The 576716-nt window shown below is 32.7% G+C and overlaps 4 protein-coding genes across 7 annotated transcripts; 1 reads left to right on the forward strand and 3 right to left on the reverse strand.

The window, feature by feature from the left end:
* Positions 1–22443: 22443 nt before the first annotated feature.
* On the reverse strand, positions 22444–328909 carry Ctl2 (Choline transporter-like 2). 2 transcript variants are annotated; one of them, XM_075370072.1, is made up of 13 exons: positions 328721–328909; positions 261334–261660; positions 152643–152765; positions 70737–70900; positions 65653–65854; positions 60733–60863; positions 57467–57632; positions 54932–55166; positions 47182–47359; positions 39902–40203; positions 33652–33943; positions 29359–29590; positions 22444–22741 (listed from the first exon to the last, which is right to left on the reverse strand). In XM_075370072.1, the coding sequence occupies exons 2-13, from the start codon at positions 261362–261364 to the stop codon at positions 22644–22646; spliced, it is 2154 nt and encodes a 717-aa protein (XP_075226187.1). In that variant the 5' UTR covers positions 261365–261660; positions 328721–328909; the 3' UTR covers positions 22444–22643. The 2 variants fall into 2 exon arrangements, with proteins under 2 accessions (XP_075226187.1, XP_075226188.1); XM_075370073.1 differs by lacking the exon at positions 328721–328909 and adding an exon at positions 328509–328663.
* A 13189-nt stretch (positions 328910–342098) lies between these two features.
* LOC142328429 (uncharacterized) lies at positions 342099–404075 on the reverse strand. The gene is made up of 9 exons (XM_075372165.1): positions 403935–404075; positions 400110–400301; positions 380111–381167; positions 376664–376744; positions 368989–369185; positions 364336–364539; positions 357090–357199; positions 347515–347636; positions 342099–342584 (listed from the first exon to the last, which is right to left on the reverse strand). Exons 1-9 carry the CDS (start codon positions 404000–404002, stop codon positions 342249–342251), a joined length of 2367 nt encoding a protein of 788 aa, XP_075228280.1. The 5' UTR covers positions 404003–404075; the 3' UTR covers positions 342099–342248.
* On the forward strand, positions 404054–410597 carry LOC142328430 (distal membrane arm assembly component 2). 2 transcript variants are annotated; one of them, XM_075372168.1, is made up of 2 exons: positions 404054–404186; positions 409518–410597. In XM_075372168.1, exon 2 carries the CDS (start codon positions 409568–409570, stop codon positions 410384–410386), a length of 819 nt encoding a protein of 272 aa, XP_075228283.1. In that variant the 5' UTR covers positions 404054–404186; positions 409518–409567; the 3' UTR covers positions 410387–410597. The 2 variants fall into 2 exon arrangements, with proteins under 2 accessions (XP_075228283.1, XP_075228282.1); XM_075372167.1 differs by lacking the exon at positions 404054–404186 and adding an exon at positions 404324–404486.
* A 41825-nt stretch (positions 410598–452422) lies between these two features.
* Positions 452423–568722, reverse strand: cic (Putative transcription factor capicua). 2 transcript variants are annotated; one of them, XM_075371209.1, is made up of 26 exons: positions 567439–568722; positions 558958–559127; positions 553008–553122; positions 551731–551937; positions 547670–547794; positions 546837–547050; positions 545313–545721; positions 538637–538804; positions 532884–533244; positions 528190–528506; positions 525156–525341; positions 521147–521335; positions 513750–513836; positions 512106–512287; positions 509209–509347; positions 504423–505362; positions 500747–500885; positions 495788–495897; positions 492052–492170; positions 483461–483620; positions 481041–481308; positions 475994–476241; positions 472347–472445; positions 467474–467652; positions 457706–457844; positions 452423–452679 (listed from the first exon to the last, which is right to left on the reverse strand). In XM_075371209.1, the coding sequence occupies exons 1-26, from the start codon at positions 568626–568628 to the stop codon at positions 452612–452614; spliced, it is 6528 nt and encodes a 2175-aa protein (XP_075227324.1). In that variant the 5' UTR covers positions 568629–568722; the 3' UTR covers positions 452423–452611. The 2 variants fall into 2 exon arrangements, with proteins under 2 accessions (XP_075227324.1, XP_075227323.1); XM_075371208.1 differs by having other exon boundaries at positions 481041–481374.
* Between the last annotated feature and the right edge of the window lie 7994 nt (positions 568723–576716).

A 576716-nucleotide genomic window follows, 5' to 3' on the forward strand; every position in this document is an offset into this window, starting at 1 on the left:
GGCGAGCTCATTTATGTTTGTGCGATAAGGGGGTTGCGGTATTTGATTCTTCTGGAATGTAATTAATATGTATTAAAGTTGAGCACTTTAATATCTGTTAAAGGTCGAGTCTTCTGGGGAATCAGAAATTTCTTTCTAAGAAATTGCAGCGATCGGAATCGGTAAATGAACACCGTGAAGTACCGGTCTCAGCTGAACAAACAATTGGGTATGCGATACTGCTTTTATTGTTTGAAATGAAATCGGTAACGTTTGTTAAGCAAAAATAGCAGTCTTCATAACTGTTAGATTTAGCTCTCGCCAAATCATAGGAACGCTAAAAGACAAATACTCTTTTTACCTTTTAACGTAGAGGTTGATGCTTGGTACATGAGGAACCCAGGATTTACCTCGGTCTCCCGAGAGGCACTCGAAATAATGATTGTCTGCAGTTCTCAGCAGATTAGATACCGTTTTTCGTCGACTTTTCGCGGTGAATTCTTCGCAAACGTAACAAACAATATCTGGAATTTCTACTTGCCCGATTTTTATTCGCTGTAAATTCAAAATATTTTAATGAATGAGAAAGTAAACCGAGATATTACGGAAATACTTAATTATAAAAATAATTAAGTTTTAATTTATAAATGCTTAATTACTTAAAATACTTCTTAAAATTGTTTCACCATGGAGTACAATTAAACACAACTGGAAACACACACTCATAAACACACACACACACACACACATACACACACACACACATTGATATGAAATGACATATTCGACTGTTGCGTATCAAATATAGGTCTACAGCAGGCATCACAATATAAATCAGATGCGAATAAGCAAACGCACAGACGAACTAACTTATTTATATTGTTTGTTCCAGGAATGATGAAACAAATAAATTTAAGGGATTGTAACTTAAGAACGTTACGCAATGGCGGTTGTTTCGGAACACATATTCAGATTCAGCATATAAAGTATTATACAGAAAACCTAGTCCCTTTTCAATTCCCAATTTTATGTTGACCAGTGTCATTATTATTTATTAAGATATTTATATTAAAATAAACTTTGTTTGAATTAATTAATTTAAATAACTGCACTCAATAAAGTTAACTAATGTTCGATCTCGCAATGATGGCTTTTGTGCATTCTTAACTGGTTTTTTCTACTGTTTCATAACAGAAATTGCTGTTTACCCGTTCGCTGCTGGTTTTTATTATGATGCCAAAAACCAGACTGCGAGAACAAAACAGGACTAGGTCTGAGTCAACGATAAAGGAAATTAATTCGAACCGTTGACCAGTTCGCAAGGTAAAGTGAGTAGCGTCTATTATCATTAACAATAATAATTGTATATATTTAGATGCATATGTGTGGGTTTGTGAAAGGGATGTATTTAATAATGTTCAGTATTTCGCAAACATTAATAGAATTATTAAAAACGTATAATTACTTACGCGGAGATGTTTATGTATTCAACGGTTTTCGATGAACAGCCGCATCGATACAGTTTTCTGAGCCATTTTACATGTCCAAGTGTAAATTTAAAAAGAATTAAAATACATATTATATCAAAAAGACTCATACGATTTCGATAGGCTTTAACTCCCCAAATGTTCGCCGCTAACAAATCAACCGTATAGCGTATTCATAAGAGATGGAATTCTAGAGCGTCACTTAGTTGCCGGCAGGTGCGTTTCATCTGTCGTGCTTCTTTCAGTCTGGTTGAAGATTCTGACCGTTCAACAAAACGTATTCTACGTTCTCCGTTTCAATAATCGTGAATCCGTGACGATAGTGAGGCGTGAGTTTTGTCGATAATACCCGGCATTCGCCTCCTACAGCTCAGAGCATTCGACCTTTGCACCAAAAGTTTTAAGAAATAGGATGTTTGTGTAAAGGAAATCCGCAGGTCGTCGCCGAAGAAGTGTGTCGAACGAAGATGTTCAGTTCATCCAGTATATTAATACTGCTTACTATTATCACAACAGGGCGCCGCTTGGTGTTCTTCATCAAGCGTATATGTGCTTGTTATAAATTCTTAAATAAAAAAGAGAATCGAGATTGAATCACTTAAGCGCAGGTTGAAATGAAGATAATTGCGCGATAAAAAAAAAATGTTTATTTGATGAATCCGACACCTTTATGGTGCGATGAATTAGCCCCTCAGTATTCAGAGAGGCGAGATACGCACATTACTCTTATGCGATACACCGATTTCATTATCGCATCCCACTGCTTTAGACATTCCAGCAGCCGGCTGACTTCCTCTTCTTGCCTTTTTTTTAAAATGCCATGCCTGACCGGAATTCAAACTCGGAACCTCCAGATGAAAGGGCGAGATCCTACCACTCGTACCAGGTACGAGTGGTAGCATCCTTCCTGCTTTACCGTCTTCCTTGCCGCTCCTTCGTGCCTTACCGTCGCTTTCTTTTTCAAAAATATAAGGTAAGGAAAATTTCTTCTTTTTTCTACAGTAATTTAGAACATCGAATGTATTTTTTAAATATTATTGTGTATATTTACAAAAGAACAAAACTCTGGAGCAGGAAAATATGAAAATAATAAGTAGAGTTACAGTATGAAAAATTAACTTTACAATTTTACGCGCTGTTTAATCACCGAGTACAGGCGTGCGTATTTTAGTTAGAATTAATTTTTTTTCAAAATATGAACGCAGTCTTTTTACTTAAATTATAAAAAAAAGTCATTTCAATAGAGGGACACACATACAATTAACTGTACAACAGTGAATACAACAGTTACACAATGAAATCTAGTAACAAATTTTACCTACGGTAATAATAATAATAATAATAATAATAATTTTTTTTTTTTTTTTTTTTTTTTGAAGTGTGATGGGGCTAATGACCAAAGTAGTCGATGCCCCTAAAAACCTCAAAAAAAAAAGGAAAATAATAATAATAATAATAATAATAATAAAAGTTTAAACAGAGGTAAGATGGATATCTCTTATAGTAACATATTAATCTAATAGTAACATATTAATCGAAATAAAAAATGACAGACAGATTATGAATAAATTATTAAAAAGATGAAAATCCACCTTACCGGGAAATTAAATACGTCTCTCTAGATCTTTCAGTCCTTAGACCGTCGTCAGGAGAATAAAATAATATAAAATAAAGTCAAAATATTAACACGATTAACCTCAGATTGAAGAAGAAAATTTCCGATAAATGATAAATAAATAATAAGTTATTAATGAAATAAAATTTTACGTACTTTGCATTTTAAAAAAGCGTGTATATGTAATAAAATAGGAGTACAAGAAAACCATGTGTTGTCCACATCAGATTTTTTATTGAAAAAATGGATACAGGAAAAAATTAATAATAAAAATAGTAATAATAATCCATTATAACTTGCTTCGCATCACAAATGACAAATTAATTTCTTAGCTCCTTCGAATGTAGGTTAACAAAATAACCCAACAGTAATTACAGTTACACAATGAAATCTAGTAACAAATTTTACCTACGGTAATAATAATAATAATAATAATAATAATAATTTTTTTTTTTTTTTTTTTTTTTGAAGTGTGATGGGGCTAATGACCAAAGTAGTCGATGCCCCTAAAAACCTCAAAAAAAAAAAAAGGAAAATAATAATAATAATAATAATAATAAAAGTTTAAACAGAGGTAAGATGGATATCTCTTATATTAAAAAAAAGGTCATAAACTTGTTTGGCCTTTTATACATTTCCCAGTATCATTAAATATTGCATCGTCAAATGAATTTCTTCATATAAGAAGACCAGTATCCTTCATTTCGACAACAGACGTCGCCCCACACAGCACCAATACAAGATGCACTTTTTAACTGTAAGTATATAATTCATAACCTATACTATTCTGTCACAATAGAATACACTTTCAGTTTTTACTTATCTATTAAATAATATATATAATTATTTAATACATACTTTTTCATTAATATATTAAAGTAATTAAGTCATATTTATATATTAATTAATCTGTGGCACTGTATAGATTATTGTAAATAATACTGTTTTTTCTTTGATAATAATATTTAAATTAATTACGGTACTATCTAATCAATTATCCCCTCTCATAGTTAATTAAAATAAAATTCTTCCTATTTAGACTACAAGAATTAATTAACCGATCTTTATTTTTTAATTTATAAACGTGTATACTATTTAATGCGATATACTTCCTTTTTTAATTACATAACGTCAGGTGTTTTTTTTTCACATTTATATTTTTTTAAAACGTAGCCAGATTGTAAATAGGTATATTTTATTTTAATTAGATTATTCAAAATTTAATTAATTTAAATTCAATTAACAAGTAAAATGTTACGATTTAAAAAAAAAGATTTATTTCATTTCTTTTTATTCAAGTTATATAATTAAAAGATTTAACAATATTTTACGGAAGAACCGATGAAAACGGAAATGAATTCTTCTATAAACATTAAAAGTGTACCGTTAGGTAAGAATATTATCGCTTTAAATGTTTTTACGGGTCAATTAATTAACTTAAAAATATCAAACCCACGTGCAAATAAAAACCGCATAACTTTTCGGATAATATCTTGATTTTACAATAGAATCAAACTATGTTTGGAAGAAATCCACGACGTAAAAAGCGGTAATAACGTTTCTAATTTTTATCAGGGAAAGTTCTGGGTTTGAATCCCGGTAAAGCTTAGTACTTTTCCCGCTAAACAAAATTTATTTTTCTTAAAATATCTAAAAACTAATAATCTAATTTTGTCGATTTTAAATGTTTATATATAGATCTGAATAATAATATTACATCGTTAAAAAAAAAATTCATTAATTACTAGATTTTTATTTTACACTTATGACTAGGTAATATTGTTCATGTTTTTTGTCTAAAACGATATGTTTTCACGTTAGAAAAACGTGCCCTTAGATCGCTTTTTGATTCCGTTAAAAACCATAAATACTCTTTAAAAAATGTTAATTTTGCGCTCTTAATTACAAATGAGTTTTGTCTTCCATTAAAAAAAGTGATTTATTTATGAAAACACTATCTGTAAATTCTGGTAAAATAATTATTTTCGTATAACAGAGAATAGCGTTTCAGAGATTTTCTGAAAACAGATGGGCATCCGTTTTTTTTTCTTTGATAAATTTTATAGATTATCCGACCACTTTAAAGTTTTCAATTAATTTAAAATAAAATTAAACGATTTTACTACAAAAACATGAACAATATTACCTACTCATAAGCGTAAAATAAAAACCTAGTAATTAATGAATTTTTTTTTTAGTTTAATAAGCAACTTCTTTATTGGTACAGTAGATTCGACGCCCTCACATATGCCTAATAAAAGTTTTCAAAATTAATTCATTTCGTAACGATTTAATTCATTTGTCGTCTTCAAATATTTGCAAACCAAACTACAGGATTTCAATGAATTATTATTGCAATAATTTTTATTATTCGTCAAATATTTTTATTTATCTATCCCTGTTTAATTTTCTTTATTTCTGATATTAATTTTTTAATAACAACTAGCATTTTTTATTTTTAACTTTCCATTTCACGATACCGTTTTCATCTAAGTCTTCTCACAGATTTAAATAAATATTTTATTCAGATCGGTAGCTAATTTCGTGTTACGTAAACAGAACAATAAAAAGAGATGTGCGTTACTCCATTAAAATAGAAACTGCTCCAACATTTTTCTGGAAAATTAAAAAAAAAACGCGATTAGAAAAACATCGCCTTACGATGTTTTTACTAGTTAACAATAGCCCATAGCGAAATATATAAGCTTTCTCAAAGAGAAATCGGACAAAATTTTTGTAAAAAATAAACCGCTTTAAAAACTTATTACAAAACGTTTTAATAAGTGTGTGCGACCGTCTTCAGCGAATGGTTTTGCTGTTCTCTCTGAAGTCTTTTAAATATACTATCGCTATGTATTTATTTTTAATAAGACAGGCGAATAATTTACAGTACATTTAACATCTGTTACCTATTTATCGCAAAATCAACAACTAATAAATTTTGAAAAATGTATAATTTTTAAAAATTTTTGACGATGAAACTGCCGAATTACGAATAAAAATTACCTAAAAAGTTTGTTACAACATAAAATTTTAATGTCAAAAGATAAGACAATAACTAATTGTTTAATTATTATTTAGTTATTTCCAAATTCAAGATTGTAGACTTAACTAAAAGAAGAATTTGAAAAATTTTAATAACTAATTTTTTCAATTTTTAATTAACGTAATTACATTTTTGCTTTAAATAATTAAAATTTAATTTTTTTTTATTTTTATAATAGTAGCCAAATATATATTTTTCTTCTAGGGGAGACGGCCATCAATATATGTTTTATCAAAGACATAACCGGTTATGCGACAATTTTACACGCCTCAGTCGTGTAAAAGTCGATTGAAAAAGGATCACATAAGCGAAATTCCTTTTGCTTTCGTTTTGTACGAAACACTAAAATAATAATCGCGAAAGTAAAACGCGTCGTTAACAACTTAACTAGTTATAAATAACACGAACAGATGGCGCTCGCTGTAAAAACTCACGGTTTTTTTTGTTTACCGGCGAAATTCGTGATACAATAAAATTTCTCATTTGATGTCCGATACCGCGAGAGCGGTTAACTCGATGTTAGTAAATTAAATATTAAAATAAAATTTACTAATTTACTGTTACATCGGTTTCTATACGCCATTTCTACAGAAACGTGTGGATGGAAACCCTGAAAATCGCCGACAAATCGAATTAATTATCGACAGAGGTGAATTTAAAGCTAGTCTTAACCGGGTACGGCGATTTCTTTGCCGACATATTCGTTCTGTTCGGAGGACGACGTAACATAGCGGTTACCGGATGAATACGAGTATAAACCGACAACGTTTGATAAATTTACGAAAAAAAAGATCATTATTTACATAAAATCGGGAATGCGGAACAGACACCGGTGACTTTTTAAATGCCATCGATGATAACAAGGGAAAGCGTAGGTGCAAAAAGTGTTCGGATACAAACTGCCGGTTAAGAAAATAAAATCGTCGATCGGTGATGCCGACAATACTTTCAGATAGGAAAAAAATTGGCCCGGTTGTAATTTTTGAAAGAAATTATCTACCGAAAGGTTCAACATTTTCACCTATAAAAGTTTACGGTTTCTAATTTCGGTATTTCTTGCGCTCGTACTGTGGTCTTGCGTACAGAAAAAAAGGGATGGATGAATAATGAATTAGTACTGGATTAAAATGCGTCTGGGAGCGTCGACTAGCAGATTTATGACGAAAACCTTCCGTATTTGTAACGGATTGTTCTTCATACGACCGATTTTATAGCGAAGACCGATCGCTGGAAAGCGTGATCAGATTATTATGATTGAAAGAGTTCTATTCTTCAACCTGTAGATATAAACCAAACTCCGTAAACGCTACACGAATCGGATGGCCGATACGAAACGAGACTACATCGTCGGGTAAAATTAACTTTTCCGTAAAAATTTGTGAGTACGATTTTCTACAATCAAACACCGAACGATTTAATTAAAAATTGATCAAAAGATTTTATATTTCAAACGACCTCGATGGAAGTGAAGACGGTTACTTGTGATTAAGTGTTTACGAAGATAACTGCAACTCTACTAATGACGGAAACTCGAGCATTAATGACAGTAAATACGTATTGTAATTTCTATGCTTTTAATTACATATTTACATAAGAGAAAGAGTACTGGCATTAAGCAAGTAACAAATACTTGCTTAGAGTAATGATTTTTTTTTTTTTTTTACTTTTTTCAATTTTTCAAACCTGGGTGCGTTCAGTAGATGGGTGTATACGGTGATATTTACATAGGGTTATTAGATTATGTAAATGAAAAAAATCAAGCGATTAATTTCATTTAAAAAAGATTAATTAAACACGTTTTACAATTTCTGAAAAAAAAAACCATAAAAAGGCAAGCAGACGGGAAAGAGAGTTTCATTGGATATATATATTTTTTTATCTTAATGTTCTAAATCAGTCGTTAAAATTATGATTTTACTTAAAGAAAGATGTCGGTTGCTTTATACAAAAAATTAGGTTTGAAAATTTAATAATAAAAAATTCAGAGTTTCATAATATTTGATTATAATCTCCATTCAGAAAATATATACGGTAAATAGCTAACGCGATGCATATGGTGTACTTTCTTTCTTCATTATGTAACACTTTATAAAGAAATGCGGTTTTCTATTTAGCGGGGTAAATACATCATCACGTTCTTTATATCAAAACAATTATTACCGACTGCATAACGATATTATACCATCACTCTTAAAATTTATTATTCAAACTTTTTCCTTATAATATAAATAAATATAATTTAAGATTTTTATGCATATTTTTTTATGTAAATTTGATATATCTGTAAATATAATTTTTTTTACGATTCGTGCAAACCTGATTTAACCTATGATAAAAAAAGATTGAAGCGGTAGGTGTGTGTGGGTGGGTCGGTGTGTGCGAGTATGTGTATGATTTTATAATTTATATACAGTCACGATTGATAATTAAACAAAGAAAACCTTAATACAAGAATTTAAGCGATAGATTATGTGAAAGTGAAACTTGCAAAAACATAATAATACCTACAAATTTAGGTCGTGTCTTAAAAATTTTAAGATTAAAAACTAGGTCTTAGGTTTTAAAAATTTTAAGATTAAAAAACAAACTGTAATGGAGACCATCCAAAGACAGCCCACCTTAAATACTATACTAACAATAATATGCATCACCTGCCGTGGCACAAAAGCAGTAATTTGTTAACAAAAACAAAGATAACAGAAAACAAACTCAGATAGAAGCAGATAATAATACGTCATCCAAGTAAAGTCACACATATTAAAGTCGGATAAAAATAGTATACGTTCTAAAAGTTTAAGCTGTCTTTAACATTATAACCACTGTTACCGTCCCACGGGTCGCGCGCTCCGATATCATCCGTGTCCCCATACATCAACTAGGTCCATTACACGAAGCCTCCTCAATCTTCTTATTTTGTCACCACCGTCAAGTAAATTCAGCGGCAGATGATTCACGTGCTTGCTCGACTTATCTAGTCCCTACCGGTCCTCCGTATCTCCTCACGAACACGTGACACCCCAATATACCCGTTTACCTCATCGTTCCTAGTCCCTGATACCACCCACCGGGTTGGTCTAGTAGTGAACGCGTCTTCCCAAATCAGCCGATTTGGAAGTCGAACGTTCCAGCGTTCAAGTCGTAGTAAAGTCGGTTATTTTTACACGGATTTGAATACTAGATCGTGGATGCCGGTGTTCTTTGGCGGTCGGGTTTCAATTAACCGCACAGCTCAGGAACGGTCGACCTGAGACCTGTACAAGACTACACTTCATTTACACTCGTACATATCATCCTCATTCATCCTCTGAAGTATTAACTAAACAGAAAAAAGAAAGAAACAAAGCCCCTGATCCAAATCATCCAGCGTTTAAATCAACCGCTGGATGATTTAAACGTACTATTACAAGCAGTCAGTCCCGCGTTGACGACAACAATTTGTTCGTCAAGGACAATAAGACCGTCTACCGTACGCGACCGTATATCGTATACGTACATGTACGATCTAACTTTGTAGATACGTATGTACTAAACTCGTATTTACGCGAGTTAATGTTATTTCCAAGCGTTTTAGAAGGCTAGTCGTCGATAATCCAAACCGTCAAGTAGAATTTAAAACGAGTTGAAAATCTTTATTTTTCCGGACGGTTTTAAACTTTATTTTATCCAGGTTCTAAATTTTATTTTACGTTATAGCTCGCCGTTTTAAAAGTACTATTCTTTTCATTTAAATTTAATTTTGTTTAAAAAATGAATCGTTTTTTTCGTCAAACATACGAGATGCCTAAGGCTGACGTACGAAGAGTTAAGCCTGTTTTTTTTTCAAACGTTCCGGTACCTATTAGAAGCCGTAATCAAAAAATACCGGTCGCATCTGAAAACAACAGGATCATTATCAAGAATAATTGGCTTCCCGTAAAAGGCAAACTTCGGAACGGTAAAGTAGTTTTTCCTTACCGTCATCGACCAAAATAACAGCGCCTCAATCGTACTGAAATGCAGATACAAACCGCGCAAGCGATGGAACCTTCGCCTCTTGCACCGCTTGAATCGATCGTATAATTTACGTCACTAGTACTGCTTGAACTTCTGGTGGTTCGCACGCATCGCAGCCGTAATTAAGTCCGGAACAAATAATATATAGAACGCGACCCTTCTGTTGAAAACGTATATATATTTTTTTATAATCGGCGTCGTTTATTTTAATTAGCGAAGCTTAATTAAACGATTATATAGTAGCTCAGACTAATTTATTACTTCTCGTTTTTTTCGATATAACGATGTTCATTTAAAAATTACAACGATGTTTGCACCCGCGTGCTGAAGATTTTTGCGATACGTAAAGTAGGTTTACGAATCACTCGAAATCCGTTTCTTAATCCGTTCTTTTCTAAAAAAAGTTTAATTTTTGCCGATATTATAATAACGAAACGAGAAAAATGGTACCTAAAATTTAATCTATCGACCGATTTACAAATTTTAAATAAAATAAATAACTACTTAATTCCACTGGATTCATATAAATTATATAAAAGAAATAATAACGATTTTGTTTTCTTTCGTATTAGGTACTCGTAATGATGGCTGCAGCTGTAACTATATGCGCCCCACAATTGCTTGAATTCGAAGATCGATCAGCCAAGACATTAGACTATATAAACAATGTATATTACGACGGATACGACTTCGAGTAAGTAGCTTCCAAGGTGATACATTTGTAGAACTGCCGGCGAACCGGCTGTTCCGCTGTCAATCGATTTAATGTAATTAGATTTATTTTGATTTTAAATGTAAAACCGTTTATAAGATTACAGGTAGCCCGATGTAAGAGTATTTTTGTCTTAAAAGACCGTCTACCAAAAGTAAACAAAATAAGAGCTGATCCCTGGTGAGGGTAAACCGCTAACTGTGCCGCGTTATATCGACTTTAACATTTTTACGTTATTTTACTTTAGTTGTATTTTCTTACAAAATTGTTTTTATAATAATTTACAAATAAATGGAGGTTACAGAAAAAATGGATTACAAAATAAAAATGAGTGGTCGATCGGTTTCCCGACCTCTTTGTTAATCGGAATACTCCTTACAAACCCGTACCGATTAAATTCAGGTAATACAATTTTTTTTCTCTAAGCACCGTAAGGTTTAGAAAAAAATTAAAAAATTATATTATCAGACCGTCGATGACATCGGTTGAATTACACGAATTTAAAACTCCTTTTATGACAAAATATCGTCAAAAGTCGAGGGCTATCCTTTTTTGTTTTCCGATCGTTTTTCTATTAACCTGTACGACTGTATTTCAATAAATTTTTTTTTTTTAACAAAAGCATCTGCCTCTATCGGTTATCTTTTAACCTTCTGCGTGGACGAACCGATAATACGCTCTACTAACAACGGTTTAAAATTAAAAGAAAAATTTCGTAATTTTTAATTTATAAGCTCACACGGTGAGGGGGAGCTTATATATTTTTTGAGAGCTGAACTTTAAAATCAAATTATCTTTCCTCTACCGAACTTAGATTTTTACTTTCGATGTTATCTGAATCGGGATTTTCATTACGCGATGTTCTGCCTGCTGGCAGTCCTTGTTACCTTGTTATCTCCACTTGTTCCGTTCCGTGTTTCTCTTTTCGTCTCGTCAGAATCTTCGTAACCTTTCTTCTTCCTGTCCTTTTTTCAGGTTCAACGGATCCTTCAAGAAACGTATTATTATTCCCTTACACCCGATTACTTTACGTCCGATCCGGTTTCCTTTCCTCCTTGTCCTAGTCGCCGTTATCGTTCTATCTTCATTTATTCTTCTTAATAATACTAATCTGTCTGTTACTTAATCTGTCCGCCGGTTTTACCTTCCCCATCCTCCTCCAGACCGGCATAAAAAAAGCCTAGATTTCCTTTTCCCCCGACGTCAGCGTTTCACTACCGTACAAAAGTATACTCCAGACGTAGCGTTTTATCGTCTCAGATCCCTGTCGTTACAGAAACAGGTTTTTCTTTGAAAAAAGGCTTCCTTTGCCGTTGCAAATCTGTCCTTTACTCCACCGGTGTTCCGTTAGTACTGTCCCGAGATATCTTTATCTTTTTACTTGTTCGATTTTTCCTACTGCTGCAACATTATAGTCTACAAAATCCGTTTTTAAGTAAACGCTTATAATAACTATCGTTTCAGAAGTACCAAAAACGAATAAAATGTAAATTTTTATTTGTATTTTGCAGAAATCGCTGTCTAATTAACTAAGAAATTACGTTTTTCCTCTACGTACGAGAAGTCTTCTTAAAAACCAACGGTAGTCGCTTCATCACACCGGTTTTGGTAAGGCCGTTCTATCTGTAATATACCTTGATGAAACTTTTCTCCTCGCGCATCGCTCACAGCGTCCAAATTTGGAGAGAAGAAGTCAAGATGAGAATGCAAAAAACTTAAATTTACAATTATATTCTGCAGTTTAAATTTTAATAGTTCACAAGAGTTTCTCTATTAATAGATCGCTATCAACACCCTTTTTCATGTTTCCAAGAATACCTTTTATAACATCTTTGAATAATTTCCACGCTGTTATTTCAATTTGGTATCAAATACAAGGTGGCGTATTAATTTTCCGATTTCAGACACCGTAAATACTCCCTTTTTCAATTTTCATCGCTTAATCCTGGAATAGTATCTAAAGCCTCCCCCCCCCGTTAAAGTTAATCTATAGAACGAAAAGAAGCCCGATAACTTTTATGTTACCCCAGACTCGTACTTAATAAATTTCAAAGCCGGTGACATATTATCATATGTTTTATTTATTCGGGTAACGTGAACTGTCGGTATAGAGGAAAGCTTATTTGAATTATACTATAGTTTTTTTTTTTTCTATAACCGTCGATCGTAAACGGCATATCCATTACCCGATCAGACATCAGCCGAGAATCACAGAAAGAAAACAATTATGTCGTCACGGTAAAGTGTTTCGTTATATTTCGGTTTCTATTTTTAAATAATTAAATTTTGTTTGTCTGCCTAATGAATTCCTCTCCTTCAATCGTGAACCTACAAGTTTCGCTTCTTCTTCGGCTAAATATAAGTCATCGACTAAATCATCGAGTCGCTTACGTGCGAAGAGGCGGTCGAGTTTTTGATTCATCCGGTACGAATGTTTTATCTCTTTGAGTCAACACCTCTTTACTAGCGTCAACAAAACCTTAATCGGATTCTAAAACCTCTTGTCAAGAAGTCGGTGCTGTTAGTGAAACAAATGACGTCTCAAGTAAACTAAAGCAGCCGTTGTATAACGATTTGTTAACGCTCCAAACGGTAAACGGTCATTTTTCCTGAAATTTTCGGGTCGGTTACACATCGACGCAAGTTATATGCGGAGCCCGTATCTTATCTCGATTTCCCAAAGGATAAAAAAGATATCGGCATAAGGATATCGAAGGTTTTAAAGGATAAGCGGTTTTCGGCATTATTTATATCGCTTAGGGCTGACGGCATGCCGTGTAAATCTTGCGTACTTTACCGGCAACCGGTTAATACGGCAGGCATCCTTACCGTCTGCTACCGCTCATTAGTTAGTAACAAATAATTCGATAGAAGAACGATACGTACGATTCGATAATATAATTATACGATCGGAAACCTATATCGAATTTCGTACGAATTTAAAAATAAACTAATTTTTCCTTTTTCTGTTGTTACAGGTTTACTACTACGACTATGCGTAGAAAAGAGAAGGGATCATTTATAAACGGAATTTGGACAGTAGAAGGTGTTGTATCTTGGGAAGAAAATTTTAATAGATACAATTATAATTATATCGCAGACGATAAAGGATATCGGCAGAGCGGTCCGTTTTAATATTTTCATTCTACGTAAATAATTCGTAAGAATTATAAACGAATAAATTAACCGCAGCAGATACTTGTACGCTTAACGCTTATTTAATAATACTCTGCTGCTAAAATCTTTTAAACGCTTCGTAGATTAAGGGAAACAATAACGAAAAAAAGGTTAAACAGAATTTCGATTGGGGTAAAGACAGTTCAATACTAAACGATATCTGTGATATAACCGTCAAAATACCGACACTAACAATACTAACATTAATCCCCCGTCAACACAATTTTCACGTAACATTTTTTATCGGATAAAAAACTATACTTTTTATCTACTCTTGAGATATTATTTCCTACTGTGAATAACAAAATTCTTTAGAACGAAATCGAATTACAAAACAAACCTTTTGTAAAATATAAATAAAAGAAGGCAGAATTCAAATCGGTAGAGTTTCTCATCGCGATAATATTTTTATTTAACAAATTATATGCTAAATAATTATTATTCATAAATATTGTAAATTCATTTATTTTACTGCGTTTACCAAAAAAGGAGATAATTCTAAAATAAAAATGTACATGATGTGTTTACTTTTAAATAATCTTGTATGACGAAGAATTTTTTAGTTAAAGCTTCGAATTTGAATCCAGCGATCAGCTATTTGAGCGCGTAATTTATAAAATAAAAAAAGCAGTATACGTCACGATCGAAAAAATAAAAATTAAGAAAATTGAAAAAAAAAAAGGTTTAAAAGTAAATATTCTCACCAAAAAGGTCTCTAGATACAGCGTGTTTTTAAAAAAATAAATATTATATATATTATACACCGAATGACTTAAATTAACAAATTGAAAAATTTGTCGATTATTTTAGTCGGTAGGATCATGACGCATTACATTTAAAAAGTATTTCGTTAAAATGCAGCTCTTTAAATGTCACTCATTTTTTTATATACTGAATTCCTATATCTAACTCTAAATATATGTGACATTTATAATTAAAAAAGTGACATTTTACACGTGCGAATTTTGAATCTTAAAATGTGTACTTTTCGGTCTAGAGAGAATGTTTTCAAAAACTATTTTTATATAAAAAAAAAAAATAAAATAAAAAAAAAATATAAATAAAAACAATTAATTATTTTCTTTATAAGATTCAAGTATACTGATGAAAATTACAAAGAAGTTACTTTCTTTACGAAAATCATCTGGGTTTATTAAATCAGGGTATTAAATAATTATGTTTACAAAATTTAATTAATTAAAAGGTTTTGAATGATATTCGTCTACGATTTTATTTCACAAATAAAAATGGGACGCCGTTAATAAAAGAGTACTGAAAGTCTGAACAGGGGCGTGGTTAAAGGAAAATTTTAACTGTCCCACCCCCACTGGTAAGCTCAGTAGTCTAATTTTCAGTTTAAACATGCAGTACCGTACGTAGAATCAGTTAAACAAACAGTATAAAGTTGCGTTAAAGCGATCGATCGGATACCCGGTAGCCAAATACAGTACAGTACTGTAGTCGCGTCAGTGAATGGGTTTTCATTGTAGTGTTTCTCGCTAAAAAAAACTGTGCAGTGTACTCCGCTAACTCCGATTCATTTGTAATGAACGATGTCGGGCGTTAAAATGAAACGACTGTCCTTGAGTGATAAAATCCAAATTATGCAACAACTGGAACGGGGCCTATGAAATTCAGATGTTTGCAAAAAATATGATCTTTCTTTATCCGCAGTTTCAACAGGACGGAAAAGTCGCGAAAAACTCACGAGTGCTTTTGAAAAGAATCAGAAGCAAGCAAAAAATTCGGGCTATGTGACAAAGAGGACTTAGCGCCCTCTTATCTCGTAGTTCAAAGTGAAAAGAAGTGAAAATGTACCTATCAGTGGTGCAGATTTAAAAATGCAGGATGAAACGTTCGCTATAGATCTCGGCTACGCAGATTTCGTTAGTAGCAACGGATGGTTAGACGCTTTTAAAAACGGATATCAGATTGTATTTTCAGAGATTAATGGGAAAGCTAACGGCGTAGACGGTTCAATTGTGAGCAATCGGGAGTATGATAATCGGCTACTTATCAAATCGGCTTATAATGAAGAGGAAGTTTTTGATGCCGATGAAACCGTCTTGTTTTATAAATTAACTTCCGACAAAAGTTTTAAATTTAAGGGTGAAAAAAATATTTGTGGGAAACAGTCAAAGGTCAGGCTAACGATTTTGTTACGCCTAAATTCGACCGGAAAAAAAAACGGAAACTCTTAGGGACATCGCAAGAGGTCTGAGTAAAAAAGATAAGGTAGAAAATGTAGAAGAAGAACGGGAGAATGTTAAAAAGAAATTCTTAAATCAGCAGAAGCAAACTTAGGCGGAATAAAGAGAACTGGTAGAAAACCTTGGGTTTCAGACGATATATTGCAGCTGATGGATGAACGAAAAAAATATAAGAATCCTAGTAATGAAGAAAGTAAAAGGAACTATCGGCAATTAAGAAATGCTATAAACAGGAAGTGCAAACTGGCGAAAGAAGAGTGGATTAAAGAAAAGTGTTCAGAAGTGGAAAGAGAAATGAACATTGGTAAAATAGACGGAGCATACAGGAAAGTTAAGGAAAATTTTGGGGTACATAAATTAAAATCTAATAATGTGTTAAACAAAGATGGTACACCAATATGATTAAAGAAAAACAAACCGACATACTTGGAGTTTATAGACCTAAAAAAGGCATTCGATAACGTAGACTGGAATAAAATGTTCAGCATTTTAAAAAAATTAGGGTTCAAATACAGAGATAGAAGAACAATTGCTGACATGTACAGGAACCAAACAGCAACAGTAACAATTGAAGAACATAAGAAAGAAGCCGTAATAAAAAAGGGAGTCCGACAGGGGTGTTCCCTGTCTCTGTTACTTCTTAATCTTTACATGGAACTAGCGGTTAATGATGTTAAAGAACAATTTAGATTCGGAGAAACAGTACAAGGTGAAAAGATAAAGATGCTACGATTTGCCGATGATATAGTAATTCTAGCCGAGAGTAAAAAGGATTTAGAAGAAACAATGAAAGGCTTAGATGAAGTCCTACGCAAGAACTATCGCATGAAAATAAACAAGAACAAAACAAAACTATTGAAATGTAGTAGAAATAACAAAGATGGACCGCTGAACGTGAAAATAGGAGGAGAAAAGATTATGGAGGTAGAAGAATTTTGTTATTTGAGAAGTAGAATTACTAAAGATTGACGAAGCAGGCGCGATATAAAATTCAGAATAGCACAAGATAAACGAGCCTTCTTTTTTGAAAGTGTATGTTTGGAGTGTCGCTTTATATGGAAGTGAAACTTGGACAATCGGAGTATCTGAGAAGAAAAGATTAGAAGCTTATGAAATGCGGTGCTATAGGAGAATGTTAAAAATCAGATGGGTGGATAAAGTGACAAATGAAGAGGTATTGCGGCAAATAGATGAAGAAAGAAGCATTTGGAAAAATGTAGTTAAAAGAAGAGACAGACTTATAGGCCACATACTAAGGCATCCTGGAATAGTCGCTTTAATATTGGAAGGACAGGTAGAAGGAAAAAATTGTGTAGGCAGGCCACGTTTGGAATATGTAAAACAAATTGTTAGGGATGTAGGATGTAGAGGGTATACTGAAATGAAACGACTAGCACTATATAGGGAATATTGCAGAGCTGCATCAAACCAGTCAAATGACTGAAGACAAAAAAAAAAAATTCATTAATTTTTTGATCTCCGTGGCGGAGTGGTAGCGTGTAGGCCTTTCATCCGGAGGTCCCGGAGGCCTAAATTTTAGTATCCCTGTTTAATAAATTTCCATTCTTTAAGAAGTGAACCTAGGAGTTCTTCGTGTTGTTTCGACAAATACAAATCGCAAATTAAGTCGAGCTCATTTATGCTTGTGCGATAAGGGGGTTGCGGTATTTGATTCTTCTGGAATGTAATTAATATGTATTAAAGTTGAGCACTTTAATATCTGTTAAAGGTCGAGTCTTCTGGAAAATCAGAAATTTCTTTCTAAGAAATTGCAGCGATCGGAATCGGTAAATGAACACCGTGAAGTACCGGTCTCATAGCTGAACAAACATTTGGGTATGCGATACTGCTTTTATTGTTTGAAATGAAATCGGTAACGTTTGTTAAGCAAAAATATCCTTCATAACTGTTAGATTTGGCTCTCGCCAAAGCATAGGAACGCTAAAAGACAAATACTCTTTTTACCTTTTAACGTAGAGGTTGATGCTTGGTACATGAGAAACCCAGGATTTACCTCGGTCTCCCGAGAGGCACTCGAAATAATGATTGTCTGCAGTTCTCAGCAGATTAGATACCGTTTTTCGTCGACTTTTCGCGGTGAATTCTTCGCAAACTTAACAAAAAATATCTGGAATTTCTACTTGCCCGATTTTTATTCGCTGTTAATTCAAAATATTTTAATGAATGAGAAAGTAAACCGAGATATTACGGAAATACTTAGTTAATAAAAATAATTTAGTTTTAATTTATAAATGCTTAATTACTTAAAATACTTCTTAAAATTGTTTCACCATGGAGTACAATTAAACACAACTGGAAACACACACACACACACACACATTGATATGAAATGGCATATTCGACTGTTGCGTATCAAATATAGGTCTACAGCAGGCATCACAATATAAATCAGATGCGAATAAGCAAACGCACAGACGAACTAACTTATTTATATTGTTTGTTCCAGGAATGATGAAACAAATAAATTTAAGGGATTGTAACTTAAGAACGTTACGCAATGGCGGTTGTTTCGGAACACATATTCAGATTCAGCATATAAAGTATTATACAGAACACCTAGTCCCTTATCAATTCCCAATTTTATGTTGACCAGTGTCATTATTATTTATTAAGATATTTATATTAAAATAAACTTTGTTTGAATTAATTAATTTAAATAACTGCACTCAATAAAGTTAACTAATGTTCGATCTCGCAATGATGGCTTTTGTGCATTCTTAACTGGTTTTTTCTACTGTTTCATAACAGAAATTGCTGTTTACCCGTTCGCTGCTGGTTTTTATTATGATACCAAAAACCAGACTGTGGAGGACAAAACAAGACTAGGTCTGAGTCAAGGATAAAGGAAATTAATTCGAACCGTTGAGCAGTACGCAAGGTAAAGTGAGTAGCGTCTATTATCATTAACAATAATAATTGTATATATTTAGATGCATATGTGTGGGTTTGTGAAAGGGATGTATTTAATAATGTTCAGTATTTCGCAAACATTAATAGAATTATTAAAAACATATAATTACTTACGCGATGTTTATATATTCAACGGTTTTCGATGAACAGCCCCATCGATACAGTTTTCTGAGCCATTTTACATATCCAAGTGTAAATTTAAAAAGAATTAAAATACATATTATATCAAAAAGACTCATACGATTTCGGTAGGCTTTAACTCCCCAAATGTTCACCGCTAACAAATCAACCGTATAGCGTATTCATAAGAGATGGAATTCTAGAGCTTCACTTGGTTGCCGGCAGGTGCGTTTCATCTGTCGTGCTTCTTTCAGTCAGGTTGAAGATTCTGACCGTTCAACAAAACGTATTCTACGTTCTCCGTTTCAATAATCGTGAATCCGTGACGATAGTGAGGCGTGATTTTTGTCGATAATACCCGGCATTCGCCTCCTACAGCTCAGAGCATTCGTCCTTCGCACCAAAAGTTTTAAGAAACAGGATGTTTGTGTAAAGGAAATCCGCAGGTCGTCGCCCGCGTGTGTCGGACGAAGATGTTCAGTTCATCCGTTAAAGTTCTGAGCGTTTCTTAACGACGAGCATTCACAACGATGGATCGGCCGTAAGGTGCCGTTTTCCGTTTCCCCACCTGCCACCAAGGTAGCCGGATCTCACCGTCTGTGATTTGTTTCTTGCGGATCTTTGCGAAAGACACCGTTGAAGGTTCCCTTTTCTAGCGACTGTAGACGAACTGCAAAATCGCATAACAACAGCGACGGTTGCAGTAACACCGACACGATCGCTCGAGTACGGACCGAGTTTAACTAAGTTGAAGATGGGTGCCGTGCACCCTAAGCGGACCGTATTGTGCGTTTATGAAAACTGTTAGCAAAATTTTATATTCAAAATAAATCCTAAAATAGTAAGGATGCAGCGATACGCAGACGGAAAGTTTTTTAAGATGCTTATTTAAATTTTTAAACTAATCGAAAGGTTTTTCTCTCGACATATCGGCATATGTCTTCCGATATGTCCGGCATATCGGAAGACAAAAGTTTAACCGAACTCGAGTCTTTTATTTAATTTTAGAGCTGAACACATGAACCTTTTTTTACAATTCTTATTATCTACTGCTTTCTACATTCAACCCTGTGCATCTGCTGCAGCCGATTAATGCTGGGGAAAAGTGCATTACTTAGAAAATCAGTGTAGCGCAAAAACTTGATTTGGCGTGATCTCAAAACGTCAACCTTTAAAAACGAATGTTAATTGTTGTGTGTAATTTTTAAAGAGGTACAGAAAAAAAAGTTTAGTGTGTTCATTATATTTGTGTTCTATCGACCAAAAAAATGAACACACCCCGGAAAATGTTTTTCCATAATAATATTTAGTATTACAGTTAATCACATACAAGTAGCTTTTCTTATATTTTTGTTTGTTTCGTGTAAAATAAAAAAATAGGTGCAGGTCAAATCTCCAGGAGCAGCAAGTGGAGGATAAATTCCAGTATCACTGGATGACAAAACAAGAGACGGTGTATCAGCTGATTTTTTTTTAAAACTATGATCCATTAGATATAAAAAGTCATATTTGTATTTTATTATTTATTGTTACTATTATTGTTCCACCGTTTTTCAATTCAACTCATGATGGAATGTTTTTAATAAAATTGAATGAAAATGATACAGTATCGTTATAAAAATTCCTATAATTATTTCCTATAATTGCGAGCATGAAATGTAGGCATATGCCTCCGCATATGGATGAGGAGTCGTTCCCAACAAAGCACACAAATGTCAAGAATGAAGTAACTCTTGACAGTTCTTCAAAATTACAGCACGATTCCAGAGGTTAATTACATTTGGTGATGGGAGGTTTGAATGATAACAGCAAAAGAGCGGTTAGTAAGAAAGGAACTATCTACTGACAGGGGAACAAGCCGAACAAATCCACCAGAAAGGACGCTTCAAGCCGCTCTCCTACCGGCAAGCAATCCGCTGAAAAACCTCTGGAGGACCGGCAATATTTACTCGACCGCATATCTCAGCGGCGTATATCTCAGACATATGTCGCTAAAAATCGTAGAGCCGGCCCAGATTTTTCTAAAGAAACCTCTCATCCGTTCACAAAATTATAGATGTGTAGAGGTATCTAACGAAACTGAAACCTTTCTGCCACATCTTTATCGATTTATCCTACCGAGCAGAGCTCCTGAATTTATCGGCGATCTTCTATCAACGAATGAAACAATTTCATTCCGTTTACATCTATTAATGCTGCTTACTATTATCACAACAGGGCGCCGCTTGGTATTCTTCATCAAGCGTATATGTGCTTGTAATAAATTCTTAAATAAACAAGAGAATCGAGATTGAATCACTTAACCGCAGGTTGAAATGAAGATAATTGCGCGATAAAAAAAAATGTTTATTTGATGAATAAATTAGCCGCTCAGTATTCAGAGAGGCGAGATACGCACATTACTCTTATGCGATACACCGATTTCATTATCGCATCCCACTGCTTTAGACATTCCAGCAGCCGGCTGACTTCCTCTTCTTGCCTTTTTTTTAAAATGCCATGCCTGACCGGAATTCAAACTCGGAACCTCCAGATGAAAGGGCGAGATCCTACCACTCGTACCTGGTACGAGTGGTAGCATCCTTCCTGCTTTACCGTCTTCCTTGCCGCTCCTTCGTGCTTTCTTTTTCAAAAATATAAGGTAAGGAAAATTTCTTCTTTTTTCTACAGTAATTTAGAACATCGAATGTATTTTTTAAATATTATTGTGTATATTTACAAAAGAACAAAACTCTGGAGCAGGAAAATATGAAAATAATAAGTACAGTTACGGTATGAAAAATTAACTTTACAATTTTACGCGCTGTTTAATCACCGAGTACAGGCGTGCGTATTTTAGTTAGAATTAATATTTTTTCAAAATATGAACGCAGTCTTTTTACTTAAATTATAAAAAAAAGTCATTTCAATAGAGGGACACACATACAATTAACTGTACAACAGTGAACGTAAGTAACATATTAATCGAAATAAAAAATGACAGACAGATTATGAATAAATTATTAAAAAGACTTTAATTTATAATGTTATTTTATTCTCCTGACGATCGTCTAAGGACTGAAATATCTAGAAAAACACATTTAATTTGCTGGTAAAGTGGAGTTTCACTTTTATAATAATTTAGGAATATATCAGCGGAAAAATTAGATAACGAATAAACGAAAGCCATAAAATAGAAATTGATCGTGTAACATTTATTAAATTAAAACTACGGTAAAAAAACAATCATTTATAAAATAAATCACAAGCTTTGGTACATCGCCTTATGAAACACAATTACAAAAGCTCAATTTGTCGGTAACAAATGCAGTGACAAATGCGCTTTTTTATTTTATTATTAGGCCCGATTACGTAAATAATTTACAATTATCTTTTACGGTTTCTTATTCTTCTTTCCTAGAATCTTCATCAGTTTCTTGGACATAAAATACGGTTTATCAGGTGAACCGTCATTCCTTTCGCAGTCTTCAACTGAAAAATAATAAAAATTATTAAGACGTATGCACATCAAACGTATATAACTTATAAAATTAATCTTTCCACTTACCGCTTCGTCTTTTCTTTTTGTATTTAGTATCTTTATACGAGTCCCAATTTTATTTATTACAAATTTTTATCCATTACGGGATCCATCCCATCAACCTTGGTTAAAGATTTCTAATAATATATGTTCAAATTCTTAATATTAATGTAACTAAAGAAAATAAACAGATTAAATTAAATAAACAGATGATTAAATTAATGTATATCGGTTTATCCTATTTTACTAATAGCAGTGTTACTAAATAGAGCCTAACTGTCCTCACAAAGACAATGACTTTATTGCTAAGTGTTAAAAATATTTTAATATTTTTCAAATTTCACCAAAAATGTAGTGAGCAAACTGAATAATTCTTTTTTAAATACAAAATGTTGTTTGAAAATTTTTAAGACGGTTTCTTTAAAGTACAAGACATTGTCATAAACCGATCTATAATTTTTGTAAATGTTTATCAGATTACTACATACACTGTCATTTTTTTTTTATCATAATGATATTCCCCAGAACCATTTGATATTTAATTTTTTTTCTTTACATTCACATTTGAAATATATGTTCTGAATTATCTTAATTTTACGCTTGCAAACACGAAACTGATAAACAGTAGCGCGTGCACAAACGGCACAGAATATGCAGTTTCAAACTTGTACTGAGATCTTAAAACTGTGCTCTGTTTATCAAATTATTTATTTATCTTTAAATAATTATTCGTGTAATTTTGTTTAAATTTATAAGTAGCATTTTTTTAATCTTAAATCACAAAGTTACGTATACGAATGCGCAGAAATTTTGAATATATATACAAAATATTCCAATAAATGGATCTGAACAAAATGACAGAATTTCTGATGGAACAGACCATACATTATTTTATAAATAGTAGACATAATAATACTATCATGTTGTAAATTAAAAATATTTTTCTACAGAAGGATTTCATTTGCGACTTTGGTTTGATGTATGAAGATCCAAATATGCTGCAATTTGTATTTTTGCATTTATTGCTATTTCAAAGAAACTAAGCGAGTCTAACTAAACGTTTCACTGGCATATCTATATATAACTCTCTCTCTCTCTCTCTCTCTCTTATATATATATATATTTGTATTATTTTATATAAACAAATTTACATGACAAATAAGTTTCAGTTTTATTAAGATGATAACATAAAAAAATTTTTTAGTTCCTGTGATGGAATTATATTCTGAAAGTGCTTGAGAAAACCCAGTTACCAAAAATTCCTTTATATACATGTTCTCTCACTCACTCTCTCTCGCTCTATATATATATATATATATATATATATATATACATAGATATGCTATATATATATATATATAGATATGCCAGTGAAATGTTTAGTTAGACGCGCTTAGTTTCTTTGAAATAGTAATAAATGCAAAAATACAAATTGTTGGTAAGTGGGTTTTTTAATTATTAATTATATAATCATACGAAAGGGCCATGCTTGATAAAATTATTATAATAATTATTTTCAGAATGAAAAAATAGATTTACCTCAAAGCCCCCATGCAGGGCAACTCAGAAATGGTAAACGGAAAGGGTTGGGTTGGGACACATTATTTTAAAGGGCAATTAAAAAAAAACTGATGTGAAAAACTTGAGGCTTTGACAACCTTAACCAACATGATGGCTATTTAATATTTTACACAAATAGTTTCAAAATTTGGCCTCAAGTAGAGGCCAAATACCAAAACATAGTATTTTGTTTTTCGACTGCGATTGGAATGCTTGTAACATTTCCACTATTAAAACAATTATTTTACTTTTCTTTTAAATGTACAATATTTAGGTAAGCGTATACACAGAGGGGTCCAAAAAAAATGTACTCGCTGTTTGCTAGTCCATATCTCGTGACAGATTTGACTTGATGTGACAATTTTTGGCACTGAGAGAGGGTTATGGTACGCGTTCAAAATGATCACCAGCAGCTTCTATACAACACCCATGGTGCCGAACTGCACACCGAACTACGGTTGTTATCGTGTCTGACATAATAGCAGCACATGACTCTACGATTTTTCACGTAGCTCATCGATCGGTGCCGGTTTTTGTCAGTACATATCATTCTTGACGGTCCTACAGAGGTAGAAGTCCAGAGGTGTCAAATCAGGAGACCAAGGTGGGTACTCAACAGCACCTCTTCAACTCACCCGCCGTCCAGTTAGAGTTTTATCGCGGTACAACCTGACATCTTGATGGTAGTGAAGCGGAGCTAAATCTTGTTGTAAAACGTTCATCGCTATACGGGTTTTAGATGACAGGCAAAATCCTTGTCTGAAGCATATGCCTCCCTATTTACGATACCCTCAAAGAAAAAGGAGGGACTTATCAAACCGTACACGTATAGACCACACCACACAGCAACACGCTGGTAGATACACTGGCCTGTCCACGTGAACATGAGGATTTTTATGAGCCCAGCAGAGACAATTGTGGCGCTTCACAATATCATTAAGTTTGAATTGCGCCTCAATAGTCCATATAAACTTCCCTGCAAATTCCTCATTCACGCCAACCGTGTGGTGAAACCATTCACAGTACTCCATTCTTTGATCTGGGTCGTCCTCATTCATTGCACGTAGCAGCCTTGGAATGTACACTTTCCACTTGTCAGAATGCGTCTTACACTTGATCGGCTCACCCCACTTTCGCGCGCTCCCTGGTTCACTGATTTTTGCGATGATCTTTTCTTGTGCACATCTTTAACAGTTCCGTCGGCAATTGTTTGACGTGTTGGTGGAAGTGCTCCAAACTCTTTCTGTGCCGCTGCCATTGTACCTTGTGAACGTTCTCGTACTTCCAGTACCGCTTCAGTATAGCCTTGCGTTCAACAAATGATAAGCGAACCTCAGCCGTTGTTGCTATTCGACTGCCGTCTGCTGCACCGGCTAATATGACTGGTTTGTTCCACTACCAACCACTCTACAAGCACAGCATAAATTGCCAGCTCCGCCTACCACAACAAATTTAATACCATACACTACACTACACATTAGATAAATAATGAGTGTGTCTATTTGTTTAGATATTACTTAATTACAAACTGTGAGTACATTTTTTGACCCCTCTGTTTTGTGTGTGTGTGTGTGTGTGTGTGTGTGTGTGTTTATACATACATAATATTTTTTTAGTCTCCACAAATTACAGAATTAGAGATAGTTTTTAATAAATGGTTATAGCAATACTTTTTCTTTTTCTTGACTGAACAAAATTTGTTCTGAATTTTTAAAATGTTTAAAATTTTATTAATAACAATTTTTATGAATAAAAGTAAGAAGATAAAGATTTTATGGGCAAATGTAAACAGATGAAAAATTATTAAAAAAATATCACTGAAGATGGGCTTAGGCCCAAAAACATTTTGACCATAAAAAAAGTAAAGATAAGAGTGTTCTCTAATTCTGTACTATGCAGAGGCTGAAAATATATTGTATATAGTTAATTAACGTACAAAGAAAAAAAATGGAGTATAAAAAATTTAATCTAAATAAATTAATATATATATATATATATTGTATAATGGAAATGCCATTTTCAGAAAAAAACCGACAATGTCATATAAATTTAAAAAAAATCAAACTTAATAACTATTATGACTAAATGTTCCACCAAAATTAACTTTTAAATCTGTATTAACAAAAACCTTTTATAAAAACAACCTTTAGAATTGTGTAAACTCAAACATTTTGGGTAAATGACTTTTAAAAAAGTTAATTATGAGTAAAATTAAAAAGTAAAAAACCTTTGCGTGTAAATAAAATTAAAAAATAATACTAACATTTCCTCCACAATAAACCTTAACATGAGATAAATCAAAAAAGTTTTCAAACATCAATTTATTCATAACTACCTATTTTACTCAAAAAATAAAGAAGCATCAGGTTGGTCTGAATACAGCTTTATCATGAGTAGAAAATCTTCCAGAAAGAAGAAAGTGAGAGAAAATGAAGAAAAAATGTAGAAGAGACGTGAAAAGGATTCTTTTCTAGAAAAGGATTTATAGAAAAGCATAAAAGGTGCGGTTAATGGAACTTGGACAATCAAAAGGCCAGATGATCAGTACAGGTACTGCAGATCAGGAAATATAAATACGGCTGGAGACCAGTAGAGAGACAGTTTTTCAAGTTTTTTAATTCAGTGTGTGATAAAAGCAATCACAACTTTATGTAATTCACTTTATTGGATAAACTGAACAAGGAGTAGGTGTTTGGTAATAAAGGAGTATTCCTTTTTACTCATTTTGGGTAGTAGTTGAAAACAAGAAGCTGTTCAGTGAATTATTTTGAACAGGAGCGAAAGAGATATTATTTCTATTCATTCATAAAGTATAAGGTAGTTCTTTTGTAAACAATAAAAGTGAATTACACTTGCATAAAGTGAATTGTTGATTTTTCAATGGTCATCTTAGTTTCTATTAGTTGAAATAAGGTTTTTTCTTTTTTTTAAATCGGAATTGTATTTTGGTAATCATAATTTAATTGTTATTAATTTATATTTAATCCGATTTGTTATTTTTATACCTAATAAATTATTTAAGAGTATTAAACTGATTTTATAAACGTATAGCAGTTTAACTAGTTAAACTCCATCATCGTTGCATTTTTGAAGTAATTTTTGTTATTATTATTAAAAATGTCCATTAAAACCAAACAGTAATAGATTCAATAAATTAGCAATAAAGGCAGTACCATTTCTGACTGCTAATCGAAGGTCCTCTGTTCAATTCCCATAAAAAGGCTATATTTACATAACGTAGAACAAAATTTGAAAAAGGCCATACCCTATAAAAAATGGTTGACTGTAACGTACCTCTTTAGAAAAGGTCTTTGTATGCACTATGATAATGTATTCATATTTTTTGAACGCAAAAATATTTATTCTTTTAATACAAAATTATTTACTTCAATAGGTATGAGATTAGTGAGTTAGTGTGCTTGTATGTGAACATGAAATATAAAAAAATAAATTTTATATATATATTATTATGAGTATACTGAACGATCATTTGAAAAGTTACCATGTTTATTATTCAACAGCTGTCAGTCCCATTGTATTTCTGTTTGCAGGCGTGTATACCATTCTTGGGGAGGAACTTTTTTTAAATTATTTTCAAAGGGGTACACCTACCCCAGCTCAAAAATCTTAAACAGCAATGGTAACATTTAATTACATTAATTATAACCAAAGCCAATTTTAACTAAAGAACAAAACAATTTAAATAAAATATGACAAGTTAAATCCAATAAATACTTTTTGGCGCTAACATACATACAGGAAAGAAAACAATTTGCAAAAATTTACCATAGAAACTAAGATTTCAATAATTAGGAGAAAATTATAATCTGTTATAACAAGCAAACACCAACGATGGGATCTTCAGCTTTTCAAACTCAAATTTTCCAAGTGTTAATTGAATAAAATTTAATTGTTTGCTTTGTAATAATGGAAATTTTTCTTTATTAATGGTGGTATGAATAGTTATTAGAATTTAGGCATCAATTATTTTTTGATTAAAAATTATTCATTTATGAATTTTTAATTATTTAATCATAAGTTTATTTGGTAATCAATTTTTCAACATGTAATCACCAATTAAGTAGGTGATATTATTGGATTTTTGTATGTTTAACTGATGTAACAATGCTGTGTTTATTGGTACGATTTTTCAGTGCTGGAGAAACTTAAAACCAATATTTTTTAAGAAGAACAGACAATTTTAGACCTAATGGTTTGAGTCAGAACACTGTATCCCAACATAGCCTAAAAAAAAAATCCTAACATAATCTAAAAACTAAACCACATTTTTAATCAACCTTCAATCGGTATTGAATGTATTACTAAAAATGTGATTATTTTAAAACAAAATAAACTAAAAATTTTTATCTGTAAATATAAATTTTTTAAAAATAAAAATTAGTTCACTGGAATGAACTAAAAATTTTTATTTTATTTGTACCAAATTACTTTTCATTAAAGGGTTTTCCAATGTGTTGTCAGAAGTTATATTGTCCATTTTAAAAAATTAAGTTTTCAACCCTTGAAAATTAAAAAAAAAATTAAGGGCAAAATTTTGTATTGGTAATTTTAAAAATAATTTTCACAATTTTAATCCACAGATTATGATTATATCAAATGGTTTAAGAAGTTATATAATGTAATTTTAAGTTTTTACACCTACCGAGCAAAGGGGTGAGCAGATTTTAATTTTCTTTTTCCCAAAATCCGTTAATTTTGTCGGGCTGTCAATTAATGTAATTAAATGTTACCATTGCCGTTTAAGATTTTTGAGTTGGGGCAGGTATAGCAGAGAGGGTGGGTTCCGCCTCTTTGAAAATAATTTTATAAAAGTACCCCCCTGAGAACAGTATACGTGCCTGCAAACAGAAATACGATGAGACTGATAGCTGTTGAATAATAAATGTGGTAACTTTTCAAATGATCACCCGGAATAATATGCTACTTGTAATGTTATTATGCAGTACTACTAAATAATACTTAAAAATGAAAATTAGCATAAACTTACGGAAACACAAAAACAGTGTATCAACGGCCATGGCATAAACACCAAAGAATACGGAAGCGATGAGGTAAGTGCCGATGCCAAGTGCTACAATAGGAACATAATAATAGTTTAGGTGAACATCATTTCCACTGTTATCCAAAACTCTGACTTCATCTTTGAACACAAAGTATGCTCCCACCATTATAACTGCTGTTATAACTACTCTACCGAGGAAAAACAAGAAATCAGTTACCTGTAAATAAAAAAAGTGAAATAGTCAAATTGTTTGATTTCATCACAAAATACACTAGTAAATGAAGAAGAAATCGATTCAATAAATCGTACATATTTTTTTATAAACTTACTACACAAGCTGTACTGAAAAATTCTTTATTATAAAAAAGTAATGATCAAGTCTAAATACGTGATTATATTTGCATTGTTATACAAGTCATTCAGAAATTACATTCCATTAACATAAGGCTAAGAAAAATAATGATGATTAAGATTTAAACACTTTTTCTATCACAAGAAAGGCAGTACTGTAAACTAATTTTCAAATAATTAGCACTAATACCAATATTTTTCTTAACTCTGAACTGATTTCTGAATACCCTTTTTATAAAATAAGGCTGCCTGTAAAAACAACTGAAGTTGCTGAGCTATTTTGACACCGTTATTGTTGTAGCGTTGATCAACAAAGAATTGTTTCAAGTTCCTGAGAAATGAAAGACTACTGGTGCTAAGTCCGGGCTGCAGAAAGATGATCTAGGATTTGAGCAGCATCGTGCGACTGACTAATATTATATAGCAACAGATGCTCTCATAAATTTTTTTTTCATTTACAAGCAATTTGTAACATATTATAATTAATGAAAGATGATCACTGATGAGTGTCTCATTATCCATGTTATTAAACTGTCCAATTTTTCACCAGCTTATCACTCGCTCCACTTCTGCCTAAACGTCATTAATCTGACACTGAATCTCTACGAGTTTCACATTTCTTGGATTAAAAAAAAAAAGAAAAAACTACTTTGCAGTCACAGGCTCTTAAATTGTCTTAACATTTTAAGCAGACCATAAACAATAACTGCTTTTACCATAATGCTGTTTTTATCAAATTAACATATAAAAACATTCCAGAGATGAATGATCAAGTAGCAATCACGTTTTAGAAGAATCACGTTTACTTTCCAAACATCCCTCATACTTTTTCAAAAAGAACCCAAGGTGAGAAATTATTTAGGTTAATTTGCAAGAGGCGTCAAGATTGACCTATGTAGAAGAGTTGTAAGCTGCTGGATGAGTCAATAAAACAAAAAGGAAAAAGTTAACACCATTCAGAGCACACATGGAAAAACATAATCTCAATCATTCAAAGGTTATGAATACGTAATGAACAATAAAGGCCAAGAGACCCCTTTTTGTTTCAAGGACACCCAGCCTGACTGTCTTACAAAAGCAAACTGCACATAATGCAGGATTACCAATCTTTGCAGAAAACATTATTCTCACAATCAACACAATCGTATTTATATAATTGTATAGTTACTTTTCGGTTGCACTGTAACAATATTATCTAAAAGTTCTAATAACAAGAACCAAATTTATTCATTTTTATATAACTTTTTAAGATCTGCATCAAAACTTCATTTCTAAATATTTTTAATTCAAAAATTTGCATCAGTGAGTGAGATCAACAGCACCAGTCGCTACAGTAGTCGTAGAAATGATTGAAAGCACGTTTTGTTATGAAGCTTTATACATTGTTTCATTAAATAAATCTGGTTCGGTTTGAGAAAAATGTATTATATTTTTCATAAGTTTTACCGGCAAATTATTATTATTATTGATCTTTGTGTGTATTTATAACAGCTAGTAAAAACCTTATTTTTATTAATATAACCATGCAGTATTATTTTTTAAGTGTATAAAACTTATTAGTTTTATACATTATTTTTATATTTAAAAATACAGTGTTCAATTTAAAAGAGAGGTCTCATCAGTCAGTAGTTTATACTGAATTCATATTTTAGTTAAAAAGTATACATTGGTGTGAGTTGAGTAAAATGATGTGGGAGATGTTGGTATGACTGGAGCTAGAACAGGTGGTGTGTTTTATTGTCGCACATTGGAGTACTGCTTGTCTGTGTCGACCATTGGCTTTTGAAAAAGGTTGCGTAATTGTGTGTTGTTTGTTAAAATGCGGTTAACTGTTGAAGAGTGTGTATTCATGATGGAAACTTATTTAGAAATGAAATCTCATGTTGAGTGTCGGCAAAAGTTCAGAGAGAAATTTGAAAAGGAAGCGCCAGTGAAAAGTGTTCTTCAGAAGTTAGTTCGATTTTTATGAAACTGATTTGGTGTTAGACCAGAAACGAGTCAAACACAGGTCATTTTAAACTATGCAGGTCATACACAACATTAAAGTGGCAGTTACAAGATATCTTTGTAAATCTTTGTGAAGACTATGCCAGAAAAAGAACATTTCACAAGGTTCAGCCCACACTACAGTGAAGAGAATGCTAAAATTTTATCTGTATTGAATGCAGGTTTTCCGTGAGCTAACTAAATGTGATTATGCTCAAAGAACACACTATTACTGTCAACAGTACAATAACTTCATTAAAAGCATCATTGGTATTTTAGATCAAGTGTGTTTACTGAGGTGAGGTATCATCTCGGTAGGTATGTTACACTGGTGTAGGTGCAGTGATTAATATCCAGTGGAATCAGATGAGGCTGGTCACAGTTCACCGCAAATCCTTACTAGGCATGGTGGCGGCCTACTGGACCACATCTTATGAGGCATTATGCGTTTTGGCAGGGGTTCTCCCATTGACCTTCTGGTCCAGAAGCGCGTTTGCAAGCATTATGATGGCACTAAATCTGAGTTGAGGGTAAGGACTGTGCATCTGGCAAAAGCAATGGCACATGGGTGAGAAGACAGCTTGAACCAGGTGGCTTATACCCGATTTGACTGCATAGTCTAGTAGAGATCATGGCGAGGTGGGTTTTTACAAGACGCAACTGTTATCGAGCCATGGGAACTTTGAAGTTTATTTGTACAGGATTGGCAGGAGAGAATCATCGGCTTGCATGTAATGTGGTGTTTGCGATACAGTAAAACACACACTATTTCAGTGCCCTGAGTGGAGGGAACAGTGCAAGCGCACTGGTATTATTGGCCTGAAACCGCAAGAGTTGATAGAATATATGTTAACATCCAAAGATGGTTGGAGAAGGATTGACAAATTTGTGAGAATAATGTTGCGTGTAAAGGATGAAGAGGGTAGAAGGAGAGGTTTTTAACTAAAAACCTACCCTACTAGTGGATGGGTAGACAGCCCCAACCAGGAGAGCCAGCATGCTGAGGTGTGCTGGTTCCTATGAGCGGTTGGGAACTCCTTGGGAGATCAGGTCGGGGTTAAATTAAAGACACAGTCCCAGCCACTGGGTGGGGGCCCAGGAACAACAAAGTTGGGCTCGGTTCCTCCCTCCCAGCAGTTAGAGGCAGGCAATTGACTGACTGAGTCCTGGTCCCTCTGGTGGGTCTAGGAATAACACAGTACTATTATTATTGGTTATTGGATCTGGTTAACCCTCCCTGGGGATTTAAGTCAGGCGATTTAAAGATCTAACTGGTGAGCTGACCTGCTATGTTGGATGTTCTGCCAGTAGGTGGGCAGGGCTCATGTGAGATTAAGGACACTCTCCTGGGCTGAGCTTTACTTGATTTTATGTCCGACCCGGGGGAGTTGGGAATGAAAAAAAAAAATAGGTATGTTAACAGTCATTTACTGGACCTGGGGTACTGAAATTCCACACATTTTGATTGGCTCTCCCCTACATCCACAAAAAACAGGCATATGGTGTGCGGTTTCAAGGCGTCGAATAATAGAACCCTTGTTTTTTGAGAAAGCTGTGGATGTTGCCATCTACCAAGAAATTACAACAGTTTATAGCCTTACTGCAATAGGATGAACGTGACTGCTGATAGCAACAGTGCAACGCCACATACAGCTCGGTCCAGTATGGAGATGCTACAGGATTTTTTCGGTGAAAGAATCATTGGTAAAGGATTGTGGCCAACAAGAACACCTGATCTGACTAGTTTAGTAGTCCAGTAAACTATTATTTATATAATAATGGGGCCTCAAAGTTGAACAATCTATAAATGTATTGTTTAATTATATCTCAAATATTTTATACATAAATTACAGTTTTGTTAAAATATGCATGAGAAATTTAAAAAAAAAACTGTGAGATTATTACTCTAAACAAAAATGGAAATTTAGATGCATACATTACCTTATCAACAACAATCACCCGTACAACATTTCTCATGAGCAAAAAGAAAGCTTCTTGAGCAGATGTACAAAAGTTTTTTCCATGTACAGCACACATTATATAAGCATTAGTATTTATAAAACATATAAACTTGTGCAAACACCAAAAACAACATTTTAATAAACAAAATATCGCTTTTGTAACTGCATTATCATATTTCTTTAATTTTAATTCAATAAATTCAATTATTGTTCTAATAAATGAACATATTGCAATTATTAGCGAACCAAATGCAATCGTACCCAGATGGAATCTGTAAAATAATAACAAATAAAATTAATTAATCATTTGAAAACTATATAAAATTTATTAAACGTGGTCATCAGAAATAATACGGTTTACTTAATTATTTAATCGTAAAACAAATTTAACAATCAGTCATTTAACTGATTTGATTCACTTCTCCATTCCTTTCTATTTTACTCTGTCCCTTTCTTCATCATTTTTTCTTTTGTGGGAACTTTTCCCCAACCCTATTATTTATTTAATACAAAAAATAGTATTTTTTTTAATCCTTCCAATTGTTGACAGGAGATTTTTGAGTTAATGATTTGACTAGCGACAATAACAAACAGTTTATTGTGAACAATTCCGTTCCAAGTCCTCCACATGTGTGTGTGTGTGCACATGCAACACACATACACATAACATCTCTTTCTTTTGGACTCAATCCTGGTTTATCCACACTGAGAAGCTTCACCTTGCTTTGACCATAATCTTTTCCTTACATTAATGTCATACACGATCTATATTTCATCATCCAGAATGAGCTATTTCAAAAATTGTTTGATTTTATTCCATTTTTGCAACGATTTGCAGATGAAAATTCAGTCCACTTTTGTATTGTTAAATTATGTACCACATAAACATAGATTTTTTTTGTATCACGCTTCTTCAACTAGTTTAAAACTGTTTTTTAGTCGATATTAAGTTCATTACTGATATCACAAACTGCAAATGTGCCGGTCTTGCTCAATATTTTCCACGATTTCATTGACTTTTTCAGTCAACGGCCAACCAGAAGGAGGTAGGTACATCATTGATATAAAAATTTCCAAATTGAAAACATTTAACCAGCTTTGTGCCACAAATATTGATATCGCATAATTTCCATAAACATCACAAATTTATTAACAGTCTAGGTCCCCCCATTCTTCCCCTTTTTGAAATAAAATTTCAAAATTTGTCAAATTTCTTCTTTATTATTAACCGCATACGATTACTTTAGTCAGTCCATTAACCAAGTCTCTTAGATGGGCCTTGTGGTCCTTCAAGTACTTTTTCATACCTTCCAATGTTTGTGCCGTTTCTAGTATTGAAAGTGTTTGTGTTGCGAGTCTTTTTCTTGTGAGTGTGAAGCAAATATTTTTTTTGTTGATTTTCTTGTTTAATTTTATCTTCTCTGTGAAGTATTTTGGTAAAAGGTCAATTTCCTTCAGATCCTCTCTTATTTTTCTGATCCATCAGCATCCCGTCTTGGTGTTTTTCGAGTCGAGATTGTAACTGATTGTAGGTGACTGAAGCAGCTAGTATAGCTATTAATATTAAATAACAATTTAATATTTAAATCAAAACGATGGATATCTCTCATGTTTTAATGTAAAATATATGTATATATGTTGTTACATCCTTTTTTGGGTAAAAGCAATCTTACATACATTTTGTTCAACGAATAACTAACATTTATTAATCTAACATTATTCAACGAATAACTCCTGAGAATAAAGGCATTCTGAAAATTACAAATGTCAATATCAGTCTTACTAAGGAACGTAAGAAATTAAGATCACAGGACATTCAATTTAATTTTAATTTTTTTTCTAATTTAGTGAAGATTATTGTTTAAAATATGAATTGATAAGTAAGCAAACGAATTGGCGCACAGCTACAGAAGAATTTCATGGTTTCAGTAAGGGAAAAGGCGTAAGATACAATTGGAATTCTTTAGAGGAGCACTGGAGGTATCAGCACTGGAGAAAGGCAATTAAACTGTATGAGGGTTTACAAATGAATAATCTTTTTAGGAGATAAAACATAGGATATTATATATATAATTTCAAAATTAGGAGAAATTTTGTTTAAGCAAAGGAAAGCTAAGCGGCTTAAACACATAAGAAAAGAAGGTTTAATTAAAACCGTTTAAGAAAAATTTGTAAAATATAATAATGATACAAAATAATAAAAATTACAAATCTAGAATAAAATGGAACGTATCAGGATCTTAAAGGCTTAACTGATTTTCACTAAAAGAAATAATACAGACGCTGTATAAGGGATCTGCCTCATGATGGATAACAATAAAATCATCAGGATTAAGTGTCACATCTGATGAAACCAAAATGCGTTATGATTTCTACGTTAAACAAAGTATTGCTATTATTGTTTTCATACTCTGCTCATTTACCTATCAGCAAATTCACTGAACTTAAATATTTTAATGTACGGTCCAATATCTAGTCATGTTTTTGCAAGATGTGTTTTCACAAACATCTTTTTTTCAATTCAACCCTTAGGCTAAACTGAAAAAATATCATTTCTCACTCTTTTAACTCTTAAATTTTATATACGCTGCAATATTACATTTCAAGAACCTCTATCTTTGCCCATATTTCACTAATACACCCATATTTTTACCCATATGGGTGTATTTTCACTAATACACAAATATTTTCAAAATATTTAATCCCAAGATCTAAGTTTGATTTTAATAAATTTCCTTGCTGCTTAAATTGTTTCAGGCTAATCCACTCTATATGAATTGTGATATAATTCATGGTCTTTTCCAACCTTATCATATAAATAATACAATTCAACAACTTCTGTAATAACATATGTTTATTTATTCTACTGTCCTAAGTTAATATTTCATATGTCATTATTTTTCAATTTAGTTATAATTGCCTGTGTTCCACCTTTAACAGTTTCAAATTGAAAACTCCCCCGCAGATAAATTGTAATTTTTCTACAAAATATTAAAATAACCTTTAATTTTATTTATTAGACTGTTTTCTATTATCAAATTTTTCTTCTAACTCATTCATTGCTGCTTCCAAATACAAACAAAAAGCAGCTTTGATAACACTGATAAACATAATCTTTTTTTCTAACATGCGATACATGATTTTAATCTGCTTTAGGATGCTGAAAAAAATTATGACATCATATCTAATACTGAAGAGTGAGCCTTCATGGACAAGATTAATTATGTTTGTGCAGGTCAAAAATATGTAGCTGAAAACACAGCTGTGTTGTTTGTATTAAGAACTGGATTTAGGAATGAGTTAATTTTGTTCGGTCTTATTGCTGTCTTAAGTTTGTTAATAGTGTAGTGTCATAATGCCTCTGAAATTGTGTAAATGATGTATCCACATCATTTACACAATTTTTTTATGTATGTGGTGAGTTTACCATAAAATCAAATAGAAAAAAAACACCTTTAATTAAAAATTGGTGATCAGGATAAGACACGGGCTCTTCATACAGTATGCACTAATTGTTCTGTATATTTAAGAGGATGGCTGAAAGGTACACAAAAGACTTAGCCATTTGGTGTACCTATGGTTTGGCAAAAGGATCATATAACAGATTGTTACTTTTGTTTAAGAAGTGTGTCTGGAATTTTTAGAAAATCTAAACATACTGTAAAATACCCTTCATTACAATTTTCAATCGGGCCTGTACCTCACAGTGAAATTATTCCAGTTTCTGAGTCACTTATGAATGTACGTTTCGAAAACGGCGATGAAGAATCAGGCAATACTGAAGACAACAATGATTGGATTTTGAATTCTCTTTCAATAAGCCACATCTTATATCACAAGGTGAATTAAATGACTCGGTTAGGGATTTAAATTTACCAAAAAATCAAGCTGAACTGTTAGGATCAAGACTGCAGTTGGAATTTACAAAAAAAAAAAAAAAAAATACAAAAATTTCGGCCTTTAGAAGCCGACAAAAAGAACTTTCTCAGGACTAGATTGATGAAAATAATTTTGTTTACTGCACAAATATTGATGAGCTTATGTTGCACTTGGCAAAGTTCATAAACCTGAGGACCGGCGCTTTTTCATAGATTCGTCAAAGTAAAGTTTAAAAGTGGTTCTACTACACAACGGTAACGAATATCCTTCGATACCGATCGCTTATGGTATTAATTTGAAAAAGACATAAAATGTGATGAAAGACATTCTTGAAAAAATAAATTATAAAAAACATACCTGGAACGTACGTGGTGATTTGGAAGTTAAGCTGCTTTGTTAGGCATGCAGTTAGGCTATACTACGTACACGTGCTTTCTTTGTGTATGGGGCAACCGAGCTAAGGATAAACATTATATTACCCAAGCGTGGAAGAAACGAGACAACTTAACTCCAAATGGGAAAAATGTTATTCATAAGCCCGTAGTTGAACCCAAAAAAAAATTTTACCCCCTCACCATATCAAGCTAGAAGTAATGAAAAATTTTATAAAAGCAATGAAGAAGCATATTCCCGGATTTTTGTACATCAGGCAGAAATTTCCAAATGTAAGTGAAGCAAAAATTAAAGAAGAAATATTTGTTGATTCTTAAATAAGAGAGCTGGTCAAAGATGATGTATTTAACTCCATGTTAAATAATGTAGAAAGTGCAGTTTGGGCTTCATTTGAAGATGTTTGCAAACAAAAATCCGACAGTTACCAATCAACTTCTTACTTCATACAGAGCTATGCGATGTAATGTCTTTGAAAATACGTTTCCTCCACTCACATCTGGATTTTTTCCTGGATAACCTCGAAGAAGTGAGCGATGAACACAGTGAACATTTCCACCAACACATTTCGGTGATGGAAAGCCGCTATAAAGGGAAATGGAATACTAACATGTTGCCGATCGCTGTTGGACATTAATTCAGGATGTGCCTGAGGCTATTTATAAAAGAAAAGCGTCAGCGAAATCATTCTAACACAGCTGTGGCCATGCAAGATTATAAATCTTACAGATTTTAACTATACTTTCCCTTATTTTTTTCTGAAGCGTAATTTATTTAAAACTACGGGTGATAAAAAGATTGTATTTAGAGGTCTGTAATATATGCAAAAACCAATTCAAGAAATGATATCACAGTTAGAGAAACATTAAAAAAATATTTTTTTGTCTATCAGTGTAATTTATACCCGTTTCAAAATCCTTCCTGTACTGCAGTTTTCCTATCCGTATTTTCTATTATTATAACTACCCGGTTATTGAGTAAATTACAATCAAGTCTTCTTTTTCTGAACTTCAATCGTATTTTTATTAAATCTTAAAAAAGTTATTCCACTCTATATTTACTGCTTATTATGATCAAGTTTTTTTATGACATAAATGACAATATATTTCTTCAGCCTCCTTCCAAAATTAATTAGATTCCCATATTCATATGCTTTTTCTAGAAACTGAATTAAACTTCATTTCGTACATCATTGAATTCTATTTTTTTTTTTATTCATTACTCTAGTTAATAATTTGTAAGCGTGAAAATTTTTAAACTATAGTACATGCAACAGTTTCGCTTCTTTCTTTAATTAATCTGTGTAGATAAATTGCTAAATTTCGTTCATAAAATTATTACATAAGCAATGGCTTGTCTAATTCTCAAGAAACCACAGTTAGGGAGGTTTAATAAAAGACAAGAACTCCCTCTCTTATTAGAATGAATTATCAAAATTACATCAAAAATAATTAATTTAGGTTTTATTTAAATGAAATTAAAGCTTAATCGAGAACAGCTATAAAAAAAATTACAAAATTAATACGCTTTATATTTGTTCCTTGCAATCGTTTGCTAAAATATCTTGCAAGCAAATAAATTAGATCGTTATTTACTTTTAATCAAGAAAGAAACGGAACCACAGTAAATGTGCTTAGTTAATGTATATTTATTAGATTCTAGTCGGTGTTACCGTAAAATAATCTTTGCTGCCTTATTAAAAGCAGTTCATTTGTCCTAGTTTCATGTACAAATAAATAAGAAAAACATCAAGGTGTTGGGTTATTTGTTTAAATTTCACATGAATTTTCAAATACATTTTTTTGCGTAAAAAAAAGGAAAATTGCTAGTATTATAGAACAATACATTATAATACACATAAGTTGCCTGAGATAACGGCAATAGCGGAATTGCAGGAAATATAAACTAAAAAGAAAATTTACAAACTAAAAAGTAAGTAATGAATATGCCTAATTGTATACCTAATCGTTCTATACATAGAAGCGGTAAGAGTAAAAAATGGAAGATTTCTTTTATGGAATGTCCAGTACCACGTAGCGAATGTCGCGGCTAAAATCATTTGCGCCATACCGGATAAAAACCAAACGCTCCAGAACATTACAAAAAGATTATACATTTGTAAATACACGATAATATTATCTGACTGTAACGTAAAAAAATTACATCCCGCTCTAACACACGATCCTTTAGCGTACATAAGTCCTTTCGCAGTCGGGTCGTAACAGTTGGCGTTAAATTCTTCAACGGTACATTCTTCTCCATTCTGAAACAAAATAAACGTGCAGTAGAGAATCAATAAATATAATTTACGTAATTATACCGAATAGCTTATTTATTTATTTTAATTTTTTTAATAATCGTTAAAATGAGAACAGATTTTGGAGAGAACCAAAATTATTGCAATATATATGGCAAAAGAGTTATAGGATACCCCGTAAAAAACCCATAATAGAGTAATAAAAAGTAACTGAAAAGTACAAAAAATATTTTACTCAAGATAAACGCAGTAAATCGCTACCGTTTTGATTCACGTGATCGTCGACTTGGGAAATCCGAATGAGTTTGGTCAGATATAAAATAAACAGGTAAAAGTTGCAGTTAAATACGGCAAAATAAATTTATTATTACGGTAGGTGTATTATGAAGTCTGTAGCAAAATACGAATTGGAATCAAATTACAATGAATTCGAGCCAATCTGAATACCATATGTTGATCATTCGGGTATGAATAATTTCACGACTGAAACAAAGCGTATTTATTTGCAACAGTCCTAGTACAGAGAGGAACTCGTTACGTTTCCATTAAATCACAATTCCTCGTTTTATAACCGATCACAAGAATCAATAAATCTGACCGATCAGATTGCACCAAATTTTGGCCGACACCAGGAATACAACGTTCAAAAAACGCATGATTTGACCGATCACAATACAGAATTACCTAGACAATTCTAGGTAATTCTGTATTGTGATTCAAGAAGTAATTTATTAGTTTTAGTACACCGATATTAAAGACACATGAAAGAACGCAAGTATGGATTTATTGCTAATTATACTTGATAGCATCTTTCGTCGTAAATTTCTAATCTAAAACAGATTCAAAAACTTATTCGCAATAAAAAGAATACTGCTGCCGATTCTGGCAAATGTTTTAATTCCACTCTTTTACAGTTATTTTTTGTAATAAAATATTTAAAAGAAATAATAACAGAATGAGAGTTCTGTGCCGCTTGTGATATTTACGTGGAAACTAATGTTTTATTTCATAGCAGATTATAAATATGCATATCATCAAGAAGAAATTAAAAATGGCGTAGTATTTGGTGATATTCGCCGTTCTCGATATATAAGTTTTCCGGTAATTGATATAACTATATAAAATAAGAAAATTTCCATCTCAGACCTGAATTAATAATCGATAGGAATGCAGTCCCTTGATCGCTAAATAATCTTACGATTACAAGGTAAAAAGTACGGTACAAGAGCCATTCAAATATAAACCGTAATTTGATTGATATTATATAAATTACAAATAAAATACCTTATATTTCTACACGGTGTACTTCCAACAGAAATACATCTTTTCCGCCGGATAGGTAGCTTCCTCATTTCCTCGTCAAAAAAACAAAATGGCAGCCCCAGCAACCAATCGCGCACATAACGTTTGACTGCAACATCGTCTTTGAATTTTTCCCCTCCTAAAGCTTTTTTCGGCAAAACAAACGCGTGTAAATCACACGGTAACAAGTCTGAACCGTACGGCGGGTGTTAAATGAATTTTGGCGACTCTGAGCTCTTGAATGAGCAGTGCGTTGTCGCGAATGAGGACATCGGGATTCGGCTGCCGGCATCGTTTGTTGCGATAAGCCGTCCAGGCGTCATCCAACAACCGGCAGTAGTACGCCGCATTTAACGTCCGTCGTTCGTGCAGGAAATCAATCGGCAGCATACTTTTCGGACGGTATACTTGTCAGAACTTTTCCAGCCGACAAGCGTTTCTTAACCTCGATCGGCGCCCCGTTCACAATTTTCCTCCGCTTTATACAGAGTGATTTTTTAGTCCTGTTACCCGATTTTAAATGTAATTTAAGAAAGGGAAATTTAAGTGGAATACAAAAAAATGTATTTGTTGCTTACAAAAGAGATTTAATAAAAAGCTATTACTTACATAATTTTTAAAGAATATGCTCAAAATGCCCACCTCTTGCGGTTATACACGCACGGACTCTTTTCAGCATATTAGCAGAAACCTTTTTAAGAACTGCATTGGAAATATTCGTGATTAAGTCTGTAATATTGACTTGAAGTTCATCGATGCTTGAAGAAAATCCACGGTTTCTCGAGACGTGTGGCATGTAGCGCCGCCTTGCTAAAACCAGCAATACCGTTCTTGAGGTTCCAGAGGGACACAAATTGGCGCACAATATTCCTGTATACTTCACCGTTTACTGTGTTTGAAGAATACGGGTCCGACTATACGATGACGAGATATCGCACACCACATACCAATTTTTTCAGGATGCAAAGATTTGTCTTGAAAAGCGTTAGGATTTTCAACCGCCCAAATTCGACAGTTTTGACTGTTCGCATAACCGTCGAGATGGATTCAAGCTTCATCGCTAAAGAAGACTGTGTTTAAAAATTCGATTCCGTTATCGTTTTCGAGAGACCTAAACCGACGGCAATACTGCAATCGCTTGTTTAAATCTGGAGGCTGAAGCTCTTGGACTAATCGTACGCGATACGGATACAATTTCAAATTTTTAGCGGCTTTCTGAACACTCGAATATGACAAACCGACTTGTGTGGAAAGTTTTCGTTAACTTTTCCGTGGAGAATTGAACGATCTTGTGAATTGAACATTCTCTAAAACGTCATCTGTCAAGCGAGTCGGTCGACCGCTACGTTTTCTGTCGCAAATACTACCTGTCTCTCGAAATCGGTTTGCTAGCCTAGAAATTGACATTTTTTCTGGCGGAGAAACAACAACAAATTTAATTTGAAATGATTCTTTTACACTCGCGTACGATTTCGTAGCAAATTATTGTTCAGAAATGAAAACTCGTTGTTCTACGGTTAAAGAGATTCAGTTCGTAACACGACCGGAAACGGCACAAACGTTTAAACAGCTCAAGGAGAATCAACTCACAGTGCCGTATTTATACCGGTTGAGTAGCGCTAACAACTTCGTGTAACAAAACAAAATTTCCCTTTTTAAAAAAAAAATTACCAGACATTAACAACTGGGTAACAGGACTAAAAATTCAAAAATCACCCTGTACTTGTTCTCTGGCTTTCCGGGGTCGCGGGTCACAGTAAGCTCCAAAAGCGCCTATCTTTCTTCCTCAAAACGATTCAGAAGCCGCTGACAGATGCGTTTCCGGACATTTGCCTGTGCCACCCGCCTTGCCGACGCTTTACCGTATCCAAGAGCGTCGGACAACAGCGTTCGCTCATCTCCGATGCGATTTCAGCGACGGTTATGTGGCCAACCTTTCACACGGTCACAAACAGCGTGAATGTTGTCATCGATGACAGTGACCCGCGGAAGTTCGTGTCCGCATCACGGCCGCTTCAGAACTTTTTGGCCCGATCAATCGCTCGAGGTTTTGACAGAGTAGCGTCTCCGAACCCTGCCATTTGACACCATCGTTACCGAGAAATCCGATATAATTCGTCGACCAACAGATAACGGTATCTCATGTTACTGACATGTGAACGCGATCTACGGGCACAGCCACCCGGTTGCTCTCCTCCGCACGTATCCGATTATCGCCACGCATCATTCACTGCTCTTACTCAGTCCGCGCGGCAAAATTCCGGTTTAAATTTGAATGACTAGTACAATATTAAAATAAATCTTGTACTTAATTCAAACTTTAATCGGTCGTAAAATATTTTTTATAAAATATTTTATAATATTTTTTTTTTCGTTATGTATATTTTTTCAAGCGTTATTTAGTTTTTACTGATATAGGTAATACAACATTAAATTAAGATCGGCAAAATAATTATATTATTTATCTAATTTAATCCGTGTTAATCAAGGTTAAAAGTAGTAAAGGCTGTAGTTTTTTTTTAAGTAGAACATAACTAAACCCGTCACATTTTTTGCATCAACCAATATTTTATATGTATAATAAAAGAAATGTATATTTTTGTAAATTTTTTTTGCTTATTTATTTTTAATTTTAGAAAACTTCTCTGGATCGTAACTGTTGTTGGAATTAGTCGGATTTAATAGCATCGAGTGATTGATTCCTAATATAATCGATACCGTACGAGGGGAAGTTTTGGAATATAGTAAATACAGTATACTTTATACTAATAAATACAATACACTGAAAAAAGTTGAAGATGTGAAAAGTTTATGAAAGTGATAATTTAAAAAACTACTAATCGTTATTATTTTTTGTAACTTAATGTAGTATTTATATATATATATATATATATATATATATATATATATATATATAGATTTCTTACACACTACAGACTAAATAGATTAATATTAGGTAAAATATATGTCCGATAAATAAATTTATCGACTTAATAAAAATTTGTTAACTAAATTACTTATACTTGTGTATTATTATTTTGTTAAAATTAATTTTTTCCACCAATTTTTTGTTTTGTTATCTCTGTTAAATACTTGGAAAGGTACTTCTCCTTCCTCATTGTCGGTTTATAATTAATTCTTTTAATTTAAAATCTGTTCTGAACAGGCTGAAATCTCTGAAGAGTATTTAACGACTATAACAAAAAGGCGGTAAGTAAAGAAATTAATTTTAATTAAATAATCGTATTTTAACTGTAAAATGTAATCGGCTCAGTCGTTAATAAATTACGGCAACCCTTAAATAATTCTTCAAAGTTGAATATAAAAAAATTAAAATTAACAAATGAAACCGTTTACCTTAAACAGAATCACGTTTTTAAATAAGGCCACACTGCTTGGGTTGTACTGTTGATCGCATTTGAAACCGAACCGAACCAAAACAAACTTGTCACATGTTTGTTTTTTGTTAATTGTATTTCAGCGTCCTTTAAAATGTTACGTCACAATTGTACCGTTTGCATTTAAAAACTTTGTGTTGTCCCACGGGGGTCCGCTGGATGCGATGATCTCATATCAAAAATAATCTTTCAGGTAGAAAGTTTGATAAACTTAATTTTTATAAGTTTGACCGATTTAAAAATTTCCATACGCTTTATTAACACCATTTATACAGTATACTGTATATAAGATTGTTTACACAGGCAGTAAAATGTTGACACTCATACAACACTTTTGTTGCTACTCATAACAGGATCCGTTTAATTTTAAAAATATACATATTAGAGTGATTCAAATAGGGCAACATTTTTGTCGAAAAACGTGCACCCCCTGATTTAAAAGTACTCTCAAAAACAAAATTTTTGACGCGTTGATGAACCCTTTCCGTTCGAAAAAAGTCATCCCCCACTCTACATGAATTTTAAAGGGGATTTAACATGGGTTTTAGGTTATTTTCAAGTCGTGACGATATAGCGCTTGCATGTTTCACCACAAAACTTCAAAAATAACGTATATAAGGGTTTTTGGGGTCGGAGAACACGAATTTGAAGTAAAAAAACTTATTTTCACACATTGTAACTGTCAAAATCGCTGTCAATCAATTGACAACTAGCGTTCTTTTGAAGGAAAATCAACGTTAGACATTACAAACAACGTTAATTAGGGTTTTTGGGGTCGGAGAACACGAATTTGAAGTAAAAAACTCATTTTCGCTAGCTACGCTAGCTCTTTTTGATGAAGACATCTCAACCGAATTAAAACTGAAAACGGTTGAAAAACTAGCAATTTCGGGTGAAACTTACGAAAATTTATTATCTGCGACAGATGATGATTGTGATTATGATAACGAACCTGCTCACACGAAACGCTACGAAACTAAAAATGTTAACGAATTGTTAAACAAAGAAATCGACTCTTTTGTCAACACGGAGTCCTTGAATTTTTTTAAACGATTCGAATTTGCGGCTAGCTTTCTAGAAATTGATCCGTGTAAGTGGAGCGAAAACGAAGATTATTTGGCTGCTTTGAATTATGTTAAAAATCTAAAGGTCGTCAATGACTGCTCAGAAAGAATGGTTAAGTTGGTGAAAGAATTTAGATGTAAATTCACTATTGATGAAAGTCAATTGCTATATATACTACAAATTGTAAATGATAATCGCAAAAAAACATCCAAATGTGTATTACATTACATTATTATATTACATTACGTATGTAATGTAATATAATAATAGAAATAGAAATCATAAAATTTTAAAAATTTTGACAGTTACGATGTGTCAAAATAAGTTTCTGACTTCAAATTCGTGTTTTCCGACACCAAAAACACTTATTAACGTTGTTTGTAATGTCAAACATTGATTTTCCTTCATAAGAACGCTAGTTGTCAATTGATTGACAGCGATTTTGACACTTACAATATGTCAAAATAAGTTTTTTTACTTCAAATTCGTGTTCTCCGACCCCCAAAACCCTTATATACGTTATTTTTGAAGTTTTGTGGTGAAACATGCAAGCGCTATATCGTCACGACTTGAAAATAACCTAAAACCCATGTTAAATCCCCTTTAAAATTCAAGTGGAGTGGGGGATGACTTTTTTCGAACCGAAAGGGCGAAAAAATCAACGCGTCAAAAATTTTGTTTTTGAGAGTACTTTTAAATCAGGGGATGCACGTTTTTCGACAAAAATGTTGCCCTATTTGGACCACTCTACTCTATTACAATAATTCATAATCGCATAATTACATTATAGTCGTTTAATCTAGGTAATTTACATATTTAAAAAAAAATTATTATCATCACTGCTAGTATTATAAACCGCCAGTATATTCATAAATTTCTGCTTACCAAAGAGATATATTATTTTTGTGTTTACGTCTAAAATAATATTATTTAATATCGCATTTGAAACAAATTACAGACAAGCGCCGTTAATGCCAACACTTAGGAAAAAATGAGACTGTAGCGCTGAAAAGATTTAGAAGTATATTTCTAGATATTTATGAAGAAATTTATAAATAATTCATTTTAAACATTTTTACTCTATTTTTTTTCACCTTATTCATTCGATAAGAAAAAAACTAATGCAATAGATTTTTAAATATATCTTAGACGTATAAAGTAAATTAATTTTATTAGCTTTTTTTTATTAAAAAAGAAAAAAAAAGGTAAATGTACTTACCTTATAACCATTTGTACAGACGCAATGCGAATTATTATTTACACCGTACACTTTGAATACATTATGTCCAATCGACGCTAAATTTACAGCCACAACAATAAAATAAAATACAACTGCCATTTGAAACACCCAAGGAAAGACTGGGAAAAACAATGCAGATAATACACTGCTGACAGCTCTGCAACAAAAAAAAAAACAAAAAAAACATAATCGTCGTCGTAAACTGTAATCGATTATGATATTATTTCATTATACACTATTAAGCATTTTACTGCATACCGTTTAATACTTAAATACTAACGTGATCGGAGAGGAATCGGTCAGTGCCCCGTACCTTTGTTTGGGAAAATCTGTCTAATCCTGGCTAGAACTTTTATAACAGGAGGCGGTTACACTGTACGACTCAAACCGGCATTTGAATCAGAAATTTTATTTCGTTGTAATCAGAGGATTTCTTTATATTTATTTTTTTCATCTGCTTTTAAGATCTTCGATATAAAAAAAAATTGTTACAAAGGACAATAGGAAAGTTTTGCAATACAACAGAACAAATCATTACAGGCGGTTACAAGTTGGCTCATAATTAGACAGGTTCCAACCTCCACTGTAACCGCTCTAGTCACCGACTCAATGTCATTTGCTTTTTAGCTGTGTTAGTAAAAAGATGTCGTGATGAAAACTGAATATCAGGCGATTTTGAGTTCGGGTGAAGTGTTGATCGGTGTTTACAGGAAATGATTTATGCGTTTTAAAAGGATCGCCTCTTCGTTTAACAATATTTAGATGGTACTGAGAGTTTGTAGGAGGAAATTTCAAACTCGAGGAGACGCAAAGGTCAGGTCGACCGTCTTTACCCGTGACTGAGGGTAATACTGCAGTATGAAAAACGCTTGAGACAGGCAAGTGTGTGACCTATCACCAAATAGAGGTGTCCTGAACATATGCACCAGCAGTTTGTGCTATTCTGCAAGATCACTTTCAAGTTAGAAAGCTTTCTACCCATTGGGTGCCGCATAGCTTGATGGATGATCGATCAGATGGCATTTTTTTTTTGAAAACAAGAAATGTCCCTGAGCGAACGGTATTGTAACAGGTGATGAAACCCGTTTGTACTATTACGATCAAGGCTTAGGTCAAAGTACGGGTGTTCAAAATGAGGAGACTCACGTGTTTGAAAAAAAAAAAAAAAGAACAGTGAAGAGGAGAACGGTGACCGTATTTTTAGTGCGAGAGGATTTTAGAGCGACTTGTCGAAAAGAAAACAGTTATTGCCCCAACGCACCGAGAGTGTTTACCAAAATAAAACTGTAAAGAGCACCCTTCCTACAGACTTTGCACTATTCCCCCGAGTGAAGATTAGATTGAAAGAGAAGTATTCTGTGAGACGATGACTTTCTAAAGGCCTGGGACGATGAAGTGTGCCCTGATCTCTAATGAAGCACGGCAGGGTTTCTTTGAAGAATGGATGGAGAAGTGTATAATGAGTGGTGGAAACTATTTTGAAAAATTATAAAAAATATAATCGTATTACAACACTTTCCTGGTACTCTTTGTACTAGCTTGAAGACCGGTTTTACCTTATCGTATAAAATTGTAATATAAAAAACCAAGACAGAACTGGGAAGATGTACGGTCAAATCCTGTAGTTTGCAGTTCAGCTAATTGTGGATTTATTTAAGTTTATGTGTTAGCGTAAACTGACAGATAAAGAAATATTACTGACAATTAAAAATTTATTTTTATTCATATTGTTTATAATAGACAACAAGGAAGAATTTTCAACCGCACAGAAATCATAGAAACATTGATCCTTATGTATAATAATAAATAAAACAGTTAATACTAAGTGAGCAACTTAAAACCGAATCAAGATAGCTTCAACTGCAGTTATTTGACGTCCCTTTAATGCTGCTACTGTCTCTGATACTACTACTGCACAATTGAGCGTGTATGTTTCTATTCTTGACTATTATTGTCGGTTTTAAGCACTTAATTTTTGAGTACAGTACAGTTTCTTCTTTGCATTTGTGTTTATTAAAAATACTTTATTCGATCAAGGAAAGGATCGCTGTAGTGGAATTTTTTGTCCGTGTTCTTGATCCTTTCAAAAAAAGTGTCAAACATTCAAAGAAAAGTTTCCTAATGCCGCTATTCCACCAAAGAACAGCACAAAAGATTCGGTTAAAACATAGACTACAACGGGATCATTTTCAAATGCAAAAATGAAATAGGCAACATTCCATTAGGACTACAGCGGTTGCTAACATTCAAAAAAAATTTTTCCGTAAGTTATCACAACAGAGTGTTGTAAAATACACATCTTGGCATAATATTCTTCACGATTTAAAATTCAAACTGTATAATATACAATGAATCAAAAACAACTTAAGAGAACAAACAAATCAAAACATTCATTTTGCAAAAGGGTTCTCAAAAACAATGTTGATGTATACATAGACTCGATGCTATATTTCATGTTAGATGAGGCACGGTTTAATTTATCTGGGCGTTGATTCACGCAACACCAGGTATCGGATGAACGAAAATCCACACAAGGTTTGAAAACTCATTTCACGATGAGAAAATTGGTGTACGCTGTGCTGTTTCAGGTAATTGTATAGTGGAGCCGATATTTTTTGACTGGATTGTTCATACAGAAGTGTACCGTAAAATTTTCTTATAATTCTACATTCTGATAACAGATTGTGAAAAAGAGCCTTATTCCAACAAGATGGAGCAACATGTCACACATCAAATGATTCACTAACACACATTTATATGACTTTTGCAGTAGAATGAACTGCCAGGAAAGGGTGGTGGCCTCCACATTCCCCAGATTTTTCTAGCTGCAACTTTTTCCTTGAGGAGTATTTAAAGTATATTTTACACAGGTGCTCACTTCAAACATCTTTTGTAAAAATATGGTAATTATGTAAACTTTTGCTAACATAAGTACAGAATTTAATTTAATTTACTTTTTCATTTCATTCATGAAATGTTACAGCAGCCAACACTTAACAGTAAGCTTCATCAGCGCACAGTTACTGCTAGTAACTTAGTAGTGAATTAATATATAATATGACATTTCGTAAAAAGTTTTTATCGCGGTTTACGGTTCAAACTTTTTAAAATAGTTCATTTACATGCGAATAGTTACGGATGAACTTAACTCTGTTGTGAAAGGTAAAAAAACTTTGAAGACGGGCATGTGAAGTTGTAAACAACACGTATGATTTCACGAATAAATTTATCTTTAGCTGTAGAAGAATTAAAAAACGACAAGCGTTTAATTTCTATACAGAAGTGTAAAGAGAGAACTACAGCTGCCTGTGGCATTTCCAGGATTCAGGTTCAAAGAAAAAATAGAACTTCTTTGATCCGGGAGGGCGGGGCAGAATGTTTGTTTATCACCTTGAAAAAGAAAAAAAAATGTTCTAAACCAGTTACCGGAATAGATGACTTTGATCTTTATCAAAGATGGTGTTGTTAGGTGAACTGTGAATGAATTTCACTCGAATATAGGGGAGCTGCTCAGTAAACAAATTCTATAAAGAATTGAAAATTAAAACCCATTTTAACGGCAGTGAAAGCTAGTTTAAGAAGAATCCTGAAAAAATTAGGTTTTAAGCGGTGCAAAACCGAAATCGAAAAGAAAATTTTAGTTGAAAAAAATTATATTAGGCAGAAAATTATTTCATATTTGCAGGCAAACAGTGATTTAAAAAATGTAACCGGATGATGTAACTCAGATGAATTCTACGCTTTATCATCTCCTTCAATGGCAAAATAAATGGGCTGACAACAGCGATGCAGAACTTCATTTACCGATAAATAAAGGTGAACGCTTAATTAAAATTCACGGTGGAGGTAAAGTCGGCTTTATTCTAAATGCAATGTTAACTTGGACAGCCAAATCAAAAATCGGCGATTACCATGATAGCATGAATACTAAAAATTATTTGAAGCGAGCTGAAGAAAACTTAGTTCCTAACCTTCCTCCTGAGTCGATAGTAGTTATTCACAATGCTTTGTCACAACACCCTTTCTGAAAAACTACCAGTGTCATCAAGCAAGAAACAAGGCACGACTTGGCTGCAGAAATGTCATATTCTGATTTTATCTCAAACGCTAAAACCGCATTCGTATGAACTAATTAAGTCGAACAAAAGTAACAGAAAACGATACCGATTTGATGAATTGTTAGAAAGAAGTGGGCATCAAGTTCTGCGACTTCTACCTTAACATCCTGATTTAAATCCAACCAATACGGTATGGTCAGAGGTAAAACAACATGTTGTGAGTCACAAAACAACATTTAAGATGTCAGAAATGCAGAAATTGTGTGAAAATAAAATGAATTTGAGAGCAACCAACACTGGAAACCTCACTGTGAAACGGTTAAAAAATCAAAGGTAAATATCAGAGCTGAGAATCTTTACGAGATACTCTGACAGGATTTTCATCATCTCTTTATACAGTAACAGTGATAATAGTGACAATTACACTGAAAATGATGATGACAGAAACGAGAGCCTTCTAGCTGAGGAATTAAACGAATAATTCATGTTCCTGTAAGTAATTAAAGTTACAGTAAACTATGTATCGCAATATTTACCGTGTAATTAGAAATAGATAATATTTTGTCATTCGTTATTACATTTTACAATGTACAATTCAGAATTATCCAACAGCATTTCATTTCGAAATTGTTGTATTCATTTGTTAAAAATAGACAAATATTTTGTAAGGGGATTACTAAGAGCGAAGAACATGCTTTTACGTAGTGTAATAATCGTCATCATTCCACGCTTGCTGTTACTTGGCGGTGACTGTACGTGTCACAACTGTGTTTAGTCTGTAGCGGCTTGGTTTTAAGTTGCTCATCCGATGCAATTAATCGTACATAAATGTTACCTTAAACAGATCCGGTTCCTGTTGGTTGTGTATATTAAAAACACTACTTCAAATCTACAAGCAAGATAAAACCATTAAAATGATCATAACTAGACTGAGAATCCTGCATTGTAATTATCTAGAGATACAGACAGTCGTATAAAGAATACAAAAAACTTAATTAAACATCTACAGCTAAAACCAGTTGAGAGTAGTATTTTATAAATAAAACGTTACTTCATGCAAACTGGATGTGGGTATACTTACCCGCAGATCTGAATTTTTAATATATATTATTATTTTATTGAAATTAATCTTTTTAAGATTCATATCATTCCTCTGTACTGTTACATTAAATTTGAATTCTATTAAAATAAACTACCTAGTAAAGAATATTGAGATAAGACGTATCTTGCATTATTAAAGTAATATATTTATATATACATAAGCTCTACACATCACAATAGAATTGACTCAAAATTGCCTAATAAAAAAAGGACATACGCATCAAAATATAAAGTGCAACTTATTTTAGATATAGTGTAATAAAAAGCAAGATATTAATCCGCAAGAGAGATGCAAAATTTATAAAAACAATAAATTTGACAAAATCAACATACCACGTACACAAATACTACTCTATTGACTTCTACGGTAGAGCAGAATCATCCTAGCCTTTTATCCCTTAAGACACTGACGTTCGAATCAGAATCAGGCTTGACAATTTTCATATACGACAAAGTTTTCAGAAAATATTTTATACAGAAGCTGCAAGCTTACGGAACAAATTACTCATCTTAACTAGATAATAAATTAATAAATAAAATTCTCATTTGTCAACGTAATAAAGGGGATTTCCTGATATATTTAAGATGACATCGTTAAAAATAGTGCCATAAAATAACTACAATAAAGAGGAGCTGCACGCTAAGTTCCATAAACTGTACGATGAAAGATTTTGTGCTTTGAAAGAACAAACACCATGCGATTTGAAATTGTCACTATCCATCCTGATCCCATAGGGGAAGATATCCACCTTGTCGTTCTTCTTTTTAACCGATAAAAATTTACAAATTGAGCTGTAACAAAATATTAATCTCATACCCTCAAAAAATGTTAGCAAAATCACAATTTTTACCTACCGTTCCAAAGCGTCCAAAATTACCAATAAATCAACCCACGTGCATACCAAACGACCGGGCACAAATGCCGAACGCGTCTACTTTGGCGGAAAAGCACCCAAAAGGGTCCCTAGCCACCCGGCCTACTGTTCTACACTAAACACCCTCAGAAATCCTTTTAAACGCCAAAAACCTTAAACATTTTTCAACAATGCGCCACTCGTGTCCAACTTTCCAGTTCCAGTTAGCCGGCAGATCCAGACTCTAGCCGATACCTTTAAGTTCTCTGACCACCTCTGTACGCCTAAACTCAGATTTTGAGCAGACGTACGGCACACGATTTGCATCATCCGATAATAAGCTTCGAGGACACTGACTCGAGTCGGTCAAACCGAATCGAGCCAGACCGTCCCGAAATGCGGCATGCCTTGAAAGCAACTGAGTCGCATCCCGGTTCGGGCAGATCTATTAGGCGACTCCCAACCCCGCTACGTCAGGAAAGAGACCTGCGTATACCGCCCACCTGCCGTCTCATCCCACCTGCCCTGTCAAATACCAAAACCTTCCTCCTCTATTTCCCGAACGCGCTGAGCAGTCAGTTCACCCGATTTCTTCGCGGCGTAACGTAAGTAATGTACCACGCAACGACGTCAATCGGTTTAAAATCCGCGCTAACTAGAACTGCCTCGCGTGAAGTAATCCTATAGCCTCCCGTCACAGTATCTAACAGGAAACGCTGAGCCCTAGACAGAATATCGCGATAGCTTTTATAACTCATTCTGCTTACTCAAACAGGTGCTGCGTAAATCGTAATCGCCTCGCGTACATCTTTTTCCAAAATTTTCGTTGTTTTAAAATTTATACCGCAATCGGGATGGACCATCACGAATGCCGAAGAAGGCATCACACGCCTTCTTAGCGACACTCTGAAATTCTCATCAAGGAGTACACCCAAATACCGTTCCAAAGACCATAACGAATAGGATGGCCGGTCACCGAAACACAGGCTCGTGACGTAGCGCCCAAACGGCCCTTCAGCATCATCACGGTGGTTTTCTCAGGGGTAAATACCGTGTGGAGCGATCGTCGATCGCTCCACACCTTCCTTTTTTTCTAATACTCTACATGCTGAGTTGCCCGAAATTCGACCTCGTTCCGCGAGTCTCGCCAGCAAAAGCCCGTAACAGGTATATTTTTGGATAAGACAGATATACATTCATAAAAAAAAAACCAGACGTTCACATTTGAGATACTCTTACCACAGATCGCCCGGTAGAAACCGGATAATCATAAAATCAGAACGAGCAAAATTTTGCCCGTAGCACATAAAAGCCATCGAGACACTAAATTTGACAAAAATTAGATATTAAACAAAGAAATATCATACAAATACGATACGCTCGTACTACTTTATCGCATGCTGTGTTGTACCTGTAATTGCGACGATGAAGCAGCCAAAAATATCAAAGCCTTGACATTTAAACGTGGAAGTACATTTTCCATACGATTTCAGAGTGAACCGTTAAAAATATTTCAAATAGTTTTTTAAATATTAATCTAGATTAACAAAAAAAAAAAATAATCCTCGGTGAAAAAAACATAATAACCAGTAAAAGTTTCAGTTATAACACACACTCGCACAAACAGCGAGCATCGGCATGCATACACACATTCACTGAAATAGCATCGGACAACGAATTCGATGATGATTTTAATCGTAAAAAAAAAGAACTAACTTGCTTCCTTCTTTAATAAGAGTAATAGCGATGCTGATACGTTGCCTTAGGAAGATAAGAACAAGGACTGCGATGATGAAAAGCACAGCAGAAAATATCGACAATACGGCCCATGTGGATTTCTTTGAAAAAAAGTCTTTTATCATAGTTCTTAATGTTCTTTTTCCAGGAAACGGCTGATCTGTTTTTTCATGCGCACTGTAATATTGATATTTGATGAAACAAATATACACAGCTGAAAAAAAAGGTAAGTATACGTTAATGTTGTTCATATCGCACTAAGTTTTCACACTCTTATAAGTAGTTATAACTAAATAATCGCTTTACTTAGGAAAATTATTAAGTTTATTGTCGATTTCTCATGAAACGTCTTTCATCAGGCTTCTGATTTTTTAGCAATCTGAAACCGAGTTTCCACAGGACAGGAAAGCATTAGTCAGACAAAAGAAATTCTGCGAGTACTGTGAGAGTATATATATATATATATATATGTACATGTATCGTACATTATTGCAGTAGATTACATAAACACGTTATACAGTTGTATATAATTATTGCTGATTAAAGTTAATGAAAAAATTCACATAAATATGGGTTCGCAAAAAGTTCATTTTCAAAAATATAGTTAGCAAAGATTTCACAACGATTTCTGTTTCAACGATAAAAAAAGGTTTTTTTTATTGTACAATTCGGCAAAGTTATCGTTATTTATTTGTATTACGTTAAAATAATCTTTAATCTAAAAAACTGTGAGTCACGAAGATCTAGAACAGCGCCGTATAATAATAATCCCTTATTTTCTTCCGATACAACCGAATTAAAAAAATACGAATACAAATTACAAATACGACCTAAACGTTACAATCGTATCAAGAAGATTAAATTTACTGTGAGCCAAGGGAAGCGACTCCAAAAGAAAATATTGTGCCACCGCAAGGAACTAGGCGAAAATAAATAAAATAGAACATTTTTTTTTGTCGTCAGTCATTTGACTGGTTTGATGCAGCTCCCCAAGATTCCCTATCTAGCGCTAGTCGTTTCATTTCAGTATACCCTCTACATCCTACATCCCTAACAATTTGTATTACATATTCCAAACATGGCCTGCCTTCCCCATCTTTCCCTTCTACCTGTCCTTCCAATATTAAAGCGACTATTCCAGGATGGCTTAATATGTGGCCTATAAGTCTGTCTCTTCTTTTAACTATATTTTTCCAAACGCTTCTTTCTTCATCTATTTACCGCAATACCTCTTCATTTGTCACTTTATCCACCCGTCTGATATTTAACATTCTGCTATAGCACCGCATTTCAAAAGCTTCTAATCTTTTCTTCTCATATATTCCGATCGTCCAAGTTTCACTTCCATATAAAGCGACACTCCAAACATATACTTTCAAAAATTTTTTCCTGACGTTTAAATTAATTTTTGATGTAAACAAATTACATTTCTTACTGAAGGCTCGTTTCGCTTGTGCTATTCGGCATTTTATATCGCTCCTGCTTCGTCCATCTTTAGTAATTCTACTTCCCAAATAACAAAATTCTTCTACCTCCGTAATCTTTTCTCCTCCTATTTTCACATTCAGCGGTCCTTCTTTGTTATTTCTACTACATTTCATTACTTTTGTTTTGTTCTTGTTTATTTTCACGCGATAGTTCTTGCGTAGGACTTCATCCATGCCGTTCATTGTTTCAATATAAGAATAAATTACTATTGTGATAAAATCTATTATTAAAAAAAATTTTACGCTTTTGAATTTTTTAACTTATATCTCGTAAATTTCCCGTCTTACGTTACTACAAATTCAATCCCGATTTTTTTTAAAAAAACTTATAAAAGATAATATTTTAAACTCTGAATTACAGGTCTCACAGTATGTTTCTTTGATAGATTATTTCTCTGACCCGATGCTTGATGTAATACAAAACACAACTTTTAAATTTTCCATTCTTCTTTTCGACGATGTCTGTTACATTTCATTGTTTTGTCTTATAATATTTGAGTTTAGTAAGCGTAAGGTGTTTTAAATTTATCTTTGAAACCGTTTACTTTTATCTCGATTGGAAATTGACTGCGATATGAATAAGTTCTATTTACTATTTTTTTTTTTTCAGTTGAACAATTTGAATTTCAACAATAAATTCGTAAATTTTGTGAAAAAAAATATTTACATAAATAATCTCTTTCAAAATAATATTGTAAAAAAACTATTTACGTTAATATATATTCGAATAAAAATTAAACTTCAATAGTAAGAATTTAAAAAAAAGGTTACTCTGAAATTATACCTGTAATGGGTTAAAAGATTAAACTATATCTCTCAAAATTAAACGAATAACAAATAATGGACCTCAGGCTCAACAGATTTAGGTAGATATGATAAATATAATAAAATAATAATTTTGTTTCAAAAGTAAAATTGTAGGAAGGAATTTTTTTTAACAGAATCTAATATTTAATTTTTACAAGTTGATTAGCGTGATATGTAATATCACGTTAAAAAAATATTAATAATTACGAATAAATTTTACCAAAACCGAGCAGAATAGTTATGGCGAGCAATGATATCCAGATCATAAGGCCAGCAAGCCAACGCAACATCGTTATGTATAAAAGACTAACGATAACAGCGATCACCAGTCCGATCACTATATACTGCCAGGTATTCATCAAATCTTCTACAACTCTTTCAAACACCTAACAACACAACAAGAAATATTAAAAGATATAAAAAAAATATTACACAAAAGATTTTTTTACATATGTATTATAGTTTCTACCCTGCGGATCGGAATCCTAGCTGCGGGTGATCGCGCATATCCTTGGATCGCAGAGAGGGGGACTATCAGCTAGATTTAAGGAACAGACCAGATACAGGTGATTCCAAATTGCACGTAATCTCTCGGGAGATGAGTCTATAGCCAAAAATAAGAAAAAAAGGTTTATATACAAACATAAGTCGGAAAACAGTTCGTTAGCGAGATTCGGCTCGCGAAACTCGCTAACGAACCGAGCAGAAAGCAGGGCAACGAACTCGCTACCCTGCTTTCTGCTCCCTCTGTGAAATTAAACAGTGTTACAATTCTTGGAGTATAAAATCGAGGGGCAAATTTGTCGCTTTGTTATGGTTTTTTATCTAAGAAATTGAATAAAAGCGATCCCAGACATCTATCTCACTTAGGCCTAAAGAATATGAGATAAAACACGAAAGGTTTTGTCGGGAAAAAAACACTTTTTTTAGGATCGCGATAAAATAAATTTGTTAATTTACGGATAAACAATTAAAAATTTCGAGTTAATTTTGTAGAAAATTTAATTCTGAAAAAAATGATGTAAATAACGTCTATTAAAATTAAACATTTAATTTTAATAAAAAACAAACCGGATCGGAAAAGCGATACGATTTTAAACAGAAAAGTTTCCATCGATGTTTGAACAGCATGATGTAAATGAAAATAGAGAACTTATCGATAACAGAAAAAATTAATAAAAAATAATAAATATCGCATACTTTCGGGACGTTTTTTCTAAAAATTATTAAATATCAATACGGTTAGTCGATAAAGTTGCAAACATTCTTCAAAACAGTAGCTCAATGCGATCGCCGTTCTGTTCAACGCACGCACAGCAGCGGATCCATTTTTATTTGCTTTAGCTTAATTAACAACAGGTCCATCAACTCTCCACACGAAAACAAAGTTTTTGGTAACGCCCACTGCGAATGACTGACCAATAACAGCACAAAGACCGCCCAAATGAATGACGATCGAACATATTAACGAAAAATAAATACTATAATGAATTAACCAATTTTTTTTAAAATGTAAATTCTAGATACTAATTGTACATACTAATTGTTCTAATTGATACTAATTGTTCTAATTGTACATCAGGTGCTACTACCAACTTATGGAAAAATACAAAATTTGTAATACATTTTAGAAGGATGCCTTTCAAATTTATTTTTATAAATTTTAGCAGTCGTATGTACATTTTTCTGTTTAAAATCACTGTAGGTAGCGGTGCAATTTGGAATCGCTGTATATAATCAGTGGGATATTTAAGGGAGGGTAGGACGTATAAAAAATGTTACAAACCTTATAAAAATACGATTCTGCAACTTTTTTAAAAATAAGTTGGCACACCCCTCGTACTGAAGCTTAAATGTCTTTGAGAAGCACATATGGCAAGTGCTATTATGATGAGCGAGTACGTGCATGAAGAGGCTAGAAACTATTTCTGAAAGGGACCGCACCTCTTTCAGTATATAAAATATACGAGTATATACAATGTTGATACAACGGCAAAGTTAAGGCTTACTTTCTTTAGGCGTCGGGCATTTGAAAAAAATTAGAACCGTATAGTCTGAACTTTATTTTACTTCATTCGTTTTCTTTTTTAATTAAATTCTTACGGTGAAAATTTACCTTCGACAAAAATATTCTGCAGGTAAAATATTTTCCAAGCTGGATTTGCAGGCAGAGCTCTATTTTTACCAATAGGTTACCTGAACCTATTGTTTCATTTCCATGGAAGCCTTGGTGACCAAAAGTATGTCAACTAAATTCAAAACCGTGTTAAAACACAGCATTAAGACAATCAACTTTATTAAGGCAAGATCTCTGAATAGCAGAATATTTTATTACTTCGCAGTGACAAAGGTGGCGAGCACAAACAGCTTCTTCATTCTGAAGTTTGCTGAATTTCACAGGGGGAAGGTACTCGCAAGGTTCTTTTAATTAAGACAGTAAGTTCTATTATTTGTAAATGAAATTAACAAAGATTTTACATTGTTTCTAGCTGAAGACATGCGGTTAAGTACAATAGCATAGCTTGAAAAACAATTACGGAATAACATATGTTTGCATCTCGAAATACCGAGGTCACGATTTGAAACTTACGTAAGTACGACAAATTTTATCGAGTTCGTAAACTTTTCCACCGCGATATTAAAAATAACAAATTTTCACCGAGTTAAAGAGTACAGTTAATTGAATTCTTGATGGCGCTGGATTTAAAACGAAACGGTTAATTTCTGGACCTCATGACCAGCAAAAAGAGCATTTTGTAAAGTGTAGAATGGCGCTTTAAAGATTGTAATTTGATTTCATTCTACGAATGAGATAATTCTGTGTGAGAAAGGGTTTTCATCACTAACTCAAAGACAAAGTACTGAAATCGACTCGTACGTGACATCTCAAACTTAAGCTTATCAGGTTACACCCAAATATAAAATAACTGTGCAAGATTCGGCAAGTTCATCCATCTCTTTAATACGAATACCAACATTTGTTATTTTCGTTAATAAGTTAAAGATTTTTCAAAATCGAATAGTCTTGAATTATTAAAAGAAGGATATGAATGTTCTTCTGTTAACCCAATTACTTAATGCTAATACAAAATTAATTTAATTAAAAGAATATAAATAATTTTATTCTAAAATCCAAGTATACTGGTATTAAAATATGCTAAAAAATATAAATTTGCTTTTGAAGGGAATAAGAGTAAGGTGTATCGCAAAACCGTTGCCCTATAAAGTGGTCCCCGCTTCAAAAAAGCTTGAAAAATACTGCTTTAGACTAAACTAAAAGGTATCTTTTGCATATCAAGTAAAATAAAGAGAGAGAGGGGTAGTGCTACCACAGTATCTGGATTATACTGTAGGTAGGCAACTATTATAGCAAACAGGCCTTATTTATCAGGGATTTGTAATTTGACACACGCACATACACATTTTCTTTCTTTCTCACTCTCTCTCTCTCTCTTTCTTACACGTATGTATAAAATGAAATATTACCTCATTAATTGTAGAAAGTTTTTGTACAGCATCGGTGGAAAACATGATTTGATCGACTGATGTCTGACTGATATCTAGTAAGGATTGTTCTTTTTTTATTTCATCAAGAGAAGGAAGACAACGACCGTAAACTACAGAAATAAAAGTTAATTATAATACATAAATAACATTTTGGCAAAAACTTTAACAAAAGTAAAATAAAATTACTTTAAAGGTTCAATAAATAAAACATCTTAATTTTTGCATCCTTGAAACAGCTTTAAGATCTAATCACAGATACAAAGAACATAAAAATTGTGAATAGAAATGAAGAATGTATATTTGCCAATTACATTAAAAAAATTAAATGAGAACACATGAAAATTTATGTGTATGTGTGTGTGTATATATATATATATATATTATTTTCCTAAAATCGATTTCCTTTCAGGAATCATATTCCTTTGCGCTAAACAAATTATATTAATCCGATCAACCCAAGCACAGAATTAATAAAATAAAATAGGATGACACCTATCTTATTCCATAATCCAAGCAAGAGCGCTTTCACGAGTACCTCGCATCATCAGTTGTTCTATATAATTTTTCAAATCGTTCATTGCAAATTACACATTAAAATTAACAACCCTATACTATGCACGACATTTGAAATCGTTGAAAGATCCTTTTCCGATTAAATCAAAACAAAAATAAAACTAAAAGTTTTAAATTGTAAATTAAAATTAAAAATTGCAAACATATAAAATACGAAGTCATTATTAAAATTAAAATTCAAAATTAAAATCAATAATAAAAAAAAACATTCACATAACTTTGGCCGTCACGTAACTTTGACAGTCACATAATTTTAGCTAGCTGGTCTACCTGGATTTCTATTTTATTCTTATTGATTTTAATTTTGACTTTTAATTTAATTGTATTAATGAATTCATATTTTATATGTGTCATTTTTCATTTTAATTTACAATTTAAAATTTTTAAATTTAAAAAGCATTCTAGTTTGACCACTTTAAACCGATTCGATACCATGCATATTAAGGGTGGTATGATTCTTTGTCTTCAAAACCCCACTTTTTCCACTCCCTGGGCCGATGGTTGGTGATATCAAAAAACTTTACTTACATAAGTTTTAGGCCCTTTCCGAAAAACAGTAAGGACTTCAAACGAATTCGATATTTTATTTAATAAGAGAGTTATAGCGATATTTTGTTTTTTCGAAAAAGCCCCCCCCTATTTCCATTCATGTGGTCGCATTTTGGCCGTTAACGAACTCGACCGTGATTTTCCGGTCGTTGAATATTCAACTACTCATTGTTACCTTTTTTATTTAAGATACACAACCGTATCTGTATTTTAAGACGGTTATTTAAAAAGAACTGGCGATTCAGAATATTATTCACCGGATGAATTTTAACCGTCTAACTTTAAATACGAATAAAACCTTCGTATTGTGCTTCTCATATAGTTGTAACATTACCGATCACACAGACAGAATTCCCATTCGTGAAAAATAACAATATTTTTTCTGCGGCCCATAAATCAAAATTTCTGACTGTTTTATTAGAGGATAAATTCTCTTTTACCGAAATAATCATATCGATTCCATCCGCAACAAGACTAAACTATACCGTTTTGCATTGAATAACCTTAATAAAACGTCAAGTTTGTAACCGTTATTAAATAAATATTCATTAAGCTTATATTCCTATCTGAACAATAATTTCACCTCTTGTGGCTCTTAAAAATAACAAGATTGGATAATCGGACGGGTTGGTACACATACTTATGAATCATGTAGACCGATATCATGGGTCAAAAAAAAAATTGGATCTGAGATAAAAGTAGGTGAATCAGAATGTATTTTTTATGCTGAATCTTAAAACGAAATCGATTTTAATTCATCACCTCAGATTAGTAGTTATGACCCTTTCAAATATCGAGAAACTTTTTAAATAATAGAATAAAAAATAATAATAATTACAATTAAAATTCCTCCCTTTATTTTGCATACATTTACGTTTATCTGAATTTCTTTTTTCTTATTTTCCTTTTGTGTCCGGTGAAATCTTCTCTTTTTTATCATCTGGCAGTAGTCACTCATCACAGATTCATCACATCTGCCTCGATAGCGTTGTTCCATCTGCAACATATCTTGGTGGAACCTTTCTTCTTGCGTAGCTGATATCGCCCGAGTTTAAAGGGACAAAGTACATACGAGAATGTAAAAATGAATTTTCAATGACATTCTGCGGCCTAAATTTTTGTAGTTCACTAAGAGTTCCTTTATTACCCGATCGTGGTTTTCGGCTTTTTTGTTTTCGAAAAAACCAGTAAAGACATCTTTGAATTACTTCCATGCCGCTGGTTCTTTAAGATTCAGCTTGCTGTTGAATATATTTTCACAAATTAATTATCTTATCTGCGGCTCGATGTATATTCCCTCTTTTAATTTGGCTTCACTTAATCGTGGAAAAACCTCGGCTAAATATTTAAAGCCGTCTCCATCTTTATCTAATGTTTTTAAAAACATTTTTCATCAGCCTAGTTTTATGTGTAGAAGCGGTAAAATAATATCCCGTTTTCCTTTCCTGGGATAAACCGATTTCTTTTTGGACAGTCTTTAGACGCATAATGTAGTCAGAGTAGTCCGACTATCTCACAAACACAAGAAACACATATATTTTGTAGTCACTCTAGAGGCCGAGAAGAAGCCCTATTGCTTTCAGGTCAGCAACAATTCGCCACGAGTGTTCATCATATTAAATAGCTTTAATATTTTTGACGTGATTTCATGCGTTTCTTTCATTCCTAAGCGTGTGACACCAGTATAGAAGAAAACTTATTCGAGTTATGCAGCAACACCGCCTTTAAGCTTCTTTTTGATGAGTCTATAAATAAACTACGGTCATGAACATATTCGATGTCCGGTTTAGAAATTAGCCCCCTTAAATCACGGCAGGAACAAATTAAACCGTCTCTTCTAAATTATTTCAGTAAATTGTCATTTCAGTTTCTATATACTGAAATTTTAGTATTTACGTTAAATAAATTCTATTGTTTAAGACGTGAACCTAGGAGTTTTGCGTGTCGTTTCGACAAATACAAGTCACGAAATAAGTCGCCCAGTTCTGCTTGTATGAGGAGGTGAGGATTCATCGGTTGAGCCTTCTTAGGAATCAGATATTTCTCTCCAAGAAGTTGGAGCGATCGGAAGCGGTAAATCAACACCATGAAGTACTGGTCTAACAGCCGAACAAATATTTGGGTGTGCAATACTGTTTTTATTGTTTGAATTGAAACCGGTAACATTTGTTAAGCAAAAATAGGTGTCATCATATTGGTTAGTAGGCCCTCATCAATGTACAGGTACACCAAAAGGCAAATGCTCTTTTTTTACTTTTAACCACCGGTTTTAATGTAGCGCTTGATGTACGCTACAGAATGTCTGAATGCTTGATCCGTGTGAAGTCCAGGATTTATCCTGTAGCCGCTGGTGAATTCTCTGTAAACGTAACAAAAAATATTTGGAGAATTTTTACAACCCCGATTTTTATTCATTGTAAAATCCAAAATGTTTTAATGAACTCAAAATACTACATAAATATGTTTCACTATGAAGCGCAATACTACACAGCGTGAAACACACACGTAACTTAACAAATATTGATGTTCGATAAAAGAATACCAAAAGTTGTTCTGTCGTAAAAATCTTTCCCTAAATTTACGACAATGCTTACGAAACTATCGTTATAATATATGATGATAAAACCGCTACCGCAACTAAAGAACACAGCAAGCCGTACCAAGAGCTGTACTCGCGCAGAAGAAAGTTTCATCCCGGTCTATACATATCTGGCTTGACATGAAACGTCATCAATCGACTATTACGATCAAATATAGGTTAGGTTCACAGCACGCATAACAATAAAAATAAGGTGAGAGTAAGCAAACATAGAGATGTACTAACTTATTTGCATTGTTTGTTCAAAATACATATTCAGATTCGGCATATAAAATACTATACAGAACACCTAATCCACTTTCAGTTCCAAATTTTCCGTCGACCAGTATATTTAGAAAATTAAACGTTTAACGTATCCTTATGTTTATATTTATAATTGTTGCTGAAAAGAACAGTCGCTTATTCTTAATAAATAACATCTGATTCTATCAAACCAAACAACGGAACCGTTTTCAGTAACTGAACGTTACTTTAGCTAACAAGATAGGACCTTAACGATTCCATCGGGATAGGGCTTATTCTGCTTCGGTTCCCATTTTTAATATATTTGGAAAGAATTTAAAAAATCTTCTGCCAATTTATTCAGAATACAATTAAAAAAACTTTAATTTACAAAAAAAAACATTACTCTTTTAAATAATGCCAATTACAAAGCTTATTTTTCTACATCCCTTTCAACTTACAGATGAAAACGTACTTAATTTTCATTAACGGAAACCAAATTTTGATTATTTTTTATATTTACTATCTTCATGTATTTACCTTAATATTATTTCACGCGTTTATATTTTCAATAATTAATATGGACTTCGATCAAGTTTATTTTTTTATTTTATAATTAGTCGCGTATTAAAAAACAAATATGTTAACGGATAACTTTTTCGCCGATAGAAGACAAAAAATACATTAAGATAGTAATCTGTTTAAAAAAAAGATTTCCATTCCTGGTCCTTACCCGCAAACTATTTATAGAGGTTTTTGTTCGATAAATAAAACATTTTGAGCAAACAATTTTGATAAACCTTGATACTCCTGTTTCTCTAAAAGTAAGACCGTTTTTTTTCATTTCTTCCGTATGACAGATTGTAATCAATTATTGTCGATGTTTAACGGGTTATTACTTAGCGCGTATTTTTTTTCGTTCGGTAAAGTTAAATTATAAATATAGTGACACTTACCCTCATTACTAGGTAAATACCAAGGTGCACACTGCCCATTATTGATCACTACCTTTAATTTTTCAACATCGGTAACTGTCAGTGCGATATCACGAGTTTTACATATTAATTTATTTTGCACCTCAGACGCATCAAAAGGTTTCATTTCGTTAATATATACATACGCAGTCCATTCTGTATCAGGGCACTTTTCTACACACAACTGAAATAAAATAATAATAAAGTTATTAATGAAAATAAAATATTAGTATTTTATATAACTAATGTAATTTACGTATAGAATAAGACGTTATAATTATAATAATAACGTATAGTTTATCGTAGATTCGCTAAGTACGAGTAACAAATATATTGCAGCCCTCTAAAGATGATTCTTGAGAATTTCCTATTAACTCTGTGTTAATTTATAACAAAAATGTTTACAGTAAAAATAAAAGTATCATTAGAACCTCCAGTTTCCTTTGAAATAACGGGTTACTTTTATATAACTTAAAGGAAACGTTACATAAAATAGGTAATTTTATCATTTTCAAATAAATTACTGTTAGAATGGAAAGAAAACCGGTTATAATTTTTAATCGGTTTTGTTTTTTTGAATTATCAACTTTGAATGTCCATCAAAGAAGAAAGTAGATAAAGGTAAAATGTTTATTTACGGGGTCGTTAACCGATACAGATTATCTACAGTTTTATTTAATCAAAACACTAAAATTTCTATGTTTTTTTTTTGGGGGGGGGGGGGGGGGTTTGCCCAGAAGTCAACTATGAAAATTATTTAAAATATAAGCTTTTGAAACGAGTAAGTGAGCCAAATTAAATTTAAAGGAAACTTAATAAATATCAGGTAAACAAATTACAGTATAATTTGATGTAAACATATAACATGTTTGGTGTAAACAATATAGTACAACATCCTTTCATATAAAAACAAAATATTTTATAATTATATATACACAATCATTTTCGGATACAATTTACGGCTACCATTCAAAATTAGTAACCTATGAATTCATTGCAGGTTACATAGAGACTCATCATTTTATATACTTTAAAAAGACATATCTTTTAAAACCGTAATATTTATAGATTTAAAAATTCCAGAGTTTCACAAATCTGTACTATCCTGACCGTAGTTCTATAGCTGCTGCGGCAAAGTTATTACAAGGGAAAGCGTAACGATGTAACGATTGCACAACATTTTATAGAGGTTTTTACAAATTTCGATGTTTCAAGACTCCCGAAATCCTAAAATCACAAAAGTTATAGAAATTTTCACGAGATTACGCATGTAAGTTCCCTATGTTTTCATTAGTACATCTGTATCGGATCGACAAAAATTATTTGAAAACGGCTTAAAAAATTTCTATATACGGGGCACTAACTGATGACTTGCCGTTTCTGACAAAGTAAAAAAGGGGAGAGGTAGTTTTCGTGATTTCTAATCTTTCATTTCTTCTATAACAGTCGTAGAAAATTGGGCTTTAGTAAGATGAAAGTACTTAAGTTACTTAACATTCCTAAGTTATAAGTCAATCATATTAAGCGGTAAGGATATCAATTTTATTTCTGAACATTATTTGCCTCGTATATAAAAAAAACGTTTAGATCAGAAAAATTGAAAATTTTCAAATATTTAGTTATATATACATACCTATTCTAGATTTTATTACCAGAAATAACACACCGTCTGCCGAATTATCATCGAGAAATGTGAACAATCGAATATCCAGTCAGGATTTTCAGTCATTTGATACCCGATGTTGTGCGAATCAACATATACAGATAAATGAAACCGTTTCTCATCTGATGTGAAACACATCACCGGATCTTTCTTTCAATCGAATAGGTTTTTGAGAAGTCATTTGCGATAATTAAGACATTTCAGGGTACCTTTTCAAAATTTCACAGACAAAAAGTAAATATAATTATAATTTGTACGATTTATTTATCATTAATTAGACAAGGTACGGCAGACAACATTAACATGACGTTAAAACAGACGACAATAGATAAGAGTAGTAAAAGTATTCACAACCGATAGCGTGCTAGTATTAGAAGCGATGGTATCGGTCTCAAATTCAACAATTCAACAGGCTTAGCTTGGTTTTTAGCCGCTCCCCTTGTATAAAGCTACATTACCAGATTGTACAAGACTACATTATTACACGGGCGTACAACAGTAAGAGGTCATTTCAAAACCGTACGTCAATAGGGTATTTTGATTGAATTTTAAATGTAATTTTTCTTTACTCCATTAAAAGCTTCCGATATTTAAATTTTCTTTGAAAACTAAGATTAAATTCACGTCGTTCGATGGATTCAAACTTTCAGTTTCAAAACGTATGTACCGGAACATTATAAAAAAAATGTTAGACGATTTAAAAATCGCTTAATAGATTTCAAAAGATGATCTTTACAAATACATCATATAATAAGTTCTATATGTGTTTGTTTTGTTTAGATTATTTATACTTAAAAAAAAACAAAAACAAAAATATTCCATTTCTGTGTTGACAGCAACTAAATTACGGATGAGAAATAAAACTTCTTTTTATATTTTTATTTATAGTCGCACCAACAATTAAAGTCATTAGCGACTAATCAAGATTACATTTTTAAGGGTAAATGTACCGGAAAATGTGTAGTCTTGAACATACTCAGGCCGATCACTCCCGAGACTTGTGATTAATTGAACCCCGATCGCCAAAGAACACCGGCATTCACAATCTATTACCCAAATCCACATAAAAGCAACCAAACTTTACTGGGATTTGAACCTCAGAACTGTCGACCTTGAAATCAGCTGATTTACGATGATAAGTTTACCGGTAGACCAACCTGGTGGGTTTAAATAAAACTTATTTTACCTGTTATTTGCAATAATAATTGCAGATTTTTGATTTAATATTTTTTGAGGATAATGTTTTGTTTTGTCTTTTTGTGAGGATAATCGTTTTCAACAGTAGTTAATGATAAATCAGCCTACAAAAAAACAAAAAACAATTGTACTTATGAAATTATTTAATGAAATGCATACATATTTGCTTCATATCGCTGCACATGATGAACACGCTGAACGTGAAGATAGATCCCCCGATCAAGTAATAATTGTTTTTTAGTCGTTAATATTTGGAAATCAATATTGTATATTAGAATTATCATTTACCTTCCCCCCTAAAAAAAGTCTATAAATATCACTGTTTTTAAGGTACTCAAGGCCCACTGTAATCTGTACAATGTGAAACTGGCATTGAATATCGGCTGTGCTACATCACAAGATGAAGATCTCAATCGCCTTCCAAAATACTTTAGTTGTATTTTGGTGGTGATAGAAGTGAAAAAGAAATTGTTAAAAGCATTTGCTAAGTCCAAATTCTCATCGACTTAAGAGGCTGCCGATTATCCATTATATACATCTGTACATGTTACTGGACTGTGTTTTGTAAGAAATATTAACGAAAAAGTTAAAAAAAAACAATCTCTCTTAGCATTTAACACTTCTCTTTTCATAGCGGCTGCCTTTAGCCTCCATTCCCTTACGTCATCTGGATTTTAAGTACATTTTACTTGCCTTTTTGCATTCTTTCTCTCTGCTTTTAGTTTTTCGGATCGTTTGCCGAAAACGGTGTGTAATTACACACTCTTCCTCTTGGGATATGACATTTACCGGCTCGTCATATAATTTTAGAAAATCTTTGTTTTATTTTTATCAGAAGACATTTTTTAAATCGAAATCATTAGGCATAAGCTCTCTCTTCGGTTCATTTTTGTAGTCCACCCGGTATGCTCTTCTGAAATTCTGACAAAATTTTACATAACTGTTGTTTAGAGGCTCATTTGGGATTTTTTACGGCCGCTATAATCATGCGATGCCCGCAGCCACCACCGCTAATTACTGTTCTATTTACACGCGGGAATATATCGACAGTGCCGATGCGAGATCTTAATTTGTAGCAATACCGTTTTAATGAAGATAAAACAGATAATCAAACGCTTTGTATAACTAGCGTAACTATCTGGAGAAGTTATCGGACAGAAAATCGTCGCTTGAAAACACAAAAAGATTTCTTCCAGTACGTCACAGAATTAAGAGAAAGGTTTTGCCCACCGACACACGCTGAACCCCTATTTCCACCATTGTGCTCTCTAAACTGGCAGCACGTGTCAGCTACATTTGAAGAACAGAAGCAGGAGGTCAGGAAGCAAGACCTTAATCTCAATACCTGGCAGAAAACTTCCGTAGAACACGTGAAAACTGTACCCCAAAAATAAACGGCTACGGGATCATGTCCTGACCAGAAAACTAATACCGGTGCCGGAGAGTACTGTGAGCTCTTCTCTTTTTACCATTCGATTGAGAAATTTCATTCAAACTTTGACGGGTAGGTTTCTGAGATCGACGTCGCCCTCCGGCAACTCTTTATACGAATACAACCCTTTTGTAAGGCTGTCTTTCTTTGCGACTCAAAAGCTGCTATTCTGACTATCGCATCTATTCAACGTCCAACATCTTTAAAGATTTTACATTTAGGGATCTCGATCAGCAGCTACAAGTTGCAGGAAAGGAAGTAATTTTTCAGCGGATTCCATCTCATTTGGGTATATATGGAAACGAAAAGGCCGATCGGTCGCCAAAAAAAAAGGCGCACAATTCTTGCTTACTCTGTATTACTTTATCGTTCAGCAAGGCTCTTTATCAACAACAAATTCAGAGTTTGTACTCGACAATTTCTCCTCTAGTGTAGCGATAATAAAAGACGGTCTTCGCCGGTACAGAATGAAGCTATACCTCACAGTCCTACGTTTAGGATAACAACAGGCCATGACTGTGGCGACGCCCGTCTGCACCGAATAAATGTATATCTCACATCTAGATGTGTTATTTTTAAGGCGAAAAACTGTGTTACGAACCGGTAGCATGTGGTGTAGGAATTCGATTATTTTAAAAATCGCGAAGGAATGTCTGTCGGAAAGATCTATAGGCGAGTACGAAAATTAACGACTTTGTATCAAAATTAGAGCGTTTGTAACAAATAAATAAGAAAATATCAATGCGTTTATAATAAAAAAAATAGAATACTCACCTGAGTCGTAGCGCAACCATCAAACAGTACGTTAGGTGTAGCGCATTGCGTTAAATCGAAGAAAAGCAGGTAAGGTTTACCGCTCACTCCAGAATCCTGTCCGCATCGTCTACCCTCAGAATCGGCAGGAACTATTAATTTATTAGGATCACCGTTCAGGTACGCTGTAAAAAAAATTAAACGATCGAAATCAACAAATTATTTAATTTTTCAAGTAGAATAAATTAAATATAATTTGTTACCGACCAGCCGGTCTGCTGCTCTCGGATTCAATTCTCGAAATGAATGTTACGACGTTTTTATATACAGTTTTCTTCGGCTTATAATACGATAAAATTATACATAAGCCGAAACTTATCGTATACATCAGCCGCTTCGGTTTAGCGGTTAGAATTAATTCAGATAAATTTTTCTTAGACAACACGAAAGAAATATTCACTACCCAGAAATTAACAACGATTTACGACAACCCGGCCGCAATAACTGTACACATCTAATCCGTCGAGATACAGATCGATCTGTTCTTTATATCGTTTTTTTAAACGCAAATAGTAATCGTTGATAAATTATTTTTATCGGGTCACTCGGATCATATAAATCGGATCCGATAATGTTACCTGATATTTGATCGCAAAATTTGACCTAATCGAAGATATATTTAACATAATTATTTATATACTACCGTCACTGAAACTCGATTATCGGTGTTGTCTTAGAAGAAGTTGGTCTAGAAGGGCCTAAGACTTTAATCGGGGGGTATTACTTATTGAACGCGGTAATACAGTTTAAACTCAAAAACATTTAATGTATTATATAAATGTAACTAATACGTACAGTCAAAAACCGACCTATTCTAAGGCCACGGATACAGCAGAAGAGTAGAGCAGTGTCTTAACCGTGAGGTAATGAAACCGTCTTTTCTAAAAGCGAGTTCGATGACAGCAGAAGTAGTTACATTAACTATCCGTTTATAACTAAGATACGATTAAATTTGTTACGAAAGATACTGACTTAATCGAATACTGACAAAGGGTTGTACTGAAGCGCCTAGAAATTTAGTTTCCACCGTAGAATGGCACTACAAGTTTAACAATTCACTTTTTTCATCGCCAGTTAGGTTAGTAACGTTTTGTTTGTCGATCTCAACAGATGCACCAAAAGGAGCGATTACCTATTCTAACTCTGAAACGGACAAGGTAGGGAAGTATTCTGTTATTGAAGTTTGTACCGCATTTAGATGTCGTTTTATTAATTTCTTCAGGCATTCTTTCTTTTTCTGTATAAGCAGATTTTCAGAACTTTCCGTCGATCTTGAAAACTCCCAAAGCTCAGAGATAAATTCCTCAACGTGGCGAAAATGAACGTCGGTTTATTACCGAGTGAAAAAAGGAAACTAAGCGTCGTTGCAGGTGTTCACCGTCACTCAGAAAGCGGTAACTATCATGCACCATGCGAATCTAAAATATTACCTGAAGAAAAATTAACAGAAAATCTTCCCAAAGATTCGGTTTATAGTTACAAACAACGCATCGTATCGCGATACATTAAAAGAAAAATTACTAAATTCTGTTTAAAGAAAACAAGAAATGAAAGACCGGTTACTTAAACTCTCTATTCGGTTCTCGTCCTTTACGCTGAAACTTCGGGTACGATTTAATTGTGGCAAAAACAAAGAAAAATTTAAAGTTGACGTGTGTAAAGAAATCGTAAAGAAACACCGTGAAGTGTAACGATCGCCCACCGGGCTGGTCTAGGGGTTAACTCGTCATCGCAAATCATCTGATTTCGAAGTCCAGAGTTCTAAGGGTCAAATCCTACTAAAGGCAGTTACTTTTATACGGATATGAATACTAGATCGTGGATACCGATGTTCTTTGGCGGTTGAGTTTCAATTAAACGCACGATCGACGTGATCAATTAACCGAACGGTCGACCTGAGACCGTACAAGATTATACTTCATTTACATTCATACATATCATCCTCATTCATCCTCCGAAGTAATACTTTACGGCGGTTCCGGAGGCTAAACAGAAAAAGAGAGAAGGGTTACGATTACACTCTCTCCCGTACCACAAGATTTGAAACCGACTGAAACGTAAAATGTCTGAAGTAAAAGGTTATATCTGCAACCGCGATGTACCATTGGATATTAACAATATCAAACAGATATCTGAAAATAATTTTGGTAAAACGGACGCATTCCGTCGGGAGCTTTATTGCGAAAAAGTAATGAAAGTAGAAGTTAAATACACCGGAGAGGAGTAAATAACTCGCTACGCAACGGAATCTTTAATAAATTCTTTGGAAGATGACAACGAGTACTAGACTGACGGTGAGAGAAATTCGGAATTTATGACTTTATGACTTTCGGTCTTCGTAACGGTTTAGTTCTTTATGGAGTATGGCGTTTCATTTATCTAAAGCCTAGTTATATCAGACGAGCGACTTAAAACCGAACCGGGTTAAACACGGTTGCAGCACGTAATATTTTTAGAACGAAATGAAAATTGAAAACGTAATAAAATAAAATTGATATGTTGAGAGTTAGTGACGCAAAACGTTGTTAATGCCGTCGATGTCTTGTCGAATGTTCGCCTTTAGTTCATCGACGTGTGAAAATTTATTCAAAAATTCTTATCCTTCAATCATCACCGACGGCAAAAATCGGAACTAAACAAATTTGCAGAACGCGGGAGCCATCGCCCTCTGTTAACACTTAGTTTTTCAACAAAATCCGCATAATCGAGTGCTAGTAAATCGTTTGATGAGTGACGCGTCGCTTCGTCTTATACGATGGAAGAAGCCGAAAATTATACGGTACACTTTTGTGTAGACAGTCCGGTAAAAAGATGCATTTGCCTCTGCATACGATTAACAGAAACAGCACACCCTACACAGACTTTCTAATCGTGAAACGTCGATACGCAAAGAACGGGGTAAGGAGTTTCAGTAATCCGATATCTGGTGTTGTGCGATTTAACACGCCCGGAATAATGAAGTTGTCCCTCGTCCGATATGAAATACAGCATCGGATCTATACGTTCGTGATATTTTTGAAAACTCTGTTGCTATAATGAAGTTTCGGTTTGTCTTTTCTCTTAAGTTGTTACACGATACGGTTTCAAAATAAAACAATGAGGAACCTCGTTAACTCATTAACCTCATTAACCTGCCTCATTTACTTTGCACCGATTATTGTTACAATTTACGTACGGATTTTTTCGAACCGACATAGATTTTTTTTGAAAATCGCCTATTTCGATTTGCCTTTGAAACCGACCCCGTTGTATGCCATTCTTTAATCGAATCGTATCCGCTATTCTTTGCCGAGATACTACTGGCATCCGGAAAGTTTCCGTGAATATTTGACGCGTTTGTTGAAAGGATCCGGAACGCACGTATGCTATCATTATAGCTATCCTTTCCTCTATCGAATAACGCATTTTAGAAAAAAATGCATTTCCAAAGAAAAGAAACTATACCGCTCTGAATCACGATCAGTCTACAACAGACAACGTAAACGGGAGTATAAACATGTACAACCAATAGTGTCTCTAGTATCAGCAGCGACGGTAGCAGCGTTAATTTTAAAAAAAGACAATTAACGGGAGCCATTTAATATTATTCACAATTAATTACGAAAATGGTACAGTAAAGTAGCGGTTTCAAGGTAAAAACATTTTATAAATTTCAGCTGAAAAGTAATTCAAGGGTCCCCTATTTTATGAATATTGTATATGTGTGTGCGCGAGCGTATGCATTTATTTTAAATTATTACAGTTAATTACTCGATAACACTGTTAAAATTATTCCTTATCGGATCGTGTCGAGTTATTTAATTTTACGCTAGAGGAAAAAAAAATTGGTTTTTTAATCTAGAGCGACTCGATTCAAAAATGTTTGCCATAACTTTGTTATCTATGAACGGATTTGAATAAATAAAAAGTAATTTTCTTTGTCATAAAACGTTTAACATTTCTTGTAAACGTAACATTTAAATAAACCAACGGTTGTAAGGATATTATCGATTAAAAAATTTACACGTTCGCCATTTTGATATGCGTCGAGTGATCGGGTTCATTATTTCCACACAAGTAAACCTCTAGGTACCCTAGCTGTATATGAAATTTCAACTACATCTTACATGACCATCAAAGTCGCTTTCAAATGAATGTCAAAATGTAAGTTTGCTTGCTGTCGTAGAAGAATAAAGTGACGGTTTCAGTTTGCGTTATGAGAAATGAGACTAAAAATTATGTGAACGTGTGTCGGTAGCTTGTGTAGATAGAAAAACGGATAACACACAGGTATTACCGGTTATCTTGTTAATGTGTGTTGTTTTTAGCGAACGAAAAGTCGCGATCTTTCATATGAAGCTCTACCGGATTTTTGAGTGTTTGGCGGAGTTTCACTCGCCTCAAAACGGGGACTCTTGATATACATGCCGGGAGGTGTCGGCCGTACTTAAGCGGTCGATTTAGGACATTAAATTAAAAAAGAAGTTCATGCGAGGCAAATTAAGGAATTTCCATCGCGTAAATTTATTTTTTCATTTTCCATATCGTTTTCCCATTTGTTTATTTTCACCTCTGTCCGCAATTTTGTGTTTTTTTCAGTAAGAATTTATATCTTTGAATGGATCGATACACTTTAATAAAATTTCGTGTACGCGTATCCGACATCTACAAAATAAATGGGGTAGAAAATTTCGAAAATACGGCTATTTAAAGTTTGTATTAATTCACATTTCCGTCTTATCCAATTATTTCTTATTAAATAAAAAATACTAAACCGTTTATCGCGAACAAAATGACACCTTATTTACTCAAACCGATCGGTAACGGCTAAGATTTAGTTTAAATTTTTAAATCGGATCGCAAAAATTACGCGTGAAAAGGACACAAAATTCAGACTGCATAATTTCAACCGCATCTCAGCCGTTATCGATCGGTTTCAATAAATAAGGTGTCATTTTCTTCGCTTAGAATTTTATCCGATAAAAAATTATTTGATACGATTAATTTAGATATTAACGTTATATCGTAAAAAATTGATAACCCCGTTGTATCTTTTCCTTGCAAGGAAACTTTTTAATTAAATATCGTGAGTTAATATACTGTAAAATTAAGGGTTTCAATTTTTTGTATTAATTAATTATTTTTACTTTAAGTCCTTATGCTTATGGTCAGTAAGGGTGCAGACACCCTTATAAGCATAAGGACTTAGAGTAAGACTTTAACGATTTCAGTCGTATCGCGGCTGCGTATAATTCTATTTAAACCGATTAGGCGTAATCAATTTTGTTTCTTCGTTATACTGTTTTACTTACGGTCGGTTTCCCGATTAACGAAACTAGAAGTAAATCGTATAAAACAACGATGACGTAAAAGAGGGGTATCCAGTGATAACTTCGTGACAATACGATAAAAGTCTAAATAAAGTATAATACATTAAGTACAACGGACTATATATAACTACCGATTCAAACAATGCCCGTAACAAAACATACATAAATCAACGAGTAATGAAACAGACCGAAAAATGATAATAAGCGGACAAAGAAACAATAAAACAAAGAGCGATAATCACCGCACAACAGTCTCGAGATCCGATACGTGCGACCCTTTCAGTCGTCTCACATTCTCGTCGGGTACGTTTTCACGCGTGTTAAGCTTAAGTATTAGGATGAAATCAATGAAAAAGGAATAAACAATTTTATAAAACAGATCGTGTCCGAATTACGCACCGTTACGAAGACTGTAATGATGAAAGCGTCGTTATGATTCAACAGTCGGGAAATTAATATGGATATTATTTACCGATTTTTACTTTCTTGTACGAAGTAAAGGAAGTATTGTGATCGCGAAAAATTTCGGTTTTCAGATTTCAAAGGAAATATCCATTTTGACTACTTTCGGCGTGACTTCTGTACGCATGTATATATGTCGAGTTACTCAAAACGATTAGCCGTAGGATATTGAAGTTTTGGATTTAGGACTGTTGTAACATCTAGTTGTGCACCTCCCTTTTCGATTGCAATCGACTGAACCAAAAATCTAAAAAATTTAGTCTAAAATAAAAATAAAAAAAATGGTTTTTCATTTTTTCGTAACTGCAGTAACAGCCCTCACTGTGAGCTTTCAAACGATATATCAGAAGGCACATCGGTTCGAATCCGACTTCGTCTCCTTTTTTTTTAATTTTTTGTTTTTTTAAATATATTGATTTATTAATAATTATTAACCTCAGATTGAAAAAGAAAATTTCCGATAAATGATAAATAAATAATAAGTTATTAATGAAATAAAATTTTACGTACTTTGCATTTTAAAAAGCGTGTATATGTAATAAAATAGGCGTACAAGAAAACCATGTGTTGTCCACATCAGAGTTTTTGTTGAAAAATGGATACAGGAAAAAATGAATAATAAAAATAGTAATAATAATTCATTATAACTTGCTTCGCATCACAAATGACAAATTAATTTCTTACCTCCTTCGAATGTAGGTTAACAAAATAGCCCAACAGTAATTAAAGTTACACAATGAAATCTAGTAACAAATTTTACCTAACGCTTAAATAATAATAATAATAATAATAATAATAATAATAATAATAAAAGGTTAAACAGAGGTAAGATGGATATCTCTTATATTAAAAAAAAGGTCATAAACTTGTTTGGCCTTTTGTACATTTCCCAGTATCATTAAATATTGCATCGTCAAATGAATTTCTTCATATAAGAAGAGCGGTATCCTTCATTTCGACAACAGACGTCGCCCCACACAGCACCAATACAAGATGCACTTTTTAACTGTAAGTATATAATTCATAACCTATACTATTCTGTCACAATAGAATACACTTTCAGTTTTTACTTATCTATTAAATAATATATATATATAATTATTGAATACATACTTTTTCATTAATATATTAAATTAACTAAGTCATATTTATATATTAATTAATCTGGGGCACTGTATAGATTATTGTTAAGTCATATTTATATATTAATTAATATATGGCACTGTATAGATTATTGTAAATAATACTGCTTTTTCTTTGATAATAATATTTAAATTAATTACGGTACTATTTAATCAATTATCCTGTCTCATAGGTAATTAATATAAAATTCTATTTATAAAAAACTATTTAGACTACAAGAATTAATTAACCGAACTTTATTTTTTAATTTATAAACGCGTATACTATTTAATGCGATATACTTCCTTTTTTAATTACATAACGTCAGGTGTTATTTTCACATTAATATATTTTTTTAAAACGTAGCCAGATTATAAATAGGTATATTTTATTTTAATTAGATTATTCAAAATTTAATTAATTTAAAATTCAATTAACAAGTAAAATGTTACGATTTAAAAAAAAAGATTTATTTCATTTCTTTTTATTCAAGTTATATAATTAAAATATTTTACAATATTTTACGGAAGAACAGATGAAAACGGAAATGAATTCTTCTATAAACATTAAAAGTGTACCGTTAGGTAAGAATATTATCGCTTTAAATGTTTTTACGGGTCAATTAATTAACTTAAAAATATCAAACCCACGTACAAATAAAAACCGCATAACTTTTCGAATATATCTTGATTTTACAACAGAATCAAACTATCTTTGGAAGAAATCCACGACGTAAAAAGCGGTAATAACGTTTCTAATTTTTATCAGGGAAAGTTCTGGGTTTGAATCCCGATAAGGCTTAGTACTTTTCCCGCTAAAAAAAATTTATTTTTCTTAAAATATCTAAAAACTAATAATCTAATTTTGTCGATTTTAAATGTTTATATATAGATCTGAATAATAATATTACATCGTTAGGGTCAATGATCTTTAAAACGATATGTTTTCACGTTAGAAAAACGTGCCCTTAGATCGCTTTTTGATTCCGTTAAAAACCATAAATACTCTTTAAAAATTGTTAATTTTGCGTTCTTAATTACAAATGAGTTTTGTCTTCCATTGAAAAAAGTGATTTATTTATGAAAACACTATCTGTAAATTCTGGTAAAATAATTATTTTCGTATAACAGAGAATAGCGCTTCAGAGATTTTCTGAAAACAGATAGGCATCCGTTTTTTTTTCTTTGATAAATTTTATAGATTATCCGACCACTTAAAAGAGTTTTCAATTAATTAAAAATAAAATTAAAGGATTTTACTACAAAAACATGAACAATATTACCTAGTCGTAAGCGTAAAATAAAACCTAGTCATGAATGAATTTTTTTTTTTTATTTAAATAAGCAACTTCTTTATTGGTACAGTAGATTCGACGCCCTCACATATGCCTAATAAAAGTTTTCAAAATTAATTCATTTCGTAACGATTTAATTCATTTGTCGTCTTCAAATATTTGCAAACCAAACTACAGGATTTCAATGAATTATTATTGCAATAATTTTTATTATTCGTCAAATATTTTTATTTATCTATCCCTGATTAATTTTGTTTATTTCTGATATTAATTTTTTAATAACAAATAGCATTTTTTATTTTTAACTTTCCATTTCACGATACCGTTTTCATCTAAGTCTTCTCACAGATTTAAATAAATATTTTATTCAGATCGGTAGCTAATTTCGTGTTACGTAAACAGTACAATAAAAAGAGATGTGCGTTACTCCATTAAAATAGAAACTGCTCCAACATTTTTCTGGAAAATTAAAAAAAAAAAACGCGATTAGAAAAACATCGTAAGGTACTAGTTAACAATAGCCCATAGCGAAATATATAAGCTTTCTCAAAGAGAAATCGGACAAAATTTTTGTAAAAAATAAACCGCTTTAAAAACTTATTACAAAACGTTTTAATAAGTGTGTGCGACCGTCTTCAGCGAATGGTTTTGCTGTTCTCTCTGAAGTCTTTTAAATATACTATCGCTATGTATTTATTTTTAATAAGACAGGCGAATAATTTACAGTACATTTAACATCTGTTACCTATTTATCGCAAAATCAACAACTAATAAATTTTGAAAAATGTATAATTTTTAAAAATTTTTGACGATGAAACTGCCGAATTACGAATAAAAATTACCTAAAAAGTTTGTTACAACATAAAATTTTAATGTCAAAAGATAAGACAATAACTAATTGTTTAATTGTTATTTAGTTATTTCCAAATTCAAGATTGTAGACTTAACTAAAAGAAGAATTTGAAAAATTTTAACAACTAATTTTTTCAATTTTTAATTAACGTAATTACATTTTTGCTTTAAATAATTAAAATTTAATTTTTTTTTATTTTTATAATAGTAGCCAAATATATATTTTTCTTCTAGGGGAGACGGCCGTCAATATATATTTTATCAAAGACATAACCGGTTATGCGACAATTTTACACGCCTCAGTCGTGTAAAAGCCGATTGAAAAAGGATCACATAAGCGAAATTCCTTTTGCTTTCGTTTTGTACGAAACACTAAAATAATAATCGCGAAAGTAAAACGCGTCGTTAACAACTTAACTAGTTATAAATAACACGAACAGATGGCGCTCGCTGTAAAAACTCACGTTCTTTTTTATCTACCGGCGAAATTCGTGATACAATAAAATTTCTCATTTGATGTCCGATACCGCGAGAACGGTTAACTCGATGTTAGTAAATTAAATATTAAAATAAAATTTACTAATTTACTGTTACATCGGTTTCTATACGCCATTTCTACAGAAACGTGTGGATGGAAACCCTGAAAATCGCCGACAAATCGAATTAATTATCGAAAGAGGTGAATTTAAAGCTAGTCTTAACCGGGTACGGCGATTTCTTTGCCGACATATTCGTTCTGTTCGGAGGACGACGTAACATAGCGGTTACCGGATGAATACGAGTATAAACCGACAACGTTTGATAAATTTACGAAAAAAAAGATCATTATTTACATAAAATCGGGAATGCGGAACAGACACCGGTGACTTTTTAAATGCCATCGATGATAACAAGGGAAAGCGTAGGTGCAAAAAGTGTTCGGATACAAACTGCCGGTTAAGAAAATAAAATCGTCGGATGTAATTTTTGAAAGAAAATATCTACCGAAAGGTTCAACATTTTCACCTATAAAAGTTTACGGTTTCTAATGTCGGTATTTCTTGCGCTCGTACTGTGGTCTTGCGTACAGAAAAAAAGGGATGGATGAATAATGAATTAGTACTGGATTAAAATGCGTCTGGGAGCGTCGACTAGCAGATTTATAACGAAAACCTTCCGTATTTGTAACGGATTGTTCTTCATACGACCGATTTTATAAAGCGAAGACCGATCGCTGGAAAGCGTGATCAGATTATTATGATTGAAAGAGTTCTATTCTTCAACCTGTAGATATAAACCAAACTCCGTAAACGCTACACGAATCGGATGGCCGATACGAAACGAGACTACATCGTCTGGTAAAATTAACTTTTCCGTAAAAATTTGTGAGTACGATTTTCTACAATCAAACACCGAACGATTTAATTAAAAATTGATCAAAAGATTTTATATTTCAAACGACCTCGATGGAAGTGAAGACGGTTACTTGTGATTAAGTGTTTACGAAGATAACTGCAACTCTACTAATGACGGAAACTCGAGCATTAATGACAGTAAATACGTACTGTAATTTCTATGCTATTAATTACATATTTACATTAGAGAAAGAGTACTGGCATTAAGCAAGTAACAAATACTTGCTTAGAGTAATGATTTTTTTTTTACTTTTTTCAATTTTTCAAACCTGGGTGCGTTTAGTAGATGGGTGTATACGGTGATATTTACATAGGGTTATTAGATTATGTAAATGAAAAAAATCAAGCAATTAATTTCATTTAAAAAAGATTCAAGTAAAGTTATACATATTAAAGTCGGATAAAAATAGTATACGTTCTAAAAGTTTAAGCTGTCTTTAAGATTATAACCACTGTTACCGTCCCACGGGTCGCGCGCTCCGATATCATCCGTGTCCCCATACATCAACTAGGTCCATTACACGAAGCCTCCTCAATCTTCTTATTTTGTCACCACCGTCAAGTAAATTCAGCGGCAGATGATTCACGTGCCTGCTCGACTTATCTAGTCCCTACCGGTCCTCCGTATCTCCTCACGAACACGTGACACCCCAATATACCCGTTTACCTCATCGTTCCTAGTCCCTGATACCACCCACCGGGTTGGTCTAGTAGTGAACGCGTCTTCCCAAATCAGCTGATTTGGAAGTCGAACGTTCCAGCGTTCAAGTCCTAGTAAAGTCGGTTATTTTAACACGGATTTGAATACTAGATCGTGGATGCCGGTGTTCTTTGGCGGTCGGGTTTCAATTAACCGCACAGCTCAGGAACGGTCGAACTGAGAATGTACAAGACTACACTTCATTTACACTCGTACATATCATCCTCATTCATCCTCTGAAGTATTAACTAAACAGAAAAAAGAAAGAAACAAAGCCCCTGATCCAAATCATCCAGCGTTTAAATCAACCGCTGGATGATTTAAACGTACTATTACAAGCAGTCAGTCCCGCGTTCTTGCGCCTCGTACCATATACATATCTCTTTCAGGGAAATCTTATACGACAACAATTTGTTCGTCAAGGACAATATGACCGTCTACCGTACGCGACCGTATATCGTATACGTACATGTACGATCTAACTTTGTAGATACGTATGTACTAAACTCGTATTTACGCGAGTTAATGTTATTTCCAAGCGTTTTAGAAGGCTAGTCGTCGGTAATCCAAACCGTCAAGTAGAATTTAAAACGAGTTGAAAATCTTTATTTTTCCAGACGGTTTTAAACTTTATTTTATCCAGGTTCTAAATTTTATTTTACGTTATAGCTCGCCGTTTTAAAAGTACTATTCTTTTCATTTAAATTTAATTTTGTTTAAAAAATGAATCGTTTTTTTCGTCAAACATACGAGATGCCTAAGGCTGACGGACGAAGAGTTAAGCCTGTTTTTTTTTCAAACGTTCCGGTACCTATTAGAAGCCGTAATCAAAAAATACCGGTCGCATCTGAAAACAACAGGATCATTATCAAGAATAATTGGCTTCCCGTAAAAGGCAAACTTCGGAACGGTAAAGTAGTTTTCCCTTACCGTCATCGAGCAAAATAACAGCGCCTCAATCGTACTGAAATGCAGATACAAACCGCGCAAGCGATGGAACCTTCGCCTCTTTCACCGCTTGAATCGATCGTATAATTTACGTCACTAGTACTGCTTGAACTTCTGGTGGTTCGCACGCATCGCAGCCGTAATTAAGTCCGGGACAAATAATATATAGAACGCGACCCTTCTGTTGAAGACGTATATATATTTTTTTAATAATCGGCGTCGTCTATTTTAATTAGCGAAGCTTAATTAAACGATTATATAGTAGCTCAGACTAATTTATTACTTCTCGTTTTTTTCGATATAACGATGTTCATTTAAAAATTACAACGATGTTTGCACCCGCGTGCTGAAGATTTTTGCGATACGTAAAGTAGGTTTACGAATCACTCGAAATCGGTTTCTTAATCCGTTCTTTTCTAAAAAAAAAGTTCAATTTTTGCCGATATTATAATAACGAAACGAGAAAATGGTACCTAAAATTTAATCTATCGACCGATTTACAAATTTTAAATAAAATAATTTACTACTTAATTCCACTGGATTCATATAAATTATATAAAAGAAATAATAACGATTTTGTTTTCTCTCGTATTAGGTACTCGTAATTATGGCTGCAGCTGTAACTATTTGCGCCCCACAATTGCTTGAATTCGGAGATCGATCAGCCAACACAATAGACTATATAAACAATGTATATTACGACGGATACGACTTCCAGTAAGTAGCTTCCAAGGTGATACATTTGTAGAACTGCCGGCGAACCGGCTGTTCCGCTATCAATCGATTTAATGTAATTAGATTTATTTTGATTTTAAATGTAAAACCGTTTATAAGATTACAGGTAGCCCGATGTAAGAGTATTTTTGTCTTAAAAGACCGTCTACCAAAAGTAAACAAAATAAGAGCTGATCCCTTGTGAGGGTAAACCGCTAACTTTGCCGCGTTATATCGACTTTAACATTTTTACGTTATTTTACTTTAGTTGTATTTTCTTACAAAATTGTTTTTATAATAATTTACAAATAAATGGAGGTTACAGAAAAAATGGATTACAAAATAAAAATAGGTAGTCGATCGGTTTCCCGACCTCTTTGTTAATCGGAATACTCCTTACAAACCCGTACCGATTAAATTCAGGTAATACAATTTTTTTTCTCTAAGCACCGTAAGGTTTAGAAAAAAAGAAAAAAATTATATTCTCAGATCGTCGATGACATCGGTTGAATTACACGAATTTAAAACTCCTTTTATGACAAAATATCGTCAAAAGTCGAGGGCTATCCTTTTTTGTTTTCCGATCGTTTTTCTATTAACCTGTACGACTGTATTTCAATAAATTTTTTTTTTTTAAACAGAAGCATCTGCCTGTATCGGTTATCTTTTAACCTTCTGCGTAGACGAACCGATAATACGCTCTACTAACAACGGTTTAAAATTAAAAGAAAAATTTCGTAATTTTTAATTTATAAGCTCACACGGTGAGGGGGAGCTTATATATTTTTTGAGAGCTGAACTTTAAAATCAAATTATCTTTCCTCTACCGAACTTAGATTTTTACTTATAACCTTTTAAAAATAACAAGAAAATTTTAGCTTTACAATCTCGATGTTATCTGAATCGGGATTTTCATTACGCGATGTTCTGCCTGCTGGCAGTCCCTGTTACCTTGTTATCTCCACCTGTTCCGTTCCGTGTTTCTCTTTTCGTCTCGTCAGAATCTTCGTAACCTTTCTTCTTCCTGTCCTTTTTTCAGGTTCAACGGATCCTTCAAGAAACGTATTATTATTCCCTTACACCCGATTACTTTACGTCCGATCCGGTTTCCTTTCCTCCTTGTCCTAGTCGCCGTTATCGTTCTATCTTCATTTATTCTTCTTAATACTACTACGTTACTTAATCTGTCCGCCGGTTTTACCTTCCCCATCCTCCTCCAGACCGGCATAAAAAAAGCCTAGATTTCCTTTTCCCCCGACGTCAGCGTTTCACTACCGTACAAAAGTATACTCCAGACGTAGCGTTTTATCGTCTCAGATCCCTGTCGTTACAGAAACAGGTTTTTCTTTGAAAAAAGGCTTCCTTTGCCTTTGCAAATCTGTCCTTTACTCCACCGGTGTTCCGTTAGTACTGTCCCGAGATATCTTTATCTTTTTACTTGTTCGATTTTTCCTACTGCTGCAACATTATAGTCTACAAAATCCTTTTTTAAGTAAACGCTTATAATAACTACCGTTTCAGAAGTACCAAAAACGAATAAAATGTAAATTTTTATTTGTATTTTGCAGAAATCGCTGTCTAATTAACTAAGAAATTACGTTTTTGCTCTACGTACGAGAAGTCTTCTTAAAAACCAACGGTAGTCGCTTCATCACACCGGTTTTGGTAAGGCCGTTCTATCTGTAATATACCTTGATGAAACTTTTCTCCTCGCGCATCGCTCACAGCGTCCAAATTTGGAGAGAAGAAGTCAAGATGAGAATGCAAAAAACTTAAATTTACAATTATATTCTGCAGTTTAAATTTTAATAGTTCACAAGAGTTTCTCTATTAGTAGATCGCTATCAACACCCTTTTTCATGTTTCCAAGAATACCTTTTATAACATCTTTGAATAATTTCCACGCTGTTATTTCAATTTGGTATCAAATACAAGGTGGCGTATTAATTTTCCGATTTCAGACACCGTAAATACTCCCTTTTTCAATTTTCATCGCTTAATCCTGGAATAGTATCTAAAGCCTCCCCCCCCCCCCCCGTTAAAGTTAATCTATAGAACGAAAAGAAGCCCGATAACTTTTATGTTACCCCAGACTCGTACTTAATAAATTTCAAAGCCGGTGACATATTATCATATGTTTTATTTATTCGGATAACGTGAACTGTCGGTATAGAGGAAAGCTTATTTGAATTATACTATAGTTTTTTTTTTCTATAACCGTCGATCGTAAACGGCATATCCATTACCCGATCAGACATCAGCCGAGAATCACAGAAAGAAAACAATTATGTCGTCACGGTAAAGTGTTTCGTTATATTTCGGTTTCTATTTTTAAATAATTAAATTTAGTTTGTCTGCCTAATGAATTCCTCTCCTTCAATCGTGAACCTACAAGTTTCGCTTCTTCTTCGGCTAAATATAAGTCATCGACTAAATCATCGAGTCGCTTACGTGCGAAGAGGCGGTCGAGTTTTTGATTCATCCGGTACGAATGTTTTATCTCTTTGAGTCAACACCTCTTTACTAGCGTCAACAAAACCTTAATCGGATTCTAAAACCTCTTGTCAAGAAGTCGGTGCTGTTAGTGAAACAAATGACGTCTCAAGTAAACTAAAGCAGCCGTTGTATAACGATTTGTTAACGCTCCAAACGGTAAACGGTCATTTTTCTTGAAATTTTCGGGTCGGTTACACATCGACGCAAGTTATATGCGGAGCCCGTATCTTATCTCGATTTCCCAAAGGATAAAAAAGATATCGGCATAAGGATATCGACGGTTTTAAAGGATAAGCGGTTTTCGGCATTATTTATATCGCTTAGGGCTGACGGCATGCCGTGTAAATCTTGCGTACTTTACCGTCAACCGGTTAATACGGCAGGCATCCTTACCGCATGCTATCGCTCATTAGTTAGTAACAAATAATTCGATAGAAGAACGATACGTACGATTCGATAATATAATTATACGATCGGAAACCTATATCGAATTTCGTACGAAATTAAAAATAAACTAATTTTTCCTTTTTCCGTTGTTACAGGTTTACTACGACAAACAGTATTCGTAGAAAAGAGACGGGATCATTTATAAAAGGAATTTGGACAGTAGAAGGTGTTGTATCTTGGAAAGAAAATTTAAAGAAATACAATTATTATTATATCGCAGACGATAAAGGATATCGGCAGAGAGGTGCGTTTTAATATTTTCATTCTACGTAAATAATTCGTAAGAATTATAAACGAATAAATTAACCGCAGCAGATACTTGTACGCTTAACGCTTATTTAATAATACTCTGCTGCTAAAATCGTTTAAACGCTTCGTAGATTAAGGGAAACAATAACGAAAAAAAGGTTAAACAGAATTTCGATTGGGGTAAAGACAGTTCAATTCTAAACGATATCTGTGATATAACCGTCAAAATACCGACACTAACAATGCTAACATTAATCCCCCGTTAACACAATTTTCACGTAACATTTTTTATCGGATAAAAAACTATACTTTTTATCTACTCTGAGATATTATTTCCTACTGTGAATAACAAAATTCTTTAGATTGAAATCGAATTACAAAACAAACCTTTTGTAAAATATAAACAAAAGAAGGCAGAATTCAAATCGGTAGAGTTTCTCATCCCGGTAATATTTTTATTTAACAAATTATATGCTAAATAATTATTATTCATAAATATTGTAAATTCATTTATTTTACAGTCTTATCAAAAAAGAGATAATTCAAAAATAAAAATGTACATGATGTGTTTACTTTTAAATAATCTTGTATGACGAAGAATTTTTTAGTTAAAGCTTCGAATTTGAATCCAGCGATCAGCTATTTGAGCGCGTAATTTATAAAATAAATAAAGCAGTATACGTCACGATCGAAAAAATAAAAATTAAGAAAATTGAAAAAAAAAAGGTTTAAAAGTAAATATTCTCACCAAAAAGGTCTCTAGATACAGCGTGTTTTTAAAAAAATAAATATTATATATATTATACATCGAATGACTTAAATTTACAAATTGAAAAATTTGTCGATTATTTTAGTCGGTAGGATCATGACGCATTACATTTAAAAAGTATTTCGTTAAAATGCAGCTCTTTAAATGTCACTCATTTTTTTATATACTGAATTCCTATATCTAACTCTAAATATATGTGACAGTTATAATTAAAAAAGTGACATTTAACACGTGCGAATTTTGAATCTTAAAATGTGTACTTTTCGGTCTAGAGAGAATATTTTCAAAAACTATTTTTTATAAAAAAAAAAATAAAATAAAAAATAGATATAAATAAAAAATACTAATTATTTTCTTTATAAGATTCAAGTATACTGATGAAAATTACAAAGAAGTTACTTTCTTTACGAAAATCATCTGGGTTTATTAAATCAGGGTATTAAATAATTATGTTTACAAAATTTAATTAATTCAAAGGTTTTGAATGATATTCGTCTACGATTTTATTTCACAAATAAAAATGGGACGCCGTTAATAAAAGAGTACTGAAAGTCTGAAGAGGGGCGTGGTTAAAGGAAAATTTTAACTGTCCTACCCCCACTGGTAAGCTCAGTAGTCTAATTTTCAGTTTAAACATGCAGTACCGTACGTAGAATCAGTTAAACAAACAGTATAAAGTTGCGTTAAAGCGATCGATCGGATACCCGGTAGCCAAATACAGTACAGTACTGTAGTCGCGTCAGTGAATGGGTTTTCATTTTAGTGTTTCTCGCTAAAAAAAACTGTGCAGTGTATTTTAAAAAAGTGTACTCCGCTAATTCCGATTCATTTGTAATGAACGATGTCGGGCGTTAAAATGAAACGACTGTCCTTGAGTGATAAAATCCAAATTGTGCAACAACTGGAACGGGGCCTATCAAATTCAGATGTTTGCAAAAAATAAGATCTTTCTTTATCCGCAGTTTCAACAGGACGGAAAAGTCGCGAGAAACTTACGAGTGCTTTTGAAAAGAATCAGAAGCAAGCAAAAAACTCGGGCTATGTGACAAAGAGGACTTAGTTAGCGCCCTCATATCTCGTAGTTCAAAGTGAAAAGAAGTGAAAATGTACCGATCAGTGGTGCAGATTTAAAAATGCAGGATGAAACGTTCGCTATAGATCTCGGCTACGCAGATTTCGTTAGTAGCAACGGATGGTTAGACGCTTTTAAAAACGGATATCAGATTGTATTTTCAGAGATTAATGGGAAAGCTAACGGCGTAGACGGTTCAATTGTGAGCAATCGGGAGTATGATAATCGGCTACTTATCAAATCGGCTGATAATGAAGAGGAACTTTTTGATGCCGATGAAACCGTCTTGTTTTATAAATTAACCTCCGACAAAAGATTTAAATTTAAGGGTGAAAAAAATATTTGTGGGAAACAGTCAAAGGTCAGGCTAACGATTTTGTTACGCCTAAATTCGACCGGAAGAAAAAAACGGAAACTCTTAGGGACATCGCAAGAGGTCTGAGTAAAAAAGATAAGGTAGAAAATGTAGAAGAAGAACGGGAGAATGTTAAAAAGGGAATTCTTAAATCAGCAGAAGCAAACTTAGGCGGAATAAAGAGAACTGGTAGAAAACCTTGGGTTTCAGACGATATATTGCAGCTGATGGATGAACGAAAAAAATATAAGAATCCTAGTAATGAAGAAAGTAAAAGGAACTATCGGCAATTAAGAAATGCTATAAACAGGAAGTGCAAACTGGCGAAAGAAGAGTGGATTAAAGAAAAGTGTTCAGAAGTGGAAAGAGAAATGAACATTGGTAAAATAGACGGAGCATACAGGAAAGTTAAGGAAAATTTTGGGGTACATAAATTAAAATCTAATAATGTGTTAAACAAAGATGGTACACCAATATGATTAAAGAAAAACAAACCGACATACTTGGTGTTTATAGACCTAAAAAAGGCATTCGATAACGTAGACTGGAATAAAATGTTCAGCATTTTAAAAAAATTAGGGTTCAAATACAGAGATAGAAGAACAATTGCTAACATGTACAGGAACCAAACAGCAACAGTAACAATTGAAGAACATAAGAAAGAAGCCGTAATAAGAAAGGGAGTCCGACAAGGGTGTTCCCTGTCTCTGTTACTTCTTCATCTTTACATGGAACTAGCAGTTAATGATGTTAAAGAACAATTTAGATTCGGAGTAACAGTACAAGGTGAAAATATAAAGATGCTACGATTTGCCGATGATATAGTAATTCTAGCCGAGAGTAAAAAGGATTTAGAAGAAACAATGAACGGCATAGATGAAGTCCTACGCAAGAACTATCGCATGAAAATAAACAAGAACAAAACAAAACTATTGAAATGTAGTAGAAATAACAAAGATGGACCGCTGAACGTGAAAATAGGAGGAGAAAAGATTATGGAGGTAGAAGAATTTTGTTATTTGAGAAGTAGAATTACTAAAGATTGACGAAGCAGGAGCGATATAAAATTCAGAATAGCACAAGCTAAACGAGCCTTCTTTTTTGAAAGTGTATGTTTGGAGTGTCGCTTTATATGGAAGTGAAACTTGGACAATCGGAGTATCTGAGAAGAAAAGATTAGAAGCTTATGAATTGCGGTGCTATAGGAGAATGTTAAAAATCAGATGGTGGATAAAGTGACAAATGAAGAGGTATTGCGGCAAATAGATGAAGAAAGAAGCATTTGGAAAAATGTAGTTAAAAGAAGAGACAGACTTATAGGCCACATACTAAGGCATCCTGGAATAGTCGCTTTAATATTGGAAGGACAGGTAGAAAGAAAAAATTGTGTAGGCAGGCCACGTTTGGAATATGTAAAACAAATTGTTAGGGATGTAGGATGTAGAGGGTATACTGAAATGAAACGACTAGCACTATATAGGGAATATTGCAGAGCTGCATCAAACCAGTCAAATGACTGAAGACAAAAAAAAATAAAATTCATTAATTTTTTTATCTCCGTGGCGGAGTGGTAGCGTGTTTCATCCGGAGGTTCCGGAGGCCTAAATTTTGGTATCCCTGTTTAATAAATTCCATTCTTTAAGAAGTGAACCTAGGAGTTCTTCGTGTTGTTTCGACAAATACAAGTCGCAAATTAAGTCGAGCTCATTTATGCTTGTGCGATAAGGGGGTTGCGGTATTTGATTCTTCTGGAATGTAATTAATATGTATTAAAGTTGAGCACTTTAATATCTGTTAAAGGTCGAGTCTTCTGGGGAATCAGAAATTTCTTTCTAAGAAATTGCAGCGATCGGGATCGGTAAATGAACACCGTGAAGTACCGGTCTCAGCTGAACAAACATTTGGGTATGCGATACTGCTTTTATTGTTTGAAATGAAATCGGTAACGTTTGTTAAGCAAAAATAGCCTTCATAACTGTTAGATTTGGCTCTCGTCAAATCATAGGAATGCTAAAAGACAAATACTCTTTTTACCTTTTAACGTAGAGGTTGATGCTTGGTACATGAGGAACCCAGGATTTACCTCGGTCTCCCGAGAGGCACTCGAAATACTGATTGTCTGCAGTTCTCAGCAGATTAGATACCGTTTTTCGCCGACTTTTCGCGGTGAATTCTTCGCAAACGTAACAAAAAATATCTGGAATTTCTACTTGCCCCATTTTTATTCGCTGTAAATTCAAAATATTTTAATGAATGAGAAAGTAAACCGAGATATTACGGAAATACTTAATTATAAAAATAATTAAGTTTTAATTTATAAATGCTTAATTATTTAAAATACTTCTTAAAATTGTTTCACCATGGAGAACAATTAAACACAACTGGAAACACACACACACACACACACACACACACACATTGATATGAAATGATATATTCGACTGTTGCGTATCAAATATAGGTCTACAAATATAGCATCACAATATAAATCAGATGCGAATAAGCAAACGCATAGACGAACTAACTTATTTATATTGTTTGTTCCAGGAATGATGAAACAAATAAATTTAAGGGGTTGTAACTTAAGAACGTTACGCAATGGCGGTTGTTTCGGAACACATATTCAGATTCAGCATATAAAGTATTATACAGAACACCTAGTCCCTTTTCAATTCCCAATTTTATGTTGACCAGTGTCATTATTATTTATTAAGATATTTTTATTAAAATAAACTTTGTTTGAATTAATTACTTTAAATAACTGCACTCAATAAAGTTAACTAATGTTCGATCTCGCAATGATGGCTTTTGTGCATTCTTAACTGGTTTTTTCTACTGTTTCATAAAAGAAATTGCTGCTTACCCGATCGCTGCTGGTTCTTATTCTGGTACCAAAAAACAGACTGTGGATAACAAAACAAACCTAGGTTTGAGTAAAGGATAAAGGATAAAGGAAATTAATTCGAACCGTTGACCAGTACGCAAGGTAAAGTGAGTAGCGTCTATTATCATTAACAATAATAATTGTATATATTATATATATGTGTGTATATATGTGTGGGTTTGTGAAAGGGATGTATTTAATAATGTTCAGTATTTCGCAAACATTAATAGAATTATTAAAAACGTATAATTACTTACGCGGAGATGTTTATATATTCAACGGTTTTCGATAAACAGCCGCACCGATACAGTTTTCTGAGCCATTTTACATATCCAAGTGTAAATTTAAAAAGAATTAAAATACATATTATATCAAAAAGACTCATACGATTTCGATAGGCTTTAACTCCCCAAATGTTCGCCGCTAACAAATCAACCGTATAGCGTATTCATAAGAGATGGAATTCTAGAGCTTCACTTAGTTGCCGGCAGGTGCGTTTCATTTGTCGTGCTTCTTTCAGTCTGGTTGAAGATTCTGACCGTTCAACAAAACGTATTCTACATTCTCCGTTTCAATAATCGTGAATCCGTGACGATAGTGAGGCGTGAGTTTTGTCGATAATACCCGGCATTCGCCTCCTACACCTCCTTTGCACCAAAAGTTTTAAGAAACAGGATGTTTGTGTAAAGGAAATCCGCAGGTCGTCGCCCGCATGTGTCGGACGAAGATGTTCAGTTCATCCGTTAAAGTTCTGAGCGTTTCTTAACGACGAGCTTCCACAACGATGGATCGGCCGTAAGGTGCCGTTTTCCGTTTCCCCACCGGCCACCAAGGTAGCCGGATGTCACCGTCTGTGATTTGATTCTTGCGGATCTTTGCGAAAGACACCGTTGAAGGTTCCCTTTTCTAGCGACTGTAGACGAACTGCAAAATCGCATAACAACAGCGACGGTTGCAGTAACACCGACACGATCGCTCGAGTACGGACCGAGTTTAACTAAGTTGAAGATGGGTGCCGTGCACCCTAAGCGGACCGTATTGTGCGTTTATGAAAACTGTTAGCAAAATTTTATATTCAAAATAAATCCTAAAATAGTAAGGATGCAGCGATACGCAGACGGAAAGTTTTTTAAGATGCTTATTTAAATTTTTAAACTAATCGAAAGGTTTTTCTCTCGACATATCGGCATATGTCTTCCGATATGTCCGGCATATCGGAAGACAAAAGTTTAACCGAACTCGAGTCTTTTATTTAATTTTAGAGCTGAACACATGAACCTTTTTTTACAATTCTTATTATCTACTGCTTTCTACATTCAACCCTGTGCATCTGCTGCAGCCGATTAATGCTGGGGAAAAGTGCATTACTTAGAAAATCAGTGTAGCGCAAAAACTTGATTTGGCGTGATCTCAAAACGTCAACCTTTAAAAACGAATGTTAATTGTTGTGTGTAATTTTTAAAGAGGTACAGAAAAAAAAGTTTAGTGTGTTCATTATATTTGTGTTCTATCGACCAAAAAAATGAACACACCCCGGAAAATGTTTTTCCATAATAATATTTAGTATTACAGTTAATCACATACAAGTAGCTTTTCTTATATTTTTGTTTGTTTCGTGTAAAATAAAAAAATAGGTGCAGGTCAAATCTCCAGGAGCAGCAAGTGGAGGATAATTGGAGCAGCAAGTGGAGCAGCAAGTGTCACTGGAAGTGTATCAGCTGATTTTTTTTTAAAACTATGATCCATTAGATATAAAAGTCATATTTGTATTTTATTATTTATTGTTACTATTATTGTTCCACTGTTTTTCAATTCAACTCATGATGGAATGTTTTTTAATAAAATTGAATGAAAATGATACAGTATCGTTATAAAAATTCCTATAATTATTTCCTATAATTGCGAGCATGAAATGTAGGCATATGCCTCCGCATATGGATGAGGAGTCGTTCCCAACAAAGCACACAAATGTCAAGAATGAAGTAACTCTTGACAGTTCTTCAGAAACACAGCACGAATCCAGAGGTTAATTACTTTGGTGATGGGAGGTTTAAATGATAACAGAAAAAGAGCGGTTAGTAAAAAAGGAACTATCTACTGACAGGGGAACAAGCCGAACAAATCCACCAGAAAGGACGCTTCAAGCCGCTCTCCTACTGGCAAGCAATCCGCTGAAAAACCTCTGGAGGACCGGCAATATTTACTCGACCGCATATCTCAGCGGCGTATATCTCAGACATATGCCGCTAAAAATCGTAGAGCCGGCCCAGATTTTTCTAAAGAAACCTCTCATCCGTTCACAAAATTATAGATGTGTAGAGGTATCTAACGAAACTGAAACCTTTCTGCCACATCTTTATCGATTTATCCTACCGAGCAGAGCTCCTGAATTTATCGGCGATCTTCTATCAACGAATGAAACAATTTCATTCCGTTTACATCTATTAATACCGCTTACTATTATCGCAACAGGCCGCCGCTTGTTATTCTTCATCAAGCGTATATGTGCTTGTAATAAATTCTTAAATAAAAAAGAGAATCGAGATTGAATCACTTAACCGCAGGTTGAAATGAAGATAATTGCGCGATAAAAAAAAATGTTTATTTGATGAATAAATTAGCCGCTCAGTATTCAGAGAGGCGAGATACGCACATTACTCTTATGCGATACACCGATTTCATTATCGCATCCCACTGCTTTAGACATTCCAGCAGCCGGCTGACTTCCTCTTCTTGCCTTTTTTTTAAAATGCCATGCCTGACCGGAATTCAAACTCGGAACCTCCAGATGAAAGGGCGAGATCCTACCACTCGTACCAGGTACGAGTGGTAGCATCCTTCCTGCTTTACCGTCTTCCTTGCCGCTCCTTCGTGTCTTACCGTCGCTTTCTTTTTCAAAAATATAAGGTAAGGAAAATTTCTTCTTTTTTCTACAGTAATTTAGAACATCGAATGTATTTTTTAAATATTATTGTGTATATTTACAAAAAAACAAAACTCTGGAGCAGGAAAATATGAAAATAATAAGTACAGTTACGGTATGAAAAATTAACTTTACAATTTTACGCGCTGTTTAATCACCGAGTACAGGCGTGCGTATTTAACTTAGAATTAATTTTTTTTCAAAATATGAACGCAGTCTTTTTACTTAAATTATAAGAAAAAGTCATTTCAATAGAGGGACACACATACAATTAACTGTACAACAGTGAACGTAAGTACCATATTAATCGAAATAAAAAATGACAGACAGATTATGAATAAATTATTAAAAAGATGAAAATCCACCTTACCGGCAAATTAAATGCGTCTCTCTAGATCTTTCAGTCCTTAGACCGTCGTCAGGAGAATAAAATAATATAAAATAAAGTCAAAATATTAACACGATTAACCTCAGATTGAAGAAGAAAATTTCCGATAAATGATAAATAAATAATAAGTTATTAATGAAATAAAATTTTACGTACTTTGCATTTTAAAAAAGCGTGTATATGTAATAAAATAGGAGTACAAGAAAACCATGTGTTGTCCACATCAGATTTTTTGTTGAAAAAATGGATACAGGAAAAAATGAATAATAAAAATAGTAATAATAATTCATTATAACTTGCTTCGCATCACAAATGACAAATTAATTTCTTACCTCCTTCGAATGTAGGTTAACAAAATAGCCCAACAGTAATTAAAGTTACACAATGAAATCTAGTAACAAATTTTACCTAACGCTTAAATAATAATAATAATAATAATAATAATAATAATAATAATAAAAGGTTAAACAGAGGTAAGATGGATATCTCTTATATTAAAAAAAGGTCATAAACTTGTTGGCCTCTTATACATTTCCCAGTATCATTAAATATTGCATCGTCAAATGAATTTCTTCATATAAGAAGACCAGTATCCTTCATTTCGACAACAGACGTCGCCCCACACAGCACCAATACAAGATGCACTTTTTAACTGTAAGTATATAATTCATAACCTATACTATTCTGTCACAATAGAATACACTTTCAGTTTTTACTTATCTATTAAATAATATATATAATTATTTAATACATACTTTTTCATTAATATATTAAATTAATTAAGTCATATTTATATCTTAATTAATCTGTGGCACTGTATAGATTATTGTAAATAATACTGTTTTTTCTTTGATAATAATATTTAAATTAATTACGGTACTATCTAATCAATTATCCCCTCTCATAGTTAATTAAAATAAAATTCTTCCTATTTAGACTACAAGAATTAATTAACCGATCTTTATTTTTTAATTTATAAACGCGTATACTATTTAATGCGATATACTTCCTTTTTTAATTACATAACGTCAGGCACAATTATATTTTTTTAAAACGTAGCCAGATTATAAATAGGTATATTTTATTTTAATTATATTATTCAAAATTTAATTAATTTAAAATTCAATTAACAAGTAAAATGTTACGATTTAAAAAAAATTATTTCATTTCTTTTTATTCAAGTTATATAATTAAAAGATTTAACAATATTTTACGGAAGAACCGATGAAAACGGAAATGAATTCTTCTATAAACATTAAAAGTGTACCGTTAGGTAAGAATATTATCGCTTTAAATGTTTTTACGGGTCAATTAATTAACTTAAAAATATCAAACCCACGTACAAATAAAAACCGCATAACTTTTCGGATAATATCTTGATTTTACAACAGAATCAAACTATCTTTGGAAGAAATCCACGACGTAAAAAGCGGTAATAACGTTTCTAATTTTTATCCGGGAAAGTTCTGGGTTTGAATCCCGATAAGGCTTAGTACTTTTCCCGCTAAAAAAAATGTATTTTTCTTAAAATATCTAAAAACTAATAATCTAATTTTGTCGATTTTAAATGTTTATATATAGATCTGAATAATAATATTACATCGTTAGGGTCAATGATCTCTAAAACGAGATGTTTTCACGTTAGAAAAACGTGCCCTTAGATCGCTTTTTGATTCCGTTAAAAACCATAAATGCTCTTTAAAAAATGTTAATTTTGCGTTCTTAATTACAAATGAGTTTTGTCTTCCATTAAAAAAAGTGATTTATTTATGAAAACACTATCTGTAAATTCTGGTAAAATAATTATTTTCGTATAACAGAGAATAGCGTTTCAGAGATTTTCTGAAAACAGATAGGCATCCGTTTTTTTTTCTTTGATAAATTTTATAGATTATCCGACCACTTAAAAGTTTTCAATTAATTAAAAATAAAATTAAAGGATTTAACTACAAAAACATGAACAATATTACCTAGTCGTAAGCGTAAAATAAAAACCTAGTAATTAATGAATTTTTTTTTTTTATTTAAATAAGCAACTTCTTTATTGGTACAGTAGATTCGACGCCCTCACATATGCCTAATAAAAGTTTTCAAAATTAATTCATTTCGTAACGATTTAATTCATTTGTCGTCTTCAAATATTTGCAAACCAAACTACAGGATTTCAATGAATTATTATTGCAATAATTTTTATTATTCGTCAAATATTTTTATTTATCTATCCCTGATTAATTTTGTTTATTTCTGATATTAATTTTTTAATAACAAATAGCATTTTTTATTTTTAACTTTCCATTTCACGATACCGTTTTCATCTAAGTCTTCTCACAGATTTAAATAAATATTTTATTCAGATCGGTAGCTAATTTCGTGTTACGTAAACAGTACAATAAAAAGAGATGTGCGTTACTCCATTAAAATAGAAACTGCTCCAACATTTTTCTGGAAAATTAAAAAAAAAAAACGCGATTAGAAAAACATCGTAAGGTACTAGTTAACAATAGCCCATAGCGAAATATATAAGCTTTCTCAAAGAGAAATCGGACAAAATTTTTGTAAAAAATAAACCGCTTTAAAAACTTATTACAAAACGTTTTAATAAGTGTGTGCGACCGTCTTCAGCGAATGGTTTTGCTGTTCTCTCTGAAGTCTTTTAAATATACTATCGCTATGTATTTATTTTTAATAAGACAGGCGAATAATTTACAGTACATTTAACATCTGTTACCTATTTATCGCAAAATCAACAACTAATAAATTTTGAAAAATGTATAATTTTAAAAAATTTTTGACGATGAAACTGCCGAATTACGAATAAAAATTACCTAAAAAGTTTGTTACAACATAAAATTTTAATGTCAAAAGATAAGACAATAACTAATTGTTTAATTGTTATTTAGTTATTTCCAAATTCAAGATTGTAGATTTAACTAAAAGAAGAATTTGAAAAATTTTAATAACTAATTTTTTCAATTTTTAATTAACGTAATTACATTTTTGGTTTAAATAATTAAAATTTAATTTTTTTTTATTTTTATAATAGTAGCCAAATATATATTTTTCTTCTAGGGGAGACGGCCATCAATATATATTTTATCAAAGACATAACCGGTTATGCGACAATTTTACACGCCTCAGTCGTGTAAAAGCCGATTGAAAAAGGATCACATAAGCGAAATTCCTTTTGCTTTCGTTTTGTACGAAACACTAAAATTATAATCGCGAAAGTAAAACGCGTCGTTAACAACTTAACTAGTTATAAATAACACGAACAGATGGCGCTCGCTGTAAAAACTCACGTTTTTTTATGTCTACCGGCGAAATTCGTGATACAATAAAATTTCTCATTTGATGTCCGATACCGCGAGAACGGTTAACTCGATGTTAGTAAATTAAATATTAAAATAAAATTTACTAATTTACTGTTACATCGGTTTCTATACGCCATTTCTACAGAAACGTGTGGATGGAAACCCTGAAAATCGCCGACAAATCGAATTAATTATCGAAAGAGGTGAATTTAAAGCTAGTCTTAACCGGGTACGGCGATTTCTTTGCCGACATATTCGTTCTGTTCGGAGGACGACGTAACATAGCGGTTACCGGATGAATACGAGTATAAACCGACAACGTTTGATAAATTTACGAAAAAAAAGATCATTATTTACATAAAATCGGGAATGCGGAACAGACACCGGTGACTTTTTAAATGCCATCGATGATAACAAGGGAAAGCGTAGGTGCAAAAAGTGTTCGGATACAAACTGCCGGTTAAGAAAATAAAATCGTCGATCGGTGATGCCGATAATAATTTCAGATAGGAAAAAAATTGGCCCGGTTGTAATTTTTGAAAGAAAATATCTACCGAAAGGTTCAACATTTTCACCTATAAAAGTTTACGGTTTCTAATGTCGGTATTTCTTGCGCTCGTACTGTGGTCTTGCGTACAGAAAAAAGGGATGGATGAATAATGAATAAGTACTGGATTAAAATGCGTCTGGGAGCGTCGAATAGCAGATTTATAACGAAAACCTTCCGTATTTGTAACGGATTGTTCTTCATACGACCGATTTTATAAAGCGAAGACCGATCGCTGGAAAGCGTGATCAGATTATTATGATTGAAAGAGTTCTATTCTTCAACCTGTAGATATAAACCAAACTCCGTAAACGCCACACGAATCGGATGGCCGATACGACACGAGACTACATCGTCTGGTAAAATTAACTTTTCCGTAAAAATTTGTGAGTACGATTTTCTACAATCAAACACCGAACGATTTAATTAAAAATTGATCAAAAGATTTTATATTTCAAACGACCTCGATGGAAGTGAAGACGGTTATTTGTGATTAAGTGTTTACGAAGATAACTGCAACTCTACTAATGACGGAAACTCGAGCATTAATGACAGTAAATACGTACTGTAATTTCTATGCTATTAATTACATATTTACATTAGAGAAAGAGTACTGGCATTAAGCAAGTAACAAATACTTGCTTAGAATAATGATTTTTTTTTTACTTTTTTCAATTTTTCAAACCTGCGTGCGTTCAGTAGATGGGTGTATACGGTGATATTTACATAGGGTTATTAGATTATGTAAATGAAAAAAATCAAGCGATTAATTTCATTTAAAAAAGATTAATTAAACACGTTTTACAATTTCTGAAAAAAAAAACCATAAAAAGGCAAGCAGACGGGAAAGAGAGTTTCATTGGATATATATATTTTTTTATCTTAATGTTCAAAATCAGTCGTTACAATTATGATTTTACTTAAAGAAAGATGTCGGTTGCTTTATACAAAAAATTAGGTTTGAAAATTTAATAATAAAAAATTCAGAGTTTCATAATATTTGATTATAATCTCCATTCAGAAAATATATACGGTAAATAGCTAACGCGATGCATATGGTGTACTTTCTTTCTTCATTATGTAACACTTTATAAAGAAATGCGGTTTTCTATTTAGCGGGGTAAATACATCATCACGTTCTTTATATCAAAACAATTATTACCGACTGCATAACGATATTATACCATCACTCTTAAAATTTATTATTCAAACTTTTCCCTTATAATATAAATAAATATAATTTAAAATTTTTACGCATATTTTTTTATGTAAATTTGATATATCTGTAAATATAATTTTTTTTTACGATTCGTGCAAACCTGATTTAACCTATGATAAAAAAAGATTGAAGCGGTAGGTGTGTGTGGGTGGGTCGGTGTGTGCGAGTATGTGTATGATTTTATAATTTATATACAGTCACGATTGATAATTAAACAAAGAAAACCTTAATACAAGAATTTAAGCGATAGATTATGTGAAAGTGAAACTTGCAAAAACATAATAATACCTACAAATTTAGGTCGTGTAAACAAATTACGAAAAAAAATTGTATATTAAAAATTTTAAGATTAAAATACAAGCTGTAATGGAGACCATCCAAAGACAGCCCACCTTAAATACTATACTAACAATAATATGCATCACCTGCCGTGGCACAAAAGAAGTAATTTGTTAACAAAAACAAAGATAACAGAAAACAAACTCAGATAGAAGCAGATAATAATACGTCATCCAAGTAAAGTCACACATATTAAAGTCGGATAAAAATAGTATACGTTCTAAAAGTTTAATCTGTCTTTAAGATTATAACCACTCTTACCGTCCCACGGGTCGCGCGCTCCGATATCATCCGTGTCGCCATACATCAACTAGGTCCATTACACGAAGCCTCCTCAATCTTCTTATTTTGTCACCACCGTCAAGTAAATTCAGCGGCAGATGATTCACGTGCTTGCTCGACTTATCTAGTCCCTACCGGTCCTCCGTATCTCCTCACGAACACGTGACACCCCAATATACCCGTTTACCTCATCGTTCCTAGTCCCTGATACCACCCACCGGGTTGGTCTAGTAGTGAATGCGTCTTCCCAAATCAGCTGATTTGGAAGTCGAACGTTCCAGCGTTCAAGTGCTAGTAAAGTCGGTTATTTTAACACGGATTTGAATACTAGATCGTGGATGCCGGTGTTCTTTGGCGGTCGGGTTTCAATTAACCGCACATCTCAGGAACGGTCGACCTGAGACTGTACAAGACTACACTTCATTTACACTCGTACATATCATCCTCATTCATCCTCTGAAGTATTAACTGAAAGGAAATTACCGGAGGCTAAACAGAAAAAAGAAAGAAACAAAGCCCATGATCCAAATCATCCAGCGTTTAAATCAACCGCTGGATGATTTAAACGTACTATTACAAGCAGTCAGTCCCGCGTTCTTGCGCCTCGTACCATATATATCTCTTTCAGGGAAATCTTATACGGCAACAATTTGTTCGTCAAGAACAATAAGACCGTCTACCGTACGCGACCGTATATCGTATACGTACATGTACGATCTAACTTTGTAGATACGTATGTACTAAACTCGTATTTACGCGAGTTAATGTTATTTCCAAGCGTTTTAGAAGGCTAGTCGTCGATAATCCAAACCGTCAAGTAGAATTTAAAACGAGTTGAAAATCTTTATTTTTCCGGACGGTTTTAAACTTTATTTTATCCAGGTTCTAAATTTTATTTTACGTTATAGCTCGCCGTTTTAAAAGTACTATTCTTTTCATTTAAATTTAATTTTGTTTAAAAAATGAATCGTTTTTTTCGTCAAACATACGAGATGCCTAAGGCTGACGTACGAAGAGTTAAGCCTGTTTTTTTTTCAAACGTTCCGGTACCTATTAGAAGCCGTAATCAAAAAATACCGGTCGCATCTGAAAACAACAGGATCATTATCAAGAATAATTGGCTTCCCGTAAAAGGCAAACTTCGGAACGGTAAAGTAGTTTTCCCTTACCGTCATCGAGCAAATTAACAGCGCCTCAATCGTACTGAAATGCAGATACAAACCGCGCAAGCGATGGAACCTTCGCCTCTTTCACCGCTTGAATCGATCGTATAATTTACGTCACTAGTACTGCTTGAAATTCTGGTGGTTCGCACGCATCGCAGCCGTAATTAAGTCCGGAACAAATAATATATAGAACGCGACCCTTCTGTTGAAAACGTATATATATTTTTTTTATAATCGGCGTCGTCTATTTTAATTAGCGAAGCTTATTTAAACGATTATATAGTAGCTCAGACTAATTTATTACTTCTCGTTTTTTTCGATATAACGATGTTCATTTAAAAATTACAACGATGTTTGCACCCGCGTGCTGAAGATTTTTGCGATACGTAAAGTAGGTTTACGAATCACTCGAAATCGGTTTCTTAATCCGTTCTTTTCTAAAAAAAAGTTCAATTTTTGCCGATATTATAATAACGAAACGAGAAAAATGGTACCTAAAATTTAATCTATCGACCGATTTAGAAATTTTAAATAAAATAATTTACTATTTAATTCCACTGGATTCATATAAATTATATAAAAAAAATAATAACGATTTTGTTTTCTTTCGTATTAGGTACTCGTAATGATGGCTGCAGCTGTAACTATATGCGCCCCACAATTGCTTGAATTCGGAGATCGATCAGCCAACACAATAGACTATATAAACAATGTATATTACGACGGATACGACTTCGAGTAAGTAGCTTCCAAGGTGATACATTTGTAGAACTGCCGGCGAACCGGCTGTTCCGCTATCAATCGATTTAATGTAATTAGATTTATTTTGATTTTAAATGTAAAACCGTTTATAAGATTACAGGTAGCCCGATGTAAGAGTATTTTTGTCTTAAAAGACCGTCTACCAAAAGTAAACAAAATAAGAGATGATCCCTGGTGAGGGTAAACCCCTAACTGTGCCGCGTTATATCGACTTTAACATTTTTACGTTATTTTACTTTAGTTGTATTTTCTTACAAAATTATTTTTATAATAATTTACAACTAAATGGAGGTTACAGAAAAAATGGATTACAAAATAAAAATGAGTGGTCAATCGGTTTCCCGACCTCTTTGTTAATCGGAATACTCCTTACAAACCCGTACCGATTAAATTCAGGTAATACAATTTTTTTTCTCTAAGCACCGTAAGGTTTAGAAAAAAAAAAAAAATTATATTATCAGACCGTCGATGACATCGGTTGAATTACACGAATTTAAAACTCCTTTTATGACAAAATATCGTCAAAAATCGAGGGCTATCCTATTTTGTTTTCCGATCGTTTTTCTATTAACCTGTACGACTGTATTTCAATCAATTTTTTTTTTTTTAAACAAAAACATCTACCGCGTGGACGAACCGATAATACGCTCTACTAACAACGGTTTAAAATTAAAAGAAAAATTTCGTAATTTTTAATATATAAGCTCACACGGTGCGGGTGAGCTTATATATTTTTTGAGAGCTGAACTTTAACATCAAATTATCTTTCCTCTACCGAACTTAGATTTTTACTTATAGCTTTACAATCTCGATGTTATCTGAATCGGGATTTTCATTACGCGATGTACTGCCTGCTGGCAGTCCTTGTTACCTTGTTATCTCCACCTGTTCCGTTCCGTGTTTCTCTTTTCGTCTCGTCAGAATCTTCGTAACCTTTCTTCTTCCTGTCCTTTTTTCAGGTTCAACGGATCCTTCAAGAAACGTATTATTATTCCCTTACACCCGATTACTTTACGTCCGATCCGGTTTCCTTTCCTCCTTGTCCTAGTCGCCGTTATCGTTCTATCTTCATTTATTCTTCTTAATACTACTACGTTACTTAATCTGTCCGCCGGTTTTACCTTCCCCATCCTCCTCCAGACCGGCATAAAAAAAGCCTAGATTTCCTTTTCCCCCGACGTCAGCGTTTCACTACCGTACAAAAGTATACTCCAGACGTAGCGTTTTATCGTCTCAGATCCCTGTCGTTACAGAAACAGGTTTTTCTTTGAAAAAAGGCTTCCTTTGCCTTTGCAAATCTGTCCTTTACTCCACCGGTGTTCCGTTAGTACTGTCCCGAGATATCTTTATCTTTTTACTTGTTCGATTTTTCCTACTGCTGCAACATTATAGTCTACAAAATCCTTTTTTAAGTAAACGCTTATAATAACTACCGTTTCAGAAGTACCAAAAACGAATAAAATGTAAATTTTTATTTGTATTTTGCAGAAATCGCTGTCTAATTAACTAAGAAATTACGTTTTTGCTCTACGTACGAGAAGTCTTCTTAAAAACCAACGGTAGTCGCTTCATCACACCGGTTTTGGTAAGGCCGTTCTATCTGTAATATACCTTGATGAAACTTTTCTCCTCGCGCATCGCTCACAGCGTCCAAATTTGGAGAGAAGAAGTCAAGATGAGAATGCAAAAAACTTAAATTTACAATTATATTCTGCAGTTTAAATTTTAATAGTTCACAAGAGTTTCTCTATTAATAGATCGCTATCAACACCCTTTTTCATGTTTCCAAGAATACCTTTTATAACATCTTTGAATAATTTCCACGCTGTTATTTCAATTTGGTATCAAATACAAGGTGGCGTATTAATTTTCCGATTTCAGACACCGTAAATACTCCCTTTTTCAATTTTCATCGCTTAATCCTGGAATAGTATCTAAAGCCTCCCCCCCCCCGTTAAAGTTAATCTATAGAACGAAAAGAAGCCCGATAACTTTTATGTTACCGCAGACTCGTACTTAATAAATTTCAAAGCCGGTGACATATTATCATATGTTTTATTTATTCGGGTAACGTGACTGTCGGTATAGAGGAAAGCTTATTTGAATTATACTATAGTTTTTTTTTTCTATAACCGTCGATCGTAAACGGCATATCCATTACCCGATCAGACATCAGCCGAGAATCACAGAAAGAAAACAATTATGTCGTCACGGTAAAGTGTTTCGTTATATTTCGGTTTCTATTTTTAAATAATTAAATTTTGTTTGTCTGCCTAATGAATTCCTCTCCTTCAATCGTGAACCTACAAGTTTCGCTTCTTCTTCGGCTAAATATAAGTCATCGACTAAATCATCGAGTCGCTTACGCGCGAAGAGGCGGTCGAGTTTTTGATTCATCCGGTACGAATGTTTTATCTCTTTGAGTCAACACCTCTTTACTAGCGTCAACAAAACCTTTATCGGATTCTAAAACCTCTTATCAAGAAGTCGGTGCTGTTAGTGAAACAAATGACGTCTCAAGTAAACTAAAGCAGCCGTTGTATAACGATTTGTTAACGCTCCAAACGGTAAACGGTCATTTTTCTTGAAATTTTCGGGTCGGTTACACATCGACGCAAGTTATATGCGGAGCCCGTATCTTATCTCGATTTCCCAAAGGATAAAAAAGATATCGGCATAAGGATATCGACGGTTTTAAAGGATAAGCGGTTTTCGGCATTATTTATATCGCTTAGGGCTGACGGCATGCCGTGTAAATCTTGCGTACTTTACCGGCAACCGGTTAATACGGCAGGCATCCTTACCGTCTGCTACCGCTCATTAGTTAGTAACAAATAATTCGATAGAAGAACGATACGTACGATTCGATAATATAATTATACGATCGGAAACCTATATCGAATTTCGTACGAATTTAAAAATAAATTAATTTTTCCTTTTTCTGTTGTTACAGGTTTACTACGACAAACGGTATTCGTAGAAAAGAGAAGGGATCATTTATAAACGGAATTTGGACAGTAGAAGGTGAAGTATCTTGGGAAGAAAATTTTAGGAGATACTCTTATAATTATATCGCAGACGATAAAGGATATCGGCAGAGCGGTGCGTTTTAATATTTTCATTCTACGTAAATAATTCGTAAGAATTATAAACGAATAAATTAACCGCAGCAGATACTTGTACGCTTAACGCTTATTTAATAATACTCTGCTGCTAAAATCGTTTAAACGCTTCGTAGATTAAGGGAAACAATAACGAAAAAAAGGTTAAACAGAATTTCGATTGGGGTAAAGACAGTTCAATTCTAAACGATATCTGTGATATAACCGTCAAAATACCGACACTAACAATGCTAACATTAATCCCCCGTTAACACAATTTTCACGTAACATTTTTTATCGGATAAAAAACTATACTTTTTATCTACTCTGAGATATTATTTCCTACTGTGAATAACAAAATTCTTTAGATTGAAATCGAATTACAAAACAAACCTTTTGTAAAATATAAACAAAAGAAGGCAGAATTCAAATCGGTAGAGTTTCTCATCCCGGTAATATTTTTATTTAACAAATTATATGCTAAATAATTATTATTCATAAATATTGTAAATTCATTTATTTTACAGTCTTATCAAAAAAGAGATAATTCAAAAATAAAAATGTACATGATGTGTTTACTTTTAAATAATCTTGTATGACGAAGAATTTTTTAGTTAAAGCTTCGAATTTGAATCCAGCGATCAGCTATTTGAGCGCGTAATTTATAAAATAAATAAAGCAGTATACGTCACGATCGAAAAAATAAAAATTAAGAAAATTGAAAAAAAAAAAGGTTTAAAAGTAAATATTCTCACCAAAAAGGTCTCTAGATACAGCGTGTTTTTTAAAAATAAATATTATATATATTATACATCGAATGACTTAAATTTACAAATTGAAAAATTTGTCGATTATTTTAGTCGGTAGGATCATGACGCATTACATTTAAAAAGTATTTCGTTAAAATGCAGCTCTTTAAATGTCACTCATTTTTTTATATACTGAATTCCTATATCTAACTACCTATCTAATAAATATATGTGACATTTATAATTAAAAAAGTGACATTTAACACGTGCGATATTTGAATCATAAAATGTGTACTTTTCGGTCTAGAGAGAATATTTTCAAAAACTATTTTTTATAAAAAAAAAAATAAAATAAAAAATAGATATAAATAAAAAATACTAATTATTTTCTTTATAAGATTCAAGTATACTGATGAAAATTACAACGAAGTTACTTTCTTTACGAAAATCATCTGGGTTTATTAAATCAGGGTATTAAATAATTATGTTTACAAAATTTAATTAATTAAAAGGTTTTGAATGATATTCGTCTACGATTTTATTTCACAAATAAAAATGGGACGCCGTTAATAAAAGAGTACTGAAAGTCTGAAGAGGGGCGTGGTTAAAGGAAAATTTTAACTGTCCTACCCCCACTGGTAAGCTCAGTAGTCTAATTTTCAGTTTAAACATGCAGTACCGTACGTAGAATCAGTTAAACAAACAGTATAAAGTTGCGTTAAAGCGATCGATCGGATACCCGGTAGCCAAATACAGTACAGTACTGTAGTCGCGTCAGTGAATGGGTTTTCATTTTAGTGTTTCTCGCTAAAAAAAACTGTGCAGTGTATTTTTAAAAAAGTGTACTCCGCTAACTCCGATTCATTTGTAATGAACGATGTCGGGCGTTAAAATGAAACGACTGTCCTTGAGTGATAAAATCCAAATTATGCAACAACTGGAACGGGGCCTATGAAATTCAGATGTTTGCAAAAAATATGATCTTTCTTTATCCGCAGTTTCAACAGGACGGAAAAGTCGCGAGAAACTCACGAGTGCTTTTGAAAAGAATCAGAAGCAAGCAAAAAATTCGGGCTATGTGACAAAGAGGACTTAGCGCCCTCTTATCTCGTAGTTCAAAGTGAAAAGAAGTGAAAATGTACCTATCAGTGGTGCAGATTTAAAAATGCAGGATGAAACGTTCGCTATAGATCTCGGCTACGCAGATTTCGTTAGTAGCAACGGATGGTTAGACGCTTTTAAAAACGGATATCAGATTGTATTTTCAGAGATTAATGGGAAAGCTAACGGCGTAGACGGTTCAATTGTGAGCAATCGGGAGTATGATAATCGGCTACTTATCAAATCGGCTTATAATGAAGAGGAAGTTTTTGATGCCGATGAAACCGTCTTGTTTTATAAATTAACCTCCGACAAAAGTTTTAAATTTAAGGGTGAAAAAAATATTTGTCGGAAACAGTCAAAGGTCAGGCTAACGATTTTGTTACGCCTAAATTCGACCGGAAGAAAAAAAAGGGAAATTTTAGGGAAATCAAGAAATCCGAGATGTTTTGAGAACGTAAAAAAAATTTCGTCGATTACGTGTCTAATTCTAAAGCACGGATGACTTCAATAATTTTCTAACAAGAAATTCATAAATCGAATTTGGAATTGCAAAAAAAAACGAAAAATAAATATAAATTTTTTTGAGCGTACTCCTTTTTAAAGGAATCGAAGAAACGTTTGGGATGAAAGCGAAAAGGGGTTAATTTTCATCGAGTTACACGGACGGATAGATTTACGCTTATTTACTACATTTAAAAAAAAATTTAATCTTTATTCGATATATTGGGAATACTGAAATTTAATCAAACAAAAATGTTCACGGACTCGTGTACTTTTTCTTGTGAAATGAAAACAGATACAATATTTTGCATAAGAGTAAATTTAGGGAAATGAACGTAAATAGGTATGCGCCTAATCAAATTTATTTTATATAAATAACGTTAATTTTAAACGTTTACTAAATTTATGGAGATGGCTTATATGATCCGAGGCGAAGAAGGTCGTAGTACGAAAATAACGTAAACCGTTTTGGAGATGGCTCCATCGTACAATAACTGCTTGTACGAAGACGGGAATGCGATCCGAGCATTAGAATTAGGTATTTTAGACGCCCCTCGTTTTTTTTTTCGTGAAATGAAATTGTAGATGAATATTGTAAAGAAATTATTAAATCTTTGTTTTATATGAACCTAGATTACGTGATTTCACGTGTAATTTTCACAGCGTAGATCAATATTTATAAAGAAAATAATTTTAATTAAAAAATGATTTTTTCAACAACGAATAGGAGAGAGCTCAAAAAATTTAATGAAAGTTTTTAAGAAAAATAAACGAGACTAAAAAAAAAGGAAAAATATTTAAAAGAACACGTGAACCCAGTGAACAACGCAAGAGTAGATTAAAACATACAAATCAATTCTTATCGCAAGCAGTAGGTTGAATTTCAAAACAGCAACGTAACAACAGATTAGAAATACAGACAAGACAGAGCGACACAAATGAAGGTGAGTTAAATAAACGCGTATTTAGCGATCGTTTCACGAAACGTACAGGGTTCAACTTAAAAGAGTGTTCATCCCTTTCTACTTCTAGACCCTGTCTAGAAGTAGAATCTGTCTAGAAGTATCGGTAATGTTTGCCTTCAATTTCTGCAGTTATGTGGATCGCTTTGATAAACGATTTCTTTTAAATAACGCCACAGAAAGAAGTCTGGACTAGTCAGATCGGGAATCTTGGTGGCCGCAATCCTTTAGAAATGACTCTTCCACCGAAAACGTCCTCTAGCATCTCCGTAATAGAGCGAGCTTTACGGCAAGTGGCGCAATCCTATTCCAACCAGGAGTCACGCTCATCCTGTTGCAATGAGGTTATGAATTGTAGTTAAGGCTGTGATAATTTCTTGGTAGACGGCAGCATCCACAGTTTATTTTCAAAAAACACGGGTTCTGTTATTCGACGCCTTGAAACCGCAAACAATATGCCCATTTTTTGCGGGTTAAGGGGAGATTCAAAGAAAATGTGAGGGTTTTCAGCACCCAAGGTCCCGTAATTGTGAGTATGAGGTGAAACCACGTTTCATCTGTGAAAAACTCTCTATCTAAAATACCAGTGTTGTTTCGAATGAAGTTCTTGAACCGTTGACAGTAGTAAACCCTTTTAGCATTAATCGGGATTAGTTACCTTGTGGAAAACCCGCATTCGATACGAATAACGTTTCAGGATTCTCCTCGCTGTAGCGTGGGCTGGGCCCAGTGAAATGTTTTTTACCCGGCTTAGTCTCCGCAAAGATTTACGAGATCTTGTAACTGTCGCTTTAATGTCCTGCGTCGTTAAAACCGACTTGTGTCGGGCCCGTTGCTGGTCTAACGCCGAATCTGTTTCACGAAACCTTTTAACTGACTTCTGAATAACACTTTTCATCGGAGCTTCCTTTTCAAATTTCTTCCTGAACTTTCGCCGACACACAGCAGGAGTTTTCGTCTGAAAAATAAGTTTCCATCACGAATACACGTTCTTCAGCAGTTAACCGCATTTGAACAAACATCAGTATACGATTACGTAACCTTGTTCAAAAGCCAATGCTCGACCCAGACTTGCAATACTCAAGACGTACAGGCGATAAACAGAGCTCCAGTTCCAGACGTACCGACATCTTCCACATTACTCGTCTCACACAAATACATGCAGTTTAACAACAATATGCATTTTATATAAACTACTGAGTGATGAAGTCTCTTTAAGTTAAATACTCTTATAACAACCGTTAATTATAATTTCATTTTAATATTTAATTTGTAATATTGAACGGTAGAACGTAAATATTAGTAATTTTATATTAAGCGCATTTATTTTAAAACGATCCGTCTTACTCCCGTCTACGAGCAAGTTCGTTTTAGTAGTTTTCACGTGTTTATAATAAAATAAGAATTATTTTTTCGACAAACTAAACTATTTTTTTGATAAAGAAACTAAACTTATTATACTACATTGTAAACAGAAGTAAACCGATAGCTAATCACCAAAAACATGTTTCTATATTGTGTTTGTCAAGTGCATTAAAAAAAAATAGAAACTATTGATACTTTAAAACAAATTTACGGATAATCTAGATCGCCTTAATTAGAGACAAATTTTACATTAACTGATCATAAGAATTCCTGTTAAATCTTTCTTTGCCAGTAAAAAGGTAATTAACAAGCATAAAGATGACGGGTTTGTTAATCAGTTACGTCTGGATTGATGCAATTATTTAATTTAAGCTGTTCATTTCTCAAATAAAATTTAAATCTAATAAACTGCATGCTACATATACCTGGGCGATGGAATTGAAGCCTTAATATGTGTAACAAATTCACGGTTGTTAGATCGGGAAGGTTTTTCTTTTACAATTTTATAAGTAAATAGCCTGTGAAATTATAGAATCAAAATAGATTGACCTGTCTCCACGTAAAGCATGTCGAGGTCAAAGTGAAATTGAGGCCCCCAAAAAAAGAATAATTCAAATATTGTCGTATTTAAATGTACACTAAAGTTAAAAAAAAAATAACATTTTCCGCACGCTATCTCCATAATACTGGAACCGGGGATTAGTTTGAACCTCAACTGCAGTACAAAACAAAGTTTACAGTTAGCGAGAATGCGACGATATTTATATGGCGGTTTGTAGAGGAGTACTTGAGCATCAGCAGATGATATGAGGAACCCTTCAGTCAGTTTGTAAGTGCGGGTTGAAGAGAGTGGAAGAAAGATATTAGATAGTAATGGTGTAATGGGGAGGCCTCGCGTCACCAGCCAATCAGAGAGCTGGATTCTGGTCACGTGACACAAGGTCCCACCCCTCCGCCATCTTGAAGGTCAATGCGGTCGCTACACTAATATTTGAAAAAATTCAACGCCCGACACTGTTTTGCTAATCTTTTATTAACCCCTAAAATGTGCTGAATAATTTATGTTCTTCTGTATTATTAGATATTACGGTAAACAACCGATTTTAGGACGGTAAGTAAATACGTTACTCTTTAAGGACGGTAAGCAAGGGTTGCGAATAATTTACGGAAGGGAATAAACAAATAGATTTTAGGTACCGTAAAAACGAAATACTCGATTCAAATTTTAAAATGCACGACGTGAATACCTCAACAGAGCGCAGACTTTACCGTATATAAGGTAGAAAGTTAGACACCGTTTATATTTCAACGGGGTAGCTTTCGTCCTACCTTTGTGACGTTATGTCGAAATAAAAGTCGGGAAAAAGCATACGAGCACGTTTATTGTTCTATTAAAGTTTCCGTCTGGCTGCTGGATACGGCATCTTGATAAACAGCAAAAGAAGACGTAAAGACGATGACGTGAAAAAGCAGAAAACTTCTAACCCGACTTCATGAACGAACAGCTTTGAAAATGAACAAACCGGTTTTTAGTTTGTTTTTTTAGGGAGGGAGGTGTAATTGTAAAACGTATCGTTACTTTCGACAAACAATTTTAACGGTATTCATAATAACACAACAACTTTAAACTATCACAAAATATAATTTTTGGTACTTTTTCGGAATTTTACGGCCAAAAAAGATAATTATACCTAATTACTTTATACCGCTTACTTTTATACGGATTTGAATACTAGTTTGTGGATACCGGTATACTTTGACGGTCGGGTTTCAATTAACCGTCTCAGGAACGGTCGACCTGAGACTGTACAAGGCTACACTTCATTTACATTCATACATATCAACCTCATTCATCCTCTGAAGTAATACTTCACGGTGGTTCCGGAGGCTAAATAGAAAAAGAAGAAGTACGATTCGTCAGTACACGGAATCATACGTATATCAATATAACGTAACCAAACATAAAATACGCTCTCTTCGCTCGCTAACCTCGTCTAATTAACGTTAAATATACAAGTTATATACAACCAAATAATACGACGATCGCCTGTATAAGAGATCACCATTCTATCAAGTATCAACAGCCTTGAGGAGGATGGATGAGCGGGTAGAAGGTGAGCGGGTAGGAGTGAGAAATCGCTTCCAAAGTGAAGGAGCCGTATGGCCATCGGCATAAGGAAGCGAAGGCAACAGGAAACCGCTGCATTACAGTTCCACGGGGAATTTTTAATAGTTCTTGGCACGGTATGTACCTTACCGTAAAAGTATTTGAAGGTAAAGCCCTCTCAATCAGATCTCCAGTACGGGGTGCAATAGAGTTTCACTCGTAAGAGGAAGTTCTAGGGAAGGAAGGGCAGACAAAGAAAATTTATATAGGAAAGATAAAAAACCATTAATAATCAGAACGCGGAATGATTAACGCTACTACAAAGCGGAAAACTTGAGAATGCAAAGAATGAGATGATCTTAGACAAACTGGCGTGAGTGAAGTGAGACGGAAAGGAAATGGAGAGATATTAAGCGAGGATTTCCAGTTTTACTTTTCAAGGGCAGGAAGTTGCGGCAGTAATGGAGTAGGTATACCGATAAATAAGGAACCGGTAGGAAAAGTATTAAAGATTAAGCGCGTTGATGAAAGGATGATGATGATGATGAGGATAAAGGAAGAAGTTAAAAATATTGTAATAATTCGAGTGTACACTCAGCACACAGATGAGGAAGTAAAACAGCGTTACGAAAGGACAGAAGAGTTAATCGGGAAAGAAAGAAAAGAAGGGGTTATGTGCAGTGATACTAGGCGATCGGAATGCTGTGGTTGGAGAGGAAAGGGAAAACAAGGCTGCGGGAAAATACGGTAAAAGAGGAAAAAGACTGTTAGATCCTGCACGGAGAAATAATGAGTTGGGAAACACCTTGTTTGAGAATCACAAAAGAAGAATATATACAAGGGCATCACGAATGAACAGAGAAAAATATCAAATCGATTACATTATGATTCAACGAAGAATTAGAAATCGGTTAAATAATGCTAAGGCTTATTCAGGTGCAGACATAAATTCAGATCTAGTTGTGGTAGAAATGAATATCAGGCTCAAGAAAATTGGGAGAAGGCGGAGAAGAGAAGCTAAGAGAATAGGAAACAAATCGGGAAAGGAAAAATTGAGAACGGGAGGTAACCAAGTAATGCAGACGATAAGCGGATAAAAATTAAGAAAAGTTTAAAGGAGACGGCAAAAGAGACGATAGGGTTTAAAAATAGGAACAGAATACGAAAAGAGTGGGTTACAGGTGAAATTTTAGTCGATATGAATGAAAGGAGAAAGTGGAAAAATGTCCACAAGAAAATGAAATATAAATATAGACGTTTGAACCGACGGTGGTTTTCGAGTTCGGGGATTTGAACCGCGAAGATATGTCAAAAGTTTCCGCAAGTCAAATCACGGTACTCATTACAACAGGTAGCTTTCTTATGAAATCTACCTAAAAGGGGAAGAAAATGTATCAGATAGAGGCGAAGGAAGGGGAAACGCTTAACGAGAAGAAGGAATAAACAACGGATAGGAAGAATAAATCAGGAATTTATATGCGTTAGGAGAAAACAGAAACAGAAACGGGAGTGGAAGAATAGTACAAAGTTCATGAAGATCAAAAAGGTACAGCATATTAAAAAGTGAAATAAAATAAACGAGACGATTAAAACGACGAGAAAAGGAAAAGGTGAGGGATGGGATGAAATACCAATCGAACTGTCTAAAGCGCTAGGAGAGACAGGAAAATTGTTATTTCTAGATCTACGCAACGAATAATACTTGAAGCAGGAAAGTGGCCACAGGATTTCCGGGGTACAATAATGAACGACAGAAAAGAAAAGAAATAGAAATAAGCGTGTAGATTAGCCTAATATTAGAACCCTTATAATGCATATAAGGGTTCTAAATTAGAGGATGTACAACAAACTGGTTGTTCTGGTTTGTACAGGTTTGAGGAAGAACACTACGGGTTTAGAAGAGGCGGGAGTGTACGTTGCATTTGTCGACTTAGCAAAGGCGTTTAACAGATTCGGATAGGATAAATTTCTGCTAATTTTGGTAAAGAGGGGAGTTGACGGGAGAGAGAGAGATGCCTAATAAAAGAGCTGTACTATAACCAGACAATAAATGCGAGGTTAGGAGACGAAATGTCAGGAAGACTAGAGATCGGAACGGGAGTGAGGCAGGATTCTGAATGTCACAGACACCGGTTAGTATATATCTGAAGAAAAAATTCAATACTGTCTGATTGAGAAAAGAGGAATAAATATTGTGAGAAGAAGAGTAGAATGTTTTGCTGATGATACGGCGGTACTCTCGGACAGTTCAAGTAATCTAAACGAAATGCTCGATGACCTTAATTATAGGCTTGCGAAAGTCAGCGTATTGTTGTTGTCAATGGATCGACAAAAAGAAGACAAAATGTGCGGTATTAGATGGAAAACAGGAGAGAATTGAGATTAAGATAGGAAATGAAGTTTTTGTGCGGGTAAAGAAATTTCAGTATTTAAGGAGCTTTATAAGCGATGACCCGACTTGCACAGCAGAAATTAAAACAAGAAGTAAGCAGGCATCTAATAAGAATAGGAAACTGCTGTGCGGAAGGTTAAATTTAGCGTTAAGAAAGAGATTAATGGAATGTTTTATTTGGAGCGTGATGCTCTGTAGAACTGAAACGTAGACGATGAGAAAGGCAGACAGGAATCGAATTGAAGCTTTTGAGATGTCGATGAGGCGCAGAACGATAAATCTCGGACGGCGAGGCCGTGTAACAAATGAAGTATTAAGGAGAATCGGAGAGAACAGGCAAACGCTAAATCCGATAGAATATAGGAAAAGGAAGTAACCGGCTAGGACATCGTATCAGAAGAAGGTGTTTATTAAGGGATAACATAGAATACTTGGTAAACGGAAGGAAAGGAAGAGGAAAGAAGTGATTTCAAACGATGGACGGGATTACGGAAACACAAAGGACAGAACAAGGAGAACAGCAGCCGTGACAGGACCTTCTCTAACGGTAGAGCGCTATGGTAATGAATGAAATAATATGTTAAAGTATAATGAATGATTCGCAAAAAACGGTGACAAATTTTGGCTTTGAAATTCCAAAAAAGTAACTAATTTTTTAGTCGTTTAAATAATATTAATGGGAAATTTTAATCAAATAGAAAATAATGCGGCAGATTATTTATTATTCTTTTCTATATTAACAAAACGACGGGCCAGAAATTATTAAAAAAAAGGTAAATAAAAATGTTTCTCATATATTTAATGTAAACCGTGATCGATTAATTTTTATTAATTATATTAAAGAAAAATAACATACTTATGAAAATGCGGTGTCGAGAAAAAGATTCTTTGTGCCGCCGTAGCGTTGACTTCACGATTACGTCACAACGATTAGGAAAGATTAATCGATCGGAATGGACAGAACGATAGTGTTATATTAATCAAACTATCTTATTAATACGTTTTCTTGAGGCTATCGGTCAAAATACAATCGCGCATTCTATTTGCCGACGTAAAGTCACACGGCGGGAAAAGGACATGAGTTAAAACGGTCTCTTTTAGGGGAACAATATTCTCACGATACAATATCGTTAAAAATATTATTACTGCAAATACTCGTAGAAAACAAAATGTCAGTAGTATTTCTGTTGTTAAATCTAAATCTGCAGTGAATATGTAACGAAAGGCATTTTTTATTGAATTGATATATTATAAACAAAAAATTACAAAAGAATTACTTGTATATTATATTATTAACTAATAATGTATGTTTTTTCTTTGTTTCCGCGAAATAATAAAATATATAAATTAAATTTTCATAAAAAATTATCGACAAATTAGAAGAATCGCAAACAGAAGTAAATAATTATCCAAAAGAAGACATAGCACTACGTACACTCGATCTGAAGACGACACAAGGTTTACTCGGATAAAATTTTGTCCGGTAAATGAAGTACTTATAACATCGAAAAAAATGTAAAAAAAAGTATAAAAAAAAAAACAAAAACAAAATACTTTCGGTTTATTAATAACAAATATCCTGGGTTTTGAGTAAATCAACAGATCGCATTAATTACAACCGGATGGTATTTTAATATCTAGACGTTTGAGGAACTACGGGGGTCGTTCGATGATTAAAGAGACAAACGTTAATAGCGGTAAAACTATTTAACAGAAACGAACGGAAGTTCAAGTCGGTACACCTGACGTAGATAATATCAGCCGTTCGAAAAGAATTACAATTATTACAACCTCTTTAGTCGATTTTATCGTTACAGCGAGGTATATAAATTTTATTTTCTGGAAAGATGTAAAACATGAAAATTTTACTCCCGAAAGTTACAAAACTACGGTAAAATTGTATTAACCGCGGAAATTTAACCAGGGTAGATGAAACGTCACCGATCTTCATCGCAGAAGAAGACCGGTGTAAATTTTGGCTGACGCTTTGCAAAACGGCACTAATGTCTTTTTCGTAAGGAAGACGATTAAAAATTTACGAAATCGCCGAAATCTAAACGTCGGTGTACTGAACGAAAACATCGGAATTTACCCGTTAGAAAAAAATAAAAAACTCAGGCGTCAGCCGATAAAGCGATGTTAACGGTGTTATAGAACTATAAAGGTCCAATTTATAGTAATTATTTCGAATACTGACATCCAGTACAGAAAATAGAGTGAAACCCAAAGTAAGGAGGAAAATTTTTCTTCTTAGTAAATTCTTATCCACAATAGAGCACATCCGTTTCCGGCTATTCAAGTGTTAGATCGGGAGATGTTACCTCATCCACCTTAGTCACGATTTCGCGCCGTCACATTTTTACTTTTCGTTTGCACCTCTCAGAGTTTTTAAGTGACACTGAATTTGGCGACGATTAGCGGGTCAAGAATAGCTCAGAGATCGAAGCGAACAATTTTTTACTGACGGAATAAAAAAAGGTCATAGAAAGCCGGGAGAAGTACAAAACTGTAGCCGGAGTTTGTGTTGAAAAGCAGGGTTAGTTTTACTGTCTCTGAATAAATAATAATTTTTTTTTACAGTCAGTTGTCTCTTTAATTATTGAACGACGAATTAATGAAGTAAAAATAAAATACCAACGCCCAACGTTACGTTTAAATCAACCTGTTATTTTAGATCGCCGAAGTAAAACGACAGAGTACAGTTTTACCGCGTAACGTCAGCATTTCTTACACGGCATTTATTATTCGGTCCACCCGATTAAAAGAAAATACGATTACAGTGATAAGAGGATCACATTTTGGAAACGCTGACGTTCATTCAACCGGGTTGTGTAGAAATGCAGGAGGTTCAGAAATGGAGACGTGTTGCGGTTGTTAATTTATCAAAAAAAGCGTGTTTGCTACTACTTTTTTTTCATTATTAATATAACAGCGTTAGAAGGATAAATTCTCGTAATTTTAAAATCGATCTTTTTCAACGCAACAAAAAATAAAAAAAAAATTACTTTCAAAACACGATAACCGAGCAAAAATTATCTGATTCAATAGAAAATTAAAAGGATCGTACCAAATGAAAAAATTATTTCTAGCTCGAACCGCTCCTTTCATAACTCTTTATGAAAGAATCTAGAGATCTCTATCTCTAGATTCTTTCTGTCGACTCCAGATAATTTTGATCGACAATCCGTCTCCTTAAAATTACACATCAGCAGGTTTTAATAACGACTATTTTACCGAGTATGAAATGCAACAATTATTCGTGCACGCGTCCTAAAACTAACATATAGTATTGCGATCGAACATTCCGACCGCTATTTCTAACGAACATATTCCATAAATCGTAAGAATTGTAAGAAAATACTAAAAATTATTAAAAGTAGATAAAAATATAACTTTAAAATATATAATTGTATACTAACGTCCCGGGAGAAGTCGGCAAAATTAAAGGGGCCGATTCAGAACATCAAAATAAAAAAAAAAACGTTCGCGTGGACACACTCCTATTTCGCTTCGATTTTCCACTGTCCGCCGTTTCGTATTTATTTACTTTTATAAAAATGTATGACGTAAGAACCGATCGAAAAATTTTAATCTAATTTTGTACGCGTAAACCCCACATCTTCTACAAAAGAATAAGTTTGAACGTTTTACCTTTGAAGATTCTAAAATAGCGATCGTTACAATTTCTTTATCGCAAACAGATCGGTAAACATTAGTTTTATTAGACAGAATGTTAAACCTTTTATTGTGAACAGAATGACACCTGATTAGTTCAAATCTGTAACGTTCAAACCAATAAACAGCTACGATGTAATTTAAATCGTAAAGCGGATCGCCGAAACGATGTAGTCGGTCGATCTTGTGTCTGTTCTCACCCGTAGGTTTCATTGAAATATCTCGATCCGTTCTTAAGATAAACATTTTTATTAGAAAAACACAAAACGGCGAAGACAGGGAGAAATAAAACGAGAAACAGCGTTCGTTCGTATGCACTTTTTTGTTTATTTCGGTGATCTGAATCGACCCCTTAAGTTTTCTCTACATTTTCCAGGACGTTTCACAAAGAAACGCATAGAATTTCAAGATACGTCCTACAAGTGAAAATAAAAGAAGAAACCTCACGTAAACAACCATCCGGAAACGATTCGTTTTCAAATTGTAGCCCTGATTTCTGTTGCGAGGGCAAAATTAAAACGGTACTGAAATTCTTGGAACGTAAATTAAGGGGTTAATTTGTCGGTTTGGTGTGGTTTTTAATCTAAGAAAAATGGATAAAAACGATCCCAGGACTATATTTAGAGTCATTATTTACAGATATTTTTAGTTTATTATCAATTTAATGAAGTTATTTTACACCAAACCTAAAAAATAGTATTTTAAGACAACGTAAAAATTGTATTTTAACATAATGTACTACAGATATAATTCTAGGATCTGTTTTATTCTATTATTTTTTTCGGGTCAAAAATCATACAAAATTATTAAAATAGTAAACTCCTTAATTTCAGTTCGGATTCATTTTACTTTTTCAGCAGAAAACAGGACGAAATTTTCGGCAGACTTTATGAAATTTTTCTTTATTTCCATCTGTAGAACGCGTCCTAAATTCTTTTCGTTTCTTCGTGAGCCGCTGTATATAAACAAATTATTCTGAACGTTTTAATTTATTTAATTATTCATCTGTTTTATGAAAAATGGCTTCAATGAATGTTAAATACTGGGATTATAAAAGAAACCGTACCGATTCAGTTTCCACCGTTACCTTCAAGCGTAGAGTTTCCATTTCAAGTGGACCCCAAAACAAGAGACGGTCTACTAGGTTAGGAATCTTTCACAATAACATATATGTATATATATCCTCATGTAAGAATGAGATTTACTATTATTACAAGTAGAAACAATTGAAATCCAGTACAGTCATTATAATTATATTTCAAACATAATTTTTATATTTTTCTGTTTCGTTGTTTAATAAAAATAAAATATATCAATACATGAAAATTGTCTATATTTATTTTTAATTTGCAAAAGAAAATTATCAACGAGCATAAATATTCAAATAAGAGTCGATACAATTTAATTGTGTTATTTGCCAAAAAAACAACCATTAATAGTTTTAGAGCGGCTGCGCGTTTACCGAGGCACGCTGATGGTCTCAGTTTCATGTAGCTTACTTTGGAACCCTTTGCATGCGGAATGCTAGTAATGATTTCTACCGATCATTATAACTGATTATCATTATAATTGTATTATAAGAAGGTATTCCAGGTAAGCGAATGTCACAGCAAGAACGGCGATGAGCGTACGACTAACACACAGCGAGCAAAATAAAACCGTAAAAATATTAGCCGTAGAATGTTGCAATTTTGGATTTAGGATTGTTGTAACATCTAGTTGGGCACTTTCCGTTTTTATTGCGATCAATTTGACCTGAATGTCCTTTCTATTAACTGCAATAATAAGCCTTCATTCAGAGCTTTTCAACGATATCATAAATGGTACTTATTTTCATCGGTTCTACAGTTATAGCCAAATAAAATTTTAATTAATGAAATATTTCGACCTTACAAGACGAAGACACATCGGTTCGAATCGGACTTCATTTCCTTTTTTAACTTTTTTAAACATTTTTGTAAATAATTTTTCTTGTACATAAATAATTCAATAAAAAACTAGAAAATTGAAAAATATCAGAAGTTATAAGTGAAATAAAATTTTATATACTTTTAAAAATTTGTATTTGTAATTTAATAGACGTACAGGGAAGTAATGTAGGTCCGCATCAGATTTTTGTTTTAAAAAAAAAAAAAAATTTTTTTTAGATTTGACATACAATAACTTCACTAAATTGCCGGTAAACGAATAACACTTTGTGGGAATATAATTTTGAGAAAATCAATATAAGAAAGGTCAAATGAAAGTGAACAGAATTTGAAAAATTTGACTTACAAACGCGACGGAAAAGTACCGTATTATTTTTAAATTATAAAAATAAATCATTTAAGTGTCTGGAAATATGTAAAAACAAAATCAATTGTTAAAATTAAATGTAAATAAAAAAACTATTACAATTTTATTTTTAAAAATATTGGAAAAAACGTATTATTTACATAAGATTCAGCTATATATAAAATTTCTTAGGTAGCTGTTTTTAATTTATCAGGATTATTTCGTATAGTTTCAACTGCGCTGAAAATTCTTGACAATAATTTTTACTTCCTTGTACGAAGTAAATAAGGTATTGTGATCGCGAAAAATATCGGTTTTCACATTTCAACGAAAATACCAATACCCATTTCGGGTAGTTTCGGGGTTACGTCTGCCCGTATGTATGCAAGAATCTCGTATAATTCAAAAACGATTAGCCGTAGGATGTTGAAATTTTGGATTTGGAACTGTTGTGCATCTCCTCTTTTGATTGCAATCGACTGAACCAAAAGTGTCCAATAACGCCCAAAATTAAAAAAAAAATTAGATCTGGGACTTTTTATTAACTGCAGTAACAAGCCCTCATCGAGAAATTTTCAACGATATATCATAAGCGGTACTTATTTTCATCGGTTCCAGACTTATAGCCAAATAAAATCTTAATTAATGAAATAGTTGGATTTTACGAGGGGAAGGCATCGGTTCGAATCGGCCTTACTTTTCTTCTTTTTTTTTTTAATTTTTAATGTATAGATTTATTAATAATAAATTTAAATATTTATTAAAAATGTTTTGTAAATATTTTTTCTTGTAAATAATAATTCAATAATAATTAAGAAAAACAATCAGAAGTTATTAGTGAAATAAAGTTTTACGTACTTTTAAAATTGCGTATATGTAATTTAATGGGCGTACAAGGTGTTTTATATTCTACAATAATTTAAAGAAAATGTACTACAGATATAATTCTAGGATGTGTTTTATTCTACTACTTTTTTCAGGTATTTTTTTTTTTTTTTTGTTTTTTTAACCAAATAAAATTATTAAAAGAGTAAACTCCTTAATTTCAGTTCGGATTCATTTTCTTTTGCAGCAGAAATCAGGACGAAATTTTATGTAGATTTTATGAAAATGTTTCTTTATTTTCATCTGTAGAACGCGTCCTAAATTCTTTTCGTTTTTGTGGGCTACTGTAATAAACAAATTATTCTGAACGTTTTAATTTATTTAATTATTTATCTGTTTTATGTAAAATGACTTCAATGAATGTTAAATACTGGGATTATAAAAGAAAAAGTACCGATTCAGTTTACACCGCCGCCTGCAAGCACACCGTTTCCGTTTAAACTGGACTTCAAAACAAGAGACGGTCTACTCGGTTAATAATCTTTGACAGTAACTTATATTAAATCTAATCATGTAAGCGTGACATTTACTATTATTACAAGTACGAAAAAATAAAATTCACTACCGTCATTATAATTATATTTTAAATATAATATTTATATTTTTTTGTTTCAAAAAATAAAATATATCGATACATGAAAATCGTATTTATGTTTATTTTTAATTTGCAAAAGAAAATTATCAGCGGGCATAAATATTCAACCGATTCAAACAAGAGTCGATACAATTTAGTCGTGTTTACAATTTACTTGTACAAACCTTTTACAAAAAAAAAAAAAAACCATTAATAGTTTTAGAGTGGCTGTGCGTTTACCGATGCACGCTGATGGTCACAGTTTCATGCAGGTTACTTTGGAACCCTTTGCATGCGGAATGCTAGTAATGATTTCTACCGATCATTATAACTGATTATCATTATAATACTGATTATAATGATTATCATTATAATTGTATTATAAGAAGGTATTCCTGGTAAGCGAATGTTACAGCAAGAACGGCGATGAGCATACGACTAACACAGAGCGAGCAATATAAAACAGAACAGCTGTAGAAAATACAGTCGCGACACGCAACATTTTGCAAATGAAATGAAATAATGAGAACTTAAATTTAATCGAACTCTGTACGTATATCAGTAAAATGAACGAATAAACCTTTATTTCTCTTGTACAAAAAAATAATTACGGTATATAATTACAAACGTAGGAAAACCTGTGCGTAGCTGTCCGCTTATCCGCTAGCCATTTCCTTTTTATATAGTATTTATAAAAATTAAAACTATTTTTAAAATAAATAGTAGCGATTAAAAGTTCCTACGTAATTAAGAAAAGTTGTTATAAACAAAAACCTAACGGTAAAGAAAGAGATCGATTAAAATTTAAACTTACCGTCTAAGAAAAAAAACAAAAGAATAAGAAAAATTGAACGTAATAATACTATAACAAAAAGATACGACATTCTAGATTTAGTAATACGAAGAAGATACAAGAATATGTGACGATGTAAATAATATTTATATTGTTGCACGCTTTTACGCTTAGTAAAAATCGGAGTAAAAAGTTGTTACATGTGTTACGTTGACCCTATTTTGTAACGATATATAATAATACTGAATAAGGCTAAACGATCTTACTATTAATATTATGAGTTAAACAAATTACCCTTGATAAGTTTGCTTTCCTTAGTTTGAATCTACTCCGTTGTAGGATCTTGTGTAAATAACCAAAACGTTATTTACAAAAACGATAGGATGGCAAAAACATCGGTATTCTAAACCGGTAGCGATTCGTATACATTACTTGTCATTATCATTTCATCTATTTCTTTAGGGAGTTTTTGTTCACTCTGCTACACGTAAATTTATCAGGAATAAGATTTATTAGTTTAGCAGAAATATACGTGAAATGTATTCTGCAGATCGATAGGACGCTTCGGGGTTACAAAGGTGTACTAGATGGCTCAGGTTATATGCCGAATCGCCGGCATTAAAAAGGTTGGTTTATATATTTTTGTTAACGTATAAAATAATGCTTTTTACGTAAAGCCGTCTCACTGTTAACGGGTTAAATTCCCGGAACACGTCAAACGTAGGGTAAAGTCTGGACCTATTTAAAGCCGTTTTTATTAAGTGTTTTTGATACACATACGCATTATTAAAGTGCACGTTCCTTGCCCCACACCGTGAACATAATCTACATGCAATATCGGTCGGGCGTACGCAAAATATACAAATCTAACGATACTGTTATTTTTTAGTTTACTAATTCGGTGAATTTAAGGATTAAGTGTTTTATTCTTTTGTACGTATTGTTAATGTGCGCGTCCCGTTTAAAGCGAGGGTATTTAGAGACCCAAAATATTTTATTTTATTTAATTTTGCGATTTTGGGATAAAGATATTAAGTAAAAGTTGGCCTTTCTTTTAATTATTTAAAATTACGTACACTATAAAGTACCGGTATAAAATATTTTGAATGCCTTTATAAACACAATCCCCCGTCATTAGTCTTGTCCCGTAAAAAAACTACAGGCACATCATAACGTAATTAATAAATAATTTAATATATTCTTCCGAGCAGTAGATTACAATAATATATATAATTATTTGGCGCCTAATTATCTTTAGTACGGTAAGCGCTTTCGAAGCGATAACCACTTCAACAGACAATAATTTAAATAACATTAAAAAAATACAGACTGAATTTTAACTTCAGTACTTGAAGTAATTAAAACGGATGCTCCACTATCGACGCAAAAATTTTAACAGAAAAATTATTCTTCCTTTTAATATATTTAATCATCAACTGATGAATCGGTGATCGCTAGAGAGCGCTCAAGATAATTAAGAGGTAAATCACGAATATTAAAACCGATATATGATAATTTAAAACATAAATCGTTTCAGAAACGGTAAGAAACTGTTTCGGCGATCGTCTTCAAGGAGCAAAGAAAATCATGGAAAAACTTAATCAGAGCAGCGTATTAGAGAACAACAATACTAAAGATATTTGGGTGGTGTGAACTCTACCGACTCTAATAAAACTTACATTAAAATTTAGTAAAATGCGATCCTCTTTTTAAAATTATAATTATACATCTACCGGACCGGAAACGATGTTACAAGTGCACTTTTAAAAGTTATACGACCATCGAATGGCGTCAGGGCTCGTTCAACGTCTGGGAGAGGCATGTAGTTAGGCCTGTAGTTTTAGGTATCCATCATCAACAGTCTTAAACGGAACCGGCTCTCTGCTTATACACTTGGTCGGAAAATCGTGTCGGTAAAGTATAAATTAAAACTTAAACTCGGTAAATACTCTGATATCCTGCTGAAGTACGCTGACAAACTTAGATGATTAAGAAATGATCGATCGCACGGCACGATTATACCTATTCTTTCTATACAAAGAATCTTACTCGTGTTACCAGAATCGCTTTTAAATTTTCTGTCGATAAATACACGACGTGAAATTAAATTTGGCCATTATTCAACCGCAAAAAAATTGGTAAAAAACGAAGCAAAAACTAAAAATATAATAAATGCTGGGAGTACATTTCAAACTTTTATTCTATTAAAATAATAATAAATTAAAATTTATGTTAGTCTTCGAGTGAATTGTTTATTACACCGATTTCAAAATTATTAATACGTACTTTCTTTACCAATAACTGTAGACGGTTTCTAAATATTATTCATAGATAGCGCTCTAAGTAACAGTTCTAAAACTATTATGAAAGTTCATTCCCTTACGTGAACTTCGTTATCGCATTTAATTATTTTACGTGTCGTATTTCTAAAAATTAGTCGCTATAAAATATAAAAATAATACAAGGTTTTAACTACAATATTTTAATCTTAAAGGCTTGCTGCTTATTCGTTTCAGATAATACGTCGATTATACACGAATTATAAAATAGATACGATAGTATTCTAGTCTTTCAAGTTAAAAAATTCTGCTAGTCATATTGGTGAAAGAATCATCCCGTTAAAAAGAAATGAATAGCCAAATAAATTTCATTAATTTAAACAACGCTTTACACAAAAATATAACATTACTGTTAACAATATAATAATTAATATTAATCATCTTTGGACTATATTTTTATTAATATCTCCGCGCTGACTCAACATAAAATGTTACATACATATATATATATATATATATATATATATATATATATATATATATATATGTGTGTGTGTGTAACAGGAAGGAATATACATATAACAGGAACGATCAGTTTTCGGAATTGAGCTTTAGTACGATGAAATTACGTAAGTTACTGAAATTGCACAGTTTTAAGTCGATCGGATTTAGAAGTGGAAGGGACATTCAGAATTATTTTTAAACAGGTTTTGCCTCATGTCTGGAAAACCCGAACACCAAAAACTTTGAAATTTACTTACGCGTATTACAGCTTTGAGCTGATTTTCTACCTCATCTGACAAAGGAGGACACACAATGATATCAATATACATCTTTTAATAAGTTTCTTTTAATAAACTATAATCTTTTTTAACTTTATTGAAAAAAAAAAACTGAGCCAACTTATTACAGTAAATAAATGTTTAGCCCCCTATAAACGAGGAGCCTGAATGGAATTTTATTAAAATGCTATAAAAGGTAGCTGTCGAGAAAGGAGATCAAATCGAATCCAGATTGTTTTACGTTAAAAAAAAAAAAAATATATATATATATACTATAGATACGGTAAAATTTTGATGCGAAACGTAATTTGTTCGAAGAGGTCAATAGATCTTCAAAATCATTTACTAAAAATTTTAATTTTTTTTTGTCATTTCTACTGTAAATACAGCAAAATATTTAAGGTAAAAACGTTATTTGACCAAGAAAGTCAAATCGAACTCAAATGTTTTATGAAAATTTTGATCTTTACCGGAATTTTGGGTCGGATCTGCTTCCCGTCGGCCAAACCAATAAAACCACTATTTTCAGTATTAACAATAATAATTTTTAATAAATTATTATAAAATAATATTCGCAGTTTTATTTTATTTAATAAAATTATTAATTTCATGACCCTAAATATTGTGTGATTTTTGCGTTAGTAAAAGCCCACAAAAAATAAATAATCTTTACAATTTTTATTTAAAATTAAATAAATGTTATTTAAAAACATAATTCTTTCTACGGATGTATTATTATTTTTTATTTATTATAACGATACAGTAACTTTACAATCTGTTCAGAGATTAAATTGAACAATAAGATAAATTTGGAATGAACATTAAGAAGCTACAGATGTAGTGGTTTATAACTTAAAAGTTAACGACGAAATGAAATGAAATTGAAGAGGACTTCGTAAAGCTGGATTATAAAACACTTGATTGAATCGATATATCAAATAAAGGATATTGTTTCTCAGTAATCTTGAAAAATCGCTGATAGTTATCCAATAAATTCACTACCGTATAATTTGGATGCTGATCCAAACGATTTTGATATCGTTGACTGAACGGAGAGATTTCTTGCCTGCTTCGTAACGGTTCGTAATTTAAAATCATTATATATGAATTAGGTTATCGCTCATATACCAAGGTATGTTTAACATTTTTCGCAGCGATTTTATCCGATAACGTTCAAGTATGTCAATATTGAAATCGCTTGCTGTACCGCACAATTCAAGCCCATAAATCCACATCGGTTTCAAGATGAATTTATAAATCGATAGTTTATTTTCTACTGAGAACGGACATCCGTGTCCTATTAGCCAATACGTATTTTTAAACTTTAGATCTAACCGCATTCGCTTAGATTTGATATGTTTTACCCGAATAAGGCGCCTGTCAAGATGTAAACCTAAATAGTTACGTTCTTCAGAACTTGGAATCGGAATATTATAGATACAAACATTCCGGCCGGGTGAACGTGACGCGCTTCGACTTTGTCTCATTTACCTTTATTTTCCAACTCGTACCTACGCACAGACGTCACGCCGAAAACAGTCTAACTGGATTCAAAAACGATCAAAATGGATATTTCCATCGAAATCTGGAAACCGAAATTTTTCGCGATCGCAATTTCTCCTTTACTTCGTACAAGGAAGTAAAAGAAAGAAATAAGAGAAAATAAAATAGATTTTCATATCTATTTTCAGTCGATACAATCCAGCTCCATAAGATGGGTTTACCGGGTTCTTCAGCCTTCTCTGAACTAATTTTTTTTTTCTGCCGGCACTTTTTTTCTATTGCATTTATGGCTTTTTCAGCTTTCCTGATTCGAAATCCATCAAAATTATTCATCGTTACGACACAGTTACTGCCTGGAGTAACGCCTAACTTATTCAGAATCAAGCTTCTTGTGATGTTTCCTTTATCGGAACAGGATATAGCTTCATGTACTCCCGACTCAAGTGTAGTAAGCGTTATAAATTTTTCTTTGGTATCTGCTACCGTAAAACATTTTTGACCGAGTCACTCGTATTTTGATAACCACCTTGTAAGCATTTTCCGAGCAAAACCGGGTCATCTAAATGCTTGAAAGCCGGTTTTATGGCTGTCATTACAGCACTAGGAACATGAAGATGTCGGTTACGGTTGTATTTTTCTTTAGGTGCTGTAGCTTTCTGGTAGTTACACCATGTTTTGGGCATAAAGAGTGAGCTGAACTTCCAAGATGGAATACATAACTCGCTTCGTATCTTGTAGGCTTGACGTATTTCTTCGAATAGCAAGTCCGTAGCATGTTTGCGTCTGACCTGTAGCTTCTTTTGAAAGAGGACCGCCTTCTCCAATACGTTTACCGTCAATATTTTATCCCTTTCATTTCATTTTCTTCTTTCTAAGTCTTGTTCCCGTACGTTTCTGTATATAGTTCGTACATTCCACCTTTCCATTAAGAAAGTCTGAACTATAAGGACTCGATTCAGAAATAGCGGGAAATAACTTAAGAGTCCCCATCACCGAGGTAATACTTATACCTAATATCGTAAAGATTTTGTGATCTTTGAAAAATGTTGACTTTACATCACAATATTTAGATAATATTCCTATGTCCATGAATATCCCAGTCGTGACGCTAGTAGTCGTAACCACACCGTTATTTGACGACCGGCCACTCTTCTGCCGTGTACCGTCAAACGCATAGACATTGCCTGAGTGATATGCAGGCGATATCTCTGTTTCCGTTATTTTCTGTCATAACTCCTTGACCGCTTTGCTCATTAAATCCGAGCAAACTTCTTTAGCTGCATCAGCCAGAGTTTTATTATAATATCTGTAAGCAGCGGGCTTTGGTAGATTCATTACGCCGCATAAAATTTCAGCCGCTTGCTGTCCTTTACCGTCGCAACGAAAACCGTACGCTAAATAAGCATTTATTTCTGAAACCTCATTCTTTAGCAAAGTATTATTATTATATTATCGTCAGAAACTGTCAATTCACATTTATTATATCTAATACTAATTTTAACACTAAGACCTTTTCGATTACTAGTAAAACAGATAGAAAAAAAAAATTGTAGACTGCTATTTCAGAAAACAAGTTTTCTATTATATTGAGGTTAACAATATCATGTGATGTTCTGTTATTATAATCCTCATTGTAAATTTCAAATGTAGTCTACAAGTCGAATCCACCAGTAACATGTGTCGCGCGTACATGTTAACATGTTTACACAAAATATTCGATAACTTATACTCTAATCGTCAGAATTATATAAAACTAGTATCAAATTAAAGCCAAAATAACAAGGAAAAATATTTTGTAATAGAAAAAAAAACCGAATTTTTTTTTTATATTAGCGAGCAGAGGTTAATTTGAAAGTACATCGGTACGTAACTAAGTTTCTAATATTACACCGTTTATCCATTTGTTAATTAAGTCGGATTCCGGGGAAAAAATATCGATCGATTCTAAGAAAAACCATAACTTACGACTAATAAGCTACCGTCACAAAAATATATTGTTTAATGTATTTTTTTTAAATTTTATAAAAAAATATTCCGTAAATAATGTATTCTATTGTCGATTTAAATCGATAATCCCGATATCGTCTCAGCCGTCGATGCCTGTATGCAACTCTCTATAATGGCCATCGATGCACTATTGCGAAATTTACGACACGAGCCTTAGTGAGTGTCGTAAACTTGGCAATAGTGCATTAACGGCTATCATTATAGGCCGTCGCATAACGTACTAATAATGTATTATTTCCACTTAAGAGAGAACGCCTGGAAAGTCTGGAAATCCTTTGACGGCTTTTTTTTATTGGTTTTTCACTTTCCAATCTTCTGTTAACATTCTACATAAGCGGTATTTTTGTGTAGATTTATCGACTTATTCTTTAATTTTTGTTTTCTCAAAGCTGATTTTCATTTCATATTCTATCATAAGGTCTTCTAATTTTGAAATCACCCGTTCGATATCCTATTTCATAACTGAGCCGCGTCGACCGTCGGTGAACTTTATGTAATTTATTTTCTTCTTTTTAAGCTAATCTCTTTATACTGTTCTAGAACGTTTACGATCATATACCTACTAGAACGTACGTGTTAAACAAAATCAGGAATAACCGACAACCTTTTTCAGCGCACACTCTTCTTCAGCGATGAAAGCCTTCGGTTAGCAGTTACAATATTTTTATAAGCGTTTTCCGATTCAACTAATCTAGTATCGTTTCCTCATACTATTTAGTTTTAGCTCCTTATATTACCGTTACCTTAGCTCTATTTCATTTACTGAAATGTTTTTTTTTTTTATTTATTATGTTTTTTTACAGTTTTATTATATATTTATAATCGTTTAAATTTGATAATATATATACTTATTCCTTTATCTCTCATTATCAATTTTCGGTCGTACATTTTATTTTATTTATTTATTTTTTTTTTTTGTGATTATTACATAAATGAAAATAAATACTAATCCACTTACAGAAATGAAGTTGATACCGACCGTTCCTGAAATTATACCAGCATTGGACGCTAAAACTCGAGACGGTTTACTCGGTTAATTTACACGACTTAAAAGAGGTGAATATGTATTTTCACAATAAATAATTACAATCTACTGAGAAGCATGCTCCTTTCTACCACAGAGCATTTATATTAATATAATAACTATATGTCTAAACGTTAACCTGCAACCGCTTGTAACATATTAAGTCAACAAAAATTTAAATAATGTTTCAAAACAAATGAAAACAGCCGATCTCCGTAGCGGAGTGGTACCTCTCGGCCTTTCATCTGGAAGTTCCGGGTTCGAATCCGGCAAGTTCCGGGTCAGGCATGGCATTTTTCATACGATAAATAATTCTTAATCCATATCCCACGCACAAGCTTCAAGATTTTACGGCGATATCATTAAAATATATATATATATATATTTTAGGAAGTTATATATTGTCGCGTGTTCGCGGCTTGATCAGGATATTGAGAGATTGACAGTTGAAAACATTTATATAATTACAATTTATTAGTTTAATAATATAGAACATAAATAAAATAAGATAAATCAATAATAATAATAATGAAAGATTACATACAAAGCAGAATTTAAAGTAATGGTCAGGATTTATTCACAGGTAGATAAATAATGAAAACCAGAATTCAGTCCCATTGATAAAAAACACAGAACGACCGCTAATCTTAACATTTTTAAGCGCTTAACCACCAGTCCTGTATTAACAACAGTACAATAGAAAAGACAAGTATAAAGTTCTTTTACGGCAAATAAAACCGCTGTTCACAAACAAAACTACTCTTAACAATTTACTAATGAAATTTGGTACATTATCTCTTTCACTTATAACCTAACAGTAACTCACCGAAACATTTCTTGTTTTCACATACTGGAATTACTGTGACGTCACCTTAATCGCGTCCAACCTGCTCTAAAAATTCGCTTCTTCACTAACCTACTCGCAGAATACTCTCGCTTCAACCTCGCATAATAATACCTCGCTTAGAACTCTACCGCAGACTGACATCTCGCAGAACTGATTTCGACTGGTATTCCCGCGAGTATTCGTACTCCTATTATCTTCACCTGCAGAACCAGATCACAGCTGAGCGTGAGCCCTTTCATTCGCACGCGTTTCTAACCGGGGTTCGGAACTCTTCTCACGGAACAGCATCTGGTTAGGCGTGTCAGCGGGCAGTATTACAAACCACAATTGTTAAGCGGACCTTTTAGCTCATCTAAAAGGGTCTCTTTTAGCTTCTTTCTGGATTCCTCCTGTCATTGTATTTTCTACTGCTTTCTTCTAAATCGGTAGGAATCCGTTACTCAGGTCGTTGTATCGGTCTTGTCACAATATATTCCAAGACGAAGCGAGTAAAGTATAAGAAATACAACTTAAGGATTAAACTTATGCTAAATACAGCTAATCGTTAGACGAAAAAAATCTTGAAAGGAAAATAAATAATTATTATTTATTATATTTCTGTCAAGTATACGTAAGAAAAAAAAGAGAAAACCGGATACGAGTAAGACAATTGTTTTTTCAACAATCGAGTTATGCTACGAATTAAGCGACAAAGAATAACTAAATCTTAACGGATTTTAAAAGATCTGAGAACTTCAAGATTAGATGAAACTGTAACGAAGACATCCGGAAGAAATTAGGTGTTCTTAAATTAAGAAACGGGTTACCAGATAATAAGGAAAAGGATGGCGCATCCTAAGGAGAAGAATGCCGAGTTTAAAATACCGAGAAAGCTACGGGAATATAAACCAGCAGGACGGACAGATGTCGGGAGACCAAAAAAAGTTGCGATTCATATTAGCAGTATATTCTATATTGCTAGGGCCTAGAAATTTACTTGCGTAAAAATAACGAACCTGATCTCTCAATCCGTTTCAAAATGACGGCTGCGTAACAGTTTTTATTGTTAATATCTTTGCAATCACTGGTTTATTTAAATGTTACGTTAATTTGAAAATACTATAATAAGATGAAAACCGGTTTTTTTAATCTAGAGCGACTGGCTTTAAGTATCTTCATCAAGTACATTACTTTTACGCAAGAAAATTTCTGGGTACCCTAGCGGTATAAAAATTTCAGTTCGATACGATTAACCGTTTCTGAGAAGTAAATCTCTACGTTAAAAATAGAAAATGGCGGGTAGCCGGTTAACTAATCGTTTCCGGACATATGTTAATATAAATGTTTCCTTTATTTTCATGTGGAGGACCATCCCCAGAATTCTTCAAACAGCTTTTATAAACGCTCTGTATAAAATTTAACCTACCGAAGATGACACGCAATCTTCAAAACGATTTTAATGTTTTCAAAACGGTATTTGGAAATCATCGTGTCAATAAAAAAGATATCAATAAAATTAAAAAAAATTCGGTAAGTTAATTTTTATTTATAAAATGATATCTTATACGCATTTTTCTCTGTCTTTGGCGCACATTCCTGTCCACTTAGCTCTGTGGAACGTAACAGTGAATCTATTTTTCATCTACTACGACAAAATGTCGAAGTAAATCGGCAGAATCCTGTTTAATCTAATCATCACCCTCGAGAAGTATTCGGTAAACGCATTTATGGCCGATCGTTAATAAGGGCGAAAAGGTTTTTCATATTCAAAAATATCACGTAAAATATAGCCGACACGGTCTATCGAGATGTTTGAGATGTCAGAAAGCTAGCGTACCTTCAATAGGGGTAATCTAATCCGGCACTGTGGATGTTTGTGACGACTTCTTCGGTCGCAGCGATTTCGGGTGACCCGAGCCCTCATCATCTTGAACGGATGTACGAACGCGTTTAAATTTAGCCGCCTAATTTTTTACCGATGAAAAAGAAGAAGAAGAAGAATTCTTTAAAGCCGAATCTAACTGATTTTGTACGTCCGTTGATATAAAACCTTTTAAAACAAAGTATTTTATAACAGCTCGATCTTCAGTTATATCCATTTTTCCGATACGTCAATATTTGTTCGCTTTCGATCGCCACAAACAAGCGTCTGAAAGTTCGCAGCATGTCATCCATGTTCAAGTCCTAGTAAAGCCAGTTATTTTTACATGGATTTGAATACTAGATCGTGGATACCGGTGTTCTTTGGTGGTTGGGTTTTCAATTAACCACACATCTCAGGAACGGTCGAACTGAGAATGTACAAGACTACACTTCATTTACACTCATACATATCATCCTCATTCATCCTTTGAAGAATTATCTAAACGGTAGTTACCGGAGGCTAAACAGGAAAAGAAAGAAAGAAAGCATGTCATCCAAAGTATCACTGTTGAGAAATATCGTAGTCACGCGGTCGTACTTGTGTTAATCCACCGGGTCGATCTAACGGTGAACGCGTCTTCTCAAATCAGCCGATTTGGAAGTCGAGAGTTCCAGCGTTCAAGTCTTAGTAGAGGCAGCGGTGTTCTTTGGCGGTCGGATTTCAATTAACCGCACATCTCAGGAACAGTCGAACTGAGACTGTACAAGACTACACTTCATTTACACTCGTACATATCATGCTCTGAAGTATTATCTGAACGGTAATTACCGGAGGCTAAACAGGAAAAAGAAAAGGTCGTACTTGTGCCATCACCCGTTGTCAGGAGGAGAACTTTCCGAACGACTCTAGTACGTATGTTTAATTCGTGAATTTTTTGCTCGTCGTCGTCGCCGGCGTCGTCGGCGCCAGCAATACAGTAAAAAAAAATGATAGACGAACTGTAGATTTTTATTCTGTTATTCAATAAGACAATTAATTGATACTTTTATCGATATTAAGATCATTTATATTACGTTTATTGTAATAACTTTAATAATACGTATTTTTAAATATAACATAAAAATTATTTAAAATAAATAATTTATCGATTTATTTTAAAAGTTTTAAATAGTAGCACTCCAAAAGTTAACTTTATTTTTGGCAACGTAAGGTTGCGCATTTTAACCGGTTAATTTTAATATTTTTGTTTCTTTTTGTACAAAGGAATTTCTTTTTGTGTATTTTTTTTTCAAAGAAATTGTACAACAGCCACAAGCAGGAGGAGGCTATGGAAAAGGTAATTACTCACTGCCTGACAAATCTGCACACGGTCTCGCTGGACCCTAAGAAAACGCACCTATACCACACACCTATACGCGAAAGCTAACTGAAGTGGGTGGCGTCTATTATTAACAATAACTATATATAAGGATGATTCAGGAAGAACGTAACAAACCTTCGGGACGTATTCTACTGGTGAAAATTAAGAAGAAACATATAAACAAAGGTTCGGAAACGCTTCGTTGGCGAGTATCGGCTTGCGAAAGATTTCGCCCTAATTTCAGCGCCTTCGGTAAAATTAATTTAGATTATAATTCTCGGGACCCAAATTAAGAAGTACATTTGAGGTGCTTATATAAAATACGACCTGAAAAATTGAAAAAAGGTACCGGAACAGTATTTTTATACTTCTAAAAAAATTCTGAGGTAAAATACAAAAGATCGGGACCAAAAAATACATTATTTTATGATTGGCGTAAAACAGTTTGTTAAGCGGGTAATAAACACGTAAAATTTAAAAAAAAAATTGTAAAGATTTTATTACGAGTAAAACGGTACGAATAAAGTCCACAAATTGAAGAATTTTGAAATTTATTAAAATCAAAATGCGGCAGATTATAATTAAATAACAACTAAACGAAACTAAATTTTGAGTAATACTCGTACAAAACAAAAGAATTAAATATTTTAGAAAAATAAAATAAAAACACAAACAATAAAAGCGATTTACAAACGATTAAAAAAACTAGTGAAAATGACCTTATCGCAGCGGATACAACACTGCCCGACGAGCAATGTTTTTAGTGGCTTTCGGTATTTCAGCGGTTGTTTTGTATCGCACTGCGAATTCTAATAACTATTCTTCTCTTGTGTTACACTATTGTTCGTATAAAATGATTTCAAGCGGCCCCAGAGGTATAAATTATTCCGTAAAAAGTTTAAGTATGAAGCATCTGAAATATTCTCCCGGAAAATAAACGGTCCGGATATTTTATCGCCTGTAATACCGTACCAAACGTTTACGTGGAACCTGTGTCGGTATCCGGTTTCGACCGTGCCGTATAGATTTTCGTAATTCCATACGGGGCCGTTTTTGAATTAAAAAGTTCACTTCGAGTAAAAAATAGAACCTGCTTTATTAACGTTATCCGGAATCCAGTGACAAAAATTTAAACGTACAGGAAGATCTCTAGGAACGAAAGAAAGGGTCTGTCTTTTAAACGTTAAAAGAATCGAGTCTATATTTTGCTATTATTCGCCACATCTTACTTTACGTTAAACCGGTGCGGTGAGAAACTGCTGCGTTACCGATAACCGCGCTGGCTTCGAGTCTTGAATTACGTTTCCTTCGGAGACAGAATGCTGTTTTTCCCCGTTCAGCAGAGACCGTCGATAAATAAAATCGCCTTTTTCATATAAGAAGAGAGCGATGATCAGGTAGTAGGTAAGCATGGAAATACCGAAGCAAAGATTCCTATTCGGTAATCTCTGATAATATTCTCTCCGTGCAGCTGCTCGTGCGTTTCAATTGCAGAACCGATAAACAAAGTGATGTCTGCGTATTCTTCATGGAAAATTTGTAACGGATCGGTAGACGCATACGTACAATATTTCATTCGCTTCTTTAAATATTTATCGCTGTTCAAATGCGACCAAAAAAAAATTAATTCTCGAAATCAGCCGTTAGTTCGGCCAACTTATGAAATAAATCAGGTCAAAAAAAATTCGATAAAATTGATCTACGAATAGCTTTAAACATATATAATAAATTTTTTATCGACGAGCTGGTTTATTTCATTTTCCATTTTTACTTCCTTGTACGAAGTAAAGGATCGCGAAAAATTTCGGTTGCAGATTTCAACGGAAATATCCATTTTGATCATCTCTGAACCCATTTTGAGTAGTTTCAGGGTGAGGTCTGTGCGTACGTACGTATGTATCTCGCATAACTCAAAAACGATTAGTCGTAGGATGTTGACATTTTGGATTTAGTACCGCCGTAACATCTAGTTGTGCAATTCTCCTTTTGATTGCAATCGATTGGACCAAACGCATCCAAAAAAAGCCCAACATCCAAAACATTTGGATTAGTAACTGCTGTAATAAACCCTCATTTTGAGAGCTTTTTCAGCGATATATCATAAGCGGTACTCATTTTCATCGTTCCCAAAGTTATAGAAGAATAACATTTTAATTAATGAAATATTTGCATCTTAAAAGCGAAACGTACATCGGTTCGAATTCGACCTCATACACGTTTTTTTTAAACTTTTTTTTAAATTTAAATATATTGATTTATTAATAATTATTAACCTCTGATTGTAAAAAAATCTGTACAATAAATAATAATTCAATAATAACAATAAGAAAAAAATATCAAAAGTTATTAATAAAATAAAATGTTATCTACTTTTCATTTTAATTCATAAATTTTAACAGAGGTTAATAATTATTAAGAAATCAATATATTTAAATTAAAAAAAAAAAGTTTAAAAAAATATATGTGTATGAAGTCGGATTCAAAAATGCGTGAGATAATGCATCCGACTTGTTCTCACACCACCTTACTACTTGAGCGACGTGAAACAAAATTATTAAATAAACTAATATAGAACGGTGATACGGACACAAAAAAAATAATGTGATGCGATGCGGTGTCCACCGTAATGCAATTGTGTAACTGTCCACTTTATTAAAGAATTGGAGGAACGTATCTCGTTTACAAATGAAATAAGTTTAAATGAAGTGCAGCAAAAAATGTGCATACGTAATTTAATACGCGTACAAGATACGCGTATCTTGTACGCGTATTAAAATCGATACGTTTGTATTAAAATGTAAGTTTACAGTTTCTGTTGACTTTATTCCTACCGTTTTAACGAAATTCTGTACACGTGTTTGGACCCCGATTTATTGTTTATTACCGAGATTTCTTGAAAACTACTAAAAATACAGTTCTGGAACTTATTTTTAAAATGTTTCTGGTCAGATTTCATAAAAATACCGCTAAATTTACTCCTTAATTTGAGTCCCAAAAATTATAATCTAGCTTTTAAATTTACCGAATTTTTAATTTTACATGAATACAGGCAAACTCTTTCGCCAGCTGACACTTGTGCAGCGTTTCCGAACCTACGTTTATATAAATTTTCTTATTTATTTAAGCCAGAAGAATAATCCAGGCTGCCCTAAAAAGTACGTTACATTTTTAGTGAATCATTATATTTATATAATAACCGGTACTACCGTTATCTACTCTTTAAGGCATTCGATTCGGTAACAACGCAGGCCATAATAACCGCATTAAATAACCAGAGTGTAAACATAGTTTACATAAATTTGCTACAATCGACATACGAATAACCAAAAGCTACCGTCTGTGTCGACGAACATAAATTAAAGATTAATGTACAAGGTGACAGTAAATCACCCGTGCTTTTCTCAGACTGCTTGGAGAGGATATTTAGAAACCTGGAACAGGGAGAAGAGGGCATACAAATAAATGACGCATATATAAACACCTGAGAATCACACAGACGATATAATTTCTTCTTGCGGCTTGCAGCACTGCACGGGTTCAGTTATACGGGTGGTTTCGTTTAATCTGTGTGTTTCGTTGTTTTTTTTGGTTGAATTCTAGTTTAAAATGATTCTGTGAAGTTTGTGTATTAGTCGATGTTATCTTCTATTTAATATTTTCATCTTATTGTTAATTATAGTTAAATTAAGCGTGCGGAGTCTTCATAACCTAAAAACAGGTCTGTAAAGTAGTATATCTGCTCTTGTTATTTAATTATAGCCGAGTTCTTAGAAAAGCACGTACGATTTTTCCTGTGGAGTATGACTCGCTTAGTTTACATTTAAAACTCGAGTTTAGTCGAGAATTAATAATATAAGTCGTGTAATATTTTTTTTTTTTTTTACGTTTGTAAGAATTCAATTTACGCTCTTTCATTCATAACAACATTCAGTATTTTTTTTTGATAGCGTATAGTTTTCACTGTTTTTAAAATGTTATTAGCCATTATCTTATTTTGATTTATTTTTTATTATTATTTTAATATTATCCCGTCTTCTCGATTCCATTATTGCAACCTATCTATTCAGGGGTTTCCTACTCTCTACACTGCTAAGATAGCGCTCTTGGTAACCCCTTATTTTTCCTTTGCATCGTATATCACCTATCGGAATAATAATTAAATTTTTAGATAACAGTGTCTTTTGAAGATACCTGGAACAATAACATAAATCGTATATTTAATAATATTTTTATAAATTTTGGATTTTTGGAGCGGTTCTTGACTTATAGATTTTTTAAAGTCGGTATTGCAAGTTCTTCGGATCATTTGCCAAAAAATGTTAGATACAAAACTGCTGTTTCCACTAATAGGGGTAACGATGTTGCGCCAATTCTTCCTAAGTTGAAACGGAATGCTGAGAAAAAAGATGTTATCAGGATAAAATAAGAGCGATGGACAAATAACAATCTTCAGGATGTAAGATGTATAACTGAGATCGTTTTAAACTCAAGTACTAAACAAAATTTTGGCACGAATAATTTAGTGTTTAGGCATAACCGGTAATTTTAAATGTTACAGTAACAGAAAGGAACTTTTCCGCTTGTTATGTCTAAACAGAAGAACTAACTCGGCTACAATAAAAAGTAAATATCTTGAGAGTAATCATCGTTACAAGAAAACGTGGGAGGAGGGCAAGAAAAAGTACTGGGCAGTCTGTACAAACCGCTTCAAGGAAGTTAGAGTTTCAGGTGATTTTTGGAAGCCGGATCGCATTTTTAAAAAGAAAATCTTTTTTTACTGATATCGAGTACGTTAATTTGAAAACTTACCGAATCCAAAAGTCACGTAAACAATGTTACGCGGAGCCAAAAATACTAGACGAGTTTTTTTATGCCTCTTTTCAAATTTCTGAGCCGGTTAGTGCTCTTAAAGGAATGAAAGATAATAAAGCTTTTGAAGATGATAGAATAGCTTATGAACTTTTTAAAAACGCGCCTGATATCTCGCTACAAAAATTAATAACAGTATATAATAAAATTTTTGAAACCGGCAACGCTTCAAACGATCAATTATATTTCCCCTGCACAAAAAAGGAGATCCGAGTGCAGCATCTAATTACAGAGGAATAGCTTTTAATAATACCGTAGCGAAATTATGTGCCGCCCTTGTATTGAATAGACTTACGCTTTGCGCTAACCGAAATAATGTGCTGAAAGAATTTGAAACCGGTTTCAGGAAATCTTACGGCACGGTCGGTAGTATTCGTACCTTAATAAATATTATTAAAGTTAAATTAAATGCGAAAAGACCAAAGGCATTTGCTTTTTTGTCGAGTTAACTGCAGCATTCGATCGCGTAGATCGATACGCTTTATTTTACAAACCGTCAAAGCCGGGTATCTCCTCCAAAATGATCTTAATTTTTAGAAATACGTATGCCGGTACGCGCGCAACGGGTTGGACGTCGAAGGGACTATCTAAAGATTTTGAAACGCGTACCGGAGTAAAGTAAGGTTGCGTATTAAGTCCTCTCCTGTTCTCTCTGTTTATGAATGATATCGATGAAAATACAGAAGGTGAAATAAAAACTGGAAATATTAGGATAAAATTGTCGGCTTACGCTGACGATATTGTCCTACCGGCTTCCGATCGACTTTCTTTGCAGAAAATGACAAACGTGCTGGAAGAGTAATGTCTGATGTGAAATTTAGAAGCGAATAAATCTTAATAAATAAAAAATTGTCGTTTTTCGTAACGGAGGAAAATCAGCAAAACATGAAAAGCGGAGGTTTCAAAAACGTAAAATTGAAGTCGTTAACGCATATAAATATCTGGGTGTAACGTAATCTTTCACATTATCATCGGAAAGATATTTTAAAGAAAGATCTTCGATTGCAAAATTTGCGTTAATTCCTTTGATAATATAATTTTGAATAAGGTTATTCCGGTTGTGAAAAAAAAAAAAACTAGCGTTAAAAAGTATTTAACGCTGTTTGTAGGTCTGTTATCTCTTTTACGGTTAAAAAATGCACGATACATTAGAAAAAGCGCAACGGTTTTTCATTAAGAGAATATTTGGTCTACCTAATTATAACTTGAAACTAAATTACAGCCTGTATTTCTGTATACATTATAACTATACTTCAAGTTTATTAAAAGATGTATTCACTACCGTCAACGAGATACCTTAAAATGTTACTTACAGAATCATTTAATAGAAGCATTTATTTGCACGAGTAGGAAATTTTGCGTAGAAGTTATGATGTCCTAATACTTTTTTTACGATTGAAAATTTGAAAGCGGACTACATTTTGAATGCGGTTAAAAGTAGGATTGAATATATTCAATCCTACTCTATTGTATTCGGAAATGTTATCCGGCAGTCAAAATTTGTGCTGTACAAGGAACTGAGCTTCAGCAACAATTACATATTTAGCGATCAAAAGTCAACTTTAATTAACTGTTTTTTTCAAACCGAGATCTGAATTAATTTATCCGAATAAATAGTCGTTCACCTGCAATTATAAGTGGCGTTCATTACGTAATAAGGGAGAAGAGGAAGATATCTTTCATATTATTACAGCGTGTACAATATTAAAAGAATTTAGGTCGAAGTATTCAAAAAAAATTAGTTAAGTTTTTGTAAATTAAAGGACTATTTAAATAATTGCTGAACACTTGTGAGCAAATTTTGTAAAGATGCTTGGGCTTATCGTTTAATACAGGAATTCAATTTCTAATGTCTTTTAGATTTCATTGTAACTGATTTATATATATATATATATATATATATATATTTACTATTACTTCTATTTTGTATTTTTTTTAATTTTTTTTTTATTATCGTAATATGCGTGCAGTAATATTTTTATTAATGTTTACTGTCAATCCCTCAGACGGTCCAAGTACCATGAGTATTGTCTAATTGTATGTGTAATGTTATTCTGTTTTACTGTAATGTATTTTTTCTTGTGAAATCAATAAAGACAATTATTATTATTAGTTTTCTTCTTACAAAAACAAGAAGAACTACAAAGACACATACAGGAACTGCAGGTGGCCGGCGAACAGTGCGGTCTAAAGATGAACCTTAAAAAGACACGGGTCATGTTCAACAAGTTTACCGAAAAGAGAAAGATGTTTGTCTACGGAGAAGAATCGAACAGGTAGACCGTTACACATATCGTAGTGAACGGATGTCAACCGAGGGTGATACAATCAAAGAAGTCGAATGACGAGTTAAGCTTGTTTGGCAGGCGTTCGGAAGACTTCTGCAGCGTTTTCAGAAACAAACTCTCCTTTGTCTTAGAAATAGAAAGTTTTCGATCGATGCATCCTACCGGTTCTTACCTTTGGAAGCGAAACTCGGACATTAACCGTTCAATCGTTACAAAATTTGCGGGTAGCACAAAGAAATACGGAACGATGTACGCTTGGAATCAGCAGACCGGATAGGAAAAATATAAAAGGATCAGAGAACAGACGAAAGTACACCGTATCATCGTGAAACTTAAAGAATTAAAATGGCGGTAGGCAGACCATTCATCAAAAAGAACTGACGGCAGATGGACTAAATTAGCAATTGAATGGATACAGCTAGACGTTAAACGCTCACGAAAAATACCAAAGGCTCGTTGGATTGATGATATTATCAAGTACATTACACCGAATCAACAGAAGATCGCACAAAACCGTATTAGTTTAAAACGTGTGAAGAGGTCTTCATCCCGCAGTCGATCGATTACGACTGAAATGATAATGACAAATATATAAATTTATGTATATGTATGAATACGGATGAATGTGGATGTGTGAGTGTCATATTTAATAAATTCTTAAATGAAATGAAATTATTAAAAATTACTGTGTATTATTATTTAGGCGGAGGTTTTAGCAGATTCAACAGTGCTCATCTGAACCTTTTTGTTAGGCAGATTTCATAAGAAAGCTGCCTATTTTAATAGGTAACATGATTCGACTTCCAGAAAATTTTGACATATCTTCGCGTTTCACATCTTCCAAATTCCAAAACCATCGTCAGCTTAAAAGTATATATATATATATTTCATTTTTTTGTGGACACGATAACTGCCGTAAATTTGCGCCAGTCATCTTCAAATTGTTCTCAAAAAATAACTCGATCCAAAATCTCTGTCGAGTTCGTTAATAGGGATTTTTCGAAAAAAAACGAAATATCTCTAAAACTTTCTTATTAAAAAAAAAATATAGAATTCAATTAAAGTTCTTACCGTTCTTTGGATAAGGGACTTAAACTTATCTAAGTCAAGTTTTTTTGTATAACCAACCATTGTCACAGGGAATGGAAAAAATGGGGGTTTTAAGACAAAAAACCTTAATAGTATCGATTAGGTTTAAGGTGGTCGTTAGTCCTCTAAACATTACCTAAAACTTTTGTCTCCAACAATTTTTGATATGACCAACCCTTACGGCAAGGGATGACCAAAATTTTGTTGGAACTGTAAGATGGGACTTGCATGCAAAACTTGTTTTCACATGCAACAGTCGTCGTATCGAGTAAATTTGAAGTTTTTATTAATTTTAAGATGGAAATTTTTTTTATCCCCTACTTAGCATCAGTAAAATCTACCTCCGTCTTCCGGCGTGCCGAAAGAGATTTTTTTATATCCAAGTTCGGTCAAAAAGAAATTAAAACCAATTAATAATACAATTAACATACGATTCAACTTATTTAGTCGTTCAATATTTTTTTTTTTTTGCGTAACAAAATATTTACAAAGGTTATTTTATAGATTCATTTTCGATCCTTTATTAACTGAAAATAATTTCATTAACCGTCACTACAGGAAAATTATGTTTTTTATTAATATATTATATTTAATCCATCACTTGAACAGTGCAACAGCGACAAACTGCAATTTAATTTTTAAACCTATAATTGTAAATTAATTTGAACTTATAATCGTATTACAAATAAATGAAAAACGTAACCATGAGACGACGAGTAGGCTCCGCGATGCATTTCCGGCAAATTATATTGGCTTTGCTCGTTCGGGTGCTGTATCCCAATTAGATGTAACCCCCCTTACATGTAATACCCAAGTACTTTACACGTTCTTAAGAAAGATCGTAAAGCGACAGATGAAGCGGCAGGAAGAAATTAAACCATCTCTTCTAAAGTACGTCAGTAAATTTTCGTTTTTATTTCTATATACTGAAATTTCAGTATTCTTGTTTAACAAATTCTATTGTTAAGACGTGAACCTACGAGTTCTGGATGTTGTTTCGACAAATACAAGTCACGAATTAGGTCGTTCAGTTCTGCTTGTGCGATAAGGGGGGGGGGGGGGGTTCAATATTTGATTCTTCTCGAATGTAATTAATATTTATTGAAGTTGAGGATTAATCGGTCGAGCCTGCCGGGGAATCAGAAATTTCTTACCAAGAAGTTGGAGCGATCGTAATCGGTAAATCAACACCATCAAATACCGTTCTCGGTATACGCGGTATTGATTTTTATTGTTTGAATTGAATCCGGTAACGTTTATTGAGTAAAAATATCAGTCTTCATAACGGTTTGTAGGCTCTCGCCAAATCATAGGAACGCCAAAAGACAAATACTTTTTTCCTTTTAACGTAGAGCTTGATGCTTGGCGCATGCGGAGCCCAGGATTTATCTCGGTCTCCTAAGGGACAATCAAAATAATATTTCTAAGCGGTTTTCAGCAGACTTTATACCGGCTTTCGTCGTTAATTCTCCGCAAACAATAACAAAAAATATTTGGAGAAATTTTACAAGCCCGATTTTTATTCGCTGTAAAATTTAAAATGTTTTAATAAATGAAAGTAAACTGAAATTTTACAGAAATACTTACTTAATTATAAAAATAATTAAGTTTTATTTATAAATATTTAATTACTTAAAATACTGCATAAAATTGTTTCACCATGGAGTGCAATAAAACACAGCGCGTACACACATAAAACAATCTTGATGTTCAATAAAATAATACCAAAAGCTGTTCTGTTATAAAAATCTTTCACTAAATTTACGGCAATGCTTACGAAACTATCATTATAATATATGTATGATAAAACCGCTTTCTTTTTCCTGTTTAGCCTCCGGTAACTACCGTTTAGATAATTCTTCAGAGGATGAATGAGGATGATATGTATGAGTGTAAATGAAGTGTAGTCTTGTACATTCTCAGTTCGACCGTTCCTGTGATGTGTGGTTAATTGAAACCCAACCACCAAAGAACACCGGCATCCACGATCTAGTATTCAAATCCGTGTAAAACTAACTGGCTTTACTAGGACTTGAACGCTGGAACTCTCGACTTCCAAATCAGCTGATTTGGGAAGACGCGTTCACCGCTAGACCGACCCGGTGGGTATGATAAAACCGCTACCGCAACTAAAGAACACAGCAAGTCGTACCAAGAGCTGAACTCACGCAGAAGAAAATTTCATCCGGTTTATACATGTCTGGCTTGACATGAAGTGACATCATTCGACTGTTAAGTATGAAACATAGGTCTACAGCATGCGTGACAACACAAATCAGATGCGAATAAGCAAACGTACAGACGTACTAACTTATTAGTATTGTTAGTTCCACGAATGGTACAACAAATCAATTTAGAGGGTTATAAAGAACGTTACGCGACGGGTTGTTTCGGAATACATATTCAGATTCAGCGTATCCTACCCTACTAAACGGCATTTGTACGAGTGTCTATGTGTGCGTCCCCCTTAGCTTAGCACCGGAATGTACCGATCACTAGCGGAAAATCCCGATTCGTTAGTACATATCTCGTGATGGTCAGGGATATACTTTTTATATTATTATATATCGCATATATATCGATATATATGCGAAATATATATATCGAAGTTTTGGGAAAATTTACTACTTTTTAACCAGATCCGAATTTAAGACGAAAGTCGCAAATAATTCGAAAACGGTCGGTCCTAGCCCTCTGAAAACGTTTTTCGACCTCCGTTGACAATCCGTTGACCATCCGCTATCAGTGGTACCCGTCTGATGAATGGCCTAAAGAGTGGGATGCAAACACGCATAAGAAAAAATTGGCAAAAACATCAAATTTTTTATTTGAAGTTATTACTTTCACATAATCTTACATATCTCCATCAAAGCTTGTTGTCAAATCCATTTTAAGATACCGTCTTAAAATTATTTTTCATCTTTTAGTGCGTTTAATTTAAAAGTGGTGTTTTAAAGGTTTTTTACATATTTTTTATTTATTTATGTGATAGTTTGTCTTCGTAAAATAATGAATTATAACCAAAAGGTAGGCACCGGAATTTATCGATCGCTAGCGGAAAATCCCGATTCGTTAGTATCAATTTCTAGAGTTAAATTTCTTATTCAACTTTCGTTATATCGATTTTCATCATTCAAAAAAAATATTACACAAGAGGTAAAAAAATTTATACAAGAGGTAATCAATTTTGGACACCTAATAATCCCATTCCGAGACGTCGCCCGCCAGGATAACCCCCTCGGAGGGCCTAGCTGCGGAGGCTTGCCCTAGGCACGCCCTACAGCTAGTAAAATACTATGTACAGTAGAACGCCTACTCCCTTTTCAGTTCCAAATTTTATGTTGACCGATGCTACTATTATTATTTATTAAGATATTTATATTATCATTATTTAATGAATTACATAACAAAATAAACTTTCTTTGAATTAATTATTTTAAATAACTTTAGTCGATAAAGTTAATTAATGTTCGATCTTGCAACGATGACTTTTGCGCATTCTTAACTGGTTTTTTCTACTCTGTTTCTTTTATAAAAGAAACTGCTGTTATACAGTTGGGAGCAGCAGGAGGGGGTTCAGTGGACACTCAAACAGCACAAGGTCTGAGTGGAAGATAAAGGAAATTAATTCGAACCGTTCACCAGTATTCAAGGTACAGTGAGTGGTGTCTATTATCATTAACAATAATAATTGTATATGTTTTTTATGTATGTATGTATGTATATATATATATGTGTGTGTGTGTGTGTGTGTGAGTGTGTGTGTGCGTGTGTGTGGGTGTGTGTGTGTGTGGGGGTGTGTGTGTGTTTGTGAGTGTGACATTTAATATACAGTATTTCCCAAACATTAATAGAATTATTAAAATTGTATAATTTCTTACGCGGAGATATTTATATATTCAACGGTTTTTGATGAACTGCCAAAGCAATATAGTTTTCTAAGCAATTTTTTATATCCAAGTTTGAATTAAAAAAAAAAAAAATTTAATACAGATTATATCAAAAAGACTTATACGATTTCGAAAGGCTTTAACGCCCAAAGGTTCACCGCTAACAAATCAACCGTATAGCATATTTATAAGAGATGGAATTCTAGAGTTTCACTTAGTTGCCGGCAGGTGCGTTTCATCTGTCGTGCTCCTTTCAGTCTGCTTGAAGATTCTAACCGTTCAACAAAACAAATTCTACGTTCTCCGCTTCAAAAATCGTGAATCCGTGACGATAGTGAGGCGTGAGTTTTGTCGACAATACCCGGCATTCGCCTCCTACAGCTCAGACAATTCGACCTTTGCACCAACAGTTTTAAGAAACAGGATGTTTGTGTAAAGGAAATCCGCAGATCGCTAGCGTGTGTCGGACGAAGATGTTCAGTTTATCCGTTAAAGTTCTATGCGTTTCTTAACGACGAGCTTCCGCAACGATGGATCGGCCGTAAGGTGCCGTTTTTCTGTTTCCCCACCGGCCACCAAGGTAGCTCCGTCTGTGATTTGTTTCTTGCGGATCTTTGCGAAAGACACCGTTGAAGGTTCCCTTTTCTAGCGACTGTAGACGAACTGCAAAATCGCATAACAGCGACGGATGCAGTAACACCGACACGATCCCTGGAGTACGGACCGAGTTTAACTAAATTGTAGATGGGTGCCGTGCACCCTAAGCGGACCGTATTGTGCGTTTATGAAAACTGTTAGTAAAATTTCATATTCAAAATAAATTCTAAAATAGTACGGATGCAGTGATATGCAGAAGGGAAAATTAAAACTTATAAAAACTTATCGAAATGTTTATACTCCCGACAGGTTTTTTCTAAACTTAACTTTTAATGAGCTTCTTTTTTTCAGCTTCCGGGACCACCGTTAGATATTGCTTCAGAGGATGAGAGATGAAATGGAAATTTTGTTGCGCTTGAAAATACCACGCCTGACCGGGATTCGAACTGCAACTCTTAATGAGCTTCAGTCGATTAAAAAATTAACGCTGTCCGGCATATCGGAAGACAAAAGTTTAACCGAACTCGAGTCTTTTATTTAATTTTAGAGCTGAACACATCATTATTTTTAGAACCTTTTTTTAAAATTATTATTATTTACTGTTTTCTACATCCAACCCCGTGCATGTGCTGAAGCCGATTAATACTGGAAAACGCATTACTTAGTAAATTAATGAAGCGCAAAAACTTAATCTGGCGTGACTTCAAAACGTCAACATTTAAACACGAATATTAATCGCGTGTAATTTTTAAAGAGGTAAAAAAAATATTAACATTAACTTCATTATATTCGTGTTTCATTAACCAAAAAATGAACGCACCTCTTGAAAATGTTTTTCCATAATAATATTTAGTATTACAGTTTAACACGTGTAAGTTTTTACAATTATGTATGTTTTTATATTTATATATTATATTGTTGTATAAGCTTTTATTATATTTTTGTTTGTTTCGTTTAAAATAAAAAAATAGGTGCAGCTCGGATCTCCAGGTGCAGCAAGCGGGGATACACTCCGACGTCACTGGAAGACAAAACAAGAGACGGTCTATTAGCTTATTTTTTCTATAAATTTATCTTCCGGTTAGATATAAAAAGTCATATTTGTATTTTATTATTTCATATTACTATCATTGTATTTATAACCGTTCAACTAATGTTCAATTTAACTCAGGATGAAATGTTTTTAATAAAATTGAATGAAAATAATGTAAAAATCATTATAAAAATTCCTATAATTATTTCTACTTCCGCTCCTTCAGAGCTTTTTGTACAGCCAAATTTTACAAGAAACGTAGGTACGGGCCTACAAAAAAAAAAGTGGACATTTAATGTATGCGTGTACCGTCGCATACGGATGCGAAACCGTTGCCAACAAAGCACACAAATGTCAAGAACGAGTAACTCTTAACAGTTCTTCAGAAACACAGCACGGATCCACAGGTTAATTGCGTTTGGGAATGGGAGGTTTAAATAATAACATCAAAGGAGTGCGTAGTAAGAAAGGAACTACCTTCTGATAGAGGAACAAACCGAACAAATCCACCAGAAAGGACGCTTCAAGACGTTCTCCTAACGGCAGACAATCATTCCGTTCAAAATCCTCTGGTGGACCGGCAATCTTTACTCGACCGCCTATCTCAGCGACATACATCTCAGACACATTCAGCTAAAAATTATAGAGCCGGCCCAGTTTTTCCTAAAGAAACCTCTCATCCGTTCACAAAATTATAGATGTGTAGAGGTATCTAACGAAACTGAAACCTTTCTGCCACATCTTAATCGATTTATCCTACCGAGCAGAGCTCCTGAATTTATCGGCGATCTTCTATCAACGAATGAAACAATTTCATTCCGTTTACATCTATTAATACTGCTTACTATTATCACGACAGGGCGCCGCTTGGTATTCTTCATGAAACATATATGTGCTTTTAATAAATTCTTAAATAAAAGAGAGAAACGTGATTGAATCACTTAACCGCGAATTGAAATGCAGATGATTGCACTTTAAATTAAAGCAACAACTAAGTTTTCCATTGGTATTTCACACCGAAAGCAGATTTCACAAAATACCTGAATTTCCATCAGAGAAAAAATTATACAGAGAAAAAATAACTATGTTTACATAAATCTGATCCAAATAGTATTTGAATGCATTACTGTCACAGAAAACGCAAAATGTACCGTTAATAGACGTTAAATACTGTATAAAAACGACGAACAAAAATAATAATTTTAGTCGAGTCAGAGTAAATAAATACACTAATCGTAATAACCCAAAAACCATATATGCACTTACATATCAAAGTCAAACGATATCTTTAATCGTTTTTGAGTTAAACAAATTACAAAGTAGAATTTTAAAAGTACGACACACTTCAACACACAACAGCAATCGGTCCAATTTATAAAATCATCGATAAATAACGTTTATGTGAAAAAAACAGGTAGGTCATCCTGCACATTTTAAAAACCACTGAATAAAGCATTTACACTCTACAACTAGTTACCCTCACTTCCGTTTCGAATAGACGTATAATCAGCTATTATATTATATTATTTTTTTCAAAAATATTATTTTTTTTAATATCTAAAAAATTGTATACAAAGCTGAAGTAGGAGTTGAAAAATAGGTTTCGATTAAACATTCATAAAAGACAGCAACTTTTCTTTTAATATCCGTTACCACAAACATATACTTTTTAGTAGGATGGATGAGGGGTCGTTTATTTAAGAGGCTTCATTTATTCTCGTCAACATTTACGCTGAAGTTACGAAAAAATATATATCATAAGAAGGGATAAGTATAGAAAGACAAAAAATAAGGTGCATCAAGTTTGCCGATGATGTTGCAATTCTAGCTGATAGCGCGCGCGCACACACATACACAAACACAAAACAAGCTTCAAAGATTGTTAACAATAGAAATAAATGTAGAAAAAACTGAAGCGATGGAAATAAACAACAAATAAAATTTAGCGGTAAAGGAAGAATAGAAAAAGTAAGAATTTACAGATATTTGGGAACTACAGTGACTGCAAAAGCGCAACGGAAATAAAAGGAAGGATAGCGATGGCGAAGGAAGCCTTTCGCAATCAAAGGAAGGACTTAGAGAAAAGGAAGAGGAAGCTGAACGTTATGGTACACTCTGTACATATAGGAGTGAAACAAGGACGATGAAAAAGAGGAAGAGGGGCAGATTGACGTTTTTGAGATGGAGAAAATAAGATGGACGGATAATTTGAGGAACGAGGAAGTAATAAAAAGGATTAGAAAAGAAAGAGCATTAATACGGGAAGTACGTAAAAGAAAAGGAAACCGGTTAGGGAATGTAATTAGAAGAAATGAAATCTCGATAACTGTATCGGAAGAAAAAGGAACCGAACAAGTAAAATTAAGTTAAGTTAAAAAGTTAAAGTTAAGTAAAAATTAAGTCGAGGTGAAGATTGCAAAAAACAAGGAAAATTAGGACGAATCGACTTTCTCAGCTTTCCTCGGTATAGGATGGTTCGCCTCAAACTTCAGCTCCTCGACGGAAAAACATATTTATTTCGTACCGTTCATTCGTTTTCCTTATTATGTTCCTCCTTCCCCGATTTAGATTCTAAATAGATACGTCGGATCTCGCTCGGTCCACGCTGACGATGCCGGGACTCTAAAACCAGTACATCCTTCACGGCGTCCGGTAAGGTTGGCCGCCTTTATTTCCCGTCCTACGACCGAATGATACGCCTAATGTCTAAAACGACTAAAGGATAAAATCAGACCTAGTACGATATAAAATACCGCTGAAAACTTCAAGATGAAGCGATTTAGCAGTCTCCATGTAAAACTGTACGGTACGTTTTTTACCTTATCATTTCCCTGTCAGCCAAGATCGTACAATTTCTGACTTGCCTAAGTAGATCAGGGCGATCGAAAATCAAGTTTCATCTCGACCGATCCGCTTCTCGTCGCTCCTCACAGCCCGATACACCTTTTTAAGCGAGACCATAATATACGTTAACAGAACGAGTCACAAACGGCAAATAAACTTGTACCGATAAAAAATACACGTAAACGTAAATAAAAATATAAAATTATTAACATTTAAAAACAAGTATTTATTAGATATCAAAATTACTTTTTAATTTCCCTTACAGATACGGTTAGAGCTAACGTTGAATCTTTCAAACACTACGTACCTAGATAAACTTTTACGTTAAAAGTGAGTTCTGAACGTAAGACACAAAATATAACGACAGTACTTGTACGTAATTCACTCGACCTTGGAAGTAACGATCAAATTATATATAAAACAAAAAATATTCTAATACTCCATTGTAGTAGATGATAAAAACGTTTATTCGCGGAAGGAAAACCAATGATCGCTTTAAGCGGCTCGAACCTGCAATCTATTTTTAAAAAAGAAAAAATTATATTTTCAACTTTGTTACCGAATTAAATTTATTTTTATATATTCCTACATAAAATGATTGGAATCCTACATACAGAGATGAAAATTAGAATACGTTTTTTTAATATTTTTATTAGCGGTAAACTTTACTCGGTAATTTAAAGACTTCGAATCGAGGGCATTAAATCGAGATTAACGACCTCGGTGTAGTAACAATATTAAATAACATAATTTATCCGTAAAAGCGAATTAAAAATCGATTAGATTTTGTAGCGATCAAACTATGAAAAATACATAATATTTACTAAAACAAATGACGTGTCAAAAGCTAAGTAAAGTAAAAATAACTAGCTAATAATTCAGAGTAAATAACAAACAAATATTATCCGAAGACCACCGAATTTACTGGACGTTCTGCGAGAACGTGCTTACTGAAATATCGACTGATAATTCTTAGAATTACAAAATTATTCGGATTTGTATTCGGTTACTTGACTTTAAATAAGCTATGACGCTCCACTGTTTAACGTACAACTATTCAAAAAATATTTACGTAATTCTTTAAATGAATTTTCCCTGAAATTTAAATATTAAAAAATGCACTCACCATATCGGCCGACTAAGATCCAAACAACTAAGGCAACGATAAATAGTAAAAGGCATATTATATCGGTACATGAACGTCTGCCACGGGGACCGGTGAATTCCGGTTCGTGCTGCAATTGCGTCCCTGAAAATAAAAAGAACACAAATTAAAAGATCTGATCGTTATTAATTATTACTTATTTACAAGCAAAGTTATATGTTATACCGGATTACTGGATATAATAGGTACACCCAGTAATTGTATCTACCAATACGCCGGATACTACACTAGGTTTTGCTGAATCATTTCTTTACAAATATTCACGAAAGTAACCGAATCAGCGGCTTTTAATTCCTCGACGATTTGAATCTTATAGGTGTGAAAACTTAAGTCCTTATGCACGGATCGACGGTTCACTGATATTTAATCCTAAACCGCATTTAATCGAAGAATATTTGGACTGCTTCTATAGCAATTTGAATTCTATCGATGTTTTCCGGCCTTCTAACAATTTTTTGCTGCTCATTTGTTTTAAATTTAATGCGGACGCGATTTCTTCAAACCTTTTAAACTGTCAGTTAATCGCACGAACAAAAGATAGCCGTCTACGAGTCGGAATATTGAACCGACTGCGAAATACCCCTCGTAAAATTCTCCGGAGTTATCATTTTATAAAACGATTTAACACAGAAAGCACGATGCATACCCGACATGAGTTCCACTTATAATAAATAACATCAAATGACTGACAGTAACACTGGTCAACAGAATATTTGGAACTGAAAAGTGTTGAATATAGTATTTTATATGCTGAATTTGAATATGTATTCCGAAACAACCCGTCGCGTAACGATGGGTTGTTAACCATCTTAACTTATAACCGTTTAAATTTATTTGTTCCATCATTCGTAAAACAAACAACACAAATAAGCAAGTACGTCTATATATTTGCTTATTCGCATCTGCTTTATAATGTGATGCGTGCTGTAGACCTATATTTGATACGTAACAATTAAAGCCAGCTATTTTTACACGGACTTGAATACTAGATCGTGGATACCGGTGTTCTTTGGTGTTTGGGTTTCAATTAACCACACATCCACACATCTCAGGAACGGTCAAACTGAGAATGTACTAGACTACACTTCATTCACACTCGTACTATCATCCTCATTCATCCTCTCAAGTATTATCTAAACGGTAGTTACCGGAGGCTAAACAGGAAAAGAAGGAGGAGGAGGATACGTAACGGTCGAATGATGTCCTTTTCATGTCAAGCCAGACATATATAGATATTTCAGTGAATCAAGAAACGCGTAATTCGACGCGATGAAATTTTCTTCAGTATGAGTTCAGCTCTTGGTATAACTTGCTGTGTTCTTTAGTTGTAGTGGTTTTATCATACACATACAAAGATTGTTTCATAAGTTGGTGAAAGATTTTTACGATAGAACAACTTTTGGCATTACTTTATTGAACATCAAGATTTTTTTAAGTTGAACACGTGCGCGTGTGTGTGTCATTCGCGCTGTCTTTTATTGTACTCTACGATGAAAAAATTTATGAAGTATCTTAAGTAATAACGTCTTTTAATTAATTTTATAATTAAATTCTTGTGTAATACTTCAATTTACTTTCATTCATTAAAAGATTCCGAATTTTACAATGAATAAAAATCGGGCTAGTAAGAATTCTCCAAATATTTTTGTTACGTTTGCGGAGAAATCACAACGAAAAACGGTATCCAATTTGCTGAAAACCAGTTACAAACATTATTTCGATTGTCTCACGGGAGACCAAGGTAAATCCTGGGTTCCTCATGTAGAGGAACCATCAATCGATACGTTAAAAGGAAAAAGTTATCTTTTGGCGTTCGTATGATTTGGCGAGAGCCTAACCGTTACGAAGACTTCTTTTTTTTCTGAACAAACGTTACCGATTTCATTTCAAACAATAAAAGCAGTATCGCATACCCAAATGTTTGTTCAGCTATGAGACCGGTATTTCACGGTGTTCATTTACCGATTCCGATCGCTCCAATTTCTTTAAAGAAATTTCTGATTCCCCGGAATACTCCACTTCAATAGATATTAATTACATTCCAGAGGAATCAAATACTGAACCCCACCTTTATTACACAACTACCTACCTGTAGAAGGTAAAAGTGAGTTCAACACAACAAGAAACATAAAAATATTACACGAAACAATAACAACACAGCGACATTGAAAGAAAACACTGGACAGAAACAAAAACATAATTAAAAAATAAACATCAACAGAAGTAGATTACAAGAGAAATCCACGCAGAGCTCTAGATCCCCTCAGCAATCCTTTTCTTTGCTAAGTACACTATAAAAATTTCTAGTATTCCCCATTCGGCCTGGCTCCTCCAGTTTACACGGAGATCCAACGCTAATCCGATAAGATCAAGCCGACAGATGGTCTCTGAGCGCCTTAACTTGTACTTCGAGCACTCATAGAAAACACGGTAGGTGTCATCCAATTGTCCACACCGAAGGCACATACCAGTATCTACTAGGCCGAATTTCTGGAGTCTGTCCCTAAAAGCACCATAGCCGTTAAGAAATTGCGTTACATATTTATTAGGGTGCACCCACGAGGCGTCCCGCAAACCAACAACATTTGGAAAGAGATCGTGCGTATAACGCCCACCCTCGGTTTCATCCCGTCTGGCCTGCCACAAAGCATCGCCATGTTGTTCAATTTCTCGAACTTTAATCGAAGTCGACTCACCGGGCTTCTTAGCAACACATCGCTGTTGCTTCTTAGAAGCAATAAAGTCTATAGGTTTCACGCCGGCAATCATTAAGACTGCCTCCCGTGAATTATTACGGTAACCATCCGACACCGTTAACAATATTAGGCGTTGAGCCCTTATTAATATGTACCGATAAATTTTATATTTTAGCCTATCCGCCCAAAAAGACGCCGCATATAGCATAATAGTATAATTAATATTTTTCTATTAGCAACAACAAACCAACATACTTGGCGTTTATAGACCTAGAAAAGGCATTCGATAACGAAGACTGGAATAAAGTGTTCAGCATTTAAAAAAAAGTTAGGGTTCAAATACAGAGATAGAAGAACAATTGCTACCATGTACAGCAACCAAACAGCAACACAGAAACAATTGAAGAACATAAGAAAGAAGCCGTAATAAGAAAGGGAGTCCGACAAGGATGTTCCCTGTCTCCGTTACTTTTTAATCTTTACATGTAACTAGCGGTTAATGATGTTACAGAACAATTTAGATTCGGAGTAACAGTACAAGGTGAAAAGATGAAGATGCTACGATTTGCCGATGATATAGTAATTCTAGCCTAGAGTAAAACGGATTTAGAAGAAACAATGAACGGCATAGATGAAGTCCTACGCAAGAACTATCGCGTGAAAATAAACAAGAACAAAACAAAAGTAATGAAATGTAGTAGAAATAACAAAGATGGACCGCTGAATGTGAAAATAGGAGGAGAAAAGATTACGAAGGTAGAAGAATTTTGTTATTTGGGAAGTAGAATTACTAAAGATGGACGAAGCAGGAGCGATATAAAATGGCCGAATAGCACAAGCTAAACGAGCCTTCAGTAAGAAATATAATTTGTTTACATCAAAAATTAATTTAAATGTCAGGAAAAGATTTATGAAAGTGTATGTTTGGAGTATCGCTTTATATGGAAGTGAAACTTGGACGATCGGAGTATCTGAGAAGAAAAGGTTAGAAGCTTTTGAAATGCGGTGCTATAGGAGAATGTTAAAAATCAGACGGGTGGATAAAGTGACAAATGAAGAGGTATTGCGGCAAATAGATGAAGAAAGAAGCGTTTGGAAAAATATAGTTAAAAGAAGAGACAGACTTATAGGCCACATACTAAGGCATCCTGGAATAGTCGCTTTAATATTGGAAGGACAGGTAGAAGGAAAAAATTGTGTAGGCAGGCCACGTTTGGAATATGTAAAACAAATTGTTAGGGATGTAGGATGTAGAGGGTATACTGAAATGAAACGACTAGCACTAGATAGGGAATCTTGAGGAGCTGCATCAAACCAGTCAAATGACTGAAGACAAAAAAAAAATTCGCAACTTATTTATTATTTTTTGTATTTATATCCGGAATAATGAAATTTAAGTAAACAACCAGAAAATTAATTTTACGTTTTTTAAACGCGTAACGATAAAATATTTTTTTATATAATTGTTTTTATTAACCGGTTTCTTATTAATAACAGAAAATTTAGTCAACCCGGTAAAATTAAAATAAAATATTATAAAAAAAAAATAAAAATAAATAGCTTACAATACCACAAAGAACCAGTAAAAAGGACCTCTATTAGAATAGTTACTCTAATGAAACTCTTAATTAACCGCCACTCAAACGAACAAAGAATGAAAAGATTTTTTATGTACGAACGTAAAATCAGTATAATTTAAATAGAAGATTAAAGGTCGCGAAAGAATACAAAGTATAATAGTGAACCGAATACGAGTAGGAGGTGTACAATTAAGAAGAAATTAAGATCGCATAGAGCTTTAATTGGACGACCGCTTACGACGACATAGAAACGGCTATTAAAAAAATATACGTATTTACATTATACCACAAAGAGGTCTAACAATAACCTTTGCGGATGTTTCGTAATGTGAAAGAATTATAACGCAGTCTCTAAGAAGTATGCAAGGTAGACTATTTACGATCTCCTAACGTTACTGTACTGAGGTAAGTTGAATCGAGACACAATCAGTGACGTCATAATTTAAAGTATTGGTCATTAAGATCACTTCTATTCTTCTAGCGGCGTATTCTATCGACACAATTAAAAGAATAAATAAAATAGCAACGCTTAGTGAATAAACGATAAACTGTAGATTTTTTTAGTAATTGTTTTTTGAGGTAGGACTTCCGATTCATTTTCTTCCTCAAGTTTTTTTTTTGAAAAAATTAAAGTTTGGCGAAATATTTGGCTGTATATATATCACTTTTGGCACGATTTTCGACCAGAACGGTCAAGGGGGCATCATACTACCCGTATGTTACTGTTATTTTAGTACGTATGCGTCAGTCTGCGCGCATCGTGGCATGGAGGGTCACAAGCGTGAAAAATGTCCGCATAAAGCCGAGGCTCCATCCTGCGTCCGTAAAAGGTTGCGCAAAGAGTGCAGACATTCGATCAACAGAAAAGGCTGTGGCTGTTATTTACGAGCGGTAGAATTGTGCTTTAATTCTTTGGAATGTTAGGACTTCTTATTGATACTTGATATCTGTGCGCAGTGTTAGGTGAACTGTTGTTGTGAGTCTCAGGGTTGCTTTATGCCGCGCCTATTATTAGTAGGACGGTCTAGCAGGTCATGCGGTTTTATGGTCTCTTCACACGCGCGAAGATCTTCTCGTTCCTCGATGCAAGAGGCTTTAGGTTTAGGTCTATTGCGATTGCCAAATCGCTTCTTTGGCACGAGTTAACTGATGAACTCCGGGTTTTCTGTGCGTTTCTGTTCCTGCTTGCAAGGACGCTTTTGCATCGGGACTGGGTCGATTAAATCTCCTTAGTTTGAGTCACTCCGATCTCGACCGAAGTGTTGTTTGAGTAAGTAAAGGAAACCCGGCAGAGAACTCTTTCCCTGCAGTTTCTACTGCTGTATTTATCAATTTTACTTGGCTAGCTTACTTCTCGTCACATCTTGCACTAGCGACTGCGGGTTCATTAACTGTTAGTTACCCGGGTGGATAGAGTCCGCCCGGACAGTTTGATTGGCCGGCGGTAGGCGTGCTTGGCACCGAGCCCCGGGAGTAGTTCAAGTATCAATGGAGATCGTGCTCTTCACTCTCCCAGGTACAATATATGACGATTTATTGAATTGGAGTGCGTAATTATTTAGGGGCAAATAAATAAGTGTTGGTTGCGATCAACCTAGTTGTAAATCCAAGAGTTCCACAAAGTCGGAGCTGAAGTGGGAAATTAGAGGTTATAATCAGCTCCCGAACGGACCAGACCTGAGGTCCTCTGGAACATTTTTTTGCTGGCTAGCACTCCAATCACATAATTTATCATTATTCTGTCGTGGCATGGAATTACTTGAATTTAACGTGCTCTCGTGCATGAAATTACTGAAATAATCGTATTTTAAAGCGGGTACATACGGTTTAGGTGGTGATAAAATGTAACAGAGTTAGACGCGTGGGGTCTTTGATCTTCCGCAGGTAGGCTGTTAGTTTTGCAGTTCTTGAGGGCTACGTGGTAGAGCTAGGTGTCTGATGTCTTCTTTGATGGCAAAACTTGACTAGGGCGGAATTTACTGATGTGAATGTCCTTCGAGGCATTTGTATCGGTGGAATTTCACGAGGCCGACTGATGACTGTGGAACGCAATCAGTTTCAGGGCAAGAAGATATCCTCCGATTAAGCCACTCATGGCTAGGAACGGAGGGGGTGGTGTGGCGAGCAGACACGTCACGAGGCGGGTGTTCTTCTCCCTCGGTGTGGTGGGGAGGGGTGTAATCGAGATGTTCTTTTAGTACGCGGCAATTGTTTTACCCTTGTTACATAACATTTTACGAGTTTCTCGATAAATCAACTTTTAAGCCCCAAAAACAAAGCGGCTGAATGTGACTATACTTAAAATATCAATTGTTTTAAACTTTAATTTTCAAGATTGAAAATGTAACTGTATCTAAGTATTAGTGTAGGTGACGTAGAAACGTTTTCAAACTCGAGTTAACGATTTAATAATTTTTTTAATATTTTTATTATTACATGCTTTTTTTAACTTATAATATCTTTAATTTATTACAACGTGTCCGCAAATCTTGCAACCTTAATTAAATTCATTTTCCGACGTAAATAGATTTATATACTTTATCTACAGTTTAATCAAGGGGAAAATAAACTTAAATGAATTACATATAAGTTAATATATTCGTATATTGTTGCCCCCCAAAGGGGTTATTATTAGGGGCAACCGAAAAAAGTGAAAGAGTAAGGTTGTGATATATTTTAAAAACAAACCTTTTGAATTATTACTCAACGGGGAAACATTAAAAAATAGAAATTTACCAATTGCTGGTAACTTCAATCGATGTACATTTCGGAAAGAGATCATGTAGGTCACTTTTGAAACTAGTTGTGGAAATATTAAATGGTCATAAAATAAGATACGGTTTTCGCGTTAAGTTTTCTACGTGAAAAGTATTTTGTTTTTCAATCGCGTTTTAAATGACGTTACAATCCTACATTTCCATTTAAAATATTTGAAACGTCTTACACGGGGACTGGAGTGTTACACTTCATAAGTAAGACCGATGGTCTTACGTAGAAAAGATAGGTCGTTTCTAAGTAGGACGGTTTGATGAATTCATATTTCTATGTTTAACTGTTGCAAAGTTACTGAAGGGTTTTCAAACACTTTTGACACTCTACATAACAAATTTAAATTTAGTTTGATAAGTTTACTGCTATACCGGTCGACAATATAAATGTCTTAATCGCGCAACTGAATCAGAATCCATGCGGGGTAAATATTGTTTGCGTGAAAAAACACAAATGAAAACATTATGTACTCAAGAATCTCGAACATATGACATTAATTAATTAAATTCTTAAATGTTGAGTCATTAATTACTAATAAGTTCGTCTTATTTCAATGAATTTACGCGTTTAAATATTTTTAATATCTGAATGACATCAGCTAACAACATCTGTACAAATCATTACGCTAATATAATCCTGTAATAACCGACGATTGAATCAAATAAAGATTATCTTAAATTGTCTACGAGATCCATCCCTTCTGTTTTATACTAAGCGACATTTAACTACGCGGATCACTTTGCTGTGTTACTGTGTCGTCAAAAAAAAATCGTAAAAATGTAATTTCAGCATTAGAATCATCAATTTTTTCTTTTCTGCATAAAATGTGTAAAACAATACCTGCCCGTCGTTTTCAGTTTTATTTTTAATGGCGCGAAAATAGAAAAGTAGCATAGTTTCTTCCGGAGATTTTCGAAAAAGTAAAATTTAGACGGCTGTAAAATAATATAGCTTATAGAAAACGATTTTAGGTCAAGTGACTTTTAGAATAATTAAACAGCTGATCATCGTTGTTGATCATCTAACAAAGGGCGGGTAGGAGTAGGTTTCGTAATGAGCAAGAAGATAGGAAAGAGTAAATTATTTCAAAAAGCTTAGCGGTAGAATCACAGTAATCAGGATGAAATCAAAACCTAAGCCGACAACGATTGTTAACGTCTATAAGCCTACGAGTGCGCACGATGATGATGAGGTAGACTGTGTATACGAAAAAATTCAGGAAGCAACTAAACAGATAAAAGGGAATGAATATTTAATAATAGTTTGAGATTGGAATGCAAGCATCAGAAAAGGCAAGGAAGGAAATATTATGGGTGCATACGAACTGGGCAAAAGGAATGAAACAGGGGGCCGACTTATTGAGTTTCGAATAAAGTATATTTTAGTAAATGACAACTAATTTTAAAAATCATAATAGAAGAATATACACACGAGAGAAGTCGGGCGGTACTGCAAGATATCATACAGATGATATCATTGTTAAACAAAGATTTAAAAATCAACTCGTCGACTGCAAAGGATATCCAGGAGCGACAAAGATAACCACCATAATTTAGCGATAACGAAATGTAGATTGGGGTTTTTAAACGCGTGAAAAAAGTGTCAGATAAATCGGTGGAATGTAGAGAAGTTTGAGGAAGAGGAGGTAAAGAAATGTTTTGAGAAGGACACCGCAAGAGGCCTGGGTAAAAAAGATAAGGTAAAAAACATAGAAGAATAATGAGAGAATATTAAAAAGGGAAATTCTTAAATCATCAGAACCGAATTTAGGAGGACCAAAGGGAACCGGTAGAAAACCTTGGATATCAGAGGATATATTGCAGCTGATGGATGAGCGTACAGAGTATAAGAATGCTAGTGATGAAAAAAGTAAAAGGACCTATCGACAATTAAGAAATTACATAAGTAGGTAATGCAAATAAGTAAAAGAAGAAGGGATTAATGAAAAGTGTTCAGAACTGGAAAGAGAAATGATCATCGGTAAAATAGACGGAGCATACGGGAAAGTTAAGGTGAATTTTGTGGTACATGTTAAAATCAATTAATGTGTTAAACAAAGATGGTACATCGATTTATAATACGAAAGAAAAGGTCGATATGTGGTTGGAATATATTGAAGAGTTATACGGAGGAAATGAATTAGAAACCGGTGTTACAGAGGAAGAAGAAGTTGAAGAGATGAAAAGGGAGATACAATACTGAGATCTGAATTTAATAGAGCACTAAAGGATTTGAACGAGAGAAAGGCTCCTGGAATAGACGGGGATACCTGCAGAATTACCGCGCAGTGCGAATGAGGAAGCGTAAGGTAGATTATACAAACCGGTATGTAATATTTACAAAAAACAAGAAGTTCCGTCAGACTTCAAAAAGACTGTTATAGTCATGATACCAAAGAAAGCAGGAGGAGATAAATGTGAAGAATACAGAAGAATTAGCTTAACTTTTCGTACATCAAAAATTTTAACTAGAATTCATAAAACAAACATTTTAAGTTCAATTACTAAAGATGGACGAAACAGGAACGATATAAAATGCCGAACACCCCAAGCGAAACGAAATTTCAGTCAGAAATATAATTTGCTTACATCAAAAATTAATTTAAACGTCAGGAAAAGATTTTTCAAAGTATATGTTTGAAAACGTAGTTTTATATGGAAATGAAACTGGGACGATCGGAGTACCCGAGAAGAAAAGATCAGAAGCTATTGAAAAGCGGTGCTACAGGAGAACGTTAAACATCAGACAGGAGGAAAAAGTGACAAATGAAGATGTGTTGCGGCAAATTGATAGAAAAGAAATAAACATTTGGAAAAATATAGCTAAAAGAAGAGACAGACTTATACGCCACATTTTAAGGCATCCTGAAATAGTCGCTTTGATACCGGAGGGACAGGTAGATGGGAAAAATTGTGCAGGCAGGCAACGCTTGGAATATGTAAAACAAATTGTTAGGAATGAAGGGGTATACAGAAGTGAAACGACTGGCACTAGATGGGGTATGTTGGATAGCCGCATCAAACCAGTCAAATGACTGAATATTAAAAAAAATAATGTAGATTTGTCAACCGATCGTTATGAAAACGTATATCTTCGATTATGTTATACTAATTCAGCCCCCAACAAAGGAATAGAAAAATATAAAATAACCCACGTGTATAAAGTTTCATCGCTTTTTTCCGAGTATGACGGTCGATACCGTACGCATTTTGCACTTGTTCGGTTTCTTCCACACGTATTATTATGTAATAACTTTAGTCTATAATAATCCGGTGATCTGCATGTTGTTATACGACGAATCAGTGATAGACGAACGGTAAAGAACTACGGCTCGAAAAAGAACTACAGGGAAGAACGCTAACGATAAACTTACAGCTTTTAGACTGTCGCTACATCACAAATCGATTTGTTACGCGTTAAAATTGTTCATTTTTATAGCTCGATGTTCTAACTTTTTTACGGAACAGTTTTCAAAAAAGAACGTACAATACGCAAACGTTACAGTAATATTAATATTATTTTTTTACTTATTTACCCTTCCCTAGTCTGAAATAATATTATCAAGAAGCATTGCTAATGCCATAAAAATTATCACCATCTTTCGGATTCTGATGTATCCCGTCGTTTAAATATATCCCGAGTTGAAAAGTATTCACGACATATCGTCCACAACACTTATCTTTTATGACGCTTAACATACAGAAAAGGGAAGTTAGAACGACATATAAATTCCGAAATTTTATAAGTTTTTTGTGTTTATAAAAAATTTTGGCAATAACGTCGTAGAACCATCCTGGCACTATCTCGAATTCAAACCTTATCTCAAAGATGAAACGTTGAAAATTATTATCATTATTTATATAAATTTAATTATTTTTATATTTTAATTTGTTTTAAAATTGAAGAAAGATTTATTGAACAGGTAAATTTTAGAAATGTTTGCTGCAATTCATTTCTGAACTATTTAAGTGTTTCAAAACAATACAATATGACAGAAAATCAACTAAAAAAGATCAATCCTCTACTTAGACGTAGTATAAGTCGGTAAAGGTTCTTTCAAAAAGAAAGATTACAAATAAATTGATAGGTTAACACTAGAAAAATAAAAATAAATTTATAGAACGCGTGCTGTTTTTAGAGATAGTGTTTATTACACCTTCTTCGGATACTGATAACTCGGTCGGTAAAAACATTTTTAGGAAGATAAGTCGAAATAGTAGAATCGTATAGAAATTTACTTTTTAAAGGCAAAAACATTATACTACGATTATTTGATAAAAAATTACATCGGTGAAAATGTAAAATTTCCACCATTTTTAGGAGCGTATTATCGAAAACGTCCATAACGAGTAAAAATCCTAGCGAATCATTCCATTCAGAATCCTTTCAGCAATTCGCATCGAAATATATTTCAATTTTATTTTTTTGATTGAATAAAAAATCAACAGACGAAAGATATTTGGATAATAATAATTATCTACAGGTTGTATTTAAAAAATGAAGACGCGAAAGTTAGAAACTAAAAAAAATTAGTACATAAGAGAGGTATCCATCATACTCGTATAACGAATTAGGGGCAAAAATAAAAAACATGTATTTGAAAAATAATTATAAATAAAACAAAAAAAATATATATATAAATAATTTAAAAATAACATTTATAAAAAATAAACAATTAAAAATAAAATGAATACATAAAAATTCAATTTAAGAAATAAATAGCATATATATATATATATAAATATATAAAGCCGGAAAAAGGTAGAATAAGTTTCCCAGCTTTGCCCTTGACAAATTTCTATTTCAAACACGTCATAGAATTTTTAAATAGTAATAACTTAATTATGCAACAATTAGAGCACAATTTGTAAATAAAATTAAGTTGTTAACTAAAATTGAAAGTTTATACATATATAAGGATTCGTTTGCAAAATTAAAAAAATAATCTGCAGATTTAAACAGTAAAACGTCAGAACAGTTTATAAAAACAGTATTTTAGGAGTTTTTTGTTATTAAATATTTTTTTTGTTATGTAAAAAAATGCGGGTAAAGAATTGAAAAAATGTTCTGATCCGTGTTCAACAAAACATATAAATGGAAATAATACGACAAAATTTAATTTTAATTTCAAAAATTGAAAATATTATAAATATTCGGACCTCATACGTATGAGAAATGATGTAAATCGACTTGCATACAAAATGCGTGAGTTTAGCAGAAAATTTAAAGTAGAATACAGTAGCAAAAGTGCTCTACGATTCGGGACATGCTGTACTCTTTGTTCATTCTAAGGAGATACCGCATAACACACCGCAGACGACAGAGCGCTGTGGAACAGTATGCCTAAAAAATATTACATACTAAGCTTACATTTTTTTGTAATTCCACACAAAATTTTATACTCGCTTTACACTTAATTTATTTACTAAATTATAATTATTTATTTAATTTGTATTCACTTTATACCAAACTCATAGCTTTTTAATTCGTCGCAAACATTTGTAATACTGTATAATAAAACCTACAAAAACAATAATATCCCAAATAATAACTACCGTATTATTAAAAATAATTTAACAGGTAAAATATATAATTTGAACAAAACCTTACCGCTTCGAAACGTTAAGAGAATCGCTTACCTTATTCTCCAGTGTCCGACAAACACTGAATTCCCTCTATTATATCCGATTCTCCATCACTCCCAGAATTTGGGATTGACGACGAATCATTTCTAACATTAATTATTAGTTCATCAACCACAACATCAAGAATATTATCTAAGACCCACAGCTTCTTTTCTTCTTCTGTAACTTGCTTCACGCACTGTTTCCACTTACCGGTTGATATCTCGTTCTCGCCTTTTTTCAAGCAGGATTTTAGCGTCTTTCATTTTACACGTATTATTATTTCAGGCGACGTAGCATTTTACTTTACTCCACGCTAACTCAATCGGATTAAGGTTACGATGATAAGGGGAAAACCTTAACGCCATATGACCTTTTGTTTCAGCCAAATCATCGATTAGAGATTTATTAAATTTGTCGCGATTGTGTTTTACATATTCGAGGAGTTCAGCTTTTAAACCGTTTTCTCCAAACGTGATATTTTTTATCGCAACCGTAAAGAAATTTCTTGTTTCCTCCGCGAACTGTTTAGAATATTTCCAGTTTTACACTACGGTACGGACTACGGCATTGTCCATTACAATAATATTATTTTCGGGTAATAACGACAATACGTTTTCAAACGCTTCCAAAAGATATCTCCGTTCATGTCATCGTGGTAGTCTCCAGATTTTTTTTTCATCGCCAATATGTACAATAATTAATCGCTTTCCTTTATTTCTTGGAGGTTGCAGGTCCCTGCATAATCCTGAGAGAAATGTTGTTTTTACCGATGTAACTGTCGTATCACACCAAACTCTTGAAGTGGTGTGGCCTTAATTTACCCACGTCTTATCCAAATAAAATATATTTCTACCCTTTTTCTATAATTTGCTATTTTTTTTTTAATAATTACGAGGGCCAAATTATGACCTTTTTTCGATCGACAATTACACTTTTATTTCTTTTAATAAATTTAAAATCCATCGACAACAGTAACTTCTATAAACTGGTTCGTCTAATCTTTGGTAAACTCTTGTCACAGTTTATCGCAGCCGGCAATTTTTTTAAGGTTGGTATTTCATTTAGAAAAAAGAAATTATATACGGTCAATCTTATTACATTTTTATCAAATCCATCCGTTTTCCTAGCACAAGTTTTCCATGTTTTCTATTTTTAACAGAAGTTTCTACATTTCCCTTCCTATTTATTTTTCCGTAATCTATTAATACTACTAACCGACACGCCAGTTAATTCAGAAGTTTCACTACTTCCTTTTTAACCGACGTAGGATTTTTCCCCAGCGATTGATTGAATACGTCTAAAACTATTTATATTTTTTAGCGCTTCGCAAATGTTTCCCTTTTCTGTTCTTATTAAAAGATGTTCCTGAATTATCAGTCGTATCGATAAACTATTCGAATACACACACATACAGATTAATCACACTCTCAAAATAACCTAATACACACACACACACACACACACACACACACACACACAGTCACGCGTACCAAAACGAGTACTAAAACAGAACTACAATTAAAAATATCCAGTGTGGAATAAGAGAAATTTAAACATCCGGTAGTTACAACAGCTCGGCGCGTGCAATAGTGTGCTGTATTATATACACGCAGTACCAAAGGCGCAGTTCATTTCATACCTCCTTCTAAGAATGAACAGATTATACCTTTAGATATTTTGCTGAACGCACGCAATGACTGAATGGCTCTTCGATAATATTTTTCGGTATTAAAACGATAATGCAGCGACCGTATAAATTAAAAGATAGCTAAAGTAGTTACACGAAAAATTACTCGTATACCGAACAAAATTTATAAATGAATTTAATGTAAAATACAATCGAGTGCAGAAGCTACGCACAACAGACTGTTTCTCTCTCGCTTGGACAAATTCGACTCCCCCGAATTTACCCGAATGAGCGTTTCGCAACAAAGCCTAACGGATCGTATTCATTCACCACCCGGCTGACTGTATCACCTTCGCTCCCCTAAACTCGGCTCTCCCGAGTTTATGAGCGTTTCACCTCGAAACCTGACAGAACAGATTGTTCACCACCCAGCAGAATGTCCTCCGCGCTCGGCTAAACTCGGCAGTCCTTAGTTTACACGAATGTGCGTTTCACTTCAGAGACTAACGGGTCAGACTTTTTCAATGCCCATCCAAAACTGCGCGGCCGCGCCTAAAGAAGTTTTCAAAAATCAAAATTCTTAGCGAACAATTTTAGTCTCGGCTGACCGAATGATCTTTTATCATCGAAATTATAATACTGTATTTAAAGTACAATCGCGAAAAAAAATCACAATTTTTAGTAAAAAAATGTAGTTCTCATTTGACTCCCTTTTATAACACACCTTGTATAAGATTAAAAAAACAAAAAAAAAGCCACAACTTGAAAAGCACTTAAAGTATGAGAAATTATTTTTAAAAAACTCGAAAAAATTTTGAATTCGCATGTCGAGTTTTAAAAAGGTTCCCGTATCACCTACATTAATGCCGGTTAGAGTTGAATTTTCAAGATTGAAAATTAAAGTTTAAAACAATATTTTAAGTACGGGTCCCGTTCAGCTCCCTTCTTTTTTTGTTCCTTTAAAGGTTAATTCGGCCCGATTTTGTGAAATGTCATACAACAAGGGTAAAATTCACCGCGCACTAAAAAAGTAGTAAAATACGGGTACCGTGAAGATCCCTTGACCGTTTAGGTCGAAAATCATGCCGTAGCTGATCGGTTGAAGTTTGGCAGAAATATTTGGCAACTTTATCGGTCAATGAATTTTCAAACGGTGTGTCAATGACTGTTTAGAAAGAATTTTGAATACCTCCCACCCCTACTTCCGACGACTTAAAACTTTGGAATTTAAATAACTTAAGTATTTTCATCGTACTAAAAGCTCAATTTTCTACGACCAGTAGAAGGATTTATCTGAGTCGTTCTGGAGAAATTAATCAAAATACATGCACGCGGATACATCTTCCAGAAATTTCTAACTTTTTTTTTAATTCGGGGTCTTGAAACGTCGATCTTTGCTAAAACCCCGATACAAAAAACGTTCGCCGCTCGCTATTCTTTCCCTTTAATAGGTATGCTGCTGCAACAGCAATAGAGCTATAATCAAAAAAATAAAAATCTAGGTAAATGTGATCGTCTGAAGACAAGAAGTTGCAAACCCGTTTTAGATGCATTTAAATCCGATCGGTCAGTTTTATATTTTAAGCGAATTAAAAAGTAGCGAAACATCTTTTCTTTAGTCGTAAGAATTGTTACATTATTAGATAAAATAGAAGAGAATTTTCCTTATTTATATATTTTTAAATTAAATACTTAAAGTAAAAGATAGTCTATTTAAAGTAAAATTTATGGCAAGAGGAGGGACCGATCGAGAATACAGGTAAGTATTCTAGTCGAAGCAACACGACCGAGATTATTTGTTAGCCCCGTTCTGACCTTCCGTCCAATTCAACCGCGATAAAATTTAATTCTTTGATCGTCGGTGCCAATCGGTAACCCCTGAATAACTTGTAATACGTACAATTTAAAAGTAACCGGTATCACCGTATGTGAAAGAATGATTTTAACCGAAAAATCTATTATAAAATACGTATAAAGAAAGCAAAGAAATCGATGGAATACAAATTTATCAAAACCATGTCGTATTTATTTAAAAGTAATCTTACGTTTAATTTATTTTAAAAACAATTATTTTTCCTAAAACGATGTACAACTATACTACACAAACAAGTTTACGTTCAAATAGCCCGAGTTACTGTTGTCTTTATTTTTTTTATTTTTTTTTGTACGGAAATGTTTTAACAATAAAAAATATCATTACGGCTATAACAACCTGAGTTCATTCATCTTAACGGAATTCTACAAATTATAGCTTTTAGGCTGTCACTGCATCACAAATCAATTTTTTACGCGTTAAAATTGCTCATTTTTATAGCTCGATTTTCCAAATTTTTTACGGAACAGTTTTCAAAGAACATGTAATACGCAAACGTTACAGTAATGTTAATGTTATTTTTTTATTTATTTACCTTCCCTATTCTGAAATAACATTTTCAAAAGTAAAATCACTGCTAATGACGTAAAAAATATCGCCATCAAAAATATCCCGTTTAAATATATCCGAGTTGAAAAGTATTCACGACATATGGTCCACAACACTTATCTTTTACGACGCTTAACGTACAGATAAGGGAAGTTAGAAAAACATATAAGGAGACAATATATCGCGTTAAAAATTGTCTTCGGTACATTACTTCTAACCGTTTATGACATTAAATTCATATTATTTTATTTAATAAGCTTCACTTAACTGTATCACGCGCGAGTAACATAACTACTGGGACGGGAGAAAAGGTTTTAGGTATTTTAATGCGAAAGTAATACAAATCTATTTTAATATCTCAAATAAAGTTTACCGTGTCGTTTTGTTCGACCACCTTTTCCCCATTTTTAAAGTAAAACCGCAATTTCGTCGATACAGAACTTCTATTTTTCCTAGACGAGAAAACGTGTGATAAGCGATATCCGCAGGCCTATTTGAAGCCAGTTTAATACCGCTAAGAGGATAAATTGAAACGAACGGTAGTTATGAGGGTGCAAGATCAGGACTATTCTATGGAAGTAACAAAACTCCCCGGTCAAATTCTCCTAAATGTAGACCGATCACCGAAGACGTGCGGGATCTGACGTCGTGGTGGAAGACGACACCTTTCCTATCGATCGCCTGACGAATCTTTCTAGTCGTTGACAGTACGGTTAGCATCAAATGTCTGACCGAGCGGAAACGGCTCCATAGGGAACGTTCCTTTCCTATCCCACCAGCATCTCTTTTTTTGGCGTCAATCCTGGACTTCGCTTTAACCGCGATTTTTTCCGTACATTATTGCGGTAGCGATCGATTTTTCATTACCCGTTTCAAAAAATGTTCGATATCGTTTCGTTTTAGCGACGATTCGCAGGCAGAAATTTGAACCGTTATATTATTAAACCGTGTGGCGTTTAAACATCGACTGTTTTTTAGTATCGAGCCTTCTTCAAACGGTTTTATAATCGATGTTTATTCGGTTACTGATATCATGACCGTTAATGCGTCGGTCTTTCTCAATTTTATCCTTGATTTCATTGACTTTTTCCGAACCGACAAGAGCTAGGTGCATCATCGAGATCAAAATTTTCAGATTAAAAACTTGTGAACCGGCTTTGGATTATACGTACTAATATCGCATCGACTCCATAAACATCACACGTGTTTTTATAGCAGTCTGAGTCGCGTTTTTCCCTTTTTTGTAGTAAAATTTTGAAAATGAATCGAATTTTTCTTTATTTTCACTCATTTTCAATAATAATTTAAAAAAATAAATTTCTAAAAATAAAATAAATAATTTTATTTTAAACATTTTATTTTTAAATAAATAAAAATAAATAAACCTTTCTAAAAATATCCAAGCGGTCAGGAGCCGCCGGATTTAATGACAATTATCAGAGTTATGCGATCCTAAAAGCCATTTACTGGAAGAATACGAAGAAGCTTTTTCCCCCACCTCATACTTGTACTAAATCCACCCCGCTTTAAAAGATGTTGACCCTTACAAAACCATATGTCATCGTATGAAATAATTTAAAAAAAAATTACTGGAATCCCTTAAATACGTATACACCAAAATAAATTTAATATTTCAAGTAACCCCGTAACTGAGACATAAAGCAAACAAATTTAAAGAAATATTTATTCAAAATTTTTACTACTTTTAAAATTTTAGGACCTGGATAAGTGTCCATAAATATTAAAAACTAGTAAGGAGTTAATTGGTAAGCCGATAATATTATACCGTTTTTCTATTTTTTTTTGTACTAAATCAAGGGAATGTAATTGTTTTTTTTTTGTATATTCCTTTCACCAGGAGTAAATAAACATAATAATAGTATCAAATGATAATTGCGTATCTTTTAACCGTATTTTATTTCGTAAACCAATTTCTGATGGACAAGTTCGTTTTTTGGATAGCCACCTATTACGTACATTTAAATTCAATGTCATTAGATGTATTCATTCAACATAACCGTTTATATTTATTTATTTTATAAATATAATTTTTCCTCCTGTTTAGCCTCCGGGAATCAGCGTCAGGTATTACTTCAGAGGATGATATGTATGAGTAAAATGAAGTGTAGTCTTGTACAGTCTCAGTTCGACTATTTCTGAGATGTGTGGTTAATTGAAACCCGATTACCAAAGAACACCGGTATCAACGATCTATTATTCAAATCCGTATAAAAGTAACTGTCTTTACTAGGACTTGAACGTTGGAACCATCGACTTCGAAATCGACTGATTTGCAAAGACGCGTTCACCACTAGACCAACCCGGGTGGGTTTATATAAATATAATTTAACCAAACTTAACCTACGCTCGCTTCCCTTAACTAATTTACACAGTAATGTTTTCAGTATTTAAATAATAAATTCAGTAATTATTGCAATTATTTATTATTTAAATAATCAAAACATTATTGTTAACTAGTCGAGTTTAGCGAGCGAAGCGACCGTAAATTAAGTTTTGTTAATTTATATCTATAATTATAAGCAATATGCTTATAAAATTCTGACTGATTTTGAGTTGATTTGCGCAAAAATTTTTGGGTGGCATAAAACGAAAAACTACCAACATTTTAGACGGGAAAAAATAAAAAAATTTCCCTTCTTATATATTTGATAATTTTTTTCTATCGATTCAACTAATTTTTACAAAATGAACAATTGTTAGAGGAAAAACAATTTTAAAAATTATTGGTAAAATTCTATTTTTTTTTTTTTTTTGTTTTTACTTAACAAATTATTTTAATTTTTTTTTTTCAAAATTAGGGTTATTTGGATGACTTAGGATGGAAGTCTTGCCGGAGGTACGAGTCCTAATTTCTTTGAAAATAATTTTCGTTCCCGTTCTTAGTTAGAAGATATTTCAAGAAAGAATAATATTTTAGGTAAGAATACCTTACAGCAGAATTCACCTGTATTTTTATAAATTTTTATTTTAATAAATAAATTTAAAACCGGTTTATTTTTTATTTTTTCTTAAAATGAAAATAGAAATAAAAAATAAAATTAACAGAACTGAAAGAGCAGAGTGCTTTTCGCTCGATTGATTTTGTACGAATAATCTCTTCAGTACTAAGCACCTAAAAATAAAGTTAAAATAACTAGACTTTTCATCCGGAGGTCCGGGTTCGAATACCGGTCGGCCCGGCATTTTTCAAACGCTGCAAAATTCCATTTCCACATCCCAGAAGCTTACGTGACGAAATCAAGCACACAAAAAACAAATCGAACAATATACACAAAGTGCCGAGACAAAAAATAAGTACGAGGTCATTGTACAATTATTAACAAAGGAACAATTAACGTTAAGTGAAACTTTTATAACAAAAAGCATTTTTAAAGCGATTCGTCATTCTATGATACCTAAGACATACAACGTAAAACAATTTTTCCCGCACGCATACACATACAATCATGTCTAAATAGTAGAAACAAAGTTGTACTACGGTGACTCATCAGATGACTAACCAGCGAGTTACACGAATAGAGAGCTGTGTGTGATCCTCATCGCAATAACAAAAACAATTTTGTCCGTTTTTATCTCTTTTCTATCATTAGTACTATACGAATACGGCTTTTTAAAAACATTTTACCGTTAGAAATCAACAGGTTCTTCGTAACTTCAAAGAATATTATTTAACAATTAATATAAATAATAATTTTTTCTAAAATAACCTAAAATCTAAATTAATCTCAACCCATTCTATTTGTCTTATAATAATAATACATATTTCACATAATAAAACAAAATAATTATAACTAATAATTAATATAATGATAATTATAATTAGCGGACAGTGTGCGCTATTAAAGAAATTGTAATTGCGATTAAAGAATTATATCTTCTAAAAAAAAAATAGATTATTTCTTTTAAATATGGCAAGCCATAACCATCATATTCAATAATTAGTATACGTCTTCCACAAAGGCGCACAATATTTCATCACATATTTATTTTAAAATACCATTTTACATTTTTATTTAACTACACGTATTTTCTTACTTAGATAATCAAAACGAACGAACACATGCTACTTTATTTATTAATTAATCGATTTATAATTTTATTTTAAAATAATAATCATTCTTGGCTGAAAGATTTGCCGATTGGAAAACGGCCGATAACTGGAAAACAATGCAAATTCATCGATAAAAAAATGCCACACATTTAAAACGTTTTATTTTTATTACTAAGTTTAAATCCGTTACCTTTACGAATAAGACATTACATATTGTCAGTACTAAAAATTATGTAGGGAAAAATTCACATCCGTTTACAATATACGATATCATTACTTATAAGTCAAATACGACTTAGTACAATAATAGTTAATAAGTAAAGTAAAGACGTAATATTAGAACTAAACAAAAAAATAATAGCGTACAAGATTTATATCGTAATTTCATAACGATTACGTCAAGAACAAAAACTTAAAAGTCAGTCGTACAGATGACCTTGTAATCCTCTAACAAAATATGGAATCGACAAGAACGCAAATCAATATTTTTGGTATAATAGGTAGTCGGAAACATCAGTCGAGAATATAAAAATAACGGCAAACATAAAACAAGAGTTAGAATAGGAAAACTAGAAATAATCAAATAATTCAGATATCTAGACGAATAGAAGAACCGACAAGACAGAATTTCAAAAACAGAAAAAGTTAACGGAATAATAAAAAATAGGTGCGATAAAAAGCGTTAATAAAAAAACCGGATAATCAGATCTTATAATTTAGTAATAAGACCGGACGGTTTATATGTAGGTGAGTGTGTAACGTGAACAGACACTGAAAATACAAAAAAGAAGAATAATTAGGAAAATATTAAGTCTCATAAAGTATTGAAACGCATTTAAATTTTAGAAACGATGAAATTAAAGTATAGAAAAAGATAACAAGATGAAAAAAAATGGAGATTTATGTTCTTTTTATACCTTGCCGGATGAGTAAAAACAGGTTAATCAGGCAGATATTTGATTTTATATAAAGCAGGAAAGCAGAAATAAACGGATAAAACAAATTAAAAATATAACACAAAAAGATGTTAAAAGTAGATACACCTTTTACAACTAAAATCACGACGTCAGAGGATTTCCAAAAACAAACGATGAAGAAAGAAAATCCGAAAATGACATGTTCGAAGAACGCGACCGCAAAGAACAATATTAAAAGAAAATGAAGAGGTACTGAAAGAAATAAAAGAGAAAGAAAGGAGGTTAGAATGTAGTTCTGAAGCGGCAGAAATCGAAAAGAAAAAAATAGATAATTAAATAAATAATTACATTAGGAACGGGAAAGAAATAATCGCAGAACAAATAAGAAACTTTTTTCTACGGGTGTATTATAAAGTTTGAATTACGCGTCAAAAACCTGTATTACAATTAAACAGATTTTCATTACGATACTGGTGTTCAATCGATCAAAAGCCCACTCTTTCCGACCGCTGACCGATCACAGGCGGATATTGTTTAATGTATCGGCTGTTTTATTACTTTGATATTTTATCTGTTTTAGTTGTTAGGAAGTACGGGTTAATTTTAAAGTACAACGATAGGTAATTAATTTTTTTTTACACCGTTTATCCTTTTGTTAATTATTTCGGATGCTGAGGAGGAAATGTCTTTAACACCGATCGATATTAAAGAAAAGGCAGTACTTATGACTAATAACCTATCGCCACAGAAATGTGTTTTTTGAAAAATTTTAAAAACAAAACATTTTGTAAACGTATTATATCGTTCATTTAAATCAATAATTCCAATATTTTCTCAGCCGTAAAAAAAATACGGTTTGCGACTCACTATAACGGTCATTAATGCACTCTTGCGAAGTTTACGACACTCGCGAAGGCTCGTGTCGAAACTAACTGCGCACTTGTGCAACGATGGCTATCATTATAGGCTCGTCGCATAATGCACTAATTTATATAATTCGTTCGTGTATAATTATTCTAAAAGAGGGTAAATTAAATTTTTTATACCTTCGGGTAGTTTATTAAAATATTCGTATTCCATTAAATAGTAATTTTTATCATTTGTAACTAATTTAGAATAGAGAACGAAGAGATTCGTTCGGTTAATATCCGATTACTTTTTTAGTCGTCGGTATTACTTTTAATGTCAACTAAATTTCCATATACCGGATTGCTGAAAAGTAACTTATACCCCCCCCCCCTATAAATATCTTAATAATTGAGATAATTGGATGCAGTTTGCGGCAATCTTCCACGTGCATTGGGACTTTGGGCTGTTATATTACTTCTTAACGTATGAAAACATGGCGATTTCTCTTTATTTTGATACGCAAGGTATGTGAGAAAAGTAATGAGACCGGTTTCTGCTAGACCGGTTTGTTCATCCCTTCCACATGTTCGGTACGAGTTTCGACTCCGTTCGGCTAACACATTATTTTTGACAGCGCCATCAGTGAAGTTGTGTTTTTGTTGTGCGTTACGAAAATGAAGCATCGGAATTTAGAGCGACGTTGTGCGATCGAGTTTTGTGTTAAACTTGGGAAATCCGCGATTGTAACCTTTGAAAAGTTGAAAAAGGCCTATGGGGAACATTGCTTATCAAGAGCACAAGTTTTGCGCCGGCACAAATCATTTTTGGAAGGCCGAGAACACGTCGAAGATCAACCTCGCTCAGGGAGACCTTCGACTTCAAAATCTGACGATGAGCGTCTAAGGGTTCTTGTGAGATCAGACCGTCGTTTAACAATAAGGATGATGAGTGAACGGGTTAAATTTAAACGCTTTCACCGTACGTCAAATTTTGACAGACGATTTGGACATGCGAAAGGTTAGTGCCAAATCGGTGGCGAAAAACCTCACGACGGAACAGAAGGACGATCGAAGAAACGTGTGCGTTGATCTTCTTGAGAGGATTGACAACGACCAAGAATTCTTCAATCGTGTGATTAGAGGTGATGAATCCTGGATATTTGAGTACGATACTGAAACAAAGCGGCAAAGCGAAGAGCGGCACACTCCGTCATCTGATCGACCGAAACAATTTCGAACGAGCAAATCAAAGATCAAAACCGTGCCGATTTGCTTTTTTGGCAGTAGGGGTATCGTGCATAAAGAATTTGTTCCTCCAGGACAAACCGTCAACCAAGAGTTTTATAAAGGTGTCCAAGAAAGGCTCAGGAAAAGGGTGATTCGCGTGAGACCAGACATTACAGACAAGCGGATGCTTCATCATGACAATGCCCCGTGTCACACGGCCATTTCCATCAGGGAATTTTTTACCTCAAAACGCATGCCTACGGTTCCTCAACCCCCCTATTCACCTGATTTGAGTACCTGTGACTTTTCCTTTTCCCGAAATCGAAACGTTTCTTAAAAGGACGTCATTTTGGAACTCTCGAGAACATTCAAAAGACTGCGACCGACCGGTTAAAAGCCCTACCGGTTAAAGCCTTCCAGCGCTGCTACCAGGATTGGGAGCAACGACTCCGCCGGTGTATAGCTGCCCGAGGGAACTACTTTGAAGGGGATAAATATTGTTGTTTGAAAATATAAAAACTTTGGTAAGTAAAAAGTCAGTTTCATTACTTTTCTGACACACCTCGTATACTTCATCTCTTTGTCGCGCTTTATTCTAAAAATATGACTGTCTGAAACCCCACCTTAACGTATAAATTTTATACTAAGAATAAAGGGTCGTATTTCGACGAAACTAAAATAAAACTCTACTAGTAGACACCACTTATAATTCTTACATTTCTTTTGAATTAAGGATATATTCCTTGCCGATAAATCTCGGTATTATTTAGAAAGAAATATAGAAAAGTAGACCATTCTTGCCGATTAATCGGTCGCGTAATTTTTATGGCTTCCGTAACGCGTAAAAAACACCTGACGGTAATTATTTTATAAGGTTGAAGATTAAAATTTAAATTTTTTGCTTCGCTTCCGTTTAAGATTGCCGTCGGTTAAAAACCGTATCCTACCTTTCTCTAACGATCAAAAGCATTTCACCGATAACAAGTTTCGGTGAGACATCAAATGTTAATTAAAACCGCGTAAACTGTGGGTTTGTAAGATAAATAAAATTCTATATCGTTAATTAGCACAGCGAATAAAAAAAGGCCAAATATTGGTCTGATTATGAACACTCTCTTTCGAATTTTACCAGTTAAAACTAAATGCCTTTTTACTTTAAGATAGGTATGATTCAAACAATCTGAGTTCGTTACTAAAATTATAACATATTTGTTTATTTAGAACAATCCATTACGGTACTAAATCAGATGTCTTACTTAGATCGCGTAGAATTTTAGACGTACGATAAAAATTACACCGTTAACATTTCTAGTTTATTTTTATTAATAAATTGCTTTACGTTTATACGATTTTTTGTCGATAGATATAACGTTTAACCGCAATCTATTTACTTAAGAATTTATTAGGTCTACGTTGAGTAAACAACGAAATAAGGAAGAATAACAACAATTAAGAAATAAAATGGAAGAGGGGGAAAGCGATGATATTTTTTACTATACGTATAAAACTACAAAGAGTAAATGAAATTCGACCTTGAATTTCTATTAACAGCTTCATAAAAGAATTCTTTTTGATGTCACTACATCACCGTCGTTATAATGGTTATTTTAATTACTATATATATTTTCTTATTCGATTCATTAATTAAATATAATTGACCGACGTATTAGTTTTTAAAACAGTTACGCTCGATTAAAATACACATTATATACTTTTTACAAAAATGATCGGTAAAGGAAATAAAAGTTTTATCTAAAAACGCCCGAACCGGGTGTAGTCAATGACATCAGCACATATTTATAATATCTGTAAAAGTTTTTTTTAACATTTAATACAGCCGTTATATCGTGAAGGATTAAAAAGCAGAAAAAACTTTAGTTTTTTTAAGAAAAATCGTAATAATGAAATGAAATTACATAAGTTAATCGACAGGTAAGTGACAGAAATAAAATACGACAGTTCTCGATTTTTTATCGTTATTACGAAACATGTTACTTTGATTTCAATTTATCGGCAAAGGAATAACGCTTTTATTTTTTTGTTTACTGTTGTTTTTTTTTTTTTTTTTTTTTAATTGAATTTCTCAATAAAAATATAGATATTTGATAACCGCTTGAGTGTTACGTCGAATTTCTATCGCAGATAGAGTACGGTTTAAAATTCACACAGTTCAATGATTCATTCGATTTTTTATATAACATCACCGTTTAGAGATTTTCATAGATATGCGACTGTCATACGGAGTATTTGTTTAAATATTTACTAAATAAGTTTGAAAGAATCCGAAACAAAATTAGGAGATATCTTTTTTACAGGATAACATTTTGTCACAAGCGTCTGAGATATTTTTTTTAAAGATCTTTAATCGGTATTAATAAAGTACGGAACGCTCGACTTGAATAATTTTTAAACAGTTAAACGTATAAAAATAAAATTTAGCGATTATTCCTACTTAAAAAAAATTTTATTTCGGTATCGGGGCCACGATAAAGGAGCAACTTACACGTTTTAAAATTTGGAAACGGTAAAAATGCTACATCATTTTAAAGGACATCTCTTCCCTTTAATCATCGTCCGTGATTCTTTTCCATATAAGACGCTTCAGCTAACCTCTTTTCTTTACGTGCAGACTTTTACTACGTAGTAATTTCCTTTGCTTGCGGAAGGCTTCCTTTGCCACCGCTCTCTTTCCTGAAATTTCTATCGCGCTCTTCTAATCTTCTGTCACCATAAACCCCAAATATCTACAATTTTTGGCGCGAAACATCTTTAAAATCACACATTCGGGCATCCGAACAGAAATTTGTAGCGTAACGAAAAGGTCTATATCGTTCTGCGTTAATAACTCCCTAACTATTAGTCTCAGAGACGTAAATGCGGTGTCATTTTATAACTTGCACGGTCAGCTCGCCGACATGACTTTGAGTTTGCGTCACTGATGAGCGGGTTTGCGGGGAGGGGGCACAGCGCAGATCGGCCAAAACTGATGCTCTCGCTCATTTCCATTCACTGTAGATCACGACTTAGACGTGATAGCGCGGTGATTCGTGCGTTTGTGTTTAGTGTTTGTCAAGACAGATCGCTTTAAGTAATAATAAGTGTATTTTTGACGTCATTTATGTGTAAAAAATTAAAGTAAACGTAAAAATATATAAAAATTCAATATATTTGACACGCAAATTCAATATATCCCGCGCAAAAGCCGGCCGGAAATATAAATTACGTAAATCGTTGGAAAGGGGAAGTTACGGGCCACGCACAGGTCGAGGGAGCGAGACTGTTTCGGGAGCGCCGCAAAACTGGCACGGCAAGGTCGGTGAACGACGCTGACGGCGCGAGCTCCTCTACCGCCGCCGCTGCTTATTACGCGTTATGTATCTTACTTCTCATATCGCAAATATATTTCGATGTCCAACAAGATCGTCGTCGAAATAAATATCATGTATCATTTAGCGTCTGTTTTATGCTAAAATTATATTTAGCACGCAGTCGATGTCTCGGTTTTATTTCGATCCGATATATTAAAAGCGGCTCGCTGACATACAGACCGACCAATGTATCTATACAGTTGGCCAAATGAAGGAACTAAAATTTCCAATTGGAGACTTTCAGTTTTGTAAAAAAAATATGGTGGCTCTCCCATCGGTCGGTGTGTAGCTCGGAGGAACTTCTTCTAAGGTCTGCAACGTTTCACGTACAACCAACGGCTGAGCGTTCGGATACATCCCCGCCCGATTTTTTTAATTTATCTATTATTAGTTTACTTTTCCTTATCAAAAATAAATCCTCTTTGTTTACTTTTATTACGTTAAGTTTTCCTGTACTAATCTCATTCCGTACTCTTTCATTCCTTCTAGATCATTTATCATTTTTAAAATCGGATTATTTTAAGCGTTTCTTCCGTCGACGCTCGAAGACTCTCCGTTAATTTAATTATTAATAGTTTTCGACGCTTATTAAGTCTGATATTAGCTTCTACATTACAGAACTTAACGTCTGAAACATTTTGTACATGAAATAACTATCGCTAATAATGTGCGCGGGAAAAATAAATCCACGAGTAACCTCGTAACTAGTTACAGAAATACCCTGATTTGGCAGGGTATTTTAATACGATAATTTAACTTAAATTATTATTTTCATTTATTCGAAATAATAAAATATCTTTTTACCTTACATAAGCGCCGATATTTTTTACCTAAACTCGCTTTCTTTATCGTACGTGTACGTCGGGTATAACATTAAGTCTTCCGAGCGTCGAATTAAAAAAAAAATATTCGGGAAACTTCTTGCTATCTGTACCGTTTAGTAAGGTACACACACCGTTACGAAAGCATACCGTTCATTAATTAAAATAATTTGCATAGAAGAATGTACGAGTATATGCGTGCGTTTGGTTCGTCGGTATTCAAATAAGACGCAGTAGGCTACATCATTTATTCGATTACGTTATTAACTTACCTTATCGCATCAAAATACTATTACGTAGAATAGAAACTAGACCGCGCTCCAGTTACTAATTAAAATACTTTTACGTTATTTTGTTTTCATTATTATATTAAAAAAATTTACTTGTATTTACACATGCGAAATAATACTAATAATAAAAACAAAGGAAGAAAAGCTAATTTCATAGCCGTTTCGTTACTACATTTAGCTAATTTGATGGGATTTCATCATTCCTTACGATTCTGCGCTATATTTTATTTTCAAAACGTTTATGTAATAGTTACAGATATTACAAATTTTACGTATTCTTTTATTTTTTACGTAATAAAACTCCTTATTATTTAGACTTTTGTCGCTTAATAAATAAATTACACGCGCAAACCGTGACAAACGGTCCGCAAAACAATTTATAATATTTGTTCAGAAACTTCAAGATATCTTTAAATCTCTTTTTACTACGTTACCGATCAATCCTACGAGTACATTCTTTAATAATCATTTAAACAGTATTTTAAAAACCATTTTCGTATCTTTTCGGTTTATGATTTTTATTATATATTTCAAAAAATGAAAATGACATCGTAAAGATCACAGCATTCCGTACAAAGAATTTCCCTGATTTCTAAATAAATGTATTAATAATAGTTGAATTCTTTTATGCACGAAAGCTCTTCTTATTTATGTCGATTTACGTTAGCTGTATTCCTTACAACCCTCATTTACAATTATATAAAGTACGATGCGATAAATAATATTACGTTCCTATCGTTTCAAAATTTCGTCACGTCCATTATTATTTTTTTATATATATTTTTTCAAATACTTTTCACGTGTTATAAACTATAAAAGAGAAAAAATGTTGTTACTGCTAAAAAATGGAACGACCCTCCCTTCACATTTTCGTTTTTCCAAATTTCTAAGTCCTGCAGTAAAATTTTATAAGATCACGATTAAAAAATCCTATTAAACGTAAAGTAGTACTCGTACTGTTTATATCCGTTTAAATTAAAAATTATAAATCGTGAAATACGGTTTGAATGTCGTCGATCAGATTTCTTTTTTTTATTTAAGACTTTCCTGAGTCTTATCTCGTTTGCTTCTGATGCAGCGTGGCTATAAAAGGAAAGTATAGGATCGGCCAAAGTTTTGCGTATCGGGGTTTTTACAGATGTCAAAATTTCAAGACTCTCTTTAATCCGAAAAACACAAAAAGGTTATAAATTAATTTCAGAAAGATGTACGTACATAAATAAGTACGCGTTGGCCTATATTTTCGTAATACCTTCAGACCGATTCGATATAAATTCTTCGAAAACGACTCGATAAGTATTATCGTTACATTTTGCTCCCGTACGGCGAGGTAACGTTTAAGACTTAATGGAAATTTCATTCTATACGTTTTTTCATTTTTTTATCTCTTCAAAATTATTAATATAACAAAAAATATCCGTGGAAATAATAAAACGGAAAAAAAAATCGGAAGCCAATTAGTAAAAATTACCGTTATTATTTCGACATAAATTTATATAATACAAGAATTACTCTGAAGCAACCTACAGCAACCGAATACGCTCCGATTCTATTACTACAACGTAAAAATTTCTTATATTAGTAAATAAAATCGTAGAATAACATTACGCTAATTTATAACGAACAGACATACCAGTTATTCGAGAGATTTTCCAGGCCGCATCATTTTTATAGCAGGACATGTTACATTGGCCGACGCGGCTCTCCAGACTTGCCGGTACGCGACTATTTTCTCCGGGGTTTATGTCAAGCGTTAACTCAAATGTTCATCAGTAAATCCAGGGACTTAACAAAACTCAAGACTTCCGTACAACCCACCGGGTCGGTCTAGTGGTGAACGCGTCTTCCCAAATCAGTTGATTTGGAAGTCGAGAGTTCCACCGTTCAAGCCCTAGTAAAGTCAGTTATCTTTACACGGATTTGAATAATAGATCGTGGATACCGGTGTTCTTTGGCGGTCGGGTTTCAATTAACCGCACATCTCAGAAACGGTCGAACTGAGAATGTACAAGACTACACTTCATTTACACTCATACATATCATCCTCATTCATCCTCTGAAGTATTATCTAGACGGTAGTTACCGGAGGCTAAACAGGAAAAAAAAAGACTACCGTACAGGAAATCACAACCGTAACGAACACGGTGCGAGCAGCGACGCGAAGTTTACCGGCTAGTCTGCAACCGTAGATGTTCTGTTTAATAAATGAAGTTAACCTCATCGTATTTCTTGTAATTATGTAATAATAAATAAGGAAATTTTGTTATATATATATATTTATCATTTAAGAATCGTCAGTATCAATCGCTCACTCTTTAAATATAACAGATGCTTAAAGATGTAAAGGCCAGTTCATTTATGTTTGGAACCGAAGCAAACAGAGGTTATTCCCTGTTACTAGCGGGCTGCGTCCTTAAATTCAATGGAAACGACTAACACAGCGCGTATCAATACTATTAAATTATAAAGAAGACACTGTTAAGATAATTTTTTGTAACGGTTTTTACGCTTGCAACGAAGACGAATAAATATAATTTGACTATATCTATCGTTAGAACTAAACCCTTTGAAAGAGAAATACCCGGTAAGGCAAACATTATAATAAATACTAAACCGATCGAACAAGTCGGTCGCTTTAATTACACGGGGTGCGAAATTGAATACGAAATCATTTGTATGTAAAAGATTACAAAATTAATTTAATATGCAGAACGATTCATAGGACGCTGCGAAACAAGATAAGATACCATACTGAAGTTCGATCAAACACCGACTTACTATTTTAACGTGCGGTAGCGAGGTTTTGGCGAACAGAAAGAAAGATGAACGAAGACAGTGGAAATTAAATACCCCCGATCGGTACAAGAGTTCACTCGATCCGATCGAATAAGAAGCAAGTATATTCGGGTAGAGTTGTAGATATTTTCCCTAGATGAAAGAATTAAGGAACACAGACAAGCGGATCGAACATCTTAACAGGATGGCAGGGCAGAAGAACGTTTACCGGTCCCGGTCGGAAAGTTCACACCATGGGGAAAAAGATATCGGAAGGTCAAAGAAGAGACAGGTGCCGAACAAGCGGTACTGCCTAATCCGTCTAGGCGGAAGAAGAAGAGTACGCGTGAAATTAAAACAGTTTATATTGACGGTAGGATGTCGGCTTCTAAATCAGCAGATCTGCGGTCCGATTCTCAACAAGAAATATTTTCATTTATCGTTTATCTCTTATCCGTTTCATCGAAATAGATGGGTAAAATATCCAAGGTTATAAACATTACAATTAACGTATATTATAACATTTGTTTTAAGTCGACTATTTTATTCTACTTATCCCTGCTGATAACTGGTCGTAACAGAAAACAGATGATACATAAAAAGATTTGTTATTTACGGCACGGACGGTTAAAGTAACTTCTGTCTGCCCCGGTTTTCAAACTCCTTCTCAAACGGCTTGTTTACATTTATTTTAAGTATAAATAGATTATATAGATCTCAGGGTGTCGAAGGCAGAATAGAAACGAATGGAGAAATGTAACAAACCGATCGAATAACCGAAAAAACATACCTTTATTCCCGATATAGAACAAAGGAATATAATTTTCAATACTTTCAGTTTTTTGCTGATGAAACGGTGAAAAAAAATAGTAAAATAAACAATAAAAAAGACGCTTTCAATCGATAATTAAAACAATAGATGTTGCAGTTTCCTATATTTTTCTGTATACACAGTACCGCTGGTACAATAGATTGCTATACAACTTACGACGCAATTACATAATTAGCGCTTACTCGACAGAATTCATCTGACGACATTAATTAAATGTGTCAAACAACACTGTGAAATTCTTTTTTTCTGTCGTATCACAATACAACTTTAATACTCATAAATAAACGTACAACTCAAATCGCCGCTTATCACCTTCCGTAAACCAGTACTGTTTTTTTATTACGGTTAAAAATGAGATCTATTCATTTTTCAAACAATAAACACCGCAAAAAAAATCTTAATGAATTTCAAGATAAGATGCAAATGAAAGAATAAATTTTTTACCCGCTAATCAATTACGAATAGAACTATAACGTACGAATAATGTAATGTAAAAACGTGATTTTTTTTCTCTACTATTTTAACCACGACCTCAAAGTATTTATAATCCTAAAATCGCAAAATTAAAAAATAATGCTTTATTGTCACATATGTTTGTAACGTATGAGAACTCTCGATTAGCTTTCCGACGGTTAAATGTAGAAAGATTGGATTTACCAAATACTCCTACCTTAAAACGAACTATTTAGCGACCACCACACGCCAAGCACCCGGGAGCCTGAATGAAGGAGGGCAACTCAAAAACTTTAAATAAAAAGGGCGGTATTGTAACGCACGGGATATGAGACGACTTTACAGAAAATACAGAAAGGAACAAAAAGTAAAACTAGACGCTTTTGAAATGTACTTTACAAGAGAATGTTGGAAATAAGGTGAATAAATTTGATAAATGAGAGATTATATGATCTTACGACACACCGGAGGAAAGGGAAATATACGGCAGAATTTTGGGTTAAAAATAAAATATTTATGGCCATATACATTAAGCCGTTTCGGTTACAAAAAATAAAAAAGTGTAGAAGGTAAAACAAGTAAAGATAAACAACGATTAAAATACGCGAAAAAGAAAACAAGGAATTTATAACAAATAAGCACAAAACAGAAAGAAAAAATCGAAATAGTCGCAAAATAATTTGTTTCATTTTCCTAACGTGTACGTCTGTAAACGACGGATTTTTTCTGATTTGCTAATCTGTTCAATTAGTGAACGGATAAGCGACCCGTCTAAGCCCGATGAGATAAGGATGATATATACGACATGTAAATGAGGTGTACTCTTGTATAGAGTCGGGCCGACCGTTCCCGAGACGTTTGGTTAATTGAACCTCCGACCGCTAAAGTGATCGTGGATACCGGTGTTCTTTCGGGTTTCAATTACCAGTAATCTCAGGAACGGTCGACCTCAGACCGCACAAGACTACACTTCATTTACATTTATAAACGTCATCCTCATTCATCCTCTGAAGTAATACCTTACACGGTAGTTCCGGAGGCTAAACAGAAAAAAAAAGAAGTTACCATCAAAGTAAACCGGTACGCACTGTCTGGTATTCGAATCCGTATAAAAGCGACTACCTTTTACTAGGATTTGAACCTCAGAACCTTCGACTACGATAATCAGCTGTTAAACAAGTGATTTGCGAGACGAGTAAACCGCTAGACCGGACCCGTGGGCTCATTCGCATAATTTTCAAACAAAATATGCAAATATTCAATCTTTTATAGCGACTAGAATGAAGCTGTGCATCTAAACAAAAGCTTACGGATGTTAATCAATAAAATACCGATTTAATTTATTTGTTGATACTGTTAGCAGTAAAACTAACAGCTGACTTTGTTCTCGGCTGATTTCACTGTCGAGTGTACTTCTTATTTCCTTAACCGTTAAAACTATAATTTATTATTTTGTTTCTAGAACCCGAAAACGGTTTTAACACTTGAAGTTCGCATTCTTTAGGTTGAAAATGCGTTTTGTTGTAGCAGTGAGAACGTAAAGCGTGAAAGAAATGTTTCAATCAAACATTTTCAGACATCGATGTTCCATATTTCAATGATGTCGAACGGATATGTTAAAGACGCGCCCGTGCCCGAAAGACAATCTATCCCTATAGAGAAATAATCGGATTATATTTCTGATCGTATAACTCAATGTCCAAAAAACCCTACTCGAAAATTGACATTAAAAGCAGAAATCTCAAGGAGTAGTACGCTCAGAGCACCGATTAGATTTTTTAAACTACTGCAGTGTAAAAATGTGCAACACATCGATTACATACTGATTTTCAAAAACGATTGGAATGTCGCGAGTGGTTTTTCGATCTTATAAATACAAATTATTTAACACGTTCAGTCGGATGTGGTCTGCGAACAATTCTCGTAAGATTTTGGAACGACCATTACCCAGGAAAAAAATTAAATTTATTTATTTACGTATATCAGAGTTACAGAGTAACAGCACAGTGACACGATGTCAACAGTACCTCTGCAGAGATACCGAGACATCTGTACACAGTCTGGCGTATAAGTGTAAATATACCGGTAAATGTGTAGTTTTGAACAGACTCGGGCCGAACGATCCTGGAACGTATGAGATTCGGTGCGCTACATCGCATAAGCGGCTAATCGTTCAGTTTTTCCACGGCCTTTAAACTCGGAACGTAACAGTACAGGAATATCCTTTCTTCGGCCGACTAAATGCGAAAAAAGAAAATACAGACCGCACTTCTAACGAGAAGAATGAACGGCACATACCGCTGATGTTTCGCTAAATCTACCGTTTAAAGATTTTGGGGGTAGCTTTATTTCAAAGCGCATCTGACCACCGAGATCCGCAGGTTTTATATCGACAAATTTTTCCTTACGGGGTACGACGAAAGGATCTGTTTACAAGAACGATCCTCAAAGCCTGGAAGAACTGAAAAAATATATAACCGATTTCGTAAACGCTATCGTTTCTTCGGTGCTTCAGGTTGTACTATCAAACACTTTGAAAGGCGTCAACAGAGCGATAGCGGCCATATCGAACGTCAAATAAAAATTAATTCCTGTTTATATCGTCGTTATTTGAATACAATAAATTAAATGTTTGTAAACATCGGTGCGCACTTTCATTCGGGACAAAGGTGAAACCAAAAACAACAATCGTCCTTCGAATAAAAGCATTTTCTTCCGTGACGACAATCTGAATAAAATTGCAAAGAATCGGATCGATCGCGAGCAAGATGAGTAAATAATTTGTACAAAAAAAGTCTCTACAATGTATTAAAAAATACTATTATAACGACATACACAAAAAAAAAAATCGAATGACAGAATAACGATTTAAAATTAACACGATTTAAGCGACAAACGAAATCGGTGGTTCAATGTTGCGGTCGGTTAAGTGAAAGTTATAACAATGTAATAATGTACTTAGACCGTATATACTCCGCATTCACGTAGAATTTTGTTAGGATATTAAATTAAGACGTAAGCAATATATTTTTTTTTTTTTATAATTATTACATTAGAAAGTTTCGCACAGCATAAAGATTATACGGGTAATTTTATTTGTTACGCTAAAATACATATTTTATCTCTTTAAGAAAATACCAGTTACTCGCAATCGACTGCATTAATACTAACTAGAATGAATGAATCAGACGAATACAGGTTGATCCGTAATAACTACCGATTAACAGGTTAAATCGCTTTTCTATTAATAATTTTATATACAGTATTGCGTAATCTACATTAATAAGAAAATGCCAGACGATAATATTTCTGAACTTTTGCGGCATCTGTAACGAACGTAAATTCAATCTCCAGCGATACGTTAAAAATATGTTTATACGGTTACATTTAAAATAAATTATTAGGGATGTAGGATGTAGGAAGTATACCGAAATGACGAAACGACATGCACTAGATAGGGAATCTTGGAGAGCTGCACCGGTTACATGACCGAAGACAAAAGAACCCTTCGTTTATGAAAAAGGAAAAAAAATGGTAAATTTTTTTAAAATTAACAAAAGCTGATACTTTTTTCCGACGTAACAGAAAAGTTATACGACTCTGACTACCGGGGCCTTCGCCCTCAATATATTACTATTCAGAAAAAATTAAGTGGAATATCAAAAAGTATGTCGTTATGCGAGTAAAGAATTAAGGAAAAAATGCCGGTAAATGGTAAAAAATCTCACCGGCTTTGTAACTTGGCTGATCTCTATTTCGCATACGCCGTAGGGTTTTTAAAAATTAACGGTTGATTATATAATATTTAGAATGCGATCGCAAAAACTTCTGTATCCGATTTAATCCCTTCGATCGAATGACGTTTTACCTAAAAATTATGCCTATTAAAAATACGATACAGAAAAAAGTTTTAAATCTTACATAAAAGATGTCGGGCCCCCGTTACCCCGACTGACTGAATTACATTGTTATCATCAAAATTATACTATAATTACAATAAATTTGCTAAAAACAAAAAGAAAAATATTAATTTAAAACACGTTACAACAATTTAATAACATCTTGATACCCGTAGGGGAAGGCAGCTTGTGACGATCCCGGTCGCCGCACCACCTCCTCCATTACTAGCCCTGACGGACTGTAACAGCCTTAACTTTAAAAAAAACAGAGTGTACGTGAAAAACCCTGTAACTTGAATAATTATAACCGGCTATATAATTAAAGAGAATCAATTACAAAACTTAAATTTGATTTTTTCATATCTTTACTACAATCGAGAAATAGCAATCCGATACACCGCAGTGTATCGAAAAAATAAGTTTAACTGTTGTTCCCGTTTTAAAAACAGTCAGCTTTTATAACGCGCTCTGTATAAGATTCTATAATATCAGTTTTTCATTGAAAAAAGAATAAACCTCTAAACATTCTATCCGATGTTATTTAACGTCAAATAAATAATTAAAGAAAAATATAAGAAAGAATGTAGGGCAATATGTCGATGCGACGAACAACAAATTACACAGATAACAATAAGCCGGTAGCTGGTGTTAGTACTACACGATTATCGATCTTTATTTACACGTACAAATGCATAAGTAAACACGCATAATGCTTTTTATTTTTAAGTATAATACTTTAGAATACAATAATCGTACAGTTACACGCGCGTCGAGTTGTTTTTAATTAAATTTAAAAAATGTACCGACGAATAATATACGTAACTTAATTTATAACTGTTTACGACCGATGTCTGGACGACCTTATAATAAAGTTTCGATTTTATCGGTCGCAGTAGGAAAAGGAACGATTCCAGTTTTGTTTTTAAATCGAAGCCAAGTTCATTCATTTTTAAACAAAAATTAGGTCGCGTACATTTCTCCAACCGATGTTCTTTGCAAAGTTAAAAAGAGTCACCGCGACACAGTAAATAAACAAATTTCAACGATTATCATTCAACGAAATAATAATAATAATAATAATTATCGCATACCGGTTTGTCGTTCAACAAGTGGTCAACTCCTATTCACCTTCTGTTACTGTTCTTTTGATATTAATTTTTTTTTTACTCCTAACGTATACGTTACAATCTGTCCGACTAGTGAACAATAAGCAACCATTCCCCCTCTAGGCTCGAAGATATATATGTCATGTAAATGAAGTCGTCTTGTATACATTCAGGCCGACCGTTCCTGAGATGTGTTATTAATCGATTCCCAACCTCCAAAGTACACCGATATCCACTGTATAGCATTTAAATCCGTATAAAAGCGACTATCTTTTATTAAGATTTGAATATCAGAATCTTTGACTTCAAACATCAGCTGTTAAACAAGCGATCAGCGACGAGTTTTACCAGTAGAGCGGCCCTGTGCGCTTCATATTAAATAAATTAGAAAAATAACAATAACGAAATATTTTTTTCATCGGTTTTTCTTTATTACAAGGAAAAAAATTACGATTAAATAAAATATACATAGCTTAACAGAAAAATTATAGGAAATAAAAGAAAGTCAATAGCTTAATTATGAAACGGGCTATGAAATCATACTTAGGAAAATCGCTGGCAAAATATAATTAGATTATAATAAAAACCACGTAATTAGACGGATGAAACGGCCGTAAGAAATATTACAACAAAAATTGAATTATAACATTATAATTATGAATATCTTTTGCGTAAAATACAGCGAATCAAAAATACGTGTACACAGTTTAAACAGATATACTTTATAAAAAGAAAACGGTTAAAACGCAAGATGTTTGTGTTATTTTTAACTAAAATTTATAAATATTCAAAACGACCATCGTTAACATCAATACACCTACGGCAACTGTTTAATACACAGCGACTTACTAACTGTACTGTAGCTAAAGATATCGTGTTACTGTCCTCGGGTTTGTAACACACACAATCGCTTTTAAGACGCCCCAAACAGAAGTCCACGGGCGGTAAGATCGTGCCGGGAAGACTTCCTTTTAGCCTTATCCACCGTTTTAGTACGGTAGAGCTCATTTTGTTAAAATCGGTAAGCGAAGAAGGTTATGTTGTTTTGTAGCGTTTGTAAGTAGGAGATGCCAGTGACATTCCCTCGAAGAAGAACGTCCGACAATCACCTCACTACACTTATCCTTGAAAAATTAACGCGTTCGATTACGTGCGGATTCGTGTTACTCCGATAAAAATACTATAACGCATATTAAATGTTTTTTAAGCTTAAAAGTGTTTCATCCGACCGCACGATTAGATCTTCAAACCCTTCATTTGTTCACACACGTCTCGGTACCGGTCACAAAACTGGATTCGCCCGGCTCGATTATCTTCGTTTAACGCTGTAAAAGTCTTGGGATGTACGGTGTCCACTTATTATCTCGTAAAATTCTATGAACAATGTCTTTTTACGAAAAAACGTTGCCCGAAAGATTTGGGGATCGTATAAAGGACCAGACCACCTCTTGTTTACATTTTTCACCGTTTTGTTAGCTTAAAACTTGCCACGAAGTTTTGCAATCGTTATTATAGTTGGCGATGGTGTTTCTTACTCACTTGCCCAGCAACGTCTTTGCGCTTTTTTAACGTTCTCGGTTTACCAAAAACATTAACCAATCCGCTTACATTGTAACTAAAAAGACAACAGAATTTCAGCCGTATTTATTTCACAAGAAATAACATACGATCTAACGACGAGTGACGACAATGAAAACCAGTCGATTTGAAATTTCAGCCGATATGGTAGTTTTGTCATTTCTATCCCTGTTAGTTTTCTAGTTATAAATATTCAAAATTAATTATAACCGTACATTTATTTGAGACACTCTGTATGTGAAACGTTTTCTTATAATCTTAAGTGAAAAAACCTTCGGGAAGATTTTTGCAAATGTAAAATTTAGAGTTAAAAAAAAATTGACATTCTGATATATACCGTTTATAGACTTAGAAAAGGCATTTGATAACGTAGACCGGAATAAGTGTTCGGCATTTTAAAAAATTTAGGATTGAATTACAGAGATAGAAGAAAAATCACTAACATTTACAGGAACCGAACGGCAACAGTAATAATCTAAGAACAACAAAGAAGCCGTAATAAAAAAGGGAGTCCGACAAAGATGTTCCCTATTCCCGTTACTTTTTAATCTTTGCATAGAACTAGCGATTAATGATGTTAAAGAACAATTTAGATCCGGAGTAACAGTACAAGGTGAAAAGATAAAGATGCTACGATTTGCCGATAATATAGTAATTCTAGCCGAGAGTAAAAAGGATTTAGAAGAAACAATGAACGGCATAGATGAAGTCCTATGCAAGAACTATCGCATGATAATAAACAAGAACAAAACAAAAGTAATGAAATGTAGTAGAAATAACAAAGATGGACCACTGAATGTAATAATAGGAAGAGAAAAAATTCTGGAGGGAGAAGAATTCTGTTATTTGGGAAGTAGAATTACTAAAGATGGACGAAGCAGGAGCGATATAAAATGCCGAATAGCACAAGCGAAACGATCTTTCAGTCAGAAATATAATTTGCTTACATCAAAAATTAATTAAAACGTCAGGAAAACATTTTTGAAAGTATATGTTTGGAGCGTAGCTTTATGTGGAAGTGAAACTTGGACGATCGGAGTATCCGAGAAGAAACTATTACACGCTTTTGAAACGCGGTGCTATAGGAGAACGTTTAAAATCACACGGGAGAATAAAGTCACAAATGAAGAGGTGTTGCGGCAAATCGATGAAGAAGAAGCGTTTGGAAAAATATAGTTAAAAGAAGGGACAGACTTATAAGCCACATTAAGGCATTCTGGAATAGTCGTTTTGAAGTTGGAGGGAAAGGTAGACGGGAAAAATTGTGCAGACAGGCAACGTTTGGAATATGTAAAACAAATTGTTAGGGATGTAGCATGTAGGGGGTATACCGAAATGAAACGACTAGCACTAGATAGGGAATCGTGTTGAGCTGCATCAAACCGGTCAAATGACTTAAGACAAAAAAAAATGTTTATTATTCTGCCATTTTAAAAACTCAAACGACGATTTTTACAACAAAAAAAAATCTCGTCAGGATCTGACAGGACATTTTGTGATAAATCTTATATCGTTGGAACTGTCAATGTATAACGATTTGATATCGAAATAAAATTATCGAGAAGCGAGATAGAAGTACATATGCAACTTTTTTATGAATTAAAAAAAGACGTACGTGGAACAGCAGTACTTTCGTTCCAGTACGCACAGTTTCAAATGACAAATATTATAATTTAGTGACAAATTCGCGTCTAATTTAAAACTAACAAATTGTAACTACGTAATGCACTGTAACCAGACTGTCCTGTTTTTTTTAACAAAGTGTTAAAATAAATTAATAACACTTTTAAGTTAGCGATAATACAATTTTAAAACTACAAAGCTGCAGTAAATGCATCTATCTCTATTCCTCCATTTTATTCAATACTTTCTATGAGTTTTCCTGAGCGTCCAACGAGGATAAGCCGTTATTTTAGGGTTCACTGGTGATGACATAGTGGTCTCCCAGATAATCTTAAAATAAAAATAAAAAAATTCAAGTGATTTAGATCTTCCTTCGGATACCAGACGAAAAATTCGTTTACCTGCACGCGTTCTTACATTTACCAAGGTTTTCGATTATTTATTATAACAAAAACAAAACTTAATGTTGATGAAATCACTCCCTAAGATAGTATTTTGTTTTTCTAACAAAACACATTAACGAATAAAACGTAGAAAAAAATATATAAAACAAAATTTTCCACATCATAATTACAGAATAATACATTATGCGTCGAGCCCACATTGAGAGACACGACACGAGCCTTGGCAATCGTCATAAACTTCGCAAGAGTGCATTAACGACCATTATAGAGAGTCGCTTACGGTATTTTTTCTACGGCTGAAAAAATATTGGGATTATTGATTTAAATGAACGGTATAATATGTTGTTTACGGAATATATATTTTTAATTTTTCGAAAAATACATTTTTGTGGCAACAAATTGCGGTCAATATACTCGTCCTAGTCGTAAGTTCTGCCTTTTCTTTTATTATCGATCGGTATAAATAAAGACATTTCTTCCTCAGAATCCGAAATAATCAATAAAAGGATAAACGGTTTGTAAAAAAGAAACTTAGTTACCTGGCGGTGTACTTTCAAATTTACCTCTGCTTGCTAACTACTAAATCGGATATAAAATCAAAGTAAAAAAAAACAGCCGATGCATTAAAAAATACCCGCTTCTGATCGGTCAGCGGTTGAAAAGAATAGGCTTTTGATCGATTGAACGAACAACTGTATCGTAATAAAAATTTGTTTCATAATGACCCTCATTACGATACAAGTTCCAGCGCGTAATTCAAACGTAATAATACAGCCGTAGAAAAAATATATCATTCGCTACAAAAAATTTCCCTTAATTTAGTAAAAACTGTTAACAGAAGCCAGGGTCCTGCGCTAGCGGCATAGTTCAGTAAACACGATTAAAATTTAAAAAAAGATAAATAAACAAGTAAGTCGTAACATGGATAACGAGAGAAAGGAAAAAAGGGATGTAAAGAAAAAAAGAGAAAAATTATCCAAAAACGGTTAGCTCTAGTAATGTAGTAATGTATTGTTTAAGTAAAGTTTACTAGATAAAATAATCAAACTTAAAGTAAAAGTTTTCCTTAATCCGCTCTTTAATAGCCTTAATATTTGAACTCGTTAGGCAAAGATTAGAAAAAAGATTACTAATAAATAAGGATTCAGTTTATTGATTTTTTTATGGAGATATATAAACTATTTGTCTTCTAGCGACCGATAAAATCGATTCGGAATCGTGTGTAAGTAGCACTATAACTAATTACCGTGTCGAAACTGAAATTTATTTTTATTTTTAAATTACACATCGAACATAATTTGACGAATTTTCAAGACCTTTCGAAAACTACTAGGAAAAAAACGCGGTTTACCAAAGGCACATTTTTAGCTAACGCAAAAAAGATTGTAAACCGATTATAGGGATTTTACAAAATAGCAATTAAATATATAATTGAAAAATAAGAAATTTTATTCGGATTGAATAGCGTTTAAACCGCAGCTGAAAATAATAAAGATTTCTATCGAGACTAACAAAACGACAATAAAAAATATATTGTGTTACGGAGTAGGAGTTTAACTCTGTTTTTATTTAAAAATTGATAACACACGTGCACATTCATAATTACCAACATAAATTGAATATAAAATAATGACGATTTCAAATCAAATTGCATCGCTTTAATATAAAATAGCGATGATATTATAAATAATAATAAAATAAAATCATAAAAAGCAGTAATAAACAAGCAACAATTTAATATCATTGATTTTTTTATTGCGATAAGACATTTAATTATGCAATCCCAAATAAAGTTCACCTTTTTTTTTATATATATATTTTACAGAATATTTGATAAGACCGTGAAAGTAAACGACAGCGTCGTAATATGATGTAGAGGGCAAGTCATTCTTAGTAACCCGCATCTCTTAAACACGCGTACACAAAATTTCAGTCGGAGATATTGATAATTCTCTTGCCCGCAGTAGTTTGAGTCGATCAAGTATTGCGATTTGTGAAAAATAAATGAAAGAGAATTTCGTGTGACGATCAAACATTACTTTTTAAAAGACAAAACTTTTGGGTAGAAAACCAAATCAGAGCCAAATAAACATTACGACGGCAGTCAGTCCCGTCGATTAGAACACTTTTACAAGCGTTTCGGTTATTTACGAAGCGATCGTAAAAGCACAGATGGTCCGAACGTTCCGAAAGGTCTGTTGAGGTTACAACTGCAGAGAAAGAATCATCCACGATATCGTGACGAAGAATAGAAGATCGAAACCGGGCGATAACGTTTAGTCGATAGGCAAAAACTGAACCTGATATTTTACACGAATATTTACACGCGTGAGAACTATCCACAAGACCGGTGAGTTTTCTCGCGATCGTTGCAAGAGAGAAAATAAGTAAACATTTTGACGCGTGGTTTGAAGCTATTTAAAAGTAATCGAGAGGAAATTTTCCGCCGTGTCATAACAGTCAACTCGGATACATGATTACCGGTTTGAAACCGAGGGGCAGTCAAGGAACTCGCTCTAAATAAGACGGACACCGTGTTTCAACAGAAGCAAAGGTGACAGCCACTGCCTTTTGGGGCGGTTACGGCATAATCTTCCTCGATCCGATACTTAATAAGCTTCCTGGATCGTCCAAACTAGTGGATAAAGAAAAACGACTGTATTTGATGATAAAGAGAAATCAAGTTTCACAAAGACGAAGCACCGGCTCAATCTTCTAATTTTACTTCTTTTACTGTCGTAACACACAGTAAAATTACTCGAAATACGTTACAAAATTCTCCCGCATCCCCCTACTCGCCAGACGTTGCGCTTTTGGATTGTTGTTATTTGTTTTCAAATATGATATTTACGCGAAACGATGAAGTTATCGGCGAAAAATCAGCCGTTTTGAAGACGCGCATAAGTCAAACTAAAAGGTTAGGATAAAAAAACCTACAACTTATTTCTGACCGGTCGTAGCACTTACTACAATGCGACTGCTACGTATCGTTGACTAATATGTTTGTTATTTGCCGATGTACGCATAACGACTTATGTTTCAACAGAAGAGGTAATTTAAATTAATAAAAAAAAGTAAAATTCAGTTTGTTATTAGCCGGTTTTACGTTTGCGTTAGCTTAAGAATTTATTAATATCTTGTTTTACTTGCGAGCTTTTATACAAAAGAAATGTAATCGATAAAATTTATTAACATAGGTCGCAAAAATCTATAGGTACATTATAAGCGTGCTGCTGGCGACCGTTCAGCTTTTCTCAGAGCGTTAAAAAAATACGGCATCTCCTTAAATAACTTTTCGACAATGAAACATAGACGAATTTAATTTAGCAGATGCTACTACTTCGAAGCTGTTTATTTTATCGGTATGAGACTGTCACAGCCCAAACCGGCATAGAGAAGCGACTCAAACATTTTAAATAGAAACGGTAGGGATGTGACACGTTATTTCAAAGGGCATTGAAAATAAGAAAATCTAAAGTAAAAAAGTTTACCCTAATCAAAATGGTGGCCGTTTAATATTTTTCGCAGCTAGTTTCAAAAATTTCCGATAGTATAATCCGAGCGTGAAATTTACTGAGAATGGAATTAAAAACGAAATGAAATTTAAGAATGAATATATGCAAGAATGAAATTTAGCAAACATCTTACCTCTAGACAGATCGTTTTGAGGTAAAGGTGTTTGCTAAATTTCATTCTTTTTTTTATTAGCGTTTTACTGTTGATCAGCTTCGTACCTGGGGCAAAGACATAAGACACGGTTCATATCATCGGTGGTCTTACGCTCCAGGCACAAGCCTGGAACTAATCAAACCGATCTGGGCGACCTATCTCGAAAAGAACGGAGTCCAGAAAGAAGACGATCGGTCGAAATCTACCAAACAACCAGCATACTTCTCAGATCAGGAAACATTCCACGTGTAACGACCGTCAGACGATTCAGTCCACTCGACCTAGTAAACGGAAGCGTCGGTCGTCTATTTCTTTTATGCGCCCTGAGGTAAGTTCTATCTTTTTGGTATCATAACGTGTTCGGTTATTTAAGACGGTCTCCAAACCGTTTTTAAAACTAGCTATGTAAAACATTAAACGACCTTTATTTTGTCTAAAATTATCATAGTCGGATGGTTTTTCGTCAAATTTTTGTTTTTCAATATCTTTTTAAATTATCTGTCGACACTACGGTTTTCATTTAAACGTTTTGAATTCTCCCTCTCAAAGATTTTTTTATTTATTTGAAATACAACATTTTACTTATTAAATCGGTTAATAAAGGCGTCGGTAGAATTAACGTTTAAATTTACCGAATAAATACGAATGTATAATAACAAAAATAAACAGATAAATCTTCATTCACACGTGAGAAATTGAAATAAACAGCAAACACCGCACCTTTTGATAGTTATATGAAAGAATGCGCCATACGTACAAAAATTTGCCCTTTCGAGGACATTTTTATAAATTACTTAAATAAAATTCTTAAAATGGAATAATTAAAATAGTAAAATACATAACCTAAGAATTGCTGCTGCATACCGTAAAGCAATTTTAAGAAAATTTTCCATTTTACGGAGCGTGAACATATTTGTAAACGCGAACATCGATCTGAAATAAATTAAATTATTCGTGTACGATGTAGATATTAACGTTTGCTGAATTTTATTTTTCTATTTAAAACGACTGAAAAGTAATTTACAGATTCGCATACTTCATCCGCATTTTTTAATATCGGTAAATATTTAGCTCTGCTCTGCAAAGGGTTCGCGAATTAAGACTTTTTTTAAAAATTATTCCGATTAATAAAACGGTTCAAATATTGTTGTCGACGGAACTAAAGAGAAGCTGCACGAGATTTTAACGCGTTCAGAGATTTTTTTTTCTCCTATGAGAGTACAATATTGAGAAAGGTAACACGAATTCCTTTCGGCGGGCGGCTATGTAACGTAAACATACAAAGGCGATGAACAGACGGTTTCAACAGAACTGACAAACACAGCCATTTTTTTTATTCTTTTATTAAATGCGACAGATCGAAATAACATTTATTTTAAAACGCCTCAAATAATAATAGATTATTAGTAGGCTGGAAAAAAAGTAGGATAAATACGAGAATAATTTATAATAAGGTATGTAACAGAACGAATAGATACTTTGTTACCTTATATTTTAGAACGTTTTACCGATAGAAGGTGTTTGTTCAATTTATAACACACGATTAACAACAGAAGAGACACCGGTGTACGGTACAGTGGCAGTGGTAGCAGTGATCTTGAATTCCGGTATTACCTTTAGAAACCGCACACTCCCTGACGTCACAGCGCCTTCAATTCGTCCTCTACATTCGTTCTTTCACGGTTCCGGTACTGAATTCGTCTATCGGTAATTTCCAGTTAATCGATTTCTTTTTGTATAAAGAGTTTTATCTTACCGAGTGTTTTTAGAGTAGTTAAAAATATTTGGAAACATTTCTCTATAAAGTTAATTATTTATCTATAAAGAAATTACGTGTACATCCGATTACTGAATGTAAATCTAAAACGGAACGGAACGCAAGTACATCGAGGGAATGTTTATCCCCCTACTATTTTTTACAACCTGAACATCAGTCCTTCGCTGTTAGATCTTTCTTATTTAATGGCGGTTATTTTATTTTAAATGACGCGTTCGTGTTAGAATTATCTGTTCTACAGCGGACGGAGTTTTAGTCGCTTTCGGATCCTTTTTATATCGTGGATCTTTATTATTATGCCGGAGTTATTCTCGGGAGAATTATAAATTTATTGCGTGTTTCACCCGGCAAAATTACCCGTCAGTAGGGGACTGGAATTACTTTTCGGTTTAGCAGTCGTGTGCCCGACTGGGCCCTAGTTTGATGAAGGCGAGAATTCTCTCTCTTGGCGAAGAGAGTTGCACGGAGACGCTGAGGCTAGCGCCTCTCTTGTATACGAATTAAGGACGAAATAGGAAGTTGGAATTTCTTCTTCGTTTCCTTCCGTAGAACCGGAATTGTTTTACCCTATTTTTCACGAGACGATTTTCTTACTTTTCGGTTTTTTCTTTAGCTCGACCTTCCCTATGCGCGTACTCTCGCTTCTCTGTTACAACCGATAACCTTAAAGGCGCCGTGAGCTCTGAAAAGAGCAGCATCAAAACGAAGAGTACGTCTCTTTATTTTTCAAGTCTAGCGACCGATGAAGTTCTTCTGATCTTCTGCCGCTACTTTCTGACGCGCTGGGTTTCAGGAAAGAAGAAACAAATTTAGCGGTTTACACACAAAGTACAACAAAACGTATGATTTTTTTTGAACGCACGCGAATCTAGGAAGAGTTTTGGGAGATAGCGAAGCGAAGAAAGGTGTCCTTGTCGTTCTGATCGTGTAGGCTCTGGAAATGAGTTTTTTTATTGTTTATATACGAACTTTCATCGGATGAAAAGAATTTTTTTAAATTATTTTATTACTTAATCGGGAATCGCTTCGTTAAATGTCTCAGTATCAAAATTTTTAAGCCGTTTGTTCGATCGACTACCAAAATTTTTTTATTATTGTCAATTTATAAAAAAGTGTAATATCAATAGCGATCCTTCTTTTCATGTGTGAGAGGTGGTGGCCCGATTCACATCCCGCTGACAATTTCTCGTCGTAGCTCACAGTCCTCTGCCGTTCATATGCAGTGTGCTTAACGACTCTCCAGTCGCCTCTTCAATTCGGTCCGGACATCTTTTCGGCGGCCTTCCTCGTGACCGCATCGAGGGCAGCAGCCCTCGATGTTTTCTGTACGACTAACTTCTCAAGATTTTCGCCGGACCTACGGATTATACGGCCGAAAAAGCGGACGATGCGCCGAAAGTACACTGCGGACAACCTCCTCTGTATACCCGGTTTGTTTATAATCAAATTGTTCGTCCTCTTTTCCGTCGATGCGACGCGGAGCTTCCTTCTGTCGGCCTGTATTTCGAACGCGTGAATTCTGCTCCGGTCTTCCTACTCGACGGTTCAGGTCTCAACGCCGTACATAACCGCTCGGAAGATAGTACCTGACGTAGTCTCAGCTTTGTATTCCTCGTGATCGCCCTATACTTCCGAATAGTTGTCGACTTCGTAAGCTCCTTCTTCGTATTTCGGCCGACGAGCCTCTATCTTTGTCTATTGTGGATCGCAAATATAATGTACTATATTATAAATAAAATAAACACCGAAAGAAAATAACCGTACATACTGTAAGTTTTAAATGAACAAAGTTAAAAAAATATAGGTACCGTGATATCCCTTTTTCCGATGGAAATCGAAAATCCCCCTAAAGTTGCAATATATACGGCAAAACATTTGCGAAATTTTTTTTATCGATTTTCAAGATACGAGATAAAAACTGTTTAGAAATAACGTTACGTGTCACTCCGCTTCTAAATATGATCGAATTAAAACTTTGGAATTTTAAATAACTTAATAAGCGGACCGCGAAAAAGTAACCCCGCCATCATCAGGTAAACATCTGTGTTGATTGCGGTGTCAACAAATATTGGACCGGTACAGAGCAGGAAAGTTCTTACATAGGAATGCACGTTCCTTTCCTACGTTCCGACGTCCTGTGCGCGAACGAATGACGTTAATGTTCTATTCAATATTCCTACTCTGGCGGGGATACTTGCACCGAAGTAAATTCAATTTTCCTGGACCGCTAAACAAAAAGTTAAACATTATAAATGACGAAAACTGTCCCTTCCCTTTTACTACTATTTTCCAAAGTTTAACGACGGAAATTTCCCGTGTACAGAACTTTTTAAAACCGTTTTCAAAGAATTAATATCGAGCCGGTCCTTAAGTATTAATAATACAGGCAAACTCGTCCGTACATAAATATTTTGGAGCGTCTATAAAGTTTTTTTTTTTGGACTACGCGGGGTCTACCCGCAAACATCCAAATGCAAACGGTTTGTGAAAACCTTGACACCCAGAATTTAGGTCGATCGTTGTAATTTCATTTTATAATTACAAAATTGAACAAACTGCACAAAATTGTATTAACTATTCGACCTTATTTCCCTTTAATAGAGTAATAAGGAATGTAATAACCAAAGATATCGATCGATCGATCGATCCGCAAGAGGTTAACGATACGCCAACATACATTCAAGTAAATACAAGTAAAAGCGAATAATAAAATATTAATTCTATTGAACGGGCAAAGAGATACACAATGTACATATACGTACATACATAAACACAACAACGACGATGTCGACTTTGACATTTGAATTTCGTTATCTACTAAATTTATAATAACAATTTAGTTTTTTAAATAATAATAAGAAGAAAAACATATCGATATTATTACGACGCAAAACAGATTTTGTATAAAATACACACTAACAAAGAAGAATTCTACGGGTTCGATGACTGTATTTTGTTGCAAATCGTATAGATTTCTTTTAGTTACAGTATATACAACATTAAGATCTCAACAAATATATTTTTTTTATATCTGTTTCCGTATAATATAAATTTTATTCTTAGGTGCGTGTGTTGTAAACGAGATCACGCAACAAACTGTATTTAGTAGACGTGCGTGCCACGAACTCAATCTGTACGACTGTATCAACCGCAAGCCATATTAAAGTATTATAACAAAATATTAAATAGTTATCGATCAAATACCGTCCCTCTCAAAATAATTTTTAGTACGGTATGTAAAAATACAATATTGATTGCCGGTCAAAAAAATAAATAGAAGTTATTTAATTTTCCCGGCATTCGTTATATATTCGATAAATTAACGCGATCAAAAGTTAAAATATAAATTAAATTTTTAGGCTACTTTAAACGTCGTGAATCGTATATAATTGAGTGCTTTCATTCAATACGATTTTATAAAAATTAAAAAAGGCAAAAACTATTCCTCCCGTGTTTTTAAAATGCCAACGTGCCTCGTATATAGAAATTTTGTCAGTAATTTTCAAAGAATTTACGTCCAGCCAGTTCGAAGACGTTAATCAAAATACAGGGTGAAAGACGCGAGTACGTACATACTTAATTTATTTTTTTACACTAAGGGAGTCTTGAAATGTCAACGTTTGCAAAAACCCCGATAGCCAAAACTTCGCCTATCGCTGCACTTTCCTTTCGCAGATGTGCTGCTACAAGGGTAGCAGCATTGCTGCCTGCATTTGTTTTTTTATTAAAAAAAAAAAAAACAAATCCACAAAATAAAAATCTTAATTTATATAGTTAATAAAAACAAACAAACAAACGTAGCAGCAATACAGCTATAACCGGGAAAGAATAAAATGAAACGGTAACGAATAACTTTCAATCTTTCGAAAAAATACAAGTTTTCTATTACGCCGCAACCGATATTCCAGTATTATTAAAAATTTAACTAAACTTCCGGCATACAATAGCTGAAATACAAGAATAATTACAAAATTAAAAAAAAAAACTGTTACAAAAAATTTTACTGAATACAAGAAAAAATGGGAGAGACTTAATTATAATTATTACGAGATTAAGATAAAGCTTTTTTCTAATAACAGATTCCAGTTACATGTTCCTTAATAACCATAAATAGGAAAAGTTTTTTAACTTTCTTAAAGTAAGTTTTTACCTTTTTTTTTTTTTCAAAAGAAAAAATGGATAATTTATTCTTTATCAAGATTGTTCTTTAATTTGTCTACAGGGGGAAACTTGTCGATTTTCTTCCCCACAATATTTTAAAAAAGATCTCGGTTCTCTTAAGAACATTAGAATAATTGTCAGTTTTCCCTCCGTCAGCGATGCTCCTGCGGTCGATTACGATTTATTATTTTATATATAACCCGGAGTCAACAGATAAAAACTTATAGACGATCTTAAAACATTCGACGGGCGAGCGACGCGTGTGGTTAATTACTATAAAACGTAAGGTCAACCGATTATCGACTCGTAATTTCATCACTTTCGAAATATAATTCTCATGTTTCTCTCATTCTTTCCTGAGATTAAAAAAAAATACATATATAATGTAATCGATTCCCATAATTCACAAGCTACCGATTTTAATAGTATACGTTAACGACGCGATAACAGGTTACTTTAATTATTAAAATCGATATCTTAACCGTTTCAAAAACGTTCGCTTCAGACTTAGGCGAAACATTCCGACCTCACGATGTAGAGGGTCTTAGTGACGAGGTTTAATATCCTCGTCACTTCTTAGAGAGTAATTACAGTCGGCTTTCCGATTAGACCGATCTCAACAAGGAAGTTACCGAAATTAATCGACCGGGGAAGGCGATTAAAGAAAGTCCCGGGTATTGAGTTAGTGACGCACAAAATGCTTCTCATGCTACCCCTTATAACGTACATTAAGGGTATTTTTAACGCTGTGCGGACGTCTTAATTTCCAGTGGAATGGAAGGTATCACAGGCGGTAGTGATCTTGAAACCGGGGAAGTCTGCACAGGAGGTTTCTTCATACAGGCCGATTAGCCTCTTACCAGTCACATCTATTCATTCATTTGAAAAGCTGTTTTCGCAGGCTTAGGCCAGTTTTGGAGGTTGAAGGGATAATTTCGGACCACCAATTTGGGTTCAGGTACGGCCAATCCACCGTCGAACAATCCCAGAGTCGTCAAGGTCATCGGTGGATGTCTAGAGGAAAGAAAATTCTGCTAGGTGGCATTCTTAAATATCCAACAGGCTTTTGATAAGGTACGGTTGCCTGGTTTACTCTACAAATTAATGTTAAAACTTCCTCGACCCTACCTTGTCTTACGGAATTATCTTGAGGGGCGTTTCTCTAATGTAAGATGTAATGATGAGTTAGCGAAATTCTTTGACATTTGGTCGGTGTAATTTATTTTTTTATCAATATCTTATTTCTACGGACTATGAAGTGTCGGTAGAAATATTTTTTCTAATGGACTTTAAGATTACCGCTTATTGATAATTATTATTATGAATTACTTATTACAGGAGTTCCTTAAGAATCCCTTATCTTATGCTTCTTATCAAACGACTTACTTAGGTTCCGCTTAAAGGGCCGATTGTAAATATACTGGTTTTCGAAAAAAAATACACTATTTATATCAAAATCCGCTTTCAACAACCACCTGATCTACTCGTAAGAATCGACATTCAAAACCAGTCGGATCGATAGCCACATCTTATCGATGCAACTCCATTCCTCAAGGTGTTTTCCTGTAACTCCGACAACTTATATATAAATGTTCTACGCATAAAATATGCAAATACATTAAATCAACAATGGAATACTATATTGTCAACCGACTTTGGTCGCCGAGTAAAATTTCACCGTTGTATGACGTCGGGAAACGAGTTTAATTAAGTTAGCAAGATTTGATGACGCGGTCGAATCGTTGTACGTAAGTTAAAGAAAAGCATGAATTTTCTGTTCTGTTCAGCGTATTCATAAATGCGCTCGAGTAATTTTCGTTAACGACTACTAAAATCCCATTTATTTTATAGTTATTTTTACGCTTAGTATCTCCTTTTTAACGTCAGATTTTGTATTTATATTTTAAATAATTAGTATGGACTTTACTCGCATCTGCATTTTTATTTTGTAATTAATCGAGTGTTTTTTGATGCTGTTGCCTTGATGCATCCAGGTAAATGCCGGGGTAATTCTTTTTTTATATATGCGGCACGCGGAGTAGTCTATCTATCCGATCTTGATGCGATCTATGAAACGTATCCGTAGATCGCAATAAAATATTTATTTATTGTTGAATTCGTAATAGAAATATAGAAAATTGTTACGTAGAAAAAAGTATATACAGAATAAAGACTAAAGGTTAAAGGTTGAAATAATGAAATAAACATAATACAAAAACAACAAGGCTAGATTTCTTAATTATATCTCGACTGAATTATAATTTATGTATTATCATGCATAAAAACAAAGTAACTAAATCTGTAGTGCGTAAAACGTGTAATACAACGCTTTTGTGTCGTCTTCGGTTTTCTTTTTATCGGACCGAAAATAGAAAAAAAACCAAGACTTTTCAGGATATTTCCGGAAAAGTAAAATTTAAAAAGCTATAAAAAAAACGACGGTGATAAAAATGTAACATTTTAACACATGTTCTTCTAATCCTCATTTATCATTCTACACGTTCGATTAAACGGTTTTTAAAAACGCCTAAACTTTGGATTTTTTTTCCAAACAAGCGCGTTACGGAATCTAATTGGCGTTTTGCGATAAATTTGGTACGGTTGGAGTCGTAAATACAACACGGATTCGATTTTATTACTTTGCAATCGACTTAAAATTATAGAGACGAAATTTGGATGCAGAATTAAAACTATTTTATGAATTAAAAAGACGGGCGTGGGACGGTAGGTCCCTCGTTCCGAGTCCAGAAGAGTTTCAGCGGAACACATATGCGAGTGTGAGAACTAACATTTTGATTTCTTACCGCTTTGGGCTCGTCATTCGTTAATTTACGAAAGTACTTTAATTGTGAAATTTAAATGCCAAAAATTACCATAAATATCGTAACGTAAATTCTGTAGCGTTTATTTATAATCAAACGGTTAATAATAACCAAGAGCAACAATATAACGTATCGCGACCAAACTGTAATTCAATTAAACAGCCTTCCGAGAGAGTACATCAAACAGGAATCGGTTTTTCTTTCATACGGTACGTTTTCGAAATAGTAATAATATTACAGCGATCGCATCTGCACATCTGCATCTATATCGTATCCGTATCGTGTAGCTAAAATAAAAAGCTAAAATTTTGATCAGGACTGTTTTAAAGGAAGTTTTTTCGTTCAAACGTTTGTTTTTCAACGTCCTTTAAAGCGATCTTTTACAATCTTGCCTTTTACGATTAAAGTTTTTAGGTTGTTTCCATATGAGGGCTCCCTAGGAGCTTGGAATTACGCACTCTAATGCCAAAAAGTAGGTCTTTTTGAGGTAGGAGAATTTGATAAAATTATTTTTCCTGCGTTTAATAGCTGAAAAGTTATTTCACAGATGTCGTATTTTAATAATTGTATTAATAGAAAACGATTTCATTTTCGATAAAATAACGAGTTATCTTAAACTTCAAACGATCTATGTAAACTCGCTTTGACGCATCGATCTGATATTTGAATAAATGCCAAATGCGGAAATACTATTTCTTATAATTGGACTCAATTATTTTACATATTTTGAATCGACGTTCATATAAATCGGTTTTACCGATTCTAATAATAAAAGAACACTATATACTAGTCGGTCTTTTATTACGCATTAACAAATTAAATGTAGACAAAATACAAATAAGTAGCTGCTTAGTTATATATAAATATAAACATTACCGTTATTTATACTCGCAAATATCGTTATCAACGGAATTTAAAATATCCGTTTTTTTTTTTTAACGTAGTTTATTTCCTCGGTTAACTTATTACCGTTTAACCGACATCACCTTTATAATCTCAAGTTCCGTAGCGTTTTATATTATCAATTCAGCTATGATTAATGGAAGTTTTCCTTTATCATAAATAGAGGAAATCGTGTAAATATATATATATATATTAAACATTTATCAAGTATTTTTATTTGTGGTTATCGATCTATTACTAAAAAAAAAAAGATAAATATTTTTGGTAAGTCGATTATATGTTAAGTGAAAAATAGTTAGCTTATTCTGTCTAACTTGATAGAAAAGTGTTTTTATTAAAATAAATAAAAAAATTTCCCATTCATCCTAATTGTTACTGCTACCCGTTAGGGGACGATTACGAATATAGTAATATTCAGGACACTTCATATACAATATACGAACGTGTAGAAATATAAGAGCGTTTTAATCTGTGTCATTCAAATTACGGTAGAAAGTCTAAATAATTGAATTTAAAAAAAAAACTGTGGAGTGTAAAAATAAATAATAAATCCTCTAAATACTCCGTAAGGTAGGCACAAACCTGTTGCCATAAACAGACCGCATGCATCGGATTTTTTTTTGTTATTGCCACCACATTCGGAGCATCTGTATTTCCGACTCGGAAATACAGATATCGATTAGTGTAACATATTTCGCTAAAGTACATTTATTTTCTATGCTGTTCTTGGCTGTGCGGGCAGTAGTAGCGGGGAAGTACTTCTAGTATCGGTTCGTTGCCGGAAGAACATAAACGGGCGTGAAAATCGAAAATTAGGGTTCTCGACGTCAATAAGAAAAGCGTGGATTACGGAGCGTATTGTAGGTTATTCTCGAATGAATATTTTGAGCGACTCGACTTATAAAAATCTTCGATTCTACGCACGACGACTATCGATTACGCTGCATCCAACACGAGCGACCTGTTAACCGGATGAAGAAGAATTAATTGCCGACGACGTGAGAGGTGAGTGCGTACACTTTTCGGGGAATGCCGAAGTCGTCATCCGCTCCGTACGGTTTAATCGAATTAAATGACCCTTCAGGAATACCCGTCGGCATCACCCACCTCCGTTACGCACGATGAGGACGTTAGAAACAATATATATAATAATAAAATCCGATCCGTGTCGTCATTCGATGACGACAGAAGTGCGCCTACCTGTACGGAACGGAATCGTCTCTACAATAATCGCGCTACCGATGTACCGCATTTTTTTATCGTCGTCGGGTTAATCGGCGGATTTTTTATCGCTATTAAGAAATTAGTTATTTTTCGGCAAAGCTGCACCACGACTTGAATAACCCAATGGTACAATAATTGTTTGAATTAAAATCGTGTATTTTATACTTGTTTTTTTTATACCCACCAACTGCTTGCATAACTAATAGCGTTATATCTTCGCCGATGAGTTTGAAGTCTAATATTAACTCGTTTCGTAATATCGGTAAAGACGATGGTCATTTTATTTCCCGATCGCTTTTCTATTAACTTTTCATTTCATTACTGCAATCTGTATCCGTAAAATTAAAGAAAAATACCCTTTTAAACAACATTTCGATTTAATGAGAAATAAATTCCTTTGCAAAATGTGTAAAAAAAAATTAATAATTTATTTTTTTATTGTCCTTTCACAATTCGACGGTTTCTGGAGCAAATTTTTTTCAGAAATTACCTAAAACCATCAAGGTATTTTTTTTCAAAAGTAAGAATTAGAAAAATATATCTTTAAAAATACATTACTTATGTAAAACATGTTAGCCCGCCGGGTCGTCGCGAATCAGTTGTTTAACAATTGATTTTTGAAGTCGAAGGTTCAAATATTACTAAAAGATAAGCTGCTTTTATGCAGAAAGTTGGGGTTCAATTAACCACAAGGAACGGTCGGCCTGAGTCTGTACAAAACTATACATGATCTACATGTCACACATATCATCCCCATCTAATTGGGCTGTATTGGGGGTGGGGGGTTGATTATTCTAAATAATGATTTTTTGTTTTTTTAATATTTGTTGGTGTGTAATGTTTATGAAAAAGGGGAATTTCCGTCAGACTTCAAAAAAAGTGTTATAGTCATGATACCAAAGAAAGCAGGGGCAGATAAATGTGAACAATACAGAACAATTAGTTTAACTAGTCACGCATCAAAAATCTTAACTAGAATTCTATACAGAAGAATTGAGAGGAGAGTGGAAGAAGTGTTAGGAGAAGACCAATTTGGTTTCAGGGAAAGTATAGGGACAAGGGAAGCAATTTTAGGCCTCAGATTAATAGTAGAAGGTGTTATAGATAGTTATAATAGTAGAAGGTGTAGTAGAAGGAATTAATAAAGATGCTACGATTTGCTGATGATATAGTAATTCTAGCCGAGAGTAAAAAGGATTTAGAAGAAACAATGAACGGCATAGATGAAGTCCTACGCAAGAACTATCGCATGAAAATAAACAAATACAAAACAAAAGTAATGAAATGTAGTAGAAATAACAAAGATGGACCGCTGAATGTGAAAATAGGAGGAGAAAAGATTATGGAGGTAGAAGAATTTTGTTATTTGGGAAGTAGAATTACTAAATTCTACGAACGGACGAAGCAGGAGCGATATAAAATGCCGAATAGCACAAGCTAAACGAGCCTTCAGTAAGAAATATAATTTGTTTACATCAAAAATTAATTTAAATGTCAGGAAAAGATTTTTGAAAGTGTATGTTTGGAGCGTCGCTTTATATGGAAGTGAAACTTGGACGATCGGAGTATCTGAGAAGAAAAGATTAGAAGCTTTTGAAATGCGGTGCTGTAGGAGAATGTTAAAAATCAGACGGGTGGATAAAGTGACAAATGAAGAGGTATTGCGGCAAATAGATGAAGAAAGAAGCGTTTGGAAAAATATAGTTAAAAGAAGAGACAGACTTATAGGCCACATACTAAGGCATCCTGGAATAGTCGCTTTAATATTGGACGGACAGGTAGAAGGAAAAAATTGTGTAGGCACGACACGTTTGGAATATGTAAAACAAATTGTTAGGGATGTAGGATGTAGAGGGTATACTGAAATGAAACGACTAGCAATAGATAGGGAATCTTGGAGAGCTGCATCAAACCAGTCAAATGACTGAAGACAAAAAAAAAATATATTTTTAAATAACTCAATGAAATTCAAATAATGCCGTCAAACATCGTCTTCGTTGATTTTAACTTTTATTTATTTTCAGTAATCGGTTTTGTTTTTAAGTATTTTCCAATATCGATATAATTCTTGTTTCGATTTAAAATTAACACGGGTTGACCCATAAGTAGTAGGCCGCAGTTTGAATCGCCATAACTTCTATCGGAAGTGCATTTTCTGACGAGCTTAAATTTTAACATTCAGCAGGGGTGTCATATTGCAATCTTCCAAAAGGGTTTTTTTTTACCGATAGCCGTCTGCATCTGCTGAAGAACGGCTCATCAAGTCGAAAGAGAACCCGCAGAGAACGGTATGGACTGGTGAAGCCAAATTTCTCCTCTTCGATAATATAAACAGACAAAATTGTATTTACTGCCGTACGTCGAATTCAAATGCGATAGTTAAATACGATCATAAAACGGCATCACGGTCTGCAAAGGTATAACGTACCAAGGAGTCATCGGCCCTTTCTTTGAAGATGGCTTCGATGGTGAGAATTACATGGAGCTCATTTGGGACATATTTATTAATATATTTATTCCAACAGCAAGCAAGACCTCTTTGTTCGGTTGCGGTGGCAGCAGGATGGAGCTCCCTCTCGTTGTGCCCAAACAGTACGGAATCGGTTGGATTAGGCATTCCCTGGACGTTGCATCGGACGTCGCGGACCAATCGAATGGCCGGCCCGTTCTCCTGACCTCATCCCAGCAGACTTATTCCTGAGAGGCTATTTAAAGGATAAAATGTATTGCCGCAACATCAGCACCCTCAGGATCTGGAGAATCTGATTACCGAGGAATTTACTGCTCTTCCTCATAAACAGTGACCAAAATCGTTTGAAAATGTGTCTGCGATTATAAACCTGTATTGACGCTAAAGGCATGCAGGTTGATCGCACAACGGAAAACCGATAATAAACAGTGTTTGTGTTATAAAATAAGCCATCGCGGCGGGTCCACCGACAGCCGCCGTTACTGTATGTACGATGCGACTTCCTGCATCTCCGTCCGGTTACTTGATTAAAAAAACGTAAAATAAAAGTAATCAAATAAATAATGAAAAACGAAGTACGATCGCTTCCAAGTGACGTTTGCCAGGTAACGATGAGAACCGGGTAAAATGCATTTTTACCCGTAATTCGTACGGGTAACCGGTCATACGCGTAAGGTGAGGCCGACATTCTTAGAGCACTCACAGTTTTGGGTCCTGTACCGATCAAACTTTTAATTAAAATGCGTTGATATTTTTTATAAGTTGAACAGGCTTTAATTTTTATTATTGTTATAAGCATGAGTTTTATGAACACAGGGGTTCCAGCTGGCAGAGTCCTCTGGGTAGACGGGAATGACCGGCTAAACATCTTCTGATTGCTAGTATATATATATATATATATATATATATATGTCGGAGAATAAAGTACAGTGGAGTATCTTCCGACAAAACGATGAGAATATTCTTTAGAATATCTGTATTTTTAGTAGTTTTAAGAAATGTACTATTACTTGTAATATTTTGTAGAATAAGGTTTAAATTGTTTTATTGCGGTAGGCTTAGGTCAACGTAGTCGGGACCCCAGGACGATAGGGGTATCATAAAATTAATAAGGAAAGGGAAATATGCAGTGGGCATATTATTTGAGAATATTGAGAAAAGACAGTCTTGCTTTGGAACCCAGATCGAACAGACGTCCTGGTGATCGCGAATTCGTTATTTCCCTGAGCCTCGGTCTATCGCAAGTTGTTTTAATATTATTTGAATTCTAAATTAAATTAATCTTATATTATAATTCGTGTACTACTGAGTTATTGATAAGTGATAATTATCATTTGTAATTATTTCATTGTACGAGTTATCTACTCATTTTTATTAATTGAACTTTATTATAATCTTATATATTTTCCACTTGTAATAATAAAAATGAGTGAAACACAAAACGTTGAATCCCTGACAAATCTCCTCGCCTCTCCGACATATATATATATATATTCAGAATTTTATAAATTTCGGATTTCAGTATTTTTAAACTGTGGGGAATTTTGAAAAAAAAAATTCTGATCTAGTAAATAAATTTCTAATTTACATTAGGATTATTTCCGTTATATTATAACAACCGGTAACTATTTCGATTAAAAATGTATTTCTTATCCGTTTTTCCGGTTAAAATAAATCTGGATATTCGGTGTTTTAATGTAAATATTTGTTAGGAAGCTATTAAAATGTCTGTACCGCATTAATAATTCTATAATAAAGTACGTGTTACAAGACAAATATTGACATATGTCGGGCGTCATTTTACTTTTTATTAACGGATGCAGTATATCATTAATCAACCGCCTGAATTATTTAACCTGTTTTTATCGTTATATTATGTAGGCCTACTTGTAAAATCAGTCACGTAACATTTGATTTGAATCTTAAGTTACATATAGATGTACTTTTTATTACAGCTTCATTCGGTACGTTGAATAATAACAACGCAGACAACGCGTGTACTTAAATGTCAATATATATTTAAACGGTGTAAAACCGTTTATTTTATAGTAAATATTCTGTCTTTTATTACCACGTCACAGAATTTGCCTTTTTTTTTCTCGCAAAAATTCAATTTAAATCAGCGATAATTAATAATTATGTACGCTTGATAATTTATATATAAATATATAAATTAAACTTATCTACGTAAATAAAATGTTATTATTATTTATTTACGATCTAAGCCGCATGTGAAATGAAATCCGTAGCGTATCTGGGATTCATAAATATCAAAATTTTTCGCACGAAAGACAGAGATGATACTACCCGCCGCAGAGATAGACGACGTTGGAAATTATTCATCAGCTAGGAAATTATTCATCGATCAAATTAAAATAATCTTTTGAATATTTATTTATATTTTTCAACGTGAAAATTTCTGTAAATTCAAAATTACCGATCTAAATTTTATATGAATTTTTATTTGTACGTATCTTAATTTAAATCGGGCTTTATATATTTATATTTGTCTCAAAAATCGTTTAACCTGCCGCGATAAATTTATGAGTAAAATTGATTCGATTAAAAAAAAAAATTAGACCGCCAAAATCCCAAGCCTCCATAAGGAGGAGGCAATTTCAGAATTTTAGATTAGAAAAAATTTTAGATCGGATTCAGAAAGATCGTGACACGGTGTTTTAAAAGATACTGAAAAGCAAACGTTTTGATGTAAAATTTTTCGGGTTACAACAATCTTAACCAAAATGGCGGTTATTTAATATTTTTTACAACTAGTTTCAAAAACGGTTTACAATACCTCTTAAATAATATTTCAATACTTAGATATAGAAAAATAACATTTAAGAAATCCTCTTACTTTAAAACCCCCTATTTTTTCGGTATGAGACCGCTACTCAGAATGAACTGTAGGCCGGTCTTGGAACTAGCCGTTAAAAATATTAAATTTACGCCGTTCCGGTTAGGCTTATCGTAGCCCGATGTTTTTACGTTAAAATTTCTTTTCGATGGCCTTTAAAATTACGCGTGACACTCTACCGTTCCGTTAATTACAATTCTTGAGTCGCCCCTCCTCAGGGTGCTTGAAGTTTAGTCGTCTCGTACCTAAAAATTTTTAATGTACGTTTCCAAATTTCATTTATACTCGTTTAACAACCGAAAAGTCATTTAATGTTTGCCATATACTCGCGTAAAATTTTACTTCACTATTTCTCGCTACTTTATACGGGTGGCGCCTTCTTATTGATTTATCAATAAATAACGAATAAAGCCAAAATCTTGATTTTCATGGATATCAAAGCACAAAACACGATAAAATTTTTACAAACGGTACTCCATTTATTTTATTTACCTAAAATTTCAAATTTATAATTTTAACCGTTACACGCTACTATTCAGTTTGTAAAACTATTTTTACCGCGAAGCTATACTAATCGATCTCAAAGATTTTCACCTTCGTCGTAATTTTCTGATTTGATTATGACAATGATATAAATATATTAATATTATATATGTATAATTTATTTTTTACTTTTCAGTGCATTTTTATATTTGTTAATATATTATATTTTTTTGTTTAAAATCCTCAATTTGATTTAATTCTTATTTTTTACTTTTAGAGGGTTTTCTAATTTGTTTCCTTTTTTTATTAATATTAGTTAAAAAAAGGTTTTTTAAAAAAATAATTTTTTATATGTAATCAAAGATATTTTTGTAATTTTTTTTGTTTTTTACTTTTTAGTTTTAATGAACAATAAACTTTTTACATCCAAAAAAAATATTCTTAATAATATTTATATCTGAATATTACTGTTTGTTCAAGTTTGTTTGTTTATTAAGACAAAAAAGTAAAAATATTTATTTTTAAACATCGAAGTTACATACGTGTACCAAATTTCAATCATTTTCATACGATAGTTCATGAGAAATAAAAATTTTCAACTAAATGGATGAATTTAGCGTAGGGGTAGCGCGTGGTGGCGTGGGGGCGGGTCATATCAAATTCCGACACCGTAGTGCTGTATTGTCATCGAAGTTACATGCGTGTACCAACTTTCATTGATTTTCATACGATAGATCAAAAGATATAGCAGTTGCAAGATTTGATTATTCCTAAAGCAAGTTAAATAAAAGCTTATAAAAAAAAATAATAATAATAATAAAATAAAATAAAATTTGGCCGTAGGTTTTTTCATAAATAGTACTTATTTATAAATGTATTTTTTTTTTACATGTTTGACATTTATACAATTTTTTTTTTGGTGGGAGAATAACCTTTAGCCTACCGCAACTAAATCAGCTTTTCGTCAAAAGCAGGCGGAAAATCTCGAGTAAAAAACCGTTGACGTCGAAAAGATTTCAGACCGATAAATAGTTGTGTTAAATTAATTTTTTATTTAATTGTGCTTCATTTTTCAATTTTCGTTAAAAGAGGGTACTTTAATTGCGGGTCCGGCACAGGGGAGAGAGAAAAAAAATGGTTATGATGCGGTTTACAAGTAATAACGTAAAAAGGTACAAGGTACAGAAGTCGAGATAATATCTATAAATTGAAATAAACAAAGCAGATCGTTTTAAAGCGAGTTAAAATAGAAATGACAGCTTACGCACGCGTGAAGGGCTTACGATCGTCAGCCCGTTTATCGCCCGGTACTACAGCCGGTCGTAACCAGTTCTACTCCGTTTAAATCTAACGTTTTCATGCGACCTTCATGAAGTTCCTTCATACAACTCGGTTTAAGCTGACTGAGTCAATGTGTATGTGTATTGTGTATTGTGTGTGTGTGTGTGTGTGTGTGTGTGTGTGTGTGTGTGTGTGTGTGTGTGTGTGTGTGTGTGTGTGTGTGTGTGTGTGTGTGTGTGTGTGTGTGTGTGTGTGTGTGTGTGTGTGCGCGTGTGTGTTAAGCCAAAAAAGAGTAATTATTTACAGGAATCTTATCGGTCGTCATGGTTGCTAAACCGATTTAGATTTAAACTGGATCGGGTTTAAATTTTATAAGTTTTATATTTTAAGTGACGACTAAGCGATGTAACATTTTTCCTTCAACTTTTTGACTTATATTACATTCGAGATAAGATAATTTACTTTATTTATATATTTTTTTTTATTAAATACTTAAAATACAGTCGATAAAAGTAAAATTTATTTACAAATCTGCGATCTAGGAGGAACGCCCGATCGGAAATAATAAATAATAATCGGTGCAGCTCGACCGAAATTATTCCTTGATCCTTTCTAATCATCGGTGCAAACGAACAAATATGTAAGACTTAGTACTTTGCCTATCGGTATACGAGTTATACCGGTATAGAGTTATCGAGTATAACTCTTGCAAAATCAGTCCCAAAAGTTAATAAAATATATCAGTATCGACCCGTCGGGTCTTGAGTTTTAATAAACATCGATAAAAATAAAATCACGTATAATAATCAAAGTTGTGAATTATTAAAAAAACGCATATGTATACCCGGGTGATCATCTGAAAAGTTACCGCATTTACTATTCAACAGCTATCAGTCCCTTCGTATTTTTGTTGCAGGCATGTACACTACTCTCAGGGGGGAACCTTTATAAAACTATTTTCAAAGGAGTGGAACCCACTCTCTCCGCTGCATCTACACCGACTTAAAAAACTTAAACGGGAATAGTAACATTTAATTACATTAGTTGACAACCCGAAAAAATAATGCGTTTCGGTGAAAAGAAAATTAAAATGCGTTCACCCCCTCGTTCGGTAGCTGCAAAAAATCATCGAGGGTAGTACGTTTTTTAAATTTCAGAAAATTTTTTATTTTAAATGAGTCGATATCGCGGAATTTTATAGTTATTTTTGCCGGACTGAAATTTTAAAAAATGTACTACTCCAAGCGGTTTTCGTACCTACTGTGCAAAGGGGTGGGAAGATTTTAATTTTCTTTTCGCCAAAATTCATTATTTTTTTCGGGTTATCAACTGATGTAATTAAATGTTACCGTCGCCTTTTAAGATTTTTGAGTCGGAGTAGGTGTAACAGAAAGGGTGGGTTCCACCCGTTTGAAAATAGTTTTATAAAAGTTCTCCCCGAGAACGGTGTACATGCCTGCAAACAAAAACACGATGGAACTGATAGCTGTTGAATAATCAATGCGGTACCTTTTCAAATGACTCCCGGTATATATATAAAGCCTGTTTATAATACAAGATAAACTGAACTGTACTCGGTTGCTCAAGGTGAAGGCAGTCACAGGTCATTATTATTATTCAAAACTACTGGCGCACAGATCAAATCAGTCGTAATAGCTAAGCCGTCTTTGTCAGTTTGCTGTCGGTTGTTATTTTTTAACGACTCACTTTACACGATAAATCAAGGCTATTTTATCGATTATAATTTACTACTACTACGACTTTTATTATTAAAAAAACTTAATCTATAATTTATTTAGAATACAGTACAGCACACGGTTTTAAATTCTAACTTAATACAGATATTACATTCTACATATATCAGCAGTCGGTTTACCCGATGTTGTTTCTCTGGTACAAGCTTTACCTGTGAATCCGTGCTAAAAATATCGAAAATATTTTCGTACGAAAGATGGCTTTTTTTTTGTTTCTATGAACTCTACTAAATGCAGTAACATAGAGAAAAAATCAACCAAAACAGAATAAAAGTTTTTTTTTACAAATTGTAAAAATAAACGGTGCACTTTTTCTTTATTTCTGTCTATATATCAAAAATTACTACAAATAAATCGCAATTCGGAACTCGATAATGAACAATTTAACACAAATTTATGTGCACATTAAATGGGATACAAAAAATTACAGCATATTTTAAATCGTTTATTAATACTATTTAAAAGTTCATATTATTTTTGTAAAAGAAAATTTCTTAACCGTGTTTAAAATAAATTGGTGGGTAAATATTTTAAGCGGTTCATATATTTATAAAAAAAAAACCAAAACAAAAAAAAAGAAAGCGTAATACCCTTTCTCGTAAGGAGAACTATTACGTTAAGTTACACGAAAACAGTTGTTGATTTAAGAATAGATTTCTTAAACACGGTTTCCGGTGATATATTCTAATAATTTTTTTTTTGTCTTCATTCATTTGACTGGTTTGATGCAGCTCTCCAAGATTCCCTATCTAGTGCTAGTCGTTTCATTTCAGTATACCCTCTACATCCTACATCCCTAACAATTTGTTTTACATATTCCAAACGTGGCCTGCGTACACAATTTTTTCCTTCTACCTGTCCTTCCAATATTAAAGCGACTATTCCAGGATGCCTTAGTATGTGGCTTCTCTTCTTTTAACTATATTTTTCCAAACGCTTCTTTCTTCATCTATTTGCCGCAATACCTCTTCGTTTGTCACTTTATCCACCCGTCTGATTTTTAACATTCTCCTATAGCACCGCATTTCAAAAGCTTCTAATCTTTTCTTCTCAGATACTCCGATCGTCCAAGCTTCACTTCCATATAAAGCGACACTCCAAACATATACTTTCAAAAATCTTTTCCTGACATTTAAATTAATTTTTGATTTTAATTCTAATAATAAAAAATAATTTTTAACCACTTTACCGGCAAAAAAGATGTATTTTCTCAAGATCATTGGGCTTTTTCGAATCATCATCAGGAGATTAAAAATATTATTATAATACAAAAATTAAAATGAGTATACAGTCACGATTGAATGTCAACAGTATACTCCAGTATAAAGCATTTTGAGAAAATACATCTTTTTGCTGGTAAGGTGATGAAAAATATTCTTTAATTATTTTTAAAAAATAAGTGACCATTTTTTTTGTATTAGGATTTATATTCATTAGTATAAACGCATAGCGCGCATATTATACTTACGCGTGGAACATATTTTTAATTTTCTAAATATCGGTCTACATATCCTACATATATTTTGCTTGTTCGATCAATATATTATTTTTATTACAACTTATTTTTGTAAATTTCGTATTGTTCTAGCACATTCGTTCTTATAGTGGACGATAACGCCCTCTTGTGGGCGCTGGAGGTCTTCAGGGAGGCGGTAGAAAGCACACAGAAAACAGGGGGCGTTCAGGCGGCCTAGGAAGGCGATGGCTCATTACAAATAAAAAGGCAAAAATTATGTTTCCCTGATATTTCAAACTAAAATTAAATACCTACTACACTAGTAAAAAAATTACATTCATATCAATATCGATTATCTTATATCTGTATTATATTTGTATCTATATCAATTATATAGATACAAATGCAATTTTAATAAAAATACTTCCAAATACGATTAAATATGCTTTTTAATTGCTCCGATTTAAAATTTATGTTTCAACTCGGAAATAGGATATGCCACGTTTAAAAACAGTAATTGCAATTGCTGTTTTTAAGAGCGCATCTTAAAAACAGCAATTGCAATCGGTAAGTTTAACAATTTTGGGCGGCGCTAGAAAATTTTTGATTCTCAATGCGGGCGTGAGCCGAAAAGTTTGAGAATCAATGTTCTGATGTCTTGGTTACACTGCTAAATAAAAATTTTCTAACCGTTTCAGATTATTTTTTTTTAGTTAAAATCTATTCTGTACGAATAAATTATAAGTTTTATTTTTATCAAAGTACGGACCCGCTAATAAATATTTTAAAATTAAAACTTAACCGGCAAGAATATAACTCGCACGTAGAATAATTTAAACAGATTTTCTTTTTGTTTCTTCGCTTGAATAATTTTACGTTTTCTTTATATTTCTCCTAATTACTCTAACCGATTTTACGAAATCGGTTACGATTTACCTTTTTGTTACAGGTTTATTTCAAATTAAATAAAAATAAAAGTAACTATCTTGGAACAAAACGCGGCAACATCGTAAAATAAAATTACTGACAACTTACAACGAATCAACAGGTAAATAATAAGTAGACCGAACGGTGCCGGTGTCCGGTGTCGTGTACGGGTGGGAGGTTGACGTGTGAACAAGAACCTAAGCGACGGGTGCGTCTCGCAGCAAAACAAGTTAATGTAACACGAGGCACACAGTAACAAATCCAGGCGTATTTATAAACCGACGATTTTAGAAGTCGCCCTACATCTTCATCGAAAAATGTGAGGCTTAATCAATCACCTAACAGAAATATTATAAAAATTCAACGTGGGCGTACTTTATTATCCGCTCGCTTATAACTAAACTATTCCTTTAATAATATGAAGAAAATATCACATAAATACTCTTTTTCGTGTACTTTTTAACGTACTTTTTATCAAAAGTCTTTGAGAAACGGTCAACGGATTTTCAAAAAATTGTATCTACTTCTGATTAAGCGATCTTTCCCCACTGTCCTCGTTCAAATTTGGGTATTTTTCGACCGATAGTTCTCAAATTATTGCTAATTTTTAATTACTACACTTCACGGCAGAAAATAACATATATATATATATATATATATATATATATATACAGTTCTCATTTCAAACGGTTATCAGAGGAATTTTGAAATAAATTACAAAAAATAACACGTCGAAGCAAAAAACGGATATTTTAATTATTAACGATTTATAGCATTTAAATTCAAAACTATCAGTTCGAAAAACAAAAAGTTTCATTTTATCTACTATTGAAAATATTTGTTTACTTGTATTTCTATTGAATTTGGTAAACGAGAATTAATCTGTATAAAAAAATTATACCGATTTCGTCTGTAACCGTTTTGCGGCCGCATGACTAAACAAACATTAAGCAGACTTTATAGGGCCTATATCCATACCCTCAGATCTTTTTAAAACAAAAATTCAAGTCACAACTTAAAAAAAAGGTCAAAGAATGACTTTTTTCACTATTTAGCAATACCAAATTTTTTTTTTATCCCTACATCCCCGAGCCGAACATCCGATTAAGTATACTCGACTCGGGGACGTGTCCTTTCCGGATCTTTTAATTGCCTGCCTCTAATCTCCGACGGAAGAAACCAGGCCCGGCTATGCCGTTCCCAGCCTCTCCCCCCCCCCCCGCGGCCCTGCCAGAGACCGGGTCTCGGTCTTTCCTTTTGCCAGCCTCAAACCGACGGCGCAGGAGCCGAAGCCGCCAAAGCGATATTGGCAGTTCCGATATACACGGCAACATCGATATATATATATATATATATATATATATATATATATATATATATATATATTAAATTATCTCCTACGTGTTTGTCACCGCCTAGCGATAGCGTTACTTAACATCTAAAATTCAAAATTTAAAGGGTAAATATTCAGGGCCAGGAGATGTATATAAGTCGAAATAATTTTTAATTAATTTAACTACATTCACATCTAAAAACAGTTTTTTTTAAATTAAAATAATCTAAGCTTAGAAATTTAATAAAATAAATAATCTGTAGATTAATTGACAACGTACTGCTCTAGCGGGAGTCGTGTGCAGCCGCCCGGCGCGACTAAACATACATAAAAATTGTATAAAAGTTATGTAGAAGCGTTATATTAAACAAATTGTTAAAAATTAAATAAAATAGTCGATAATGCCAAAACGATCATTTTTTTCAAACGTTTTGGGTATCGGCTTTTCTCATTTTGAGTTACGAATTTAAGCCCCTCTGCTCTTTATTACGGCATAAGTATGATCGCCTTTAAAGTTAAACGACAAAATACTGAATTGTTTTTGCCACTTTACTTGGAACGCCAAGAAGAAGTTCAATCGGTTATTTTAGCAGCAAAACAGCTGGTAAAAGACGATGTTCAGATCGGAACACTTAAGAAGAAAGGGAGAAGAGGATGGAAGAAGTTCGACTTCGTACATCTGCCCGGCGAAAAATATCAAAAGATATTAATGAAATAACATTTTTTTGTAGTTTTCATTTTAAAAAAAAATGCGTATATGTAATTTAATAGGTTACAAGAAAGTCATGTACTGCCTACATCAGATTTTTTTACTTACGTATACAGCAACGTACAAGATTTTTTATTTATTTCGAATCGGAATTCTCGGGAACGTGCCGATATCATTTATGTTTGCTTCTTTTTCTACTTTTCACGTTTCCTTCATTTTCTCAGGGTTCATCTGTTTTTCTTCTTTTATTCGTTTTAATATACAGGTGAGTTTTTATTATATAGTATTAATTACATTTATACGAGGGTAAGTCAATTATTATCCGCAATTTAGTTATATTTTTGTTTATGTCGGAAATACTGTCTTGTTGCGTAGATGAGACATGCGTCGTTTAATTGTTATGTCTGTGCAGTTTTGATGCTGCTAGGTTAGTTCCATTATCGCTGCCCTGCCGTTAACCGTGGCCGCTCCGCTTTCTGTTTGCACCAAAGAAGAGCGACGTTCACCGATCCGTTTTTTTGCGGTCGGAAGGTGTATCAGGAGCCGAAATTCATCGAAGACTTTCGGTACGGTACGGGAACAGCGTGTTGCCGCAACGGAGTGTCTACGAACGGATTGAAAAATTCAAAAACGGTCGCACAAGTGTTACGCACGACGAAGGAGCCGGACGACCGTTTACCGCCACAAATGAGGAAAACATTGAGCGTGCACGCGACGTGGCTTTCTTAGACGGACGAGTAACTATCGATGAATTGGCACATCGTCTGCAAATCAGTCACGGTTCTGCCTACGAAATCATCCGCAACAGACTTTGGTTTCATAAAGTCTGTGGAAGACGGGTCCCAAAACGACTAACACAGTCGTATAATCAATCGCGCATGGACATCTGTCAAAAACATTTGGATCGCTACGGTAACGACATCTTCTTAGGAAGAAACATGGATCTATCATTACGAGCCGGAGAGTAAACGGCAGAGTATGGAATGGAAACATCCAAATTCGCCCTGCAAAAAAACATTGCGGATAATAATCGACTTACTCTCGTAAATGTAATAATCACTAATCTAACGACAACTTTTGTTTTAAAAAATAGAATTTTTATAAATAAATTTATTTTAATTTTAGCTTGCCTATTATAATCTGATAATATTTATTTAATTATTTTTTTTACAATTATCGTCCTACGGGCTTTAATAGACGTATTGAAAATTAGAATAAACGTATTTATTTATGTATTTTAAATTTTTATAAAACAAAATTTGTTGTCAACTTCATTCCCCACGAGATCCCTCATAAAGTTTTAAATTAATGATCGTTGTATTCAAATAAAATAATAATCAACGAACGTGATTTTCGTATAGTTTTTCCACTCTTATAAAAAAAAAGCATCTGCGTTAGCGTATATATATATATATATATATATATATATAGAAAAAAAATAGACGTTAGAAAGAAAAAAAGATGCAGAGAACCGAACCCGAAATTTCTATATTATAAGACTGCAACGCTAACCTCTCGATGGAGCGCACAAAAATCTTTAAATGGAGTTTACTCCAAAACGGAGCCAAATTTGAAGTGTCATTTCGGATTTGAAATAGAATCCCTCTCCTGCCATCCTGCAAAAGGACATCAATAAACTCAATCGTAAGCCTGCCCTTGTTATCTGTTTCAGTAAAAGACGATGTCACTCTATGTATCTTTAAATAGTTTATCGCACCTGAGACGACAATTTACTCAAAATATTTCTTAATTGTATAACAGTACACGAAAAACGATGTCAATCGCTCGATTCGTATCTTTATAAATTTATGTGACGACAAAAAATAAGCGGCAGATTTAATTTAAGCTATCTTAATGACTTCTTCAAAAACTTTCAGCTTGTAAAATAATATAATCATATCTATCGGGAAAACCTTTTAATAAGTGTAATTATGATAAATAAATACTAATCGCAATAAAAGTGTGACATGACAGTGACAAAATGAAAAAAAAAACCATATCGTTTAATAAAAGTCTTATTTAAGAGGAAAAGCAATTTCTATCGCCACGTACAGTTTTATTCCTCATATTACATAAAAAAAAAAAAATTACAATAATCGATCTAAGTCAGCACTAAACCGTACATTTAATTCGCAAAACAAGTAACCGAAAGAAATAAATATTAAATAATGCCATAAATTACAGTAATTTTGTTATAATAAATGTTAGAAATGTCCTCCATTTGCAGCTACACGTTTCTTCCTGTTAGCGGCCACTTTTATAACGGTTTCTGCGACGATTTGGGATATTTCCATTTCAATGTTCCGTTTGCATCGATCGATTGTGCGAGGTTTATTTCTGAACGCATTTTCCTTTAAATGATCTCAAAGAATAAACCCGTGGGAGCCAAATTTGGTGAAATAAGTGGATTTAGACCGCAGTAAATGATATTCGCCTACAAAAATTCGCGTAACAGCAAATTGTGTTATTCGCTGTCGCACCGTCTTGCTGCAACCGACAATTCTTCTAGCGGGTTTATGTAATCTGCCGGTAGAATTCAAATGTTTACTGTTTCCGTGAAAATTATCGGACCCGTAATTTTGTTCCGAGAAATCGAGCACCGAACTCCAATTTTTTTAGAACCTTCGCATGGAGTACGCGAAGGTTCTTTGCGCGCCGATCGAAGCCGACGAAACCGTGCTTCTCGCTAAGGAAAATGTTTTTCGAGATCCGGATATTACGATGAACAAAACGCATAAACCGTTTGCGATAATTGAGTTTTGCGAAATGCAGGTAAGTAATGATTTCTGTTAAACATACATACCGCTAATAATTTTAGTCGTTTCGTCTTAACCTCGTAAAAAGGCGATCCTCAAATCTGAGGGTCGACTTTATTATTGTAAAATTCAATTAATTCTTTTGATTCTTTTCTTTATTATGATGTGCTTTAAAGTGTTTCCCACAATTTTGTAGAGTTAAAAAACCCCGTATTTGTATTGAAATTACTTTAAAATAGTTGAAAATACCATATGAATAGTTATCTTTTATTTGTTCGTAACATCAATGCTATTGTAATATCTATCTAAATCAATATATGTAAAAATAAACAACTAATTATGAACGATTAACAGCTGCTATAGGGAATTCCCCGACGTCATAGGCAGTCTATGGTGTGTTAATACTATATAAAATACATTTATAACAAATTATGAATTGTGATGTAAAAGCTGTTTGATCGATAAATTTAATGTATTTTGTGGCATTATATGAAATTATTTTAGTCTCGAAAATCTGAAGGAACATATACAATAAAGAATCAGATGTTTGCACCCCGTTTTCGCTGAAAGTAATGATGACCGATTGATGCAGAACCTCATCGTAGTTTTTCTTAAATTTACAAGATGAAGGAGTAGATTTATTAAGAAATTGATAGCGAAAAGTAGGTTTGACGTGAATTGACGTAGCGAATTTCGCTTGCGCTAGTATCTCGAGAACGGTTGGACCTAGATTCATGGGACTGGGACTAATGACTAAGCCTTTCAAAATCGAGTTAAAAATTCAATGAGAATATAAAAGTAAAACAATGCTGATTTTTTTGATGAGAAGTCATTATAATAAAATACATTTAATAACAAACTATGAATTGTGATGTAGAAGCTGTTTGATCGATAAATTTAATGTTTTACGGCGTTTCGCAAATCTGAAGGAACATATGCAATAAAGAATCATTAACTTGAAAAAATTATGTTCCCAAAAAAGTGCGAAATATGTGAAAAGGCTGCATAACATGTAACTATTTTCTAGAATTGGCCTAAGTCGCGTGCAGCTCCCTGACTGACCCTTCCTTCTTCAATGTATATTGTGTTTGCGCTAGAAGGAACATATTATCTACTATTTTCCGCGATCGACCTTCTCAAGTTTTTTTTTTTGGGGGGGGGGGGGCGAAAAACGCCTGTGCGTTATCATCGCCCGGAATTTTCTTTAATAAAAAGGTAAAATAACACTATAATAATAAAACTAAATAAGGTTTAAAACTAATATAAATTATATAATAAAAATTTAAAACTAAGTTAAAACAAACGTTAATAAAGTGAAATAAAACTCAAAACTAATATCGCAGACGGAATCTTTAAAATATAAAAGCTAAAATAATAGAAAAAGGAAACTATATCAAATTTAACTAATTCCGAAAAGGAGTGCAAAGGCTCCCTACTCGGATAATAAAATTAAAGATATAGAACCAAAAAAATCAAAATTGAAAGTAAGGGGAAAACATTATCAAAAACTCTTCTAGCGTAAAAAATATATATGACAATATTAAATGTTTTGCAGTAACCTAGTACTACGCAAAAACAGAAACATCCGGTTCAAAATTTCATTATCATTATACAAGATACCGCGGATGTTTCTGGGTAGATTAAATTTACGACCCAAATTTATCGACTTCTCGTAACTCCTGCACGAGCGAGTACGGTACAAACGAAATTTTACTTTTTTTTATGGCTTTGCGAACACTCCCGTACATTTCGATCTGCTGAAATAGCCTTCTTACTGATTTTCGAGATGATCGTTCAAAGAACGCACGGAAACTTTCTAAAGATTTCTCATCGACCGTTTTCGTACATCTACACGACCGTTTTCTTTAAAACGAGCGAATACGCGTGGAATTGATTATTTATCGTGTACGTTTCATCGAGGAAAAGCTTCAGCAAAGTCTTCCAAGCCCTTTAGAACCGACTCTGATTTAAAATAACTCTCAAAATAAATTCTCGTTTGAACCGTGTAATAAATTCTAGTTTGAACTTTTGTTTTCATAGCCTATCGATTCCGACAGACAAAATAGGGAGACATCACTTAATCGTTGCGCGTACGTTACAAGGGCAAGAATTTTATCCGCTCGTTAGGGCCGACCTAAAAGTAATTTAACTATTTCAGTGAATTAAGGAATTCAGTACGTGTAAACTTTTGTTAATTATATATTATACATTATTTTTTCTTTGAAGGGACACAAACATTAGTATTGCCGATTTATCTTAACGGTTACATACTATCGACAGGTCTACTATAAGCGTAATGAGTCACGGATTACGATACCCGCTTGACGGTAATAACACGGGATTATTATTTTACTTTCGTTAATTCGATAAAAGCGTAAATAGAATGATTCAAATAGGACGAGAGCTTCTGATAACAGGCGGAAATAACAACTTAGGAGGGAAAACGTTACATGAGAATGCAGCGTTTTAATTTAGCGAAATATATATATTACTACAGCAAGGACCGGAAATTTCCCTCTTGTTGGCACATTAACAGTACGTTTCAGTTTTACAATATTCTATCTTACGATTAAAATACAACAATCGTGAAGACCTTGTATTAAAATAATAATTTAAATTCATTAACAATTTAACACTGATTATTAAATTTCAAAAATAGCAATGACAGAAATTGAATATCTGCTTTTCTTTGTGAAAGGTCAACGCGCTGTGTCCGAGCCAAACCGATTCATTTTTCTTAAAAGGCCGGCAAAGGGTTGCATAATTGGGCGGGTTTTGTCCTTGACAGACCTTATTTCAAGCACAGCATCGGACATTACGAAATACAAATGAGAAACGATTTGGCAAATCGAAATTTGATAAAATAATTTAGCGAACGGTTTTAGAAATTTGTTTCTACAAAATGTTTTTAGAGGTTCTATCGATATTTTACTAGCCGATATCGAATTTAGCAATCTTATATCTCGTGTGGACAATTAATAACCCGTTATATATTTATCTTTGTTTTTATTCCCTTAAAAAGAAACACTTTAATCGGATCTAGTTAAATAATACAAAATCTGTTTAACGATATCAGAAGAAAAATAAAACTAATAAATGTAAAATCGGGTACAGCTTACCCGCTTGTCTGTAGGGTTGCAGGTTGGAAATTATGCTGTCTGACTATCTTATGCCTGTTTTCACGCTAATTTTCCGTTTCGCTTTAACAATTCCAGTTGTTTATCAACGGATCTGAAGAAACGTGGCGTCAGTTTGCTTACAAAAAAGGGTTAAAAATTTATCTAATAAAACACATTAGATAAAAACTAATAGTTACGGTGCTATAAATTATTATAAAATTTAAATGACTGTCATTTTGTAATTTTAAAGGTAAAATCTTAAAACGTCTTCACATTGCAGATGTACGTATGCACCAAATTTTATTAAAATATCTCAATCCATTCTTAAGATATGTTTTTTTAATTAAAAAAGCAAAAAATGACAAAATGAAGGAAATAAAATCAAGATTTACCTGCATGAAGTTTTTTTTCCATTTTGATACTCTGAATCAGTGCCTTAAGTTTGGGCAAAACTTTCCAGGACATCCTGTATGCCGCAATTTACCGATAAAGGACGGAATAGTGACCGGAGGGAAAACGAAGCGATTTGTCCACCTGAACTCTTTTTTTGTTTATTTTTGGTGTCATAAATACCTGAAGTGTTGCCAACACCACCCGGAACATCCTGAGGGGGGAAAGGAAATATGCGTTCCGTGATGCCCCCTTGTCCGACGGGGTCGAAAATCAGGATAACCGGAATATATACATTGTTACAGATATATGCTTAAATTAATATCGGCGGGCGACAACGGTAGCAACGATGCGGAGCACAGTATACGGACGCGATGATACAAGCATCACTCCCACTGCGCAGTTCTCCCACCATAGCAGCCGCAAGGTTATGGTCTCCCTTTTCAGGGCCGTCGAAGCCATTCGGCGACAACATATATAGCAACAGGACCGATATAATGGACCAGGGTAACGGATTTCTTCCAATTAAGAAGAAAGAAAGAAAGAAAGAAAAAGTAATAACAAAAAGAATAATCTAGAAGGAATTAAAAGGAATTCTTAGAATAACGGGTCCGTTTAACAATTTGTTCTGTGTAATACAGACAATGGCACCTCAAAAACCACTCGTTCAACTAGAAGGTTTACCGTACCGGGAAAAGAATAAGGACGCTAACGACGAAAATTATTATTACTCTTCAACACTTAAATGGACGATTCGGTACTTGTTCTTCAGGCCAGGGGAAATAAATATTGCAAAGGGCCAGCGGACAGAGCCAGTAGTTTTGCGAGGCCGCGTTCGGCGCATTCGTGATAACAGCGATAACAGAAAGCGTGCGTTAACAACGAGTGAAGAGAACGTCACGAGTATTTCAGAGTGGACAATGGGTCAATGCAGGAAGTTGTTCGGTGAGTTACGGTAAACAGTAGTGAAAGTGATCTTACTCTACTTATTCATAAAGTAGTTCTTGTGTAATCAATAAAAGTAACAATACTTGCAAAAAGTGAATTTTAAGAATTTAAAATTTTTCTATTGTTATCTTTTTGTTAATGCAATATCAGTTTCTATCGGTCATAACGTTTTTAGTAAATTGGACTGTATTCGAGTATTTATAATTTAACTGTCGTTAAATAAATCACGTCTTTTTATTTGAATTACTATTCTGTAAGTTACATTTATTTATTGTCATCATTATTTTTCTGTGTTTTAAGAGTAATAAATTGTATTTATACGAAATCTCTACATTTATTGGTTTTTCAATATCCATATAGAACCGCAAACACCCGACAATATACATTATATATACCCAAATTTTAGTTTTTAGAAATAATTCTGAATATCCCTATTCCTAAATGTGACAAACTTAAAACTCGGCAAGTTTAAAATACTTCATCTTATTTAACTTATTTTAGAAATACCGTCATCTTGCATAAACTCAAGTTTCTACGACCACAATAATAAAGTCAAAAATTATAAATTGCGAAAACCACTCCTCTTTTTTAATTTTGTCGAAAATTTAATTCCGCCAATGCCCCATATAAAGAATTTTTTCAGGCGTTTTCGAAGCCAGTCTGAAGATATTAATCAAAATCCACGCCAACACACGTAGGTTATGAACATATATCTTCTGAAAATTTCGAATTTCCTTTTTTAGGTTTTTTTTGACCCAGGGAGTCGGAAACGTCGACAATGGGAAAAACCCCGAAATCGAAATTTTGGGCTGATCTATATAATTTCCCTGCTATACAGCAACGACTACATAGTACAGCCGAGAAAATAAATATTAAGTCATTTTGGCTGTTAACTTACGTCCAACATTTTTTTTTGCCGACAGTCATACGTTTAAAGTACACTATTCCTAGTGAAATGAAATTTTTAACTGTAACAACACTATATGTGTTATCATTTTAAATATAATTACAGTTTGGTTTTTGTCGTGCTGTCAGTGACCTGTACTATAATTAATCCATTTTTGTTACGCTTTCAATCATCGTACAAAACGCTAAGCTATTCATCGTAATTAAATCTTTATTATACTTATAGCTAGTGAAATAAATAAAAAGTTATTTACTTTTACCGGTCGGTTTTTCAGTAAGTACTTCAGTCAGTGCGAGTAGAAATTAAAATTTTTCTGTTTTTTGCAACTTCCAGATAATTTACTGTAAACTACACGTAAATATGTACTTTTGTCCGTAAATACGTAAAACGAGGTGAATTCCTTCCTTTTACTTTTAAGTTTAATAATTACTGTATAATTTTTAAAGCTGTCTGAGACCTACCCGAAAAGTATTAAGTGCTGCGCATTACAAAACGGCTGAGTTTTTAAATGCGCATAAAGACAAAAACTTGGCCTCAGAAGGTGTAACGTTCATCTTCGCATTCAGAAACGATCTGCCGAATATTTACGTTACTCTATTTCCGTCTGAGGTAAACGAAGCGAGAGGAGGAACAAAAAATTTTTATCAGAAGATGGAAATATTTCTCGGTTTCTCTCCGATCCAGAGATTCAAGATTAAGACGTACATAGGAAAACTGTCTGCAATACAATCGACTATATTCTACAAACGTTTACGGAAAAAGCTCCTCCCGTCTGTATTCATTTTCGCAAACTGCCGCTGAAATCGATGTAATAAAACGATAACGGAATACGATGTTCAAAATATCATAGCTAGTCGGTGCGACTGATTATACTCGCGTACAAATAAAACACCCCGACCGACTTCGGCGACAGTATTACATACAGGAAAAGATACGCTGGTATCGACGTACAAGCAAGTGTGACGGAGCGGAAGTAATTACAAGTGCCGGTACTTTTATCCAGGGTACCACCGACGATAACAGAATTTTCAGGCAAAGTAGTATTTCGAAGATAATGAAAACATTTAACGGTTTCTTTATCTTTTATTAGACAGCGGTTGTGGAAAAAATTGCGGTTAATAAGGCCCTTCAAGAATCTTGGCGACAGGAAAGAAGAATTATTAAATAAAGAGCGAACGGTTACCGGAATAGTGTTTGGCTCAAATAAAAACAAGTTTTACAACAACGGGAAAACCTTTCGCACGCGGTAGACCGTCAAAAAAATGTCGCAGATCGTCTCGAAACGCTCTAGGAAATATTGTTCGGATAGCAAAGAGGATCGCGGCGTGATAGATGAAGGACAAATCATCGAAACGATTGTAGAAATATTAAACGAAACAAAAGACGCTAAAAAAGTTGTTTACCGAAATGTAAATCGCTATCCTGAAATAAAAAAGTGTTCCTGTATTCGAAATCTTTTATTTCACGTAGTCCTTCTTGACTCCGAGGGGAAGAAACCCACCGTGTGACGGGTCCGACCGTCACGCTACCCAATTGAAGTCATCTTCATGGCCTCAAGACATACCTCATCTGGCCGTTGTCAAGATACCACCGATTCGAATGCCACAAGCGACATTCACATCGGTGTACCGCGCTTAGTTCGGAAACTACAATCATAGATAATTTTATCAGGTCCTAAACAGGACCACCCGACTGAGCTGATGCAACCGCTATCCTAGCCGGTGTTAGGACACAACTCAGGCATCCAACTTACGAAAAAATAATAAACGACAAACTAAATATACAAATAAAACTATCCGTAATACGAAACGCTAACTAAATAAACGACAATAAATCCCAAACCAAAATAATGTCACAAGAACACAAAAAATTCAAAATCACAATTCCATAAACGCAAAATATATCGATTAATAATAAAACTATCCTAGAAAAACAAACCTATTAACCCTAATAAACAAAACCTAATAAATCACAAACGAGAAACAAGAACTGTGGACAGTCATAAACGTAAAACATAAACAAACGTTAATAAACACAAAGTAAACAAACACACAGAAACTAACAAAGTACCTATAAATAACTAATACCTTACAATAAACGCAAAGTTAAACTCACCAAAACAAGAATAAACGACATAAGAAAACTATACTAACTCCTATCATTAAAATCAATTAATCGTAACCATAAAACTAAGCGAAACAAAATGAAAATAACAACATAACAAATATCGCAGAATAACTAAACCTAGCAAAGCATAAAAATAACATTATTCGTAAAACATAAAACTCAGAACTTAACAAACAATACAGAAAGCATATATCAACAAAACAAATCGAAACCCGTAGGCCAGAAAGACATTTAACCCTACTAACCGCCTGTATATCTATTCTGCCGCTCAAAAATTCTCGCGCATGTTTGCACGCGTGACATTCCTCGGAACGGCAATCGTGATCCGCCGGCTTCCGAGCTCGAGAGCAGTTTATGCAGGTATGGGGACCACCATCCTTCCAAAATAATCCTTTGCCAGATGCCCGTCCTTGTCGCAGAAGGAACAAAGTTCCTTCTCCTTGCAAACCCCCGGCTACGTTGCCAAGTCCCTGACATCGACCGGCATATAATCTTTAATTTTACACGACCGATATGGATAAACAATCTTCCGGTTTCAAGGATTCGGTTCGCAATTGCTACTCGCATTCAATTACATAATCCAACACGTTAGAATCTCTGCGACCAGCCCGGAATACCACCTTAAAAAGACTCGCAAATTCTTCCCCAGACTTATCCGTGTTTTGAACTCTTATTGCGTCAATAAGCTCCTCCTCACCGATATCTCGTGGAACGTCGTATACAATTATTCGTGGTCTCAAGATCATTGCGGTGACAGTCGTGATGGGATATTTATTTATCGCTTCGTTGCGATAAATTCCTTTCCTTTCTCGGTTTCACTACCGTTAACCACGATTCACGCATCTTTCAGGTTATCTCGAACACTAAACATCCTCGGCCTTTTTTCCTGGCCTTTACCACCTTATTCTTAAAGGATGAGGAGGTGACATCTTCTGGCTTGTCAATCAATATCACTTTGAGGCTCTGAGCCTTCACAACTTCTGCTATTGTCTCCTTTACCGGCGTCGTTTCATTTATCTGTCGGTGTCCCATACCAGCCCTGAAACCGACTACCTGAAACTGACTACCGGGATACATAGAGATGTATCCCTGTAGTCTATCGACACGCTTGGCAGTTAAGAGGTGTAAAAATGTAGCTTCCTCATTCGTGTCATCATATTCGTCGCACTTCTCTGCCTACATTCTTTGAGTAATCGACGAACTCCTCAACTTCATTACAGAGAATGTTGAACATCCCAACAATCTCTTGTTACCACGTCTCCCGAGGTCACATCGGACGATAAGAATCGCGCGCCCAGTTCTTTCATGGTTGCTACTTCAACCTGTCTGGCTTTCATCGGTGATACGACCTGTCTAGACCGGCTTATTGTAGGAACGAATAGTTTCTCCATCGATTCTAGGTCCGGATGATGTGCACCCTGTGAAAATTTCTACTCTTTTCTTTCGCTTCTATTTCCCCTTCCAACGAAACTAACGAAACTGAAAAAAATAACAAAGACAGCCTAGGCCATTTTAATTATAACCAACAAAACAAAACTAAAAATAACACGGAAGAAAACGAAAACTAATAACTAACATCACTTATAAACACCTAGCAGTAAACAAATAAAACAAGAACCTAAATAACTAATAACCTACTGAACAAAAAATAACGAACTAGAGCATCCAAAAACAAGTCCAAACTGACCAGAGTTGCGTATCGTTCTTTCTTTTATTTTCCTGTTTAGCCTCCGGAACCACCGACAGGATTACTTTAGAGGATGATATGTATGAGTGTAAGTTAAGTGTAGTCTTGTACAGTCTCAGGTCGACCGTTCCTGAGATGTGTGGTTAATTGAAGCCCAAGCACCAAAGGACACCGGTATCCACGATCTAATTTTCAAACCCGTATAAAAATTGGCTTTACTAGAATTTGAACCTTAGAACTCTCAACTTCGTAATCAACTGATTGCGAAGACGCGTTGCCATTAGACCGACCCGGTGAGTTGAACACGTAGTCCTACTCCTAAGTTAAATAACCCACGGAAGTTATTTAAAAATTAGTGACCGTCTGAAGTACGCTTTAAGTGTACCAGACGATGTTCACCGTGCCGCTGAGAAAAATAATTTCTGTAATAAATAACAGTAAACACCAAAAATACGCGAAATTAATAGAAAAGCGTTTTCTTTTCGGTTTAGTAAAAACTTATTCGCATTAAATGCCGTAAATTACTTTAACACTTCTGTATATGCTACTCTATATTTCAACTATTATGATGTAATACCGTCAAAATTTCATCGATTTTAAATATCTGGAAGAATGGCGTGCGATAATTTCTCCATTTCATATTAGTTAATCGCTTTTGCATCCGGAATAAAATTAGGTTCGACGTGCGGCAAGGTGAACCGCAAACCACGATTCTAATTATCAAGTATTGAATGTTCAAAAGCGTAATTAATTTTTAAATGTCTTTCCGCGCTTTATTTAACGCGTTTTATTTTTTCTCATAAATTCACCGCTACCGAAAAGGCTGATACGACTCGCACCGTGTTCATATCGCCTATTATTATCATCATTATTATTACAGAAGGTCGGTTAAGGTTTTTAATTTTATTACTATTATTTAAGGAGATGTAATTTTTATTCCCGTGAGAATTATTAGGCCTGCCTGTCGTTCGTGATCTTTTAGGCCTAATATATAGCGTAGAATAATAACAAAAGTTTTATACAATACCAAGGGATACGGTAATGTTAATACGTTTTTATTCGTCGTCGTGAAATAACCGTGACCGCTTCCACATCCTTGCATCTTCTATCCATCACGGTTCTTATGTCACCGGATTCGGTTTGTTACCTTTTTACACTTTTGTTTTTGTTCGTGGCACTGTAAATAATAAATTAGTGAAAAGCGGAATAGAGAAATAACGATTGTTTTTTTTTGTTCTAATTTTTCTAATAACGATCTATTAAGGTTACTCGACATTCCGTACGTATCTTAGCCTCTTCTTAAACACTCCTTCTCTTTGTTAAATTAAACGGTTACAAATTGAAGTTTTCAAATACAGCAGCGTTCCGACTCCATTTATTAGTTCAGCAATAAATCAACAGGGGGTGTTAACAAGATTTCACTTTATCCTACTCTGCTGTAGTTAGTCCGATTAAAATAATAAAATCAATTATGTGGCGATATCATAAAAAAAGAAAGAAAATTGATTTGTTTATCTTCTTCGACCGGTTTTCCAGCTACTGCCGGGTTCGGGGCGCGTGCGTATAGGCGAATGCACCTACCGTTACCGGCTTGTCAGGCCTGAGGTAGCCGCAGATGTAATGCGATGTAATGTACTGCAGCATAGTGCAACTTAATCCGCCGGATCGGTCTAGCGGTTAAACTCTCATCGCAAGATCACGTGATTTAGCGACGGTTTTTTTGCGAGGGTTTTAAGCTTCGAGTGCTTGTAAAGGCGGTCGCTTTTATACGGGTTCGAATGCTAGACTGTGAGTACCGGTGTTCTTTGGCGGTCGGGTTTCGATTAACCGCACGTCGCAGTAGCGGTCGACCTCAGTCTGTTCCGTACTACGTGTTTACCGGTAAAATGATTAATCGCTATGAACTAAAAGTATATTCGATAACAAATAAATATTTATTCTGTATGCATACATTACGGGTACATACAGCATGATTATGTATAATCATACGTCACATACATTAATTATGTGTACATCGCGACGATATAAGATTTACAAAAAAAAAACAAATTATAGCATAAATCTGATATGGACTTCACATGACTTCCTTATATGCCTATTAAATTACACGTATTTTTTATGACATATTTATTTATTTTTCTTTTTTTGTTATTATTGAATTAATATTTATTGTAATTTTTTTTACAGTCAGAGGTTAGTAATTATTAATAAATCAATACAATTAAATTAAAAACAAAAAAACTTAAAAAAATAAAGAGAGATGAAGTCGGATTTAAACCGACGTGCCTTGTAATATCCAAATATTTCATTAATTAAAATATTATTTGGCTGCAACTCTGGAATCAATTTAAATAAGTACCGTTTGTGATATGTCGTTGAAAAACTCTCAATGAAGGCGTATTACTGCGCTTAAGAAAAAGTCCTAAATCAAATTTGTTTTTTTTGGATTTTGAGCTTTTTTGGTTCATCGATCGCAATCAAAGCGAGAGGTACACAACTAGATGTTACTACACTCCTAAATTCAAAATGTCAACATCTTACGACTATCGTACAAGGAAGTATTCTTTCTTGTACGATAGATGTGTCTAAAGTCAATATTAATTATCTAAATACAAGCATGTGAAATAATATTGAGGTAAATGCATTAAATATTAAAAAATTACCACAAAATAATTCACAATTCAGAATGAGAATTATTCTTAAAACATATTTATGTACACGTTGAACAGGATGCAGATACTTTTGTATTTTTACTTCTTTGAACGAAGTAAAGGAAGTATTGTGATCGCGAAAAATTTCGGTTATCAGATTTCAACGGAAATATCCATTTTGACCATCCCTGAATCCATTAACAATAGTTTCGGCGTGATGTCTGTACATACGTACGTATGTAGCTCGCATAACTAAAAACGTTTAGCCGCAGGATGTTGAAATTTTAGATTCTGGACTGTTGTAACATCTAGTTGTGTAACTCCCCTTTTGATTGCAATCGACTAGAACAAAAGTGTAAAAATATGCTCAAAACCCAAATTTGTTGGACGTCTTCTTAACTGCACTAATAATCCCTCATCGAGAACTTTTCAACGATATATTATAAGTGGTACTTATTTTCATTGGTTTCAGAGGTATAGCCAAATAAAATTTTAATTAATGAAATATTTGGATCTTACAAGGCGAAAGCACATCGGTTCATATCCAAGTTCATCGCCTTTTTTTAACCTTTTTTTTTTATTTTAAATATATTAATTTATTAATAATTATTAACTTCCGATTGTAAACATCTTTTTACGATAAATAATAATTCAATAATAAAAATTAAAAAAAAATTGAAAATTTATCAGAAGTTATTATTAATGAAATAAAATTTTATGTACTTTTAAAAATGTGTATATTTAATTTAATAGGAGTACAAGAAAGTCAAATGGTGGCCACGTAAGATTTTTTTAAATAAATCAAATTTAAAAATTATCGACAGAATAATATTATTTCCGTTTAAAAATTCTTTCAAATAAATTACAATTAAGACAGAAGCGGGAAGAATTTTTAAACGGTTCGGATATATAAAAAAACGGCAACAGTAGCACAATGAAGCTCTTTCTCGTAAGCCGAAGTATCGTGTTGATTTATACCGAAACAGTTCCGTTACCGGGTTCGGTAGAGGTGGATATTGTAAGAATAAGCGACTATTCTTTTTAACACAGACTGAATATTCATAAATATAAATGCGCATTAAGGGTAAGTTAACGTATTAAATATTCTAAATATCGGTCTACACGATTCGTACTTATGGACACCAGATATCGATCAGGAGCCGCTTTTTTGTAAAAACTCGTTCTGACTTTTTGAGGGAACCCCAAGAGATGATATACGAAAATATATGCAAGCATAATAAATTCTACCTTCAGTAATGTTTACCTTTTCTTAGTTTCATTATTTTATCGGTCGTTAACGCGTTTCGAAACCATTCCGCTGTCAAAACTTATTGTACTGTACTTTGAAATTTCTGTTAATCTCTATTTAGCGTTTAGTCAATGCTCCTTCCTATATTTGACGTCATGCCTTATTTGGATTTCTTATTTACTTGTTATTAACGCATAATAAATATTTAATAACGACGACAAGCTTAGCGTTTTATTAAGGCGCTTCAGAGCAAAACAGTACGGTTCGATTTTGTTATAAACGAAATTACGATATTTTGATGATTCTACGAAAACATGTCATCTAATAAAATTCAACCAGAAATTTCGCTCTGCAAGAAACGTTATAACAAACTTCATCATTTAAAAAAAAAATTTACACAAAAGATAATCAATTTTTAACACCTAATAATCCCGTTCCGAGACGCCACCCGCCAGGGCAACCCGTCCGGAGGGCCTAGCTGCGGAGGCGTGCCGTAGGCACGCCCTGCAGCTAGTTAGTATAATAATCGATAAACGATTTTTTGAACGGTATTCAAAATTTGATTTTATTTAGGGGAAAATAATAAAAGATTAATTATTACAAAGTCGATAAGGTTTTTTTTTAATTTTTGATGCAGAATTTTCTTTTTACATTTCAAACATTAAAAAGTCCAAAAAAGTATTTTTTTTCTTTTTGAAGAAATCTCAGTAATGCGGTGAAATTGTATAGGGCAATAGACTGTGGATTAAAATAAAATCACCGTAGCGTTTCTTACTGTGGTTATTATTAAGCTTCAAAGTCGTAGTTAAATATACTATGCGGCTGGGGCATTCATTTGCTTTCTAACAGCAATCGTCTGAGCCTTAAACCATCTGTGCATATGTAATAAGTTAATAACGAGGTATAACAAGCTAGTGCGTTTAGCTACCGCTTCTTTGTCTTTATTGTCGGGAATGAAAGAGACAAGCAATATCTAATCTACTACTGCAGTAGCGTATATAAGAAACATATGCGGTTTGTCGTATGTAGATATTCTCTTTTAAATACTAAACAACATCTTTTGGCCAAAGTCGGTACATCAAAGGTTAATTTTGTAGCACGCATTTTCAAAAAAAATAACATTACAAAACAATACAATATATGAAATATACAATCGCTAAATTGAAAATAGGAGAGTACTAATGACATATCCAGGACAAACCCGACTACGATCAAACATCAGATGTGTACACTGTATTAAAAAAATAACTTCCTAGGTCGGCTGTGTAAATGGAGTTTGAAGCCAGCTCCTGATTTAACACCGAGAAGGTGCTGCCTCTCAGGCCCGGCATCTTCGACGTAGACGGTTAGTCAGACCTTACGCAAAGGACCGATACGCGTGTAGAAGTTATCAAATATAAAGAAAAAGCGGGAAAGTTAAACGAACGATCTACCCGTCGGGATAGATGAGAGTAATTTATCCTACTGTACATTTTTGCGGGACCTTACTAAACGGATCCAAACGTAGTAATAATTTACAAAAAAAAACTCAGGGAGAAGAAAGATGTGGGCTATATGAAAAGAACTCTCGGAAAAGACGGGTAGAAAAAATGGACTGACGATACTCCAGCGGAATGAAGTACAGCGAAGAAAGAAAAACGATTATTAGAATAATGTAAAATATAATCGTATACACCACAAAACGCCACGAACATACATCCTAAAGAATGCCAATATAGTAACGCAGAAATATCTGATTAAATCGAAACGATCATTTAAATGCCGTTCGTACTCTTATATTTAAACCCATAAACGCTTTAGCGTTTAACGCTAAAAAACTTCAACGAAGATTTACAAGACTCTATCCGAGAATTGAAAATATATCATCGATAAATAAAGGAAATACACATGTTAATTAAACGAATAATCGAGCTAGCGATATTTCTCATAACAGCATTATATAATTAAAGTAAAAGAAACCACACGCTACGCTCAATAATTAAATATTTCATGAAAAATAATATTATTCTTAGAAATTCCCTTTTACTAAAACCCTCCCTTTCACTACTGCATATCATTTAAAATACCGTAAAGGTAATAATTATAATCGTTAAACATTTCCCGCCACGGTAACAGCCACAACATAATAATTCACTTATGTTTCTTTAATGCGACTAATGAGTCGAACATTAATACGAGTAGTAATGCTGCAACAGGAAAATATATACGGGGCGAGTAACTTAAAGGCGAACCGCAACAGACTAAAACACAGTCCCAACATGTAACATTTTATGAAAGAAATGAAAAAAAGTAAATTAAATTAAATTGGTTGTATTTAGATAAATTAAGGGTTACATATTTATCATATTTTGCAAAAGATGTTGGAAGTGAGCGCCGATGCACTTTCGAGCTCGAGAGTGAACCGACGCAAAACATTATTGTCGATGCCGTGGATTTTTTGTTGAACGTTTGCACTCGGTTCATCCGATAGCGTGGGAATTTCATTCGTAAAATTTATTCTTCGAGTAGCACCGAAGAAAAAATATCGCAACTAGACAAATCTGGGGAACGCGAGGCCCCGCCCCCTGCTGACAGTTCCTTCTTCTGTAAAAGCCGGACGAACGACTGCTAGTAGATCGTTTGATGTGTGACGCGACGTTTCGTCTTATTCGATGGAAGAAGCCTTAAACTTTTTCACGATCTGTTACCGAGCGCGTATTCTTCGAAAAATTATACGGTATACTTTTGTACAGACAGTCCGGTCAACAGATACATCAGTCCTCGATGTACTTTCTTTTTCCAGTTTAGCCTCCGATAATTACCGTTCAGGTATCGCTTCAGATGAGATGATGATATGTACGAGTGTAGATGAAGTGTAGTCTTGTACAGTCTCAGTTCGACAGTTCCTTAGATGTGCGGTTAATTGAAACCCGACTATCGAAGAACACCGGTATTCAAGATCTAGTATTGAAAACCGTGTAAAGATAACCGACTTTACTAGGACTTGAACGCTGGAACTCTCGACTTCCAAATCAGCGGATTTGGGAAGACGCGTTCACCGCTAGACCGACCCGGTGGGTGGCCCCGATATACGATTACCAGAAACAGCACACCGTACACCGATTTTCTCATCGCGAAGTGAACGCTTAAACATCCGACGAGAGACTTCAATCGTCCGATGCTTGGTATTCTAAAAATTAACACGCACGAATAAATTAAACCGCGCTTCGTTTAACGAGAAATTCAGAATCGTGTCTATTTGTTTATCGACTAAGTATTTGAGAAGCCGGTCGCAACAATGAAGAAGTTTCGGTTTAACTGTTCGCTTAAGCCGTTACACGATACGGCTTCAAACTTAAATCGCGAGGAATATTACGGCAATTTGAGTATTTTAACACAGCCGTTGTGATAATTTACGCATATATTTTTTCAGACCGAAAGAAGTTCTTTTTTGAATATCCGGAGTCCTAACGGAAGGTCGACTACCTGGTTTTGCGTTTGAAACCGACCCTACTGTACAAAATATTTAGCGCAGTCGTATACGCTATTCTTTGCTCGGAATCTACAATCTAAATTTTTCTACGAATATTTGGCGCGTATCTTGCAACAATCCAGAACTCGCATCTCTATGGCTTTTATTATAACGAGCCTTCCACGACGGAATAACGACGCTAAAATACCGCATTCCACTACGAACAATTAAAATGTATCAGCAACAGACGAGAGTAGTAACATGCACAACCGATAGTGGCGCTACTAGCAGCAGCAGCGTTAAAGATGACGCTCAAATAACTGCAGTTCGATTCGGCTTGATGCGTTTTTAAGTCGGTCACCCCATATTTCTCGTATCAGAAAGGACTGTTTTAAGTGTATTAACAATTTTTCCAAAACCACTTATTTAGTTCTGCCTAGGCTTTTTATTAAAATTATAACGATTATTAATATACGGCTAGCAGTTCTTGTACATTTTCATCCGTAATAATAGGTAATAAAAACGAAATATCGCAAAATTCACGATGCTACGAGAACAATAATCTGCCGAACTCCACTGTGCAGCGATACCGTCTCGGCCTTAAATCTGTAAATTCTTGGTTCAAATCCACTTCAGGCACGGCATTTTCTATATGTTTCAAAATGTCCGTATTCTTACACGCAAGCTTTCAACTTTACGGGATGAATTAATCGTAAAAAACATAAAATTAGAAAAAATATCGTCTTCACCGTTAAATCGATATCATATGATCAAATTTAGAAATAAATAAATAGATATTTAAGTTAAAATCAATGCAGAATAGTAAAATAATACTTACAAATTTATTATATCTCTTATTTATATCTTTATAGTCAAAACAAAATGTTCGTTGAAAAAAAAGTGTATTAAATTACATCGCGTAATAATATACCAAATAAACTTACTTTTAAATTAAAGAAAAAAAAGGCTTAAAAACAGTAGAAGGATACGGTAAAAATAATTTACTATTAGACAAGAGGGAGTTAATAGCCTGTAGACACTTAGCGATTAACCAGTCAAATGTCAGGGCCTGAATGATAAAAGAGCATCAAAACAGAATTTACTTAAAAATAATATTACAACAATATCCGTATACAAAATATTTTCCTCGTATTTAGACGTTTACAAAAATTATGAAAACATTACATTAAAAAAAATAACTTTTAATCCCTAATAAATATCTTAAAAAAGAATTTGTCTATTTGGAATTAATTATTTTAACCGGTATTACACAATTATTTTCTCCATTTATTGTTTCAGATTTTTTTTACGTCGGTTTTTTCCAATTTATCAGATTTTAGGCAGGAAAAAAGAATTAGTAATATTTTTATCGTAAGACGACTATAAAAAAAAAATCAGTAGCGCAAATATATATGGAATAGAAGCGACAAAGTATTACGTCCAGTACCAAAACCACAGCCGGAAGCAGTTTTGTGGGAAGCAGTCCTACAACTAGTCTAAAAGTAGTGCCACAAGTACCGCCGACACAAATATTAAGGATCCAATAATTCTGCGAGCGCTTTTACTTTCTTTTTCACGATTTCAGAAGCAAAACCGATAGAACACGCCAAAGGGAAGAAGGGAATTGTGGATAGTAAGAAAGAGTGATCTACCCGCAGAGAGTGATCTTTTGTTTGCGAAACAAAACAAACCCGCATAGATATTTCAGCGCCCACTCTTTTTTCTATTTTCATAGCGGGTGTTTATACCGCCCGTAATTCAGTGTCCGTATGTCTTTCCCGAGATATAAACGAGTAATAATTTTGCGTCGACAAGTTAAAATATTGGCACCGTCAAATTACTTCTCTTTGAGGTACTAAAGAAAACGTCCTCATCCAAAATTGCCTTTCGAAGCGAAAGCGTTTTACTTAATTATTTATCTATTTACGCTGACGACTACATATTTACGTCTACAGTACTGAACCTACGGCCAGGATGACATGTGATGAATATTTTAGCGTACGAAAAACGCTAAGCCTATCAGGATTTGAACCCGGTATCTTTCAGACGAAAGGTAAAGAGACGCTACCACCCTAACGTCGAGGTCGGCATTTTACGAAGTACGCTAGTTTAAAAATTAATAAATGATCTAAACGAATAATAACTTATTAATTTTGTTGCGCGCGGTTACAAAATTTACATGTTCTATGCGTATGGAAAACCATACGAAGGTAAAAACAATTTAAATAACTCCTGAAACGATCGATAATCGCCTTATACCTTAAAACCAGAAAAAAGATAATAAACTTGTCCGACGAAACGGTGCAGATAACATTATCGATCTTGAGCTCAACTTCCAGGAAAGGAATTACCATTCTAGGCTACAATCTTTCAAATTTCTCATTAAAAGACAAGTCAGAAATATTTACGTAAATTCTTATCGGCAGTCAGCTTTACATATTTAAAAACTAGCGTTTGGTGAGCTAATTCATCGGAGAAAATTATTGAACCGTTTCTTCTATTTTTTTAAAATTATAAGACCGGTTAAATAAACAAGTTTACCAAGAGATTATAAATTTACTTCCTTTTTTAGAGCCTGAAAACTAATAGGGGAGATCGGGGCCAATTGATAGTCGTTATAGGGGCAAGTTGTTTCAACTAGGGTAGCTATTATCCGTTAGGCGCCAGCACCGCCCAGACCAAACTCACGTACGTCCCAGACACAGGCAGTCATGAGTGAGTTTTGGCGCGGGAATGAGCGTTATTGAGGTTTTCCTGTTGATAAATGTAAATTTTGTTGTCGCGAGTAACTTCTGCGACTGCTGTTTAAACTCATCTGCAAACAAGCGCATGCAAGTCTTCATTAAGCGTACTACCTGATTAAGCGTTTTATTAGGGATAATTTAGCGGTTTTCAAAGCCAATTTTGCTGCCGCATCCAGGGTAGTACGGTAAAACAAAATATGGCGACGGTCGAGGCTAATTGTGACAAGCAGTACGGGGAACCTTGTTACATGAAACGACTTGCTCCGTTGATTGTGTACATTTTTTCGTTTTATTTTTCAGAACGGTACGCAACTATAAAAGGAAAACAGAACACGGAAACGTTACAACTTAAGTGTTTAAACAAGCATCCGATGAGTTTACTGCCGGAACTTCGATTCCTTAAGCGGCCTTAATGTACAATATTATCTTTGCGATATTAAGCCGCCATATTTGCAAACAAAAGGAGGGGCCTAACTATTGATGCTGGGTATAAAGAGCATCAGACAACTATTTACTGATAATCAAGAGAAACAGTTTAAGGATTACATAGAATTTAGTTAAAAAATATATTTTGGTCTATCGACTAAAGAAGTTAGGTCCGTAGAGTTTGAATATGAAAACGAAACGGCACTGAAGTTCCTGACAACTGAAATGAATGCAACGTGCGATCGTGTGATCGGTTAGCAGGAGTTTTGAAGAGGCATAACAGACTGTCCATTCGAAAGCCTGAAGCTCCCGGCCTTGCAAGAGCGACGAGCTTTAACCGGCACAATGCGTCGGAGTTTTTTAAAAACTTATCCCAGTTGTACGACAAACATACATTTCAGTCGACAGACGTGTGGAACGTCGGTGAGACGATTATAACAACAGCCCAGCGGCCTGGAAAAATAGTTGCTACAAAACGTATGAAACAAGTAGGCGCTGTAACGTCTACAAAAAGGGGGAGGGCTAGTAACATTAACACTAGCGATATATGCTCGGGGAAATTCTGCGCTACCCCTATTTGTATTTCCTAAAAAACTTTATAAACCTACAATGTCGAATTTCTACTTTTGTTCAGAACTTTGTGAAACATGTTAAGTGTTCTCTACTCTTTTGATTCTGGACCACCACTCGTCTCATGTTTCTGTATCGGCGATTGATTTTTGTAAAAATAACGGGGTTGCGCTCCTTTCGTTACCTCCACACACCTCCCGTAAACTCCAGCCTCTTGATCGCGTTGTATATGGGCCCTGTAAAAAATATTACGATGCAAGTCGCGATTCTTGTATGAAGGTTCATCCAGGTGAACCGATAACAATCTATAGCCCGTCTTATATTATCAGCGTATCCTTGCCGGATGCGATAACGCCGAAAAATATCCGATCCGAGTTCGCTAAGACCGGTCTTTTAATCTTGAGGTATTTTCTGAGGCGAATTTCCTTCCTTCGTACGGTAGATCAAACCTCGATCGGTCACTCGATGACCTTGCAAGGCAATCTACCAACGGCCTCAGTATTAAGATGTAGGTGCACGATTCTGAGGCCGCACAAGCGAGACACCGTGTAAGTCCGCTTAACATATTCGCCTACCCGAAGGCCAATATTTGTTTACAAAATTGTCATAATGAGTTTCAAAATAATAACTATAATTAAATATTATGTACTGTTGCGATTAATTTACTTAATAACCCCTTGTACACTAATTTAAGAATGTGTAACAATTTTCCCCTCTGTTGAAACAACTAGACCCCGTGACGCGGGGCATATTGTTACAACTTGCGGGAAAACTTATTTCGGTGAAAATCATTAGGTAGGCATTTTTTGTAGTATGTAAAGGAAAGCCAAAAATCTGGCCCGATTAAAAATATCTATACCGGCTTTTTAACTACAAAAAGCGAAATTAAGAAAATAAAATTTGAAAAATTAAACATATACCCCCGGTCCCTCTATTGTTATCTTCAAAGAGACGGTACAATAGCCAAATGCAGCTGAAACCGTGTTCTATTTTTGATTTCTCAGCTATTTAGCTGTACTGTATAGCCGTATATTATACTACATAAGAAAAACGTTTGTTAATTTGATTTTAACGTGAAATTTTACACGTCTTGATGTATCAGTTGTTTTCCTCCTTTAACAAAAAAAAGTGCGTACATACATATACGTAAATGTTGACCTGTTTTTTGCTTGATATCTCCAGACCGGAAGAACCGATTTTAAAAGTTTTCAAACAAATTTCAAAAAGGAGAGAGCATTTTGAGGTAGAGCAAGCGGTAAATTAAATTTTTCCAGTTTACCTGTTGAAACGTTATTTAAGGGTTCCGGTAGTTTTGATTTTTAACGATTTATTTATAAACTTATATTAAATTTTTTTTTTCTTCAGTCATTTGACTGGTTTGATGCAGCTCTCCAAGATTCCCTATCTAGTTCTAGTCGTTTCATTTCAGTATACCCCCTACATCCTACATCCCTAACAATTTGTTTTACATATTCCAAACGTGGCCTGCCTACACAATTTTTTCCTTCTACCTGTCCTTCCAATATTAAAGCGACTATTCCAGGATGCCTTAGTATGTGGCCTATAAGTCTGTCTCTTCTTTTAACTATATTTTTCCAAACGCTTCTTTCTTCATCTATTTGCCGCAATACCTCTTCATTTGTCACTTTATCCACCCGTCTGATTTTTAACATTCTCCTATAGCACCGCATTTCAAAAGCTTCTAATCTTTTCTTCTCAGATACTCCGATCGTCCAAGTTTCACTTCCATATATAGTGACACTCCAAACATATACTTTCAAAAATCTTTTCCTGACATTTAAATTAATTTTTGACGTAAACAAATTATATTTCTTACTGAAGGCTCGTTTCGCTTATGCTATTCGGCATTTTATATCGCTCCTGCTTCGTCCATCTTTAGTAATTCTACTTCACAAATAACAAAATTCTTCTACCTCCATAATCTTTTCTCCTCCTATTTTCACATTCATTGGTCCATCTTTGTTATTTCTAATACATTTCATTACTTTTGTTTTGTATTTGTTTATTTTCATGCGATTGTTCTTGCGTAGGACTTCATCTATGCCGTTCATTGTTTCTTCTAAATCCTTTTTACTCTCGGCTAGAATTACTATATCACCAAATCATAGCATCTTTATCTTTTCAGCTTGTACTGTTACTCCGAATCTAAATTGTTCTTTAACATCATTAACTGCTAGTTTCATGTAAAGATTAAAAAGTAACGGGGATAGGCAACATCCTTGTCGGACTCCCTTTGTTATTACGGCTTCTTTCTTATGTTCTTCGATTATCACTGTTCCTGTACATGTTAGCAATTGTTCTTCTATCTCTGTATTTGAACCCTAATTTTTTTTAAATGCTGAACTTTTTATTCCAGTCTACGTTATCGAATGCCTTTTCTAGATCTATAAACGCCACGTATGTCGGTTTGTTTTTCTTTAATCTTCCTTCTACTATTAATCTGAGGCCTAAAATTGCTTCCCTTGTCCCTATACTTTTCCTGAAACCAAATCGGTCTTCTCCTAACACTTCTTCCACTCTCCTCTCAATTCTTCTGTATAGAATTCTAGTTAAGATTTTTGATGCATGACTAGTTAAACTAATTGTTCTGTAAATAATTTAATAAATCAAATAATGGGATATCAGAACACATTCTGTAATCAAAACAAAAAGAACGCAGAAATCTGTTTCTGTAACCGAGAAGATATTAAAGCTTTGTAATGATCTTAATAACAGCTACAATAAAAATATTTACATTTTATTCTATTTCGCTGAATTCCTTTGTTTTAATTACAATTTAAACTTAATTTTTAACTTTGAAATAAATTTCGTGCCAGATTTATTTTTATTTCTTTCACTCGTTTGAAATATCCATATCCTTGTTATTAACATGACAAATATATTAAAACTGACAAAATTATCCGGCATTTCTCTGATTAATAATCCTTAACATTATTCGTAAAGAACTATCAATCAAAGTTTTAAAGATTTTCCTAAAAACATCGGTTTAAATTTTATTTACGTCGGTTTTGTTCCGTTTGAAATATTTTTATTAAAATCAAATCGTTTAAGGAAAATAATAAAGAAACCGTTTCACTTGTGCGAAACGTCACAAACTTTAAAAAAAAAATTCAATAAGATTTACACATTTTTTATCCAGCTTATAAGTATCCAAGTATATAAGTGGATTACTATATTTATTTAATTATCTACATTTAATTAGTTCACCACCAACAGGGACTCTGAAGGAACTGAATATATATCGCTATGAGTAAATAAAAAACTGTAAACATTTAGCAGTTTGTAATATTTAAAAAAATTAACTTTATTCAGATCAGAACAATACGATAAAATATTAACGAAATAATATCAGAAAACATAGAAAAGCGGTTATAATCTATATTAATACAAAAAATGTTGCGAAAATAATATAATAATATGTATATAATAATATATTATTACTAATACTATATTAATACTAATAGTTGTACCGAAAATAATGTCTTTCGGTCTTTAAAATCTGTAACATTGATTTTGGATATCTAAATTCATACCGCTGAAAGAGAATACTTTCATGCACGACTGATAACGTAGCGGTAGCCCGGTGAACGGTTTAAACCGGCGTGGAATCGATGACACGATTCACGGAGATCGTATTACATGAAGTCGCCGTGGCCTGAATCGCAGAGATAATGATTTGCAGATAATTATAATGACCGGCCTCCGTGGCGCAAGTGGTAGCGTCTCGCCTTTCATCCGGAGGTCCCGGGTTCGAATCCCGGTCAGTCATGGCATTTTCACACACGCTACAAAACATTCGTCTCATCCTCTGAACCAATAACTAACGGTGGTCCCGGATGTTATACAAAAAAAAGAAGATAATTATAATGGACCTAAGCTACAGAAAAACAGGTGCCTAGTACAGTCAATTTGTATTATTATTTGAAAATCCTTACCTACCGTTTTTTATGTTTTTCCATATGTTAGGGGTGATGAGGAAAGCTTAACTCCAGATTTTTAACATCCCCTCCCATAGATTTTTGAAAAACTCAAAAAGTTTTTGAAATGCGTTTTTCCTGAATCTATGCATTTTAGAGGAAGGTTTTTCAAACAAAAAATATAGATAACATTCTCCTCTACAATTAATGTCTTTGAAGTTATGCCGTATAATTTGAAATTGAAATACTAGGTGGCGCTGAAGTTGTAAAAAACGTGTTTTTTCGGGTTTTTTCACCGGAAAAAATTGTTTTTCGTCTGTATTCCATTTGGAAAAGTTGTTAATCTCAAAAAAACCGACAACTTTTATTTAAACAATTTTGTTGTATGACTTACCGTTTTGGAGCTGTAGCTTGTGAAAGTGTGAAAATGTTGTGAATCCGGCACGTGTTCGAAACCGGTCTACTCGTTTACAACGTTTTTTACAACTTCAGCGCCACCTAATATTTCTATTTCAAATTATACGGCATAACCTCGAAGACATTAATTTTAGAGGAGAATGTCCTCTACATTTTTTGTTTGAAAAACTTTTTTCTAAAACGCATAGATTCAGAGGAAACGCATTTCAAAAAAAAATTGAATTTACGAGTTTTTCAAAAATCTATGGGAGGGGAGATGTTAAAAATCTGGAGTTAAGCTTCCCTCATCGCCCCTAACGTATGAACAAAAGATCAATCGGCAGGTAAGGATTTTCAAATACAGCCTATTTTGATGACAAATTGCCTGTACGCAGAATTGCGTATGCAGAATTCCTGTCCATATTTGACGCTAACGAACGCTACATTTTTTAAAAGTTACGACCTCAGATGAAGCTTCTGTATACCGATACAACCCTGTGACTAAGAGGCAGTCATCGGAGCGGCGGCACGGTACGTCAACATTTAAGCCGAAAAAGTTCAAACATCAAAGAACTACTGATGTCAGAACCGTCGCAGATGAGATCGATATTGTTGGCCGGGATCAAAGAAGGGTCGTTTTGTTACATTTTCTTGTACAGGAGTAAACGATTAAGATTTTACATTGTTATAACGAGCGATAAAAAAAAGCTCACGAGAAGCGATCGAAGAGAAAAGAACCGAAAAAACCGTTTCGCCGTTAAACTGCATCCTGATAATACGAAGGCTCGTGTACCTTGCACAAACTGGGTTTCCTTATCGCTCTGACCTTAAAATGCGGCCTTTCATTTTTTCGATGCAATAAAAGGTGCCCTTGAGGTATTAGGTTCGGTGAAACAGAAAATATGAAAGATGCCGTTAGAGCACGTACGGGTCAAAGGGTGCAGAATGTTACAAACGTTTACCAAAATCCTATCCAGAAGCGGATGAAAAGGCGGGGAAAACAGGTTTATTTAATTATATTAGTTAAAATTGATCGACCAAATAATATTAATTCTGTAAAAGCTGTAATATTTCTGTTTAAACTTAATATTTAATAAATTAGTCAGAAGATATTTTAAAAAGTTTTGTAATTTAAAAAAAACAAAAACACGACAACCGATGTATAATAAGATAGTTTCTTATAACCCAAAATATTTTATATGTAACACGAAAATAGCTTTTTTAGGAGTAAATTACTTCTTTTTGGAAAAATTAACACGATCATTAATAAAAACAAAAAATAACTGTAGTTGCAGGTTGTAGTAAATACGTTTACATTAACAGATTAGTGTAGAACAAAAAGAAATCAATGATGCCAACAATAAAACAAAACATAAATTTTCGTTATGCTCGTATTTTATTGCATATATTAAATTTGCAATAATGGGTTTGTAAAATTCATCAGAATTTTAATTTACGTGACGGGAATTACACGTTTTGTTTTTCTATACTTGCTCTAACACTTATCCGTACACGATTTTACATACAAAATTTTACCTGACCTTCAAGAATAATACAGACCGTTCGACATTGTAGTAACAGAAAGGAAATGCATATTGTCTCTAAACAATAATATTATTTCAAGTAGCACTTCTAACTTACTCCTGCTGAATCGCTCTCTCTCCCTCACTCTCTCTCTCTCTATTCTGTTTAGCCTCCGGAACCAACGTAATGTATTACTTCAAAGGATTATATGTATGAATGTAAATGAAATATAGTCTAGTACAGTCTCGGGTCGACCGTTCCTGAGATGTGTATTTAATTGACCCGACCGCCAAAAAACACCGGTATCCCCGATCTAGTATTCAAATCCGCATAAACGTAACTGCCTTTACAAGGATTTGAACCTTAGAACTCTCTACTTGTGCTGAACGTCTCTGGAAAAGTTTTACCAAAATGCTTTTAATGTTTTAAGTGAAAAAAAGTTGTAAAAAATTTCAGTCGTTTTGAAATACGAGTTTACGTAGTAATATTATATATCTATAAGGAAGAAATTCTTTCGCTGACTGAACTTAAATAATGGAGTATAACTGAATATTGTACGTTAGAGTTATAAATTTTTATTTTTTTAACTTACCTAAGGTTCAATCGATTTTTTTTTCTAAGAAACTATTAGGGTGAGTTATGTTTATGATTTTCGATAAGTTTGTAGCTTAACTGATGTAATAAATTTACAGTTTTAAACAGTGATATTAGCGAATCATAATATATATATATATATATAGCGAGAGAGAGAGAGAGAGAGAGAGAGAGAGAGAGAGTAACTTCTATTATTTACCCTGGGTTATGCAAAATAATTTCAAAAACAAATAGCTGAATTTTTAATATTATAACAAATATATAAACCAATTTACCTAGTGTTCCTGCAGATACCAGTCCTTAGGTATTGTCCAGTTGGAATCCTCAAATATAATTCTGGAAAATTTTGTACGCAACTTCTTTTTTTCAAAATTTAATTCGCTTCAAAATTCTCAGCAGTAACAAAATTATTTAATAAAAATCTATTCCCTACAAGTAAATCGCAAAAAAATCAGATTAATGTACGTCTAATTTGAAACTCCTAACGAGAAAGCGTAAAATTTCCCTGTTCTGAGCATTAAGAGTATAGCTGCAGGCAACAGAGCATGACTCCAGTTTGCGCGTACAGAAATAACTATTATTATAACGATTAGTGAGAAATAAAGAGCAATCCAAATAAGTAGTAACAGACAGGAGTCTGTGGATTACCCGTTCTAGTAACCGCATCACAACCTTCATTTTTAACCCTGAGAGTATTTACCGCAGATCGTCTCATCGACCGTCAGATACTGAATATCTATCGCAGTCATCAGCGACGCAACTGTCAGGATGCCATCGTTGTAAATGCCTCGGTAGAGATTTCCACCAACGATTTACGCTTAGCTTCAGCTAGGCTTCTTTAGACGTCGATCCTACTTCACAACCGTCACAGCTATTAACTACGGCCACGGAAGGAAGAATCCACGCCTCACTCTAACTTACAAAAAAAAAAACGGTCTGAACTTTATAATATAAACTTTCTATACTACACTAGACTGCTACAATGAAATTTTATTCATTTATTATAGAGTCTTAAATTTTTAAAACATCAAATGGCCTCAAGCTAGTACCGTACCGTGTAAATACAGCGGCAAATTTTGACCTACAAACGGTCAAAACCTTTTGATTTCTTGTGTTACAAGTAACACAAGCAGTAATAATATCTAATCTAATTTGACTTGTTACTTCAGTAATAACGATAAGCAAAATAACATCAATGTTTCGGACTTTTCGGAATTACACAGCCAAAAAGATCAAAAATTTCTTTTTAATGAATATATAATAACATGTACTTGAAAAATTAAGTAAGATTAAGTAAATGGCGGTAGAATAAAAAATCCGTGTTAAAGATTTTTGAATACGCTATTTATTATGAATTATAAATAATACGATTAAATACATAATTTCCGGTTACGTTAGGTTAGGTAACTAACGATTCCGCGTACTGAATTTCGTACGGTATCAACCTAATCTCGTCTAATTAACCTTAATAAAAGATTACCGGTGAAATCACGAGAACGAACCGATACTTCTGTTCGTTTTTTAAAATAATGACCCGAATGTTCTTTTAATAAAAAATCTGTCGACAAAATATTCTAATAATTACGACATACAAACAAACGAAGAGAGGTTATGTTCACAGCAGGTTGATTTTCTATTCCTACTTTTTACAAAAGAATAAACAACTCCGCGGTCCGATGAGACGAGGATGTGTACGACACGTGACTCAGCTTGGCCATTCCTGAGATTTATAGTTAATTGAACCCCGACTATCAAAGTACACAGATATTCACCATCTACTATTCAAATTCGAATAAAAACGTCTCGGCTTTGTTAGGATTTGAACCTCACAACTTTGACTTAATTTAAACAGCCGATTTACGACCACATTTTATCGCTAGGCAGATCCGGTGGGTTAATTGAAAAAATAACCGCAAAAACACCTGTATCGCTGTACTTTCCCTTTATATCGATGTTGTTGCACCGGAATACGACTACAACAAAAACAGAAATACTTTTGTTTCGTTCTACTTTTTGTTTGTATTATTTTTTAATTAAAAATAAGTCTGTCATTTCACGGTTTCATTAATCCTATGACGATTTTATTTGCGTACATCATTTCAGAAATAAATGAAACGGATTATAACGTATAATAACAACAAACTAAAGGAAAATTTCACTTTTTATAGCAATTTTCACCGTAAATAATCGCCTCTTGTGCGGGGAGTGAGACAATATATAAACATTAGTTTTCCTACGCTGAAAAAACGAAAGCAAAAGAAAAATTCAATTATAAATTCTGTAACTAGAAACGACTGCCGATATAGTACGAGTTTTCTGCACGCTCGTGTTTTTATTAAACGGGGTTTCCTTTTTTTAACGAGAATTTATAGAATTATTGAACGACTCCTAAAAACCGTTATTCAACTTAGTCGATAGTTTTAATATACTTTCGTTATAGTTTATATAATTTAAAATATAAAAATAGACGTTATTTCACTCAAAATTTTATTTTAAAACGCCGTTTTACGGCCGTTTTTTGTAAAATTTTATTAAAATAAATAATTTCCAATATATGAATACGGTGAAGAACAATAAAAATACGATAGGATGACCGGTCATGACCGTTATGTGTCACCGCTACAAGTAAAATCTAAACATCAAAATAAATTATGTCGTGTAATACCTCACTCGTTTAAAAAGTGAAGTACGTTCAACATTTTAATTCTTAGAATCAGTGATAATATACGCACCTATTTTTTACGAGCATCATTAAAGGTATTCTTTTGTGTTATCTTTTATACTACAATCTTTAAAGTAGGGTACTTAGAACGCTATATATATATATATACAAAACAGAAAAAAAAAATTATATATATACGTATATTTCTATTTTGTTGTTGAGTTTAATTTTCACATAATTAATAGTATTGACTTTTAAATCGAGCTTTAATAAACTGAATTTTATTACACAAAGTACAGAAATAGTCACCAAAATAACATATTGATAACAATGATCAACACAACGTCTCTCATCTACTTTGTAAGTAATTAGGCTTCTGTTCCAAATAATATGTGTGTGTGTGTGTGCGCGCGCGCGCAAACTAAGTAATTTGAGTAGTTTTATCTTTACAAGATATTAATATATTTTATTAAAGCAAAAATCTGTTTCAAGATGTTCAAATTGATCTATATTTAAAGTTTTCTACATTGAAATTTACTGAAGTCTGACAACTGATCGTCACGCTAAAATAATTTTTTTGATAGTTTTTCCTAATGCGAACGGTAGCTCATAAAAAATGTATTAAACATTATTGTTCGTCAAATAATTCCAAAAAAATCAAATCTCTTACGATTATTCTATAATACTATTTTTTTTAAATAAAATAACTATTCTACGTTTTTGCAAAAAAAAAGAAGAAAACGACAAAAAAAATTTGATTTATGATAATCAATTTCATACTCTTTATATGGCCTTTGGTTGAAATTAAATTTTCACCGTAATTAAATTTTTATGAGGCAGTGTTCGTAATTTTTTCCACAAGTAATGAGGATTAATTTTACGTATTTATAAATAAATATACTTACATTAACGACTGTAAACCGACAACGACTACAGTTATTTAAGAAAGATAAATTTTTAGTCTATGAAAAACGCCAAGTGTTACCGGGATTCGAATCCTGTGACATTCAACAGTTCCTGAACTAACTGCAACGTGCTTAATACCAACCTATCTTAATATCGATTAATTTTCGATCGCGATTTTTTATTTTTCGGTTTTAATATCGATTACCTTCTGAACGTTTTTACTTTCCCTGCTACGGCTGTCTTTGAGTTGCAGCGTCACAGTTAAATGAAATCGACCGAAAGATATTGCTATCGGGAGACTAACAAACGTAAATGCAATTTATTATTCCAAAAACATACGAAATAAAATGAATAATAATAATAAATATACGGCACACGATATAGTAATTAAAATAACGACAAGATTTTTTAAACGCAGTTAAATTATAAAAACCAGAATACAGTCGAATTTACTGTAAATGATCGCTACAACCGATATTGCATTACCAACAATATAACACCAGAAAAGTCTAAAGTTCATATAATTCAATTTTCTACAAATATTATTTTATTTTTAAAGTTTACAGTAAACTGCCCTACACTTTACGAATGAACGTAATTCTGTCACTTTCACTACCGCACCTAACTTCCTGAATTCACTCACTGTCCACGATGGAATACTGGTGACGTTCTCTTCTTTCTTTATTAATACACGCTTACTGATACCGCCGTCACCGCAAGCGCGTCGAAATCGGGCAAGCAAAACTAGTCTGTCATCGCTTGATATCACGACTACGCGAACACGGCCTCACAGAATTACTGACTGTAGTTACTTTTTTAGTTAGGCGCGGTACTTTAAAGCAGTACGTTATTACTTTTTTCGTAACGTTGTGGCGGGAACGCTCCATGTTCCTTGTTCACTCAAGGCCTACAGGCCGTTACGCGTGACTATTTCTCTAACAGCACGGCTCTGTTTACGGATGCGCGCCTAGCTGTGGAAAAGCTCGTGACTACGGGAAGCCCGCAGGTTTCCGTTCTCGGTCCCCTGCTGTGGAATCTGTATGTTCACGGATTTCTGAGACGACATTCTCAAAAGGGGTCACGGTCCAGGTTTTCGCCGATAACTGTCTCTTATTAGTTCGCGGTAATTCACGACCGCAGCAAGAGGAAAGAGCGCAAGCTGCCTTGTCAGAGAGCCGGATGGACAGTCAAAGTGTAAATATTTCTGTGCCCGAGACGTAGTACATGTTTTGAAGGTTGTACAGAAATTATCGTACAGTAGTAACCTCCACATTAAGAATAAAGGCTGCGTAATCGGCCGAGTAAGAGTTAACAAGTACCAAGGTGTAGTGTTTGATGAAAAGTTGCCGTTTGGCAACCGTATCAAACAAGTAGCGGCGGACGCGGACTCTGTGATGAACAAGCTTGGAGAATTCCTCGGAAGGACTACGGGCTGTCGAGCCGCCGAGGAGTTTTTGAAAGTACGACCGCTTACGCGGCCTCCTCTCGACGGTTATTTCTGCACGAGGAGCTCCTCGATGACACGGTTTTCTTAACCGGATGAAGTTTTTTTGTTAACTGTAGCATCCCATTCGCTTTTCCGCTCACCATGAACACTCTTTACAGACAACACAAACAGACAACACGGTGTATGACGTACACGTTAGTAATCGCCTGTAAAGCGCTCACGGAATCTGAAAAACCAGTACATGTCGAAATGTTGGTTTAATTATGGCAAAATATGGCTAATTATTAATTTTCGGAAGAAGTTATCAATAGTATACAACTCCGCAATGAAAATACTGGCGATGCACCCTAATAAATACGTAAAGCGATTTCTTTCCGGCCACGGTGCTTTTAGGGACAGACTACTGAAATTCACCCTGGTTGATTCTGGGATGTGTCCTCAGCGTGGACAATCGGATGACACGTACCGTGTTTTTTTACGAGTGCTGAAAGTACGAGTCAATGCGCACGAACGCCATCTGTCGGCCTGATCTTATCGGGTCGGCGTTGGATCTCCTTATAAACTGGAGGAACCAGGGCGAATGGGCAATAGAGAAAAGTTTTACGGTGTACTTGGACAAGGAGACGATTGCTGAGGGGATCTAGAGTCCTACTTGGATTTCTCTTGCTTGTAATCTGTTTCTGTTTTGTTTCAGCGTTACTATTCCGTGTAATATTTTTATATTTCGTGTTGCGTGTTGAACTCACTTTTACCTTCTACGGGGAGGTAGTTCAGTTTCTTTATTTAGTAGGTCCTTTCAGTCTTACTTAACACTCTGTAAGATGTGTTATGTTTTGAGTTCATTAAATAGCAGTACACCGATGGGAATGTCACTCGTGGCATTCGCGGAGGGTGTCTTCCCCTACGGTGGTCAGGGGATGTCAATCGAGGGGATCACATATAACCCTAATAATTTCGCTTTTTTTCTGACCAAACGTCATTTGATCAAAAGGTCAACCGGGAACTAAAATTGTCGACTGAAAAATGTATCCTTTTACAATGTTCATCGAATCAACTTCCTCTACTCGGTTAGCTAAACAAATTATTAACGGTAACTATTATTACCGTTAATAATAATATAACGATTATAATCGTTAATATCTTTTTGTATTTAAAACCAAAATATCGTCTGATTTTTGCATTCATAAAACTCAGTAATACTAATATTTGCAATTTTTAATTAAATTACGATAAATTTTTGCTTAATTTTATTTGATTACATTATAGCCATTTTAACGTTTTCTTATTATAACGGACAGCGCCGTTAAAGTTATGCACGCTTTTTTTCCCAACTAAATCTATATCTTCGTAAATTATTTTTTTTATATTTAAACTAAGTGTTTTGAATAAATGTTAACGTGAAATCGTCTGTAATAGAAAGGTACAATTTAAGAGTTAGTTATTCGCTGATTAATCGTTAACGTAGAAAAACTTTTTATAATAAGTAATAAATAAACTGGGTTTAACACAAGAAGGACGGGTTCGACAAACTGTACGCTATTCGAAGGTACTCGTAAATTGTATCGATCAAACAGAATCCGCTATATTTATTTCAAACACGAACAGTAGTATAAATATCGCAAATAAATTCAAACTTATAACCGACGGTTAAGTAATTTCACATGCAATTAAAAAACGCGCGAAAAATATAACGATTAAAAAAATTCCTTTCGACAGGCCGGAAGGCGGATGTACATTTCACCGGTGTTAAGTAGGAAATAAAAAATATTTCCTCCTTTAAATTAAGAAAAACTTCAAATTTACGACAACGGTTGCATACGAAAAAAAGTTTCACGTGTTCAGTATACGATATGCCAATCTTCTTACAAATCCAGCAAAGTTTTGGTCATCCCTTGCCGTAAGGGTTGGTAATATCAAAAATTGTTTCAGAAAAACGTTTTAGGTAATGTTTAAAGGACCAACGACAACTTTAAACCGATTCGATACTGTGCCTGTTGAGCAAATTATGATGTTTTTGGTTTTTAAATCCAAATTTTTTTAACCCCTGGGGCCATGGTTGGCGATATCAAAAAACTTTAGTTACATAATTTTAGGCCCTTATCCAAAAAAACAGTAGGAACTTCAAACAAATACCATAGTTTATTTAAGAAAGTTATGGCGATTTTTTTTTTCTTTTAAGAAGAAAGCCCCCCATTTCCATTCCCATGGTCCGATTTCGGCCGTTAACGAACTCGACCGAGATTTACTGACGAGTTATTTTTAAGGAACAATTTGAAAGTGATTGGCGCAAAATTACGGCAATTATCGTCTCCACAAGAAAGTGAAATATTTTTTTTTACATATGTAAATGTATATATAAACTTTTGAGCTGACGGTGGTTTTGGAGTCTGGGGGGTGTGAAACGCGAAGATATGTCAAAATTTTCCGGAAGTCGTATCACGGTACCCGTTACAATAGGTAGCTTTCTTATGAAACACACCAAAAAAAACTGGAATCGATGTTGTCTTACAGTTTAACTTTTAACTACTAATAAAACTGAAAATTATTATTATCAATTTTACGTTCTTACTTATTTTTGTATAAAAAAAAACCGGGAGGAAATTAAGCGACCGTCAGGCTATCGAGATCTTTTGTTATTAAAATAAAATTATATAGAACATTAAACCTAAGTGTGTAGGTACAAAAAAAGAATTGCGTTTAAAAAATCATTCTACTCTTTGAGTAAAATTTTGAGCTATAGAAGCTCAAAGCACGATGACTGTACCTCCCTACCCCTTTGAGCGATTATAACTAAGCGATTAAACGGCATTATTGATCCGTATTGAAAAGTTATCGTACAAAATTTCATAAAAATCGGTTAATCTAGGGTGTAGATATCAAACAAAAAAATAAAGAAAAAACTGGCTAATCGTCCTTCACGCGAGTTAAAAAGTTGCCCAAAGACATACTAAAGTGAAATAATTATTTAATCAAACTTTTCTTCATTTTCAACCGTTAAACGACAGAAAAGAAAAACGTGTTTGTTAAGGTCCGTATACTCCTTCACGTCTAACTGATCGTGACAAAAATGAAACAGATTCAATATCCCGTAAATACAAAAATCACCGAGCCAAATTTTATTCGAATCGGTTCATCTAGTCTGGAGTTATCTAGCAAAGAACAAACCGGTATGTGCATCCTCAACATACATAGTTTCAAAATTTTCAACGCTAAAATCAAGTGTTTTTTTCGTTAGATAGGGATCGTGAAACATGAAGATCTGCAGAACCCCGATGTGCAAAACTCGATTCGATTTTCCGGCTGTAAAAGTGTAGCGTATAACTATCAAAATGGAAACTATCGCGTAAAACTATTCTGTCGGGAAAATAAAAAAGGAAAAAGATTCTACAATGATATTTTTAAAAATAGTTATAAAGTCGGAAGAAATTCAACGTTGTACAAGGTTTTCTCAATTTTTATGCGAGCGGTAATTTTAAACGAAAGTATTCTGGGATATTTCCGTTAAAAAAATGAAATCAACACTTTGTAAAGATTAAATAAACATTTTATCCGTCCTGGTATCCCTTTTATCAACAAAAATATTTCAAATCGATAGAAGTTATAACGGCAAGAAAAATAAAAATAATTTTTTTTAAATCAAACGTTTTTAATCACCGATCTGGCGACTTATATCGCGGAGAATTAGCGTTAATATATTTCACCCGTAGATCCGACGTTCAAATCCCGATCGACTTTTTTATCCCGATCGACAGTTTTATTAAACGCTATAACTTTTTATACATTATTACTTCAAGTACGGTAATAGAACGATATCCGGCCGTAAAAATATCGTATAAGCTGATTACAACAGTAAAAATTTGATGCAGACACCACAAAACTTCCTTGTACGCCTATTACAATGCATATAGTTTTTATATATTTATTACTTTTTTTTTTGTTGTTATTATTGAATTATTTATTGTAAAGATTTTTTTTTACAATCATAGGTTAATAAGTATTAATAAATCAACATATTTCAATTTTAAAAAAAAGTTAAAAAAAAAACGAAATCAAGTCTGATTCTCGCCGATGTGCCTTCCCCTTACAAAATATAAATATTACATTAACTAAAATTCTATTTGGGTATAACTCTGGAACCCATGAAAGTACCGCTTATGATATATCGTTGAAAAGCTGTCAATGAGGGTTTATTACTGCAGTTAAGAAAAAGTTCAAAATCTAAATTTTTTATATCGAATATTTTTGGACGCTTTTGGTTCAGTCGTTTGCAATCAAAAGGGGAGGTGCACAACTAGACGTTACAAAGGTCCTAAATCCAAGATTTCAACATTTTACGGCCAATCGTTTTAGTTATGGGAGATAAATATGTACGTACAAACGTCACGCCGAAACTAGTCAAAATGGATTCGGGGATTATCAAAAAGGATATTTTCGTTGAAATCTGAAAACCGAAATTTTTCACGATCGCAATACTTCGTTGCACGAAGTACAAGAAAGTAAAAACGGGCGTTAAAATAATTCCTCACGAAATAATTTAAAAAGAAATCATACGCGTATATTATTACGAGTGAAATACTCGTAGTCCCAACCCCTTCGACACATAATAGTCCCTTAATGTCTTTCGACTCGATTTTTTGAAATATTTAAAACGAATCGATTCCTTTGCTCCTAATAAAAAAATAACTACAACGGATTTCACGATCGCAGATTAACGACGGTGTCTGAGGTACTAAGCCGAATAAAATCATACGTGTGTATACCCGTATAGAATTTTGTAACCCAAATTTTAGACGATAGAACTCAGGACATCTCAAAACAACAAGAAACAACAAAATTTGTAAGATCGTACTTCTTTTCTCCTATATGTACTCGTACGATAACAAAACTCGTTATAAAATTACGATGTCACTGGAAATAACGATTTGAAACGTAATACGATTATCGGTCATAAGAATAATTTTGTTAAATTTACGGTTAATAATTTAAAAAAAAAAATTATTTGCATCTAGACAAGAAGCACGCTTTAAAAGAGGAGTCGTTCGTCAACCTCCACGGCGGAATAGTAAAATCTCAAATTTCCATCCAGAAGGTCCTGGGTTCGAGTCCCGACCAGCTCGGCTTATTTTTTTTCAAATAACAAAAAATTCAATTATTATTATAGAAAATTACACAAAGTAGTTATAACTGAGCGTAAGCGCTTCCTCAGTTAGATTTCCCGAGATAAGTAAATAAATAACGGGAGTTAAGAAACGGTTTAGCGTATTTGTTTTATATGCGAGCAAGGGCTACTCCATATCGGGTTATATAAGCCGGCAAATAAAGGATATGATAATATTAATCGCTAATAGCGTACTAGAACTATACTTATTTTTTAAAAAATGAACGTTCTTAAAAACATACCGTAATCGTGACGTTGATTTCTCGGTGCCATACTATCACATAAAAGATTTGCGCGACGACCTAGCCAAGTATATTAACTATTTACTCGGCTAGCTAAGAGTTCTTAACTCAAATAACAATAAATTTCGAACGACTACAGGTAAAACTCTTGTTACGCACTGTCGCATTTGTCAAGATATCATCTGGCGAAAAACCACATCGTGTTATCTTTTTATCTTTTCATTCGTTGTAGTTCTGTTCTCCCTTCCACCGACGTATATTCACATAACGAGCTACTTGACACCGGTGAATAAGATAATTCTTCTTATCTATTTCCCCTTCTTTCACCTGAAACCAAAAATGAATAGTCAATGTTAAACGTTTAACAACTTAAATTAATACACCAAGCAAGCGCACGCATGTCAAAAATAAAAACTCAGTTGTAACATCGATCGAATAATATCACCCGTAATCGATCAAAAAATAATAATACGCTCATCAGACGCTAGTTTAGGTTTTGTAAAAGCGGTTTCGATAAGTTCGCGTCCCGGAATACGTTTCTCCTGTAACCGTTTTTAATATTTACCCGAAGAGAAATGTTTGAATCTTATTGCTACACGTATTTACTAGTATTTTATATTTCTACTCGAATTATATTACAAGTCGTTTCAAAATTTTACTCTTTAATATTTTAACTTCGATATTTATTCTTTTAGAATGTAACCTTTTCTCCGGTGAAAAAGTTGAGAATTATTATTTATTCCTACGGTCTTCCTTATGATTGTAGTACCGTACCGTTTTGTTAAAACGAACAGTAAAATCGGTAAAATAAAACATTTTACGAAACCTAATCCTGTTTCCGTATAAGATAGAACCTCCACGGTATGCGGTTTTTGTGATCGACGGTCCTCTGGAAGAGGATAATACCTCCGTGCGTGGATGATTTAACGATTACACGCTCAGAACTTTTTAATACCCTCATTATAACGCGGTTTATCTCCAACTCTGCGAAACAAGCACTCGTCTCGGCTTTGATCTCGTCGTTTGACGTGAGTCTTCGTTCAGCGAGCCGTTTCTTCGAGTTTGAAAAGAAGAAGTAACCGCTGGGAGCCACACGCATGAAGAAGCACGTCGAAGAGTAGGTCGTAGAGTTTTGCAACGACAACCCGCAGACGTGTGTGCAGGCGAATTACTGTGGAAAAGACCGCTTTCTTTTTGGCGGGTTAGCGTGAATAGCACCTTTCGATAGGCCCATTACTAAAGCGTAATAGGTTTCTGGCCAAACAGCGTGAATCCACGTTTCATGTATAGTTATAAAGTCTGGCGAGAGCCGCATTGTCGGACCGTGTGGGAGTTCCTTGATGCGGCTGCTTTGTTCAGCCGCATCGAAAGATTACTTAAGGGAAAGACTCCTACCTCACTGCTAGAGATATACGGCTGATCACCGGTCCCCGAGGAACGAAGGTGGTGGTGTAGCAAACAGACACGCTACGAGGCGGGATCTTTTCTCCCTTTGGGGGGAATCGAGATGATCACCGGTCCCGTTAAAGCCCAACGGGACAATGAACGGGAGGGATGTGGCGACCGGAACGTCACTAGGCGGGTGTCTTCCCCTACGGGGTTGGGATGATCAACAGCCAATTAAGGCTTCAAGCGCTTTAATATGGTGAACAGGTACTTGTTGGCATTCAGCGACCTAGACGTGGCAGCGAATTTCCGTCTAGACGAAGTAAATTTTAATTTACGGATGTCATATATATTTTTAGTAGTTGACGGGGTGCGCCTACCCGTTTTAGTAAACATATGACATGCGAACGGTTGGGACACGTAAGCCGACGGTGTATGGCACCGCGCTTAGTCCGCTCACGCTGTTAGGTAAGCTCTAGAAGCTATTTTAGGATACCGGTCGCTAAACTGTTCGAGGCTGAGGTGCCGTTTGCGGCACAGACATTTGGTCTTATGCTTTAGGGCGACCGAATGGGGTGGTGGTGGCGGTAGAAATGCCAAGCAAATCGATAGCGTTATAAAACATTGAAGATACTCAGAGGAATCGCGTTTAAATCGGTCTAAACATCCTCGATAAGTGTTCAGGCAAATGAGTTTACGATCGACCGGAATCGTTTAAAAAACGCGGTACCTATCGAGCGGAAAGACTTTTCATACTCAAAATATCGTGTAAAATGTAGCGGACAGGATCTATCGAAATGTCCGCGATGTCAGCAAGCTCTCGTACCTTAATTCAGTGAGTATTTAACACGGTATTGTGGATTTTTGTGATGATTTCTTTGGTCGCAGACTTTTTGGGCGTCGCGAGTTTCATCTTGTACGACCGCGTTTAAATGTAGCAGTTTACTTTTTTACCGTCGAAAACGAACAAAAAGAATCTCCTCAAGTATAATCTAACTTTTTTTGTACGATCGTTGGGAAAAATCTTTTAAAATAATGTAGTTTTATAACAGCTCGAACTTCATATCTTGCTTGCTTTACGCGATCGCCACAAACACAAATAAAAGCACGATCTGAAACTTCACAGCACGCACAAAGGGTCGTACTTCATAAATATCACAGTCATGCGCTCACACTTGTGCCATCACTTCGTCGAGACGAGAATTTTACCGACGACTTTAATGTATATTAATTTTTGTTATTGCTTTACTGTTTCTATTAGTTTTTCTTGGCGTAATTAAGCGTAGATGGGGGATTTTTTTTTTGTTCGATGATTTATTGTGAATCTAAATTTCAGTTTTGGAAATGACGACAGTTTGATTTGAGATGGAGCAGCGAGAAAAATGAAACGCAGAAGCGTACTAAGAAACAAAAAAAAAACACCAATGAAACGTGAAAAGTTAATCTTTATTTCAATTGCAATGACAGCCGAGATTTTTTCCATCCACAAGAATGAGACACGTATAGATAAACTAACCTCTAAAACGAGAATCTCAAGCAAGCCAGTCCAAAAATATCAATAAGTTAAAGCAATAAATTTAATAAAATCTCAATTTTGGAATAGCATGAAGAAAGTCTGACGCGGACAACTCATGTCTTCCTTGTACGCCTATTAAATTACATTTACACATTTTTAAAAGTACATAACATTTTATTTCATTAAAGACTTCTGATATTGTTTAATTTTTTTCTTCTTTTTTACTCAGTTGTTATTTATCATAATATTTTTTTTACAATAGCAGGTTAATAAATTATTCATAAATAAATATATTTAAATTAAAAAAAAAAAATTAAAAAGGAGATGAGGTCTGATTCGAACCGATGTGCCTCCCCTAAAATTCAAATATTTCATTAATTAAAATTTTATTTGACTAAACACTGGAACCGATGAAAATAAGCACCACTTATGATATATCGTTGAAAATCTCTCGATGAGGGTTTATTACTGCAGTTAAGAAAGACATCAAAATTCAAATTTTTTGGATTCTGACCTTTTTTGTGACACTTTTGGTTCAGTCGATCGCAATCAAAAGAGGAGGTGCACAACTATATATTACAACGGTCCTAAATCCAAAATTTCAACATCCTATGGCTAATCGTTTTTGAGTTATACAAGATACATACGTATATACAGAGTCACGCCAAAAATAGTTAAAATATTTTCTGGGAAGGTCATTCCTTTACTTCGGACAAGGAAGTAAAAAGACAAAATTACAAAAAAAAAAAACATAAAAGGAAAGTTTTTGTCGTTTTTCATTTTTAACATTTGTAAAACGGTAAAATAGAAAGTTGAGCTTTATCGCGATCAGTGTACTTATTAGGTTAAAAAAATTCCAAAGTTTTAATTCGATCAGATTTAGGAATGGAGACATTCAACATTATGTCTAAACAGTTTTTGCGTCGTATCTCGAAAGCTGGCGATTAAAAAAGTTGAGATACCGCAAAAATATTGAACTATATATGTATATCTTACCTTCGGCCTAATTTTTACCCAGTCGGACAGCACGGAACTCGCATTTTTTTTCAATAAACTGTATTTTTTTAGCCTTTTTGAATAATATTGCTCCAAATCGGATCGACTTATTGAAGTAAATAATTATGCCGTAAATAAATTGTTAAGCGCAAAAGAAAGAAGGCCGAACAATACTCTTACTTAAAATATCAATTTCAATATCGAAAGTTCAACCGCGTTTAAAATTAATGAAGACGACATGAAAACCTTTATAAAAAGGGGGATTCCACCGGAACGGTACTTAAGAATATTAAAAATGTTTGAATCTTTTGTCATTTCTGATAATTTTTTTTTTTTTTTTACTTTAAACCTGTTTTTCAATTTGCAGCTCTTATTAAAAATACTTACGAGGTAGCTGTTAAGCGAGCGAATCGAATGGACCCATACGTTTTTTAGCTATTACGAGCATATTCTAAATATTTTGACGATAAAGACGTCTCATTTGATCAAGAGGCATCGACCCGATTCCCGAAATTGTTTAGTAAAAATTTTGATTATTTTTTTTCTCAACTATACATTTAATACTTCATAATTTTTAAGGTAAAAGCGTAGTTTAATCGAGGGGTCAAATCGTACCCAAAAGTTTTACTAAACATTTAGCTTTTATTGTCAGCTGTATTGTAAATATCGCATAATTAAGTAATTAATATTTAATAACCCCGCTGCCTATTTACTATAAAAAAGTTTCAAGGGTAAAGAGAATTACAAAGCTTCAACTCGTCAAGAACGATACAACAGGGAATATAGTAAGAACTTATCGGACATAATACGTACAAATTACGCATCCATTCGTGTGAGAGTATGCGGTAAATTATTAATCAAAATCATCTTCTATAAATAGCGTATTACCGTAATTTAATTTAAATAAACAGTATACTTAGTCTAAAAATAAAATACTGGACACGATAAAACTTTATCAAGTTTTATAAAATATGCAAAGAGTTACTATTTTCGTTTTACAATAGTCTTTCATATATCGATTAAACGTTTCGTCTAATAAAGTCTATATAATAAGCAGTATCAGTTAAATCGATCAAAAACTTCGTTAGACTATCTATAACAAAAAATGTTAAATAAATTTACGTATCGTAAGGCAATTATTAAAATAAGATTAAGAATTAGTTATCGTTGTTATCAGTTCCGAACCGGTACATCTGTATTTTATAAATAGTTCGTTCAGTATCAAACTCGACCGATATAAATCGCGTATTATGAAACTACGTACAAAAAAAATTAAAAGTTTTGTTTTTCCTAATAGTATTGTAATAATTAACGATATTTGACGATGAGAATTTATTTAATAAAATTCCAGCGTGATTATACGCGCATCAAATTATTTTTTTAACGTGACGTATTCTCATTTCATACAAAAACTTAACCCGTTATCCCTTTGTCGATTAACTGTTAAGTTTAGATGTATTACGTATACGGGAACGATGAAAGATTTCCATTTCAAAAAAAAAAAAATTCCACTTCACCCAAAAGACTTTTTAAATAATAACGGGAACATTCACATGTTAAAGAAAAATAGGTGTTTTTAAATACTCGTCTAGATGTATTTCATATAGAAAAATTAATCGGAAAGGAAGTACCACTTCATAACTTTTATAAGGAGTACTCTTCATAAAATTTAAACAAGGTTCCCTATCTGCTTAGAAAAACAATTTTTTTAGACTTACACGCTTTGAATGATTTTTTAAAAGATTTTTAGCAAAATTGAGACGCTATAATAAAACAGTACTGGAACTACTTATAATAACAACACGACGACAAAAATATTAACCGAGAAATAATCTACGATTTCCACGGGATAGATACCTCCAACATAACAAATCTAGAATCGGTTTTAAAAACCGAAAGGAAAAATTTTGAGAACGATCCGTGTGGCTCGCTCAAGAAATAAAGAAATTACAAAATTAAATAAAGAAATAAGAAAAAAAAAAGATAAAACGTTCGAATATTTAGAAATCACAATGCGAAAAAAAGATTAAATTTTGCGGAACATATGATTTGAACGGATTCAGATTCAGATTGAATAAAAAAACTCTTAGAAAAATTTTGGAAATATAAAACTCCGCCCCCATACGAAAAACAAGTAAAGGAAGACCTAAATAAACCAAATATAAAAATAAAAAATTGTCGAGATTGAAAATAATTTAGAGAAAACATCTGCAGAATAGAAGTGCTGGATAGAACAAAAAGCATACTGAAAGAACGAAAGTATTCTGAAGGAGAAAAAGGGAAAATCCGAACAGAAGGTCCTAAATCGGGCCAAAGCTGAGGTATATACAGCCAAATATATGTACCAAATTTCAACTTTTTTTTGTCTAGGCGTTTTCAAGACACGACGTGATAAGTGCTTAAAAATACCATCCCTAAATAAGATCGGCTTAAAACTTGATTTTTAATTTTTTTTTTTTTTGTCTTCAGTCATTTGACTGGTTTGATGCAGCTCTCCAAGATTCCCTATCTAGTGCTAGTCGTTTCATTTTAGTATACCCTCTACATCCTACATCCCTAACAATTTGTTTTACATATTGCAAACGTGGCCTGCCTACACAATTTTTTCCTTCTACCTGTCCTTCCAATATTAAAGCGACTATTCCAGGATGCCTTAGTATGTGGCCTATAAGTCTGTCTCTCCTTTTAACTATATTTTTAAATAGTTCGATAAATATTTTCATTTTACTAAACGTCAAATTTCTACGATTTCTATACAAAAATTAAGAAGTTCAAAACGACGAAAACTACCCCTCTTCTTTTTTATTTTTGTCCAAAATTTAATACCATCAACGTCCACGAATAAAATGTTTTTCGAAAAATTTACGTCGACCTAACCCGGAAATATTAATTAAAATATACACGAACGTACGTATATACGTATTCCGGAAATATGTAGTTTTTTTTTGGTTTTTGGACTAAGAGGGTCTTGGAATTTGAAACGTCCAAATTTTAGGAACTTTACAAAATTCTTAATGCCCGTAATTTTGGCAGATCGTTATACTTTCAATTTATAGATATACCGGTAAAGTAAAAATTAAAACGAAAAAATTTAATCGACAAAACACAAACGATTTATCTTAATTTTTAATTCTTTATCATTATCATCTTTGTAGTACGTAACTTCGGTTCGTTAAATAACTGTGAGTGTAAAAATTATCTCGGTATCGGGTTAAATCGTAAAAAAATAACAGGATAGAATAAATAACCAAATAATTTTGCGTTAATTAAGGACCGCACATTATTCCGAAATCACGGTCGTGTACGGTAGCATAGAAAATAGAAATCGTGTATTTCGATCGACTTTAATTAATCCGGGGACAGAATTCGAATAATTTACCCGATGAATTCGATCTCTCACGTTAAAATTTACCGGATTTTCGTTTCCGATCGAACATTCTTCGACATAAATCATAAGGAGCGAAAAAATTAAATAAATAACTGAAAAAAAAAGATTATAGTAAGCTAGAGGGACAACTCCAGTTCAGTTGAAGTCTGTAAACGATGGAATAATTCGGCAGCTTAATGATTAACCGGACGGTAGATGTGAAGAAATTACACCGTATTATTAACTAGTATCCGTGGCGGAGAGTCTCGGCCGTTCATCAAGAGGTCCCGGGTTCGAATCCCGGTCAGACGTGGAATTTTTCATACGTTATAAAAATTTCATTTCCCACGCTTATGTGGTGAAATCATACCAAGCAAAAAAAAAAAAAAATTAATAATGAGTTCGACGGTGAATATACGTTTAGTAGAACGTAACCGAAGCGGCTGTTCAATGAAGTGGAAAATAATGAAGTCCCGACCGCTTCACAATATTTAAGATACTTAAATAGAGCAGAAACCTTCCCAAAACCGAACGGGAAAGCCTTTAATTTTCTCCCCCGGCATGCTGGACAAAATTTGACGCTAGAGCGTTACATTTTTTCTGTAATACTTATTCAAAGAGAAGAATGGCACACTTCTTTTACGATTGATGCACGAGAAAGAGTAAACTAATTTCAACAGTCGGGATAATTCAATAATCCTTCTACAAGTTGAAAAGAGTTTTCAAAATACAAAAATTTGTATCCGAATATATCGTTTGACGCTCATAAATATCAATCGCGTAAACCGATAATTAAAAAATTAAAAATGTTAACTTATCCTGGTCGTATGTTTATTTACGTCCTATCTTTGCTAAAACGTATAGATACTGTATTTACATTTAAAATATAACCTGTACCGAACCAGAAGAGGTACTACAGTAAAAAGAAGCGAGGAAGATTTTTTAAACCGAAAACAAAGTGGTCTTTCGGAAGACCAAACTTTGACGGTCGGCGCAAATCTGTCAACATATAAATATAATATAATACGGCGGCAAACAAACAAAATACGAAAGAACATGTATCCAGCTTATTATAAAATTAAAGCGGTAAAATAGTTACGCTATCCGAGTGACGTCAATGCTACAGAACATTCGCAGAAATAAAAGTGCAATCTCTAATGGATCACACTATTACGCGATTGTGTAAAGCGCAACAAGTCCTAAAATCTATAACGCTTAAAAAACGACGGATCTAGTTATTAAATGGGGTTGTGACGGGGCAGAACAAAATAGATACAAGCAGAGATTTTCTAGTGGTAATTGTTCTGATAAAACTTTATTTAGTATATCGGTGGTGTCTATTCAGTTACACTCAGAGAACGAACGAAAAAATTAAAGATATTGTTTGGCAAAACCCTTCCCCATCTTCTACAAGATATTACCGTCCCATCAAGTTTATTTTTGCCAGAGAAAAAGTGAATGTTATAAAGACAGAAGCCGAGAAGATCAAGGAGCAAGTTATCTACTAAAATACATTGTTATCTACTAAAATTGTGGTATGTGGGATAATTGCTATAAATGGCTATAAATATTCTGCACGATCGATGGCAAAATTTTAACGCTATAGCCGCATATACATCAACACAGACTTGTTACTTGTGTGGTGACAAGCCTAGTGTGATGAATGATGAAAGGATAATCTTGCAAAAAAATTGTAAAAACTGATCTTGGGCCTGCCACCTCTGCGTTCTTGGATTAGAATTTTTGAACGCATATTACACCTTTCGTTTCGTCTTGAAATAAAATCACGGCAAGTTAGGGGAGCTGAAAATAAAAACAGAGCGGCTGAAAAGAAAAAAACAAGTCCAAGAGAAGTTGAAGAACGAGTTAGGTTTGTTAGTAGACGTGCCTAAACAACAAATCGGAAATACCAATGACGGTAATACAGCTCGTAAGTTTTTTCGCATTGCTGAAAAGTCAGTTAAAGTAACAGGCGTCAACGTTAGCCTTATTAAGCGCTTCCGCGTCATATTAGAGTGCATAAATAGCGGATTCTTTATTAACAGTGAAAAATTTTACGAATACGTAAAAGAAACCGGAGAATTATATATAAGACTACTCACGGTACGCAATTCCCGTAAGAGTACGTAAAATTCTCTTTCGCGACAAAGAATCGTGTATTCTTCAATAGACCGACTTTCGGAAGAGACCAGAAATAAGGACAATAGGAAATTTACAGAACTATTCGCAAGGAAATCACCAAGGATCGATAAAATAAAGATTTAATTAATAAATTACTTATTAACTTCAGACCCGTTTATAGCAAGCTTACTTGGTCCCCCAAAAACCAAACGTGGCAAAATCAGTAAGGAAGTATGTGAGCTCGTGGAGGTGAAAGCTCCAGCTCCAATCGACCAAGAAGAAATCCTTTCTGGTTCTTTCGATTCAAAAGAATCTGAAAGCGATCTGGAAAGATTGATATTGATTCCGAATAAACGTCTATTTAATATTATATTATATTTCTTAGTTCTTTCTTTCTACTTATTTTGTAATTATACATGAATTCTTACCGTTTTTTACGGTTTACTTTATTTTAGCGCTTTTATATTTCACCCCAAACCGTTAACCGTTAACCGTTAACCGTATTAACTTTAACCGACTGAGTTTGGGCTAAATAATTTTGTTCCTCTAGATTTCGAAAATATCACTCTGTGACACGGGTATATAGTTAAACTGTACAGCCGTACAGTACACTACCTAAGGGAGAGCATGTTAATCGGGTCAAAGTTTACGTCAGAAATTTTCAAACCGTGACGTTTCATGATATCTATTGAAAAATTCCGCAAGGACGTGTAGATATGTTGGCCTATTTTTTTTTGCTTTTTGATCACTGTAACCTCCACGCCAGGTAAGGCGGAGGTTTTATCCCGGACCTGGATGCTTGGCTAGATCGCTTTCATGACGAATTAGATTACTGCACAACGCAACTCATGTCGGGACGGGGTATGAACAATACCTGCATAGGTTTGGCAGGAGAGTCACCCGTCTGCTGATATTGCGATGCGGTTGACGACGCCGAACGCACTATTTTCGTGTGTTGGCGATGGGAGGAACATCGTATAAATGCAGCACTGATACGTACCCGACCGGAGCACCTCTCGGAGTGGCTCTTGGCTATGTTCGGGAACCGGCATAATTTTGTAATATTTGCAAGAGCAGTCCTCAGAATAAAAGATGATGAAAGAAGACCGGGATACTGAGGGTTTTAGTACATAGCGCAGGGTAGAACGGACAGCTCCGTTCCTGAGGGTTTACATGCCCGGTGTGTGGGTTCCCGTAATGGAGCGGCGACTCCTGGGGTCCGTTAGGTGTGGATTAATGAAAGACCGAGACCCGGCCGGCGATGTGGGTTCCCGGATACGATTCGGCTCCTGCGCCGTCGGTTTGAGGCTGACAAAAGGAAAGACCGAGACCCGGTCTCCGGCGGGGGGGCTGGGAACGGCATAGCCGGGCCTGGTTCTTACGTTGGAGATTAGAGGCAGGCAATTAAAAGATCTGGAACCAGAGGGGGGGAGGGGCTGACCTGCTGTGCCGGGTTGATAACCGGTGAATGGGGAGGCCCTCTTAGAGTCGCAAGGACACGTCCCCGAGCCGAGTATACTTAATTGGATGTCCTGCTCGGCGATGTATGGGAAACAAAATTTTTTTTGCTTGATATCTAGGGACCGGATCGACCGATTCGGATAAAACTGGAATGATGATTTCTGTACATAGAGCGATGGTGGTCCCGTTTAATTTTAGTCTAATCTGTCAAAGGAGCAGATCTTAACTTTTAAAACTTAACGTTTAAAACATTTTTAGATGTTTTACTCAAACGGTAGGTAAATCTTTTCGCATTATACTCGTATATAATACCGCTTAGCTAGGTAACTTACTTTCGATGTTGTTTGGTCTTATTCAAATCTCCGTAAAGGGATGGGAGGAGAAATCTCTTTCTTTCTTTTTTTCGTAAAATCACATTCTTGTATTTATAAGATTATTCCATTAAATTTGTAAGTAGTAACCGTAATTTATTCCCCTTATTTTCGTCAGTTACTGTTCTGCTTGATATCTTCACAGTAGATTAACCGATTTTTATGAAACTTTGTACGATGACTCCTGAATACGGGTCACTCATGCCGATTAGCTTTAGTTACAATCGGTCAAGAAGATGTGGGAGATACGGTCACCGTATCCAAAAACTTTACTCGGAGTAGAATCATTTTTTTACATTATTCTTTACTTTTAAATTTACATATTTTAAAGTTCTGTTTAATTTCCTTACTAAATAGTAGTCTGTCGATGACGAAGCCCTAAGTAATCGAGTTGCGTAATTTTACCGTTTTTTTTTTGGGGGGTGGGGGAAAGTTATGCGGTTCTTTGCCGGATTTAAAAAAAATTATTGGGTTAGACTTTTTTATTTATTTAACAGCAGCTTGGATTTTAATTTATCGATAAAGCATCTGGAGTAATAAAACGACCGTTTCAACCGATAATAATCGATGTAAGAAAATTATAAAAAATACAATATTTCATCGAACGGTAAATTTAAAAATAATACTCCAGCATACCACAAACGTGCAAATTAATAAACATGTAAAACTCTACGACTAGTTCAACCGGAAAACGGGATAACTAAATCTTGCTAATTAAAAGAAGTCCGAAAGGCCCGATGTGTAGAACGCTTTGTTAATGAAATGAATACGTAAAATCTGTAGATGAATTCCTAGAAAAGAAACCCGATAAAAGTAGTACGTAATCGAGTTTGCGTTAAGGTCAGTGACGTTGAAAAAACGATAATAGAAGAATGGAAGATACACTGTTATCGTTGGTTTTAAGATAGTATTCTAAAAACACAAACAACGGTGATGAAATCGGATTATTTTTTCCGATTACTGCCGTTAAAATCTTCGAACGAATCGATAAATTATTAAACGATTAAGTAACCGTTTACTTCTTATTATATCTTAATTTCGTTGTATTTTTTGAATACGCTAATTTTATTTTATTTTATTTCTATTATAAACTCATCAACGCAAAACGTAGCTCATCAAACTGAGAAACGTCCAAAAAGAATAGATTTTATTGATGTTCCGGTAGTTTCCGCTTTATAGATTCATAAAATTAGGATACTCAAACGGGACGTCGACCGTACACTACTAAGAGGGCTGCAGGCGAGTAAGATGTTTCACCGAAACAGATTTAGATGAAATCAAAACGCACGCGTCACGTGGTTCATCGTTCCTCTTTCTGCGTCAGTAGTTCCGCAGTAGTGCAGACAACGAGCGTACCGTTTTCACAAGCCTAGCGTATATTGATAACGGAACATAATTTAATCGGACGGTCCTATTCTAAACGCCAGGCTGATTTTACGTCTAATTTTCCCGACGGTTCGTTACCAAATAAATCGACTATTTTTCGTTTAGTCTATATTTTGCGAAGCAGAAAATTGGAAACAGTGGTCGTCCGTCGTGACACATAACAGTTTCAACTACATTTATCGGCTGATTTAACGTTCTACATGAAAGTCATTCGGGAATTTTTCTTGTTGCTAGGGGTTCTTAAAAGGCTACACAAAAAAATCTTCCGTTCCCCTTAACGAATTCGAGTAATTCATGAAGATCGGGGAACCGGACTTAACAGATAAGTTCAAGTCCTTCAGTGATGTAAGTCGAGGCGGTGGGCATATTACGGACGATATTTTTTTCATAGAATAAAACGTTGTTTCGTCTTTCTGGATATACTAACATAGTTTTGAGAATACCGTGTTTACAGTGAAGGATCGTTGAATTTACAAGCGGTTCATGTTTTCGGAACGACGAATGGTCGGATACTTCTTTTCACAAAGACAAATTAACTGCAGAACGTTATTCAAAAATTATTACAAATCGCGGAATCTCGCTTGTAACTGAAGAGCAAAACTACTATTTATAGCCGTACGGTGTTACATTCCACTCTCCCGATTCGACTACGCTATTGTTACGTAAATGTCGCGATGACCGTGTAATTTACGTCGGACCACGGCCTCCGTATTTCTCACCAGATTTTTATTTATATAGTCATCTGAAAGGTACTGTTTTAAGAACGATCCGCACGCTTAGGAATTTTTCTGAAAGAAAGGAACGAACCAGAATCTGTAAAATTTGTTCAACATCGCTTCGGAAAGTTACCCTAAATATGAGGAAAAAGTCGATGCCTGCATTCACATTCACGTTTTGAATATTGTTTTTAAACGATCAGATTTTATTCGCGTAAGTTGAGGACGTAGAAAGACTTTTACGGCTCAAAGAGTTTGTTGAAGTTTATAAGAAACAGGAATTCCAAGTTACGGATAGTAAATCTGGATATTCGACTGTTGAAGCAGTGGCTTTTGAATCGGAAAGGGTTCGTTAAAAATACGCCGTGTCGATCAAAGAAAAATGTTATTCGGGAAAATTTTTATAAAGCGATGAGAAAGAAAAGAGATATATTAAAACCGACATTAATAAAGGAAAGATCCTTACCAAAAAGCTGCGTGAATCGCTGATGCGGGAACTCGAGCGTTTCAAGATCAGTCAAGCGTCAAATATTATGTCGCCTGTGAAAAGTACGTTTCTCAGAAAGTGTAGATTTGGTCCGCGAACAAGAATATTCTGAAGACGTTGCCGTAAAAGAACTTCGTCGGATCCGGTAAGTATATTAAGAAATTAAAAATCATATGAAAGTCGAGAATGAGTTCCAGCAGATTCCGGAAATAATTTTTGAGGGGATTCCATTTGATAGAACAAGAGGAGATGACTACAAGGAACGGAAGACGCAGAAGTCAAACAGCTATAAATTTAGATAAAACGGATCGATTAAAAGCAGAGAGAGAAAGGAGTCAACGGTATGTGACGCGAAAAACTACCTGCAGTGTTGTAAAACCTATCTACAAGGTAAAATATTGTTTTAACTTACATCCATCGTAACTAAGGAAAATTTGCTAACCAAATGGGAAATCTTACAGATCTTGACGATTCGTCACCCCCTCTAACCAAACAAACTTTTGAAAAATTCCGGAAGGATTATTTTATTTTATATTTTCAAACTGGACGGTCCGGTACGGATGAAATTTGACGGATGGAAATTTGAAACCGGAGGGATAAAATTTTATACTGTGGTTTCTTGAACTTGTAATTAGATCACTGATTCTCAAACGTATTCGCCCACCGCCCACATTGAGAATTAAAATTTTTTAGCGCTTCCAAAAATTTTTACCAAAAAAACTTACCATCTGTTAAAAATAGTATTTGCAATCGCTGTTTTTAAGATGCGCTCTTACAAACAGCAGTTGCAATTATTATTTTCAGACTGTAACATGATCTTGGGTTAAGCTGAGAGCGGTTAATACATTTATGCAGTCTCGATCTTTAAAGATTTCAATACCTCGGCACAAAATGAGCAAAGGATAAAAACTGACAATTTATCATAAAAAAACCTCACAATTTGTCATTAAAGCTAGATCAAAACCCTTTAATTTTCATATTTATTTGTAGCAATATGTTGCTTAGATCGGAAGGTATGCAGCATTAGACAAGACAAGATAAAAGTGGTCTTTCCTCTTTAAAGTGAAATATTTCGGTTCAGAGAAATCGTAGAGAGACATACAAAAGAAGAAATTAAACTCAAAGTCTTAAGATTTTAAACGATTTTAATGCAGTTTATTGGAAAAATTTCGTTTCCCCAAGCGCTCGATCAGACACGGAGAATAACTTTCAAATTTTTAAAACTTTTCTTCTCACTGATTTTTTTTAAATTTGATGATTTTTGAAATCTGAAGTATACTGTTATTTTTTTTTTACTTTTTATTCGTCTCCAAACCTTTTGGTTACAAAGTTAAAGTAGTTAGAATACAATAATTTTTAATCGTAAAATATAGGTGTCCCTTTAATTTTTTGTACTAGTGTACCAGGCATTTAATTTTAGTTTGAAATATCAGGAAAATATAATTTTTGCCTATTTTTTAATCAGCCACCGCCTTTCTACACCGCCTGAATGCTTCAAATTTTCTGTAGGCCTTCTACCGCCCCCCTGAAGCCCACAAGGGAGCGTTATCGCCTACTTTGAGAGGGAATGGATTAAAAGATTCAATTATATCGTTGCCAGTCTGGTTAGTATTTGGACTATTTCATTCGGGGATATGAGATAAGCCTAAATTTTTTTCGTCGGTTATCGTTTTGCTTGATATCTTTACGATGGATTAACCAATTTTTATGAAATTTTGTACGATTTGTAATTTTAAGTTACTGAAAATTGAAATCAAAGGAAAGGTTTTAATACAACAGTCGTCTTTTATTAACTTAGAAGTGTCTTTAGAAATCAATATAGGTAGTAAATAAACTAATACTTCCTTTTTTTTTAGAAAATCATAAAATATCCAACAGAATAAATACCCTACTTATCAGATAACTTATTTGTCGGGAAAGTTATGCAACTTTTTCATTAATTAAAATTTTAGTTTATTTAAATAAAAGGATATCGTTTACCCGCTTTTAAAATATAAGGATTAATTAAATTCTGGATTTTAAATTTTGTCTCCCAATAATTATTAGCCTCTCCTTCCCCGACTTAATATTAACGCACGGTACGAAAATTACGTAAAATAAATTTAATTTCCTACGTATCGATCCGTGAGGTTTACGTAACAACGACGCTCTACTACACTGTACAGATACGATACGAACATAATTTCTTAGCAACCGATATATTTTTTTTTGCGATCTTACGACTTGTTTTAAGTTTTAAAATATTATGCAACATTTCCTTTAACAAAAGTAAACTTTTCATAATGATTTTATCGACACTAATTCAACTTGAAAATTATTGATCGATTGCGATGTAAAAACACAATATTTGAAACATAAGGAAGTTTTTTCAAAAGCGAAAAAAACATTTTTTTGTGTCATTTAAATTATCATGTTTACGAGACGTATTTTTCCATTTAATTAGAAGAGCACTAAAGTTTTGAAATTATTCAGATAAGATTAATAATATATGAATCACTGTTGTAATACATGTATATATAAACACACAATGTATGAATAATATAGTCATTTATTAATAATATAGTTAGTCATTTATTTTAATATTGTTCGGTGTAAATTTACTTTAAAAAACCTAATAATAGTAATAGTAATAATAAAAACAAAGCAAATACATTCCTGAATTTAAACCGTTTAGTTTTATTTATTTAAATTGAAAGGCATAGGCTGTTAGGTCGATTAGCCAGTTTTATTCCAAATAAATATAGCAACAAATTTTGGTTATTGAGAAATTAAAACCTTCGTTTGCTAAAAGATTTCTGTAGTTGTAATGTTATCTTTCGAACGATTACGAACAGGGCACGCTAGACTCGCTCGTGGATATCTCATGACGAAGACCGATGCCACTTTTGTGTTCGCTACGCATGCCGACTAACGGTGGTCATATTCTTGTCTGTTATGCGGAATTTTTTTTTTGCCGCTGCGTCGGAAATTTAAATTAGGGACTAACATCAGAAATATTTTAAGGTACAATTTGACAACGTTATCGATGTCATTTCTTAAGGCCGTGCGTCTGTATTCGTGTATTTAATAATAATTATTGTAATGTGTTTTAGGCTTTTACTATTTCGCCTGCGATATTGAACGTTTTTATCGCTAATTTTATTTGTTTTATATTAATGTTATTTAGTTTATATATTCGTAACGCTATGCTTTTGTTGTTGAAATAGTTTGTTAATTGTAGAAACCGTGCTTCCGGGCCCTTATAACGATTATTCGTTGTCCGCTCCCCCTCCCCAAAAATCGAACAAAATGGTGAAATATTATATTAAACCGTTGTATATTTTATGAAATGTTATTTCTGTGTTTTGCAATATTAACGGCTTATGCGCTCGTTTGGGTTAATTGTTATCTGGTGAATGATAACGATTACAAAAGGTTACATAACGATACTTTGTTTAAAATATTAAGATTATTTTAATTAATAAAATTACATTATTTTATATTGTTATTGATATTTTAATTGTTTTCTACATTGCTATTACTTTTCCGTCTAGATAGCGCTATAGCAAAGCTACAGCTGTAGAAGAGAAAGTATTTGAGCATAGGCGGTTTTCACCGATCTTGACGTTTTGACACCTAAGGAACCCAAGAGCCGGGTGGAAATGTTCGCATGTACTTGTGTGCGTTCGGTGTTTCACACCTTATATCTCCAGAACTACTGGACCGATTTTGACCGAACCCGGTCAGATTACTTCTTTATATCGGGCATTGATGTCGTTAAAATTTCAACTTCAAAGGTCAAGGGGATGAGACTGTAGAACAAATCACCTTCAGCATCTCGAAATTTCGCCTAATTAAGGTCATATTTTTTCTTAGGCGCATTTGTTAACGATTGAAAAATAACAATATTTGCAAAAACTGTTTTTTTTCAAAATCGCACCCCGATCCCAAAAAATGCTGTTGTAGTGTCTGCTATGTTGCGACGTCGCAGGCGAGAGGTAGAACTAAATAAATTAATATTTAAAATGAAAAAAGCAACTCGTTCTGGCCGGGTCTCTAACTCGATCGCCCGGTCGACTAGCTACCTATGCGTAAAGCGTGGCGGCTACACCAGTCTACCGGCCGAAATTTGTTCTATTAAGTTGTGAAATTACATTAGTTTAGTCAGTACTGACCCTTGCTGCTAGTGCTGCCACGCCCGCACGGTATGCGCGAGCGCTTTAGTTAGAATCCTTGAATTAAATAGACAAAAAGTATTATATATAAATAAAATGATAAATAGTTTAAATAAAATTTTATACACATTAATATTTTAAATTAAACTAGTTTTAAATTACACGCGCGCGTGTGTAATTGCTTTCCCGGCAAAGTCCTCGGAAATTCCTACAAGTGTGTCGTCAGCTTTTCTTAGTTGTTACTTTATAAATATTAAATCTGTTTATGATTTTATTACTGCGGAAAGTACAGGTTTTTTTCTTGCAGGCAGATAAGTTTAAATTTCTTTTTCTTCAGATCTAACGAATGAATTTACACATTTTGCTGCAAATAAATAAAAATAAAAAAATTACACGCCAAATCATTTTTGTTCGGTTTACAATAAAAAAGCTCTCAAATATCCCAAAGATTGTATATTTCTTTTTTAATTTAAATATTTCGTACTCGAGCGTATTTGTAATAAAAATAACACGTGATTTACCTATTCACAGTCTAGGTAGAAACGTTGTTTTTTATTTACCAAATATTTCTTTTACAGTCATTTTAGGACATTAGATTTATACACTTACATCCGACTTAATTTTCCAACATTTTTACCTTCCCCGCTAAACCTCTATTGTTTCATGCGACAGCACAGCTATAAAAGGAAAGTATGACCATCGGCCAACATTTTGGGTTCGAGATTTTCGTAAATTTCGTCGTTTCGAGACTTCTTTAGGCCAAAAAAACGCATGTATTCTAATTAGTATGTCAACATAATCGCTTCCAAAACGGCTCGAAAAATTTGTATATATGGGATACTGATAGTATTACATTTTGCCGAAAAATAAAAAAGAAAAGCTATAGTTTTTGCCGTTTTGAATATTTGAGTCTTTTATAACAGTCATAGAAAATCGAGCTTTAATTACGATGAAAGTACTTATATAAGTTTAAAATTAAAAAGGCTTTAAGCCGACAGGATTTAGGTAGGAAAATATTCAACATTTAAACAGGTTTTTTCTTTTATATCTTGAAAACCCGTTGACCAAAAAAGTTGAAATTTGGCACAAATATCTGGGGATATATAGAACTTAAGCTGATTTTCGTGCCCAAACCGGTAGGCGGAAGTCATCCACTTTGTGACGTTACCGGTCGCCACACCACCCCCTCGGTTTCGAGCCCTGAGGGGCTGTACTGGAGGTCGTCTTTAGACCCTCTAACTGATTACATCTCACAGTCATCAGTCAGGCCTCGGTCGGGATGCCACCGATATAAATGCCTCGCAGACATTTGCATCAGTAAATTACAAATCAAATTTCGCCTTCACGTAGGCCTCAAACGGACATCTTTACATCCAACCCAGCACGATTCGCTCAACCTAACTGACCGAAACCGCGGAAGCGCGGACCTCGCGCCTAATCCAAATTTGAGAGCACCGTTCGTGACTGTGAACGCCTCAGAAAACGAACGAGTTGAAAGTTAAATCTTCTACACTCGTACCGATCAAAATTATATTTTACGCAAAATAGAAATTCAGACCAACACCCAAATAAGTCGACCAAATTAAGTCACCTAACAAGGGGAACGTAACCTCATTCCGGTCCGTGCAGGAGGCGGGGAAAAACCCCACACCCCACAAAGAAGGGGACTCAGAACACTGCCCTGAGGGCATCCTTTAGTTAAGGTTTTGCGAACCTCCATTTTTCGTACCCCATCGGACAAGGAGACATTTTGTATGGTACTCGCTTTTTTTTTAGTATATTATAATATTTTTTTAAACATTGCATCTAATAGGGCCGACTTACTGAAGTAAATAATTACTCCGATAAACAAACTTTTAAGCTCCAAGAAACAAGGGAGATGAATAGAACCTTTACATAAAATATAAATTTATTTTAACTTCAATTTTTACGATTGAAAATGCAACTGTACCTACTAATAATATCCACGATATAGAAACTTTAAAAGAAATGGTGTCTCATATAATACACTAAAAATGTTAATTTTTTTACCTATCTGTTTTTGAAGTTGTGACCGTAATAAAGAAATGTTATATGAGGTAAATGTCGGGCAAGGGGGTAAAATGAAACCTAAATATTACAAAAAAAGATTTTATAGTTTTTTTTAACCAATAAAACAGTAAATACACTATAATTGTGATTATAAAAATATTATTTTTCCAGGATTTCAACCGGGGTCCAAAATATTTTACTTAGCATTTTTTCTTTTTTATACTTCATAATTTTTAAGTTAAATTCACGATTTGGTATCGGAACCAAACTTTTTTACCGAACATTTTTTACCTTTAATTTTCTAAATACCGATCGTCGCGATTCACATAGTCTAATTACGAGTACAAAACAAAACAACGACAACCAATTTTTGTATCTTAAAACTCTCGTTCCGACTTATTTGAGGGAGCCCCAAGAGATGAAATTATACGAGAATACGAGTATATGCGGGCGTAATAAATGTTTAATAAGGAAGACAAGCTTAGCGTTTTATTAAGGCTCTTCAGAGCAAAACAGTACGGCTTGATTTATTTGTAGTAACTATCGATTTGATCGTACCAGGAGAACTTGTCGTCTGGTGACATCCGGAAATTTCGCTAGGTAACCGGCAGAAATACTATCGTTATCGTTAATGAGAATTCTCTTCGCGTCACTAATTACGATACGTCTATCTGAAAAACAAAATACGATAGTTTTATTCGTATTTAAGATCAGACGGTTAAAATCCATCGTGTAAATAATTTTTTGAATCGCTACCGAAGAATTTTCAATTTCTTTTAAATAATTATCCTTCAAATATAGATACGGTTGTGTCGTCTGTAAAAAGTGGATAAAATGAACGGTTGAAGATTTTGGAGGTAGATCATCGATTTTCCTATCTCGGTGGAGGAGCAGTAACGTCGTCTCAGCTTTTAATTCGGCGTTCCCGAGTTCGAATCCCGGTTAGGCGCGGCATTTTTCACGCGCTACAAAATTTCATTTCAATATTTCCACGTACAAGATTCAAAATCTTAATTAACGAGCGTTAAAAAAACAAAAGCGCATCGCTTAAAAAAAACAAGGGACCGAAGACACTTCCCTGTGTCACTCGTACAATTTGATGTTTTGTACGTTATAAATGTAGATCAGGAAAATCTATTGTAACACTGCAGATATTGAAAACTTGTCACAAAAGTAGTTTTATTTGTATTGAGATCCCCTAAAATGATAGGAGCTGTTTCTATTCTAAAAACCTCCGCTAAAAATTCACGTTATATAGTGTTTATAATATTTTTTATTTATTTATTTTTATAAATACTCTTTCCGCAGTTCTACCGATGACGATCGCTAATAATTAAAATGCCTGCATATGTTTAGAATTCATGTAAACGTATTGTAAATACGTAAACGTATCGTAATTTTCTTAATAATCTATTTTAATAACCGTTTAGCTTAGCTTATTTTTATTTGTTATCGAAATAGGTTTTAACCTCAAATAATTTTTCGTTTCAATCGCTATAATTTTGTTTTAAATTGTGCTATTATTTATAATCACACAATTTATGCGCTGGCTAAACATCTTTAGCCAGCGCATACGGATCTCTCGTAATAAAATAAACTTGTTTGATTCCCTGAGAACAGATATTACAAAAACAAAATTATGGTTTCCTATTTTTTTTTGTTGTGTTTATTCCTTTATGTGAGCGTTTTCATAGACTTTATACACGAAAAGCAGAAATCCTCTGTTCTCGTACATCTTGGAGATTTCGTATTCCGTTTGTGTTTAAACGATTTTAATTTCTTCAGTTTACTAAAATAGCATATACCATCCTTTACTATATTTTATTATTGCTATTTTAAATCGGTCTACGTCTACGTCTAACACGCTCGCTCAAAGAAAATTCGTTTCACGAATTTCTGTTAGTTGTTTATACTCCGAAATAATACAGTAATATTTAAAAGATTATTTTAAACGTTACATTTTCGACGATAAAAATTGTAATAAATAGGTCAACAGGTCTAAATCTTTACTAAGATTCATTAGCCTTCACGCACTGAAACGAATTTAACGACTTAACAAGGACACAATCAATTAATTATTAAAAGTGCAAATTAATCGATTTACAGTCTAGACGATCGCTAGGTTTTTTTCTAAAAACGTTTTTTAACGTACTCTACCGTGTTATAGTATTGTAAAGTTTTAAAGTTAATAATTAAACGTTTTGATTTCGTAAATAATTATTAATGTACTTTGAATTAACTATAAAACTGAAGAAACCCCGGAAACGGGAAGTAAACTAACAAAAAATTATTCGCCAAACGAGTTTAAACAAATAGAAAATATTTAAAGGAAAAACCCCGATAATGTGATTACACAGTGTTAGAAGTACGAAAAGAATTGAAGCTTACTCAAAATAATTTGTTTAGTATCCTTGAAAATTAACTCCGACTGATGATTTACAATAATAATTCAGTCGCTTGTCAAACTATTTTCAAAAATAAGGTGTCATTTTATTTAAAATGAGAGAATTAGAATTTCAGCTTTATAATACGTGTCGTCTACCGAACTGGTCTAGCGGTTAACTCGTCATCGCAAACCGATTGATTAACAGCTGATTTTCGAAGTCGAAGGTTCTGAGGATCGATTCGTAGTAATATTTAGTTACTTTTATACGGATCTGAGTAGTAGACGGTGGATACCGGTGTACTTTTGCGCTCTTTGTTCGATTAACCACACGTCTAAGAAATGATCGGCACGAGTCTGTACAAAAATACACCTCATTTACGTCATCATATCATCCTCATTTCATCGGGATGTTGGGAAGGGGGTACTTATTGTTCACTAGTTGAACGGTTTGCGACGTACACATTAGGAAAATTTAAAAGAAATACGTATTTGATAAAATTAAATTTCGATTACCGAAATGTAAAAAAAGTTAAAAGAATCGACGTAGCCGATAATCTGAAATTTGCAAACGTATTTACATCGGACTTAAATATCTATTAGATAAAAATAGCGCAAACGCGGGTCTCAAATATTATATTGACGATATAGTTACCTAAAAGAACACGCTGAAAATTTTCCAAATAACATGAAGAATAATGCGTCAACTCCAAGCGTCCCTAACGATAATTTCTTCTTGTCGACTATCCGGCATCGATCGTATAATCGGAATGAATTACACGCGCCATGAAGGCCGACTAAGCAACAAGATTTGTTGTCGCTTCATCGGCTCGCAACAGGCACTTCAATAGTCAAGCCTCATGTAGATTATTTCCCAAATATTACCGTTAATTCAACCCAAAGAGATTATTTAATTCAACATACAGTTCAAACATTGCTATTTTTTAATTACATTCTTCTATTTGCCGAAAATTTATAAGAAATTAGCAAATAGTAATGTTTGTAATTTTAAAGTTATTTTGTTTGAGATTTTTTTTTTTTACATTGTAATTTTAAATTTTTTTGTGTTTTATATTGTACGATCGATTCATTTTATTTTTTCAAGTTCACGACGGTAAACGTAGAAGTAGTAAACAGTAGACCTCACTCGTTTTGTACTGACTTCAACAAAACTGAGGTGCGGAGAGAAAACTAAACTTAATAAAATTAAAATGAAGTACAAAACGGGATTTTCGTTCGTAATCGACTGCGGTAGCTTTAGCTGTACGCTAGCGCTCCTAAGTCAGGTTTATTTCAAGCTTACACTGAGTTCACTAAGGGAACAAAGACTAAATTTCGCTGTTGCGATCAACATGTTTGGTGGTATGTGTTATTTTGCCTCGAATTACGAGACATTCACGAAATTGGCTCATAACAAGTAGAACTAGGCGCGGGGTGCGGGGTTCGTGCTTCAGCGAGCTCGGTTAGCTAGTTCAGAGGGATACGACGTAGGACATTCAAGATGTCCGGACGAGGCCTACAGAGAAGGCAATAAGCCGAGTTATTAAATCACCGATGCAAATGTCTATCGTGACATGCTTATTACTATGACATGTAAAAAGTCAGAGGGCGATAGACGACTCCCGTTAAAGCCCAACAGGGCAACGAACGTCACCTGGCGGGTCTTCCCCTGAGGGGTTGGGATGTACGCTAGCGCTACCTAGATCACAACACGGTAATCGAAGCTATAAACATCGCTTGTTAGTCGGTGATAGATCGAGCACTAAGTTTTTTTGTTCGTCTATCCAAGGAAGGCTATCGCTCAATTGTCCAGGTCGCATCAGAATTTCAAAGGAGGCGACATATTTTCAGTCTGTCAGCAACGGCAGTCGGATGACGGAAACTTCCCTTTCATTGATTAATGAGAGGTAATCAGAAAAATAGGATAAAAAAATAAATACTCATAAATTTTACAAACATTTAGCTTACGCTCGGTAGCCGTTTTGTTTAAGTCCCGTTTTTCTACGTTCCTCCTTTTATTTTATAAAAATGCGCGTTTCTCCCGTTTGGGTTTCTTGCGAAACGGTCTTTCTTATTCGTACGGGCAGCCTTTTTTTTGTAATTTTATCGATATCTAAATAAATACGAAACTAAAAATATATATTTAATAAGTAAAGCTAAAAAATAAATAAATAAATAATAAAACCGATTTAAAAGAAGACGCTAAAAATTAAAAAGTAATACTTTCTCGGTTCTATAAATTTCGATATTTTGTCCAATTTTAAGACGCCCGATTAAATATTATCAAGTTATCGATATTTAATATTAGTTAAGGATTCACCAACGAAAATGGGAAACGAAATAGTTTTCCGTTGCCTTCGACACCGGGCTAATACACTATTTTTCACGAGCACTACAAGCCCGCAGAAACTCAGAGAATACCCGACGCTACAAGCGATACCTTCGCTTCGTTCTCTGCAGGGACTCGCTGTACAGTGTATATCAATACTTTCAGAGAAAATAGAACGCTGACTGAAACAAGTACACGTGCGTCACAGACGTAAGAAATATCGGCACCGATATTGTAAAGGAAGCAATTAATGTTCCGCTTATTCCGTAAATGCATTAAAGATGTCTTCGGATAGTATAAATAAACGTAAAACTTACAAAGTTATTACAATTTTTAAGGGAGAATTAAAAACTTTAGCCGATTGTCGTTTAAATTTATATATATATTCGTATTAAATAGGTATAGCCTAAATACGAAAGTTTGTGAGTATGTAAAAGCCTACACAAGGAAAGTTTTACAATAAAGACAAAAAAAAGAGATAACCTCCTAATAAAATCCGATTAAGAAGCGGAAAAGTAATAATTATAATTTTCCTTAACAATTTAACGACCTTATAAACAAAAATATTCTATGAATTGTACTGTAAAAATGTAGCACATTAAAATGATGTCAGAATAAACAAACTGAAAAATAATCGAAATACTTGGTATATGCTAAATCGTAACGGTTATGTTTCTCTTGGACAACTATTTGGCATCCATTCAAAAATCTATTCACAAGAAATATAAGACAAATTTACACACGTTTCACAGACAAACGAGTGCGGGCGCTGACAAACGAACACACAACTACGTAAAAATATATTTTACAAAATATAATTACAATTATTTTAACACTATAATATATATTTTCTTCGTTACAAATGATACGGATCAAAATTTTTTTCATCGCCCTAGGCTGTATAATTTCTAATTATCAGACCGTAAAGATACTTGTATCTCGTCGTATTTATCGTCTTTGAAACAGGAAGGTGAATGAAACGTTATTTTGTGGCTGCGCTTTTAAATGAATGTCGGCCGTTTCATTTAATTTATTTAATTATCCGTAAAGGACCATCGTGTATCATCGCTTGCAACAGGAAGGTGATTTACAAAAGTAAAGCCACCTCGATTCGTATTATTATTAATTTAGCCGTAATAATTCTGGTGAACGATACGGACCGTATCATCGCTTGCAATAGGAAGATGATCGTACCGTAATAATTGTCCGAATAATTAATTTTATAATATAAAACGTTATAAATTTATTACAAAACTGAAGTAAATTAACCCATAATTTATGACGTTTTGTTTATTCGCTTTTCCCGAAGAATCTCTAAATTGATTAAAAAAATATATATATATGTATAAACGTTTGAATAGGATCGGACCAGTAATGCCTTAATAACAAGCGATCAAAATCAACCACGCAACAGAGAGCTCAACAAAAACAGTACCTTTTATACTTCCCGCCGTTACAAATTATCTTAAAAAAAAATCAGTACAAAATAAAAATTTAATTTTGCATTTGATATTAAATGTCTATTTTAATACGAAATGCAAAAAAAAAATTGTAGAAGAGGACGCAATTTATTTTGTTTTGTGATGAGCAGTTTTATGTTTATAAAATTTTACACTCGAACGCTACGCTGTGCGCATATCATCCGAGGGATGGCTGAAAGAAACGTAATTCGCAGTCGCTCGTAACTTGCAAAAAAAAGGAAATATCTGAATGAAACAAATATCACATAAAAGTACATTTTATTTGCTACAAAAACTCAATTTATTTTTTTACGTAGTTACATTTGCAGTAACGCATTTCTCCCGACACTGAATCGGTTTATCTCATTCCGACAATGAAGAATGCTGGCGGTCCAGCATTCTTCCCTTGATGCACGACCGCATCGGGTCCTTCAGTTCATCGTCCGCGGTGAAATGAATACTCTTAATTAGAAGTGAAAATCACAGGACGCCAAATATGGCGAGCGTGGAGGGTGTGGAGTCGGTTTGGTGGAATATCAACTTCACAAGAGCCTCTGCTGTTGCACGCGAGGTTTGTTGCCATTCATTATCGAACTTCAGAATTATCGGTTCAGGATTGTCGAAAGCGACACACACGTTTCCTAAGCTGTTTTAACGACTCTATGTATCGCATAGAATTTACAGTAGATTCACCGTTGACGGTAAAAAAACCGGTTAAATTTTTTTTTTATCGTTCAAGATTCAGATGGTTTTGTTCAGGTGCTGGATTGCATTTGGGAAACCCCGTTATTTTACAGATTGTATGAATAAAGATATATAACATAGAAACGAATATCTGCGCGGCGGAGTTGTAGCGTGTCAGCCTTTCATCCGGAAGTAATTAAATTCGAATCCCCAATTAGGAACGCGCACTTAATGTTAAAATTGTTTCGTGTAAAGCAAGCAAAAATCACAAATTTGATTAAACTACGGTATATTTACTACTTAAAAAAGGTAACCGCAGAATATTTACCTTATCAGAGAAGACACCAAGAATTGTTATTTTGTCAGCGCTCGGCTTTCCAGTAATCAGTCACGAAGACGTGTTTGGATAAAGTGAACGCTGTCAAGAATTTTTTTTTTGATTGTAGCAAACCGTAGTACCGGTATTCCGTGCTCCGCCGTTTTCCTTCCGGGACATAAAGATCCACCCGAGTTTCGTCTCCGGTCACAATACTGAAAAGGAAATCGTGTCTTTTAAAAATTCAATCGTTGCAACCTTCTGTTAGTCCCGTTGACATAGCAGGCGAAGTCGACTCCATAGCAATGACACGACTGACAGAAAATAAGAAGACTTGAGTCAACGAGTTTTGGAAACGGAACTCTAAGAGACCCCAGGGGCTTTTCGCTTTGTGCGACATTTTGTTTTTCTGTTCGTTCCAGAATGTATTACGGCCGGCCCTTTGAGTTTCATATTTTTGTAATCGATTCCTTCATTCGATTGATATTCAATCCTCATATCGCGTGAATAAACCGAAATTGAAACGGTCGTGTTAACAAAATTTACATTCGAATATCAGAAAAAATAGATATATCTAGTAACAATACTCGCATTTTAATTTGTAATGATAATCGAGATGTTTCAAATCAAATGGATTAGGATCAATAAACGAAAACTGCACTTTTTCCGTACTCGTCCTTTCGATGTGGAAAACAATTTGAAGCAGATTCCGATGATGTATTATTTGAATTCGTAGATAAGTTGAAACAGATTCTTAAAAATAATATTTTACATGTTCAAATGAAAATTACTTACGTTTTATTTTTTAAACGAAAACTTAGTTAAATTTCATGTAAATTTATATTAACGTAAAAAAATAACAACGATTCTTTGCCGTAGTAAAAGAAGTAAGTAGTAAGTTTGCCGTAAGTAGTAAGTAAGCCGTAGTTTCATCAAATTTGTAAATATGGTATTCCATCTTTTTCCTCACTTTACATGAAATAGATTTAGTACTAAGTGCTCGTGCTTGAGAAGAATTTGAATTTACGAACTTCCAGCTAAAAGGCTGACACGCTATAACTCCGCCACAGAAATATCAATTTCTATGTTACTTATTTTTATTCATACAATCTGTAAAATAACGGGTATCCTAAATGTAGTCGAGCACCTGAACAAAACCATCTGAATCTCAAACGATAAAACTCTGTACTTCATTGTTGACAGTAGTTTTTCCGTAATCGCTGAAACTTTTGTAGTGTACGAATGTATTTTAATATTTCAAACTCGTATTGTTTTGGTTGACAATGTATTTCGTTACGGTGGTGATTACAAGGAATACGCAAAGGGAATATTTCATCAAAAAATTCAAATATTGTTGTTCTACATCACAAAGGTATCTGAAATTTGGATCGATAAGTCCTGAGAAACCGGAAATGTTGAAGATGCGCCCAAGTGCAAAATTTCGAGAGAAGATAACTCTTCTCACGGAACATCTTTGACCCAGGTTTGGAATTTCATAGGAGGGCGAACGATTATTCTCGCGCTTCAAGTCGGGTCCGGTCCTGCAGCTACCGAGGATAGGAGTATAAATACTCCAGGAAAAACCAATTGACGGTCGGAGTGCGAGGAGAGTCTACGAGATGAGATTCCGCCAGGAAAGTCTGCGAAAGGATGTTACGTTAGAGTTCTAAGCGAGGAGTTATGCGAGTTTGAAGCGAGAGTAATCTGCGAGGAGGTCAGTGAAGGAGCGAATTTCTAGCGCGTACGACGCAATTAAGGTGACGTCACAAGTAATTCCTGTGAGAACAGTACATGAAAACAAGAGATAGTTCGGTGAATTACTGTTAAACTATAATTGAAAGAGATAATGTACTAAATTTCATTCAAAAATTGTTAGGGTAGTTTATTAACAGCAAAGGTATTTGGGGTAAAAGAACTTTATACTTGTCTTATCTATTATGCTATTGTTGTTAGTACAAGAATAGTGGTTAACAGTTGTTAAGATTAGCGGTCATGCTCATTTCTTTTGTCAATGAGAATTGTGAATTCAGGTTTTCAATATTTAACAACCTGTAAACAAATACTAAGATTAGTTTAAATTCTGTTTTGTATATAATCACTGTTTATTATTGTTATTATTATTAATAGCATTGATTTTTATTTTTATTGTGGTTGTGATTACTATGATTATTACTTTTTTATTATTGTAAGTTGTTTATTATTGTCGTTTATTATTCTTTTATTGTCATTGTTATTATTGATTTGTCTTATTTTATTTATGTTTTAAACTAAAAAATTGTAATTATATAAACATTTTCAATTATCAATCTCTTAATATGCTGACTGAGCCGCAAAGCCGCGAGAATATTTTGAGAATAAAGCAAGCGTATTTCATAAATTTTATATTAGTAAATTTAAACCGGTGATAACCTTATTTCATGATAACTTTGCGTTTAATATAAAACGTAATGAAGTAAATTAGGACGCTGATTCTGTGTCAAATATGTTTATTTATTCGACTAGCGTCTATCTGTTTATTTATCGACGTATTCGCGGAACGGCGGCAAAAGAGTTACGACCTAATTATAACGTGAAATGTATACAGGATGAATAATCTATCATAATCCTGATTGAAATCTAACGCGTGTCTAATTTAGTTTATAAAATATTCGTCGGCCTGTTACCATCAAAATTGCTGTAACCGGACAGAAGGAATGTCAATTTGGTCGGATCTAATAGATTTTGGATCGGTTCTGCCGTACAAATTTTATCTGGTAGTTTCAGTCGTAAACCACCATATCTTTAAGGGTGCATATTTTTTTTTAATTTCTCGGCTATATATTTTTTTTTCTGCTGCTGCTGCAGCAACACAGTTATACAATTTTGGATATCGGAGATTCTGGAAATGTCAACGTTTCAAGACCGCCTGGTCCACAAAAACAAAAGAATTACAAAAATCTCCATAAGTTCTAAGTATCTACTTGCTTACGTCGGTCTGTATTTTTACTAGTATCTCTGGACTAACTTAATATAAATGCTTCGAAGACGGCATGAAAAATTATAAAAGCGGGAAGGGAATAGTTTACACCGTTTTATTTTTAACTTTTTGTATAGCGGTAGTAAAAAACTAAACTTTACCAGAATGAAAGTATTTATTAAGTTATTCAAAACTCTAAAGTCTTAATTCGATAGGATTAAGAGACGGTATAATATTCAACATCATTTCCAAACGGTATTTACCGTCCGGGTGTCTTGGAAAAGTACTTACGTGGCTATAAAAAATATATTTTAACTAAAGATTACTTCCTGTAAATCTTTCTACATCCCAAAAATTTAACTAATGAAGTCAGTTTGGACGACCGATTATTCGGATTATGAACTCCTTCCCTGTCGCCGAATCGCTAAACCGTCTGTCGGATAATAAACTTTTGGCTGTTGTGTCGTGGTTATGGTTCACTGAACCGTCTATTTTGCGTTACATTTAATTTCCACCGTCTCATGAAAACGAAATTTACGTCGGTTAAGTAAAAACAAATTTTTCTTCACCGTTTACGCAACACGATTTGCGACAATCGTACTGGTGCGCTCGAAAAACCGGATAAAATATTAATTTCTAAAGATACAAAAACTGAGAAATTATTCAACCGCTGCCGATTGATACGGAACCAAAGTAATTGCATTTTTTTCAAATCTTGGAACGTTTGTGTAATTTTTTCAAACGATAATAACGTGACGAAGACAGAATCGACTCGACTCACCACAAGAATGCCGGTTAAAGCTTGAATTATACACGCGCCAGATAGCGTTAGTTTCTTTCAACGAACAGCCTCTGAACCGATATTTCAAGACTGTTTTTATTATGATATAAATTGTTCTACTACTTTGCGACGTCCAGGATTGGATAAATGTTTGACCGAGAACCTGAAGAAGAATATCGGCGACTCGTCGATATATTTCTCAACTGGAATATTTTACTCAACTGGCGGACCTTTTTTTTTTACGTCAAAAATGGAAAAATTTACCTCAACCAAACGCCCAGCAGCCCGTACATACTGGGTGTGTGGGGTTTACCCGTACGTACTGTACTTCACCGGTAAATGTATAATTATTTTTTAATTCAGTAATCAGATGTACACGGCAAAGTCATGTAAGCCGAGATAGATTCGGCGGATGCGAAGGTTGCGATGAACAGAAGCGTAATCTTTCTTCCCCCTAAATTATTTATAATGAGTGGAGAATCAATCAAACGCCTTTCTTTAGTATTTTAAAACTTTCGAGATTACAATTTAATTAACCTCTTTAAAATGTAAATAAATATTAAAATAATAAAAGTCTACGAATGTAAGGAAAGAAAATAATTATAATGACAACGAAAATAACTAATAAATAAAAAATAAATAAAAATAAATAACTAATAAATAAAAAAATAAATTATAATGAAAGAAAATAACGCGGTCAACAAACGATAAATAAATTAGAAAATATTAATGCGGTCTTCCAAAAACAGGCATTAAAAGTTATTATCTTACGCTTACAGTAAATTAATAAGTACAATCGAACTGAATGTTATTTTCTGCCCTTCCTAGCACTGTCAGTCTACCGTTCGTAGTTGACGCGTTTCGAAGTACCTCCATTTTCAAAACTACTTTTTTTAGCGCTGTATCTTCCCGCGGTAGGATAGTCGAATAAATAGCGATGTTTTAAGAACGGAGATACTCCGAAAAAGTCGGCTAGGAATGTCAGAGTGACAATGCGTTTTTCTGTAACCTGCGTAGCGAAAAAAATATTTTTTAAATTTATATAAATAGAAAACATTTAAACAGAACAACACGTTTCGCGTTAGACATCGATCAAATTACCCGGAAATAGCGTAAAGTAAATTAACGGAATAAAAGCTAAGTTAATATAATATTTATGTTAATTTGAAAGTTTTTTATTAATAATTAAAAAGATATTTTAAGTAACGATAATGTAAATCAAAATTATTCAATCGTGAAGGTTCATCGTAGAGTTAATCGGAATCTACAAGGCTGTAGGGTTGAAGTACATAAAAAGGTGAGTTACAAATAAAATACTGACATTATTTTACTGAAATTTCTTCGATTCCAAGTAAATCTGATTATCGCTACAGGATACCCTTTCACTTGAATCGGCCGAATAATCGATTAAAAAAAAACTAATAATGTAAATTATCTGCCCTCAAATTTTATGGTTTTCTTTTACTATGAGTTTCATTTACAGGATTTTTTTCGAATTCTCTGGAACAGAAGTTCTATTAAAAATTATTCGACTTAAAAATCTTGATTACTCGTCATCGCACTATACCGGCTCGATTACGATTTAAGTAACAAGGTATTGTGTGGGAGAGGAAATAAAGCGATTCATAGTTTTTGGCTAAGAAATTATTCAGCTTTGATTCTAAAATTTAATATATAAAAATAAATTAAATTAAAAATTAAAGCCCGGAAATTAGAAACTACTTTTTCTTTTCTATTTCTCAAAGGAAACATTCTCCACAACATTCACTAACGATCTAACGATCATTTTCTTGATCTTCCTATAGGTCGGTCTTTTTCTTTCTAATAATTAGATTAATCATTTTTTAAACGACTCTTCATTCGACTTACTCTGAAAGTGCCCAAACCGTCTTACTCGGTTCTGTTAATTCGTCTCCTGAAGACTGTTCTACGTGTTAGTCTACTGTAACAAACCTTTTTTTGTCTTTCGTAACGTATTGTTAACTTTTCATTACCGCTTCCTAATCTCATATTACATCTGCAACTTCTTGGTAAGATCCTCCTCTGCTATTTCCGCTCTACAACTTATCTACCGATTGAACTTTCTACTTTTAGAAAAACTTTCAAGTTATTGCAATTATTTTATTACTAGACATACGACCGATTGAAAAGTTGTAATCAAATTAACTTAAAATAATAATTTTTAATTTAATTATAGATATATAATTTGTATGTTCGGCTGTACCTCGAACGTCTTTTTAAGCGTTTTAACACGTTCTAAACTTTTTTTTATAATTTTAACATTTATCCATTCAAACAAATAATAATTTTCGTAAAATTAAAATTGTAAATACTTTCAAAGGAACGTTTTTTTGTAAATACAAAAATATAGCTTCTCTGGCAGAAAAAGTATTTTTTCTTTTATTTGCCAGGAAATGCATTTTAGAAATATTTCAGGGGAAAAGAATTAAATTTAAAAAAAAATTATTTTATATATGTAATAAGATAATACATCAAATATAAAAACAAAAACTAAATAAAACGTTATCCCAACACAAACTAACTTCATACGTGTAATATAGTATATTTTATAAAATTTAAAGAAAATATGAAACAATTTACAAATAAGGGACAAAAATATCACATAAATTATGTAAAAAAAAATAATAAAATCTACCCGATACTGCAAAACTCCTAGATGCCCTAAAAATCCTACGCACATGAATTATTAACCTGAATCTTTTACAATTCCAAGCGAAAAATCAGCATCAACATGAGATTCGATATAATATGACATACGAATAAAAAATAAAGGAAACTTCACGGGATAATTGTTTCGATAGGTTGTATCGTAAAATAAACGACTCGATCTAAAGGCAAATTATTGGAATATTAAAATGGATTATTTCTAATATCTTCTCATCATCCACCTTTCGAAGAAAACTTCTCCTGAGATAAAACAAGGCGACAACTGTTACGTCTTAGTTAAAGACAGTTAGTATCTTTCGGGTGAGCGACCTAAAACTTAACCTAGCCGGCTTGAACTGCAGTTATATGACATGATTTTTAAGGGTGCCACCGTCGCTGCTACTGTTAGCGCCACTATTGGATATGTATGTTACTGCTCTAATTTCCGTTCATTTTTCAGCGCGATATAGTTTCGTTCTTTTGATTTGTGTTTTTCTAAAATTCGTTCGAGGAAAGAGGGTTGGTATAGCGGAAGCTTATGAGCGTTCTGGATCTATTCAAGAAACGCGTCAAATATTTGCTGAAAAATTTTCGAATGCCGGTACCACCAGCAAAGAGTAACGTAGAAGATCTGGTTAAAAAATCGTACAAAGGGGTCGGTTTCATTCGCAAAACGAAGTAGGCGATTTTCCGTTAGGGCTTCTGAAGCCCTACCCGATATCCAAAGAAAAATTTCGAAAAAACATTACGAGCCCGAAAAACTTCAAGTACGTTATTAAAACAAAGCGGTGTAAATATGTACATCTTGCCGTAGGAGCCTTCATCGTTTAAATTTGAGACCGCATCGCGTAAAAAGTTAGGAGAACACAAAAACATCGTCACGGACACGTAGATGCGATACAGTATTTCATATCGGACGAGGCTCAATTCTATTCTATCCGGCACGTTAATTCGATCGTCCGATACCTGATACATCAGGTATCGGACGACTGAAAATCCTCACCGGATATTTTAGCGTTCACTTTTCCATAATAGAATCGGTACAAGGTGTGCTGTTTCTGGTAATCGTATAACGGGACCCAGAGTTTTCGATTACGTACATTTACGTTTTCATTTCGTTCGTAAAATGTTTTAAGTCGCAACTGTGTTTAGTAGGTAACGGTTCGGTATTAAGTTGCTCAGCCGGGTGTACATAGAGCGATGAAAACTGTGAAAGAATAAACTGAATTTTGTTTAAGTATAAAAACTTTTTCCGTCTTGGATACGGTCATTAAATACCACAACTTTGTTTTTGAATCGCTGAATTTACGTTACTTTTAAATGAATCTTTTGTAAAATAAGAAAGGAAACTTCAACGAAAAATTAATCATAAGTGATTAATCGTTTTAAAATGTTAATTTGATATCAATTTAAAAAAAATACACTAATAAAAGTAGATTTATAAATCGTTTACTAAGTTAAACGTTTCTGTTTGTCTGGTTTAAATACTTTTGCTGCATTTTTATTATTACTATTATAAATATATATATATATATACTTTTTTTTTTATAAAGACGAGTTAAGCTTGGCGGCAGTTATTCGGGAAACTTAACAGCGTTTTCAAGAACAAAATCTCCTGTTACCTTGTTTTTAATAATGCATCCTGCCAGACCTTATATGTGGAAACAAAACTTGGACGTTAACAGTTCAATCACTACAGAAGCTGCGGGTATCACAAAGAAATAGGCGACGATGTACGCTTGTAATTACCAGACGAGGCAGAAATTCCAAAAATGGATCAGAGAACAGACCAAAGTACACGATATCATCGTGAAAGTTAAAGAATTAAAATGTCGGTGGGCAGGCCGTGGAGCTAGAAGACCGATTGCAGACGGACAAAATTAGCGATTGAATGGATACCGGTAGATGTTAGCCCGCGAAAACTACCAAAGGCTCGTTGGATCGTATTAGTTGGAAACGTGCTGAAGAGGCCTTCATCCTGCAGTCGAACGATAACGGCTGAAATTATGACGATATATATTACACGTTATATCCTTTTTTTAACTTTTTGTAATTCGTTAATAGAGAATTAAAAATAAATATTTTAATATAGTTTTAATATATAACCCGATAATTCAAAATTCTTAGTAATAAAAATAAAAACGCGGACGGGCTATTATAAGCACTGTATTTAGAAACAGTTCTAGGAATATCTATCGATTATTTTAGATTAACGTACACAACGGGTTTCCCAAAGAAGAAAACACAACACGGTCAAATATTACCTGCAGTAAAATCAAGCCGACAGTATAGAACAACCACGTTCAGTAACTTATATATAAAAACTGTATAAGTCGAATGTAAATAAGTAGTAAATCGGAAGGGATCGACAGACAAACGGATAATTGAGAGAAAACAAAACGAATTCCTTCATTTTGTTGTGCTGCATCAATGACCTTCAACAGGTACATTCCAACGATAGGCTTCGTAAAAGCAACAAAGTGCCTGCTTCAATAGTCGAACGGTTACATTTGACTTTCACTCGTTTCGCCTTGCAATGTTGCCGGCTAACACTAGTGATTTCTTTTTGTTCTGCTATCGTAGAGCGTAAGTAATTTATGTACGGACGTCTGTCAAAAAGTGCTTTCGTTTGAAAATACAGTATCTAATCTAAATAATCAAGTTCGTCGGTATATCGGTTGTAGATTTTGTTATAGTTTTGAGTAAGAAATTATCTAAAAATTAAAATTTATCAATTCATCAGAGCTTAATTTGTTTAAACCTTTCGTCGAGTTTAATCTTTATCGTTTAAAATAAACGGATGTTTACGCACAATCGAACGTCAACTCCGATGAATCTTTAGATGGCGTGCTGCGAACTTTCAAACGACTACGTTTAGTCGCTTGTTTGTGGCGATCGGGTAAAGCAAAAACCTTTTGACATTCTCTGAGAAAAAGGATAAAATCAAAGTAATTTGTTTTAATTCCGAAGGACAAACAAAAGGTGTTATTAAAGGCGTCTATCTTTTCGTTATCGACGGTAAATAGTAAGCGGATGAATATAAACGCGGTCGCAGGGTCGTACAACCGTTCAAGATGATAAACATTCGGGACGCTCAAAACCCGCTACGAATGAATTAATCCACAAATAAATCCGCAATACAGTACTTCACGCTCACCGACTGAAGGTACACTAGCCTGCTGACATCGCAAAACATCTCGATAGACTTTGTCAGCTACATTTTACACGATGTTTTAGGAGTGAAATAGCTTTACGCTTGATGAATGCCGCGGTTAACAGTCGAACGAACACGAATTCGATCGATCGAATGTTTATCGAGGACGTTTAGATTTTTAAAATTCGATTCCGCGTAGTTTCTTCGACGTTTTATAAGAGCAGATGAAACAGAATCATCATTACGCGCCAAAGAACAAACGGTCGGTGGAAAAAGGTGAAATTGGGTCAAAGAAATCGAAAACAGTTCCGTCCGCAGGAAACGTCACGGCTACGGTTTTTTTAGATTGTTGTGGTTGTTGTTAGTTATAGCTTATTGAAATAGGTCAAGTAAAAATTATCGATAAGTAATATGGGGCACCTTCTAGCGGGGGGGAGGAAGTTGAAGCATTTCTTTAACAGAATTACTGTTTTGCAGTTCCCCTGCGTAGATATAGCTTTCTTTTCGCATTTTATACAGCCTCTTCTTTTATTTTCACAATCTCATCGCCCTTTTTGATAGGCCGAAGTGTCACTATATGAAATGAAAATCGATTAAAATATTTTGTTTGATTGAAAAAATATTGTTTTTATTATTTTTTTTACTAATAAATTATTTAGAAAAACGTAGTAAATACGTAAATATAAACGTTGAAAATACCCGAATTTTTAATTTACTAAACATCGTTCGACAAAATTCACATTTAATGAACGGCAATAAACTATAAAAATGTAACGGTATTATATTTTTGGCGAAAATATTATATTGTAAGCGTAATTAATACTTAAAAACTATGACAAAGCGCTTCAATATAAACCATATTCTTTTCCTAACGTTTACGTTGCGATCCGTTCGACTAGTAAACAATAAGCAACCCCCACCCCCGCAAACCACGATGAGATGAGGATGATATGTGACGTATAGATGAGGTGTAGTCTTGAAAGACTCGGGCCGACCGTTCTTAAGACGTGTGGTTAATTGAACCGTAACCGCCAAAGTACATCGGTATCGTAGTCTAGGACTCAAATGAGTATAAAAGCGACCGGCTTTTACCAGGATTCGAACCTTAGAACCTTCGACTACGGTAATCGGCCGTTAAACAACCGATTTCTGATGACGAATAATCGGCTAGACCTGCCCGGTAGGCGATTTAAATTAATATGGCCTTGGTTTTATTCGATGGTCGTACAAAAAGCCCGCTATCGGTTAATGCCAGCGTTGCTAGCAATATATGCGATATGTAAACCTCAATAAAAAATAGAATTACGAATTTTGTTAAAGTAACAACATTTTTAATTAAGAAATTACGTAAAAATATAATATTTCGATTACCAGAAAAGAATTTTTTTCTTTAATCTCGATTTCAATTATTTGATACAGGTAAACAATAGGAAACAATAATCTATATAACAACGGGAAACTTACGCGTTCGACTGCTAAGATTTCACTGTACGTTACAGTAAGGATGGTACAAGATGAAAGTGAAAAGTTAATGAGATCGAATAAACCGTTGACCTCCATCTACTTAAAATGATTTCAACCTACTGTATGTTTTTTTATAATCAAATGAAACGAAGAAATAAATAGAGCGGTCGAATTATCAGTAGTTATTTCAGTAATCATTTCTAAGGTTTAATGAGAAATAAAAATTTGAAAATGTTTCCTACAAAAAGCGTTTATATTTCATCTAGTGTTCATATTCCCCCTCGCCATCCGGCCATTTATAATTTTATTTTCTCCGTGTTAACTACCGGTGTATAACAAGGATATAATCGATCAAATAATGATGCCTCCCCGTTTTCTTATTTCTGCGTGTTAGAACGAATGAAAAATTTTATATATTTTTAAAAAAATTGTACATCGCAAGATCGGATTAAGGAATCATCGTAATATTAGGTACATGTTTACACCAATTTTCTTTAGAAAATAAAAAATTGTTTCTAACACCTTCAAAATTTCAAAAAGACGGAACCGTCAACTTTTTAAACGCTTACATTATTACGTGATTACCAGTTTCATCAAAATACGTTTGAAACTACAGAATAATAATAAAACAATTTAAATAATGATCGATTTTTAAAAACAGAAAAAATATATAAAAATAACGATGAAAGAAATCGGTAGAATAAAAATACCCGATAGTTGTTATTAGAACTACTGCAATACCGTATTCGATACGTAACTACAATTTTTTATTAATAAATTTAATATTATCGTTAATAAATAATTTTTGTTACTAGATGTGAAGATGAAATCCGGCTGTAAATTATATTATCAACTTTTTGCAGTACTCGTTTGTCGAATAATTTTCAAAAATTACGTTTTCATTTGTTTACGACTAAAGATTAAACGTTTCAACTAATAAAACCTAACTCGATAAAACTAATAAATACCGAGATCATTCAAAAATAGACGCGGCAATCGTTTTGAAATTTATGAACTTGTTTACACCGTAATTTTTTTCCTTATTATTAAAAGTCGGTGTCTAAATACAGAATGTCCGGGCTAAACGTATTCAAAAGAAACGGTCTCGTCTATATTAAGAAAACCAGTCGTCGGAATCTCTTAAACGCAGGCTCAATCCACAGGAAGTATCTGCAAAATTTGTTCTGCTACTCTCAACGTCAGCGGAACACTGTAGCGCGCGCAGGTAGCCGACTCACAATGCGGTTGTAGTCCCTTTCATTTTCGATTACCGTTTAGGGGTTTTTAGTATCCCAAATTCGACAATCGTATCCGTTAACTTTCCCGCACGACCGCTAAATAAAAACGTATCAAGATAATCAGTATAGTTTTCGACTTCTGGAACAAACTAATAGCGTACGGGTCGATCGTTTGGCTCGATGAGACGAACGAGTTGTAAATTGTACGATCGCAAACGGAGCCCCTTACGAACGACGTCGTGAACAGCGGAACGAAGAATTTGCAGTTCGTAACTAGCCCGCCCGATTGACATTCCAGGACCGGCAGTGAACGCATCGCGTAGACGATCCGCCGATTGAAACTTTTGGATGATTTCCTGTTTCCTAAATCGAACTTCCGGTCTCTCTCAAAGTCGTATTACGCTGACGAATAAACTTGGCTGTAGGAGGATCGATATTCCGTTCGGCTCGTACGCGTAACCGACTGAAACTCCGCTAACCAAAGCGCAGCCGTACCCGTTGTTAAGTCCACATCTCGACTGACTACTACAGCTACAAATGCTTTTTGCGAGTCGGCTTGCCTGCGCATGCGTATTCCGCTGACCTTGGGAATAAAAAGAAGAAATCTTGGAGATATTTCCTGTCGATCGAGCGTACGTTTAAGAGATTACGACGATCGGTTTTCGAAATATAGAGGATTTTTGGATACCTTTAGACTGGACACTCTGTATTATTCTTTGTCATAACGATCGGATTCTTTAATCCGATCTTGAAATATACGCTTTTGTTTAAAATCAAAAACGGCGGATAGAAGAGAAATAAAGCGTTTTTTATACGATTTCACTCGTAGAAATAAAAAAAAAAGACTGCTAGGTAAACTTGTTTGTAACATTTTGATTATTTAATCCGTCGATTCGTAGAGATATAAAATAAATACATTGTATATATATAAAATTGAGTAGGCGTGAGAAGTTCTCCTTACAGAGAGCTCCTGATTTCTGTGATGAAAAGGAGAGATGTTTACACACTGAATATATGCACTAGGAGGCTGTTTATATGAGAGCGAAGGGTGCACTCGCTTTTTAGCCGTATATTTAATTAGCTTACACGTGGCGTGAAATTAATCTATACACACTGTTGCAAAAAATGACGCGTAATAAATAAAAAACTTTACGGAAAATTTCAATCTTATCTATCGGTAAATCAAATATTAACGAAAAGAAACCGTACATGTTCAATATAAAGTTCGAAATTAGAAGAGTTAGCAAGCGTACTACGAGATGTTTAACGGGGGAAATTGTAAAATAAAGCGGTTTCCTTCTTTCTTGATGAACCGAACATATTGTTGCCCATCAGAATGTTAAAACGCTCGAACTAAAAAGCCAATCAGTACTTCCAGCGACACCTTAAAGGGTTTCTTATAGGGATTAAATATATAATGAAAATCATTAATTTGAAAGATAGCAACTTGAAAGATAGGTTATAATCAAACGAAACATTAAGACAAACGATGTAATGTAACAAATTTTTTACCATCTACACAATCGGAACCGATGTCGTCAAAACTATTCAAAAGGCAAAAATAAAATAAAATATTTGAAACTTTAGAAAAATTAAAAATTTTTTAACGATTTTTTTAAAAGGACGAGAAGTTAGCTTTAATAAAGTATAATTTCAAACCGCTTTGTCAGGAAACAATTTTTAAAATTTCTAAAATAAAGATTCCCATCATTCGGATAAAATTGTTTATTATTATTAATGCATTTCCCCGATTAATATTCAGTATCAAAGGATAAGAAATCCGGCGAGTTTCAGATTTAATAATTCATTTATCAAATTAAAATATTTACTAAATTGATTTTAAATATATTAAAATAAAAAATAAAAAAATTCTACATTTTTAAATGTGGAAGGTATTTTAGCGACTTTATTGTTTAACTTATACGTTTCGAGCATTAAAATATTTGAAATTGCGAATATCCTTTTTTCATTTTGGGGCTCCGAAACTCAAGGGGATGCATTCGGGTATTTTTTTTAAATATTAAAAAAATATTTTTTGTTAGCGCAAACCGTTGGAGTAGGATGGGTAAAAAATGTTTGAAGCGGTTTGATTCTTTATTATTATCCATGAAAATAGATGTAAAAAACTCCTGTTAATTATCACTCCTTTTCTGAAGCAAATTATAGCAAAAAAAAGGAAAATATTAGTCATTTTTTTGTAGCGGTGTGAATATTGAATAAAATTTCTCGTAATTATGATCTCTATAAAAAAAATCTTCAACTTTCGTAAGAAAAAGTTTTTGCTAAAGAGTTCCAGTAAAGATCTGCAATTTTATTTCGGTCAAAAAAAACCCCTTTTTCAATTTTTGAAAAAAATTAATACATTCTTTTCTCCCGAAGGTAATATCTGTCTACCGAGTTTGAAGAAAATCGATCGACGGGTCCAAAATTACAAGAGCAAACAGAGGTCTACATACGTACAAACGTCCGTCCATCAGAGGAAAATATTTTTTGGACTCTAGCATCGCAACGAAAATTTTTTTGCAAAAAAAAGATTTTTATCCAAATAGATTTTTATTCAAATCTATTTTTAGTTCCTTAAACGAAGTAAAGGAAGTATTGTGATCGCGAAAATGTAGGTTTTCAGATTTCAACGGAAATATCCATTTGACCATCCTTGAATTCATTTTGAATAGTTGCCGCGTGACGTCTACACGTATTTATGTATGACGTGCGCACTATGTATCTCCCATAACTCATAAACGATTAGGCGTAGGATGTTGAAATTTTGGATTTAGGACTGTTGTAATATCTAGTTGTGCACCTCCCCTTTTCCCCAAAAGGGGAAAATCCAAAAAAACCCACCTCCCCAAAATCCAATTTTTTTGGATTTTGGACTTTTTCTTAACTGCAGTAATAATCGAGAGCTTTTCAAGGATAAATCATAAGAGGAACTTATTTTCATCGGTTCCAGAGTTATAGCCAAATAAAATTTTAATTAATGAAATATTTGGATTGATTTGCACGGCACATCGTTCGAATGAGACTTCGTATCCTTTTTTTTAACTTTTTTTTTTTAATTTAAATACAGAGTTATCATAAAAGAATGGTGCGGTTTCAGTAATTCAAAGGAAGATTGTAGGGAAATTTCTAGATGTTATATTGGTATCCCTGAAATCCTACAACCCAAAGGTTTGTTTATCAGCAGTTGTAACCACGTCAGTTCTTGTATTGTTGTTGCGGTGAGTTTAGCAAGTTACTATGTTCTCGGATAAAGACAAAGCAAAGTGTGTTTTATTGATGGTTGAATTAAAATCCGTAATTTTAGTTCAACGTGCGTTTCGACGTGAATTCGGAAGAGATCCACCGCACAAAAATAACATAACACGTCGGTTCAAACAATTCGAAGAAACCGGATCGGTTAAGCGACAGAAATCAATCGGCAGACCAAGTGTAGCAGACGAAACGGTTGAACTAATTAGACGATCGGCAATTAGAAGTCCTGGGAATTCCATCCCCCGTCGAAGCGTCGAATTAGGTATTCCAAAATCAACAGTTCACAAAGTTTTACATAAAAAACTGAAATTACACGCTTATAAAATCCAGATACTGCAGGAATTGAAACCCGATGATGGTGTAAAACGTTACGATTTCGCTGTTGAAATGTCGGACATAATAAGTGAAAACGAATCATTTTTAGACGACATAATTTTTACAGACGAAGCTACATTCCATGTGAATGGATGCGTTAACAGACACAATTCACGAATATGGGGCTCTGAAAACCCACACGCAATTCGCCTATAGTTAATGTTTGGTGTGTTGCGATGAAAAATCGTGTAATAGGGTCTTTCTTCTTTGCTGAAAAAACAATAATGGAGTCGCGTATCTTGACGTGTGAATCGATTATTGCTTTCCTCAGCCGGATGAACTCGAAAACATTCATCGACTTCATTTCCAACAAGATGGTGCCCCCCGCACTTCAATGCGTCGGTCACGGACGCTTTGAACGAAAAATTTGGAGATCGATGGATAGGCCGGCAAGGACCCGTACTTTGGCCTCCAAGGAGTCCAGAGCTGACACTTTGCGATTCTTTCTTGCGGGGGTATATAAACAACGCTTTTGATATGCGTTGTTTATATACAAAAAATTCGCGGCCTAAACCGCTTAAAAAACAGGATTAATGAAGCGATAACAACCGTTAACGAAGAAATGTTAACTAATGTTTGGAGAGAAGTCGAGTATCGTTTGGACATTTTTCAAGCGACCAAGGGCGCACATATTGAAATTTATTAATTACGTAAAAAACTGTTTGAGACGACAAATTTGAAAAATAAAAAAACATAAACTCTAAGTAATTCTGTTTTAATTTTAACAACGTTCAAAACCGCACCATTCTTTTATGATAATTCTCTATATTGATTTATTAACAATTATTAACCTTTGATTGTAAAAACTTTTTACGATAGATAATTGTTCAATAATAATAATAATAATAAAATATCAGAAGTTATTAATGAAATAAAATTGTACGTACTTTTAAAAATGTGTAATGTAAGTTAATAGGCGTACAAGGAAGTCATATGGTGTCCATATCAGATTTTTTTTTGTTTCAAAAATATTTAATGTCTCGTTAAGACACAAAACTTAAAAAATTCCAATTTTTTACCGATCTATATACTTTTCCGTTATAGCTAAAGCAGCGGCCGCGAAAGTAGAAAGTAAGTAAATAAATTTATTACTAATGTTTTTACAAAATTTTATTTAAACTTAGATTACTGTTTTTCATAAATCGTTCCAGTATGTATATATTAATAAAATATTTTAGGAAAGAACAATTAGAACAAATAAATTTGAAAAACAAAGTTCTGGAACGGTAATTTTTATGAATTATAAGTCTTTCTTGTTCGGGAAAAGTTAGTTAATCGGGCTACTTTTTAATTTTATATTTTACGTAGCTTATATAAAACTTTTACCGTTAAAGAAATCCTTTAATAACGCTGACCGCGAATTATAATATCGATTAAAGTATTATTACTATAATGTCGGTGAATATTATTTTTCATTCGATACTAAAAATACATAAGTTAATCAACCGCGCGCCCATGTGGGTGTGTAAATCTGTTGTACAGAATACAAAAGCTCAGACGATAGTCGACTGCAGTGTCCCTGTCAGTGGTGGGAAGCAAATAGGCTACGCAAGAGGAAACGTTAAACAAGCTGTGGGCACTCCGTTAAGAACAATTACCTTTAATAAAAAAACAATTTACTCTATTTAAACAATAATTCCTTCCCTCCTCCTATAAACGTACGACCATAACTCATTCGTCATTCGCGATCTAAACGAGACAAACAAGACAGACAATCTATCGATCGATCCGAAAAATACAGAATAATCTCTGTAATCTGACGATCGTTCATTCGTCTATCACGTGCAGTAGTCCGACCTATCTAGGTGGAGAGGGGGTAGATCGGTCCCGGTATATCAGAACACGTCTTTTGCTTGATAGCAGCAACATCTTCACGGTTATTTTATGTCCTGGATAGCATTTATAGCTGTGATAATATCTACTGACCTAAAATAAATTAAATGATAATTATTACGGTTGTAAATTGAAAAAATAAATAATTATGCAAACTAAAAAGTAAACTTCGATGTGACGTAGATGACGACCTTAAGAAGCAGTTTCTGAAATTTTATCGAATAAAAAAACGTCCCGATTAGGAGGAAAAACAAAAAAGGATTATAAATAATACCGAGTGAGCAACATAAAACCGAAGCCGTAACGTAACCGCTGCAGAATGTTATGTCGGATTGAAATTTGATGAACGATACGGATAGATTAAAACAGTAAAACATAAAACGTAATTTAAATGCCGCATTTATTTTCCTTATCGTTACAAAACGGCCACCCTGGACATCGATGAACTTTTACGCTCGACCGATGATACTGAGAGGCGTCTGACGCAAAACGTTGTTGTCAATCGCGTTGATTTTTTGTCGAATGTTCACCTTCAGTTCATCAATATTGTGAGGATTAGATGCGTAAATTCTCTCCTTTAAACAGCCCCAAAGGAAAACGTTGCACGTAGACAACTCTGGGGAACGTGGAAGCCACCGTCCTCTGCTGACAGCCGGTTCATTTGTGAAAGCTGCACGAACGCGATTCAGTGAAACGTTTGACGTGCGACACGTTGCTCCGTCTTCTTGGAAGAAGTTTTATTCTTTTTCATTATCGGTGAATCGGTCGTGGAATTCTTGCTTAGCGATTTTTTTGGACCGGCAGTAATTCTCCTTTCGATATCGGCAATGGCCTGTGGAATTCTAACGAAAGGTTGCCTATTTCGTTAACATTTGAAACAGAACCTGTCGTACGGCATTTTTTAACTAAATCGTATACGCTATTCTTCGCTGGGATACAGGCATTCGGAAATTTTTCTACGAATCCTTGACGCGGTTCTTCGTACGATCCAGAACGAATGTAGGCATCGACTATAGCTATTCTTTCCTGGACCGAATAAGATATTTTACACAAACATAACTGCACTTTATCGTCTGTCGGATTTTTGTCATCCACGGTATAACTTTAAATACACCTGCTACGTAATTAATTCGTATATAACTCGATTCAGTCGACTCAGGCGATTCAGGCGCCGAATGAAAACATCAAAACTTATAATTTGTAAGCGTAACTTCCGGGACAGCCTATTACAATGCCGCGCGGTTTGTTTACAACAGGATAGCTCTTAAAGCGAATCGAGTATCGATCTTTTATCGTCAAAGGATTTAAACGTTTCTCCCTGAAGGCGCTATGCGGGTTTTATTGCCTCAGAACGCCTACAGACGTCCACCTTATCCGCAGTAAGGTTGTCGGGAATCGTTTGAGTTTTGTAGCACCTTCGGTATTTAGGGGAGTTTATTAAGAGCCCCGACTCTGCTTGATGATATTTTTTCCGTGATTTTGTTAACCAAAAATTCAGCCTCGGCTAATAAAAAACAAAAAATACTGAGGGTGGGACAGCCGTCGCTTATTTAAAACAATTTCAACGATATAAAAAAAATATTTTTTTTAGAAAATATTGATTTATTCGTTTTCATTAAAAGTTTAAATTACATTCGGATCGCGTATATTACAAAACAAAACCCGATCCGCTCGCAGGATGATAGTTAAATCAACTTTTACAAATTCCTTCAAAATTTATGGAATTTGAGGGGCTAATTTTGTTTAGTTTTATTCTTTTATAAATGTTATGATAAGCACTACTTATTCGGAGCGATGTACACACAAAATTAACATTTTATTAAAGGCAATAGATAAATTTCGGACATTACGTTTTCTTAAAAAAAGTATATATACAGCAGTTATCGTAGACATAAATAAATAATACGATTAGGTATCGAATTACATAGACGCATCTATATTTTTAACAGATTTAAAGAAAAGCAGGTTCCCAATTTGATTATAATTGCTTTTGTTTACTTTGCCGGCTGTAGGTCATCGCTGCTACAGTAGAACAATTATAAAGGAAAATTACGGAGATCGGCCGCATTTTGGGCATCGAGGGTTTGAAAATGTCGACGTTTCAAGACTCCGCTTAGTCCAAAAAATACTAAAAACGTTACCTACGAACGTATATGATGTACCTATCCGCGTACAAGCATACATTTTTATTATTATCTACGGACTGCTAAACGTAAATTCTTCTAAAGCGATTCAACGAATCTCAATAATCGGGGAAGTGAAGATATTAACATTTTGAAAAAAATCAAAGGGAGGAATAATTTTCGCCGTTTTCAATTTTTAACTTATAGAAAATTGAGCTTTAGTACGGTGAAAATGCTTATTAAAATATTTAAAATTCCAGAGTTTTAAGCCGATCGAATTTAAAATATATATTTATGTAGGAAACCTAAAATTAAATTAAATTTGTCATCGTACAAATTTTCATAAAAATAGGTTAATCCAGTCAGAAAATATCAAGCAAAACTAACCGAAATGCAAAACATTAGTCTTATTGTCCCGCATCATTGAAGTAAATCGAACAAATAACCGGGATTCGAACCCGGGACCTCCGGATGAAAAGCAGAGACGCTACCGTTCCGTCTCGGAGATCGGCTAATTACTCATCTAATTAATAACAAGATACGATTTCGAGTCCAGAAACGACAAAAATTTTCCGCCGTCCATTTACGGGGGTCTGAGTAACACCGACGTCATCAGAAAATACCTCGGCTACGTAACGGGAATTAAATTATGTGAAAACATTTACCTATCCTTTCATTAAATTTTGAAATACGGGACCCGTAAGTCCGCATCTCCAAGTCCCCTTTATTGATCGTGACCAAAATTAAACGGCATCGACATATTCAGACATCAACCCGACATATTTCATCAGAATCGGTCTATCGCATCTGGAGATATTTAGCAAATACATTATTCCGGATTTTTTCAATATTAAATTTGTATATTTTTGTCGAGGGTGTAATGTAACGTGAAGATCTGACGCGCAAAATTTTCGCCGATTAACATATAGCGTCAACTATATAGTCGGGCGATAAAATAAACTTTGGAAAAAACAAAAACAGTCGATTAACTAAACCGTCCTAAATAAAAATAAAATATTTCAAACTTTTTCCATTCTCCTTTAAATTTCAGCTTACTGACGGTAATTTTAAGTTTGACGCCGAATTCTAAAAGCGAAAAGTTAATCGAGAATAGAAAAAGTTTAATTTTTCCTTTTTTAGGTGATTTTGTGAATCGCTTTTATTTTTTCCAGAGAAGGTTCATTTAATCTAATCTTTTGCCGGTTTCATTAAAGCGGTTAATAAAACGACTTAGCTTATAAACGTTCAGGAAAAAAATCGATTAATTAAAAGAAAAATGATTAATGTTAATTATAAAATAGATAAAACTACAAAATTGTAGTTCGTCACGCAGATGAAAAATAATAACATTAAATGAATAAAAAATTATTTGATAACCCTAACTAATACCGTCAAATATTCTCAGTATTGTTTTTACAAAGTTTTAATTATATATATATATATTATATCTAATCAAGTAAATACATTTTTTATTAAAAAAGTATTTAATCTATTAGTATTATTTATTTTTAATCGTTAAATACTTTTTATGATTAACTAATTATTAAAATCATCATCACAGCTGCAAGTAAAACATACTGATGCACCTTGTTTGTAACAGACACTTTCCAGTAACAACCAAGTCGAATCTCTTCCGCTTTTGCAGTAACAGTATCTAAAAAATTTACCGATTCCTCTCCCGCGATACACAGTCAAATTATTTTTACCCTAACGACCTTTATTATTTTATATATTTATTTAATTTTTTTTATCGAAAGAAAAATAATTTTAAAAATATGTTACGATAATTTATTACGTGTAGACAACGCATTTTACGATTAACTTCGAACGATTTAAAAAGTAAAAACATAACAGAACGGCCCGCCAGCACATACGACTGCCTCCAGAAAGGAACGCATCGCTTTCTCCTAACGCTAGCACCGAATGGACTCCAGGGGACGGACCGAAGAGGAATCACGCCGAGAGTACGAAGCTCATATGCGCCTAGTCTTCCCACGATCAACCCCGGTCGACTATTTCTCATCGGTCTAAAGGACCGGAACGCAAGTACCGACTCCGCCGTAAATAAAACACAAAAATCGATAACCGCCGCTAAATAAATAACGACCCGCCAGATAAAAGAAACACAAAGCAGCAAGGGACGTTTGTCCAGGCTCTGCGATTAGTACGGAGATAATAAACTCTCGCTATTCTTACGTTCCGTTACGAACATCTGCTTTTACGGATAAAAACAGTTAGGAGGTTCACGATAACCCCTAACTCTTAATTCTTTGTAACAAGAAGTCTTAACCTAGTAACGTCTCATTAAGAGAAACAAATTAAACCGTTTGATTTAATTTGATAGTTTGAATCGATAAAAATTTATAGAATTGCTTTTTTTTAGAAACTAACTTGTATTTCACTCTACCGCTGTATTGAAAAGAGCATTCAACCTGAAACGAGCGCAAAACGTCGAGAAATATAAAACCCAGGGGAAGCTTATTATTTTATTTCGTGCAACCACGGACCGCGTTTAATACTTTACTTGGCGTTCCTCTCCTTATTTTTCTTCCCAAAACGTTTTAAGTCTCTTCTCTCTGCGGAATTTTTCTTGAATTCTTCTGTTACGTTTTGGAGCTTTTTCTCCGTAAAAAAAAATTCTGTTATTTCTTTAAATTTTTCTTTCTAGATTTCTTCGGAATTCTGTTATCACTCATCCTTAAAATTTGGCCTATGAAAGCCGATCTCCTCTCGTGTATTATTTTTGTTATTTTTAAAGCGTCTGGTAAAGCAGAAATGTGTGCGGGCGACATTTAAAAATGTAGTCGTTAATAGGAACAAAGATTTTCAGTAAAAATTTCTTTCTTTCTTTTGTTTATTTTTAGAAGGTCCATGTTGATCATCGTCAAATATTCTGCAACGAGCAACGCTTCTGGACGAACCCGCCGCATTAAAATGGCTTAATTTTGAAATAAATATATATTCGTTATTAATAACGATACTTCTGCTACGTTACACGATGTACTATAACAACAGCGAAAGTAAAAATAGAATAAAACAACGGTAATGAAATATAATAGAAAGTTAGATAACGAGTTAAATATTACGACGGAAGAATATTATAAACTACAAGCTGTAAAATTCTTATTTAAGCAATAAAAACAGAGGAAGTAAAGAAATAATAGACAAACAGAAGGAAGTAGAGAATTCATTCTAAAAAAAAATCTCCCATTGCATATTACAAAAAATTAAGCACGACTTTAAACCATGTATACCGATGGATTTGTTTAGACTGTATCTTTTATATGATTTTTTTTTAAGCCCTATATTTACGTATATATTTAAATTTGTGGGTGATTTTGTCATGTTACTTTGTCGTCAAAAAAAAATTCATGGAAAAGATTTATTTACACTATTAGAACCTTCTTTCTTCTTTCTTTTCCTGTTTAGCCTCCGGTAACTACCGTTTAGATAATTCTTCAGAGGATGAATGAGGATGATATGTATGAGTGTAAATGAAGTGTAGTCTTGTACATTCTCAGTTCGACCATTCCTGAGATGTGTGGTTAATTGAAACCCAACCACCAAAGAACACCTATTAGAACCTAATTCTGCGTAAAATGTATGACATTTTCCGATTTTTTTTTATCGGCGTGAAAATAGTAACAAAAAATGATTTATTAGGAAATTTTCGAAAAAGGAAAAATTTAAACAGTAAAGAAAGGTGACCAGGTATTAGTAGTAGTAGTAGTAGTAGTATCGGGGTCAAATCAGGTGATTTCAAAGCCGGGTGTCCTAAGGTTCAAATCCTAGTAAAGACAGTTACTTTTATATGGATTTGAACACTAGATCGTGGATGCCGGTGTTCTTTGGCGGTCGGGTATCAATTAACCACACATCTCAGGAACGGTCGACGTCCTTTTCTTTTTCCTTTTTAGCCTCCGGTAATTACTTTTCAGATAATACTTCAGAGAATGAATGAGGATGATATGTAAGAGTGTAAATGAAGTGTAGCCTTGTGCAGTCTCAGTTCGACCGTTCCTGAGATGTGCGGTTAATTGAAACCCGACCGCCAAAGAACACCGGTATCCACGATCTAGTATTCAAATCCGTGTAAAAATAACCGACTTTAGTAGAACTTGAAAACTGGAACTCTCGGCATCCAAATCAACCGCTAGACCAACCCGGTGGGTTAGGAACGGTCGATCTGAGGCCGTACAAGACTACATTTCATTTACATTCGTAGATATCATCCTCTCAAGTTATTAATACCTTACGGTGGTTCCGGAGGCCAAACAGAAGAAGAGAGTAATATAAGTGATCTGCTGTTTAGCAGATCCTTATACGGCATCGGCTGTCCGTTCTTTGTACCTGAATATCATCGAGCGGTTTTCGTCTTCATCCCCCTCTCCTATCAATCACTACGCCCTCTAAGACGACCTTTAACAAATAAGTCCTTCCAAAACGCACGTTACAGAAACCAAGGTCCATAAAAATATTATACTCTACCGTACGGTTAACCTAATCTTTTATTATCGTTTTACCGACTACAGAATCGATTAAACGATTTTTGAAACGTCCGTAACACTTTCTGTCAAAAGAAACGCATTATGGCATCTCGCGGATGTTTACTAATGAATCTGGTATTATTGGAATCGTCAGTGCAACGTCGATTAATAATAATAAAATCCGATACGACTACATACCAAAACTCCGATTAGGAACTAAAAATGTAATCTAAACGTTTCAATAGTACCAAGAAGAAAACGTTTACCTCGTGCAAACGGTTTTATATACGCAAGATTTTAAATATTTCGGAGAACGGATCGGCTGTAGCGCCCTCGAGATAAAGGCGATGGAAAAAATTAAAAACAAACTCCAACTAGCCTTTTGTATCGGCAAAAGCGTTTACAACACAACATTTCTATCCTGGAATGTAAAAATACAACAATACAACAAGGTAATCGAACCGAAAGCCCTGTGCGCAACGGAAGCATTATCCGTTACCGACTACGGTCCGATCGAAAGACTGCAGATCAAGTCTTCTTTCAACAATATAATCGGGAAAGAGATATTTCACTTCGGATAAAACGCTTGGAATTTCATGCAGAGTCACGGTCGATCATCAATTACGGAACAGAAATATAGGGTTACCGATAATAATCGACGGATGAAAATTCATCGTAATAGAAGAAAAACAAACTACGATATTTGATTTTCACAAGAAATTTATTTAAAAAGACAACGCCGTTTCGATACGCAGTACCTTCCTCGGGTGTTAGGAACAAAAAACGTCCGTACGTTTGTTTTCTCTTTGTAACACCCGAGGAAGGTACTGCGTATCGTAACGGCGTTGTCTTTTTAAATAAATTTCTTGTGACAATCGAGTAACACGATTTGTTAAAAAATAAGATTAGAGACGAAATTTTTAATTTGTTCAGAAACTAGCGTTTTATATTTCTTCTTTTTTTTGCACGCTGTTAAATGATATTTGAAATATAAGACCCCGATGATATTATTTGGAGCAAATTAGATAACCAAAATTTTAATTAAACGTCCTTTTTAGACGAAAACTTTTGGTATGCAGATCGAAATTCCTACAGTAAAAATTTGATATACCTATGAGCGACACGATAATATTTTAAATAAAATGCAAAATAAACTGCCTTCTGATATTTAACGAGAAAATAAAATAAAAGGCTTTTAAGAGAACTTTTCTAGTAAAGGAAACGGGATCGCGATCGATTGGATCACGAACGACGGGCCGGAACCCATCGATTAAAATAAATAATCGTATTTAGCCGCGGTTCTAAAAGATATTCAATGTACGAAGAGGAAGAGGAGAAGATTCTACGCTTTGCTACCGCTAGGAAAAAATCCTACTGGTGTATATTAAGTAACCGTCTAATATTATAACCTAGAACTATTTAAAGAATTTGAATTACTAATTGAGATCCGAAAAAAAACTTTGTAACGGCCAGAAATAGTTAAGGTACAATAATTCTTTAAGTTTACTTTTTTTTTGTTCATCACCTCTACTGTCAAACGATTTTGTTTTTCTTTTCAAATAAAAACGTGTCATTATTATTTTATTTTTACTATAAGGCATCGATAAAGATATAGCGTGACTATTATAATTTATATTTACTAATAAAAAAATTATTTTTTTATTGAAATTAATTATCTGTTAAAAGGTCGTTGTTATGTTTATTTTATCGTTTTAATTTGTTGTAATAATATTTAAAAAAAATAATAATGTTTAATTTACCGTTACTATTTGGCGATTAAATTACCGAGATTTTTATCATCCGATATGAGTTTTTAGTTTATCGCTAGTAATTCGGTGTAAAATAGTAAACGGTTAAAATCCCACAGACTAATTTGGGTACGACTAAAATATGTAAACGTTAAACGAAAAATTTCCATTAAATTTTAACATCGAGGAGCGTTTTATACTTAATTAAAACGACAATTATAATACGTAACGCGTTATTTATTGTTAACTATGACGATAAATCCGATATAAATCGATTAATAATATAATTAAAAATAATTATCGAGTTCGTCGTATTAACAGCCTTATAAAGCAAAAATTATTAGGCTGCCTATTAATTTTATATTAAATACCGGAACGCCGAGTGAAATTGATTGAGGATTTTTATTTTCCTCTAAGATTTAAAGTAAACTCGGTATTTCCATTACACCGAACGTTATTAAAATAAATAAATCCTTTAACATCTTTTCGACAGTTAAATGTAGAAAAAAAATTAATTTTAAGACGATCTCCTGACTCGAAACGATCTATTTTCGGCACAAGACCGCCACACCGAGAAGCCGTAATGAGGAAGGAGCACCTCAAAACTTTTAAACGGCGAGAGTAGAAACGTGACAAATCATTTTAAAGGGCGTTAATAAACAGAATTTTTGGCGTAAAAATATCGGCTACAACTCTAACCAAAACGGCAGCCGTTTAACGTTTGTCACAACAAGTTTCAAAACCGGTCTATAGTATACCAAGCGGTTTGAAACCGAAAAATAGATATAGTTTGGAGGTAGGAGGCTTTTTTATTTTTTTTTAAACTAATTAACCGGCGAGCAGTTGTTTAAGAGGTACGAACACTAGCTTTGAAAATATTTATGATAAATATCAAACGACTGGTATTTTTGTTAGGGTCGTTTTAACCCGATTTTTTAATTTTAATAACGTTTAAAATAATTTATCACAACTCTATTCTATCGATTAAGTCCCCGTCCCACGTTAGCTTGGGGGTTTAAAGGCTCATGAAATCTCAGATTAGCAGCGCATCTTAACATTTATTTTTATACGTTTAATTGTTCAAAACTTATTTAAGGATTCGCATATTTATTAATATTTTGTTTATAACATAGAATTTAAAAAAAAAAACGAAAAAAATTTAAAAACCCTGCGTTAAAATTAAATTTTTTTTTTTCAATTTTTCTTTAACTTTTGATTTCAAGAAATCTGTACCGAGTTAATAAAATTATAAGCAATCCTTAGTCTGATACCGACTTGAAAAAGTTGAAATTAAATAAAATTTTAAGAAAGATTTTGTAAAAATTTATTTCGCTTGGAAATCGATTTAATAATACGTTAATTTTTTATTTTTATTTTATTCGCGCCTTAAAAGTTTTATATCTGTTTAAAAATTTTACGCAAAAAAATAAAACGCTCGGAAGAAATGTAAAGATTGTAAACTCGCGTCTTCATAAAACGACGAAAACAATGTAAAAGGAATAGGTATTATTATTTCTTAAACCGACTTTTCAAATTACTTTTCTTAAATTTTCACGTGAAAATACTTTAAATATCAGAATAACATCGAACAATGTTATTCCAACGTAGTTAACAAAAATTAACCGGCGTTTTTACGAACGGTACATCTCGCTCGTTTTGCACTGAATTTAACAAAAAGAAAATAAATAAAAAATTATATTAAAATCAAGAGAAAAGGAAAACCGAAGAACAGTTCCAGAAAATTGACAGAAGAGCAAAAACAAGCGATCTAGTAAAAATGGAAAAGTAATGCGAACAACAGAAAGATGAAATGAGATTTAAAAAGGTCTAATCGAAAGAAGAAAATCAAATGACGCGTTTTTTTTAAAGACTTCACGTTCTAAGTAAAATAAACGGTCGTTAACAAAGGAGTAATACAGAGATGCAGTATTTCCGGACATCATATAATCGATTACACAGATGACTACAAGAATATTACTCAGACGCAAATCTGTAATTAATACAAACGCTGTTATTTGCAAACGATTCGGAAGTATTATCGGTGAAGAAAAAAATCAGGAAATTTCGAGGGAAAATAGTCGGTTACATCGAATAATAAAAGTTCGAAACGTAACTGTAAAGCAGGTGTCTACTTTTAATTATTTGATTTGCACTCTTACATACGACGGGGACACTGATACATAGGAAAATGAGCGTTCGAGACTGTAAATCGACCTGAAAAAATAAAATTACAAAACAAAATTGAAATTCTTTAAAACACTGACGGTTCCGATGCCGATAAATACGGAAGCGAAGTCTGGGTCTCGGATAAAAAAGAAAAGAAAGATTTAAGCAGCGGATTTGCCATTTTTAAAATCGTAAAAGACCGCTCCAGATTATAGATGAAATTATTCGGGCGGAACTCGGTTTCCGGCCTTTAATGACGGGTCAGAAAAGAGGGAGGGAGGAAGGAGCGTATCGAAAGAAAACTATCGGAAAGAATTCAGACAAAATCAAGCCGGATAAACCCGATGGCCGAGAGATGTCGACCGTCCAAGAAGACGGATTGAAATTTGAATTTAGGACCGGAACAGGCTGAAAGAAAATATGTTGCTGCAAGATTACTCGCTTTTTAAAAAATAGAATTTTTTCTAACAAAACTAATCGGTAACATCTTATTCAGCGGTTTAACCTCTGTCCGGTTTTTATTAATGGCCGTACGATTAACAACGCTAAAAGATTATTCCCGCTGCTGTTAATTACGGAAGAAATACGTTTTGGAAAAAATCATTTTGTTATTTTGAAAGCGAGATTTATAATCGACAGTTTTGGAGCGATAACATTTCGTCGTGCACTTAAACGACTAAAAATAAAAATAAAGTACACCGCTGAAATTTCGGTCACAATTGAACATAAATAACTTAATCGACCCGAAATTTGTTTAATTGTAATACTAATTTAATTCTATTATAAAATCACGTTTTTTCTTTATACTTTTAAAATATCTTTTTCTTGACAGCGGTCACTGCAGGACCGCGTAGAATAGTTCATTTCTGGTCGGTTTATTAGCTCTCCAATACTCCAGTCTTTTGCTGTGTTGCTTCCATCTTTCTTACGACCGGTTTAGATTAGCGCATTCTTTCTTCTCCTTCTGGATCCCTTTGAATTCTAAGATTTTTTCCTAAACACCGTTCTTTTAAATCCGTCGCGTTTACGTTCGCTATAGTTATGTCCGGCGTTTACGTTCGCTATAGTTAAAATTTGCCAGCCTCCGTCGCGCGAGCAGTTGCGTCTCTACCTTTCGTCCGGAGGTCCCGAGTTCTAATACCGGTCAGGCATGGCCGATTCACAAGCTACAAAATTGCCATTACATCTCACGTCTGAAGCGATGTCTAACGGTGGTCCCGGAGACGTCTTGTCACCAGTATATTGTCAAAAATTATCTTCGTAAATCTGTTTGAATCTATTCTTGTCAGACGTCCGCAGAACGCTCGCCTTCGCTTACGTGATTCTATATAACTCCCGGTAAAGTTCCTCGTTCTTCCTCATTCAAACCGTCGTTAGTTTTACTGGGCCCTAGGATTTTCCTTAGTATTCGTCTTAAAGCAAGTTCCAGTTTATCTACTTCACCTTGGTTCAGAGCTACGCATTCTGCCGCGTATAAAACTCCTGGTCGGAATACCATTGTATAGCGCTATATATATTACATTACATCACATTATAATATTACATTATTATACGATAATATTATTTTACTGTGATTTTGTTGAAACTTATAAAATTATAGAAGAACAATTACGAATCGGAGAAACGACCATATCTTTCGATGCGCCGCGATATTTCACGAGTTACGGGAAGTCAACAGCAAGGTTTTTGTTCCTTCATTTTTACATAAACAGCCGATACAATAGAGAACTATAAATGGGTTTAGCAGATTGAATACTGAACTGAGACATCACTTTCTGGCACCCCAACGTTGTTTTCTTTTCACAAATTTTTGGTTCCATCTGTTAGAAAACAAAGCCACGATTTGTTTACAATTAGTTTATACTCAGGTTCATTTTAGACATTAAAATTAAAATAATTTTCCACGTAAAGACAATATTTTTACAATGTAAAAGAAATTTTAGGAAGCTAACCGAGAGATGTGGCTGGCTACCGGCCAAATTAGGGCTCTAGGCGCTTTGATGGTGAACAGGTACTTGCTGGCATTCAGCGGCCTAGACGTGGCAGCGAATTGTTGTCTTTGACGAGATAAATTTAATTATTGATAGTCATATATGTTTTAGTAGTTGACGGGATGCGCTTACCCATTTTAGTGGTATATGACAAGTGGACGGTGGGACACGCAAGCGAGCGGTGTATGGTTCCACGCTTATTTCGCTCACGCTTTTAGGTTAGCTCTAGGAGCTAGTTAGGACGCCGGTCGATAAACTCTTTCGAGGCTCAGTAGCCGTTTGCGGCACAGACATTCGGTCTTATGCTTTAGGGCGCTCGAATGGGGTGGTGGCGGGAGAATTGCCACGCAAACCGGTTGTCTTTCAAGCATCCTGAAAAGATCACCGCCATATATTTGTTTAGGAGAGAGTGGCATGCTGGTAAGTGAAGACGTCGGTTATCGGTGGATTATTGATTTTGTAAAAGGGAAGAACGATTTTCTGTCAAATTCTGTTTGAAAACGGGAAATCAGCTTCAGAGATTTATGAACTCTTAAAAACAGCTTTTGGGGATAAACGTCTAAGCCGGTCAAATGTTTTTATTATCTTGTTAGACAGATTCAAAGATGGCCGCGAATCAGTCGAAGATGACCCCCGGTCCGGTCGGCATTCCGCTTCAAAACCGGCGAAGACAGTTGGCGATTTAGTGCGCTATGACCTTAGACTTACGGTCGACTATCGGAAGGTTGTCGATGAACTGAACTTAAGTTTCTCCGGTCATTTTAACCGAACATTTGAACACGTCTGCGAAATTCATTCCGAGATTGTTGTCAGACCAGAAGAAACAACACCGACTTGAAGCGGCCCAAGAACCGATTAATCGGGCCGAAATTGACCCGGATCTGTTGAAAAGATTAATTACTAAGAATCGTGGGTTTACGGGGACGATCCGGAAACAAAGGCACAGTCATCGCAGTGGAAGGAGCCAAATTCGCCACGACCGAAAAAAACGCGACAAGCGGGTCGAATGTGAAGACCGTGTTTTTTTTTTCGTTTGTGGGTGAAAAACGCCTGGGCGTTATCATCGCCCGGAATTTTATTAATAAAAGGGTAAAATAACTCCAAAATAATAAAGTTTATAAGGTGTAAAAGTAATATTAATCATATAATAAGAATTTATTAAAACAAGTCAAGAAGGCAAAATAAAACTCAAAACTAATACCACAGACGAAGCAGTTAATATAATCGAATAAAAAAGCCATATAAAAGTTACCTAATTCCGATGGGTTGTGCAAAAGGTTCCCTCCCCGGATAGTAAATTTAAATACATAGAACCAAAAAAAAAATTGAAAGTAAAGGTTAAAAATTATTAAAAAACTCTTCTAGCATAAAAATATACATGATAATATTAAATTATTTGCAGTACTATGCAAAAAGAGAAACATCTGGTCCAAATTTCGTTATTATCGTACAAGATATCACGGATAGACAATGTTGGTGGTTTTCTTCGATTCTACGGGTATGGAGCATCACGATTTTTCCCCTAGGGGGCAGACAGTCGACCAGGAATAATGTAAAAGAGTCCTGGCGTACGTGTGAAAGTGTACGGAAGAAAAGGCCTGCAGTCTGGCGAGATAAGTATCGGGTCTTCCACCACGACAATCCACCGGCTCGTCGTGCGTTCTCTATTACGGGATTTTTGGCCAAATTCCTCTGGTTCCGTGGCACTCTTAATTTCTCTGATTTAGCCCCTGACGACTTCTACCCGTTTCCTAAATTGAAATTTTCGCTGAAAAGGAACCGATTTGACTCGATCGAAACATCCAGGCAAGTAGGAAAGGGTTCTTAACACATTTATCAAAGAAAATTGCCAGCAATGCTTCCAAACGTGGATACACCGTTGGAGTCGGTGTATTCAGTCAGAAAGCGACTACGACAATAGCCTGTAAATACTGCCATTTTTAAATTACAAGCCCAGTTTTAAAACTATAAAATTCTTTATATGTTTACGATTTCGTTATCTTAGCCTAAAATATAATCATTTACAAGTAAAAAAAAAAAAATCTGATATGGACACCACATGACTTCCTTGTACGGCTATTAAATTACATATACACATTTTTTTCTGTACTTAGTTAAACTTATTTCATTTGAAAGTGAGATACGATCCTCCCATTCTTTAATAAAGCGGACAGTTATACGATTGCTGAAATATTAGGATAGAGTAAAAGTCCCAGTCAGTATTATTCGTAACTTCATGAGTGCCTGATTAACAACGGTTTTAGATTTCTGGTGTCTCGTATAAATAAAATTTAACAATAATTAAACTATTCCGTTTAGTGCACTCCTGTTACAAATGTTAATTTCGACCTTACGGTGTAAAATATTCCATAATTATTATTATTGGATATTTTGTGAATAATCAAAAATGAGAAAGAAAGAATCATACAGGAAAAAGAAAGGTAACATGAAGAAATATATCTCAAAAAAATCTGATTTGGACACCACATGACTTACTTGTACGCCTATTAAATAAATTACATATAAAAATTGTTGCTGCAGTTCATTTAAACTTATTTCATTTGAAAGTGAGATACGATTCTCCAATTCTTTAATAAAGTGGACGGTTGCACAACTAATGAAATATTAGTTTTTTTTTATTAACATCAAATATACGACTATTAATTCAACAATCTTACCTGAAATATTAGGATAGATTATTAGGTAATAAAGTCCTTTTATTACCCTATAAATAAATTGTTTACCAAATAATCCGATAATAAAAACTGATTATTCTACACCGTAAGGACAAAATTACTATTTGTAACCGGTATACAGAAGTTCGCTAAACAGAATAGTTTATATTACCTTTTATTTATACGACACACCAGAAATCTTGTGCGTGTTACGCACAAGTGAAAAAATACTTTCAACAGTCACTTTAAATTGAATGCCATTCAAAAATGTATTTTATTTTTCTGTCAAATAATTAAATAAAATGATTTTTTTAAAAAGAAATATACAATTTTTATAAGAATTTCTAAGAAAATCAAAAAATACTCGTAATAAGATTCTAAATTATAATTTTCAATTAATATTAATAATCAGACGTTTCACCAAATCTATTGTTTTTATTTTATTTTACTTATAATTTTATTTCGCTAATAATTTTTTTCATCGATGAAGTATTTATTGTAAAACATTTTTTAAAACCACGGGTTAATTAAATCAACATATTTAAATAAAAAAAAGTTAAAAAAAAAATAAAAAAGAAGAAAAGGAGATGAAGTCTGATTTGAACCGACGTGCCTTCCTTTAAGACCCAAATATTTCATTAATTAAAATTTTAATTTTAATTCCGACTGCAATCAAAAAGGGAGGTGCATAACTACATGTAACAACAGTACTAAATCCAAAATTTCAACATCCCACGGCCAATCGTTTTTAAGTTATGCGAAATATGTACATACGTACAGACGTCACGCCGAAACTAGTCAAAATGCATTCACGGATGGTCAAAATAGATATTTCCATTGAAATCTGAAAACCGAAATTTTTGGGGATCGCAATACTTCCTTTACTTCGTACAAGGAAGTAAAGAAGAAAAAGATATCCACCTATACGGAATTCAAAATCGTGCTACGCAACGCGAGTTACTTTCGCGTAGCAAACAGAACGATTCGGTCCAAAAGAGAAAGGATCTTAATATGAGTCTGTTGTCATATTTAACGACAATTTAACTAAAATAAAAGTTTAAAATTTTCTTTTAAGTAATCAATATTATTCTATCGACGATTATAAATAATAAAACCGAATCTTGTGTGAGGTTTATAACCTCTTATCGAGTTTGTAAGAAAGAAAAACCTGAATTTCCTGATCCTCGTTTAGTCTGTACCTACAATATGCGCTAAAATAATTTCAACTAACGGCTTAAAAATTATTGTAATATTTTCTAACAAGTTTATTTAACTAAATATCATAACATACATTTTCATATTAACAAAGATTCAAGAAATCAAGTATTTAGAAATAATTACGACCGTACTAAGCGACCTTGTATTATTACTATCGTAAAACAAACTCGTAGAAAAATATTAATTAGACCGTCAGAATTTATTTTTTTCTAAGTAAAATTTATCCGACGGCACTTGGGTAATTTTCCGTTTTCTTTTTATTAGCGCGTAACTAGAAGCACATAATTTTTCTCATTTTCGGGAAAGTAGAATTTACGCTGATAGAATAAAAATTCTAACATCTTGTTCACCTAACCCTATATCTCTGCCGAATACCGGTTCGGTTAAACGAATTTTTATACGTCTACGTCGTCTTTTTTTGGACCTTTTTCCCTATAAATTTAAGCACGGCTTAATTTTTTCCTTTCGGTTATGTTGATACGTACGATTCGTCGGTACACTGAATCAACATAACGTAAGCGACCGTAATCTACGCTCGTTAATCTCGTCTAGTTAACGTTAAATACACAAATTAAGGCACTCCTTCGGACTTTCCCTACTCCAATATTTGTATATTTTTTACTTCCTTGTACGAAGTAAAGGGAGTATTGCGATCGCGAAAAATTTCGTTTTCAGATTTCAACAGAAGTATCCATTTTGACCATCCCTGAATACATTTTGACTAGTTTCGGCGTGATGTCTGTACGTACGTATGTACCTCTCGTAACCCGAAAACGATTAGCCGTAGGATGTTGAAATTTTGGAATTCGAACGGTTGTAACGTCTAGTTGTGCACCTCCCCTTTTGATCGCAATCGACTGAACCAAAAGCGTCCAAAAATCCCCAAACATTTGGATTTTGGACATTTTAACTGCAACAATAAGCCCTCATGAGAACTTTTCAATGATATATGATAAGCGATACTTATATTCATCGGTTCTAGAGTCGTAGCCGAATGGAATTTTAATTAATGAAATATTTGGATCTCATAAGGGGAAGGCGCATCGGTTCAAATCAGATTTAATCTCCTTATTTTGTTTTTAACTTTTTTTTAAATTTAAATATATAGATTTATTAATAATTATTAACCTCCGACTGTAAAAAAGTTTTACGATAAATAATTATTCAATAATAACACAAAAAAGGATCAAAGTTATTATCGGAATAAAATTTTATGTACTTTTCATTTAAAAAAAAGTGTATATGTAATTTAATAGGTGTACAAAGAAGTCATGTGGTGTCCACAAAAGATTTGGTGAAACGCCTGATTATTCGTTTTTGTTAATGTTACATCACAATAATTTAAAAAGACATAGTATTAGACAGATATAAGACTTACGTTTATTTAAAGAGCAATAAAGGGACTTTTACTCAATCCTAATATTTCATGTAAGATTGTTGAATTAATAATCGCATAAATATTTGATATTAGTAAAAACTAATAATTCAGCAATCGTGTAACTGTCCACTTTAAAGAATTGAAGGATCGTATCTCACTTTCAAATGAAATAAGTTTAAATGATTTTACTTTTAAGAATGTGTATACGTAACTTAATAGGTATACAAGAAAGTCATGTGGTGTCCACATCGCTGTTTTTTAAACGATATATACTTGTAATATTGTGCAATATCAGAATTCATTAAAAATGCATGTGTTTTAACGATTAGATAAAATTATTTTAGAAAAACGATAGTATAAATTATTAAAAATTCATATAATATTTTTTTGAATAATACATTTATTATAAATCAGAATTACATTTACTACGACAAACCCGATACAATAATTATTTTAGTCAACGATAATTAAACTACTGGATAAAACACGCTATATTGAAGTACCAAACTGAACAACTCTTCCTCATCGTTATGCGATGACGTCGTAGAAATTCACACGAATAAGAATCCAACAAACTCTGTTGCCATCATTAAAGATCGCAGCATTGTCGTATATAATTTGTATATTAACGTTTATTAGCCGAGGTTAGCGAGCGTAGATCACGTTTGGTTAGGTTACCGTTCAAAAATATAGAAACATTTTGCGGGGAAAATTCCGAGAGAACCCGAATTATACGTAACGCCTTATAACTATATAACACGAAACTAAACTAAATACTATAATTATTAACGATATTTAAAAACGGCACTTATATTGGAGTTATTATTTTAATAACCGACTTCTAAAGAAAAATCTTTAAGCCTGGCAGTCCTACAGCGGTCGAAATGAGCCTTCGACCGGTCAAAAGGTGAAGGAACGTGAAGCTAAACCGCAAAAGTCTGAACGTAACGCAACGACGGTAAAAGATGAACTAGGGAAAATCCCCGTTCAGGAAATCGGCAAAGAAGAGGGCGCGATAACGGTCGGAAAAGAGAGCGGTGAACAAGCGTCGATGGAGCCAGCGAAAGCTCGGGGCCTTTAAAAGAGAGGGCGAGCTGGTTTCAGCGGGCAGTGCATCGAGCTTAGACTGCGATGCTCACCGAAACATCTACGTCGGTATCATCTGACGCCGGCAGCTAGACATCGTCCGTGATTTACCGGGAAGGGTCGGAAGATTCCGTCTTAGAAGCCTCAGACACCCTAGAAACAGAGGCCGTCAGGAGGTCGGTCTAAGGATAAACCTAGGCGATAGACGGTATAATTGTATTTTTTTTTGGCGAATTTTCATTACGGCGAGTTTATAAGAATCGCGGGATTATTATTTTGACAGGTACAACAGTTCTTTAAAATGGATGTCTGTTTTTAAGCGGCAAGGGCCTCTTGTCATCTCGCGTTTCTTTTTTGGGGTTTTAATATGCCACGATAAGTATACTTTTGCACGTTCTATCCGTCAGGACTAGTGTTCTGACTAGGTAGATAAGGGAAGGAAAGTATTTTTTTTGTTTTTAGTTTGGGAAAAGGGCTAATGACCCCCAGCAGTCGATGTCCGTAATCCCCAACAAAATAAAAAAAAATGAATTATCTTGTCGCCTATCGGTAATTGTACGATCGACAGTGAATCTATTACTTTCTATGAAATTGAGATTATTCCGTGAAATAATACTTCTACGGATATTTTATTTATTCGTTTAAAACCGAAATTCTTTGGCTATGCGAGCGACGTATTTTGTAAAGAACTATTTTTTTATGCGCATTTAAATTTTTTTCAGCCGTTTTTAAATTTAAAGAGTATCTACATTAAAAAAATAAAAATATATTAAAAGCTACCGTCTTGGATCTTTAATTTTATATAATTACCGAATCGAATCGTTCTAATATGACATAAACAAACAAAAAACGGTATTACTCTGTACCCGTCAGAATAAACTATCTATTTATTAAGTTTCAAACTCATCGGCTAGCCTAGAGCGCGTTAAGCCGGTAACAGGAAGACCGATGAAAAGCAAAATATTAGTTCTAATATTATTATTACTATTATTTTGTCTTTAAATAATTTTATCAGATCGATATTTGATCTTTTCATATTTTCTCGAATAAAATTAAATTCAAACTTAAAAATACATATTTAATCGTAAAACGCGAATTAAGAATCTAAAATAATAGAAACAACCGATGACGGTCTGTCTAGCGGACGGGATGTACAAAGAGAAAAAGAGTAGATGAAACGCAGATATAACAAAATGCTTACTTTCCTTTAATAAATTACTTTTTTAACGAGTTTGATCGTAGTAATACAAACCGTAATTTCTTTCCCGTTTTTGTTTGCTTCTAAAAAAATTTACGAATATTTTTTTACAATAATCGATTACAATTACCGAAATCAATAAATAAATGCAGACGCAGTTTGGCAACAGGAAGGGTATATTAATTTGTTGTTAAACACTAAATCTATCGTTCTTTCTTTCGGTGGAGACGTACGTACATAAATCATATGAAATAGAAGCATCACAATTCAGAGTTGCTTTCTCCGATAGGAATGATGTTTTCATTATTCGGTCAGAATCCGTAAAGAACGAAGCGACGGTGTCACTTTTCACTGCTGAACTCTTTCTGATAGAACTGATCGATGAATTTTTAAATGATATTAATTAAAAAAAAAAAAACTTGAATTTTCTGCATCTCAGTTTAACGCCTCTACATATAACTCTACAGACTATATGCATTTAATTTTGTAAGATTCTTATGTTAGGTTCATGCTGATGATAAACGAATATAATCATTTACTAAATAATAAGTTAGGTTGTATGAACAGTAACTTAGATAATCCGGTAATCTCCGGAAATCGGCAGTTTTTACGATTACGATTCACAACCGCGCGTCTCTATTCCTTGATTTTCGTCTTTGCCCTAGATAGATTTTTATTTTAAATACTAATAGGATTTTTGTTTCGGATACTACGCCGTACGCTTTTCAAATATTAACGACCGAATTATGCAAAAAAGGCTCGGTAAAAAATTTGGGCCGATTTGACCCCCTTGATAAAATTACCTTAAAAATTAAAAAAAATTAGAAAACGATATTTAAAAGGTATAATTTTAAAAAAATTCTCAGTAAAACATTTCGTATCACAAAAACCCCTCGATGAAATGACGTTTTTATTTTCAAAATTATACTGTATTTTGAGTATCAATGTTAAAAAAAGAAATTGGTTTTCGTTTGACCCCCTTACAAGAGTACAAAAAATAAAATTTTATATCTGGTCCCACGGAACTCCTGTTTTTAAAGAATATTCTCGTACGGCATACATCAATACTACATAGTTTTTGGAGTTTAACCTTGAAAATTAAAGTTTAGAAAAATTGACTTTTAAATACAGATCGCGTTCGTCCCCTTATTTTTTTTTTGGGGGGGGGGTTAAATTTATTTATTGGAGTAATTATTTACATCAATAAGTCGGGCCAATTCGATATCGATTTGGCCCGACTTATTTTCTAATAACAAAGCTAGAAAATTATAATTTACTAAAAATTAAATACGGGTATCGATGATGGTCCGACGGGAATCGAAAATCCGGTTGAAGCTAGCATATGTTTAACACAAATATCTCAATATTTGTGTCAAATTTCAACTTTTTTCATCGACGGGTTTTCGAGATACGAGGCAAAAACGTTTTAGAAATAATGTTGAATATTCCCCGACCCCTCATCGACTTAAAACTTTGGAATATTAAATAACGTAGACTCTTCGTCGTACTAAACCTCGAATTTCTAAGACCTCTATAAAAATGACGAAAATCTTTAATTCTCCATCTTTTTTTATTTTGTCTACAGTTTAATGCCTCAAAAGCAAACGCCTCGTGCATAGAAATATTGCGATTCGATTTTTACGAATTTATGTCCAGCCGGTCTGGACATATTACTATTCTACATATAGGCCGTGACACGTACGTACGAAAGTCTTCAGAAAGTTTCTATAACATTTTGTCTTTTTTTTAGCTTAGGGGGGTCTCGAAACGTTAAAATGTGCAAAACCCATATCCAGAATGTTTTCCGATCGACATACTTTCCCTTTAGAGGTGGAACCAGGAAAATAATAATAAAATTAAATTACTTGTAAAAATTAAACGAGTAATTTACACGACAAGCCTTAAATTAAAACGCGCTACTGTATAGCATTAATGCGATTAACGAATCGACATTCGTTACGTAACTCATCGCAAAAGATAAAGTAAGATCGTAATCGAAACGCCGACGAACGAAACGGTTACGTACAGGATTTTTTGTTAAAATAAAATAGGATATCGAAACCGCATCTGTAGGTTAACGCGACGGTCTGATACAGGTATTTTCTATACCCGTGCGGTAAACGACGACGTCTCACAAGTAATACAAACAACGGGAGCACAGTAAATTACAAATAAATAGTAGTTTAAATGAAAATATTTAACAGAATGCTTCACTTACAACGTTTCGTAGAACTACTGTGTAACTACTCATTCGAGGCTATTAATATAAACAATATATATATATATATACACATATATATATTACACGTCACATTTCTTAAAACGTTTAGACAAATAATTCATCCGAGTAATTAATGTTAGATAAGATAAGATAACACGATTATTTATATAACTAAAATAAAATATTATCGAATAATATATATATATTACCTAATTATATAACCTGTAAAATATATCACAATATGTTAAAAAAATAAAAACACTATCGCACAATAATACTTTTAAGACAGAACATAACGGAGAACACCGTCCACGCGATAGTTTACCACCGGCTTATTTCTAAGCGTCGACTGCAAACCGTTCATACACACGTCGTATTCCTAGTCGCCGTTGCACGGATCCGTAATCAGCTGATACAAAATAAACCCCCACTACCGGACGGCCTGCTGCAGCAAGCGCTCCCCACCCGTTACTCTATTCAACAGTGCAGCGCCTACCGTCACACTAATATATCATCCGCGGAGAGTATTATTGTTGTAGAACGAGTTTACAAGGTCTTTCTCATAAACATAAACTTACTTTAATTAACGGAAGTCTTTTTTTCTGAATATATCTTTACGCGTATCGTCTGCATAATATTTTTAAATAATACCTACATATTATTTTCAACTATTATTAGAGAGAAAAACCTAGTTTTTTTTATAAATATTCCATTTCCTTTTTCCGTAATAAAATATATGACGCGGAAAATATCTCTCAAAATATTAATTGTACACCGTTAATCCCACCCGGTCTTTATTATCACTGTGCGCGGGTAAACCGTCTTACGTACCGACCAAAATCGCTTCCGTTTAGAGTAATTAATGTTATCTTCATTACTTAGTCGATCAGAGAGAAAATATAGTTCGAAGGAATTAATATCCGCTGGCATTTCAACGGGTTTCTTATGAAAATAGGCTAAGCGACGGGAAGTGTCATTTCACTTTTCCAATTTCGCGATCGACTTTCGATTCGTGTCAGGCGACCTACAATTTGTTCTGTCGCATCGCTACACATTACGCTTAATTTCTTTTTATTATTTCTTAATATTTTGTACCCCCCTCCGATTCTAAAATTATTGTTAAACGATTTACCGATCGGCTGTGTCGTATAGTTTCCTCGAGAACTGTTTAACCGCCTTGAAATACGTTGTAATATTGAATGTATTAATTTTTTATTATTTTTTTAAATAAGATGAGAGTTGCAGTAAATAGTAAGAGGGTAGAAATTAATACGAACCTACTGTTTATTAAAAAAAAAAAATTCGACCCGGTCTAAAAATGTTGTGTATAATTTTTTTATTTTTTTGAAAATTCGACTAGTATAAATCGTTTTTCTTTCCAAATGAGGGTGACGTCAGGATAAGAACGGTTTCAATTTTTATCACAATAAAGGAGACGCATTCCTACCCCCAGAAAGACCGGCGATATTGTTATCGGCTTTCTTAAAAATTCATAAATTAATCGCCACTATTTTCATGAAAGTTCTCAAAAATTTAAGTTTTTATGGAAATATAAAAAATAATCGGGGTCTTCACCGACTTCATAAATTTTTTATCACATCATATTTTATTACACCTACAAGCTGCAGGGCGTGCCTACGGCACGCCTCAGCAGCTAGGCCCTTCGGGCAAGTCGCCCTGGCGGGCAGCGTCTCGAAATGGGATTATTAGGTGTCCGATATTAACCCGCCGGATCGGTCTAGCGATTAACGCGTCTTCCCAAATCAGCCGATTTGGAAGTCGACAGTTCCAGCGTTCAAGTTCCTAGTAAAGGCAGTTACTTTTATACGGATTTGAATACTAGATCGGGGATACCGGTGTTCTTTGGCGGTCGGGTTTCAACTAATCACACGTGTCAGGAACGGTCGACCTGAGACCGTACAAGACTACACTTCATTTACACTCGTAGATATCATCCTCATTCGTCCTCTGAAGTAATACCTGAACGGTAATTCCCAGAGGCTAAAAAAAGTAAAGATGTCTAAAATTGATTACTTCTTGTGTAAAAATATTATTTTTTGAACGATGAAAATTTATATAAGGAAGTTTAATTAGAAATTTAACTCTAATTGATACTAACCAATCGGGATTCTTCGCTAGCGATCGGTATATTACGGTACCTATTTTTTGATTATAATTCATTATTTTATGAAAAAAAAAACCATCACAAATATATAAAATATTAAAACACAACTTTTAAATCAAACGCGTTAAAAAGTAAAAAAATAATTTTCGGACGGTATCTCAGAATGGATTTGACAGCAAGCTTAGATGATATGTAAGATTATAATCTTACTTATAACCATCACAGCTTCCTGTCAAATCTATTCTGAGACACCGTCCGGAAATTATTTTTTTACTTTTTAACGCGTTTGATTTAAGAGGTGAGTTTTAACATTTTTTTACGTATTACATATTTTATATATTTATTACATATTTTTTAATTTTTACTTTTTAGTCTTCGTAAGTTTGTACTTTACAGCTACGCTATTGCACAGGTTTGGGCGTATTTAGCGAAAGATCAGACCGGTACGTAATACGACGGGTGAGTGCGATCAAAATATAGTGCTAAACAATTTAACTTTCGGATAACCAAGATCCGGTCGATCCAGAGTGCACCCGATACGTTAAACTGTTAGCGCTCGACCTGCTGATACGTACGCCGTTTGAATCGTAAAAATCGGACGAGCGGTTGCCGAGATATTACGGTAGCATCCCTTCCCCGATTTCCGAACGTCTCCCCGGACATTTGAAAATATTATCATCCGACGGGTGCCGCTGAGACCGGATAGGGAATCGGCCAGGGAGCTCCGAAAAATTTTTTCAGAGCATTAGGACCGGCCGTTTTGGAGATATTTGCGACTTTCGTCCGAAAATTCGGATCCGGTTAAAAAGTACTAAATTTTCCCAAGACTTCGACATATATGCGTACTGACATGTTTTCCCATATATTTCGATATATAATGATATAATAAGTATACACGTGACCACCACGAGACGTGTACTAACGAATCGGGATTTTCCGCTAGTAATCGGTACGTTCCGAGACTAAGATACAGGGTACGCACGCACAGGCTCGCGTACAAATGCCGTTTAGTAGATAGGATATGAATCGCCGTTTCAAAACGGTCTTTTCCGTGAAATTGCAAATTATAGTACGCGTATTAGGATAAAAAAGGCGTACCGTTCCGTTAAAGGCTTACAAACAAAGCGAATCGAAAAAACTGGTTCCCTTCATATTTTCCACAGAACCGAATATAACTGTCGACTCTCTTAATCTTAATTAGACACGACTTCAAAAAAAAAGTAATTCAAAGAATCGATACGGTATCGGTTTTTTTCTTATCGATCTATATTTGTTTTAAAATTTTTTAGTTTTAATTTTTTTGTATGAATAGCCTATGAAAAAAATTACCGAAAAAATGCATTTCTATAAAAATAATTGATTAAATCCACAGAATATTTTTTTCACAATATCAAACCGTTTTTAATTAGAAAAACCTTTAAAAAAAATCTGAATAACAGGGTCAAAATTGCGATGAAAAGTGTAAACAGAAGTAACAGAGAGATAAAAGTATATTTACATCTCCTTTTCTAAACTTTAATTTTTCTATTTTTTTTTTTTTCATACGATGGTGATAACAATAACGAATTTTTTAAATTTAAATCTTCCGCTTATGATAAAGGAAGTAATACGGTTAAACTTCCTCTACAAAATAACAAAATCGCGTAGATTGATATAAAAAGTCTTCTTTTTTTGAAGTCGGTTAAAAAAGCCTACATAATTATATATTATTCCTAATGTGTACTTTGCAATCCGTTCAACTAGTGAAGAATAAACGACCTGAAATATACGGACCGATGAGATGAGCATATGTGACGTGCAAATGAAGTGTAGTCTTGTACAGACACAGGCCGACCATTTCTGAGACGTGCGGGGTTAACTGAACCCTAACCGCCAAAGTACATCGGAATCCGCCGTCTAGTATTCAAATCCGTATAAAAGAAAATAACGTTTACTAGGATTTGAACGTCAGATCGTGGATACCGGTATTCTTTAGCGGTCGGGTTTGGATTAACCACACGCTTCACGAACGGTCGACCTGAAACCGTACAAGACTACACTTCATTTACGTTCATACATATCATCCTCTGAAGTATGTGCGGTCGAGACCGCAGTTTAGAATCTGTGGCGACTTACTAGGCGTTCCTGGATACTCTGTTTCCAGATGCTCCGGAGAGTGAAGCAGAAGTCGGCGTCAGGACAGGTGAGAAATCATTTCTGGCGTGCGAGCTGTGGATACCGTAGATATAGACCGAGTGGTTACTCGAATGGCACTGAGAAAGGCACCGGGGATCGACCGGCTTGACCCGGATATTTTCTATCATCCGCTGTCTGTCATAAGACAGCCGCTTGGCAGGCTGTTCTCGAGGTGCCTAAGCTGGGGCTGCTATCCGGCTGCTGGACGGTGGCTTTGGTGAAGGGGCTCTTAAAATCAGGAAAGGAGCCTAGTGAGGTCAGTAGTTATCGATCCATCAGCCTCTTGCCGGTTATCGGTAATTTGCTGGAAAGGCTGGTTGTGGAACGGCTCTGAGAAAACATCGATATGAACTGTTTTCTAAATCGAGGCCGGTGTGAAGGCCAGGGGCCAGGATTGCAATCTTAAATGCTCTTGTGGAGGTGGAAAGCGCCGACTGTAAATATGTTTTGGCAATCTTTATTGACATCGAGGCGGCATTTCCTTCCTTGTGTTGGAGTTCTGTCTTCTACGAGTTGGAACGCCGCAATGTTCCCGTAGCCCTACAGGCCGTAGTACGCGACTACTTGTCTAACCGCACGGCTCTGTTTAAAGATGCGCACCTAGTTGTAAAAAAATCCGTCACCGCGGGAAGCCCGCAGGGTTTAGTTCTCGGTTCGTTGCCGTGGAAGCTGGTCTTTGACGTATTTCTGGTATTAACATTCCCAGAAGGGGTCACGGCCCAGGCTTTCGTCGATGACCGTCTCCTATTAGTTCGTGGTAACTCACGACGGCAGCTAGAAGATCGAGCGCAGGCGCCTTTATCAACCGCAGAGGGCAGGATGGACATTCAAAATTGAAGGATTTCTTGGCTCTCCCGATCGATTTAGCGGTGAAAGTTCGGGCAGCCATGTGGAAATTGCGACGAGGTATTTGGAATGCGGTTTCGAGCCGGGCCAGTACCGGAGCGGAACGGTGATCACAATGCACCTGATCTACATTTCGTTCGGTTGCCTATCTTCCGCCTGCGGAAGAGGCTTCAGAGCCTCGCGGTGGATACATGACAGCTGGAATGGGACACCACGACTAATCCTAAAAACAAGAAAAAGATCCTTGTACAAGTTTATACGGGATCTGGGGGACCTCGAGCTCGTTTTTAAGGACAACGGGTGCTCAGATGCTCACCAACCAATATTTGTTTCGGTTCCGCCTGGCAGCTGATGAGCTGTGCTTCTATGGAGAGATCCTGTCAAATGAACACCTGATGTTTGACTGCCCTGCTGTTAGGGGGGGGGGGCAGAGACCGGGGAATCCTGGAACTTAGAGGTCAAGGGGAAACTTGGCCGCTCACAAGCGGCGAGAGCCGCATTGTCGGACCGTGTGGGAGGTGTTCCTTGAAGCGATTGCTTTGTTCAACCGACATCAGTAGTTTACCTAAGGGAAAAGACTCCTATCACGCTGCTGTGGGAAGCTAATCTAGAGTCATATATGGCCGACCACCAGCCAATTAGGGCTCCAAGCGCTTTAATATAGTGGACAGGTACGGCATTCAACGACCTAAGCACGGCAGCGAATTGCTGTCTCCACGAAATGAATTTCATTTTATGAATGTCGTACATATTTTTAGTAGTTGACGGGGTGCGCCTACCCGGTTTAGCAAATATATGAGAAGTGAGCAGTTGAGACACGTAAGCCGGTGGGGTATGGCACCGCGCTTAGTCCGCTCACGCTGTTAGGTAAGCTCTAGGTACTATTTAGGATACCTGTCGCTAAACTGTTCGAGGCTCAGTAGCCGTTTGTGGCACAAACATTTGGTCGTATGCTTTAGGGCGACCGAATGGAGTGGTGGCGGGTGAAATACCAAGCAAACCGATAACGAAGATCTTCTGAAGTAATACGTTACGGTGGTTCCGGAGGCTGAAGAGAAAAACAAAGGATTTGAACCTCAGAATCTTTGACTCTGAAAATCAGCCGTTAACTGATTTCCGATGGCGATTTGCCTACATAGTTAAAACTTTTTTTTCTCTTCAAAAATATAATTGTTTTACAAAATAAGGAGATTTTGACTTATTCGAATCATATATACGTTAAATTTTATTTATTTGTCCGTATCAATTTTTAAAAATAGTTCCAAAGTATAAAAACAAGGATGAAATTAATGTATTTACATAAAAATTAAATTAGTCGATCGTATATTTTAATTAACACCTCTTCCTACATAATCCGATCTAAACGAATGTGTAATGTGTTATTTTAAGAACTAATGATCGTTGCAATCTTAGTACATTAACTTTTATCGGGCAATAATACAGTGTCGATACACTGTATTGACACATAGTTGGCTGTAATCCGATTAGTCTTGCTTTGTTTTCTTCTCTTTTTTACTATTATGACCTGTAATTATAAACGTTTCTTAACGAGGAAGATAAGAAAATCCAAATTATAAAAGAAAAAATCGTCAAAATTTTACAACCTAACATCGATTCGGAGATCATCCGAATCGCAAGGTAGCATAACCGATATTAAAGTGTTAGTTGAATTTTAACCTTTAAAACCGCATCTGACGTTTGCTTATGTCGTGGCATGCGACTCGTGTACATACATTTACAACTAATACCAGCTACCAGATTTACAAATATTGTACCGATCGGTGCAGCGATCTGTTTTCAACAGATTTCATAATTTACGAGACTGCAGTTGTAAAACGCTAAGTATGGAATTTATTACACGGACGCCACCGTCCGCATCTGTCTTACGTTTCTATTTGTTTGCTTTTCGTACACGGTTTGCTGAAATCTCATTTTTTTTATTAACGTTGATTATTTACTTTTTCCATTACTTAAGCGACCGCAGGCGAAGCGCTTAATTACAACCGCTAACAGATGAACTTTTGTAAAGTCCAAACAACGCCGAGCCTGAATAGGATTCAAGCGTAGAACATACCGGATTAAGGGCGGCAGCGATACAGTTACGCCGCAGAGGACGGTGATATTACGATGAAGTATGAGAGTCGTAAATAATACGATTTTTATAAAATATTAGACGAATATTTTACGAAAGCTAAGGAGTTATTAATCATTTTTCTTCTAAGTAGTAATTTACCGAAGGTGAAACCCTCACACAGCCGGTCGCATAACATTATTCGAGTCTGCGCCGGCTTTTGTTTTTTAATTTACTCGACAAATAGGATCGAGCCTCCTCGATATAATGAAATCCTCCTTCCTTGTACGGTTAAATTTTTATAATAATTACCTGCCGAAAACAAAATATAAATACCGTAAGCTAGATTAACGTACAATTATCTGAAGAAATGTCACCGATATATCGTCGGTAAACATTACGTTATTATGAAAGTCGAAAAACAAGTATAATTAAATGCAGATAACTGTAAAATTAGATTTTTCGCACGAGACATCCTACTGCAGAATAAATTATTCTTATTCGGAATTATCGATTGTTACCGCAAAATAGGTTACATAAAATCAACCGCTATAAAAATTTAAGAATTTATTTAACGCACAAACAGAACAAATACAATTTAGAATGCGGATTCACGCGTACTATAAGAGTTGAGACTCGTTCTGTATTTTTAGAGGTCACACGTTTAAACGACCGACTCGGATAAGCGGAGCACAGCGAGTTAATTCAAACGCTATAGAATTTCCATTCCGTATTCCCACGCTTACGCTTCAAGCTTATGCGGTAAATTAATCGTCGACCAAAAAAAGAGATTATACCTTTTTTAAACCGTACGTAAACAAAATTTAAGAAAATCGAGTTGAAAAAATATATGAAAAGTTAAGATTATCGGTAAAAGTAGAACAAAAAGAGAATATGAATACCGTCAGTTTATATGCGTGTATAAGGCGTATTATAAAATTACTAACAAATAAGAAAATTACATTAAAAGCGGCAAAGAAACCGCACTTAAACGACAAAAGAAAAAAAAATTACACCATTCAAAGGAATAACAAACGATTTATGTATATTAACAGAACACTATGATTACAATAACAGACATAGATGCTTCATATTTTTTTATTTTTTTCATTACGATAAATATTTTTCTTATTTTAACCGATTTTAATGTTATTAGATTTTAACTCGTTAAAAAACAAAATTAAAACCTAACGAATACATTTAAACAAAAGTATTTAGTAGTAAAAAAGAATAATAACGGTGTACGTTTAAAAGGTTTTAATGAAAAATTAATATAAATAACAATTAAAAACAAACTTCGGTCTGAGAATAAAAACAGGAAATCGTCTTCTATACTTCTTCGACATAAAAGGCTAGAAAATTAGCAGCTTGAACAGAAAACAAAGACCGAATTTCAACGCAAATAGTTACACGACACATATTAGATTGTACAAACATGTTTGCGTACGCGTGTTCACATAAAGCAAAATGATTATATATTATAATAATTTTATATTTTTCTTTATCATCAGTTCGTTCTTTGTAGTACTACCACGATAGGACCGAGCAGCAGAAACTCAATGCCGTTAATTACAAAATCGCATCCGTATTTTTTCAGATCTGTACGTTTACACAAGTGCCGGTATATAAATACTAGCCGGGGGGCAGAGCCCCGTGGACCCTCAACGCGTTCGTATCCTCATGTTTGCGGGAATATTGAATATTTTACAGAAACATTTGAAGTAACGAAATATTAATGTGTAGAGAATACTTTTCTGAACATTTTGTTTATTTTACGGTTAAAATAGGCTTAAGGAGCGATAGATATGAATAGTTTTACTTCCTTGTACGAAGTAAAGGAAGTATTGTCATCGCGAAAAATTTCGGTTTTCTGATTTCAACGGAAATATCAATTTTTACTAGTTTCGGCGTGACTTCTGTCGCATGTATGTATCTCGCATAACCCAAAAACGATTAGCCGTAGGATGTTGAAATTTTGGATTTAGGACTGTTGTAACATCTAGTTGTACACCTCCCCTTTTGATTGCGATCGACTGAACCGACGGTGTCCAAAAAAATTTGGATTTTGGTATTTTTTTAACCGCAGTAATAAGCACTCATTAAGAGCTTTTCAACGATATAGCATAAGTAGAACTTATTTTCGACGGTTCCAGAGTTATAGCCAAACGAAATTTTAATTATAAAATATTTGGATCTACAACGGGAAGGCACATCGATTCGAAAGCCTTTTTTTTTATTAAATATATTGAATTAACCCGCGATTGTAAAAAGGTTTTACAATAAATTATTCAATAACAAAAAAATCAGATGTTATTAGTGAAAAAAAAATTTTTTGTACTTTTAAAAATGCGTATATGTAATTTAATAGGCGTTATTACATATATGTATATGTAACAGAGTCGGTGAATCATCTGATTATTCAATATTAATTGAAAATTACAGTTTAGAATCGATTATTTTTTGATTTTCTACTTTAATTTTATCTACATTAAAGTTAACTACAGAGTAACTGAAAAATAAAGCCTCACAAGAACAACATATACGATGAGGCATATGCCCGATCTTTAATAAATTGCAAAAAATTCTTATCTTTTATTTCATTATGGCCTCTATACTCATCATCCTCTCTTAATCTTGTTATTGTTTCCTTGATCTTAACGTTTTGTTTCTCTTTATATTTATCGTCTTCTCGTAATCTTTTTATTGTTTCTTTGGTTTTAACATTTTAACAAAAAGGAAAAATGCGTATATGTAATTCAATAGTCCTACAAGTAAGTCGTGTAGTGTCCACATCGATTTTTTAGTAAAAACATAATGTTTAACGCTAGTTAACATTAATTAACGCTATGTGTCGGCTTAGGGATGCCTCGTTCGTTTACTCTTGTTTGTTCGTGTTATTCGCCAGTCCAGCTGCTGCTCTATTGGCGCAGAGCAGAAGGCGTGATTCGCCGGCCGAATGCGGGCCAACGACCCTCTCCCGCCAAATAAAGAATCTTTTTTAACCGTTATATTAACCAATAATCCCTTTCTTTTATTAATAAACAATAATACAAAAATAAATAATATGTAAACTAATTGAGTCGTGTGCAACCGCTCTGCGCCAATAGAAACTAAAATAAAAATGCGAGCGCATACGACAAACAAACAAACCCGCCCACCGTAGTTTTTTTTTTATAGTGAATTGTATATAGAAAATTTCACGAACGGGTAGGTATACTACTCCGGGAGTTATGAAACTAATCGTTCCGGAATTAGTCCGGAGCAAACAAAACTCGACTAGATTTTTGAGGAAACTTATATCATTGAATGAAATTCACTGCTATTTAAACAATTTATGACGTATTTGAATGCGACTTTTTAACGATCTAAAAGTAAACAATACCATTTGTACACATTATTAGAACTTCAGTCGGTACAACAAACCTAGCTATCTAGCCGTAATTTGGTACTAACAAAAAATCAAAATTAATATAAATTATTACAATAAAGAATCATTTGTTAATTTTACAGTGGTTTTTAACTTTTTTTTTTCAAATAGATTTATTTAATTTATATAAATTAAATAAATCCTACAAAAAAAATATCTGACCGAATTCAAATAATTTGTAAGAAATGCAAAAAAAAAAGGAAAGGGCAATGACAAAAAGCTGCTGCAGAGCATGACCAAAGGCTCTTCACAATACGAATTAATATTTTACCTTCCAGGAGTTTTTCCAATTAATTTTTTTAAATGTGTGAACACAGTTTGCGCTACAATGATAAAAAAAAGAAATATATCTTCAAATATGCATAATTTTCTGCTAAAAAAAATTCCACCTACATTTCTTCAAGTAGAAAAACTTACAAGAACATCAGAGAAACCTCCAATGATTGCAATCGGTCCCTTGGGTGAAGAGTAAGGTTTTTAAGAATAATAAGAGTAAAAAACCTAATTAAGAACCCGCGCTTTTTCAAATGGCTTATTAAAATGAACCGATTTACTGCTTTTCTCTCATGTCTAATGTAGATCGCTGCTCTTCTATTTTTCTGCTGGATGTTAATTGTTTAACCTAAATTATAAATCTGATGTCCTCAGTTCTTTGTTTTATATATCTAATTCTTCACATTACGCTAGTCTTTCGCTCTACCAAAAGAATCGTATCTTTGTCTTATACAATCTACGATCTAACCCGTTTTTTTACAAGATTCCACCAGAAATGTTTTCACGAATCGCGAGTAATTTTTTACACTATCTCTTAAAAACACACAAGCTCCTCACAGAAACAGTCCGCTTTCCTAGTGGTTTTAAATTCTCTTCACTTCACATTTTACTAACCCCTCTAACACTAAATTTCACTTTCTAATCTGCGTTTGATTTCATCCGTACTTTATCATGTTGTTCTATAATAGCACAATTTTCTGACCTTTGATATTTAATTTCTAATTACGGTTTTTTTTTCTTAATCATCTACGTTAAATAAAGTAAAAGATTAGAAAAAAAAAATATATATATATATATATATTCATTATATACATACACTATATGTAAATAACAGCTATGTGAAGTAAACACAATGAATAAATAAAATAATAATTCTTTTCTTTTTGTCGATGATTAATTCACTACATAAACTCGTAGCTTGTGCGTGGGAATATGAATCGGAAATTTTGTAGCGTATGAAAAATATTCCAATACATAAAAAAGTACAGATTACAAGTTTTTTGTTCGATAAACATTATTATAAATACTTGTACTACTGTTTATTTGTAGACCGTTACTGTTTTATAGTCGATTAATAATTATTTCTTTTTGTTATTTTTTTATATTTTCTTTTCGGCACCGTCCAGTGAAGATGATCGTTTAATAACTAAAGTGGCCTTCTATATTTAGATTTTAAGTAAAAAAATTATGTAAGCGGTTGTAACTCTGCTTTCCGATTCATTTCAACAATCGTTCGGCGTAACTTTTTATTTGCATTTTCATATCCCAGCGCCATCGACAATCTGAAGTCATTTATGTATTTTAAATCTGGTTTCCGCTTTACGGCATTTCATATTTTAGACAGGGCAGCACACATCCGCAATAAGTATTTAATTAAAGAACAGGGAGTAATACTATTACTATCTGAGGTATAATGAAAATTGAATGCGCCGCTATATTCTGAAATAAAGAGCAGAGTACAAATGAGCAAATGAATCGGAAAAAGGAGATATGAAATTAATCGCGTAAAATTGTTATAAGGCTAATTAAATTAAGATTCTGATGTATAAAAAGCAGATAATCATAGAGATGCAGGTGAAAAAGACAGTCACGGGGGAAGACAGATTACGAACAATGAGGGAGACAAACATTTAATATGTATTACAAGAACAACCAGGACGGGTTTGGATGTGCGGAATAAATGACCGAGGAGTATTTTGGAAACGATAGAGGAATAAAGAAAAAGAAGAAGGCCCGAGTAAATTATATTGTAAAGATAAAACAGCGGAAGGCCTAAGAGAGATGGACTAACCAGAACAGAGAGGAATGGCAGGGATGAATAAAAGATGGGAATGCAAAAACTCTATACCACGGGTGTGTTCTTTGTCTAATGCAATTTAAGCGCTTTATTGTGGCATTTTAAAGAACCACAGTACGATTTTATTATGTAGCAAATAAAATCACCCTAACTTTACAAGACGCTCAACTCTTCTACATAATAACTGAATCTTTAAAATCAAACGAATCTAAAACATAATTATTTTATTCTTACTCTGAGTACTACTGTAAAGCAATAATAGTAATAGTAATAGCGTTAATAAGTAGCTAGTAACAACCCCTGATGGGCTTTATTGAAGGTTGTTTTTAGATTCTCTAAACCTGATATCGCATCACAGTCACCGGTTTGGCCTCTGTCAGGATGCCACCGATGCAAATATCTCGACACGCATTTTCATCAGTGTATTTACATAGCCTTCTATCGCTTTCACACAGCTTTTTCTAATCACGACCGTCTGCTGTAACTTACAACCCTCAGCTATCAAATTAAGATTCACAGAAGCTCGATCCCCACGCCTTCTTCTGACACTGATGGTTTCACACAAAAACTCTTCCTATATTTAACTTCAACTGGACTATGCGCTCAGATCATTGCCGGATTGAGTTCTATTATACGACTAGTGACACAAGTGCATTTGACATAGGGCCACACGAATTGCATACCGCAATCGCAGCATGAGATCGAGCATTACATTTGTTGATAGCCGTCTTAGCTACTTTCATCGTTTGTCAAAGTCCACCTTTAAACTTCATGGGGTTGTAGGTCCTGGAAATAATCATTAGTAGAATAAAAATTTAATCTTTTTATTAAAGGAAACAAAACATAACATTATCAAATTGATGTTTCATAAAATTATGCGTCTGTAACTTCACGTTTTGCTACTGAATAAATATACAACATTAAATTAATCTGAAAATACAACGTATTTATATATTACAATGTAATTTAAATTAATAAAATAAAACCGATATAAAAGAAATTTTAAATATACATTATTTTATTTACGGAGGATTTACAATAGAAAATGTCTGAATGCATTCCAAAAACCATTTTAACGGTAATGTTTTTATATGTTTCATGTTGTATTTTAACTGCGGTTCATTATAACCGGTAACATATAATATAATGTGAGAACATATTCCCATCGATCCAGTCACATCGGCGTGAAACATGACCGTCATTTCATCTGGTGGAATCGATTCTGCATCCGGTTCTCTGTTGAGGAGAACCGCACTGGATTCTTTCACCAATTCACTTATGATTGTCTTTGTAAATTTTTCTGATTTTGGCCAATAACTAGATACGTAAACATTTAAACCGTCAAACAATTTAGGCAGCTGTAAAAAAAAAATATATAGAAATAAACACCTGTAAGTCATAACCACAGAAATAAACATTCAAAAAATGACTAATTACATAAAAACAAAGCTAGACATTAGTTAATAAAATAAAATTTTCATTAACAACCGTCAGAAAAAGTAAATTAACTTTTCCAAAACCTATATGGATAAATTAAAATTAATGTTAATAATAACGCATATTTAAAAATGGTATGTTTTAATATTAAACCTGACTTATCAGGAAATCAATTAATTTACTTTCCGTTGGCATTCGTGGATTTACTATTAACAATTTTGATTAATAATACTCAATAAAAAGAAAGTAAACAACTAAAATTTTATAAACACACACAGTCAAATCTCTATATAACGAAATTGAGAATCCCGGGAAAACATTTGTTAACTATAGGTTTTTTCATTACATCGAGGTTCATTATGTTAAACGTTTTTATTTTTTTAAAGAATTCTATTTGTTACATCCAAATACTGTAGATAAATGTCTCGATTAGATAAATTAATAAAAGTGTGCACGATAATTTTAGTGCTCTGCATTAATTCGGAGTTGTAGCAGGTTTCAGGAAATTCCGCTACTGTAATGTGTAGGCAGACAGTAACTACAGAACACGTGTTTAAATCTTTTGTTAGTATTTTGTTGTTAATAAATTATAAGAAAATCTTGGAATTCTTTGCTTTACCAGTTCAATAAAAATAACCTGCCATTCTTGACTGTCGTCAAGAATACTTTGTGTTTTATGTACAAATACAATTTAGATACGAAAATCAAAAGAATAACTACCTTAAACTCACGGAGATGTCCAAAATACAAAATTTAGTGTCATTATTTTTAAAAGCATTTTGTAAAAATTACTGTATGTTACCGCATACTGTATTATATTAATATGCAGTACGTCACCATTTTGTTAAATAGAGGTATGAATATGTTAAACAGTGGTAAATTTATATGTTGTTTTATTTAAATGTCACCAGTGCAGTAAAAAAGTTTGTAAAATTGAGATTCGACAGTATATGCAAAAACTGTCTGCAAGATGGGAGTCACGTTAGCTCACACTTGATCATAAATGTGAACAAGTAAACATTTCTTAGCATGAACTGGGGCTGTTTCAATATAACCGAGAAGAAATTTGCACTATTTTGTAACAGCCGATGAAACTTGATTGTCTTTTGGAATGCACGTGGCATTATCTCATTATTGAATTTCTAGAGAAGAGTAGAACAATGATCGGTCAATATTGTATGTCTGCTGGATCGTCCAAATGAGGAAACAAAGAAAAAATGACCGCATTTGATGAATAAGATTCTTATTCACAAAGCCGATGCACCAACTCACTCTTCTGCAATTATGACATCGAAATTGTTCAAATTATGCCACACAATTTTTCTGCATCCCCTACTTGCCGGATTTAGCACCTCTGGACTATTATTTAGTATTTAAGATGAAGAAAAGGCTTGCAGGAAGGATACTTATACAAAATTATGACTTTATGAAACATCTGCTTATTTTGAAGACTTGGATAAATCATACTACAACGATGGAATCAAAAATATTTTTCCCAAAAGAAATATCTTGCCTTCTTTATTTTTGCATGGACTTATCACCCATTTATTATAAATATAATGCCATTTATTGAAAATGAGTCGGTTTTTTAATATATTTACAAAATAATCTATTTCAGATATGGCATGGTCCAGGAGGTTAAAAGAATTGTTATCCTCATATGCTTTGTAATAAATTGTAAATTGAGTAAAATTTTTTTTTAATATGAGGCATGTATGACTGACTTATATTTCCTTTGCTCAAAATTTTATCATCAGGATAATAATGCCTTTGTATTCCGTCTGCATGTTTCTCATTTTTGTTACATGCGAGTGTTTTAAAAATATTGTAAAGATATTTCTGTCAGGAGACTAGAAAGGGTGAACCCACCGGTAGACTTGGTTGATTATAGTGTTTGTAATCATAGGTAAAGCAATTTTGTTTCTTACAATTTGCGTTAAGGTTCTGATTTCAGTTCTGAAGATGCGATGTTTTTACTAACTCATAGTTTGTTGATGGATTCTTGCACAGCTACATCAGTTTAGAAATCAAAGATTACTAGTGTGGAATCGTGTGTAATAAAGCATCCTCAATTTTGTCAGTATGTTGTAAACTTTACACGTGAATCATTTTCAGACATTAAATGTAATCTAATGGGTCTGTCCTATCTAGCTTGTGTGTGGTGACTTAAGTGTAATCGATGATGGGAGTTTTCATATTAAGTGCTTTTAATGAGGTGAAACGAAGTGTGTATTTTTATTTGATAAAAAATTTGTATTATCACTAGTCAGCAAGAAATTTTTTTTCATGTATCTGGAATTGTACACAGTGATTTTAACTAATTTTAGGGTGCTGAATTCAAAACTGTTATCAGAATTTGCATAACATGTCACATTTTTTTTAGATATACTTTTTATTTACCAATAAATGCATAATCACTGTGAAATCAATATTTAAAAAACATTATTATTAACGTGTATTTATGTAAAATTTGTTTAAATCAACTAAATTTTGTTATTTATTCAGACAGATAAATTGAAATACATTAATACAATTTTAAAATATCAAATTCTAAATCATTGAAAATGTCTTTAAAATAACATTTTATAAAAGTTCAAATAACTGGAATCGTCTTACCTTTAATTTTTTTTAAATGCTGACAAAACTTTTTCATTTGTATGATGTTTAATCAGTTTCTCTAAAAAAAAATCAATAATAGTCACCCATCATTCCAGAATTCCATCTTCCTTGCACTCCACGGTCAGAATAACCTGATGGTATTTCCTTCCTCATCACTGACAGAATTCAAATCTTCAGGAAAAAAGTTTAGGTGGCAGTGTAGGAAATGAATTTTAAATGACACCTTACATCCTAAACATTTGTAGTTTTCTAACAGCTTATTAACCAAAAAAATATATAATTTTCATCTTTTTTTTTTTGCCTAAAAATCACCAACAATGTCTTTGAAGGACTTCCATGTAGCTAGTTAAAATTTGCTAAATTTATCGTTAAAATTCGAGTGCTTAAGCAGTTTCTTGATTTGCAGATCAATAAATATATTCTCTTTGAGCTTACAATAACTTAATCTTAAATGATTAAATCCTGGACGATCTTTGTCTAATGCCATTAAAAAATTTTTTATGAGTCTGAATTTTATGATTTTTTATAAGCAGTGACAGCATGATTTTACCATTATCAATTAATGGTAAATGCTTTACATTTTTTCACCAGCCATAAAGTTCTGTTGCAATGACCAGTGCTTTACTTGGTAATGACTTTTTGTATCATAACAATCCCAAAAACAAAGAAAACAATATTTCGTAAACTCACCTTGTAAACTAAGAAGTAATGCAACAACTTTCAGATCGCTACAAACTTGCCACATATGCTCTTTGTATTTTATCGCTTCTAATATTAATGCCATAGTTTCAAACGTTTCTTTCATGTCAGCTGCTTGAGCTAATGGAATGGATGATGCTAACTTTAGAAGAGTCAATAAAAAAACGCCATTCTTCAGGAAAATGCTGAATTCCGAGCTCTTTCATCAGACCATCGACATCAATACAAACGCACAATGAATTTTTCATAGTAAAATAAGTCGAAAGTTTTATTTCACGTTCTAAACGTAGTAACTTTCTTTTCGCAAAAAGATTCCACTGTTGCAGTCTAGACCCCAGAAGTTGTTGCTTTCATAACTTTAAATCGTGAACTAAATTGTTAATTTAATGTTGTTGAAATAAATGAGATTTCTCATCGGATACAAGAAGACATTCTTCAAACATCCTCTACATCGTTTGCTTTATTTTCAGACCGATCTTCTAGCAATATCACATTAGATGGTGGTACAGGTAGAGGTAACTCTCTATGCGGTAATGACTTCACAGCTGAGGATACATCTGCATAATTTATGAACTTTTTATTTTTGAATGAAAATCCAAATATATCTGTCATACAAACATAGCAGCTGTGAAGCGGTCCTTAACCAAACTATCAGTACAGTAAATGGCACAACTCTCATTTCTCCTTCAACCATTCATTTAGTTAACGAGGACAATATGCAAATAAAATGAGGCACTCAGATTTTATCTTGATCCTATAATGAAAATAAATTTATAAGCCGTTTTTATCGATTCAGAAATGGTCTTTCTTTGAGATTTAGGCATAAATTTACTGTACAGATAACAAAAATTGTCTGGATAATTTGAACATCCATGAAAATTTGCAGATGCCATGTTGTAGCAAATAAAGATGAGAAAAATCACTTTTGTATTATAGGGAATTGATGAAAATATTGCAAAACACTAAAACTGTGAAACACAACGCAGTACAGATAAGTGAAGAACCTGAAAAAGATTTTAATCTCTGTGATTGGCAACAACAGATGTCTGAATGATATCATACAGACATGTTTGTACGTGTCTACTTCTCATGATACAGTGTATAAATTTATTTATTTATTAAGCATGTATGCATACTGTTTAAAAGTAAAAATACAGAAATATTCTTAATTGTAACAGGTATTTGATCAAAATGAGTTTATTATAAAAATTTATGATTTACATAAAACCTTTACGTGGTAACACAATTTCAATAGCATTTGAAATCAGTACCAAAATTATAATGAGAAAAGTTGTGTAACATGTTAGATACAAATTTTGTGTTGACTTGTACTATTAATCATAGCTGTCTTTTTTTTTAAACAATCTGGTTTTAACATTTTCCTTATTAACTATTTTAATTTTCTCATCTAAATCCATATAGTTCGACTTTTAATAATCTCTTATAATATTCTTATTCAAAATTCATTTGTTATACAGAGATGTTAAGAGTTACAGAGAATATAAAAGGAAAAAATAAAACATAATACTTTACCAGTTTGTTTGCACAATAACGACTTTTAAAAGGAGCATTACTGTTTGGAAACTCGTCAGTCCCTTTTATTTCCCATTCATCAGGTTTCAACAAATTATTTTCATTAAAACACCTTTCAACCCCTTAAAAAAAGAATAAAAAATCATTAAAAGCCTGATATTTAGACTATGTACATTAACTAACCATCAGACAAATAAGCAGATTAAAGCTCTCTTGAGGGTGGTTTTGTAGGAGTAAGGGAGGTAGCATATTCAGAAGTTATAAGTATGTAACGATATATGCTATTAGAGTGGATTGGAAAACGATGTGTTTTTAATAATGATATTAGGTGAATAACTTAAAACAAAACAGTTACAAACCACAGTTGGAAGGTGCAACATTTTGAATGAAATTAAAATATAAATTAAATTTTGTATTTATATTAGCAAAAGTTTACATATTTTTACAAAATTTATTCGAAATGAGCAACCTGTGCAGAGTTTTTGTGCTCTGGTGATCAGATTAATAATCACCCAACATAAAACGTTGTGATCATTGCTGTCAATTTATTGTAGAATGTTCACCTTCAGTTCATCGATAGTGTGGGGAATCGATTCATAAACTCTACCTTTGAATAGCTCCAAAGAAAAGAATCACAACTAAAAAAAACTTTAGAACACAGAGGACACCACCTGCCGCTGATAGTTTATTCTTTGTAAAAGCTGCATGAATGTATATTAGGGATTGTTTGATGTGAGACATGTTACTCCATTTTGTTGGAAGCGTACTCTTTTTCATGATCTGTTATCCAAACTAGGATCTTTTGAAAATTGTACGGTACAAAAAATAACAATCTGTAGTTTGTAGAAACAGTCTAGTCAGAAAATACTGGCTTCACTATAAGATTACCAGAAACAGCAGGCCGTATAACTACTACTTGTTGTGAAGTGACTGTTCAAACATCTGGTGATGACTTTTAATCATCCATCTGGTGTTATATGAATTAAGATGTCCAGATAAATAAAACCGTTGCTTATCTGACTTGAAATATAACATCTGGTCTATTTATCATCGAAAATGTTTTTGAGAAGCTGCAAAAAAACAGTAAATACTTCACAATAATTAAGATAATTAGGTTTGTGTATTCCCTCAAATTATTATACGATATGATTTCAAATTTAAATCAAGACTTACGACAAGATGTGTATTTTACACTTCTTTATTATATTTAAGTATGAATTTATTCAGATCAGCATCCTCTGGTGTCCTAATGGAAGGTCACCTTTGTTTTGCATTTGAAACTGACCCTGATGAATACCTTTTTAACCGAATCAGTAACACTATTCTCTGCTGGGATACTGGCATTCAGAAATTTTCCTTGAATATGTGACGCATTTCTTGAAAAGATCCAGTACACACAAATTTCTATTATAGTAACCCTTTCCTTGATTGACAAAGGCATTTTAGAAAAACAACTGCACAGAATGAAACTATACTGTACTGAAACATGAACAGTCTACTACTCATAATTATAAGATGAAAGTAGTAACATACACAACCGATTGCGGTACTAGTAATAGCAGTATTAAAGTCGACACTCAGTATGTAACTGCAGTTCGAACTAGCTGAGTATGGTTTTAAGTTGCTCATCTGGTATTTGAAATGCCTGTAAATAATTATGAAGTAGCTTACGCTAAAGGAGTACAACAGAACGTGGTGAAATTTTTTAATGTGACTTCAATAGATACGATCAGACGATTTTTTTTATTGTTATAAAACACCAAGATTCCAATCTCAAAAAGCATATGGTACAATAAAGTATCAAGATCACAGGATGATTAGCTGAATTTCTAATTATTATTTATTTTTATTTATTCTATTTTATCTGAATAAAAAAAAACTGACTGAAAATAAAAGATGCACGAAGTGAATAATCTGGTCTAAGAAGAGAAGTAACGCAAAAGTGCTGCTTATCCCTAATGTTTTTTTAATATCTGTGTTGAAGAAATGTTGAAAGAATGATCAAGAAAAAGATGAGAGGGTCCGCAGAGGAAGGAAAATAAATTACATAAGGTTTACAAATAACATGATGTTTTAGGACATACGCAATATTCAACATTAGAAAACACAGACAGAAAATTGATATGAAAATAAATCATCAAGAAAACAAAAGCAATGAGGATAGAAGACAATAAGTAAATAAACATCTACACAAATGAAAAAGAATTGAACAAGTTCAATCTCCTAGATGATTAACAGTATATTATAGAAGATTGCAACAGTGAGAATGAAATAAAGATAAAAGGCAACGGTTAAGGAAGTACTTAACAAAAAGAAACATTAAGAAGGAGAGATGAACTTCAAAAACCATCTGGTGATAATTGGAATGAACTTCTGTTTAGAAGCGAGACATTGATGCTATGAAAAGGAATAAGAAGGAACAAAGGCGTTTGAAATCTGGGCATGAAGAAAATGGAACAAATTAAATCGAGACAAAATTAAAGGCAAATAAGTAATGAGGATAGAGAACTAAGACAGCAGTTTCATCACAATAATGTAGAGTAGGATATTTAACTGACTAGGACATACAAGAGAAGAAGGGTTGATTAAAAAAGTGCTAGAAAGATAATTAGAACAAATTAAAAATCATAAAGGTATAGGACCCATCAGGAACTAAAAAGTTTAGCTGGAAATATTAAACAAGCAAACGATGCAATCTGACCCCATCATAGAAGAAACACAATAATTTATAACACAATAACTGTGTGAACATTACTTGTGAAAGTAATTTTCATCTAACCTGAAGTCCTACGGAACAAAATGGGCAGGGAACTTGGAATGCACTGCACTCCAAACCGATGTAGGATATGTTCATGTACATGGTTTTGGTATAATCATCTAGAACACATATTACTCATATGAATTGATAAACATACTAAGCCGTATTTTGCAAACACGGTTTGTTGTTTGTATTTTATTACGTTTGGTTTGTTTTCTTTTATTCTTGTTAGGCTAAATAAAGAATACAAGTTATTAGTTGTTGCAATCCATAATTTCAGTTACTAAAGCGGGTAAGATTTTTAATTCTTATCTAGATCGTGTAAAATTAAAGTTTCTGAAATATAAAGCTAAATATAATCACATCATCCCAAATCTAATTTACACTCTTACTTTCAATGTAGATCCTTTGTAAGCTCAGTCACTGATCGCAGTAATTCTGCCACAAATAGTAGATGGAATCCTGAAAGTCTTTCGGGCCTTATTTTGAAAGCAGCCACATTTACTAAATTACTATTATAATAATAATAGTAAAAAAATAAGTTTTACTTATTTTCACTGCTTCGGAAGCCAAAATAAGGTGGTACCCTGCAAAATTTGATTGAGTGGGTCCACGTCAATGTTATGTTGGTGCCATATGAATTCGCATAAATAGGAATCTAGTACAGATCTCAATGTGCCAAATTCCTTGTGATTTTATCTTTTTGCTACAGTCTGTAAACTCTCCACTATGTTTATTTGCACCTCCAGTAACTGGATCTTGAAACTTACTCGTGATTCAGTTTGATGTATAAAATTTTATCCTTGTAGATAGGTACAACATCATAATTCCACCAACAATCAGAAACTTTGCTTGTCCCAAGTGTAATACATTCTGTGATATACTCCTTTAAAATACTTAGAAACAAGTCTTTCATTCAATTGTGGACCGCACATATGAAACTTTCTATTGTTTCTCTGCAAATTCCCGCAAAACCCGCTGCTGGGGGTAAACTGTCTCCACATTGTATTTCGCCTTGAAAAAAAAAAAGAATCATCTATTTCTACATTCAAACTATTACTGCTTATTATTACTTGGTTACAGAATAATATGTCTGTACACAATTCCCTTACAGAATTTAACCAGTTGGTTGCAGTTGTAGTACTAATACCAAATTCTTCAGCTGGATTGGAGGCACATTCTGCTCATTAAATGAGCAGAACTTGCGATAACTCCCTTTGCACAATGTCATTTATCTTCTCTATCACTTAATGAAAGAGACATTTCATGACCATCTTTGCAAAACCTAGGATTGCAGTGAGGGTGCCAGCACCCTCACCACTAAATTTAACTATTACACCACTAATTTAACTAAATTTACTATTACCTCTTGATCAAGTCAAGAAAACCCATGTTGAATGAAAATAATGAAAACTGATAACAGCAAATGCGCGTATTTTCACACAACTGAAATAATTGACTATAACTACGATAACAAAAGACAAGTTAAAATATAATAACTACAATGACAAACATTAGCAATTTAATTTTTTTTTTTTTTTTTGTCTTCAGTCATTTGACAGGTTTGATGCAGCTCTCCAAGATTCCCTATCTAGTGCTAGTCGTTTCATTTCAGTATGCCCTCTACATCCTACATCCCCAACAATTTGTTTTACATACTCCAAACGTGGCCTGCCTACACAATTTTTCCCTTCTACCTGTCCTTCCAATATTAAAGCGACTATTCCAGGATGCCTTAGTATGTGGCCTATAAGTCTGTTTCTTCTTTTAACTATATTTTTCCAAATGCTACTTTCTTCATCTATTTGCCGCAATACCTCTTCATTTGTCACTTTATCCACCCATCTGATTTTTAACATTCTCCTATAGCACCACATTTCAAAAGCTTCTAATCTTTTCTTCTCAGATACTCCGATTGTCCAAGTTTCACTTCCATATAAAGCGACACTCCAAACATACACTTTCAAAAATCTTTTCCTGACATTTAAATTCATTTTTGATGTAAACAAATTATATTTCTTACTGAAGGCTCGTTTAGCTTGTGCTATTCGGCATTTTATATCGCTCCTGCTTCGTCCATCTTTAGTAATTTTACTTCCCAAATAACAAAATTCTTCTACCTCCATAATCTTTTCTCCTCCTATTTTCACATTCAGTGGTCCATCATTGTTATTTCTACTACATTTCATTACTTTTGTTTTGTTCTTGTTTATTTTCATGCAATAGTTTTTGCGTAGGACTTCATCTATGCCGTTCATTGTTTCTTCTAAATCCTTTTTACTCTCGGCTAGAATTACTATATCATCAGCAAATCGTAGCATCTTTATCTTTTCACCTTGTACTGTTACTCCGAATCTAAATTGTTCTTTAACATCATTAACTGCTAGTTCCATGTAAAGATTAAAAAGTAATGGCGATAGGGAACATCCTTGTCGGACTCCCTTTCTTATTAGGGCTTCTTTCTTATGTTCTTCAATTGTTATTGTTGCTGTTTGGTTCCTGTACATGTTAGCAATTGTTCTTCTATCTCTGTATTTGAACCCTAATTTTTTTAAAATGCTGAACATTTTATTCCAGTCTACGTTATCGAAAGCCTTTTCTAGGTCTATAAACGCCAAGTATGTTGGTTTGTTTTTCTTTAATCTTCCTTCTACTATTAATCTGAGGCCTAAAATTGCTTCCCTTGTCCCTATACTTTTCCTGAAACCAAATTGGTCTTCTCCTAACACTTCTTCCACTCTCCTCTCAATTCTTCTGTATAAAATTCTAGTTAAGATTTTTGATGCATGACTAGTTAAACTAATTGTTCTGTATTCTTCACATTTATCTGCCCCTGCTTTCTTTGGTATCATAACTATAACACTTTTTTTGAAGTCTGATGGAAATTCCCCATTTTCATAAATATTACACACCAGTTTGTATAATCTATCAATCGCTTCCTCACCTGCACTGCGCAGTAATTCTACAGGTATTCCGTCTATTCCAGGAGCCTTTCTGCCATTTAAATCTTTTAATGCTCTCTTAAATTCAGATCTCAGTATTGTTTCTCCCATTTCATCCTCCTCAACTTCCTCTTCTTCCTCTATAACACCATTTTCTAATTCACTTCCTCCATATAACTCTTCAATATATTCCACCCATCTATCGACTTTACCTTTCGTATTATATATTGGTGTACCATCTTTGTTTAACACATTATTACATTTTAATTTATGTACCCCAAAATTTTCCTTAACTTTCCTGTATGCTCCGTCTATTTTACCAATGTTCATTTCTCTTTCCACTTCTGAACACTTTTCTTTAATCCACTCTTCTTTCGCCAGTTTGCACTTCCTGTTTATAGCATTTCTTAATTGCCGATAGTTCCTTTTACTTTCTTCATCACTAGCATTCTTATATTTTCTACGTTCATCCATCAGCTGCAATATATCGTCTGAAACCCAAGGTTTTCTACCAGTTCTCTTTATTCCGCCTAAGTTTGCTTCTGCTGATTTAAGAATTTCCTTTTTAACATTCTCCCATTCTTCTTCTACATTTTCTACCTTATCTTTTTTACTCAGACCTCTTGCGATGTCCTCCTCAAAAATCTTCTTTACCTCCTCTTCCTCAAGCTTCTCTAAATTCCACCGATTCATCTGACACCTTTTCTTCAGGTTTTTAAACCCCAATCTACATTTCATTATCACCAAATTATGGTCGCTATCAATGTCTGCTCCAGGGTAAGTTTTGCAGTCCACGAGTTGATTTCTAAATCTTTGCTTAACCATGATATAATCTATCTGATACCTTGCAGTATCGCCTGGCTTTTTCCAAGTGTATATTCTTCTATTATGATTTTTAAATTGGGTGTTGGCAATTACTAAATTATACTTCGTGCAAAACTCTATAAGTCGGTCCCCTCTTTCATTCCTTTTGCCCAGCCCGTATTCACCCACTATATTTCCTTCCTTGCCTTTTCCAATGCTTGCATTCCAATCTCCAACTATTATTAAATTTTCATCTCCTTTTACGTGTTTAATTGCTTCATCAATCTCTTCGTATACACACTCTACCTCATCATCATCATGGGCGCTTGTAGGCATATAAACGTTAACAATCGTTGTCGGTTTAGGTTTTGATTTTATCCTTATTACAATGATTCTATCGCTATGCGTTTTGAAATACTCCACTCTCCTCCCTATCTTCTTGTTCATCACGAAACCTACTCCTGCCTGCCCATTATTTGACGCTGAGTTAACTCTAAAATCACCTGACCAAAAGTCGCCTTCCTCTTCCCACCGAACCTCACTAATTCCTACTATATCCAAATTCACCCTATCCATTTCCCTTTTTAAATTTTCTAGCCTACCAACCTTTTTTAAGCTTCTAACATTCCACGCTCCGACTCGTAGAATGTTATTTTTTAATTTTCTGGTGACCCCTTCCTTAGTAGTCCCCACCCGGAGATCCGAACGGGGGACTATTTTACCTCCGGAATATTTTACCAAGGAAGGCGCCTCCATTATTGTTATGTGAAAATGCAGAGCCACATTTTCTTGGAAAAAAAAAAGCAGCTGTAGTTTTCCATTGCTTTCAGCTGCGCAGTACTCAGAGGACTGAGTGATGTTGATACGGCCGTTTAAGTCGTCCTGACTCACGCTCCTAACAACTACTGAAAGAGCTGCTGCCCTCTTTCAGGAATCATTCCTTAGTCTGGCTCTCAAACAGATACCTCTCCGATATGGTTGCACCTTCGGTCCAGCTACTCTGTATCCCTGAGCACTCAAGCCCCCTCACCAACGGCAAGGTCTCATGATTCATAGAGGAGGAGCAATTTAATATTGCATATTATTACTTAATCCATAGATAACATACATAACGATATTACTAATTCAGAAAATGAAAATTAAGGATCTGTCCGCTTTCGAAATAAGACCCATCTTTTTTGTGTGTATTCAGCACCACCTGTGATTCCACTTGAGTTTCCACTACCGCATCAAATCTTAGCCTCTTCAGCTTGGGAGTCGAATTGGATGAATATGATGGATTAAGAAAACACACCGTGATGTTTTTTTGCCAAAAACTGCTGCACAATGAAAATGACCCTTTGTAGCGTTGCACTGTTATGGTGACGAACCCACCCACCCATTCCTCCACCAGCTTCCTGAATATTTTCATCTCATCAGGTGGTGCAAACTCCTTATGGATAATTTCATCTGTAATATTGAAGAAACAGACCAATTAGTGCTTGATGTTGTTCTTGACCTGATGGGATGGGAGGTGAAGACGTGTTCTTTCTCTGGGATGATTAGCTGCTTAGTTTCTTGGCCATATCCTTAAATACAATCTTTTCACCAGTAGTGATTGAAGAAAGAAAGTTGGTCCAAAGTCAACTGTAGACATAAATTTGGTCGGATCAGTTCACTGTAGACATTTATTGGATACTGTTTTTGTTCAACAATCAGCAGTTGTGGCACAAACTTTGCAGCAATCCTTCTCGTGTTCAATTCTTGTGACAAAATCTGCTTATATCTCATGATGTCACGAATGTTGATCGTCTGCCTACAATCTTTCACAATTACACTCTGAACAGTGATGACATTTTCTGATATAATGCTGTAAGATGGGTCATCCTAAACATGCATCAAAAAAGGCTGATCATAATCAGATGTTCAGCCTTTTTTAAAACATTTAAACTACTCATATGTTTATACCCGGGTTAACATTTCATCATTAACAAATTCTACTTCCCCTATTCAAAAGCAGATAGCTATTTTCTCAGATCGCTTAATGGAAAATTGAAATCTTAGAAAATCTATAAATTGTGTCAATGGAAAAACTCTTATGTCTAATTACATTGAAAATATTAGGCATTCTGGCTCATGAAGGATGTACTTGTATTTAACTACTACTAGCTGTTTTTTCCCCCTTTTTTTGTAAACAGCAATCATTTATGTGCATAATACATATTTCAGAAACTTTTAAATAGTATCTTGTATGAAAATATTTGCAAATTATACACACTTTGGAAACAATTTTATTTTGCATGTAATGAAATACTGGTGAAAGAGCAGCAAATTACTGTATTGCTGGAAAAATGACTAAAAAATAGATGAATCCTGAGAATTTCTACTTAAAGTTTATAAAATAAATTTCAAAATTACTAATGATTTTTAATGGCTTGTCTAATAAAACTCCGCTTGGGGTTTTAATTTTAATTTTTTTATATAGCAACATAACATTTTTTCGTAATACAAAGTGTATAAAAAAGAATATCAGGGTTTTAATTTGTTATAATATCTCTTGGATGAGGTGTACATTGTTGATTTACGACCAAAATCAACAAGCAAAGATGGTGACTCTTCTGAGTTTTGTAGTTTGCTAAATGTGAATCTGTAGTTACAGTTCAAAATGCACACTGAACATTTGAAGGGAAAAGCTGCAAGAGTTACTCTTTCATTTTATTTGTAAAACACACTGTTAAGTCAATGTTAAGAGGTATTAAGTAGCTTTAAAACCCCAATATTTTTTTTTGTACACCCTATGCAATTAAGTAGAGTAGACTGTAATTACTTTCAAACACTTTAGTACTGTTAGATAATACTTAAATATGATGCTGTGTAATGTTTACTGAAACGCACAAATATGTGTACACGTGTGTGCAAGAGAGGGAGCAAGATGATCAATTGTTCGTCTCATTTCAATGGCTACTAGATGTCAGCTAAGAAACAGGCTACAGTACTCTGGTTTTGTTATCTACCGTACTTAATTAATCTTTTTGTAGTCTTTTTAATTAAATTAAAAAAAAATTGCATTTTGAGAATGTAATAGTACTTACATTTGTAACTAATAATAGCTGTTCCATTAATGATAGCACGCAATACAGATATGTCAGGAGAGCAGATAAGAGTACCTCTATCATTTACAACAATGTGGCTTATACTGGATCTGCAATACAAACAAAATGAAAAAAGAATGTATATTAAGCAAGAATAGAGAAGTTGAATGAAAAAAAAATAATAATAATACTTATCTAGTTAGTAACTAATATCTGGATTAAACAGAACATAGTTTTTTTGTAAACCGCTTCACTCTTCTCTATTTTGCATTTATCTTTAATCTTGAACTATCTGCTACATCTTTATTTATTTGCTTTATATATCCCGCTGTTTCTGCTAATACATTTTTTAACAAAAATCCTGTAGGCTCATTTTCTCCCTTGCTTCAGTTCAACTTTAATACCTTCAATTAATTTTTATTTTCCAAATTTCAAAAGCTTCTATATTTTGCTCTTTGGTTACTAATAAATATTCACATTTTTTCTGACACGAACAGTGATCTCTTAAAAATTATATATTTATATCTAATTACTAAATCAATCCTTACTAATAGATTACTACTCTATTCACCATGAAACCTCTCTTTTTCTAGAAGTTAGATCTTCCTGAATGACTTATATAGTTGAGTTGGACATTTTCAAACGTAACATAATTCTTGGTGAGAATTTTTGTTTAAGAAAGTTTAAGTCTGTTCACAAATGAGTTTATGGTATTTGGAGAAAATTCAATCTATTGCAAGGTAGATCTGAGAGTTGATTAACTGTTAATCAGTAATGCACTATCCTCATTTTGGATAGCAAAATCAAAAATTCAAGCAGGGTCCCTGCTTGAAATAAACCTTGAGTTCTTATTCGGGTAGGATAGTTTGTCGTACTATGTGGCTGCAGGTAGATTCTCGTTATCCACCTCTTTTGCTTATTTTTAATTTCTTCTTAATAGTGCACATAAAGTTTAAGCTAGTTTAAAATTAAAGCTAAGTTTAAGTTTAAAATTAAGGAAAACTATTTGTATGTTTGATATTTATGCGATTTAAAGCATTAACCTATTGACTTAACCTATTATTAACCTATTGACTTAACTGGGAACTTTTTTTTCTGCGAGGTGCTAGTATAAAAGAGGAAAATTGGAACTAAGGTGTCTATTCAAAACAACCCAAAATTAAAAGTTAAGAAAATAAGTAATAAAAATAACTAAAATAATAAAACTATAAGGCCTACTCAAAAAAAATATTATACAAGAATAAATTTTTCAATATGCAAAAATTGATAAACTAGAAAAAATCTCTTAATAATTATAAAATGAAAAACATCCCCTGATATTTTTGTGAGTCTGTTATCGTAAATATTATTGATTCTTTTTTGAGGAACGTAATATTTTACAGCTTTTTGACTAAATCTAAGAACCTCTCAGTATTTTAAAGTTTTTTGAGTGGAAAATTCAAAAATACTTTTAAAACACAAAATTTGTCATATTTTAAGCGTAATTTTATTTTTAATTTTCATACATAATAAAACGCATAACAAAGTTGCTTCAGGTAGAATCGTTAAAAAAAATTAACCATTATAGTTTCAATAATTTATCGGGGAAAATGGGAGATCACACAAATAAAAATGACATAATAATGTCCAAATATCTGTCCATACTACAGATAAATTACCAAACAAAGAAAATTATCAAAGAAGTATACATGAAAACGAGTGTGTGCCTTTGGATTAGTTTATTTGCTTTCATATCTTACCAATAAGTTTTCTTATTTTTCAAAAGGCTAAATCTCATCAAAAATATAACGCTATTCAGATGTTTTTATGATGTCAATGATACTGCATGATAAGAATACAAGTATATATGAAAAATATATCCATCCATATTCTCATCTCCATAGTACAATTGATCCACAGGCAAAACATCAATTATCAAAATGAAAATTATCACCTCCATGGTCACAGAAATTTCAAAACATTTTGAATCATCCTACTCTGCACTGTAAATATGGTGACTAACTAGCTTCATGCAGCTATTGAACTTGTAATACAACATTCATGCGCCAGTACTAAAAGTGTTTATATAAAGAAAATTTAAGGTTTCTTTTCATTTTGTTGAATACTTCATGTCTTTATAAACTTTGTTCCAAAACTATGACTGTTTGAATGCCCACCACTATTTTACGACACACCCCATAGATGTGTACATAACAAACAATTGTAGTAATGAAAGAGTTCACACCAAAAAAATAAACTTACCTGTAAAATATTTTAAAGTTCTAATAAAAGCTTAATATCTGAAATGTAAAACCTTGACAACTTTCGGCACATCACAAATTCTTTATTTAAATCTCTGATGCGATGACATATTAAATAAAATGCGATAAACTGATGCGCAGTTGATATCAAAGGACATAATCGTGCATCACTGGTTGACATTAGAAGTGTCTGATTTCATATTCCTTGATAAATGTTTTAGATACAGCTGCAGAATGATAGGCCACATCAGCCAACATTTTGACACTTCATACAACCCACAGGAAAGGAATGGACTCCCTGGGGCAATCCCACAGATAGTCAGCAATATCACCATTATTCCGTAGTGAAGATGCAGCAACTGATATAATTTAGTTTAAACTACATCGGTTAATTATTCCTTTTTTATACAACAAATGAATAAATTAATACATATATGTCCTACCTCCCCATCATGGAGATCAGTAGAGGAAGATGTTCACCATAGAGAGACTGTGTCTGACTAGAATAGTTTACTATCTTTTCCCTGAGCCGACACCAGCTTCACTTTCTTCATCTTTTAATTTTCAGGCTAAATAACAAAATTTTTTAACTTCAATTAGAATAAGAAAAATGCCTAGTAACAGTATTACAGTACTGCTCTCCTATAACGCAGCTCGATATATCGTGGATATGGATATAATGCTGATTATAAACTCCCCCCTAAAAAATATATGAATATCTGAAAAATAAAATAGGATAAGAAATGCTAGTTATTCTACCACTTTATTCGATATTGGTGTAAAACCCACCATAAATCCTTTGAAACTATCAACAATACGCTTCCAATATAACATCTGTCAATTAGTCATGACCAATTTTAAAGGTTTTGGAATTCCCAAAAAACATGATTCAATAAAACGAACCACGATTCTAATATAGTAATAGGAGAAATTCTTATGATATACTCCACATGACTCATTTCCTGTAACAGCGATAAGACCATCAATGTGGTGGCTGTATAAGGCACAGTACATGGTATCTGAATGTTATTACATATTGTGATTTATTCCTAGCTGCTTTTACTAAGTTTATCAGTATTGTTAAGTTTTATTATGTCGGTTAATTTATTAAATTTTGAATTGTTTGTTTTCGTTCGTATTTGCCAAACGTGTCGTCTAAATGAAAAACGTGTTCTGTAAAGGAAAAATTAGAAATTATTGAAAATGTTAAGGTAGGTTGTTCGAAAGCCAGTTTATCCTGGAAATTCAGTGTGCCTGAAGGTACTACATGTGGTTGGGTGAAAGAAGATAAACTGTGTTCTTTTAACGATTTGGTAGATGAAACAGTTGGACTTGATCGCAAAAAAGTTATACTTGGTGATGCTAATGTTGTAGATGAGTGTATGTACCTTTGGCTTTTTCAAAAACAGAGTGAGGAGTGCCACTATCAGGGCCAATCTTCAAGCTCAGGCACTAAATTTTCACGAACTAATTAACAATGGAGAAGAATTTGGTGCTTCTAGCGGCTGTTTATCGCAATAGAAAATCCGTCTTGGCATAGGCCAAGTAAACATTGAAGGAGAATCTCATTCAGCATATGCAAAGGAAGCCGAACATTTTTCACAAACAATATTACAATCGGTTATAGAAGAGTGACGAACCATTGTATAATTGTGATGAAACTGTGCTTTGTATTATAATCTATTACCAACAAAAACATTAGATGCAAAGCGGGCAACAAATAAGTCTGGCGTGAAAATTGAAAGGGTAACTTTTCTTTTGTGTGACAGGAAATCATAACTTGAAGCCATTGTTCATCAGTAAATATGCCAGCCCGCGTTGCTTAAAGCATGTTAATATGAATTTATTACGGTTATTTTTAAAAATAGTAAAAATGCTTGCATTTTTGTGTAATATTTTTTTTTACATGGTTTAACGATGAATTTGTGCCTTGTGTTAAAAATTATTTACGAGTTTGAAAATTGGAAGAAAAAGCTTTATTACTTCTTAACAATTGCCCTGCTCGTCTGCCTACTGACTTGCTGAAATCTAAAGATGGGAAAATAATCACAATGTTTTTACCCAAGAATACCACACATCTTTCATCCAACCATTAGACTGAGGAGTTATTCAGGCATTTAAAGCTTATTACAGACGAGAGCTACTGACCGCTATTGTTAACAAAGAATTACAAGTAACAGAATTTCTTAAAACTGTGTCATTAAAAAGTGTCGTACACAGCACTGGAACAGCATGAAGTAATGTAAATTCTATTACAATTAAAAACTGTTGGTTGGTATTGTCACAAGAGTAATACAGAAGACATTGAAACAGGAAATGCTCATACTTTTACTGTCGATCACGCACTGGAATTGTCAAATTCAACCGGGCAAGAATTGTGATCTCAATGAGTGGGTTCAAGAAGATAATCAAACACCCGTTGCCGATTACATGACCAACAAAGAAATTGTAAACTCCATTCTATAACCTAACGATAATTTGTTGGAGATATAAGGGGAAGTTGTTCCTGAGGTCAACACTCTCAATAAAAGGATCTCTGGAAAATATAAACAGTGCAATAACATGGATGAAGCAACAACATGATAGTGATGATCGTCATTTATTGAATTTACAAAGTGTAAAGTCATATACTATAAAGAAGAAACATAAAACTGCAAAACAAAAAACAATAACTTATTTTTAAAAATAATTTACATTTAAAGAAAAAATATTCTATCTTCCGCACTTAACTTGTTTCTATGTAAGTACACATTATACTGTATTGGCTTATTCTATTAAACCATTATTGCTTGATTTTTACCTATTTTTTTAATTGATCCCCTTTGTTATTTAAAATTTACTTCTCGAAATAACACGGACAGCCTATAACGCAAATGTCATGTCCCCCCCCCCAATAACCGCGTTACAGCGGGGTTACACTGTATAATTTTCTTGAGATGAGATCAGCGATAAAATAATGTAAAATATTTCATACCATGACAGGGATCAAAACCAAGGCAAATGAAATGGTAATTCAGCAAGCTTGCTACTATTCAAACTACAGGGTGATTTTTTAGTCCTGTTACCCAATCGTTAATGTCTGGTAATTTTTTTCTAAGAAAGGGAAATTTTGTTTTGTGACACAAGTTGGTATCGCTACTCAACCGGTATAGATACGGCTGTGTGAGTTGATTTTCCTTGAACTGTGTAAACTTTTGTGCCATTTCCAGTCATGTTACGAACAGAATGTTTTTTACCATAGAACAAAGGGTTTTCATTCTTGAACAATGTTACAAAATTGTACGCGAGTGTAAAAGAATCATTTCAAATTAAATTTGTTCATGTTCCTCTGCCAGAAAAAATGTCAATTTCTAGGCTAGCAAACCGATTTCGAGATTCAAGTAGTGTTTGCGACAGAAAACATAGTGGTCGACCGACTCGCTTGAGAGATAACATTTTAGAGAATGTGAAAACAAGATTGTTCAATTCTCCACGGAAAAGTTTACGAAACTTTCCACGCAAGTTGGTTTGTCATATTCGAGTGTTCAGAAAGCTGCTAAAAAATTGAAATTGTATCCGTATCGCGTACAATTAGTCCAAGAGCTTCAGCCTCCAGATTTAAACAAGCGATTGCAATATTGCCGTCGGTTTAGGTCTCTCGTAAACAATAACGGAATCAAATTTTTAAACACAGTGTTCTTTAGCGATGAAGCTTGAATCCATCTCGATGGTTATGTGAACAGTCAAAACTCTAGAATTTGGGCGGTGTTGAAAACCCTAATGATTTACAAGACAAATCTTTACATCCTGAAAAAATTGGTGTGTGGTGTGCAATATCTCGTCATCGTATAGTCGGACCCATATTCTTCGAACAGACAGTAAATGATGAAGTATACAGGAATAATGTGCGCCAATTTGTGTCCCTCCTGGAACCTTAATCATTGCATAAACTTCCTGATTCTCTCATAAAAGAAGGTTTTCGGTTGAGCTGCGAGCCAGGAATGCATTGCTTCTTTCACTGTTTCGTCTGAAGTAAATCAACGGTTCCTTAATGCCTCTTTGAGTGGACCAAACAAGTGGTAGTCAGAAGAGGCAAGATCAGGACTATACAGAGGATGAGCCAGTAATTCAAAGTGGAGTTTCTGTTGCATTTCAGCTGTGTGGCCAGCTATATGTGGACAGGCAACAACACAACACCTTTTGACAGCAGTCCTCGGCATTTGCTTTGAATTGCAGGCTTCAGCTTGGTAGTAAGCATCTCACTGTAACGTGCACTGTTTATTGTCGTGCCCCTTTCCTCATAATGTTCCAGTACTGGGCTTTGTGAGTCCCGAAAAACCGTAAGCATCAGTTTTCCTGCGGACGGTTGGGTCTTGAACTTTTTTTTTGCTGGGCGAATGTGGATGTTTCCATTCCATACTCTGCCGTTTACTCTCCAGTTCGTAATGATGGATCCATGTTTCGTCACCGGTGATGATTCTGTCTAAGAAGATGTCTTGTTCGTTACCGTAGCGATCCAAATGTATTTAGCAGATGTCCAAGTGTGTTTGTTTATGCGACCGTGTGAGATGTTTTGGAAGCCATTTTACACAGGCTTTATGAAACTCAAGTCTGTTGTTGATGATTTCGTAGGCAGAACTGTGACTAATTTGCAGACGATGTGCCACTTCATTGATAATTACTCGTCTGTCTAAGAAAACCGTGTCACGTGCACGCTCAATGTTTTCCTCATTTGTGGCGGTAAATGGTAATCTGGCTACTTTGTTGTGCATAAAACTCATGCGACCATTTTTGAATTTTTCAATCCATTCGTACACACTTCGTTGCAGCAACACACTGTACCCGTACTGTACCGAAAGTCTTCGACACAGACATAACAATTAAACCACGCATGCGTCATCTACACAACACGACAGTACTACCATAGTAGTGGCTAAACAGAGAACATCATTACTATCATTACAACAGCTGTAGCATTATAATATAATGTAAGTCATGCATATAGACATAAATAAACTAATACACACCTGAAACTGTCAGAGTACACTAAATTGAAAGTATTGCAAAATTTTTGGAGTAACTGAGTTTGTTCATCATCAAGGTTAACTCCGTGAATAACTGTCGGTTCTAGCATTTCACATTTTTCAGCGAAATTCTTTACTTTTGAAAAATTCAATTTCGCCCGATATATTTCTAATAACTTTTTCATATCATCAGACTGTGTACAGTTCCTAAAATAAACATTAACAGACTATCAACAAAATATACAAATAAGTAAAGAAATCTTTATTATGATCAGGACATACAAATACATTATATAAATTGGGTCGATACAAAATAAATTATAAACATAAAACAAGTTATAAGATAAAAAACAGATGTGATTCAAGTTTACATTAAAATTATTTAAATACAAACACTAAAATACCATTAGGTGTTTAAATATAAAACATTACTACAAAGTAACACATAATTTATAAGCCGCTGTTGAATATTGTTTTGTGTACAATATAACAAAGTTTATGTGAAGCACACATTCAACATCTCATGGAGGCAGATAAATCAACTAATTACTTTTTTAAAATTTGTATTATTTATAAATTTATCAGCAGAGTAATGTTGTTTGTATATATGCTAACGTACAAAATACTTACATGTTATAAATACATATATGCCATATACGTCAGACTCCCTTTTTTATTATGACATCTTTCTAATGTTTTTCAATTATTACTGTTGCTGTTTGGTTCCTGTAAATGTTAGCAATCGTTTTGCTGTCTCTGTATTTGAACCCTAATTTTTTTAAAATACTAAACATTTTATTCCAGTCTACGTTATTGAATGCCTTTTGCCAGGTCTATAAATGCCAAATATGCTGGTTTGTTTTTCTTTAATCTTCCTTCAAATATTAATCTGAGCGCTAAAATTGCTTCCTTTATCCGTATAGTTTTCCTGAAACCAAATTGGTCTTCTTCCAACATTTCTTCCACTCTACTCTCAATTCTTCTGCACAGAATTCTAGTTAAGATTTTTGATGCTTGACTGGTTAAGCTAATTGTTCTGTATTCTTCACATTTATCTGCTCCTGCTTTCTTTGGTATCATGACTATAACACTCTTTTTGAAGTCTGACAGAACTTCCCCTTTTTTTGTAAAATTACACACCAGTTTGTATAATCTATCAATTGCTTTCTCACCTGCACTGCGCAGTAATTCTGCACGTATTGTCTATTTCAGGAGTCTTTCTCCCATTCAAATCTTTTAATGCTCTCTTAAATTCAGATCTCAGTATTGTTTCTTCCCTTTCATCCTCTTTGACTTCCTCTATAACACTATTTTCTAATTAATTTCCTCTGTGTAACTATTCAATATATTCCACCCACCTATCAACCTTTCCTTTCGTACTATAAATTGGTGTACCATCTTTGTTTAACACATTATTAGATTTTAATTTATGTACCGCAAAATTTTCTTTAACTTTCCTGTATGCTCCTTCTATTTTACTAATGTTTATTTCTCTTTCCACTTCTGAACAATTTTCTTTAATTCACTCTTCTTTCGCTAGTTGCACTTCCTGTTTATAGTATTTCTTAATTGTCAATAGTTCCTTTTACTTTCTTCATCACTAGCATTCTAATATTTTCTACATTCATCCATCATTTGCAAAATATCCTCTGAAATCCAAGGTTTTCTACCAGTTCGCTTTGTTCTGCCTACAATCGCTTCTGCTGATTTAGGAATTTCCTTTTTAACATTCCCCCATTCTTCTTCTACATTTTCTACGTTATCTTTTTTACTCAGACCTCTTGCGATGTCCTCCTCAAAAATCTTCTTTACCTCCTCTTCCAAAATTCCACCGATTCATCTGACACCTTTTCTTCAGGATTTTAAACCCCAATATTTACATTTCATTATCACTAAATTATGGTTGCAATCAATGTCTGCTCCAGGGTAAGCTTTGCAGTCAATGAGTTGATTTCTAATTAACCATGATATAATCTATCTGATACCCTGCAGAATCACCTGGCTTTTTCCATGTGTATATTCTTCTATTATAATTTTTAAACTGGTTGTTGGCAATTACTAAATTATACTTTGTGCAAAACTCTATAAGTTGGTCCCCTCTTTCATTCCTTTTGCCCAGCCCGTATTCACCCACTATATTTCCTTCAGGAAAGGAAAGGCAATAAATTTATTATTAAATTTTCATCTCCTTTTATGTGTTTAATTGCTTCATCAATTTCTTCATATACATACTCTACCTCACCATCATCATGGGCGCTTGTTAACAAATGTTAACAATCATTGTCGGTTTAGGTTTTGGTTTTATCCTTATTACAATGATTCTATCGCTATGCGTTTTGAAATATTCTACTCTCTTCCCTATCTTCTTGTTCATTATGAAACCTACTCCTGCCTGCCCTTTATTTAAAGCTGAGTTAATTATTCTAAAATCATCTGACCAAAAGTCGTTTTCCTCTTCCCACCAAACCTCGTTAATTCCTACTATATCTACATTTATCCTATTCATTTCCTTCTTTAAATTTTCTAACCTACCAACCTTTTTTAGACTTTTAACATTCCACGCTCTGACTCATAGAATGTTATTTTTTAATTTTCTGGTGGCCCCTCCCTTAGTAGTCCCCACCCAGAGATCCAAACAGGGGGCTAGTTTACCTCCAGAATATTTTACCAAGGAAGGTGCCTCCATCTTTGTTATATGAAAATGCAGAGAGCTACATTTTCTTGGAAAAAAAGCAGCTTCAGTTTTCCATTGCTTTCAGCTGCGTAGTACTCAGAAGATTGAATGATGAAATTTATTTCTTCTAGACAGATATACTTTATTGTGAAGGCAATTCTACAGATAATGACTTGACTGCTTTAATAAAAAAAATATCATGTTCTGAAAACTCAACCAAAGAAGAGATTACTGATGACAACATAATAAAAATGATACACTATCATGAAACAGTAATTCAGGTAATGGCCAGAAAGGAGGTGATCAAAAACAAAAAGGGACGTACTCAGACTAAGGAGAATGCACCACTATGCTATGTAGAATAGAAGCTCAAAGTGACATTTTATTTTTTAAAAGCTATTAGCAGAAAAAAATGGTATTCTTTCAAAAAACAAACAAATGTAATAGACATTTAAAAAATTAAGGTTCTTAAGCTAACAATTACATTTATGAAATTTAGTATAATCAACAATTGTCAAGTACATTAAAATATCATTTAGTATTAAGTTAATTAAATCCACCTTTCATAATATTAGTCGCTTAATAACTTTACATTTTATACTTCTAATAATCCAAGCCTACCTGTAATTCGAGGAAGGGGTCTGCAGTCTATGTTAACTCGGATTAGCAAGACTATATTATATATTTTTATTAATTATTACAAAGTTGTTTCAAGTTGAAACAAGAATCAGAATTATACAGTATAGATCAGAATGCACGGTTACAGTGAAAATTAGTTAAAGCATACAGCAAATAATATCCGAGAAGCAGCAATAACCTGTGTAATAAACCCATCCTTTATTTTTTTACATTTCCTTTAATGAGAAAAAATTTTAAAAAAGACAAACAAAAGAGAATAAAACATTATGAAAAATAAAAGAAGAAAATGAATGATTTGTTGGGCAGTAACTGTTTTTCAATAACAGCAGCATTAATCCAATCCCTTGCACCAAAATTTTACAAACATTCATAAACCATCTGAATTTTTTTCATACATGTTGTTTTTTCTCGTAAATTAATAAGAGAAGATTTAAATGGTAAAAAGGAACGCTTAACTGCCATACCCTAAAAAAATAAAAATATTCCAAATATTGCTTTACAAAATGGAAAAAGATCCTACATAAAATCATATTTTATCATTTTAAAATAAAAATTATTCAGTAACATAATAGTTACACATAAACATAATAGGAATTTTGACACAAAGTGACATCTTTCACGAAATGCCTTTCATGCCTTTTCATCATTTTAAAGTTGAAAAAAAAAAATGACCAAAATTTTTATGAATTACTATATTCTATCGCATTCTGTATCAAAATGATGTTTTCATGCAATTTAACGACAGCATTAAAATGAAAGAAATTTAAATTGAGTTCCTGGGGTTTCCCTTCTGAAAGCCAATGGCTGCTCCAACCAAAAAATTGTGTTTATAACATTTAAAGTCATTAAATTAGCAACAATAAAATGTTAATAACCATCTTATTAGTAGAGATAAATCTTTTTATCCCCAGTAATAGAATGGTTACATACTGATAAAGTATCATTTTGAGAATTTTCAAAATTCGATTTGATAGGGTGGAACAGACAAAAGTTAAAAAAAAAATCAAAATTCGTAGTTTGTGCATTATGAATCGATGTTATTATTCCTAGTGGTATTTCTGATGTTATTTTAATAAACTAAAAAAAAAGAATTTTCCATCAATTCCAACCTCCTTTTAATTTAAACACACCCTCATACAAAATTTTAGTAACCAAGGCTTTAATACTTAAAACCTCAAAAAATTTATTAACCAAAAATCCAGGATGGTGGGGCATTTTTAACTATCGAAATAGTCTTCCTATGTTTCATACTAAAGCACCTGGGGGAGTACATAAATAAATACAACCATTTTATAATTAAAAATTTTTTTTTAATAAATCTACATTAAGCAAAATTTACTCACATAGGTAAATAGTTGTAGCGACTTCTCAGAGTTACATCTGCTCCATGTTGTAACAAAAGACGTGCAATTACAATATTATCTTTCAACACTGCTTCTAGTAACGGTGTAATATTGTAATAACCAGGAGTATTAATATATGCTCCAGAATTCAACAGAGTTTCAACTAGTGCAATGTTACCTCTCTGCACTGCCTCATGCTAAATTAAAAGAAAAGAAATAATTTTACTCCTAAGACATCTATGATGAATGATTAAATATTTAAGCATCAAAGCATTAACAGAATGCCAAACACTAAAAGCGGTAAGAGGGGTTAAAAAAAAAATAATAATAAAAAAATGGAATTAAAGAAATACGCCTACCTGAACTTTGTATTTTAAACAATTAAAAAAATATAACAATCATTGTATAAATTTAGAGCAAATGAAAGGTTACAATAAATGGACAGGCAAATCAATAAGACTTTTAGAAATTATTATTTTACTAAATACATATTACGCTTATAAAGAAGTATATCACCTCGGACTCACTCAAAAAGGGAGTTCAATTTTTTCACAAATCAAGAGTTTTCAAGATTCAAAACCGAGCTCACAATAATGAATTATGTATATCTATGATTAAAAAAATTAAAAATGTTAACTTACCCGTAATATGTTTATATTTATGAAAGTGCAAGCTTTGAGTCACCTCTATTAAATCAGACATCAGAACTATTTTCATAAAGCTCATCATAATTCTTTAGCTTGTGATAGAGGGCCTTATTATTTTCTGTTGCCATTTTTAACAAATAACTGAACCATTTAATGAAATCTTCCTACCTATTTATTTAAAATACAAACATTCTTTCAATAAATTTTTAGATGATACTAATTAAAAAATGTTAAAAACCTTGATTATTTTACAACTCATTTAATATGTGCATAAATGTGTGGTTAAATAATTTTCATTTAACACCTGAACTTTGATATATGTTTTATATGCAATTGTACATGAAACCTTAAATTATTACATCCTGAAATAATTATTAATGTGCTGAAAATTATTTATGTTCCTCACAATTATTTCAGCATGTTTATATTTTAAATAATTAAAATGAACTGTCCTCACATCTGTAATTTATTTTAAAGTTAATCATGTATTCTACAATACAACTCCACCATTTTCTTCTACCATCCAGGCAGATGCTGGGACAGATTTTTTTTTATCTGTGGAGTAGCATATCTACACTTGACCTATATAGTGTATTATTATATAATGATCATAATAAAAAATTTATTAATTTGAAGTAATCCTATATTGCAAGTCAGTGGCAAGTGGTAGTTAAACTCAAGCAATCAGATAATGAAATTTGGTTCTCCTTTTACTTTTTTTAGAGTAAAAAATGTGCATCCATTTTTATTTGGCAATAGAATTTGTTTGAAAAAAATACTTCAGCACAAAAATGTGATAGAATCCAAGAAATTAGATTACGTTTTATAAAAATTTTCAGTAATTTAAGTAAAAAATTAAATTATTAATCAATGAATATGACATTCATGTGTATTTTATTGTTATATATTATTTGCAAATTATATCAGTAAATGCTAAATCAATAAAAATATAGAGGGAATACTCTTAGTTTATACTGAAAAATTTTCGAAGTTATCTTTGTTCATCAGTTATATCATATAAAATACTAAATCTTTAAAATTACATCAATTAATATTATAAAATAAAATTGTAAAATTTAAAATAGTCCTGTTATTTTGTCCAAAGTTTACTTGTGGATGAATTAAATTATTAGCACCTATTATATATAAATAGTATGGAGCATAATCATATACATATAATAGTCAGCATAATCAGCATACCTTCTCTCCTAATTTTTCCTGTGAATTTGTTAATTTATAGTTATTTTTAAATATAAATATTTTTCTAGTTTCTACATTTCAGTAATACGATTATTATTATCTATATTATTTAGGAGTAAACTTCCATACTTCCAACTATACTACTTATAGTGCATTTTTTTAAAGAAATTATATTTTTATTTTCATCTCACATGTTCTAAAAAAAAAAAACTTGTAACTGATCTGTTTGTTTTTCCTATGTAAATGTGTTTTTATTAATTAAATTTTACAATTTTAGTTAACATTCATAATATTGGAAGGTTTTAAATATTTTATAATATATTTTTAGGTTTAAATATGTATTATTAAATTTATATTTTAAATAACTCATTATTTACCCCCCCCCCCTTATTATATAGCCATTCCATTACATTATTTAAACCTGTTTATATTATTTTCTATGTAAAACAAAATTTATAAACTTATTGACATAAATACTGTTGTTTATTTCATGTATTATTGATCGTTATTTTAATATCAAGGATGTTTTTAACAGTATGGCTATTTTAAATTCTAGACTTTTATTTTATTGCTCTTAAAATTTTAATAATCTTTAAAAAAAAATGAAAAATTGATGATAACATCGATTTATTTGTATATCCAACATCATTGGCTCAAGGTTTTGAGCTGTTGGTTTCTAAGAAGTAAAGGAGGCGAGTTCCTATTGCAGTTTCTAGGCCTGATGAGAAAGCAGCTGCAGGTTATCTTTCTGAATAAGCCTGAGGGTTCGGCCAAAACGATGAAGGGAATAAACTATTTTCAAGTTGTCCTTTGTAAGAAGATGTCCAACCTGAAGATAAGAAATATACGGGAAACCCAGAAAGAATTGGTTTTCGTCACTGATGATAAAGAGAATATGAGGGTTATCTCTTTAGAGGCTAAAAAGTAGAGGTAAGGGTTGATTCTAAAACGTAAACAGTTGGAAGATGCGGTGGTTGTAAGGAATATTCCTGGGCTGTTTGTCTATGGATAGTAGCTGATGACTGTTCCAGTAATCACAGTCTGATTGTATTTCAGATCGCGAATGTCCTCAGTGAGGTGTACCGGTGTAATACTCCCATTCAGAAGGGCAGACTGCCAAAAATTTGTCGATATATTATCGGCCAGACTCCGTGTCTTGGACCAGAGTTTGGTGGTTATGAATTTGGATGAGTTGGTGGAGAGGCTAGCTTATGTGGATGCTGCATAACACTATCCCATGTAGTTCTGGTTGGGAGAGAATTGATCCATGGTGAATGAGAGTTTTCTGATCTGAAGTGGTCTGTAAGACATCTTTTGCAAGCTTCTCAACATGAGGATGATCCTGAACAATTAGTAATCGTTTCCAAGTATGGGGATTTGGGGAATCGCTATTTTCACAGGATTCGAACAGCAATAAGGGATTCTTGTTGTTATTTCATGCAGGATCAGGGTAATAAGGATCCTTGGGGTGTTATCTACAGGGTTTTGGCATGAAAAAAAAAAGAAAGGACATTCTTCTCTCTGCTCTCTCAACCTGGCAAGGTCTGACTGACAAGACAAAAATACTGGAACTGGGATACTGGGTACTCCTGAATAATTTATCACTAGATGATGATGTGGAGGATGACTTTCAGTAACATCTGCATGTTAGGTGTGAGGTCATTTTTTTTAGTTCAGGTATCTTTGGAGATTACCGAGGCTGAGATGCAGCAGGTTGTTTACAGTTTTGCAAGTCAAAATGCAATTTATACATTGAAATCACTGTTTTATATATATATATATATATATATATATATATCTGTATCTGGTATATCGGAATCACTGTGGAACTCCTTGTTCATTCATTGAACCTAACTATAGGTGTAATAATGAAGGTTCTGAATAGAATGATTCTTCTTGCTAGCTATTTTCCCCCTTTGTTGGAAAAAAAAGGTGTGTGAAACAGCTTCTTTTTTAAAGATGACGACAAATATCCTATTGTGAGTTATTGTACAGGCCTCTGATGCATCTGCCAGTGCTTGGTAAGGTGTTTGGAAAGGTTGGCCTCACAAAATCTCTTGGAGAACCAGTATGGTTTTCAACCATGAAAAGGTACAGAAGATGCAATTTTAAAAGTGATTGACATTGTTACTAACTCCGACACTGTGTGTGTCCTGGGTATATTTTGAATAAATCCAGGGCATTGAACAACTTGTGGTGGCCCTCTGCCTCATGTCAATTCCAACGGCAAGCGTGTACACGTGATGAGATCAGGGTGCTACAAAGTTACTTTTATAACCAATATGTAGTGCTTCATAACGGTGGCACTGAGGTGAGCAAGATGCTGTCCAAGGGGTATCCCCAAGACAGTATGCTGGGCTCTCTGCTTTGGGTTGTGGTATGCTGTTGAGGTTGGCCAGTGAATGTCATGTCATCGCTTATGCCGATGATGGTCTTGTGCTGGTCAAAAGAGACTCACAAAAGGTTGAATTCCGAGCAACTAAAGCTTGTAGCGTGTTAAGAGATCTGGAGTAATCAACACAAAGTGGTATTTAGCCCTGAGAAGACCACCATAATTCTGCTGAAGGGCCGTTTGACCACTACACAGCAAGCCCATACCTCAATGTCCGGCTAACCTATTCATTACGTCTCATTGCAACAGTATTTGGTTATAATTTTTGATGAGAATTTTAGATTCAAGGAGCACTTTCTGAGTGTTGCTAAGAAGGTGTGTGATGTCTTCTTTGGCAATCGTAGGGTGGTCCACTCCAATTGTGGCCTAAATTTTAAAACAATGAAAATTTTGTATAAGGGTGTATGCGAGGCGATTTTGCTTTACGCAGCACCTGTTTGTGCAAACAGAATGAGGTATAAAAACCACCATGATATTCTGTTCAGGGCTCAGCGTCTCCTGTTACAGTGACAGCAGGGGCTACCGCTACTATTTTACGTGAGGCAGTTCTAGTTAAACCAAGTGACGTCCTTGTGTCGAAACATTACGTTATGTTACAATGTGAAAAAGTCGGGTGAATTGACTGCGCATTATATTTGGAAAATAGAGGAAGGTCAATCTGTCCTGGGCAGGACAGATGAGCGGTATACACATGATCTCATTCCAGACTAAGGGTGCTGAAAGTCGCCTCTTGGATCTCCCCAAACCAGTACATGACTCAGTTACTTTCAGGGCATGGCGAATTTCAGGACAGGCTGGCTCAATTTGGCTTGTCAGGTCAGTTTCCTCAGTGCTTAGTATCGGATGATACTTATCATGTGCACGTCTGCTCAAAATATAAGTTTAGGTGTGCAAAGATGGTCAGGGAGCTTCAGAATATTAAATCAAGTATGGATTTGCAGGCTAACTGAAAAGTTAGAGATGAGTGGCACATTGTTGAAAGATTTTTAAGGCTTTTGGTTCTCGAAAGTGCTGCAGAAGTTTAGTGTAGAATGGTAGTCTGGGTGGCTAGAGACCCATTTGGGTGCTTGTTTCTTGTTCGGTATGTTTGTGAGATGATTGATAATTTTGGTTGCTGTAGTGTGGTACATCAAAACTGATGTTGCAAATTATTTTTGAGGGTATGAGGTTAATGTTTTGTTATAGCTCAATTTGTAAATTTTTACTGGTTATCAGTTTTTTTTTTTATTCAATGCGGGTGATTTTGAAAAATATCTTTTGTTAGTCTATGAGTTGTAACACCAATGGAAATATCTTTCAAGGCACTTGCATCGGTATTATCCTGATAGAGACCGTACTGATGACTGATATGTAATCAAGTATTGAGAGCCTGGAAGATGACCTCCAGTAAAACTCATCATGGCTAGAAATGCAAGGGGATGGTATAGCGACAGAGATCATCACAAGGTGGGTGTCTTCCCGTATGACATCAGGATAAAACCTTTTGAAAACACATTCTTCAATAAGAATGTGACTTAAAGTAAGAATTTTTCTTAAATCTTTTCTGCGTAGGTGAATTCATAAACTTATATATTTTCATATAAAAACCAATGTAATCTACAACAAAATTGTACTACTACCATACATATTACTCTGTTTTGAAAACTTAAGAAGTTTCGCTAAATATGCTGCGTAAGGTTTTCAGGGATAGGTTATTTCAAAACACAACTAACTACCAAGATTCCCAGATCTTACACCTACAGATTTTCATTTACGGGGAGCAATGAAAGTATCTTTTTATAAGAATGATCCTCACACCCCGGATGAACTGAAAAATAACATAACTGAATTTGTAAATGCAATCGGTCCTTTAGTGCTTGCAGCATGTTCTTTCAGACATATTGAAATGCGTTCAGGAATGCATAAAGGGAAAGGAACATGCAGGAGTGCATGTGTGCAGGAGGGCACATGGTGGCTATATTGAGAATCAACTATAAATAAAAATTCATTGTATTATTCTTGTTTCTATCATTGTTACTTGAATGTAATAAATTAAATGTTTGTAAACACTGGAGCAGCTTTTATTTGGGACCCCTTTCTGTATGTATATACTCAAAACAAGATTGCTAATAGTGTTCATAAATTCATTCAAGCTATATGTATGACAAGTGTAATTAATTTTATGACTGTGTATATACACTTATTCCGCTTACATGCCATAATAAATGTTCAGAATGGCCATCTTGATCATTGATGGAGGCATCAGTTTGTTTCTTCATACTCAGAATAAATTTTCTTAGAGTTGCTAGACTAATGTTAGAGAAGCTATCTTTCATATTTTCTTTCAATTCATCCAAAGTTTTTTTTTTATTATTGAACACAGTGCTTTTCAGGTGACACCCTTAATTAAAAATGTGGTGAGAGGAGATTCAGAGATCATATTTCACAGTCAATGAAAAATTCATGTAACAGCTCCATAGTCAAATCGGCATGTAGCACCATTTTGCTACAACCAACAGTGTTGCTTTTAAATTTCTATGAAATTTACAACAATTTCTAAATAATGTTCTGCAGTTAGTATTTTGTGAAAACTGAGTCTGGTAACTCTTACAAGACTGTGATCAAACACCAACTTTTTGAGAAATGGCCTTTCATGAAATATGGTTCATAGAACGCCTTATTCCAGTCTTTTGAATTTTAATGTATTCAGAGAGATGAAATCACACTATATCTGAATAAAAAACATTCCCCAAAACATGTACACACCTCGAACCGAATGTTAGAATACTGAAATTGTCTGTTAAACAGATTCTCCAAGTTTTGGCATACTTTGAATTTAACATGGATATAACTTGAGTTTTTCTGTAGCCTTGTAAACAAGACTGACTGAAAGTTCAGTCTGCATGTCAGCAATGTTTACTGTATGACTTCCCTGAAGAACATAAAAGTGACTGATGAATGTTGGCGAATTGTTACCATGTAACCGCTTACAGATGACTACATTTACGATCAGTTATATGTCCTGTTTCACAAAATTTAGACACTAAATGAAAAGTCAATTTTTTTGGTACTGCACTATTAGGAAAATTAATCATAAAAATATTCTGGCATTCAGAATAAGACCAAATGATAAAACATTCTTTCACAACAAATGTACGCCGGGTTTGTCATACTACTGATACAGATGGAGAGACAATGAGTCATGTGACTATGTCTTATCTAATATAGTTTCCACAAAATATGTTACCAGGAACTTTATAACATGAAACTAAAAACTGCAGTTGGCATCCATTTTGTTTCACGACTTTACAAAATCACTGTATAAGCAAAAAATTTATGATAATATTAATGTGTAGCTAATATTATTGAAAATGTCACTTTATAATCAGAGTCTACTTTTTTTATACGTAGTGTACAAAGTCTTCCTATTCAGACAATAAATATATACAATACTTACCAAAGGTGTCCATCCAGCATAATCCTTAGTGTTTGGATTGGCTCCTTCATCTAACAAACTTTTAACAAGATCCAAATTACCCTGAAATGTAACAAATTAATTAAAGAAATAACTAAGACTAAAAAAAAAACTTAAATAAATGTAGTCTCATAAAGTTGATTTCATTTTTGGATGCAATGTTTATCTTTTAATATATGTACATAAATGTCCACTTACACACAGATTTTAAATTTTTATTGATATTAAAATTTAAAAAATCTGATAAACCATATATGCTGTGTATGTATATAAAGGCAACAACACTACCTTTAAATTAAAACATGTTAACAAAGATTACTTAAGGGGAAAAAACACAAATTAAGTAGCTCTGCTAATTAGCATAACTGTAATACTTAACTGAATCGCTATCATTAAAAATTCTACCTCAGAAGTGCAGTTGTTCAAACATCTGATGTACTGAAGAGCCTGTGTTTAAATTCTCCTTGTATTTGTTAATTTTTCAAAAGTTCCTTTCATCTTAAGTCCCCATAATCAAAATGTTATAAGAGATTGTTAATTAAGAAACCAGTATTTTATAAATAATTAATCACTTCCATTAAAAATATTAACTCATAAAATTACTTTAAAAAACATAAGGTAGTGGGTGATTGATTTCTTCCATTAGATATTTATTTACAGATACTGAAATCTGCACTGAGCAACACATATTTTCTTCTTTTAATGCGTTTAGGTATTACAATTAAACCATCATGGGCTTTGTAATGGGCAAGCCTACTTACCTAAAAAATTACTAAACTTTTTTCTTCATTACTTCCAACACCTCAGACATTTACCATAAACAAGTATGTCTGTGCTTTCTTCTTTCCTGTGGAATCCAACTCCACTTCTTCTGGGCCATATGAATTCTTCCAATCTCTTAATATCAACATATCACTGAAGATCAACACAGCCACTGCCTCATTACCAGATCATCAATCATCTATGTCGTCATCATTCTTCTACGTATTTCCTCTTCTTGTTCTACGAACAGTAATATAAAAACTCTACCTCTACACAAAACACAGTCAACAACTTTTGTCATCCATCTTTCCATGTTTCGAACACATACAATAGGTTGCTTTTTAGTAACACTATTGTATAATGGTACTTTATTTTCTTTATAAAAACTTTCTGACTGCCAAAAAGAATTACATTTTTTAAAACCGACCATATTTTGCTTTATATTCTGATCTACCAGGTGTGTAAATATGATACCGGGATTTCCCATAGATGGCCCTAGCTGTCAATGTAGATTCCGTCAAACTGCATCATTAGCGCCATTTTCTTTCTTTGACAGCTGACAAAGATGTTCAACTCACAACAATATAAGTTTCATACAACAGCATAGTTTTAAATGTCGAGTTTTGTACCTACAAACTACAATTTGTGGACAGCATTGATTTTCAATTACCATTTAAAGAAACTGCTGTAGAATCAGCTTGAATGTTTGTGTGCATGCTCTTGGTACATCAAAGTGCTTTGAGCGGTTTAAAAAATTCAAAAGTGGCGATTTTGACGTGAGAAACAAAGAATGTGGAAGGCCACCGAAAAAGTTTGAAGACAGCAAATTGCAAGCATTGTTGGATGAGGATGATGCTTAGATATAACACTTCGCGGATCAATTAAATGTCACACAAGAAGCTGTCACCATATGCTTGAAAGCCATGGGAAAAATCCAGAAGATGGGATAATGGATTCCACATGAACTGAATGAATGACAGCAAGAAAACAGGAATATCACTTGCAAAATGCTGCTCGCCAGGTACAAAAGAAAGTCATTTTCTCCATCGAAAGAAAGTCATTTTCACATGTCACACATGTGATGAAAAGTGGATATATTTCGACAATCCTAAACGTAAAAGATCATGGGTAACTCCAGATAAACCACTGACATTGATTTCAAGGCCAAATTGCTATGGAAAGAAGACAATCCTCTGTGTTTGGTGGGATCAGAAGGGTGTGATCTATTATGAGCTACTAAAACCTGGAAAAACTGTTAATACTGAACACGACCAATAACAAAAGATCGATTTTAATCAAGCACTGTGTGAAAAACAACCAGAATATCAAAAAAGGCAACACAAAGTGATTTTGCTTCATGATAATGCACCACATCATACACAGCAAAACCGGTCAAGGAAACGATTGAGGCATTAAGTAAGAAAATACTTTTGCATGCAGCTTACTCACCAGACTTGGCCCCGTCCGACTACTATTTATTTGCATCAATGGGACACGCACTTGCTGAGTAACACTTCACTTCTAATGAAAATGTACAAAAAGGGCTCAATTACTGGTTTGCCTCAAAAGAGCAACAGTTTTTTTGGAGTGGCATTCAAAAATTGTCAGACAAATGGGAAAAATGTATAGCTCGCGATTTATCATTTTCGTACTATAATCATGTATTTTCTAAACAAAAATTCCGGTTTCATAATTACACAACTTATATATCGTTTTATTACTTCTTTCTGGGATGAATAGAACCCAAATATTTAAATTCACTGCATTCTTTAATTGTCTGCACCAAATATTTTATAATTTGGATCGGTCAGCAAATATTTTCTTTTATTAAAACTTATCATCAAACTCCATTTTATAAAATGTTTTCATCTATGCACAATATTCATCAAATAATGAGATGCGATCATCCATATCTTACGAAATATATAGGTAGGCATCTTTCCCATGTGCATTAGTATATATATGTATACTAATATATTTGTGAAAATATATTTTAAAAAGAATAGTCTGTTATGATCCCAGACATAAATTGTCATAAATATGCTTAACAAATTGGATCTATCCAATTTTTTTCACAGTTTTAAAACTTGAATCATTTAGCATTCCACAGTTATTATCAGATATATAATTTGTAATTCTAGTTTTTTGCATTTAGCTATTGCTATGTAAAAGAAAATGTAAAAGATTGAAAACACCAAATGAGTACAAATAACGTACGTAATACATTATTTATTATTGAAATGGATGCATGAATCTGTTATTTTACACTATCTGCTCCAGTCTTTTTTAATGGCTATAACACACGTAAAGTATCTGAAAGAAGTAACATTATTCAGATATTTTCTCTGAGAATAATGATATCCATTATAAAACCAGTCCCTTTAATGAGCAGAGTAATTCTGACATCACCTATACTATTACTTAATATTTATATTTCACTTTGTACTCGTTATATCACTTACTTACGAACAAAAATGTAACAAAATAAAATGTTTTAAAAAAACTTATTTCCATAATTCAGTAAAAAAAAATTACAACTTGTTCCATATTAAGAGTGGCAAAGTAATACATAAAGATTTCTATGAACTAGCAACATGCTTGGGAAATGGTCTTTAAAGAATTACGTTAACATAGCATTAACATTAAATAAATACATAAAAAGAATACCTTTTCACACGCCACTTGAAGTGGAGTTTCTCCTTTTTTATTTCTTTTCATAATGTCTTTCTTTTTTGAATTATTTTTCATCGGTGTACTTTTTATTTCCCCAGAACTAGATATCGATAAATATTCAATCGATGATTTTCTTTTTTTAGTGTTTTTATTACTATTAAAAGAGCAAGTAACTTCCAGCGGTGTGGCAGAAATTATCTCACAAGAACTACTGACAGATTCATTTTTAAAATTTTTAATATTTTCAGTAATTGGAATTTTGGTTCTATTAGGTTTATTAGTCGGGCAATTTGTTATCTTAGCTTTTTTATTTACTGACACTTTTAGTTTTTTTGTTGTAGGATTTTCAGGCAACTCAGTTAATGGAATCAATTTTCTCTGGTTATCATTTAATATCGGTACTGGAACCGGTTGAATATTTTTCGTTTTTAAATCAAATCCTTTAAATTCATCATCGCTATCTGTTGACATATTTAAAGGGATATTCTGTTTATTCTTCTTTGAAAGGTAAGTTTTAGTAGGTGGAGTTACACAAAAATCAGATGAAAAGAGACTGACTTTTTTATTATCTTTAGCAATGTTTGTAAATACGGCTTTATCATTCGATTTATCTTTTTTAATATCAACAACATTTTCCTTCTCTAAGTCTTCTTCTCGGTCATTTTTTACATCCTTCTTTTCTTTTAAAGCTATTTTATTTTTAACTAATTCATCGTTTTGTTCATGATTTATTCTGCCGGTCTCAGAGTCAGCTTTAATGTTTACATTAGAATTGTTATTATTCTCATTATCTTTTTCTTCAGATTGTTTTACCAAATTAATTTTATTTGAGTATCTTACCTTACCATCTTTATTTCTGACAACAGTACTATTTTTATTATTAAACTGACTTTTATCAATTGAAACAAATGCAGACATATTTTTATTAGAAATAATTTCTGCCTTCTTTCCAGATGCTTGCTTCTTAATCTCATTAAAATTTTTAAAACTCTTTTGCATTTTATTTTTATTATTTACATTTTCTACTTTATGTTCTATTGTTTCTGTTGAACTGTAAAGTAAGGATAAAAAATAAATATTTTGTTCAGATTGATACACAAATTATATAATAAAATAGAAGAGATTATTAAAAGAGACTCAAACACATCAAAAATATAAAAATATATCTACTATTGTGATCAGTAAAATAATAAATTAAATCTACAATAACAACAACAATAATAATAATAAATCTTAAAATAGATCACATCATTATAAGATAAATTATAAAAACAAAAGTTTTAAGATAGAACTGATCCATATTAAGTCAATAATAATTATTTTAAATAACAAACAATATAATTTTAAATAACTACATTAAATATAAAAATTTATTAAAAAATAATTCACAATTCAGACAGCAACTGAAAATTATTTTGACCAGATTTTTTTTTCTTAATTTTCAATAAATTTTAAAAATTCATAGATAGAGTAATATTACTTCTCTACAGAAAATCGTTTAATTGTATTTTAAATAAACTGCTGATGAGAAAAGTTTTTAAATAGTTTATATAACTAATTAAAAATGGCAACAGAAGCATAATAAAGCCCTTTCCCATAAACGGATATACTGTGTCGAGTTATATGAAAAAAATTCAGTCTACTAGTTTATTACAGGTAGATATTGCTATTTTATAAACGATAAGTGACAAATGTTTTTTTTTTTAACAAAGGCTGGACATTCACAAAAGTACAAGTTAAAATATTAAATTTTCTAAATATTAACCTACACAATCCATGCTTACAGATGCCTGTGATTTAACAACACATTTTTGTATCTTAAAACTTCTTCTGAATTTCTGAGGAAGCTCAAAAGAGATTACATTAAGATTTCATATGGGAATATATGCAAGAATAACAATAATATTAAATAACGATGACCACGTTAGTGTTTTATTAACATTATCCCAAGATAACTTGTCATTTAGATGTGCTTCTATCTACATGATCAGCAATTTTACATCTAACTGAGAAGCAAAATGCTACATTTTATCCGTACTTAAAGTTAGATGGTTGTAAAACAATCATGAGATAATTTTTGTACAGTTAACATAAAATTTTCAATTACTTTTAAATAATTATATTCGCATATAGATGCAGTGTGTTATCTGCAAAGGGGGAACATGAACAGTTCAAGATTTCAGGGCAGACTATTAAAAAATAACAAAAGTAAAAGACGAAGGACACTTTCCTGGGGCGCTCTGCGTTCTACATCTTTAAATGAGGACCTAAATTTTACATGTATATACTTATTAACAGATGAAATCATAACTAGATGTTTACAGTGGGCACGATATGACTTTATGCTCCTCTGATACCATAGCTACTACATTTTATCATCAGTAAAAAATGTGGAAGTACACTGAATGCTTTACCGAGATCCCAAAAAATTGAAAATTAAACCTTTTCGTTATCTGTGCGATTTAAAAATATTTTCCAAAAACCAGGAAATTCCTTTATCAGCAGACAATTGTTTTCTACAATTTTGCAGAATGTTTATTAATACAATATGTTATTCAAATTAAAATATATTTTTACGATTTTTTTCAAATAATTTAAAAATACAGACAATAACGAAATCAACCATCATTTTGTAAATTAAGTGCTGAAACCTTTCTTAATAAGGTAAATAACGAAGTCTTAAAGCAGCTGGAAAATACTTCATTACTGAAAGATTCATTAATTAAATTTGTGAGAGGGTTAATTTTGCAGTCATGACTTGTTTTAAAATACTGACCTGAATTTCATCAATAGCCACTGATTGTTGTTTATTTTTCATATTTTAATACAGGTTTTAGTTTCTTGGTTATCAACAGGAAATAAAAAAACTAATTGACGTGAATGGCGTTTTCTGAAATGAATTGATGTAGTTGTTTAAAATACTAGAAAAGAATTGTATTATTGGTGAAGTTACCTTAGCTATTTTATTTCCAAATTTACTTTGTTAACTGCCTGCTTAGGTTTATATTAATTGTTTGAAATAGGTATTAAAATATCATAATATAATCTTTTTTAATGATTAATGAGAGCGAAATAAGTTGTATATAAGTCGCGGTCGACGAAGACGGCGGCGGCCGGTAGTCCAGCCGCCATCTTGTGACGTCACACCTGGCGCGCAATACGGTACGCGAACGTTTCACTGCGTTTAAGATACTCACCATACTGTCATAGTGTGCGATGGACTGCGCGTGCGTGGGTCCACGGACACAGACATCTTTACCGTGCACAATCCAACGCTCAACTGAATAAATGAAGTAATGATTTTAGTTAGGTGGAGTCGTTTTTTTTCACCTGCCACGCTGTCCACCAATAACAATGTCTGAAACCCAGTACCCACCACCTCCTCGACTTGTGATGTATACAACCGCACCAAACCAGTTCACACTGGTTAACAACCAACTGAGTCGGATTAAAATGGATAATTAAAGAAAACGGTTACATCCTTTTTGTTTAATCAGTTCCTTCCACATGTATATGCACATTTAGTCATTTTTTCACTAACTGTTGAATAGTCAACATCGTGTGTAAAAAAAGTATTATTTGCTTGTGAAAGCGTTATTTTGAAGAGCGAACATCGATTGTAAAAAAAAATTGTATTTGCAAAATCGTTATCTAGAAGAGTGAACATCGATTGTAAGAAAAATACTATTTTACAAGAGTGTTATTTGCAAGAGTGCTGTTTAGGTAAGTCTAAATACATAAGAATTCTTTTTTTTTTAAATATGACATGGTATGATAAAAAACAATTTAAAACAAATAGAAAAAAATAAATTTAATAAAATAAAAAAAATAATAAAAACGGATAAATACAAAATAATAATTTAAAAAAAAAAAAATATATCTTTATTTTCCATCACCAATCGTCATCATCACTGAAACACACAAACAAACAAAATAATTACTATTAAGTTTATCTAAAAAAACATGTTACTATAAATATTTTTTTTGTTTGTTAGAAATCATAAAAGAATGCAATCTAAATTCAGTCGTCGTCCGTGCAATTAATAATAACGTCATCCGTCTTCAATGGGACCTAACTGAGTTCGATGAGATGTACCTTCTGTCAACACTAACGATACCAGACTGAGATCCTAAACCGTTTGAAGGAAGAAGGTAGACGTTTCGACGGCAACCTAAAATATTAATTATGTAACTATTTACAATTATTAATTATTGTTTGTTATATTAACAATATGTTTTTATTTTACAGCTGTAAAGAAAAAATATATATAGTTGTAAACAAACTAATACTTTTTTTATTTTTTTTTACAGGTACGTTGCGGCAAATGTCAAACTAACACAGCAGACCCCTCTCGAAGGTGAAGTAGAGACGGCATATATAAAAGTATATTTGCACGGAAAGACGAAAACTACCGTAAATATGGAGAACACCGTCGTTGTTGATGAACAGTGGACGGAGTCCGTCGAAAAAATCATCGAGACGTTGACAAACTTCATCAACAACGGTAGCGGATGGGTAACGTATAAAATTATTTCTTTAGATCTTAATATTGTTCGTTACCGTCCACTATACGGTGCTTCTTCCTCCTTTATACGTACTCCGGACAAATTAGTAAAAAGAGAGGCAATAATTAACGTAAAGAATCCGCATGACCAGAAATGTTTTCTCTGGTCTGTGTTAGCATACCTCCATGACCAACCAGGTCGTAACTACCATCGGAGTTGGTATGCTAGGTACGAGGGTGATAATAATATGACTGGGATATCATACCCCGTAAAAGTAAGAGATATTGATCGCTTCGAGATGTTAAATCCCTCAATAAGCGTCAATGTCTACGGGTATGAGAAGGAAAACTATCGTGTCTATCCGGTGCGCGTTACCGAAAATCACGATCGTGACAACTGCTTACACCTATTGCTGCATACAGGGGAGACGAGAGAAATATTTCATTATTGTCTGATTAATACCAAACCAGGTAAAAATGCACTATCTCGACTCCTTTCGCGTCTCACAAAGACTCACTGTAGCAGTAAATACTGTCCTTACTGTTTGCACCGCTTTAGTTCATCAAACCCACGTGTCGCCGCACGAAGTCTAGACAAACATCTGATCGAGTGTAAGCGACACGGTGCACAACGGGTAAGGCTACCCAACCCGTACAAACAAAAGGAATGTATAATGAAGTTTAGGGACTATTCGTCCACTCTTCGCGTTCCGTATACGGTGTATGCAGACTTTGAATCATTTGTACATCCGATGGACACCGCCACCCCTAAACCCTGCACTAGTTTTATCGACAAGGTAGCCCATCATCTTCCGTCCGGTTACGCCTATGTAATCGTTGATGAGGAAGGGCAGATTTGTGAAGGTCCTATAGTCAGTCTACCGGGCGAGAACCGATGAAGATATCGTTGGAAATATTCTGGATGAACTGGTTGCTCATGCCGATAGCTTGCTCAAAATTATGATTACCGAAAAACCGATGGTGATGATACCCGAAGACACGGAAACATTTCAAAGGGCTACCGAGTGTTTTCTTTGTCATTGTAAGTGGAACGACGACAGTGTACGTCATCACTCCCATACCACAGGACGGTTTCTCGGTGCATGTCATAACGAGTGCAATTTAAATTGTAAACGCACTCAGCATATTCCGGTATTTTTTCATAACCTCCACGGATAAGATAGTCACCATATAGTTCAAGCTTTGGGGAAATACAAAGACCAACACAAAATAAACTGTATCGCCAACACGTCCGGGCGATTAGTCACTGTCCATCGGACCATTGAGATTCTTGGACACTTTACAATTCCTTCCGTCGTCCTTCGAAAAACTTGTAGAAAATGTAGTAAAAGATTGTGAGAACAAAGACGTTGTTTTTAAAGCACTCACCGCTTGCTTCCCGCTACCAGTAAAAAGGGATTGCTTAATTCGAAAAGGCGTCTACCCGTACGAATACATGACCCATGTAAACAAGTTTTTCGAAATCCAAATTCCACCGCAGACGGCATTCTACAGCACGTTAAGAAGAGAGAACATAACAAACGACGATTACACCCATGCCCAAAACGTGTGGGAAACGGTTGAATGTAATGTTAGGCGATTACCACGATCTGTACCGTCTTAACGACGTACTATTGTTGGCGGACGTGTTTGAAAACTTTCGGAATACGTCTATGCAATATTACGGTTTGGACCCCTGTGACTTTTACTACACCCACCATTTCACGTGGAATGGCATGTTAAAATACACCCGACATAAATTGGAACTGTTGACCGACATAGATATGCATCTGTTGTTGAAAAAGGTACACGAGGTGGTGTAGCCATGATTTCAAACAGGTACGCCAAGGCGAACAATACAAACATTCCAGATCAGTATAACCCATCCGAACCCACGTCCTGGGTTCAATACTATGATTGCAACAACCTTTACGGGTCAGCTATGGTTGAACCCTTACCAGATGCCAATTTTAGGTGGTTGAGTAGTGAAGAGATTAACAATCTCGACATCAACAATGTTGACGATCGTGGAGAAAAATTTATATATTGGAAGTGAATCTCGAGTATCCGCAAAACTTACACGATCGCCATAAGGATTACCCTCTTGCGCCCGAACGACTAGTACCATCCGCCGAAATGGTGTCTCCTTATTTGAAGGATGTACAAAGATGTCCCGTAAATAAGATAATGACAACATTGTACGACAAAGAACACTATGTCGTACACTAAAGAAATCTAAAACTGTACGCTCGCCTTGGTTTGAACGTGAAACACGTTCACAGAGTTCTGGAATTCTCCCAATCCCGTTGGTTGAAACCGTACATCGATTTCAATACCGAAAAGCGTGCACAAGCGCGAAACAGTTTTGAAAAAGACTTCTTTAAGTTGATGAATAACGCGGTGTACGGTAAGTCATTGGAAAACGTTCGTAACCGAATAGACTTCCACCTGATCTCTAATGAGCGTAAATTGGATAAGGTGATAGCAAAACCGAGAGTTAAAGCTTGGTACATCTATAACAAAGATGTTGTGGGAGTAAGTCTGAAGAAAACGAAAATATTCCTCCTATATATATCGTCGTATATATATCCTATATATTCGTCCTATATACATCGGTTTACCGCATTGGACATTAGTAAGGCGATAATGTACGAATTCCACTATGGTTACATGGTTGAAAAGTACGGTGATAACATAAAGCTTCTAATTACCGATACGGATAGTCTGATGTATCATATCGTGACGAATAACGTTTACGACGATATCCTTCACGATATAGATCGGTTCGATACTTCAGAGTACACCCGCGTTCACATGTGTTATAGTAATACCAATAAGAAACGCCTTGGTAAATTTAAGGACGAGATGAATGGAGGAGCTATTCATGAATTTGTCGGTCTTCGTGCTAAGATGTATAGCATTCTCGAATTCGACATGAAGGAGAAGAATGTTGCAAAGGGTATTCCTAGATTATCAATTGCAAATGATCTTAGACACGACCTGTACAAAGTCTTTTTAAGATAAGGTTACGTACACAAGTGCGTACGGAATCAGAAGCACTTTGCACAATATCCATTCCATTAATCAGTCTAAGAAGTCGCTTTCACCGTACGACGACAAACGATTCATTTTACAAAACAAGATAAACATAGTTCCATACGGTCATTACAGTGTAAATAAAACTAAACGTAAATCGCCCCAAAACTCCGATAACCCAAACCATCTAAAAAGACCAAAAATTGATCACGATGTCCTCATATCCCACGGTCACGACTATTTATTTTAATTATTGCCTTTTTTTACAATCAAAAGTTAAAAAACAAACTGTAAATACAATATACACATAAATGTAAAAAATTATATACTTAAAAAAATATATTGTATTTATTGTAGAAAAAATATATGTAAACTATGTAATATATATATATTGTATAAAAATTGTATTTATTAAAAATACTTAAAAAATGTAGTTATTAAAAAACATGTAAATAGATGTAATAAACATAAATAAAAAAATGTATTTATTATATCTAAGTATGTAATATATATATAACGTAAGAATAAATATAAACAAAAATTTTTCTCAATTGAATTGATGTGTATTTCTTATTTTAACAAAAAAAAACCATTTACTTACTCACTGTCACTGTCAATACTCTTCCATAGATTCTTTATGTTTACCGAAGAGCAGTAACGAATACGTTTAGTAGGAGTGGATGGTTCGCACCATTCAGTACTAAGACGTATTCGATTATTACGACCATATCAGTCCCATGGTAAACGTACATCATAATACGGTATATGCATACATTCACCTTCAGGACGAGATTTGGAGATCATAACCATCGTCTTTAAACTTCTTATTTCGCTAAACAAAAAAGAATCTATTATGTCCGTGATGGGTGATGGGAAGGAATGTAATTCCCAATTGAAAAGGCTGTAACCGATGTATTGTGGTTCTTCTTCCATCTTCCACAACTCCGGCCCCGCATCGTCCTTAATGAAGGACGTCTGAAAGATATGCCGAAGCATATCCTTCATTTCGTCCTCCTCTCGCTTCTTCTCGGGTGGCGATCGTAAATAATTCGTTATGATCGCCACCCATGAAAGGTACGCTAACGACGGAGCCGGCATGGTGATGTGATAACAAGTGAATAATGTCTCACTTTTTGGTGTAATATATATATGCAATACGTAACTGAATATCCCCCACCCCACCTAACATAACACTTTGTCACCCCACTCATCGTAATTTCTAATCACTAGCTACAAATAAATACAATATATATAAAACATGAATTATAAAATAAAAAAAAGAATAATAAATATATAACAATATACTAATACATACCCGGTTTGTAGTTGACGATACGAACTTGATGTCCGCCGACAGAACGCACATCGTTCAGAGTCCATAAGGAATCTAACAGCACACACTTCACAGAAGCGGTGGTCACAAGGTGTTAATGCGACACCTACCCTATTTGACATACAAATAGGACAGATGTCCTCCTCACCTGTGTAATCACCGCTTCCGTGAAGCGAGAGTCGACGTGCGACCACTCTGACGGACGTGTTCCTCGCTTGGTCTCACCATCCCTCTTCCACGTGCTGTCAACTTTGCCCTCAACTGCGCTGCCACATCACTAAGTCGGCGTCGTCTTGCCGACGGCGACGTAGACGCCGGCGTGTACTCTAACGAACGCGCCAACGGTGACGACGGCGCCTCTGCAGTGGCCGATGGTAATGGTGCTACCAGTGGTGGTGGTGACGATGATGGTGGTGGTGTCGGTGGTGGTGCCGACGCAAGTACCGCCGCTGGTGCTGGAGGTGGTGCTAGTTGTGGTGGTGGCGCCATTGCCTCCGCCAAATCCTCATTGGCCCTAATGTACATTACACACCGTCTTTTCAGACGGTGGAGACAATGCACCAAGTCCACCACACTATAAAACGCTTCTACGCGATGATCGCAATTGCGATCGAAACGCGCACCACAACGTCCAATGTCCGCGATCCCAGCAATTATCACCCTTGAATCGGTATCTTCACCACTATACATATCGAATAGTAATACAGATAAACACAAGACTAATATGTAAAAATAACAAGTTAACGAATAATAATAAATCAGTTCAGCACAAGACTAAAGTAAAATTATGTTGCGCGCAGCTAATATATAAATAAGTGAATAGAAGAACATAGAAAATGTTTTATATATGTATACTTCTGTCTTTGTTAATCGCAAATAAAATAGTATACCATTCTATACACACATACACATAATGTTTACGCCATGCGTAAAGTTCCGTTATTTCCAATGAATTCAAAGCTAGGGTTGGGTCCTGTTGTTTGTTACAAGCATGGTAAATTTTACTATGTTTCGTATTTTGGGCTTGTCATTTGTACCTGGTTGATTATTTGTTCTCGTGCTCGACACTTCTGGCGCCGGCCAGACTGTCTGATTCTGTCATCCTTAGTGACCGCGTGCGCAAACTGAGAAACATGTGCGCAAACTGAGAAACCGAGATACGTGATATTCGGTTTACAAACGGACAGAAAGGATAAAGCTACAAAATCATTGACGCTCTTCGATATGTGCAATTTCGTAAACGTTCGTCTGTATTTGAATTCGCAGTATTATCCGTACGACAATCTACAGGGAGATGTGAATATGATGTACGAAATGTTCGCCGGGTTTCGGTCCGGTTATTACAATAAACCGGAGGACGAGTGTCCCGCTTACAGTTTGGCGGATTTCAAAGCCAGTGTACCGTTAATAGTTATCGACTGTTCCCGACAGAACGAATCGCTTAAAACAGCAACCGTAGATGTACGTATCGATTTCGAGACCAAAAACAATATACCAGCGCACACGACTGCCTACTGTCTCATTATACATGATAGCATCGTCACATACACTCCGCTCACTGGAATAGTGAAAAAACGTATGTAATGCGGGAGGTATTTAAGATCGATCAATTAGGTGGTGGTGGAAGCGGTGATGGACGGGGAGAGGAAGGTAAAAAGCATATACTGTCGGCGTGGCGACGGTTTACGAAATGGTTGATAATATTGAGTGTATTTAAAACAGGTATTGCTGTTGGTGTAATTGTAACACTATTACTGGGCGACTTTTCGCATGAAAACAATGATGAAACCGAAACGGCGTAGAGTGACTTTTTCTGCACAATCACCGGTTAACATACCGTTAGTATGGAGTAATTCATCATCCGTGGAGGTGTTGTCCATTTTTCACAATGCTACCGTATCACCGACATCATCTTCGAAAAACATGTCACCTTTAGAAAAAGCAATAGTGCTACCAAACGTAACGTTAAACGATGATATCGACAAAACCGCATTGAAGAAGAAAGTCATAGTGAATGTAAAATCATCATTACCTTCAGCGAAGACAACGGTGTTACCAAAGGTAAACGCAACCAATATCTCATTACCTAACATAACGTTACATGCATATGATGATGCTGACTATGGTGGTTTCTAGAAGAGGACGTAGAAGAGGACGAAGAAGAGGTGGAAGGGTAACCCCCACCAATACCACAAATGTATAGAAAAAAAGGTTACGACAGACGATGCAGATCGACAGTTGAGTCAGTCATGGACGGAGGAGGAGGGTCGTGTTCATCAGACGATCAGCAGTTGTTACCGATCGCTGAAGAAACGTTAAATAACGATATCGTCGATCAGTCTTTATTAGTTAATAAGAAAAAAAAAACATCTTCTTCTTCGAAACCTTTGACGTCAAAGAAAAAAAACAGCGGCGAACAGAAAAAAAAGAAACCGCGTAATAAGCCGTACGAACGATCGTCGACGGATGAAAACACTAAAATTAAAAGGTCGAAAAAAACGTAACATTAAGAAGACGGTACCGTCAAAGAGGAGCGACGAAAAACAAGAAGACAAAAGGCCGTGCATAACACCGTTGGTGTTGAATAAGGACGAATTAGCCAAACACGGTATTTACAGTTCATTTGATGACGTATACGAATCTTTATACGATCGCACGCAGTAAATATTTGGTACGTTTATGGTGGGTATCCCCACCATAATTGTAATTACACCTTAATAAACGTCTAAAGAACTTACATCGGTCCTCATACGCAAGCGAGCAGTCGTTATGGTCGTTACATCGCAGTAAGTTATCGAATATCACGGCTTTCTCGGCAAACGCGGAGAGTTTATAATCAAAGAACTCGCTGTTGTCGGAGAAGAATGCTATATGCTTCTTCACTTTCGATTACCGTATCCAAAGTCTGCGATGCCGTTTAAGTACAAACGGATGGCCGGGTGGTTGGAGAGAAATTTTCACAAAATCAATTGGGATTACGGTGAGGCGGTATACAGCGATGATAAAATTAAGGCGCTTTGTTCACAGTTCGGTACGATATACACCAAAGGACTGGAAAAAGCAGAATTCTTGCGACGATTTCATTCCGACGTGCGTGAGATACCGGAAAACGCACCAAAACCGAAACATAATTACATCGTAAATTGTCCGTACCACAACCTCCATGCGAGTGGAAAATGTGCGTTACATACTGGATGTTTCTACATGCAGTGGTAGAAGTACTCTAATAAGTCGTTAGATCTGGCGAGAGAAGCCTATCGTCTGCGTACCTTCGAACATACAGACGCTAAAAACAAAGACGATTGGATAAAAACGGTTATTACTACTGTTTCGACAAAATGCGCATCAAATGTTGTTGGTGCAACGAACCGATCGACTCGACCCAACACTCGGTGCGATGTCGAAACTGCATAAAGGAAAACGTTCCTCTTTCTTTCGAGTCTATTGTTCCACGAATAAAGAACAATATGCCGTAATGTTTGTAATAAATCCAGCACAAACATTTGTGAGAGAAAATACATTAAAAAAATTCGAGTGTTGTTATAGTAGGCCTATCGGGGAGAGATTTCACTCATGTAAAAAAAAATCTCAACGCGCCGCGGTTACTACCTCCTGGGTAGTGTGGAAATGTAACCGAGAATGGTAAATGTACGTAGAGTGAGTTTAAAAGGGAACTAATGCTTAATTCCATTAACAGTTTAACGATGGATGTAGATATATCCGCATCGGTTTGGACAGTTAGATTTTTTCCACGTTGACGTGTAAGATCGTTGCGACATTTAACAAGACTTACATCCGCAGCGTTTCCGCACGCTACAAGTATAAGTGTGGACGTTGATCGTTTCAATACTGTTCGAGTGCATTTCAATTACGCGGCCACATACGCTGAACTTCACTACGGATTACAGGAATATTTAGACAGTTTAAAAATCGTTACTGTAGACGGTTTGTGTAGACATTATATTAACTATAGTGGCGAAATGACATAGTAGCGATGAACACGTTCACCGACTCGGTTAACGAATTGAGGTTTTATTGCTACGCATATTTGTAAATATTTTTTTATGATGCTTGTCGCCCGCTCTGTTCACTGTGACGATGAAATAATACATACCGTCGATTGTAGTAAACTAGAAGTTAAGTTACAGCGGACGTGGACTACCGAAATACCTTTGTTCCTGTGAAATGATTGTTGAAAACGCAAAAAAGGTTGTACAATATGGTACGCGCTAATAAATATGAACTGTTACGGGAAAATCGGTTCTCTTGTACAGTCATCGACGACAACGGTCTTTATCGATTATTTTGAAAAATTGCCGACAAAAGTATGTATACGGTCCCATCACCGTCGTCAACCGATCAGTCGAGTGTAAACTCTGCAAGTATGAAGATGAACGCCATATCGTTTGTTAACGCTTTCAACAATGACGTTTGTTTTCTCAAGAAACTACCGTGGAAACGGCTGACCGATCTTCACACCGGTGTAGACTACGTGATATTGGATATGAGAAAGGTATTTACATCTTTATACGAGTATCATATTTGCGCCATACTATACGACACCGTTGCAAACGAACTGGGTTGCTTTCAAATTTATTTACCGACCAGATATACAAAGATTTACCGATGATGAAATGTCTGTTGTAAGACGACGTTCGATGAAATTAACATATTACGGAAAGAAAGACGATGGATTGACCGAAGACTTAAAAGTAAGTTTGTAACATCTTACAGCTGAGAGTGTTTTATAGGCCTATCGGGGAGAGATTTCACTCAAAACAAAAAAAAATCTCAACGCGCCGCGGTTGCTACCTCTTGGGTGGTTTGGAAATGCAACAATAATATGATCATTATTTTTTTTAAACTAATATTTTATATATTTTTTGCAGACTTACTACTATCCATCATCTAAAATTGCAAAACAAATTGAGTACCGTATTGGGCGCCCGGTGTGACGTCACAAGATGGCGGCTGGACTACCAGCCGCCGCCGTCGTCGTCGTCGACCGCGACTTATATACAACTTATTTCGCTCAATTTGACAACTGTGATGATCTGAAAGACAGTATTCTGCAGAAAAAAAAATCTTTCAGTAAATTTGTAAAAAATATTGTCTATACAGTCCTTGTAATTCTACTAGGCTAAGAGACTGAAATATTTAGTCCTGCTAACTCAAACTAAGCTAATAGTTCATTCATCAGAAGACTTCCAGAAAGTTAACGTTAAAATCAGCACAAATCATGACACTGAATTTATTAGAGATACTTTAAAAAGCGTTTTCAGTAGCCATCGATATCAATTTTAAACTAAGGCACTGAATCGCACAGTATTCAAAATTAATCTATTCCATGAATAAATGGTAAAAACTTTCCTAAAAAGGTAGTCTTTAACAAAAATTAAGACTCCCAGTTTCTATGTGCAATTCTATAAAAAGCTTCACTAAGCTTGAAATTACCTAAATCAAAAATGGTATCTGTATTGATTAGTCAATGCTCTGAAAAAAAAGTATAAAATCAGGTGACTCATTGGAAAGAAATATTTCAACTTCTTCAGTTCATGTCTTAGGCGTTGAATATTTATATTGAAGATGTACATGGATTTATGTAATGTCCTATTCCACAGATAAAATAATTATTTAACCCTAAACTCATGAGGTGAGGTGTGTCATACCGCTTGAATATTTTGAAATAGTGTCCCTCATGTATAAACTGTTTCAACTCCTCCACCACCCGAGTACCTTTCACACATGTGCTCTTCTTTCAATCACCATTGTCAGTTATGACCTTCAGTGCTTGTTAATCCTGCGGTACCTTGTACCGGTCATCGTGCAGTATGCTTCTATATTCTAATGTTTGTTGGTTCTGTGTACCGCACCTCGTAGTGAGTGTACCTCTTTTTGTACAGTCTATTTTTAATTACTTCATTCTTTTTTCATTATTTTTAAGTTATAAGTTGTTACATGTTTTCTTAGCGGTAAAAAACGTTATTTTGTAAAAGGTAATTACATTCTTCATTATGTGTTTTGGAACTATTTTAATATTATAAGATGAATAGTGATCGTAGCGTTAGTAATGTTTCAACAGTCAAATAGTTTGACTGACGATTTGTTTTATGAAGACCTTAATAATGTAGATGATCCGGATATTGATAAAGACTATGTCATTGAAAGCGATCACAACACTTCATCTGAAGAAAGTAAAGACAGTTTGGATGGTGAAATAACTTCTGATCCCTGGGACAATACTGGTCATTTTTATTATGGCAAAAATGGTCTTAAATATTCAGCTGAACCTATCCACATGAGCAATACCAGAACTCAACGGTACAATATCATGGTCCAGCATCCACGACTAAAACAACATGCACATGCCTTAGGTTCAAAACCAGAACCGATTGAAACTTGGGGTCTAATTAGTGAAAATGATCTATTACACAAAATCATACACTTTACCAATGTAAAACTTTAAACGGTTTGAAATTTGCAAAATATCCAAATGCTACAGATATGCGTGATGTAGACCTTATTGAAATGAAGGCCTGTGTTGGTTTGTTTTTTTACTCAGCAATTTTTAAATGTAATCATGAATACATATGAGCAATATGAGACATATGAGCCACTGATGGAACAGGACGCAATATTTTTCAATGCGTTATGAGTCAAAACAGATTTGAAAATTTATTATCACATCTTCGCTTTCATGATTGAACTGATCATCTTCAATGCACCCAAGAAAATCCAGCGACTCCAATTTCTGAAATGTTTGAACAATTTTTGAATAATTGTTGAGATTCATACTCTATTAATGCTTATGCAACAGTAGATGAAATGTTTGTGGACTTTTGAGGTCAGTGTAGATTTTGAGTTTATATGCACAAAAAAAGCCATGCAAATAGGAAATAAAAATCCAAGCTCTAGTTGATTTCCAGACCCATTACTTTAGCAATGGTTATATCTATGTCGGTCAAGGCAGTGACGGTGATACAATTGATGAAACTGACCGACAGTATTTCAAACCGACCCAGTCGGTCATCCATCTAGCAAAGAATATAATGTACAGCAACAGGAACATCATGACCGACAACTGGTATTCATCAACAGAAATCGCTAATGTAACTGTATGATAGAGGATAAATATTTGTCAGGACAATGCGTCAAAACAAGCAGGAAATTCCATCTGAGTTCAATCCTCAAAGATGTCATCCTGTAGGAAGTTCAATATATGGATTCACAGCTAAAAAAACAATTGTATCTTATGTTCCAAAAAAAGGGTAAAAGAGTAATTTTTCTTTCTACAAAGCACAATACATCGGAGAGCTGCAAAAAGACAGGAAAACCTGAAGTAAATACTTTCTATAATCGTAATAAAGGTGGTGTGTAGACAAGAAATGTGCCATCTATTGTTCCAGCCAAAGAACTCATAGATGACCAATTTTCATCAGAATTTTAGACATCAGTGCTGTAAATGCTTACATACTGGCCCTTGTACAACCTCACATGAGTGAAGAATTCAAGACTTTCATATCTCTAACAAACTTCGAGCTTGTATAGGGCAAGTTCTACAGGTCAAACCACCAGTAATAACTAAAAATGATAAAGGTAATAGACTCGAAAAAAGAAGACACGTCACTTATGTGATCCAAAGAAAAGAAAACCATTTTATGTGTGCTGTGAATGTAGGAACCCCATAAGTCTGGAGTGTGCAAAAAAGGTATGCAATAAGTGTATTCAAGAAAAAAAAATGACTAATTTTACAATCTATATAGGGCTAATGAGTATTATTTTTAGTTTTTGATTAAAGAAATATTTTATTTTGTTGTGTTTTTTGATAGTGTATAAAGATAATTTCATTTAAGAATATCATCTTGTGAAACCACTAACACTTTTCAAACACTAAGTTTTTAAATTTTTCTCTTGTTACAACGAACCTTTATTTTTAAAAAAATTGTTTTTTCCTAATAAAAGTAATATTAATAATAATTCAGATTGTAAGCTAACAATATTCATTAAAAAAATACCTATAATAGATTTTATAATGTAATGATGATTAAGTTAAATAACCTGTAATTTAAAAACAATTTCCAATCTAAATTTTTAGTTACTCATTTGGAAAAAGGAGATAAAACACAAATACAGTGCAATATTTTCTTACAATAAAGTACTAATAAATCGAAATATAAATATATTGTTCTAAAAAGAGGGGTGTTAAAGATTTCAGTGTGACAGACCAGGCATCGTAAACTGCAAAACATTTAACCTAGTTGGTTGAGGGTTAAAAAAAGTGGAACCGACATTAAAATGCATTAAAAATTATAAATAATTAATTAATCCCTTGAACGTTTTTTTAAATCTACGCCTGTTTTTACAAAATTAATTTCTAGATATAATATACATTTGTTCTATAATACTGTATATGTTTACTACATACAAGCCAATACCAATATTACGTCAGTGGAATTCATATTTATGTGCTTTGATTGCTTTTCCATTTGTAATTATTACATTTTTCTATAAAATGCCATCTATTGGTCCATTCAAGTATCACACAAGTATGATCATGAATTTTGGCACCCATTCAAAAAATTAAGCATTCGGATGAAATTATTTCTTACTTTTTAGCGCATTTTGAAGTCTGTTCCATTTTTTTTTTTATTAATTATTTCAGAATTTTCTGTTTCTGATTAATAACGATAAGTAATTTGGTGGAGTTAATATGTTCTTTTTGGTGATATAATGCAGCTGCTTCCAGTCACAGGCCATTGGTGTTTTGTTCAATCTCCTTGGTGTGATACAGAAATAAATTTATGGCATCAGTTTTCATTTTACACGCTAACAACAAACACTGGACAAAGAAATGACATGGAGTTTGCTGATTTATTAAATAACTTGCGTTTTGGTGACGTTACAACTGGCAGATTAGAAATTCTTTGCAAAAGAAGGAGGATACCTTTAATAGACAAATTTGCAGATGGAAATGTTGTAAGAATATTCCCAACTATTACATTAGCCGATGAATGTAGTTAAAGTACGACTATGATATTAAAAACAAATAGAGTTTATACTATTAATGCTACTAATGAGTGAGACAAGAAGCTCCAATATGCAGGACAACTCCCCCTGGGAATGTTATTCTGGTAGACATCAATAACTGTGGTGGCCTGTTGCATAATGTAAAATTGGCAGTTTGTTCAAGAGTTGCATTAAGGTGTAATATATTGATTTCAGATGGCTTAGTTAATAGCGCTGTGGGAATTGTAAAGAAATTCAAATAGCCTGCCCTATGAAGAGACCAATGGAAAGGGGTATTACCAAAAGCTGCGTTAATAAAATTCAATGACAAAACAATAGGTACAAAAATGAAAGATGAAGGTAGTTGTGTACCTATTACACCAGTAAGTACAAAGTTTCAAGCTACTAAAGGATATGGTGGTGTAAAGACAAAAGCTACCTTTAATTTTAAGTCAGGCTGTAACAGTGCACAAGTTGCAAGGTACAACACTAAACAGAGCTGTAGTAGACTTGGAGGAAACGTATTTGCATAAGGACAAGTTTATGTTGCTCTAAGTCGAGTCAGAAGCTTAAACGGTTCAGCTTAGAGTGATTTAGATCCACATAAAGTACAGAATAGTCCACACGATAAAAAACTTGCCGAGACAGAAAGATTGAGAAACCTTGTACGGGATTCAATAATGTGTTACACTTCGCTCAATGTGTCGATTACTAACGACCTATAAACAATGTTAAGAATATTATCAAGAAATTTAGCTGTCTGAACTTGTGAGAGAACACAAAAGACCATGTAATGTGATGCACGTATAAAGAATTATAATATTCCCACTGTCCCTACCGATGCTGTATATTATATATATATATATTGGATCTGAAAGGTTTAAGATGAGATATCACAATTTTTTATGATTTTATTAACGATGGTACACATATTTTGCAGAAACTCATATTACCTACCTACAGAAGACCAAATAACATCATCTAAAGTTATGCATATACATAGAATATCAGGATTCCCATTGTACCTACCCACCCACCCGACAGGGAAAAATTTTTTTTGTCAATTTTCAGACTGATTTTATGTCTAAAAAATTTCTTCACCATTACAAAAAGCAGCTGCATCGAGTGCAACAAGTTTTATTTCAACTGGATTAACAGGGAAAAACTTATACGCAAACAAACATAAAAAAATATATATGCATAACCTACTTTTTTTTTAAGTAAGTTAAACAACTATCCCGACATTTGTCTGGAAGAATAAAGGAAACCCATGACTGAAGCCGCACAAGATTAATAAATACAAAATATCAGCAATTAAAACAAACAAATATGTGATGATAATGTATTTCTTAAATCTATTATCAGCAAAAGTAGTTTTTTGTACATTACCAAATCTATAACCACGCCCTTTCTATCATTTAAATGACAATTTCTGAAATATTCAATTAACTACCGTATGACTTTCTAAAGTACATTATTTCATTAATATGCGATTCACAGAGGTGAATCACATATTCAATGAAACTATTGGTTTATTGTGGAACAGACTGAACACAGAGCTAAATAATATAAATTTAATTTGTAATGGCAATTACAAACTCCCCCTACAACTTTGTACCACATGCAATGCAAAAAAAAATCAAACTTAGTGAAATGATGTATTGCATTTCAATTACAAATTACTTGTCACACCTCAAACTGTTTAACAGATGTTATTTCTTATTTAATCTATTTGCTTATATTTTTAGTATGAAATTCACCCTGCTGTGCAAAAATAAGTCTTAATTAAATACAGAGTTTAATTTTCATGATACGTTACATCACGGCAAAAATATTCACAATCTTCTGACACAGTTTTGATACTACAGTTCAAAACTAAATATTTTATCATTTTACTAATAATAAATGCATCAACTAAATCTGTGTAAATTTTTTAATAATTAATTTTTATTCTTTATATGAACACCTGGTTTTTAAAATTTGAAAATTCATTTTTTTAACTTTTGAAGCGCTTTTAACAGAAGTTTATTATATCTTTTTAAATGCTATAATCCAACCATATCATAACTAATAATTAACGTTACGACTAAAGAGAAAAAAAATTTTTACTCACTCTGAAATTAAATCATTAATAGCATTCCATTCATTCAAAACAGTTTTTACGACCACATCGGGTATTAGATCAGATGTATAAAATTGCTGTCTACATACTGGGCATTGTGAAATTTTCATTGAAAGCAAACAGTTATAACAAGCAAAATGACCACATCTTCCAACCGTATGAGGGTTTTCTGTAACATTATTGCTGAAACAGAAAGAATCAATTTTAATACTATTAAATTTTAAATACATTTAGGGTTGTGGAAAAAATTTCTCTGTTTTCTCCCAGTTGATGGCTTTACGATCGCATCTCCAGTAATATTTTGCAACGTTTTGAAAGGTGACATCACTACATATATTTGGAAAGATTTATGATTATATTAGTTAATTTATTTTTAAATAATTGCGATCTGAAAACGAATGAAAATAAATAAAAAATTCAATACATTTTGAAATTTTATTACAAAAAAAGGAAAGAATGCAATTCAAACTATGAAAAACTTTGCAATGTTTACAAACATGATGCAATATCATTATGTTTGGCACAAAGTTGGTTCAAGAGTTTAATCTTTGTAAGATTCATATTATTCTTCCGCACTGTAAAATCATTTGATAGAATATAAATAAATAAATATATATGGCAAAATAAATGGATGTTTGATTAAAGGCATTATTGCTTTGAATGTCATCAGAATTAGACTGCATGTGACTATATATATATATATATATATATATACGATCACGGAGAATGTTACAAATTGTTGCATCATAGAACATAATGCTGCATCGCCAGTAGATATGAAAGATTTACATACATGTTAATGTAGATAGTCTTAAGTGCAACAACAAAGAGACTTCTTTGATGGTGACAGTATAATTCTGACGACATTCAAAGCAATAATGCTTTTAACCAAACATCCATTTATTTTGCCACTGTTCTCAATAGACATTTCACAAAGCTAGTGTAACTGATTGTATACTTCCTTTGTAACGATATCGACTGGATTGTCTGGATTCAAACCCAAAAGAAACAAGCATAGTATAACAGTGGCTGAGAAGAGATGCACTCATATTCAAAATAATTGTAACCATAGTAAACATGTAAGAAAGCTCTTAAAGTGTACTTACTGAATAAAAACATATAAGAACACAATGTTATTTATCCACCACTTCTTATTAATAAAGTTCAGCAGTAAAGATACTGCTTTAAGGAGGCAGATCAAACAAGACACCTTGATAAATCAAAAATAGAACCAGCTGTATAGAATTATTATTGTAAACCACCAGGTTTGGATTTACATAGTAAAGGAGGTTTGAAAACTCATTCTGAGAAACTACATTATTATTAATAATATATGTTCCCTAAAGGAAAATAGAATTAAAAAAATCTAACAAGATTTAAAAAAAGAAAATTACACTGATGCATATTAATTAATTAGAGATCAAGCCAATAAAATAAACACTGAACACAAATTCCAGTAACTGACATTAGCATAATAAATATGAACCACATTTCTGCAAACTAGATCGTAGAAATGATGCCGAGGCGCAGCGTTTTCTTTGTTTGATACAAGAACATTATTAAATCCAATCCTAACAATTTCATATTGAGTCTGATCTATCTGTAAAGGGCTAATGATATCTCAGACAGAACTTAACATCCTGTCAATCATCTGGATCAGGAGTAAATAACTGAATCATGATCTTGTCAAGATTTTGCTAAAGCCCACTAGAATTGAAGAATACATGTTTGATTTGTATTCCATAATCTCAAATTTTTAAAATGTCAATTTCTGAATTTTCATATATGTTTAATTCATATCATATACTGAAATAAAGTATAAAAAAGATTAATATTGTAATTGCTGAGAATTTTTTATTGACTCGAACATACTTTTGGACTTTTTCAAACATCACTGCTGTTTGTAAATGGAAAAGGAGACAGAGGATTTGAACCTAAATTTTCACCCAAACTTCCAATAAAAGAAATGCATTTTGAAGCAAACATTCATTAGCTGTGTATCTTTTCCATTTTCTGTTTACTGATGCATCAATTACTCTTCAATCAGCATTTAAATGCAAATATTAATATTTTACCTTTAATCAGGAGGTTGGTAGGACACAATATCTGCCAAAATCTTTTTAAACAGATCTTTCATTTATGCCATCAACAACATATAAACCCAACAAATAAGAGTCAATCATGGATCGTTGTGTACTATACTAGCCGTTATGCTATATATAAGCTGCCATGTAATTTCTACTGTGCATGTGTATGTATTGGTGTTAGATTTAGTTTTATCTATGTACAACAGTTTGATGGGTACAATCGCGTTTTTAAAGGAATGCACATCTCAAAGCACCCACTGTTACAGTAATACTAATGTTTCTTTTTTATGCAACAAGAATAGGCTTTCATTAATTTTCAGTTTTTCTAGGTGTCACCTATTTGTCTTTGATTTTCTCAACAGGTCATTAGCACACACTTTACTCATAATTACACCAATTAACTGTAGCATAATGGTTAATTTCCAACTTCTGCTTGCAAAACTGTACTGCTATAAGTTTCTTATACCAGCAATAGATGCAAAATAAATTTTCTGGAAATGCAATTTACAACCTCTAGTACATATCTTGTCAAAAAATTATTTGTATTCTCAACGGTCAAATTTAGAACATCATCTCTCTCAACTGTGTAACTATAAAAACCATTTCATAATAACACTACTCTTCTTCAGGCTATGTAAAATAACACGCTTTTGAAAAAACTTTACGACAACCTCTTTATTGTAAATAGTTTCATGTAAATGAATAAAATTCATAACTAGAACAGATCCTCTTGCAGGATAACCAGGCAACAAATCAACCAGATATCTTATCACTACCATGGAATTTTTGTATTGTTATATCTGGCTTCTGTAGACATGAAAAGTGCTCTGTTCATCTTGTACGTGAAAAAGATAGATTATAAGATGACTTCCATGCAATGTTTCCTAAATAATGTACTGGGAATAACGAAAAGCAAATCTATTTCCATGATGCCTTATGGTACATTAATACAAAAATCATCTACATAAAGCACATAATTAGTTTGTATATCAGGAATCATAATTTTTTTAAAAATTCTGAGAAATGCTGTTCCAATATGAATGCTGAAATTTCAGTTAGTAAGAAATTATTGAATATAACAACATAAGACTATTAATACTCCATAGCTTGGTAAACTCATGACCTGCATTTTTAAATGTAGAGTTATTAGCTAAATACTGGTCTGATTATACAAAAGCAAACAACAGATGTAATTAAAAGCTTACATGACATTGGGCAATCATATCTAGCAAGAAAAATAAACCTTTTGATTATTTAAAAATTACTCTGCCCTAAAAATTCTTTAATTTTTCTAAATAATTAGGAGTTAGATTAGGTTTTCGGTACATGTTGGTTAATTTTGGTAAGCATTTTAATAAATACATCTGAGCCAAAGTAATTAAAAATTTGGTTTATTGTTTGATAATTATTACCGTAGCTATTGTTGGTACATATTAATTTAAGATTCTTAAAACGCTTTTTCACCATGCATAAATGCTTTATAAAACAAAAATTTTTTTCATCACAAAACAGACTTCTGATATGAAACTCTTTTACTGCATCAATCTGTCAACAGCAGGCCCAATTATGGATTATCTTACATAAATCTGAGTCACCAGTCTATAAATCTGAGTCACCAGTCTCATAAAAGAAACTGCTAAGAGAATAAATATATTACCAAGAAATCCACTTCTCAATAAGAAATACTACCTTAATAACAATTATTTTTTATATAAATAACAATAATTACCATAGTCTACATTTCAAAGCTTCTTTAAACTTAATCAAAACCTGGGCAGAATATAGTGATTCTTCCATAATGTATTTTATAATAAATAAGAAAGAACGTTAAAAATGGCATAACCACAATTATCTCCAGGACAATAATAGACTAATACATTACACTTGGCGCCAAAGTGATGAAACCACAGACAAGGTAACCAACATTTCATACGCAACAGATGGTAGTTGTAATTTTTATAAAGGAAAATAAGAGTTTAAGGTAATATTTTGGAAATAATATATATCTACAAGATATTGCATTTGTTTATAAATTATTTTAATAAATTTTTATTTATGACTTTTACGGACTGAATATTTTGTTTTTACATTCTACTCATTACCACATTTGGTAGAAAAACAAATGAAATCATATGATCATCGTGGAGGTACTATAACCTCAAAGAAAGTTAACGTTAAATTTTTTATTAACATTTTGTCGTATTGTAGTCATTAGAAGTTATAATTATGTTTAATGATATAAGAAAACATCTATGCTGTTCTGCTATGAAAAATTTTTGTGGTGGGTGTTTTTGAAAATAAATTAATGATTCTTTTCAGAACGATTTCGACACGAAAGTTTTACTGTGTTAACATTTATTACCCTTATTGTAATAGTTACAACCATATACAAATGATTTTTATTACAATATTTTTTCTTAATAAAATTTTTCCCAGTTTGAGGTGAAAAATTTTGTATATACATGGCTATGTAAATTTATACACATAATTTGTAATGTTGGGTTAAACGTATTAATAAATAATTTGCGTAACAGTTTTAATAAGTTGAAATTGTATTAAAATTTGTCGTGAAGTTGTTACCAAAAAAATTATTAGTTAAAATCTGTAAGGTTAATAATTTAAATTATAGAGATAGTAGGTACAGTTTCTATGAGTTAATATTTTAATTAATTTTACTGATAATTTTAAAATTATAAATAAATTTTTCAAAATTTTCAGCATGTTGAATGATAATTATGCACCTCTTTTGCAATCTTACTGTTGACATGTTATCAATGTTATATTTTTAAAATGTTAGGAAATCCCTTAAGAGGGTGTATACCTATTTTATCATTATTGTATTTAAATATAAATTAGTACTTTAATTAAACAAGAAAATACTAAACAAACTTACAAAAGGTGTATTTAAAATCTAAAACTAGATGCCTCTTTCATTTGTTAAACAGTCATCATCAGTATATATTGAGAAAAAAGTATGACATGAATTTATAAACAAATGAAAAAAAAGATTTGTTTTTGTCAAAAGACTGTATGAACCTTAAAGCAGTTAAACAGATATGTCCTACTACAGAAAAAATTAAGTAATGGGAAAACTTTCAGAAAATAATTTTTAATACTAAAGTTAAAAATTAAAATTTTTTTGGAAAATGAGAAACAAACTCACTTCCAGAGTGTAATTTAATTATTAAATTATAATTGAGAGATTAATTAACAAAACGCTTAAAAAATCTGTCTATTTTTTCATAATTTTTATCAGGGTTTGTACGCTTAGTAACAATTTGTTTTCAATTGAATTTGCATTACGTCTGCCATTTTAATCCAACATTAACAAATCAAAATTTTTAAGATCAACCTTGTAACAAACTTAGCACTTTGTTGAATAAATAAAAGCAGCTTTAAAACCACTTGATCACATTCAGTGTTACTAACCTACGTGTTATATCATTGAAAAGGATGTTTTGGCCAAAAATTCTTCCTTTATATTATTCTGAAGTAAGGTGTTTGCTTTATTTGTTAAGTTTTTGTTGATTTTTTTTCAGTATTCTGCTGTCAAACCATTGACAGGTTACAATTAAACTTAGATGTACCTTTAATAAAATTCATTTCTGTGTGTTTAGTCTTTAAAGTGACACCCATACATTTAAAGTGACATCTTATATGAAAAGTTAACATTTTAAATTTTACTATGCTGTTTAATGAATAGGCAGATTATATCATTGTCATTGTTATGGGATCAGTTGTCCTACTAGTACAGAAATGTTTATTTAACTCAAAACATTTCTAACCTATTGTGAAGCATAAATTTGTTAAAATGTAATCTATATATAATGAAATTGCTGTAGGTGAGCTTTTTATTTGTGAATTTCATTTATTGTAACCCTCTTGCTGCTTTTATTTTTAAGGTAGTTTCTGGTATCGCATACCAGAAACTAAGTTGCCCATTAGTTTTCCAATCAGTGAAATAGACACTTGCCTTATTTCACAATTAATAAAAGTAATAATATACTACAAAACAGTAATATAAAATTTGGTAATTATTTAGAAAGATAACGCACATTCAGAACTCTATAATCTTGGCATATGTTGTGTTCATTACGCTGATTGTAAATATAAAAAAGTGTCTCTTTATTGTAGTTTTTTAGTTACATTAAGGTTAGTTAAGGTAAATAACAATTCCATGTACTGAACTTTGTATAATATCATAACCTAGCATTCACTAACCTCATCTAATCAACCTTAAATATTAAATTGATCAATTTAAAAACAAGAGAATATTGACAAATTCAAAACATTACCCTTGTCAAAATTCTTGATAATTACAGGAATATGTAATTTTTTGATTGAAAAATCAAAATTTTAAAATCTTTATAAATCAAAAACTTAAGTGATTTTTTTAATTTACAATCAGCGTGGTAAACACAATTACATATGCCAAGATTATTCACTTTTGAATATGTGTGACTTTCTTAATAGTTACCTAAAATTCAAACAAGATGGGTTGTGGGTGTTAAGGGTAATTAATTTTTTCTTAAATAAAAACATTTAAATGATTGGGCAGTAAGACTGCCGCCAATAATTTCTTCATCAACACTGACTTTCAAAGTTTGCTTTATAATTGAGAATTTCAATACTAAAGTTTTTTTGTTGTTGTGCATTATTTCATAACTTTGTTAATAGATTGAGTATATTAAAAATAAGTATGAACAATTTTAATTGTTCTTCAGTTGTTGTTAAAAATTTTAAAGTGTCAAGTTTAAATGTGGGAGGGTCATTTTTAAAGAAATTGCTATACTTTGGTTCACAGTAAAGGAAGAGAACTTTTATTTATTAAATTGTTTTTTAATAGCAGTATTACAATTTATACATAATTTACATTAGAATTTAAGGATGTAAAAATATTGAGAATGAAAGAATTTTCATTAAAACTGGTGAGAATGTTGACCATCTGTTAGAAAAAGTGTCACATCACATAAGCAAGAAATGCAATGCAAGCATTTTACTTGTTTGTTTTGCCATTTTAGTTGGATGTGCTAGAGAAATTAATTGTGAATGTGAGCAGTATGTCTCTGAAAAACTGAAGAAATTACTATCATAGTGTTAGTGTCTTTTTTTGTATTAAAAAGGTGCAAACAATGGGGAAATAATAGTTTTGGTATTTTGAGATTTTACTAAAGAATTTTTTGTAAATCTTGAAATCGAAAAAAAAATTAAGGAAAGTTAAAGATATTGTATTTAATTTTTATGAGTTTATTTAATCAATAAGTAAAATGTTAAAATGGACTGGAAAATTTATCTAGATACCGATTTTGGTTTTATTATTTAAGATGAAATTAGGAACAGATTAAAATTTTTTAATGTGGAACTAGGCATACCACTAGTATGCGAAGTTCCCGTTTATTCTTGGTTCCCGTTTTATTTCTGGTTTACATCAATGATAAGGAATCAGTTTAATATACATTAGTTCTGTTGGTAATATATCACTTGTTTGCTGAGGTTAAAGTTTTCATTACCTTAACTACAAAGTAACAGATAGATTTACATTCATAGTTTGAACATTTGAATATAATTGAATTAATATTAAATAAAATACAAACTTTTATTGAATTTTACAATAAATTTAATAAACAAGAACTTAAAATAAGCATATAAATCAGTACTTATACTAAATAAAAAATTTAAGTTTAAATTTATAGGGCATTTTTATTTTGATTAGGTGACTAAGAACTGGACCATATATTACAACTGTTTCTTGTTTTATGATCTTATGTCGCTCTTATCTTCTGATATTTTGTTTATATTTTTAGTTTGGGTTTTTCTTGGAATCCTGCATTTTGTATTTTTCCTTTTTCTTAAATCTTCAGTTTGTAGTTTTAGTTGTTCTCAATCCTGTAAGTTTTGAAAAATTACCTTACCTGAATTTAATCTGTATTTTTTATTCTTTTTTGTTTTGGTCCAAGGAGTTTTCTTAATTTCTCTTTCTTTCTATTGTTTAAGTTTTGTTGTAATATTGCCAAAATTTGCCTATGTAAATAAAAATTACAGTTGAATTACTATTTACAGTGTCTTATTTTGGTATTTACAGATATTGATTTTTTATTGTAGATATTTTGACAAAATTTATATGCTGTTTCCATTTATCCTTCTCCTTCAATCGCTCATTCTTATAAACAATTTAATTGGATAATTTCACCTAAATATTTAAATACTTTAACTTAATTGATTTTTTTCTAGTTTCTAATTTTATAATTTTTGAGGCATTTTTATATTTGTTATAAATTTTGCCATTTGAAAATATATTTGTAAGCCTGTTCTCTTGAAGATTTTATTTAAATATTCAAATTTTATTTTTGCACATTCCAAATCTTTTAGAGGATGGACTATTAGATTATCTGCAAAAGATAAGGACTAGTTAAAATACTCATTAATAAAGTAAACTTATTTTAATTCACATTATCAGTGCATCCCATTACTGTAATATTATTATTTAAAATCGCATCTTCAATGGCAGATTTCCTTATAGAATGGTATTAACATTATAATTATTAACTCTAGATGAAGTTATATTTGGCATTGATTTTTTTCTTCATAACTGTCTATCAGTAAATTGTTTCCGTAATTTAGAAAAACATTAACTTCTCATTAATATTGTACTGGATTATAAGGATTGAACTTAAATGTAGAATTTCAACTAAATAAAATACACTTGTGAATCAAGATTATAAATAATTTTGAAATAACAATTTCCAACCTCAACCAGCAAAATCAGATATTACTATAACATAATCTTTACAAAATTAAACACCTAGCCCCAATTTTAATAGTTTAGTTAATTATTTATATCAAAAGGTGAAAATAACTTGCTTAATAAATAGAAAAGAATGGTTAAATAAAGCATGGAACATCACTGTGCAATAGGCACAAATGTAACTAATCATACTTAAATCAGTACAGCAACATTATGAAAAATGATGTCAAAAAAACTGTTAATAAATAGAATATATCTGTAGGTTAAAAAATTCTTTACCAGATTCCTACAAATTTCAAACTTGTTCAGTTTGAAATAGAGAGAGGGAGTAATGAACAGTGTTTCATGCAATGATGAAATAAGTATATTATGTCAAAACATGCTGAAGGGTTAATACATAGAATGTTCTAAGGAAATTATCATATTTCCGTACCTCCATATATATTATGTATGTTTATTTTGTACTCTGGTAATATTATTTGTTAGTTGTAGTTTTTTAAACAACTTTTTGAAATCTCTAGAATTTTTAATAAGCGATATACATGTAACGGTATTTTTTTTCTTTAGGTTCAAGTTATCGAAGCGCATCTAGAAAACCAACATATATTGAAACAGATATGAAATCGTCATCGGACCGTATACCATCATATGTTAAAGAATATTTAGAAACAAAAAGACGTGCTGAATTTTCAGAAGTTAATGAAAATTCCCTTTTTAATGCGATTGTTAGATCCTTTGATAGCAAAAGAGACGGTCCACCGAAGCGAATTAGTTGGAATGCAGATACATTCAGCCTTGAAAACGTGAAGAGAGTTATAAATAAGAAGAAAATAGAGTATGAATTGTTTCAACAAAGATTCATACCAGAGAGGCATAGTCAATTGGGAAATGAAATCGGTGCAGCTCATTTTATTGTGTTTAGAGGAGGGGGTGTAAAATTCTATGGACATAATGCGTGGATTAGGATGAAAAAAGGTGATGAGCCTGATTGTTATGATAAATATTTACCAAAAAAATTTGATCCTTCATTTTATATAGAAGCGATTGATGCGTCGAATATTAATCTGTATTACGAGGGGTTACAAAATTTAAAAAATCTGGCTCAAATAAAGTGGATCAGCTTTAAAAATAATAAAAGTTTTGATGACTGGCATTTAGACAGAGTAACGTATGAATTCAGAAATTCTTTAGAATATTTGGATATCAGCGATTGCCTTAAGGTCACATACAGAGGCTTAACAGCATTATGTAAATTAAAAAAATTGTCGGTTTTGGTTGTAAATAATATTGCAGAATCGTGTGAATTTCAATTATCTTGTTTAATGCTTCAGGATGTTTTTCCAAATCTAGAAATAAAAGGGGTTAAATTTATTGATATAAATGATGTTGACAGTAATTCCACTAAAAAGGAAAAAGAGAGTACATCTTCATTATAATATTTGTTATAACATTTAATTAGTTCATCAGACAATACATTAATGTATAATGTGTTGCTTTCCTTTTTGGTTTCTTTTGACGACAAATACTTAATAATTTTTTTTATATTGTAAGCAGTAAACAGAATTTAATATTGTAATGCATGTAATATCTACAAAACATTAATAAATGTTTATGCTGTAATTGATTCATTTACAGCATAGAATGAAATAGTTTTTCCATATCTGTCTAGTCATATTTTTCCTTTTATAATGCTTACAATGATTTTTCTTCTGTAAGCAGAAATCTGTAATCTAGCTCAGATTCAGTTCCTAACTAGTACAGATATTATTTTAAAAGCACAAAACCCTTTACAAAGCCAGAGAAGGAAATGCCTTGTGATAAAGATCAGTCCTACTCAGCTATAAACCTAGCTTTTTCACAGAATATATATAACACATGATACCTTTTTGTTGGAACCACAAATACCTCCCTAACGTTTAGTCACTAGTTTAGAATTACACCTTACTCGAAGAAGATTTTTATTCAGTATTTAATTGGTTCAGTCGGCAGAAGGATAGTGCTGGGTAAAATAATCATATTTATTCGATAACTTAATAGCACATGGCAGGAGCCCTTATTATTTACCGATCTCTTATACTAATTAACTATCGGTTGTCTGTCATAAGGAGAAAACTAATTTATTAATTTAACATTTACATAATACAATTGAATTATATAATTGCAACACCTTAATTCATAGTTGGGTCAGTCCATTTCAAATCATCCAGCCAAAAATTAAAATGAAATCCATGGTCTCAGAATGTCATGCAAATTTCTGTATTCGTTCTATTTGCCACCCTTATTAACATGTAAAATTTTATTGTGATATCTTTAATACTTTTTAAGTTACTATTTTTTTAAATTGTTAAAAAATACAATATTGTTGTTTCCGAAGCTTTTAGTGATTGTGACGTTGATTTAGCAAAAAACTCATAACTGTCAATTTTCATTATATCACTAACATTTTCAGAAAAATATACAGAATAGGGTAAAAATGCATTCAGCAACTTATCTCTTAATTGCTGCAGTAAATATAAGCTCAAACCTGGATTTCATAATTTTTAAATACGATTTAAGATAAGAGGCACTACAGTAACCAAAATTTTTTTAATATTTATATTTCTAAAAGTATGAGCAAGTAGGTTCCGGAAGAAAATGTGTGGAAGAAAATTTTGACTGCCAATACATTTAATACATCATGAAACAACTGACAAATAATTCACATTAATATGATGCAACGCGAGGTAATATCAAGATCCTATAAACCAATTTGTGGCTCATTTCAAAAATATACATTACCTACTGTGTTTATTTAATTTAGCACATAAAATCATTACCATTACCATTTTTTAAGCATTAAGACTTGAAATTTTATAATTTAATTTTGCTTTAACTTTAAAAGTTAATGTACAACGAATTGAATAAATTCAGTAGGTGAAAGAAGAACTTACAAAGTCTTCTAAAAGTCTTGACGTAGGCTCATTTGTTATTTATACCTGTTATGTCAGTGAAATTACAGAAATGTTTCTTACAATAAACCTGGTTCGAATGAAACACCAACACACCCTGTTATTTATGGACTTGTGTTTGTTTTAACATTTTGTTGCACTGAAGGTTGATTGAACTAATTTCCTTCTCAGGAAAATAATACATTCTCCCGGATGCTTTTGTGAGGGGGCTGACACATGAAATTGTGTTGCTCACAAGAATCCAGCAAATGTCTTCTTTTGAGGTCCAGTGAAAAGATGGAACAGGCCTGTGGGGATGCAGAAATTTAACTTGAAATGTCACCTTCATCTTCATGTTTTGATAAAACAAATCCAAAAAACTACTGGTCATCACAAGTGCAGGTAATTTAGTTGTGCACACCAACTTCAGACATCTTCACTGATGGGTTTTCTGCAGAAAAATTGAAGACTGTGCAGAAGTTTTCATCAAAACTTACACATTTTGTTACAATCGAGTCTTCAGATTTGGGTTCAAAGTGGTGAAAACTACGTGTACCAGGCTTCGTGTAACTGTCTTGGCTTTGGAGAAACCAGCTTCTAGTTTTTGGCTTGCCTCTTTCATTGTTTCTTTTTTAATCATTGTGAATTTTATGTTTTCTATTTTTGTCTTGCAAAAATCAAAAAATTTTTGAGCATTATCAATAGCACAGGACTATGTAGGGGAATTTCTTTTGTCACAATGCACTTGATAGTTCCATCGATACCGTCATAAGGTGACTTCCCATGGCTGGTGGCAAGAAAAGACCATGTAGCTTTTAATTCAAAGTTCTTTTCATGGAAGCACAGATTGAGAAAGTTTTTATACTGTGCTGCACATGCATCACTATAACAAGTCATACTTTTAACCTCTGGAAAACTTTTTTCAAGTTTTCAGCAACAACCTTTGTGTTTTATGAACAAATGGTACATCATGCTCCAAGTCATCAGACACTATGCATAAACTAGAAGCTATTAGGTCTTCATTGTTTTTATGACGTGAGTTACATCACAACTGGATGAAGAGAACAGCAGTTGCTTGTTCAATGATACCATTGGACTTCATTTTGCAAAACAAAAGAATATTTTCACTAAAATCAATAAGAACAATGGCTTCATCTACTTTCAGATTGCTTTTGATTTTTTTTCAAATATATGGCCTGAGATTTTGTAATGAAAGAGCGAGGTATTAGTTTTTCTAGGCCTTGAACTAAGGTTTCCAGATATTCTTCTAAAGTTACAATGAACTGCATCTGTTGCATTCTGTCAGTAGATACCCAAGCGGAAAATGTCACCTCATCATTAGGATCCCACTCTTCGAATTTCTTCATAATGAAGAATTTTAGATTGTTGCTTAAAGGGCAGTTTGAGCAGTGCTGTAACATACACGCTCTTGAACATACTGACTTCTCAATAAGTTCATTGTAGTTCTCTTCAATTGAACAAGCACAAAGCAATATTGAAACATTTTCATGAATAGTACAGACACAAACAAACGTGTACCAGCAATCCCTGCTAATACACATCATTATGGTCGGAGCATGTAGAACTTGGACAGTCCAATTTTAAGACCTGGCTGTTCAAACTTGACAGCAGAGTACAGCTCATTCAAATTTCCTAACAGAACTTTTTGCATGTAATCATTTTTTGAAATGTTTATTTTATCTTTAGCACCTGGCATGACTCAAGAGTATTCACCACTTTGGTATAAGCTTAATCGCATTTTCATCGAGTGTGGATGTCCTTTTCTTGGCTCAGGCAGTGCAATTATACCCTTATCTTTAAGAAGATTCTTAGCTTTATGTGCCATATACTAACTCGCATTGAATTCTTTGCTTATTTTTTTTCTGTTCCATTAAGCAGGAACTAGGGTTAACATTTGTATTTTTCTTTTTGTGAAGTGGTAACTTTGAGCTTTTCTTTCATTAAGTCTATTAGTCTGTTCATATCCTTTACTTTTTGTTCAATTTCTTTTATCAGAGCAAGTGGAGATTCATCTGCTAAGGTAAATTCCTTTTCTAAAACCTTGCGTACTTTTGACTTTAATGTAGCAGCAACAGATTCAGTTTTTCTCTTTGCATAGCTTGATCTGCTATGTGGTGCTATTCCATGAAGTTAAGATGGGGGATTCCCCTAAATTTTGCATGGATGAATTTAGTTCTTCCAATTTCTGTTGTTTAGAAATAGATAGTTCTAAGTTACTTATCTCTTCACTATTGCTGACCATTTCTTCAATTCCAGTTTCATCATGCAATAGTGTGTCATGTTTATTAACTTTTTATCTTAAACATCAGATATTTTCTGCCCAGGGACTGATTTTACAAACTTTTATAAATTGTTAACTTTTTGGGAGAGTTCCAAATTATTACTATAAAGATTTTATTATTTTTTTCTTTTGAGATTGCAATGGGTCCATACAAAATTTTTGGTAGATCTCAAACTCATTTAAGAAAAATACTTCATGATGTTCACAGACAGAAATTAATCGTTCTGAATTCACCCCGCTCCTTAATATATTAACTTGTAATTGTTCCAGCGATGTGATACTGATCAACTTTGTCTGTTGTGTGCAACTCAACTTATGTCAACTAATGTTCCATTTCCTTTCCCAACACTACACTGTTCAGATTGGTTTGCAGGCAGTTTAATAAATTCACTACAAACTTTCATTAATAATCATAGTCCGAATAAAACTAACAGGTGAAGGCCTATGCTTGTTGTTTGGGGAGGTGGATGAGGGCATTCATGTTGAATCTTGAATTCTTCATATTGGAACAAGCAGCATGCTTCAATGAAACCTGCACCTACAAGGAAAGAGTGATGGTGACTCAACTGCTTAATCTTTATTCTTTACATTTTCTTGTTGCCACAGGTGCCTGGCATTTTCTTTGTTTAATTTATTTACACGGTGTAAATATAAAATAATTCTAAAATCAATAATTAATTGATTGTTTCATAAATATTTTTACAACTTCGGATCAAATAAAGTTTTGTAACATAATTTCACTATCTTGAATATGAACCATTATATGTGTTTTTCAGGAAGTAAAATGTGTTTTATTTAAGGGTTAAATATACTGGTAATTAAAAAACCACAAATTTTCTTCCACAACTTACTAGGTCATACTTTTAGAATTATATATTTAAAAAAAATACTTTGGTTACTGTAGTGCCTTTTATCTTAAATCGCATTTAAAATTTTTGTTTTTTTCTTCAAAAAATTATGAAATCAAAGTTTGAGCTAATATTTACTGCAGCAATTAAGAGAAGTTGCTAAATGAATTTTTACCTTATTCTGGAAATTTTAGTAAAAACCATTGTGATATGATGAAAATTGACAGTTATGAATTTTTTACTAAATCAACGTCACAATCGCTAAAAGCCTCGGAAACAACAATATTGTATTTTTTAACAAATTTAAAAAAATAGTAATTTTAAAAGTATTTAAGATATCAAAATAAAATTTTACATGGTTAATAAGGGTGGCAAATAGAACAAATAAAAAAAATTTTCATGACATTCTGAGACTATGGGTTTCATGACCTGGATGAATTGATATGGATTGACCCAGTTTTAAACACAATCTTGAAAATCATTTTGAGATAAATCAGTTGCAGCTTAATCTTGTGGAATGTAAAGGGCATTATAATTTTCCTACTTAATCTGCTAGTGTGTCACTAGCAGATAAAAGGTGTATAGTATAGTATGTCAGTTACACCTATATGTATTGTTTGATTTTAGGAACGGCGATTACTCAACATAATCACTCTAGGATTAAAAAATGTCTTGAGTGTAATGATGGCACAAAAAGAACAGTATGTTGTATTACACTAACATTGATAAGATTGCTAAAATGATTACTAGAAGACTTGATTTTATGTGAAGAAATCAAAATGAGTATAAAGCTAAAAATTTCATTTATAGTGTAATATTAAATTCATTTATAAATTTAAATATCTAAATGATAAATTTTCTATAAAGTTGTCTGATTAAAACTGGATACAATACTTACTATGACTTTATATAAGGTCATTTGTCTTTATGATGTTGCTCACTGCCACAGAATGATCAAATTTTGTTCCTTAGACTATGTTCTTAATCAAATGAGGCTGGTACGATACAAAATCAAAAGAAGATAAAAGGCATTTTGAAATTTTACTTTTATTTTTTCTTCTTAATAACAGTGGCCCTTAAAAGGGCTAATAATAATTATTATTTTCAAAGTACAAACACAATATAATAAATACGCATATTATTTGTAATTATTATATGAAATATAAATTAACAAAACATGCAATGTAATAATAAAACATAATGTAACAATGATAATAATACAACTGATATACACATATTTATAACTATCTCTTACTGTTATATTGAAAATTTAAAATACGTATGTCTTAACCCTGAAGAAAATGTGTGCAATTATTATTATCTGTTTTATAATACAATATACATTATAAAACAGAATAATAAGAAATTAAATATTTATTTATGTACTATAAATTAAATTCATATCGAGACACATTTACCAAATAATTATAATAATACTACTAACAGGGTATATATGTACTGTTGTAAATACTGTGTACTATCATTTAATATTAAGTGTTAATGTTATTTTACATATCTTTGAGCATTCAAAACTAATTTTCTTTTTCAAATTTAAAATTGTTCTCTTTTTCAAATTAATATTGCAGATTAAAGAAACATTAGTAGATTGAATCAAAATTATAACAGTAAATCTGCTATTTCAAAATTTAGCGAGTTAATACTCTTTTTTTTTAATATATAACATGACAGCTTTAAAGATGTTTTATATAACTTCAGAAACTGCGGTAGTATAGTACAATTATTATAAATATAAGTACAAATTCTACTGTGAAATGTAAAAATCATACAGGAAATAGGAAAAACACCAAAAAATAAATAAAAATGCAATGTGTATTCGGTTTTAAAAATGAGACTTGTTGATCAAAGTTAAAAAAACTATTGCGAGAAGACAAACATATGGAGAATATATGAGAAATATTTTACTATATTAATAATAAATTTTGAGGTTAAAACGTGACCAGTATGGTAGAGAAAGTTAAGGAAAACAGCATCAGCTTAGTCAAATTACGATAGATGAAATAAACTAGATAATATTTAATTTCTAAATAGAACCTAAGCTTTGATTACAATAGTTTTTACTTATGTTGTATAAAAATAAAACTGCTGATACATGTGCTGAAAATAATAATTATTGAAATTAAAACTAAAAGAACCTTTACAAGGGAACTGACAGAATTAGCTTCATACATTAAAACACCACCATTTTAAGTAATTACAATATTTTTCACACCTTTATAACATTTAATCAAGATATAACAAAAACAAGCAGTGGATTTTCATAAATCAAGAATCGGAATAAAACTTTTACCACAAACTAAAAATCGGTAAGGAATTGATTGTTTTACGTAAATTTCAGTAGTTAATTTATTATACCAAGAAAATACAAGATTGAACATAAGAATAGAAATTAGAGATTTCCTTTTAAATTGGGATGGAGATAAGATGCTTCATTATCTGTATTCACTTCCCTGGAAACTAACAGAAACATCACATATATATTATACACTCTATGCTTGTGTTTGAATTATTTAAGCTTGTTTAGTAATTCACAATGTCTGATAGATGTTTAAAATACTGCAATACAGAGACGTTGGATAGACTTATAAAAATTAAAACAAAGTATATATTAACGAATGATATTTGAGTGACAAATCGTTTAGAGAAATAGTATGATCTAATGAGAACAAAGTAACTATAAAATTTTCTAGTAATACGGCCTAAACCCAACGGGTTGGTCTAGCGGTGAACTTGTCATTGCAAATCAGCTGATTTTGAAGTCGAGAGTTCTAAGGTTCAAATCCTTGTAAAGTTACTTTTTTTACAGATTTGAATACTAGATCGTGAATATCGGTGTTTCTTTGGCAGTTGGGTTTCAACTAACCACACATCTGAGGCTGTACAAAAGTAAACTTCATTTACATTCATACATATCATCCTCTAAAGTAATACCTTAAGGTGGTTCTGAAGGCTAAACAGAAAAAGAGAGAGTAATAAGGCCTGTTTTATAAACCTCAATCTTATTTAACATACATATATACTCAACTAATGTTGTAACACAGAATTATGAGTTTAATTTAAGTATTTGTACATACATCTTTAATAAATGATATCATATTGTTTATACAAAATCAACAATTAACGCTTGATTTAGCAAGTAAAATATTTTGTCATGTCAGGTATTTTTTAGCCATTTTAAATTTATTCACACGTTAGAATTTTAATTTTCATTAGAAATTTGGAAAAAAATCAGATTTCAGCATCGTGCAACAATAAATACATATTTCATTCACATCAGTACAAATCTATGGATTAAATAGATCATATCAGTGCATCATTACAAAGGTAATAAAAATGTAACTATTCCATCCAGCCAGTATTTGCCTAGAAAGTTAAAGAAAAATTGTGGAAAATCTCAGTCAGGATAAAATCACAAAATAAAAAGGGATCTTTTTTGGAATAACCCTGCAATTCATAAGTTTTATCTAATCATACTTATGATTGTAGTCATGCGATTACATTCTTATTCAAATAAATTTTCTGCTGGGATGTTAAAATGTTACTTTTTGTATCAGATGCGATCATTTTTGATTAATTTTTTTCTATATTTAACTTACTTTTTTTTTTGGATTTAGTTGTAGAGATACAGTTGAAGTACAGTGTCCTTTTTTGAACTTGCCAAGAAAGTTAATTCTAAAGAGAATGTAGTACGGTACTTTCAGCAATACTGAGTTATACATGGGGAAAGGGATTCGACTTGTCACCGTCAAACGGTTATGTCGTTAAGTATATGGTCCAATTGTTGGCAATGGAATAGAACAACGTGTAGAATGGAAATGCGGCTGGAGAATCATAAGTTACCGGTTCAGTAAGATCACTTTATTTATTTATCGCTGAAGTAAGGAATATGCAGTGACCAAATTCTGCACCGATGAATTTGACATTGGGATTGGAAGCGATCACAAGTCGGTAGGTGATATCTGTGGGAGGTTTATCCTCATTATTTAATTATTAACCCTATCAGGATCGGTGAGCATGGCTACAGAATACAGATCTATGAATCGTGCTTCTCTAGGTGGAAACACGATATAGGTATCCCACTTGGTGGGTGTTTTGCAGACAAACGAGAGAGTGTTTCTTGTATGCTGTGCCGGAAACCGTCAGAAGAAATACAGAGATGATCACAACAAGCATCCTACATCCATTATATATGACAGATAGAGGGTCCACAAGGAAATAACAAAAATTCTCAGGAATGCAGTACAAACATTACATTGTCAATTATTCAGAGATTTTTGTTGATTCTATTATGAATGTGCATACTCAAAGGATTCAATCGCTTTGGACTAGTATAAAACACAAAGAATACAAGACAAGTAGAGCAGCGATAGATTCTAATTACGCAAATTTACTTGGAGAACCTGTCACAAAAGTGTACATTTGCATGAGCAAATGGTACAAGATATACCTTGACATATATCCCTCCCCCCACCAACTAAAAGGTGAGTGTTGATTACGACATTAATTTACAAGATGTGGGGGCATTCTAAAAAAGATAGTTTGTATAATTTATATTAATATATAAAATAATACTGAACTAAACACTTGGCAGTAATAAACTGAATAAACTTTACCAATTGTTACGTAACAACAATTCTAAAGTCATTAATTTAACGATATTTGAGTAAATATTACTCAAGTAAATCCTTACATAAGTTGTAGAAAATTCACGTTAAGATTACTAAACAAACGGAAACCTTTAATTTATATTGGTAAGACGGTGGTGCAATCTATTAAAAGTGGCAAAAGAATTTCTACGGCTTCATTTGACAGAAGTGAATATTTACACATTTTTGTTTATACAACTTTATTCTTAATTTTTAATGAAAATGTGTTTCTGACATTATAAAAATCTACTTCTGAATCGTAAAAACTTCTCATTTTTTTATATTTAAGGTAGACAATATTTATTATAATTCAGAGATAATGAATAAGTTTGGAATTTTGAAAACAAGTTTCAATGCAAATTATATTAAATCCCGTTACAAAAGAAATTAACGTAACTTGAACATTTTGAAGGATTTTTATCTAATAAAATTAACATACAGTTCTAAACCAAAAATCAAATTCTAATGTATGAAACCGATTAACATTTAAATGTTAGATACAATATTCACATTCCCTTCAAACCCATGAACATTGATAACATCACTGGCTGCAGACTATACAATCACTGATGTATAATGTATACTTTAAAGTACATTTTTTAATCCTTTTAACAACCCATCTGGAATTAGGTGCTCACAGAATAGTGAAATTTCTTCTGTAACTTCAGAATAAGTGTAGCAGTCAATGTAAGTAAAAAATGTTTTATTGTTTTCTTATATACAATTATTTAATCCTTCGACCTCCACGTCTTACTAATCAGGACTTAAAAAAATTTTAAAACTACACTATTCTTAAAATTTTATACCGATAACTCCAAATATATACGAGGAATGTTTTATATGCCCTTGCAAAATCAAGCGATGGTGTTAAGTAACTGTTGAGGTCATTCTATTTTCTGCACCTTTATTAATGAGCAAGCATACACAAAGTTTTAGTCAGATATATTTAATTACGTTGGCAGTCATTCGAGTCAATCAAGTATTATGATAGATGAAAAAAATTACAAAAGAGAATTCTGTTGATAAACATTACTTTTTTAAAGACAAAACCCCACAGGAAACTAAAGCCAACCCGGGTTGGCCTCATCAATTAAAACGGTTTACAAGTTCTTCAGTTATTTCTGTTGTAGTCATAACACAAACGATGCTGAACGTTCCAGATGGCCAGTTATATGGAAAAAAAAAAATCATTATATGATGGTGGCGGGTAGAAGATTGAAAGTGCAAAAGATCACAAAGACAATAGATATCTCAATAAATGGATGCACAGTATTTCACATTAATATTTACAGATGTAAAAACTGTTTCCTAGATGGATACCACGTATGCTCTCAATTAATCAAAAGCGTGAATGAATAAAAACATTTCCAAGCACGGTCTGGATCCTACTTCAACATATTCTTGGGAAACCTTTGCTCAGTTTCATAACAGTTGATGGAGGTTTGATACGTAGCTACCGATCTCAAACCCAGAAATATTCAAAACAGCGGGTTGCAGTCTGGGAACTCACCGCAAAGGAAACAAAACTTTTCTATCGGCAGGAAATGCGATGCCCACTGTTTCTTGGGATTCTCGTGGCAAAATCTTCATTGTGTTGCGATCGTGAAAAGTTGATACTATAAAGATGAGACAAAAAACTTGACTTTTTTCGAACGAAGTATATACACTTGAGTTTGTCGAGAAATAAAAAAGTTTTTTCCAAAAACTTTAGTCGTCTACATTTTAATGGAATTATCAAACAACCTTCACATTAACTTCTTCAATTATATAGCATCCTTAGATCTAATGTAAAGAATGATAAGCTGTTAAAAAAGTTTTGCAATTATTAATGTGTAATAAATGTCAAACTTTCAAAAACGATGTTAAAATAACAAATAAACTGTCATGAAATAGCTTGCTGAAATCACCAAATTTATATCGGTCGTATGGTAAACTGAAAAGTAAGATTATCTAAATCTATAAGAAGAAAACTGTTTTTAATGTTGTTTTAGAAAATCTTATAATCATTTATTTATCAGGGTACCTCAAAGAAATGGGAAATTCTAAAAAGCCTTCACAGCAATTTATAAAAATAATGATAGCGTGAAGGCATCATTTTAATTTAGGATGCTGCAGATGTGTTCCATTAACACGTGCAATAAATACATCGGTACACAATTTTGAAGAAACAAATTCAGTATATTAATAATATTATAAAAAAAATTTTTAAAACTTTCTTTATACATTCTAGTCGTACATTAATCAAATTATTATCGTACATCGCACAAGTTTAATTATCAAGTTAATTTGGATTTCAAACTCTGCATAGCCATTTCGCAGATTTTGCAATTTTTTACACCCGCACTCTTAATTTACCTCCATACAGGGAGTTTACAAAAGCAGTGGTGGGATATTGTACTGTGACCCGACCTTAATAACCGTGCGGAATTTCATAAATCGGTAATGTCAGGAAGTATGTTAAAATAAGATTTGAGGACAAACATGAAAATAAAATTGAAAAAACATTGCAAGTTAAAATAAAGCAAGTAAAAAAGAAACCTACAGACAGCGTGCAAGGAATTTATACACAAATAACTTTTCGCACTGCAGATATAAGACCGTGTCATTCAATTCATCATTGAACAGTATATCTACAGACCCGCTGTTTAAGTGTTCGTAAGATATTGTCACTTAATTTACATATTTTCATATATACAAGTTGCACATTGTCCAGGATTTTAAATCCAATGATTACTTAATCCTTTGGATATCGGATGAGATCGATCGATTTTTATCTAAATAACCATTTAATGAGCAAAATGTTTGTTTCTGGGGTCAGAAGAAATCGATTTACATCGCTGTTCGTTGCACAGAATCAAAGTCGATGAGCGGTAAATTGTCTAATCGAATGGCATAATACCTTATTTTCTTCTTTTTTTTTTGAGGATAAGAAGGGGGACTTGTGACTATTGTTATTATAGCTTGGTGGGGGCAAACTACTGGAAATTTTTGTAGCAGAAAAATTATGGACATTTCCATAAACTATGAATGCCTGATTTTAAAAAGATGGGTCAACATCACACATACAGCGTGTTTCCATGAGAGTGTACCAAATTACTTGAGAACTGTATAATTTTGAAAAATTGTGTTTTGGCCTCCAAGATCATCTGATCTGGCAGCGTGTGAGATTTATAGTTTGGTTATCTTAAAAAAATGTGCTGCAATTGACCTACAGTTTGTACTTAGGTCCTTGTACAAGAAAACTGTACAAGGAAATCACCAACTTACCTGTTAAAAGCAGGTGTTGCAAGATGTAATTTTCAAAAAAATAAATTTCGGGTATGTTTTTGAGCATATTTTACAATATTACATCGACAAATTTTTTATCAAAAATGTTTGTTTTTCAAAATGTACCATTTCCCTGAGCACCTGTATAATAGGTCCACAAGATGTTGCTTAATGGAGCTCATTTTATAATACTAATACTTAAAATTGCTTAATACTAGAAGTTGTTTTTAGACGCAATACAAATGTAAATGTATTCAATTTAATTAATAATCGAATAATACCTTCAGGATGTTTTACTACTATTAAAATGTTAAACAAATAAATGCTGTTTTATTAATTAAAAAAAAAAAATTATGCATCTAACAACACCCTGGTACTACACCCGAAATATTTTAATATTTGGCCATCTATGGTTAACACATTATTTACAGTTCTAAACAATTTAAAAAAAAAAATCATGTATTAATAAATTTAACGCTGTTTTTGCGTTAAATTTTTAGTATAAAAAATTATAAAAATTTTAGTACTAATGTAAAACAAGGAATATAAATAGATACGTTCATGAACATTATTCTGCCAAAACCTACTAATAACGATGTAATGAAAAACACATTTACTGTTATATCGGCAACCAAACTGATGAGGAGGTGAAATTCCTAACAGTTTTAACTGAGAAAAAATGTGTGTGTACTGTATTTTTTATAATCAAAAACCAACTTGAACCCGAGTACAGAATCGCAAAGTAAATGAAATGACACACCTTATTTTTTATTTCAAAAGCACTTTCGCAGGATCCTGCATCATCAGTTGTATATAAAAGATTAATTTATACAAAATTAAATATCAAACAACTTTTTTAAAATTAAAATTACAATCGTATATATAAAAATATATGAATTCAATTAAATATAATAACTACATATGTACAAATATGATGTCATAATTAAAAATGTTTAAAAATAAAATAATCAGAAAATTTATATTATGTAATCTGGCCGGGCAATTTTACATTACTCAGTACACTAGAGAGTTGTAACATTGGCTGGCCAAGTCACATAGTATAAATTTTCTATTTATTTAATTTTAATTTTTAAAATTTTTAATTATGATGTCATATTTATATATATGTAGTTATATAATTAATTGACTGCATATGTTTTTGTATATATATATATATGATTATTTTAATTAAAAAAAAATTATATTTGATATTTAATTTTGTATAAATATACTTTTGTATACAACTAATGTTAAAGAACAATTTAGATTCAAAGTAACAGTACAAGGTGAAAAGATAAAGATGCTACGATTTGATGATGATGGGCTAATTCTAGCCGAGAGTAAAAAAGATTTAGCAGAAACAATGAACAGCATGGATGAAGTCCTACACAAGAACTACCGCATGAAAATAAACAAGAAAAAAATGAAATGTACTAGAAATAACGTAAATGAACCGCTAAATGTAAAAATAGGAAGAAAAAAGATTACAGAGATAGAAGAATTTTTTATTTGGGAAGTAGAATTACTAAAGATGGATGAAGCAGGAGCGATATAAAATGCCAATTAGTACAGGTAAAACGAGCCTTCATTCAGAAATATAATTTTTTTACATCAAAATTAATTTAAATATCAGGAAAAGATTTTTGAAAGTATATGTTTGCAGTGTCGCTTTACATGGAAGTGAAACTTGGGACGATCGGAGTATCTGAGAAGAAAAGATTAGAAGCTTTTGAAATGCGGTGCTATAGGAGAATGTTAAAAATCAGACGAGTGGATAAAGTGACAAATGAAGATGTGTTGCGGCAAATCGATAAAGAAAGAAGCATTTGAAAAAATATAGCTAAACGAAGAGACAGACTTATACGCCACATATTAAGGCATCCTGGAATAGTCGCTTTAATATTGGAAGGACAGGTAGAAGGAAAACATTGTGTAGGCAGGCAACGTTTGGAATATGTAAAACAAATTATTAGAGATGTAGGATGTAGGGGGTATACCGAAATGAAACGACTAGCATTAGATAGGGAATCTTGGAGAACTGCATCAAACCAGTCAAATGACTGAAGACAAAAAAAAAATATATACAATTGATGATGTGGGATCCTGCGAAAGCGCTTTTGGAATAAAAAATAAGGTAAGTGTCATTTCATTTACTTTGTAATTCTGTACTTGGGTTGTTCAGGTTGATTTTTGATAATAAAAAATACAATATATTGGTACAAAAGAATATAGATCTTAAGGGTACTGACTAGAAAAAAAAATATTTGTGTGTAGCACAGTATTACAAAAAAGAAAAAAAAATTGGATTTACTTTTATTGCATTTTTAACAATAGCAAGTATTTACTAAAAAATATTATTAATTTCTTAAAATATTTCACTGCTGTATTTATGAGTCGGGTAAATCTAGAGAGAGAATAAACAGTTTCATCAAAAATTACAATAAATATGAAATTAACAGTTTATCCATAAAAATAAGAAAAAGCTGATATTATTTAATTTAACTTCTGATTAATTTAAGCTTTCATCGATCAAGTATCTTAGTCGTGTTTCTAAATACGTTTTAATAAAAATATTATCGTGTAATCTGAGACTATATTCTCACTAATGCAGATGCAGAACTAAAAATACAAGTTGCATTAAAACAGAACACCGGTTAGTTCTAGAAATACAATATTGAAAACAGTCAAATACTCGTTATCAAAGTACCATAGGCGCTGAAGCTAGGTAGTCTATGACAATTTCCCCCGAGTTATATAAATAACAAACAATAATTGTAATTTGTGATTAGTAAACGGCTATAATAAAAATTATCTACTTTTAAGTACGAAGGAATATTTTTTAAATTTTTTTGTTCAAGAGTTAAGAACGCTTTTCATAGATTTTAGGATTAGCCTTAGAAATTGCACGGCATTTGTTATTTGTTTCAGCCGCAAATAAAAATGACATAATTGAAAGTCCCTTTTAAAACTATACAACTTAACATTAACATGAAAATCTGTTCGATAAATTTCAGCTGTTACTAAACTCCATAAATTTACCTTAAAACTAATCGCATAACAGTTGCAAATTGTTCAAAATTAATAAAAAATCATTTATAAATATGTTACACATTCAGTGTTTTATGCAAACATAAAATATCACAAATTCTACTTAACAATTCAAGGATTTAATTCGAAATGTTAAAATAAAATTAATCTAACATCTACTGTAAAAACAAGACTACAAGAAATGATAACTATTAATATTATAGATTTACGGAAAAAATTGGAAAAAAATTATAACGCATCCAACAATAGCCGTTTATAACTACGATTGCAATTCACTGTGGAAAACAAGTACTATTAGAATCGACAACGTAATAAATGCTTAAATAATAAAACAGATTACAGAACAAAAAAAAAAAACTGAATATTTTAAATCTTGTTAGTGTGAGATCTACTGTAAAAAGAAATTAGAAATAATGAATAATAAAAATATAAATCAATTTTATTATCGACGTTCGATCATATCGGAAAAAATTAAAATCATGTATACCAGTGATTCCCAAACTGTGCGCCGCGAAATATTATAAAAGCTTCATAATTAATTGAACCAAGACATTTATAATTATTAATTTAATGTTAATAAAGTAAAAAAAAATAATGAAGATAAACGAATTTTATTTATTTTTATCTCTTACGAGTAGTCTTACTTCTACTTAGGGTAGGGCGCCATGGAAAGATTTTAATTGAAAAAGGACGCCGCGACTCGGAAAAGTTTGGTAACCGCTGATGCATACTATCAACCGATGTTTATAATTACGATTGCAGTTAATCGATTAATGTTTCAATAATGAACGATCGATACAAAAATGGGCATTGCCAACTCTGCAACATACGCATAATCCTTACTAATCTATCAAGTCGGCTTACTACATTTCAAATCGATTGTTTCTAATAAAATAAAGAGAGAATAGAAATTAATTTTTCTGATTACAACAACGAAACGTAGATTAAACAAATTATTACCAAAAAATAAAAAGTTAGGCGAACAATAATATTTTCCGATCTTGCCACCCAAAACACAAGTATTTACGCGCTTCGAAAATCGACAGTACTAGATTCTCAACCAAAAACACCGTACCGGTTGAACAATTCGTGTAGCAGTCGTTCTCGCACTTTAATAATATACACGCGTATAACGCCAAGAATATATAATATAATAAAACTTGTCTGAAATCTGCTTATTTGACAATGTAAACCCGTTTAAACGGACCTCTTCGGCAACATTTTAAACAAATACGTTATTTATAACTGTTTAAATTCAGGTCTGTATAGTATTACTAAAATAAATTTACTATTTAAATTTCTCACATTCTCATCGTTAAATTGAGAAATGTAGGTCATCTGTTAAGACGAGTTCTAAGAAATATCGATGACTTTAGGCCTTTCATTAAATTTTGGGGAATTTTAATTAAAAATGATCTTAATGCGGATAATTTGAATTATTATTAACAAAAATGCTAAAACGATTTCGAATTCGTTTCGGTGGCCATAATTACGGTTCGGACCATAATTATAGTCTCTTCTCTCTATAGGCTATATGACATCAGACATAGTCGGGACCGTATCTGGTCGAATGGAATTTATTTTGCAATACTAGTTGAGAATTTTTAAAAACAATTAATAAAAATAATTAAACATATAGAAAAAATTTCAATATTTTTGGCGCTAAATGATTTTAGCTTAGGACAAACCAAAATCGCCTGCCAAAGAAATTAACGCTCGATAGATTTTCCTAAAACAGGTGTTATTAGACAGGATTTTTGAGTAACAAGATATACTGAAAGCATGTTATTTTGCCAATATACTACTTACTTCCACTGTTAATGCGGTATAATTTAATCGATAAATATATCGCTAAAAAATAAAAAAAAATCATTAATAAAAAATTGTGTGGTTATTAATTAAATATTTACTATAACTTACATATGCAATACTTGCATTGTATTATAAAGCGCATTCATGAAGTAACATTATTTTTTGTAGTATTACTATTCCAATTATGTAATATAATTAGAAACTCTTCAGCGATTTTAAAAGATCGATTACGAATAATATATATGCGGCAGTCTGTGTTAGAAATACAAAAACACATTAATAAACCGATTAAGAAGATTAAATTAAGATGATGCTACCCTTTGTGCCGCGATACGGAAAATCTAAAAAGATATGTTGAATCGCGTGGCATTACCGTTATCAGGCTTCGGGGTAAAACATTAATATTAATGAAAGAAATATTCAAAATTATAAAGTATCAAACACTTACTTTCAAAATAATGGAATTCTTTCTTCCATAGGACCTTTCAGAGGTAATTGTGAGTATCTTCTTCAGTGAAGTTACCGACAGCACTATTGTTAATGGAATCGATCTAAAAGAGTTTGGAAAACTCCTTAAGAATGTAATCGAATAAAATATTCAATCGAATTGCATTTGCGCATTTAATATTCTTAAATTTAGAGTATTTACTTGTAGTTAATCGTTTAGTGTATCTTATTTCAGGGGTGATTTGCGATATTCGATTCTTTTGTAGTTTGTACTACCTGAAAGTGTTCTTTACATCTGTGCATAAATGTACATTCTGTTTGTCCAACGTAATATTAATGCGATTATTGCAGTTTAATTTGTATACGCACGAGTCGTATTTTCCAGTATGTTTTATTACTATTATTACGGGTGATATCGTGTATTTTGTTTGTTTTGAAAACTAAATACCGGCTTTTATGCAAATGTAGGTAGGTAATTTTGTACGACTTTAGGTCGATCGATGTAAACAAATATTATGTATTCTCTGTTACCCGGTACGATTTTAGAATATTATCTATTCGCTAACATGAATAGGACCTTTACAGGACGGTCAAAGTTAACGACAGCACTAATGACAACTCCCTGAACAACGTGCAACTTACTAGCGAAAGATCCTTTAAAAGGGAGAATTTTATTATTTTAAAAGTCACTACGGTTAATAAAAATTAAAATTATATATGTAAAATATGTTTTGTTATTTTCAAAGAACATATGAAGGGTGTAGGCGTATGAGTTTCTTATCTACAGTTACCCTTAATCGTGATAAAAGATACATTTTCAATCGATTAAAGATGAGACTCCAGTACGATAATTATTAAGAAAAACATTTCTAAGCAAAGTAACATAACTTTTCCAACAACAATCGCTTGCAGTTGTACCGCTCACTGTAAAAATATAGCTTATAGCAACAGATGCTAAGCGATAATCGTTGAAGTACACAAACAAGCCACAATTTTGAAAAAAAAAAAAACAAATATACATATTCAACATATATGTTACATTAGTTAGGCGATTTCCATATAAAATATTTTTGTAATAATAAAGTAGAAAATATATCAATAATATGTTTTAAAATATATCAGTAACATAAGAAATATTAATGAGCCACAAATATAAATTATTTTATCAAACAATAACATATTCTTTCTGAGAAAAATCAATTATTAGAATAGATAAGTAATCTATTATAACTGTATGAAAAAAAAAATATATATACAGCGTTTGATTTTTCTCGTAAACTACACACAACACAAAAAATTACCTAAACAAAAGTTACTCAGATTGGACAGGGACATATCATGATGACCTTGAACTTAACCGTTATTTCAATGTTAACATGATTTTTTTCAATGGAATTGCCTATTTTTGACTCCACCAATGAAAAGGCAGAAAATTTCACATTGAAATACATAGTCACAATATAAGCTCTGACCATTTTTAAATATCACGACTAACCATCAAAGACAGTGTTGTGATTTTTTCCCGTAGTTTGCAAAATAAATGTCCTAAAATATAAATATTTCAGAAGTATTGTATGATCTTCAAAAAATGTCCAAGATCATGCGTGTGACCGCATATTCCGATTTAAAATTTTCTGTTCTTTTCATCGGTGGGGTCAAGAATAGGTCATTCAATTTGAAAAATCATGTTAACATTGAAATAAGGCCAATGTCAAATCCAAGGTTACCATGGGATGTCCCTTTCCAATCTGAATAACTTTTGTTTACGATATTTTTGTATTGTGCGTAGTTTATGAGAAAATCATCTGGGGAGATTAAAATGAAAACCTGTATATATATATATATATATATATATATATATATATATGTGTGTGTGTGTGTGTGTGTGTGAGTGAGTGTTTAATGTTGTATAATGCAATAATAATAATTATTAATAATAATAGTTATTATTATTATTAGACTAAATCCACAAAAAAGTTTAATGAGCTAAATAAAAAAATAAGAAAAAATAAAATGTAACTTTTTTAACTTTATTTTATTTAGTTAAAGATGAATAGTTTTTTCATAAAAATTCAATTACAAATACTGAATGCAAATATATTAATATATTTTGCTTGAAGTACCTTAACAAAATTCTAAGCGTTATTATTATGCTTACTTAATCCCATCTAAAGTATAATGTCATTTCTTGGCTTCCTCAAAAAGGTAGGAGTTTTCAAAATATAAAAATGAGTGATGAAATCATTGCTTGGTGCACGAAGTATGAAATGTTCATACCGATAATTAGAAAATTAAAAATGTTTACTGATTTATGCATTTATATTTATGAGTGCGATCTTTGCAACAAAAAAATTAGTCATTTATAAAAAAAAAAAACCGTTTTCATTTAACTCAACACAATGAATGCTTCAGCTTATGAGAATGGGGCTTTGCTTCCATTTTCATATTTGATAAATTATTGTGTCATTTAAAAAAATCTTCCTATCGATTTACTTAAAACAGATTTAAAAATTTTCTTTTACAAAAACAATATTATTCTGTTAATGAATTTTTAAATAATACTAATACATTTTTTTTTAAATCCTGAATTTTCTGCATCCCAATCAATGAGTGTATAAATATGTGCTCAAAATAACCTTCAATGTTGCTGCCTGAATTGGAAATAATTTTTTTATATTTATTGTATTTACTTAAACGTTATATTAATATTTAAAATAATATGAAGTTTACTTCCTGAATATAATATCCTCTTCGTAAAAAAAGGAATTGAATTTTAGTCGCCAAGTTTTACATAAAATTAGTAATTATGATTATACAGTGCTGTTGAGAAATTGTATTTAGAGCGATGCAAAAAACATTTTCTGCTAAGTTTGGTAATCCTACATCGTTTGTGGTTTGCTTCTGTGAGCCAGTCAGGCCGGTAACTGTTCATTTACTGTACTTATATCCTTTGCTGTTCATTGTGTTCATCGCTTTGAACAATTGAGACTGTATCTTTCTGTGTGTGCTCTGAAGAGTGCTAATTTTACAACAGCAAATATGTCTTGTCGGTTATGTATTGTGCGAGTACGGTGAGTATACGCAGACATTGAAAGACTAGTTTTCTATTAGATTTTCAGGTAAACGAGTTCCTAATTGACTTAATGTAAGAATGCTAATCAAGAAATTTAGGAAGATGTTATCAGTAAAGGACTATGAGCAAAGCGATAGACCATCATTACTAGATGAAGAAAACCGCAAGGCATATCGGTCTATGTAATGTGGTAACCAACAAATCTATTCAAAAGTCAGCTCGACCGAATTATATCGGTGTTGCGACTGCATACAAAGCGGTTCGTAAAAAGTTCAGTCTTATCCCATATAAGGTAAAAGCAGTTGAAAAGTTATCGTCCGTAGACTGTGGAGAGCTAACTCAATACTGTGAATGGTTTCTAGCAGACAATACTGACAATATTTTTTTCTATACGATGAGACACAGTTCCGTTTATAAGGTTGTGCACAAACAAACACGCATTTTTGGTCTACCGATAATAGACCTGCTGTACATTAAATTCTCTATATGACCAGAAAATTGGGGTAAAAATTATAATATCCACAAGAATAATCGGGTCGATATTCTTCACATAAACAATAAATTCAGTTTGTTATTGTGAAATCGGTTACCGGTACAAGGGAGAGCTAATCGAGGACAAAATTAATAATTCTTGGGTTAAACAAGACAATGTGACCTTGGTTACAGCTAGGCGGTCCACGATGTTACTGCATTCACAGATCAAAACATTGCTGAGGGCTTATGCTCATCTTGTTCTCTGTATTATGCAAGCTGGATATTTACTTCTGGTAAATAAAGTTTATCAGGGAAAACTCCACAGCCGCTGTGAACTTCAAAATGGTATTCGGATTTCATCGAGAACATTTCATATGCAATCTTATGAGTCTGAAAGTTCACAGGGACCGTTTCCAACAACTAGTGTATAGTAATCGACATTACACATTGTTGTACCAGGGCATGAGATGTGTACAATTAGTTTTTGAACACGATGAATTTAAATTCAGATTATCAAATTTAACGAAAAAAAAAACAAAGAAACATAATTTGTCTGTCTCCTAAATTTCAATCACCATCATTATATACTTATGCTGTAGGACTTTTAACAGATTCAAAATTCCTGTAATTGAAAAATTTTGAGTAACAAAAATGTATATTTAGTTAATACATTAACTAAATTAATGTATTAAGCATCAACGAGTACAAAAAATTATGACGCCTAAAACAAAAACATAATTATCAATTTTGATGATCATTACCGGCTAAAAAATTTTTTTTTTTGGGGTTTGATTGCAGAAGTAGTACATGTAAAAATAGCATAATTCTTTATATCGGTTTAAATTTGTGTTTTTAGTTATTAATTATGCAATCTAAGGGTAAGCTCATTTTCGCCCTCAGTCTGTAAACCTAATTTTATAAAATAGTCAATTTTCCCAGAATCCATAAGAACAAGCCCTATTTTAATACTAAAGTTGTTATAGAATTATACATAAAGTGGACTTGTATTAAGGATGGTTTACAAAAAGGATGGCGAGGGGATATTTTTTGGTAAATTTCCAAGTAAGAGGCAAATCTGCAGTCTTAGAATGAAATAATCGGTTAAGATTGAAAAAAAATATCGAGGAATCGGAGAGAAACAGATTTTTATACCAAATAATTACAAAGTACAAAAGTATTATTTTAAATATAATAAATTTTTACTGACCGATTATGAAATCAAAAAATTAAAAAAAAGAAAGGGGAAAAAGACAACTCTTTGTAAATACTGTAACATAAAACAACTTAATATTATAATCATACTGAAATAAAAAATGTTTAATATATTTTTCTTTTTCAAAATGCCTAAATTCACAGATACTTTTATAAAGAAGAAGTATCAAAAATCATGGCAATTTTTATTCAATTTTTTTAACTTCTGGGGCTATTTTTTATATTAAATTATAATTCCATAATTTTTACAATTATAACAATAATATTAATAAAGAAATTCTTTTTAAATATTTTTATTTTTACTACTACTCGATGAAATACTATATTTACATAATGCATATAACAATACTAAAGAGGGAGTAATAATAATCATATACAAGTGAATTAGAGAAGAGTGTGGTGGCATTAAGTGTGTACTGGTGTATGTGTGTGTATATATATATACAACAATGTGTAAGTATAATAGTAATATTATGATTAAGAATAAGTGTTAAGTCTTTAACAAGATAATTATACGGATATAATAATAATAATATTTTATCTTATTTTACAATTAATGACAAAATACAAAACACAGTGTTATTATTATTATTATTATTGTAATTTATATAAGTCATAATCAATTAATTACTTACATATTATAATTATTTAAATCTGTTTATAATAAAACAATGACATCAAATTATTTTTATTTAAACAAACATGCACAATTAATTATAATTCGTAATAATATTTGTGTGGCACTGGATTTATTATTTTATATATATATATAGATATATCATTTTTTCAAATTTTTAACGAATATTATTGAATTTAACAATTATTACTTTTATATTTATTATGTAACAATATTTTTTAAATAACACTTAACTAAGAAATAATGTATATTTTTTTATAAGAGATCTATCTACAATAATTAATTAATATCATACATATAATTGTAAATTTATAATTTTCTTATATACATAATGCTTATAACCAAAATTGATAGTCAATTTCATCTCGGTACGATAACAAATTATGATAAATACAACAATTTTTTTTTTAAATCTGATTTTATATGTCGTATAACTTAATCGTTTTTATGATTATGTAATTCTTTGCAGTTATTATAAAAATTAATGTAGTTTTTTTATGTGATGTTCTCTCAAACTGCAGTTATTTTTTAATGATGAAGTAGTACATTATTTAAGAAAATGGTTGGTTGTATTTTTATGCAGGCAAGAAAAATATTAAAAAAAAAAAAATATTAAAGATAAATTTTGAAAATCAAATTGAACAGTATACTGAAGGGCTATGGACCCTTTATATATATATCTATTTATATACATATATATGTAGTTTATTAATTTGAATTTCTTAATTAATAAAAATTTACAAATGAACTATAGCTTTTTTACATTTATTAATTTTTTTATATTCTTTTCTTTAACATACAATGGTTCAACCGTGTCCTCAAATCCTGCAACCTTAATTAAACTCATTTCTCCATGTCATACAATGGTGAAATTTTACACAGCGACATAAGTTGTGCAATAATACAATATTCCATTGTTAATTTCATATATTTCTATATTTTATATACAGAACATTTATACATAAGTTGTTGGAGATATAAGGAGAACATCTTAAGGAAGGGAACTGAATCAATAAGCTGTAGCTGTTGATCTGATTAATTTTGACTGTTGATTCGGTATGAGTAGATCAGGTGACTATTGAAAGTGGATTTTAATATAACTACAGTAAATTTACCTTCTAAAATTTACCTATGCTAATTATTTGATTTAGTTATTAATAACCGGTATCATTTATAATAATGGAAATTAATTATCGAGGTTATAATATAAAATAAAACTGCATATAAATATTTTTTGTTCGCAACATAATTAAAAGAACTAAAAGCGAAAACTTACTTGATAGTTTAAATACTTATACTATTTAAAAACAAAAGAAAAAAGGATAGTAGTAAAATTAACACTCTGCAGAGATATTGTAACTTAAGAGAATTTAATTTGTTGAAATATGATTTCAAACAACTTGGTTCTGTGGTGGAGATAAAAAATGAAATAATATAATTCCTCAGAAATTATTTTAAAGAAGTGTCAAAAGATGCTGAATCTCGGCAAGCATGTAGGAAAGGAAACAAACAAAATTCTACAACGACGATGAAGAAAGAAGACAGTGTGACTTAGCAAAAGAGACTGTTAAAAAACGTGCAAAAATACCAAGAAAAAAAGCAAATGAATATAAAGAAGCCAAGCGATCAAGATTGGATAACACCAGTTATAAAGTGGTTGTATAGGAGATCATGCACTACGCTTTTCTTTTTAGTCAAACATAAAAAAATTTTTTAAACTAATTTTCTTGACCGTAGTCTTTTTAAAAGCAGTTTTCTTAAAACAAAATTATTTTTTACACTTTAGTACGAATTGTTTTTTCTTCTAAAAAGCATGTTTTTAAAAATTCCTTAAAACTTTTTTTTTAAATTTAATTTACAATTTCTTTTTACAAAATGAGATTTGTATTATAACCAATATTGGTTTTTAATTTATCTCTTCCAAGCTTTATATAAGATGAAGTATTCTAAATATAAATTTGTATATTTAAATTAGAATCGAAATATAATTAAATTATGCTTGCTGAGTGATTGATGAATTGATGTCAGCATGTTATGTATTAGATGATAGTGGGGTGATTCTTTTAAAAGTAGAGACAATTTTAAGTCTTTTTTCCCAAGGAAATAACTTTAAGTTGATCAAAAAGTCATAAAATATTTTTTACTCTAAAACATCTGATTTGTTATATGTTGCACAGTAGCTCACATATTGAATTCTTATTTAACAGATCTAGGTGTCACGTAGAGGTTCTGAGTTTGACTCCTGGTATTAACCGAAAGCTATCTCTTTTTCAATAATAATTTCTTATTGTTTCAGAACACCTAATTAAAAATAAATACTTAAAATAAAAAATTGTATGATTTTAAATAACAACAGAAAAAGTATGAGTTAAACTTTTTCTGATTATGTAGAATTAACAGAATTGAATTTATAAAATTTAAAATTCTAGCTCAAAAGAATTATTAATTTAACATTGTAAAATTCGAGACTCTTTCACTATATAACATCAGCATGATAATAACATGGTACATTTTGCTGTTTTTTTCTAACTATGCACAGTACAAGGAAATTTACAATAGCCCCTAAAACTATTAGAAAGTCCTTTTCCTCAATTCCAGACTTCCTTTACATCAGATACGATCACAAGTCACTGAGGTGCTGGAATTCGCAAGAATGAAGTTATTAAATTTCATTCTTTAAGTCGAGTAATAAGATTAGAGATGAGTATAGTAATAAAACAGGCCAGCACTAGAATGTTACAACAAATTTTATTCTTAATAATTTTATTAACAAATTTTAATCTACATATTGCGATATTAGATTTAAAAATTTAATATCGCAATATGTAGATTAAAAATTACTGATTTATAAATTTTATATTCATTATAAACATTAATTATTTAAAAAAAGATATAGTCATACAAACATTTCATTAAGCATCTAGACACTGTGAATACATCCACCTTCATCAGTTATGAGGCTTATTACAAGTTACAATGCACTGAAAATATATAAGAAAATAAAAAAAACTCACAAATTTATCATAATGATTATGATAATTAAAATTTATCATAATGATTATGATTATGGATATTATTCATTTTTACAGATAAATACTGGGTTTAAAACTACTTGGTATTATAATAAAATGCCCTCATGAATAAAAAATAACAATAATAGTTATTTGAGAAATATAATAAATAAATTGTAATTAAACATGAATATAATCTGAACCTGAATAATACAACAGGACTTACTGTTTTAAGGAAAATTTAATTAAAATCTGATAGATTAATTTAAAACCTACGAAAGTTGAACAAAATGAAGTACTAAAATATCCAAGAGCCGAATAATGAGAATTCAGCAAATGGATTTTTATAAATAGAATTAATTAGCAGGTCCCAAGATTAGCATTAAATATGAACTTGTTTCTAGGAAGTTACCTGAAATTGCTATGGTAAAAATGTTGAAATATTGTAAGGAAAGGATTCAGATAAATTTTAAAAATGTAATAAATCTATTACTCTATCACTTCTTTTTGTTGTGATTGATGATGTAATCACTCATTATTGAAACCTGCAAAAACTTTATTCACGAAGTAAAATTCAAAGCAAAATAATAAGTAGAAACTGGGAAACTGCTGAAAGAGAAGAGAATCTGTGAAAAAAGCTAGCCAGTTTTTTTTTATAGTCATAAAAAAGCTGGCTGGCTTTTTTCATACATTCAGCTTCTAACAACCAAATTGCTCAAGAAAATATAGATATAAAATTAAGTACCATGTTTTTAAATGAAGGTCTTTTTGAATTTTCTGCCTAAGTATGTGATATAAGCAGATAGTGTTTATTTAGCTCAGTTATTTCAATCGACAATCAAATGTTACCGATAATAGTTTAGTCATTTTTTGTTTTGTATAATGAGTGTTATAATTTGTGATCCTGCCAATTGTGAAGTATGAGGAGTAGTCCGATTTTTGAAGGTAAAAAACTATTCTGCAGCTATTTGAAATTATAGACAAATTTTTGATGTACATAAGCTGGATATTATAAGTGGCGCTGTTAATTTTGAGAAGGGTGAAAGAACATTCATGATGAAGAACGTGGTGCACAGCTGTCGATTATAATAAATGATCTTACTGAAAAAGTTGACAAAAAGATTCAAGGAAACTGGGAATTCACCGTGTCACAGTCGTCTTTGATATTTCACAATCTTTGATTGAAAAATTGTGCTATAAAAAAAATTGTGTGCCCAATGGTTGCCAAAGATGTTAACAGACATGCACAGGAAAATGTCTTGTTACGATGTGTGAATTTTTGTAGTGTTATGAAAATGAAGATGATGAACTGTTTTATCATATTGTGGCTGGAGATGAAACCTGGATTTGTTATTCGAACATAGAGACAATGGGGTGGTCGATGCAATGGTATTATTCATCGCTTCCTAGACCAAAGAAGTTCAAACGAGAACGTACAGTAAAGAAGCCTACTGTTTTGCGGGACAAAAAAGGAATCTTATTTGTCGAATTTAATAAATGTGGAACTACTGTTAAATGCAGATACATATTGCAAAACATTAGAAAATCATAGAAGAGCTATAAAGACAAACAACATGGGACACTATCCCGCACAGGATTTTGTTTTTGCATGATGATGCCCAGCTGCATACAACAAATAAGACAGTGAGTCGATTGAAAAGATTTTATTGGAAAATCTTCAATTGTCCACTCTATAGGCTGATTCGGCTCCTAGCGATTATTTTCTTTTTCTTCATCTTAAGGTTTAACTATGATGACAAATTAGAAAATGGTGTTACTGCATGATTTAAGTCACTGGCAGCTAAATTTCTTGAAGAGGCTAGTGAAACACTGAAAAATGTGTGGTAGTTGAAGGCAGCTACATAGAAAAGTTGTAAATAAATGTAGTTTTTAAGCACAAGTAATACAGTTTATTCATATTTTTCAGTTTCATTTATATTTCGAAATGGATTTTACTTTAAAAACACGCCTTGTATTTGACTGTCATAAATTTAGAAGAAAATATGTCAAAATACATGGCCACTTAGAAAAGCTGACAAATATATTTTTCTTCCAATTAACAGTTTACAGTGGTGAAAGTCTGTGGATAATTAATAGAATTATTAAGAAAAAGAAACCTTTTAATGTATTTTTAAACTATAATATTATTCGGTGCATCAAAACAAACAAAAACCCTTAACTGAAAGACACCTTATCCCAATTAAAATGTAATTAACTAAAGTCTATAGATTAAATTTTTTTAGCGTTCTGTTTGGTTTCAAATTGGCAAATCTTGAATTTATATTCCAATTCTCTGAAAATCAGGATTCTGTTCATATCATTCATAAGATGCATTTACATTTTATATTATTATAAGTAGATGCAATTTATTACATAGCTGACAGCTCAATAACCTGAACTAACTGTTAAGCTTTTTATAGTATTAACTGTTTTACAAAAACAGATCTGTTTTTTTTAAGATAATCTCACATTAAAATAGAGTCTCGAAAATGTGTAAAAATTATAAAAGGCAGATTCTATAAACCGGTTTCCAAACAATGTCAAAATTGAACAATACTAGATAAATTTTCTTTGCATTTTATTGCCAAATTTTCTCAACGGCAACCTGTTAAAGCGCTTGATATTCATAAAGAAACTGATGCAATAACACGAATAAGGTTGCTGTCAGAATGCGTCATGTATAAATTTGAATAGATGTACTTAACAAAATGTTTGATTCTTTGTAAGCGACTATATTTTAGATTATACTATACTATATTTTAACAAAAGGTTTACTGGCTTAACTACAATTATTAATAACAACCAATTAACCTCCTTTCATTACACATAACAGTTTTGACTGTTTATCAAATTGATGATGATTAAGTCAATAAATCATTTAGTTGTTCAGCATTGTAATGAAACGGTTCACAAGGTGACCAATACACATAGAGAAATCACCCAACAGTTTTCTAACCGACTTTGTGGTTAGAGAAATGATTGCCTTAGACTGTTGCCATTAGTGTAGGTTTGTACTAATAGCAGCTTTTTAGGCTGTTTTTAATATTTTGATTTATTTCTTTGTTATTTTTTATATCTTATTATTTGTTATTTCATTAAAATTTTTTAAACTAAATTGAGAGTGAATTAATGTAATTCAATTACAGTAATCGTTAATATAATTAATTACAGTGACTAAAATCATCAGAAGAATGGAGAAAATTAAGAAAAGATTTGCAATAATGATAACAGAAGTATTTTTCAGTTTTACTGTAATACATTTTTATTCTTCTTCCAGAACTTCAACACATTTGCTGTCCTTTGACAATCAGACTGGCATTGCAACCTGACATGTTAAATGTAATTATAAATGATAAATGTGTCACCACTACTAAAGAGAGACTCAAATAAACACTTCAATCAAAACAGCTGCAAATGTATAGCTTAGACGTAAACATATAGCTCAGTTTGAGATTTGTATTACCATTCAGATGTAATAATAACTGCAGAGAAATACATCCATGTAAAATTAATTTAAAACAAATAAAAAACAAAAATAGATTTACATTTCACTATACTCTGTTTTGCTTTAATAATTACTTTACCCTGTTTAATGGCTAAAAATGAATTCAAGGATTTAAAAATCTTTTTCTTAGAAAATTTTAAAAGATTTAAAAAAATTATATTAAAAATACTTTTTATAGTTAAAAAGATTACACACAACTGACAAAATTTATAAAAATGAACCATAATTAGTATTACAAATAAGTAAGTGAACGGTTAAAAAAGAAATTATGTATAATGCTCAACCCAAAATGGGTGGGTTTCTTCTTGTTTCATGTTATTTGAATTTAAAAAACTTCAGTATTATGTGATGAATTATGACTGAGAAATATAATCAAAATACTTACTTTTATATACAAATTTATTCATATATTGAATTACTTTCTTGAAAAATTCCAAATTTTTTTTGAATACAACCCATTAAAAATGTTCAATAAAATGTTCTAATGTATCAATATTTTCATTTATAGTCCAGTTCAAAATATTGTCGCATTTGTATCAAAACAGAAAGAAAGTAATCTGTAACATTTTCATTTCTTGTTTTAATTATCATCATTATATCGGCTATATTTAATTTCTGTATCTATTATTATCTTGTATCAATTTGACATGTAATATGTTAAATTTTAATGTATCTCACTTAATATTTGTTTTAACAACATACTCATTGGGGTATTTTTTAGTTTTATAAAGACACGGTTATAATATTTAATGAGCGGATCTGCGGTTCAGGTGGCAAAAGAAGACATAAATAACAAGTTAACATGAGATGTTATAAAATGAACAGTTATTAAGTATATGATAATGAGAAATCAAAATACTCAGATACCGATGCTATGTTATTCACAACTTACGTTCAGTTGAATTACCAAATTGTCATTACAATTTTAGTACAAAATTTTGTGATCTTAGTGACAATCAACTGTGTAAATGATTTGTATGGATTTCTTATTTGTTGACACGCATAACAAGTCCAGGAGTCAAGTGCTACAGGTCAAACATTTTGATTGCAATCTGTTACACGAAACCTTTAAATATTTTATCACCGGTTTGCAAAAATTGATGTAATTATTTACTTCTTTCATCTTAACTGATGTTTTCAAGTCTGTTTTTAATATAAATTACATAGAATTTCACGTAAAAGTTCCTTAATGATTTATCGATCGGTTGATGACATTTTCTGGTAATCAAAATTACAGCTTTTTGTATTAAACACTCTTCAGTATATAAATAAGGAGTAAGTGTATAAGTAAAAACCCAAATATTTTTAGAAGACAACAAATTAGGCTAAATTTACTGTGTTATGGTAGGAAAATAGGCGATAATATCTAAAAACAAACAGTAAGCTGATGGGATAATGCATCATTTGTTAACAGTACTATCGTGCAAATTGCAGAACCAGTGCGTCTCAGTAAACTAAAATTTGATTAAACCTTTCAAAAAAAATCTACGTTTCCATGTAATCCGAGGTGGAATATAAATAAATACGTTTTAAATGGAGTGCAATATAATAAAATATCAGAAAACATATACAAATTACTGATGTACAGAATTAGATAAGGAGTGCGTAGTAGTGGAATGGTGGCTCTAAAAGTTAAAATCCTTTTTGATCAAGAAGAGTTCTTCCTTCTGATCTAAGGGTTTCTCTTAAAAGTAAAACAGGCAGATAGAAAGAAAACAAAGTATATTTTTTGTTTTAAAGATGGAATAACACTTTTAAGACGGATCAATTAATAGTACAAAGAAAATAAAAAACACTGCTGTAGAGATTTCTCAACCGATTATCTAAATAACAGCGATTAGGTTATTGATGCTTTTCTAATATTTGGTATTTTATTTATATACATTTGGTAATATGGTGCATTCAATAAGTCATGCAACCGCAACAGAGGGCAATGCGTAAAATTTTTTTAATCTGGCAAAAAAAAGAAAATTATCAATTATTCACTTAGCACATGATTCTGAATGGAAAACAATAAGACAACTTATGTCAGATGGACAAAGCATCGAGTAATTAAAATGGTTACGTCAAAAAAAATTACATATGCTCGACCAAAAATTCCAGTAACTTACACAAAACAAGAAGCACCTCTCTATAATCAGGTCGATGTATAGACTACAGTACCCTGCGAGTGTCTTTCAATAATTTTTTTTCCAAGATATAATGAATAAGTAACCATTATAACTGCCTTTTCTTACTATTCAAATAAGAACAGGAGAAGAATCAGTTCCAGCAGACCGATGCCAAAGCGCATGCGATATGCAACAAAATAACATTTCTGGAGAATTCTACAAAAGGTTAAATTCATGTAGATAGTGACAGATGATATACATTATCGCTGTAGAATTTTTACGGATGAAACTTCCAGTTTGATGCACGACACATTCACATACATCGGCAGGTTAGGGGGTGAAAATTCAGGACTACGTGGCAAATATTTCTTTGGATAGAAAAGCACCCGCGATGAGATATATACACTTGGATAAAGAGATTACCTCACATCTTCAACGGTAATTGTGATTTACTGAAATATTATCTTTATCCTGGTTGGTTATGTACTAGATAAAAAAATTGTGCACCATCAAGGACAAAAAAAAGTGAATCTAACATTAAAATATATATTGCATATAAAAAAACTACACTGACAGCATACCTCCAAGTTAAGCAAAAACTTTTAATCTATTTAAAATATACAAATTAAAAATAATACATGCTAATCAGTATGTACAAAAAATAGACAAAACAGAATAAATAATAAATAAATCACTGTAATTATAATTAAAATATAATAAAGCGTATCGCATAAATATTAATGTTGTGCTACACTGATTTATGGCCAGAAGAAAACAGTATTATTTTTTTATAATTCATAACTTACTACTGTTTCATATTATTACTAATATTTATAATTTATTTTTGTTTATTAAAAAGAAGCAACACAGTAATAATCACTGAAGAAAATTAGGTTTTTGTACTATTTACAGGTTTGTACTTATTTAACATAATCTTATTATCATTGTAAAAAAATTAATAATTAAAGAAATTTAGGTTTCATAAGTCATAATATTTGTCTTTTTTTAAAAACACGTTTATTATATCTATGCTTAATTTACTTTTCTTAAATTCATTTTTTTCTAGATAGCTTAATGTAATTTATTTTATTAGATATAAAAGCATAAATTTATCTATTTATTATACGATGTGTTTCATTCTAAGTAAATTTTGAACAAGAAAAAATGGGATATATGAGGCAAACATTTTAAAGTTTGCAGATTTAAAAAACAATCAACAGATTTAAATACTTTCAGCTAATAATACGTAACTTAAAATTTATCTTTACAATTAATTACTTTACTGAGCTGTACACATGATGTCTATTTTTTTTTCAAAAGGAAAATGTCTATATAAATCGCACTAACACACTTAACATAATTTTAATGACAAGTGAATGAAATTAGAAGCCAATAGTGAAGTTAAACATATCAGTACCAGCTTAATTATGCTATTATCTGCATCTTGTTTAATAAAATTTATCACATGGAAGGCGGATTTGAACTCGATAATATTATACAAGACCTAAGCACCATTTATTAGGTACATCGCAACAGTCTACGAGCAGAAAGATATGATGAAATAAACACTAAAGTCTTATTTGAACGATAAGAAGACTGTTTCAGAGCGAAACGGTCAAGAAAAATCCCTGTATTAAAACAAACAGAAGTTATAACCGATACATTACTTTGAGATAACGACGACGTCATAGTTCCATAATTGGCCGACTTAAATTCAGGGCAACACCTTATAGACAGTGCTTGATGTTCATGATCTTTCATTCTTTCTGTAATAACACCGTGTTCATGTTGGTTTTAATAAAACCAACAATGACCTTGCAAGATACAAGCAAAATAATCGTTAAAAATTACTTTATTAAACATCTATCTCTGTGCACCTATTGCATAAATTTACCACTTTTCCCCCCACCTTTTAACAGGTAGTCATGGCATTACTTCTTTGATATAAATGCAGTAATAAATGGTGTTTATATCAATTTAGAATTACATTCAGAAAATACCTCAGTCTGTGGAATAAATTATAAATAGAACTTAATTTTTTGAGAATTAAAAAAAATAGCCATTAAGAAATGACTGTCTATGTAAATTTAAAAAGCTCTTAATTTACACGAGGTAACTTATTTGTGTACACATGAATATGAAATTAATTTCATTTAATAATAAAATTAAAAAAGAATAAGAAAATTGAAGGAAAGCAAAATGTATATAGATGAGTAGTTAAGAGAACTGATAAGTATAATAAATCCACATTTATTTATTTGTTCCACATTTGTCCACTATTTATTTCCTTTTTTATATTTTTCGGTATGAAAGTTATGTCTTTATCATATATTTATCCTCAAGAAGTATATGGATTTTCTGTAACATGTTATTTTTATGTCTTTTGGCTTAAATATGATGTATACTCGTCTAATATATACACAGTGTTAGTTTTTAATTAAATTCATAAAGGGAGAAAGCATGTATTATGTTCTAATTAAGACACGATACATAATTATTTGATGAAGCAGTCATATTTTTTGTATTATATTAATGATTCGGGTGAGTAGTTGAGAAAATAGAAAATATTGATAAATATAGATTTTCAAGAAGAGAAAATGAATGAAACATCAAGGACATGATAAAACAATTTTTATCTGTTCCTGTGTGGATGATACAATTATCATCCACACAGAAAGTCTTATGCACAGAAAGAGAACATTAGTTCTCTTTCTGGGCATAAGACTTTCTCATTAGGAGGCCCCATCGGCATAAATACTAGCCCATCGTTTTTAGCTATCTCCTTTTTTACTTATGATTCGGGCTAACGACAGGTGATATTTAGAAGACCAAATTTTTAAATTATAAGGACCGATTGTAAAAAGTAATCTGAAAGTCTAATGAAACTTACTATAAGAAAAAATTCAATTTTATTTAAAAATTTTCATAAATTTACTGTATTGTAGGATACTTTAAAATGATGATGTTACCTATATAAAGAAATTTAGAAATTTAACAACAGTTAAAACGAAGAAAGTGAAATAAGGACAATACTGATGGTCAAAGCTAGATTTAATTAACTGGTCTCTTTAGATCATTAAAACTGAGTTTGCCGAGTGAGCTTCATAGCACACAGTTAATGATTATAGCACTCAATTCCTATAATAGAACAGAAAGATTGAAGATTACATGAAAAACAAATTTTTTGACACTTACAACTCTTGCAATAGCAGATTTCTATTCTATTATTATTTATAATACTTAATAAATACGATGTAGGATGTTTAAAACATTATTAACCTAAATAGAATGTTATTATTGACTAAAAATTTATTGTATACTACAAAGTCGGTGTAATTAAAAACACTATCGCTAGTTAAAATATTTTAATTAGAAATCACCGGGTACTAAAATATTATTACTTTACAGGTCGTTACAGTATTTTTATCTGAATTCTAATCTAAGCTTGTCATTCTTATTATCCGACTTATTAAAATTATTAGATCTAATTACTGTACTATTGTATTTTTAATTCCTTCTTAATGGGACTACAGAGTATTTTTTCTTTCAAATTTACGATGGAGTGGCGGCACTCCATCTTAAGACTTACTTCTGGACGGTTCCAAGTCTAAATTCTTGAAGCCTGGCATTTTCATATGTCTTATAAAATTCTCTTTTCTGTACTGCTATAAGCTTTGTAGTTATATAGTAAAATAAATATATATACCCACAAAATCTAATTAAAAAAAGAAAGTTTGCCAATAATGAAATAATGATTTTGCTATTGGATAACTGGATAAATTACATAAAAATTTTTCATAATTTTGATATAAATTTAGAAATTAGTAAAAGAAAAAAGAATAGAAAAATGAAATTCTAAGAATAAAACACTTCGTACAATTATATTTATTTTATAATTATGGGTCTTTTTTAACCTAAAACTTATTTTTTCTTTGTAGAAAAAATATATATTATATACAGACACACTATATGATGCAGGAAATAAAAACTTAATTTTTATTATAAGTTATGTTATATACAATAATTTAATAATAATTATCATTGAAATCGCTTAGAAATATCAATGGTTAGGCACTTATTAATAAATGCTAAACCAAAACTATTAAGAGAATTAAAAATAAAAGACAGACCTTACACAATTATATATTATAAAGCCATTTTTTATTTAGTTATTTTTTTTTTTTTGTTTATATTCAGCAATACATACAATAATAAATATATACAGACATTAAATTAATCTATATAACAAATACATAATATAGAATCTATATATATATATATATATTTAAGGCCTGAATAATTTTCTTTCATTTATTTAATATTACTTTTAGAAAACTTGGAATTTTATTTATGATTATTAAATTTAATAAAATATATAATTTATTTCCTGTCTCATATTTACTTTATTTTAAAAAAACTGTGGCACACTTTTTTTTAATTGTTTATTTATTCGATCAGTCTACCACATATACTTAAAATACATACATGTAATTAATTGTATAAGTCTTAAAATTGACTTTTAAAAATTATATATTTATATATATTTTTTAAGAATATCTGGCACAACTTTAAAACAAAAACAAAAAAAGATAATTATACTAAATAAATAACAGTATTAACAATCATAGTTATAATAAAATATATAAAGAAACCCAAAATAACATGACATGACACGCTGCAATATAAAATATATATATATGTACTTTTAAAAATAATACAAACTAATAAAAGAACTTAGATATATTACATCAATATTGATAAAACCAATCAGTCGTCAAACAAAAATACAACAATTAACATATCTGCCAACTTTTTAGATTATATAAGGAAAATGGTTTTTTTCATACACATACACACTATTCAAAAAAATTATATCTGAAATTTTCAAACCAAACAAATTACACAATGTATGTAATGAAATTATGATTGATATGTACACAATAGTAAAAATTGTGCTGACACCATACACTTAACATAATATGCAATTTATATTAAAAGAGAAGTTAACATGGTGTAAGAAGAAGTAATTTAGCCGATGAATGATAAACTATAGAACCAACTCTCTGGCTTATGTAGTTGAAAATGCTGAATTGAACTGAATTCGACAGTTATGCGAATTGAATTCACATAACTGTAATATAACATTTCTTTCTATCCAAAATATTGGCCATATATGCGATATAAAAAGTATTTTTGAATCATATGTCAAAACAAGTTTCCGATCATCCCTTATAACAATAAAATTATTTATTGGCATCATAAATTTTCTGTGTTGACTATCTAATTTCTATTAAAATTAAAAATTTCAGTACAAAAAAGGGCATCAAATGTAAAAAAAAAAAAAATCAATTTTTTTTGTTTTGTATGATCAGAGAACTAACAGTGATATGAATGTATGACATACAAAAATTTTAAGCAAGTATTACTTTTAAAATTACAACAAAGAACGGACAATTCTCAACATATTGCAAGAGCGTAAAATATCCATGAACGAAGAAGAATTATCAATAAGAAGAAGAAATTAGATCAAGAATGGCAACTGTTTTCATATAGTGTAAAAATCAGCAAATCGATTATAAAATATATAGATGAACTAAAAGATATTATTTTTGGAAAGAAAAAATTATGTATTAATATAAAATAAGCTACAGTATAACAGTTTTGCCGATCTACTGTATGATAAAAGCTGGCTTTCTAAATTCAAATTTATCAATAGGATATGAACTGTGGAATGAGATGTCACAGAAAACAGCAGGAATAATGTTAATAGAAAAATATAGCTGAAGAAAAAACTGGAAGACTAAATTTTAGAAGTTGAAGCGATCTGGATATATTAAAAATAAATGGAAAACCAGTTAAAATGTTGGTCGGTGTTAGGATTAGGAGAGAGAACTCAAGTATTCTTATGAATGTAAAATAGAAGTGTTTGATAAGAGCATGCAAAGAACTGGAATGGAAAGGGAGAGGATGGCTCAGAATAGAGATAGAAATGAAGAAAATGGACTGAGGTATAACTGATGCTGAAAAAAAAACAGAGGAGAATAGCAAAAGAATAATAAAGTATTTTGTGTGGAGCCTATGTTTCTCCTATCTGATATCTATCTTGATGTTTTTATCTGGATAGTGCTACAAAAACTTATCAGGAAACCATTACATCAAGTACCAACAGAAATTAGGAGACCCTCTCTTCTGTGGATGTTGAGGCTAAATCTAAACTAAGCAGAAACTAGGCTCACATGAAGATATAAAAGCATAAAAAATGTAGAGTTTGTTCATCGGATAGAAGATCAGAAAAACCATCTTTGTTAAAAAGGATGACAACGATCTGTTCTTTGAACAAATTAGGGACCTCCTAGTTAACTCAAGTAATTTTTAGAATTCTGAAAACAAAGACCCTTACTTAGAAAGCTGTAAGTTTAATTTCTACTATTATTATTGATAATATTGTACTATTATACTGCTATGATGCTCAATTATATCTCCACCAAAAATATTGTAAATTTAATTTTATATATAAAATTTTATCCTATACTTGGTGAATCAAGTTATTTATTTATATTTGTATACAAAATTTGTTTAAAATATATATATATATATATATAATATAAATCTGTTTAAATTTGTATAGCGCAGAGGAATATGATTCTCGAAAGGATCAATTTTAGAAAAAAAAAATTATATATACCTATGTATATATATGTACTTATGTATATACATTAAAAATGGAAGATATAAACATCATTTATACCAGACACAGTTTAATTTGAATCTCTCATCGCCCAATACTTGTGACTCAGCAGCACTGCCAGTAAAATTAAATAAAGTCGTGCATCAGTTTACAACAACAATGAAAATGATAACATTTTATTAACAAGAAATTTTGTTAGAAAAAACATTAAAAATAATTTTCCTAAAATAAGTTATTTAAGTACTCAGGAAATTAGAATTCTATTAGAATATGGTTAAGGATAACTTCAAATTTCAGTAGATAAACAAATTAAAAAAAAGGTTTTCAGAAATTTTTTTAAAAGCTAGCAAATATGTAATTTTCATAAAAATAATTTATATCTCGCAAAAAGAAAACCTAATAAATCTGATAAAAGTAAATATAAGAGGAAACATACAAAAATGGATAACATTACAATTAAATAATAATATATAAAAAAGACAATATTATCTAGATAAAATAAAGAAGTAGAGAAGAAACCTAACAAGACAAATTTCAATAAGAAAAAAATATATACCTAATTACATTACACATACTATAGCACCAAAATTAAATAATAACAAACATTATCATAAATGACAGGTTCTTTATAAGTTAAAACAAATTTAATTATTAGATAATTAATATCTATAATAATAAAATTGAATAAAACAATGTAAAATAACTTACTTATTAAGTACATAATTAAAAATGGAACATCAATAAATTATGATATACAAAAATAATGATGGCAAACATATTTATTTCTTATATCATGTCCAAAATAATTAAATATAACCTGAGTAAGGTAAACGATACAGTAATAACTTTTATTATTAATTAAATCTTAATATACACACATAATAATCAGCCATTAGAAAAAAAATTCTGACTATGGAAATAGTGCAATGATGCAACAGCACACCATAGAAGTGGCTAGCAGTGATATTTGGTTGTTAACGATTATTACTGTGTCATTATATTATCATATATAGTCAGGGTATGTGCAGTTACTTATTTGACCCCTCGTATCTGATGATACTAAACTGCTACCCAGCCTACAGCAGGTTCACAGAAGCAATTTAATAAATTTAGATTACATGGAAAAGCAACTGTTTTATAAACACTTGATTTAAAAAAAAAAAACAATGTAACTTTCACATATCTTTTAACACAATACTTTCAACATATTATTACTTTTTAATTTATGTACAAGGGATATCTAAAAAGCAATTATCTTCGGTAAATGTAGGTGCTGGAGGGCTTCAGTCATTTCAATGCCTAAAGTTCTTTCATATATTAACTCGTTACAAATGCCGTAAGAAAAGAAGCAACTTTCTATGATCGTTTTGTATGTTTTAACCTTTAACCGGAAATACCCGTCTGTCAGTCGGTTATGTGTTAAATACAATTAATTAACAAATACTGTTTACTTATCGCATTTTGCATCTCCGTATTTCTTCATTGAAATATGACTAATACTTGCTCATAACCGGTGTTATGTGTTAATTTCTTGTATTAAATTTATTATGATGTAAGCTATTAGTCATAATCTTAGCATCCACCAGTTTGCTGTTTCTGTTGAGGTGCGTACTTTTTGCCTGACTCTCAGATGGTTGTTTCGTGTTAAGTGTGTATGTATAACCCAATTCATTGAGAGGTATTTCAGTAAGCGTGTGGTAATTTTAAATGTATGTGTTTGTGTTTTCATTCTATCTTATATAATGGTGTAATTTCTTTGCATAAATATAGCTTGCCGTAATAAATATCCTGTGTCTGAAAGACACAAAATATATTATAAGTTATATTGCTGTTAGTAAGTCAGATTTTAGTGATGAAGAAATATTTTCAGTCGAATCTTACATTCCGGAAGAGGACTGTAGATAATCAGAATCTGAGCTTTCATCTGAAAATGAACTTTACTAAGGTGACGAAACCAAAGGCAATAATCAGATGAACGATTATGCCCAGATAAATGTTCTTGACAATGAAGTAGCTAAAAGCAATTACTCAAATCAAGAAATCAAAAATTTAGAAAATAAAAAATATTTTGGAAAAAAAGGAGTGCTATACGTGCAATTTCGTTGGCCCTAAACAAAAATGAAAAACTCCTGAAAATGAAAATAAAGATTTTCGGGACAGAAGGTCGAACAATCTATTTAGGAAATAATCCTACACTGAAGGGGTATGGCACTTATTTTTTAAAGATGATATTATTTTAGAAACAGTCAATAATACTAATAAAAAGTTAGAACATATACGTGAAAAATTACAAAATTCAAATTATAAAGAAACTGACATAATAGAAGTAGAAGTAGAAGCACTTACAGGTCTTATTTACACTGCTATATTCAAATAGAGTAGAGAATCATTGCATTCAGTTTTTTCTGTAGACAGCACTTGCCGCCCTATATTTCAGGCTATAATGTCTGTCAAAAGATGTGAGATTTTACTGCTAGCCCTGAGATTTGATGAATCGTTCATTCATATAGAACAAGAAAAGGAAGATCTCATGGCAGCAATTTCACAAATTTTTGAAAAATTTATTTCAAATTGTCAAGGTGTTTACTCCATTGGTGTTCATGCTTGTGTGGATGAAACTTTGATACCCTTTAGAGAAAATATATCTCCTGTGCTTCTGTGTATATAAAGTTGAAAAAAAATTTTTTATAAGGGTCGAACACTTTTTTCCCCTACTGTTTCATTCAACACCTCTCCTCATTAAAATACGTGCAACCGATGTTCAAAGTTGTACCGTTAAAAAAAAAACACTTTTGACATGGTGTAACAAGAACAGACCATATACTAAACTCTAATCTGGCAAACATTCTGTTCAGTAGAACGATGAAAATAATCGCATTTTATTTGTAAAAAAATTTAAATAATCAATCAAATTACCTGTCTTCGACTATGTAAAATAGAATGACACAGATCAAATATCATACTGCTGATCTAGGTACTATTTTCAAATTCATTTTAAAATACATCTCATAATATATTTATAAAAGATTACACTTTAGTATATCTACATAACATTATAATGTGCAAAACATAATTTCTTATAATAATAATGATTATTTTTAGTGACTTAACTTGAAATAAAAGTTAAATAATAACTGTTCGATTACGTAAACAGAATGTAATTTATTTGTAAAACAGTAATATTTTAACTAACTAATTCCATAATATAAATCGATTTCATTCTGTAGCAATAATTAATAAATTAACATTAACGTACATATAAATAGAATAATTTTATTATATATATATACACATAATTAGAATCACACATTTAAGGAAGAACATCATATAATATGTATAAGAATTAAACTATCAAGACAAGAACAATGTATACACATTGCAACATTTATTTATACATTTTATATATAAATATATATATATATATATAGACTATATACAAAGATAAAAATTAAATGCGCTTCACCTCACACACAGAATAATAAATCGAGCGCATTCATTAAAAAAACATTGATTATAATTTACTACTACTAATAATTATAATAATAATATATTGAGATCATATACGTATATAATCATAATGATAATAAAATAATTAAAAATCATAATTACAATCATCATCATCCGAGTCACAATGGCTAACTGCTTGATGAAGCAGGGATCACAGAATTGATTGAGGAATGGCCTGAAGGTAATGTTGATGAACCTGTAATTTGAAATTATAAAAATATATATATATATATATATATATATATATATATATATAAACATTTGTAAATAAATTAGATTACATTACATTTTTTATAACAAATGTAAGATGAATCAATTGACAAAAAAAAAACATTAAAGATGATGGTGTTTAAATCTCTTTTACTCTTTAAGGATACACATTTAAAATTTGTTAACTGCAAAAAAGATGTTTTGTTATATAGAAAAATACTATTAATTACTAGACAAAATGTTTCTATAAGTCAAAGTAAACTCTATTACTGTTAAAATTCAAATTTTCACACATAAGTTACCATGAAAATTGCTTTTTAACAAATAAAATAAAACAAAAATAATGAAAGTTAGTCATTTAAAACAAATATAGCAAAAATGATGATGAGCAATGCAAAATTAAAAAAAAAAACATTTGTTTTGAAATAAATGAGTATGATGAATAATTAACTAGATAGTGCATACATATGTAATTATACTATAATTACAGATTAGATTTGCAGGCATTTTTTATGCCTGCAAATCTTTAGTCAAAAAGATTTCTTGTTCCTTAAACAGCAAGCAAGTTTGAATACTTTTGTTTACAATACAATATTTACAACTTTCAAATTTTTATTAGTGCAACTATAGTTTGTAGTTAAGTACAATTACCGTATTTATCCGAGTACCCACCGCCCCTGAATAAGCCCCGCACCTCGATTTTGCGGACTGAAAATCTAAAAAAAAAATCTAGTGTATACCGGTATTTTATAGTGCAACAGATATGATAAAAAAATACGTAAATACGAAAATATTCAGAAAGTAAAGCGTTTAATTCGTTCATTTGAATTACAATATTAATATTACATTAATAATTAATTACCATAAGTACCAGTTTAGTTCAGAATCAGTAGGCCAGTAAAACGAAAAGAAAGTATCATGTTGAAAAGGATCATTTCAATACACTTTTTAATATGGGATTTTATTTTTAATTATTCACAGTCACTGTCAATGTCTGTGGAAGTCTCTACGTTGCCCTGCCAAAGGTGATCGTCTTCACTACCATCAAGTTCATTAGATATTCCGCATTTTTTAAAACTTTTCCTTACTAATTCCGTGTTAATACCTTCCCATGCATCTTTTATCCAAACACAAATCTGGTTAAAATCTGGGCGTTTGATTCTTCCTGTAGGCTTGAGAAAGAAATTTTCATCAGCCATCTATTTACTGTACAGTTGTTTTAATGCATATTTGAACGGTTTATTAATGCAGACATCTAGTGGTTGCAATAGAGATGTCAATTCGCCTGGAATTATTACTTGGTCTGTCATACCCTTTTTTAAAATGTCTTTCACTTTATCAGTCGTATGCCCCCGATAACTATCCATTGCTAGTATACCGGTATTTTTTTTACTAAGTAAATCTCCTGATCACTTTTGCCATACACACCTGATCCAATCTAACATTAAGGTTTCGTCCATCCAACCTGATTCCTGTGCTCTGATAATAATTCCATTTACCTGCACAGTAGGAAGAGTTTTTCTTTTAAGAACAATGTACGGAGGTAATTTTGATCGATCAGAAGTAATGCGAAGCATAACACTACACCTTTGTTTTTCATTACCACCAGTGTAACACTTTTTTCACCTTTTTTGTTTAGGGTTTTGTCAAATGGCATTTCTAAATATACGGGGGTTTGATCAGTGTTTCCTATTTGAGAAGGCAAATAGCCTTTATCTTTTCTAAGATTTATTATGTATTTGTGAAAATGTAATTTTTTTTGTTCAGAAGTTGTTGAGAAATGGTCGTCTTTCGTCTTATTGACAAATCATTTCGTGCAAAAAATCGTGTTATCCATCCACGGCTTGCTTTAAAATCAACTTTATTCAATGATTTAGCGATTTCACCAGCACATGATTGACACATTTCTGTCGTAACAGTATAACTGCATTTCCTTTTTTTCATAACTAAGTCGTACAATTTTTTTTCTATGTCTGTGTATTTTTGTTTTAAGCCACGAAAAGCCCTTTTATTACCAGTACCTTTCACTAGAAGTTGTTTCTTCTTACACCAGTCTCGAATGCAGCTTTCAACTACGTCAAATTTTCTTCCTGCCACCCGATTTCCAAGTTTTTCAGCCTCTTCTATAATGCGCAGTTTTTCACAATTTAATGCCGTAATTAAAATAAATCACCATATTAAACTTTACAAGATAAACTAAACAGATAAAATGCACATAACCGTCCAGATATACAAACAGTACAATGACTATTGCAAATAGACAAGATGATGATGGGTAACTGATACTGTAACTGTAGTGTCATTAGAACCGGATGCAGCCTATACAGAATGAATCGGTTTTATAAAAATACTGTAACTTCGTTCCTATCGATAATATGAACAGGATGTTAATAATTAAGGATGTATTCTGTATAAGCGGCATCCAGTACTGATAAACAAAAGCCTAATGTAACTATATTTATGTGATTGAATTCACTTCTAAGAAAACGTTTACTTTACATAAATTATCCTAGCTAAAGGATAATTTGAAACATAGGTTTCAAGTAAGCCCTACACCCTCATTTTTTCTCTCCAATTCCAAGAAAAAAAGTGCGGGGTACTTGAATAAATATGGTACTCTCTACAAATTTTTAAATCTTCATTACGAGAATTGAAATATTTCTTGTCTGACAGTACTTAATTCATCATCATTTTCAGTTCCCTTGGGTTGGGTGTTCTACAAAATTTCTCAATCAATCTGCTTCGATCCATTAACTTCTCTTTCAATACCCTCATCCCATCACCATATTTATTAATTGATGATGCATACAAAGGAAACAGGTAGAAGACCGAAGAGTAGATCGAGAATGAGATGGATAAATATGGCGATTGAGGAAGTGAATAAGAGAGGGCATACGATGAGGGTAATTAAAGAGAAGTTCATGGATCGAAGCACATTGAGAAATTTTGTAGAAGGCCCAACCTGAGGAAACTTGAATTTAAAGGAACTGAAAGAGACGATGATGAATTAAGTACCATCAGTAAAGAAATATTTCAATTTTTATCATTCATCCTTTCAATATGCCCAAACGACCTTTGATCTTCCGAGCAACTTGACAAGGCTTTCCAATTTCAATACCTCTTTAATCATACTGCTCCTTACCCTTTTCTTTTTCCTGTTTAGCCTTCGGTAAGTACCTTTCAGATAATACTTCAGAGGATGAATGAGGATGATATGTATAAGTGTAAATGAAGTGTAGTCTTGTACAGTTTCAGGTCGACCATTCCTCAGACGTGTGGTTAATTGAAACCCAACCACCAAAGAACACCGGTATCTATGATCTAGTATTCAAATTCATGTAAAAATAACTGACTTTACTAGGACTTGAACACTGGAACTCTCGATTTCCAAATCAGATGATCTGGGACGATGCGTTCACCACTAGACCAAGCAGGTGGGTTTGTTCCTTACCCTACCCTTTTTTTTCTTACCTAGCATGCTTCTCTAGAATTTCATTTCGCTGCCTGTACTTGACTCTCTATTTTTCTGTCATCTGTCCAGGTTTCTGCCTCATAGGTATGAATCAGTTCAAAGTATGCTTTATACATAACTCTTGGATTGGAAAGGTATCTCCTTGTTCCAGACCAGATTTCTTACACCCTGATAAAATCTGCTTGCCCTCTGTACTCTTGTATTTATTTCTTTAACCATTCTCCCATCTTCAGAAAAAACTGTTCCTAGATAAGTAAACTATTTTACTTTTTCTATTTTTCTACCGTTCATAACTATGTCTGTTGAATTTCCCTTTATTCTGTCTTGTACAATCGCTTTACTCTTCTCAACACTAAACTGCATATTATAAACAAAAGTGGAGATATCACATTTCCTTGTCTCAATACATTCTCTTTCTTAAACGGATCTCTCTCTTTTCCTGTTTAGTCTCTGGTAACTACCGTTAAGATAATTGTTCAGAGGATGAATGAGGACGAAATGTATGAGTGTAAATGAAGTGTAGTCTTGTACATTCTCAGTTCGACCATTCCTGAGATGTGTGGTTAATTGAAACCCAACCACCAAAGAACGCCGGTATCCACGTTCTAGTATTCAAATCCGTGTAAAAATATCTGGCTTTGGTGGACTCGAATGCTGGAACTCTCGACTTCCAAATCAGCTGATTTGGGAAGACGCATTCACCACTAGACCCCGGTGGGTTTTCTTAAACCGATCTGACCTTCCCAGTCTAATCCTGACAAATCTCTGCTCCCCTCACGCATAACTTTAACCATCTGCATGTCCACTTTGTCCACATTTCTTCTTCCAGCACCAGTCACACAACCTCCCTATTCATGCTATCATATCCCTTTACTACTTATTATAATTCTACATCATCTAACTTGCTTGTCTCAGGGCAAATATTGCATCAGTAGTGGATCTACCATATCTGAATCCCATCTGTTCTTCTTCCAACCCCCCTCAGTATTCCTTCTGATGCGGTTTTCCAATACCCTTTCAAAAAGCTTTGCCTTGTGTGAAAATAGTATAATATCTTTGTAATTACTACACATCTTGTCCCCTTTTTTTAAATATGGGGATTATTATTCCCTTTTACCAGTTTTCTGGAATCATCTTCACTTACCATATACTTCTGAACAGTCTGTACAACTACTGTAGATCAGTGATGAACACACTCTAAACATGTCAAAGCATTATGCACATATATATTTAACTGATTATTCTTACATCATTACTTAAACATCATTGTATTTTGTAAATTTTGCTGTTATGAGTAAATGAGTGCATGTAACTTAATATTCATCAAATGATATAATATGACAAATTTAATACAGATGTTTTAAGTCAGGAATCATCAATTATGTTAGACAAGCAACAATTGTGCCGGTAGAAAAGTACGAACTAGAAGAGAAATGGTAAATACTTTCTGAACAGAGAAAGTGAAAAATTTCTACTGATAAAGAAAGTATGTAAAATTAAAGTTTAAAGTACTTTGATGATGTAGGAACATGGTAGTTACCTGGTGTAGTAGCATCACTAGGGCTTACAAGAGCATGAGGTGTTAAATTCGACTGACAATTTGCCAATAACTTCTGCCTGACTTCTCTTATTTTCAACTGTAATGATGTTTTATTTGGAAATATATCAGCATGACCAGACTGCAACAATACAAAAAATAGTATGCAATATAAGTAAAATAGAAAATAAATGAAAATTTAATTTTATCGATCTCAAAGCAGTAGTATCTATACCTTTCATCTAGAGGAAATGAGGTTTGAATCAGGTGTTAACACTTTTCACACAAAATTCATTATAGTGATTATTTTTAGGGACCAGCCTGTTTTTACTACTCTACAAATAATAAATATTTCACAACTATATCATCTATAATTACATAATTACATATATGCAAAACATTATCCTAATACATACAGAGTGACTAATAACCATTAGTAGATAAATAATTTTTCTGATTGGTACAAAACAATACATTTTGTGATCATGTTAGTAACGGGTAGGCATGCTACTCAAAAGGTAAAAAAAAATATTTGCCTGAACTGATCAAGAAAAACTAGGTTTTTCCAAATTGATCTGAAAAACCCTAGCTCACAGCAGCATCACAGAATATATATAATTATTAATTATAAGACAAAAAACAGAAGTGATTAAAAATCCATATTAATCATTTAAAATATAAACTCACAAAATAATGTTAAGGTAAATGCATGAATATATATATAAATGAACTAGAAAATAATTCACAAGGTGTTAATGAGATTGTTTAAGCACATAGAACAATAATGTGCTCTTTTGATTTCTGTAAAAGAATATCTTCAACAATTTTTGCAAAAAAATGGTGGAAAAATATTTTGAATAGTTTGGTTATTTATTTAAAATCGCAATGGAAGCAAAAGGCCCTTTCTCACAAGTTGAAGTATATGCGTTGAGCTACATGAAAGTATTCTATTGTCTAGTTTGACTAAGGTAGATACTTTTTACAAACAGGTGAATATTTTTGTTTGTGGCAATAGTTGCATATCATGGCAATGACAAAAAAACACAATTCAACTGTGTAAAGTGATCAGCACAAGGTTTTTCATATGTAAGATTGAATATAACTAAATCCTTAAGAAGACAATAGACTGCACAGATCATGGATTTAAAACATAAACAAAATATCTTACAAATGACGGGTGGTCCAAAAGAATACAACCAGAATTTGAACATGTAGTTCATAGTAGCAGAAATATACAGACATGTTCCAAAGGGTGCTGCTAATGGGATCTTGTAAACTAGAAAAACTACAAAGTGTTTTAAATAGGAACTTTCTTTGACTTATACCGATTGAAAATATCCTACTGGCATGTTTGAAATCTACACCGTTCTTCTAACATAGTAACCATCTTCATTTTTTTAAATGGAAATCTCTGATCTATAACACGTTTGGATACAATGCATAATTTTAAGGCATTCTCCCTTAAATGCAGCCAATCAGGTACTAAATTTCATCTTCAGTTCTTACCTATCGGCAATACGTACTCTCAATGCTGAATTTAAGTCTCCATTCTTGTGATTTTACACTTATGTTTTTGCTTCAATAGAGTTGTATTTTCATATTCCATTCTTTGATTATTACTTTGAAAATACAACTACAACTTTTTTAAAGACTTAAAAATCTTTATGATTTTTAAAAACTTTATACTTTTTACAATAGTTTAAATCAACGGCCATAGTTCTCTACTAACCGCATTATTCTAGTAAATAAATTATTAATTTATGAAACTGACAAATTATGTTTCAATTCCAAGTGTTTGATAAATAAAAATGAAAAATGAGTATATTCGTATGAGTATGTTCATAAGAGCAACAATTTTCATGTTTGAACATTATTTGAGAATAAATTAATAAAAAGAAAATAAAAAAATAATTTCAAAATACGTTTGTTGACACATCTGTTCTACATAAGTACATCATATTATTAAATTCAATCATTTTTTTAAAAATGGAACAGGTGAGAAGACACCCATATACACTCATGACCATGCCCATGCATACTTTAGTCATTCTTTGAGCTAAAATTTAAAGTTTTTAACAACATTAAAAGCCAACTTCCATGAACTCCTTGAAAATTAGTGCATAAACTATCTTTTTAAGATGGAATACTTTAAAATATTTTTCCTTAAAACGTTTTAGGACCAACATGCTGACAAAATCAATGTTGTTCAATATCATACAGAAAGAAACAAAACTAGAATATTTATTAAATGTAGTTTTTAACTGTTTATTATAAGCATATAATATATTAAATTCCAAAATATTGAATGCATATATACAGGTCAGGCGTAGCATTTTTCATATTACAAAATTTTCATTCTATATTCCCATGTACAAACTGCAATTTAAATAGTAATTGACAATCGCAATATCACAATAATGATATTTATCATTAACGTGGAGTTAGAGGTTCTGTTGAGTACAGATGTATTTTTGTATGCTGTGTTCTAATTCTGTTTTTTTTTTGGTTTTGTTTTAGTTCTCTGGTCTGTAGGATTAGCAATTGTTGGCGGATTATAATTGGATATGTTTTTTACTTTAAATTGATTTTGGAAAACAGACTTAACTTTTTATTAATATTTTAGCTTTACGACTTTATTGCCATTGGCAACAGGGTGCAGGTTAGTTCGTTGCGAGTGTGTGGAGCTTTTTACAATCTGGGAGTTGGTCATCTTTATTTATTAACATTGTTGGATTATTATTTGGGTTAATTATTGAGAGCACTGACTATTATAATTTTATTTTGTTCAGTGATAAACTAAATTCCACTGGATAGTGGAATTAATCAATTTTATTTCAATAATTTGTTATCTTTCGATAGCAGGATGTTGAACCATTATACGTTACTATTATAATTTTATTTGATTCGGTGATAAGAACTCGATAGTGGAGTTAATACGTTTTAATTCCAAGTATTCCCAACTCCCCCCAAAAAATACTGAGTGGGGTGTCGCAGAACTTTGTTTTCAGCCCTCTTTGTGATACCAAGGGTCTAAATTGAATTAGAGCAACTGGTGAAGATAGAGAAGCGAAGATCTCTACCTCTGGTGGAGACTACTGAAACGAGTACTTCACGATTGGTCCCAGCGACCTGGGCTAAAAAACCAGATGGTAAAAAGAAACAGGCCCATGTCATCTGAAGATACACTACCAGGGTATACGGAGGACCTGATGAGCCAACTGGGGCTCCTTTTATTTACACTGACAGAACACAGAGTCAGACCTTCAAAAATACATAGTGCAACACGAGAAAGATTTAATGAAAATTTATAAAGGGTTTAAAGAGCTAAAAGACATGACGCCACCAATTGCAGTAATCACACAGGCGACCCAAACATAGGGGAACAAACAAAGGGAGAACAGAAATCTGCTAAATGATCAGTTAATTGATGAAGGATTGATCAAAATCAAGAATAGAAGCCCGGCTGAACTGACAAAGGATGTGTAGATAATAGACAACTTATCTAAAATTGAAGATACTGGTCAGTTTTTTGACTTAACCAAAAGACAACACAAAGAAGTCACGACTGTGGAATCAATGATGAGACAAATTATAAAACCTGGCATTGTAACAAAAGACAATACTGTTGTTATGGAAGGTGAAACCCCAGTCGCCAACATGATGTATACTGTGCACTGTGCAGACAGGAAAAGAAGAATCGTCTTTGATTAAAATTTTGGGAGCTGTAAGGGAAATAAAAGCAGAATCGAAAGCAACAACCTGATTATACCTGGAAGTAGACTAGGTGTAGCAATCGAGAAGATATTAAGCAATTTATACAGGGGGTCTGAAGACCTAATTAAAATATATGTACTGCCAGCAGAAGGAGAGGAACTAGAGAACAAAGCCTCTAGTCCAAGACAGAAGAACAATAGTTATTAAGGATCATGGCAGGTCATATGCTGATTTACTGAAAACAATGAAGAGAAGTGATAAGGGAGGAGGCAGGAGAGTTCCTATCCTTGAGAAGAAGACCAAGAGCAGAAACGACAGAGCTGCAGATTCAACATGTGATAGTGAAAGTTACAGGGGAGATGGGTGATTTTAAGATATTGTCCATACATCCGGCTTATGGAGATACAAAAAATGTGACAGTTATCACCACGATGATGGCGGTGAAGAGACTAATTGAACAGCGGATACCAATAGAATGGGTCAACTGCAGGGCGCAAATAAGAGAGTTTGAAAAATGGTGCCACAGATGCTGGGGGGCGTAGGGCATGTGTCGACAAACTGTAGAGGGATGGATAGATCCCAGTTATGTTTTAATTGCGGGAAGACTGGGCACAGTGTGAAGAGCCATCAGTTTGCACTTTATTTGGTAAGGGGGACACAGGTTGTTGGTGTGTAAGGCACCAAAATGAGGTTCTTACTATTCAACATGAATAGAAGTAGGCTGGTGATGGACCACTGCTGGGAGGTGGCCATCAGGGAGAGAGTGGATGTGATACTAATGTCGGAACCAAATATCTCAAGGATGGCAGGGGAAATATGGAAAGTAGATCAGATGATGGATGCGGCAAATCAGATTCCCAGCTGCTGGTATAGCGATAGCTGTACGTGGTTTGGCAGAGGGCTTTGTGTGGGCAAACCTAGATAGATAGAGTGGTAGTATTTTCCTGCTACCAATCCCCAAACATAAACATAGACGATTTTACATTTCTCGACGAGTTAGGTGAAGAAATTGAGACAAATAGAGGAATGAGTATATTATTGGTGACTTTAGTGCAAAATCTCCCAAATTCTCAGGAGGGACAAGCAATGTGTATGGTCTACACCTTAGCGATAAGATCAATGCATGGGGGTCTGTTGTGCATAAATGAAGAGGAAGCGTCATTTGAGTGCAGGGTGTCTCAATCGTATATAGACTTGGCGTTTGTGATGGAAGAACATATTAGTTGCTATCAGGGTTGGAAGATAATAAACTTACAAGAGCCTCTCTGATTAATTGTTTATTACATTTGAAACAAGAAAGGAATTATGTGAGAGGTTTCCGGTTGGTGACCAGAAGGCAGGCTTCCTGCACTGACTAAGGAACAGGTGCAAGACTGCATTAGTTTTCTTTTCATTGCAGGAAGATCCAGAAAGGGAAGAAATAGCAGCAGATAAAACAGATCTATTTAAAATGAACTAGCTGATAAGTGCAGCAAGGAAAATGAAACTGCATAAAAGCCTGGGTCCAAACGGCACCCCTGTGGAGATTGTCAGGATGCTAGAGGAGGTGGCCCTAAAAGAGGTACTTGATGTGATGAATAATATGTTGACCAATGAACATATTCCCGAAAGCTGAAGGAAGCATGACTGATGCTCGTTAAAAACCTGGTACAGAAGAAGCAGCTGGATCTTATAAACTGATGTGCATGATAAACAATCTGTTCAAACTCTATGAATGTATGTTGGAAGTGCACCTGTGAGAAGAAATCAACAAGAAGGGTGGATTTAGTGATAGACAATATGGCTTCAGACAAGGGAGGTTGACAACAGACACATTGAGCAAAATGATGGAAATAGTGGATAGTGTTGCACAAGGCATCTGAAGAACAAGAAAAATTCTATTCCAGCGGTCGTGCTCTTAGATGTGCAAAATGAATTTAACTCCATCAGCTGGGAGGCCATCTTCCAGAGACTGAGGGAGAGAGGCATTATGGGATATCTAAGGAAAACCATTCAAAGATACCTGCCGGATAGGTATCTCATATATCAGACAAGAGAGATAAAACTGAGATTCAAGGTAACATGAAACCTCGAGCTGTTAAGACAGCTGCCAGAGTCCTGGCAGGGGTTCCCCTGTTTGAGGCAGATGCAAAGGACCGAGTCCTAGCTTCCAGGGCAGGGCGGCTGGGAATGACATAGCTGGGCCTAGTGCAATCTCGTTCTGGGATTATAGGGGCAAAGGCACCTTCCAGGACCGTGTTTGTACTTAAATGTGGGTCTGGCCCTGGGAGGGGAGGGAAAAAAATTTCAAATATTAAATGGTTTAATTTAGTGATTCAATCAAAGCGGCTAGAATAGAACATTATAAATTTATGTTTGTTTCAAGAATTGCACTTAACACAGTGAAAAAACTGGTGTTAGGAGAAATATATTTCAGGGAAAAAAGAAAATTAAGTATTTTTTTAACATTACTATAAATAAATATTTAACAGGGTGTTGTAATTAAATTATTTATAGGTCTTTTAAGACTTAAAGATAGGTAATATTGCCTATAAAATAGTACTACAACAGCAGCAGAAGATATCATACATTTTTCTAATTAAAAAAAAAATTATAGCCCCTAAGTTTCAATCTCTATCAGGAATTTTTTATTTTCTGAAGAATTTTGAAAAAAAATGAATATAATAATAACAATGAAAATGCTATTAATGAACTGAAGCCTAACATAAAAAAAAAAGTAATTTAAAGATTACAGGAGCTATACTGCGAAAGGTTTTTGTTAATATGATTAAAAGTGTGATAGACTGTTGACAGTAGGTGGTGTATATTTTAAAATATTATAAAAGCCGTTTTGAAGTAATATGTTTTATTATTCATACTTAGTAATATATTTTTTGAATTGAATGACTTGGAAACCATTGGCGTAAGGATGTAAAATATATTGGCGTATAGATGTAAAATATAGATAATTTACCGCTGGCTGAACCCACATTTAATAAATTAAATTAGTTCCTGTACAAAAAAAAACCATTACATTAATAGCAGAGTCAACGGAGACTCAAAAAGGCGTTAACTTAGAAAAAATTCAATACAGCAAATAAATTACTGGAATGGGTTCGGAAAAGTATGTAGATAAAAGTGTGCCCTAGCAGACAAAGAGCAAATAACTATTTAATTTGTTTAACAAATTAAGGAAAGATTTTTAGTTTTCTACCAATAATGGCTTTATTTTTAATAACAAGTAAAAATAAAAAGCACCAATAGATAGCCAAGGAAATCTTGTATACAAAATCCCCTGGGTACTTTTTTCTGTGAGCTAACTAAGGGGTTAGCAAATTTTACAATAAGCACTAAAACTGCACTAAGGTAGAGTAGCTTGGAAACTGGGTGCTACACCTAGGTCTGTTCAGAAAATAACCTAACTTTATTTTTTTAAATTTTTATTATTAATTTTACAGATTATATTGGTCCTTGTCCCATTCAAAGTACTCCCCTCCCCTTTTCACATGCTTTTCCTAGCGGTGTTTCCTGGATAGCTTCGTTCGAAATGGCCTTTAAGGTCTTTGATGAATTTACTTTAATGTCATCAAAACGGTGTCCTTTCATCACTGATCTTAATTTTGGAAAAAAGAAAGGATTGTAAGGAAGTAGGTCTGGCGAGAACGGAGGCTGGGGAAGGACATAATCTGATTTTTGACACAAAACTGATGAACTGACAAACCTGAGTGTGCAGGCACATTGTTGTGGTAAAGAAACTGTGAGTTGTCTCATCACAAATCTAGTCTCTTTTTGCAGATTTTTTCATGTAACTACTGTAAATCACCTTAGTGATAGTATGCACAGTTCACTGTTTCACATTAAAGCGACAATTCAAAATGTATAATTCCATTAAAATTGAAAAAAAAAGAGCATCAATTTGATACTGGATTGAGACTGACATGCTTTCTTGGGACAAGGAGATCCTTTAACAATCCATTGTGATGATTGAACTTTTGTCTCGATGTCGTAGCCATGAACCCGGCTTTCGTCTCCCATTATGATTCTTTGCATGAATGTTTCAATGTCATTGGCAAATTCAAAAAGTTGCAGACTAATGTTCTTCCTGCTGTTCGGTCATCAAACAAGGAACAAACTTTGTTGCAACTCGATACATGTTCAATTTTTTAATTCAAAATTTCATGGCATGATCCGATCGAGATGCTAACCTCTTCTGCAAGTTTCTGACAGTCAATTAATCGGCAATTTGAATGCACCAGATTGTTGATTTTCTGAATGCGGGTGTCATCAGTTAAACAGAAGGCCTTCCCAGTCGAGGGTCATCTTCAATTAACTGACGACCAATTTTAAATCGTGAAAATCATTTGTAACATTGCGCATGACCCAAAGCATCTTCTCCGTAACCTTGTTTCAAAAGTTGAAACGATTTTGTGAAAGTTTTCCCCAGTTTCATACAAAATTTTACGTTGTTTTGTATCTCCCAAAAATTGCACATTATAAAAATCACTACTAACACTTACACATGCTGGGCTCAAATAACAATAACATAAAAATTAAACAAGATATCAACAATCAAAGAACATGTGGTTATAGAGGAGGTTATGCGAAATGCAATGCTGCCAACTGCGCATTACTAAATATCTCCGTTGGGACGTAATTAAAAATGTTTTCTGAACAGACCTCCTACCTTCTTGTATACAGTAAGACTAAATGGTTAAATTAATAATTTGTCCATAATTTTTTAATTTTGCTCTTAAAAAAATGTGTTCGGGAGCTTTTCCATGCAAAATTGTCTTTAGTTTTCTACTAGTGGTATTTATTTTTTCATAAGATTAAAAATAAACAAAATATTGATGAAACACTATATTGTGGATATTTTTTCAAAAATCCACTTTTTTCCACAAATAGCAAAAAATGTGCAAAATCAATCAAATATAAGGTTAAATATTTATAAATGATGTATTTTTAAATAGATCTATAAAGTTGCATAAAAAATATCTCTGTTTCATTAATTTTTTATAATAGTTTGTTTATAGCGTCATTTTCATGTGTTTACGAAGAATACTAACATTCACTTCGTAAAACTCATTAAAAAATTTAAGTTTCTGAAAAATCGTCTCTGCTACAAATAACAATTAAAATATTTGAAAAAAAAAAACAAAATTAATAATGATTCGTTTAAAGCATTAACCAAGGTTTCCAAAATACACATTTTCTAAAAATTGCAATTTTCAAATTTTTATAAATTAAAAATTAAAAAAATAAATAGAGACATCCTTTATGGAATGAGTAGGTAGTAAGCCCAAGAATAGAATGGTTTATTGACTTTAATTTTTTGCAATTTGTTTATTGTTATAGGCGTTTTATCAACAACCTGATAAATTTTCACAGTAGATCCAGATTAGTAGACAATCAGAAATTAAAATACTTCAAAAATATGACTAATTTATAGCCTTGGGTCTTCTGAATTTATTGCGTGCCCTTGAATTACAATACCTATGTATGATAGCTATAGCACGATTTTGGGTACTTATTGTAAAATGTGCTAGCGCCCTTAGTTTTGCTCGCAGAAAAAATTACCAAAGAGTTTTTTTATGTGAAATTTCCTCAGCTATCGATTGGTGTTTTTTATTTTTATATGTGATTACAGAAAAACTGCTATTGATGAAAAACTGAAATTTTTTTGTTAATTTAACAAATTAAATAATTCATTCTGCTAGGGCAAACTTTTACTACATATTTTTTTGATCCCTTTCCAATAATTTATTGGAAATAGGAAATTTTTTTCAAGTTAAAATATCTATTGACTCAGCTACACCAGTTGTAAATTTAAGTGGTTTTTACAGATATCAGTTATATGCAGTTTCTTATTTGATTTGGTTATACTACATTGTGGTGGAATTTTTTTCTGTGAATGATCTTACCATTTGATGCCCTAAATGAAAAAAAAAAAAATGTAATCGACGTGTTCATGACAAGCAAAGACAAGAACATATAACGATCATGATTTATTAAAAGAGGTATAAAGTAAATAAAAAAGGTTAAAAAAAAAATTTATAATTTTTGTTTTAGAAAAGTCACCTGAAATGCAGTTGTAGCTTGTGTCGAAGGAAAAAATCCTTGTTCTTGAAATAGTTGCATAACAAGCTGCCTACGCTGTTCTAATACTCTACGATGACCCTTTTCAGCATCTCTACCTCCTGGTGTTTTAGGAGTTCGTGGTGATGCTCCTTCTAGACCTTCTTCAGCCCCATTACCACCTGATGAAATAAACAAATTGACTCAATATTTATAAATTTACAGATGATCGGTTAGAATCTATTATAATTTTCAGTTATCGACCATTTCATCGATAGACGAGAAACAAAACTATTTACGAGCTAATTTCCAACCTAACTATTTCTCTTTACAGTACCAACTAATAAAACTGTCATTTAGCTAATGAATCATACAGTCATCAGTTAGAAAGCACCTACGTTACAACAGATACATTTAAGTCAAGTAGTATTGATAATTGTGAGGGTTACAGGATAGATACTCCAGTATTCAGTAAGAAGAATGTTTATAGATTGAGGTAGAATGGGTAATGGTTGATCCACTAATCTCTATACAGCACGGCTACCAATACAATAAGTGAGCCATTACTGACAACACAATTCAATAACTCTGTTATCAAAATCGTTAAATAAAGACCAATATATTAAAAATGGTGCATTTTTTTGTTATGAGACTGTTTATTCAGAGTGCACTATAGGCCATTATTGAAAGCAGCTTAGAAAAATATTAAATGGCCACCATTTTGATTACGGTTGCCTTGTCCAATGTTTATATAAATGAAAATTTTTGCTTTTCAATGTCCTTTAAAAATCATACATTACAATCCTACCGTTTTCATTTAAAATCTCTGAGTTGCTCCCTTCCCTCTGGGTTCTTGGGAATCTGGAGGTCTCTTACCAAAACTAGACTGTTTATTTCAAAGTAGAAACATTTGCTAAATTTAATTTTTCTATGCTTAATTGTTGAAAGTTATTTAAGCGTTGGCATACTTTGCTAACACTTAATATACGAGGTGAGATAAAAAAATGATGAGAATCTTTTAATGCAATGTCTTGTCCTTTCAATTAAATTTGGCTATCGCCCATGCGATGACAGTAATGTCCACAACATATATCAATATTTTCAGCCATATTAGATGCATAATTCAAATTTGGCAGCCTATATATTAGTTAAATATAGTGAAAACTTAATTTATTTTTATGGAATAAACAAAGGCGCGCATTAAAAATGGAATAAAGTACAATAAAGTGGTGGAAATGAAGACTTTTGGCAAGTATGTTTAGTAGCTCGCTCTTTAATGGTTTCAAGAAGACTATGAATACATTGAAAATGACAAAAGGCTTGGACGTCAACAACCAATGAAACAAAACACAACACATCAACTGATGAAAATATAGACTAAATAAAAGAAGTTGTAATCAATAATCATCCAATCACCGTTAAGAGAAGTTGGTGAAGAGGTGAGAAACTTAAAGGTCATGTGAAATTTGACTGACATTTTGGGTGTGAAACAAGAAGCGGCAAAATTTAAACCACAACCTGTTGAATTTTCAACAAAAATGACATTGCAGAACAATTTTAGCTGACACGGCTGATGACTCAGAATTATTGAAATCTGTCGTAACAGATGATGAAACCCTAGGTAGGTGAATGATTATGATATTGAAAAGAAGGTCCATTGTCCCGATGGAAGTTTCTTGAAGAACCAAGAACAAAAAATCATTCAGAGTTTGATCGAATGTTAAGGTTCTCCTTACTGTTTTTTTTTCAAATAGAATTTCACTGTCTGTTATGAATTCTTACCGTGATTGTAAGGTCAACAAACAGCTTTATTTAGCTTTTTTAGACCGCTTACGTAAGGCAATTCAAAGAAAATAACCACAAATGTTGACAAACAACATTTCAATTTTGCACCATGATAATATGTTCCAGTTTACATTTCACTATTAATTTGTGATTAATTAGACAAAAATAATACCATATTGATGCCTTCATATTCTCCACATATGGCCTGAGCCTTTTTCCTAACTCCCACTGATTAACTGATTGTTAAAAGGATAATGATTTATGACAATAGATGAAATAAAGAATAAAAATTGTGAGCTAAGGCTATGAATGTTCTGAAAATCAGAAGAAACATAGAATATCCCCTGAATCCCCTGTCGCATCTACAGGGGATTACTTTCAAGAGAACAATATCAATACAGAAGAATAAGTAAATTCATTTTGATAAAAATTGAAATTCTCATGATTTTTTATCACATCTTATAAGGGTACGGTGTTACCAAGATGATTCTGCTTTTATGAAGTGATTATTAGTACGGGATGTGTAATCACAAAGTTAAATGCTTGTATAATATCATGTAATTTACCTAACAATATGGTTGCATTTTCAATTATACTTCTTATAGAGGTCAACCTTGAGATTTTGTTCATGATCTCGCTTATCAAAAAAAAAATACTGATAATGATATTTAGTTATAAAATATTGAGTTCACATTTAAATTACATGAAGCTGAATAAAATTCAAGTTAATTTAATTAGTAATATAGCAGAATCCTGCAAATTTGGCTTAATGTAGACTGAAGTCAAGTTGGGTAACTGTGAATGCCTAGTTACACAGAATGAAGTTAGGTTGACGGTAATAAAAATAAAAACAGTCTTAATGATATCTATTACTATTTATTTTTCACCATAAGTAAAATAAAATTAAATACAAATATGCAATACTTACACATCCATACTTACTAGTTAATTATTTTTTTTTAGTGAAAAAGTTCATAATTTTAGTTTGCCCTTCTCTTTCATTATGATTCTTTGAGAATTTGACAGAGAAATAATACGTCACCTGCTGGTGCTCTCAGTTCTTTAAAATAACGTAATGCCAATTCAATCACCATCAAAAAAATTTCAGTGCGGGTCATTTTATTTGATTCATCCAGCCGGTCTTCATTTTCGTTATAGTCCTTAACATTCACAATCTTATCGTCACTAAGATCAGTTTTATCTTCTTCCATCCAGTCATCTATGTCACTATATGTAGATTCCTTGAGATCAGGTAGTTTCTTCATTAGAGTGACTAAATCAGAATTGTAATTTTCACGTTCATCTTCAGAGAATTCATTACCTGAATGATCCAGTAACCTGCACTATGATCAAACAATACTTACAGGTTTTATTTTTCTCAACACTTGGAAATCTACCCCACTACATCTAGTAAATCTTTTTTTTTTTAATTTTTGTTCGTCTCCACATGAATCGATCGCCAATATTAGAGTCAAAAGTAACACGCTTCTGTATTTTTTCTTCATTGTTACAAGGACACCTCGGTCCATTGGTTGATAGAACGATGCAATATTATAAGGTAAAGTTAAAGTTTTTATCTTTCTATCATGAAGTTCTTCAACAATGAGGTGTGCAATCGCTTTGTCTAGGATTGGAATAGCTTTCGGTGGAAAACCTTTTGATGCCAAGTTAACTTTGTACCGATAATATGAAAAAAAAAACCACTCCTTAAAAATTATTTGGTTCTTCCAGGCGGCTTTTTGATTTCGGTACCAAACCGGTAGATCGTATGTGTAGGAGGCATTTCTAGTAGTTAAATATTTCTTTACGTGATTTTCTTCTTATTTTGAAACCGGTAGCAGAAATATTTTTTTATGGGCTAGCATTTTTGATAGTCATTCAATAGTTCAGCCCTGTCTCATCAGAGTTATAAATTTGTTTTCTTAGTAAACCTTTGTCATCGATTAATTTGTTGTGTTTCTCTGATTTCACGAGTTTCATCATTTGCCGATAAAACTTTCTCACTAATAGTGAATTCTTTCACACCATAGTGTTTCTTCTACCTGTTAGCCACCCAACACTTGTACTAAAATCTGGTTTGTTTTCAGTTTTTAATTCTTGGTAAAGTGTTAAGAGCTTTGCTTGTAGCATTGGCCCAGTTATGGGAGTCTCTTTTGGATTTTTTATTAATGAACTAAATGTGTTTCCCACTTTTCATGGATTTTATTTATTTCAACCCTTCATAACTCTGTCTTTTTGATGACTCTTGTCTCATGACTCTATTTCAGATTTCTTTTTTTTAAACTGGCATTGATAGCAGATATCAGGTTTATGCGCTAGCAAGAAAGGGTCAGTATCTATGACTCATTTTTTTATGTTTATTTTTGTTATCGTACTGATTCTTATATAATTCATACTGTTTTAATAGAAAGAAAGGATATTAATAATTTATAGGAAGAATTCTTTTTTCTAAAACATTTCCATAACTTTAGACATTGAAAAAAATTTGTTACATGTTGAAAAAAATTATAAGAGTACAACGTATATGTAAAAAAAATGTGCTTTGGAATGAATACAAATGACTAAATTACATTAAATTGCAAATTAATATAATTTTTTCTTCTATTTTCTTTAAATAAGATATTCCAATTTAATTAAAAAATTTAAAAGTTTACAAAATAAACTCTTTTTTTCTTTCTTTTAAAAAATGACAGTATGTAACCGAGTGAAAAAATTTAATAACAAAAATACACACTTATTAATTTTTGAAAAGATATGTTGATTATTTATAAAAACAATTGGACTTTAACAAATAATAAATTTCAAAACAAATCCCCACAAAATCATAAAAGGTAGATTTGTTGAAAAATTAATTAAATTATTTTTCTTTCATGTAACAGTTTTTTAAGAAACTGGAATTTCTAGGATATCGTATGGCATTTTATTTCAGGACTTCATTATAAATTACAAATTTGCTAAAAGCACTCATGAAGTCTTTGTATTATTATTACTACTTTTTTTTATCTCATATTCTTTATTACCTTCAATCACATAAGAGAAAAATAAAGAAAAGAACTGTTAAATAATAAATTTATACTATAATATTAATTACCTTTGAAAGCATCTAAATTAAAATCAGGACCGAAGAACGTACTACCGATTAATTTGGCTGACTTTGGTGTTGCTGATATATCGGATCCAGATTCTTCATCTGAAATTAATAAAAAATGCAAGTATTAACCAGTTAAAACAAAAACAAAACTGTTTCACAAGCATCTATTCGTTTAACTTTAAAAGAATCATGTCTGTTTATTTAGATGTAGTATAAGATCATATTATTAACTGCTTTCCTAAATTTTTGCTGAATGTTACTACCATACATACCTATTTTTCAAATGTTACAAAAAAAGACTGTAAAAAGATTGCAGTTAAACTAATGTAAAATCGAACTATTTAAATTAAATTTTTAATTTATATTGTAATGTACCATTCATCAACTGATGACTAGAAAGTACCAAACAAACCGATTTACAGTGATGTGTAAATTAATGTAAATACTTTTAAAATGTAATAAATTTTTATATTTTAATTACACGAGTTTGATTTTGTTAATATGAAATACATTTACCTTTATTTATCACCTTTTTTACTCATTTTCAGTATAATTTGGATTAGTTTTATACATTTTTCTTTAAATTTGTTATCTCAAAACCATATATGAATTGCACTGCTAATAGTTTTCTTCTTTGTTGTGTCATCTAGCTCCCTCATTTCTCTCTTACATGTGCCAGATTAATTCTCAAATAGCATTGAGATCAGTTGTTTCCTGGCCAGTCTAATGTTATTCTCACTCATGAACCTTTTCCTGCTTTTAAAAAAAGACAGAAAGAAAAGGGAAACCTTTGTCTCACAGGTGTATCATGAATCTCAACACAGAGCCATTTCCTTTTAAAGATAAAATAAATTGACTTTAGGATTGAATTTAGATAACCCAACCGGTAAGGCATCATCTTTTTAAGTAGTCTCTTTATCTAACACCACGCTTTCCCTTCCTTCATGAACCATCAGAATCTGTCTATTTTTCCAGAAGGATAATGAAATTGACATTTAAAATCATCCTACATTGTGCTGCAATTTGATGTTGAAACATTAGAGAATTTTCAAAAAAAGTTATGATTTTTTTTTTTAAATAACCATTTAAGATTAAATTGAATGATAGAAAATAAAAAATTCCACAATATACAGTAAAAACTGAACTCACTGTACAAGAATTAAACAAATCTAATAAAAATCTTACAAAACACTACTTATGTAACTTTGTACTGGATTATAAAAAAAAACAATTGTGAGCATAGGTCTGTTTACAAAGTAATCTACACATGTGGTCTTGCAAAGAGCAATGGATTAACTTAACTAAAATTCCCCCTTACAGTGCAATGTTTCTATCATTAATTTGTGCAACATTATACAAGCAAGTTTTATGAGAAACTTAATAAGTTTGAAAATCTATCAATCACATAGACATATAAAGGGGTATATTTTACTAAAAAATCAAGTTTTTACTTAAAATGACTTTTTCAAACCCTATTAGAAAAGAAAACTTCTAATTAGACGTAGCCCCCTTATCCACTGTTCATATGATAAACAGATATATAATAACACGAAAACACAAACTTAAATAAAAAGGTCTAATCAAAAAGTACAGAACTTATTTTTTTTCAAGCCAACTAGTTACATTGCAGGGACTAGTGCCCCAAGGAACCCTGTTTTGTAGTAAGTTCATGCGATCTTTCCAGAGTTGCTGCCAGATAGCTGTCATGTTCAGGTCTGAATGTGTTGGTAGCATTCTTGTCTTGATTGAAAATGTTGGAACAGATTAATCAAAGTCTATGAATTTAATTTTTGTCTAAATCTGGGTGGGGTAGTACAAAATTGAAGACACTTTTGCAGATAAAAATGGCTTTTGATACTGATTCTATGAGCAATCTTATGTTAAGAAGTAGTGAAGTCATTTAAAACATTTGTTCTCGAAGTGGGCAATAATGCCCCCCCTTGTGGACACTGGACACCTTAGGAGGGTGATAGAAAAATTGGGGGCGTTCAGGTGGTATGCTTTCAACTAAACTTAAATATCTACTTCACTAGTACAAAAAATTAAAGGGAAACCTATATTTTATGATAAAAAATGACTGTATTCAAACTACTTTAACTTTGCAACCAAGAGGCTTAGAGACGAATAAAAATAAAATAATTAAAGCTTCAATACTCTACTTTTTGACAGTATACTTCAGGTTTAAAAAATCATCAAATTAAAAATAAAAAACCAGCGAGAAAGGTTTAAAAAATGTTAAAGTTTTTCTTCGTGTTTGATTGAGTGTATGGGGGAAAACAAAATTATTTCAGTAAATTGCATTAAAATTGTTTAAAAGCTTAAGACTTTAGCTTTAATTTTTTTTTGTATGTCTATACGATTTCTCTGAACCAAAATATTCCACTTTAAAGAGAAAAGGCCACTTTTGTCTTTAATGCTGCATATCTGCTGATCTAAACAATGTACTGATACAAAAACATATGGAAATTAAATGGTGTTTAAATAATGTTTTTAAAAATGCATCTTAAAAACAGCAATTGCAATTATTATTTGTAACAGATGGTAAGTTTAAAAATTTTGAGGGTGCTAGAAAAGTTTTGATTCTCAATATGGGTGGCGAGCAAAAATGTTTGAGAACAATGATTTAAGAGAAGACTAAACATCAACATCTGACAGGCCCCAACCAGCAAAAATCCAGAAACAATTTAAGGGATTGTATTTTTAGATAGAAATTTTATTTTGTTCAAACACATCAATACTGTCTAATGATCAATGTTTGAACTGTAAGATGCAAAGAATCACAGTAAATTGGAGAAAAGGAAAGTTGTCTTTTGTATCGCATATGACATGTTGAATTAAAACATCAACCTTGATTTTATGAAGAAAATCATAACCGGATGCGATTCTTGGGTTTACAGTACATTATGAAAGAAAGACAAAATCAACTCGATGGAAAATGTTATGGTCTCTTTGGTTGAAGAAGGCAGACCAATCAAGAAACAACGAGCAGTTCACGATGAAAATTTTCTCACTCTACTAGGACATAGTTCATCAAATATGCTATTTAATGTCGACTGCCAACAAGAAGTACTACCAAGTGTTCTTCATTACCAAAATGATGCTGTTAAATTGCAATGAACACAGCTGAGGCTAAGCATCAACTAATTCCTATCATGATAAAGCCCACGGATTGCAACTCAATTAGAATTTTGTACCGAAACTTGGCATCACCTAAGTTCAACAGCATTCATTCTCTGCAGACATGGTTTTATGTGACTTTTGGCTTTTTCCAAGACTCAAGACACTATTTAAAGAGATAAGAATTCAGGAAGAGATCAAAACAAAGTGCTTGTTAAATATTCTGAAAGCAGATTACAAAAAATATTTCAAACAACAGGATGAAAAAAGAACAAAATTTTAAGAGGGAAATTAAAAGATTTATAAAAAGTAAACACATGCAAATTTTTTTTTTAAGTCTGAACTAAATTCAGGAATGCCAAAATAAATAATGCATACTATTGTAATACTTTCTTTAGTTACAACATCAAAGAAAAACAGAATATCAGAAAGCAAGATTAATAAAAAATCAAGTTCCTATCGTAATCTAATATTAATTTTAATAACAATCTTGGTGAAAGGATAGTTTCAAAATCATTATAGATAATTACCACCATTAGTACGACCATGTTGTGATTGTTGTTGTTGTTGTTGTTGTTGTTGTTGTTGTTGCTGCTGCTGCTGCTGCTGCTGTTGCTGTTGCTGTTGCTGGTGCTGCTGTTGTTTTTTCCTAAATGTTTGGACGCTGAATACATGGGGACTGGACGGTACTGATATGGCACTGGGGGATGGGCATTCTTCTGGCTTGAATTCTGGTAATGAAGAGAATTTCTTCTCAAAATTAACTTGTTCTAAGACCCTGAAAAACATATTTATTATAAACGATCGACATAGAAATTTATAAAATTTATCCTGATGAAATAAATCTTAACATGATTTAACAACAACTCAAAAAAAATGAAGTAACTGCTATTATTTATTTATTTTTTACGAATACACAATTAATATTACATAACATAAAATTATTTAAAACTATGTATACATATATCTTTTATTTCCTAACTTCTAAAAGCAGTTGCAGTTACAGCAACCAGTAGGCTACCGTGAATATTAATGAATAAGCTAATGCTGTATATGCACAATGTCTATGCAAAAATTCTATTTATGAATTTGTAACTGCAGTATTAACATAAAATGTGATCAATTTGAATATTTTTAGCTAGGAAACACCAATAGTTCATTTAAAACAAGAGTTTTAGAACAAGTAAAGAAACAGAAATGTTAAAACATTTAATGTTGCTGAACACCTTATAAAAAATGAACTTGCACCATTAATACGAGGTACTAACCAAAAGTTCCTAAAATTTGTATTACATGTCTGAGGGACTGTTAGAATTACCACACACCCCTAATAACCAAATTATGTTAGTAGCAGCACAACATAATTTGTCAGTCAGTACGCCTAGCAGCTTCAATTGAAGCAGATGTGCTTGTTGTTCACGGGCAGTTTTCCACTGTCATGTTCCTTGTGACTATCGTCTTATAACAACCAATCTTAAAGAACATTGGATTTGTAACAAGTTTTGTTTTAAACTTGGTAAAACAGCCACAGAGACATACAAAATGTTAGTTCAAGGATTTGGTAACATCACTTTAGGCTACACACAAACATACGGATAATTTAAACATTTTAAAAACAACTGAACATCTGTTAATGATGATTAAGAACATTCAGAACAACTATCTACCAGCATTGCACCAGAAAATGTCACTGCTGTTAGAAATAGCAGATCATCGATGACATCAATAGATTTTGCTACAAGAATTGAATACAGAAGGATTGCCACAAAGTTTGTGTCACGACTGTCGAGTGATGAACAGAAACGGCATTGCATAAATGACTGCAGTGAACTGAAAGAACTGCTTCAAACAGACTCAGAGTTCCTTTCCAAGATTGTCACACGTGACAAATTTTGGGTTTATGGATATAACCCAGAAAATGAACACCGATTATTCTAATGGAAGAGCCTCTCTTCACTTTGGCCAAAAAAGCCTGTCAAATCAATAGCATCAATCCTTACTGATCTATTTCTTCAATACCGATTGATTTGTCCACATATACGTACTTCCTGTTCAGATGATTAATGGAGAATTCCAATGAGATGTCCTAAGATGGCTAAAGGAAGATATGAGAAACAAACATCAAAAGGAAAGGCAAAGGAACGACTAGGTCCTTCATCATAATGATGTGAGGCTATATAAAACAACACGGTGATTGTTCATCATCCGATGAATTTACCTGACACAGCAATGCATAACTTCTTTCTATTTTCCAAATTGAAAAACAAATCTGAGCGGGCAAAGATTTGATATGATGAAAATTTAAGTGGAATCATGAATGGTGTTGAACAGATCCTAATATGTCTTTCAGGATGCATTCTGTTCATGTTGAAGGCAATGATAGTGAATAAGATCCAGATTATGATGCGACTGTTTTAGTAACACATGTCAAGAAATTTTGGGTAGTACCTTGTAATATAGAAAAGATAAACGATAGATATTCTTCAAATAAATAACAATACTAATGTAATTAAGCAACAAGAAAAGTACTAAATGCTATTTATAAAATTCTGCAGTATAATTAAACAAATCTTACATGTAAATGAACCTATGTTTACGCATCTATGAAACTCTACAGCTATGTGCATTTGACACTTTATCAATGATATTCACAAAAAATATTTTACAATACATTTTTTAAACACATAGTATGACAATTAATTTCTTGTGCTGAAGGCATTACCCGATAAAACAAAAAAATGTTTATTATCTTCATTCAGTTTAGCCGCCGACTGCTTTTGTACATACTTATCCCTCATACCACAAATCAAATGCCCAAGAAACAATTCCTTTGGAATCATCTTGAGTGTTTGTCACTGTCTTCTGAATCGATGGAACATGAATGCCATCCCTTTTACCACCATTTTTATTTAACACGATGAATTCAATATATAAACCACATCATTACTTCTTATATAAAAACCTGATGTGAACACCTTCCTTGTATGGCTATTAAATTACATATACGCATTTTTTGCTGAACTTCATTTAAACTTATTTCATTTAAAAGTGAGATAGGATCCTCTAATTCTTTAATAAAGTGGACAATTACACGATTGCTGAAATATTAATTTTTATTAACATCAAATATTTATACGATTATTAATTCAACAATCTTACATTAAATATTTGGATAGAGTAAAAGTCTCTTTATTACTCGTATTATTTGATGATCAGTATTATTCGTATCTTCGTGAATTGCTGATTAAAAAAAGTTTCAGATTTCCGGTGTGTTGTATAAATAAAAGTTAATAGTAATTAAACTATTCCGTTTAGTGAACTCCTGTATACCGGTTTCAAATGTTAATTTCGACGTTACGTGTAAAATATTCCGTTTTTATTACTGAATTATTTGGTGAATAATCAAAAATTAAAAAGAAAGAATTATTTAGAAAAGAGAAAGATAACATGAAGAAATTTAGCTGAAAAAACCACAAGAAGATGAATATGAAGAGGAAAAAATGTTAAAACCAGAGAAAGAATAAAAACATTAAGAGATGATAAATATAAAGAGGAAGAAAATGTTAAGACCAAGGAAAGAATAAAAAGATTAAGAGAGAATGATGAATATAGAGAGAGAAGATTTGAAAACTAGACAACATGTACACAAATTAAGATCAGAAATATTATATCAAACCAAAGAGCGATTAAATGATTGGCAACAAAAAACAAATAAACGAAATGATGACCTACTCTGACTTATGGAGAATATTGTCTGACAATATCAGAGGAATAATGAACTAAAAAATAAGAATTTTTTGCAATTTAATAAAGATCGGGCATGTATGCCTCAGTGTATATGTTGTTCTTGTGAGGGTCTATTTTTCAGTCACTCTGTAGTTAACTTTAATGTAGATAAAATTAAATAGAAATTATACTAGAAAATCAAAAAAATAATAGGATTCTAAATTATAATTTTAAATCAATATTAAATAATGAGATGTTTCATCAAATCTATTATTTATACACGTATGTAATAATGCCTATTAATTACACGTACAAATTTTTAAAAGTACATAAAATTTTATTTCACTAATAACATCTGATTTTCTTTCATTATTTTTTTTATTGTTATTATTGAATAATTTATTTATTGCAAAATTTTTTTATAATTACAGGTTAATAATTATTAATAAATCAATATATTTTAATTTAAAAAAAAGAAAGGAGATGAAGTCAGATTTGAACCGATGTGCTTTCCTCTTGTATGATCCAAATATTTCATTAATTAAAATTTTATTTGGTTATAACTTTGGAACCAATGAAAATAAGTACCACTTATGAATATAACTGAAAAGTTCTCAATGAGCACTTATTACTGCAGTTAAGAAAAAAGGCTTTTTTGGGCACTTTTGGTTTAGTCCATTGCAATCAAAAGAGTAGGTGCACAACTAGATATTACAACAGTCCTAAATCCAAAATTTCAACATCCAATGGCTGATTGTTTTTGAGTTATGCAAGGTACATACGCAGATACAGATGTCTCACCAAAACTAGTCACAATGGATATTTGCGTTGAAATCTGAAAACCGAAAATTTTTGTGACCACAATATTTCCTTTACTTCGTACAAGGAAGTAAAAATGATTGTTTGCAAATAAGATTTTTTTTTTGTGGCAGAAATTCAAAATGTATGATTAATAATGTTTTCCCTGGAATTAAAAAATTAAGTCAGATTGTTTTCACTTGTATTTTTAGTCTTAAATTTTTATTTTTGTTTCTTTCCGGCTTACCCAAGTTCCATTTTGATGTTTTACAGTTTGATTGTTTTTGAAGAAACAATCTGACTTTTATCACCGATTAAGATTAAATTTAAAAGATTTCTATCATTACCGACCATTTTATTGAATTTTTCAAACAATGCAGCACATTGATATACTTGTTCTGGTGTTAATAAAAATAAATAAATGAGCACATGATTTTTTCTTTAAATCTTCTAATGTTTCTCTATTATTGCTCAAAATTCTTCTAACATATTACCTCTCAAAAGTTCAATATTAAGCCTAAAAATTTTAAATCATTTCTGCCAATTTTTATATTCAGGAAGTTAAAGGATGATCTGTATTCATCATCTTCGGCTATCACCCTTCTTTGAATCGTGTATGTCGTTCAAAGTTCTTCTTGATAAATATTTATGCCGTACACAATTTTAAACATTTGAAACACTTTGATATTGATTTCCTTATTTTACACAAAATTTCATCAGTGCTCTTTTTCCATTTTTAAACTTAAACACAGGAAAAAAAATAAACCTTGTCAAAACAACTGTAACTCTCAAATGATGTACCAAACACATTGAAACTTATACAATCTATAAAAAAAATATTCTATCTAATACCACTGATGCCCTACAGATAGCATCAGTAACACTGCTGTTACAATTTCAGTCTGGGAATAAACCTTTCAAGCAAAATACATAGACATAAATAGATAGGATAAAACTCGAAAAAATGCTGATTTATACACAACAAATGTTAAGTTAAGAAATTAATAACAGTAATCATAAGATATTTTCATAAGCATTTATATGGTGACGTACCTGTCCATACCATCTTCAACATTTTTCTTAAAGAAACTTCGTTTTGTGGACGGTGATGAAGGTATTCCCCCGTTATCATCGTTGTTATCACAGATGTTATCACAGTTACCGCTGTCACTATCTGATGACTGTTTTACAGAACTCGCAGAAGAAGTAGTACTGATAGATACTGAAGAAGGTGTTGATTGTTGTGATTCAATTTTAAACTGAACTGCGCCCGATGATGATAAAGATGCCGTCACTGTTTCAGCGGTCAATGCTGTTGTCCCTGAATTATTAATATTACTATTACTATTTGTTCCAGAAACTGGTACATTACTTGTAGATAATATTGCTGAAATGAAAAACAATATATAATTATTACATAACGATAATCACTCTAATAGTGAGTAAAGTTACATTTTCATTCCAGAGCCTGAATCGTGTTTGATCAGAATGAATTTTCTAAACCGTCATCGTTCAAATAACTAATCTTTAAATGTTGAATAAATAAACTATAATATTTTATTTTATAATAAGTTGTGAAATCAATATTTGAAATTTTTCCTAATGTAAATTTATTTATCAGAATATTCTAGGGCAAGCAAAAATGGCCCAGTTTAATCAAACTAGAGCACATAAAAATACAAAAAGAAAATGTGTTGGGTAACATTTTCTATTATCTTGAGACAAAAGAATCTTTTCGGTGTTTTTATGGAATTCAGCACCATTAACAATTCAGAATATTGTAGTATGGTAAAAACACAATTAATTAAAAAAAAAACATCTTGTATCAAATTTCTATATTTTCTTTTGTTTTCACCTAATTGCACCTATGAAATATAATTTCAGTATTTTTACTATTAGAAAATAATTATCAGCTACATCTGTAAAGATCACAGCAACGTCTATTTTAGTTTAAATATGATGCTTAATATAGCCATTAATTGTTCTTATTATATTTTAACATACTTGTTCATATTTATTTAAAAATGAATATAGAAGAAAGATTTTTGAATGTAATGTCATCTATGATTTACAGTAGGAAAATACTGCTAAAATAATTATATGAAGGTTCAGGTTGGACAGTATTACCGAGTTTAATTAAAACAATGATGATTCAAGCGGTACAGAAGATATAGAAATATGTTATAAAAAAAATTTAATAAATAAATTCAATTATGAAGTAAAATTATAATATTCTACAATAAATAGGATAATATTAATCTATACTGGCTGTCAATCTTGACTATTTTCTGTAAGGTTTTGCTACACTTAGTCAGATTTAAAACTGAAAAAAAAGATTAAAATATTAGGTAATTTTTGAATGTCAGGAGTTTAAAAAAGGGTAATACATGAACAGCTTAACAGGATTGACAGTTGTGATCGCAAGTGAAATAAGCATAGAGAAAAACAATTCTTGTTTTGTGTAAGACATTGCAAAGTATTATGATGGGCCTGTTTATGATGATACAATTTTTGCCGTTCATATACTAAAGTGTAACAGTCAAATGTATAATTATATCGAGGTTTGTTAAAAAATTAACAACTTTTGCCATACAAGGTTTTAGGGCTTACCCGGAAGGTATCGGCCCTTCACACTCTCAAAGCAGACCCTTTGCTTTGCAAATAAGCAAAGGAAAGGGTCCTTTGATTATTTGCTTCCTCTGCTTGAAATAGCAGACCCTTATTTCTATTTCAGTGAGCAGTTATAAAAAAAAGGCTACAGTTGAATTGCTTTAGTACGATTTGTAATTTTTTTAAAATTTCTTTTATCATATAGATCTTCAGCCTTTTAATATCAATTTCAGTTTACGAAATGATAGTCTACTGGGATGAAATTGAGAAAGTAATGGGTCATAGAATAACATGCCTAATAAAAAATCATCAACACAACCTTGACACTTCCAATGAACTTTCCTTAGCCACTGTGAACACTAAATTTTAGTTTCAAAATTATAACCGTAAACCGTGTTTCATAACATGTTATGATACTATGTAAAAAAAGGACATGAATGGCATCTCTCAATGTCAATGACCTCCTAGAATACAGTTCACTAATCAACCGATTCACATCCATTTTTAAATTAACTCATAACACTGATGAAGTTAAATCGATTATCACCATAAACGTGCCTTCTGTAAACATTATCTGAGTTTTATAGTATTATGACGCTCATGTAAATCATTCTTTAAAAATTAAAATTACAGAAATAGTGGATAATTTACTTAAACATTTACAGTACATGAACTTCACAATACATAAAGAAACTTTCAACAGGAAATAACATCCTCTTAATATGTTAGGTTTTTTTATACACAGCAGTACTGACTATGTTGATAAATTCCTCTATAATTCAAAAAGCAAGGCTATTATTTATTTTTTTTTGCACTTTGTATACTGTTTATAAATCTAATTTTTTAATATTAATAATACATACCTAAGGACTGTCTCCGTTGTAATGGTGCTTTTCCCAGTTGGGCTGGCGTTGGTGCTAATATAAATGTTTTGGTTTCCTCTTCCTCATTATCCATTATTTCAACCTTCATATCTGTATCATCTATCTGCATTTCTTCAGTACGATCATTTGATACATCATTCTGTCAACATAATTAAAAAAAAACCTAATGAAACCGATTAAATATTTAATATTAATAAAAATGTTTAATGGTTCTGAGAACAGACGCTTCATATAAACATACAACAAAAACAGATCATTCAAAATAATGAAGTAACTGAATTTGATGCTGGGAAGTACTATAAAGTAATTAATATAATAATTCAAACTTGTAACTTTGGTTAAAAAAAAATAAAATCAACAGAAAACTCTTAAAAATAAATTAATTAATTTGTTTCTATACTGACAAAAACATTTTAAAATGACAAATGGGAAATGAGATATTGCTAACATATCAAAGCAAAACCATTTACTTACAAATTAAAGAGCCTCATACACTCAAACAGTGTAAAAACTTTAATGTTAGTAAGAAATCATGAATTTAACGAACATGTATCTAATGTTTAATGTGGACTTGTATAAAATGACATATATACCATTTTTAGGCAGCTTTACCCAAAATCATACAAATCATATTTAGAAGTTCAACTGCAACTACTTCTATCATCTTAATCCACAAACCATCCGAATTCTTACAAAGAGATGGAAGAAAGATTGTAACCAGAAAAAAAATTGAAATATTGTGCAAAAAGTAAGAGAAATAATTCACGATGGAAGTGTTGCATCATCTTGCTGTAAATAATTCTATGTTTATACCTTCCTATGATTGGTGCATCTGACACCATTTAAGTGCGTCCAGATACTTAATCCCAGCCCTGATGAGGAGTCTTACTTTTTAAGACTTCAGGGGTTGGCATTCCCATGGCCCTAGCCTATGCGGCTTTTCTTCCTACTGAACTTTATATATTACACATATACCACAAACACTACTCAAATTACAACATACACCCTTATACAAGAACATAACATCTTACACGGTTTCTTCTTACACTTACAGTCAATGGTGTTGCGACACCTTACAAAACGCAACCGTAACCCAAAGTGGAAACTATCATGCTAATGGGTGAATGGCTCTATGTAGCGAGTCTTGAATGATGTCCTTTGGGCAACAGGGTGAACCTAGTTGTATGAACCCCTAGCTCCAGTACATACGCACACTGCTGGAGTGGTTTGTTGTATTGTACGGCAGTCCTGATAAAAGTTTTTTAGCGGTTGTTGATCCGCTTTAAAAAACCAACAAAACAGGGAGTTTGAAGAGACTTTTACCGATGTTTTCAGCAGACAATGTGTCTAGTGAAATGGATACAAGAGATGTTCCAGAGAGTGAGAAATTAACAAATGTAAGGTTTCTTGTAGTTATATACAACAAGGAAGGTAAATCCTTTGCAAAGGTTTCTCCCTTTCTAATAAATAAGGGTGCGATAACAGCCAGTGGGTCTCTAAAATTCATTAAAAAGCTTAGAAGTGGCGCACTACTGAATGAAGTATGTAGTGAAGACCGATGCTGAAAATCCCTAGCCCTTAAGAATAGAGGAAAAGATACAGTGACAGTAAAGCCCTATAATATGCTGAATTTCAGCAAGAGAGTGATTTTTTGCCGTGAATTGATTGGTATTGAATTAGGGGAAATATCAGAACTATCACCACAGGCTATCACTTCTGTGCAGAGAATTATGAGGAATGAGAACGGGTTGATCTACCAACGTCCTAACTCATGCTAACCTTTATGTTCCTTCTGTTTCTGATCAAATAAAGGTTGGTTACCTTTCTGCTCATGTGTGACAGTATATACCAAACCCAAGATGCTGCTTTCAGTGCCAGGATTTTGGTCACACAAAAATTGGTTGCCAAAAGAAACTGGTTTTTGTACATTGCAGCCTTATGGGACATGAAGAGTAGATGTGCTCAAGAAGAAAAATGTATAAAATGGAAAGGTCCACATTTGGCAAGGTCGCAGGAAAGCTCTGTTTACAAAGAAGAAGACTATATTGAAGATCTGTACCGAGCAGTAGGTATCTTTTCCTGAGCCATTGGGAATACAGAAAATCCCTCAGCATGAGGAATCCTGTATAACATGGTGTTAGCTTTATACAAGCTACCTCAAACGATATGCAAAGCTTCTACCAACATATATATATATATATATATTTGTATATATATATATATATATATATATATATATATACAAAATGCTTCTACCAATTTATACAAAAGTAATAAATTGGTAAAAGTTTTGATAGAACAAGTAAAGTTCCTTACGGCTGCTATTTCAGCATTAAATTCTGGCAAGAAGGTAACTTCTTCCAGAACTGATGGTAGTTTATCAAAACCCATATCAGTCATTAAATCAACACATAAAGTTCCTGCTGCACCATTTACACAACAAACAAACAAGATCCCTGAGAAGGGACCTATTAAAACATCGCCTAGAACGGCATCTCTGTCCTCCCAGCTACTAAGTCCCCTCCATCAACTAGAGGTTTCTACGAAGATATGGGCATTTTTTTATGAAAATTGGCTTGCTTGGCATTTCTCCCGCCACCAACCCATTCGGCTGCCCTAAAGGATAAGACTAAATGTCTGTGCCACAAACAGCTACTGAGCCTCGAAACAGTAACAACAAGTGTCAACTAGCTCCTAGAGCAAACCTAAAACTGTGAGCGGAATAAAAATGGTGCCACATACCACTCACTTGCGTGCCCCACCGCCCACTTGTCATATATCACTAAAATGGGTAGGCACACCCCGTCAACTGCTAAAATATATAAGACTGTCAATAATTAAATTTATCTCGTCAGACAGCAACTCACTGCCACACCTACGCTGCTAGGTCAGCAAGGTCAGCAAGTACCTGTCCACAATTAAAGCTCTTGGAGCCTTAATCTGGCTGGTAGCCAGCCATATCTCTTGGTTAGCTTCCTACAGCAGCATGGTAGGAGTCTTTTTCCTTATGTAAACTACTGATGTCGGTTGAATAAAGCAACTCCCACATGATCTGACAATGTGGCTCTCGTCACATTGACTCGCAAATTTTTCCTTTGACCTCTAAGTTCCAGGGTGGCCTGAGTTCTGGTCTCCCCCAAGAGTTGGGCAGTCGAATATCATGTGTTCATTCGACTGGACCTCCCCGCAGATGCACGGCTCATCAGCTGCCAGGTAGAACCGAAACAAATATTGGTTTAAATTTACATGGTTGGAGAGCACTCAGGCTCCCATTGTCTTTTGAAACAAGGGAGAGGCATACCATCACCCCAGATCCTGTACAAATCTATACATGGACCTTCTCTTAGTCGTGGCATGCCATTCTTGCTGCCATGCTTCCATAGCAAGGCTGTAAAAGCCTCTTCCGTGGATGGGTAACTGTTCAAAATTTAGAACCACTGCACTGAGATCACCGTTCCGCTCTGGTACAGGCTCGACTTGAAACCACATCCCTAATACCTCGGCCTCCCTGCAATCTCCACAAGGCTGCCTGAGCTTTCACTACTAAATCATCGATTGGGAGTGGTAACCTCGTAGGAGGTTATTTTAAAACCAGCAGTTCATACAATTAAGGCTCTACGCTGGGCACTCCTTAAATTTTGATAAAGTGCTCAATTTTTTCCAACCTATGTGCCCAAACAGAAGCCATGTAAGAGGTCATATTTTCAGACAACTTGGTACACCATGTACAAATGACAACTCAATAGCCCACAATCCTTTCGAGCATTCCTCCTAAGCTTGTGCACCACAGAGACGTTGTCCATTGCTAATTGCCTAATGTGGTTGCTAAACAGCATCTTCTCGTCAAACAAATACCTAGGTAGTTATGAACTCAAATTCAGCTGATTACACAGTCTTTATACTTAATATGGGGGTTATGACTGTATGACAATTTGTTTGCACACTTGAGAAGCATAAACTTCATCTTGGCAGAGAAATCTTTAAATTTTGAATGCCCATCCAGTCCTCTGAAGTTGACAAAGCCACCTGTGCTTGGTCTTCTAGCTGCGATCGTGAGTTACCACGAACTAACAGGAGACAGTCATCGGCAATAGCATGGGCCGTGACCCCTTCTGGCAATATCATCGCAGAAATCTGTTGAATACCAGGTTCCACAACAAGGAACCAAGAATGGAGCCCTGCAGGCTTTCTCTGGCGATGGATTTTTCTACAACTAGGTGCATCTGTGAAAGAGACGACCATTAAACTGAGGGAAAAAGAATGAGGTGTGGCTATTTTCCTGAATGAAGTTTCAATAGCCACCTGTATACTGTTAGCAACAAACATCCCTTGGTCTCAGTGAAGATAATGGAACTATTCAAAATGAATATCTGTAACTCATACCTTCCTTCAAATTCCAATATCAATAAAGATGATCTGTCGAGTCTGTTTTCCCAGATTCCTTTACCCTGCCTAATAATTGACGATTTCATCACCCGTCACTATTCATCACTCACCATCATGTTCTTCCTGAGGCACTGTAGTTGATCGACTGAGGCAGAACTTAGATCTTTGCTTATTGAATGATGGTTCGTACACATTTGTATAATCTTCATAAGGTACATTTTTGTGCATCAATGTGTCAGGAAACCCTACTCCCACGTCTTACTTGGCTTGTCTCCAAAAATTTATTTGTAAGTGATCATAAACCGGTTGTTATCTCAGTTGGTAATAAAGATTTACCTGTCAGCCATGCAGGTGGGCGATTCAGAAAGCGGACTGGATCGGATACAAGGATTCGTTTGGCCAGTGTAACAAGAGCAGTAGTTAAATCCACCAATTAGCCAAGTTTACACACCAAATTCTAGATAGTACGAATGAATTCATCCATTTAACATCTGGAAAGCCAAGGTGGGCTGCTGTTCCTTAGTGGAATGAAGGCTAAAGGCATGCACTAAGGGATCAGCGCAGGGCTTTACGTAATTTCAGTCGAAGACCAATGACTGAATTGCTCTGCACCTTCTGCAACGCAAGGGCTGTTTGCCGTTGGAAATCATGGATGAATTATGTTGATACCATTTCTTGGATAATTCTATCATCAGTTGTTTGGAGTAAGGTCCAGGCAATGTAGATCTGTAGTCACCTCAGCAAACTAAACCGAAAAGCAGCAGAATCCTTGTTACAGCATCAATTAATGTGACAAAACACATTTGAAAGATAGTTTAGGGCAGTTTCACTTACATCATCATACTGTCCTGTGTTTGTGAGATGTAAGCTGCAGGTAGAAAATATGCTGTTCATGATTAGGAACTTGCAAAATGAATTAGACATACCCTTTTCTTATAATGAGCTATGGTATGCCTTGAATAATTCTTGTGACACTTCCCCCGGAAATGATAATATCAAGCTTAGTATGATATCACACCTCCGAGATACTGTATTACATCTTTTGTGTATCTATAATACAATATTCTCTGACCAGGTGTTTCCAGATCGTTGGTCAGAAGCATTTGTAAACATAAATCATGCCTCACAAGTTATTTCCTGGACCAGTACCCTGCGCAAGATGATGGAACGAACAGTAAACCGTCATGTAGTGAGGTACCTTGAGAGAAATGCTCTAATTACCCCTGAACAATGTGGTTTCCACCAAGACAGATCGTCTATTGATCACGTAGTCGCCTTGGAAGATGTTATTCAAAACACCTTTTCCTTTGCCAAGATTCTGTATCTTTCAATCTAACACAGCCTGGAGGAGAGAAATCCTAAATACACTTCATGAATATCGTATACAAGGAAATATTTACCGGGGGTTTCCTCAGTAGTCCGTCCTTTTGAGTTGAATTGGAACAATGGTAACTGAAAATTTTACACTAGAAAACGGAATAGTGCAGGGAAGCGTCTTAGTGTTACTTAGTTTGCCGTAAATCCTACAACAAACTGCATGTGAAAACCTGTTATGTGTTCTTTATCTATAGATGATTTTTCTATTTAAATAGCATGTAGAACATTGGCTACTGGTGAGAGACTGCTCCAAAACACAATAACCCGCTTAGAATTGTATAAGTCAACTGGATCCATGTTTTCCCCAGAAAAAACAAACTGCATTTGCTTTTTCCAGTTGAAGAAATATGTTGACCTCAAATGCTTTTATACAGTGAACCGGTTAAACCACACACACGGGATACATTTCTAGGATTGCGATTTGACCAATGACTGATGTGGGTAACTCATTTAAAGGAGCTAAAGGTAAAATGTCTAAAAATGCTAGACATGCTGCGAGTCCTATCTCATACTCATTGGGGAGCTGATTGTGTATGCATATATATCGGTTCTACCAAGCTCTGGTCCTTTTCTGATTAAACTATTGTTGCGTGGCTTATTCATATGCACTACAGATGCTTGATGTAGTAAACCATTCATTCATCTATCTGCTTATAGGCGCGTTTTGTTCATGCTCAGCAGCAAGTCTATTTGTAACTCATCGGGCTGGTCTAGTGGTGAACTCATCATCGCAAATCAGCTGAAGTTGAAAGTTCTAAGGTTCAAATCCTAGTAAAGGTAGCCACTTTTATATGGATTTAAATACTAGATTGTGGATATCTATGTTCTTTGGTGGTTGGGTTCCAATTAATCACACATCTCAGGAACAGTCGGTCTGAGACTGTACAAGACTACATTTATATTCATACATATCATCCTCATTCATCCTCTCCGTTAGGCATCACAGCTCAGCACCTCTTATTATTTCCTACACCTTCTGTTACTCAATGTTATTACCCCCTTTGGCAGCCTTCTCTAATTAATTATTGCTTTAGTCTTGATCAATATAAAAATAAGGACTTGAATCCGGTTATCTTACGAAACAATTTTTTTAATATTGTAAGTAGCGTAAATCTACATTCTATGATTTATCTACACACGATAATTCTGTTGGTTGTACTTTTGTGTTTGGCATCCTCAGTATCGCCAGTGTTTTTAACGCGAAGCTGTTTGCAACTAGTAAGACCTTAAATATACTAAGCCCAACATTTTGACACGTACGTATCTGTTCAGATTCTACAAGTGCCTTGCAAGCCATTAATATGTGCTCCAGACACCCTATTGTCTGTGAGTTCAGTTGCTATTTCTCAAATGATTCAACATAATACAACTGTGAGCTTCTGCTGGATCCCCAGTCACATTGGAATTTCAGGCAACGAGTGAGCTGATCATGCGGTGAAAGAGGCTTGTTCACAATCTTCTTTCACTAATCGCATTGTTTCAAATGCGCTTGTCTGTTTTCTGAAGAATGTAGTTTGCGATGAGTGGCAGAGTGAATGGAATGCTACCATCAATAATAAGCTTCATCCAGTTAAGGACACCGAGTCACCCTGGAGCTTTTCATGTAGAAATAACCACTAAGGAGGTCATAAATAGGGCACACCAGGCTCACTCATGAATATCTGATGATGTAGACTGATGCACTCTATTGTGCTCACTGTGACTGCCAACCGATGGTACACCACATACTAGTAGACTGTCTGTTATGTGGCACTGCATCAGAAATTTAAATTTGGGCCTAACATCAGAAATATTTTAGGTAACAATTGTTATCAAACAAATCGTTTAGGTAACTATGTTATCAAATGTCATACGATTTCTGAAGGCTGTACATCTGGATTCAAAAATTTAATTATTTATACAATTTTTTAGTCTATTTAAGTCATTTGGTCTATTTGTTAGATGTGATTATATATTACTATAGTATAATTTTTAGGTTAATGTTTTAAATTTATTTTTTTATCATATAAATATCATGTTCTTGCGCTAATGACTTTGTTTTGCACCTTAATCCCGATTACATTTAGCTTTACCAGAAAAAGACTATAAATTTTAAAGAATTTTAACGGTAAAAAAATTTTTTAATTGGTCAATTCCACTCTACCAATCACTTTGACACAAAATTCACATCATACCTCCACATTACAAATACTCGGATAACTTTTAAAATGTTAGCATTAAATCTAAAGATGTTTCTCCAAAATCTTATATACTGTAACCAAGGGAATATGTAAATCTCATGTAACACATTTACTTGATTACTTTGGATTATGAACATCATGTCTGTCACACTTGTTAATTTGTCTCATTTATTAACTGGAAGTCCACCCTGGACCTTCTGTTCTGGTTGTAATATTTTTCTATTAACTTTCTTCACAGCCTTTATTTCCTTTTATCTTTATACTTAGTCCATTCAATAAAACTACAGCCTCAGCTAATGAAAATTTATATTTGAGGTAGATCTTTGTTAGTTATACCGGAAGTTCCATTCAAAATAAATTCAGTAATTATTGAATTCAGATTTGAAGAAAAGCTCTAAGGACCTTATCTTTATGAAAATTTCTTGTACATTACAAACTGATTTATATTTTATTCTATTATATATTTTATTTTTATATTTTTATTATATAAATAATTAATTTATCACAAATATAAGAAAAGAATAATAGAAGTTTAAAAATGTTGATGCAATCAGCATATTTTAAACAAATAAATAAATATATTACAAGTAACATTAACTAATAATAGATGTTATTATCAAATATTACCTGATTGTTAATATTACTATTATTATTACTAGTATGAACATATTGAGCATTTGAAAAGTTTTGTACATCTGTATCCATCATTTCACATGTATCAGGTTCTTCTGTCTGCTTCACAAGTTCTGTAATTAGATAGACCAAAAAATAAATAAATAAAATTAACGCATTAAAAAAAATCTGATGTGGACATCACACGACTTTGTACGCCTATTAAATTCATATACACATTATTTAAAAATGAAAAATACATAAAATTTTATTTCATTAATAATTTGATATTTTTTCATCTATTTTTTATTGTTTTTATTATTATAATTTTTTATTACAGAGAATAATAATTATTAATACATTTACATACTTAAATTAAAAAAAAAAGTTAAAAAAAGATGAGGAGATGAAGTCAGATTTGAACTGATGTGCCTTCCCCTCGTAAGATCCAGATATTTCATTAATTAGAATTTTATTTGGCTATAACTCTGGAACCGATGAAAATAAGTACCACTTATGATATATTGTTGAATAAAGCTTTCAATGAGGGCTTATTACTGCAAATAAGAAAAAGTCCAAAATTCAAATTTTTTGGATTTTGGGCTTTTTTGGACACTTTTGGTTTAGGTGATTGCAATCAAGAAAGGAGGTGCTGCATAAGTAGATGTTACAAGTCTTAAATCCAATATTTCAACATCCTACGACTAATTGTTTTTGAGTTATGCGAGATACATACATATGTACATACTACAGACGTCATGCCAAAACTAGTCAAAATGAATATTTCTGTTGAAATCTGAAAACCAAAATTTTTTGCGATCACAATACTTCCTTTAGTTCAAGGAAGTAAAAATTAAATGAGCAAAAAAAAAGCAGAATATTACTTTTGTTAAAGGGGAATAAATTTTTTAAATATTCTAAAAATATTCATTCATTGGTTAATGATTAATTCGATTTTCTCTAAATCTAACACCCTATCTAATAGAAGGTAAACAGGAATGTAAAAATTTTCAAAAGCTTTGCTTTGTATAAGGACCAGAGTTTATAATTTTGGAAAATTGTAGATATTTTTTGATAGGCCTATATAATATCATATACAAAATACAAACAAAATTAAAAAAGATATATTAAAACCGAAGTGAGATATAGTAAAAAGTTAAAAAAATTCATGTACTTATATTCAATTTTAAGAGCTGGGGGTTGATTATGTTGAAAACAAGTTTTTTGATCTATTTATACAATTTAGGTATAAAATCTGCCAAAGAAAACGTTTTTCTAAAGTGCCTCTGAAGAAAATCAAAATTGATTTCTTCACAATATCCCCAATTCCCTTAAAGAATTTAGAGAAAAAATTAACACGATCAATACTCCACATTTAGAATTTCTTGAGCCAAAATTTTGGGAAAATCGATTCGGTCAATCTGAAATTTAAGGCCAAAAGCATGCGACACAAATTCCTACATACATACGCGTATACATCCTTACATAAATATGTTTTTTTTTTTAACTAGATGGACCCAAAATGTAAGATCTGAAATACCAGTTACCCTACTTTTGATAAGATCATCATACCTTTCCTTTCAATATAGCTATTCTAGCTATATTCGCCGAGAAAGTAATACATGAACAACAGGTAAGTACATGAGTAGGTCAAAAAGTAAAGGGAAATTTAAAAAAAGAGTTTACTTTTATTTCCACTTAAAAAAAATTATGCTTATTTTTCAATATAATCCTCTCTCCTTCTACGCACTTCAGTCTATTTTTCAAGAAGCATTTAATTTCCTTCTTGGAGCCAAATCAGGATTGTATGACCGATGATCCAGCAGTTCATAACTGAAATCTTGAAGGCAAAAATTTGTTATTATGGATGTACGAGGACAATCATTACCGTGAAACAAAATCAAATCTTTTGAAAATTTACACACCTTTCAGACTAGTTTTTTGCCTTCAGTGACAGCAGTGACACAGTAATTTTCACTTTTCATGGTTTACCTTTAGGAGTGAAGTACACAAAAGTGATCTTACATACCGCAAAATACTGTCATAATTAACTTTCAAGCTGATGGCCTAACTTTCAGTTGTTCATCGTACGCAAAAATTCTAATATTTTTAACAGATCGGACTGATCTGTGTTCCACTCAAACAACTCTTCATACTGTTAAAACTAATCTACCAATCCCTTCTGGTTTCATATCTTCTGAAATGAGAAAACACCGCATTAATTTCCCTTACTGCAATCAGAGAAAGGAGCACTCATCTTAAATTAATTTTTTAACACAACCATAAACAGCTAAAAACGAAACGATATGTCAAATCAACAGATTCTAAATTATAATTTTCAATTAATATTAAAGAATCAGATGTGAACACCATATGACTTCCTTCTATGCCTATTAAATTAATATACGCATTTTAAAAATACTAAAATTTTATTTCACTAATAACTACTGATTTTTTCAAATTTTTTTTTTATTGTTACTGAATATTTTTTATTGCAAAAATTTCTTTTACAATCTCGGGTTAATAATTTAATAAATCAATATATTTAAATTAAAAAAAAGAAAAGTTAAAAAAATAAATGAAAAAAACTGTTAAAAAACAAAAGGAGATGAAGTCTGATTCGAACTGATGTGCCTTCCCTTTAAGGTCCAAATATTTCATTAATTAAAATTTTGATTGCAATCAAAAAGGGAGGTGCACAACTAGATGTTACAACAGTGCTACATCCAAAATTTTAACATCCTACGGCGGCTAATCAATTTTGAGTTGTGAGATATATACGTACATACATGTGTCATGCTGTAACTAGGCAAAATAGATTCAGGGATGGTTAAAGTGGATATTTGCATTGAAATATGAAAACCTAAATATTTTACGATCACAATACTTCCTTTACTTCGTACAAAGAAGTAAAAAAAAGTATAAAATAATTTCAAGAGTAGGTTATTAGTGAATTTTTATAAGAGGAAATATTACAATTTAAGTACAATAAGGAAAAGTTGGTAATATCCGAATTAGGACGCTTTGCGTACAGTATAAGTAGTTGTTTTTCACTATCTGTTCCAATATTTCATATAGCTGTAATGCACGTAAAACACCTGAGTTACAAGAAGCAAAGATCATAGATTCTATCTCTGAGAGTAATGTGTACATTATACATCAAATCCTGCGATGAACAACAAAGTGTGCCGCTAAAAGGGTTGAAAAAATCACCTGCATAATAGTGGACTGTTTGCTGATATGAAACGGTACATTCAACAAAGTAAAAAAAAGGAGGAAACCTGTTAAAGAAGCTCTTTCATTAAAGAGCAATCAATATATTTCAAAAGAGAGATTACATTTAAGTATTTTTATTTTAACCGAACAAGTGGAGTCTATATTGTTCTATATCATGCAAAAAGGACAGTTTATATACAACCATAACAACTCTGCCATCAACTAGCAGTATTATTAGTTTTGTAATCACAGATAATGGATCGGTAAATTCAAACCAGATGATGAGGAATTATTCCTGAAACATTATTAGTTGTAAAGAAAGTTTCAAAATAAATTTTAAAAAATGTATTAATAAATTTTACTAATATTAATAAATTTTTTCTAATATTCAAAATATTTTTATTATACGTGAAATAAATACATCGGCATAAAATAATAAACTGATGTAAGAAGAATAGTGTAGAACATAATTAGAATATGAAGAGAAATAAATGACACTGCAATTTACGAAGAAAAGAAATAACAAATAACTTACCTTGGTAATACTGAGCGGCTTGTGATCGCTGTGGCTGCTGCTGCCGGTCGCCATTAACCACTTCCATATCAGAATACTGTCCAGAACTTTTACTTTCATCTTTAAGAGTTCTAAAAAAAATTGTACATAAACATACAGTTGTTGTTTGCATTATTAATATTTTTCAAGCAAATCAATGCAATAATTGACATTAATTACCCATTTTTTTAAATAAAAAATTTTTATTGGTAACATCATAACATTACACACACACTCTCTCTCACCTCAATGACAGTAATTCTTTATAATGTTTTTTGTTAGAAAGAGTTGTATCTGGATAAGTTAACTTTTTCTATTCATTAATACAGATATGATGTATTACACGAGGGATATCTCTAAAGTAAAGACCTCTGGGAAATTTCTCTCCTTAAGGTTGGTGAACCAATATTGTTCATCGCCAAGCTAGAACACTGCATTGTTATCTGTAAGTCTCGCGTTGTAATCTTTGATTACTTGTGAGTTATTAGATTATAAAATGAATAGGAAAATCAATGTTGCCGCCAACTGCGAAATACGTGGAGTCATGTTTTTTAAACCATCAAAACGTTAAGCCGGCTGAAATTCATAGGCAGTTGGTTGTTTTGTATGGTGATAATGTAATGAATGAAAGAAACGTCCAAAAATGGTGTGAAAGGTTTAAAAATAATAGCATTAATGTGGATGATGAAGAACATTCAGGGAAGCCCTTGATAATCACCAAAGACTTGTTGAAACACGTCGATGATGAATTCATAAAAGATCGTCGCTCAACAATTTTTGACGTGGTCCTTCTTTTTCCTGATGTTTCAAGAGTTGTTATCGGCTGCATTGTTCATGACCATTTAGGATTCAGAAAGGTTTGTGCATGTTGACTGCTGCACATCTTAACAGAACATAACAAAAAAATCCGAATGGGATCTGCTTTGGAATTTTTGATGCGCTATACAGAAAAAGACGATGAGTTCCTTAATTCTATTGTTACTGGCGATGAAACATGGATTGCGTATTACACACCATAGAGAAAACAGTCAAGTGAATGGCATCATCCTCAATCACCAACCAGACCGACAAAGGTCAAGCACAACCATTTGGACACAAACTGATTGCCACAGTCTTTGGGATCGGTTTGGCATACTGCTGATTGATTTCGTGCTATGTGGAACGACTATGAATGCAGAAGTCTACCGTGAAACTCTACATAAGTTATGGCACGTCATTCAAAATCAGGGTCGTGGGCGGCTGACTGATAGTGTCATCCTGCAGCACGTTAATGCACGTCCAAATGTTGCAGGTCTGACTGACACTTGATTTACTGAGTACATTTGGATGGCAAATTTACGATTACCCACCGTATAGTCCGGACTTAGCTCCTTTTGATTACTGTTTGTTTGGGAAATTGAAAGCAGTTTTGAATGGTTAACAATTCGTGAATGACGAACTTAAAAATGTTATTAATCAGTGGCTAAATAGACTGGCGGCAAAAGAATATGACGAGGGTATATCGAAGCTGGTATATCGCTACATTAAATATCTTAATTCATGTGGCAATTACATAGAGAAGTAGTATAAGATATATTATAGTTTAAGAGAAATAAAAAATATTTATAAAGTTTTCAGAATAAACTGTTTTACAATGAAACAGTCTTTAATTTAGAGATAACCTCTCGTAATATAGCATTATTAAAATCTGAATGATATCACCTAACTAAAGCAGAAACACAGCCCCACAGAATAATATACTTTTTTACTCCAAATATATGACTCCTATTATCACAGTAGAATAACAATGTAGCGACCTAATTGCTCTCTGGTATTGTCAAAAATTAAGCAGCCACAAATTGAGCTCTCAACATTGTACAGTAGTCTGTTGCAGATTTGTATGCTAGATGATTCTCCTTCAGTGTACTTTTAAAGTGAAACTACAGTTAACTATTTTAACTGAAGAAATGGATTCTGTACAACTAGATTGTGTAAAAACATGGATGTATGTTCTATTATCTTAAAATCCAGGCACATTTTTTCTTCCTTGTTACACAGCTCAGCAAACAGCAACACTCCAGTGCAGAGCTACTTCAACAATAAAAATATCAGATTGAATATTCATCTTCCTCTGATATTACAGTTAATGGGTTAGGGTAGCAGTAGTTTTCAATGTCTGAAATTTGCAGATTTGATTGCATGTTTCCATTTTGCAGTATTAAAACACTAGTTGAAGTTGCAAGTGTCTTCACTTCAACTAGTATTTTAACGTAGTGTAATCCAATATCTTCTAAATCGAATCAACCTTTGTCGGCACAGAACACGTTTATCATTTTTACATTGCTGTTGCTCTAATACATAATAATGACAAGCTTATGTCCTCTAAGAGTTACTAGATGAATGTTAAATGAATTTTGTAGCATGTGCAAAGTGTCATGCCTGACTAGGATTCAAACCCGGGATCTCCAGATGAAAGGCTGATACACTTGTTAGCGTCGATCTCCATGGTGGAGACTCCACCATGGAGATTGGCACTGCCTATTGAGAAATAGTTGTCTATGAAAAATCAAGTGATTGCATTTGGTAGTTAATCTATTCTTTCCAATTTTCTTCAGAAATTTAATTAAGAAATTTTCAGATATTTACCAGCTGTGTAAATATGAAACAAGAATTTGCCCACAGATGGCTCTAGCTGTCGATGCAGTTATCATCAAACAATATCATTGGTGCCATTTTCTTTGTTTGACAACTAACAAAAATTTTCAACTCACAACAACACAAGTTTCATACAACAGCATAGTTTTAATTAGCATTGAATTTTTTGTTTCCATTTAAAGAAAACTGATGCAGAATCGGGTCGAATGCTTGTCAAAGCTTATGGTGAGTATGGTCTCGGTAAATCACAGTGCTTTGAGTGCTTAAAAAAAAAATAAAAATTCAAAAGTGGCAATTTTGATGTGAAAAACGAAGAATGTGAAAGACTACCAAAAATGTTTGAAGATAGCGAGTTGCAAGCATTGTTGGATGAGGATGACGTTCTAATGCAACAACTCGCAGATCAATTAAATGTAACATGAGAAGCCGTTTCTATTTGTTAGAAAGCCATAGGAAAGATCCACAAGATTGGGAAAACGGGTTCCACATGAACTGAATGAAAGACAGCAAGAAAACCAAAAAATCACTTGTGAAATGCTGCTCGCCAGGTAGAAAAGAAAATCATTTCTCCATCAAATTATGACAGGTGATGAAAAGTGGATATATTTTGAGAATCCTAAATATAAAAGATCATGGGTAACTCCAGGTGAACCATCGACATCGATTTTAAAGTCAAATCACTATGGAAAGAAGACAAAATAGTGTTTGGTGGGACCAGAAGGGTGTGATATATTATGAGCTCCTAAAACCTGGCGAAACTGTTAATACTGAATGCTACTGACAACAAATGATCGACTTGAATCAAGCATTGCATGAAAAATGACCAGAATATCAAAATAGGCAACACAAAGTGGTTTTTCTTCATGATAACGCACCATCACACACAGGAAAACCGATCAAGGAAATGATTGAGGCATTCAGTAGTGAAGTACTTTTGCATGCAGCTTACTCAACAGACTTGGCTTTATCCGACTACTAATTATTTGCATAGACGGGAGACACACTTGTGGAGCAGCACTTCACTTCTTATGAAAATGTACAAAAATTGCTCAATGACTGGTTTAACTCAAAAGAGCAACAATTTTTTTGGTGTGGCATTCATAAATTGTCAGAGAGATGGGAAAAATATATAGTTAGTGATGGACAATACTTCTAATAAAATATTTTTTATCATTTTCATACAATAAACGTGTATTTCCTACACAAAAATTCCGGTTTCATATTTACATACCTGGTATGTGAATAAAGCCAATAGAAATAAAGAACATTAAAAAATTTGACTTCTGTTGACAACTTAACAGTAAAAAAAAAAAAAAGGTAAGAATGTGGCTTAGTAGAAGGCATTAAGACTAAAGGAATAAAGACAAGTAATTTAGTCTACTACGTGATAAAATAAACAAAGATGAAATTTTCATTCTGATGGAACCTAACACCACAGGTCCCTGCCCAGATTGGAATTTCTCTGTTCAGTTAATATATAAACTGCTCCACATTTTTTCAATTATACCTTTGAAGCTGGGATATTTTAATAATCTTTCTTTTCTCTTTTTGCATAGGTAAGTAAAAATAATTGTCTACTGAAAAATTTATAACTTTTTTCCTACCTAATTCATTATTATAAAAATAATTATACTGATCAACGATATCACTATTACACATAATATTTACTGTCATTAGATTGATCAGAATCATGAAATAAATTTATTTTTATCACATAAATATTTTAAATTTGATCTTGTGAATCTGAATTCACTATCTGACATCCATCAACATCACAGAATTCATATTCAGAAGTGTTGCGTTCTTAATTATGAATTGAATTCAATTTTTTATGTGCAAACCTGTACCAAATATTACCTATTGAACTAAAGCCAATTTTTACAAACAATGATCCTGGTATATCACTATTTTTTAATTAATTTTTAAGAGATATACAAACAACTCATTATTATAAAAACCAATCAATCAATAAAAATAGATCGTGTAATGAGCAGTATCAAAATAAAAACAAATAGCAACATGAAGTGCTTAGCAGCAGAGTGATGCCTGCATCGTAGGAGCCACTGTGAAGCTAATGAGTTCCAAAGGGATCGCAGCTTGGATTCCATTGAGATTAATCGATCCCAGAAGCACAAAATTTGTTAATAATCACAAATACTTCTAGTTTATGTTTTTAATATTTAAATTACGACTTTATTATTCTCAAAACCAAAAATAATTTGCATTCAGTTGAAAAGATTTTTAAAATTGCAGACCTAGAAAATAAGTATCAGCAAATCAATAACTGTAAATTAAAGAAAGGCATACTTTTGACTAAGAGATGTAGGTACTATCACAGTCGGAGTAGCAGGAGCTGCACTAATTGTTTGCTGTTGCTGCTGACTACTGCTGGACACTATTTTAATAGGTGTAGCTGGATGAACTGATATCGGCCTACCGCTAGCATCTAGAAAAAAATAAATGATGTAAACAGGTACAAATTTACAGAAAAAAAGAAATCTATTAAAATAAACTCATTTGTGTATTATAAAAAAAAATATTATTTTGTTCCAATAGTGACACACAAACACACACGCGCACGCAGAGAGAGAGAGAGACTGCTGTATGCCCGATTACAGTCTGGCAATCACACTAATCAATATAAGACCTACACAGGGCGTTTCATTTGTATTTCAACACATGAAACTACTCATATCTGAGTAAAAATAGTTTATCTAAATCTGGATTCTATAAAATCAAAACATAGCTGTTATTTATGGGTACAATAATTCTCCTTAAAAGCACTTATTAAATAACACCATTTTTATATCTTTCCTAGAATACCTTTAAAAAAGCTTTGTAACTGGAAAAAGGCTAATCACAAATCAAATTAATAGCAGAATTTCCCTTTCTACAGCACAGTTTGCTCATGTTACACTCTGGCACTGTATTTTTATTGTACTACGCACACACACACACACACACACTCGTACTGTATTATATAATTCTCACTGTTCACTGATATTGATATATGTATCTTAAAGAATTTTTTTGTTATATTTTGTACTTGTTTTTTTTTTTTTAGCCTGTGGGACCCCCGTTAGGTATTGCTTGAAGACGAGATGAAACGGCAATTTTGTAGTGGGTGAAAATGCCATGCCTGACTGGGATCTCTGGATTAAAGGTTGAGACGCTATCACTCACACCATGGAGGCCAGCTATTTATATTTTGTAGCTTAACTAAACTTAAAATATACATTCATTTAATATGAAAATAATTTATTGCAATCAAGAAATATATGTTCACACCATATGTGATTAACACTGGGTGGGAAAAGTATAAACTTTACATTAAAATTTATTGTGCAGTAAACATATCATGATTGCAATGTAAATATTCTTTGTAGATTACCCTCTTTTTGTAAATGTATACAGTATTATGAGAAATGTTTGATAAGTACATGCAAAATGAAGATATGGCACTCATAGTACATATTGAAATCATTTTTAGTATCCTGCATCTCTGCCGAGAGCATACACCTAGTTTCATAATTCTGTTGTTGATAGTAATTTTAGTCGACCAAGTAAAAGTGAAAAATGGATAAACCAGAATTTAATATTTCTTTCTGAAAGGCAAATCACATATAAAATTAAAAGCAAAGCTTGATAAATATTGAGGTGAGTCAGAGACCAATCAATTAGAAGAGTTCACAAGCAGTTTGGTTACTTTCAGAGCATTTATATAAGAAAAATCACTAAGTTTTACAAAACATGTATGTATTTTGAAGACTGATAAATCATATTACTCAGATGGAATAAAAAACTTGAGAATTATTGGACTAATTCTACAAATTTCAAAGATTATGCAGAGAAATAAAAAGATTTTTCCTGAAAATTGTAGCTTCCTTATTTTTGCAATGACTTATCAAATACCCCTAATAAACAGGAGTATCATGAAGTTCTTCTGGGACTCTCATAACCTATTCAACTAGTGAAAATAATGGAAAAAGTTAATGTAAGCACATATTCTAAAATGCTTCATTTGCAAGTTACAACTAGTGAAAAATTTTGCTCGGATCTAACCCAGTGAAATGAGGTCGTACTGGAATTCTTAGGAAGTTAATTAAGGGGGAGAATTAGTAATTTTTTATGGTTTTTAACCTGAAAAAATCTAATAAAATTGGTCCTACAACTGTAAATACATTATTTCAGAAATCTGAGGTGAAAACCAATAAAAACCCTGTTTTTTATGTTTGATGTTCAATAACTTTTTTAAATAATTAATAAACACATAAAACTTTTTAATAAGACCTATGGAGAATTTAATTATGAATAAATAGTGCAAGATAAAATAAATAAAACAAAGAAAAGTTAGAAAAATTTGAATTTTATTTAGAACAGTATATTACTTAGTATATTTGTCAGAAAAGTAATTATTTCATGTAAACAAAAACCAAATTATTTTCCTGAAAAAATTTGTAAAATTGAATTTACTGTTAAAAAACTGAAATTAACAACTGTAAAGTAAATAAAAATGAGTTGGATAATAACTTTTTTTATTAATGACAGAAATACAATATTATTTGAAAAATTATTATTTCAGAGTTGGCAATAAAACAGCTGATCAAAAACGTGCAATACTGTATTTATTAGTGTTTAAATCATTCTGTAAGGTACATTAAGTATATCAAGTACTGTGAACCGTGCTGTCGTTAGCGATGGTTTTCTGTGAATTTTAGTTTGAATGTGACTGGTTTGCCATCAAAGTAATGCTGTACTTATTTATAACAGAACAATACAGTGTTATGGTACACATTTTAGGTCATGTGATGGTAATACTACAGCTTCTGCAGTAGAACATGAAGTACATTTTCTGAATCGCAGGATTCCAGGTCCCAAAACAATTAGCTTGACTTTTTGCAACCTTTTGGAAACAGGTTCACTATCTAGTATTTGTACCAGTTTTGAATGATTTGTCAAACATGACGCTATTATTAATAAACTTATTATCAATGCAGTTCAGCACAGTCCAGGCATCAGTACATGATGTCTTTCTAAGGGGATCAGAGTTTCACATTTGATGGTTTGGAGGGCACATTTTTCTAACTTTTCTTTATTTTATTCAACTTATCTTATAACATTTTGTTCAGAATTAAATTCTCTGCATGTTTTGTAGAGATCTCCTAATTTTAATCCTGTTGACTTTTTCTTATGGGGCATTTAACGACTCTCAGCAGTTAATGAAAAAACACCTAGATGTATGTATTTTGAATGAAGGCAGCCATTTTGAACAGCTACTGTAGTTTATTTAAAAAGAAAAAAAATTGTTTAATAACCAGTACCTGTTCATAAAATAAAAACATAATGCAAATTATTTTTCAATATTAATTTTACTTATAATATTTTTATGATTTCAATATTTCATCTTACTGAAATATTTTCAGTATTATTAAATTATTGTTATTATGTATTACATGATAACATTAATAACATTATTCCAGTATTCATGTCGAATTATTTAATTGCAATCAGGGGGAAAACCAGTAGTTTCAAAAATATTAACAATTAAAAAGTTTACATGGCTGCCATTTTGAAACAGATTGAGAGATCAGGTTTATTGCTTTTAGAAAAGTAAATCTCAAGGTACTCAAGCAGTATATGAAATTTCAGTTCAATACAATTAACCACACTTGAGAAATAAATTTTTAGGTAAAAAATACAAAATGGTGGATAGCCGGTAAACTAAGCATTCCCGAACATATATTGATATAAAGCTTTTCTTTATTCTGATGTGGGGGACCATCCCCTGAATTCTTGAAATGGTTTTTATAAACACTCTGTTTAATCAGAGATAAAGTTTCACTAACATGCACACAAGTAAATAGTGAATTGATCAATTTAAATCCGATAAAAAGCAAAAGTATACAATAAAAATAATTCCTCCAGATATATATATATATAAACACATACTAAATGTAAACTAAACATGAAATAATTTAATTACCTGAGATTGGTATTTGAAAACTAGCTTGTGCAGGTAAATATGTGACATTCTGTAAACTTCCTCTGTGCACAAAATATTGAACAGTTTCTGATGTCGGTACACCTGTATTATTACCTTGATCGACATCAACATTTATTCTACTTGCCGGTTTCAATAAAAGATTTGTCAATAAAGGTCCAGAATCACCTGTCGTCAAACCAGGTATAGCGGTATTGAGAAATGCGAGAACTGGTTGTCCTTGGTAAGATGTGGACGATGATGTTCTTGCAGTAGTCGTTTGTAAAACTGGTACAGTTTTTAATGTAGTTTGATTACTCGGTATTAATATAGACTGTGAACTATTAACAGTTTTGGGCTGTAATATTGTAGCACTGGTAATTAATGGTGTGGATTTGATAGTCGCAGCCGCAATGCTCTGTGATGAATTCTGAGATGTTAAAACAGTTCTAATATTTTGATGAACATTATTATTTTGTGACACTTGTTTAAATTGTTGCGTTTGTTGTTGAACAACAACATTCTGCCCGGTGGACAATGTTGAAGTTAATCTTATATTTTGATTATTATTGTTGTTACTGTTATTATTGTTATTACTATTATTATTACTAACAGACCCTGACTGTTGAACAAAGGTGTTTGTTAACTGTTTTGTAGCAAGATTTGTAGTAAAGGAATGTTGGACATTTGAATTTGAAGTGATAGCAATAGTTGTTTTATTTATATTCTGGTTATTATTAATGGTGGAAGGTATTGAAGCAGCAGAAAATTTAACAGTTGTCAACGGTTGATTACGGAATGAAGAGGTTCCAGTAACTTGAGTATTTTTCATCCAATCACTGTTTACAGTGCTCGCTACAGAAGTATCTGATACGGCAACAGTCCATGATGTACCTGAACTTCCACTTCCACTGACTACAGAAAATGGTTCTGGCTTCACCACCTAATAAAAAAAAAAAAATTAATTAACTTCAACATTTAAACCCAATCAAACGAGATTGTACAAAATTATAATAATTAAATTAATTAACTATGAAACTTGTATTGTGAATGTAGTCAAATAAATCTAACAGAGATTAAACATTTTTTATTGGTTTTAGTTTTTCATCAAATATTATTTTAAATTATATAGATAAATACGTATGTACAAATTAAAACATCAATGACGTTCACTTAAAATTCAGGCACTGTTAAACCAAACTGAATGAATGGTTTATCATTGTTTTTAAACTTTGAGGACCAGTTTTGGATGTAAAATTTATCTCAAAAACCACAGAATCAAATCAGTAAGATTTGTATGGATAGAATCTCATATTTTAGTAATTTATTTATACCTTAATATTTTTGAATTACTAAACTAATTAAATCATGTTACGTAAGAGATAGCATAAGGTTCTATGAATGAAATTTATAAAATAGATGATTTAACTTAGGTACTATATTTATAAAAATTGGGATTCTGTTTGTTCTTGAGACAGCAGATTCAGTAAAAATTTTCTATTTTTATCACAATTTTTCATAGGTATGCAACTCATGTAATTTTACATAGTACTATGTACTGTAATACAATTAAAAATATATTAAATGGTTTTTTAAACAACTTGTCAAACATTGCTATTTGATAAGTTTGGGTGATTAATAACACATCAAAATAAAAAAAAAAACTTTTACACAATATTTTTTTCAAATTTATAGTTTCATCATTTATTAAATACTCTATCAGAAAATCCATTGTAGAAATAGATATAATAATATAATATTTTAATGAAGAAAAGAAAAACAATAAAAGAATTCAAAAACATATAATATATGACTAAATAATAAAAATACAAATAAAATAATTATCTAGAACAGTGAAAATTATTATGTACTTTTTAAACTACCAAAAAAAAATCAACAAAATATTTAATCACACTAAAATTAAACCACAAGATAAATTTAACAGGAGTGGAATTCATAGAATGGTAAGTAAAACTAATGGGTTTTTAAACAGAAACTGTATAATAATATTTAAGAACATATAAAACAAAAGAACATTTTTCAAATTATATGTACCCATACAAATATTGTTTTCTAAATAATTAAAAATTATTTAGCAATATAATAATAATAATAGATTTGAATATTTAGAAAAATATTATATTTACAAACACACACTCGTTTGACATCAATCTATTAATATCTGTAGCTGTGATCAAATGTGGTTAATATTCAATACATTCACAAGTGAAATGACAGATAAATATTGAAAATATAAATTGTTGGGCACTACAACAGGCATACCCATTGTAATAGCTAGATTAGTTATAACCAATACTTAATTCAACTGGTCATGACAACTATCAGATTTAGATGTGACAATATAATGTTACAGTATTTATAACTAATGCCGAATTAAAGGATTCAAAAAACATTTTATATAAATAAAATTAAAAAATTAAATATTAAATTAAACTTACTATTATATGAAATAAAACCACCAAAACACAGTAATTAGATAAAATATAAAGTTAAGTAATAATTAGATAATTTACAATTACGTTAATATAAGTTTAACTTGTCTCTGTGTTTTGGTGGTGTTTGAGGGTAAGTCAATTATTATCTGCAATTTAGTTATATTTTTGTTTATGGTGGTAGTACTGTCATGTTGCAGGATGACACATGCGTGGCTTAATTGTTGTTAGGTCTGTGCAGGTTTGATGCTGCTGGGTTAGTTTCATTATCGCTGCCCTGCCGTTAACCGTGGCTGCTCCACTTTCTGTTTGCACCAAAGATGAGCAACGTTCAGTGATCCATTTTTTGTAGTCGGAAGGTGTATCAGGGGCTGAAATTCATCAAAGACTTTTGGTACAGTACAGGAACAGTGTGTTGCCGCAGCAGAGTGTCTATGAATGGATTGAAAAATTCAAAAATGGTCACACAAGTGTTACCCACGACGAAGGAGCCAGATGACCATTTACTGCCACAAATGAGGAAAACATTGAGCGTGCATGTGACATGGTTTTCTTAGACAGACGAGTAACTATTGATGAAGTGGCACATCGTCTGCAAATTAGTCACGATTCTGCCTATGAAATCATCCACAATAGACTTGGATTTCATAAAGTCTGTGCAAGATAGGTCCCAAAACTACTCACACAGTTGCATAAACAAACGCGCTTGGACATCTGCCAAAAACATTTGGGTCATTATGGTAACAAACAGGATATCTTCTTAGACTGGTGACAAAACATGGATCCATCATTACAAGCCAGAGAGTAAATGGCAGAGTATGGAATGGAAACATCCAAATTCACCCTGCAAAAAAAATTCAAGACCCAACCATTTGTAGGAAAACTGATGCTTATGGTTTTTTGGGACTCACAAGGCCCAGTACTGGAACGTTATGAGGAAAGGGGCACAGCAATAAACAGTGTGCGTTACAGTGAGATGCTTACTGCCAAACTGAAGCCTGCAATTCGAAGCCAACGCCGAGGACTGCTGTGGAAAGGTGTTGTTTTGTTGCACGACAATGCTCGTCCACATACTGCTGAAACGCTCCAGAAACTCAACTTTGAAGTACTGGCTCATCCTCCGTATAGTCCTGATCTTGCGCCTTCTGACTACCACTTGTTTGGTCCACTCAGAGGCATTAAGGGACTGTCGATTTACCTTGGACGAAATAGTGAAAGAAGCGGTGCATTCCTGGCTCGCAGCTCAACCATAAACCTTCTTTTAGGAGGGCATCAGGAAGCTTATGCAACGATGGACCAAGTGCGTTGAAATGCAAGGGGACTATGTTGAAAAATGTACATTTAAGTTTCCTATTTGTATTGCAATAAAATTTATAACTACATTGCGGATAATAATTGACTTACCCGTGTATTAAATGCATATAATATGTATAATACATTTTAATCAATCAGATGATAAGAAATTTGATTTGTATTTTAATGTTAATTTCTATTTCATAAAAAACTGAAACAAAGGCTTAATTTCAATTTCTATAGACTATCTCAATTTGTTAATTGTTCTCTTTGTATGAGATTATGCTAATCGGCATAATGAATTTGTTAACGTGAATTTTTTTGAGTGACTTCTTATAGCTGTGACAAGCTGGGTTTCTATCAATTCTGCACAGTATAGAAACTAAAGCAACTGATCGATGAACAGAAAGAACACAAAGAATGATCACAGACTGACATTCCTTGAGAACAATTTCTACCTCCCTACAGTCTAGTCAGTACTTAGCGGCTAACATTTCTTTACATAGATGTTGGTTTGGTTGGCTTTGGCTACATAAAACTTTAAATCTGTGAACAGGTCACAGATGAAATTTTAACTGGACAGTTACCTCGACAGATTTCTTTTATAAAGATCTGTAAAAGCCGTGTTGTTATTTGATTACTTGACATAATTGCCGGTCAAATTCAAGTAGTTATTGTACCTGATGTAGAGTGGTAACTTATGAATAAAATAATTTTTCCTACAGCATTGGATGGTAGACAGTGAGTTATCAATTTTGGAATAGCTTTTATATTCTCTCTCAACTACTAGCATTTCAATCATATAACATTCTCATATTACTTTAATATAACCATGGATAAAACAGAGACAATTCTTATGAACGGGTACACAATTTTAACAATAATTCATAACTCGCCAACATTAGACTACATCACATACTCGATAATTTTTAAAAATTAAGAATATTTTAGTAAGCCTTTTAATGTCAATTCATGCAATGTGTCGGATGTAATCAAATATGCAAACATAAAAATTTACTTTTGATTTTTAGATAAACTATTACCTTAGGTGAAGCAGGCATAGTTTTAAATGCACCACCAGTAGGCTGGAATGCAGACACACCATTTGGATTCACTGGAGAATGGTATGGATAAGAAAGTGACGGTGAATCACCTCCGGCTGGCTGCTGCTGAAATTTACTACTACAATAGAAAAAATAATTAATTACAAAACACTTTTAATTAATAAAACCAATTTTACCATTATATTCAAAGCTTGTTTTCTTTTAACAGCATTGTTAAAAAAAATACAAAAAACAAAAAAATTACAAAAATATATTTGATTACATATAAAAAATTATTTTTTAAAAAGCTTTTATTTAACTAATATTAATATTAACATTAATAAAAAAAGGAAACAAATTAGAAAAACCCTCTAGAAAGTAAAAAATAAGAATTAAATCAAATTGAGAATTTTAAACAAAAAAATATAATATATTAACAAATATACAAATATATAATGCACTGAAAAGTAAAAAATAAATTATATAAACATCCAATAAATAACTGATAAATAAAAATAGATAAATGTAATAATTATTAAATTTTAAAATTAAAAGTAATGAAAATATTTAGTTAAATAAAAGCGTGGCGCATATCCAAATTCGAACACCGTAGTATTCTAATCAAAGTTACATACGTGTACCAAATTTCAATGATTTTCATACAATAGATCAAAAGATATAGCAGTTGCATATTTGATAATAACTAAAGCAAGTTAAATAAAAGCTTATAAAAACAATAAAATTTTTTTTTTTTTTTAATTCTGCTCAAATTTTTGGAAAACACTGCATGTAATTTTAGAAAAAGTATTTACATTTTTGAGAAAATTTTTAATTCTTTTACAATAAACTACGAAACACAAATATAAATACTTATGAAAACTGAGTTTGTGAGTGCGGGCTCAGTTAGGCAGGAGTGCAGTTTTCATATACATGATTATTGACACCATATTATTATTATCAGGAGACATATCTATTTATATCATCTTTTTTTATCCTGAAATTTCAACTAATATTTGCATGGAACATAATTTTCAAATATATATAATAAAACTAGTTTGATCTTGAAAAAATATGCTTACGGATGGACGGTATCATGCATTTGGAAGCGGACACATAACCATAAATTGTATCTTAATATGTACATACATCAGTTTTTTTATTTACTTTGGAATTATAAATAAAAAGATCTATAACATAAAACTAATTTTTTTAAAAACATTTATGATAAAAAGAAGAAAAGGAGACTTCTTTTAAACTGATGATTTAGTTCATACTGTTCAATTGAAGGGGAAAAGTATGTTAGATTATGCTAAAAGAAAATGAAAAAAGGATTTTGATCAGTTTGTAATAAACTATATTACATAATTTAATAAAAGTGAAGATTATTTACAAACAATACAGGCTTAAATTCAATATTTAAAAAAAAGATTTACTACACAACTACCAATTCAAGTGAAGTCTGTATGTTTCTACATTTTTTTCCGTGAATGATAAAAAAACTGCTAAAATGCAATATATTGAGGTAAAAATACAGGTTGAAATTTACATTTGTCAATCTAATTTAAAATAAAAAATTGAGCAATAAAAATTAAAATATAGCTCTGAAAGGTTACAAAAAAAATCTCAGGAATCATTTTTGTTTTTTTATTACAATGGTTTTCTTTTTATTCATAATTTTTTTATGAATGACAGTTGACAATGAGAGTGCAAATAATAGATTAAAATAAATGCAAGGTACTGGCGACTGGATGTAACTGAATGTGACAGATTTAAAATTATTTTGTAAGTTTTTAAGTCGGTTTGACTTTGTTTTAACAAATTTATTTTATTTAAATTTTGGATTGGCCTATATAAATTCTTCTCATACAAAAATAAACTGCCTGCGACTAAAGAACTGTGAAAAATTTGTGTCTTCATAAAAATATGAAAAATGATTATAAAAATGACAAACATTTTTACAAAAATGTCTTGTAAATGGTGGATGACTCTAGTCAGCTCAACTAAACCAAAATATCAGAACAAATATTTTTAATTATATATTACACACTTATATATCTTATAAAAATGTATTTTTTATTTATTTTTTGAAGTGTCATATGGTGACATAAAAAGAATATCTTGCTGAATAATCTAATGCGATAGTGATGATGAATGCTAGCCAAAATACAAATTGAATTCGATAAAATTATATGAATTGAATTTCTACTCTAATATAACTGCGTAATTTATCACTAAACTGGAATCTGTATAGAAATGTGAAAAAACCACAGTGCATCCTAGGAAATGAAAAGGATGTACTAGAGAGGTATTATTATTTCTAAAGAGAATTAATATATTTAATAAGATTTAACCCATAAAACTTTTGATATTATTTTATTATTCACATTTAATGTATTATCCTAATTGTTGCATTTATTTTACTGTTTCAATATTATTCCGATTATTATATTAGTTTTCATCATAGTTTTAATCCTATTTTGCTATTTTAATATCTATTTTTTCTATCTTTATTTTGCTATTTTATTATAAATATTTTAATATCCGAGAAGTCCCTTGTCATTATTTTACCCTGGACGATGATAACATGAAAGTGTTTTTTGCCCTCTCCCCCCCCCCCCAAATATAGATATTTCTTGCTCCTACAATGATTATTCAGATATAAAAAAAATTCAGATTTCCTAAATCAGATGTTCCTTTTTATTCAAGACCGTTCACAAAAATAGCATTCTTTAGATCAATGCTTTGCCTCAATAAGCCACCAATTTTATTATAATAAACAATCAATCATAAATACAACTACAATTTTCAGGTAGAAAAAATTGAACCCTTACAAAAACATAAACAAAAGATGAATCACAAACACAAAAGCAATAAAATTATAGATGATATACACTTACCTGGCTTTAATTGGTTTAGGCCGACATGTTATCTCGCCAGATAAACCAGAAACAGGACTAAACCTCTGCTGTGGAAATGCTTTATTTTCAATTAATGGTTCGGTCTCGCTTTGTGATTCTGAATCAGAATCGGTAACCTTTTCCTTACATTTGAGATCAAGTTCTGCTTCTTCACATATAACCTGTGAATTGGAAAAAATAACAATTACAATTAAAAAAATATGAAGATGGTTATCACAGAATAAGCAGTTCTGATGATGAATAAACATTAATCTGGGAAAAAAATAAAATAAAAAATAATTTATTCTGTTCCTAACATACTGAACAAAGGGATCATTAATTTCAACTACTAAAAATACAATAAATATAATAGAATTAAGAGTAAGTTTTCAGACAGCTCTCTAATTTTTGAAGAAAATATAAGTCCCTAATTACAACAAGTCAATAGACTGAACATCAAAAAACTAAAAAATGTTTTTTTTTTTTTTTTTAAATAAATATAACAGGAATTTTGTGGCCATAATTTATTTACTGAATTCATGGAGTTGGCCAGCACACTCTCTCAATGTGGTCTTCTACCAGTATAATGTGCTTATTCTAACACCCAAGAAACTTCTTAATTCTAAAAGATGAGTCTTTTGGTTGCCTGCTGACCCATTTTTATATAAAATCAATAACCTCCTCGTTAACGTCTAGTTTCTTCTTTCTGAAATATTCTTAAAGTGGATGGTTATTTGGTGGTGCTAAATTTGGGCTATGTGGAAAGAAGATCAATATATACCACTTACAAGATTTCTTAGTTAAAAGTGGCAACTTGAGGGCAAGCATTGTCCTGGAGGAAACAAATAAAGACTGGATGAAGAGATAATTGTTTGTTTTATGAGAGAAGGAAATAGAGTAATTTTTGTAAATCCCAGAAGTTGCCAGAAATTTTCCTGATAAAAACATGGTTTTGTTTTTTTGGAGGTGAGGTTAAATATTACTAGCTTCTTGTGATTCCCATGTATCATCATCAATTATTACAGTGTAAAAACTTGTTTCTATCCTTTTCCTTATTGCTGTAAAAATTCTAGGCCGTAAGAAATGGAAAACACACAAACACCCACTAAGTTAAATCTAAGATAGTTGCTTACTATAGTTTTTATACTCCTAATGCTTATTTCAAGTTTTTTAAAGAACTCCCTAATACTACTTCACTTATTTTTCAAATAATTTCTACAGTAATAAGTACTACGTTAATCTATTTTATCATAAATACAGCTCGCTTATAACTCCTCTCATGAATAACTTGCACCATTCATTAAGTGTGAACTGAGAAAGAAAGAGAGAAAGAGTTAGAGAGGGAGAGTAATCTCCAAATTGGTTTTTAAATTATGACTGAGGCAGAATGTAATAATTAGGTGCACAATAGTATTATATGTTCGTGTACAATATTCCTCCTCAGAAATGCAGATTACAACTGAAGAGAGGAGAAAAAAAGCAGCCCAATATTACTGGTGACAATTCAGACTTATGTTCAATCAGTCATATTTATTTTACAGTCATTATATGAGCAGAGCAAAAAAACTCCTGTTTATACTCATAGAACTTGTGTTTTTAGAAGCAGATTCCTTAAAACTAAGTCAAAATTTTAAGTAATCATACCATTTGGTCCTCATCAGAAAATTCATCTTCTGCTCTTCGATTCCTGCCTACTGCAGCCCCTTCAGCTTTTGGTTGATTAATTTTATTCTGGAAAAAAGAAGGTGAAAGTGAAACTTTTGTAGCATAGACAATGAATTCTTCAGGAAAAGAATTTTTTTTAAGAATTAAAGTGTATTTCTGAGCATAAAGCAGGTATAATAAATTAAATATAGTAGAAAATAAAATAACATAAATATACTTGGTTATACTATCGCATTAAATGTAATATCAGAAGGTACATTAAAAAAAAATAAAATTACTGCAACAAATTTGAAGATACTGAAAAGACATATGAAATGCAAAATGTTTAAAATGTTAAAACTTGCTATATGTAATCTGTACAAGAATCAAAGACCAGGAACAGCCAGTGAAAAGAAGAAAGACGTGAATATAGCCAATCCTGAATGCGTACCTTATTAAATCAAATTGTAAGAAGTAGTAAATAATCTAATGAAAAACCTGAGAGTAAAGCAAAAATCAATTTGTTACACTAACAAAACAGAAAACATAAAGCACAAAATGGAGATGTAGAACGTAGTAAACTTTTTGAGGTTAAAATATCAACACGTGTTAAAAATGAGGTATAGAATCAAACTTTATAATCAACCACTGTAAAAAAAATCTTATTTAATTATCTAGAGACAGCGTGTAAAGATAGAAAATGGTAATAACATCTACATTTATACCATCGACTCGAAATTCAGTTTACATTAAAAAAAAAAATAATTAAAAGCTTGTGTACACTTTGGCAGATGGTTAATTAAAAAAAATTAATAAAATACGGCTCTGCTGGGTTTTATCTCCTCAGGATTTTATATCTTATCAGCTGAGTAATCAGTGAAAAACAGATTAGTTATATATCAACAATTTATTCCTAAGTTATTTCTTAGGTCAGCAGTTATCGGTCTATCAGCCTCTTGCTGGTAATTGACAAGTTGCTTGAAAGGGTGGTCTGGGAAAGCATTGAGGTAAACTGTTTTCTAAATCGATACAGTATGGCTTCACGAAAGGAGTTGGCGCCAAGGATTGCATCTTAAATGATCTTGCCGTGGTCAAAAGTGCAGACTGCAAATATCTTTTGGCAATTTTTAGACATAGAGGCAGCATTTCCTTCCTTGAGCTGGAGTTCTGTCCTCAATGAATCAAAATGCCGCAATGTTCCTGTACGCCTGCAGGCTGTAGTATGTGACTATTTGTCAAATCGTACAGCTCTGTTTAAAGATGCGCACCTAGCTGTGGAAAAATCCATCATCAGGGGAAGTCTGCAGGGCTCCATTCTCAATCCCCTAGTGTTGAAACTGATATTTGACGGGGTTTCTGGGATTGACATTCCCAGAAGGGGTCACGGCCCAGGCTTTCATCGATGACTGTCCTCCTTTTAGTTTGTGGTAATTCACAACTGCAGCTGGAAGATCGAGCGCAAGCAGCCTTGTCAATCATGGAGGACTGGATGGACATTCAAAATTTAAAGATTTCTGTGTAAAGACCAAGTTTATACTTCTCAAGGGTGCAGACAAATTATCATACAGTTGAAACACCCACATTAAGTATTAAGGTTGGGTAATCAGCCGAGTTAGAGTTCATAAGTAACTAGTTGTTTTGTTTGATGATAAGTTGCTATTTAGCAACCACATTAAGCAAGTAGTGGCGGACGTAGTCTCAGTGATACACAAACTTAGGAGGATTCTTCAGGATTCTATGGGTTGTCGGGCCGTCAAATGTACATACTTGTTTAAAATTTAAGGAGTGCCCAGCACAGAGCCTTAACTGTATGCACTGAGGTTTTTAAAACAACCTAACTTCCTACGAGGCTACCACCATATTGGGAAAGGCTCTCCCAATCGATTCAGTAATTAAAGTTTGGGCAGCCATGTGGAGATTGCGAAGAGGCCGGGAGGCTGAGGTATTTGGGTTCAATTTCAGGCCGGGCCAGTACCAGAATGGAATGGTGGTCACAATGCACCCGATTTAAATTTAATTTAGTTACCCACCTCCTGCCTGTGGAAGAGGCTGCAGAGCCTCGCAATGGAAGCATAGCAGCTGGAATGGGACACCATGACTAAGCGAAGATCCCTGTACAAGTTTATCTGGCAGCTGATGAGCTGTGCATTTGCAGGGAGGTCCAGTCAAATGAACACCTGATGTTTGACTGCCCTGCTCTTGGCGGAGGAGGGAGAGACCAGGCCACCCTGGAACTTAGAGGCAAGGGGAAAATTGGCCACTCACAAGCAGCAAGTCACAGTGGCGAGAGCTGCATTGTCAGACCGTGTTGGAGTTCCTTGATGCAATTGCTTTGTTCAACTGACATCAATAGTTTACTTAAGGGAAAGACTCTACTGCACTGCTGTGGGAAGCTAACATAGAAGATGTATGTACCATATTGAAGTGCTTGGAGCCTTAATTAGCTGGTCAGGTACTTGCTGGGATTCAGCGACCTAGGCGTGGCAGTGAATTGCTGTCTGGACAAAGTAAGTTTCAATTTATGGATGTCATTATATTTTTTGTAGTTGACTGGGTGTGCCTACCCATTTTAGTAAATATATGACAAGTGAGCGGTTGGGACATGTAAGCCAGTGGTGTATGGCACTGCGCTTAGTCTACTCATGCTGCTAGGTAAGCTCTAGGAGCTATTTAGGACACTGGTCGCTAAACATTTCGAGGCTCAGTAGCTGTTTGTGGCACAGACATTCAGTCTTATGCTTTAGGGTGACCAAATGGGGAACGTTTTAGAAATGCCAAGCAAACCAAGTTACTCCTAAGCCTATCTTCATGGTGGAGGGGCCTTTCATCAGTGGTCTCGGGTTCAATCCGTCAGACATGGCATTTTTCATACAAAAAAAATTCCATTTCCATGTATAAGCTTCTATGGTGAACTAATTCATTAAAAAAAAGGAAAGTATAAATCACATTTTTTATTCAGGAAAATACTAATATTAATCAGCAAATACATTTTTATATATAGAAAAGCCTTTTTAGCCTTTACATCAAGTAATGTGAAAATATCTATAACTATTTCTAGTGCATCATTTCACTGTAACTTGATAACACAATAAAATAGGCTTACTTTTCCTTTTCTTCTGCTCTTTGAAAAGAATTACTGTAAGATTTATTGCATATGTTACACAAGCTGTAATGGTTGTGTTTTTTAGTTCTTGATAATTGATTCTTCTGTAATTTTTAATGCTGAACCTGAAAATACATTCATTTTTTTCCCATCACATCATGGATTTTTCACAAATTTTAAAATTTGTGAAACATTGAAAAATTGCAAAAATATGATATAATAAAATAGATATAAAATATTTTTTTTTTTATAATAAATTAATATAATAATTTGCTTTTTTGGCTTATACTGTGCATTCTTTTAGCTAAAAACAGTTGAGTGGTCTGAAGAGAAAGGCAGGGGGTATCTTGACCCCTTAACTTCTAATGAAAATTGTCACAAAATAATTTCTAATACCTAATTGCTTAAATTCTATTACAGTGCATTTTTAAATTTATTTGATTTTTGTGAGATGCATCATGCCTTTGGAAATTACTCCCCCCTTCATCCACCCTTAATGATGTAAGTATGTAAAATACTTACAATATTATTCCCTGTGTCAAAGTTTGTTAGGACGGTTTATACTCTGCTTCGGGCTTTTCCTTCTACGTTCTCTATAGGGTTCATCTCGGTGTAACATCCAACAATAGTCTGCCATCATTGTAGTAGTCCGTTTTCCTTGATACCTCCTTTCTATTTCTTTCATGTCCTGATGAAAGCTCTCATCCATCTATTTGCTAACAGCACCCAGATTTTCCAGAAAATAGTTCGGTCCACATATGAATTTAGGAAGTGAACCTACAAGCTCATGGAGCAACCTAAATTTTTGTACTTCTGCATCATGTTCTAAATGATTGATTTTAAGTTTGGATCCTTCTTATTGCCCAGAAACTTGGTTACTACGTCTTTAAATACTTCCCAGGCTTTCTTTTCTGCAACTTCCATTCGTTTCTCAAAATTACCATCTTTGACAAGTTTTTTAATGTCAGGACCAGTAAAGACACCCTCTTTTAGTTTGACAGTTGATAAGAATGGAACTTTGTCACAGCTGTATTTAAAACATTTACCTTCGTTTGGTAAGGCATTGACAAATCGCTTCATCAAGCCATACTTGATTTACAGAGGTGGAAAGAGAACTTTATTTGGATCTATGAGAGCTTTTCAGAGCATATTTTTGGTTCTAATGAAGCTCTTTTTGGCCAATATTTTCTTATCCACTGATTTTCTCTGTCTCTGCTACCCCATTCACACAAAAAACAAGGAAACACTGTGTATCCTCCTTGCTCCTAGGAGCGTCGATATTATTTTGAAATCACTGCACATAATCCACTTATTTTGTTATGTTTGTTGTATTTAATTTTCAAGAACAATTTCCAAATTATCGTAACCTTCTTTTAAGTGAACAGAATATTCAATGGGTACTGAGGGATACGAATTCCCATTGTGAAGAAGGACAACTTTGAGGGTTCTTTTAGATGAATCTATGAACAGTTTCCAATTGGTACTTTCATATAGAATGTTAAATCGAGTCAAAAGTCCACATACATCAGTGCAAAAGACTAATTCTCCTTCTTCCAAAAAATATCTTTTCTTTGTACCTGAACCAAGAAAATGAGGGGCCAGCTGTTAGCAGATTCTTCTCTTTAAGCCTTGAACCAAGCAATTCTGAATATTCTTTAGTAAGATATGTCTCGAACCAAATCGTTTAGTTCAGTCTGTGAATAAAGTTTGGTACACAGCTATCTCCAGGTTTATACTCCTCAATGTTATCTTCATTTAAATCACTTGTGGAATTGCCTATTTTAGGTAAATTTTCTGGTGGAATTGGCACTTGTACATCTGAACCATGAGTGTAGGTATAGGCATAAAGTGGATGGTACATTTGAATAGATGATTCTATTTTTATTCTTTAAATTGAAACCATAAGCAATAGTCGAACAAAAGTAACAATCATTGGTTGGATTTTGTAGCTCTTGCCACACCAGTGGAACTCCAAATATGAACGCTTTTGTTCACCCTTTGACCACCATCTAAGTCCTTCAACCCATGAGTAGCAAAGTAGTGTAATGCCCAAGTTTTCAACTATTTTCAATCAGAAATAAGTGAGATACACTTGTCGAATGAAATTTATTATATATTTTTTTGCCTTTTCACAATTACAAATGCAACTCAGAAGGAATCTGCAGAGTTTTTGCAGCCTCTAAAAGCCATTTTGAATGGGAAGTTTACTTTATGGTCTAAATATATATTTCCACTGACAAAAATGCGTTTGATCACGGAGGGCAGAAAAAACTCGATTTGCGCACATTGATGGTTGAAATGGCCCTGACAATAGTTGCACAGTGCATGAATGGTGCAGATAGCTGCCTATAAACATGTTACATTTTGTTAAGTCTTGTCACAACCTATCAGCCAATCTCTCCCACTGTCTTGTCATCTTCTACACAAACCCCCACTGCCTCCTCTTCTACTAACTGTTTAGCTATAAGAATGCCAAAAAAGTATAAGCCAAAAAAGTGAATATATTATATTAATTTATCATTAAAAAAAATTTGTCTTATTTTTTTTTTTTTCTTTTAAGGCCGCAAAGGACCCCTTAGTCAGAGTAATTCAAGTCTTTTTTGCCGATCTTTTGGCCTTTAAGTTCTTAGCTTTTACTTTCTACCAATATTTAGTCATTCTTAATGATCTTGCTTTATGATCCTCTTCTGAATAAACCCTTTTTGTATAATTAAAAGTTCTTACTTTAAAGTTGGTAAAAGTTACTAAAAAGTTGGTACAAGTTACTAAAAAATACATAGGAATCAATTACCAAAAGTTAAAAAACATTTCACAACCCAAATTTTGCAGGCTTGTATTATTTATTAAAAGTTTTTCTACTTAAAAAACGAAAAAAATTTGATGTGCATAAAATTAAAAAAAAAAGAAAATATACAAAAATTTGAAACAATGTCATCACTAAAATCAATTTCAGAAAGGAATATCATATTATTTTAAAAAGCTTCAACATACATTAAAAAATTTTTAAAATAATAATCACAGGAACAAACAAATAATGAAAAAAGATAAAAACAAATTGCATCATATTAAACAAAATCAACCTAAAAATATGTAAAATTATTTATCTTAACTAATGTAGTCTAAATGACAAGTATTATACTGAAATTAACATATTCAATGGCTGCATCACATCAATCAGCAAGATACTACCAGTGGAAGAGTAAAATTAGAAATTGCTGTTTAAGGGTTAGAAAACAATCTTTTAATTTATGACAGAATTAAAAAGGTCTGTGATATTAAAATTTAGGTTTATGTATAGATAATAAGCTGAAATTGAAAAAAATGAAGGTGAAATAAGTTAAAAAGGTTAATGCATTATCTGTGAAGCACAGTAATAAAATATTATATGAACAATCTTCTAAACAATTATTACTATTTCTTTGAAATCTAATACACTGTATAGCTCAGAGGGAATCTTTCTGTTGGATGCATATAGTATTTTAAAAATAAAAAAACAATTTATAAGAATAATTTTCAAATTAAAATCCCTTATCATGAAAAGTACTATACAATATTCAATTATTACTCATCAATGTTTAGAAAGCTCAGTTAATGCACAGGGTGATGAATTTCTGGACCAGTGACTAGCTTCTTGCAATTTACGACATACTGTAATAGTACACTTTCCCTTCTACACTGAACCATTAGCAATGCCAACATTACTTCAGTCACCCGGAGTAGAACTACTGTTTATCTATCTATTTATACACTTTGACAAGTAATACTTAATTTACGTTCAAATTTTTATTTATTTTTTATTTTACAATAATAAAGTTTATTGATTATTTTAAATCAATCAGAAATGCAGATATAAATCAATGAAGTACTTTCCAATGAAGGACTTGGGGGATAGTCCAAGACTGCCTAACTTGAGACTTACCTTATATGTAAATCAGCATGTTTGTATGTACCAATATTTGCTTAAAAATTAATAACTGTTGGGCAGATGTGAATGATCAGCCCATCATTCAGATGATTTTAGTCATAAGTTAAAGAGTCTATTTAGATAATTCCATTATTGGGTGAGCAAAAAGGCTTAAATAAAGAGCACATCACATTTTGTGATCTCATAAATCAAGCAGTAATATTTTTAATCACTGATATACTAGCACGATTTCACTTTTATTGCATTTTCTTACTTAAAATAGATTTTTATTCATCACATGAAAAATTTTATTCTGATAATGATGTTTTATATCAACTTTTTTGAAAACGTTAGTTGAATCTTTAAACCTTTACAAGTTTATGCTCATACCTCAGGGGGTTGATCGGCTGTAGCAGGTTCATCTTGACTGAGGGATTGTGATGGAGCTGATGTAGGAGGAGGTGATGAACCTTCATCAACAGAACCTAACTTGCCACGGCCAGACCCTGTTGAAGATTTTCTCCTATCTTTACTACACCATTTCCACTCTGGATGAGCCTTAAAGTGAGCTTCCTTCACCTAAAAATTTTAATTTGTTAACTATGCTAACAAAAATTTAAAAATAAAACACAAAATTCATATTAATAGTAAAAAATACGAGGGCGGTCTGAAAAGATAATGAAAATGTGAATTTATTTTTCAACATAATCTCCTTTAATATTAATATATTTCATCCAGCGGTGTTCCAGCACCATTATCCTGTCTTTGTTGTGTCCTCCAGAAGTGCTGGAAAGTACTTGTCTACAGCTGCAACTACTACTCGATTGGACGAAAAACACTGACAAGTAAGGAAGACTACTGAGTTTTGGGAAGAGATGGAAGTCCAAAGGAGCCAAATCTGGGAACAGGGTAGATGTTCTAGTATTTCATAGTGCAAATCCCCCAATTTTTCCATCGCCAAGACACTTTGTAGGCGGGTACATTGTCCTGATGGAAAATGAATTTTCTCTTCAGCAGGCCAAGTCTATTTTCACAAATTTTTATATCCAGTTTCATTAGAAGGTTAGAATAGTATTCCTCAACTATTATTTTACTTTTTCCAAGATAGTCGAATAACAGAATTCCTTTCACATCCCAAAGACCAATGACCTTTCCTGCCAGTAGTACTGTCTTCACTTCCTTAGAGCTAAAAACCGGCTTCTGTCCACTGCATGGATTGTTGTTTTGATTCTGGTGTGTAATGGTGAATCCATGTTTTATCCATAATTGCATATTAACACAGAAAATAACTCTTGTTTTCTTTTAAATTTGCCAAGCACTGTTCAGAAAGTGTCGTGCAAATGTGATCTGTTGTAAGCACGCACAGCAGCCATCTTGCACAAAGCTTTTTCATGTGGAATTCTTCTTGCAAAATACAACTGACATGTTCTTTTGAAATACCTACATTCTTAGCGATTTCACACACTTTGTACACCAAACTCGCATTATGCATTTCTTTGATGATTTCCGGTGCGGTTGCATATTTTGTACGTCCTTCATGTGGATCTTCTTGGATGTTTTCACAGTTACATTTAAACTCGGCTGTCCATTTCTTCATGGTCGAAATTAAAGAAGAGTCACTGCACACATTTACAATCCTCAAATGATTTCGGACAGTGTCAAATCTTCTTTTATGAAGAATTTTGTCATTGTATGATACTGGATTTTCTCCATTTTCAACAACACATGTATTCCAACTGATTCAGACAGCTGCCTACAGCAAATTGATGGATGGAATGACTTGCAATTTCACATGGTGCCTTCTAACAGTTGTACCAACATACAGGAAAAAGTCATGTGATCATAAAAAAAATCTATACTTAATATCACTGAAATATTAAATATAAATATCCATCAATAATTCATGTTTATGGGAATTTATTAAGTTGATAGTAATAAAATTACATTTTTTGAACATTCCTTATTTCAAAGTTGTTTGTCTTTTAGAACATAGCAGTAAGACATGACAAACAGCTTTTGAATGTAATATTGGCTTGGGAGCTTTGAATGATATTTAAAGTTTAAAGAAACTTGTTTCTATTTATCACAAAGAAAGAGCGAGGTTGACTACTAAAGAGAATAGTCCATCACAGTAATAGCTAATCCACCTTGTCCATCTAATGAAAAACTGAAAATAGCCATTTACAATCGGTTAATAATTAAAAAAGAAACAAAATACATATATAAATATTTTGAAGGGCCAGTGTTCAACATTAGTGCCAGTGGTTAGTACATTCAAAAACAAAAAGAATATGATTCGGTAGGAAAACTTTGACGCACACTTCAAAATTTATTTCTGTAAGGAATTTCAAATAACATTAGTGACATGTCATACTGTCAAAAATATGAAAAACCTTTAAAAACAAAGGATTTAATTACTCCTCTAATACTAATCCAATAAACAATTTGTAAGAAATTACTAAAAAGAAAATTGTAAACTACTCAATATAAACCATGATGTTTGAATCTAGTAAATTGTGTATGTGTATGTGAACTGATTAAGGACAAAGGTCAATGCAAGAATACAAGATATTTATAAATTTTACATAGAAAACTCTTCTTAAAATGAATTTTTTATTACAAGACAGTGATTTGGAAAGTTTTTGGTCTAATAAAAAAATCACTTTGAAGTAATGCACGGAAACATGACTCTGTTAACCAGAGACATGGTAAGACTTAACAGATGCAACATGCATTGAACAAAGAGCTTTTTCATAGAAAAAAAAATTTTCTACATTAAGTAAAATGTAGGGTACACAGTCTAACAAGATGTCTGTAATGTCAGCAAGCTTGCACACTTTCAGTTTGCAATCATTTAATACAGTATTGTGGATTTTTGCGATAATTTTGTAGTCTATTGTAGTGGGTTTTGAGCCTTCATTATCTTGAATGAATATACAACCGTATTTAAATTTAATAGCCCACTTTTTTAGCATTGAGAACGAAGGGGAAAAATCGTTTCAAGTGAAATCTAGCTCTTTCTGTGTATCCATCAGGGTTAAACCTTTTAAAACTATTTAGAACAGCTCACCGCTTCCACTTTTTAGAAAATGTCAAAACTTGTTTGTTATACTCATTAACTACAAACAAGCAACTACATGAGCACATCTGAAACTTTGGAACACACCAACTGTTTGGGGTATTTCTACATTGTTTTGAACTAAGCAATTAATTAGTATTTAGTATGGCCGCTTGGTGGGAAGAGTTTGTCTCTCCTCTTGTTTGTACGTCGCAAGATGGGCTAGCGAGCAGACATGTCATGTGTGTTCGACCGATAGCCGTATCAATTACTTTACTCGAATGATAGACATTCGCATTATATTGTAACGACTGCAGTTTTATTATTCTGTTTGTTTGTGTATTATTTATTCTGTTTTTTATGAACATTATGTGTATTCAATTATGTTCTAAAGTATAATGCTTTTCAACACCACATTGTTATAAAAATTATTTATCCTCCCGACGGATGAATCACCCAAATTACAGTCCACTAAGAAACTTGAATATATTACAAAAAACTTTTAACGAAACACCATCAAAAGAGGCATACTTCACAAATAAACATTCGGTCATACTTGCGCAATTTCGTGCCAGGCGAAGAATTTTCTGAAAGATCCTGGTATAGTGCTTGTAAATATTAATTAGTTTGTTACATATATACCTACACTAACAATAGGATTTTAAACCATCTTCTATTTTAGTTTGAAGGCGACTGAATTTAAAAAAAAATAAACTACTACACTCAACAGCTTTTATTATTTAACAATACTCTAAATACAAGTATATAACTATTACAAATACTAAACAGTTCCTGAATATACCAGTAAACAGCACATTTCATTCAACCTGATGTTTCAAAAAAGTAATTTTTTAAGTGTTTTAATACCTAGGTTAATAGTATACTAAAAACTAATGGATGTCCCTGAAGTTTTTCGGGTGAGAAAACAATAATGGTTTTCTCTACCCTACTCATGTCGATGTATAAATTCAAAGTAGATCATGATAATTATAGTTTACAGAATTAAACATTTTTTTATACTTTTTAGCGTTTTTTTTTTTAATTTCATTCTTATACTTTTTATTTTGACATCAGTATCATTCTAGATTGGTGTATTTAACAGGTATATAATTTATCTGGTTTAAAATAATAATTATTTTTTAAAGTAATAACAGGCTGACAACAGGCTCAAATTACAGATATGACTGAATGATACCAAGGTTCAGGAATTTGAATCCAGAATCCTTTCAGATAAAAATATCTTCAAGGACATTGTAAATCTAGATTTTATATTTCTATATGTTTTAGCTATAATAAATAAAAAAACAAATTGTACGGTAAGAGAATAAACAAATAAATTACCTCAGAAGCTAGTTCATGGTATTTCTGTTTTTCTTCTGGACCTAGAGCATACCACCATTCACCGAGTATCTTTGAAACTGTTCTGTTATCTTGGTTTGGATGCCTTTGATGTACTAAGGCCCGATGACGTTTACTAAATATCATAAATGCATTCATTGGACGCCTAATACGATCCCTTTCTTTCACCTACAGGTAAAACAATTACAAAATTAAGCTATTAAAGTAATATACTATCATCAAATTTGTGCGCTCAAAAATTATTATATCAATTAATTACATAAAACCTAATAAAGATCTCATAAATATATAATAAACATAATTTTAAGTAAATATATTAAAACAGCATAAACAATTTAAGCTCTTTAAGTTTCAGTTTTATAATATAGTTCAGTCAAAATGCAATGACTTTTTCCATTAAAAATGCATTTTTCGTTGCTTTATATTTCTGTTTTCATTATTAAGTTTATAAGTAAAATGTATTTGAAAATCAGGTTTGTTTTCATCGAGTACTAGTTTGAAGTTACCATTTTGTTTTTTTTTTTTTTTTTTTTTTTTGTTAGTCTGAAGGGTTTAGCCATACATTAAACTCCACACTCTACTAACTATAGTGTCATGCTTTATAACATAATTTTTTATTAAAGAATATTTTGAGTTGCTGAGTAAATCATGCTCTGTAAACTGTGTGGTTCTCAGAAGTAAAATTTGAAAAAACTGCATTTTAATTTGGTACCTCATTTGAAAAATCAGATAAGTTCAAGATCAGCAATAATACTGAACATTTTACAGCTAAGCAATTTTCACACACAGAAGAGCAATATAATTTTTCTATATCAAATTCTATTTATTTATTATATATATAAATATATATAAAACAAATACATAAAATTCATACAAATGTATATCTAAAAACAAATTCATTTTTGAGTTACAGCTAACCAAATATTTTCTCTTTATTTTTGCTTCTAGTGTAAAATAAAACCATTTTCAAATTCTTGGGACCGAAATTAAGAGGAAAGTTTAACATTTTTGCAAGTTTTTTGACCTGAAAAATTAAATAAAAGAGAACTGTAAATCTTGTAAAATATTCTTGTAGAACTGAATACGTACAGTTCTGGTTCAGCGCTTGCAACGTTGATAGTTTCAACATGGTTGGGTATTAAATAAATTATCTCTTAATATAGGTAAAACAGTTTTCATGAATTTTGGAAACTACTGCAATAGCATGCCTAAATCATTAACCATTAAAATTAAAGAACAACCCGTAAAAAAAAAGTGAATTACTGCAAGTATCTAGGAATAACTTTTGACTGCAATATGTGATGGGAGAAACATATTCAGCAAATTGTTAACAAAAAAAAAAAAAAAACTTACTATTTGTTTCAGCCAAATTATCTAAAAATATGACAATGAAAACTTTAATAATGCTTTATTATGCATTGTTCCACAGTTTTATTACCTATGGAATATTAGCATGGCCGGAGCACTGAAAATTATCTTAATTTGCTTAAAAGACTACAAAATAAAATAATGAACATTATAATAAATGAATACCTGCTTACGGTTGAAAAGGTCTATAGGTTTGAAATATCATTACAGTAATTTAAAAAACAAGTTTTCATATTCAAGTAGAATAAAAAAAACAAAATCAACAATCTACCAATTAGCAAGTGATAAAAACAATTATATAACAGCAGTAAAACTCTATAATTGCCTGTCTAATAATCTGAAACAATTATAAAATACTATTACAACAAAAAATAAATTAAAATTATAGATAAACTCTTTTCAATTGAATTAGGATTAACATCAGGTGTTTAATTTTTTGTGAGCATTTGTTCTTGAAATTTAACCAAATTTAATAATTTTTGAATTTTACTAGATGAATACGGGCCACTATACATTGTATAAATGAAAACTAAACTTAAAATAAATGAATTTAATAAAGAAAACACTAAAATTTAAAACTGTTTCACGGCATAAAAATAGATGATTACGTAAACAAAACACTACATGATTATGAAAGCATTATGGATAGAGTAGGCAACCTAACTAAGTAAAATAATAACAGATTATAGATTGATACTTTCTCTATTGATTGGTTATATACATCAATATCCAAATTCTTCTATCGAATTTTATATACGTCAACCAGTTCAATGCTATTCACTTTGTGAATTAGACTATTCCATCGAAAATTTGAAGTTTGTCATTTCTAGGGTTAAGGAGTATTAAATTAACAAAGGATTATAAATACGTAATGATTATACGATTATAAATGTAACACATAATTTAGTCATTAATAATTTAGCTGACTTAGATTTATTTATGAGTAATTTTATACGTATTTTTTTGTATTTTGTGATTGTAATTTTAAGTTAAGTTTATGTTAAGTTTTCAACCAGACCTGCGCACAGGCAATAATATTTGCCTTGGTAGGATTTACTTTGTCTTGTGTGTATGTTTACTCTGCATGAATGTATTGGGATATGTAAATTTCTTTCTGGTAATAAATAAATAAATAGGATAAAATAAAAAAACCATCTCTTTTAATGAAACACTTTTTTTATTTTACATGTCACAAAGCATTTTAACAAAAAAAATATTTCAGGAGACAAAATTAACAGTTGAAACTACTTTTATAGGCAGTTTTCTTTTCCATTTCCAATAAGATCTACGCATCACAACAAAACTGGTTTTTTTATCATTTTTTGTCTGAAGATGCATTTTAACAAAATATTCCAAGCGATGAAAATAAAGCAAACAGAATTTAAACTACTATTATATAAAACATTTTAAAATCTTGAATAGGAGTTCTCTGATCCATCATGCAAAAAAGGTTTTTTATGATTTATTTGCTCGAGGCATATTTTATTAAAAAAGATTATCTACAGCCAATAATTAACTAACTAATTTGAAACGGTTTTTATTTTGGAATTTCAACTTGGGAGTTCCTTTTTGGTAATAGGAAAATCTGGTATTTGAAGGCAAACAGAGTAATTTAGCTATGTATTATAAATAAATAAATTCTGATTACCTTAAGAGGGCTTTGAGGTTCTTTATTATTATGTAGTGCACTTAACGACTGTGTTCTTCTTTTACCAGCTACCACACTTCCATCATTCGTACTGCTACTATTTGATACATCATTATTAGTCGCAGTTCCTTCTGGTTCAAACACATCATCATCATCATCTGCTTGTTCAAGACCAACTTGACTGCTAGTCGGACCAGGCACTGGAGGAGCAGATAATGGTGGTGATAATAAGGGAGATGTTGGAGGAGGTGATGTAGAAGTAAGAAGCGGTACAAGCGATTCCCACGGATATACAGATGTACTGGTCGTACTGACATCTATTAAAAGAATTTTTTTTTAATGTAATTAACATAAGATTTCTGAAACAAATTCACGTAGCAGGCAAATAAGTAGTTGAGTGAATGAACCGTCATCATTACAAAAGACAATAACATTGTTGAAGATTACTCTAAAACATGTAGAGTTTGAAATTTAATCCCCTTCAGAGATAAAATTAAAAAGCAATTATTACCTATAGATAAATAAAATAAAAAATATTCAAGACTGATTTTTACAAAAACCAGCACATTTTCATTGTTGCCAAATATCCTCAATTACCAGATACAGCTATTCTTTTTTACAGTATCTCAAAATGTAGTTCATTAAAAATATACCTCAGATGGAAATATTTTACTTCAGTAAACAAAACTATTTTTAAAAATTGAATTTATTTTTGGCACAAATCCTGTGATTTATTTATACCCCTCTGATAAACAAAAAACAACACATATGTCTCGCACAGAAAACAAATATTATGTTAAATTAAATAAAAATTCACAGTTAAGGTAAGTTTTCCATCACTTATTTTTAGGATTGTCACTGAACAACTATATAAGTGTTGGAAACTTTTCCACCCCTAATACCTTATTAACAGAAATATTTTTCATCGATATGTTAAATAGTGAAACGTTTAAAAATTGATAAAATTTAATTTTTAGTTGCTATTTTGGTGGAATTTTAGTATAGGTGAATTTAAAGAAATTCAGCAATATACCTTTATAACTAAAAACCACTAAGTTTTCAAAAAAACCACTTTCCTTCATAATATAGCACCTTGCCTTCAATATCTTATAGACATAAAGCTCAATAAAACAAAAACTAATATGTAAAATTTTCATAATTGTAATTTTAACTGTTCCTGAAAAATAACACTAAGTATTTGTCGAAGTACACATATATAAAGAATTTTCTAACTAAAATTTTATAATTTTTAGATTCAAAGGATCTCAAAATATTGAGAAAAGAACAGGAAAATGAAATTTATTTATTAATAGTACTACTTTTCCTCTCATAATATAAAATCATAATACTATAAATGAAAAGTAGTTTTTGAATAGATAGGTGTCGGTAAGAAAAATTTTAGGGAAGTTTTAAATTAACAACAGCAGAGACTTTCAAATATGGACCTAGTGTAAGCTGGAAAGAGACTGGTTACTGAGAATAAGAATAAAAATTTATTTTTTATTTTTTTGTTTTCAGTCATTTGACTATTTGACTGGTTTGATGCAGCTCTCCAAGATTCCCTATCTAATGCTAGTCGTTTCATTTCGGTATACCCCCTACATCCTACATCCCTAACAATTTGTTTTACATATTCCAAACGTGGCCTACCTACACAATGTTTTCCTTCTACCTGTCCTTCCAATATTAAAGCGACTATTCCAGGATGCCTTAATATGTGGCCTATAAGTCTGTCTCTTCGTTTTGCTATATTTTTCCAAATGCTTCTTTCTTCATCGATTTGCCGCAACACCTCTTCATTTGTCACTTTATCCACTTGTCTGAGTTTTAACATTCTCCTATAGCACCGCATTTCAAAAGTTTCTAATCTTTTCTTCTCAGATACTCTGATCGTCCCAAGTTTCACTTCCATATAAAGCGACACTACAAACATATACTTTCAAAAATCTTTTCCTGACATTTAAATTAATTTTTGATGTAAACAAATTATATTTCTGACTGAAGGCTCGTTTCGCCTGTGCTATTCGGCATTTTATATCGCTCCTGCTTCGTCCATCTTTAGTAATTCTACTTTCCAAATAACAAAATTCTTCTACCTCCATAATATTTTCTCCTCCTATTTTCACATTCAGTGGTCCATCTTTGTTATTTCTACTACATTTCATTACTTTTGTTTCTTCTCGTTTATTTTCATGAGATAGTTCTTGCATAGGACTTCATCCATGCCGTTCATTGTTTCTTCTAAATCCTTTTTACTCTCAGTTAGAATTACTATCTTATCAGCAAACTGTAGCATCTTTATCTTTTCACCTTGTACTGTTACTCCGAATCTAAATTGTTCTTTAACATCATTAACTGCTAGTTCCATGCAAAGATTAAAAAGTAACGGGGATAGGGAACATCCTTGTCGAACTCCCTTTCTTATTACGGCTTCTTTCTTATCTTCTATGTCAGTTTGTTTTTCTTTAATCTTCCTTCTACTATTAATCTGAGGCCTAAAATTGCTTCCCTTGTCCCTATACTTTTCCTGAAACCAAATTGGTCTTCTCCTAACACTTCTTCCACTCTCCTCTCAATTCTTCTGTATAGAATTCTAGTTAAGATTTTTGATGCATGACTAGTTAAACTAATTGTTCTGTATTCTTCACATTTATCTGCCCCTGCTTTCTTTGGTACCATGACTATAACACTTTTTTTGAAGTCTGATGGAACTTCCCCTTTTTCATAAATATTACACACCAGTTTGTATAAAATTGTATCAATCACTTCCTCACCTACACTGCGCAGTAATTCTAAAGAGCAGAAAATGCTCTTTCTTTCAGAAAATGCAGAAAATTATGTACTTTTATATTACAATATCAACTTCATATGATGCAGGTTTTAAATCAGTAGCATTTAAAATTAAATCAGTAAAGTAAGTCAGCACAATTATGTTAAAGTTAGTTTAAAACTGATTCCATGAGTTGTGGTAGACCCCACAACCATACTTCCCTAATATTTTTTTATCTTTTACCAAAAATTTAGAATTGCAGCTTACATGATGTGTATGTAGCTTATAATAAGGTCAAAACAGAAATATATTGGAAGCTAATGTACAATATCCCTAAAAATACCTCATTGTGAGCTTGAAGACCATGTCACATCAGCCTTTACAGTCGATATAGAATTTTACAGCATTTTAGTCAATAAGATTACTATTTGCATATGTTTATGTAAATCATAGTATAAGTCATCATATAAGTTTAAAAAGATAACCACAACAGAGTGGCTAATAAAAACAATTTTTTGTCGGTTAAAGATGCACAATCCCAGTTAAAATGACTGTAATTCCCATCATGATCGATCAATTCCTAGCAAAAACATCTTGAATCACTGACACGTCTATCTGACAAAATCTCAACCGATATAAAGTGGTGTGCAGGAACAGGTAATTTAAAGTCATTCATTGTAAAGCTGCAGTTTGTGTCAGCAGGATTGTCAAGACATCACTGTTTTTGGCTTTCAATGACATTTAATTACAATGAAGTGTTGGTCAGGAAAGTAGTATTCTGTGTTTGTATTAGATATATTTTATAAAGACAATGAGTGTTATGAAACTGTATGATGAAAATTTTATCATCACTTTGAACTTTGAAGTCATGATATGTAGTTGCATCTGCTCACGCTGTAAAGATATGAATTAAAAATTATGAAGCTACAGGTTCATTATTTACTAAGAAAAAAGTATTCAAATAAAATAAAAAATCTGAATACCAGAAAATTTTGAAACAGTCAGAACCTTGTTCCAATGGAGCCCAGCAATCTGCACAGCAACACAATTAAACTTGTGTTATTTTAGGCACTTTATTGACCCTATATTTAATTTTTATCTGTACAACATTCCTAATATAAGTACAGAGGTTCACTGTACGTGAGGTACAACATTCACCTTTTTAATTTGATCCACAAATTAAAAATATAATTTGAATAGAAAATAAATTTTTGTAACAATTTTAAGCAAAATGAAAATTTTCTGACAAATCTTTGGGTGTCTGATGAATCTGTTTTCACCTAAATGATTATAATTAATAAAACAGGATTTTTCCTCTGAAGAATTCTTGCTTTTTACACCGACACTCATCACACAGTGAAAAAGATGCAGCGCAGTATGAATTGTCAAAAGGAATAATAGAGCTAAACATTTTTTCTTTTGAAAATTATAATACCAAAATAAACTAAACAATCATCCAGTGAATGTTACAATAAGATTTCAATAGAACAGAGCTGGCATCAATAGTGTAAGAATGTTGGTTACCATTTTACAGAACTCTCTTTGGAAACTGCATTATGTTTCAACATAACATGAAATAACCAACAAAATCATCAGAATATTTATGGCGTGCGTGAAAAGCTTGGTGTTTTTCTTTTCATAGCATTTATGAACTGGAAGCTAAAATTTATGAAGAGATTGAAATGATCTTCATGAGAGGCTGCAACTACTTACAAAAAATTTGTAAGAAATTCAAGAATGTGTACTCATGAAAAAGTTATCACCTATAAGACATAATCTTTAAAAAAATGACTTCTATGTTTTGAAAGCGTATAATGGTGCACATGTAGTCTTTGGATAGCTGTGTGAGAAAAATAAGTTAAAATTTATTATGTTTATATAAAGCACCCATATACTATAGAAACAATAAGAAAAAATTACTTACTTATGTGTGGTCCATTCTTTTCTGGGTGGTCAGATCGTTTCTGTTCCAACGGTAAAACTGGTACTAATTCAGTTGGTGTAGGCCGCACAATAACTTGTTGAAAAACCATATTACTATTGTTACTGTTATTAATATTACTATTATTATTATTGTTATTATTATTACTGCTAATATTATTACTATTTACAGTAATATTACTATTAATCATAATATTATTATTTACAGAACTAGTAATTAATTTTTGATTTTGATTTAAATCATTTTTCATTATCTGCGGCTGTTGTATTTGAGACTGAGAAATATGATTAATTGAGGTTGGTATAACAGCTCCAGTGGACACATTCAGACCTATTTTACTTGCCTGTAAAATAATAAATAAATACATGAGTACCTATAAAAATAAAAAAAAATTATAAAAATAGTTCTTAAAGTTATTTAACTTCCTTATGAGAGCCAAATATATATAAAAAATAAAAAAATAAATAAATAATCAATACTCTAGTCATTTCGTTACAGAAAAATATATACACAGTTAAAATAAAAAGGACATTATACAGTAAATCATCTATAAATATTTTTTATCTGTTTGGGGAAGAATATTTGAAGAGCATGTCATTTTCTACTATCAGTTTGGTCTCAATAAGATAATTTTACTACCAAAATTTATAATAGACATTTTTAGTTTTCCTACTTCTAAATTTTTTTTTTTTTGTTTCTAATAGAATTAAAAATGTTTGCAATTTATACATTGGCTCTCCTTTATGAATGATTAAAAGAATAAAATAAAATAGTTATAATTAAAGTAATAAAAGAAAATTAGCGTACAGTAATTGATACGCGGAAAGCAAGAGGAAACCACTGCATTAGAGATCCTTGAGCTATTGTAAGAATCAGCTGTTCAACATGGAATGTGCTTTTGCGAAATTTAAATCTGGAGGTAAATTAGTCCCCAATTCGGACCTCTGGCCGGAGACTGCAAGAGATTGCATTCAAAAGATAATCAATAAAGATAAATATCGTAGATGCATTGGAACGTGAAATGTCCGAATGTTTGCTACAATGTGGAAAATTGGAAAATCTTAAGTTGGGAATGGAAAAATGAGAAGGCTTGGGAGTCAGCAAGATGAGTTGGAATAACAAGGGTGATCTTTGAAGGGGGAATTACAAAGTAATATATATATAGGTACCATTGGGGGATGTCCAAGAAGAGGAGGTTGTAGGAGTTACTTTAAGTAAGAAAGTGGGAAATCAAATTAGTACGTATGTGCAATTAAATGGTAGAATAATTTTAGTCAAAATACGAAGTTTGATTAAAAAAATGCGTGGAATTTTATTTTTTCTCGAAAAATCTTTATTAATTCATCAATATTGAATTTGTCACTGTCAAAATACTCCTTTTTTCATTTGAACAATCTTCAGAATTTCTGATATGGCAATTAGCTCCTTCAGCAATTCTGTCTTTATCTCTTCAATGTTGCCAAAAAGTCATCTTTCGTAGTTCTTTTTAGTTTTTTAGTTTGGGGAATAGGAAGAAGTAAAAGAGACCATGTCCAGTGAATATGGAGGCTGAAGCATCTTAACAGTGTTGTTTATGGCCAAAAATTCATGAACAAGCAGTGAACTGTGAGTAGGTGCATTATCAAGGTACAATTACTATGAATTGTTTTGCCACAAATCCGAGCATGTTGTTTGGATTTCTACATAAACAGCGTAGAACTTCCAGGTAATAATCCTTATTGACTCTATGATAATAATTCGGTAATTTTTCATAATCATTTTCTTCACTTTTTTAACGTTGTCATCATATGTTGATGTGCTGGGATGTCCAGGACACTTATAATGTCTTCATGGCTCTTTTGGAAACATTTGTACCACTTGTAAGCGCTTGTTTTATTCATAGAGGAATCGTCAAAAGCAACATTGCAATATTTCCAATGCAGTGCTGCACTTTATTCCATTCTTAAAGGAAAATTTAATGCAAATTCTTTGTTCCATTTTTTACACAAGTTAAAAATTGCCAAGCCATACCAACATGTATAACCTTTTCAAAAGCCAACAATAAACTAAGCATCCAATATGGTTTACTTATGTAAACATATGTTAGCGAGAAGTGTACCAACATAACAAAAAAAAAATTATGGCAATTGGACTTATTTTACAGCCTAGGAAATTTAAAAATGTAGCGTATTTTTTTTTTAAACCTCATAGATACCAAACCTAATAAGAATGTAAAAGTGCAAGTATACAGGCCAACATCAAGTCACGAGACTGAAGTGGTAAAGCAGGTCTATGATTGAATTGAATAATACTATAAAGGATGTTAAGGAAGAGGAGAGCTTAATCATTATGGGTAATAGGAATGTAGTGTTAAGGTGCTGATGAACCTACTGTAGGAAATTATGGACTTCTTCCTTATGGAAGAATAAATTAAAGAGGTGATTTTTTGATTGAATTTCTTACTAGACAACGTCTAATAGAAACTAATACTTGGTTCCACCAACATCCAAGGAGGTGATACATTTGGAAGATGCCTGATGACAGCTAAAGGTATCAGAAAGACTACATACTAGTAACGCAAAGATTTTGAAACCGAATTAAAGACTGCAAAATTTATCCTGTGCCAGACATAGACGGTGCACATAATTTAGTTCTCAGTGTTTGTGATATTAGATTCAATGCACTACCAAAGAAAGCTAGTCAAAAGTGAGACTTTAAGAATGACGAGATGTTGATGGCATATAAAACTGAAACAAGCCAAACTATTGTTAACAAGGGACGTGAAGTGTAAGGAATAGAGGAACTGAGGACTGGCTTAAAAAATACTATACTAAAAAGGGTAAGCGACATGACAAATCAACAGGAAAAAAGAGTTAGAAAAGCATGGATTACAGAGAAATATTAACAGGATAGAGAAAAGGAGAAAATTGAAAGCCGTAGCTGCAGAAGAGGGGAGTAAACAATACAGGGTGCAGAGGAACAAAATAAACCGAGAATCAAAGAAGGCAAAAGAGCATTTTTTGGAGTGTTGCAGAGAGGTGGAAGTGCTGATGAGGGAAGGTAAAATAGAAAAAGCATACAAAGCTATTAAGCAATTCTTTGGTGAGCGCAGAATGAGAGATGGCTGTGTGAGGGCAGAGGATGGAAAGATGTTGTATGATCAAAAGGATATTGTAAAGAGATGGAAGCAATATCTGGAAAAGTTATTTAAGTGCTATAGAATGATGCAATGCTTTTGGAGAAGGAGGAGGAGGAGGAGGTTGATTCAGAGGAGTTTGGTGATTCTATTTTAAAGGAAGAATTTGATTTAGCTTTAAGAAAGAAGAAGATGGAAAGACCTCAGGTACTGATAATTTACCTGCAGAACTCATGAAGGTCGCTGGCTACAATCTGCATAATATTCTATAACAGGTTGTCAGTAAAATTTACGGATCAGACAAGGGTCCTATCAGGCTTTAGGAAAAAATGTCATACCAAAAAAGCATCAGCCTCAAAGTGCAAACAATATAGAACACTAAGTTTGGTGCTGCATATAGCTGAGTTACTGATCTTTATGATGTTAAAAGGATTGAAGAAAAAATAGAAGCGAAGCTGACTGAAGACCAGTTTGGGTTCAGGAAAGGCACAGGAACAAGGAAAGCTATATTAGGGGTTTCATCATATTCTCGAGAAGAGATTAATAAAAAAAAAGGATACCTATATAACCTTCATAGACGTAGAAAAGGTTTTCAGTAAAGTAAAGATAGCTGGAGTGAAATGTATGGATAGAAGGTTTAATACTTTGTATAAAAGTGAAATGGTGGTAGTAAGATGTGGTGGTAAGAGGTGACTACTGTTGAACAAGGAGTATGGCAAGGCTGCATGCCATACTCCATACTAATAATAAAAGGTACCACCTTTTATTGTTCAATGGTTATATACAGAGAGGGCTGGATGATATAAGAGAAATTATGTGAAGTTGGAAGTGTAAGGGTTCCAGGAGAGAGAATAGATATGATACAATTTGCTGATATAGCGATGTTGGCTGAGGGTGAGCAGGATCTAGTGATAATGTTGAAGGAGATGGAACGCACACTTGGTACAGAATATAATATGCACATCGATAAAACAAAGATTGTTGTGGTTAGTCAACAGACCTGGTGTTCTACCTTCACAGGTAGAACACCAGATGATGATGACTTGCTTTGATGTACTACAAATTACTTTAGGCAGTAAATAAAAATAAACTTGGAACAGTTTACGTTATCATTATTAAATTTATCATCTGCTAATGTTTCATTGAATTGATATCTAGAAAGTTTAGCGATCGTTAAAAAACTCATCTCTTATTTTACAATTTTATGTTTACTTCAAAAATATAATTTATAGAGCAGTAATGAATTAACAAAGAGAAAATCTACATTAAAATTAGCTTAAAATGTTTTATAATCTTTTTTTATTAATTATATAATATTTTATTTTTTCTCATTTATATTATTTATTCGTGATAAGATTTATTTCCAATTTATTGACTTTTTTGTTGTTATTCTAAATTGTTATTTACTGTTATACACATTTATCTCATTTGGTTTTAATGTTATTAATAATTTACAGTTATTAATAATATCTGTTATTTTCATAATAACTGTGGGTAAGAAGAGAAGTTTAAGATAGAATCTTGTAAAGAAACAAACTAGATTCTTGAACCGTTTCAAGATGTTCAGGTTTAGTTGATGTCACAGGGATGTGTAGAGTAAAAACTACATAACTGATCATTAAATTTAAACAGAAAGCAATTGGAAATAATTAATCGATAAAAAAAATTATTTTAATGTTTTAAGAAACATAAATGGCGGTCACCAAACCAATGTAATTTTCAATGAACTCAGCAATAACAGACAATGCTGTCAGATGTTCTCACAAATGAATTGAAATTAAATTCTATGCCAATCAGTCATTACATTTAACAACAAGCATAGAGTTATGATTAAAAAGTATAGAATATTAAAGAAGACTAAAGTGACAGTTTTCAAAAACAGCCTACCAGTTTTAAAAAATTAGGGCCGACTACTGAACTTGGAATAATGAAGCATGAAGACCTGTGTAGATTCCAAGCAGGAAAGATATTTCTTTGATACTGTTATGTTCCATAACAGTTAATATCAAAAGATACTGTATGCTGAACGTGGTGATAAGAAAAAGGGAAAGAGTACTATTCAAGCCTTGGAAATCTGGAAGAGCAAAAGAAAGTTAAAATGATTTAAACATGTTAAGACAATGATGGACAAGTAATTACTGTAAGCAGCACTAAAACACTAATAATAAATGGAGGAAGACTACGAAGAACATCTAGAACCAGTCTAGTAAGGTTTAAGCATGAAGGTACCATGAAAAATCAGATATCAGATAATAAGTGAAGGGAAAGAGATTAATGAAAGAAATTATTATAAAATACAACCTGTGAAAAGCACAAATGTCTGAAGATTTATATCTTGTATGTAGTTGCTACCTTTTCTGTTCTCATCAATGACAACTACTTATAAAGACAAATGACACTTATCAAGATAAATGATTTATTAAATAATTCTGATAAAACACCATCATTTTCAAATTAAAATTTTAAAAAATTCATCTACTACGCAATTAATTTCATAAATAAAAAAATAAAAAATTATATATATATATAAAGTATAAGTATATATTATTAAAGTATACATAAAATAATAGTAAAATTTACTATTCAACCTAGAATTCATAATATAAACATAAAGACAAACCTGTTGCAAAACAGATGTACAATTTTTTTCAATGAGAATTGACGAATTTTCTTTTTTAATAACAGTTTCCTGTGGTGGAGGTGGAGGAGCAATTAAGCATCTATTATTGTTATCTGATTGATTAACAGAACTTTTAACAAGTCTGTTTACACTCTCGCTGTTGTGCAACTGAAATAAAATTAAAAAATTATGTCAACCTGAGTAATCCAAAACAGAACCAAAATAAATACAGTAAAAATACTAATATTATCACTTAAACTGATACATTTTGCTAAACCTGAAAAATTAACCCGCTGAAATTGTAGTTTAGTTTATTCATATTATGACTGAGAAACACAAAATTCTTATTAATCCATCAATGTTATTGGTATAATATTATATGTCGATTATTTAATTTGGTTAGCATTTTAAAAAAAATATATATATATATATATATATATATAGTACAAGTATTACATATTCAAAGAAAAAGGTCCCTCTGATTCTGAATGATTTGTGAAAAAAGAAGGTAAAACAGTCATAATGTTATATAATACTAAAATCTGAATGTCCATACTCCTTGTTTATGTGTTCATTGCATAATAAAAATGAAATTTGTTTTGTACAAACAAACCCAAAGTTAATGTGATGTCACAACAGTTAATGAATTAAATAACAAAACAGATCTTTTTTAAAACAATTATTTAAAAAAAAGAAGAATCTAAAAATATTCTGACCAATGGTACAGGCTGTAAGAGTTTTTTTTTTATATTCCATTTGTTTATTTTACTTCTCAAAAATTATTTCTGACAAAACTCCCTTACTAGGTAATCTTTTTTATCAAAAATATGTCTATTTCCAATTGTTATAAAAATATCAGTTTTATTATTAAAATAAAAAATTATAAAACCTTAATTAAACAAAACTTAACTTACGCCATGTTTGTCTTTCAAGAAAGCTTAAAAAAACTAACAAATATTTTTATTCCATATTTCATGACCACATTGATCAATTTAGTCAGTGCACAACAAAGGACACAATATCACAGTACATCCAAGTCTCTTTAAATGTACTGTTCAGGCCTTGCGGTCTTCCCAGTACTTTTCATACGTTCTGATCTCCATGCCCTTTCTAGTAGTGAAAATGTTTGTGTTTGAGTTTCTTTCTTGTGTGTTTTTGTCCTTGATATTTTCATTTAATTTTATCATGTATGTGGTGTCTTCTGGTGTAAGGTCAATTTCCTTTAGATCCTCTCTTATTTCTCTGATCCATCTGCATCCTTTCTTGGTATTTTTGAATCAAGATTGTACTGAACCAGCCGATTCAGAAATCTCAAATCTTGCATCCTCATGATGTGTCCAAAGAATCCTTCTCCTCTTACACGTGATGGGTTCTAAGTCTTTGTACACAACTTTGTGGGGCATGATCCATCACTGCCTGTCTTTCTGGTACTTTTTGTCGATGCAGGTTCTTCCAATTGTTCTTTTAATTATATGGAGTTCTTTGACAGTTTGTTTAGGGTAAGAGTGTTTCTGCTGCATATGTGGTGGTTTTATAACTGTGTTGTAGTGCATTATTTTTGCATTTATGGATAGACATCTTTTGCTGTAGGTGTACCAGATAATTTTTGTGCTTTAGCTAAGTCTTTGTTCTTGTTTGGATTGAGGTTTCTTAGTTTAGGTTGTTTGTTATTATTTCTCCAAGGTATTTAAATTGGGTTACTACTTTGACTTTACTACCATTTATGTTTACTTATTTTAATTGTGATGGTTTAAGGGGCATAATTTGTCTTTTCAAATGATATTTTGAAGCAAATTTTATTTGGCATATTTTGAAGTGTTTTAGCTTCATTCATGTCATTTGCTAGCAGTGTCAAGTCATCGACGAAACAAAGACAGTTTGTTTTGAGTTTCATTTTTTGAGCCATTACCTCAATTCCATTTCTAGAGTAGAGTTGAATAATAGCAATGAGTGTCCATTGCCTTGCTTCAGTCCTGTTTTGATCTTAAATGGTTTTGAGAGTTCACCTCTGAATTTCACTTTTGACTTAATGTTTGTAAGGGTCAGTTTTATCATGTTTATTATTATCTATTTGGGATGTAGTCCAAGATGTCTTAAAACTGTTAGTAGGGATTCTCTGTGGATGCAATCATATGCTTTCTTGAAGTCTACAAACATTAATCACCATGTCTCTGCTTCTTTTTCTGTTGTAATCTATTAGCTTGGGACTCATGATCTGGTCTGGGCAGCTCCTCCAGGGTCTGAAAACTCCCTGGTATTTTTCTAGGTCTTTCTCAGGTTGGAAACTGATCCTGTTAAGGATGATTCTTAAAACAATTTTATAAGTTGTGTCTAGGAGTGATTCCTTCCTCTATAGTTGTTAGGGTCTGTTTTGTCTGCTTTTTGTGTAATGGGTGGGTGAGGCTGTCATCCAGTATTCTGGTAGTTCTTCGATCCGGATGTTGACAAGCTGTTGATGAATGATTTTTGCATTCTTGCAAAAGTTATGGATTTTTACTGGTCTTCCAGTAAAAATCCATAACTCTACAAAGGTCCAATATTTTCCCTCCACTTTGAAATTTTTCATACCACCCAGTGCTTGGTAGACTTCTTTTACTGCAGGAGGGTTGATGTTTACCAGTTGTACTATTATTGGGTGCTGGTGTCAAAGTTTAAGAGTTCTGCCAGTTTTTCACAATTTAGGAGTTTGTTGACATATTAAGCTAGGATTTCAGCATTTTGTCCTTATTATAATAGGCCAGATTATGGTTTTCAATATTCATTAGAAGGATTGAGAGTTTGAATTTTTGAGTTTAGTGTACTTTTATGGTATTGTCTTTTTATTTTCCTTAGGGACCTAAGGAAAATTCGGATGGTTTCTTTTCTTTGTTTTACTAGATTTTGGAAGATGTTTCTGATTTTTGGGATTGGTGTAACAGCCATGCTTTTGTATCTTCTCCACTGTTTCGTCACATTCAGGGTTCCACTCTTGATGCTTATTACAGGATTTTATTGGGGTCAATTCTTCTGCAATTTGTCTAAGGTTGTTGACTAGGTCTTCGAGTTTATCTGTGATAACCATTTTTTTTCTTTACGGTTCCTTTGGTAATTTTCATTCTTGATTAGTCGGGTAGGGTCTATTTTTCTTTTAGTTTTTGGGGGTTTTGTCGCTTTATTTGGGAAGTAAATTTAATTTTAATTTTGACTACACAGTGATCTGAGCCTGTGTCTACTCCTTGGATGACTATTACGTTGTAGATCTCTTGGTAATTGGTGTTTGTCCATGAAGACAAGCTCTAGTTGCCATTCTCCTTTAGTGTAGTCAGGGTGTTCCTAAGTTTTGAGTTTTTACGGTTTTTGAGGTGCTAGGTTTTTCAAGTTTTTTGAGTTTTACACTGTGGTTTCTGCAGAGATTGACGAGTCTCTGTCCATTTTCATTTATTCTCTTTTGGGTGGGTTATTTTCCAATGATGTTACAGTATCTTCTTTCTCTGCCTAGTTGAGTGTTGAGGTCTCCAATTAGCTGTTCAACGTGATTCTTGGGGATATGTGATTTGCTTCAGTTTGATTTTGGATTTTGTATTGTTCTTGTATGTGTTGCGGTGTTAGGGCATTCCAATGCTTCTGATCACATGTTACCTTTTAAGTGGTAGACCATATCAGAGTGCTGCCTTCTCTGAACTTTGGTGTTGTTGCTTGGTTCAGCTGGTGGAGTATTTCTTAAAAGAGGTTTCACCTGAGACCGGGTTTCTTTCTCAAAAGACCGGATCACCTGAGGTGGGACTAGGTCCCAAGTCTAGATGCGATCTAGTGAGGTGATAGTGGAATATGACTTGATGTTAGATGAATTACTGAAGCTTGTTTAGATTCAGTTCACCAGAAAAATTTCCTATTTGTTCTAAATATATCCAGGTGCACCTTGTGGAGATTCAATCTGACTTTTGTTAAAGTTGTTATTTTAGAGAAATAACAAATAAGTTGTTATTTTAGTCTGATCCTAAACATCACACCTCTAATAAACATTATTTAAACTAACAAAATATGGAAATGAACAGAATAGCAGAAATATTTACTAAACATCTGAAGAAAAATGTAAACATAACAGATTCAAACAAGTCGACTACATTATGAAAACCAGCAAGCAAACAATAAATAATAATGCTGCATTACATAGCACAGACAAACTATGAAATTAATGAGAACGCCATACATTGCATTTATCCAACAGAAGCCAAAATTAAAACAGGATAAAATTTGAAAACTTATATTAGCAGAACTTTTTTATAAGAAAAAACATAATGTTATATCAAAGCCCAGGAAGGAATGAACACTAAATTTAATTCTTAGAAACACAAAATGTTACTGACATCTTATGTATCTTGAACACAATAACTACAGACATCTAACCATGTGTTATTTTATTTAAGATGGATATCTCATGTATACTGTATAACAGTAAAGCTGAGATGTTGAGCCGACAGACAAACGCTTACTTTTAACAAAACAATTATGCTTACTTCAGTACTGGATTCTGATGTTACTGAATCATTCATTTTTTTATTCAAGACAAATTAATGTAAAATTTTAATCAATAAACATTAGACATAAAATTATTTTTACAGTTTCATTATACTTTTAAGACAGTTGTTTGCGAATATATTCTTTGTAGAATAACTTTAATCAAGCCTAACCATTAACATTTCACTCTCTATTGAAACAAAGTCAAATACAACTATTGAAAATTATTCACTAACCCAATATAACTTTTACAAAACACTTCTGTCTTATTTTCTTACTTGTCTAACGCTATTATTCAGTAGAAAACCATATAATACATTTGAATATTAATTTTATTTAGATAAAATATTTTGTTTTCTCATTATATTTCTTATTAATTAAAAATAATGAAAATTTGAAATTAATTTATTACCTCATATGCAAATGCTTTTTTATAATTGTACTTCTTTGGTTTCAAAGGGGTTATTTTTGGTGAATATTGCTTTTTAATACTAAAATAATTCATTACAATTTATACTCAGTATTTTTTAAATTGTTTTCAACAAAAATAAAAATTCAGAATAATGATATTAATAAATTCTTAATATATAATAATCTCTCTGTGGAATATGTTCATACTATGTAAATATCAATTTATTATAGCTAAGAGAAATTTTATTTTAACAGCATACATTCAATAATCCATCGTGTGGCACACTCTTTAATCATTAATACCACAGAAAATGTAATTTAACAAAATACAGTATCATAAAGAATGAAAAAAAATCAATATTGACATATTTATTTTTTAAAGGCGAGCTATAAGTTACATCCAGTTAGCTGAAATTCCATATGTTTATTATGTGTTGTATCTTGTAATCACTACTTCTATCTTACATCGAGGCAATATTCACTCTTCTTCTTTGTTTACAAAGTACAATTACACAGTAATTGCAAGCATTCAAGTTTGAAGCCTTATAAGAAACAAATTATCTGTCAACTTTCAAAACAAGTCAAATCAAAATTTGTATAATTTTATTCTGCATTGAGTGATGTTAAAATTTTATTTTTTACTAATTTTTTTAAGGTATGTCTTCACTGTGAACAGTGAAAAGCCATCATTTTTTTAAAATATTTTGTCATACGGCTTAACCATTCATCATTTTCATTAGATTACTACCACACAAACGGCCCATTTATTAACTTAAATTTCAGACCCGTACCTTTAATCACTTATTCAATTTGTAAAACCATTTTATCTATATGACATAGAAATACAAGTCAAGACCGCATCTCGGTCATTATTTTAAATCTATGAATATCATATTTTATAAAAGTTATCAGCAGAACATTTTTTAAATATTTTTATGTACAAAGTTGTTTTTTACATTTTGAAAGAGATAATTCTTTTAATGAAGCTGCTAAAGAAGGGGAAATCTAGAGAGTAAGTCAGTTCTCTCCCTCGACCTATTAAGCTAAACAAATGATAATTTAATTATAGAAACTAATATACAGTTATTTATTCTTGAATATTTTAATTGTTATCTTTTTACATATTGCACACATTTCTTCCAAAACTCTGTCGGTACTACCCCGCAACTCGGTTTTGTAAAAATATGGCAAAATACATAAGGTGTTTAATAATAATAATTGTAATAATAAGGTGTTGTCTATGATCTGACCTTAATGGCAAAAAGGGAATGAAAAAAAAAGAAAGTTTACTTACCTACAGTAAATAACATGCTGGGCAAAAAAATAATCATACAAAGAGAGAGGAATATGTATCGACCTTTAAATCTAATGGTTCTAAAATACCTGTAACATTTCAAATATTAGACATCCTAAAAGTTAAAAGGCATTGAATAAAAAAAATTCCAATGGCCAAAATCAAGTTATTAACCGGTTCCTCTATATCGCTAAAATTAAATGAAACTTAATCCAATTTCCTTGTGTGCTGTCACAATTGATTAATGCTTTTTAACTGACTCCGCATAAAAGTCAAAACCTTTTTCTTTTTTTTTTGGAAAACTGAGATCGGCTACCCATAATTTCTAATTTTTTGTACTGTAACAACATGTTCCAAGTAATTATAGCTTAATATTATATTATAGCTTATATATTATTAATAATCATAGTCTGATTTATTATTTTCTAGATTTCTTATAAATGCAATAATCTTTATCTCAATAAATACACATACCTCAACATTAGTAAGAGCTTGTTGTAATATAATACTTTGAGGATGTGAAGTGACAACGACTGAAGGTTGTTGTTCGTACAATGTAACTGAAGCAGCCGTGACAGATGATGTAGATGATACATTCGGTGATGGTGATGAAGGTCGTAATGTACTTTCACTTTCGGCTGTTACAACTCCAGCACCACCTCCTCCTCCTCCACCTCGCCATGTGATTAGCTGACCCGGAGTAATTAAATTACCACCATTATTACTTGTTGCAATAGTTACTGCAGGATTTGGAGATATTCTTATTACACTTGTTGCCATACCAATATTAGAATTATTCACGATACTACCGCTCACAGAATTTACGACAGTTGTTGTATTTTGTGAAGAAGCTATTAATGCACCTGGCCTAACCAGTTCAGGCCTGTAAAAAAAATTAATATTGTTAGTAAAAAAAAAAAGAAAAACTATGAATTTTAACATAAGTTATTTCATTTGATATTTAACATTCAAAAGTCAGTTTTTAACAAACTGATGTACTATATTTTATATAATCATAGTTTTTATAGCACCTTGGATAAAGAGTAACATGAAATTAGTAGCCAATTTCCTACTACATTCACAAATCTGCGAGTGGGATGCCTATTCCTCCATACTATGCACACAATTCTCTAGTCTTGTGTATTTTAGTTTCCGTTGATTTTGGTAGGGGGGAGGAAAATAAATTTTTGTGGCTATTATGGACGGCTCAGAATCATTTTTAATAGATTATAGTGGTGCAGTTTGGATGTTTTTTCCTGATTAATCTCACTAACTGTTTCGCTCTGATTATCACCAAGTTATTGGGAGAATTTTATGCGGTTGTTATAAAATGCATCCCTTTATTATAAATAAAATAAAAATACCCAAAGAACCAATTACACTAACATACATAATGTCTACTGGGTAAAATCCAACTGGTACAATGACGTGCTACAGATGTGCTTTACAAGTTTTAAGGCTTGCAAAGTAAATAATTTTTGAAACAAAATACGACCGGGTACTTTTTTGAACATATACATACGCACGTGTGCACACTCACACACACTACTATAGAAATTTACGAAAAAGGGTCCACAATAGAGATGTATGTGGAAATCATGATTGGCAGAGTATCATCCAACGTGTAATTTTATGCACAATCCATTATATGATCAAAAAAAAAATCATACATTATACAAATTTCAACACAGAGGATGCATATAATGAAATATGCTTAGTACTGAACATGACATTAGTAATAACATTTCCATAAACTAAGAAATAATTCCACTTTAATTGGTTTCTACAGAAATCCTTGATTATGAATATTTACTTTAAATAAAAAAAAAAAGTAGTAAAATGAAATTAAAAACCATATTAATAAAAATTTAATTCCTAAAAACTCCTAATGAACAACATATACGTGTACAAAAAAAAATCTTTCTAAATGTTACATAATCAAGTGTATCCCACTTAACCAGTAAGTTAACAACAAAAAATATGTGTACAAAACTATACCTGATAACATTCTGTTGGAAATTAGATACAATAAAATGAGACTGATGAGGTGGATGAGGCTGTCGTGTTCGATTGATTGGAAGAAACAAATTATGGCGAGCACCTACACCGACTGAGCCAGGAACAGGTGATTGCATTGTTGTACCAGGTGAAACTGCAGTACCTGTTGGTGAAGAAAATGCTGGAGTAGCTGACCGTGAACTACCCAATGATACTGAAATAAAATAAGAATAAAATGTACACTCAATTACAATATAAAACATTTACATTTGATAAAAAATACTCAATATTTATAAATATAAAATTCAAACTTGATTACAATATAAAAATAGTTTAATCAAGTTACATGTACGTATAGGTTTCCCCTACACAATGAAGGACTTGAAGTGCACAACATTGCAGTTCTGATAGGTGAGGCAATGCTTCTTCCTCATTTATTTATGTTTTAATTAGCTGTACCAAAGCACTGAAACAAGAACTGGAAGAAATAATGGAATGTTGTGAAAATAAATTATAAGTACAAGTTACAGAAACAGTTCACAAACTGTATGAATTTTTGGTTGACAAAATGCACTTATTGATTGACAATTCAGAAACCGATAAAGAAATTCAACAGGTTCTACTTGTTAACTGTTTTACAAACCTCCTTCAGAATTAACAAAATATTTTTATTAAAACATTTCAGAAGAAGTAGATGAGTGATTATTAGATAATATACTCTACATAACGGATAGAAGATTATAAATTGTAGAAGTAGATAGTAGATAAAAGATTAATAATCTAGCTATTAAAAGATTTATTCATAATCAAAAAATAAAATAAACATAGTATACCTAACATATTGGCAGCCTCTGTTTCCTCAGGATCAAATCGTCCAGTCATTCGACGTTCACTGTAATTAGGCGATGTATCTGAATCACGAGAAGTTTCTTCTCCATCAAGAACGCTGCTCTTACCTCTGGAAAATGTAAAAAGTATTAAATATTTTGTAACTTCAAATAAATTTTATAAATATATTACATTCTAAAAAAAACTGCAATCGCTTTCCATTTAAACAAAAACGAAAACAAAAAACTTCAATCACTTTCCATTTAAAAAAAATGAAAAATTACATGTTCAGGCATTGAATCTATTACAACACACAAAATAAGCATAAATCAATTTTGTCCAGTGAAATATATCTTCTACCAAATAATGATATCAGCATTTTACAGGTCAGATGCATATCATGGATGTTAATTTGACACTATTAAACAACAGTTAACTCGATATATCTGCAGGTGATACTTTTAGATTTACTTCAGATAGTAGCAAAAGCTGTACATTTATTTACTTATTTTTGCACAAAATGTAATATTTCTAAAATTTATGAGAATGAAGTTTTTAATCTTAAAAATTTTGAAACAGACTTGACCTATAGTTACACAAACACATAATTTTGAGGATGCTGAGGGTTACCCTTTAATTTTTTTAGTAGTACCACTATAAAACAGAATGTTTACTGATATCAACGAATTAAATTATAGATATCTAGGGTACCTTTAAGTAACCTTGTTTTGATTTTTTTTTCATTTCACTGACTAACTAGTCTCTTTTGCAGAAACCTGTTTGAAACAAAATTTGGATACTACGATTTCATTTTTTTTATAAATCAAAAGTTGATAAAACCTATTTTTCCTGTTTAGCCTCTGGGAATCACCGTCAGGTATTATTTCAGAGGATGATATGTATGAGTGTAAGTGAAGTGTATCTTGTACAATCTGAGGTCGATCATTTCTGAGACGTGTGGTTAATTAAAACTCAACCACCAAAGAACAACAGTATCCACAATACAGGTTGACAAAACCTGTCCTAATAGAAAGTAACCTTCCTATTTCCATCCTCTACTTTCTATGACTTATTATACTGAAATTATCTCTTTTATCAAACATCTGATTAAGTATTTAATAAAATTTTGTTTTCACTACATGGAACATCAATATCATATATAGAAATAAAATTAGAACATGTATACAATGAGCCATCACAATTTTTTACATATATCATGATACTACTTACTCGTGCTATTTAACGATGCTGGTAATATGATTCTTCTTCGCTACTTTTTCTGATATTAAACTTAACAATTGATAATAGAAACAGTTCCATTTTGAAGCTGATAGAGTATGTATAAAACAAGTCAGAAGAAAATGAGTGTGACTGTGCAAATGAGACGATAATATTCCACAGCCAATATTTTTTTGCACAAAATGACCAATCATTAGAGAATCCATTAGGGTGTTAATGGTATTAGGATAAATTTTCTGGATTAAAATACTCTGATCTCATACAAATTGTGAGCAAGATAACGGCAAATGCTAGGAGAAGGTTTAGAAGTACTCCTTTGGTAGTTCACTTTCTTTCACGGTCCTTCTTTCAGCTTTCACTCCGTACACTTATTCACGATCCTTTCCTCCCAAGTAGTAATATGAGGATATTAGCTAGATGTCACTGGCTACAGTTTAAATTGAGGAAATTTGTTTGAATTACTTTGACCTTGTGTCTGTGCAGCTGGTTGTGGGAGGGGTGCTCAGTGTACGTTGGAACACAGTATTTAAAAAAAAAATTGAAGGATTCAAATACGTACAAAAATAAGTAAATATAAAATGATCAAAACTTCAGTATCTGAAATTAGTTTGTTAATACAGTACCAATAACAAAAAAGTAATGAAGTAGTGAATGAAATATAAATATTCTGAATAGAAATGTTATTCTGTGTTCCAGAGCCTAAAAAAAGTATAAAATAATAAAACAACAGGCTGTTAGAGGTAAGAAACTCTTGATTTCTACATTCCACACTTATTAAATTTTGGCACTTCTTTTTATCTTGCAAAAAATGAAATAAGAATTTTCAATATATGTTGTTTTGCCTGTCAGGAGGCCCCTTATGCTACTGCTGTCTCCAATCACCCATCCCTGTCTCAAGCCTTCTCCTTCATTCCCTTGTTGTTTACAATCTTCTTTTCCTCCTCATCTACTAACTTTCATCCTTCTTCTTCATAGCTTCCTTTTTTCTTCTACTGACCCTTCCGATTCATTCGTCAAGTTCCTATTTCCTCTAACCGCATGTCCAAACCGGTTTCCTTTTCTTTTATATACTATCTGCACAAGTGCTCTTTCTTCTTTAATCCTGTTCATTACTTTCTCACTGTTAACCGTCCATCTTTCTTTCTCCATATCAACTACTCAAAAGCCTCAACCCAGTCCCTCTCCCTCTTCCTCATCATACATCCTTCATTTTCACGTAACAAAATACTCCACACATATCATTAGGCTAACCTCTTCCTTGGCTGTAAGTCCACTATTTTACTACATAGTAAGTTCCACTTCTTACTGAAGGCTTCCTTGTCATCGCTATCCTTCCTTTTATCTCCATTGTGATCTTCTAGTCCTCTGTCACTATAATCCTTAAACATCTGTAATTTTTACTTTTTCTATTCTTTCATCATTTTTTATCGCTAAACCTTATTTGTTGTTTACTTTCATTATTTTAGTTTTCCTACATTCATTCACCCCAAACTCTTTTATTCCTTCCTCCAGGGCTAACAATTTTTAAAGTGTGCGCATATATACCATCGGCTACAATTACCATATCATCAGAAAATCATATCATATTAACAGATTTTTACTGTAGTTTAAATTGAAGTAAGGATCTTTATGTGCTAACAGATAAAATGAATTATAAATCAAAATACAATTATATTTTTTTTGCAAAATACAAGATTTTGCAAGAAAATTCAATTAGGTCTTTCACGATATAATTAATATAAGGGTCATTTTTGGCATAATAGGATAAAAGTATATCTACCTGTATGATATAAATTTAGCTGTATATATAAGGTCGATTCAAATAGTATCTGACCTAAGGATTTAAAACAAAAATACTTCAGACGTTTTGGTTTTCCTTTTTCTTAATACCTTATAAACATAATCGTTATGGTAATTGTCACACTAAGTTCAGCTTTTCCCGATGTTTAAAATGTTTCTATAAGTACTGTTTCAGGGTGTATTAAATAGTGTAATTGTGTTTTTCATATGTTCCCTTGCAAATCAAATCCCAAATTTTTAGGTGAACATTTTTTGATTTGAGGAATAATTAGAAATTCAAGAAATCAATAATACTAGACATAACTGAAGAATTGCTTACTTAGTTAAAATGGAAGGCTGGAGGAATCAAGGCAAAGTTCCAATGTGTGATTATAGGTTTTTTTAAACTTCTTTATATTTATAATTGATCAATTATATTGTAAAATTTTATAATAAGATCAACAATTTTGGTTGTTTATTTGTGGTCCATCAGAACACTGATCTCCTTCCACTGCAATCTGGTAATTTTTAAAATAAATTTGCTATTCTTTCATCTATGTTAGCTGTTACTGAGTGCTTGCTGAATCTTACGTATTATTTCAGCTAATGTATTGCTGAACTCTTGGAGAAAGACCGCTGCAGTACTGATATTCTTTAAATCAGTTTATCAAATAAAAAATTAAAATAGCCATTTCAGATGATTAATTTTAAGTGAAAGTTAGTAACTGAATTAAGCGAGTAACAGAAATTTAACAATTACAGCAAAATTAACCACTACAGCACTATGTTATGCCCCACCTCCTGACTTAAGTTGTTTCTAAAGAAAAAAAGGGTCAATATTTTTTAAACAGACTGAAACTCTGATCGATCAAACTCACGCTTATCCTTTTTGATGTCTGGAAGCTATTGGTTTACACTTCTGATAATAACTAAAATAATATAAACTATTTAAAAAATAAAAAAAGTAAAAACTCTATTCTACATTATAAAAAATAAGCAAGAAAAGCAGGAAAAATCTATTATAAACAAAATCATATTAAACGAATACCTTGGAAAGCTAGTGGGACCGGTACGTAGACTACTACCCTTTAAACTAAGATGACGTGAACAATAACCTCTACGTTGAGATTCCTTTGAGCAGCCATCTTTAGAACATAATCTACGCCATTGTTTACCATTGAATTTCTTGCGAATGCCGCTTGGTGTAGAGACTACATCACCTTTCTTATATTTATGAGGTGTAGCTGCCTGAGACCTAAAAAAAAAATTCAAGTAATTCTGAACTTCATTAAATAAATGAAAGGTATTGCAAAATTCACTTGGAAAAATGGATTAAGAAAAAAGTTGATATAGTTTGAAAAAACCAGGCAGTTCATCTCTTTGGAGCATTAGTCATTTCCTTAGATCTTTTACTTGGTTTTTAACGGAGTGATCATAGTAACACTAAGCTATAGGTTATCGCATGTTTTATGTCCAGTACATTCCTAAACTTCCATCACATTGACACAAATGCAAAGGATGAGTTTTGGATTAACTCTTTCTGAATCTAACAACATTCAAGCAATGATATTTTACATTTAATGGTAGAGACAAAAAGAAATCAAGCAGTAGAGTGATGCCAAACTTACTCGCAAACAAAACCAAAAGAAGAGTTAATTTTTAAAAAGTAAAATAGCACCGCTCAAAAATAACTCATTTTTTCGACAGTAACATCCGACTGTTTGCTGCTGACTGTACTCAAACTTTGCTGCTAAAATCAAAGGAAAAAGCATATGAATTTCCTCCTTACAGCCCAAATTTGACAGTTTTAAAGAAATAACTTGATCCAGTGCTTCGACAATGATCAGTTCCAGTCTTCTGTAGAAATATGGCTCAGACATAGACGGAAGAAATTTTGATGACAAAAGAATTCCAATGCTTATGAAATACTACAAGTGCCTCACTTTGGCTGCAGACTAAGTAGAAAATTAGGTAAAAAGATCTAATTTATATGATATATAATAAAAATATTTCGACTAAGTTTTTTTTTAATAAATAAATAGGCTATTTTCTGAAAAGTCCTTGTTAATCTAGTTTCAGATATAATTTGTTTTTTTTTTTTTTTTAATTTATGAGACACATAATTAAAACAAAGATTAATCATACAAATAATCTCTAAAGTATGTACCATCATGATCTAGTTTAAATAACAGTATATAAAATAATTATTATCAATTGCCAATGATAAATAAAGACGTTTTTGATAGTTAATATCAAATAAACAAATCTTACCGATTAAAAAAGCTATTTCAATTACAAAAAAAGATTATTTAATTAAATATTTACCTGGGAGTTGCAGGAGTTGAACGCGGCGTTATACTGCCATGCTCCATTAAACTTGAAGTACTACCTCTACTTTGCATACTACTTCTTTTACTACTACCAGATACTCTATAACCATCTGAAATTAGACAACAAATTTACTTGTTTTTAATGATGAATATTTCATAAAATTTACTGTATAAAGAGAAATATCTTCTTTCTTTGTCAAAGATTGGGCTCGGTTAGTCTACTTCAAAATTCATCTCTGCAGATATTGCTTTGCATTTGCTCTTTCATTCTCCAAATTCTGTTCACAGAATTTTTACAGTTTACAGGAATTTCACCTCTGCTGACTTAATTAATTATGACTCCATCCTTTACACCCTCTGCGAGTGACTATAATGTATTCAGTTAGCTTATAGAGTGAATAAACAAAGATTGAATTCATCATGAATCTGCTGAATCACATTCTATGTATCAGTGCTGATTCACAATACAGCCATATCTATATACAACACTTTAACCATTATTCATATATTAGGCACCGAATAATTAGTCATACAAGCATTTATATAATGTTGTCTTCTGAGAACTATTAAAAAACCCTTGATCTTTTCATATGATCACTCTTTTATTCTCGTGTTCAATTTTTGTGTTCTGTTATTTATTTACTCTTATGTTATTTGAGGTTGAAAAAAAGGATAATAATGCAATTTTTAGTTTATTGCAACGTGAGTGTAGTATATTCCTGGATTTATGTCTGTACGATTTGAGTTATACCATTATTTTGACACCATATCTGATACCGATTCAGTTGACAATAGTGGATTATTGATATCACCATCCAAGAAAAAGGCCGTGAAGAAAGCACTTAAGTTGTGCGGAAAAACACATCATTTTAAACGCTTACAAAAGCGAATTAGAATAATCCAACGATATTAATTTCGGATGTTGTTAATAAAACTTCTGACATAAGTGGAAGCTGTGCAGCTTTAGTGCACAATGTGATTCACAAGAATAAATCTACTAATGAATTACAGTCTCTGAAGAAAACAAAACCACGGGTCAATTGAAGAAAAAGTTGACGATTTCTATAAAAAATGTAATTTATAAAAAAGTATACAAATTTTATTTTCAAACCTGCCGACAGTAGACAAAGTGTTACAAGTTGTAAATAACGATAACAACCTATCAGATTTCTGAAAACAACTTTTTATAAATTGTTTAAAAGTATGAATTTTAAATACAAAAAATGAGGCTTGGAAAGAGCTTTCATTGCCAGAAATGCTATCATTATATGCAAAGACATTACCTCACTGAAATAAAAAAATGAGGAAAGAAGGCCACAGAATATATTATATGGATGAAACTTGGGTCAACAAAGGCCATATGAAAAGTTTTATTTGGAAAGATAAAGCTGACAAAAGAAGCCTCCTGTGTAACTTATCAACCATTAATAAGGCTCCATCACATAAAAGTAGGCATCTCATAATTACACATATTGGCAGCAATATTGGGTTTGTCAATGGTGGTCTGGATTTTTTATTCTAAATTTATAGGAGACTATCATAACGAGATGAACTTCTCTTTTGAGAAAACTTTCTTTTGAGAATTTGATGTTTTTTGAGAAATGGTTTAGCAATTTGTTGCCTCTACTACAAGATAATTCAGTTATTGTCTTAGACAACACTCCTTATCATTCATGTAAAAAGGAAAAAATTTCAGCCGTTTTTTAAAAAATGATTACATCAAAATGCGGCTTAGTTCAAAAGGAGAGATTTTATATGTTCTTAAAGTCTCTTTATTACAAAGGGTATCATATATTAAAGGTAATTTTAATGTATATAAAATTGATGAGTTAGCAAGATCCAGAGGGAAAAGCATGCTTCAATTACCTCCCTATCATTGTGAACTCAACCCAACTGAGTTAATTTGGGGACAAATAAAAAATTACGTAGAATCAGAAAATATTAATTTTAAAATATCTGATGTAAAAATTTATACTTAAAAGCCAAAGATAAAACGGGCCAGCAGGAATGGAAAAACTACATAAAAGATGTAATGGATACTGTAAAACCAAATTATTGGGAATTAGATAATATAATACAAAACAAAATTGAGCCTCTCGTATTTCTTAATATTTACAGCTGTATGGATTGCTCGCAATCAAATGAAAACTGAATTGAATTTATTATTTATTATCATAGAAATTTAATCTAAAATATTAGTGAACTTTTACTGTTAGTGGACAATTGACAATTTCATAATTTAAAAAACTCAAGGAAACTCATAAAAATAAACAATTTTAATCAATAAAATACTCATGGGTTATTAAATATGCTGAACAAGGTAAAAAATACTTACTGATCACTTAAAATGTCTTAATTTAAATTTAATAAATTTAATTCTATAAAAAATCATCATAACTTTCTTCCTACTGACCACACTAGGCTGGCATCAATCTGAATATTATAGAAATATTAAGCATTACAAATCAATATCTCAAATTTAACAAAACTCAAGTATGAATACAAATCCATTTACAAACTGTATCCAAAATGTTAAAGCTGTATTTTAATTACTTACTTGCCAACTAAACTCAAAAAGAAGGTAAAATTTTGACTTCAACTGATATATAAAATATATCCGATGTTTGTAACTATTATTACCATTTTAAACATCAAGAAATGGCTACAAAATCTTATTTGGAAATATTAATGTAATCTGAAATCAGCTCACAGGAATTTTTTCCTAATAAATTTTTTACAATAGAAATCACAATGTTCTAATATATTTTAACACTTTTTGTTTATGCAGCACTGATTTGAAAATAGAAACAAAAATTATTTTAGAATTATAAACCTTTTTAGAAATATATCCACCAATTTTCAAGGATAAATGCTAAACACAAAGGTGATGTTGACACTGTTTTTGGCATGATGTTCTCTATAAGTTTTTACATGCAGGGGAAGGTAGTCAACCTGCAGTACTACCTGGAAGTAATCAGACATCTCTATAAAGAAGTGAGCAAAAAAGAGAACTGAATTTTGATGTAACAGCACACTGTTCCTTTACCACGGCAATGAGCTGGCCCACCACATTAATGCTAATTTGTGAGTTCTGCGCAAATATATTTGCTTGATGTCATCCCTCACCACCCATACTGACATGACCTAGCTCCTGCTGATTTTCATTTATTTTCAACATTAGAATTGCTCTTTAAAGAATAGAAATTTTGGAGTAGAGTCCATAAAAGGAAATTCATTGAATGTTCTAAAAGCTATTTCAAACAGTGCATTCCCAGAGCCTTGAAGTGGAAGGGACATTACTTTAAAGGAAATTAATTGTATAATGCTGTAAATATTGGAATAACATATTTTTTTTTGAGAAGGTTTAATTATTTTTTGAACAGATCCCATAGCTAATAAATGAATTTTTCTATCTATTCTAAAAATATAATTTATCATAAAAAAAATTAAATCATGTTTATAAAATTAATAGCATTTTTATTTTATTTTATTTAATTTTATATAAAGAACAACTTAGTTTTATCTTATAATGCATACATTTTTATAACACATTTTTCAGTTAGCTGTGAATCGGGACAAGCAAACGGTTTTATTTCTGAATTACATAAATTTGAAAATATCATCAATCTTAGTAAAATACACATCAATTTATAACTTTTAGATGAAAAATATAGAATAAAAGAATTAAATGAGATGCCACAATTGTTCATCTTTGAAAAGCATATCTTCTACAGAATTGTATTCATTATTAAAAAATACTAGAATCAAACATAAAATTGGGGTTTCCTGACTTTAATGCATTTTGAACTGAGGCTTTGGCAATTATGCTAATAAATACAGGTTGTTGTAGCCTGAACCAAAGTGTTAAGCATAATCAAGTTTTAAGTCTGTATTTCAGTAACAGTTTCAGAATGAAACCGTACTTTTCTAAATCTAAAAATTCCCTCAACAAATTCACCAACAGTATTGAAATATCTTGTTACCATCCAAATGAAACCTAGTGTCGTGAAAAATGTCTAACGTACAAATTACTTGTTTATTAGAGGGCGTTTTAAAAATTGCTTTGCAAATATATATACACAATTATATGTCGAGGAATTATATTCCAAGCGCACGAGTAATGTTTTCTGTGAGGTTGGTAATCCTGCATTGTGTGCAGTTTGCTTTCACGAGCCAGTCAAGCTAGTGATTTTGAGATGAAAAGGTGTGACCAGATCTTTGTTGTTCATTGTACGGTTGTCACCTTTAAATGATTGAGACCATGTCTTTCTCTCTGTGTTCAGAATGATGTTAACTGACTTAGAACAGTGAATATTCTTGTTGAATACATCTTCCAAGAGAACAGTGAACACATACTGATAGTGAAAGTCCAGTTTTCCATTAAATTTTCAGATATACTGGTTCCTAATCAACATAGTGTAAGAATGCTAAGTGAGAAATTTAGTAAGATGGGATTAGTAAAGGACTACGAGTGAAGCGGTGGACAATCAGTACTCTATGAAGAAAAACTGCAAGACATACCAGCTGCTATGCAATGTAGTCCCAACAAGTCCATACAAAAGATGGCCTAACAGAAAAACACTGGATTTGCAACGTAAAAAAACTCAGTCTCATAAAGTGAAAGCAGTTCAAAAATTAGCTACAAATTGTAGAAAGCAAATTCAATATTGTGAATGATGTCAACAATTTCCAGTAGACAATTCTGACGATATTTTGGAATATATTTTTTTATAAGGCACAGCTCCATATATCAGAGTATATGTACGCACAGAACTCATGTTCTGCATGTCTATTGGGTTTGCCAATAACCAGCATGCCATACATGAAATCTCTTTACATCATTATTGGGATGTGGATTGCAATATTCAAGAAAAGAATAGTCAGCTCAATATTCTTCGCAGAAACAATAAATTCCCCTTGTTATCACCAGTTCATGGAGAGCTAAATGAGGAAAAAAATTATGTTTGAATTCAACAAGACTGCATAACTGCAAAGACAGCCAGGCAGTCCATGAAGTTACTGCAAGAGGATTTTAGGGATTGAATAATTTCTAAGGACTTGTGGCCAACTTGTTCTCTGGAGATAAGTCCATCAGAATTTTACTTTTGAGGTTATGCAGAAAGCAATATTTATCGATGAAACCCCCACAGCATTAAAGAACTTCAACTGCTATTCGTTATTTCACCAAGAACATTTCACACGAACAACTTGTGATAGTCTTTGAGAACAAGAAGAAACACATGCAAATATGTTTCGATGTTCATGAGGACCATTTCCAACAACTACTGTAAAGTAAGCGGGTTACATATTGCTGCATTAGCGTACAGCAGGTGTATAGTTACATTTTGAACATACTGTATAAATAGTTTTTGATTACAGAAACATAAGGAATAGTTTCTCATCCTTGCTTGAAGTACCACAATTGGACTAATTAAAAAATCCCCACACATCATACTAATGTTCATGTAGTATGAATGAGTAGACAACAAAAGATTACGGGGAGAACAAAATTAAAAAAGGGAAATTTAATAATTAAACAGATAAAAATCAATGTATATTATACATTGATTTTTTTTTTTGTATAATATACCTTTTTTAATTCATAAAATAACCTAATTTTTACGGTTTAACAGTAAAATATATAATACTCAAATCTTACAAACAAAATTAAAAAGTTATAAATAAACATCAGTTACTGAATAATGAAGCCTACAAACACTGAAGGAAACTCAGGAAAGTAGTCTGGATTAAACAAAGGTTCAACTAATCAAAATCCAGGTCAACATAACCGCAATTAAATTAATTTTATATCTTTCATATAAGTGAACTCTGTTTGACTTAATAAATTACTCGACAACAAAAATTTTAAATGAAAATCAGAACAAATTTTTACAAAAATAAAACATTGTTTTTACTTTTTCAATAAAATAAGTATAAATATTTACCCGCATCACAAGGGAAAAGGATATCTTCACGTCTCAATTCATCATCACTTTCACAGAAATCATCATGTCTACGCCTGAGATCATCACCGCTTGCATTCGACAGCGCAGTACTAGCTGAATGCACGCTGATAGGTGTGGCCATATTCTGCAATGGAGATGTAGTTGCAGACCTAAATGAGAAAAGAATAAATAACTACAACATAATACGTAAAGAAATATATTTAAACAACTTTTACATAAAAAATATACTTACTTTTATATAAAACTAGAATGATAGTTTACAGAAAACAGCATATATTTTGTGTATAGTAATTAATGGCACTTAATCTTTTGATGTACTATAATTCTATTCATAGAGGTAATGAAGACTAATTAAAATTTAACTTGGGAGAAAGAGCGAAGAGAATCATATTAAATAGCCAAATGTACATATATAAAAAATAACACAAAAATTCTATTTAAAATCATGTTTTGTGTGTTTTTAGACCAGAATGGTTAAAAAATTTAAATTATACAGTAAAATGAATTATGGAACAAAATACAGTATAGTTAAAAATTCAATATGCTGTAAATGAATTAAAAACCTACAAAAAACCAACTAAAAATAAATTTTACGTGTCTTCAAATTTTTACTTTTTTAGGTCATGCTAAATTAAAGTAACTACCAAAAAATTACTTATCCTTAACTAGTAAACTTCAAAATTCAAAAAAGTATTAAAATGTTACTACTTCTTAGTTTTTAGTGCAGCCTCTTTTGGAAGGCAGTTATTTGAATCTAAAACTACTTTATATGAATCTATTTTATAAACTACTAGCTAACACCTGGCATGCATTGCAAAGCCATTCAAAGAAAGAAAGTGTTTGAATTTTAATTCTGTTTATTGAAGTGCTTTTGGATACACAATAATTTTTGTTTTTCCGTCTGGCGTGTACACGAATAAATCAGAAGATTTTCCAATGCATGAGTAGGCCACATACAGCTGTCCATGTGAGGTGTGGATTTTCCAAATTTAGTCCCACACTTGTAGCAATTGTCACTGTGCTTTGTTGATGGTCATCGCAAATGCGGGTTACACCAGAAACTGCAAACATTTAAATTTGAATGGCATATCTGCCGAAGTCAGTGGGATGCATGGCAACAGTATATCTTCTCCTTTAAGTATTCCATTTAAAATTGCAGCTTCGATGATATTGTTCATCATCTTTTTAACTGAAGGCCTGGTACTGTTATGGTAGATTGATGTTTTGGAGAAGAATGACAGGCACAGCAATTTTCAATGTTAAAACGTGCAGCAGCATGCTTGACAAATCAAGTGAATTCAAGAATTCAGTTGGACAATTGACAAGTTCATCTTAATTACAGTATCGATAGACTTATATATCGTCGCTTCATCTGGTACTTCATTTTGAATGGTGCAACAGATGGCACTGATATCATTATTTTTGGCTGCTAATATAATATGTGCACTGAGCCACAATGATTTTTGTAATTCGGAGCGATATTTGGGAAAACTCTGTGAATCAATTCGTCTGTGGTTGCTTTGATTTTATGGAAGTTTCTCGGTAATGTGATACACTTTGTCGATCATAGATTGTATTTTCCCATTCCCAATATCCAACAACTGTTTTGCAAAACGTTCACCAGATGCATCATGCTGTAGTTGTACATGCATATTGGTCTTCCAAGTCAATTTTTGTATTTGTCGCCATAAAACTGATGATTTGAGACAAGCATTAAGTTCATCAGTGGGTGCTGAATGTGGTGTAGGTGGCATAGTTTGTCAAAAATCACCAGACAATAAAATGAGTGCGCCACCAAAGAGCTGTTCATTTCCTCTCAAATCTTTTAGTTTTCAATGTTTTGGAACCGGTTTCAGACGATTCGTTTGAACAAATGTACCTAATTTGTTGACATCAAAGTGTGTTTCTTGTTGCAAATCACGATCGAAAAGACCATTTGTAGATCGATTCGGTGCAGTCATTCTGACATTTAATACATATTCTGAATACAAGCCAAATCGGACCATAAATTCAATTTTTTGAAATATCTCGACCCCAGTGCCACCTAGCAGGTCCATTTTTTGCAAAAATATTTCTTTTTACGTAACTAATACATATATTCTGAATTTAGCCCAATCAGACCATAAATACAGTTTTTTGAAATATCTTGACCCCAGCACCACGTGGTGGGCCCAAAACCTTCACGAACGTGCGCACAACTCACCAAAATTTCATTGAAATCAGATGAGTGGCATAGGAACTCATACAGGACAACCAAACAAACAAATATCCACTTATTTATATATATATATATATATATATATATATATATATATATATATATATATATATAAAATTTGAATTATATAATCTATTATAAAATTACATTATTAAAATTAAATATAAAATCTAAAATATCTGAAATTTATATATTATCTGACTCTGAAACTATAATCTGATTGTTAAACAGTCAACATCAGTTGCACAGGGAAATATTTACAAAATATAAAAATTAAAATTAAAATAAATAAAAAGAAAACTGACAAAAAAAATGATTTCTACTTGGGTTTATAAAATAAATCTAAATAAAAACAATACCGACTGACAATGTGTACTACTCGTATTATCCGGTAGAAGAAGCAAAGATGGATGATTACACACAGTTTAAACCATTAAATTTTTCTACTCAGACTAACTAAAAGGCCCTAATAACACTGATAAACATAATTTTTGTTTCTTAACATGCGATACATGATTCTGTTTTTATGCTGAAAATGAATATAAATGCAAAATCTTTCTATCACCCACCATTTTTGAAAAAATTTTTAAATTTCAATTATAGGATTTTTTTTCTCCATTTTTCAACATATAGTTAGCATTTTAAGCTCCTATATTGTATTTTGTTAGCTCATTTTTTATTGTTTAACTTTGTTAACATAATTTGTAAGCTATAAATAAACAATACTAGACAAAGAATTAAATCATCAGTCACATATTATGACATCAAATCTAATACTGAAGAGTGGGCCTTCATGGACAAGATTAATCATGTCTGTGCAGGTCAAAACATGTAGCTGAAAACACAGCTGTGTTGTTTGTATTAAGCACTGGATTTAGGAATGAATTAATTTTGTTCAGTCTTATTGCTGTCTTAAATTTGTTAACAGTGCAATGTCATAATGCCTCGAAATTATGTAAATGGTGTGGATGCCTTTTGTTATTTATGTGGTGAGCTTACCGTAAAATCAAATAGAAAAAACATTACACCTTTATTTAAAAAAGCATATCATTTGTATTTTCAGTGTAAAACTGGTGATTAGGATAAGATGTGGTCTCGTCATATAGTACGCACTAATTGTTCTGTATATTTAAGAGGATGGCTGAAAGGTACACAGAAAGAAGGCTTTGCTATTTGATGTACTTATGGTTTGACATGAACCAAAGGATCATGTAACCGATTGTTACTTTTTGTTTAACAAGTGTGTCTTGAATTTCTAAAAAATCTAAACATGCTGTACAATATCCTTCATTGCAATCTGCAATCAGGCCTGTACCTCACAGTGAAATTATTCCAGTTCCTAAGCCACCTGTGAATGTATGTTTCAAAAGCAGCGATACAGAATCAGGCAGTACTGAAGAAGACAACAATGATTTTGATTTTGAATTATCTTCCAATAAGCCACACCTTATATCACAAGGTGAATTAAATGACTTAGTTAGGGATTTAAACTTATCAAAAAATCAAGCTGAACTGTTAGGATCAAGATTGCAAGGTTGGATTTTACTTCAAAAAAATACAAAAATTTTAGACTTTTGAAGCCGACAAAAAGAACTTTCTCAGTACTTTATTGATGAAAATAATTTGGTTTATTGCACAAATATTGATTATGTTGCACTTGGGACAAGTTTATAAACCTGAGGACTAGCGCCTTTTTTATAGATTTGTTTTTAACTTCCAGGTCCACAGTTGTGCATTACTTCAGAGGATGAGATGAATGATTTGTAGCGTGTGTGAAAATGCCATGTCTGACCAGGATTCGAACCCGGGACTTCCGAGTGAAAGGTCAAGACGCTACCACTTGTGCCACAGAGGCCGGCCAAGTATAGTTTAAAAGTGGTTCTATTACACAACGGTAACAGATATCCTTCGATACCAATCACTTATGGTATTAATTTGAAAGAGACATATGATGTGATGAAAGATGTTCTTGAAAAAATAAATTATACAAAACATAGCTGGAGCATATGTGATGATTTGAAAGTTATAGCTATTTTGTTAGGATATACAAAGTACATGTGTTTTTTTTGCGAATGGGACAGGTGAGCTGGTGATAAACATCATGAACATTAAGATTTGCTGATCAGATTTGCTTTATCTGATCCTTCTCATCTGTTAGGATGTTTAGCTGTTTTTACTATACTTCTTGTTTTTTTTTCTACATGTCAATGGTTTTTTATACTAAAACCACTGTATTTATTGAACTCAGCTGTAAAATTTCTTTTAATTTGTGAATTTTCTGTAAAAAAAATTTGAGACTGTCCCATCCCAATTACCTTGAAAACTATGCTACAAGCTGTAAAGTTATACAGAATTAAACAAAATCAGTGGCGATTACAAATCAGTTATACTTCATCGGTAAACATCATTAATGATTTTATCTTTAGAAATAATTTTAAATTAAAACATTGTATAAGCTGATTACTTCCAATTTCATAGGAATATTTTATAATTTGGTTTATTTTTTTAACAATACTTTCAATATGAGAAACATAAGACAGACAGACAGACACAGACACACACATTTCACAAAAGAACAACCAGACGAATAATGAAATTCATTTTTAGCTTTCATTTCTATATTACCTATAGACTACCTTATGAAAAAATAGACTAATCTGACTAAACAATTAGCTAAGAATCCAGAGAAAGGATTGCCCCTGCTTCTATCTAACTGTTTAAAAAACTATTTCAAAATTAAAGAGATTTGCTTCCTACATAAACCTGTTAACTTTATGTATTCCTGAATTAACAATGAATTAGAAGATTGGTTGGTAACTGTCTCCTCGACTTATAGTGCAGTTCCAGGGGACAACCATTTTTTTAAATTACATTATTAATTAGATTGAAGAAATCTTTATTTCAAAGAGATGTGGTTGGTGTAACTTACTATATTTTTTTATTATCCATTTTGCTAAATAATGGGATTGTTTCAGAAAAAAATTACTGCATTTGATCAGTGGGTTTTCTGTACTTCTGGAGCAGGAATATAGTTTGGCATGACTGTGTCAGAAGTAATTAGTAAGTATTTTTTCATAGAATCACAAAGGAAATGAATTCTCATCAATTTTAACAAACAATTCTGTCTTAATAATTTTAAAAAATTGATCATTATCAATTTTATTCAACACCATAACAGTGTTCATTAAAAAAAAAAAAAAATGTTATCTTTTCAATTCAGTAATTTATTTTTGTTAATCTTCCTCTAATGATTTTGGTTTACGATGGAAATTTATTTACTACCTTCAAATTTGATAAACTTACTAATTCCAGCTGTTTTTCAATCAGTATGTTTAATACAGATTTCAAGATCCACATAAGCTCCTAGTAATTAGTCTTACTAGGACTAATAACATAGGTTTATTAACCTATGGTAAATGTCAAACCTTCAAGGTTTAAATCCATTTAGTCATTAATAACCTAGAGGGGGGATGGATTGTGAACCAATTACTGATTATAATTGAAATGACCTCTTCCAGGTTTGTTTGATATCAATTTAAATGTCTCATCCCCAAGGATATTACCAATCTTACAATCCTGTTTTATTACTTTTTTTATTAAATTAATGAAGCACGCCTCTTTAATGTATAGAAGTTATTAAAAAAAAAGGGCTAAAACTCATATGTTTTTTAATGTATCAAGATCTACGACGGTAAGTCAATTATTATCCACAATTTATTTATATTTTTGTTTATGGTGGTAGTACTGTCGTGTTGCGTAGATTACGCATGCGTGGTTTAATTGTTATGTCCATGCAGGTTTGATGCTGCTACGTTAGTTCCATTATCGCTGCCCTGCCATTAACCATGGCTGCTCCGCTTTCTGTTTGCACCAAAGAAGAGCAACGTTCAGCGATTCGTTTTTTGTGGTCGGAAGGTGTATCAGGGGTCAAAACCCATCGAAGACTTTCGGTACAGTACGGGAACAGTGTGTTGCTACAACAGAGTGTCTATGAATGGATTGAAAAATTCAAAAATAGTCGCACAAGTGTTACGCATGACGAAGGAGCCGGACGAGCGTTTACTGCCACAAATGAGGAAAACATTGAGCGTGCATGTGACATGGTTTTCTTAGACAGACGAGTAACTAACGATGAGGTGGCCCATTGTCTGCAAATTAGTCACGGTTCTGCCTACGAAATCATCCACAACAGACTTGGGTTTCATAAAGTCTGTGCAAGATGGGTCCCAAAATAACTCACACAGTCGCATAAACAGACGCACTAGGACATCTGCCAAAAACATTTGGATTACTACGGTAACGAACGGGACATCTTCTTAGACACAATCATCACTGGTGACGAAACATGGATCCATCATTACAAGCCAGAGAGTAAATGGCAGAGTATCGAATGGAAACATCCAAATTCGCCCTGCAAAAAAAACGTTGAAGACCTAACCATCCACAGGAAAACTGATGCTTACGGTTTTTTGGGACTCACAAGGCCCAGTACTGGAACATTATGAGTAAAGAGGCATGACAATAAACAGTGTGCATTACAGTGAGATGCTTACTGCCAAGCTGAAGCCTGCAATTCGAAGCAAACGCCAAAAAGTCTGCTGTCAAAAGGTGATGTGTTGTTGCACGACAATGCCCGTCCACATGCTTCTGCCCACATTGCTGTGCTTCTGCCCACATTGCTGAAACGCTTCAGAAATTCAACTTTGAAGTACTGGCTCATCCTCCATATAGTCCTGATCTTGCCCCTTCTGACTACCACTTGCTTGGTCCACTTAGACGCATTAAGGGACTGTCGATTTACCTCGGCGGAAACAGTGAAAGAAGCGGTGCATTCCTGGCTCGCAGCTCAACCATAAACCTTCTTTTATGAGGGCATCAGGAAGCTTGTGCAATGATGGACCTTGTGCATTGAAATGCAAGGGACTATGTTGAAAAATGATGTACAAGTAAGTTTCCTATTTGTATTGCAATAAAATTTATAACTACACTGCGGATAATAATTGACTTACTCTCATATAACAGATATCTTCACAAAAAGTAATTTTATCGAATTCAGACAAATGTGACGGCATTTACAACTACTTTTTTGGTCATCAAGTTTTTTGTATTATATATTAATCTATATAAATTTTGGTAAAATCTTTTCCCTACTGTATCTATTTAAAAAAAATAATAAAAGTGCAAATGAAAAAAGCTTCTTTTATTTTGTAAGGGTATTCAGATCTTTATTAAGTTTAAAAATTTAATTGCCATTTTAAATACAAACACAGTCAAAAACCATCTATTAAGAAAAAAATGAAGTACACATTTCTACTGTTAAACAGTTATCATCAATAGATGAGAAGGAACTAAGGAAGGAAAAATGTAATTTATTTTTATAATTAAGATTATTAAATTTACTATTTTTTATACTTCAACTTAAAAATGTTTTCTGTTTTGGGATACACATTTATTTTCAATAAACATATTGTTTTATTTAAAGTGTTTTGCATATCTCTGTATTTTAAATAATTTTTAGTGTCTGTTAACCTCGAATACTGTTAATGATTATAATTATTTTACAATCTAATTCTTTTTTCTGTTCAAAGAAAGAGTTATCTTCGATATGTATTTGATAGATTTAAATTTACAAGATTACTTGTAAGTTGTCATTTATTATTAAAATTATATCAAGCAAATCAACTAAATAAATATAATCACCAGCCTTTTAGCCTTCTAGTGCTTTTTGATGAGGATGTCATAGAAGTAACTTTGGAACTACATCAGATGGATAGAGATTACAATGAAATATCATCATAATAATTTAAACTAACCACATCTCCGAAAGGGCTCTCAATCCTTCTATTGAGCCTTGATCATCCCCTTATGGCTCCTTATCCAACATTCCATCTTCCCTGGAAATACTTGGGAACCGGATCAACAGGTTTGATAAGAGAAACTCATTTTCCTCTACTGGAGATACAAAGAAAGCTCGAGTAATTAACAGCTTAGGTGTTCGATGGACCAAATTTAGCCCAATTATTTTTATCATCTCTTACCTGAATTATCACACATTAGTGATCTAAATTTTTTTTTTTTTTTAGGAAAAATAATAATGGAAATGTATAGCTGTATATGAACTCAATATAAGGATTTATCACATAAAGAATCATAAGATGGAAGAAATTTATACATTATTTAACGTAATAAATAATTTAAAAACTCATAATAGAATATAAGAAACAATAATAATGACTACTAACCTGTAATAGCCTCCAGCATCAGCAGGTTGTAAAGTTGGCACGACATGATGTAATTGTAACGGTAATGTTAAATGCCCGTTATGCTGGGTAGAAATATTATCTTCAATGACTGTATCTTGTAATTCCTCCCACCAAGGAGGTAACAATAATCTGAGATCAGCACGTTTCACTATAAGCTCTTTGTCCTGTCCATTATTAATAAGACGCACTACAAATCGTGTCGGAGATGTTAAAATTTTATACACAACACCTTCCATAAAAACACGAGGAGAAGATTGCTGTTCGTCTTGATTAGTTCTAACACAAACACGAGCACCTAATGTAACTTGTCCTAATGATGGACTAGCATCACCAATTACATCGTATTTACCCGATGATAAAACATCTTTAAATATAATTAATTTACCTTCGAATCTATCGAACTCGACCCAAACTTCATTCGAATTACTCGCTTGTTTAATAACACCAGGTAGATAAACTTGATCTTTTTTTGCTAAAACTCTATGGTCCAACCACTCTCTTAATTCGATATCAGTTCTACCATTAGTTCTCCTTAACATATTAATTTCACTACCGCCCGTGCTAGGCATTAAAAGATTATTACCATCATCACGTTGCTGTGGTGGCATTTCAGAATCCCTAATAATTAAAGTAGTTGGATCACTCCGATCTTCAATAATAACTGGTGGAATATCATATGCATTTTGACGTGAATTTCTTGTCGTCATAATAATATCTTGAACATTATTTTTCTGCAACATCGATGATGAGAACACAGAATAATCTACAGCTATCGACTGCGGAGGCATGACAACACTTTGTATAAAATTATTATTATCGATCGATGTTGATGTTGGAGTAACTGTAGTTAATAAATTAGTTTGATATGATGTAACTGGTTTAACAGTTTCCTCTAGCTCTGATGGATCAAATTTTCGTTTTTTGGGTAATTTACGAACACCCATAATTGAAGATGAATCTTTCTGCTGTTCATTTGTTACAACCAAATTATTGTTGTTGTTATTATTATTATTATTTGATACGATTATGGGTTGTTGTTGATGTTGTTGTCTATTAACAGTATTGCCCCCACCTCCACCACTAGCAGTATTTACTGCCCCAGTAATTGTGCAATTACTGCCACCGTTGCCTCCTGGCACAATATTAGAATAAATACCACAATCCTTCATCACTTTTCTAACAATTTCACTTACAATTAAAAAAATACATACGACTACTATATATTGTTATTACCACCATCATAAGCAGAGATAACATCAATAAAAATAATAACAGTATAATAATAATGCTACTAACAAAACAATAACAAATACAAATATTTTTCAACAATGCACTTTTAAAGTATTTATGAAATATTATGTTATTTTTATCAATGTTTAAAATAGAACTGCTACAATTGTAATTAATCTTTAATAAGTTATAATTGATATTATTATAAATAACAATATCAGACATCTTTCAATAAAAAAAATATATATCTGTATAAAAAAAAAATTATTTAATAAATTTATTATTTGTAATATAAAAATAACAATAATAATATAACATAATTAAATTTTGATTAAAACAAGAATAAAATCACTACTAAACAAAAATTATTAAAACTTTATTATAAAATTTAATAACTTCCAAACTTTATTTGCACTTTGATTATTTGCTAAATTATTTTTAAACAAAAAGTTTATAAATTAAACAATTTTCATCCATAATAATTATATATAAGTGGAGATAATTAACAGATCCACATTTTAAAATAATTACTTTTTTAAAACCTTACAACTTAACCGTTACAAAAATTTTATTAAAAAAATAATAAATATACGATACAAGAAATTATAAATAATATCAATTTGAAAATCTAGAAAAAAGATATTTTGCTTATCTCATAAAAGTCTAACTTTATGGTAAAATACTACTTTTATTATTTTTATATTATAAGAATAAAAAAAATTAAAAGTTATTTTATAGACGACAGAAGTCACTTTTTTTTAAATAAATTAACATCAATTAATTTTAATTTTTTTGAAAAAAAGTAAAAAATACACTTTGTTATGCTGATAGAAGATACTACTTAAAAATAATAAATTTTCATAAATAAATTATAGATGAAAATGGCGTTAGCAGAATTTTTAACGTAATTAATGTTGCTGAATAAAATTTTGAATGATGTTTTAATCACAACTATACTACACAAACTGTACAGCGATGAAAATACATATACAAATATTTATCCCCAAGTCATTTAATCTTGATTCCTTCTTTAAATACATTTATTTTTTTTATGTTTTAAATAGAAAAAACAGATTTACAGCAGCAGCAACAGTAACCCTGCAAATAAACAAGAAAAAATAAATTACATTACATAATAATATAATATAAATAACACAAGCATTACCCGACAATTACTCTTCAGTTAACCTATGGAATATCATTCATTACAGAAATTTATTTTTAAATAACTTAAGTAAACCTAAAGACAACTTCCCTTTTTTTGATTACTTTTACATTTCTTGGTTTCACAGCCATGTGAAACTGCAACTATTTTTTTAAATTTACCCTATTAACCGACTAATAATTAAAATCTTCTTTTAACCACACCCAATCTAACCTCTTTTCAATCAGAAAAAGCGCCTAGGTATGTTTTGTATTGGAAACCTGAATATGAAAATCTGTATAATAAAAAAAAAAAACCAATCATCCCTAATATTGCAAATGAATTAACATTTTAAATTAAAAATACTTTGTCTGGTGTAGGCGATTTATTGGATCTGTCTTATCAAATGTCCACAGTAGCAGCTGTGAAGTCATACTACTTTGTGTTCTTTAAAGTACACTGTAGTCTCTGAAGAAGTTAATGAACGTTATTTTAAATTATTTAAAAGTTATTTGAGTCAGACAGACACCTCCCTGGGGTGAGTATTGTTGCTTGTGGGTATGGATCTGCTCCAGGGAGGTATAAAGAAAAAATAGTTATTTTAAAGTTTTTTTTTCAATACACTTGCTTTTCGCCATCGTAATAATCATTAATTTAATTTCTGTATAAAACTAATGCAGCAGTAATATGTATAAATTAATTATTTAATAAAAAAGAATCAATCCTAAAATAAATATCTATTACTTATAAAACAGCCAATAATTGAAATACTGCTAGTTTGAAAAATGTCAATCTGGGTAAAAACGATGAAAAACATTTAGTTGTTAAGCAGCAAATAGAAAGAGGTTTAAAATATTTTCTGCATATTTCATATTAACATAGTCATTTAACATTGTCATGTTATATTTTGTTTAAAAACAGCCATAAGTGGGGCTCTTTCTTTGGTTTTTCTTGAAAACAGATTTCAGTTATGGAATGAAATAGGATAAATTAAAAGAAAAGAGCTAAGGGAATAAGATAGGCCGCCCGTGATATTTTACCATGATTATAAAGCGAGTTATTCAACCGTTTGTACAACATACCTGGTTGAAATAATTTTGTTTACAATAATATATATTTTTCTAAGAATATTTTTATTTTTTATATGATCTCCTAGCCCAGTCCAGGCAGTAATATAAAAATTATGAATTCGAGAAAATAATTCAGAACGGGATCAGTTAAGTAGATAACTGAAGTCTGAATTAATAGATTTGCACTCTACTAGTTTATATTACAGTTGAATTGTTTATTGCAGAAACCTGCTACATTCTGTATGAATATCACTGCTCATAACAGGAATTTTGAAATAAACGATTCAGTTATTATATTTATAATTTTACACATAACATTTAAATTAACTATACATAAATTATTTGCAACACACAGGTAGGAATTATAATCAAAAACTAACCTTTAATTTACTGCTATTAAAAAAAATACTGCAAAGATAAATCTTTAAAAGAGCGACACAGTACAAAAAATAAATTAGATAATTTAGTAAAAAAAAAAACCACATAAAGGATTATCAGTAATGCGATACATGTGGTATAGACAATACCACAAATCTGATCAAATGCAATTTAGTTTTTTCATTTTCAGTATATTTTATGCTGTAATGAAAGGAAAAATCACTTCTAAATGATAATAAAGAAGATCCATAAGTACAAACTTTTGAATTTTATATAAATTACAAAAAAAGCCATTAACAGAAATGAGAATGATAAATATGTGAGAAATATTATTATATAAAAAAAAATGTAACAAAGATAATGAAACTGTAATAATACAAAGTATTTGTAAATTAATTTTATTGTTAAGATTACATAATACGTGAAATATCTGTTGTACGTGTGAATTCTCATGTGAATTTATTTATTATATTATAAATTAACAATTTACTAGAACAACTGGCTGTTCTTTATTTCTGTAACAATAATTTAAAATAAAAATATATATTAATAAATTTAATTGTAATATGAAAAACCACCTTTGTTTTAAAAAAAATTGTAAATACATATTCTATACTTACACTAACTTTCAAAGGGGCTTATTATTAGCTTTATATAACTGTCTACAAAATTCAATTGGTTAATGAATTACCATCTTTATAAGTAAGAAGTGATAGTCATGATCGACTGAATTAAGTTCATTTTTAATTAATTTCATTACCATTACGAATGGATTCAGTTGATGAATTCAAAAAGTTTCTTATACAAATTGATAAGTTTACATTACATTTAACTTTGCTATTTTGGTGTGTTCAAAGATGACTTTTATAAAATGCAATACACTAAACATGTTTAAAAATATATTAAATATATTATAATTAATTATTATCATTATTATAATTAATTATTTTAATTCGATCATTACCTGCTTAATTATTCTTTGATTTTATAATTATTTTTTATACCGATTATCGATGACTAATAACACAGTACTAATAAATCTTTCATAATTTTTCTTAAATTATAGTGTGCTTCCACCAGTGTATACTACTGAAATGGGAGATATCACAAAAGTATTTATGGTACCATGGAATAATTAAGCAGCAAGAGCAATTATGGAAACTTTCAGTTCTAAGTACACAAAACATTTTTTTATCGCTTTCAGGATCTCTCACATCAATCTGTTTAGTAAATTAAGAGTATATTCATAACTATCAGTTGGTTTTTTTTTAGTAATAAGCTATAAATTATGACTCCAACAAGGATTTGAAAAAGACTTTGTGACCTTGTCAAAGGAAACAGTTGTATTAAAAAAGTTCAAATTTTAGAAAATAACTACTGTATAATTTTTATTCATTTGCATTACATATGGTTTTTAAGAACTTATAACTCAACAATGACTTTAAACAAATAACTTATATTATTTTCCCCTAATTTTGGACTTTTTCAACCAATTGCAATCAATTTTTTATATTTTCTTTTTTAATGTGGCAGGAACAGTTTTCAAACCTTAGACATCAGATGAAATAATTTAGTTATATATATTTTGTAGTTTTTATTTCCAAAGTTTTGTTTTACGGTACTAAATTATTAAATTCCTTTTTGTACAGGTAAAACTTTATGTTAATTTTTGTAATTTATTACAATTTAATAAGATGTATTCTAAAACTCCAGTTTTAATTATTTTACTTTTAGTAAGATATAAATAAGCAAACATGAAAATAAGTGAGAAAAGAGTAACTAATCTTTAATTTAATCGGTTATCTACAACATTGTTGTCACCTTTTTAAAGACAATATTTAATGCCTACAACTGTCAATAATCATACTCTCTAGAACCTAATTTTAACTCTCATTCACTCTAAAAACTAGTATTTCTTGAATTGGTGCAGCGTTTGGAAATCTGGAGATGTATGAAGTAACACAAAGACTTGTTATAAGAACAAAGGACATGGCTAACTAACACTATTGACTAACCAAAGCTGAGAGATACCTAGATGCTTTCAGAATATTATAAGAAACAATGAAAACTGATCATAATCAACCAAGTTTTAGGTTTCAATAAATTCAGTTCTCCATTTTTCTCACATCAGAAAACTCATTTCTCACCATTAACAAAATTAAAAACAAACAGCAACTGTAACGGGACATCAGCTGTGGTGAATAAATAAAATAATTTACATACTATTAAAAAATTATAGTTTTTTCATATAAGTAGAGCGGTTTGAGATACTGAATCGTTAATTACATAGTTTGAGTCAGTAAGATCATACGTATAACTTTATTCCCCGATCAATGCTGCTTAGTTACAATGAAACATCGGTTAACAATTCATCATCAAGTTTTATAAAATGGTGATTCTATGGAAATGTCTGTTGAGATTGTTGACATTACTTTTAACTTCAGCAACATAATCTGATTCCATCAGTTCAGAGTGTAAAAAGATAGAACGAAAATTTTCAACCTACAGGTCATGTAAGGATTGTTGAGGAAGGAAGCAATCAGGTGCAAAAAAAGTACTTGTTCATCAGAAAACGTCAAGGCAGTTGAGCTTTGTAAGTGTAAAGCCCACCACATTCTGCATCATTAATCTTGTCTGTTAAAAATGGAATTGTCCAAGATTTATGGACATTGTCCAAGAATTAAACATTTATCCAGGAATTCGGTTAAGTCAGGAATTAAAAGACATTTTTAACAGGTAAGTTATTTTTGCTGAATAGTTTTTATATAGTTAAACGCGATAAAAATTAAAATTTCCTAAAAAACCTTTGGATGTCCATTACATTACTTTCATCTAAACGATTAAGAAACAGAACATAAGCAAACAGAATTTTCATTTTTGTGTGCAGACAATCCTTGCTTTTTATTCCAGCACCACACTGAAGAGATAAGTGTGGTGTACAGCGTCATTACATTTAATTAAATCTTTTGATTCCACTCTTCTCATAATAGGAAAACCACAAAATGTTATTACTTTGAAAGATGTTAATGTTTCTTATTACCAACTGCTAATAAATTCCCCAAAAATGTCAGGATAGGTAGCCTGATTTCCAAAAATTAGTTTTTGTACCAGATGTAAAAAAAATATAAAAATAAGTGTACGCTCTCAAAATTTAAGTTGCCAATCGACAAATCTATAGTTAAACTTATCAACAGATACAATCATGTGAATTTCTGCTGCTTAATGTACACCATCATTACAACTGATATATTCAAAGAGTACTGGAAACTATCAAGCAGGTACATAGAACACACACTCTGAGCGTATCGACTGAAGATAGGAATAGATTGAGTTTTTAAAACACATAAATGTGAAAGACATAATGTGAATCTGCTTAGGATCATACGGCTGATAAAATTAAATCAGTGAAGAAACTACAGCTTGGTGTAAGCGTGTACAGATTACTAACAAGGTCCGCATAGCAAAATTTCTTGAAATGCTTACTACCAATGACAGCCATTCTGATTTACGTTTGGTTACAAAGAGATTGCAATGGAAGTTATGGCACAATGATGGATAAAGAGAAACTGCTGCTAATTTGTCAACTGATAAATTAGCAGCGAAAATGACTCCAATGACGACGGCACCACAATGTAAATATTATACTTCATACTGAATCTATGACCCACCTATGGAGATGAATGGCTTAATTGGAATAACAACAATTTGAAACTGCACCTTCTGAACTTTTACAATGAAACATCTATGAAACTATGCTAGTCAAAAATGTTCTACTACACAGAACAACAAAATATTTTATATCGAATTACTCCACATTCTACCTAAAAAATATTGTCAAATAAATGTAGTTAAAAAAATGTAATGCTTTATTTAACATTTCCTATACTTTTTAACTAATGCTGATTTTCATTATTAAGATGACTTCTGGTCTCGGTTAATCTGAATTAACAAGGTATGATTGTGTATAAATACCATAAATTCAAACAAAGTTATTACTTTTAAGATAATGTAAAAGTGCAAAAGATAAATAAATAATTATTCTAGTGCAAAAAATCTCATTTTAATTAAATGAGATTAATAATAATTATTATTAATATTAATAATAATAATAATATTTAATATTAATAATTTTACATAAAAAGAATGAAATGCAGCATGCAATTACTCATACATTAACAAAAGAATAAAAAACTATTAAGATACACCCACACTCACAAATTAAACAGTAAAACTTCATAATTTCTCTGCAGTCTACAATATGATGTAAAGAAAAAAAACAACTGTAATAAAATTACATCGCATCAGTAATTATATGTTATGTCAATAAATAAGGTTCATTTTAATGGCTAACACCACCAGTATAAATAATAGGAACATTATGGCACATTATACCAATAATTTAAACCGTAAATTTTCCTGATTAAACATCCATTATAAAAAAGTTATTCAAACAAAATTAGCAATTTTTTGTGATGTAATTCCTAACGATTATGAGAGTAAAGGTAATTGCTATTATTAATTTTACAAAATCTGCATGACAGTTTATTAGAAATTTAAAATACGGTTCAATTTATTAACTATGAATAGAAATTCTGAGGTGTGTGTATAGGTATATATATATATACAATGGGAACACGACTATCCGGATGGCTTACATCCACAGTATAATTCTGAGATATTTATAAACATGAGAGAGTGTACATATATATACAGTACCATACAAATTAATTCGAATGCAATGTTATTTAATAAAAAGTAGCTTTATTTAAAAAATCATACCTGTAAAATTTTTAAATAATTTTTTTGATTTAATAAGGTCATTTTTTTTAGTTTTACTCTAAGATTTTTAATCGGGTTTACGTGTGGGGTTGCCTGGCCGCAGAAGCATATTTAATGATTCATTCTTCGAAAACCTTTTCCATTTTTTTGGTAGTATAGCATTGCGCCAAATCTTTTGGAACACTCTACTGCTTGAGGGAATTTGTTTTGAAGTTGTATCATAAATCTTTCCCTCAGAATCTTGATGCATCCATCACCTTCACATACCATCTACTGGAAGTAATGAACACGGACCTTCAAATATGAACCGACCCCAAAATATCTTTTTCTGGGGATGTTTACTGATTGTAGGATAGGAACCGATCGTGTATTTTCATCTGATGTTTTTCTAACGTATGGAATTCTTTGCCCATCAACATGAAAAATGAGACGTCAGAAAACATAATAATTTTCCAGTCATTAGTACAGTTACTATGTGTTTTGGCTTACAAGAGCCTTTTTTGCGTATTGCTGCTTTTTAGCTGGCTGATGAGCTTCCCAACCGGCTACAAGAAGGCTGTTACTGGTATAGTAGCAGTAACATATATAAACCGATATACTGTATATAATTGGTGTTCCAAAAATGTCTGTAGGATTTTAAATAACTATAACTACAA

The sequence above is a fragment of the Lycorma delicatula genome, chromosome 7 (assembly GCF_047948215.1).
Source record: "Lycorma delicatula isolate Av1 chromosome 7, ASM4794821v1, whole genome shotgun sequence".
In the NCBI taxonomy this organism is placed as follows: Eukaryota; Metazoa; Arthropoda; class Insecta; order Hemiptera; family Fulgoridae; genus Lycorma; species Lycorma delicatula.

Excerpts from the sequence above, each read along its gene's own strand:
- Ctl2 (XM_075370072.1), bottom strand. The coding sequence starts at position 261,364 with ATGGCACCGAGAAATCAACGTCACGATTACG. Across the intron at positions 70,901-152,642 it reads GATCTTAGTCGGCCGATATG|CGTACCTGAACGGTGATCCT; the intron begins GTGAGTGCATTT and ends TTTTTTTTACAG. Across the intron at positions 57,633-60,732 it reads AACTTTCTACAATTAATGAG|GTGTTTGAAAGAGTTGTAGA; the intron begins GTAATATTTCAT and ends TTGTGTTGTTAG.
- LOC142328429 (XM_075372165.1), bottom strand. The coding sequence starts at position 404,002 with ATGGAAGAATCACTATATTCTGCCCAGGTTTTGATTAAGTTTAAAGAA. Across the intron at positions 400,302-403,934 it reads GCTTTGAAATGTAGACTATG|CAATAATGTTACAGAAAACC; the intron begins GTAATTATTGTT and ends TTTCTGTTTCAG. Across the intron at positions 369,186-376,663 it reads ATGCTGGATGGACACCTTTG|CATGAGGCAGTGCAGAGAGG; the intron begins GTAAGTATTGTA and ends CTTTTAATTTAG.
- LOC142328430 (XM_075372167.1), top strand. The coding sequence starts at position 404,432 with ATGTTTAATGATATAAGAAAACATCTATGCTGTTCTGCTATGAAAAAT. Across the intron at positions 404,487-409,517 it reads TGCTATGAAAAATTTTTGTG|GTTCAAGTTATCGAAGCGCA; the intron begins GTGGGTGTTTTT and ends TTTTTTCTTTAG.
- cic (XM_075371208.1), bottom strand. The coding sequence starts at position 568,628 with ATGAAGGATTGTGGTATTTATTCTAATATTGTGCCAGGAGGCAACGGT. Across the intron at positions 553,123-558,957 it reads CCTTTTCCCTTGTGATGCGG|ATGGTTATAGAGTATCTGGT; the intron begins GTAAATATTTAT and ends GTCTAATTTCAG. Across the intron at positions 513,837-521,146 it reads CAGCCGATCAACCCCCTGAG|AATAAAATTAATCAACCAAA; the intron begins GTATGAGCATAA and ends TCTTTTTTCCAG.